The 576716-nt window shown below is 37.4% G+C and overlaps 4 protein-coding genes, 1 long non-coding RNA gene and 2 pseudogenes across 10 annotated transcripts; 3 read left to right on the top strand and 4 right to left on the bottom strand.

Moving 5' to 3' along the window:
- Positions 1-17779: 17779 nt before the first annotated feature.
- LOC100403266 (KICSTOR complex protein ITFG2 pseudogene) lies at positions 17780-18692 on the bottom strand (annotated as a pseudogene).
- Positions 18693-52842: 34150 nt separating this feature from the next.
- LOC100402909 (collagen alpha-6(VI) chain pseudogene) lies at positions 52843-61280 on the bottom strand (annotated as a pseudogene).
- Positions 61281-109619: 48339 nt separating this feature from the next.
- TSLP (thymic stromal lymphopoietin) lies at positions 109620-121152 on the top strand. The gene is made up of 5 exons (XM_002744685.6): positions 109620-109653; positions 110067-110203; positions 111024-111068; positions 111737-111871; positions 114159-121152. The coding sequence occupies exons 1-5, from the start codon at positions 109620-109622 to the stop codon at positions 114279-114281; spliced, it is 474 nt and encodes a 157-aa protein (XP_002744731.3). The 3' UTR covers positions 114282-121152.
- A 2531-nt stretch (positions 121153-123683) lies between these two features.
- WDR36 (WD repeat domain 36) lies at positions 123684-162487 on the top strand. The gene is made up of 23 exons (XM_008991713.5): positions 123684-123991; positions 127186-127213; positions 129663-129763; positions 131309-131426; positions 132661-132793; positions 134454-134508; positions 135889-136021; positions 136289-136464; positions 136792-136912; positions 137642-137707; positions 138379-138465; positions 139585-139730; positions 141021-141135; positions 141615-141780; positions 141997-142105; positions 143894-143973; positions 150544-150651; positions 152026-152123; positions 152540-152685; positions 155669-155788; positions 155964-156045; positions 157475-157662; positions 158830-162487. The coding sequence occupies exons 1-23, from the start codon at positions 123830-123832 to the stop codon at positions 158977-158979; spliced, it is 2688 nt and encodes an 895-aa protein (XP_008989961.3). The 5' UTR covers positions 123684-123829; the 3' UTR covers positions 158980-162487.
- LOC144581412 (uncharacterized) lies at positions 134155-269047 on the bottom strand. Of its 4 annotated transcripts, none has more exons than XR_013532177.1 (6): positions 268992-269047; positions 218363-218457; positions 201826-201880; positions 196175-196243; positions 136509-136552; positions 134155-134520 (listed from the first exon to the last, which is right to left on the bottom strand). It is a non-coding gene; the product is annotated as an uncharacterized LOC144581412 (long non-coding RNA). The 4 variants fall into 4 exon arrangements; XR_013532175.1 differs by lacking the exons at positions 134155-134520; positions 136509-136552 and adding exons at positions 166171-168609; positions 171708-171847; XR_013532174.1 differs by lacking the exons at positions 134155-134520; positions 136509-136552 and adding an exon at positions 168034-168609.
- Positions 269048-269161: 114 nt separating this feature from the next.
- On the top strand, positions 269162-545779 carry CAMK4 (calcium/calmodulin dependent protein kinase IV). Of its 2 annotated transcripts, XM_008991712.5 has the most exons (11): positions 269162-269377; positions 389998-390076; positions 423966-424028; positions 425961-426043; positions 443481-443553; positions 504254-504344; positions 506352-506426; positions 529826-529901; positions 534121-534247; positions 538493-538645; positions 540037-545779. In XM_008991712.5, exons 1-11 carry the CDS (start codon positions 269217-269219, stop codon positions 540475-540477), a joined length of 1422 nt encoding a protein of 473 aa, XP_008989960.1. In that variant the 5' UTR covers positions 269162-269216; the 3' UTR covers positions 540478-545779. The 2 variants fall into 2 exon arrangements, with proteins under 2 accessions (XP_008989960.1, XP_035146990.1); XM_035291099.3 differs by lacking the exons at positions 269162-269377; positions 389998-390076 and adding an exon at positions 424374-424542 and having other exon boundaries at positions 423972-424028.
- Positions 545780-552299: 6520 nt separating this feature from the next.
- STARD4 (StAR related lipid transfer domain containing 4) lies at positions 552300-567347 on the bottom strand. Of its 2 annotated transcripts, none has more exons than XM_035291100.3 (6): positions 567127-567347; positions 562852-562994; positions 561872-561921; positions 558204-558330; positions 557242-557356; positions 552300-556340 (listed from the first exon to the last, which is right to left on the bottom strand). In XM_035291100.3, exons 4-6 carry the CDS (start codon positions 558237-558239, stop codon positions 556120-556122), a joined length of 372 nt encoding a protein of 123 aa, XP_035146991.1. In that variant the 5' UTR covers positions 558240-558330; positions 561872-561921; positions 562852-562994; positions 567127-567347; the 3' UTR covers positions 552300-556119. The 2 variants fall into 2 exon arrangements, with proteins under 2 accessions (XP_035146991.1, XP_002744763.1); XM_002744717.7 differs by having other exon boundaries at positions 562881-562994.
- Positions 567348-576716: the final 9369 nt, after the last annotated feature.

The raw sequence follows: 576716 nt of genomic DNA, 5'->3' as shown, positions 1-576716 counted from the left end.
TCTCACTAATAATCTTCCTGAGCAACACTTAATAATTAATCACTTACTATGTTTCAGGCCCTTTTCTAGGTATTGGAATTCAGAAATACACAACATTTTAAGATTCCTAATCTCCTGGAGCTTTATCTAGTTGGAAGAGAGAGCCAATAACCAACCACACAAAAATGCATAAATTATACTAGATCTTAGAAAATAATAGAAGTGCAGAAGAGAAATGAGGAGTGTCAAAGAAGTCTGTAATTACAGGGTGATAAAGACAGGCCTCATCAAGTAGAAGGCATCTGAGCAATCACTTGAAAGGCATATTGGAGTAAGTCACATGAATGTCTAGAAGAAAAGCATTTAAGACAGAGGGAACAGCAAGTGCCAAGGCCCTGAGGTTGATGAATGTCTGGCAGTTTCTAGGACCTACAAATGGACAAGCTGGCTGCCATGACAATGAATGAGGCAAAAACTGTGAGAAGATGAAGTCAGAGAGATGATGATGACCAGCCCATGTATAGCCTTGTAGGTCATTAGAAAGAAGGCCCTACTCAACCACACCAGTCAACACCTATATTTTCCACACGTACGTAGCAATTTCTGCTTCCACAGATTCCCTGGGTAGAATTTCATGGACTGGAAAAATTTTCTTATTTCAATCTGTGCATGGTGGAGGAAGGTAGAGAAATGCAGCTTCAACAGCAGCAGGGCAGAGAGTGAGCAGGAAAATACCCATGCTGATTTTTCCAAAAAATAAATGCTTATAACCTAAGAAACACACGTGCTTTGCAGAATGCAGAAAGCTAAGGGCTAGACATTACTAGTGCTTCCATTTGCTGAGAGCTTCCAGAGCTACTTTAGCAGACACCATCCCAACCTCAGACATTTAAGAACCAACAGAAGACAAGACAGTGTCACTAATGGAAAACAGAAGTACAAAAGTGTAGTGATGGAGAAAAAAGAGGTGAGAGACTGTGTTGATAGGTTAGAAAATACACTGCACAACAGGAGAAGCTACTGAGCAATTATTATATGGCAAATACTGTGTCTCAAAAACTTAACAATATATGTAGAATTGCCCCCATTTAAGGGAGGAGAGAACTGTAGGTTAAGGTTAAGTGATTAGTCAGAGCACCATGTAATTAGCAAGTGGCAGAACCAGAATTCAATCCAGGCGTGTGCCTAACTTTTAATCAATTGTTTAATTGCTCTTATTCCCTGCCTCTGCAGCAGACTGCTGGCACCTTCTCTTCCTTGCCTCTTAGTACCAATTTTCCATTTCAGATTTTCTAATTCACAGCCTAGGTACTTTTCTACTTATAATACTGCTTTTGAATCCCAAATATTTCCTAAATGACCATAAGTGTCTTCTACTCTGTCTACATTCCTCATCAAAATAGAAAGAAAATGGGTTAAAAAAATTAGGTATTGGTTTAATATTTGCTGTTGACCTCTTCATCTCACCTTATACAACCACAAACATATATAAACACAGGGACACATCTCTCAGATCTCAATTGACAGGACACATTTTTGGCAAGTGAGACACACAGCTGGAACAGCTCCTTCAGCAGTAGCTACAGCTTGCTGTCAGAGAAGGCTAAATGATGGGGACCTCACACAAAGGGTCCTTCAAGGTCAAGTGTGGCTCCAGAAGAACATAAAGGACGACTCTGCCATTTTACTAGCTGTCCTCCTTGACAAATATCTCCCCAACTGTCCATCATTCCAATGTCTACAAAGTACAACTAGAGATGCTTAATAAATAGGTGAGGAGTGAATGAAATAATGTGAGATGCATTTGGCCTTTTCTTGATCTTGTGAGATGGCTCATTCCAAGAGGTTAACTGACTGAGGAGACCTTATTACCAGACACGAGGTGCCCGGGGACTTTCAGCAGCAAGAAATTTCCACTCCTAGGCCTGAGAGTAAGAGGAGAAATGATCTTACAGGAGCCTAAGGAGAGTTTATGCCAGGAAAGGACCCATATGACATAACCTGCCATGGTGGAGGAAGGTAGAGAAATGCAGCTTCAACAGCAGCGGGCAGAGAGTGAGCAGGAAAATACACGAGATTAACCTCTTAGCTGCATTTCTCACTATTGAAAACCTGAGCAGAAGCCAGAGAGTGAGAGAGTCCATGTGATATAATCCATTGAGGTCAGGCTTTCAGAGCATAGAGCAAAGACAGAGACTGGATCTAAGGAAGGCCATACTGAAAAGGCCGGGGCAAATAAAGAGTGACTATATATGTTTTGGGCGGAAATATGTCCTTATTTTATTATCGAATCCGTAAGAATAAGAACAAAAGATATTTCCGTGAAATAATAGAATGTCAGACTTCATCTTCTAAGGTTGGCAACTCCTAAGTTTTTTCCTGCTATCCCCAGACAAATCTCTCAAACTGCATATCGAAAGATAATAAAGATAATAAATATAAACGGTAGAGAGCCTAAGGCTGAGGCTGATGGTGAAGGACACAATTTTCACTCACTTTTATCACTCTGTCCTCTGTAAAAAGGAGTTGCCCTTCTAAGGAAAATGAGAGAACAGTGTGGACAGGGATTTGCAGGAAGAAGGAAGTTTCTAGTCAGAAAGTTTCAGGGTATAAGCAGAATTAAAACTTGAAAACATGATATGAATCTGGTGGCCCCAAACTCTCTGCTATTGAGCTGCTACATACCTGGCATCCCTCTCAACGATGCCTTCCTTACGGCCTTTTTTTTTTTTTGAGATGGGAGTTTTGCTCTTGTTACCCAGGTTGGAGTGCAATGGCGCGATCTCGGCTCAAGGCAAACTCCGCCTCCTGGGTTCAGGCGATTCTCCTGCCTCAGCCTCCTGAGTAGCTGGGATTACAGGCACGCGCCACCATGCCCAGCTAATTTTTTTGTATTTTTAGTAGAGACGGGGTTTCACCATATTGACCAGGATGGTCTCGGTCTCTTGACCTCGTGATCCACCTGCCTCAGCCTCCCAAAGTGCTGGGATTACAGGCGTCAGCCACCGCACCCAGCCCTTTAAGGTCTTTTATATACACATGCATGTTAAGCCAAGTTTTAAACCACAAATCAATAAGATTAAAAAGAAGTCATCAGACATTTAATGAAGACATGATTAGTTATCAATATAATTACTAATATGCAGTGACTTAGCAGAAAACCATTTATTCAGAGTGAGATTTTGAAAAAGTTGTTTTTGATAAGTTAGGAGACTCAGATGAGTATTCTCAAGAGAAAATACCTGGCATAAATACCATGCAAATGAAAAACTGAAGTAGACCTTTCACGCATATGGTAATTTGTATCATCTTGTTTTTCTCATACAGTAGTTCTCAAATTGAGTCAAACAGTTTCTGTGACCAGCAGCAACATGTAAAAATCTCTTCTGCTAACATGAAGTCATTTCTCAAAGGCTAGTATAGTCATCAACTTAAATCTGTCTGCCTGAAGTACTGCCACTAATTCTCCTTAATCCATGGTGATAAAATTGATTATCAGTATTTTAGGGGACATTCGATCCAAATTTAACTAAGTCAGGCACAGAGTTAGGGGAGTTGCTATCCCATTGCCAAATTGGGACTGAGAGCAGAGGCAGTTGTGAAGCTTCTTACATCCAGACAAAGCATGGCTGAGGGAGCATCTGAACTGAGGTGTACCCCAAGGCATATCTTCCCCACCTTCTGTCCTCAAACAGACCTGCTAAGACACTGCACCTAGGCCCCAGACACCTTCCCTGCCCCAACATCTCACCTGAGCCCTTGCCAAGAGGAACATATTGTCTGTAGATGATTCTTCTTCATCCCATTGGAAAATTCCTGTTTATCACATCTGAAATATTTTGTCTTTGGAAGGTACTTACATCCTGTCCTACATAAAGATGATATACTGATAATAGGTTCCAATGGATAAAACAAGACAATGCCAAAATTTCTATAGCAAACAGGATGTGTGATGGCAAGAACAGAGAACAGGCCCAGGACAAGTAGTTCAGAGGGGGCCGCAGCAGTTGTCCTACTTCACCATATTCTTGGGATGCTTTTTCTGAGATTCAGATATGGCGAAAGGGAAGAGGCTGACAGACTTTCCCTGAGGCAGACTTTTATCTATGAGCTGACCTCCACGATGGTGATGAGAAGGGCCAGAACACAGATGAGCTGCCTCCTGTCCATGCTGTCTGCCCAGCACAAGGAGCCTAAACCCACGCTGACCACAACACTTCAGATGTGTCCAATTGGCAGTTAGGAAGGCCCAGTTACTTCTCTGTTTCAAATTACTCACCTCGGTTCATGCAACTTAAGCTTTCATTACCATTTTGGTAAATTATAAATTCATAGTGATTTCCCTTCCACCCCCTCTAATCTTTAACATTTAACGATTTTATTGGGTCAACTGACAAACTGATAAATTAAAGTTGGTAACTGTTCCATGGTTAAGAAAACATTGTTAATTATCGGAAATACTTACTGAAGTTTTTAGAGGTAAATGGCTGTGGTATTTTCAACTTAATCACACGTTTTGCATATGCAATGTGTGTGTGTCTATGTGTGTGTGAGAGAGATTTCACTGCTGGAACCACTGGAAACAGTCACGAGACAAGACAGATGTGCTGTCCAACAAATGCAGCTGGAGCTAGAACAATGGGTGGAATAGAGGGAGACCCGGAAGAAGCAGCAACAGCATTCCTAGAACGCTCCTCAGACCACGATTAGATTTATTTTAAAGCACAAAAGACCTCTACAGATATCAAGAACATTGTGGAAGATTCTGGGAACATAGCAGGGCAGGTAAGAATAAGATTAAGACATGAATTATGACTTTTAATGTAGACCTTTAAAACATCTCTGAAGTTTGGAGAAATTTAGTTTGTGTGATATTAAAAAGGAAAATACTCAAACTCTTGGATGTTTGATTTTTAAAATATTTCTTGTGAAACAAACTTATAATTGACACTACATATTCATTCCATGATTCCTTAGTAATCTCAATTGAACACTTAATAGAAGATTCTATTTCTCATCTTCCCTTGCAGCTAGATTTAGCCATGTAACTAATATCTGGCCAATAAAATGAAAGCGGAAATATTGTCTGAGACTTCTAGAAACTCTCCTTTTAAAAAATTACAGATATAATGGCTAGTGTTCCAGCCACCATCTTGGTCCATGATGCAATATGCAAAAGAAGGCAAGAGCAGGAAGTCAGGAGGAATCAGCGTTCCTGATAACCAGGGCACTGCTCTTCCAGTCCTGTGCTCCCTACATCCAGACTTGCAGATGAATAAAAAAAACTACTGCTTATTGAGGATTTTCTGTTGTTTGCAACTAAATCTAACCCTAACTAATACAGAATTCTTCACCACCATCATCACCAAATATGGAGCACCTTTACTTTTTTAAGCACAGGGTTTTCACTCTGCTTGTTCCTATATGAGAAGCCACAGTAAATTTGACATTCTGCCTAGGGTAACATTTTGCAGGCAGAGCTAGATCACGCTGGGCAAGGCATTTGCCCAAAGTTGTTATTGGGTCAATGAACTCACTGTTGCCATACTTCAAATTAGTTCATACCAATCATTATCCTATATTTCAATCTATTCATTTGTCTTCAATTTCTAAAGTAGAATTCTTTAATCCTTTTCTTAGGTGTAACACACACATCCTGGCCTGTACCCACAGATATTTGCAGGGGCATGGCTAGATGTTAATACTGATCAGAGTTTGTGGCTATGTCCATCAAGAGCTCATGTCGGCATGAATAGTCAACGGCAAGGAAGTAGTTGTCAGACACTATACACTGTGCTGCTTTCTACCAGAGTAAATAGTCTCAGATTTCTGGACCTATTCATGAAGATGCTTGGAATTGTAGTGCCAGCCTTGAGAAGCAGCAGTCATCACTAGGAGTAACAGGATTGGGAGAAACAAACTGGAAATGGGACTATCAACTGAAGGTTTGCAGCCAGCTTTCTCTGGTTGCCTCAGATTGTAGTTTTCCCAGAAAGATTATGTCTGGGCAAGCACTTGAATTTGTTTTCTATTTAATGGTCTATCCTTTTTAGTCATAAAATAAATATGGGAAGTCAGAATCTACACCATTCCTTCTGACTCACCCCTGATCCAAATGTCACTGGTGATGATGTTAATTCAATATTTGAGTTAGTCTAAAAGACACTGTTTAAATCATACTTATCAGATTATGACTTGGTGTAGAAGAATTTTTAAATCCTTACAGAAGCGTAACAGAAAATAAACTTGTAATCCTTCCAAGTGAAGGCAAAATGCTCTTGAGGATTAAAATGTACTGTTCTTGAAAAGAATATCTCCACTTATCTACTAAGGGTGATTTTGATATTTTCCTGAATAAAAACCACATCAGGTACACACAGACTCATGTTTGGCACAATTTCCTTTAGTTTTCTTAATTTCTTAATGTTTTACATAGGAATATTGATGGCCAAATGGGAGGACGAATAGAGTGCTGTTGGGAAAGATCAGCACCCACTCAACCCCTTGATCCACTTATTTTTCCAGTTTCTCTCCCAGAGCTCCCACTTCCCCGGGGATCTGAAACTGCTCCATGTTTTCATTTTGGTGGGTTTGCTCCAGACCTTCCCATTTGGTGTAGCTACTTGCCAGTGCTCTGCACTGTAAGAGTTCTACTCTCTCCAGAGGGCCACCTTCTCCAAAAACATAAACATTAATTCTAGTAACATACTCAGAAGAAGGTAAATCATCCTAAGAAATGTCTTTGGTCCTCTGTCTCCAACTTGTCATGTTAGTACAACCTTGTAATTGAATTTTTTTTTTCTCCATATCCTTCTATGATCAAATTAGTCCTCATCAGAAACAAGTTTCCTGGAATGAAAATTAACCTTGTAATTCCTGAAATTCTCAAATATTATTGTTTTTATTAAACATCTCCACTCAGTTTTAGGAAGACCCCTTAAGACTTGCAATCTTGTAACACTTCTGAAGGAAAAAGATATTGAAATTATTAGGCCAACTCTCTTAAAATTCAGATAGATGAGAATACATGTTAAATTTGTAAATAAATAATGTATAATGAGATTAAAACCTTAAGCAGTGATTTTTAAATGAAGTTTTAAACATCTCTGCTTCATGGTTTGGTAAAGAAAGAACATCTCCCTTAAGACTTTTCATCTCTTTTTCCTGGTGTTCTCTCTTTCTCGGTCTCAGAACTTTGGATGTTGAAGTAAGCAGTCTACCATGAAGTCGGTTCTGGTTTCAGCACTTCAGTAGTTGCTACTGTTGCCAAGAGTATCATTTTTCCAGTGCTGCCTCAAACTCCTTTATAATCTTATTAATTCAAAACTAGGTTTACTGAGGATTTGAAGTGCTAGTATTACACAACCCATTAGCCATATCCAGCCACATTATCTCCATTCGGACTAGATGACTGCTATGTAAACTGCAAAACATTGACTACTTACAGTCTTTCTCATTATCATTCTTTACACTGGCCCTTTATCAATCAAAGTCTATATGGAAAAGGTAATTTAAATCTTTGGTAACAGTAAAGAAGCCAATTTCTTTTCATGTCAATGAAAATCAAATTATATAGGCGATTAAGACAACCTATTCTGGCTGATGTGAATAGTAGATATACATGCAGACACTCTCTTTACTGACTTCCCCGACTCCTTATTTTATAGTTTTTGTTTTTGATGTTTGTCTAGAGTTTCCCTACATCACTAAATTTTGACAATCATAAACTCATTTACAAACTTTACATATATACAAATTACTGGTTTCCTGAAATATACTCAACTCTTTCAGAGCCACATTCATGGGGATCTTCTTACCAAGATTCCCTATCATCCTATTAACATACTCTCCAGGGGTTTTGCTATCTGTTGATTCTTGTACCTGATAGTTCAGAGAGCCCCTGGTTTAGGAGAGGTAGACAAATTTTCATGAATATAACCTGATTTCTGCTTCCCTTTTTTAAGGTGATTTGCTTATCTCATTTATACCTAAGTTGATTTACAGTTATTGTGTCTGATGATAACATTTCCTTTCTCACTGAGGAACAAAGATATATATATCCATTATTTTCTAACAGAGATATAATAAAACAATAAGTATATAAAAATGATTATTATAAAGCAAAGGTGTTAAGGCAAAAGAACAGTGCATATACTTTTCCTGTATTTTAGTTATATCCTTTAGAAATCATCCTTATCTTGCAGAAATAGAATAGATTAACCCATGCTTTCTTAACTACTTCTTAATATTTTACTAGGTCCATGGGCTAAGAATGTAAGAAAGAACTGTAACATGTCCTGATGGCCACGAAAACCCCTTGGTTGCTGAGGCATGTTGTAAGGTCCTATAAGTTGCCAAGTGCCTCATTTCTTAGCTTTCCTCCACTACAAATCTGAACCAAGTAGTAAGTAGAACAGAAGCCAAGTGTGACTTAAAATTTGTTACCCATTTTATTGCTTTGCAAAGTTGAATTGGAGGGCATACTTTGTACTGGTAGGCAACATAGAGACCTCTTACCACCTTTTACAACTTGAAACCTAGATCTTGAAGTTCACATATGAGAAGTAGAACTACAGAGCATTCTGAGAATACCATGCATCAAAGACCTAAAGGAAACAAGGATTCTATCCTGTCTGAACCTAGGAATTAAGAGAGAAATCTATCAGGCTGAAACTTAATTTTCCAGTTGCTAATCCCACTCAATTGGAATGAGACTCTTGTGTGTGCCTCTTGATAAAGAGAAAGTAATGAAGACAGTAGAGAGAGGAACCAGACGCATTTCACTAATAGTGACTCCAGCTGGGCAGTAAAGTGAACATTTTCCCTCATCTATGGAAATGTGAGATGTATAGCACTAAACCATTTTCCCTAACAAAAGAAGAACAAAGCAGAGTGTTGGAAGCCAATGAGTTAAGAAAATGAAATATCAAGTAGGCTGAGGTGCAGCTTGCAAAGAAAAACGGAACACCAGAAGTCAATTCTACTGGATGTTGGCAGCATGCCTGCTGGCTTTGGGGAAAAAAAAAAAAAAAAGTTGTAAATGGGTGGCCAGTCACCAAATCTGGGCAGAAAAAGTTTTGCTGGTTGTTTTTGTTTCTTGTTTGTCTAGACACGGTTCAGTTTATTTTGTATGGTTGTTGCTTGAATTTGAATAACTTAAGCAAGGCATGTTTGTTTCCTACAGCCTCAGTCACCATCACTTCCTGGTATCTATTCCAGGTTCCATCCACCAATATATGTACTTATCAGACTTCTATAGGGATTGGAATTGGTGACTCTTTGCCTTTAATAAGACATAGTACTATGACAGAAACTTGTATTTATTATGTAATACAACTTGTTTTCACTGTTGACTGAATAACTATTTTACTCAATATATTAGGTTTTATCTTAATGTTATTTATAAATTATTCATAACCCAATGTGTTATTCTAGTTTATGCAGGCAATACATACTGCTTTTATTTAAGGAAGGTCTAAACTTACTTTTCCTCCAAGAAAAATGATAATCTACCCCACTGCCCATTATCAATACCATAAAATAATGCTCACAAATTACAAAGAATGATTATTAATTTCTTCCCCTGCCTGGAAAAAAAAAGTCAGTTATTTGGCCTCAAATATTACCTTCCTTTGCCATGAAATGCCATTACTCACACAGAATTTTCTAGTCAAACCCTTTTTTAGTGAACATTTAATGCATGGTTGTTACATGACTATTAGTGCTATAACAGTAAATAAATCCAACAGAATTCCTTCTTTTGACTGCAGACATTTGCCAGTGTCAATCAATATTTAAAATGAAAGGGCAAATATACATCATCACTAGTCATTTGAGAAATGAAAATCAAAACCACATTGAGATACCATCTCACGCCAGGTAGAATGGCGATCATTAAAAGAAATCTGGAGACAACAGATGCCAGAGAGGAATTGAGCATTAACTCAAAAGTCCACAGTCCAAAGTCTCATCTGAGACAAGGCAAGTCCCTTCTGCCTATGAGCCTGTAAAATCAAAAGCAAGTTAGTTACTTCCTAGATACAATGGAGGCACAGGCATTGGGTAAACACAGCCATTCTAAATGGAAGAAATTGACCCAAAACAAGGGGCTACAGGCCCCAGGCAAATCAGAAATCAACCAGGGCAATCAAATCTTAAACCAGCAAAACGATCTCCTTTGACTCCACGTCTCACATCCAGGTCACATTGATGCAAGAGATGGCTTCTCCTGGTCCGGGCAGCTCTGCTTCTATGGCTTTGCAGGGTACAGCCTCCCTCCCAGCTGCTGTCATGGGCTGGTGTTGAGTGTCTGTACCTTGAGTTTTCTAGGTTTATGGTGTAATCTGTCAGTGGATCTACCATTCTGGGAGCTAGAGGATGGTAGCCCTCCTCTCACAGCTCCACTAGGCAGTGCCCCAGTACAGACTTTGTGTGGGGGCTCACACCCCACATTTACCTTCTGCACTGGCCTAGCACAGGTTCTCCATGAGGCCCCCCGCCCCCCCCCCGGCAGCAAACTTCTGCCTAAGCATCCAGGCATTTCCATACTTCTTTTGAAATCTAAATGGAAGTTTCCAAACCCAATTCTTGACTTCTGTGTATTGCAGGCTCAACACCACACGGAAGCTGCCAAGGCTTGAGGCTTGCACCCTTTGAAGCCATAACCTAAGTCTACATCAGCCACTTTCAGCCATGACTAAAGCATCTGGGACTCAGAGCACCAAGTTCCTAGACTGCACACAGCACAGGGATCCTGGGCCCAGCCCATGAAACCACTTTTTATCCTAAGCCTTCAGGCCCGTGATGGGAGGGGCTGCTTTGAAGATCTCTGAGATGCCTTGGAGACATTTTCCCTATTGTCTTGGGGGTTAACATTCAGCACCTCATTACTTATGCAAATTTCTGGAGCTGGCTCGAATTTCTCCTCAGAAAATGGGATTTTCTTTTCTATAACTTTGTGAGGCTGCAAATTTTCTGAACTTTTATGCTCTGCTTCCCTTATAAACCTGAATGCATTTAACAGCACCCAAGTCACATTTTGAATGCTTTGCTGCTTAGAAATTTCTTCCAGAAATATACCCTAAATCATCTCTTTCAAGTTCAAAGTTTCACAAATCTGTAGGGCAGGGCCACATTGCCACCTGTCTCTTTGCTAAAACATAACAAGACTCACTTTTGCTCCAGTTTCCAACAAATTCCTCATTTTCGTTTGAGATCATCTCAGCATAGACATTATTGTCCAGCCATTCAAGAAGTCTCTAGGAAGTTCCAAACTTTCCCATATTCTCTTGTCTTCTTCTGAGCCCTCCATATAGTTCTACATGGCTTGAGAGGCCTCACAGTCATGGTGGAAGGCAAAAAAGGAGCAAGTCATGTCTTACATGGATGACAGCACACAAAAAGAGAAAGCTTGTGCAGGGAAACTCCTGCTTTTTAAACCGCCAGATCTTGAGAGACTTATTCACTATCATGAGAAGAGCATGAAAAAAACCCCACCCCCGTGATTCAATTGCTTCCCACTAGGTCCCTCCCATAACATTTGAGAATTCAAGATGAGATTTGGGTAAGGACACAGCCAAACCATATCACTAGGATGGTTTGAGTTTGAAATGCCTATCTTAACCTCTTTGTTGGCAATTACTACACCTTTACCACCTACCATGTCCCATTATTACCACCTCCCTTAACTCACAAACAAATAAAAGTGGTCAAATAAAACATAGAAAATAAGAAGAAGAGCTAGCATAAGATTATTTGTAGTCCCTAAAAATAGAGGGGATATATTTAAGACTGAAGAAAAAAATGGTGGGAGGGAAGGCAAGACAATGAGGTAGAAATGGAAGAAGAGGGAAAAAGAGAAGAAAGGAAGGAAATCAGCAGGAAAAATGGAGAAAAAAAATAGAGGAAAAAGCAAAGAAAGTAGAAGACTGAGAATATTGGTAAAAGAAAGCTGATAAATGGAAAGAAAAAATGATAGGAAAAGGAGATGGAGGAGAAGATACTTCAGCAATCTCTAGTACAAAATCTTAGCAAGAGCATAAATGCAGAATTCCACTTGTATCTGTGTGGGAATAAGAGTGGCAAAAAATGTCTATTTTTGGAAACTGTACTCCAACATGTATAGTTCAGTTTATGATCTTAGTCATTAACTTGAAGAGATAAAATAAACCATAGCACACTTCTAGGAAACTGTTCTCTCCTAAGCACCATGAAAAAGAATTGCTGTACACAGTAACCACAAAAACCAAAATGAAAAAAAAAAAAAAGTATAGTTTTTATTACATTATTGGGTGTACAACTCCTGAATCTTAGTCTGAATTCCAATGAAAGCCACTGGTCTGTAGTAAAAGAAGAACAACAAAGACATAGTGAAATTTTTATTAAATTAAATGTATATCAATTGAAGTAGTGTCCATAGTTTTCAGAATGTGCTCTTCCTATTTTTTTTTTCAAATAAAAAATAAAATTTTCATAACTTACTGTGTACAACATGATGTCTTTTAATATGTATACATTGTGGAATGGCTTGATAAAGCTCAATAATTAAAAATAAAATTACCATATGACCAAGAAATCTCACTCCCGGGTACATATCCAAGGAAATGAAATTAGTATGTTGAAGAAATATCTGTACTCTCATGTGCATTGCAGCATTATTTACAATAGCCAAGATATGGAATCAGCCTGTTTCTATCAACAAGTGGATGGATAAAGAAAATGTGATACACACATACACATTGAAATACTATTCATCCTAAAAAGAAAAGGAAATCCTGTCATTTGCAACAATATGGATGAACCCAGAGAACATTTCAGTCATTCTCCTTCACAACTGTAATAAAATCCACACTGCCATGGTTTATAAGACCCTTCTTCATCTGGACCCCATACTCTCTCGCCTTATTGACTGTTCTGGTATTTGTTCCTTGAGCCCAGCAACAACCTTAGGTTCTAGTTCTCTCTAAACAACAAGTAGGCCCTTGCTCAAGGATCTCTTCCATAGAGTTACATTACTGACCCCTCACATAATATATACCCTTAACCCCAAATACATCAAATCTTATTATCCTGTTTTATTCTCTTTAAAGCCTTATCACTATCTGAAAATATTTTATTTATTTATGTAGTTTTCTTGTTAATCCTTAGCATCCCTCAGTAGGATATAAAATCCATGAGGCAATGACCACTATTCTCAAACTCTATAATAACGTTTGACCCATAATAAGAATGGAAGATAGATTGATTGAATGAATGAATGAAAAAATCAACCATAACCAGTAACAATTAAACATTTAGCAGTAATTAATTATTCATTGAAAAATAATTAATGTACATGGAATTAAAATTTTAAACATTGCAGAAGCCATTAAATTTCAAGTAAAATTGAAATAAATAATTAAATTAATCTCTATATTTCGCTCCTGGTCCCTTTCTTACAGGTGGATTTTTAAAAATGTTTTCCCTTTTTGGTTTTTATTGCCTTCATTAATCTAAATAATATTCTTATAACTGTTTGCTTTGAGTTTTAAACTTTACAGGGTGATTACTAAACTTTATTGGAGATTATTTTCCTGATTTAAATCTGAGAACAATTTGTCACATGTTTCGAGTTTAGAAGGTAACACACAGATGGTTCTTTAATCAATTCCTTCATTTCCTATTTCTCCTTCTACATCTGTTATCCTGCTCTCATTATTTACTGTTTTGTGGTGGCTTTTCTCTGGAAGAATAAACACTATCACTTCTGTCTCAGTCATTTCTTCTGTGAGCTCTGGGTTACATACAGCTCCCTGTGCTTCAGTTTATTCACCACTACCATACCATCCACTTTTTATCGTCCTGAAATGTGCCAAACTATTTAACCTACTGGTGTCCCCTACTATAATGCTCATCACTTTTTCTTTATGGTAATTTCAATGTGCTTCAAAAGGAAGAAAAAAGTTTATGCTTTGTCTACCATAATTAAGGAAAGTTATCATACAGCGAACATTTACCAATAGCACTTATTGATGAAATTCATTTCCCAAGCAATTTTTATGTACAAAGAACACATCCAAATTCAGGAAACAAGTCAGATAAACTCAAAAATATCATACTGAGACACACTAAAATTGGCATATCCACACCAAGACATTAAAATTGGCAATGATTAAAGACAAAGTTTTGAAAGTAGCAAAAGAAAAGCAACTTGTCATGTACGAGGGCAGCACCATACACTTTCAAGGGATTTCTCAGCAGAAACGTTGCTGGCCAAAAGAAAATGGAATTTAAATGCTGAAAGAAAGAAAAAATAGTAATAACCTGCCAACCAAGAATATTATACCTGGAAGAACCATCTTTCAAAAATGAAGCAGAAATAAGATTTTCCCAGACAAATAAAAGCTGAAGAAGTTCATCATCACTAGATCCATTTTAAAAGATATGCTAAAGGAAGTTCTTCTAGTTAACATGAAAGGATATCAAACAGAAATATAAACATATGTAAAAGTATAAAACTTACTGAAAAAAGTAATAGAAAAATCCAGAATACTGTAATATCATAATGGTGGTGGGTAAATCATTTTTAATTCTAGTATAAAAGTTGAAAGACAAAAGTATTAAAAATAACTACAAATAAAAATATGTTAAAAGAAACAATATGAATAAAGGTAACTTGTGACAATTACAAAGTATGTGTGTGGAAGGAGAGAAATTAAAATGCAGAGCTTTTATATGTGATTGAAGTTGTTTACAGTTTAAAATAGATTATTTTAAGTTGTTTTATGTAAGCCCCTTGGTAACCACAAAGAAAACATCTACATAAAGGAGAACAAAATCAAAGCATGTCAATACCAAAAACTCAATGTAACATAAAGGAAGACAGCAAGAGAAAAAAAGGTACAATAGAATCACAAAACAGGCAGAAAACCCTTAACAGAATGGCAACAGTAAGTTATTCTCTAACAATAATTACTTGAAATGTTAATGAAATGTCAATAAAAAGACACAGAGTAACTGAATGTATAAACAAAAAACATCAGCTGTATGCTGTGCTCAACTGATTCATTTTAGATTTAAGGTCATACAGGCTAAAAACCAAAAGATATATGTATACACATACACACACATACATATTTACACATACACATCCTATACAAATAATAACCAAAAGAAAGCATGGTGGCTATACTTATATCAAACAAAATAGACTTTAAGTCAAAAACTACCTCAAGATAGAGGAAAATATAGAATGATAAAAGGATCAATTCACCAGGAAGATGTAACAAATATAAATATATATAGATATATATATATATGCACTAAACATTGGAACACCTAAATATATAAAGCAAACATTAACAGAAATAAAAGGGAAAATATAGAAATGCAATAATAATAGAAGACTTCAGTACTCCACTTTTGACAATGGGTAGAAGAGTTAATCAATAAGGACACAGATGGACCTGAACAACATGATAGACTAAATGGACCTAATAGACATATGCAGAACATTACACACAACAGCAATTGAATACACATTCTTCCCAAGTATACATGTAATTTTCTCCATGATAGATCATGTTAGGTAACAAAACCAATCTTAACAGATTTAAGAAGAATCCAATCATGCCAAGTTTCTTTACTGATCATCATAGAGACTAGAAATTAATAGACAGGAAACTGGAAAATCTATGAATATGTGGAAATAAACACACTCCTGAATAACCAGTGGTTCAAAAAATAAATCAAAAGTCAAATTTAAAAATACATTGAGACAACTTAAAACAAAAACACAACATACCAAAATTTATAGGATGCAGCAAAAGCAGTACTAAGAGCACATTTTATAGCAATAAACATCTATATTAAAAAGCAGAAGCTGGGCATGGTAGCTCATGCCTGTAATCCCAGAACTTTGGGAGGCCAAGGCAGGCAGATCACCTGAGGTCAGGAGTTTGAGACCAGCCTGACCAACATGGAGAAATCCTGTCTCTACTAAAACTACAAAATTAGTTGGGTGTGGTAGCATGCACCTGTAATCCCAGCTACTTGGGAGCCTGAGGCAGGAGAATGGCTTGAACCCAGGAGGTTGAGGTTGCAGTGAGCTGAGATTGCGCCATTACACTCCAGCCTGGGTAACAACAGTAAAACTCCATCTCAAAAAAAAAAAAAAAAAAAAGAAAGATTTCAAATAAATTACCTAACTTTATACCTCAAAGAACTAGTAAAACAAACTAAGCCGAAAGGTAGGAGGAGAGAAATAATAAAGATTAAAGCAGAAATAAATAAAACATAGAATAGAAAATAAAATAAGATTTGGCTTTTTTTTAAAGGTAAGCAAAATTGACAAATCATTAGCTAGATTAAGAAAGAGAGGGATGCCAACAAATAAAATCAGAAATGAAAGTGGAGATATTGTAACAGATCTCTCAGAAATAAAAACGACCATAGTGACTATTACGAAAAATTGTATGCAAACAAATTGGATAACCTAGAAGAAATGAATAAATTATGAGAAACATAAAACTTATCAAGGCTGAATAATACATTAATAGAAAATTTGAACAGATTTATAAATAGTAAGGAATTGAATTACCAGCCAAAATCCTTCCAGTAAAAACAAAGCCCAGAACCAGATGACTTCAAGTGTTGAATTCAATCAGACATCTAAAAATTTAACATTAATTCTTTGCAATTCTTCCTAAAATTTAAAGAACACAGACTACTTCCAAACTTAGTTTATGAAATCAGCATTACCCTGATACTAAACCAGGCCAAAAAAAAAAAGATACTAAAAAAAGAAAACCACAGGTTAATATGTCTGGTTAGCATAGATGAAAAAAATCCTGCACACAATACTGGCAAACCAAATTCAACAACACAATAAACATATCATACACCTTGACCAATATTATCCTTGGATGGAAGGATAATAATCCATATGCACATCAATAAATGGGTTATACCACATTAACAAATGAAGGGTAGAAACACATAATCATTTCAACAAATGCAGAAAAGACATTTGATAAATTTCTTTTTTTTTTTAATGGCCCAAGATATAATTCTGACTGTGGTCTGGTTCATAAACCTTTATCACATTTTAAATGTCTGTTGTCTTACATACAATAAGGTGTTTTATGGGGGAATAGGTGGGTGGAAAAATGGGAGCAGGGCTTCTGAAGCTGACTAATACCTGAAGAATATGGCAACATGAGAAAGAACTGCTTGGTAAATGGAAGAAATTACCCAGCTGCTTTGGTAAATGGAGGAAAATCATCTCAAGGTTGTTAGCATAGGTAAGACCAGACTGTACATGGTGCTGAAAGACCCTTCAAAACAAAACAGTTTGCCATTCCTTTAACAGTTACTAATATCAAAAACTTTGAAATCTGCCATGAAAGGCAGAGCTTAAGATGGGGTGGAGCCATTAACTCCACTGCTCCCCTGGGCCTAAAGCCTGGTTTCCTTATGGGTGTTGGGGCCACACAAACAAGTCTCTTGTTTTCTACACAGTGAGAGTCAGGAGTCGAACATGTCCCAGATGATTGGAACAAGGCCAGAATCCTACAACCCTGCTGGTGTGATGAGTGAGGTCCATAAGAAAATGGGCAGAGGGTCAATTTGTTTCTTCTTTCACCAAAAAGACCATGAGGTCTATAGCTTGTGGTCACCCTAAGACTGCCGCTATCTTTCATGCCCAGAGTCAAGCCCTGCACTTCTATAATGCACACTCCCTATCCTGCCAATACCACAGATACCTTTAGGGGGTAGGGTGAGGGTTCAGAAGAATCCTCCACCAGCTATGAGGCAAGTACAGCTAGGTGGAATCCTCAAGGCTGGAGGGAACACACTGTGGTGGCTGGTCCATGGGGTAGAGCATTTGGTGAAGCAGGGCATGAGACACAGGGAGGTTGTCGGGATCCACGCCCAGCACCTGCAGCAGGCTGTGGTACTCCAGCTTGGTCTCCAGCAGTTTCAGCAGATTGGTAGACTCCATCTGCTCCAGCTGTACCTCCCAGTACACAGAGATCTTCTGGTTGAAAGTCACCTATAGGAGGCAGGGGCTATTGTGGCCCTCTTTGCAGGCATACAGGCCTACACAGAAGGCACGAATATTTTCATCTACTTGGAAGTGGAGGACGGTGTGGTTGTCATCAATCATATATGTCTGTCCATCCTAGCATGCAACTACCTCTTCATGCCCATTGCCAGTGACACCCAATTTCTCCAGAGCAAAGAGCTGGTGATCCACTTGCGCAGGTCACAGAAGCTTGTCTGCTTCCTCCATGAGCTTCAGCATCCCATACACAGAGCAAAGAGGCCAGAGCTGCCACTCTCAGTGCTGCGGCCTTGTTTGATGTTGCCAATTAGGTGAGTGGAGACATACTTGTAGATATGGCCGGATGTCTGGTGCAGGACCACATCTTGGTCAGCTGGGGTCTCCCTAATGCCATCTGTGGGCCCTTCAGAGGCAGAAGGGGATCCAGTGTCCTTTTACTGGGTACACAGTAGAACTGCACAAGCACAACCTGGCTGAGACACCATCAGTTTAGGAACATCTAGTGGTCCCAGAGTCAACCAAGAGGGTGTCCACCTGACCCTCCAGCATCCATTTTTTTGAGGGACACCAGCTGCCTTGCCAGACGTTTGGGACCCTCACCTAGCTCCTCCCAGCAGAAAGCTCACACCACACAATCTGTGTAGCCCACCACCATCTCACAACACCCATCTCCGTCTGTGGGGATGAAACACACAAATTTCAACACTTTTTTGTGATTAAAAACTCTCAAAAACACCCATCTCCATCTGTGGGCATGAAAGACAAAAATTTCAACACTTTTTCATGATTAAAAACTCTCAAAAAAACAAGAAGATAAGAAAATAACCTCAACACAATACAGGTCATATATAAAAACCCCACGGTTAATGTTTTTCACAATGGTGAAAAATGGAAAGCTTCTCGTCTAGGATCGGGAATAAGACAAGGATGCCTACTCGTGTGACATCGTACTGAAAGTCCTAGCCAGAGCAATTAGGGGTGAAAAAGAAATAAAATGTCTCCAAATCAGAAAGGAAGCAATAAAATTAACTCTGTTTATACACAGCATGACCTTATCTGTATAAACCCCTAAAGATTTTACATACACACTCAAAATATAAAAAACATAGAATTAGAAACCAAAGTCAAAAAAAGTTGGCTCATACAAAATCAACATACAGAAAACAGTTGTACTTCTATATATTAACAATGAATAGCCAGAAAAGAAATTAAGAAAACAACCCCATTTACAATGATATAAAAAATAAAATACTAAGGAATAAACTTAAATAAGGAGCTGAAATACTTATACATTAAAACAATGAAATATTGATAAAAGAAATTAAAACACACACTAATAAACAAAAAGACATTGTGTGTTCATTGACTGGAAAATTCAACATTGTTAAAATATCCATATTACTAAATATGACTTACAGATTCAGTGCAATCCCTATCAAAATCCCATTGACAGTTTTTTTTCAGAAACAGAAAAAAAAATTCAAAAATTAATATGAAACCACAAAAGACCCAATTGCCAAAATGGTCTCAAGAAAAGAACAAACCTAGAGGCATAAATTTTTCTGATTTCACAATGTATTATAAAATGAAAGTAAATAAAACAGCATGATACTGGTATAAGACAGACATATGGACCAATGGAACAGAATAGAGAGCTGAGAAGTAAATATGCACATATACCATACCATGTATATCCACAAATAAACAGTAAACTGATCTTTGACAAAGGTGCCAAGAACACATAATGGGGAAATGATAGTCTCTTTAATAAGCGGAATTTGGAAAAAGAATAAAATTGGACTCTTACTTTATATCACACACAAAAACCAACTCACAATGGGTTAAATGTAAAGACTTGAAACTACCAAATTCCTAAGAGAAAATGGAGAAAACCCCTTATAACATTGATCTTGGTAATGACTTCTTGAATACGACACAAAAAACACAGCCAAAAAAGAAAAAGAAAAAATACATAACTGGGACTAAACCAAACTGTAATTTTTCTGAACAGCAAAGGAAACAATCAACAGAGTAAAAGGCAACTTATGGAATGGAAGAAAAAACTTGTGAACCATTCATCTGATAAGGGTTTAATATCTCAAATATGTAAGGAACTCCATCAACTCAAATAGCAAAAAAGAAAAATAATGCAATACAACACCAGAAACCCTGATAAAAAAAAGTACGAACTATTTGAACAAAAATTTCTCTAAAGAAGACAAACAAATGGCCCACAGGTATATGGTAAGATGCTCAGCATCAATAATCATAGGGGAAGTCAAAACATTAACGAGATAGTGTCTGGCACCTCTTCAGATGGCTACAATAAAACATAAAAAAAAGAAGAAGCGAACAACTGTTAGTGATGGTCCAGGTGCCCTTGGTGTGTTTTACAAGGAAATGTGTGGACTACAGGTGTATACTTCCTGTTGAACATATAGACTTCTACCCCTGTGGGTTTGGATATGGTTGGAAATGAACTATAGCTGGGCCCTCTAAAGAATGCAGGTCTAGAGGATTGTATCACCTGGAAGATACTCCAAATTTCAGAAAACGCTTAAGTAAAAGATAAGGGGAAACTAGCAGTGAAGCAATAAATGTTAAGGATTGCATGCCTATATTTAACCATAAAGAAAAGCAGAAAAGGGAGCCCTTATAATAGTTTATTCTGGAATTAAGTACTATACAGACATCAGTTTAGTGTACCATGCAGAAGAAGTTGAAAAAAGATTCATAGACAATGGAAAAGAGATGAAATTCTTCTATTAACTAGAAATATAATGGAATCTGTGGCTGTTAATACACCTCCACTTGCAGATTTAAGCAAAGAATCAATGCCCACTATATTGAACAAGTATGGATCTATTTTACCTAGTCAAAAATGCAAAAAGGTAAACAAAAATTTAAAATGAAATCTGGAGAAAAAATAAAGTAAAGCAAAATAAACTGCCTTCTGTAGGATCAAAGAACAGTTTTAGAAAAGGTATTACAGAAGTAGCTAAAAGAAAATGTTTGGAACTTGTCGACATTCTAGGAAGAGTAAAAGAAGACTTGGCCTTTATAAAACTGAGAAAAGAATGTATAAAGAGAAAATATTGAAATTAAAAGTAACAGAATAATATGAAGAGAAATATAGGTGTGATAAAGAAGAATTTCAGATATTCGAAAGCCACAATGTAACAACTAATCTACATTGGAGGCAGTTGTAAAATTAAACCTTAGGACAGAATGGTATTGCCTAGGTTGTCTTTCAGGGTTTTTGTAGTTTTGGGGGCTTTACATTTAAGTCTTTAATCCATCCTGAGTTAATTTTTGAATATGGCATAAAGAAGGGGTCCAGTTTCAAATTTCTGCACATAGCCAGACATCTCAGCCCCATTTATTGAATAGGGAGTCTTTTCCCTATTGCTTATTTTTGTCAGGTTTCTTGAAGGTCCAACAGTTATAGGTGTGTGGCCTTATTTCTGGGTTCTTGATTCTGTTCCATTGGTTTATGTGTCTATTTTGTACCAGTACCATGCTGCTTTAGTTACTGTCATCCTGTAATATATTTTGAATATGGGTATCATAATGCCTCCAGCATTGTTCTTTTTGCTTAGAAGTGCCTTGGCTATTCGAGCTCTTTTTTGATTCCATATGAATTTTAAAATAGTTTTTTCTAGTTCTGTGGAGAATGTCATTGGTGGTTTAATAAGAATAGCATTGAATCTATAAATTGCTTTGGGCAATATGACCATTTTAATATTTATTCTTATCCATAAGCATGGAATGTTTTTCCATTTGTTTGTGTCATCTCTGATTTCTTTGATAGGCAATACCACTCTGAACATAAGAATGGAAAAGATTTCATGACAAAGATGCCAAAAGCAATTGCAACAAAAGCAAAATTTGACAAATTAAATCTAGTTAACTAAAGTGCTTCTGCACAGCAGATAAAATTATCAACAGAGTGAATAGATAACCTACAGAATGGAAGAAAATTTTTACAAATCATGCATCTGACAAAGGTCTATTATCCAGCACCTGTAAGAAACTTAAACAAATTTACAAGAAAAAACAAACAACCCCATTAAAAATGGGCAAAGGGCATAAACAGACACTTTTGAAAAAAAGATATGCATGCAGCCCATAAGCATATGAAAATAATCTCAACATCAATGATCATTAGAGAAATGCAAATCAAAGCCACAATTAGATACCATCTCACACCAGTCAGAATGGCTACCATTAAAAAGTCAAAAAATAACAGATGTTGGTGAGGTTTTGGAGAAAAAGGAAGGCTTACATATTGTTGGTAGGAGAGTAAATTAGTTCAACCATTATGGAAGACAGTGTGTAGGTTACTCAGAGACCTAAAAACATAAATTCCATTCAACCCAGCCATCCCATTACTTGGTATATATACAAAAAATATATAAATCATTCTTTCATAAAGTTGCACACTATTCACAATAGCAAAGACATGGAGTCAGTCTAAATGCCCATCAATAGTAGATTGGAGAAAGAAAATGTGGTACATCTGATCTTTGATAAACCTGACAAAAACAAGCAATGACAAAAGAATTTCCTATTTAATAAATGGTGCTGAAAGAACTGACTAGCCATATGCAGAAAATTGAAACTAGACCACTTCCTTACACCTTACACAAAAATCAACTCAAGATGGATAAAAGACTTAAATGTAAAACACAAAACTGCAAAACCTTAGAAGAAAATCTGGACAATATCATTGAGGACATATGCACAGCAAAGATTTCATAATGAAAATGCCAGAAACAATTGCAACAGAAGCAAAAATTTACAAATGGGATCTAATTAAACCAAAGAGCTTCTGAACAGCAAAAGAAACTATAATCAGAGTGAACAGAAAACCTACAGGTGGGAGAACAGTTTTGCAATCTATTTATCTGACAAAGATTTAATATCCAGAGTCTACAAGGAAGTGAAATAAATTAACAAGAAAAACAAAACCATTAAAATGTGGGCAAAGGACATAAAGAGATTCTTCTCAAAAGAAGATATTCATGTGGCCAATAAACATATGAAAAAAGTTCAACATCACTGATCCTTAAAGAAATGCAATTCAAAACCACAATGAGATACCATCTCTTGCGAGTCAGAATGGTGAATACTAAGAGTCCAGAACTCACAGATGCTGGTGAGGTTGTGGAGAAAAAGAAAGGCTTTTACACTGTTGGTGAAAGTGTAAATTAGTTCAACCACTATGGAAAACAGTGTGGTGGGTTCCTCAAAGATCTAAAGGCAGAAATGCCATTTGACCCATTGGTATTTGATGCCCAGTAATCCCATTAGTTGGGCATATACCCAAAAGAATAGAAAATAATCTATTTTAAAGATATAATCACAAGTATGCTCACTGCAGCAGTATTCACAATATCAAAGACATGGAATCAACCCAAATGTCCATCAATGATAGACTAGACAGAGACAAGGTGGTAAGCATACACTATGGAATACTATGCAGCCATAAAAAGGAATAACATCATGCCCTTTACAGTCACATGGATGGAGCTGGAAGCCATTATCCTCAGCAAACGAATGCCAGAACAGAAAACCAGCAACCACATGTTCTCACTTATAAGTTGGAGCTGAACAATGAGAACACATGGAGGAGAACAACACACACTGCAGGCCTATTGGGAGTGGAGAGGAAGAGCATCAAGAAGAATAGCTAATCGATGCTGTGCTTAATACCTAGGTGATGGGTTGATATGTGCAGCAAACCACCATGGCACACATTTACCTATGTAACAAACCTGCACATCCTGCACATGTACCACGAAACATAAAAGTGAAAGTGAAAAAAAGAAAATGTGGTACAGTTACACCATGAAATACTATGCATCCACTAAAAAAGAGAGATTATACTCTTTGCAGGAATGTTTACAGGAACATACCTCGAGCTGGAGGCCTTATCCTCAGCAAACTAATGCAGGAACAAAAAACCAAATACTGCATGTTCTCACTTATAAGTTGGAGCTAAATAATGAGAACACATGGACACCAAGAGGGGAACAACAGACACTGGGGCCTATATGAGGGTGGAGGCTGGGAGGAGTGAGAGGATCAGGAATAGTAACTAATGGATATTAGGCTTAATACTTGGGTGATGAAATAACATGTACAACAAACCCCCAAAATGCAAGTTCACCTGTATAACAAACCTGAACTTCTCCTGAACTTAAAATTTGAAAAAAACAACTTAAGAAAATTGAGTCACTGAACATGAGAAGTTTGCTAAGAAGACAGAAGAAAAATGAAACAATAAAATAAAATATTATATTCAATAACTTCTGTGGCAAAATTGAAATTAGAGAATAAATGTTTAAAATCAATGAAATGCTAAAACTGTATTCAGAGGGAAATTCAGATCATTACAAATATTTCTTAAACACAGAGTACAGAAAATAAGAAGTAAAATTTGAGAATAATAGAAGCTAGATAAAGAGTAACAGAATAAAACACTGTATACTAATTTTAGAAATCAAAAATTTAAAAATACATCACAAAAATCATTTGTGGGAAAATTTATTATGCCAAGATAATGTAAAAATTTTATACAAACTTGGCTCTCTCATAAAATATTAATGTAAATTTTTTTAAAGAATAACAAATGTATCTACAAAAAGCAGAAAAAGAACTAACAGTTAAATGTTGAGTATATAGTAGATTAAACACAGGAACAGTAGAATAAGTACATAAACTCAAAGACTTATTCCTTTAGGAAGAAAAAGCACATATGAAATGTCAAATCTAATCCAAAAAATAAGAAGGAAGGGATTATTAGGTAACAATTAGAATAAGGAATATAAGGATAAAAACTGTCATTTGTGTGTAGCTATCTGCGTACCAGAGACTCTGTTGAGGACTTTAAAATCATTGGAATATTTAATACTCTCTATAGCCTTATCAGGTAGATATTGGTATTCCAATTCTTCTGAGTAAACTGAGCTTCAGAGCATTAAGAAACTTGTTCAAGCCACAAAGCAAGCAAATGTTAATGCCATTATTGGAATCCTAGAAGACTTGTAACTTGCAATCTTGACCGCTATGGAGATTAACACCAAATTAGAGAAAGTTATTTAAATAATGAGAGAATCCTGTGCACAACTTCACTGAAAAATCAAAGACTTCAATAAAAAAATGTTTCTTTAAAAAAGTAAATTATCAAAATTTACAGAATATTCAATTGAAAAAATCACCTGAAGTAAAAATCAACTGTAAAATCTGCTTTTTAAATGTTCTAAATCTATGTACTTTTAGGAATAAGTTCTAGAATGCCTTCAACTGGTTTATCATCCTTAGCCTATTTATCCTTTTCCAGAACAGAGAAAACAATGAAAAAACTCCACGATTTGTATGAAGCCAACATAATTAGCTGTACATAGACTAAACGTAAGTACCACAGAAAAGGAGAATGAAGGTAAACATAATTATGAATATTTTACACAGAATTCATAAATAAAATATTAGCAAGTTGAATCCGTTAGTGCAAAACTTGTCCAGAAAACTGCAGGTATGCAGGGGAGTAGCAATTTTATCTCAGCCCATGGGGCAACAGGACAAGGCTTGAGCAGCTTGAGCCCCAACACCTTTTGCCTCAGACAGTGATGAACTTGGTGGTGGGTTCAAAGATCTATCTGTCACAGATGAAAAGCAAGATGAGAGATGAGCTACACCTGGCACTTGCTGTTCTCCATAACTTGCTGAGCACGGGCAAGTTGGTGCTATCACTGGACATCTACTTCAGTAGTCAGATACCTGCTCAGGGATGGGTGTCCCATTCCCAACGGTGACAGAAAATCCTGGGGGGCACATCTCTGGGCTGTGGACCCAGTATATTTATGGCATATGCTCTCTCTAGAGGTCTTTAAACTAATGATGAGATGTTCTTATAATGAAGTATGTTCTCCAAATAAAAGCTTCACCATGATTTTCAAATACTTAATGTTAAAAAGTTTGGTTGGATTCAAAGCCCACTCACACTATAGTAAGAAATGTCAACATTGCATTTATCAGTAAAATGAAAGAAAAAACTTTAGCTGAAATATAATTTCAGTGGTTACAAAGTAAAAAATTTCAGTGGATGTAAAGTGTGTTTTATAATGTATTACCTGTCTATGGTAATAAAGTTTATTCCTGATGATGACTGCTATGGTTTAAATGTTTGTGTTTCATCCAATATTCATGTTAAAACTTAATCATCAGTGTAAAAGTATTAAGAGATAGGGCCTTTACATGGTGATTAAGTTAGGAGGGCAGAGCCCTCATTAACAGGATTAGCGACTTTATAAGGGAAGAAGGAACTAGCTAGACTCTTTTGCTCTTCTGTCCCTTCTGCTATCTGGGGACTCAGCATTGGTCCCCTATGGAGGATGTAGCAACAAGATGCCATCTCAGAGGCAGAGGTCAGGCCCTCACCAGACGCTTAAACTGACATTACCTTGACCTTGGATTTCCCAGTCTGAAGAAACCGTGAGAAATAAATGTCCATTCTTTATAAATGAACCAGTCTCAAGTATTATGTTATAGCAGCACAAATGAACTAAGACAATGACCTACAAGAATTTAAAGAGAACATAACCAAGACTTTATCAGATAATTATGTGTCATGTTTTCAAGCATAAATGCTAGTACATATTTACAATAAAATTATTTCCATGGGAGCAATATAAACTTCATCATAGGAAATTCAGAAATAATTTATCTGCAAGTTGGAGGTTTTATTCAAATTTACAGATAAATATCATTATATTAATATCATTCCTCATAAAAATACAATAATTTTTTCTTTATATTTCATATAGGTGACCTCCAAACCCCTGTAGTTCACCTTGGGGTATCATACAAGTACTACCATTTTCTACATGTGCCCTGACATAGGACAGGATGTTAGTAATAAATTAAGTAAATCATAACAATAAATCATAAGATGTATTCCCAGCAATAGAACTATCAGAAAATCAGTTATAACATCTACATGTCAATGAAGAAAAGTAATGTCTGCCTTAAACTGGCAAGATTAAAAAGAATAACCATGTACGATTTGAAATCCTTGTGACAAAACAACCACCATGACACACTTTTGTGTACTACCTGAAATTTCCAAAATTTCAACTTAAAATAATAATTGCACAAGAGAACAGACATTGTTCAAGGTTGTTCCAATTGTTAAAACAACTGAAACTTGAAAAACTCAATGTCCAAAAATAAGAAACCAGTTAAAGTTGACACACACATAATATTAAAACACCGCACAGCCATTAAGAGAGATTAAGTAGATGTGTTCCAGTTACCTGTTGCTACATAACATAATACTCCAAAACATAATGACTTAAAACAGCAACAGTATTTCTTTCCTTACAAATAAGCAATTTGTTCAGGGCTCATCAGAAATGGCTCTACTCTACTCTGAGTCATCTCAGGTGACTAAAAATCTGGAGACTGAAATTATCATGTGTCTGACGATTGTCTGGGGTAAGGCAAGCATTTGAGGGCTGAAATAGCTGTGACTCCTTGAGCAATTCTTTCTTTCTCTAATATGGTTTTTTCACATACTGTCTCCAGCATGGCTATTTCAAAATAGCCTGACATCTTACGTTGTCAACTCAGGGATCCCCTCACAGGTACATTTTCCAAAGAGAAAGAGCCAAATAGAAGCTGTGTCACATTTTATGACCCAGCCTCAAATTAGAATGGTATCATTCTGCCATATAATATTCTTTAGAATCAAGTCATTAAGTCTAGCCCATATTCAAATAGGAGGAAAATTAAACTCCAATTTGTGATGGGATGGAATGAAATGGAAGTGTCAAATAATTTATGAAAATGTTTTAAAACATCAACAAGGTGTATATTTATTGACTTCTTAAAAAGTCATGTATTATGAATAAAAATGTAACATATATATGCATGTTATCTGCTACATATGGATATATGAATATATATGAATGTGTAAATATCTAGTAAGCTAAATATAATCTCAAGGTTATGCACCAAAAAATTAAGAGTCTTTATATGTGGATGGGGAACTCAAAGTATATTCACTTATTTTGGTTTCTCTGTAATTCTAACAAGTATATACTACTGCAAAACTTAGAAACTATAAATAATAATAGAATTAAGCAAAAATGTGAAGCACATCACAAATAAGTTTCTTAATTTTTTTAGAATTCTGAAATAGTCACCTGCTTTTTAACCGCCTAAAATCTGTAAAGAAGAAATTCTGCAACAACAGAGGCAAAGTGTGATAAGAATCCAAGCAACTTTATTTGCTTAAATCTTCAACTCATTTTCCATAATTATAGTAGGCTCATACTGAATTACCAGAAGTCTTATTTTTCAGGCCTGAGAAAGCAATCTTGGCTACTGTAGTGGGTTGAATTATGTACCCCTCAAAGATACGTCTAGTCCTAGGCCCTGTTACTTGTGAATGTGACCTTATTTAAAGATAGAATCTTTGCAGGCTTAATTAAGTTAAGGATCTCAAGATAAGATTATCCTGGATTTAGAGTGGGCTCCTAATAGGTGTCCTTGCAAGAGAAATGTGAGAGAGATTTGAGACCCAGAGGGAAAGTCCATGTGAAGAGGAAAGCAGAGTTTGGAGTGATGGGTCTACAAATCAAGGAACATAAAGAACTATCAGCTGCTACCGGAAGCTAGGAGAAGGGAAAGAAATAGATTTTTCCCCAGAGCTTCTAGAAGACAGAAACACTGATAATACCTTGATTTTTTATTTCTGGCTCCAGAACTGTGACAAAATAAATTTCTGTTGTTTGACGCTACCAAATTTGTGGCAATTTATTATGGTAATCTTAGGAAATTAATACAACCACCATTATATCCATATATGTCATATCGTTGACAACTTCAGATCCCAGTAGGCTGCTCTGTAATGGAAGACAAAGAGCCTGGGAAAGTTTAATCTGCTCGTTAACCAAGGGAACAAGAGAATAACAGGGACACACTCTAGATAGGATGGACCTGCTGTAGCATGCCTCAAGCTCTAAGACATGCAGCCTGGCTAATTATCTTTAATTTTTATGCACACATAACAGTTGTACATATGTATAGGGTACCTGTGATATTTTGATAAAAGCATACAATGTGTAATCATCAAATAAGGGTAATTGAGATATCCATCACCTCAAACATGTATCATTTCTTTGTGTTGGGAACATCCCAAATCTACTTCCCTAGTCATTTTGAACTATATAATAAATTATTGTTAACCCCAGTCATCCTATCACACTACCAAAATCTAGATCTTATTACTACTGCCTAGCTGTATTTTTGTACCCATTAACCAACTTCATCTGATCTCCCTCTCCCCACTACGTTCTGAGACTGTGATAACCATTATTCCACTCTCCACCTTCAGAAAATCAAGTATTTTAGCTCCCATATATGAGTGAAAACATGCATATTTGCCTTTCAGTGCCTGACTTAACACAATGTCCTCCAATTTCCACTAACCACAAAGTTGTTTAGTGAGTCTCTGAGAGATAGGTTCAGAGTTCTGTTTCTTTGAGTTTCTACACAATCTAACCTCATAAAATATGTCAGCTCTTATTTAATTATTTGGACGAAAATATGTATTCACTCCTCACAAGGAATAGAGTGGTATGGAATGGTTATCCTCAATATACTTCAACAGAAGCAAAGAAAATAAGTAACAAGGACAAAAGAGACAGAAGCTAGGAATAAAAGTAGCAGAAAATTAAGCAAGAGTAACTCGAGGTATTCTTAGTAATTAACTATATTCTCTTGTGTATGATATTTAAACTTTACCTTTCTAAAGACTACCAACAATTCTGATGGAGAGAAAGGACAAAGCACTATAAATTCTTAGGCAAACTTCCAGCAAACATTACACATAGTAAATTTTCCAGTGTCAAAGAAATATGCTATTTTCCTAGAGTTTGTTCCAAAAGATGACACTACTGAGGACCAACTTGTAAGATTCAGGTCTGTTTCATGCAGCTCTGAGTAATTAGGAAAGTGTTTCAGGTTCCCTTCTCAAGCTTGTTTGATTGTACTCTCTCACCATGGTCCTTTTTTTCTGACCCCATGGCCCAGTAACCAAATGTATATTTAGAAACCAGGATCTTCCTTTGCACTGCATTTTCTTAAACTGCCCTGGAAGATTCCCCAAGTTGGGATCTTCCTGGCCCAATTCTTGCTTCCCATCACCTCCAACAAGCAGTAGTTATCATATGAGTCAGTTCCCTCTGGTTCTTTTTCTTTACTCAATGACATCCAGAGGTAAAAATGAACTCATACCTGTGATGATGAAAGGGAATTCTTGAACTCCCCACTACGTCATCATATGGTCAACCAATGGACGAAATTAAGAGTTTCCTGTGAACCAGGCTGAATTTCAGATGCTTATGAGACATTCATGTTAAGATACTTAGTATACAGCTGACAATTGGTCTCAGGAGGAAAGCAACAAGGAAGATATCATTTGGGGAGCTGATAACTAGGCAATAGCTCAAATCATAAAACTGGATGAAGTCAATAAAGGAAACAAACTGGGAAGTCCAAGGAAGAATTACTGGGAACGCAAACATGAAACAAAAGTGAAAGGGGATGGGCGAATTAGTGAAACCTATCAAGGATAGACCAGACAGACTGAGAGAGCTAGGAGAACGTGTGTTACAGAAAAGAAAATGTCAAGAAAAAGGGAAATGGACAGCAAAATATAATGCCCACAGATGGATCAAGAATGCTAAGAAGCAAAGACTTTTTGGCAAACACTTTTCACATTCGGCAATGTGAAATTTAAAATTTTAGTGAAAAGTTTTCCAAAAGGTATTAATAGAAACCAGAGAATGATGCTTGAGAAGGGAATTAGAGTTGAAGTTGAAAAGAAAAATGTGGGTTAGATGTTCAAATGATTCATTTAGTAGAGGTGGAATTAAGAGGAAAGTTTTTACAATGTTAGAACTTGTTTTCTGGTCTGGTAAAAAGGCAATAAAAAAGAAATGATTGATATAAAAGAAAGAAGACAAAATGACAGACAAAGATATTCGAGAAATCAGAAGATACATTCAAGAATTTGAGGACAAAGAGAAGGATATAGGCAAGAAAATAATAAATTAGGAACTGAAAAGCAGGAAGGGCAAGGTTGTCCAATGGCCGTGGCCTCTATTTTTTCAGCAAAGGAGAGGAAAGTTCAGCTACTGAGAATGAGATGTACAAACAATGGGACTTCTGAGGTATTCTGGACTATCTATTAAGGAAACAACCAAGAGTAGGCACAGAATTTCTAAAATGTAACAGAGTGGAAATTCATAAACATGGCATGTCACTCATATACAGATTGTGGGATTTTCCTTCTACCTGAAGAGTCCTAAAGCTTTGGAGCAAGAAGAAAAAAGTAAGCAGCTCCTAAGAGCCAACGTGGTATGACAGAATTCTGGGGAGGAAAGAAGCTGAGAATGCTGATGAGTTTTGCTAAAGTTACTCATCATGAAACAGGCATCTTGGTCTGTCTGGGCTATTACAACAAAAATATAATAAACTTGGTGGTTTATAAACAACAAACTTTATTTCTCACAGTTTTAGAGACTGAGAAATCCAAGATCAAGGCACCAGCAGACTTGGTGTCTGGTGAGGGCTATTTCCTGGTTCATAGATGGCACTTCTTTTGTAGTGTCCTCACATGAAAGAGAGGCTAGCTAGCTCTTTGTGGCCTCTTTTTGCAAGAATGCTAATCCCAATCATAAAAGCTCTATGTTCATGATCCAATCACCTGCCGAAGGTCTCACCTCTTAATACCATTACCTTGGAGGTTAGGATTTAAATATATGAATTTTTTGAAAATATAAATGCCACAGGGTTGAGGCCATCATAAAGAAAACCTACTAGGGGAATGCTTTTTGAAGCTGTGGGGCAAGGCCACCCCCATTACCTCAGACTGGTAGGACTGTCTGCATATACAAGTCCAGCCTGGGAGAGCCACAGACATATGGCTCCAACCCTTGAGAGCTGGGGTGAGGGCTGCACCTGGAAAACCACGAGGTTAAAAGCTGTCCAGAAACTTGAGGGCCCAACCTCTACCCCATCATGTCCAGAACGTGGTATATGCAGCAAAACAAGCTTATTCTTAAGCGTTAATGTTGTTTGCTCTGTTGGGTTTTAGGACTTACCTGAGACCTGTTAGCCTCTTCTTTCCTATTTCTCCATTATGAAATGGGAATGCTCTATGCCTATCTCACCATGTATTTTGGAAGCATATAATATGCTTGATTTCATAGTTCATGGATGGAGAGAAATCTGCCTAAGGATGAATCATATCTGATTTAAATGATATTTACACAACACTCTGAACCACAGGCTTTTGGGGCTATTGGAATGGAATAAATGTATTTTTCATGTGAGAAGGACATGAATTTGGTGGAGCAGGTGGTGGTGGTGGTGCAGAAGGTGAGTGTTTATGTTTTCCCTCCAAATTCATGTTTAAATCCTAACCTCAAGGTGTTGGTATTAAGAGGTAGGGCCTTTGGGGTGATTAGATCACCAGGTCATAACCCTTGTGATTGAGATTAGCATCCTTACGAAATAGATCACAAAGAGCTAGATAGTCCCTTCTACCATGTGAGGTACAGTGAGAAGACATTATCTATGAGAAAGCAAGCCCTAACCAGACTCCAAATCTGCTGGTGCTTGATCTTAGACTTCTCAGTCTCCAGAACCGTAAGAAATAAATGTGTGTTGTTCATAAGCTACCTGGTTTATAAATTTTTTGTTATAGCAGCCCAAAAAGACTAATTCAGTGGGTGTTCACTTGAGTTGAAAATGACATCAAATCATAAAGGGAGAATGAATTGGAAGGCTTGCAGATTCTAAGAACTCAAGAGTTCAATAAATTTCATTCAAGACTTATTCACTATTCATCCACCACATGTCACAATCTGTGCTAAACACTGGAGAAATAGTAGAGTCCCTCTAGAGACTTACAGTCCAGTAGGAGAAATAGACATAAAATGTAGTGTCAAAATGAAAATATGCTTTCAGTATAATTTCAGACCAAAGTTAAGAGTTCCTATTTTACCTTTGAAAGTGAGCAGGAAAGTGAGTTTAATGGAGACCAAAAAAAGGGAAAGACTTGGAGGAGAGCAGTTTATAGTTGTAAAGTTCCAGTCTCTACATGGCCCTTAAGGAGCATACTTAGAGGTAGGACTTCCGGCAGCCTAGCAGGAGGATTACCTGAGGTCAGAATCTTTAATACTACATGACCAAGATCTAGCTTAAAGGAGTGTTTTACTAGCTGCCTCTGATGCAGCCCATTCACTAATATGTCAAATTTCAAAAATACATCAAATCTCACTAACATATCAAAAGAAAAGAATGGCAGCTAATATCTATTGAATATTTACTATGTGATAAAATTCAAAGTGGCATACATATATTTACTCATTGAATAGTTACAATAACCCTTCAGTACTATAATTATTATTCCTACTTTATGAATCAGAAATTGAGTAACAGAGAGGTTAAGTAACTGGTCCAAAGTTCACACAGCTGGTATAAGGCAGAGCCAGTATACCAACCACAGTACTTTGGTCCTCAGCCAATGATATATAGCAACTCTGTCTCTCAACTTACTATATTGAAAAGTGGGACCAACAATGAAATATTTTCCAGAACCAAAGAAGAATTTCCAGACACTGCAATTTTGATGCAACTAAACTGAAATTGTTCACTCATCACCCATGTATGAAATCTCTGAAATTCTTTATCACAATACTCACTCAGGAGTTTGAGAAACAATAGCTAATTACTAATTTGCTTTTCACAGAAGATGGTTTCTGTTAGTTAACATTGTTTTGTTGAGTAAGGTTTGCAAATTTAGGCTACATTACCGGAAACAGCTGAATTCTGGGAGAAGCTAAAGGCCACCATCGATTTTTCTTTTTTCTCCTTTCTCTAGTCAATCCTCAGCCTTTCCTTTAAGTAAGTATCTGAAGAATAACTTAACATTACCAATTTGATGAGGTGGTAGCCTCCCTTGATAGTGTGTATATGTAAAAAACCTACATCAGTGATGACAGTTCATCACTGGGCACTTGGTCAGCATGAAAACCGAGTGCTTGTTTGACAGAGTAATTTATTGTAAATGTACTTACTGCATTGGTCTGTCCATATATTGAAGTTCTGAGATGGCTCCTAGGAAGGAATGAGCACCAATTGCCTGAAGCAGATTCACTTCAAGGCTCTAAACCAGAAAAGCAAAAAACCGAATATACTGTGTGCATGCCCACCCCAGGCTTTTCACCCTTCCCATCCCATCTTCTCTTAGGAGGAGCAGCTGACCCCTACCTTCAGCTCACTGTAAGCCTGATGAAAATAGCTGCTGCCTGAAAAAAACAAGAGCTATAATTGGCAGCACCATGCTTATCCCTACTCACCTGGGTCTTCAACCCACGTGCACCCAAGAAATAGCCCCCAGGGGTAAATATCTGCCTGATTGGGTATTTCTGGCTCTGGAGGGAAAAGAAGAAATCATCAGAGCCTTAAAGTTCCTTGGGGTCTTACCCCTGCTCTCTTTTCTTGTTAATATAGGAGGAAACACAGGATAGGCACATACCTGTTCATGCCACCACTTCTTCAGCCTAAGGGAGTAAGGGTTTTCCTCCCTTCTCCCATGTTCTCTTTGCCAATGATACTTCACATGGAAATGGTACTTGATTAATAGTTTGTATTCTATGGAAGTGCTCGAATCCATAGATGTTCTTCATCAAGCATACTTTTTTAATGTTTTCCACTCAATGAAAAAGTAGAAATAGGAAAAGGAAGTTGAAACTTATTTCCAAATAAGGGTTTTCCAAAGAGACATAAGTAGAAACAAATTTATTTATTTATTTATCTATTTTTGTTGTTGTTAGATTTTTTATTTGCCAGTTTCTTTTTTTTATTATTGCATTTTAGGTTTTGGGGTACATGTGAAGAACATGCAAGATAGTTGCATAGGTACACACGTGGCAGTGTGATTTGCTGCCTTCCTCCCCTTCACCTATATCTGGCATTTCTCCCCAGGCTATCTCTCTCCAACTCCCCACACCCCACTGTCCCTCCCCTAGTCCCCTCAACAGACCCCAGTGTGTGATGCTCCCCTCCCTGTGTCCATGTGTTCTCACTGTTCAACACCTGCCTATGAGTGAGAACATGAGGTGTTTAATTTTCTGTTCTTGTGTCAGTTGGCTGAGAATGATGGTTTCTAGATTCATCCACGTCCCTACAAAAGACATGGACTCATTGTTTTTTATGGCTGCATAGTATTCCATGCTGTATATGTGCCACATTTTCCTTGTCCAGTCTATTGTCGATGGGCATTTGGGTTGGTTCCAGGTCATTGCTATTGTAAATAATGCCACTATGAACATACATGTGCATGTGTCTTTATAATAGAACGATTTATAATCCTTTAGGTATATACCCAGTAATGGGATTGCTGGGTCAAATGGAATTTATGTTTCTAGGTCCCTAAGAAAGCGTCACACTGTCTTCCACAATGGTTAAACTAGTTTACACTCCCACCAACTATGTAAAAGTGTTCCTATTTCTCAACATCCTCTCTAGCATCTGTCTCCAGATTTTTTAATGATTCTAACTGGCATGAGGTGGTATCTCAATGTGGTTTTGATTTGCATTTCTCTACTAATCAGTGATAATGAGCCTTTTTTCATCTGTTTGTTGGCTTCATATATGTCTTCTTTTGAAAAGTATCTGTTCAGAGGAACAACCCAAGATGGCCATTTAGGAGCAGCTCAGGATTGCAGCTCCCACTGAAAGCTCTGAGGTGAGTGTATGCCACATTTCCAGATGGATTTTTATTGCCCACAGACCAGGAGATTCCCAGGCAGAGGAGCCCCGTGGGTCGCCAGGATGGCTGTTTTGGCCGGAGCAGCTGTTTAGGCTGGCACTGCTGTTTTGCCAGCACCCCAGAGTGGTGGCTCTCTGTACAAAATACACTGGTCTGATTGCCCTTTTAAGCTGGCAATTGGAGCTCCAGGAAGGCAGATTAGCCCATTCATCTGATTAAACAGCACTGATACAGAGAGACAGGCCAGGAGATTCCCGAACAGCACAGTTGTTTCAGCTGGTGCAGTGGGTCACCACATGGGAAAACACACAGATCCCAGCGTCCTTTCAACAGGCAACTGGAACACCTGGGAGAGAGTCAACCGTTCAACTTAAAAAATAAAAAGCTCTGAGGCAGGGAGCCAGCTGATCAGGCTCAGGGGGTCCCACCCCCAAAAAAACAAAGCAAAAAAAAAAAGCAATTGGAAACGCTCGAGGTTGAGAGTTTCATTGCAAGCACAGCTGAACCCGGGATGGCCCAGCCCTGTGGAGGAGGGGCATCCGCCATTACCGAGGCACTCCACCCCTACAGAGGTAGTCCACTATTGCTGAGGCAGCCGGCCATTACCAAGGCAGCCGGCCATTTCCAAGGCAACCCGCCAGAACAGAGAGAGTCCGCCATTACAGAGGTGGGCCACCATTGCCAAGGCAGTTCTAACCACACTGATATGAACAGGACTGCAGGAAGTTCACAGGACAGCAGGGCAGAGCCCACAGCAGCTCAACAAAGCCTCTGCAGGCAGACAGTGACTAGGCTGCCTCCTTGCTGGGCAGGGCAGCCCTAAAGAGGGGAAAACAAAAAGGCAGCAGCATAACGGATACTCATAAATAAAGCCCTAACTCCCCAGGACAGAGCACCAGGGGAAAAAAAGAGGTTTACAAGATCTGCTGCAGCAGACTTAAATGTACCTGCCTAGCAGCTCTGCATGAACAACGCAGCTCACAGCTCAGCACTTGAGCTCCTATAAAGAATAGACTGTCTCCTCAAGCAGCACTCTGACCCCCATATATCCAGAGTCACCTCACAAAGGACTGATCAGACTGACATTTGGCAGGCAACATTCTGAGACAAAGATAGCAGAAGAAGAAACTGGTAGCAACCCTTACTATTCTGAAGCTGCTGGAGGTGATCCCCAGGCAAGCAGGGCCTGGAGTGGACCTCAGCAGTCCTACAGCAGAGGGGCCAGACTGTTAGAAGGAAAACTAAGAAACAGAAATAACTTCATCATCAACAACCTAGATATCCACTCAGAGACACAATCTGAAAATCAGCAACTACACAGATGACAGATGGATAAATCCACGAAAATGGGAAGAAACTAGTGCAAAAAGGAGGAAAACACCCAAAACCAGAACACCTCTCCTCCTACAAGGTATCACAACTCCTCACCAGCAAGGGAACAAAGCTGGATGGAGAATAAGTGTGATGAAATGACAGAATCAGACTTCAAAAGGTGGGTAACGAGAAACTTCCATGAGCTAAAAGAACATGTTCTAACTCAGTGCAAAGAAACTAAGAAGCTTGAAAAAAGATTTGATGAAATGATAACAAGAATGGACAACTTAGAGAGAAATATGAGTGATTTGATGGGGCTGAAAAACACAACACGAGAACTTTACGAAGCATGCACAAGTTTCAATAGCCAAATTGACCAGGCAGAAGAAAGAATATCAGAGGTAGAAGATCAACTCAATGAAATAAAATGAGAAGGCGAGATTAGAGAAAAAAGCACAAAAAGGAATAAACAAAGTCTCCAAGAAATGTGGGACTATGTGAAGAGACCTAATCTACGTTTGATAGGTGTACCTGAATGTGACAAAGAGAATGAATCCAAGCTGAAAAATACTCTTCAGAATATTATCCAGGAAAACTTCCCCAACCTAACAAGGCAGGTCAATATTCAAGTCCAGGAAATACAGAGAACACCTCAAAGATATTCCTCAAGAAGAGCAACACCAAGGCACATAATTGTCAGATTCACCAGGGTTGAAATGAAGGAGAAAATGCTAAGGGCAGCCAGAGAGAAAGATCAGGTGACCCACAAAGGGAAGCCCATCAGACTCACAGCAGATCTCTTGGCAGAAACCCTACAAGCCAGAAAAGAGTGGGGGCCAATATTCAACATCCTTAAAGAAAAGAACATACAACCCAGAATTTCATATCCAGCCAAACTAAGCTTCATAAGTGAAGGAAAAAGAAAATCCTTTGTGAACAAGCAAGGACTCAGAGATATTGTCACCACCAAGCCTGCTTTACAAGAGCTCCTGAAAGGGGCACTATACATAGAAAGGAACAACCAGTACCAGCCACTCCAAAAACATGCCAAATGGTAAACAGCATCAACAAAATGAAGAATCTGCATCAACTAACAGGCAAAACAGCCAGCTAGCATTAAAATGGCAGTATCAAATTCACACATAACAATATTAACCCTAAATGTAAATGGGCTAAATACACCAATCAAAAGACACAGACTGGTAAATTGGATAAAAAGCCAAAACCCATTGGTGTGCTGTATCCAGGAAACCCATCTCACATGCAAGGATACACAAAGGCTCAAAATAAAGGGATGGAGGAAGATTAACCAAGCAAATGGACAGCAAAAAAAAAGGAGGAGTTGCAATTCTCGTCTCTGATAAAATAGACTTTAAAGCAACAAATATCAAAAGAGACAAAGAAGGTCATTACATAATGGTAAAAGGATTGATACAACAAGAAGAATTAACGATCCTAAATATATACGGACCCAATACAGGAGCACCCAGATACATAAGGCAAGTTCTCAATGACTAAAAATAGGCTTAGACTCCCCAACAATAATAGTGGGAGATTTTAACACCCCACTGTCAATATTAGACAGATCAACCAGACAGAAAATTAACAAGGATATCCAGGACTTGAACTCAGACCTGGAACAAGCAAACCTGATAGACATTTACAGAACTCTCCACCCCAAATCCACAGATTATACATTTTTCTCAGCGCCACATCACACCTGCTCTAAAATTGACCACATAATTGGAAGTAAATCACTCCTCAGCAAATGCGGAAGAACAAAAATCATAACAAACAGTCTCTCAGAACACAGTGTAATCAAGTTAGAACTCAGAATTCAGAAACTAACTCAGAACTGCACAGCTTCATGGAAACTGAACAACTGGCTCTTGAATGCTGACTGGATGAACAATGAAATGAAGGCAGAAATAAAGAAGTTCTTTGAAACCAACGAGAATGAAGACACAACATACCAGAATCTCTGGGACACCTTTAAAGCAGTCTCTAGAGGAAAATATATAGCAATAAGCGCCCATATAAGAAGCAAGGAGAGATCCAAAATTGACACCCTATCATCAAAATTGAAAGAGCTAGAGGAGCAAGATCAAAAAAACTCAAAACCTAGAAAAGACAAGGAATAACTAAGATCAGAGCAGAACTGAAATAGATAGAGACACACACACAAAAAAAAATCCTTCAAAAAATCAATAAATCCAGGAGGTGGTTTCTCAAAAAGATCAACAAAATAGACAGACCACTAGTCAGATTAATAAAAAAGAGAGAGAGAGAATAAACAAATAGATGCAATAAAAAACGATAAAGGGGAAATCACCACAAATCCCACAGAAATTCAAACCATCATCAGAGAATATTACAAACAACTCTACGCACATAAACTAGTAAACCTGGAAGAAATGGATAAATTCCTGGACACTTGTGTCCTCCCAAGGCTAAACCAGGAAGAAGTCGAAACCATGAATAGACCAATAACAAGATCGGAAGTTGAGGAAACAATTAAGAGCCTCCACACAAAGAAAGTCCAGGTCCAGATGGGTCCACAACCGAATTCTACCAGACACACAATGAGAAACTGTTACCATTCCTTCTGAAACTATTCCAAATAATCCAAAAAGAGGGAATCCTTCCCAAATCATTTTATGAGACCAACATCATCCTGATACCAAAACCCAGCAGAGATTCAACAAGAAAAAAAACTTCAGGCCAATATTCGTGATAAACATAGATGCAAAAATCTTCAATAAAACACTGGCAAGTCAATTGCAACAGCACATCAAAAAGCTTATCCACCATGATCAAGTAGGATTCATCCCGGGGATGCAAGGCTGGTTCAACATTCGCAAGTCTATAAATGTAATTCACCACATAAACAGAACCAAAAACAAAAACCACATGATTACCTCAATTGACACAGAGAAGGCATTCGACAAAATTCAACAGCCCTTTATGCTAAAAACCCTCAAAAAACTCAGTATTGATGGAACGTATCTCAAAGTAACAAAAGCTATTTACAACAAACCAACAGCCAATATCATACTGAATGGGCAAAAACTGGAAGCATTCCCCTTGAAATCCGGCACTAGACAAGGATGTCCTCTCTCACCACTCCTATTCAATATAGTACTGGAAGTTCTAGCCAGAGCAATCAGGCAAGAAAAAGAAATAAAGGGTATTCAAATAGGAAAGGTGGAAGTCAAATTGTCTCTATTTGCAGACAACGTGATAGTATACCTAGAAGACCCCATCACCTCAGCCCAAAAATTCCTGAAACTCATAAGCAACTTCAGCAAAGTATCAGGATACAAAATCAATGTGCAAAAATCACAAGCATTCCTATACACCAATAACAGACTTAAAGAGAGCCAAATCAAGAATGAACTGCCATTCACAATTGCTACAAAGAGAATAAAATACCTAGGAATACAACTCACAAGGAACGTAAGGGACCTCTTCAAGGAAAACTACAAATCATTGCTCAATGAAATAAGAGAGGACAAAAACAGATAGAGAAACATTCCATGTTCATGGTTAGGAAGAATTAATATCGTGAAAATGGCTATACTGCCCAAAGTAATTTACAGAATCAACGCTATCCCCACCAAGCTACCATTGACTTTCTTCACAGAACTGGAAAAAACCACCATGAACTTCATATGGAACCAAAAGAGAGCCTGCATCATCAAGTCAATTCTAAGCAAAAAGAACACAGCGGGGGGGCATCACACTACTGGACTTCAAACTATACTACAAGGCTACAGTAATCAAAACAGCATGGTACTGGTACCAAAACAGAGATATAGACCAATGGAACAGAACGGAGGCATCAGAGGCAACACAACATATCTACTACCATACAATCTTTGATAACCCTGACAAAAACAAGCAATGGGGAAAGGATTCCCTGTTTAATAAATTGTGTTGGGAAACCTGGCTAGCCATGTGAAGAAAGCAGAAACTGGACCCCTTCCTGACACCTTACACTAAAATGAACTCCAGATGGATTAAAGACTTAAACATAAGACCTGGCACCATAAAAACACTAGAAGAAAATCTAGGCAAAACCATTCAGGACATAGGAGTAGGCAAGGACTTTATGACCAAAACAGCAAAAGCCAGAATAGACAAATGGGACCTAATCAAACTCCACAGCTTCTGCACGGCAAAAGAAACAGTCACTAGAGTGAATCGGCAGCCAACAGAATGGGAAAAAATTTTTGCAGTTTACCCATCTGACAAAGGACTGATATCCAGAATTTACAAAGAACTCAAACAGATTTACAGGAAAAAAGCAAACAAGCCCATTCAAAAATGGGCAAAGGATATGAACAGACACTTTACAAAAGAAGACACACAAGAGACCAACAAACATATGAAAAAATGCTCATCATCACTGGTCATTAGAGAGATGCAAATCAAAACCACATTGAGATATCATCTCACACCAGTTAGAATGGCAATCATTAAAAAATCTGGAGACAACAGATGCTGGAGAGGATGTGGAGAAATAGGAACACTTTTACACTGTTGGTGGGAGTGTAAATTTTTTCAACCATTGTGGAAGAAAGTGTGGCGATTCCTCAAGGCCTTCAAAATAGAAATTCCATTTGACCCAGCAATTCCATTACTGGGTATATATCCAAAGGAGTATAAATCGTTCTACTATAAGGACACATGCACACGAATGTTCATTGCAGCACTGTTTACAATAGCAAAGACCTGCAACCAACCCAAATGCCCATCGATGATAGACTGGATTGGGAAAATGTGGCATATATACACCATGGAATATTATGCAGCAATCAAAAAGGATGAGTTCGTGTCCTTTGTAGGGACATGGTTGAATCTGGAGAACATCATTCTCAGCAAACTGACACAAGAACAGAAAATGAAATACTGCATATTCTCACTTATAGGCGGGTGAGGAAAAATGAGAACACATGGACACAGGGAAGGGAGTACTACACACTGGGGTCTATTGGGGGGAATAGGGGAGGGACAGCGGTGGGGGGCTGAGGAGGGATAGCCTGGGGAGAAATGCCAAGTGTGGGTGAAGGGGAGGAAGGCAGCAAAACACACTGCCATGTGTTTACCTATGCAACTATCTTGCATGTTCTGCACATGTACCCCAAAACCGGAAATGCAATTTAAAGAAAAAAAGAACTTTTCGCAAAGAAAATCATGTTTCAGGGCCACCTGCAGCTGTGGAGCAACTGAAATGTGGCCCACGCAGCCAAAGAACCAAATCTTTTATTTTTTTAATGTTAATTCATTTAGATTTTTTTTTTCTTTTTTAGATGAAGTCTTGCTCTGTTGCCTAGGCTGGAGTGAAGTTGCATAATCTTAGTTCACTGCAACCTTTGTCCCCCAGGTTCAAGAAGTTCTCCCGCCTCAGCTTCCTAAGTAGATGGGATTACGGGGGCTCACCACACATCTGGTTACTTTTTGTGTTTTTAGTGGAGATGGGGTTTCACCATGTTGGTCTCTCAAACTCCTGACCTCAGGTGAGTTACTTGACTCAGCCTACCGAAGTGCTGGGATTACAGGCATGAGCCACCATATCTGGCCTCACTTAGATTTCAGTAAACACATATGTCACTGGCTGTCGTATGGGAGACTCAGTTCTTTACTCTTTCATAGCTTTTGAACTCTGAATCATTTAAATGCATTGCCTATTTTTTTTAGTTGTAGCACTTAATAGAATAGTATTTAGATTGTATTAATCTAAATGAAATCTACTATAGAATTTAAATTGTACCAGCAAATGCTGATATATGAAAAAAAATGCCAAGATGTGTGTGTGTATGCACATATATATATGTATATGTATATATCTTTTTTTTTTTGAATCAGAGTCATGCTCTGCCACCCAGTTTGGAGTGCAGTAGTATGAACTTGGTCACTGAAACCTCGGTCTCCAGGGTTCAAGTCGTTGGAGATTCTAAATTCATCCTTATAATGCTCTTGATTTGCATGATTCTCTGTCCCTGAATATTTCCAGTTCCCAATTATCATTTGCATGTTGGCTCAGTTCCATACAGAAAAAAATAAACACAAATACATCAGGCTAATAGTGCAAAACTAAACCTAAATGTGGGGATTAATATCACAAGTTTACTAATTCTTCAGTAAATGTTTATTCAGCATCTACTACAAACTTATTTGTTGTTTGTTTCCCAGTATCCTTCTTCCTGTTCTAACACCTTTACTAAGAGCAACAGAATTTCTTTTGGAGGAATTACCTCTTTTCTATCTAATGCAACCTGGTTAGATTCTAATTCGTGATGTTTTCTCCTTAGTAGGGGAGTAGGCATGATATCTCTAGCAGGTCATTACATTTTCTTTCCTATAATTTCAGTCTTTGGCAAAGAGTCTAAGAAATTGAAAGTAGTTCGAGTTCCATCTTGACCAGTGGCAGCATTCTTATCAGTGGCTAATGGACCATTAGTCCTCTGTCTATCAATGACATGAGCTTCAAAAATCCTTACTGCAATTTAGCTTTTTCTCATATTACCCAAAGTTTTTTTCTCTAGTTTGTAATAAAAGAACTCAGCTGATAAATTAGCTTTCATGTATTTACTACTATGTTAGATGGTAAATACAACAGAAAAAGAATATAAAATAATGAAAACACAGATCCATATCCTTTCAAGATTTTTCTGTACAGTTTTAAAGTACAATAGATGCATGTAAGAAACAAGTACAATATGCAAGAGGTCATTCATTACCAAATAGATTGTTTCAGACAATAAATGTTGCCAGAGCCCAGGCAAGGGAGGGCAGGCCTTAAAAAAATAGATATTAGAAAAAAAAATAAACAAAAAAGAAGAAAAGATAGATATTAGATGTAATAGCAGAAGAAAAAAGAAATGACCTTTTAGATGTGAGCTGTCAAATAAACCAGAAATTTGAATTTAAAATGAACAAAATGTGTTACAAGAGTAGTAAAAATTGATCTTCAATAAAATGATAATGTTCTCAACAATATAGGATCACTTTATTTCAAGTACACGAATAAAGAGAGAAAATGAGGACTAATAGCGGTCTTGAGGAATGGAATGCTCACCGGGGGTGCTGGAAGGAGGAAGCCAGGAACAAGCCAGCAAAGGAGTCTAATACGTGAGAGAGCAATGAATCAAGGACTTTTGAACTGGTCTTTCAAAAAAGCATTTAACTTCTGTGGTCCTCAATTTTCTTATCTGTAAAACGGGGGCAATCATGGTACCACAGCAAAAGGTGTTGTGAGGACAAGATGAGTTACTATATGTAAAGAACTTAAAAATATTTGGCCTAAATTAATCAGTAATACATATCTGCATTTTGAAGGAGAGTATGGTCTCTGGTGCTCAAGAAGTTCAGGTCAAGAAGTGATCCTGAATTTACTTGTTCATTATTGACTATCAGAAAAGCAGTTTTGAGATAGAAGTGTGACAATAGTTCAAAGAGAAAGTGAGTGCTGAAAAATGGAAGGTGTTGGCTTTTTATTCAAAAGTTTGATAGTGAAATGAAAGTGAGAGAAATCATTTTATAAAGAGTAAGCAGGTATGGCACGGTTCCAAAGTCCTAAGAGAAGGATCAGTAAGGAAGAAGGGGTAAGGATGAGAATGGAAGGAGTTTCAGCCTGAGATTTTCATGGAAGTCAAAAAAAAAATCCAGGACGCATAGCAGTTTATCTTATGGAGTTGAATATTTCTTCTGCATGTAAAATATAAGTATGCTACGATGGAAAAGGATGCATTGAAGTGGAGAATAAAATACATAATGAAATTCAGAACCAATGGACACAATCTTATCATGACAATTGGAGAGACCAAATGAAGTGAAGACAAAGTTACCGAAAGTTGCCAATTACTAGAAAATGGCAAATCTTTGTATATCTTATTGAGACATCTACTATCTCAAGAAATTTCTACTTCAAGTGCACCCTAAACACTATACTGGGATTGAGTCAAGAAATTATTTCTATCCAGTTAGGGCTTTGTAGAACTGGATATCCCCCAGAAATATATATTCTAAAATTGCTTATCTCAGAAAAGATTTTAGTTGTTATTCATAGGGTGAAGTTCCAGCAAATACAGTTAACTTATATAAATTTGGCCTTTAAATGCTTTGTAAAAATAATAATTACAAATCCTGTCATTCCATTCTATGAGCTTAAGCTAAAGAGTGAACACAAAATGGGGGCTACGTCCCAGAGTGTTTCTCACAACAATGAGCTATCGTTTTGCTAAGTAGTATTCTAGTTCACGCAAGGTGGCCTGTAAACTCTAGCCAACTTGAGAGAATTTCAGATACAGTTTCGATTTGAGATTTTGCCTTGCATGCTGACACTAGAACCTAACTTCTACTTAGTAAGTACCTCTAATGCAGTATCACATATCACAATGAAATGTTGGAAACAACCTAAATGTTCTACATAGGAAAGTCTCTAAAAAATAAATATCTATCAGCTATACATGGATTATTATGCAACTATTAAAATTGTGTTATTAAACTATATAAAATAATAGTTTAAATGTTACTGTTACATTATTACCAAATCATTTGGCAAGTATGATCCCATATTTACCTATTAGCCTTAGAAGAATGACTGTCTTGTATGTCTTGTGGGTTGACAAGTAATTTTTTTCTTTGTACTTTTACTTATGGTTAAATTTCTTACAACGAACATATATTGCTTTTGTAATTAGATCTTTAGCACTCTAGCAATGTTATTGTAAATAAGTAAGAAAAGTTCCTTGTAGCATCTTAGTGCCTAACATTTTTTTCTCTTTTCTATTCTTCCCAAATAAGTCTTTATTTTTCAATCCATCTTAAAAGAGTGAAATCCTCTTTCTTTTATTATAACTCAAGCTATGGAACATTAAATTTATGAAATATTTTGTAAAGCATTTAGTTTTATATAGACATTTTTCATCAAGATATTGGTTTAAAAAATTTGCTTTTTGCTTTTAGTTTTGCTTCAGGAATTAAGACTCAGAAAAAATTCAGCTTTAGATAGAAATTTCCTCATTTTGTCATTCCTTGTTTTCTACATAGCAGACAAACGACCCATCTCTTACTAATCATATGCCCACATATAGAACTCAGAAAACCAATTTTTTATAAAAACAATATTTAACCATGGCTGAAAATACTTCTCAATGGGCCCTTGAAAATGCTCTCATTATTTTCATCAGTTATTACTGATGCTTTTCATCAGTTATTGCTGATGTTTTCGGTATGGGTACTCAACTCAGAAAAATATGCACCTGTAGTTCTGCATGCTACATTTTATCACTGATTTTCAGGAGAAAAAAAGTACTGCATATAATAATTATTTTCTATTAATTATTTACTTCTTAGGGTGATAAATGTTTTTGTTGCCTCCATTTATTAAGTAGAATTTTCACAAAATCCTTGTTCAGTGAGTATGCAATTCCTATTTTACAGATGAGGAAAGACAGGACCTTCCTGGAATACGTTCTACCTATCAGTCTTTCTGCTGTAACCTACTGATTTGCAAATTATCTGTTCTCATAATTCATTTCAGAGCATGAAATGGAAATTGTGGAACCATACATACAGAAGAAGGTGGGCACGGTTGGCTATTCAAGTTGGGTCTCAGAAGGCAATACTTTGGGAAACTCCACCAGGGTCCACAGTTTGGTCGTTCTTATCCATGTGTCTGCAACTTGGCAAAGGAACCCCTCTATATTAAAATTCATTACAAAGTAATGAATAGTACTGAAAATAGAAGAGTTAATTAGACTGTAATATAAAGAATCATCTAGTAGAGCAGTGTGCAGTGGCACTTGCCTGTAGTTCCAGCTACTCAGGAGACTGAGTCAGGAGAATCACTTGAGCCCAGGAATTAAGAGGATATAGTGCACTGTTATGGCACCTGTAAATTGCTACTCCAACCTGGGCAACATAGTGAAACCCCATCTCTAAGAAAACAAAAAGGAATCATTTAGTATAAACTAGAATGTTAGAATGTATTATGAGACATTTCAAGTCAGTAAAAATATGATGGGTTATTTAACATATTTAAGATATATTAACATGTATATTTAACAACATATTAATGATTTTGGAAAAATAGTATATTACTATTTCAGAACAAATATATTTTAGAAAAATTGAACGCATAGACATTTAAAAATATTAAGAATCATAAAAGCACTAGAATAAAATACAGGTTAATATTTCTTAAGTGCAGTAGTAAAGACAGAAATCATAAAGTTTAAAACATAAAAAAATACAGTTAAAAAAGGGACAGGCTGAGTAAAATATTTGTAGACAATTGACAGTAAAAGAGTTGCTATCCTTGTATATGAAAAAATTTTATGAAATTAAGAAACACCCCCCAGGTAAGATGAATCTGCGAGATACTCTTCACATACCCACATCCCCCAACACACACACACAAACTTTCTGCTCCAAACATATATAAATAATTGATCAAATAATTTTAAATATAATTTAAAAAGACATAGCTTTAATTTTTTTGAAAAATAAAATGGTAACATGTCATTGTAGTTCAAAGACAGAATCAAATACCAAAGGAGCAGATTGGGCTAAAGCCTTCTGGACTCTGGATCTGGACACAGGAGAGGAGATGACTGAAGTGACATTCCCATGAGAAAATGAAAACTCAAAGTGACCCACAGAGACCAGGGGGCCAGCATTAAATTCATTTTTTGGCAATTGGACAGATATTAGATTTCCTTTGTATACAAAGATAGACTTTTTAAAAAGCTGTTGTCTTTATGCAAAGACATTGCTTTCATAAAGTTGTTTAATGAGGAAAATAAGAGAAAGCAGAAATGATCATCTTCCAGCTAGAAACTGAACAAACCTAGTCATAATCTAAAGGGGCACAGGAGCTTTAAACCTCGGACGTGGTCTGCTTTAGGAGTGAAAGCTTCATGGAGCTGGAAGGAGTCAGCTCCCAACTAACCACAGTGTTATATTTTGAGAGGTAAATATTTAAGTATGAGTGAAAAATCAAAGAAAAATGTTCTAATCAAGATAAGTCTGCATATTACACTTTTGTTACACATGAAGAGAATCCATAAATACAGCCAAGAAAATAACTAGATTAATTTATCTTAATTAAAAGAAAATAAAGCAATCCAAAAATGATTTTAAAATAAATGTTCTGTGGTATTTAGGGATAAAATAAAACTAAAGGGAAAAGGAAAAGAATAGAGAAATAAACTAATATAAAATATAAATGATACAAATATAGTTATTAATTGAAAATAGACTATACTAAAATATACTCTAAATAGAAGTCAAAGAGAAGTTAATCAGAATGGAGCACAATAATAATGAATTTACCAATAAAATATCACTGTGAGAAAAGAAATTAAAAGTTATGAAAAAGCACTTAAAATATTCTAATGAAAAACATTTTAAACCAACTTTGAATAAACATTCCAACAGAAGAGAACAGAGGAATAACAGCGTTTTTTTCTACATTCTAAATATAGTGCTAAGACTATTTTATAAGGATTTGAATATTCACAGTGAAAACACATACTAAAAGACATAAAGACTACCAGATTACAAAGAGCGCTTTCTCACAAAGGGGTGACTTAAACTCAAAGCAGACATGTCACTAGCAACAAAATCTAGAAGAAAATTAGTCATAGATTCAAAGTGGTAAGCTAAGATAACTGTCAACTTAAAGTTCTTTATCTGAATAAGTTATTATGTTCAGTCAATGAAAAATAAATATACTTTTAGGCTTCCAATCTAAGAAGCTTTATCACCCACAAAACTCCTCTAAAAGAATGATTAATAAGGCGCCTCACTAGAATGTTCATTATAAGACTGTGTGTAGAAGTAAATATTATTAAGAACTGAAGTATCTATGGACAGAAAAATAGATCTTACAAATATGGTGATGAACATTATGTAGCAGTGAAAATGAATGAACTAAAACTTGATTTAACCATAGTTTTCTTATTGAGATCTTAGAACAATTGCTCTAAAGTTTAAGATGGATTCTTTTAGAACTATAGGTGAATATTTCTCTGTGTTGGGTGCCCATGTCAAAAACATCAATAGCAATATAAGTATCATGCATTAACTGATAGCATGACTGTAGCTCCAGAAACATCAATAACAATAATAAAAACAAATTAGTAAGATTCTAAGAGATTGAGGATATGGCACATTTAAAATTATTTTCAGCCATGGTTAAATTAATGTTTTTAAAAATTGGTGTTCTATTTTCCATATGTGGATATATGATTACTAAGATGTGTCATTTGGGTTGCTCCCTGGGAAATATGAGTATAATTCTTAAGCTTATAAGTTATTTGATTATAAGTTATAACTAACCTTTTTTATTTCATTCTTGCATTTAACCATGTAAAAATGATACATGAAATGAAAGTTTATTACATATCCAGAACTATGAAAAAAGCGTATGAACATTCTGAAGGCCCAGAAAGCTGCCTTTAATAGTTAGCTTTGAGGGTTTTTTTTAACATAGGTAAAAAGAAAAGGAGTCAGTCATATACTTCTCACTATCAATAAGGAAGAAAAATACCAGCGCCTCAAGAGCAAAATTTTTCTGGTACTAAATTCTAAAGATAATTTTCTGCATGGTTCTCAATATAGGTAAAATTAAAGAAAGGAATAACGTTAACAATGAAATGTGTATAGAGAATGTAATAGAGAGTTTTCACTATTGTTTCCTGTACTCATCTTCAAAAAGTGAAAGAGAAAAAGGACTGAAGGGAGACAGGAAGGGGAAGAGAGAGGGAAGAAGGGAAGGAGTTAAAGGAAAGGAAATAAGGCAAAAAGAATAGAAATATAATTGTGCATTTTAAAATAACTAAAAGAGGAAAAAGTCATACTCTTAAGAATCAGTGAAATAGATCAGTGAAAGCAATTTCGCAAAACACTAGGCTCCCACTGCCCAATTATTTCCTGGTGGTCAGATTTAATTGAGGTATATAATTTAAAAATCATAGACAAATAGAGTAATCTTAATTAATGTATCATAAGTATCACTTCTCTTATTATATTAGCTGAAGAGTAGACAGTACAAAGATATGATTGTTATTCACAGTCGGGTATGTGATATTTTTGTTGCTAATTAAAGTAAATTTGTATGCTGCAGAAAGTACAAGACCATGTAATAAAATAAAAGGAATTAGAAAAACTGAGGAGACTATGGAGACTTTCTGCTGATGCAGATATCAAGCTTCTTCCAGTCCTGCTTATATATTTGGGGAAATATTTCAATGGAATATAATAATAAGACAAAAGATAAATTTTCTTCTTATTCTTTTGATAGAGGAAGTAATGAAACTCAGGGGGCTATGTATAAACACACAGAGTGTGTCGCATCTTGATCATTGTCTTCATTGCCAGAACACTCAGTGATTAAAACTAAAATGAAGTCAGAACTGCCATAAGAGTACCTCCAATTTTCCCTCCTGAGTTTTGTACTCAGTTGAGCCTTCTGCTTTTAATACAATATTCTATCAGGATTGCTTGTTTTGCACACCTGAGTGTGACTGCAATAATCAGGTATAGCACACCAATCCCATTGCTGACACAGCATAATATAAGAAGGTGATCTTCAACCTTTAGAATGAAAGCTAAGAAAACCTTATCATAAATGCTTAAATACAGTGGACTGGGCCGGGCGTGGTGGCTCAAGCCTGTAATCCCAGCACTTTGGGAGGCTGAGGCGGGTGGATCATGAGGTCAAGAGATTGAGACCATCCTGGTCAACATGGTGAAACCCCGTCTCTACTAAAAATACAAAAAATTAGCTGGGCATGGTGGCGCGTGCCTGTAATCCCAGCTACTCAGGAGGCTGAGGCAGAAGAATTGCCTGAACCCAAGAAGCAGAGGTTGTGGTGAGCCGAGATCGCACCATTGCACTCCAGCCTGGGTAACAAGACCGAAACTCCGTCTCAAAAAAAAAAAAAAAATATATATATATATATATAATGGACTATGCAGATTCTGAGGTGAGTTCTGGTAATCTATTTCCAGTTTACTCTCATGAAAAAAGTGCTTGGAACACTTTACAATGTGGTTAAGGAAATACTCTCCATTCTACAGCTCCTATTTCAAATTAAATGACATCTATTCTTTATCATTTCCAGCCGAGGGTGTTTTTCCAGCTGTGCAAGCCTTTTTTCACTCAATATTAAGTTCTTACTGAGTCAAGTTTGAGAATTGCTGTCATAGATTGTGTAGGAAATCCTTCCTAGTGTATTCCTAGTTTAGGAAGGATTTCCTACACAACTTATGACAGCAGTTCTCAAGCTTGAGCAGACATTGGAATCAAAGATTGATTAAAACACACACTGCTGGGCTTCACTCCAGTTTTGTATTCTGTAGATCTGAGGTGGAGCCTAAGAAATCGCACTGTTGACAAGTCTTTAGATGATACTGATACTACTGGTCCAGGAACTACACTGAGTCCACAGAATGTGGACTGCCTGCTCTATCAACACAAATGGTTGCGTTTTGCCACAGCTCTTGGCTCCCACTAATCTCAGAACTTGTTCTCAATATAGCTACATATTTCCTATACAATGTTTCCTGTCACTGGGGGACAGAGAATTTAAAATTCTAAATGCCTAATTGCCAAGACAGAAACTTGCTGCTAGAAATGCAAATTAAGAACTCCTCCTCCACCATTCAATACCATGGAACTTAAAATATTCAGTAATATCACCAAAAAGCTGACCAGAAGCTGTCTCCCTTGAAAGCTCAGGGTTAAGATCAATCTCTTCCTACCCAGTACAAAGTGGTTGGCATTGAATTTAAGAACAGAGGAAGAAAAGTCTTCATTTGTCCACTAATGTATTCATCGAAGAAATGATTTATATTATGTGAAAGCACTGAACTTTAGCAATAATGAACAAGACGTAAATGTCGCCTGCCTGTGTGGAGCAGACAGTGTAGGTGTAATAAACGTACGGTCAGAAGAAATAAAAAGAGCTATAGGAACATACAGCAAGTAATCCTGACCTGCTTAGAAAAGCCCTTCCTCCAGAATTATGTTTCAGTTGAGACCTCAAGGAAGAGTAGAAGAAAGCTGCTCAAAAGTGGTCAGAGGAAACAGCACGCAGGTGGGCCCGGAGTGAGAAGCGCTCAGTTGTGCTTTCTAGAAATGAAAGGTGCCATAGTAGTGGAGGATGCCAAGAAGAACTAAATAGATAGATAAGAAGTAGAAATAAAGGAGGTTCAGAGTTCAGAGCAGCTAAAGAGAGAATGAGGGAGAACGGCATAAATTCAAGTTGAAGATATCATCAAGAAAGAAGTGGGGGGCCTTGTCATCCCGGTCATTTTATCCTTGGGAATATCCTTGGGAATCTGGGCTTTATCAGGAAGATGAGGAGACACAGAAACATGAGTACACAGAATAGGATCTTTGTTTTTATAAAAACTTTTCTGGATGCTGCGTGGAAAACATGAAAGCACCACAAAGTCCAGGGAAGAGAGGTGTCACGTGAGTGGCCCTGCCTCCAGCTCGAGCAGCTATGAATGCATCATTATCTGGGACAAAGTTGTTTTTGAGCCCACTTAGCACATGTCTGCTGTTAAGGCAGGAGTTCCTCATCTTTATTCTAATTAGACTTAAGTCAAGTTCACTCTTTCAGCCCTGAGTTTCTCATCATTTAAGTGTACATAATGATATCTGCCATTTTTCTCTGCCAATCTCCTGGGTGGCAGAGGAGCGCTCATTAGAAATAGCTTCAATTTCCCTGAGAAGTCGATTCTTCTTGTAGGTGTCTGAGAAGCACACGAGGTGCCTGGCATGGGAGTTATAGGAGAGGATGGCGATGCACTCATGCGGCAGCTGTTCTCCTGGACTTTAATGTCTCTCACCAGGAAAGCCATCATCTCCTTCATCTGCTCAAATTCCTGCTCAGTGACATCCCAGGACTGGTCCAAGGCAAATACCAACTAGGTTGGGTGCACTGGGCATTCAGGTTTTCCATGTCTGCCAGGACTGCGGTCTCACACATACTGAGTGAGCTCACATGTAGAAAATGAAGCCAAGCCTTTGGCTCCTTTCACACCCTTATGTCCAGGAGGTCCTGGTTCCCCAGGGGATCCCATTTCTCCTGGAAACCCAGCAGACATCATTGTTCCTCTAGCTCCCTTCAGCCCAGTCTCTCCTAGACCACCAGGGTCCTCCGTCTCGCCCTTAGGTCCACTTTCTCCAGGGAATCCTTCTTGTCCCTTTTCTCCCTTATGTCCAACACTACCATAACCTGGACTGCCATCATCGCCCTGTAAGCCACGAGGACCAGGAAAGCCAACAGCTTCTTTTTCCACATCTCTAGGTTCTCCTTTATTTCCTTGGCTTCCCAAATGGCCCTGATTCCCTACCTCTCCTCTGGGTCCTGGAGGCCCCTGGGGACCTTTAGTTCCCACATCTCCTTTTTCTCCTTTCACACAGCCTCTCCTCTTGAGCCCTGAGGGCCCTTAAGTTCCAGGGAGGCTTCAAGTCCATCTGGTCCTGGGATCCCCATTCTTCCCTGTGGGCCTGTACGTCCCTTTTTGACATTAGCTGCTGTCTTTCTTCTGGAGTCTGCTGTCCAGCAGGGGACCTAACCAGCCTCTTCTTCCTTGTCTTTCACATTCTTCTTTGAAGGCTGCAGGTCCTTCTATGCTATTATCCACTCCAGGAGCTCCAGGATCCCCTGTCAGGCCCTTTGCGCCATGGTCACCAGGAGTCCCTTTCTTCCCTGGGATCCCTCAACACCCTTTATCCCTTTTCTTCCAGGAAGACCATTATCACCCTGTTCTCCATTTAATCCATCAATTCCACTTTCTCCAACTTCTCCCTCCTGTCCATTTAGTCCCTGTTTCCCTTAGGACTGTTGGTGCCATAGCATCCCTTAGTACCTTGCTCTCCCACTGGTACAGGGGCTCCTCTTTCTCCTGTAATTCCCTCCTCTCCCAGGTAGCCTTCACTGCCTTTAAAACCTGGAGGTCCCTTTTTCCCTGGTGGTCCAGGAGCTCCCATTGTGCCATCTTCACCAATGCACTTGCAGAACAAACAGCAGCATGTCCCTTCTGCAACATTGACCAGCTGCTTTGACAGCTGACTCCCAAGATCTCTCATGCCAATAAAGAGCTGTGTCCTGTACTCAAAGCCTTTCCCAAATTCAATATAGGGAAGATCAGCCAAGTCACTTGAATGAGCAGGTCCTTCCAGAGCAACAGTTATGATGGCATTCAGGCTTTCTTTTCTAAGTTCGTCAGATTTTTGTTCAAGTTTCTCAACATTATCATCCAATCCATCTGAAAATATACGGACCACCTTTCCTCAAGCAGCTGATTTGTTCTGAAATGTATCCCATAGAGAATGCAAGAGGTTTGCATTAAGAAGAGATGATCCTTTAACTGTTATATCCTTCAAGCTGTTCAGCATGTTATTGCTGTAGATTTCAAACTTGGGAGAATATTTTTCTATGGCATTTGTCACTTGAAAAGCCACTCTGACCTGAGTCTCTCTGCTCACCTCACAGCTTATTCCACTGAGGGAGCTGACGGCATGTAAGATGTCTTGAAGGTAGGTTTCCATCCAAAATTGACCTTCGAGCAAAGTCTGCCCTTTCTCCTGAGTTGAGACATCAAATCCCACCACAACATCTACGAAATAGTTATTCTCACCCAGGTCCAAACATCTGTATCACAGATGTTGCGAACAATCCTTTTTTTAAAAATCTTCTTCAGTTTGTCAAAGTTGTACACTCTCAGTTTTTTCTCTGCAGCAGCTCATCCAGATCCCCGATGCTCACAGAGTAGATGTCAATGCCTCTGTGTCTCAGGGTTTCCATTACCTGGGCCACCACTGGCCATCTGTAAGGACCAGCAGCACCTTTGGGGTGCTGCCTGTATTTATCCTGCTGCCCATGTCTGGTCAGAAGTAATATCCCGCCTGCCTGAGTGCATTGCTGATGTGTATGTTTCCACAGATCTGCTATGTTTTCAATTTGAAATGATATCTCCTTTTCACCTATAAAAGTTCCCAGTTGAAACTCCTGATGATAGGTTTGGCTAAACTGGGCTGCTCCTATACACACTCTGTTGAGGCTGACATCAAAGTCCTGAACAACTGACATCAGAAATTCCTTCATCTTCTTGAAGTCACTTGAGTGAATGCTATTTGAACCTACCATAAGGAAAACAAGATCTACTTTGTCAATTCCACAATCTACTTTTGAAAAGTTGCAGACACTGGCTGTCACATCTGAAAATATTCCCTTCAGACCTCCAAAAGTCTCCACAGAGATGTCACTTCATCCTGCCATGGCTAACTGCTCCATAGGATTGGCACCAGCAATCCCCACAGCCAGGACAAGAATGCCTTTGTCCAGCAAGGCCTTTGCTGTGGCATTGAGTTTATCAGTATCATGAGATTCCCCATCGGTGATCACAGTGAGGACTTGGGGGACCCCCTTGTTCAGGCGGCTGCCCTGGGCTTCAGTGAACATGTGATCTAAGAAGCCCAGTGCCTCAGCAGTATAAGTATTGCCACCCATGGGCCAGTCATTCTGGAGCACTGAAATTACCTCCAGTTTTGTGCCAGTCACCCAGCTAAAACAGCACCTCTGAGTCATCAGCATACTTCAGAAGCCCAAACGTGACCTTATTCTTGCCCACATCAGCTTTTTTCACTAAGCCAATCATAAAATCCTTCATGATATTATACTCATCATGGTCAATGCTGCCAGAACTATCAATGACAAACACAACGTCTAAAACTTCAATCCACTTGCATTCTTCATGGGGGCTGCATATTCCAAAAACAAGATCATCTTCCATGGGCCACAGAATGTCGAAATTCTCAACATAAAAACCATCTTGGGCCTCCTGCTGATCTCTTCCAGCTGGGTGACATTGGAGTCAAACACTCCCACAGAGTAGATGATTATTCCTTCTTGCTGAAGCGCTACCACTGGTTCCTTTACTATGTCCTGAGCTTCACCAACCGTGATGAGGATGAGAAACTTTCTGACGTTGGGCCGGGCGCCGTTGGTGGGGCTGAAGTGCTGAGACAGAAACCTCAGAGCACTACCAGTCAAGGTGGTTTCTCCACTGTGAACCATTAGATCTATTGTATTTGAAATGTCGCTTTGGGACATGAATCTGTTGAACTGAAACTTCTCCTTATTGATGTCGCTGAACTGGACTACACCAAGTTGCATCTTATCTGCTCCAATCTGAGACTTGCTCACCAGGTTTTTCATAACAGTTTTCATTTTGCTGAAGTTTTCATGTCCTATACTTCCAGAACTGTCCACCAGAAACATGATGTCAGCTTTCATCTCTCTGCAAGCTTCCTCAGCACAGATTTCTTGAACAACTTGGTTTCTTATGTCTTTCAATGTGTCAAAGTCATGCACGTAATACACTCTTTTCTTCTTCTGCAATTTCTTGCAGCTGTGTTTGGTTGGCCTCCTTAACCCCGATAGCATAGACTCGAAAATGATCTTCTCTCAGTCTGTTTGCAGACTCCAAGATGCTATCCTTGGACATGCCATTTGTCAGGACAACAAGGTGACATGGCACTTTGTTTCCTCACTGCTTCATTGTTTTCTGCAACAGACTCAGTGTGAAATTCAGTGCTGCACCTCTGTTTGTATTCCCACCCATCTGCCTGATATTCTCAATGGCCTTTCCCAAATCTTGCTTGTTGGATTCTCTGACATAGGTTATCTGAAAGAACTAAATATCTCATCAAAGCCTATTCAATTAGTTCATGTGTTTAATGTGATGGTAAATTTTCCTCATGATAACAATCTTATTATAGTTTATAATAACAAATTCAAATTAAAATAACATTTCATAACCCAGATTGAAGAAATATTTCCAAAACCACGCATCCCATACCATAGATTTTCAACTCGTTAACAAAAATGTCCCCTTTCTTTCTCTTCTGCTCCATCTCCCTCCCACCTCGCTTTTCCCCATTTCTAAATTAGTAATTCAAAAATATGATTATCTAAAATATTCTCCACAAAAAATGGTTTAAAAACAAAACAGCAGTAATTTCACTATGGCCTCTTTTTCTTTCCTTCACAGTTTTGAACAGTGTACAAAAATAAACTCCTAAATATTTAAAGACCAAAAAGCCAAATTCACTGGGGTAGAGTTTCAGCATAACTTGCACACTGAGGTGGTCCTTGTTTCACTTTAATTAAATACTCATTAAATTAAGCAAAGTATTCGTCATACCAGGAGTACTGGCTAATGGAAGCTCCCCCGCTCCAACAACAAAAAGAATAAAGAAATTTTTGTCATACATAACATTGAAGATTTTGTTTGTTTCTTTGTTGTGTGTGTGTGTATGTGTGTGTGTGTATAGTTGCACTTCAGGTTCTGGGGTGTATGTGCAGATCATGCAGGATTGTTGCATATGTACATACATGGCAATGTGGTTTGCTGCCTCCAAACCCTGTCACCTGTATCTTGCATTTCTCCCCATGTTATCCCTCCACAACCTCCCTACCCGCTGCTGTCCCTCCCCTAGCCCCCACAACAGACCCAGGTGTGTGATGCTCCCCTCCCTGTGTCCATGTGTTCTCATTGTTCAACACCCGCCTGTGAGTAAGAACATGCCGTGTTTGATTTTCTGTTCTTGTGTCAGTTGGCTGAGAATGATGGTTTCCAGATTCAAACATGTCCCTACATAGGACACGAACATATTGCTTTTTATCGCTACATAGTATTCCATGGTGTATATGTGCCACATTTTCCTTGTGCAGCCTATCATCGATGGGCATTTGGGTTGGTACCAGGTCTTTGCTATTGTAAACAGTGCCACAATGAGCATACCTGTGCATGTGTCTTTATAATAGAATGATTTATAATCCTTTAGGTATATGCCCAGTAATGGGATTGCTGGGTCAAATGGAATTTCTATTTCTAGGTCATTGAGAAATCACCACACTGTCTTCCACAATGGCTGAACTAATTTACACTGCCACCAACAGCATAAAAATGTTCCTATTTCTCCACATCCTCTCCAGCATCTGTTGTCTCCAGGTTTTTTAATGATTGCCATTCTAACTGGCATGAAATGGTACCTCAATGTGGTTTTGATTTGCATTTTTCTAATGACCAGTGATGATGAGCATTTTTTCATATTTTTGTTGCCCTCGTATATGTGTTCTTTTGAAAAGTATTTGTTGATGTCCTTTGCCCACTTTTGAATGGATTTGTTTGTTTGTTTCTTGTAAATCTGTTTTAGTTCTTTGTAGATTCTGGATATCAGCCCTTTGTCAGATGGGTAGGTTGCAAAAATTTTTTCCCATTCTGTTGGTTGCCAGTTCACTCTAATGATTGTTTCTTTTGCTGTACAGAAGCTCTGGAGTTTAATTAGGTCCCATTTGTCTATTTTGGCTTTTGTTGCTAATGCTTTTGGTGTTTTAGTCACGAAGTCCTTGCCTATGCCTATGTCCTGAATGGTTTTGCCTAGGTTTTCTTCTAGGGTTTTTATGGTGTTAGGTCTTCTGTTTAAGTCTTTAATCCATCTGGAGTTAATTTTAGTGTAAGATATCAGGAAGGGGTCCAATTTCTGCTTTCTGCACATGGTTAGCCAGTTTTCCCAACACTATTTATTGAACAGGGAATCCTTTCCCCATTGCTTGTTTTTGTGAGGTTTGTCAAAGATCAGATGGTTGTAGATGTGTGGTGTTGCCTCTGAGGCCTCTGTTCCATTCCATTGGTCTATGTCTCTGTTTTGGTACCAGTACCATGCTGTTTTGATTACTGTAGCCTTGTAGTATAGTTTGAAGTCAGGTAGCATGATGTCTCCAGCTTTGTTCTTTTTGGTTAGGATTGTCTTGGCTATGTAGGCTCTCTTTTGCTTCCATATGAAGTTTAAGGTGGTTTTTTCAGTTCTGTGAAGAGGGTCATGGGTGGCTTTATGGGGATAGTATTGAATCTATAAATTACTTTGGGCAGTATGGCCATTTTCACAATATTGATTCTTCTTAACCATGAGCATGGAATGTTTTTCTATCTGTTTGTGTCCTCTCTTATTTCCTTGAGCAGTGGTTTGTAGTTCCCCTTGAAGAGGTCCTTTACATCCTTTGTTAGTTGCATTCCTAGGTATTTTACTCTTTTTGTAGCAATTGTGAATGGGAGTTAGCTCTTGGTTTGCTCTCTTTTAGTCTGTTATTGGTGTATAGGAATGCTTGTGATTTCTGCACATTGATTTTGTATCCTGAGACTTTGCTGAAGTTGCTTATCAGTTTAAGGAGATTTTGGGCTGAGAAGATGAGGTCTTCTAGATATACAATGATGTTGTCTGCAAATAGAGACAATTTGACTTCCTCCTTTCCTAATTGAATACCCTTTATTTCTTTTCCTTGCCTGATTGCTCTGGCTAGAAGTTCCGATACTGTATTGAACAGTAGTGAGATAGGGTATCCTTGTCTAGTGCCAGATTTCAATGGGAATGCTTCCAGTTTTTGCCCATTCAGGATGATATTGGCTATAGATTTGCTGTAAATAGCTTTTATTATTTTGAGCTATGTTCCATCGGTACCTAGTTTATTGAGAGTTTTTAGCATAAAGGGCTGTTGAATTTGGTCAAAGGTCTTCTCTGCATCTGTTGAGATAATCATGTGGTTTTTGTCTTTGGTTCTGTTTTTGTGGTGGATTACGTTTATAGACTTGCGTATGTTGAACCAGCCTAGCATCCCCAGGATGAGGCCTACTTGATCATGATGTATAAGCTTTTTGATGTGCTGCTGCATTTGGTTTGCCAGTATTTCATTGTAGATTTTTTGCATCAATGTTCATCATAATTTTGATTTTAGTTGTGTCTCTGACAGGTTTTGGTATCCGGATGATGTTGGTCTCATAAAATGATTTGCGAAGGATTCCCTCTTTTTGTATTGTTTAGTATAGTTTCAGAAGGAGCTGTACCAGCTCCTCTTTGTATGTTGGTAGAATTTGGCTGTGAACCCATCTGGACCTGGGCTTAAAATTTGCTTTCTAGAGAGTTTTAATTCATATTGCTCTTTACAACAACTGTATGAGGCACATTGCTCCAGAAAAGTATTGTTAATTCAGTAAACCAAGTCACAGAGATATTAACCCTCATACATTAGGTGGAGAGATATATCACAAGTAATATGGTTACAATGAACACAGCCATTATTGAATATATACCATGTGCCACACACTGTACCTGGTATTTTTTTATTTATCTCTCATAGCAATATATGGTGAAGGTATTATTATTTCCATTTATATGCAAGGAAACGAACTTCAGATATAAATCAACATTCTCAACATTGCACAGTTAATGAGCAGTACAGCCAGAAATTGAACCTAAAGATGACTTCAAAGCTCACATTCTTAACCGGGAGTAATTGCCTGTTATATCATGCTGACTCCTCTGATTTCCAAATCATCCCATTAGAAACAGTTAACTTTAGAGCCAAATTTGGAATCAATGCTGACTACTCAACTAATAGTTTTAGCTAATAGACATATCACCTCTATCTAGAATCAAAAGTATCAGGCATGAGAACAGAGAACATGAGCCCTTACAGTCTCAGGACAAACGATCCTCACTTTTGAGACCACTAAGTGATATTTGAAGCATAATAAGTGTCAATCTCTGTTGTTATGATTTAAATGTTTGTAAATCCTAACTCCAAAGCCATTGGTATTAGAAGGTGAGACCATTTGAGAGGTGATTAGGTCATGGTGGCAGATCTCCTGTGAATGGGATTAGTTCTCTTATAAAATAAGTCCAAGGGAGCTTGCTTACCCCTTCCACCATGTGAAGACACAGTGAGAAGGTGCCATTTATGAGGAAGTGGATCCTCACCAGATACATAATTGGCCTATGCCTTGATCTTGGGCTTGTCAGCCTCCAAAACCATCAGAAATAAATGTTGGTTCTTTGTAAGCTACCCAGCTAAGGTATCTGTTGTAGAAACTCAAATTGACTCAGACAGCTGCCAGAGCACCTGTTTTTCCTCTTTTATTTTCTATTTTCTGACCATTATCCCATTTCTTCTTTTCTTCTTCTTGCTTTTCACATGCTTCCAATACACCCTTTAATTCTACCATTACCAACCACTGTGTTAGACATTTGGAGAAAATCAGAATACAGAGTTTGTTAATCATATTCTAGAGCTTTGCATACTCAAGCAATCTGGCACTCATTTAAACTTGTGTAATTTAAATTTGTGCTCATTCAGAAAGGACTTGACCTGATGACCACTTTAGCAATCATAGGATCTGCTAAACATGTGAAGGGTAAAAATATAATTGATAGTGTACAGGCTGCAGAAGAGAATTGTTTTCAAATTTTGAAACACCCATTTATTAGCAAGTGTTTTATTTGCTGAATTATTTATTTTCTTGTGTTTTTTATTTTATCAGTATGTTTAAAATTAGTCGGCTAAGAGTCTAAATTTACAAATTCAGATTGGTATTTATTATCCACTGCTCCAACATTTGTCTTCTTTGGTTGTTAGAATTTATGCTGCTTCTACCTCACTCTGCCACAGTAGGTCATGACTAATTTTGGAGAGATGGGTGGGTAAAAATGATTCTGGATCAAATAAGTTTGGGAACTCTAATTCAAACACAAATTAAAGGGCCTTTTTATGGTAAAATGTATCAAGCACTTAAAATATCAATGGGTGCCATCATTCTCCAAAAAGGATATATTTTACTGGTTTTGCAAACTTCATCAGTCACAAGGGGGAAAAAATTATATAGTACCTTGAGAGATTAATATTTCACAGAAAACACTTAAGAAATGCTGCCTAGAGCATTATCATTGGTGATGATGAACATAATAACCATTGTGAGTCCCCAAAGTTCTCTCAGGATCTCCCACCAGAGATTCTTGAGACCATGTGTAAACTGCCATGACATTCATTGTCCTATGTTCTCTGAAGTTTCATTTACCTCTGTCTTTGTCCATTTTCCTTTGCTTATAACAGAATACGTGAAACTGAGTAATTAAGAAAATAATGTATTCTTACAGTTATGAAGGCTGATAAGACAAGGTAGAGTCTGAATCTGGTGAAGGCCTTCTTGCTGATTGGTACGGCTAAGTCCCAAGGCAGTGCAGGTCATGAAATGATAAGGAGGCTGAGCCTGCAAGCTCAGATCTCTCTTCCTCTTCTTTTAAAACCACCAGTTCCAACCCCATGAAAACCTACTAATCCATTAACCCATAAGTGAAGTAATCCATTTACCAGGGCAGAGCTCTCATAATCCAACTACCGCTTAAAGGCCCCACCTTTCAATATTGCCACATTGGGGATTATGTTTTCAACACATGAAATTGGGACCACATTCAAACCATAGCAACCTCTTAGGGCAAGCTTGGAAGTTTGTATTACCCTCAAGAGGCAGGAAGGTAGAAGAAACCTTAAATCATCCTTAAATAGACCTTTTATCTTAGGACTGAATATTGCCTTAAGGATCAGACAAGGCAGAAGATTCTGAGGGAATAATAGGGATTAAAAAGTAAAAGGGCTGGGTGTGGTGGGTCACACCTATAATCCCAGCACTTTTGGAGGCTAAGGCGGGCAGATCACGAGGTCAGGAGATCAAGACCATTCTGGCCAACATGGTGAAACCTCATCTCGACTAAAATACAAAAAATTAGCTGGGCCTGGTGGTGCACGCCTGTAGTCTCAGCTACTTGGGAGGCTGAGGAAGGGAAATCACTTGAACCCAGAATGTGGAGATTGCAGTGAGCCGAGATTGCAGTGAGCCGAGATCACAGCATTGCTACATTACAGCCCTGAGACAAGAGTAAGAGAACATACCTGTGAGGAGGCAGGGGTGAAAAGAGGAGGGGAGAGGTGTATTTGATGCTTATGTACCATTTACACTTATTTATTTGTGTATTTTGAAAAGGTTTACACTTACAAATTGTACCAGATTCAAAATATACAAAGAAGTACATAGTGAAAAGTCTCTTTCTTCCCCATTTTCTCTAGTTACCCTGTTTCCTGTTCCTCTTACAAGAGTTGCCAACTTTTACTACTTTGTCGTGTATCCCCCCAAAGATGCTCTGTTTTAAGCAAGTCAACATAAGATTAGAGAGAGACAGATGGATAACATAGATAAGATAGATACATACATAGATGATGATTGATTGATAGATAGATAGATGATAGATTATTCTGGTCTTTTCAAGATGGTGCCAAGTGATGGCTGTTGTCACAGATTAATTACCAAAGCATTCTCTTTGATTCTGCAAAACACCCTGTTTGGACATATTTATGTATACATATGCATATAATTTAGTCACACAAATGGCAGCTACTGTATATACTGTTCAGAAAGTTGCTTTTTTTTATTTAACAGTGTGTTTTGACAATGTACCAAAAAAATATTGAGTTTTGTCTTTTATTTTTATAGCTGTGCAAAATAATCTTACCCACTGCATAGGTGTATCATAATTTTTTAACCAGTCTTCCTTTGGTGGATTTAAGTTATTTCTAATCTTTGATTCTTATAATGCTAAAAATCATTTATTTGTGTATGGGTCATTTTACACAAATCCAAGTATCTATGTAAGGTAAGTACCTAGGCATAAAGTTGCTGAGTTAACTTTAATGGATATTGTGAAATTACCTTCTACAGAGGTTGTAACAATGGCACTCTAATTAGCCATATGTGAGACTGACTTTCACCTATGCTTTCACTAATACAATGTTAGGAAATGTTTTTACTTTGTCTATCTGTTGAAAATGGTATATTAATAGTTTTAGCTTGCTTTTCTCTTAGTATGAGTGAAGTTGTACATCTTTCCAGATATTTTAGAGACATTTTCAATATTTTTTACTTTTAACTGTTTATGTCCTTGACAAATTTTCTTACTGATTTGTGAGAGCTTATTTTTGAAAGGAATCTTCATTTTGTGGTGAGTAAAAAACATTTGCCTTAGTTTGTTCCTTGCTTTTGATATTGCTTATGGTATTTTTTTGTATTTGTATATATTAGAATTATTTTCTTCTATGGCTTCTGGAGTTCGTGTCATATTTAGAAAGGTCTACATCACTCTAATATTAAAATATGTTATCTCCTATTTTTGTGGTGCTTTTATGCTCCAATAATTTTCATTCTAATATAGAACATTTTGTATGTACTGAATGTTCAGTTTACAGAAAAATGGAATGCCTAAATATTTAAATATATAAGATATCAAAGAAAACTTTGGGAAAAGAAGTAATAAAAGCAGACTAGCCCTATAAGACATTGTAATACATTACAATTACAACTAGGAACTGGCATGGGTCAGACAATCAAAACCGAATAAAAAATCTAGAAACAGATTTAGAACCTAGAAAATTTTATGATTTTCTAAAATGTTCTAAGAAAGCTAGGAGCAGCAGCTCATGCCTGTAATCCTAGCACTTTGGGAGGTCGAGGAGGGCAGATTACAAGGTCAGGAGTTCGAGACCAGCCTGGCCAACCTGGTGAAACTTCGTCTCTACTAAAAATACAAAAATTAGCTGGACATGGTGCAGATGCCTATGGTCCCAGCTACTCGGGAGGCTGAGGCCAGAGAATCACTTGAACTTGGGAAACAAAGGTTGCAGTGAGTCATGATCATGCCACTGCACTCCAGCCTGAGCAACAGAATGAGACTCCATCTCAAAAAAAAAAAAAAAAAAGTCAAAGAAAAATCCAGAAAACAGTTAAAGTATTTAATATATAATGGAGGTGGCATTTCAAATTAGTGGTAGTAAACTGGATATTTAATTAAGAGTGTGAGGTCAGCTGGATAAAAATGGGGAAAATAAGCTGATGCTAACCCAAAGAAGTTTAAACTGAAACTATAAAAGTGGTAGAAAAAACAATTTGTGTTTGTGTATGTATGTATACATACACACACACACACACACACACACAAACACACACACATACACACACACACAAACACACACACATACACAAACACACACACATACACACACACACATACACACACACATACACAAACACACACACATACACAAACACACACACATACACACACACACACCATCTTAGCTAGACAGGCTTTTAGGTTTTTGAAATCATGGAGTGAAGGATTATTAAAGTTGACCTTTTTAACAGTTTTATTGAGGTAAAATTGATATAGAAAGAACTCCACATGTCTAATATGTACAGTATGATGGGTTTGGGCTTAAAGCAAACACCATGATACCATTACCACAATCAGAGTAACAAGCATATCCAACACTTTACAAAGTTCCCTTTTTGCTTTTTGCTGCCGGTTTTTGTTTTGTTTATTTATGATTGGCACACTTAACCTAAGATCTGCCATCTTAATAAATTTTGAATTGCACACCACCTGTTGTTAGGTACAGGCAGGATGTTTTACTGCAGATCTCTAGAACTTACTCTACTAGTACAGTTGAAACTTTATAACCATTTAAGAGATCGATCCAAGATGCCGACCACTAACAGCTCAGGATTGTAGCTCCCAGTGAAAGCCCAGAGAACGAGATGATGCCACACTTTTGGATGAATTTTCGTCACTCACCGATCAGCCAATTCCCAGTGGAGGAGCCCCACGGGTCGCCAGCATGACTCTTGTGGCCGCCGCAGCGGTTTTGCTGGCATCTCGGCGCAGCAGCTCTTCATGCAGAGCCAACGGGACTGCTTCCCCTACTGACCGGAGTTTGGAGCTCCGGGAAGTCAGAGCCGCTTGTTGCGGACTCAAGAGGGAAGCCAGACCAGAGATTCCCGGGCAGAAGAGCACCATCAGTCTTACCGCTGCTATTTAGGCTGCCACAGTGGGTTGCTCAGATCCCAACACTGGGAATCAATAAGTCGGACGTCGACTCAGAAAACTAATTAGAAAGGCAGTTCATCTACAATGAAGGGAAAAAAAACAGCCTAAGAAGGCTGAGTATACTCAAAATCAGAACCCATCATCAACGGAACAAGCCCTGATGGAAAAGAACTCATCAGTAATGGAACAAGCCCTGATGGAAAAGGACTGTGTTCCATTATCTGAAGTAGGCTTTAAAAGGTGGATGATAAGAAACTTCTGGGAGTTAAAGGAACTTGTTCTAACCCAATGTAAAGAAACTAAGAACTTGGAAAAAAGGTTAGATGAAATGTTGAAAAGAATAGACAATATAGAGAGGAATACAAATGAACTTATGGAGTTGAAAAATACAACACGAGAACTTAGTGAAATATGTACAAGCTTAAACAGCCGAATGGATCAAGCAGAAGAAAGGGTATCAGAGGTCGAAGATCAACTTAATGAAACAAAACAACAAGACAAGAATAGAGAAAAAAGGATAAAAAGGAATGAGCAAAGTCTCCAAGCAATATGGGACTATGTGAAAAGAACTAATATACGCTTGATTGGTGTACCTGAATGTGACGGAGAGAATAAATTCAAGCTGGAAAATACTCTCCAGGACATTATCCAGGAAAATTTTCCTAATTTAGCAAAGCAGGACACTATTCAACCCCAGGCAATACAGAGAACACCACAAAGATATTCCTCAAGAAGACCAACCCCAAGGCACATAATCGTTAGATTCACCAAGATCGAAATGAAGGAGAAAATATTAAGGGCAGCCAGAGAGAAAGATCAAGTTACCCATAAAGGTAAGCCTATTAGGCTTACAGCAGATCTCTCAATGGAAACCTTACAAGCTAGAAGAGAGTGGGGGCCAATATTCAATATACTTAATCAACAGAACTTTCAGCCCAGAATTTCATATCCTGCCAATTTAAGCTTTACATTTGAAGGAAAAATAAAATTTTTTAGGAACAAGCAAGTACTCAGAGATTTTATTACCACCAGGCCTGCTTTACAAGAACTTCTAAAAGAAGCACTATACACAGAAAGGAATAACCAGTATGACCCTTTCTAAAAATACACCAAAAAGTAAAGAGCATTAACATAAAGAAGAATTTTTATCAACAAAAGGACAAAATAGCCAGTTAATATCAAACGGCAGCAACCCTAAATTTAAATCGACCAAATCTCCCAATCAAAAGATACAGACAAAATCTAACGGTATATCCAAAGATATACATAGACTCAAAATAAAGGGTTGGAAAAAAAAACGCACCAACCAAATGGAGAGCAAAAATAAATAAATAAAAAGCAGGAGTTGCAATTTTCACATTTGACAAAATAGATTTCAAAGCTACAAGGATACAAGGATAAAAGGATTAATGTAATAATAAGAGATCTTAACACCCAGGTACATAAGACCCATAATGAGATTTAGATTCAACGAGACAGAAAATTGATAACGATATCCAGGACTGGAACTAAGATCCAGAACAAATAAACTCAATAGAGCTCTCCATTTTAAACACACAAAATATACATTATCCACAAAAATCTAACGATATATCTAAAGATATACAAAGACTCAAAACAAGGGGATGGAAAAAAACTCACCAACCAGATGGAGAGCAAAAATAAATAAATAAAAAGCAGGAGTTGCAATTCTCACACTTAATAAAATAGATTTCAAAGCTACAAGGATGCAAGGGTAAAAGGATTAATGCAACAATAAGAGATCTTAACACCCAGATACATAAGACACATAATGAGATTTAGATTCAACGAGACAACAAATTGATAACGATATCCAGGACTTGAACTCAGAGCCAGAACAAATAAACACAATAGAGGTCTCCATTTTAAACACATAAAATATGCATTAACCACTTTAAACACTCAAAATATTGATCGGCCATTATTGAAACCCATTTTAGGAATCAAGTAATATTCCTTTTTTTCTCTTTTTCTTTTTTTCCCCTTCTTCTTCTCTTTTTCCCTCAAAAAAAAAAAAAAGATTAAAAAAAAAAAAAAGAAACTTTATAACCATTTAACAACTCCACAATTTCCCCCTTCCCCCAGTCTAGGGAAACCACTATTGTATTCTCTGCTTCTATGAGTTTGACAATTTTAGATACTTTATGTGAGTGGAATCATGCATTTGTTTTTCTGTAACTGGCTTATTTCACTAAACATAATGTCCTCTAGGTTTGTCCATGTCAAGCAATTCTCCTGCTTCAGCCTCCTGAGTAGCTGGGATTACAGGTGCCCACCACCACACTCAGCTAATGTTTTGTACTTTTAGTAGAGACAGGGTTTCACTATGTTGGTCAGGATGGTCTCAATCTCCTAACCTCGGGCAATCCTCCCGCCTTGGCCTCTCAAAGTGCTGGAATCACAGGCCTGAGCCACTGTGCCTGGCCTGGAGTTTTCATTTTACAAAATGAAATGTCCCGGAAATTGGTTGCATAACAGTGTGAGAATACTTAAAACTATTGAGCTGCATACTTAAAAATGGTTAATATTATAAATGTTATGTTATGTGTTTTTTCCTACAATTAAAAACAAAAAATAAAATAAGAGAATTCTACTAGGTATTTATCAGGTTGGAAAACTAAAGACCTGGTGGTAGCACAGGGAAGTGCCTAGTCCTGTACACTGTTGATGGGAGTATAAATTGTTGTACTCTTTTGAAAAACATGAAAATTTTAATATATATTAAAATTGTAAACATATATGCCTTTTTAGAATTTTTTCTAGACATGCTTAGCACTTTTACTTTTTAAAATTATTTCCTAGATATGTATAGTAATTCCACTTCTCAATGATAAATGTAGAGGGCATTCATTTCAGTACTATTGGTTAGAATTAAAGTTTCTAATGAAAGATTAGAAATGTACATACTCATCGACACAAGATTGGTTACATAAATATAGTACACTTAGGCAACTGAATATCATACAATTTTAAAAATAAGGAGTATGGCTGGGCACGATGGCTCATGCCTATCATTTCAGTGCTTTAGGAGGTCAAACCAGGAAGATCACTTGAGACTAAGAGTTCAAGACCAGCCTGGGCAACATAGCAACACCATCTTTACAAAAAAATTTCAGAAATTAGCTAGGCGTAGTGGTACATGCCTGTAGTCCTAGCTACTCAGGAGGCTGAGGCAAGAGAATTACTTGAACCCAAGAGTTTGAGGGCACATTGAGTTAGGATCACACAACTGCACTCCAGCCTGGGCAACAGAGTGTGTGAGACCCTGTCTCTAAAAACTAAAATGATTTTTAAAAAGGAGAAGTGCATTACGTTCTTTTGTGAACGCAATGCCAAAACACACTTTTAAATGAAAGGAGCAAAGCTCTGAACGATGAACATAGCAGCTACCATTCATGCCAATAAACTATATGAATTTTTATAAGTAATATGCCCAACTAGGGTATTTTTTAGAGTTAAAGTGGGGGTGTGGGCATTATTAATCATTACTCTGTTACAGCAGGTATCACTTGGACCTGAACAAAACAAAATATTCTCTCCCTCTCTCTCTCTTTAGTTTGCTAAAACACAGAATATCTCTGCAGGGATATACAAAAAACTAATAATAGTAGGTGACTTGCAATGGGAACGTGAAAATGGGTGACTAGAAGAACAGGAGAGAAAGATTTACTTTCACTTACACTTCCTGGTATTTGAATCTGGTACCGCCATATTGCTGGCTCAAATCACACAAATTTTTAGTTTTCCAGTGCATATAAAATTAATGTTTACACTATACTGTAGTCTATTAAGTGTACAATAGCATTATATGTTTTACAATGTACATATGTTAATTTAAAAATTCTTTATTGCTAAAAAATGCTAAGAATCATCTAAGCCTTTCTGCAAATTGTAACTTTTTTGCTGGTGGAAGGTCTGGCTTTGATGATGATGGCTGCTGACTGATCAGGGTGGTGGTTGCTGAAGGCTGGGGTGGCTGTAGCAATTTCTTAATATAAGTTCACTACATTGGTCAACTCTTCCTTTCACAAAATATTTCTCTTTAGCATGTGATGCTGTTTGATAACATTTTACCTACAGTACAACTTCTTTCAAAATTTGAGTCAACCCTCTCACATCCTACCATTGCTCCATCAACTCAGTTTATGTGCTATTCTAAATCCCTTATTGATATTTCAACAATGTACACAGAACCTTCACCAGAAGTAAATTTCATCTCAAGAAACCACTTTCTTTGCTCATCCATGAGAAGCAACTCCTCATTCATTAAAATTTTATCATGAGATTGCAGCAATTCAGTTACATATTTAAGCTCCACTTCTAATTATAGTTCCACTTGCTATTTCTTCCACATTTACATTTACAGTTATTTCTTCCACTGAAGTCTTGAACCTCTCAAAGTCATCCATTAGTGTTCAAATCAACTTCCAAATTCTTACTAATGTGGATATTTTGACATCTTCCCATGAGTCACAAATGTTCTTAATGATACCTAGAACCTTTTTCAGAGGGTTTTCAATGGATTTTGCCCCGATCCATCAGCGGAGTCACTATCTATAATAGCTATAGCATCAGGAAATGCATTTATTAATCACACAGCTTGAAAACTCATATTTTTGATTCATGGGAATGGATGTTGAGTTAACAGGCATGAAAACATTAATTACATTGTACATCTTCATTAGAGCTCTTTGGTGATAAGGTATATTGGCAGTGGGCAGTAATATTTTGAAAAAAATATTTTTATCTAAGCAATAGATCTCAAAAATAGGTTTAAAATACTCAGTAAACCAGGCTATAAACAGTTATGCTGTGATCCATCCTTTATTGTTCCATTTATAGAGCACAGGCAGAGCAGATTTAGCATCATTCTTAAGGGCCCTAGAATTTGCAGAATGGTAAATGAACATTGGCTTCAACTTAACATGACATGCTTCATTAGCCCATAAGAAAAGAGTCAGTCTGTCCTTTGAAGCTTTGGAACTAGGCTTTGACTTCTCCTCTGGAGGTATGAAAGTCCTAGATGGAGTCTTCTTCCAATAGAGGGCTGTTTTGTTACCACTGAAAATCTGTTTAGGGGGGAAAAAGAAGATGGTACGGTAGGAGCAAATCAGGATTGCAGCTCTCAGTGAAGACACAGAGGGTGAGTGCAATCGCATTTCCAGATGGATCTTTGTTGCCCACAGAACGGGGAAATTCCCAGGTGTAGGAGAGACACGGGACGCCAGCATAGCTGTTTCGGCCAGCGCCGCAGCACAGCAGCACTTCGCAAAAAATGCACTGGTCTGGGTGCCCTGTTAAATCAGCAATCTGAGATTTGGGAGGGCGGATTAGCGTATCTATCTGATTAAATGGGACATGGACAGTGAGCCAGACCAGAAGATTCCCGGGAAGCGATGTTTGAGCTGGAGCAGTGGGTCGCTGCATGGGAAATCATACAGATCCTGGTGCCCTATCAGCAGGAGACTGAAACACCTGAGAGAGAGTCAACTGTTCAACTTAAAAAAAAAAAAAAAAAAAAGCACTCTCAGGCAGGGAGCCAGGTGATCAGGCTCAGTGGGTCCCACCCCCACAGAAACAAACAAAATGGCAATTCGAAATGCTCAGGGTTAAGAGTTTCACTGAGGGCACAGCTGAACCCAGGACAGTGCAGCTCAGTGGGGGAGGGGCGTCTGCCATTACCAAGGCATTCTGCCCCTACTGAGGTACACTCCCATTGCTGACGCAGCCTGCCGATGCCGAGGTAACCTGCCATAACAGAGAGACTCCGCCAACAGGGTGGAGCCCACGAAAGCAGGGCAGAGCCCATGGCAACTGGGCGGAGCACACAGCAGCAGGGCAGAGCCCACGGCAACAAGGGCAGACCCCATGGCAGCAGGGCAGAGCCTCAGCTGGCAAATAGTGACTAGACTGCCTCCTAGTTGGGCAGGACAGTGCAACAGATACTCATAAAGGAACCCCTTACTCCCCGAGACAGAGCATCTGAGGAAAAAAAGGAATTTTATGAGTTCTGCTGCAGCATACTTAAACGAACCGGCCTAACAGTCCTGAATGATCAACGGAGCTCACAGCTCAGCTCAGCACTTGAGCTCCTATAAAGTACAGACGACCTCCTCAAGCAGCTCCCTGACCTCTGTATATCCAAAGAGTCACCTCAAAAAGGACTGATCAGACTGACATTTGGTGGGCATCATTCTGGGACAAAGATAGCAGAAGAAGAAACTGGTAGCATCTCTCACTGTTCCACAGCTGCTACAGGTGCACCCCAGACAAGCAGGGCCTGGAGTGGACCTCAGCAGTCATACAGCAGAGGGGCTAGACTGTTCGAAGGAAAACTAAGTAACAGAAATACTTCATCATCAACAATCTGGGCATCCACTCAGAGACCCAATAGAAAAGTCAGCAACTACTCAGATGTCAGGTGGATAAATCCACAAAGATGGGAAGAAACCAGCGCAAAAAGGAGGAAAACACCCAAAACCAAAACACCTTGCCTCCTACAAAGGACCAAAACTCCTCACCAGAAGGGAACAAAGCTGGACAGAGAATGAGTGTGATGAAACGATGAAATCAACTTAAGAAGTTGGGTAATGAGAAAATTCTATGAGCTAAAATAACATGTTCTAAATCAATGCAATGAAACTAAGAACTTTGAAAAAAAAAATTGAAAAAAGAATCGAGGAAATGATAACAAGAATGGACAACTTAGAGAGGAATATGAATGAATTGAAGGAGCTAAAAAACACAACACAAGAATTCATGAAGCATGCACAACTTTCAACAGCCGAATTGCCAAGCAGAAGAAAGAATATCAGAAGTCAAAGATCAACTCAATGAAATAAAATGATAAACCAAGATTAATGAAAAAAGCACAAAAAGGAATGAACAAAGTCTCAAAGACATGTGGGACTATGTGAAGAGACCTAATCTACGTTTGATAGGTGTACCAGAATGAGATGAAGAGAATGAATCCAAGCTAGAAAATACTCTTCAGGATATTATCCAGGAAAATTTCCCCAACCGAGCAAGGCAGGCCAATATTCAAGTACAGGAAATACAGAGAACACCTCAAAGATATTCCGCAAGAAGAGCAACCCCAAGGCACATAATCGTCAGATTCACCAGGGTTGAAATAAAGAAGAAAATACTAAGTGCAGCCAGAGAGAAAGGTCAGGTCACCCACAAAGAGAAGCCCATCAGACTCACAGCAGATCTCTTGTCAGAAACTCTACAAGCCAGAAGAGAGTGGGGGCCAATAGTCAACATCCTTAAAGAAAAAATCTTTCAACCTAGAATTTCATATCCAACCAAATTAAGCTTCATAAGTGAAGGAAAAATAAATTCCTTTGTGAACAAGCAAGTACTCAGAGATTTTGTCACCACCAGGCCTGCTTTACAAGAGCTCCTGAAAGAGGCACTACACATAGAAAAAAACAACCAGTACCAGGCATTCCAAAAACATACCAAATGCTAAAGAGCATCAACAAAATGAAGACTCTGCATCAACTAACAGGCAAACACCCAGCTAGCATCAAAATGGCAGTATCAAATTCACACATAACAATATTAACCCTAAATGTAAATGGGCTAAATGCACCAATCAAAAGACACAGACTGGTAAATTGGATAAAAAACCAAAACCCATCAGTGTGCAGTATCCAGGAAACCCATATCACATGCAAGGATACACAAAGGCTCAAAATAAAGGGATGGAGGAAGATTTACCAAGCAAAGGGAGAGCAAAAAAAAGCAGGAGTTGCAATTCTCATCTCTGATAAAATAGACTTCAAAGCAACAAAGATCAAAAGAGACAAAGAAGGTAATTACATAATGGTAAAAGGATCGATACAACAAGAAGAGCTAACGATCCTAAACATATATGGACCCAATGCAGGAGCACCCAGATACATAAGGCAAGTTCTTAATGACTTACAAAGAGACTTAGACTCCCACACAATAATAGTGGGAGACTTTAACACTCAACTGTCAATATTAGACAGATCAACCAGACAGAAAATTAACAAGGATATCCAGGGCTTGAACTCAGACCTGGAACAAGCAAATCTTATAGACATTTACAAAACTCTCCACCCCAAATCCACAGAATATACATTCTTCTCAGCATCACATCACACCTACTCTAAAATTGACCACATAATTGGAAGTAAATCACTCCTCAGCAAATGCAAAACAATTGACCTAATAACAAACAGCCTCTCAGACCATAGTGCAATCAAGCTAGAACTCAGATTTAAGAAACTAACTCAGAACTGCACAGCTTCATTGAAACTGAACAACTGGCTCTTGAATGTTGACTGAATAAAAAATGAAATGAAGGCAGAAATAAAGAAGTTCTTCGAAACCAATGAGAATGAAGACACAACATACCAGAATCTCTGGGACACATTTAAAGCAGTCTCTAGAGGAAAGTATATAGCAATAAGTGCCCACATGAGAAGAGTGGAGAGATCCAAAATTGACACCCTATCGTCAAAATTGAAAGAGCTAGAGGAGCAAGATCAGAAAAACTCAAAACCTAGCAGAAGACAAGAAATAACTAAGATCAGAGCAGAACTGAAGGAGATAGAGACATGAAAAACCCTCAAAAAATCAATACAGCCAAGAGCTGGATTTTTGAAAAGATCAACAAAATAGACAAACCACTAGCCAGACTGATAAAAAAAAAAAGAAAGAACAACCAAATAGATGCAATAAAAAATGATAAAGGGGAAATCCTCACAGATTCCACAGAAATTCAAACCATCATCAGAGAATATTACAAACAATCTATGCACATAAACTAGTAAACCTGGAAAAAATGGATAAATTCCTGGACACCTGTGTCCTCCCAAGCCTAAACCAGAAGTAAGCCAAAACTATGTATAGACCAATAACAAGGTATGAAGTCGAGGCAGCAACTAAGACCCTACCACACAAAAAAAGCCCAAGTCCAGATGGTTTCACAGCCAAATTCTACGAGACACACAAAGAGGAGCTGGTACCATTCCTTCTGAAGCTATTCCAAATAATCCAAAAAGAGGGAATCCTTCCCAAATCACTTTATGAGACCAACATCATTCTGATACCAAAACCTAGCAGAGATTCAACAAGGAAAGAAAACGTCAGGCCAATATCCATGATAAACATAGATGCAAAAATCTTCAATAAAATACTGGTAAACCAATTGCAACAGCACATCAAAAAACTTATTCATCATGATCAAGTAGGATTCATCCCGGGGATGCACGGCTGGTTCAACATATGCAAGTCTATAAATGTAATTCATCACATAAACAGAACCAAAAACAAAAACCACCTGATTACCTCAATTGATGCAGAGAAGGCATTTGACAAAATTCAACAGCCCTTCATGCTAAAAACCCTCAATAAACTAGGTATTGATGGAAAGTATCTCAAAGTAATAAAAGCTATTTATGACAAACCAATAGCCAATATCATACTGAATGGGCAAAAACTGGAAGCATTCCCTATGAAATCTGGCACTAGACAAGGATGCCTTCTCTCACCACTCCTATTCAATATAGTACTGGAAGTTCTAGCCAGAGCAATCAGACAAGAAAAAGAAATAAAAGGTATTCAAATAGGAAAGGTGGAAGGCAAATTGTCTCTATTTGCAGACATGATAGTATACCTAGAAGACCCCATTGCCTCAGCCCAAAAACTCCTGAAACTGATAAGCAACTTCAGCAAAGTCTCAGGATATAAAATCAATGTGCAAAAATCACAAGCATTCCTCTACACCAATAACAGACTTAAAGAGAGCCAAATCAAGAACGAACTGCCATTCACAATTGCTACAAAAAGAATAAAATACCTAGGAATACAACTTACAAGAAACGTAAGTGACCGCTTCAAGGAAAACTACAAACCACTGCTCAACGAAATAAGAGAAAACACAAAGAGATGGAGAAACATTCCATGTTCATGGTTAGGAAGAATCAATAGCATGAAAATGGCTATACTGCCCAAAGTAATTTACAGAATCAATGCTATCCCCATCAAGCTACCATTGACTTTTTTCACAGAACTGGAAAAAACCACCATAAAGTTCATATGGAACCAAAAGAGAGCCACATAGCCAAGTCAATTCTAAGCAAAAAGAACACAGTGGGAGGCATCACACTACCGGACTTCAAACTATACTACAAGGCTACAGTAATCAAAACAGCATGGTACTGGTACCAAAACAGAGATACAGACCAATGGGACAGAACAGAGGCATCGGAGGCAACACAACATATCTACTACCATACAATCTTTGATAACCCTGACAAAAACAAGCAATGGGAAAAGGATTCCCTGTTTAATAAATAGTGTTGGGAAACCTGGCTAGCCATGTGCAGAAAGCAGAAACTGGACCCCTTCCTGACACCTTACACTAAAATGAACTCCAGATGGATTAAAGACTTAAACATAAGACCTGGCACCATAAAAACCCTAGAAGAAAATGTAGGCAAAACCATTCAGTACATAGGAGTAGGCAAGGACTTCATGACCAAAACACCAAAGCATTGGCAACAAAAGCCAAAATAGACAAATGGGACCTAATCAAACTCCACAGATTCTGCACGGCAAAAGAAACAGTCACTAGAGTGAATCAGCAACCAACAGAATGGGAAAAAATTTTTGCAGTTTACCTATCTGACAAAGAGCTGATATCCAGAATTTACAAAGAACTCAAACAGATTTACAAGAAAAAAACAAACAAGCCCATTCAAAAATGAGCAAAGGATATGAACAGATACTTTACAAAAGAATACATACATGAGGCCAACAAACATATGAAAAAATGCTCATCACTGGTCATTAGAGAGATGCAAATCAAATCTACATTGAGATACCATCTCATGCCAGTTAGAATGGTGATCATTAAAAAATCTGGAGAGAACAGATGCTGGAGAGGATGTGGAGAAATAGGAACACTTTTACACTGTTGGTGGGAGTGTAAATTAGTTCAACCATTGTGGAAGACAGTGTGGTGATTCCTCAAGGTTTTAGAAATAGAAATTCCACTTGACCCAGCAATTCCATTACTGAGTGTATATCCAAAGGAGTATAAATCGTTCTACTATAAGGACACATGCACACGAATGTTCATTGCAGCACTGTTTACAATAGCAAAGACCTGGAATAAACCCAAACGCCCATTGATGATAGATTGGACAAGGAAAATGTGGCACATATACACCATGGAATATTATGCAGCAATCAAAAATGATGAGTTTGTGTCCTTTGTAGGGACATGGATGAATCTGGAGAACATCATTCTCAGCAAACTGACACAAGAACAGAAAATGAAATACCACATATTCTCACTCATAGGTGGGTGATGAAAAATGAGAACACATGGACACAGGGAAGGGAGTACTACACACTGGGGTCTACTGTGGGGAATAGGGGAGGGACAGCGAGGGGGAGAGCTGGGGAGGGATAGCCTGGGGAGAAATGCCAAATGTGGGTGAAGGGGAGGAAAGCCGTGTGTGTACCTATGCAACTATCTTGCATGTTCTGCACATGTACCCCAAAACCTAAAATGCAATAAAAAATAAACAAATAAACAAAGACTTGATATAAACAATAGTCCATTTAAAAAAAAAAAGAAAATCTGTTTAGTATAGCCACCTTCATTAGTTATCTTAACTAGATCCCATTTGTCTATTTTTGGTTGCATTGTATTTGCTTTTGTTTTTGCTTGCTTCCCTCCTTTCTGCCTTTCTCTTTATTTATTTATTTATTTTTGGAGTTTTGCTCTTGATGCCCAGGCTGGAGTGCAGTGGCAGGATCTCGGCTCCCTGCACCTCTGCCTCCCAGGTTCAAGTGATTCTCCTGCTTCAGCCTCCTGAGTAGCTGGGATTACAGGTAACTGCCACCATGCCTGGCTAATTTTTTGTATTTTTAGTAGAGATGGGGTTCACCATGTTGGCCATGCTGTTCTCAAACTCCTGACCTCAGGGGATCCACCCACCTCCATGGGTAGAGAAAAAAGAAAATCTAAATCTATAGAAGCAATCTAAAATCTGGAAGAGACCTTAGAGACAATCTAGTTAAATTTCTTCATTTCATAGTTAAGAAATGTGATACGTAGAAAAATGAAGACTTTTGAAATGTTCACATAAGTGACTTAGGGGTAGAAAGTCCTTGAACCATCTTGAAGCTTCTCATCTGTCCTTAGCTATCACTCTCCAACTTTTTTTCCCAGCAAATTTCCAACCATATGCTATCAAGAGACAGAATTTACTTGTCTCAATTTTACCTTTTTCTATGCTTCTAATCACTCTCCAAGGGAAGATTAACCAGTTATAGTTTTTAAATATATATCTACTATAGTTGGATTTCAATTGCCCATACCATTTATACTCATTGACCTAAAGATGGTTCTGAGGTCCTATGGAACCACGTCAGGATGTTGGGATTGATGCAGGCAAATTTGAAGAACTTACTTATACGCTGTAGCCTGAAACCGCACTAAAGAGACCATCTAGACAAGAGCCAGTGTTGAAATTGCCAGATAGTCTCAGTTGTTCAGTACCTGCCCAGTATAAAACATGGGTCAGAACTATTATCTTTTTTTAAATATTTTGTAAAATCCATTGTAGCTCAAAGAAAAATAATAGAAGGCACAGTTGATAGAGATAAAGGTGAGGAGAAAAGTTTTACTTGGCTCGCTTTGATGTCTGAATTGATTGAGTTCTAAAACAGCATCCAGGATTCAAGTCCATAAGACTTGAACAAAACAGGTAACACTGGAATGAACAATTCTCCAAATAAAACACACTCCACGAAATTATATCAAAATATATCACAGTCCTACTTGTTTTAGAGTTAGAGGGTTTATCCTACACTTAAATCCTGTTTTGGTAGAATATCATTATATTCTACCAAATATAATGATATTTATATTCTTATATTCTTATAAATATGAATATATATACAAAAAAATTTAAGAAATTAGCTAGACATGGTGACACATGCCTGTAGTCCTACTAGGTAGTCCTACTAGATAGGACTGCTCTCTAGAGCAGGCATAGATGCCGGAACAGAAAAAAAAGTCGCTTAACAAGCAAAGATTTTCTTTTTCATATAACAGAGCATAGCACGCCTGTCTGTAAGGAGTACAAGAAAATGCAGTCACTAGCTGGAGAATCACTTTCCAGTCACAATTCTATTAGTGTCAAGGCAAAACAAACCGCACTTGAAGGACAGCCAGCAGTCTCTACTACATTCACAAATAGAGTTTAATGAAATAATACCTCAGTGAAACATAGCGAGAATTCAAAAACTATTTGAAAGTTAAGTACTTTCAAAAATTCATATCTTCTAAGTTTGTAAATGGGTTTACATCACAGTTCAGTATAATGACTTTGCATCCAGTGAAAATAATTCCTTCAATCTTAACATTCCACCACTATCAAAAGTTGTTTTTAAATTTTAATTTAATTTAATTTTTATTTTAACTTTCAGGATACATATGCAGAACATGCAGGTTTTTTACATAGCCATACGTGTGCCATAGTGTTTTGCTCCACCTATTAACCCATCATCTAGGTTTCTTCCCTTCCCCACCACCTCCCAATAAACCCCAGTATGTAATGTTCCCTCCCTGTGCCCATGTGTTCTCATTGTTCAACTCTCACCAATGAGTGAGAACATTTGGCGTTTGGTTTTCTGTCCCTTTGTTAATTTGCTGAGGATGCTGACTTCCAGCTTCATACATGTCCCTGCAAAGTACATGATCTAATTCCTTTTTATGGCTGCATGGTATTCCATGGTGTATATGTACCACATTTTCTTTATCCAGTCTATCATTGATGGGCATTTGGGTTGATTCCGTATCTTTGCTATTATAAATAGTGCTGCAATAAACAGACATATACATGTGTCTTTATGGTAGACTGATTTATATTTTTGAGGGTATGTACCCATGGGATTGCTGGGTCAAATAGTATTTCTGATTCTAGATCCTGGAGGAATTGCCACACTGTTTTCCACAATGGTTCAACTAATTTACATTCCCACCAACAGTGTAAAAGTGTTTCTATTTCTTCACAGCCTCGCCAGCATCTGTTGTTTCTTGACTTTTTAATAATCACCATTTTGACTGGCATGAGATGGTATCTCACTGTGGTTTTGATCTGCATTTCTCTAATGATTGGTTATATTGAGCTTTTTTTCATATGTTTGTTGGCTGCACAAATGTCTTTTTTTGAGAAGTATTTGTTCATATCCTTCGCCCATTTTTTGATGGGGTTGTTTTTTACTTGTAAGTTTGTTTAATTTCCTGGTAGATTCTGGATATAATAAACATACATGTGCATGTGTCTTTGTAGTAGAATGATTTATATTTTTGAGGGTATGTGCCCATGAGATTGCTGGGTCAGATGGGTAGATTGCAAAAATTTTCTTCCATTCTGTAGGCTAACTGTTCACTCTGAAGATGGTTTCTTTTGCTGTGCAAAAGCTTTTTAGTTTGATTAGATCCCATTTGTCAATTTTTGCTTTTGTTGCAATTTCTTTTGACGTTTTCATCATGAAATCTTTGCCCATGCCCATGTCCTGAATGGAATTGCCTAGTTTTTTCTAAGATTTTTATGGTTTGGGGTTTACATTTAAGTTTTTAATCCATCTTGAGTTAACTTTTGTATAAGGTGTGAGGAAAAGGTCCAGTTTCAGTTGTCTGCATAAGATAGCCAGTTTTCTCAGCACCATTTATTAAATAGGAAATTCTTTCCCCATTGCTTGTTTTTGTCATGTTTTTCAAAGATCAGATAGTTGTAGATGTGTAGTGTTATTTCTGAAGTTGCTGTTCTGTACCACTGATCTATATGTCTGTTTTGGTACCAGTACCAAGCTGTTTGGGATACTGTAGCCTCATAGAAGTGTTTGAAGTCGAGTAGTGTGATGCCTCCAGCTTTGTTCCTTTTGCTTAGAATTGTCTTGGCTATTCGGGCTCTTTTTTTGACCAAATGGAATTTAAAGTAGTTTTTTCTAATTACCTGAAGAATGTCAAAGGTAGTTTGATGGGAATAGTATTGAATCTCTAAATTGCTTTGGCTAGTATGGCCACTTTCACAATATTGATTCTTCCTAACCATGAGGATAGGATGCTTTTCCATTTGTTTGTGTACTCTGTTATTTCCTTGAGTAGTGGTTTGTAGTTCTCCTTGAAGAGGTCCTTCCTCTTCCCTTGTTAGCTGTATTCTTAGGTATTTTATTTACTTTGTAGCAATTGCGAATGAGAGTTCATCATGATTTGGCTCTCTCCTTGTGTGTTATTGGCATATAGGAATGTTTATGGTTTTTGCAAATTTATTTTGTATCCTGAGACTTTGCTGAAGTTGCTTATCAGCTTAGGGAGTTTTGGAGCTGAGACAATGGGGTTTTCTAAATATAGAATTGTGTCCATCTGCAAATACAGATAATTTGACTTCTTCTCTTACTATTTGAATGCCCTTTTTCTTTCTCTTGCCTGATTGCCCTGGCCAGAACCTCTAATACTATGTTGAATAGGAGTGGTGAGAGGGCATAATTGTCTCGTGCCAGTTTTCAAGGGGAATGCTTCCAGTTTTGCCCATTCCACTATCTTTTCTAGTTCTTTTAATTATGATGTTAGGGTGTTGATTTAGGACCTTTCCAGCTTCCGTTGTGGGCATTTAGTGCTATAAATTTCTTCTTAACACTGCCTTAGCTGTGTCCCAGAGATTCTGGTACATTGTCTCTTTATTCTCGTTGGTTTCAAAGAACTTACTTATTTCTTCCTTAATCTCTTTATTTACCCAGGAGTCATTCAAGAGCAGGTTGTTCAATTTTCATGTAGTTGTGTGGTTTTGAGTGAATTTCTTAATCCTGAGTTCTAATTTGATTGTACTGGGTCTGAGAGGCTGTTTGTTATGATTTCAGTTATTTTGAATTTGCCAAAGAGTATTTTACTTCTAATTATGTGGTCAATTTTAGAATAAGTGCCACATGGCACCGAGAAGAATGTATATTCCATTGATTTGGGGTGGCGAGGTCTGTCGATGTCTGCTGGGTCCACTGGATCCAGAGCTGAGTTCAGGTCCTGAAAATCCTTGTAAATTTTCTGTCTCACTGATCTGTCTAATATTGACAGTGGGAGTGTTAAAGTTTCTCACTATTACTGTGTAGGAGTCTAAATCTCTTTGTAGGTTTCTATAAACTTGCTTTATGTATCTGGATGCTCCTGTATTGGCTGCATATATATTTAGGATAGTTAGCTCTTCTTGTTGCATTGTTCCCTTTACCACTATGTAATGCCCTTTTTTTGTCTTTATTGATCTTTGTTGGTTTAAAGTCTATTTTGTCAGAGACTAGGATTGCAACCCTCGCTTTTTTTTTTTTTTTTTTTTTTTGGCTTTCTATTTCCTTAGTGTATTTGTCTCCATTTTTTTATTTTGAGCCTCTATGTGTCTGCACATGAGATGGGTTTCCTAAATACAGCACACCAATGGGTCTTGACCCTTCATCCAATTTGCCAGTTTGTGTCTGTTAATTGAGACATTAACCTATTTACATTTAAGTTTAATATTGTTATATGTGAATTTTATCTTGTCTTCACAATGTTATCTGGTTATTTTGCACACTGATTGATGCAGTTTTTTTGTTTTTTTAAGACAGAGTCTCACTTTGTTGCCCAGGCTGGAGTGCAGTGGCACAATCTCAGCTCACTGTAGCCTCTGCCTCCCGCATTCAAGTGATTCTTCTGTCTCAGCCTCCTGAGTAGCTGGGAGTACAGGCATGTGCCAACATGCTCAGCTAATATTTTGTATTTTTAGTAGAGATGGAGTTTCACCATGTTGGCCAAGAGGGTCTCCATCTCCTGATCTCGTGATCCCCCACCTTGGACTCCCCAAGTGCTGGGATTACAGGTGTGAACAACTACACCCAGTCAGATGCAATTTCTTTATATGTCATTGGTCTTTTCATTTTGGTGTGTTTTTGCAGTGGCTGGTAATGGTTTTTCCTTTCCATATTTAGTGCTTCCTTCAGGAGCTCTTACAAGGCAGGCCAGGTTGAGATGAAATCCCTCAGCATTTTCTTGTCTGAGAGAGCTGTATTTCTCCTTTGCTTACGAAGCTTAGTTTGGCTAGATATGAAATTCTGGATTTAAAATTATTTTCTTTAAGAATGTTGAATATTGGCCCCCATGATCTTCTGGCTTGCAGGGTTTCTGCTGAGAGATCTGCTGTTAGTCTGATGGTTTTCCCCTTGTATGTGGCCTGGCCTTTCTCTCTGGCTATCCTTAATATTGTTTTCCTTCATTTTGGCCTTGGAGAATATGATGATTATGTGTTTTGTGGTTGATCTTCACGTGGCGTATGTTAGTGATGTTTCCTGTATTTCCTGAATTTGAATGTTGGCCTGTCTTTCTAGGTTGGGGAAGTTTTCCTGGATAATATCTTGAAGAGTGTTTTCCAACTTGGTTCTGTTCTCCGTCTTTTTCAGGTACCCCTATCAATCATAGGTTTGAACTTTTTATACAGTCCCATATTTCTCAGAGGTTTTATTCATTCCTTTTCATTTTTTTCTCTAATCTTATCTGCACGCCTATTTCAGCAAGATGTTTTTCAAACTCTGATATCCTTTCTTCCGCTTGATCAATTCAGCGCTTGATACTTGTGGATGTTTCACAAAGTTCTCATGCTGGGTTTTTCAGCTTCATCAGGTCATTTATTTTTCTTTCTAAACTGGTTATTCTAGTTAGCGTCTCCTGTAAACTTTTATCAAGGTTGTTAGCTTCTTTGCATTGGGTTAGAACATGCTCCTTTAGCTCAGCAGTTTGTTATTACCCACCTTCTGAAGTCTACGTTTCATCCTCCATTCAGTTCTGCACCTTTGCTAGAGAGGTGTTGCAATCATTTTGAGGAGAAGAGCACTTTGGTCTTTGGCATTATCAGGGATTTTTTTGTTGATTCTCATCTTCGTGAGTTTTTCTAGTTTTTTGAAGCTGCTGAATCTTGGATGAGGATTTTGTGGAGATTCTTTCTGTTGATGCTGTTGTTGTTGCTTTTTGTTTTTCTTTCAATGGTCAGGACTGTCTTCTGCAGGGCTGCGGCAGTTTTCTGGGAGTTCATTTCAGGCCCTATTCATCTGGTTCACTCTCTCACCTGGAGATGTCACCCAAGGAGGCTGGAGAAAAGCAAATATGGGTACCTGCTCCTTCCTCTGGGATCTTCGACCACAATGGGTACTAACTTGATACCAATAGGAACACTCCTGTATAGGGTGTCTGACAACCCCTGTTGGCAGATCTCACCCAGTTGAGTGGCATGGGGACAGGACTCATTTAACAAAGCACTTTGGCTGTCTCTTTTTGGAGGGGGTGTTCTTTGCTGGGGGAAACATATTCATCAGGGCTGCCCAGATTCCTCAGAACTAGCAGAAGGGAAGACTGAGTCTGCTAGTTCATGGAGACTACAGCCATCCCTCCCACTAAGGGCTCAGGGCCAGGGAGATCACACTTCTGTCCCTGAGGCCCCGGCTGGAGTTGGAGCTCCTGCAAGGAGGCCCCACCCAGTGAAGAGGGATGGGTCAGAGTCAGGCCTGAAAAGCACTCTGGCCACAGTCTTCCACAGGCAGCGTGTTGGGCTGTGGAGAATACCTCTTGGGACCAAGCCAACTATCTGTCCTGGCTCCAGCAGGGGAAAAACATGGCCTGGAGCTATAGACACAGCTGCAGCCTTCCCCCTGCCCTGGGAGCTTAGTGTGTTGGGCAGCTAGCAGTCCCAGTGTTGGCTACTGCCCCTCCCCTAAGGAGATCAAGCTTCTCAGATATCAGGCAGCCACAGTCGTAGTGCTTGCCACTCCTCCCACTGGTAACTCTGCAGGCTTAAGCAAATTCTAGTTAAGTGGCTGTTAAGAATGCCTGCATTCTCAGCAAACTGACACAAGAACAGAAAATGAAATACCGCATATCTGGGGAGAGATAGCCTGGGTAGAAATGCCAAATGTGGGTGAAGGGGAGGAAGGCAGCAAAACACACTGCCATGTGTGTACCTATGCAACTATCTTGCATGTTCTGCACATGTACCCCAAAACCTAAAATGCAATATAAATAAATAAATAAATAAATAAAATAAAAACTAAAAATAATAATAATAATAAATAAAAATAATAATTTTAAAAAAAGAATGCCTGATTTCATGGTAAGGATTCTAGGGCCTGGTGGCATGAGTTCAGGAGTGAGAGCTTCTAATCCATAGGTGGCACCGTTCCATGGAGAAAGCACAGCTTCCCAGGCTGGATAATATGCTCACTTGCCGCCTCTCTTGGCTGCAGGGTGGGGGCTCCCCTGCCATGTGTGGCTCTCAGGTGGGCCATCGAACCACATTGCTCTTCCTCCCTCTCTGTGGGTCACATCAGCTGTCTTGTCAGTTCTGGGACAGAACCTGAATACCTTGGTTGCTGGTACAGGCTTTGCATGCTGTTACGGTTCTTATGGAAGTGAGCTTCTGATCACAGCTGCTTTTAGTGGGCCATCTTGGTCCCGCCCCTCGAGAAGTTTTTTTAAATAAGTTCAATCCATATTGTTCTATTGTTCTTCATTTTTCTCATAGCCTGTGATATTTATTCATACCAATAACTCCAGTATTTCATCACACTGATGTCCTGGGCACACTTCTAAAAGACTGTAAACTTCTTAAAGACATTTGAGTATCAGTAGTACTCAACACAATGCAATTCTTAGAAGGTAGAGTAGTACCCCCTTATTCTCAGGAAATATGTTCCAAGACTCCCTAGTAAATGCCTAAAACCAAAGATAGTACTGAACCGATATGTAGTATGCTTTTCCTGTGCATACATACACATGATAAAGTTTTTTCATAAATTAGACACAGGCCTCTTGAGCTTTGGAGCCATTACTAAGTAAAATAAGGGCTACCTGAACACAAGTACTATGGCACTGTGACATTTGATCTGATAAATGAGACAGCTACTAAGTGACAAATGGGTAGGTAGTATATACAATGTGGGTACAGTGGACAAAGGGATGATTTACTTCTCAAGCAGGATGAGACAGGAATCTGGAGACTTTATCATGCTATCAGATTGGCATGCAATTTAAAACTTGTCAGTTATTTATTTCTGAAATTTTTTATTTAATATGTTTGGACTGTGGTCAACTGAAATCACAGAAAGAAAAATTGGGGCTAAGAGTGGACTGTTGTAAATTGATCAAAATCATACAGCTAGTAACTGGCAGAGCTGCAATTAGAATGTATGGTGTGCAAATTTAAAGCCTGCTCTCTTTATATGATACTATGCTAGACCCCCTGAAGCCTTCATCTGAGTACTAATCAGTGCATGCATATAAGGGTACTGCCAGATACCAGGAAAAGAATCATACAAAAGGAGCAGAGGGGACAGTCAGCAGTGTTAACACAGAATGGGGACTAATATGTGATCAAAGTGGAAGTGATTCATGAATCTTCAGTTACAGTACTCACAAAGTTGTTGCCTTTGTCCTGGGAAAAATTTAGCCCTAGACTGCCCAGTTTCTGCCTAATAAAGCTTAAATTCAAGCCTCAAAAGAAAAAAATGATCCTATCAACTTAATTACATACCAAAACTGATATGAATACAAAATAAAATATTTGGGCCCAAGCTGTCCAGCCTCCCTGGCTCCAGCAGGGGAAAAGTAAAATATTTTTTGTATCAATCACAAGAATATCAATACAGAAACTAAAATATTTTGTATCAATCACAATATATTAATACAAAAATATACAATACCTAACAAAATCCACACCATACAAAAGTATCAGGAATGCAAGAAAAAAGGAAAATACCACCCATAATGAGGAGAAAAATCAATCCACAGAAACAAATTCAGAAATGAGAGCAATGATGAAATTAATAGAAAGGACATTATAATAAATACTCAATTCAATTGTATTCCCTATGTTTACTAAAATAGAGAAAAGATTGAGCTTGTTCAATAGAAACATAGAAGATAGAAAAACTATCCCAAATCATACTTCTAGCAATAAAAAAGTAAGATCTGAAATTTAAAATGTACTTGATGACATTCATAGTGTATTAGACTCTGCAAGAGAAATTGTGAATTTGAGGTGAACTTGAGGATATAGCATAGAAGAAAACCAAATCAAAACACAGAGAGAGAGAAATACTGAAAAAAATGCAAAGGGAATCAGTGAGCTGTGGGACGACTTCAGGTGGTCAAATATATATGTAACTGGTGTTCACAAAGGAGGGAGGACAGAAAAAATATTTGAAGAAATAATGGGCGAAAATTTTCCAAATATCATGAAAGCTATAAATTCACAGGTTCGAGTTCAGTATACCTCAAGCACAGGAAACATGAGAAAAATGACACAAAAGCACACAAAATCACATTGTTTAGAAATTTTAAAAGAAATTTAGGAAGCGATGAAGAAAATAATCTTAAAAGCAGCCAGAGGAGAAAATATACCATAAGTTAATCCCAGATCATAATAAGATGGCAATAGATTCCTTTTTGGAAATAATACCAACCATTAAACAGTAAAACAAGATCTTTAAAGTATTGAAAAGAACAACTTTCAATACTAGCAAAATATATTTGAAAATTGAAGGCAAAGAAAAAGCCTTGTTCAGACATACAATAACTAAAAGAATTCATTACCAACATACCTTCATTAAAAAAATATTAAGGAAAGTCTGTCCAGTAAAAGAAAAATAATTATCAGATAAAAAAATAGATTTACACAAAGGAATTCAGGGCATAAAATTAGTAACTATAGGGGTAAATATACAAGGTAAACTTTTCTAATTTTAAAAATCTCTTTAGAAGATAATTGACTGTTCAAACAAAATAATAGTATATGATGGGGTTTACAAAAGATGTAGAAATAAAATATATGACAGCAATTATACAGAGGCCAAGAAAGAAGAAAGAGATGTACTTGTTTGTAACGTACTTAAGCTACACATAAAATGGTATAATACTACTTGAAGGTGGATTATGACAATATAAAGATATGTGCTTAGTAACTCTAAAGCAGCCACACAAAAAATAGACCTATAACTAATAAGTGAATAGAGGAATTAAGTGGAATCTTAAAAAATACTGAATTAATTTTTAAAAGGGCAGAGGACAAAAAGGAAACAAAGAAAAGCTGGGGGAAAAAAAGAATAGCAAGATGATAGATTTAAACTCCATTTATCAAAAATCATATTAAATGTAAATGGTCTGAATACTTCAATTAAAAGGAAAAGTCTTTCCGATTGTATTTTTAAAAAGCCCCACAGCCAGATGTGGTGGCTCACACCTGTAATTCCTGCAATTTGGGAGGCCAAAGTGGGCAAATCACCTGAGGTCAGTAGTTCAAGACCAGCCTGGCCAACATGGCAAAACCCCACCTTTACTAAAAAATACAAAAATTAACTAGGTATGGTTGAATGGGCACCTGTAATCCCAGCCACTTGGGAAGCTGAGGCAGGAAGAATTGCTTGAACCTGGAAGGCGTAGGTTGCAGTGAGCCAGTATCGTGCCACTGCACTCCAGCCTGGGCAAGAGAGCTAGACTTCATCTCAAAAAAAAAAAAAAAATCGTCCAGGAGCGGTTACTCACACCTGTAATAATAGCACTTTGGGAGGTTGAGGCAGGCGAATCACCTGAGGTCAAGACTTTAAGACCAGCTTTGCCAACATGTTGAAACCCTATCTCTACTAAATATACAAAAATTAACCAGGCATAGGGTCAGGTGCCTGAAATCCCAGCTGCTCAGGAGGCTGAGGCAGGAGAATAACTTGAACCTGGTAGGTGGAAGTTGCAGTGAGCTGAGATCACACCACTGCACTCGAGCCTGGGTGGCAGGGTGAGAGTCCATCTCAAAAATAATAATAAAATAAAATAAAATATTTTAAAAGTCCTATAAAAACGCCAACTTTAAATATAAGACATAAATAGGTTAAAGATAATGTGCGGATAAAAGTATACCATGCTATCATTAATCAAAAGCAGATCTGTGTTTATTACTATTAGACAACGTAGATTTCAGAATAAATAATAGTATCAAGAAGAAATGTTAATACAAACTATGATAATTAAAATAGCTTCATGCTGGCCCAGGCATACCTATATAGCTATAGATATATATTATAAGGTACCTGTTGTAATCAATGGGGGAAAATAGTTATTCAAGAAAAATATTCAAATAAAAATTTGTTTAAAGAAAGATAAATAGCTTACATTTTATCCCAGAGTTAATGGTAGATCAAAGATTTAAATGTAAAAATTAAAGTAATGTTCACTATTGTGAAGAAAAATTATTTTCTTGTTGTAAATACAAAATAAGTAAGACATTTTCAACTATGACACAAAAGAATCCATGAGAAAAATACTTAAGAATTTAATTAGACTTTTAAAATAATCTTCTTCATAGAAGAAACTACTATAAGCAAAGTCAAAAACAAATCACAAACATAAAGGCAGTATTTCTAATTCATATGCTAACAGTGGGATAATTTTTCTAATTTAAAAAGATCTCCTTCAAATTAATAAGGAAATTACCAACAACCCTTTAGAACAGGAGTGTCTAATCTTTTGGCTTCCCTGGGCCACATTGGAAGAAGAAAAATTTTCTTGGGCCACATATAAAATATACTAACACTAATGATAGCTGATGAACTAAAACAAAAATTGCAAAAAAAAATTTATAATATTTTAAGAAATGTTATGAATTTCTGTTGGGCTGCATTCAAAGCCATCCTGGGCCACATGCAGCCTGAAGGCAGTGGGTTGAACAAGTTTGCTTTAAAACATCCAGCAAAGCATTTAAGCAGATAGTTCACATAAAAAGATATACAAGTCATCCTTATGCATATATAAACTAAATATATTTACTATAAACCTAAAGTAACTCTCAAAAAAAGTCAACTTGACTCATAATAAAATAAAGTCAAATTAAAACAGCACTGACAATTTGTACTCATCAGTTTGGCATAATCAGTAAGTTTGATAGCATCTTATATGGAAAGGGAACTGACATTTTTATGATATGTGACCATCTTACTGGTACTTCTATAAATTGACAACATGTAGTCAGGTGATAGGTAGAGAGATAATATCTATACAAATTACAAATCAACATACCTTTTAACCTAGCAATTTTACTTGCAAGAATTTATTTTATGGATAATTCACACTTGGATAAAATATACTAAAGAATGAGTGAACAATGTTATTCACTGAAGCATCACTTAGAATCACAAAAATTAAAAATAATTTTATAAAAGCAAGAAAGTTAAATTTTGATATAATTTATATAAAGGAAAATCTATAAGTCAACCAAATTCCTTAGAAGCTCTTTACGAAATAATACAGAGCAGTATCTAAGATACTATTTGAAGAAAAAAGAACTCAGAATAGTATATGCAATGTTATTTTTGTGAAAATAGTATATAAATACAAATGTATAAAATTTTCTGGTATATGTAAACCTATGTATGTATATGCATTCATGTATACACATGTATATAATATCTCTAGAAGAATAGAAGCATTTATATAAACTTTTTAAATCATATTGTTTTCAAGCACATATTTTTAAAAATAAAATTACAGAGATATATATGGTAGTGATAAACAGCAAATTCAGAGTAATAATTAAGTTTGGAAAGGAATAGTAATAATGGAATTATGCAGCGATACACAGAGCCTTCAAATGTTCTGTAATTCTTTTGTATATTGTCATTTTCATATAATTTCAAACTTGAAAGATAGTTAAAAGACAAGAACAAAGAACTTTCATACATCCTTTACCTATGTTTTAATGTATTTTTTATTTCTTTTTCTTCCCTCTTTCTTTCTTCCCTCTCTCTCTGTCTCTATGCACACACACACACAAAATACTTTATCTGTAAATAACAACCATGATACCAATGACCCAAATCAGACAATTAAACATTGACTTAATATGATTAGCTAATCCATAGTCTATCGCATCTATAATATTGCATTTTTTTTCAAGTGTGAAGCAGGCTGGGCCCAGTGGTTCACACCTGTAATCCCAACACCTTGGAGGGTCAAAGTGGGAGGATCACTTGAGGCCAGGAGCTCTAGACCAGTCTGGGAAATATAGTGAAACTCTGTCTCTACAAAATATTTAAAAATTAGCTGGGCATTGTGGTGTGTGCCTGTAATTCTAGCTACTCAGGAGGTTACGTCAGGAAGATCCCTTGAACCCAGGAGTTTGAGGTTGCAGTGAGCTATGATTGCACCACTGTACTACAGCCTGGATGAGAATGAGACTGTGTCTGTTTAAAAAAAAAAAAAAACAGTGAAGCAAATATGGCAATATGGCTAAATGTTAAAACTGTTGGAGTTGATTCAAGGAGATGTGGATGTTTTACAATACTACAATTTTCCATATCTTTCAAATAGTTCCCATTGCCTAAAAGATAGAACATAAAGATAACATAACCATACATAATGATTTTATCTAGTCCATATTTTATTTAACCATCAATAAATACGTATTTTCTATCTATGATGGAGACCAATTTCCTGGGATCCAGGGTCTGGACCCTAGCGTTCAGTTAAGGCAATTCTTTCTCTTGTCATGTCAGATAGATATGAATATTATGGACTTAATGTTTGTGTTCTACCAAAATTCAGATGTTGAAGCCTGAATCTCTCATGTGATGGTATTTGGCAGTAGGACCTTTGGGAAGTAATTAGCTCCTAAGAGTAAAGCCTTCATGATGAGATTAAGAACAGATACCAGCGAGATGCCCTCTCTCTCCATCATGTAAGGATAAAGCAAAACTAAGACTATCTGCAAGCCAGGAAAAGAGGCTTCACCAGGACTAAGTGGAGTTGGCTAGAACCTTGATCTTGAACTTGTAGCATTCAGAACTGTAAGAAATAAATATCTGTTGTTTAAGACATCCAATTTATGGTATTTTGCTACAGCAGCCTGAGCAGAATAAGTCACTTAGCCTCACTCTCCAACAGAAAAATAATGACTAATGAAGATTGTCACTCCAAACCCTTTGCAAAGGAATATACAAATGCCCGAGGTTGCTCATTACGTAATTGCTCAGGAACACTTGCTTCTCAGGTGCACGTGATGCTGCACACTTCCACTGAAACACCTAGCAATAGGCAGTTCTATCTAAAGATAAAAAGCAAAACACTATGCTCAGCGTTTCGCATTTTAACTTATAAAATACACAGTTGTTTCTCTCCTCAAATACTCAAAGGCTTTTGTTTATTCTAACTCCTCTTTAGATCATTCCAGTGAGGAATTTAAAAAACACAGATGGTGTAAGCACATTGCCCTAGGTCAAAGTCAGGTTGAAATGCCCTCATCTCCTTATCTTTGTACCAATTGACTGCTTAGTGACCTACTGTATTTTTTTAATTATTCATTCTCATGGCTCTTTTAAAATTATTTATTTATAAAACAAAATATTATAGGACATTATCTGAATTTTCAGATTTATTTCACTGCAATGAATAATTGTTCAATAAATATTAAATGTAATTGATTTACATTAAGATATAATGCGTGTAGACAATGTGATAGGTCCTAAATGCAGATAAAAATGCAGATATGAGCAACATAATAAGAATTCAAATGCATAAGTTGGAAATTATCAAGATCATTAAAAACAATTGTTCTTGGTAAGAAATCCTTTCAATAAGAGTAACCAACAAAAAAGCTCTAACTACAAAAATAAAAGTATACATGGAAAAAGTAATGTAATTCGTTGTATAAGAGAAGTTTGGAGGTTTGGGGGAAAGCAGGTATTCTTCACAGAATTACATTACAATGGAGCTATAAATTGGCACATCCTTTTAATAGAAATAACACCCACACTACGGTTTCATAAATCTCTTCTTTCCAACAAGTGAGAGTAGCCTATACTCTCTGAGATAAGAAGTCATTGAATTTCTTTCTGGTTTTGTCAAACAGCAAAGTATGAAATATTTACTAAATATCTTTGCTATTAGATGATTATCTTCTTTTCAAACATATTTTTGTAATGACTGTTCTTTAAAAGAGATTTGAACCTTTAGAACTGTTAGGAGAACATGAGGAAAGACTTGGGAACTTAGGAGTATAATTAATATTCTTAGGAGGTACTCAATATGAGTTAGGAGTTCACACTACAAATGTTGAGGAATAAGACCTGTAAATCAGAACAAAATGGGAGACAGAATTCTACTTGACTGAATGACTTTACTGGAGAAATTGCAGGTTTGGAGCCATACCATGGGACCTTTGCATGCTGTTGATAAATTTTTTTGGTAAAATGATTGTAAACACTACAGAGAGTTAAAACCAAACCTATCATAAGGCTGAGTGATATGATGTCCTAGAGCAGAGATCTGTAAACTCTCTCTGTGAAAAATGAAACAATAAATATTTTAGGCTTTGCAGGCCAGAGGTTTTGTCACAACTCCTTAACTCTGTTCCTGCAGCACAAAAGCAACCAAAGACAATACTGTAAAGAGTGGCCTTGGTTGTATTCCAACGAAACATTATTTGCAAAACCAGATAGATAAGCAGAATTTATTCGACATAGGCTGGGAGTGGTGGTTCATGCCTGTAATACCTGCACTTTCGGAGGCTGAAGCAGGCCAATCATTTGAGGCCAAGAGTTGGAGACTAGCCTGGTCAACATGGTGAAACCCCATCTCTACTAAAATTACAAAAATTAGCCGAATGTGGTGGCATGTGCCTGTAATCCCAGCTGCTCAGGAGGTTAAGGCATGAGAATCGCTTCAACCTGAGAGGCAGAGGCTGCAGTGAGCTGAGACTGTGCCATTGCACTCCAGCCTAGGCAACAGAGCAAAACTCTGTCTCAAAAAAACAACCAACAAATAAATACAAATTAGTCTACAGGCTGCAGTTTGCTAACCTCCTGCTCTAGTTTCTCAAAATCTTTTCTAGGTGATATACCCACATGAAGACAGTCCACAGGCCAAACTCACAGACCCCAATTCTTTGCTGTCTATTTATCCTCTTCTGAACTTTCTAGAGTCTCTTTTTCTGGTTCTTCCTCCCTCCACCCCCACATGTGTCTGGAATTGTCAGGCAGCCTTTTCTCAGAAGCCCTGAATGGCTTTATGGAAGAAATTAGAACTCAGTGAGACACACAAAATGGCTATTAGGGGTTTACTCTGTTTAAAAGAAGAAATACACTTGGGGTGATTGCTTAACCCAGAGATTATTACTGAGAATAGTGAGACTCACAAAAGAGGAGACACGTGGAGGGCCTCAAACACACTAAGCTGAAGGCTACCACCTGACTCACATAATGGTCACTTTTTAAAAGTCTCTTTTATACATAAACAATGTGGCCTAAATTATGAAGCAAATTACACAATAGAGTCTAGTAGGTACATAGCTTTCTTGCAAATCCTGGTTAGCAATATTACTAGGAAGAGATGGAAAAAAAGGAAAATTCCAGAATTTTTTGTAACTCATCTTTCACAGCTAGAAGCTTTTTTTTCTAACAGTTTTAATAAAACACTAAGAGCCACTGTTTCCTGTGCAACTGTGACATGGAAAAAGCCCCATGAAACTGTGTACCTCAACCATACCTTGGCTTTCTACTGAAACTGCTCTCTGTGACCCTAATGTGAGAGGCAAGCAGTCCAAACCCATGCCATCTTGTCTCCTGTAACTTGTAATAAGATCTAAGGTCTGTAATTCCCACCACTACCAGACAATGTGTAAACTAACATTGATCTTGACTTCTGTAAACCACTTAAGTAGCAATCAGAGTGACAAAAGTCCCCTGGCCCTCGGAGTGTCCAGAGCCCCTCACATCATCTCCGCTCAGTAGGTGATTTACAGAATCCACTGGCCCTCAGAATGTCTGAAACCCCTCATCCCCATTCCCGCTCCTCACTCTCACCCCTGAGGTGGATTTAGGGGTATAAAAGGTCTTGACACCCTCCTTTTCGGGCCACAGGTTGGAGAGATGTGAGTCCTCCGTGGCCGCCGGCAATAAAGACCCTGCAATTTGGAGTACTTTTGTCTTGGTGTTGACTTTCTCTGCTCGGGCCAGTACATTTTGGAGGTCCCACTGAGATTTTATCTTCGTCCATCACCAGATAAAAGCCGTCCCAGAGTCTCGCCCCAGCAGCCACTCTCACCTCGGGAACCTCTGTTGGAGATGCCCCCTGGGATGTTCCAGGGCCCCAGAGTTCTGACCCAGTGGAGGATTGGCGACTCTCCAGCCAACATTCACCCAAAATTCCTCAGGGTCCCAGTAACCTCCGGAGGTAAGTCAGGTCTGGAAATCAGTGGACCAGTCCGTCAGGGGGCCTGAGTCGGGGGACCAGACGCAGTCATTGCAATTCTGACCAGGCAAGCCTACCGTGAGACATCACTGGAGGCTCAGGTTACCTCACTGGAGGCTCGGGTAATTTAGTTTTCAATAACCTCAGTGTGAGTGAGAGAGTGAGTGTGTATATATGTCGTCCCATGGCTGGAAGGCTATGGGGCTGGCATGGGCCTTTGCCCACAGTTCCACAGGGACGTCATAAGGCATAACGGTGATTCATCTCAGGACTGAAAATTCTGAGGTGACCAGGCCCAGGGTTTATACAGGTACAGCTTAGCCAAGTCACTCTGAAACATCCCTTTGGGGATGTGGCTGGGCAGGCATCAGACTGGTCTCCCATCTGGGGGACACCCATCCTTTGTCTGTCAATCCTATATGTGGTTCTGTCTTTATTGTAGATTCATCAGTTTTGTTAGACTCCTGTTGGATGATATACAGTGGTTTAGGCCTGCTTCCCTTGGAGTGGAAGATATTCTACAGTGGGTAACAGACCACTGGCTGCAGGGGACCTTTACTGAATTCATGTCCCTAGAAGTAACTCTATTCTTTTTTCTTCTCCTTTTCTTCTTCTACTCCTGAGGCCTCACTTCTTCTGACTCTGCCATGTGGCAAATAGCTTTAGCCCTATCTCTTTTTGTTTTCTTTTTTATTATAATCATTGTGGCCTGTAAGTTCTCTCAGCCACCCCCTCCAGGACAGGAGTATTTCTGCCTGTGTTGGGTATAATTTCCTTTTCCCTTCATCAGCTGATGTCCAAAAGGAAATTCTGCCCACGACGTCTCCATTGTAGTTTTTTCTCTGTCCTGGGAAATCAACTCCTAGACAAAAAGGTGCCAACTCTTCTTGGCCATTTGGGGTGGAAACAAGATAACTGTCTGTTCTGTCAAAAACATATTAAGTGTTGTTACAGACAGTGCTCTGAAGCCCACCCCTATTCAGTTTTTTGGCACCACCCTGACTGCTGGGAGGTGGCATGTCACAGCTTAATAAGAACAGACTGGCAAATCTTTTGTCAACTCTGTACGCTGTGGTGGATTCAAAATTCACACCCTGTGGACCTCCTAGTTCATCTGTTTTGCTATTCTCCAACTTTCCCAAGGCCACTGGACATCAGGGGTCATTTAAGAGAAGACCATGCCTGAGTGGCACTAAGCCTATACAAGGCCTATTACCGGCCCCTCTGTGGCTTCTTGGGAGAATTCTATCCTCACCCTTGGCCCCTTCCACCTGTTCCCCTGGCCTATACAAGAGACAGACCCATTAAATTAATTGTACTTTCCTTACAAGATTTAACTGTAGAGGCACTTTTAAAACCGGTGCTGGAAAGGGCAGAACACAAGTATAACATCTGCCAAAATTGGAAATACTATAAAAACCAGCCGGCCCAGTGGCTGTGAGCTCCATTTTAAACTAACACAAAAAGTGTTTTTTTTTCTGCTGGCTGCCAGCCCTGCCCAGCTTTCAGGCAAGCCACACTGCCTCAGGGTGCAGCATTTGCAACTGCAAGGTTGTTGGTTCAAACCCTCAGTAAAAGCCGGTTTAAAATTAGTGTAATCTCTTGGGGAAAATTCAAAAGCTTAAAAAAAAAAAAAAAAGAAAACAAATGGGGCTGTCTAGCTTCCGGCCTTGTACCCGCCTCCAGTGCATGATGGCCAACTTAAAGATTGGGGTCTCAGGTCAATATGGGGTAAAATTAACCCCTGGAAAACTCCACTCTTTGTGCGAACTAGAATGGCCACCTTTTGGAGTTGGGTGGCCAGATACTGGGACCTATGACCCAAAAATTACCCAGGCTGTATGGAAAATGGTCACAGAAACTCCTGGATACCCTGACCAGTTTCCATACATCAACCAATGGCTGTATTTAGTCCAACAACACCCCCACCCCCGTGGTGGAAGTGCTGCATGAAACAGGCTGGACTTTAGGTCATGTTAGTGGGCCAAAGAACCCCCTACTGTGCTGGCTATTCTCCCTGCTCCAGAAGAGGATCTAGAATTACCTCCACCTTACTTTAGACCCTCTGGACAGGGGTCCCAGCACCCCTCTCCAGACAGCACTAGTAGCCAGCCCTTGTCCCCACTCCACACCCGTATTGGGGCTCCATACCCACCCAGGGTATTACCCCTTTGAGAGGCGTCCCCAATGGAAGGAGGTAGCTGAGGCTGCCCCTTCTTCATCCACATCCCCTTCTCCACTAGTGATTTATACAATTGAAAGGCTCAACACCCTCCGTTTTCTGAAAGGCCCCAGGCACTCACAGGGCTCCTAGAGTCTGTCTTACCAACCGACCGCCCCAACTGGGATGATTGTCAACAATTGCTCCTCGTACTATTTGCTGCAGAAGAAAGGGACAGAATTAGACAGGAGGCCCATAAGGCCATCATTGGAATGGGGCGGGGCTCGGCAGAAGACCATCAGGAGCAAATTAATGAAACTTTCCCTTCCACCCGACCCCAATGGGATCCAAACACCTCAGCAGGTCTACAGGCTCTGAACAATTTTTACTGGTACCTACTAGCAGCCTGCAAGCCCACTAACCTCTCCAAGGTAGGGACTGTAACTCAAGGCCCACAGGAGTTGGCAGCTACCTTCCTTGAGCATCTACAAGACGCTTATTGCACCTATTGACCCTGAGGCTCCAGAAAATCAGCAGACCATCAATCTGGCTTTCGTTTCTCAGTCAGCCCCAGATAGTAAAAGAAAGTGAGAGAAGTTAGAGGGATTACAGGGAATGAATTTGTCCCAATTGCTGGAAATTGCCCAAAAGGTTTTTAACAATAGGGACACTTCAGAAGCCAAACAGGATAAAAGAGTTACTAAAGTAGTAATAGCAGCTCTTCAGGAAACCCAAGTTATCCCAAGGGGACAGGGAACCCCACAGAGGAGCCCCCAGGGTCCCCAGCCCAGGCTAGGATGCAATGAATGCACATACTGCTGATAGGAAGGCCACTGGAAGAATGAGTTCCTGGAGAGAAGGTGAGAAACAGCTCAGGGAAAGCCACCAAGGGCCATTCTCAATTTAGAAAGCCAGGATTAACAGTGCCAGAGCTCTTATTTAGTAAGCCCGCAGGAGCCCAGGGTCACTTTGAAGATTGGGGGCACACCTGTCAGCTTCCTAGTCGATACGGAGGCAGCCCACTCAGTCCAGTAAAACAACAATTATCCAGGGGGCCACAGGAAAAACCACGACAAGCCCTTGGACCACCAACCGACTCATTGATCTGCGGAATGGCACTGTCACCCACTCCTTCCTAACCATTCCAGAGTGCCTGTACCCACTCCTAGGACAGGACTTACTCCACAAACTTCAAGCAAGTATTTCTTTCAGTGAGGGTCAGGCTTGCCTCTCAATTCCTCCTCCCATGGCATCAGGGCCACCTCGGCAAATCCTCATCACCTGTGCTCTCAGATGAGTATCTCTTGCCGGAAGCTTTATCCTCAGAGACAGATCAACCACCAACATCTGACCTCCTCCGCAAATTCCAAGAGAATGTACCTGTAGTGTGGGTCAAGACAAATTCCCCAGGCTTGGCAAGTCACCATACTCCAGTCGTGGTCCAGCTATTGGCAACAGCAACTCCAGTCCAGGTATGGCAATATTCCATGAGCCAGGAAGCCAGACGGGGAATTGCTCCATATATAACCAGACTCCTAAAAGGAGGGATCCTTACTACCTGTAAGTCCCCTTGGAATACCCGCTTGCTCCCCATCTTAAAACCAGGCACAAATGACTATTAGCCTGTATGGGACTTAAGGGAGGTAAACAAATGAGTGGAAACTGTCCACCCTACAGTTCCAAATCCATACACCCTCCTAAGTCTCTTGGGCCCAGAATACCACCATTACACTGTCTTGGATCTCAAGGATGCAGTCTTTTGAATCCCACTGGCCCCTGTTAGCCAGTCCATATTTGCTTTTGAATGGACTGACCCCCATACTGGGGTCTCAGGGCAACTCACTTGGACAAGACTGCCTAAGAGGTTCAAAAACTCCCTTACGCTGTTTGATGAGGCACTTAGCCAAGATCTTGCTGCCTTCCTAGCTGAGTTCCCTGAGTGCACCCTACTCCAATACGTGGATGACTTACTCTTGGCTACAAAAACCCAGGAGGTCTGTAAAGAGACCACCCAGTCATTATTAAAGACCCTACAGACTTTGGATTACTGGGTCTCAGCTAAAAATGCCCAACTCTGCCAACCAAAAGTTACTTACCTGGGCTATATCATAGAGAAGGGCACCCGGGCACTGGCACCTAGCCGAGTCCAAGCTGTGCTGCAAATACCCACCCCCACCACGAAACACCAAGTTCGAGAATTCCTTGGGGCGGTAGGGTACTGCAGGTTATGGATTTTGGGATTCGCTGAGATAGCCAAGCCCCTGTATGCCTGCACTGGAGGAAATCAGCCCTTGACTTGGACAGAGATAGAGCAATGGGCTTTTGACAAGCTCAAGACTGCCCTGACTATGGCCCCAGCCTTGGCCTTGCCAGACATCTCTAAACCCTTCCAGTTGTTTGTGCATGAAAAAAGAGAGTCACTAAGGGTGTGCTCACCCAGACATTGGGACCATGATCCCAGCCAGTCACCTACCTTTCAGAAAGACTTGATCCTGTAGCCTCTGGTGGCCAGCTTGTCTGAGGTCAGTGGCAGCTACAGTCCTGTTAGTCAAGGAAGTGGACAAACTAAGCTTGGGACAGGAGTTAAACTTAGTAACACCCCACATGGTAGAGTCACTACTCTGTGGAGCTCTGGGAAAATGGATGTCAAATGCCCGCATAGTTCAATATCAGGCCTTACTTTTGGACCAGTCCCGCATAAAGTTTTTAAAGGCTACAGTTTCAAACCCCGCCACGCTGCTACCAGACAGTGAGCAGCCCATACACGACTGCCAACAGACGATGGACGTCCTCCATACCTTGACCGGACCTCACTGACATCCCCCTCCAGAACCCAGAGGAGGTACTGTATGCAGATGGCAGCAGTTTCATGGTCAATGGAGTCAGGTATGCCGGGGCAGCTGTGGTCACCCTAGAGCAGGTTGTCTGGGCCCAGTCTCTTCCACATGGAACCTCAGCCCAAAAGGCAGAACTCATAGCTTTGACAAAGGCCTTAGACTGGGTGGAGGGAAAAACTGTTAACATCTACACGGACAGTCAATATGCCTTTGCTACAGCTCATGTACATGGAGCCATTTATAAAGAAAGAGGACTACTTACCTCAGAGGGAAAAACCATCAAAAACAAAGAAGAAATCCTAGTCCTACTAGAGGCTATATGGAAGCCCAAGGCAGTGGCATTAATATACTGCAAAGGACACCAGAAGGGAGAGTCACCAGGGGAGAGGGGAAATAGGGCGGCTGACCTACAAGCCAGACGGGCAGCCTTGGGACCAGTAAAACCTCTGACTCTTGTGACTCTACCAGACACAAGGATTGTGGTCCCCGAGGCTCTAGGACGGGTCCTAGTTAAGGACACACACTGGGCCACTCACTTAGGACAGACCAAACTGACTGAGCTGCTAAGAGCCAAGAGCCAAATACTACATCCCCCACTTACATGAACTTATAAAGAAAATTACTACTCAGTGTGATGTATGTGCCTGAGTAAATCCAGGAGGGAAGAGGTCTAGCCAGGTAGGAGTAAGACTCAGAAGGACCTGGGGAGCACTGCGAAGTAGATTTCACTGAAATAAAACCCCCAGCAAATAGCTGTAAATATTCCTGGTGTTTATAGATACGTTCTCTGGATGGGTCGAGGCCTTCCCCACTAGGTCCAAGACTGCTTTGGTGGTCACAAAAAAACTATTACAGGATCTTGTTCCTCGGTTTGGCCTCCCTCTAACACTGGGGTCAGACAATGGGCCTGCCTTTACTGCACAAGTTTCTCAGGGCCTAGCCGAGGCCCTGGGTATATCCTGAAAATTACACTGTGCCTATCATCCCCAGAGCTCAAGGCAAGTCGAACATATGAACTGGACCATAAAGAAACCCTGACAAAGTTTATCCTAGAGACCAGTGAAAACTGGGTCAGCCTGCTTCCTTTTGTCCTCCTCCACGTCCAGTGCACACCCTATCAAAAAGGCTTCTTCCCTTTTGAAATCATGTTCGGCAGGCCCCCTCCCTTACTCCCCAGACCCTCAGATACCATGCATGCTGAAGTCCATAACTATACACTCCTTAAGTCCTTACAGGCACTCCAGTCACACCAGCTCATTAAGGACACCCATCCCACCCCATTGGACCTTGCAGACCAGCCGACACACCCCTTCCAGCCCAGAGACTCTGTCCTTGTTAAAAAATTCACCACCTTCGGCCTCACTCCCCATTGGAAGGGACCCTACATGGTTATCCTGACCACACCCACCACACTCAAGGTGGACAGACTGATGGCCTGGATTCATCACACCCACGTCAAGACTGCCCCACCGGAAGGACAATGGAGTGTCAAACACTCATCCCCCAATTCACTAAAGCTAAGACCCGTGAGCTCTTCGTGGTCACCACCCTCGCCACCCTAATCTGTGCTGTAAATCAGTATATCAAACCTCCCCTACAATCCACCTACTATCAATGGGTCCTCACCGAGGGCTCCACTGGAGGATATGTTAGTTCATTAACTGGAAAGGGATCCACCCTAATCAAAACATAGCCCTGGAGTACATTCCGAAGACCCCCATTACCTTTTCCCTAGACCTCTGTGCCCTCCTGGGCCAGTTCCTGAACCCAAACGTAGATCCTAGGACAAAAGACATTATAGCCAGGTGTGGCAGTGCAAGGACAGAGCAACAACTGCAAACTTACGGATTATCTGTGCCTAGGATCCACCCCACGAAAAAGGTGGAACTGTGGAGACTTAAATGAATTCTTTTGCCCCCACTGGGGCTGTGAAATGATCTCCACTATATCAGGGTACACCAAAAACAGAGACTCCTTCATTTCTTTTAACCGAGACTCTCCCCCATCCCCATGCTACACCGAGTCTTGTAACCCACTCAAGAAAACTGTAACTACCCCAGATGGTAGATGGACAACAGGGTGAACCTGGGGTCTCAGAGTATATATGAGTGGGTGGGACATGGAAAACATCTTTACCATCCAGCGTATAACCCTGCCCAGACCCAACCACCCTCTAGGACCCATTACCCAGGTCTTACAACAACAGGAGGCCCCCTTAAAAATGCAAAGTCCTCTTATCCAGATAATCAATATCCCCCCTCAACAATCTTCTCCTACAACCCCAGCGCTGCTTGAAGAGGACACAACCCTGTTAACCTTATTGTCCTCGGCTGACCATCTCCTCAACAAATCTAACCCAGATTTAGGAAAAGACTGTTGGCTCTGTCTAAACCCTCAACCACCGTTTTTGGCTTCCCAATTACCTGTCCAATTCTTCATGCTCCCAATCCACACTCCATTTAACCCTGGGAGACATAGAAGGGTCTGGGCACTGCCACCACTCCCCAAATTACACCCTTGCAGGTTCTCCCTATGGCACTATTGTAATGTCTCCCACAATGTAACCTTCAACAGTAAAAACCTCTACTATCGGGCCCCAGATACCACTTGGTTAGTCTGCACTTTTGGCCTCACCAACTGCATTTCCACATACCAGTTCAGCAGCTCCGCTCCCATACTCTGTACCTAGTTACACATCCTCCCCAGAATCGACATTTATGGTGGCCAACAGGGACTTAACCTCCTGGCCCCATCAGATGTTATTACTGCCCTATGGAAGCGAGTCCCTGTGGTCATCCCTCTACTGGTTGGATTAGGCATTGCTGGCTCCACCACAGTTGGAATATCAGCTCTTACAACTGGGGACCAAAATTTTAAAACTCTCTCTCAGCACATACATACTGATTTAGGCCACCTGGAAAACTCCATTTCCCAACTCACTGATCAGGTTGAGTCTTTGGCTGAAATCGTCCTCCAAAACAGGCAAGGACTAGATTTACTATTCTTAAAACAAGGGGGGTAATGTGCTGCCCTTAATGAACAATGTTGCTTCTATGCTAATAGGTCAGGCCTCATCCAAGAGAGCCTCTCCTTGGTCAGACAGAATCTTGAAATCAGAAAACAACTTCAAGAGGCTTCGGAAAGTTGGTACCAAAAAATGTCTTCCTTGTCCCCTTGGCTCTCTTCCCTCCTTACGGGCCTGGTGGGACCTCTGGCCCTACTCCTACTGTTCGGCCCCTGCCACCTAAACCAACTGCTCAGGTTCATAAAATCTAGGGTAGACTCTGTAAAATTAATGCTTTTAAGGTCTCAATATGAGCCCTTAAAACAAACAAACAATACTAACCTGTTGGAGGAATCAACGATTTAATTCCTGTAAATAAAATAAGGGGCAAGTGTGACATGGAAAAAGCCCCATAAAACTACATACCTCAACCATATCTCGGCTTTCTATTGAAACTGCTCTCTGTAGTGAGAAGCAAGCACTCAAGAAAACCCACGCCATCTTGGCTCCTGCAACTTGTAATAAGTAATAAGGTCTGTAATTCCGACCACTACCAGACAATGTGTAAACTAACATTTATCTTGACTTCTGTAAACCACTTAAGTAACAATCAGAGTGACAAAAGTCCCCTGGCCCTCAGAGTGTCCGGAGGCCCTCACCCTCATCTTTGCCCTCGGAATGTCTGAAACCCCTCATCCCCATTCCCGCTCCTCACCCTCACCCCTGAGGTGGTTTTAGGGGTATAAAAGGTCTTGACACCCTCTTTTTGGGGCCACGGGTTGGAGAGACATGAGTCCTCTATGGCTGCCGGCAATAAAGACCCTGAAATCTGGCATACTTTTGTCTTGGTGTTGACTTTCTATGCTCGGTTCAGTACAACACAATATGTATAGAACTGGTATGATGCCACAAGGCAGACTTAAAAGATTAGGAAAGGAATGCATGTGATGACATCCTGCTGACTCCTGTGAATGACTGCATCAGTCAGGGGCCCACAGGAAATATGGAGTATACTCAAACTGAGTAATTGCCGGAAAGTTTAATAAAGGGACTCTTTACAAAGGACATAAGCAGGAAAATCAGGACTAATCATCATATTCATGTTGCGATGGTGCCACTTTCTTTTCACAGTACTTTGAATTGCTGTTTTAGGAATGGCGCCACTTTTGAGGGTGAAAGGAAGCTTTCTTAATAAATTATTCCAGGACAATGGGTCTAGCACAGCCAAACTGTAACTTTTGCAATAGTGGAGTATCCTATCCCAGGCTAGCAAAAATAAGAAGCTGTTATCACCCCTACCCTACAAGGACAAAGGGAGGAAACAGTTACTAGAACCTGGCAGGCAGCAAGATGAAAAGGCTAACAAACAGGAGCTGTGGCCCTCTATAGCAAAAAGCATCCAATCTATAATGAGGCAACAGCTGGAGAATGGGTGAATTAAAAATCCAAACTTCAGGCCGGGCGCGGTGGCTCAAGCCTGTAATGCCAGCACTTTGGGAGGCCAAGGCGGGTGGATCATGAGGTCAAGAGATCAAGACCATCCTGGTCAACATGGTGAAACCCCGTCTCTACTAAAAATACAAAAATTAGCTGGGCATGGTGGTGCGTGCCTGTAATCCCAGCTACTCAGGAGGCTGAGGGAGGAGAATTGCCTGAACCCAGGAGGCGGAGGTTGCGGTGAGCCGAGATCGTGCCATTGCACTCCAGCCTGGGTAACAAGAGTGAAACTTCGTCTCAAAAAAAAAAAATCCAAACTTCACTGTCTTACTATCTTCTGATCTCTTGCCAATATCTCGGATTAGGTGAACCAAACCAGAAGCTGGAAGTCAGGGGAGCCTATGGATACAGTCCTTATGGGTTGGATCTCAGGGTATAGGACAGAGAGGATACCTATACAAATGTAAAATGCAAAGGAAGTTGACAAAATAGATACCACATTCAGAGGGGAAAATAGAAGATATCCAGCATAGTAAATATCCTTGTAAAGTATCCAAAACTGAAATTATCCTTTAGCTCTGACTTCTTCCAAAACTTTTTTTGAAGCATTCTAAGAAAGCTGAACTCTTAACATTCTTCTTGAACAATCTTCTCCCTACTCATGTCCTATTATGTTGCAGAAAAACAGCAAAGTAAGCAAGAACTTATTTTACCCCCAACTGGCTGAGAGCAAGACTGTTTCTTCACAGTGCAATGAATGTAAGCACGAGGTTTATATAAATATATTTAGTCTCCTACTCTCTATTTCAAAAAGATCTGGGTGCATTTTACAGCCATGGACTGATTATGCAGGTACCATCAGCCTGTGAATAAACTGTAATAAAAAAATATGTTTTTCACATCTGTCATAGGAAACTCCTTCACTCCACCTTCTGGTCCACAGATGTTCCCAAGAGATCTTAGAGGAAGTATGGAGTCTGGTCAACCAAATTAATGGTTTAGACCAACAGCAAATCTGCATAAATATAAATGTAAAATTTCAGAGGAAATAGGCGAAATAGATATCACATTCAGAGGTGACCACTGGCCACTTTTCCTTACATAAATACCATACATGGCTATAAATGATTAAAGTAGAATATGAAAAAGAGAAGTGATGTTCACCTCTGAAAACGTTACACTTCTCTTTTATATATGCATATGAAAATGAAGAGGTAGAAGGATTGCATGACTTGTATCCTGGAGGATCCAGAGCAATACACCTTACTTACAGGACCAAAGAACACCCTTCTGCTGGGGAAAGTCCATTATTACCCTTTGTAAATTATTACCAAGCTAAAGGTGATGTCATTGACTTTTCTTACTCCAAAGAGAGCAATCTCCCCCATCTCATTAATAACCTCTCTGATAACCTTTCCATTGTTTTAAATCTAATCATTCTATTATTGAATAAGGTTAAAAAAAATAGCAGTCTTCTTTTGGCAACTATTTTTCAAACCCTGACTGAATTTTCTATGAGTTTTAGCCTACTTTAAATTTTCAGGATGATTCAAGGAAGTGGAAGAAAGACATAAGTTTAAAAAGAAGAAGGAACAATAAAGGAATAAAAGAAAGAATGGGAAGCATCATTAAAACAAGAAACAAAACTATTAAGAAAATAAATGAATAATTTATCTTTTCAGTGAGAGTAGAAGAAAAGACAGCTATGTCATGGATCATTTTCTGGTCCATGATCTGGGTGAGAGTATTACCTAAGCTCCCTGAGTAATCAGTGTTATAAATGATCTCACTTCTATTTCCATATAGAAGACACACCATTCTTGACAAACTAGGTATGTAGATACTGCTCACTCCTTCAGCATTTGGAGAAATGAAAAGAGAGGAAAAACAGGAAGCTTTTCAACTCATCAGGAATTTTCACAGATGGTCTTGGTCTGACTTGTTGCCCCAAACAAGACATAAGCACATTCCAGAAAGACAGCAGCAAAGAGTTAGAAAAGGGAGTCTTTATAGAGAGGTTCTTTCAATGGAAAAGAATTTTCTTCCTGACAATGATCTTCATAAAAGGTTGATATGCTTAAGCATATTGATAATTCATTAAATATCTATTACATGTAGTACAGAAGACTGAGCCCTGTTGTGCTGATGATCATGACCAAAAGCTTAAGAAAAATTGGTTTTCATAGTGACTTTGTGTGTAACAAAGCTAGTCATAGCCTAGTGGTTGTTTGGAAGCTCAGAGCTCATTTTTGAGATCAATTATTTTAATTCTCCAGTTTTTAGTAATGCTTTTCTGTAGCCTTTTCTGCACCTGATTCTAACTGTCTTATTCCTTTGTTCAATTGTCTTGTCTCACCTTGATTGTTTTTTATCTTTTGGCAGCAATGTATTTATTGCAAGTCGCTTCAAATGCTGCTGGAAAAGCAAAGAGGGAACAAATGGTCTGCTGTATAACATTACCTACTTTTAAAGAACTTGCAATCTAATAGAGAGATAACGTTGAAAAGCATTATTGAAATGTGAAGTAATCTATGGAAGCCATAGAAAGAGGTCCCAAATAAATATGGCTTAAAAAATAATGAGGTCACATCCAGGTAGGAGACCACCTTTGGAGACATCAAACAAGATGAACATGGAAAGACATGAAAATCTAACAATTCATATGGGGAGATTTGGAAGAAGAAAGCTCAGAGCATGTTTAGACCATATTACCTTCAGATACTGTTTGCTGGAAGCCTAGGAGAATGAAGGAGATAAGGCTGGAAAGACAGTTTGGAGTCAATGCAGGAGGGATAATTGTAAATCTCAAAACAACCTTGAGTAGGTTGTTTTCCCATACGTTTTTGAGCAGAAAAGTAATATAATCAAGGTGATCTAAGAGGTCACATAATTACAGATAAGGAAATTGGGGGCAACAGGAACAAGTGTTTAGCTATGTTTTAACAGACAAAAAGACACCTTTCAGTATGCCTGAGATGGAGAGACCCTGCTTGCCTCATCTCTGCAAAGACTCTGCATAGATCATAGATACAGGGGTTTTAAAGGGGGAAGCAAAATAAGGGAGAGGCATTCTGGTTATACCTCCAGTAGAATGCAAGTTGAACCTCAATGCAATGCTGTTCTTGCCCCATCAGCAATCAAGAGATGAAGCTGAAGGTTCCAGTGGGCAGTCACACTCTCTGGCCCTACAGCAAGCCACTAGAGGGGGAGGGTATGTGAGGTGAAGGTGACAGAAGCAGCCACCATGCCCTTGCCTTTGTCTCGAAGCTATCCCAGCCCAGTGAAGAAATCTGGGTTTAGCTCCTGTCCGCTTATGCAATGTCCAGCTGCCGACCAGAATCACCTCTGATGTCACAACAGATGAATCAAGCTTCGGCGTTATCCCCCAATACCCTGAGGAGTTGGTGATGGAGGAAAAATGGACTTCTTTTTCAATTAATGCTGTGGTGACTTAAGTCACCACATGAAGAATTCCAGAAAAGTGGCATCTTTGAAGTTAGCGGTGAATCAGAGGGTTTCCGCCCATCTCGACGAGTGCCTTCTATGAAAAAGAGTTTAATTCTGGCTGGAGTTTGTCCCCTACTGTTTTCCCGCATCTCTCGACATTCCCTGCTCTTTTTCTCAGGCACCGCATGGCCTGTGAAATTTCCTGGGATTTACACACGGTGTCCAATTTCGTTGCTCCGAGCGATGACTCCTAGGAACAAGGACCAGGGCGATGCAGGCTCTGACACTTGAGGGAGGGGGGTACGGGAGAGATGGACGGGGGAGAGGAAGGGAAGGAGAGAGAGAGGAGAGCTGGAAGTAGAGGGTGCCCGGGGCAGCTTGAGCAAAGCTAGGGCGGAGCAGGTGGTTTATCTCAGCAACCTGATCAGTGTGTCGGCCTTTTCCTGGCTTCAGCCCTCCATTGGTGCTGCTGGAGCTAGGAAGACTGCTAGACATCCTCTAGGGCGTTCTTCCTGACTCACTTGGCTGCGTTTTTAAATATTCTTTTCTGAATCAGCAAGAGTTTGCTAGTCCAAATCTGAGCCCGCCGTCTCTCAGTTTCTCCTGTCTCTAAAACCCGTGCCCGGGCTCAGGCCCCAGGTGACCGAAGTTTTCCAGGCTACACTGCGTGGCTCAGCCTCAGGGAAGCAGAGCGCACGAAAGCGTGCGCCGCCTCCGGGAGAGCTGGGCGCAGGACAGCATCCTCTCCGTGCGCTCACCGCTGCGCACCCGGCAGCCCAGTCCAGCGCTGGCGTTAAGAGTGTGACTGTGAATGTGGCTGGGCCCTGGACTTTGTGGTTTTAAAAGTTCTTGACACCTACTAGAACTTTGAGTATCACTTGTATGAATTCTTGACAAAATGTGGGGCCATGATTTTTTTCTAAATTATTTTTCTTTAGTGACCATCTGTGAACGTGCTAGAGGACAATTCAGCCCCTAAGGTGCCCCTAGTTACCAAGAGTAGGCGCTTTTCCTGAAATTGATACAGGAAATTTGAAAAGTAGAGTTTTTGAGAACAAGGTACATCCGATCTTTTTCCATTTATTTCAACCTCTTATCTTTCCTGTCCCTGAGTTTCTGGTCACGGTTGCACATTTAATGCTTTCTCAGGGAAGCACTGTCGAAGACTGAGACTGCACCTACCCTCCAAAGCATCCCATAAGTAAGCACAGTTTCTTACTAGCCAAGAAGAAGGGAATGCACTATTGAAAGCGTCCACACGAAATGCTCAGAGGTGTTCAGGATGCACGGGCAGTACGCAAGGACTTCAAATCTTTAAAGTAACTGCTGGTTTCAGAAGGTATTTTTCCCAAATAGAAAGGATTGGTCATGGTAATGCCTTGTAGGAGAAAGACACCAGTATCCATTTCTTAAAGGACATTCACACATATGAAGAATTTAGGGCAAAGCAAAAAGGAGAAAGGTGAGGGAAATTCCTGATGACTTTACTAATGTTAAAATTCCATAGATTTAGCTACTCCTTTTTTTTCCCCTTTCACATCATCAATTCAGAATTCTATAAAGGAAGAGAATGACATGGTAGAAAATCATTGGCCTAGGAGAAAAGAGCCCGTAGGCGTTTAGGTGTTATATATGTGCAGCCAGAAAGCTCTGGAGCATCAGGGAGACTCCAACTTAAGGCAACAGCATGGGTGAATAAGGGCCTCTTGTGTACTGGAAAAGAGAGACAGAGGCTGGTGCTTGAGCAGTGGCCCCTAAGGCAGACCCTGCAGATCTAGAGGCAATTCAGCCTTGGTGGGAAGAGTTTTGTGTGAAACTGGGGTGGAATTGGGTTTCCACGGACATGCCCTGATACTTTACTATATGTTCTGTCAGTTTCTTTCAGGAAAATCTTCATCTTACAACTTGTAGGGCTGGTGCTAACTTACGACTTCACTAACTGTGACTTTACGAAGATTAAAAAAGAGTATTGCCGTACTATTCTTGAAGACTTGCTTACATATATGATTGGGGTAAGTGAAGAAACTTTTTTGAAACAAATGTATTTTCATCAGATACGTAGACATACACACACTCTACAATTTTACTTTGTAGGAAAGAAAAATAATTTAGAAAAAAATCATGGCCCCACATTTTGTCAAGAATTCATACAAGTGATACTCAAATATATTGGCATCTAAAATAATTATTTAGAAATTGGCACATTAAGCCTGCAGATGCTGATGAAAAGCAGGTATTGATAGGCAGTGCATTATGCATCAAGGATGTCTATCCTCTGCTAAAGTACTGCTCTGATTATGCTGTAAAAAGACAGCAGGAAGTAAGAGCTTAAGAAAGAGAAGAAAAAGAGATCATTCTCATGAGCTAAGCCCTAAGGATTGATGCTGTGCTTCAGGTCTCTCCAGTGTTTTAGATGTTTCAGGAAGCAATTTATTACAGAATATGATGTGCTTAGAATTTTTGTAGTAATCGTTTTCCTGATTAACCTAATTTCTAGATAGAGTCTGTATTCATGAACGGCTACAGTACAGATATGGACATCCAAAGAATGGCATTATTGCTCACAAGCATAGTGCCCTGTGCAGTAGTGACTTGAGGGAAGGAAGTGGGGAGGTCTCCCTCTGAGACCTGAACCTTTTGGTGTGATTTCAAACACTAGCCAGCACTATCTGAAGACTATTTCACTGCCTTGTCGATGATATAGGAAACAGGTATCTGACTGCAAACTGTTTTCAGAGCACCTTTAAAGCCTGGGAACAAAGGGTGGGGAAATGATTTTCCTTGTAGAGTTGAAAATCTTTACCATCCTTGTCACATTTTCCTTTCTTCCAGACCAAAAGTACCGAATTCAACAACACCATCTTTTGTAACAATCGGGTGAGTAGAGAGATCAGTGCTGCTGGCTTTCTCCAGGGAGGCGCCAGGCATTTTGAAGAGGGAGTAGCCTACGATGTGCAGAACCCCGGGAGGTGCCTAGGCTCCCGGACAACGCCGGCGGGGATAGGGGACAACTAGGCTGCCAGCGCGGGGCTGCGCCAAGCTTGGGACAACAATTGTGTTCCAATTTAGGAGGAGGAAGTCTCTATCCGGAGGAAAGGCAAATCGGGAACTGGGACCAGGAAATCTTGTCGGGGCACCACCTGCTGGGGTCCCAGCCTTCACGCTCGGGCCGGGGCTTTTGGGCTCCTCGGCAGCCTGGAGACTTGGGCGGAGAGAGCGTGGGTGACTGTCCTTTCGCAACCAGCGCCCTCCGCCACCCTCACCACGCCCCTGCTCCCCAGCGGTTGGTTCTTCCTTGCTCTTCTCAATCGTTACCTCCTCCCTCTAACTCTTGTTTGTGGTGTCCTCCGCTCCTCCCCAAACTTCCTCCCCTCCCCTTTCACTCAGTTCTCACCAACGCGCGCTCTCTCTGTCTCTCTCTCTCTCTCTCTCTCTCTCTCTCTCTCTCTCTCTCTCTCTCTCTCTCTCCTCCCTCCCCCCCCCCCTCACTCTTTCTCTCTTTCTGGTGTTTGCCTTTTCTCGTAAACTTTGCTGCCAATGAGCAGTCACACTGCCTTACTGAAATCCAGCGCCTAACCTTCGATCCCACCCCCGGCTGCGCGGCGCTCGCCAAGGAACTGTTCGCCGTGAGAACTAACGCTACCCTAGCTCTCTGGTGCCCAGGCTATTCGGAAACTCAGGTAAGCCCGAAGCCTCAAAAGCTCGCTTTGTACCTTGGGGATAACCTTGAATTAAACTGGGGCTTTGCTGCAGAAGTCATTCTCCGACTTTTATCTAGGTTTTATCTTTTCAAGAGCAAACGAGCCAGGTAAAAGCGGTAGGATGTCAGTTAGTCCCACGTTGATACCTGGAATCAAACCCACCTATTTCTAGGGTTCTGATTCCGTTTTGGCTGAATTACCGTCCTAAATCTTAGGGCAATGTTTCAGGGTATGATGAGTGAGCCTCCTATATCAAGATGTTTTGATTGCTGGAGCATAGGGTTATGGCTGTTAAAAATGCCAGTTCTTAGGAGCTCAACCCAGACCTTCAACATCAAAATCTCAGGTCATGGGGCTCCTTAAGAGATTCTTGTCCAGTCCAAAGTTTGAGCAACACCGCTTGTTCTTATCACTTAATTATTGTGAGCTTCTTTGTTAAAATGTTGCATTATACATAAAATCTCTATCCTACGTTTACTTAATTGCTTGTATGGGTACTATTGCTGTCTCTACATATTTTACAGATGTAGTTATCTGCATTTGAATGCATGTGTAGCATTAAATATGGAGATAGTGTAGTGCTCTGGAGACAGCCTGCCTGACTTTTGAACCCTTGCACCATAACTTCTGTGAAGACTTGGATCAATTACTTAGCCTTTGTGTACTGTAGCTTCATGGGTAAAGTAAATGTCATATCAGTCTTATACAGGTTGTTTATAAGGATTAAATTAGTCAATACATGTAAATGCAGCTGCAACAGTGTCTGGCACATAATAGACACTCAATAAATATTTATTTCAGTCAGCAAGTAAAGTAGAGAATTTATCTTCACGATGACAAGTTTAAGAAAGAAAGAGACAAATGCAGATATGTATGATTGCTCCTTGTTAACCTAGTGGACTTTATATGTCTGCAATCTAAGTAGATGGACAAGACTGTCACTTTTCAGAGGTTGAGGATTGAAGTCATTAGGCTGATCTGAATTGAGCTTGAATTAGAAACTCAATACCAGTCAGCCATATGAGAAACCTATTTGGCTCCATGCCTTCTTATGAAGGAGACCCTGGCAAATCTACAGATGGCCACAATAAAATTTGTTCAAATAAGAGCACAAACAAAAGCCTACGTCAAGTTCTTGAACAGCATGTGAGAAAGGGAGAGTTTGGAGAAATTTAATTCAGTCACCTCCCAAGCCCAAATGGGGAGACTAAGACTAATAACAGTTATGACTTTGCATATTTTAAACTGTAAGATTTGTGCTTAGTAACCCCGTGACTTTATTAATCTGCATACCGTGTGTCTAGGACCCCCAGTGTACTACTGAAACGTAATTCAGATAAAGACATACACCGGAATCCTCTTTAAAATAAACCCTCAGAGGTCTGCAGCACATCTAGATGGTGGGGCAGGGGAGGAGGAAGGATGGGGAGCAGGAGCATGCATGTTGGGTCCAAAAACTAGACTATGTTTACAGAATTATGTCTATAAAGAGGTATGAGATAGCTCTTGCCCATGAGGAACTTGTGATCTCGTCAGGGAGATCTTGAAATCAGCAATTTATTCATTTACTTAATCATTCAACAAATATTCAGTGTTTCCTATGATTAAGACACTGTCCTCAGTGCTATGGGGAATACCTGTGATGCAATATTAAGAAAAGCATGTGGCCAGGTGCGGTGGCTCAAGCCTGTAATCCCAGCACTTTGGGAGGCCGAGGCGTGTGGATCACGAGGTCAAAAGATCAAGACCATTCTGGTCAACATGGTGAAACCCCGTCTCTACTAAAAATACAAAAAATTAGCTGGGCACGGTGGCGCGTGCCTGTAATCCCAGCTACTCAGGAGGCTGAGGCAGGAGAATTGCCTGAACCCAGGAGGCGGAGGTTGCTGTAAGCCGAGATCGCGCCATTGCACTCCTGCCTGGGTGAAAAGAACGAAACTCCGTCTCAAAGGAAAAAAAGAAAAGCATGTGAGAGCCAAGTTAAATGACACACACTCTTAAGCACCAGGAGAGTTTCCAAAAGCAAGGTGTGAGCTATCAGCGAGGCTTTTTGAAGGAGGTGGTGCTTGACCTTGAAGCAAGAGTAGGTGGATGGGGAAACAGGAAGGCATTCCCCTGGAGAAGGCACATAGGAGCACATAGTAAGCAGGTACTCTGGAAACACATTGAAAGGTGGATTCACATAGAGAAGGCAACATAACCTGCACACAAAAGTTACTAAAGATAGTGAAAAGTAATTTTGACTACTGATTCTCATATTCTACAGATAAATGCTACTCAGGAAATGAAGAAGAGGAAAAAAAGAAAAGTCACAACCAATAAGTGTCTGGAACAAGTCTCACAATTATCAGGATTGTGGCGTCGCTTCATTCGAACTTTAAGGAAATGACAGTAAACCATCTTTATTATGGCCATGTTTCACAGCACGAAAATAAATCATCTTTATTAAGTAGATGAAACATTAACTGTGACAAAGAAGACCACAAATAGTTATCTTTTAATTACGGAAGAGTTTCTTAACTTATTTTTGTAAGTTTTTGTTGTTTAATGTAAGTTTATAATGCAGGGGAAGTACTACTCCTCAAATATTGAGGGAAGCTTCCATAACATTGATGACTGGCTTTGTGGCAGAAATTCACAGCTGTAATTGTATCAGCATTACTCAAGAGGAAAATCCAAAAGTGTATTAGAGCTTCTTTCCTTGAAAAAGGAAAATATTTAACTTGACGATAGCACCTAAATTTATGTTAAAAAGGCAGACATTCCTTCTACATGTAATGAGACTAATTGTGTTAAATTAAAAATTTACAAGAGAAGAAAGTAAATGCACATGGGGTTTCACAAATAGTTGTAAATATAATGAAGTAATTTAAAATAATTTTCAAGCAAAATACTGTGAAAGTATTCTAAGCCAAGTTTTAAATATTATCTAGCAGACAAGAGTGGTATATGCAAGTAAATCCTGAGAAGTATTTTTGTTACTAAGTATTTTTGTTAGGAACACACATTATATATAAATTTATGTATATATGTATTGCAAAATGTAATTTATTTTGTGAACACTTTTGAACATGTTCCTTTGTCATTGACATTATATATTTCTTAATAAAATAATTCTCAAATTCGTTTCTTATAAATCATCTTTCAAATCTAGTTAGTAGACAATTTACACACATACTTTTCTAAGGGACATCATCTTTCTTCGAGTTTTTACCTCCACTCATCCTTGGAGCCCGTTGACTTCTTCCCTTTATACCTGTTGGCTCTGCTTATAGGAAAGAATATTTGGAGATAGGCAGCTCAGGATGCATTGCAATCATCCTTTTCTTAAATTTTGTCACTTGTCTTTTTTTTTCCCTCTCCTCTTGAACCTTCCTCACACCTGGAAGAAACAAAGTAGGCAAAAGTGAATAGGGGATATCAAATCTATTCTTGAATTTCTGCAGCAAGCTAGAGCCACAGGCACCCTCTCACTCACCTTCCACTAAGAATCCTCCAAACACCAATAGGAAGGGCTACCCTTGTTATAGAACCTAGGCCAAAATAGAGCACATGGGAATGCATTGATTTTTCCTAGGAGTAGACAGGCTCTTCTAATCACTCCCCTGAGGGTTAGTTGGGGCTAAACCATGACAGAAGAGGGGAAGTTCAATGTCCTTAAATCCATCTTACCTGCCAACAGGTAAGAGGAAGCTTACATTATATGTCCAGTAAGCATTTAAAGAGTACTTACTGTGGAACAAGACTTCAGCCAAGCACTGGGGATAGAAACGTAAGAGAGCCTTTGTCCAGAGAAGCTCAGGGTGTGGCTGAATAGGCAGTTTCTTTTGTCCTGAGGAAAATTGGGACATGCCTGCTTTCCAGAAATCTTCCTCTGAAGACCTGATCCAAGTCCTTAAATGCCATTATAAGAGAAATTCCTTTAAGTCTATTAACTCCATTTTAGTAAGGATTCACCGACTACATTTTACTGAACCGTGAAAAGAAATACACTCACAATTTTTCACAAAGTTTTGGGCCCAATTCCCCTAAAAGAATTGAGGATTAAGGAGAAAGGAGATAGCACAAAGTCATCCCATTAAGTGCAGTTTCTTTGAATCTTCTGCTTTATCTTAAAAATATTGTGTAATTTATATATTTTATTTTTCTATAAATTTCATAGTTGTCCTAATATAAAATTAGTCATTTAAATTAGACTGTCAAAAGTAATGGGTAAGAGGATGCATCATATTAATTTAGTAAGAACTTTCCAAATGTTGCAACAATGTGGATCATACCTCTCTGATTTTTCAACTGTATTGAGGCTTTCTTGGTGGACTAGCATATGGCCAGTTATGTCAATGTTTCATAGTCAAAAAAAAGTTGCAAATTGTGGTTTAAGCATATAAAGTTGGATATATACCTATTCAGACTACACTGTTAGTTATGCTATTTATACTATCTATATTCTCACTTTTGTCTTGTCATTCAGAGGCTAAGAAACCTGTATGAAAGTCTACTGCTGTTATAATTCTTCACTTCTTTGTATGCATAAAGTTTTGCTTTCTTGTTGCTGATACTATTTTTATCCAATGCCTAAAAAAAATCTCTGAAGCCATTTATTGATAATTGTACCCTTACCATTACAACATTTCCACATTTTATTTGCCAATTAATTTGTGCCCTCTGTTACACTCTTTCTAGGTCTCTTTGTTTTTGATATTTCTTATACATAGAGTGTCATTTTAGTGTGTGGAGGTGGGGAGCAAGAGGTTTGTAGGAGAGGGAGTGGGTGAATTCCAGACTGAGACATGTTTACTTTTAGTGCTGTTGCTGCATTTTTTTCTATTTTCTGTTTTCATAGTTCTACACTATTTGTATAATTTAACCTAAAAATAGGTCTTTATATTTATTACTTTTAACCATTTCTTCTTATTTTTGTCCTATCCCTTCAGCATATTGACATCTCGAGAATTTGAATCTTGGTTCTGTTATTACATAACTATCCCTCATAGGCTTTCTATTGCTTAATTCAGTTTTTGAAAAAGTGTTGACCAAGACAGTACTAAGCCCTCCTTACCTTCAAGGGAGGCAACTCTATAGGCTGGTAAATTTATTTATCCATGTTCTTTATTTAAAAGAAAAAAAAACTTCCCTTAACTTTTAAGAATCAAATACCCATTTTTTCATTGTATCCATATCAAAAAATAAGGGGAAATTTATCAAATGCTTTTCTGAAGTCAAAACATACTAAGCCCATATCAAACCCACAGATCAAATAAATTTACCCAAAAATAGGACTTTTAAAATATTTCAATTATATTCCTTTTTAAATTTTACAAGTCAACTTTCTGGGAATTATAACAAACAATAACACTAAACTGATCTGAGATTTTTTTAGTATTCCTTCCTTTTTATTATTCAGAAGTACTAAGTTTTCTCAAATGCTTTTGTTTTAGCTGTAGCTTTGAGAATATCTGTTGGCGTTTGTCTGGCATTGCACTTTATAAATACGCCTATATTTTTTGATACCCAGTATTTACAGATTACCAAATAATATAGTTTCACTGATGATTATCATGCAAAAGTTATTTATGTCTAAACACAAAAGATAATAGCTCATATACAAAGTTAATTGCAAATTGAATTTTTTGAGTCTCAGGTTCTACATTTCTGAAATAAGGATGATGCTTCCTACATTATTGTGCTATTATTAGAATTAAAGTACATAATAAGTATAAAGTCCTTGGCAAATGGTAAGGAAAAGTCTTTAAATGGAGTTATTTGAATGCCTGTTTGTAACCATTATAAAGATTAGGAATAGAGACTGTTACAGAGCCTGTCAAATACCTTCATTTTGTTTTCTGACTAGGACTGCTTTGTGACAATAGAAAGAAGGTTGAAAAGTTTAGGCACACAGTTATTGACAGACTGCAATTTTGAACTCTACCAAGATAGTGGAGTTCATAGGACAAAATACCTCAGGTGAGAGCTGCACACAGAAAGAAGCTCAGAGACCTGTAGGCATATCTCTTGAATATTTAGCTGAGTACTTTTCAGCATACAGCTGTGAGAAAACTACCCAATACTGGGGGAAGAGTCATTTGAAAGATAGAGGGAATAGTGCCCATTACTCACTCAAAGCCAGAAACATTACCTATTTTCACCAACTAGGCTGGAACATCTCACAACTCATTAGGCATTGGGTAGGGCACTCAGGAGAGTCTTATTATTTTAATAATAAAGAATAATTAGCCCTTGAAAGAATCAAACTGTTTCCAAGTAACTTAGCTACATCCTACAATAAACTTCAAGAATATCTGTCGAAATTAAAAAACCACCTAGGGCCCAAAAAGAAAAATGCACAGTATTTGTTATATAATTAAAGATGATCAGAAATAAAAAAAGAGAGAAAATACAACCCATGATGAGGGAAAAAGTGAAACTGATTCAGAGCTAACATTGAAGTTAGAATTAGCAGACAAGGACATTAAAATGGTTACTGTAACTATATTCAATATGTCCAAAAAGTTAAATATAGACACAGAATACATAAAGAAAATCCCAATCCAGCTTCTAGATATGAAATCTGTAATGTGTGAAGTGAAATCCACAGTGAATGGTAATGATGAGAGATTAGACATTGCAAAAAAATAGGATTGGTAAACTTGAAGAAATTATACCAAGGGAAACTATCCAAAATAAAACACAGAAGGAAAACAATAACTTAAAAATGAAAAGATCATCAGTGAGCTGTGAAACAACTGCAAAAGCCTAATATATATATAATAAATATCGCAAGGAATGAAGTAAAGAGGTGCAGAAAAAAATATAGAAAGAAACAATGGTAAATTTCCAAACTTTATAAAAACTCTAAACCCACAGTTCCAAGAAGCTCAATGAAGCACAAGAAACAAATAAACTTACACTAATGATCATCATAATCAAGTTGCTCAAACCAGAAAATCTTAAAAGCAGCCACTGACATTGTAAAGACCTTCAGCACGTTCTCCTTAGGATTTCCTCTCCAGACCACTTTGACCCTTTCTCCTGTATTTCATATATAGAATTTCATGAATAATATAAGTAGAAACCAATTTTACATTGGTTAGCCTTAATTATCGAGTTCTAACTTCTGTTTAAGTAGGAGGATGGGAAGATTCTTTTCTATTCTCTGCTATTCTTGAAGTAAAGACAAGGATTGTCATAAATGAAAGCAACACTTACTGAGTAGTTTTATCAGTTATTTTTCTTATAGTACCTTATAAACTATTTGCAATGATCCTGTGCTATCCCAATTTTATAGATGCTAGAAAAGGCTCAATCAGCAAAATATCCATTGTAGCACAACTAGACTGTGTAATATCTAGCTGATTCCAAAGTACACACTTTCTATTACTTGAGGTTAAAGTTTTAGATTTTAAAATTTAAAAATGCCTTGACTAAGTGGAAATTATCCCCATTACCTAACTGGTAGATGTTATAGTTGTCTTCTCAAAAAGGATTCTGTAACTTCTTAATTTTGCATCTATTTCCCCATCTACCATAGGGCTTTAGGGATTGATCCCAGTTCCTGAGGTGGATTTTGATTAGTCCAAGCTAGTCTGGGTGTCCCAATATTCTTGCTTAGAGTAGAGATAACCAGGCTAACACCCATAAGCTGGTACCTTGACTTGGGTCTTGTTCAGGATAAACATATAGCCACCTTTTGTGATGAACAATAAGCATAGGTTTTTTGGGGCAAACTCTAAAAAAAGTTTCCTCACTTTAAAAAAAGAAATAGAGTGATGGTCTTCCCGTCTCATGAGACACAAACAAAGAAACATGCAGTGGCAACTACAATTAGCAATTATCCTAAAACCAGCATTGAGATAAAGCCATGGATGGCAGAGAAAGATGGAAATAGCTTGACGTTGTAAGTGTATAATTATACAAGTAGATTAATCCATCTTGACCTCACCCTTCTTTTGATTTCCCATTCCATGAGCTAGTTAAAATTTTTGTTTTTGTTTTTCTGTAATGGTGGTTATTGTTTCTTCCTGTTTAATGCTACAATTTACCTGAATGCCAAGACAAAATTAATCTTGATTTAATTTGAAGTAGGAATAAGGGATGAGCAAGATGAAGGTAAGCCCCAATATCTTAGGGAGCAAGCCTAAAATTGTGACCTGGGATGGTAGAGACACAGGAAAAGTAAACATGTAAAGAGGATGCCATTATTTGGCATATTTCACATTGTTTCCTTCTGTGGCTTAAACATGTGTCCTACCCAAAATTCATGTTGAAGCTTAAATCCCCACTGTATTTGGGGAAGTGATTATATCCAGAGGGCTCCACCCCATGAATGGATTAGTTCCTTATTAAACGGCTGGAGGAAACTAGCCTAGTTTCTTCTGTTCTTCTACCATGTGAGGACACAGTGTTCATCGCCCTTTGCCTTTTCTGTCATTTCTGCGATGTGTTGACACCTAGCCAGTGCTATATATGAGGAACAGGCCTTCACTACACACCAAACTTACTAGCCACTAAATGTTGGACTTCCCAGCCCCAGAACTGTGATAAATAATTTTTGTTGTTTACAAATTCCCTAGTCTCAGGTATTTTGTTATAGCAGTACAAATGGGCTAAGAAACTTTCTATAAACAACTCTCATGTCAATAGATCATTGCCTTGGCAATTGTAGCTGAGATGCCACTTTTCAAGATGGTGCTCCTAGATGCAGTCTTTTTATGCCCCTACACCCTTCTCTGTTCTACTCTCCCTTCTGCTAGCTATTCTTGTGTGGAAGAGAGTGGCAGGGCATTTCAAATTGCATTGAGGGTGAACTTAGATTGTGTTTGGAGCAGATATTATGGATATAAAGTTTATGGAATAATTCAGGGGAAATATCAAATGTATATGGAGTTTGAGAGAGATTTGGTAATAATTTAAGAGTGTAGCCCATACTTTATCTTGGTACGATATCTAGCACATAGCAGTTCTCAACAGACATGCTGAGTAAAGGAATGAAGGAATTAAAATGAATTAAAAGCTAAATAGATGTTTCCCAAGAATAAACTGTTTTAAAGACCATTAAGAGTCAGAAACTGAACTGGCAGCAGCAACTATCAGAAAAGCTATCTGATTCCTGTCACCTGCTTCTGTGCAAAAAGAAAAGGAAACTATCAGTGTTATTGTAACCTGCCATTATTCTTCACAGCTTCTTTTAAAACAACCCTGTCCCTTCTTTTCCCCCAAAGCTGCAAAATAAAAATTAAACTTGCATTTATTTAAGCATCAAACATCCACTGAGCCTTTATTCTGTGTCATCCTTTTACACATAACTAAGAACATGAATAATTTGGAAACCTTAAAATCATACTAGAGGATATCTGTCATTTGTGAACCTGCAGCCCAGTCCTCACTTTCTGTAATGCAGCTTTAAGACTTGTATAAAGAAAACAAACTATAATTTTTTTTTATTTTTAGATGCTAATTTTCACACATTTCTCCAAAATTCACATAGACTTTTGCTAGGTTATAATGAGAAGGCAAACAAACACCAAGTCTTACTGGCTTGCAACAACAGTTAATTCTCACTCATTACAAACTGGCAACCTCAAGTCGGCTGCAGGTCTTATCTACAGACCTTCTCTTTTCAGGACCCAGACTGAAAACGCAGCTCCTGTTTGAGACATGCCTTTCTCTTTCGGCAATGGAAAAGAGCAAGAGCTTAAATTACTCTTCAAGCTTCTGCTGGGACTTGGTGAACATCATGTTTGCTCAGATGCACTGGCCAAAGTCAGTCAAATGCTTCCTTTTTCTGCTTCACCATGAAGGATTTGCTACAAATGTTGGGCAAAGGACAGAGATATACATCTTCTTACAGGAGGGAGTTTAAATATTGGGGTGCTAAAGTACATAACTCATTACTTTGGGAGGAACATGACTAACATAAAAAAGAGACAACATTCCACATTTTTAGCATTTTATTACTTAAATATAGCATTTTTGTTAAACAAATGTTTATTAAGCACCCCTTTTGTTCCATATACTGTTCCGGGTGCTTGTTATGTATTAATGAACAAAATGAAAAAAAAAATTCTCTACCTTTTTGGAGCTTACTCACTAAACTTTTAAAATAAAATAAGCCTAATAAATAAGTTAATAGTACAGTGAGATGCTCTTTTTCCCTCTTTTTTAATTTAAATAACATTTACAAATAATTAGCAAGTTGTCCACTTTTAAGTCACACCACAAACATGGCTGAAAATGTGCACAGCTATTGAGAAATCCGGGGTATAAACAAAAGTACAAGTAAGTACGACATGTCAACTAAATAACAAGCTCTCATTCTGTTAGCATCTGTTCCTTAATTATCTTAACATCCAAAGTGTTTGAGGCTCTGTGCCAAGAAATGCAAAATTTTTTTTGTTCAAGAATGTATGGGTCAGATATTCAAATTAGCTAACAAGTTATTTTTGTTTTATAATAAAATAATTACATTTTAGAACCGGAAGGCACCCGAGAGATTTTACACTGATCTCTGTTCATTAGGTATAATAGACCCTCTTTATCCCTTTCAAGTAAAAGTATGTTTCCATTAGTCACTCAGTCCAAACCTTGTTAGGCTGCCAAAACATTTTCATAAAAGAAATGGAAACAAAACAGTAAGATAAGAGCTTATTCCATATGTCGAACTTTGGTGTTGGGCTCTAAAGTCACCACTGTTTTAGTTCACATGCTCAGAGACTGCTCCCCAAACCTAAAACTTGGTAAGGTAGCTGGCTCCTGAGGAGTGAAGAATCTGACACCCACTGCACTGGAATCAGTCTTTTTCAGCACCCTAAGGCACTTAGCTCTAATGAACTGCCCAGACTCCCCTTTGCATCATGACGAGTTCCTCTCTAGAGCCCGTACTGTCTGCTTTTGACAGCCAACCTTACGGAATACTGACTTAATCAGGGGATCCCAATAACATTTAATATTTATCTTCATTTTCCGGGAGGAATCTATATCCATCCAAGTTGCCCAAGTGAGTAGTTCCCTCTCCCAAGTAATTAGTTCTACTCCCCAGGGAGTCTGTGGGTGCATCCCTCTGTCCCCTTTGAAATGTCCATTATAGCTTTCCTCTGTAAATATGTCAATACGTATCCAAAAGATGCGAATCTTTTTTTTTTTTGAAACGGAGTTTCGCTCTTGTTACCCCGGCTGTACTGCAATGGCGCGATCTCGGCTCACCGCAACCTCCGCCTCCTGGGTTCAGGCAATTCTCCTGCCTCAGCCTCCTGAGTAGCTGGGATTACAGGCACACACCACCATGTCCAGCTAAGTTTTTGTATTTTTAGTAGAGACGGGGTTTCACCATGTCGACCAGGATGGTCTCGATCTCTTGACCTCATGATCCACCCGCCTCGGCCTCCCAAAGTGCTGGGATTACAGGCTTGAGCCACCGCGCCCAGCCGAATCTTTAAAAATGTATTCGTAATGCTACTATCACATGCAAAAATTAAACATAATTCCTTAACATCATCGGATATCCAGTGTTCAAATTTTTCCAGTCTCACGTTTTGGTACATTTTAAAATAACCATATGTTTAACTCGTTTTCATCTCCAAAACTTTGATTTCCTCTCCACTCTCCTGGGAGTCGCGCTTCCCTCTTGGTGCTTCCCGCCCTTGCAGTCCCGTGGGAACCTGAGGAGTCAGCAGCAAAAGAGCTGAAGAACTACGCGAGGCAACGTGCTGGAAACCGTAGCCTACGGAACTGAAGTCACGCCTCCCATGCGAGCTCTGGAGGGAGCGCTTTATGTGTTGCACTGCGGGTAGTCTCCGGAAACGCGATTCGCAGCGGGCGCAGGAAGCGGTCTTGAATCTCCAGCTGCGGCCGAGGACTGTTAAACTACACACGCTGAAGGGGTTGGTTACGTGTTTTCTTCCTTCAGGACCGGAGCGGAGAGGAGCTGGGATCGCCGCAGCAATGGAACAGGCCTCGGAAAGGCGCACGGCCAGCGCGCTCTTTGCGGGGTTCCGGGCCTTGGGGCTTTTCAGCAACGACATTCCACACGTGGTGCGGTTCAGCGCTCTCAAGCGCCGGTTCTATGTAACAACCTGCGTAGGCAAGAGTTTCCACACCTATGACGTGAGTGACTTCTTTGGTTGGCTTCCCAGGAATCATCCTCCCCGGCCCCTAACTCTGTCCTGGAGCAATCCGGTTTTCTCTTCCCACCTACCATGGGCTTACTTTCTTTAACCCTTCTCTGTCCTATTAATGTTTCACCATCCGGTCACATAACACGTGCTGATTTAGCATTTGCAGTCCTCCTAGGGCGAGTTTCAGAGACAGGCTGGCCAAGGGTAAACTGCTAGGCAACATCTCAGTTCTATTGCAATAATATTTCTTCAGTGAATACTTACTGATCTTCCCTTGAAGGTGGAAACATAATTAAGACAAATCTCTACCTCTTGCATTATTAATGAGAGAGAAAAACACGCACGCTATTACGTTATTGGTGACACGATCTGGGTTAGAAATTCACACTAGGTAGAATGCATTGGGAGTATCAGAGAGGGCGAGATTAATTACGGTTAGGGAAAATATCTGATAGCAATCAGTTATTTTCAACTAACGCTGAGTGTCTGGCACTGTCACTCTTAGCCTTGCAGCCGTTTCTTGGCAAGGTAGATAACATTATACCGTAGCACCTTTATGTGAACTATAAAGGTAAATTTCGGCCGGACACGGTGGCTCAGCCTGTAATCCCAGCACTTTGGGAGGCCAACGCAGGCCGATCATCGAGGTCAGGATATGGAGACCATCCTGGCCAACAGGATGAAACACTCTACTAAAAAAACAAAAATTAGCTGGGCATGGTGGCGCGCGCCTCTAGTAGTGCCAGCTACTTGGGAGGCTGAGGCAGGAGACTTGCTTGAACCCGTGAGGCGGAGGTTGCAGTGAGCCGAGATTGGGCCACTGCACTCCAGCCTGGCGACAGAGCAAGACTGGTTTAAAAAAAAAACACAGGGCCGGGCGCGGTGGCTCAAGCCTATAATCCCAGCACTTTGGGAGGCCTAGGCGGGTGGATCACGAGGTCAACAGATCGAGACCATCCTGGTCAACATGGTGAAACCCCGTCTCTACTGAAAATTACAAAAAATTAGCTGGGCACGGTGGCGCGTGCCTGTAGTCCCAGCTACTCGGGAGGCTGAGGCAGGAGAATTGCCTGAACCCAGGGGGCGGAGGTTGCGGTGAGCCGAGATTGCGCCATTGCACTCCAGCCTGGGTAACAAGAGCGAAACTCCGTCTCAAAAAAAAAAAAAAAAACACAGAAGTAAATTTCAGAAAAATTGTTACTTGTCAGTGAAGATTTTTTTCCTTTAAGAGCTTCCTAATCGTTGTAATAGTGTCTCTTGTTTACTAATTTCTTTTGTCTTCTCCAAAAGAATGTAAGCTCTATGAGAGCAGGAACCTTGATGATGAGAATGGTAATAGTGTTAAGTACTTTATTTTCTGGAAAACATATTGTAGAGTTGTCTCTCTTGGAAGATTGTGAATATCAAATGGATTATTAGCAAGAAAAGCTGGGAGTTGGGAACCAGTTGAGTTAGTGGAATAGGAAAGTGAGGGCTGAGTTGAGGTCAATAGCAATTGGGTTTCTCAGTCTGGCTTTGTAATGGAGACAGGGTGGGTTAGAACCATACCATTAATCCTGTGAGAGTATTATTATCATTTTCTGCACTTGGTCCTTGTTCGCTAACTTTTGCTGATTATGTTTTTTTCTTGGAAATGTAATTTTTCTAAGTTTCTCTCTTAAAGAGCTTTTGAAATCTTGTCTTTGGTACAGTGTCTTTCCTGACACCGTGTTACACACAAACACGTGTTTTCCCCTTCATTCTACTGCCAAAGAAACCCTTTGGTTAGGAGTTACATATTTGCACATTTTATAAAGTCAACAATTTACTTACAGTGTATTGACATTTAGTCACAATAAAGATGGCTTTTAAGGTCTCCTCTAGTTGTAACACTGATGATACATTTGTAACATCATGGCATGTAAATGCTCTTTACCCAGACTACACTGCTCAGACTAGCCAATGCATTGGGCTATGACCTCTGAAACTGAAAATACTTGGGAGTGAAAAAAACAAAAAAATGGTGCTAATGAACAAGTCACTAATTGGGTCTTCAAGTGCTCAGTCCCATGACTATGGCTATATATGCTGTCCCCAGTCAGACTTCCTACAGTCCTATGGAGTAGCTGTTTCTACAGGGGGAACTAGACAAGTTGTGAATAGTTGCTGGTAGTGATGGTAGCAGCTATGATGTATTGAGCAATTACTATATGACTGGCCCATTCTGTTTTACACAAATTTACTCATTGAATCCTTTTAACAGTCCCATAAAGTAAATAAATTCCTGTTTTACAGATGAAGAATTTGAGGCACAGGGAGCTTATTTTTCTAGGGTCCTACAGTTGGATCAGTAGCCATGATTGAGTGAGCAAATTAGAGTCTGCAAGCCAGTCTAGCCCACTGCTTGTTTTTGTATGTCCCAGGAGTTCTGAATGATTTTGACATGTTTAAATGTTTGCAGGGTCAGGCTGGGGGTGGGGAGAAGGATATTTCATGACATGCAAACTTTGTGAAAATCAAATGTCAGTATCTATGGATAAAAGTTTAATACACCCATGCACATTATTTATGTATTGTATATGGTTGTTTTCATGCTATAGTGGCAGAAGTGAGTAGTTGCAACAGAGACCACATGCATGGCCTGCAAAGCCTAAAATATTTAATATTTGACTCATTATAGAAAACTTTTGTCTACACTTTTCATCACCACTCCTGGTGAAATATAGTTGAAAATATAAACTTTCCGGCTGGGCGCGGTGGCTCACGCCTGTAATCCCAGCACTTTGGGAGGCCGAGGCGGGTGGATCATGAGGTCATGAGATCGAGACCATCCTGGTCAACATGGTAACACCCCGTCTCTACTAAAAATACAAAAATTAGCTGGGCATGGTGGTGTGTGCCTGTAATCCCAGCTACTCAGGAGGCTGAGGCAGGAGAATTGCTTGAACCCAGGAGGTGGAGGTTGCGGTGAGCCGAGATCGTGCCATTGCACTCCAGCCTGGGTAACAAGAGAGAAACTCTGTCTCAAAAAAAAAAGGAAAATATAAACTTTTCTAATAACAAAAATGAGGATCAGTAAGTGTCTTTCTTACGAAGGACAGCATAGCAAATATACGTATGAGGTTGTATCTTTATCTTCAGGTATTAGGTTATTATGATTGTGTTTGTTAATGAAAATTTAACCTTTTTTCTTTTCTTAAACAGGTTCAGAAACTGAGTCTGGTTGCAGTAAGTAAGTATAGACTTTATTCTGAATTTATGCATATCTAAAAAATTTTTTTTTATTCTGACATAAATTTGAGATTTATGGAACATATAAGGAAGCCAGGGTAACATGTATGTCTGATAAACTTACATATCAGAAACAAAAAAGGATACCAGGATAGAATCATGTTTTGTTTTCAGTTGTTACATATCTTTTATCTTTTTTAATCTGAAACTGTTTTTTAGACTTTCTTTGTGCTTCATGATATTGACACATTGACATTTTTGAAGAGTACAGGCTCATTTAGAATGTCCTTCAGTTTGAGTTTTTTTGACATGTCTTCAGGATTAAATTCAGGTTGTACCCTTTGGCAGGAATCACAGTGAATTGTATCGGAAGGCACATGCTGTTGGTGAGTTCTATTCCTGGCAGTCACTGGTTAGGAGGCTCCATTTTAAAATTAGTGTTTTGGCCTGGGTTAACAATAAGTATCTTTTGGTAATATGCACTGGGACTATGTAAATATTGTAGTACTCTTCAGAGTTATCACCACTGCTTTTAGCATTTTATGATACTTGCCTGAATCAGTTCTTAGTATGATGGTTGCCAAATATATTTTGATCATCCTTAATCTAAAAATTTGAAACCCAAAATGCTCCAAAATCTGAAACTTTTTGAGAACTGACATAATGTTTAAAGGGAAATGTTCATTGGAACATTTCTCATTTCAGATTTTCAGATTAGTAATGTTCACCTGGTTATGCAAATAGTCCAAAATCCAAAACACTCTGAAATCTGAAACCCTTCTGGTCTCAAGCATTTCAGATAAAGCATTGTCAGCCTGAAGTGATTTTCTTTTGCCATTATTCCTTCTACTATAAGGAAAAAATTTCCCTTTTCTCACATTTTGGTATGTTTTTTCAGTGGAAGAGTTTTGTTTTGTTTTGTTTTTGAGATGGAGTTTAGCTCGTCTTGTCCAGGCTGGAGTGCAGTGGCGCGATCTTGGCTCACCGTGACCTCCACCTCCTGAGTTCAAGTGATTCTCCTGCCTCCGCCTCCCGAGTAGCTGCGATTACAGGCATGCGCCTCTATGCCCAGCTAATTTTGTATTTTTAGTAGAGATGGGGATTCTCCATGCTGGTCAGGCTGGTCTCGAAATCCTGACCTCAGTTGATCTGCCCATCTCAACCTCCCAAAGTACTGGGATTACAGGCTTGAGCCATTGCACCGGCCTTGTTTTTTTATTTTATTTATTTATTTTTTTTAACTAATAGGATAAAGCATTTCTCAGGGCTGAGAAATGCTTTTACCATCAAATACGGTCGAGAGAAACAGAAAAGACCTACAAGGACTGTAATGTGTATGTCTATTAAACTTACATTTTAATAATAGAAGGCAGAAGAAAGGCATTGGAACTTAAGTTGAATACAAAAGTGAATGATAAACCTATAGAAACGAGATTATGCAAACAAATCCTAATATGGAATTTGCAGCATGAAAAATACAACAATCCTGTGTCTTCTAACCCTCACGCCCCAAAAGAGGAAATGAAAAGGTCGATATGACCAGGATAATGAGAGAAGAATCACATATCATGTGAGAAATGCTAGATTGATAGGCATATTTACCTGGAGAAGACTGTAGAAACAACATTGTCTTTAAATGTTTTAGGAGTAGACATACAGAATACCATATGGAATATTTTTGGGTTGGTCCAAAGGGTAGAGTTAGAGATCTAGGTTTTGAGTTACTTTTAAAATTTTTCTGGAGTTATTAGTCAACTTGATGTTCCAGAAGATATTCACATGTTCGTATGGGCCAAGCACAGTGGCTCATGCCTGTAATCCCAGCACTTTGGAAGGCTGAGGCAGGCAGATCACCTGAGGTCAGGAATTCAAGACCAGCCTGTCTAACATGGCAAAGCCTCTACTAAAAATGCAAAAATTAGCCAGTCATGGTGTTCCTAGCTACTTGGGAGGCTGAGGCAGGAGAATCACTTGAACTCAGGAGGCGGATGTTGGAGTGCGCCGAGATTGCACAACTGCATTACAGCCTAGGTGGCACAACGAGACTACATCTCTCAAAAAAAAGGTGTTCACATGAAGACTGGACGACTGTCTGTCAGAGCTTTGTGTATCAAATGACAGTTTTTTTCCAAATAACCTCAAAAAGCTTCTTTTCATTTCTCTAGGATTATGTTTTTATTTCTGCAAATCCTAGACATTCGTTCTCTTAGGGAAGGACAAGGTGATTTCCTATCCTTAGTTTCATAGTTACTTCTAGATATCTAAAATATTTTAGTCAAAATTTTATGTTCTGATTCTCAACTTTGATCTTTATAAATATTTTTAAATTATAGCCATGAGAAATGTTATATATATATATATATATATATATATATATATATATATATATTTGAGGTTTCTCTTTAACATCTTAAAAATTCTTGTTTCATCCATTTTGTATTTTCTCCCAGGTAATTCTGTTCCACAGGATATCTGCTGTATGGCAGCTGATGGCAGATTAGTCTTTGCTGCATATGGAAATGTTTTCTCTGCATTTGCCCGTAATAAAGAGGTTTGTAGCACTAAACTATTTTAATTTATTTGTCTTTTGCAGTCAGTAGTTATTTGTCATGATAGTGGAGGGAACTTTAATTTTTGTCATTCTTTACCTGACACACACTGGAAATATACAGTATTCTCTTATTTCTAATGTATATTCAGTTTTCGGGAGGAAGATAAATTTTCAGAAAAGGCCTACTAAAAACTGGTGCTTTACTCAGTTTCTTTGTCAGAGATGAGTATCAGAATTACTTGGATACCTTCTTTAAAATTTTTTATGCCCAGTCAGTTCCCATCTCATGAGTGTTTTGTTCTGTGTATTTGTTGAGATAGGATGTAATATGTATTATTAAGTGTTTTTTTTTTTTAATGCTTTCCTGGGAATATTTTACTACCACTTTATGTGGATTGGTTATTTACTATGCATAACTTAGCTCATAACTCTTTTTCTAAAAACCAGATGTTTGTTCCCTATTTACGGAATGCTAGATTCTATGTTTTCTCCATTGCTAAGAAAAGAGCTTTTCGGGCCTAAATCTACCAGTTGTTTTTTGAATTTGTCCTAGAACAACTAGCTTGAGAGATGACCTGGCTTTAATGGTCTAGTATTAAAGGAAAAGTAGGAATGGGGATACAAAGATAGCCAAATGATAATATCACTGTACTTGTCAGGGACTTGGAGTGACGTAGTTCTCAGTCTTTTATCATCACTACCTGTGGCAGAGGAAGGTAACTTACCTGTGGAGTTCTTTAATAGAAGGTGTTCAGATTTTTAGAATTGGGAAGAATGTTCATTTTTATATTGTTTATAGTTTTCTCAGGGAGATATATGTGATTCACATAAGGAGACTTTATCCTATATGTATATCCTATATGTGGTTCAGATGCAGAGACTTTAATAAAGGACCTATATGCACAGGTATGGTCAGGGTTAGTGGAACAAAGTAGGGGTGGGGAGACATCAGATACTATCAACTGTAGGAATTTGTTACCACCCCTAATGCCAAAGGGCCAAGGAGAAGAAACAATGTTACTGGAATTTCGTAAGGACTGAAACCATGGAGAAAGGGCTATACTTTTGGAAGGATCAGCTACCATAAGGGTCTCTGTGAAAGCAGAGAGGTATGGGGAAGAAGACCCCGAATCCCCCTTTCCTAACTCATCTGATGGCCAGTTGATTATGGAGTATATAGAGGTCAGCCTTCTGGAACATACCATCTTGCTAGGATATATGTAGTTGCACTGATTGAATTGGGTGAGGGACCTAGGTCTGTGTACATGCCTCCTCTCTAACCTAAGTTGGAAGGCTGAGCCTCAGAGGTCTCATTTCTTTGTTCTTAATGAACAGTTTACCTTCTTATTGTTGAACTGGATGAGGGAGCAGATGAACACGCCTGGTTCCTTGATATTTATTTGTTCATCCTAACCTGGAATAATCAAGAGTTGGGCTACATTTCTTAACAGAAGCATCTCAGGATTAGCATGTTTTTGGGATAATATGAACAATATGACATGATGATTAAGTAATTTGAAATTCTTTTAAACTTTGATGTTGTAGATAGTACATACCTTTAAGGGTCATAAGGCAGAAATCCATCTCTTGCAACCCTTTGGAGACCACATTATCTCTGTTGATACTGACAGCATTCTTATTATTTGGCACATATATTCAGAAGGTAAGAGTTAACAATTTATTTGCTTTATCTTAGGGTAGTATGTGTTTAGTTAAAATTTAAAATCTGTGTCAATATCTGTGCCAGAGGTTTTGCCTGTAAATAGTTAAAAAAAAAAAAAAATTAAAAATCTTTGACATGCATAAGAAAAAAGTTCTAAGTAAGAAAGAGATAAACAACTTTAGCAAGTTAACTATAAATTTTTGGATGTGCTTACCTCAACTAATATATTTTCCATTGCTATTTTGTTATAATATATTATTACAAATTTGATTAGTTATATTGTTTTCCCCGTGGAGTGAATATTGATATATATTCATACCTGAATAATTCTTGGTTTGTATTCCAACTTTTAGTAAAGGAGACTTTAATAGTAAACTTGATCTTATAATCAGAAGGAAAATATACATCCTTTTCCTAGGGATATGAATCAGTTTCTTTCAACTGTGATAGTCTTAGACAGTGGCTATACTTATGGGATCATGTATCTTTAAACATGAAGAATTTATTCCTAGAATATCTACACCTTTCCTCAATAAAATACCTTCTTTGATACGCAAATTTATTGGAAAATTTAGTGAAACATTGTTTTAATTGTGGAGGAACTGTAAAGTAAAAAGCAGAATTCAAACAGAAATTTTGAATATAACCAAAGATTTCAGAGAATTTTTGATCTTGGAGCAAGTGACCACTGGCTATGCCACCCCACACTCCACAGGGTTGTAAATTTTTTTTCTTTTTCTTTATTAGAGGTTCTTTTGTGGAAATATGTGACAAGTACTCTTACAACTTTCACTGAGATGTGCCTTTTATTTTTGGCATTTTTTGAGTGGCCCATCAAACTTTCCATATAGTTAGGTCTTCATTCCCTGGAAAAGCTAAGTATAAGCACTTCACTTGGAATATTCACTCCTGCTTATGGATCAAATTACAGAAACATTAATGCTGATCTTTTTTTAAATTTTATTATCCTTTTCTGTAAAGTAATTCAAAAGGGAATGAAACTTTTAATAGTATTTTTATTAGAAGTTGTAGAAAATTTTTCATAGGCTAAATTACATTTACAAGTAGCCCTTCATTTATTTTCTCGAGGAATGTTTATAGATTAGTATCTAATTCTTTGGTTTATTTTAGCATATAACTCTTTGATATGATAGACTTTAAGCAATAAATATATGGTTATATAAAACATTTTAAACTATTTTATAAAAAATAATTATAACTTTCACTTTTGTAGAAGAATACTTGCAATTGACTTTTGATAAGACAGTATTTAAAATTTCTGCAATTTTGCATCCAAGTACCTACTTGAATAAAATACTTCTGGGCAGTGAACAAGGAAGCCTGCAATTGTGGAATGTAAAATCCAAGTAAGTATTTTAGTTAGAAAATAATATAGTTGTCACCTTATCCTCATCTATTACTTCCTAATGCATACTTAAGTCTCATTTCTCCTACTGTTGTATATTTATTTGGAGGGTTGTCTATAAATACAGTTGGTCCTCTGTATCAGAGGAGTCAACCAACTTCAGATCAAAAATATTCAAGAAAAAATAATAATAATACAACAATAAAAATCACATTTTAAAATAGTACAGAATAACAGCTATTTACATAATATTTACATAGTATTAGGTTTTTTGAATAAGCTAGAAATTAAAGTATATGCATAAATGTGTGATGGTTATATGCATTTTATGTAAGGAACTTGAGCATCTCTTAACTTTGGTATCAGCAGAGAGGTTGGGAGACCTGGAACCAATCCCCCAGGGCTACTGAGCTATACAACTGTATGCTTGCTTTTGGAGTTGTTGCTGGTGGCATCATATATATGAAAGCTGGCATGTGATCCTGACACATGTGAGACAGCTTCATAAATGCTCATTGAAAAGTATGTATTGATGGCCTAATAACTGTAAAGAATTGCTATACAGAAGGCTCTAATAAAGTAATATGAGATCTGTCAGAAAATAATAATTATGAGATTATTCTTGGGGAGCTTCTAGTTTTCCATACATGAAAATTTTCCATATATGAAGAAGGTAAAAGATGGAAAAGTAAATCAATGATAATTTAGTGCTAGCATTTAGAAATGATTTTCAGGGTTAAAAGTATTTTCATCATTTCCCATAGATACGGTGAATATCTACTATAATATTGATAGCTGGAGGGCTGGATACATGATTTTGAATACTTCTACCCATTATTTAAACATTTACCAGTAAAAAAAGGTGGCAGCTCGACTTCTTTGTAGAGCATTTAAAAAAGCAAATAAAAATATTTGACCATCCAAATTGTTTTTTCTAAAGTTTTTATGAATTCAGAAGGGAAAATAAGATTATTAAAGGTATAATGTTTTAAATCAGGGCTTCATTTCAGTTTAAGAAATACCATTGACTGCCTGCTTTGTGCTAGGTTCAGGGATGGTGACTGAAATACTATCTTTGCCCTTACAGTTATTTTCTTTAGTTCTTTATTTGATATGTACATTCTTTACTGTACTTTAAATAGCCATTTTATTCAGTAAACTAATCTGTACCCATTTACACAATTTAATATGTGATTTAATACTTTAATGATAATTATTATGATTTCAGATACTTCTGTTTGTTCCATGCATGTGTTATTTATCATTCATGACTTGCTTCTGAAATTGAGAGCAGCATAACTGTTGTCATATAACATGCAGATAATATTGTTAAAATATAAGTTAGTCCCTCTCACGACGATCTTTTTGCAGTCTTAAATTTTTTTTATTGTTGTCTGTAATATGAAATGGTTTATCACTCACAAATTTTTTTTTCCACTTTGGACATTTAATTTCTTAAAGAGGTGGCATAGCATAGTAGTTTGAGATCTAGAATTTGTCTGGATGATATTACTAACCTTGTGACGTTAGCTTAATTATCAGAATACTGTGTGGAAGAGTAAGAAATTAATAAATATCACCTATTATTTCATTTTTTAAATGTATAGCTGACTTTGGTTTTCTCCAAAAAAGAAAGCTTTCAACTATTTTTCTTCTTGTAGTAAACTTCTGTATACATTTCCAGGATGGAAAGTTGGAGTGACAGCTCTTCAGCAGGTTAGTATTTTTCTGTTAAATCAAAGAGGAAACAAAGTTAATAGGAAAATATTTTAGTTTCAGGAATCAATCATAATTTTAGACATAAAGACAAAACAATATATAGCTTAGTTTACCTTTAAAATTGTTACCCTGAAATAGTGTTTTGGAAATGTAGTTTAAAACAAGTAATATTGCCTTTGGCAATAACAGTTTTGGAATCCTTTGTGCTTATAGTTTGACTTTAAACCTATGGTTGCTATGGATCCTTCTTTACTAATCATTTTGCAGAGATATTTAGTCCAGTGTCTGGTGTAGACTGGAAATGAGTGTTCAGCAATGCAAGGGGTATTGTATGTCATGCAGATAAATTTGTCAAGATGTTGAGATTTATGGTCTGAAATAATTGGAGCCAAAATCCTAATGTTTGATTCGATGATGGACTGTTTAAGAAATAACTGTTTTTTTAATGACTCTGCAAAATATGTATAAATGAATGCATGCCTGCATTGAATCTTGTGTTTCTATTGGCCACATAGGTAGCCAGTATACACTTATTTTTCTCAGCATCCACTGACTTTGCTTGCCCAATTTATATGTATTCCTTATCTTCTCTTACTGCCATCAGTCTAGCTCCAATTTTGCCTATCCAGAAGACTCCATAAATATCAAAGGATTAGGTCCTTTGAGGACAAGGGATTATTTGTTTCAGTATCTCCAGTTTCTACACAGGGTCTGATGCAGAGTAGACACTTGATGACAAATTAATAAAACGTGTAACCTGATTCCATTCTACAATGATATTGGACATTGATCTTTGCCAAAGTAAAGAAATTCACAATAGAGCCTGTAAGACTATTGTATTATAGACCGTTATAACCATAGAATATTAGAACTGGAACAGGCTCATTGTAATACATTTTTTTGTCTTTTCCCATGTTTTGTAAGTTTACTTTGTTGGGTAAACAATTTTTCACTTCCTCTGTAATTGGTTACACATTGCCATGCATGTCACAGGCCTTGTATGTTTTTTAGGAGTTGTCTCCCTTTTCTGTTTCCATCCAATCCAGTGATCTGTAGTGATTTTATACATAGCTTTCTTTTCTGTTGTGGCTATTTTCTTATCAAAATCTTACCAGCTAAATTTTGGGAATGGGGATGGGATGTTGACTGGCAGAATTGAAGCTAGGAAGTAATTTGGAAAAATCATTTCTGAATACTTCTATGCTGAATAAAAAAGTATGCCAGAATAGTAATGCTTGTGGAGTTTTTCTGCCACCTTTAGGAAGATACTTTATTATTTCTTTTGATGACACCTAAGAAATGATGCATATCATATGGATTATTAAAGCTATTTTGTTTAAGAAAACAAAATAAAAGTTTGAATAATTTAATTTTTAGGCACCAGCTGTGGATGTTGTTGCTATTGGTCTTATGTCAGGTCAAGTTATCATTCACAACATTAAATTTAATGAAACATTAATGAAGTTTCGTCAAGACTGGGGACCCATTACTTCAATTTCATTTCGCACAGGTAACTTTTAACATACTTATTGATAAGAAGAGTTAAGGAAACTTAAAATTCATTACCTTAAAATTGAGAAAATTTTTTTGGCATCTGGTAGCTTAATCTAATAGAAGTGAATGAATACCGGAGTAAAAGGAGGCAAAGAAATTTGAATAAATAATTGGTATATAGTTTTTTTCTAACTTTATGGAATAAAAGGGCAGAGAAAAGAATTCTTGTTTATTTTGGGAGGATCTATAGTATTTTTCTTAATATGTTTTATTTTAATAACAGATGGTCATCCTGTAATGGCAGCTGGAAGCCCATGTGGCCATATTGGACTCTGGGATCTAGAGGACAAAAGATTAATCAATCAAATGAGAAATGCACACTCTACAGCAATTGCCGGACTGACATTTCTCCATAGAGAGCCACTTCTTGTCACAAATGGCGGTGACAATGCTCTCAGGGTATTATGATGATTGTTATCATCTTCCTGGCTCATCTAACTTACCCTTTGGGTTATTACAAGTTTGCTTTAATGTATCAGCTTTCAACCTAGAAGAAGAAAGGAATATGAAAGGAGTTATTGGTGTAGGTGAAAGAAGAAGCAGAGTAGGTGACATGATTGCAGTGAAGCAGGAAAGAATTACAGTTTATTTCTCCCACAATACCCACTCTCCGCCTGTAATTCCAGGATCAGTGGCTTAGCAAGCACTACACAATGCCAGTTGATGTATATAGGGGGTGATTTGACTGCTTGCAGATAAGAACTTTACATTTTTATTTCTTGGCAGATATGGATATTTGATGGTCCTACAGGTGAAGGCCGACTTTTGAGATTCAGAATGGGTCATAGTGCTCCTCTTACCAGTATCAGATACTATGGACAGAATGGACAACAGATTCTAAGCGCAAGTGAGCTTCTGCTTCATACTATTAGTCTATTTCAGCAAGTGTTGAGATGTGGGTACCCAGTATTAGGTTTGATATTTACACATGTTTAGATTTGCATATCTCTTTGAGTGACTTAAAGTTGTTATCTGTACTTAATGTGTCCTTCTGTTTACTAATCTTCAGAGACAGAATGGTCAGATTCTAAAAATTCTTTTAGTCTGCTGAAAATCGTTAGTATCTCGTTTTCATTTTTCCTTTATTCTCACTAAATGCCATTCTATAAAAAGTTGAGTATTTTAGGCCAGGCATGGTGGCTCACGCCTGTAATCTCAGCACTTTGGGAGGCCGAGGTGGGCGGATCACCTGAGGTCAGGAGTTCAAGACCAGCCTGACAAACATTGAGAAACCCTGTCTCTACTAAAAATACAAAATATTAGCCAGGCATGGTGGTGTATGCCTGTAATCCCAGATACCAGGGAGCCTGAGGCAGGAGAATTGCCTGAACCCAGGAGGCAGAGGTTGCAGTGAGCCGACATTGTGCCATTATACTCCAGCCTGGCGACAAGAGCAAAACTCTGTCTCAAGAAAATAAAAGATGAGTGTTTTAATGTAGTTGCAATCTGGCTTTCCCTTTAAAGTGTCTTAAATTGTATCTTCAAGTTTTTCAAATAGAATTTTATAAAATTTGTGATTCACATAGTCCATTGTTTTGATGAACCTTGATTAGAAATTTTCTGTGTATGTCAACAGGTCAAGATGGAACTCTTCAGTCATTTTCCACGGTACATGAAAAATTCAATAAGAGTTTGGGACATGGTAGGTCCTTTGCAAGACAGAAAATAAGCTGGTCACAAAAGAAACATTTCAACATTCTATGAGACAGCTGGAGAAAGTTTCATCAATACATTTTCTCTTTTCTTGGATATAATAGATAAACATAAACTGTAAGAAGTGGTTGAAGTTCTGCTATGAGGTTACTGGAAAAAGTTAGACACCTTGGGTGGTAAAAACATACTGCTGCCACCCAAAAGATGTTGAGGGCCTCTCTTGAGCTATCTGTAGAGTGCACAGTTTTTAAAATGGAAAGTAGCTTAGAGAAAGCATCAAAGTAAGCAGTGTCCAATTCTTTTGCTTTAAAGCAATCATTTTATTCTCCTTTCCTTTCCATGGTTTCCAGCCTTTGAAAGATTTTGTTTATTAAGCAAGAAAATCTTTTTCAGTTTTATTACCAATTTTTAAGTGACTATTTTACTATTCATGTATGTATATACTTTCAGATATAATTTAAGATTTTTTTAATCAATATCTAAAGTAATTTCTCAGAATTAAAAAATAACAGTGGTAATAACATCTTTGTTTTGTTTCTGACTTAAATGGGAATATCTTGAACTTTATAGTTATATGACAATGATAACTTTTCTTTTATATACTTTTATTTATTAAGAAGGATTCATAGCTTTCTATATCCCCCTTGCCTCCAACCCCAGGATTAATAAATAAAAAGAGAGTCAAACGTAAAGGACTTCAGAATACCATGTCAGTGAGACTTCCACCCATCACAAAGTTTGCAGCAGGTAAGTAACTTCATACTGTGTTTTGAGACATTCTCCTTTGTCATTGTTTCCTACTCTGTGCTATTTTATTTTTTCGGTTTTAATAAATGCTTTTACAGATATTAATAAGCATTCAGAAAGTAACTCCAGGTACATGCTGATCTTGTGTGAAGACTAAAATGAGTTCTTTTAAATATGAACTTATTATCTATTAACCTCAGGCTTTGTTCTTCATAATAGCTATTACCAATATTTGATTTTATAGCCTGTCTTTTTATTTTGTCATGTGCCTAGTATAATGAAAGTCACTAATGTAAAAAGAACTGGAACAGCAAAGTATGAGAACATAGAGCTCTGACTAATTAAGATCTAAGAATACTGAGGATTTAGTATGCTATGTCATTTGACCAGTGCTTCTTTCAAAGAAGTGATTTTAAGAAAAATGTAGATAATGGGTTTGTTGCCTGAAATCTATTATGGGAAATTACTGTGTAGGCACTATTTCTATTCAAAGGTTATTATTAAGACCACCTTTCTGACTTTTCTTAGAGCTTGAGTGATGTTTCTAAAAACACATCTAAATCACATTACTCACCTGCTTAAAATTTTTTAGTGGCTTCTTACACCTTTAGAGTGGAATCTCATCTCCTTAACATGACTTTCAAGACCTTTGGTAGTGTGGTCCTGATTGCCTTCCCCAACTCTCATTCCTCCCAAAAGATACTACACTTACTTGCTGTCCTCAGTTTTGTTTATTTTTTTTTTTTCTTGTGCATGTTATCCCCCCACCCCAGGTAATTTCTACTTGTTCTGCCACTCCATCCAGAGAGACATTTATTTTCCCCAAATCTCCTGAGTGATTTTATAAGACACTATCATATTTTACTGTGATTTCTTCTCATTCAAATTTCTTGTTAGTTTGTTGTGTACTAAAAACACATAAATACACACATTTTAATTTGTCAATTAAAAATGATAACCTCTTGTTAGATTGGAAACATTAGTATCAGGTATTACCTGTTTGGTTTACCATTGTTTCCCTAGTGTCTGATGATAACCTGAAATATTAGATGCTTAATAAGTAATAGATGAATAACAGAATGAAAAGTAATTTGATTTATGATTTTTATTACGTTTTAGAGGAAGCTCGTGAGAGTGACTGGGATGGTATCATTGCTTGCCATCAAGGTAAGCTATCTTGCTCAACCTGGAATTACCAAAAATCTACAATAGGTGCTTACTTTCTCAAGCCAAAAGAATTGAAGAAAGATGACATAACTGCAACAGTAAGTGAGCTTGTTTATAAGGATATTTTCGCTTTAAAACTTTCTTATGGAAATCTTGTTGTACTCAAGGTTTCTCCTTATAATATTGGTTGAAAAAAAAAACATAGTTTAACAGTTTGAAGTTATTCCTTAATAGTTTTAAGCTTTCCAAGTTACAGTCATTTATTTGAAATTGATGTGAGGTATTATCTCATTGTGGTTCCGATTTCTATTTCCCCACTGACATGAAGAATGAACGTCTTTTCATGTGGTTATAAACCATTTGTATGTCTTTTTGGGAGAAATATTTACAAATAATTAACTTGTAATATCTCTTTATATATTCTCAATACAAGTCCCTTATCAGATATTTGAATTACAAATGTTTTCTTCCATTCTGTAGGCTATCATTTCATTTTCTTTTTGGTATCATTTTTAACTAAAAGTTTTGAATTTTGATGAAGTTCAGTTTATTATATTGCTTATGCTTCTCAAAAAAGCATTGTGTAGCCGAAGAAAACTAAGATTTGCTCCTAAGACTGATAAGAGCTTCCTAGTTTTAGCTCTTACATTTGGGTTTATTCTCTCTGAATTGATTTTTGTATATGGTATGATACAGGGATCCAAATTCATTTTTTTGCATGTGGTTATCCACTTGTCTCAGCACCATTTGTTCACAAGACCATTCTTTCTCCATTGAATGATCTTGTTACCTCTGCTGAAATATAGAAAAAAATATATTGATACACTATTGATATTTTAAGTAGTAAAATGGGTTTATAATAGAACTTGCTTATAAACCAAATGTTCTCCCTGTAGTGTCTTATATATTCCCTTCCTAAAATGTCATAATTAAAATATTTTGGGCTTTTGCTTGGGCATTCTAACTAATGGTATGTTTATGGTTTGATGACAGCTGTGGAAGCAGATAAAAAAGGCAAGACAAAAAGAAATTAGGCAATGGAATGTTTTGACCTTAGCCTTGTTAATAAAATAAAAATTGAAGGTTAGTCCCTTATATAGTTCTCCTGACTTTGTACATTTAAATTGAGTTAACCTTAGTTATGTTTTGTTTTCTTAGATAATAATTCTTGATACTTTTAAAAGAATGGAGATAGAATCTCACATATATTCTTATACACCCAAATATAATTACTTTATGTTTAAAAAAACTAATGAAGCAATTTATTTATCGTGCTTTTTTTTTAAATAAAAAGGAAAAAGTAGATTAAAAAAATACTCTGGCAAGCATAAAGTGCAATAAAATGTTATTTTCTTTGTCATTTGTGGATTGTTTTTTTTTTCTTAAAGGCAGTGGATATAACTTCTTGTGGAAACTTTGCTGTAATTGGCCTCTCATCAGGAACTGTAGATGTATATAACATGCAGTCTGGTATACATCGAGGAAGTTTTGGCAAGGATCAAGGTATAGAAATTCTTCCTTTTTTTAAATTAATACAGATAAATACAAGATTAGTAATGATAGCTTGCATTTATAATATTTAAGTGCTGGGCATTTTGCTAAAGTTTAAGATGGGTTATCATCAACCCTATATGGCAGATACTGCAGTTGTATCATAAGGACCATGTTGAAAGAGAAAAGTCATGGGTACCTAAGAGTTAATGTGGATATTATGCAGATTAAAATTTTTTTCTCTTCTGCCTTAAGCAGAAAATTTTAACAAAATTGTCAAACCTTTGTGGTATCAACCTGATTTCTGTTTTTTTACTCAAACAGTGTTAATAATTAAGATTCCTTACCCCCCTAAAATTCAGATTAATTTCAAAATTTTTCAAGGATGTTTAAGTGGCAGCTTATGTATTTGAATGAAGGAATCACTTTGTGTATTGTTCAGAGAGACACTGCCAATTCTGATTTCTTTTTTCTTTTGATGTACCTTACAGCTCACAAGGGATCTATTAGAGGTGTTTCAGTGGATGGATTAAACCAGTTGACAGTTACAACTGGTAGTGAAGGATTACTCAAATTCTGGAACTTTAAAAGCAAAAGTTTAATCCATTCTGTGGGCCTCAGTTCATCTCCAAATATCATGTTGCTACATAGGGACAGGTAAACTTTTTATGATCATGGATTTTCTCTTTGATTCTTTTGGTAAAAGTTTTAAAGTCACAATTTACCAAGTGAGAAAAATCAGAGTATTTAGTAAAGAACAGCATTTGGCTTAATTTCCACCAAAGTGTATTTGATTTAACAAAATTCGAGTGAATATAAGACTTTAGTTCAGGGGTGTTTTATTTACTAAAACTGGTGCATTTATCTTGCTAGTGGCATTCTGGGACTCGCCTTGGATGACTTCTCCATTAGTGTTCTGGACATAGAAACTAGGAAGATTGTCAGAGAGTTTTCTGGACACCAAGGCCAAATAAATGACATGGTAAAACAAACTCTAGCTGATAAAACTCGACTTATTTCTACTTCTGTTTGGGTGTGTTATCCTATAATAGCCTTAAAATCATTATATGAGGTGGTTATCAATTTTAATTTGCAGGCCATTTTTCAAAGATTTTTAAAGAAAGTTTTAAATTAAAAGTTTAGTACTTTTCAGGGAGTTGATGCCATCAAATTAAAGTGTAAGTTTTAGAGCTCATCTTTTTTTCATTAAACAAAGCCAGAGTGTACTATAGATATGAATGATCCATTGGTTTATGTCATTTTTAACTTAATATTAAAATAAGCTGGGAGAATTTATTTCTGTTTTACTATGTATGGAATGAATTAATAGTAAAAGACCATTTGCTTAGAACATTTGGTATGTGGTTTTTTTTAGTTTAGTGCTATTTCTGGAGTTATGTATGTTAATTCTGAAAAGTTTTAATTAATAAAAATGTATTTAAGTTTACTATTATGTTCCTATAGTGGGATATATGATATGGTAAGAAGTAAAGTAGTTTAAAAAGCATATTTTATTCAAAAGAACTTTTAAAATAAATTTGTCATTTGAGGACCAAATTAAGTCTATGTTATTATTTTTCATCAATTGCAGATATCTTGATTTGCTTGAAAATAGAAAAAGTAAAATAAAAATAAAACCCTAATACTTAGTGACAAACCCAACAGCTACATTTACTAGTTTTCATACCAAAAATTAGAATTTACTCCTTTCCTTAAAAATTGAAGGAAAAGAATCCTGGTCAGGACCTTGTGTTCTACAGATCAGAGGCTGGCAGAATTACGTATCAACAGAATTTGTTTTGACAGCATCTGTAGAAATGTGGGTGGGAGTGGGTTGTGCTGAAATGGCAATTTTGAAAACATCTGTAAGTGTCAACTTGCTCTTCCTTTTTCTTTCTTTTTAAACCTTACTTTCAACTTGTATATCTGGAGTTTCCCTATTCAGTAATAAGTTACTCCTTTTAGTTAAATCTGTGAGCATTTATAACATGACTTTACCTCTCAGAGTCATTCTTTCCCATGCTTTGTTATCTGTACGACCCTTCTGTAAGTTGATCTATTTGTAACCTGAGATTTGAGTTCCCATTATATTACTGCAGCCTGATGAACAAATTAACATTTACATGTTCCAGTATCACCCACTAATTTAAACTGCTGGATGAACAATATACTACAACTACTTTTTGGGTTTTTCTTTTTGGGTCATTTTTCACATGTGATCTAATTTGTGCCTGATGACCCTTAGGTACTACAGGCAAAGAGATCTATTATTTATCCATTTTTATAGCTAGAAAAGATAATGGGTGGCATAAGTAGTTTATTTAAATTTGTTTTTTAAAAATCTGATTATTATGGCTTACGTTTATAAATAAAGCATTATTAAAAGAGAAAGGATGTTTAACATAAGCTTCAAGAAAAATAGGCTCTTAATCACACACATAAACATATTGTCTGTAAATAAGTAGAAAATTATGGTTTGAAAATTAATGCAATGCACTTTATTTTTTTTAACTTTTAGTAATTCATTTAAAAGTCTAATCTTTATCCAAATTCCATATCAGTGGTATTTAGGAAGTGGTGTTTTCTTTTATATGAAATAAGACAGCCTGAATGTTACTTAGTCAAATTAATTTTTTTATGAAGCCTGCATTATCTTTTCATTTATTGCATTCTTTAAGGTGTTAACTTTATATACATACATGCATACATATAAATATATTCATATATATTATATATATATGTGTGTATATTATATTTTTTTATTTTAAAGGCTTTTAGTCCTGACGGTCGTTGGTTAATAAGTGCTGCAATGGATTGCTCTGTTAGGACTTGGGACCTTCCTTCTGGGTGGTAAGTTTATATTTCTAAATCCCTAACCTCTATAAGAAGATTTCTAAGTTATTTTCTTCACACGTGACTTTTATAAGTAGTTAATGGATTATATGCTTTTCCAATGTGACTATATTTGGAGATTTTTCTGACATGACTATATTGTGTCCTTGGAGTGTTTTTAATGATAACTAAACAGCAGGTAGTAGTGTCATGAAAGATAATAGAAAAGTGAAATCTCTCTTAGGTTTTCTAATTCTGCAAAATTGAGATACAGAAGCAAGTTGTCTAAACCTTAGGAAAGCTCATTTGGCCTTTTTGATAAAGCTCAGACTTAAGGATGACAAACTTTTATTTTGAGTTTTTTTAATTCATGCTGAATTTAGATAGAAAGTAAAAACCGCGAACTTTTCCTTTTTGTATATTATATCTCTTGTGGTACTCTGACATCATTCTTAAAAAAAAAAACATTTTAGATAGTCTTAGTGCATTTTCTGTTGCTAAGAATATTGAAACTCTGTTATTTCTAAAGAAAAGGAGTTTATTTCTTACAGTTTGGGAGATTGAAAAGCCCCAGATCAAGAGGCCATAGCTGGTGAGGGCCTTCTTGCTGGCGGAGACTCTGAATAGTCCCAAGGTGGTACGGGGTATCACCCTTACTAATGTGATACCCCATACCACCTTGGGACTATCACTCAGCGTGATAATGTAATGGCTCAAGTCTGTCTTCCTTTTCTTATAAAGCTACCAGTTTCCCTTTCATGATAATCCATTAATCTATGAATGGGTTAATCCATTGATGAGGACAGAGTCCTCATGATCCAGTCACCTCTTAAAGGCCCTCCCCCTCAATACTGTCATGTTGTGGATCAAGTTTAAACACGAGTTTTAGAGGGACGTTCAAACTGTATCTTAAAAGTAGTAAAAATGTGTGTCTTTAGATTTGGGTAAAACCTAACATGTTCAGAAATCTATTTCGTGGGTTGAAATTTGCTCCTAATCCAGCACTTTAAAGAGAAAACAACCAAATCTGTAAATGGTATAAACAGAGGAGACATACAGAATGTGTGTGGGGTTTGTTGTTAAAAATTATGTAGGTGTAGATACCATTTAAAATCATATCATTTAACATAGGATTGCTTAGATGAGTATGAAGAAAGGAAGAATTATGGGAATAGCAAAACATCTACTTTAACAGTACCATACCATTAAAAAAAAGATAGATGAGAAAAATGAGAAGGAAGGTAGTACTTTTTAATCTAAAATCTTCCTAAATTAAGCTCTGTTCACTTCCTCTTCCTACTCAGGAATTGGATAAGCTCATACATGAAAGCAGTTTGACCTTTAGGAAGGAAAAACCCTCATGTCCTCAGTTCCCTTCAAGTTTGAAACAAACCTGAGGCATACCTACCTATCTTGAGTATACAGTGGATTTTTAGTAAGCACAGCTAAGGATTGTTGCTAGTGGGTCCAGCTTTAATACCTAGGGATCTTTGTCCACAGGTGTGTCTCTTTCACTTAAAATAGAGTAAAGCAAAATATAATTTATTGACTGTATCCTCCTTTAGTTTTAGAAGGTTCACCTAAAGTTGGTATTTCTTTAATTAAACATTTTGTTAAAGACACTATTAGAAATATTAGTGATCTGCCACTTCTTGGGCTTTTGCTATTTTCTAAAAGTTAATGTTATCTAATTTGAGTTGCTTTAAAGTAAGAAAGTTATATAAATAGTAGAGTTGGCATAGTGCCTTTTTCATTTTTCTTTTTAATAGTTTTAGTTTATATCAGTGGGAGAGAGATTATTCAGTAGTAAAAAATTGGCAGTTTTTTTTTTTAATGTGGTTAATTCATCTTTGGAATGGAAAAATTAGGATCTGAAAGTAGCATTCAAAGCCACTAACATTTGACTCAGCATTAGCCTTTTGCTGAATTTCTAATATCAGTAAAAAGTTGAAAAGATCAAAATCTGATAAATTTTCAACTCTAGTAGCTTATTTTTAGGTGAGCATAGGCAATTTTAAGTGAATAGTCATGAAGCTGGACGTAGCATAAGAGCAAGAAGTGACCACATCAAGTTGTTAAAAGAAAATGTAAGTCCAGGCGCAGTGGCTCATGCCTATAATCCCAGCACTTTGGGAGGCCGAGGCGGGTGGATCACGAGGTCAAGAGATCGAGACCATCCTGGTCAACAAGGTGAAACCCCATCTCTACTAAAAATAAAAATTTAGCTGGGCATGGTGGTGCGAACCTGTAGTCCCAGCTACTCAGGAGGCTCAGGCAGGAGAATTGCTTGAACCCAGGAGGTGGAGGTTGCAGTGAGCCGAGATCACGCCATTGTATTCCAGCCTGGGTAACAAGAGCAAAACTCCATCTCAAAAAAAAGAAAATATAATAAAATGGACATTGATTGGAAAAAGCATATTTTTGTTTAAAAAAATAGTTTTTGGTTAAAATTTGAAGTGGACCAAATGAGAGAGCTTGAATAACTATCAAACAACTGCTGCTGCTTAATTGCAACTAAGCTGACATTTACGATGTGCTGCTAGGCACTGTGAATGCTTTTATTTTTCATATCCTAGGAGGTTGTAGGTACTATTACTGTTATTAGTCCCATTTCAAAAATGATGAAGTAGAGGCTTTTAGAAAAATTAAGTGATTTGCCCAAGGCAGCTTAGTTTATAAATGGCAGAGTCCAAAATAAGCACAGGAGAAAGAACTGTTGTTGTATTATCACTTTTGCTCAGACTGTGTCTTGTTTTAAGAACGAACTGATTTTCTTGATGTAGAAGGTAATAAAGTTAAGATTAGTGTCTTGTTATACAACCATGGGTAACTTGGGTTTTTTTAAATTCCCTTCTTTTTTAAAAAATATAATTCAACCTATGGAGATTCCTAGTTTTTCTTTCAATTAAATAATTTGAATAATGAAAACACATTACATAGCCTGGAAAGTGAAGCTATCTATGAGTAAACCCTTGAGTGTATTAACATACAGGGATATCCATCCGGAATTGTGCCTATTTTAAACAAATTGCATAGGTATTAGACTTTCCTATGAAGTTTTTTTAAAGTGCTAAAACTTTTTTTATGTTTGTAAAATTCTCAGAGAAACAGAGTTGAAATTTTTTATCTCTGAAATTATCATTCCTCTACCACTACCACCACCTTTTATGTCTGGTTGTTTTTGATCTAATAGAAGTTCAGATTGAATTCTTTTTTTTTTTCCCCAAGACAAAAGTCGTGTTCTGTCGCCCAGGCTGGAGTGCAGTGTTGCGATCTTGGCTCACTGCAACCTCTGTCTCCCAGTTTCAAGGGATTCTCCTGCCTCAGGCTCCCGAGCAGCTGGGACCACAGGTGCACGCCACCATCCTCAGCTAATTTTTCTTGTATGTTTAATGGAGATGGGGTTTCACCATGTTGGCCAAGCTGGTCTCGAACTCCTGACCTCAAATGATCTGCCCACCTCATTCTCCCAAAATGCTGGGATTACAGGCATCAGCCACCACTCCCGGTCCAGATTGAGTTCTTTGAGGGGTGAGAAATATATAAAATTAAGTAGTCTTCATAGAATTCTTCATTTGTTCTGTTTTACCCCACCCCTGCTTCCTGAGGAGCATTACATGAGAGGAATTGGAATAGAACATTGTTTTCAATTTCTCACTTAGGCAAAAACATCCCTTTGTGCTACTCCTTAAAGATTTCTGTGGAAGATGATTTTAGCACTTTGAAAATAGAACATATGGAAACAGTCTCCATTTGGTCAGAATAATCATCAGAAACAACCTACTGAATGTATATGCAGGGCTCTGATCTTGTAAATCTGATCCCTTAGAATAGGAATTGTATTAATATTCTTTCAGAAGAAATTACAAGGTACCTGGGACTGAACTTATTTTTTTAAGATTAGCATGAAACTGTATGCTAGTTTTAGGTCTGGGATGAGCCTGTGCATTTATGCTTTTATGAACTAATGTGACAGTGTAGAATATGCTGTGTATGTGCAAACCACCTTCCTCAATTTGGTGGTTTTATATAATGGAAGTCCCATCTACCCACACACCACAGCTGTGGAAATGAAGTTACACAATGAAGTTGACAAGATAATTATAGTTTAAGTAAAATAAGTTTGCTCAAGCAGTAAGTTTTCTTCTTAACAGATAGTTCCTAAACACGTTAGGAAGTTTCACTTTACCCTTCACATACGTAAACTTTTGATGAGTAATATTTAGACAAAGGAGCTAGCTTAACATTTGAAATTGCTGTGTTGTAGGTTTAATATTCATCTGTATGTGTTAGGATAATATCTTCATCTCTGGATTGTTTGGATTAAATGGCTCAACATAAATAACTTAACAGTCTATGGCACAGAATAAGTGTTTAGCAAGTGCTTCCCCAATTCCTTTGATTCCCAACAAAAGCGATTCTTGGGCGCTTTCAAAGCAGACTTGAACAGAAATCAGACAGGTTATTGCTCCCTTTCCCATAAAGGACAATTAAATAGCAGTCCTTTTCCTAAACACAGTTTGATGGGTGTGTGTTTGTTTCCAGTGCTTTTATTGTTGTCTTTTCTTGCAGTCATTGTTTAAGGTTTACATTTTTATTGGCTCTTTAAGCAAATTGAGAGGCATTTTACCATGGGTAAGCAACTTAATGCCTCCCACTGGACAGTCTTCATTTACATTTGAGCTGCTCACAGTGTGTCCTATGAATCACCGATGTAGGCATACCCTGGGTGTGTGTAAGCTATTGCCCTGTTTTGTGCTTCAGTTTCAGTAGTGGCTTTACTAGAATGTATATTAGCTAACAGTATGAATTGGGTAGAACTGCTTGGGTGAAAATACTGACCCAATTGCTTTCTGCCTTGAATGAATTTAAAATCTTACTGGACCTCAGTTTTCTGGACTGTGTGGTAAGGACGATCTGCCTTGTGGGGTTTGTGAAGATTAGATTAGTTAGCACGCTCAGGTGCTTAGGATACGTCCTCACACAGAGCACTAAAAAAAACTGTTACTCTTGAAGTAATTTGTATTATTAATGTACATTCTGAACTTAAGTCATTTGTGTGTACCTTCCTAAGGATAATATATTGACTTCAGAATAGCTGTCATTGGGCCAGGTGCGGTGGCTCATGCCACCCAGCACTTTGGGAGTCTGAAGGGGATGGTCAAGAGATTGAGACCATCCTGGTCAACATGGTGAAACCCCGTCTCTACTAAAAATACGAAAATTAGCTGGGCTTGGTGGCGTGCGCCTATAGTCCCAGCTACTCGGGAGGCTGAGGCAGGAGAACTGCTTGAACCCAGGAGGCGGAAGTTGCGGTGAGCCAAGATAGCGCCATTGCACTCCAGCCTGGGTAACAAGAGTGAAACTCCGTCTCAAAAAAAAAAAAAGAATAGCTGTCATTAAAAACCAGTATACTCTGCTTAAAGCTACTCTCACTTTTAGGCAGCCTAAGGAGTCTTTCCAGCAGGATTCAGATGAGTATAGGCCTTTCTCTTTGTTTCTTAAATAGACCTCTTTTCACTTTTTGCTCCCACCATCCTGGTTATCTTTGTTGCTTGTTAGATGATTACTACATATTCTTACCATTCTCTCTGTTCAAATATATTCTGCATTCTGATGGCAAATTTTCTATGAAAGTGGAAGATTATGCCACTATCTCCTCTTAAGTGGTTAATGACTTTCCATCAATTATAAGATTAAAACAAACTCAGCTGTTTCGTATATAAAACATTGTATGCAGCCTTATGCTTATGCTTATGCTTAATGGTCCTACAAAACTGCACTCCTCACTATACACAGTTGTAGTTTCCCTTGCCTTATCCACCACATTTCTCTTAGCCAGGAAATGCTTTCTCTACTAGACATCAATATCCATTGAAATCCTGTCCATTTGTAACGCTCCCCTCAAACACAAGTGTTCTCTGTGAAGCCCATTCTGAGTCCTCTACCTGGTGGTGGTTACTCTCCCTTTCACCCCAACTTGTAAACCGCTTCAAGATTTTAAACCTATGGGACAGGTTTCCATAAATTGCTTTATGGCTCTAGAGACTGAATTTTCATGTGTTTCACGTATAGCATGACTACTTATTTGAAAAACAGGTGCAGTTACTCAAAAGGTTTTTTTTAATTACCATTGTTATTTACATCCATTTTGTTATATTACTTTCTCCTTTAGCCTAAGCTTTTCATTACTTTCACTGAAGTAGCAAAAAATACAGAATACTAATAATTAGATTTATTTTAAATGTTATGTCTTTAGAACTGTCCCCAAGTCAATCTACCAAAATGTAGTATTCCAGAAAAGCAGATTTCCTCCTCTTTTCTCCCTTTTGTTGAAACTGCTTCTCCAGTTAGTTGGTCTAGTTAATGCTGTGTCTTTCTCATTAAGTGAGATTATTTTCATATAGTAACTTAGTTAACAAAGCTGTTTATTAGTGGAGACTTTCTGATTGATACTGGTGATTAAAAAAACACCAACACACATTTTCTGCATCTCTTATCCCTTGTCCTTTTAGCAAAAATATTTTTGTGAATTATATCCTTTTTGGTAGAGTTCAAATAATTTTAATGTGTCAATTATTTCTGTAGCCTGATAGACTGCTTTTTGTTGGACTCGGCTCCTCTGAATGTTTCTATGTCTCCTACTGGAGACTTTCTGGCAACTTCCCATGTGGACCACCTTGGAATTTATCTGTGGTAAGTTCTTTCATACAGTGCTGTTTTGGGATAATGAAGATTGTATTGTCAGAGAGTTATAGTTGCTAAAGTGGTCATTAAATGGAAATGTCACAAGTTAACATAAATACTTAATTCACTATAAGTCTGTGATTGATTCAACATCTGCTTGATAATGTAGACTGCTTTGCTTAAGTATATATTCTAAACCAAATGATTGATTTTTATCTGTTATCATATTTGGCTTTTATTTGCAGAAAAAATAAGGAAGTTTTAAAAATTTAGCAAAAAGGAGTCCTCAGCGAGGCCATGGTTTTCCTGCCAGTGTCCCACTACTACTTTATGACCTTGTCCAGTCACTTCTGAATTTCAGCCTACTTTGTCTATAAAAAAAGGCACAAGTATAAGTAGAATACTTTCTGAGATTTATTCTAGTTGCATGACTTTCCATAACCATGTAAAGATCCTTATATGATCTTCAAATTCTCTTATGATGAACTCGTAAGGGATTATGATTGCTTGTAATAAATAGAACATCACCTGTGTTTAGAAAAAATTTTGTCTCCTATACATCTTCTTTTAACTGTTATTGTTGGGTAAAAGAAGAAATCGATTGTAAAAAAAGATTTAATTATAAAATGCTATAATTATATTTGAAGATACAAAGCAATTTTAATATATAATAGAAATAGACCCTGTTCACCTTAATTTGTAAAATGGAGTATCTCCTAGAGTCCATGAGTCTACAACAATTTAGAAAATAATAGTAGCTATGAGACCTCACAGCAGGAGTATGGCCTTTCTCTATAAAGTACTGCTATTAATTACTCAAAACCTGAGATTCTCAATTTTTATTTTCTATTCCAGCTTCATAAAGTGTGGGGAAAAAAAAACCTGTCCCCTACTTTGGGACAGGTATCTACATCTTCATTAGTCATCCATGGCCAGGATGCAGACTGAGTAGCAGAAATATGGCTACTTAGAGGGATATTCTAGAGAAGGGGAATCTATGATCTTTCAGCAACTGCAAGAATATGCTCAACACAGTCACGCTCTGACTTACTCTCTGAGTTCATTTTTCCTTCTGTTACAGTATCCTTAAATAAAGGTTGATATATGTCAAAACAATATATGAAAGTTATTTTGCCTTATAAAAGTATTATCTGCTACTGGTCTGTCTTTAATACTATGTCAGGAAAGAGACTCAATAATTTACATAGCTTTATTATTTATAATGGCATCTGTGACATAAATCAAGGCATTTTTAGATTGATACTGTCTATCTTTGAGGTCTTTAACTAATAGAAGTCTTTAGTCAAATTCAAGACTGTAGAGTGTTTCCCTGAAGGAACTTTTTATAATTTTTTAGATATTGCTTATGTTTTGTTTTCTCAGGTCCAATATTTCTCTGTATTCAGTTGTTTCATTACGGCCACTTCCTACAGATTATGTCCCTTCAGTAGTAATGCTTCCTGGTACTTGCCAAACCCAAGGTAATCACACAATTGCGAAGTAATTTTTGAGGTGTAATATTGTAAACCTAATATAGGAGATACTGCTACCAAAGGCAAACTTTAGTGCATTCAACCAAAGTGTTTTTTAACTGATATAAAAAAGACTTTGAATGACTTTGTGAATTTATGCAGAAATATAATTGATGTGGCATTGATAATATATCAAATAGCATACCAGTGAAGAAGGTGTTTGGGGGCTAGTGATGGGAGTTGTAGTTAATATGAGAAAATAAGGAAAAGACAGGGATAAGGAAATGAAATAAATGAACAGTTTACAAGGCTGCATTGAGTGAACATGTTGTGAAACACAGATGAATTTGAAATGAATTAAGTTGCTTTGATATGGTAAAAATCTCATTTTGGGTTAATTTGTTTTACCTGAACATTTTTTAAAGATGTAGAAGTATCAGAAGAAACAGTAGAACCAAGTGATGAAATGATAGAGTATGATTCACCAGAACAGTTGGATGAGCAATTGGTGACTCTTTCACTTCTTCCTGAATCACGATGGAAAAACCTTCTTAATCTTGATGTTATTAAGGTAATACTATAGTACACTTAATTAATGCACTTAATAGACCCTAAGCATGCATCCAGAAGCATTTTTATGTGTTTTGTTTTTTTTTTTTTTTGAGACAGAGTTTCGCTCTTGTTACCCAGGCCGGAGTGCAATGGCGCGATCTCAGCTCACCGCATCCTCCGCCTCCTGGGTTCAGGCAATTCTCCTGCCTCAGCCTCCTGAGTACCTGGGATTACAGGCACATACCACCATGCCCAGCTAATTTTTTGTATTTTTAGTAGAGACGGGGTTTCAACATGTTGACCAGGATGGTCTCGATGTCTTGACCTCGTGATCCACCCGCCTCGGCCTCCCAAAGTGCTGGGATTACAGGCTTGAGCCACTGCGCCCAGCCCACATTTTTATGTTTTTAAGCAGAGAGAACTTCCCCTACTTTGAGGGCATTAGGAGGAACCGTTAATATATAAGATAACAGTGACGATTCCATTTAATCAAGTATTATTTAATATGGTGTGATTTTCACAAGATATTCATATTTATGTCAACTTTGAGAAACTCAGCAGACATTTGGATGTGGCAAAAGTTCAGCCTGTACAGTTATTGGAAACTAATCCTTTAAAATCCAGCCTAAGAAATCACTTTTATATAAGTTTCTAAAACAAGCAGGAACAAGAAATAGCTATTATAATGTATTTCTACTGGTAGGCATTTGAGGACCAGAGAAATTTCACTAGGTTTTCATTTTATTAAGTTAACCCCTTTATTTCACACCATGCCCTATCTTACACCATACTCTGTCAGCTACTAAAAGATTTTTAGAACTTGCTGTAACCAGATACATAAGTTAACATGAACTAGGTACTAAATAATATACCTGAAGAGTATGGTGGTGAAGAAAAATCCTGGCCCCTATGTCCTTGAGGAATTTATCATTATGCATGAAAAATGGACAACTATAGATCAGTATTTTTTTAGAGTATGTTTTATGACCCTCACTAGTGAGTAACAAAAACTACCAAAAGGAAATAGAGTGAAAAATTTCAGGTTACCTTTCGATCCTGAATGCAAGTATTGTTTGGTTAAACTTGAGTTGGTTAGACATACACGTACACTAGATCCACTAGGTGACTTGAGTCACAGTATGGGCTCTGGTAAAAAGTTTAAGGAACACTAACATAAGTAACTAACAAGATGTAACTGTCCTTGTAACTAATAACACAAGAAAAGAAATGCATGTCTTAAATAAGGAAAGAGAAGTTTTCACATTACATTTCCTCACAGAAGTTAAAATTGCTTTTTACTGCTAACTTCTTGAAGATTAGTCATCTGTATAAAGGTGTGCTGTTTAGAAGCATGGCGTCGAATCTCTTCATCATGGTGTCCACACTGTCAGTTTTGAAGGGAGTACTTTATGAAATAGTTCAAATGCAAGGCATTAAACTGTACAAGTAGAATACTGTGAGGGGAGCAATTAGAATAATGCTCAATTAATTGAGCTGAGTTTTTGGGCTACTGTGGTCCTCACTGAGATGCAGTTCGCACTACATAAAATCTTGTATCAAAACATGAGTGGATTATCTTTTATGAAAGGAATATGCTAAAACCTCTAATATTTTTATTTTCTATTAAATAAGAATGTACCAAGATAATGGTTTATATTTGTCCTGTGGGTAACTTCAATTTTTGCTTTTCTTCGTGAGATTAGATAATTTTCAGGGCACTATGAAGTTCCTCCAAAGCCTTATGGTTTTAACAAATCAGTGACTGTCTCGTTTCTAACTCAAGAATGGTGAGCTAGAATGGTAACTGTGACTCCTTACAGTCTCCATCATCCTAAAGGGCTCTACACTACAGTTGGTAGTGCTTTGTCCTGTGTTCACATAATCATTTTCTTCTATGCCATGGCTGCAGAGCTCCTAAAGAATAGAAGAATAATGTGAGGTGAAATTGTGAGACTTCTTTTTCAGGCACTTTACCATAGAAAGGCTCTTTTATCAAATATTCCTGAGAGGCAGGGTGCGGTGGTACATGCCTGTGATCCCACCACTTTGGGAGGCTGAAGCAGGTGGATCATTTGAGGTCAGGAGTTTGAGACCAGCCTGGCCAACATGGTGAAACCTTGTCTCTACCAAAAATATAAAACCTTGTCTCTACCAAAAATATAAAAAAACATTGCTAGGCATGTTGGTACATGCCTGTAATTCCAGCTGCTCAGGAGGCTGAGGCAGGAGAATTGCTTGAACCCTGGAGGCGGAGATTGCAGTGAGCTCACTGCACTCCAGCCTGGGCAATGGAGTGGAACTCCGTCTCTAAAGGAAAATGTTCCTGAGATACTGGTACGTAGCAGTGTACTCACCAAAACAAAATTCTTTCAGTGGAAGTTGCAATGGAGTTTTTCCTCATATAATTTTACTAGCATTTGAAATATTTACAAACCAGCAATCATGTTTTCTTGCATTTTAAAAGCACAGAGTACTAAGGAAAAATTAAAATTCCAATGAATAGAAGAATTAGAGCTATACTTTGCAAGAAGATTATCAAATTATGTATAATGTCAGTCTGCTTGTGGCTCCAAAGTTCTTTTGGAGAAAAGTAATTTGAGAAACTCTTTTCTATTAAGAATTTATGTAAATTTTGCTTTCCATCCTGTTTTATGAAAGAGTCTGTACTCAATACAAAAAGAAGTTTTTTTAAGTATTCACGTAAATCTTCATATTTTAGGAAGATTAGCTATGTTCGTCTTAGAGTTTTTCCTGGGCCCTTGGTAGAATTTCTCCTGTGTCACTTTTTTTCAGTCTGTCAGCAAGGGTGCAAGAGATCTGCACTGGAAATTCCAGGTTAAGGTTAGCTCTGGGTATTCGTCAGAAGACATTGTATTTTAACTTTCTATGGGTTTCATTCCTCTTTTACTTTTTGCTATTTGTTTTAAATTTATTATAAATTAAATATTAGAAATTGTTGGCAGGATAATTGCTATTTTTCTTTCTCATTTTCTCTTAATTAGAAAAAGAATAAACCAAGGGAACCACCCAAAGTACCCAGATCAGCACCATTTTTCATTCCAACAATTCCTGGCCTTGTACCCAGATATGCTGCACCTGAACAAAATAATGATCCTCAGCAGGTAAAAAACAAATTAGAACATTCTAAGTATATGAGTGTATGTGTTTTGTGCACTTTTTTACCAAGACCTAGTTTTACAGATACAGGGTTAATGATAGCTTTTAATTACAAACTGTACATTTTTGGATGTTACTTGTATTATTTGAATAATGTGTATTTATTTGTTTTTGTTTAAGTCTAAAGTGGTAAATCTTGGAGTTTTGGCTCAAAAATCAGATTTCTGCTTGAAACTTGAAGAAGGACTGGTAAATAATAAATGTAAGTTGAATTATAAAATATTTTAACAAATATCTTCAGCTTATTTTACTTTATATGAGAAGAAATTGAAAGAAGTATTATCAGAGTTCTCAGTAGTTAAGAGAAGATAGTGAAAATTAAAATGATTGAAATTTTGGTTTTAATTTCAAGTAATTTTAGCTTTTATATTAAATAAGTTCACTAAACTTAAATGGTATTAATATTAAAAAAAATCTGTTGAAGATTTTTCGTATATCTAATATATTTTTTGCCATTTGGAGATGGACACATTTATTGACTACATTTATAAGAAGAAGATCCTTTTTGATGTGAATTAAGTGTAAAAGTTTGGTATGTCATTTTTGTATCAAAATATGCAAGCCTTTTGTTTTTATTTATAATTTGTAATACAGCAGACTGCTTAGCTGATTTCATATATTTGCAAATTATTCTATTAAAAGGAAAATGTTTTAATCTACCTCTTTTGTTAATATATTTAAATTTTGAAGGCTACAATCTGTAGCTAATAGTGATTAGCCATAAGAACTGTAATCACTTAAAAAATCATGGTCACTCTTCTGATAATTTTAACTTATCCTCTTGTTTTGATTCAAATGCTTTTGTTTTCATACCAAGATCACTTGAGTCCACATTAGCAAAAGTCAAAGAATGATACTAATGAGCCTTTGTAAATGACTTCTTAATGTTTATGGGGAGACAAAGAAATAAAAACACTGTGTTTAATATATACTGAAGGATCTAAAATTGATCAGACTTTTGTCACTGGTGATGTTCTTTTTCAGAAAGCTAAAGCATAGTCATTGCAATTCTCATATTAAGTGACTCATAAAAATAGCTGTAAGTGTATTGAGTATGTTTTCCTAGGGTGCATATGAAACGACACTTCTAGGGAGAAGAAGTAGGTTTGGGCTGGTTAAGAATAAGGGTGGGGTCTTTCTCCGATTTTATATATTTCTGTGTTGTTAGTATTAAATTTCCTAATGATTATGTACTTTTATAACTTTATAACAATAAAACAGAAAAATAAATTATTATACCTCATCAGATTCCCACTGTTAACCACTATTAATATTTTTGCTTGTATCTTTATATCCTTCTTATATTAGGATACACTGAGAGAGATATGAGCATTTTTAAATTTTAAATTGTCTGTTGTGAGGCATTAGATTCTCTTTAATAGGAAAAAAGGTTAAATTACACAAAAAAGTATTTTAAATACTTTCTTTTTTATTGCTGTCATCATTTGTACTGATTTTCAATTATTTTGAATTTCATTCTACTACATAATATGAAAAAAATTAATTAACAGGAAGAATTTCCCATGCCATTTAAGTATATCCTCTTTGGGGTATGGAAGGAAAACTGTAGTTTTCTATGTTAAATGATTACAATAAAATCATAACTGGACTCTTTTTAAAATTTAATGCAGATGACATGGCTCTCAACCTTTTGAAAGAATTAGGCCCATCAGGAATTGAAACAGAGCTGCGAAGCTTGTCTCCTGATTGTGGTGGGTCTATAGAAGTCATGCAGAGCTTCTTGAAAATGATTGGGATGATGCTGGATAGAAAGCGTGATTTCGAGTTAGCCCAGGCATACCTTGCATTGTTTCTAAAGGTAAGTCTAATGTCAGCTGGTACCGCCCAGCTTGTTCCTCTGTGGCAGTGCTAATAGAACTTTCTGCAAAGATGGGTATGTTCTATATCCACCCTTTCCAGTATTGTAGCCACTTGCCACATGTAGCTACTGAATATTTGAAATGTAGACAATGTGATCAAGAAACTGAATCTTTAATTTTATGCAGTTTTAATGAATTTAAATTTAAATACCCACATGTGGCTATTGACTACCACATTGGGCAGCTGAACGGTACAGCTTGGTAGTCTTGTTTTCCTTTTTTACTCAACTGCACAACAATTTTGACTTTACCCCCTGACTTGATGCTGTCTGCTTGAACCAATGTGCTGAGCAATTAACTTTTCTTTTTTCAGTGGTTAGTTACATTTTGGAAGTTTTTTTGTGATTGCGAATAGAAAAATCGGGTTTTGTTTGTTTGTTTTACTACTGAAATCAAAATATTTACTTCTATCCTTGGTAAAGGAGTTTTGATCATTTGACAATAAGAGAGTTATTTTAAGATTAATATAGTGGAGAACTCATATTTTGAGGGTCTGCTTTAGTGGTATAATGTGTTGAAGGAGGTAGATGATGCCAATTTTCGATGATAATAGATTTGATTTTTATCCCATTCATACCTAAAATAAATTCAGTTGACCTAATTATTTAAAAGTTAGATATTTAGGAAGTGACATGTAGGATTAAAATACAGAAATGCCACAAATTGTCTCTAAATCTTTTTCCAAAGTTGCTAAGTGTTAGTTCCCAAATATGAATTTACTGAAATTTTAAAAGATAAAGGACCCTGTCTGCCCTTTATTACAAAGGGGTATATTGAGAGGAAAAACATACAGCAATGTGGAAATGTGAATTTAGTGTTAGAACTAGGACCTTGTTTCTGGATCTGTATCAGAACTGTCTTTAGATGGAGAAGAGTGATGACCACTTTAATTCTACCCAGAGAAGCGATAGTACCATAAAGGAGCTTATAATAAAAGAAATGTTTGATAGAGGAAGGGAAAGTGGGAGATAGGAATAAACCAACACTTAAGAAAAAAGTATTCAGATAATGTCTTATGTGGTTCCTTTTGTAGAAAAATTGAATCCAGATTAGTTAAAATTTTAATTGTCTTAAATGTTAAACCGTCATATTTTTTTTTATTGCAGTTGCATCTTAAAATGCTTCCTTCAGAGCCAATACTCCTAGAAGAAATAACAAATTTGTCATCCCAGGTAGAAGAAAACTGGATCCATTTGCAATCACTCTTCAATCAAAGCATGTGTATTTTAAATTATCTCAAAAGTGCTTTGTTATGAAAATAAATTTGTGACCAAACAAATCAAAGACTTAGATATTAAATAGGTTCAATTGAACTCATTTCTTATTTTCCAAGTGTCAATGTGAAAAGAAAATAAGGGCTAGCACTCATGACTGGTCAGTAAATCTCCACTTTAAATGCTGAATATTTATTGAAGTAAAATCACACATGCCGTCTAGGCATGGATAATGCCTGTAATTCCAGCACTTGGGGAGGCCAAAGTGGGAGGATTGCTTGAGACCAGCCTGGACAACATAGCAAGCAAGATCCCATCTCTACAAAAAAGTTTAAAAAAATAAATTATACCTACCTTTTGTTTTGAAGACTTAAAGAATCTGCTCAAATGATTTATTTTCTGAGTCTCTTCACATTAACTTTTATATGATTTTTTTAAAAATTATTAACTGCTTACGTTTTTTGAGTATCTATCTCATATAAGAGATGCTGCATGTTCACTGTGGAGTACTGCTGAATTAAATTGAAAATGTCAGCTCTAGTGCTTTCTCCATTGTAACATACTGAAAGGAAGTAGTTCATGGATCAGAAATGTGGGAGGCCCTTCCTTGCCCAAGGCAAATTGCTATAGACATTTAAACTGATGACAAGGATAGGTAAGGGAAATTCCAAATTCGATTGGAAGTTGGGCTTCAGAGGTTTTCCTTCCTCACTGATGACCTTTTTATTTGGAAACTGCTGAATACACTTTTCTTTCATAACCATTCTGAAACCAGGTAGCCCTGGAGTTTTCTTTTTTTTCTCATCATCATTTAGGTTTTTTTTATGGCTCAAGACTTTTGCAATACATGAATTAAAAATTAACAGTTCTTTAAAGCACAGTGATCTTAGTTTATACATTCAAAAGTTGGGTCTTTCATGAAATGCAGTGGATTGAATACAAACACCAATAGCATCTTGTTCAGATAAGAGAGTTTTAGGGAATAATCTCCAGAAGAAGCAAAAGGTATTTACCGGTGATACCTTTAATGTTCATGTTTTTATTTAATGACATAAGGTAAAAATTAGTAAACTACTAAGGAAATAAACCGATCTGGTTATTTTACTGAATTTCAGGGATTTTTTAGAAATGTGTATTGACTTATTAAAGCCACTGATGGAAATGCTGATAATGACTTAAGTTCTTACTTAAAAAACTATTATTTTCCTCTTTGCTAAATACTATATTCTAAATTGGAATATGGCAAAATTCTAATATATAACTATACCTAGTAAAGATTGTAAATCACTAAAACAAAATGATAAGCGCTATGAACTGAAATTGTATTGCTTATACAAATCATGAACCAAATTTTCTTCTCTTTTTAAAGTGAGCATATAGACTTTAGTGTATTGCTATCAGAGATATATTTAGGTAGTATTACATCATCATTTTGGCAGGTAATCTTTTAGACTTTTCATGTACTGTTTCCATCAAGGGCAGGAAAGAAATACAAAATATAATTTTATTTGTCTGTATTTTCCTTAAAAATATATCAATCTGTGCATGCTGTTTTATCTTTAAATTTTTAAATTACAAATGTAATATATGACTACATTTTGGTTGTGTACTTTTTTGAAAACCATCTTCAGTCCCAATACCCTCTGTAGAAGTAAGTTACTAACTCTCCTAGATCTTGTTTTAGACTGTTTTTATGAATGTTTAAGAATGTGTATATATTATCTGCAGCCACAGGAAATGTATACTTGTGATTTTTACGAACATATAGGTATATGATTCTACAGCTTGCTGTTTCTACTCGGAAGTTTTTTATTTTTGTACATTCACATTTACCTAATCTCTTTTGCAGTGTCCAACAGTCTATTTTGCCTGATAGACACTTGAGGAAGTTTTCCTTCTTTTTTCTTCCTTTATAATTACAAACAATGCTGGAAGGAACATCATTCTACATGAGCCCTTTTTATACATACATGGATTTCTCTAGAGTGTATGCTTAGGATTTCAATTTCAGGCTGGAGTATAAGCATTTTCAATTTGAAGAGATACTTCCATATGGCTTCCAGAATGGCTGGATCAAGTTATAGTTCCCCTCAGCAACAAATGAGAATCTGCTTCCCCACATAATTAACGAAACTTGCTATTAGATTTTTGTAATGTTTATTAATCTAATTAAAAAATTATTTTTGTTTTAAATCAAATTTCTCACTAGTGAGGATGGACATATTTTTGTATGTTTATTTTAGAACATATAAACATTTGTGAATTGTCTTTTTCCTCTACTGCTCATTTTTCTATTGAATGATTTGTCCTTTTATCTCACAGATTTGTTAGGAGTTCTCTTGTATTTTCTGTGTTAATCTTTTATGCCTGTTGCCAGTGTTTTCTCCTCTTAGCCATTTGGCTTTAATTTTACATGGTGTCTTTTTAAATAAATGTTTCATATTTGTGTACAATCAAATTGATTAATTTCATGACTTTTACTCCAAGATATAAAGCAAATTATTATTTTTTGAGACAGAGTCTTGCACTGTAGCCCAGGCTGGAGTTCTGTGGCCTCGGCTCACTGCAACCTCTGCCTCCCGGGTTCAAGCAATTCTCCCTCAGCCTCCCGAGTAGCTGGGATCACAGGCACGTACCACCATGCCTGGCTAATTTTTGTATTTTTAGTAGGGACAGCGTTTCTCACCTTGTTTGTTAGGCTGTTCTGAAATTCCTGACCTCGTGATCCACCCGCCTAAGCCTCCCAAAGTGCTGGGATTACAGTTGTGAGCCATTGCGCCTGGCCAAAGCAAATTATTTTCTAAGACATTTACAATATATATCTTCCTATGTTTACATGTGTTCATTTCACATTTCACATTTATCATGTTTTCCTCTATGACATGATTCTGTGTGAGTAATGTGTAGATCTTTATCTAGAATTGATTTTTGTGAAGAGTGAAACAGAGTGCTGACTCCAATGTCTGTTCAAAACTCATTTATTGAAAAGTCCACTCTTAATGTCTGATTTGAAATGTTACTTCATTATGTGTTAAATTTTTTCATTAAGCTATTTGATATTCCTAATAATGCATTACTTTGATTATAGTTTGGTATGTTTTCAGATTTGGGGCAAAGCCTTCCTAAAGTTTTATAAAAATTTGTTGACTTCTGGTTAGCATATCTCTTGAAGTTTTGATACAGATTGCACCACATTTACAGGACTGATTTGGAGAGACCTGTAATATTGAGTACAGTCCTCCCTTGGTATCCAGTTACAGGACTCCTCTGGATACCAAAATCCGAGCAGGTCCCACATATGCATATGAAAAGTCAGCCCTTGTATTTGAGGGTTTTTCATCCCTCAAATACCATATGTTTTATTTGCGTTTGGTTGAAAAAAAATTTGTATATAAGTGAACCTTCGCATTTCAAACCCGTGTTGTTCAGGACCACCTGTATTTCCCTTCAAGAACAATGAATATCTTCATTAAATCATCTTTTGTGGGAGAGCTCTTGTTTTCATGGATTTTCATATATATAAAATAAACACTTTTTGACATTCTGGGAATTTTGTTACTATAAGGAAATTTCATTTTCTAATACATATTTTATTTGGTTGTTGCTGCTTGTGGTAAAATGATTTGATTTTTATATTCCAATCTCAACTGCCGAACACTTTGTCAATACAGTCTCACTAGAAAATCCAAAAGAATTTTATCTTCTGCAATTGATGAGACTTTATTTCCTAGCCAGTATTTGTGTACTTGAAATTTTTGTGCATTAGAAAGTTTTATACTTTAAATATATGCCCTTTTTAAAGATAAAAGCACTGAGGATAGAAAATATGTAGACTGATTGAAATACATATTTTGTATTGTATGAAAATAAATATAATTTAAAAGCTGTTATAATCCCCCAAACATTTTAAGCCTTGAGAGAGATGTGACTTTGATCTCAGTCACATATGGCTACTTCTTTTTCTTAGATTACAGATCAACTCACTTTCTTATTTTGCTTGTTCTATGCAGTGACTAGAGATAATTAAATGATTTCAAGAACAAAAAAACCTCTTGCCTTTTTAATGACCTTGTTATAGATCAATTTCCCCTTTATTATCCTGCTTTGCTTAGACCAGATGTCAGAAAACCTACAAGTATTTCACCCTCTTATGAAAAATGCTAAATGTACCCTCTCCCGAAAACCTATGACCAATTAAATTCCTATAAGTATTTCCCAACCTTGTATGAATAATGTTACAATCCTGCTAAAAGAAACTCCTCTGTCTCTGCCTATATAAATGAAACCTTAACTTCTCTACTTTAGAATACTGACTCTTTGGAGTTGGTGTTTCCAGGTGAGCTATCCTTAAACTTCGTACATTTATAAACTCTCTTTAAATTAGATTCATACCCTTTTGATTATTTTAGGTTCACATAAACAGCTTGTTAAAAAATTTGGGAAGGCCATAGTTTTGCACCGAGCTTTCTGCGCTGGGTTGCAGCAGACCAGACCAAACTATAATGAAGTCACTCATGCTAAATGCCACATAATCAAACAAACTTCAGTGAAGCAGGTAGATTACAAAACCATTGTTACCTCCGAAAACAGGAGATTTCAGTGTACCTGAGTCAGCACAATAAGGTGATTTTCTTCTACTTTAACCCTTACAAAAAAGTAACCTGATGTTAACATTTTTTCTCTAGTGTTCGATTTCCTTGTTCTCATCTTAATAAAATTCCCTGTTCTGCTATTGTCCAGTGGGAGTTCTCATTCTACTTTATAGAATGAAGGGCTTCCCTGATGAATGGTGAATAAAAGCCAATTAAATTTATAACTGTTGTAATTTTGTTTTCTGACAAGCTAAATGAGCATTAAATAGTCAAAGTGCCCAGGGAGAGCCCGGTCATTGAGACAAGATTTTACTAATGAGTTTGCCTGCAAAGCTGATGTTAATATTTTTAAAATTATATTTTCTATCATGTTACTTAGGACTCTTGACTGCAAATTATTATCTTTAAACAGGAAGGGGAATTTAAGAATCCAGGAATACTGGATTATCTAATAAGGGTTAGGTCACTTTGTTTTCAGGAATTTTTTGTAACCTGTGACACAGAAATGCAAGAAGTACTCTTTGAATTCTGCTTTTCTTTGCAGAGTGCTTCATTCCTTTGATTGTATTTTTCCTCTGCAACCAGTACCTGCCAAAGGCAGTCAACAATCCACTTGATGTGCAGTCTCTTCCTAGAGTTTGAGACTGTGCACTGGTGACTAAAAACCCTCCCATCTGGGTCCTAAGTGTTCCCCTCATTTATCACACTTCCCTTTCTTTTCATCTGGAGAAAGAGGAATCCCTTTGTTTTCTTTTTATAAGCTTTTCACTATCCTCCAGGGACAAAAAAGCTTTGCTCACCCCCACCTTCCTGTCTTCATCTCTCTCATAACTCTGTTATGCTAAAGTGAATATTATGTTTTTAGAGGATGGAAAGCTATCATGTCACTGAAAAATCCCATTTTTGAATTTTTTGAATGATATATTATGTGTATTTGCATAATATTTTACCTTACAGCCCTGCAAAAAAAAAGCAGTCTCCTTTTGAGAAAGTTGCCTCAATCTCAGAAAAGGTGATACGTTTGGAAAGGCAAAGGAACAAGACCACATCAGGTTTTAAAGAATTCTTCTTATACATTTTTGGTCATTATTAGTCTTATTTGTGCTCTGCAGACTCTTGTTTTCTGATGTTAATAGTTTGAGATCCTGAAACTCTCAAGCCAAAATTGTTTCCAAGAGTAATATCACTGATTGAGATATAAATTTAATACAATATAAAGCATATACCTTGCAGTCCTTCCCCCTTAAGACTACGCCATGGACTTACTGCAAGGGAAAGGGAGCAGTGATATTAGAGAAGGTAACAAACAGTATAGGCCAGTGGTTCTCAAAGTGTGGTTCCCCAATTAGCAATATCAACATCACCTGGGAACTTAGAAATGCAGGCCCCACTACAGAACTACTGAAATAAGAAGTCCGTGGGTAGGGGCTAGCAATATGTGTTTTAACAAATCTTGCTGGTGATTTAATATAACTGAACTTAGAACTGGAGAAGGGAAAAAAGGCTATGAGGCATAAAATTCTCATCTGTGATCCCTCTTCATTCTAGGAAGAAACCTAAGGAGGGAAAGTGAGGAAAAGGGTTGAAGATAGAATTTGTAGACCTTGGCCCCAGATCTAGAAGTAAAAGGCGAAGAGGGAATGGAGGATTCATAGGAGAAATCACTGGGTACATTAAGTAGAACTCCGGAGATGTGGGGCTAAGTTCTGACTCCCCTGGAGGAGACTGACTCACGGGGCCTCTGTCCTGACATATGGTAGCCATAGTCAATGGGTGTGACTTAGGCAGAAAGAAGTAACAGTGACAGCTCACAGTTTCCATGATTGTGGGTGACACTGGGAGGGCTCTGGAGGTTTCCACCTGCTCCCTGAGGGGAATGAGTGAGGCAGCTGGGGGTAGAATGCCAGTAGGCCTGCTGGGGCAGAGTGTGGCTGCTCCACCGTGTGGCCCAGGGCCCAGTTGGAAGATGGCAGAGACTCAGGGCACAGGCTAGGTGGGACCATGGCCCTGGTGGAGGGAGATGAGAAAGAAGAGAGTGTGGCAACTCAGAAGGCACTCACACGTCGTGAACCTTACTTTGTGAGGAAAGAAACAGACATGGCAGGGAATTTGAACATAAAATCTCAAAAGTATTATCCAAAAGAGCCTAAGCTAATGTGAAAGAGACTAAGATATTTTTTAATTGGTACTTTTGTTCCCCATCCTAAATCTAGTAATATGAGGGCTCGTGGTGAGATTTAATCAGTCGGATATATAAAATAAAGAATTCTGTAGGGATCTTTTTTCCGGTGTTGGTGTACAATATGCTGAATTTTCCAATTCCAATTATGCTAATTTCCAATTCTAGCTGAATCTACTGAATGTCTCTGAAAAGATCCATAAAATATTCAAAACTTAGTTTTATCTCTATTTTGCTAAGATGATTTATTGACACTGCAGACATGTAGATAACAATCGTTTACTGTTCTCTGAAAATATAAAAATTCCATAAATCTTTGCAAACAATTTTTAAAAATTTAGCAATATTGTTTATTGCTACCACAGCCAAGAATGAATATTTCAAAGCCAGGGTTTTGGTTTTGTTTTGCTACCCTTTTTTTTTCTCCACTATCTCTAGCTAAATTCCAGCCTTTACTATTAATTTATTTTTTCTCATTTGAACTTTCGCAGAATGATGTCTGCCTCAGAAATCTGGCCCTGTTTCCTCACTCCTGGCCACACCCTATTCTCTAGAGTAAAATATGATGCAAGCCCAGTGGGTGACGGAATGGTGAGTTAGTGAGTTATCGAAGCCTGGACTCATGCTGCCATGTGGATTTAATTTCCATGAAGCATCATATACCCAAAAAGGAGCACGTACCTGACATCTTCCCCATCCAGCTCACAGTGCTGTGATCATTCCTTTTTCCTTCCTTCAATTATTAATTTATTCATTCTATCTTCAACAAATACTTAGCTCTGATCCTGTCTCAGATGCTGTTCTATTGTCTTGAGATAGTTTAGAAAACAAAGCATATAAAAATCCCTGTCCTTCTGAAGCTTGTATTTTAGCTCATTATTCTTTTATATTATTTCGCTTAGCCTTTTGCCTTGCTCTCTTTTAGAACCAAGATAAAGAGTATGTTTCTAAGCCTTCACACTCTGCAAAGAGTGACTGCTAGGAGTTTCTCCCCCTTTTTTTTTTTGAAACAGTCTCAGTCCATCACCAGGCACCAGGCGCGATCTCAGCTCACTGCACCCTCCGCCTCCCGGGTTGAAGCAATTCTCCTGCCTCAGCCTCCCGAGTAGCTGGGACTACAGGCCTGCACCACCATGCCCAGCTAATTTTTGTATTTTTAGTAGAGACGGGGTTTCACCATGTTGGCCAGGATGGTCTTGATCTCTTGACCTCATGATCTGCCCGCCTCGGCCTCCCAAAGTGCTGGGATTACAGGCTTGAGCCACCGCGCCCAGCCGAGTTTCTCCCTTTGTTTCAAAGTGTGGCACACATGGCTGTGTGTGTGTGTGCGCGTGCGCGCGTGCCAGCGCGCATGTACCGGAATTCCCGAGTAACCTCAAAATACACATAGATAACCTGAAGGGAAGAAAGTACAATATGAATAAATGTCTGCATGCTGCTTCACTACCATTTTATAACATTTTATAACAAAGGGTTTGGTAACTTAGAAAAGCTGTGCATATGAAGAGATAAAACAATTAAGGAGGAAAAAAACTATTTTTTTTTCCTTGGAAGACACCATGTCTCCACTCTCTGGCTGATAATTGATGGCCAGGCTTAGGGAAGCAGAGACTAGGAATCAGCCTTGCAGTTTGTCAGACGTGGTTCCTGGAGCCGAGGGCCATCCCCCAGGGGGCTAGGTGCAGTTTTAGCTCTTGGCACACTGTGTGGAAAGGTGGAGGCAGGGGGCAGAGATGAATTGTTCATCTCTGTTGCTGTGGTAACAAGGAGGTGAAGTGAAGGTACTTTGAAAATATGGGATACAACAGGTAAGGAAAAAGGTGTATGTGGAACTGTGTGTTTCTCTCAACCCATTCCATTCCCTTTTCTCAGTGGTTCATTCAATAATCCTGTATGGGGTATTGCAGGACAGAGATCCCAAGGCATATAAGACAAGGTCCCTGACCCCCAAGTACAGGAGATGAGCCTTGTAGGAGGAGAGGCAGCACACATCCGCCTTCTTGGAGCCAGGGGAGGCTGCACAAAGAGGATAGCTGCCATTGATCTTGAACAGAGGGAGTGGGAGGGGCATGGTATTGCAGAGAGAGACAGGACAGCATTCAGAGATGGGGGCCATGAGAAAGGCAATAGAAAGTCAGGGGTGTCCAAAATCATGTCAGCTGCTACCTCTGGGAATATGTGGGGGTCTATGGTCCTGGACCTGGGCACAAAGGAGACTTTTTTCTGCAATGTTTTGTGTATTTTTAAATTAAGATAAAATATCAACAAATATTGATTCTGGGTGTTGCTGCCTATATATTTTTATGCACTTCATATTTAATTTAGTTTTTTTAACTGTATTTTACTTTTTACTTTTTTTGTTTAGCTTTTCAAATAAAATGTATGTATACATCTCTAACCATCCATCCATCCATCCATCCATCCATCCATCCATCTACTTCGTGGATATGTCTTGTGTGGCTGGCCAGATCTTATTTCCTCTGCAAGGTGGCTTTTGGAAGTTACAATTGTGTTTGTCACCCAAGTCACCGGACCTTTCCCAAAACTCCAGGCCACCACTTGACCTAACCACACTCTTTTGTATGCAAGTCCCTGACATTGGGTCTTTATGAGGCGTGAATGGTCTCTAGGTCAGCACTGAGCCCTGTTTCTTTCTCTCTGTGCTCAGCTGGAATGAATTTGGAGGCAGAAGACCCGAGGGAGTTGCTATGAGTCACGTTGCTTGGCTGAGCCAGAAACTTCTCCAGGAAGTGGTGGGAAGGGTGACTCTTGGCAGAAGAAATCCTCATTTCAATGGTGTGGTACCTGCCTGAGATTTCCCAGAAAGCATGAAGAATATCAGGGCGGAGAGTTTCACTCTTTCAACAACAAATAGAAATAATCCACTTGATTCCACACGAACTAAATGTTGAAGAAAAGCATAATCTTACATTAGTTTATCTCTTTTCCCTTTACCAGAGCTCAAAGATAGAAATTATCATTTTCTTCCTGCTGATAAAGGACAATCAAGCAGCAAATAGACCATACCGTGTGTCACTTGAAACAAGTTTTATCTATAAACAAAATACTAACCCTTAAAAATATTATTCTTTTATGAAACATAAGGCCTTTTTTTTTTCTCATAGCCTTGGTTGTAGCAAACCTCCTAAATAAATAGCACTGCCCAGAGGCACTTAGGGTAAATTTAGATCATGCAGGACCGCGTCTGTCACTGTTTGCCTGCATCTCCAATGCCCTTGATGGTTGGTTTCCTCCTCTTGTGCCAGTGTGGAAGTTTCATTCTGCCATCAGCTAACCTTCCAAATTTACTATAGAGCCCATTTAAATTTTGTGCACACAAATGTTCCATAAATACCTAATTTAGTGGTTTTCTGAGAGTTGTCTGTCCAGTGTTCCCTGGGGGGTTTTCCAATATTTTCAGATGGTCAGCAAAATATAATGAAAATCTGTTTTCATAAAGCTGTTTACTTACAGTATTTCAAGTACAAGAAATATCAATAAATATAATTCATGTAACACTGAGATCCTCAATAATTTTTTAGAATGTGAAGGGGTCCTAAGACCAAAAATGTTGAGAATCATTGCCCTAATTAATTGGTTAGAGAAATACATAGCCTTACCAAGAGGTGCTAGCATATACTAACACCTAATGCATATCTCTGAAAATGCCTTACATCTAATGTTCCAAGGTATGCAATATGAATCAGAACTGCTCTTGATCCTCTGAGAGAGCCAGTGGGATCAGGGCTGGTCTCAGGTTTTAAAACTCCATTCAACCTCAGATGCAGTTGGATCAGCCACCTATTGAGTTCAATTAGGACCAGATGGAAAACTTTAGAATAAAACAATTAAGTCATAAATAAAAAATGCTTTAATTAACATAATGAAAGGTATCACTCTGCATGTTTAGAATCAGTTTCAGCTATTTTCAGCAGAAAATAGTATTTAAGTACATTAAGGTTTTTTCCAAGACCCTTGAAGACTTAGTGGCTGAGAACCATGTCTAGGCCATCCCACGGTACACATGGCTGATACTGGCCATAGATACTGGAACCTCTGCCTCCAATGCCTCACTCACAGTATCTGCTTCTCCATGGCACTTACAACTCGTATTGTAATGTTAGTGCCTTTAGTTGGAACAGTCTAGGGCTCAGGCTAATACCCAATGCTGAGAGATGAAGGTTCTATGTTCAGGAAGCAGAGACTTTAAGTGGGGAATTCCCCACTCAAAGAAGGGTGTTCACAAGGTATTGGGAGTAAAAGTAGGAGAATCTTCCCGTTGGCTGCCTAACTTCACAACACACTGGGAAATTTTCACACTTAAACTTCCTAGTAGCAATAACAGCAGCAACTATAATAAAATACTATCCTTCGCAGAAGGAAAAACATCTTGCTGTGTGTTTTCCTAAAATAAGAGACAATTCTCTATTAGCTAAGAATATTTTCCCAGCCTGGCTAACATGGTGAAATCCCATCTCTACTAAAAATACAAAAAATTAGCTGGGCGTGGTAGTGTGCACCTGTAGTGTGCACCTAGTGCTCCCAGCTACTAGGGAGGCTGAGGCAGGAGAATCACTTGAACCTGGAAGGCGGAGGTTGCAGTGAACCAAGATCCAGCCACTGCACTCCAGCATGGGGGACAGAGTGAGACTCCATCTCAAAAAAAAAAAAAAAAATTCAAGACTAAGTTAACAACTAACCTTGATTTTCACAAGTAAAAATTAATTTTTCTCGCACATAAAGAAGTCTGGTAGATAGTTTTTCCCAATGGTAACATTATTCAATGGTCCTGAGAAAGACATGGGCCTTTTCCCCCTACTTCCTCTGCTTCATTTTTACAACAAGGCTTTTTGTTCCTTATGTTTGTCATTTTGCAGGCTCAAGCTGACTGCCACAGCTATAGAGATCAGACCTCAGAGAACCTTCTCAAGCAGGAAGTCAAAGAGGCATAGGAAAGATACCTCTGGCCACTATTTAAACACAAAATTAAGACACTGTTAGAAAGAAAGGGAAAGCAGAGCCTGTTGTTACACTGGCAACAGATCCTGTCTTCTATTTCATAAGGCCCAATACTCCTCCTACACCATTCGCTATCTATAGAGATAGTTTTCATGCATGCTATAGATGGGATGCTTTAAACTAAATAAATTTTGATGTATACCTTATCGATGGTGAAACATTTTAGTGTGAAATAAAACAGCTGATACAAATACTCCCACTTGTTCTGGCTTAGGAACCTGGTTCAGCATCTCTAAGTAGCTGTAAGTGTTGAACAATACTTCTAGAATTGGCAGTACCATGGCTCATAGAAAAAAGGTGACGTATTAAAACCAATACCACAGAAATACAAAAGATCATTCAAATCTATGAACACCTATATGTGCGTGGACTAGAACATCTAGAGGAAATAGATAAATTTCTGGTAATAAGCAGCCCTTCTAGATTAAATCAGGAAGAAATAGAAACCCTGAACAGACCAATAACAAGCAGCAAAATTGAATCAGTAATTTATAAATTGCTGTGAAAAAAAAAAAGCCCAGGAGTAGATGGATTTACAGCTGAATTCTGCCAGACATTTAAAGAAGAATTGGTACCCATTTTACTGAAACTATTCCAAAAGAGGGAAACAGGGAATCCTTCCTAATTCGTGCTATGAAGCCAGTATCACCCTAATACCAAAGGCAGCAAAGGCCATAACAAAAAAGAAAACTACAGACCAATATCCTTGGTGAGCAGAGAGGCAAAAATCCTCAACAAAATACTAGCTAACTCCATCCAACAGCATGCTAAAAAGATAATGTGTCATGACCAAGTGGGTTTCATCCCAGTGACGCAGGGATAATTTAACCTATACAAGTCAATAAATGTGATACATCACATAAGCAGCATTAAAACAAAACTCGTATGATCATCTCAATAACTGGGGAAAAAGCATTTGATGAAATCTAGCATCCTTTACAATAAAAGCCCTCAACAAAATAGGCATAGAAGAAACTTACCTCAAAGTAGCAACAGCCATATACGACAAACCCACAGCCACCATACTGAATGGAGAAAAGTTGAAAGCATTCCCCTAATAACTGGAACAAGACAAGGATACCCACTTTCACCACTTCTTTTCAACATAGTACTGGAAGTCCTAGCCAGAACAATCAGGGAAGAGAAGGAAAGAAAGTACATCCAGATTAGAAAAGAGGAAGTCAAACTGTCACTGTTTGCTGCTGATGTGATTGTACACCTAGGAAACTATAAAGAATCATCCAGAAAGCTGCTAGATCTGATAAATGAATTTAGTAAAGTCTCAGGATAAAAATTCAATGTACACAAATTAGCATCACTGCTATACACCAACAACAACCAAACAGAGAATCAAATAAAGAACTCAATCCCTTTTACAACAGAAAAAAACAAAAAGCAAAACAAAACAAGAAAAGAAAACCTTAGAAATATACTTAACCATGGAGATGGAAGATTTCTACAAGGAAAACTACAAAACACTGCTGAAAGAAATTACAGATGACAAACAAATGGAAACACATCCAATGTTCATGGATGGGAATAATCAATATTGTGAAAATGATCATATTGCCAAAAGTAATATATAGATTCAATGCAATTCTCATCAAAATACCATCATTAGTCTTCACAAGACTAGAAAAAAATATCATCCTAAAATTCCTATGGAACCAAAAAGGAGTCCACATAGCCAAGGCAATACTAAGCAAAAAGAAAAAATCTGGAGGCATCACATTACCTGACTTCAAATTATACTACAAGGCTTTAGTTACCAAAACAGCATGGCATAAAAATAGGCATGTAGACCAATGGAACAGAAGAGAGAACCCAGGAATAAAGCAAAATAGCTACAGCCAACTGATCTTCAACATAGCATACCAAATCATAAATTGGGGAAAGCACATACTATTCAATAAGGAGTGATGAAGAAACTGGCAAGTCACATGTGGAACAGAACTGGATACCCATCTCTTGCCTTATACAAAAAAATCAACTCAAAATGGATCAAAAAGACTAAGACCTGAAACCATAAAAATTCTAGAAGGTAGCATCAGTAAATCTCTTCTGGACATTGGCTTAGGCATGACTTAGACCCCAAAAGCAAATGCAACAAAAAGAATAAATATACCTAATTAAACAAAAATCTTCCGCATAGCAAAAGAAATAATCAGCAGAGTAAACAGACAATGCACAGAGTAGGAGAAAATATTTACAAACTATGTATCTAACACAGGACTAGTAGGCAGAATCTACGAAAATTTCAAACAAATCAACAAGAAAGAAACAACCCCATCAAAAAGTGGGCAAAGGACATGAAAAGACATTTCTCGCCGGGCGCGGTGGCTCACGCCTGTAATCCCAGCACTTTGGGAGGCCGAGGCGGGTGGATCACGAGGTCAAGAGATCGAGACCATCCTGGTCAACATGGTGAAACCCCGTCTCTACTAAAAATACAAAAAATTAGCTGGGCATGGTGGCGCGCGCCTGTAATCCCAGCTACTCGGGAGGCTGAGGCAGGAGAATTGCCTGAACCCAGGAGGCGGAGGTTGCGGTGAGCCGAGATCACGCCATTGCACTCCAGCCTGGGTGACAAGAGTGAAACTCCGTCTCAAAAAAAAAAAAAAAAAAAGACATTTCTCAAAATAAGATATACAAGCAACCAACAAACACATGAAAAAATGCTCAATATCATTAATCATCAGGGAAATGCAAATCAAAACCGCAATGAAATACCTACTACATTACTCCTGCAAGCGTGGCTATAGTTAAAAAATAAAAAACAATAGATGTCGGTGTGGATGTTGTGAAAAGGGAACAAGTTTACACTGCTGGTTGGAATGTAAATTAGTCCAACCACAAACCACTATGGAAAACAGTATAGAGATTCCTTAAAGAATTTAAAGTAGAACTACCATTTGATCCGGCAATCCCACTGCTGGGTATCTACCCAAAGGAAAAGAAGTCATTATATGAAAAAGACGCATGCACCCACATGTGAATAGCAGCACAATTCACAACAGCAAAGATATGGAACCAACCTAAGTATCTATCGACTAACAAGTAGGTAAATAAAATGGGCAAAATATATATTATGAAATACTACTCAGCCATAAAAAATGTATTTTGCAGCAACTTGAATAGAACTGGAAGCAATTATTCTAAGTGAAGTAGTAACTCAGGAATGCAAAATTAAATATTGTATGTTCTCACTTGTAAGTGAGAGCTAAGCTATGAGGATGAAGAGGCATAAGAATGATATAATAAACTTCGGGGACTTAGAGAAGGTTGGGAAAGGAGAGAGGGAAAAAGACTACATTTCAGATACAGCATACACAGCTCAGGGGACAAGTGCACTAAAATCTCACTAAAGGTACAGTAAATTGCCGCTAAAGAACTTATCCATATAACCAAAAATGACCTGTACTCAAATAACAATTGAAATTTTAAATATGAAATTAAAAGAAAGAAAAGAGGCCAGGCACAGTGGTTTATGCCTGTAATCCCAGCACTTTGGGAGGCTGAGGCTGGTGGATCATGAGGTCAGGAGATCGAGATCATTCTGGCCAACATGGTGAAACCCCATCTCTACTAAAAATACAAAAATTAGCTGGGTGTGGTGGCTCATCCCTGTAATCCTTGAGAGGCTGAGGCACAAGAATTGCTTGAACCCAGGAGGCAGAGGTTGTAGTGAGCAGAGATCACATCACCACACTCTAGGCTGGTGACAGAGCAAGATTCCGTCTCAGAAAAGAAGGTGACTGTTGTGACAGTGACTCTACTCTTTTCTATAAGCTTGCTAAACAGCATCCCAAATTCTGGCCTCTTCCCACTTAAGGCTGGCACCAGGTGGTCTCACTGCTCTCAACCCCAGTCCCAACTCCACTGATTAAGTCACTTATGAGCAAAGTTGCTAATAAAATAATTGTTTTTATTTTACTTATTTATTTATTTTAGCTGGGATTACAGGCATATGCCACCATGCCTGGCCATTTTTTTTTTTCTTTTTTAGTAGAGATGGGGTTTCACCTTGTTGGTCAGTCTGCCTTTTTTTTTTTTTTTTGCATTTTTAGTAGAGACGGGGTTGCACCATGTTGGTTAGGCTGGTCTTGAACTCCCAACCTGGTGAACCACCCACCTTGGCCTTTCAAGTGCTGGGATTACAGGCATGAGCCATCACAGCCAGCAAAAAAAAAAAAAAATTGTTAAAACAATGTAAAGATAAATTGGATTCTGGGTTGGGGTTGGAGTGCCCTCTATTGACCCCACACTCATTCAGCAAGAAGAATTAAGGTCAATCTCACGCCTAGTCTAGAATGCCTGAGCAAAGTACTGATGAGTCAGTCTTTTCATCACCTCATCTGTCAGGATAAATAGCCTGTAAAAACAATTATTTGTGGACAGATTGTATGTAGTTACATATTTTTAGTGGATTTTATTTTTAGAGCAGTTTTAGATTCACAGCAAAATTGAGGAGGTACAGAGATTTCCCATATGCATATGTGAGAAACAAAACCTCCCCTCAAACAGGCACAATCTCCCCCATGTACCAGGGTGGCATATTTGTTATAGTTGATGAACCTAGTTTGACACAGCATTATTACCCAAAACCACACATTAAGGATTTTGATCTTTATCTTTATCAAAATCCGTAAGACATTGAAGAGTGTTCATCAAGAGGGTGCTATCATTAGGTATGCATTTTAAAGAGATCAATGACTGCAGAATGCAGAACAGATTCAAGACTAGTGAAATGAGAATAAAAGCAGGGAGATCAATGAGGAATTTGGGGAAGATGTTGGTAGCTTGGATCAGGTGGTAGAATAGAGGCAGAGAAAACTGGATGCATTCAAGGGCTGTTTATGAATTTGACTATAGCATTTCACAACATACTATTGATCATATAACAAGAGGCTTGCAGCTTTAGTTGTAAACAACTAAAAAAAAATAAAGTATAATATAATAACATGTTTTTTAAGCCATCAAAATGTTGTGGATAGGAAGAAGTCTAAAGGAACCCTATTCCAAAGAGAAAAGTGCTTCCTAGAGAATGAAAATCAGTAGCCATTATCTTCCCCAGGGGCAACTGCTGAGTCAGGCGTGGGATGGTGAGGATTGGGCCTGATTCAAGCAGGGAGACTCTTCCTGGGTAAGGTGCAGTCAGTGGAGTTTTAAATGTCTGTATGTGGGTTAGTGAGACCAGCTGGAATCTGGAGAGTTTCGAGGCCAAGTTCTGCCCACCAATTCTCCCTCAGGAGACTTGTGGTGAGAGTGCATGGTAGCCCAGGAATCTGAAGGCTGGGTAGTCAGTCAGAGAGGGAATTCTTGACAACTCATTGTGCTGAGATCCCAAAGGCTTGCCAAAGGGAGGGACCTGTAATACACACAGGACTGATCTTGCCTGAAGACATTTGAAACCAGAGATATATTGAAACTATTAGGAGGAAGTTGAAGAAAATATGAACAAACTGGATGAAAAGATGGAGAATTTTAACAGAACAATTATAATTTCCTGACAATGACTAAAATAATATTCTAGAACTGAAAAGTAAAATATCTAAAGTTAGTATATTCACTGGCCAACCTCTTCCAGTCCTCCCTTTCCCCCTCCTCTCAGCCTCTGGTAGCCACTATTCTACTTTCTACTTCTGTGGTATCAACTTTAGATTCCACATGTGAGTGAGTTCATGTGGTTTCTCTGTACTCGGCTTATTTTCAAATCTATGTCCTCTCTGTTTGTCTATGTTGCTACAAATGACAGGATTTCATTCTGTTTTATGATTAAATAGTATTCCATTGTTTATATATATGCCACATTTTCTTTATCCATTAATCTGCAGATGAGCATTTAATTTGATTTTTTATCTTGGCTATTGTGAAGACTGCTGCAATAAACAGGGGGTGCAAATGTCTTTTCAACATACTGATTTCATTTTCTTTGGCTATGTATCAGTAATGGGATTGCTGAATATGGTACTTGTCTTTTTAATTTTTTGAGAAATCTTTATACTGTTTTCCATAATAACTGTACCAACTTATCTTCTCACAAGCAGTGTATAAAAATTCCCTTTTCTTTGCATTTTCATTAGTGTCTATGGCAAATAACAATATAGTGAATATTACAGGATAGCTAAAAGATTTTTGAATGCTGCTACCACAAAGATGATAAATATTTGAAGTGGTGAATATGATAATTACCCCAATTTGATCTTTATACTATGCATACGTGCATTGAAGTATCAGGTTGTACTAAATGTACAATTATTACATGTCAATTAAAAATTTAAAAAATTAAATAAAACATTCATTGAATGGATTTAACAGTAGACACAATATAGAAAATGTTTTGAACTAAATAGTAATAGAAATGTGGTATATCATTATATTGACTTTAATAACCACCTCTCAACTATCACCAAGTCTATTTCTAACTCCTAAGTATCCTGGAGGCCCTGAAATATCAGGTTGTACTACATAAATGTATAATTATTATGTGTCAATTATAAATCTAAAAATTAAATAAAACATTAAGTATAAGGATTTCTCAGTATAAAGATTCCTCAAAAAATTAAAAATAGAAGTACCATATCCAGCAGTCCCACTATTGGATACATATCCAAATACAAGATACAAGATACTTAGGAGGTAGAAATAGACGGTGATAGTTGAGAAGTGGTTATTAAAGTCAATTGCTGGGTTTCTAATTGTAGTACTGGATGGATGATTGTGTGATTGTCATTCACTATGATAAGAAATTGTGTGTGTGTGTGTGTGTGTTTGTGTGTGTGAAAGAGTCAGAATTGTGTCACCTAAACCAGTTGAGATGTCTGTGGTATTGGCTATTGTTTCTGCTGTTAACTGTCAGTCCTCTTCAATTAGAGAAATAGCAAGATTATTTTTTTCCTTAAAAATCCAAGTAGCAGGTCTAGGCTATGCACTTCAACTTCAGCATTATCTCTTCCCTTTTTAAAAAGGTTTATTCATTTGTAAACTGCTGATGTTTTGGGGACATTGTATCCATAAACTTCTCATGAAGCATCAATGATGTTGAAGTTGAAGTGCATAGCCTAGACCTGCTACTTGGATTTTTAAGGAAAAAATTAATCTTGATATTTCTCTCATTGAAGAGGACTGACAATTAACAGCAGAAACAATAGCCAATACCAAAGACATCTCAATTGGTTTAGGTGACACAATTCTGACTGAAAAATTAAAGCTGAGCAAACTTTCCACTTGATGGGTACCAAAATCAATAAGTCCATATCAGCTGCAGACAAGAGCAGAGCTTTCAATGAAAATTTAAATAAGTGGAATAATTCCCCTTTGAAGATGCTTCATAAAAGCATTTCTTTGAAGAATTGTAACAGTAAATGAAACACGGCTTTACCAGTATGATCTTGAAGATAAAGAACAATAAAGCAATGGCTACCAAGAGGTGAAAAACGGTCTGGTCAAAACAAAAGCAGACCAGTCGAGAGCAAACGTCTTGAAAACAGTTTTTTGAAATACTGAAGGCATTTTGTTTGTTGACTTTCTGAAGGGCCAAAGAATGATGACAGTTATTATGAGAGTGTTTTGAGAAAATTAGCCAAAACTATAGGACAAAAACACACAGGAAAGCTTCCCCAGAGAGTCTTTCTCCAACGATGACAATGCCCCTGTTCATTTTTCTTATCAAACAAGGGAAAGTTTTCAAGAGTTTCTATGGGAAACCATTAAACATCTACCTTATAGCCTTGATGTAGCTCCTTCTGACTTTTTATTTCCTAATTTTAAACATCTTTAAATGGCACCCATTTTTCTTCAGTTAATACTGTAGAAAGGGCTGTGTTGACATGGTTAAATTCTCAAGACCCTGAGTTCTGTAGGAATAGACTAAATGGCCAGTGTCATCACTTACAGAAATATCTTGAAGTTTATGGAGCTTATGTTGAGAAATAAAGTTTATATTATTTATTTTTGTCTTTTAAGTATATTTTTCCACAAATATTTCAAGTCTTATAATAGTAGGCGATACCATCTAGGTTTGTGTAAGTACACTCTATGATGTTCATGCAGTGACAAAATTGCCTAAGAATGCATTTCTTAGAATATATCCCTGTCAATAAACAACACATGGCTATATTTTGAGTTTGTCATCTTTAAGTATATCGCCTTTATTAAACTTTTGTCTGTTTCCTAATTTAATTTAAATGAGGGTAGGAAAAGGGAGTATGACAAAATATAATTTTAAGAAAACTAAAAATATATTTTAACTCAATGATGGAACTATTAGGAATGTTAGGAAAGGAAAGCTGGTTTTAAGAGGGTACCAGAGAATGAAAGAAAGACTGCTCAAATCAATTGCTCAGTTAGGTGTAAAACCTTTGATGCTTTGCCACTAACTAAGAATATCATAATTTATATTTGGATAAAACCAAAAAGTTTGCATTGTTAATAAATAAATTATTTTAAAACATAAAAATTAGTTAATATTCTACAGAGCAATAAATATCAAAATTTGGGATATCTTTTCTGAAAAGAAATCACTCGTATCTCTACTGACATAGTTTTTAATAACTTTTCAATCTTCTACAAGCTAACAAATAACTTTACAGAATCAGGGCCTTAGTCAAATGTAAAGAATCATTCAAAGTAACCTTCCCTTACATCATCAGATGACTCTTGTCAGACAGTGTGGCTTCTTAGCTGATGTTCTAGTGTAACTTTTGAAGGAGATGCAGTAATATTTTTTCCTTATTTCCAAACTTGGGTAATTTTTCTTAACAAATATTCTTTATCAGGGCATCAAAAATCCTAAATGGCAAGCACTCATTCCCTCAAGAATAGAAAAATAACACTGGCCCAGAATATGGCCAATTAAAGTTAGTTGTCACTAACCGGACACCTTAATCATCACAAACTATGTTCCTACAACTAATCCATGCTCTACAGTATATTTATGTGATTGCTTTTAAGCAGATTTTTTTTTTTTTTTTTTGAGATGGAGTCTTGCTCTGTTGTCCAAGTGCAGTGATGTGATCTTGGCTCAGGGCAACCTCAACATCCTGGGTTCAAGCCTTTCTCCTTCCTCAGCCTCCCGAATAGTTGGGATTACAGGCATGCACCACCACACTGGGCTAATTTCCATATTTTTAGTAGAGGTGGGGTTTCACCAGGCTCCAACTCCTGACCTCTGGTGATCTGCACACATTGGCCTCCCAAAGTGCTGGGATTACAGGCATGAACCACCATACTTGGCCTTGAGCAGAAATCTTTGCCTTTCAGATGAATAACTTACAAAATGCACCTTCAAATAATTAAGTTATTTGACTTATTTAATGAAGTTATTTGCTGCCTGGATCATAGCTCATGTTTAGGTAGGTATTAGTCTCTACTTTTATTACACCATATTGAAATATGCCTGAAATGCCCAATTAAGATATGAATAGATATTAATGCCAATATATACACATAAATATGATAGGTATTTGTTTAAATGTTTACATATACTTATTTTAGTGAGCTGCATTAAGCCAAATTCAAAATTAGACATTTTCCCTTCTTATGAATGGATGTAGAAAGGAGCATTGTTAAAGCAAAAGAAGACAGGTCGGCCAGGCACAGTGGCTCACACCTATAATCCTAGCACTTTGGGAGGCAGAGGTGGGCAGACTGCCTGAGCTCAGGAGTTTGAGATCAGCCTGGGCAACATAGTAGAAGCCCATCTCTACCAAAACACAAAAAATCAGCCTGGTGTGGTGGTGTGCGCTATAATCCCAGGTGGGAGAATCGCTTGAACCTGGTAGGCAGAGAGGTTACAGTGACCTGAGATTACCCCACTGCACTCTAGCCTGGGCGACAGAATGAGACTCCATCTCAATAAATAAATAAATAAATATTAAAAAAAACATGTCAGATGTCACTGAGGATATTGAATATTGAATGTCCTCTTTATTTGAGGACATTCTAAAACAAATGGATGAACAAAGCTTATCTTTGTTAAGCAGAGATAAGTTAGCAACCCACTAGATGTGTTAGAGAAAAGAAGTAGAGAACATGTACATGAACACAGAAAGTGATAGAAGGACCAAGTGACAGTAAATATTTATAATCCACAAAATACACAAGAGGCACTCATATCTGTGAGATCTTAACTCAGTCACCCATTTTGTCTCTCATTCTGGCCCCCGCTTGTCTCTGACAAATTAAAAGCCACAGCCGTTCCTCAGGTTACCTGGCGAGTGACACTGTGGTTGGGGGGAGTTGTCCCTGGAGTGGCTTGCCTGATGTGGTACTTACAGGCTATCATGCATCAAGATATTTCCCATGTGCCACCAGAAAGAATATTTCAAAAGCTTGGAACTATAAGCATATACTTCAGCCAATTAATTTCATCTTTGTATTCCTTTGTAGTGTATTCCATCTTTTATTAGCCTTTCTCCACAAATCACGTTGTTTAATTCTTAAATCATCAGTGGGAATGACATTTATCTTCCTTTTATAGGTTTAGACCTACGAGGTTCAGTGTGTTTTATGTCCTTTGCTTTCTGTTCCTTTCCTTATTCCCTTGTTTCCTTCTTCCCTTTTTAAGTCTCCCTTTTTCTTTCTCTTCTTCCTTTCTTCCTTCCTTCCTCTTCCTTTCCTTCATTTTCTTTCTTTTCCCTTCCTTCCTTCCTTTTGTCTTCCCTCCCTCCCTTCCTTTCTCTTTTTCTCTCTTTTCTTTCTTTTCTCTTTCTTTCTCTCCTCCTCTTTCTTTCTGTTGGCCCTCCTTGCTGCTTTTTCTACATGGTTTATTTTTAAATGTTTTAAGGTGGTTTGATGGAATAAGTAAGTATAGCAAAATAGTATTTACGAAAATAGGTGAAAAAGAAAAATGAAAATCATGGGTTGAAATATAAGCTATGACTAGGGATGAGGCCATTACAATACTGCACATCACAGAGACTTCCTTGTTAAGGACGAGCTGCAAACTTAGTTCTAAGCGTTCTTGCAGTTAACATAAAAAGGGAAAACTGATCAGTCACCATATCCCCAGTTCTTGAGCACATCGCTGATTTGAACAAAATTGGGATTCCATCAGTAAGAAATGAAAGGAGAAAGTTTATTGAGTGGAAAACTAGTGGCTTCTACCACATTTTACCCCTTTAGCTTTGTAATATTCATACATACTCTTCCTCTCACAAACAGAATACCTTCTCCAGATTCTCCCTGAGAAATACCACACCATTGTCTCATGCAGTTACTTCATTCACTTTGAAAATAGAATCTTTGTATAATGTGTGTTCTGCTTTTCATCAGGTCTCAAAATGGCTCCTCATTGTCTGGTGAGCAATAAGGTTAAACAGAAGTTATAAGTCTTTGTTTGGAAACAGGAAGAACTAGAAATACAGCAGTCACTGGCCCACATAGCATATATCAATCACTTATCCTACTCTAGCAGTGAAATGAATTTCCTGGCTAGCCAAATTTGCTACGGTCCTGTTGTTTATTATTCTCTATGGCCATTCCAAAAAAGATGCAGAGAGGACAACCTTTTCGGACTGCACAGCTCCCACAAGTCATTTCTGTGGGTGAAATGTGGGTTCTGTTATTTCTTTATTGATTGATCACATGATGTTTGATATTTCCTTTCTTTGGGGAGGGTGAAACAATTTTATTAATTTTATGCTTTAAATTCATGTTATATAAATTAAGCACTATATAAACTTGTCTTTAGAATATTAATATTTAACTTAGGCAATATTAATTCATCTGAATTTATTTGGATAAATACAACTTAGCTGTCTCCTTATAAACATCACAAAAGATGACAAATTGGAAAACAGGGCATTAACAATTAGAAATTTTAAATTGACCCTCATCCTTTTTTACTTTTAACTTGCTCTTTGGTTAACTTATATTTAGCATTTACCCTTGAGGTTGGTAAAACATGTTATCAATGTATTATGCAAGAGTTTACATCTTTTGCATAAGTGGTCCCCTGGGTTGAATTTACTCTTGACTAAACAAAAAACAAGCACCACTGGCACCGCAGACTAAACCATCTTTATATCATAGGTTACAAGTCTTGGTAAAAGCCAAAACAAATCTTCAGGGTTGGAGGGACCCCTTAGTAGTTCTTCTCTGGGCTTAGAGAAGAAAACAACATAGTCCTCCACTGCACTTTATATCTCTTAAAAATAATGTTTCAGCAGCCTAAATCTTTTACGTTATAAAACTTATTACACTAGGATTTACTTTGAAATATAGTTTACAGCCAAACCAAGTATAACGTGCATACACTGGCACTTCAGCATAAGGGCACACTTAAAAAATATGATTTTGGGTCTTTAAAATTAGGCCATAGTATAAAAAACAGTCCATAATTTTACATTCAGAAAATTCATATTAAAATATGTCATTTTTTGTAGGATAAAGGCCAAGAAAATTTTACATATGCATCAATTTATTACATATATTTACATGGCTCTTTCTTCCCGAGGTACTTAAAACTTCCATACTATGCAACTGCCCCAAGCAAGCTTCCTCTCTCCAAAGCAAGTTTTGCAGGAATGATGATGCCAGATCACTTTCAGAATAGGTTGTGCAGTGCTATAATACAAGAATGTATTTTGAAAGCTATTGAGTGACCATTACATATTGTTTCTTTAAAAAGTGGTTTTGTTAAATTTGTTGGCAGACTATACAATTATCCAGTACACAGGGCCACAGGAGTACAGTGTGCTTCATTCTAATGAGTTCTAAGTGCCCTTCCACCTTGACCACTGTACCATTTACTAAAATCCAACTATTAAGGAGGAAAAGGCGCTATAGGAGCAACTCAGGATTGCAGCTTTCAGTGAAAGCACAGAGGGTGAGTGGACGCCTCATTTCCAGACGGATCTTTATTGCCCACAGACCAGGAGATTCCCAGGTGTAGGAGCTCCACGGTATGCCAGCGTGGCCATTTTGGCCGGCGCAGCTGTTTCAGCAGGTGCCGCAGCTCAGTGGCACTCTGTACAAAATACACTGGTCTAGCTGCCCTGTTAAACTGGCAATTTGAGATTTGGGAAGACAGATTAGCACATTCATCTGATTAAACTGGACTTAAACAGTAAGCCAGGCCAGGAGATTCCCAGGCAGCGAAGTTGTTTCAGCCGGCGTAGTGGGTCGCTGCACGGGAAATCACACAGATCCCGGCGCCCTTTCAGCAGGTGACTGGAACACCTGGGAGAGAGTCAACCGTTCAACTTAAAAAAAAAAAGGGCTCTGAGGCAGGGAGCCACGTGATCAGGCTCGGCGGATCCCACCCCCACAAAAACAAACAAAACAGTAATTGGAAATGCTCGGGGTTGAGAGTTTCATGGCAAGCACAGCTGAACCCAGGACAGTGCAGTTTGGTGGGGGAGGGGCGTCCGCCATTACCGAGGCACTCCACCCCTACGGAGGTACTCTGCCATTGCTGACACAGCCTGCCGTTGCTGAGGCAACCTGCCGTTGCAGAGACAACCCACCATAACGGAGAGTCCGCCATTACAGAGGCAGACCACCATCTCCACGGCAGTTCTAACCACACCCATATTAACAGGACTACAGGGAATTACACATGGCAGCAAGGCAGAGCCCATGGCAGCAGGGTGGAGCCCAGAGCAACTCAGGATAGCCTCTGCAGGCAGGCAGTGACTAGATTGACTCCTTGCTGGGCAGGACAGTGCAATGGATACTCATAAATAAAGCCCTAACTCACCAAGACAGAGCACCTGAGGAAAAAAAGGGGCTTTATGAGTTCTGCTGCAGCAGACTTAAATGTACCTGCCTAGCAGCCCTGAATAAACAAGCTCAGCACTTGAGCTTCTATAAAGTACAGACTGTCTCCTCAAGCAGTTCCCTGACCCCCGTATATCCAAAGAGTCACCACACAAAGGACTGATCAGACTGACATTTGGCGGACATCATTCAGGGACAAAGATAGAAGAAGAAGAAACTGGTAGCATCCTCACCATTCCACAGCTGCTACAGGTGTTCCCCAGGCAAGCAGGGCCTGGAGTGGACCTCAGCAGTCCTACAGCAGAGGGGCTAGACTGTTAGAAGGAAAACTAAGAAACAGAAATACTTCATCATCAACAATCTGGAGGTCCACTCAGAGACCCAATCGGAAAGTCAGCAACTACTCAGATGACAGGAGGATAAATCCACGAAGATAGGAAGAAACCAGTGCAAAAAGGAGGGAAACACCCGAAACCGGAACACCTCGCCTCCTACAAGGGACCACAACCCCTCACCAGCAAGGGAACAAAGCTGAATGGACAAGGAGTGTGATGAAATGACAGAATCATACTTGAGAAGGTGGGTAATGAAAAACTTCCGTAAGCTAAAAGAACACTTTCTAACTCAATGCAAAGAAACTAAGAACCTTGAAAAAAGATTTGAGGATATGATAACAAGAATGGACAATTTAGAGAGGAATATGAGTGAATTGAAGGAGCTGAAAAACAACACGAGAACTTTGCGAAGCATGCACAAGTCTCAACAGCCACATTGACCAAGCAGAAGAAAGGATATCAGAGGTTGAAGATCACCTCAATGAAATAAAACAAGAAGGCAAGATTAGAGAAAAAAGCACAAAAAGGAATGAACAAGGTCTCCAAGAAATGTGGGACTATGTGAAGAGACCTAATCTACGTTTAATAGGTGTACCTGAATGTGATGAAGAGAATGAATCCAAGCTGGAAAATACTCTTCAGGATATTATCCAGGAAAACTTCCCCAATCTAGCAAGGCAGGCCAATATTCAAGTCCAGGAAATACAGAGAACACCACAAAGATATTCCTCAAGAAGAGCAAACCCAAGACACATAATCATCAGATTCACCAGGGTTGAAATGAAGGAGAAAATGCTAAGGGCAACCAGAGAGAAAGGTCAAGTCACCCACAAAGAGAAGCCCATCAGACTCACAGCAGAACTCACAGCAGATCTCTCAGCAGAAACCCTACAAGCCAGAAGAGAGTGGGGGCCAATATTCAACATCCTTAAAGAAAAGAACTTTCAACCCAGAATTTCATATCCAGCCAAACTGAGCTTCACAAGTGAAGGAAAAATAAAATCCTTTGCAAACAAGCAAGTACTCAGAGATTTTGTCACCACCAGGCCTGCTCTACAAAAGCTCCTGAAAGAGACACTACACATAGAAAGGAACAACCAGCACCAGACATTCCAAAAACATACCAAATTGTAAAGAGAATCAAAAAAAATGAAGAATCTACATCAACTAACAGGCAAAGCAGCCAGCTAGTATCAAAATGGCAGAATCAAATTCACACATAACAATATTAACCCTAAATGTAAATGGGCTAAATGAATCAATCAAAAGACACAGACTGGCAAATTGGATAAAAAGCCAAAACCCATTGGTGTGCTGTATCCAGGAAACCCATCTCACATGCAAGGATACACAAAGGCTCAAAATAAAGGGATGGAGGAAGATTTACCAAGCAAAGGGAGAGCAAAAAAAAAAAAAAAAGCAAGAGTTGCCATTCTCATCTCTGATAAAATATACTTTAAAGCAACAAAGATCAAAAGAGACAAAGAAGGTCATTACATAATGGCAAAAGGATCGATACAACAAGAAGAGCTGACGATTCTAAACATATATGGACCCAATAGAGGAGCACCCAGATATATAAGGCAAGTTCTTAATGACTTACAAAGAGACTTAGACTCCCACACAATAATAGTGGGAGACTTTAACACTCCACTGTCAATATTAGACACATCAACCAGAGAGAAAATCAACAAGGATATCCAGGGCTTGAACTCAGACCTGGAACAAGCAAACCTGATAGACATTTACAGAACTCTCCACCCCAAATCCACAGAATATACATTCTTCTCAGCATCACATCACACCTACTCTAAAATTGACCACATAATTGGAAGTAAATCACTCCTCAGCAAATGCAAAACAACTGAAATCATAACAAACAGTCTCTCAGACCATAGTGCAATCAAGTTAGAACTCAGAATTCAGAAACTAACTCAGAACCGCACAACTTCATGGAAACTGAACAACTGGCTCTTGAATGTTGACTGGATAAACAATGAAATGAAGGCAGAAATAAAAAAGTTATTCGAAACCAACGAGAACAAAGACACAACATACCAGAATCTCTGGGACACATTTAAAGCAGGCTCTAGAGGAAAATATATAGCAATAAGTGCCCACATGAGAAGAGTGGAGAGATCCAAAATGGACACCCTATCATCAAAATGGAAAGAGCTGGAGAAGCAAGATCAAAAACACTCAAAACCTAGCAGAAGACAAGAAATAACCAAGATAAGAGCAGAACTGAAGGAGATAGAGACATGAAAAACCCTTCAAAAAATCAAGAAATCCAAGAGCTGGTTTTTGAAAAGATCAACAAAATAGACAGACCACTAGCCAGACTGATTAAAGAAAAAAGAGAGAATAACCAAATAGATGCAATAAAAAAACGATAAAATGGAAATCACCACAGATTCCACAGAAATTCAAACCATCATCAGAGAATATTACAAACAACTCTATGCACATAAACTAGTAAACCTGGAAGAAATGGATAAATTCCTGGACACTTGTGTCCTCCGAAGCCTAAACCAGGAGGAAGCCAAAACTATGATTAGACCAATAACAAGGTCTGAAGTTGAGGCAGCAATTAAAAGCCTACCACACAAAAAAAGCCCAGGTCCAGATGGGTTCACAACCGAATTCTACCAGACGCACAAAGAGGAACTGTTACCATTCCTTCTGAAATTATACCAAATTATTCAAAAAGAGGGAATCCTTCCCAAATCATTTTATGATACCAATATCATCCTGATACCAAAACCCGAAGGAGACTCAACAAGAAAACTTCAGGCCAATATCCATGATGAACATAGACGCAAAAATCTTCAATAAAATACTGGCAAGCCGATTGCAACAGCACGTCAAAAAGCTTATCCACCATGATCAAGTAGGATTCATCCTGGGGATGCAAGGCTGTTTCAACATACGCAAGTCTATAAACATAGTTCACCACATAAACAGAACCAAAAACAAAAACCACATGATGATCTCAACTGATGCAGAGAAGGCCTTTGACAAAATTCAATAGCCCTTTATGCTAAAAACCCTCAATAAACTTGGTATTGATGGAACGTATCTCAAAACAATGAAAGCTATTTACGACAAACCAACAGCCAATATCATACTGAATGGGCAAAAACTGGAAGCATTCCCTTTGAAATCTGGCACTAGACAAGGATGCCATCTCTCACCACGCCTATTCAATATAGTACTGGAAGTTCTAGCCAGAGCAATCAGGCAAGAAAAAGAAATAAAGGGTATTCAAATAGGAAAGGAGGAAGCCAAATTGTCTCTGTTTTCAGATGACATGATAGTATATCTAGAAGACCCCATCGTCTCAGCTCAAAAACTCCTGAAACTGGTAAGCAACTTCAGCAAAGTCTCAGGATATAAAATCAATGTGCAAAAATCACAAGCGTTCCTATACACCAATAACAGACTTAAAGAGAGCCAAATCAAGAACAAACTGCCATTCACAATTGCTACAAAGAGAATAAAATACCCAGGAATACAACTAACAAGGAATGTAAAGGACCTCTTCAAGGAGAACTACAAACCACTGCTCAACGAAATAAGAGAAAACACAAACAGATGGAGAAACATGCCATGTTTATGGTTAGAAAGAATCAATATCTTGAAAATGGCCATACTGCCCAAAGTAATTTACAGACTCAATGCTATCCCCATCAAGCTACCAATGACCTTCTTCACAGAACTGGAAAAAAACACCTTAAACTTCATATGGAACCAAAAGAGAGCCCGCAGAACCAAGTCAATTCTATGGAAAAAGAACACAGCAGGAGGCATCACACTACCGGACTTCAAACTATACTGCAAGGCTACAGTAATCAAAACAGCATGGTACTGGTACCAAAACAGAGATATAGACCAATGGAACAGAACAGAGGCATCAGAGGAAACACAGCATGTCTACTACCATACAATCTTTGATAAACCTGACAAAAACAACCAATGGGGAAAGAATTCCCTGTTTAACAAATGGTGTTGGGAAAACTGGCTAGTCATGTGCAGAAAGCAGAAACTGGACCCCTTCCTGACACCTTACACTAAAATTAACTCCAGATGGATTAAAGACTTAAACATAAGACCTGGCAAAACCATCCAGGACATAGGCGTAGGCAAGGACTTCATGACCTAAACACCAAAAGCATTGGCAACAAAAGCCAAAATATACAATTGGGACCTAATCAAACTCCACAGCCTCTGCACAGCAAAAGAAACAATTATTAGAGTGAATTGGCAACCAATAGAATGGGAAAAAATTTTGCAGTTTACCCATCTGACAAAGAGCTGATATCCAGAATTTACAAAGAACTCAAACAGATTTACAAGAAAAAAACAAACAAGCCCATTCAAAAATGGGCAAAGAATATGAACAGACACTTTACAAAAGAAGACATACATGAGGCCAACAAACATGAAAAAAGCTCATCATCACTGGTCATTAGAGAATGCAAATCAAAACTTCATTGAGATACCATCTCACAACAGTTAGAATGGCGATCATTAAAAAATCTGGAGACAACAGATGCTGGAGAGGATGTGGAGAAATAAGAACACTTTTACACTGCTGGTGAGAGTGTAAATTAGTTCAACCATTGTGGAAGACAGTGTGGCTATTCCTCAGGGACCTAGAAATAGAAATTCCATTTGACCCAGCAATACCATTACTGGGTATATAACCAAAGGACTATAAATCATTCTACTATAAGGACACATGCACAGGAATGTTCATTGCACCACTGTTTACAATAGCAAAGACCTGGAACCAACCCAAATGCCCATCGATGATAGACTGGACAGGGAAAATGTGGCACATATACACCATGGAATATTATGCAGCCATCAAAAATGATGAGTTCATGTCCTTTGTAGGGACATGGATGAATCTGGAGAACATCATTCTCACCAAACTGACACAAGAACAGAAAATGAAATACCGCATGTTCTCACTCAGAGGTGGGTGATGAACAATGAGAACACATGGACACAGGAAGGGGAGCACTAAACACTGGGGTCTATTGGGGGGAATAGGGCAGGGACAGCGGCAGGGGGAGCTGGGGAGGGATAACATGGGAAGAAATGCCAGATGTGGGTGAAAGGGAGGAAGGCAGCAAATCACACTGCCACGTGTGTACCTATGCAACTATCTTGCTTGTTCTGCACATGTACCACAAAACTTAAAATGCAATAAAAAATAAATAATTTAAAAATCCAACTATTAAAAATATTCACATTTTCTTTTAGTAGTGCACCCAGTTGCTGGCATATTACTAGTTAAGGTGTTTCTAGATACTAAATTTTCAGATGTTTACCTTGTTCTCAATCCTTGTATATCTTAGCTAAATGTTTATAATCTGATTCACTAACTTTCAACAATCTACTGATCAGTGACTGATAATCTTAAATCACTATATTCCCCAAATAAGCAATAGAAAAAGCTGATTCCTTTACTACTCCCCAAATGTAAACTTGAACGGTTTCACTTAAAAGTTACTCAGTTGAGAACACTTAATATCAAGTACAATTATTAATTCAGTTACTTCAAGTTGCACTGAAGCAACTATTACGTCACAGTGCGCATACAACAAATAAGGTGAAGTCTAATTATATATTTTACATTAATTAGCAATTCTACATTAATAGATTTATTCGCTGGTGAATTTATTTCAGACCAACTGACAACTATCTGTAAACAAAACTAAATTTAAACATCAGTATTTTATTTTATTTTATACCTATACTTTCAGTAAGGTTTTAATTCGAAATATCATTATTTCCTTAGCTGAAGGAATAAAGGAAACAGGAACCAGTGGCATGGTGGCTTAGGAAGCACTCTTGGTGATGGCAAATCAATAAATTTGGCTCCATCATAGTTCTGATTAGCTTGAAATTTAATAAGTACACTGAGGCTCGGCACAGTGGCTCATGCTTATAATCCCAGCATTTTGGGAGGCTAAGGTGAATGGATCACTTGAAATCAGGAGTTCGAAACCAGCCTGGCTAACTTGGTGAAATTATGTCTCTACTAAAAATACCAAAAGAATCCAGGCATGGTGGCAGGCACCTGTAGTCCCAGCTACTCAGGAGGCTGAGGCAGAAGAACCTCTTGAACTTGGGAGGCAGAGGCTAAAGTGAGCCAAGATGGCCCAGTGCACTCCAGCGTGGGTGACAGAACCAGACCCTGTCTCAAAAAGGGGGAAAAAAAAAAAAAGTAATCTGGGACCTGATAAGCTAGAGTTCCAATTTTGATTATCTGGGAAATTTTTATTCTCCTCCCCCCTCCACACAATTTTGCATGACCTGCTATGCAGCTGCTGATGAGTTCCAATCATGTCCTCTTTCTTTCTTCTTATGAACCATCTTCTGGGAATTCTGATCCTTGGTCTTCTATTAAGCTGTTGTTTCTTACTAAAATTTCTAGATTGAGGTACTAGAATGTTATACCTCTCTCCACCATCCATCTTGGGCTTCTTTGTCATCTTTCAGTCTGGTTTTCAGAGAACAGGGTTTCCAATACCTGTCCGCTTCCTCACTGCCATGCTCAAGATAATAGATGTTGCTTTCTGATGGATCGTTTTCTTTGTCTCAACATACAAGTTTTCATGGGTTGATCTGCTGAGTTTAGCTGCTGAGGCCAACATCTGAGTCTCCTCAGTATACAAGTTTGAGGTAAGTCCTAGTACCCTTAAGCTCAAAACTACGGCGGCAGCCGCTCCCTCTCCATGTCAAAGCCTTCCTGCCTTTCCAGGGAGAGTTATGGACCAAAGCCCAATGGCACTGCTGCCCACCCTGGTGTCTGCAACCCGACAGCCTCCTTCTTCCTCTACTGACCTGGCATTTCTTTAGAAATACAGTTATTTTTAAATGAATTTAGAAATGGATTCCTAAAGAAATACAGTTCCTTCTAAAATATCATAGGCTTTCAGTCTATCCAATGCCACCTGTGAGCAGCCACAGCCAAAGATTGTATGCAGTCATAGAATAAGGTCTGAGAAATATTGTTCCCTGGTCACAGGTCTTCATTTTTCACACATAGTCTTTCCCTTCAACTTCTGTCATCAGCAATGTGAAATCGTACATTTGGAGGAAAAGCAACACCCTTTAATCTGTATTTACCAGCAGGTATGCCTCCTATGTCCAGCAGAGACCTGTAAGAGAAAGCTGGGAACCCAATACCAGCCCCTGCTAGGGCTGCTGCTTCAGCTCTGACATGAAAGGCTTCAGTTTGAGGTAGGAAAGCAATGTGTTTTCTTTCTAAAGCTAGTAGACTCTTATCATAAAGGCTTCTCAGATGTCTTAGGTTGCAGGCCACAGGCTCACACCTGCTCTCTTAGCTGTCAGAATCACTAGCTTTAGTATGAATTCATTTCTCTCAAGGGGGACTTTGCAAAACTCAGCAACTAAAAAGCACACCCATTTTTAATTTTTCTATTACTTTCCTTGATGCTGCGGCTACAGTAAGCACAAAGAATTCCACATTAAAAAAGTCATCAATTTTGCAGCTTGTAGTGGGTGAAGCCTAATTGTCTACTTCTCTACCTTGTATTCCTGGAAATTTTGTATTTTTATCTCTTTTACTTGCAACATTCCATTTTCAGGTACCCCATTTTGCATCAGAGGAGAGCGCACGGGCAAGCAATAGAAAACCCATTACAGTGGCTGAATCAGATGAGGTGTTTTTTTTTGTTTTTTTTTTTAATCTGTGTAGGATGTTGTAACTAAATACTCTAGACTGGATGACTTACACAACGGAAATGTATTTCTCTCAGTTCTGGAGGCTAGGGAGTCTAAGATTAAGGTGCTGCTCATTTCAGTTCCTCCAATCCCTTTTTCTTCTTCTAAGACCACCAGTCGGATCAGATCAGGTCTTCACCCCATGACCCCATTTAACCTTGATTACTTCCAAAAGGTCCTATCTCCAAATACAGTCACATGAGGAGTTAAGACTTCAAAACATAAATTTTGTGGGGACATAGTTCAGTCTATAATGGCTTTCTTTAGGGAGACAGGGAGTCCAGAGCTACTGTATTAGGCCCATGAAGTCACTGCTGTTCCAGGCTCCATCTGCCTCCCTACCTTACTGTCTTTAGCATGTGGCTTCTATTTTAATGGCCACACGATGCCTATTTTGCCTTTGCCCACCTTACTGGCAGAAAGGATGAAGAAGGATTACATACTTATCAGGAGGCAAAATTTTTCCCCAGAAATTCCCAGCAGACTGTTACCGACATTCCACCGATGAGAACAGTTTCATGTAGAGGTCCCTAACTGAAGGCAATGGTGTGCTAGACATTGAGTTTTGTAGCTTGGGATAAATTTTCTTGGAACAAAATTTGGATGCTGTTAGTAAAGGGGAAGAGCCTAATGGATATTGGGAAGATAAATCTCAGTGCTTGTTATAGGATCTCTCCAGATAGGCTGATTATAACACTCACAAGCATTATTCAGTACCATTAAAATAAATCAGGAGCAGTAAAGTCTCCTAATATTCTGGATTTATAACTCTTTGAAATTTTAGTTTAATCCACATAATGCTTTTAAGGTTTCCTCAAATATTTTTTTTCTGTATCTCTATACTCCACAAATTTTTTTTTCTCAAAACACAATTTAATCAAACACTAACTCTCATTCAGAGACAGTATCAGATTTTGGTCACTAGTACTAGTCTTTTGGTAAGAACCAAGACTCCTTGGAGGATGCGGAATCCACGTATTGGACCCAGAAAAATTATGCCTCGCTGGAGTGAGTGATAAATAACCCCCTCTGGGCAGAGGCATTTTTACTCTCGGAGTCCTCAGGATCTAACGGTCAACTGCAATACCACGTTGTGCCAGTAGATGACGACACCATCCAATATGTGAGGACTCCTCACCGGAAATCCCTTTAATTTCAGGTATCGAATAAGAAATTATTTTCTGTTATCGAGTATGTTAGTTTGACTCCCTACCAGTTGATTATAGAAATGAGAAACACGTGTTCAAATAGTAACATTAAATATCAGAATTTTGTTCTATGTTTGTCTTTTAATTTTTTTTCAATCTTTAGATAATTTATTGGAGCTTCTTTATAACCTAAAACATGGGTTATTCTTTTAAAGGTTCCACGTACATTTGAAAACAATGTGTAGAATACAATCCTTGGATGTAGTGTTCTACATATATTAAGTCAAATTGGTTGACAGCATTTTTAAAGTCTTCTACCATCCTACTGGATTTATTTTTTGTCAAGTTTGTTCTATCAATTACTGTGAGAGAGATCAAATCTCCAGGCAAGATTGTGGATTTGGCTCTCTTTTTAGTTACATCAGTTTTTGCATAGTGTATGTCTCTCAATCTTTCATCTTTAAATTAGAGACAGGGTCTTGATATGTCACCCAGACTAGAGTGCAAGTGACATGATCATAGTTCAGCGAAGCCTTGGAATCCTAGGCTCAAGCCATCCTCCCGCCCCAGACTCCCTAGCAGCTGCTGAGCCTAGTTTATATTTTGAAGCTTTTTTATTTGGTACACACATATTTACCATTGTTACATCTTCTTGATAAATTGACCCTTGTTAACATCTTGAATTGTCTTTTAATTAGTGGTAATTTTTGCAAAATGAAATTCATCTTCAAGGCAATGCAAATGACTTATTATAGGTGAGCACAAGTTTCCAGGTGAACAAACTGTTTTGTGAAGGAGCCAGAGGAAAACTGATTAGATGAGTTTAACTACTGTGGCCACAAAGTCGGCAGGCAGCAGTTTTCAATCTTGGCTGAATATTGAAATTTGTTTTTGTTAACTGCCCAGATTAAATTGAAATAATGTAGGGAGTTTGAAAAAAATACCTGTCTGGTTCTTAGCTCAAAAAATGCTCATTTAATTTGTCTATGGTATGACCTGAGAGTCAAGCCTTTTAAAAGCTTCCCAGGTGATTCTATTTTGCAGCCCATATCGCAAACACCTGCCCTTGGCTTAGGGCTCCCATCGCTCCATGTTGCAATTAGTTGCTTAAATGGGCCAATCTCACTCAAGTACAGAGTTGGTGATTACCTACTGTGTGTAATCTGTGAAACTAGGAAGGCCCCTACTCTTCCTTAGGAAAAAAGTCATGGTGTCTGCACATCTACCATCATGTATGCGTTTCCTTGTTGCAGATAGAGATGGTAAAACAAACCAGTCACAAACTAACAGATGAGAGACACACTCTGGGCTTTACTCAACACTGCTATTAATTTGTTATAACTGTTTTCAATGGATGTTCTTTGTGTGAAAGGGACATGAGGGAAGAGAGCTTCGGAGTTTGACCATGTCAGGGAAGAAGTGAGCAGTGCTAAAGATTTGGGCATGGCTCAAAGAGGATAGGCTCAGTGGGCACCAAAGTTCTAGTCGTGGGGCCACTGGGGAGCTCAGCAGACAGGAGAATAACAGGTTACAGAAGACAGAGAGACAATACAATCAGTTCTTTAGTTAATCCTCAAAACAACCCTACAAGAGAACACTGGCATTCTTTTTTTTCTTCCTCTTGCTTTCTTGCTTGCTTTTATTTAATTTTACTTTAAGTTCTGGGATACATGTGCAGAAAATGCAGGTTTGTTATATAGGTATACATATGCCATGGTGGTTTGCTGCACCTATCAATCTGTCATTTAGGTTTTAAGCCCCACATGAATTAGGTGCTTGTCCTAATGCTCTCCCCTGCCCCCCACTCCCTGACAGGTCCCAGTGTGTGATGTTCCCCTCCCTGTGTCCATGTGTTCTCATTGTTCAACTCCCACTTATGAATGAATACATGTGGTGTTTGGATTTCTGTTCCTATGTTAGTTTGCTGAGAACAAAGGCTTCCAGTTCATCCATGTCCCTGCAAAGGACATGAATTCATTCTTTTTTTTGAGACAGAGTTTCGCTCTTGTTACCCAGGCTGAAGTGCAATGGCGCGATCTCGGCTCACCACAACCTCCACGTCCTGGGTTCAGGCAATTCTCCTGCCTCAGCCTCCTGAGGAGCTGGGATTACAGGCATGCGTCACCATGCCCAGCTAATTTTTTGTACTTTTAGTAGGGACAGGGTTTCACCATGTTGACCAGGATGGTCTTGATCTCTTGACCTCGTGATCTACCCGCCTCGGCCTCCCAAAGTGCTGGGATTACAGGCTTGAGCCATCGCACCCGGCCAGAATTCATTCTTTTTTATGGCTTCATGGTATTCTATGGTGTATATGTGAAATACTGGCATTATTTCTATATCACATATAAGGCAACCAAAAACACAAGAGTGTGTTTCAATAACTTGGCCAAGGAAACTGTATTAGTCCATTCTGATGCTGCTATAAAAAACTGCCTGACACTGGATAAATTATGAAGGAAAGAGGTTTAATTGACTTACAGTTCTGCAGAGCTGTAGAGGCCTCAGGAAACTGACAATCATGGCAGAAGGAGAAGCAAACATGTCCTTCTTCATGTGGTGGCAATAAGGAGAAGAATGAGAACTGGGTGAGGGGGGAAACCCCTTATAAATCCATCAGCTCTTAGAAGAATTTACTCACTATCACGAGAATGGCATGGGGATAACAGCCTCCACGTCAGCTACCTCCCACTGGGTTCCTCCCACCACATGTGGGGATTACAGGAACTATAAGATGAGATTTGGGTGGGGACACCGACAAACCATATCAGTCACTTAACTGGTAAGCAGCAGAGATGCACCATTTGAGGTTCCAGCCAGTGCACTTTACCTTTCATGTGTGCTGCCCTTATGAGCTGAATGCCTTCAAGTCAGTTAGCTGTATTTCCTTATTTATTATTTGGAAATGTTAATGCCCCTGTCTCTTTGAGCTGTACTGAGAAATACAAGGAACAACATATTTTAAAGTGCTCAGAGCACAGCATGAAGGCTCACACTGTTTAGATCCCAGTGCTGTGTATCCTGTTATTATCTTTCCAACGCTTAGACATTATTGCCTCTCTAGACTCATTGCTATGATCTGAATGTTTTGTTTTCCCAAAATACGTATGTTGAAATCTTTTTTATTTTGCTATGTTTTTAACCTTTTCTATGTGTCAATGCTTATTTTTTAAATTTTTTCATAGGACATCAGGGTACAGGTGGTATTTGGTTACAGAAGCAAGTTCTTTAGTGGTGATTTGTGAGATTTTGGTGCACCTCTCACCCAGCAGTATACATTGCACCAAATTTGTAGTCTTTTATCCCTTGCCCCCTCCCACTCTTCCTCCCAAGTCCCCAGTGTCCACTGTATCAGTTTTATGCCTTTGCATCCTCATAGTTCGGCTCCCACATATCAGTGAGAACATATGATGTTTAGTTTTCCATTCCTGAGTTACTCACTTAGAACACACATGTTGAAATCTTAATCCCCAAAGTGATGGTATTAGGATCTGGAGCCTTTGGGAGGTGATTAGGTTTTTAGTGAAGAGCACCCTCATCAATGGAATTAGTGCCCTTATAAAAGAGGCCCCAGAAAAGCAAAATGGGTAACTAAGTGAGATGATGGATATGTTCATCTGTTCCCTGTAGTAACCATCTTACTATATAGGTATCCTGCAACATCATGTTGTATGACTTAAACATACATAATAAAATTAATTTTTTTAAAAAAGAAATAGTTCCATTCAAAAAGAGTTTATATTAAACAATATAAAAGGCCTCAGAGAGCTGCTTTGCCCCTTTCACCATGTGAGGACATAGCGAGAAGGTGCTATGAGTCAGAAAGCCCTCATCAGACACTGAGCCTGTTGGCACCTTCATCTTAGACTTCCCAGCCTCTAAAACCAGGAGAAATTAATTTCCATTGTTTATAAGCCACTCGGTTTATTTTGTTATAGCAGTCTACACAGACTAAGACACCCAGAAAACCTCCAAAAATTTCAAACCACTTAAATAATATGATTCTTTACACAGAAAAGAAAGCATGAGCAAAAAGTCTGAAAAACATTCACAACACTCAGGTGTACTCTGAATCATAAAGGTCCAGGTCATAAATGGGAGGTTTATGACTAAAATAGATGTTAGGTGCCTCAATGAAGAGTTTAAAATTGATGCCAAATTTAATTTCAGGCCCTGATATGAGCTCCAACAAAGTGGCAGGGGGATGGTGGGATGGTGATTCTCTGTGTCTGTTGTGCAGTCTGTGCCTAACGGACTGGTCCCTGTGCTAACCTTTAAGACCTTTTGTTTTGTCAATTATACGAAGACATGCTTTTTGACGTCAAAAGTAACCTTTCACTGGAGTCCAAATGTAGGCCTACATATTTCAAACTTGGTGATGGATTTGAGTAGTGTTCAAATTCACCAACCTCAAACACCTTGATAGCCCCCCTCAGTAACTCAAGACTGAAAATTTACCATTAACGCTCTTGTTTTTTCAATGGATTGCACCTTTTAAAATGTGAACATCCCTCCTATAGGGGAAAGATCACTGTTTAGAATGTTGTCAGTTATTGAATTTGTTTAAGTCTCTTCCTAGTCAGGTGACTAAATGCTACACCACAAAAAAGAAAAAAAGAAAGTGGAGGCTCTTTATTCAACAATATAAATGGGAAATGAGGAATTAAGAAGAGTATTAATACAGGGAGGGAACGGATTTATATTAGTCTATTTTGTGTTGCTAAAAAGAAATGCCTGAGGCTGTGTAATTATTTCACTCATAATTCTGATGCCTGGGAAGTTCAAGATTCAGCTTCTAGTGAGGGCCTCAAACTACTTCTGCTCATGGTGGAAGGTGAAAGGGATCCAGTGTGTGCAGAGATCACATGGCAAGACAGGAAGCAAGTGAGGGGGTGGGAGGCACGAAGCTATTTTTAACAAACAGAATGAGGCCAGGCACACTGGCTCACACCTATAGTCCCAGCACTTTGGGAAACTGAAGTAGGCAGATTACTTGAGGTCAGGAATTCAAGACCACCCTAACCAACATGATGAAACTTTGTCTCTACTAAAACCACAAAAATTAGCTGGGCGTGGTATGTCTGCCTATAATCTCAGCTACTTGAGAGTCTGAGGCATGACAATTGCTTGAACCTGGGAAGCAGAAGTAACAGTGAGCCAGGATCACACCACTGCACTCCAGCCTGGGTAAGAAGTGAGACTCTGTCTCAAAACAAACAAAGAACTAACAAAATGAGCCCCTAAGAAAAGGCATTAATCTATTCATGAAGGATCTGCCCCCATGACCCAAATGCCTCCTGGGAGACCCAACCTTGAATATCAAATTTCAATTTAAGGTTTAGAAAAGGACAGACATCCAAACTATGGCAGGCACTAGGTCCAGAGAGCTCATTGCACAATTCTCCCCTGAACACTTGAAAAGGCTAAAGTCATAGGGACTAAATTCAATTAAGGAAGGTTTTCTCCTTCACTCAGGAAGTGACTCCATAGAAATAAGTGGATATCTTGCTGCCATTCTTTTCCATTCAGTCTATTGGCTACCCCGTAGCCAGAGTAATTTTGATGAAGTATAAACGAGATTATGTCACTCCCATCTTGGAAATCTTTCAATAGATCCAAGTTGTTCTTAAAGTTAATGACAGCAGGTCTCCTTCCCATGGCCTGCCAGGCCTACTTGATTCCCTGCTGTTTCACCAATCTCAGTTTACACTAGTCTCTTTCTTTGTTACTGTAGTCTCTATAGCAAGTGTTCAATAAACATTTTTAGTGCTAAATTATTGGAAAAAGAAGCATCTGTCCATTTATAAAAATTACTGACATTCGGACACTGGACCAACTCAAACACTCAGCTTCCTTCCTGCTTCATACCCTTTTCATCCTTTATTTCTATCCCTCTGCCCCATCTCCTGTCCTGCCAACCTGGAGGTCAGTGTACTTGTGTTTGTTTTTATTATTCATTTATTTTAAAAAAGTAAAGTAAGACTAATCACTAGCCTGTGGGGAGATTTGTATAGCTTTCATCCTTCCTCTGTTATTCTCCAGTTCTGTCTTGGTACCCGCTTGCTGATCTTTTCACTGCTATCTCTCTTTTATTCTCCTCTGCAGGACCCGTAACTCTGCCAGTCCTCCTGCTACGACAGCTAAGCTAGCCTGCTCCTCCTACAGGCTAGCAGCACTACTGACTTTGCCTTGTCTCTCATTTTAGAAGAGCACAAATGCAGAGCTGCAGACACAAATGCAAATCCCAGCCCAAATCCTTATTGGCCATACAAACCTAAGCAATTTCCTTAACCTGGCTTCAGTTTCTCATTTGGAAAAGGAGAAAATAATTGATTTTCAGGGTTGTTTTGAAAATTAAATGATAGAAGTATGAAATACCACAGTACCTAGCACAAAGAAAGTCTTCAATGAAATTTCTTTTCCTTCCTGCTCAAACCACCTTGTCTTGTGTTCTACTCTAGGGTGGACACTTATTGGTTCATATGTCTGTTCAATATGTATTCTTCCTGAAAACAACCTGATTTTCTTTTGGTAGAATTATCTATCCTGTATAGTTCTGGTGCAGCTCTAAATTGGTAGCCTTATTCCCTGTGGACTTGATCTGGACTTGGTCTAGACTTGTCCCATTAATTCCTTCACCCTTAGACCTACAAAAAGACACATGAATAGAAAAAAAACAATGCGGTCTCTATAGCCAGAGTTGCTCTTGCATCTGGTGCTGATTCCTCCCTGGCATCCAAACTTGGGTTTCCAGCCTCTTGTCCATTTCATGAGCTGCTTGTTATCCCCTTAATACATCCCCTTTATTGCTTAAGTAACCAGAGTTGTTTCCTCTTACTTGCAAATGAAGAATCTTATCTGAGAAATATTTCCCTATGAATCCTCGAAGTCTCATTACATTTTACCTTGTTTTGTTGTATATTTGCAAGGTCAGATGCTAACTTTTAAAACTTTGTTCACATATTTTTTCTTCCATGAGACCTTTCTTAATATGTCTACTTGTTAATTTTTCTATTATTCAAACTATGACTGATGGCATTAATAACCAAGAGTCATTATTTGAATATAGATCTCTCATTTTTCCTTCAAGACTTCAATAGAATTGAACCAACTTTCTGAGTAGAATGATAGTTGGTTGTTCTAACTAGTTTCATTAACTAAACTCACCAAAAGGACAGATGCAAACCCCCTACCAGGTAAAGATATTTAAATAAGTAAGAGGTCTTCTCAATATGCAACACTTTACATTCCCAAAAGTAACCAAACAAGGGAGATGAGGATGTCAGATTGAAGGGTGCTTAATGGAGTCTTTCAGGGACTTCCTCTGGGAGGTCAAAGAACTCTCTACATATGTGGCAGCCCAACCTACTTATACACAGGGGCTGCATGAATAATAGATGCTTTATATGCAGCCTCCTTAATTTTGAATTTACTATTTCCATTCTACAGGTAAAGAATAAATGGCTCACGGAACTTCAATGACTTGGAACACTGTATTCTGAATTTATCAAGGTCTCTAAATCCTGAGCTTTTTCCACCTAACATCATTAAAATGTTGATTGATAATAAGAGGTAGCAGAGGGTAAAAGGAATCATCATAGGGAGTGTCAAGTGAAGACTGGATTCTAATAACCTCCCTGCCACTGTCCAACTAGTTGGGTTACCTTCAGGCAGTCACTCGATTAGTTTTATACAGTTTAGTCACATACACTTTAGTTTTATTATTTGTATTAGGTCGAAGCCTATGGAGATGCTGTTTTTGTAGGTTACAAAGGTCAGAGCTCAACAATTTAATGAAATGAGGCTGTAGGAGGAGTATGACAACATAATTTGTTGTTTTCTATTATTTTCCGTAATTACAATTTGTGCTATGATCTAAATGTGTCTTCAAAATTCATATTTTGAAACATAATTGCCAATGTGATGATATGAATTATAATATAAAGAGATAGAGCCTTTCGGAGGAGATTAAGTCATGATTGTAAATGGAATTAGTGACCTTATAAAAAGCTGGAGGGAACTAACTAGGCCCTTTATTGCCCTTCTCCCTTCCAAAATATGAAGACACAGCATTCATCTCTTCTGTCCGTTTGCCCCCTCTGCCATGTGAAGATGCAACATGAATGCCTTACCTCACCATATCTTGAATCTGCAGGGACCTTGATCTTGGACTTCCTATGTCCAGAACTGTAAGAAATAAGTTGTTATAACAAATTATCTGGTCTCATATATTTTATAATAGCAGCAGAAACAGAATAAGACAATTTGATAGCCACCATGGTCTCTATAAAAAAATTCTGCCATGATTAATGGTGATGACTTTGCAAGGTCAGACAAGTCAGTTGACTCCCTGGAAGCTGCATTACTTAGTATTGACATAGGATGATTCCACCCAACCAGAGGCACAGTATGAGAATTTTCTATTATTTCTATGCACTACATCAGGGTTTTAAAACTTGGATACCAAAGGCAAGGAAACAGTGAATGCTAGAATAGCAGACTGAAATCTTACTTCATCTTGTTATGTTAAAATTTAGAATAAGGATAAACAGGAAGAACCCAAGGAATTGATCTGAATTTCATTTTCCTTTTGCCTTTGATTCCAATTATAGAACCATTTCCAGGAATGGCAGTCTCATGGAAATCCCATGAGTCTTTTGTTGTAATCAGGACAGGAATCCTAATGCTTTAGGATGCTGTAATTATGTTTTCCATCAGCATTTTCTCAGGGGACTGGCTTCAGAACTCAAAAAATTCTTCTCAAGGAAATGAAATTGTTCTGATTTAAAAGTCATGGTTTCTACTGAAACTTGAGTGGTCTTTAGCTTCAGAAGTTTAGGAAAGGAAGTGATAGGCAGAATCGAGTAAGACTGAGGGTGAATGAAGTGGGAGATTACCATCTTTTAACTGTTACAGTGGGAGTCCAACTTGACTGTTTCCTATGTGTAGAAAGTTGGAATTATTGGAAAGTCTTCTGCATGGATGGCTGTTTAAGACAATGCAATCTAGATGTCAGCTGGGACATGCTCTAAAGATCTGAAAAAATTATGATGCTGAGTTCTTCATCCATTTCTATTTTGGTGTAACAAACTATATCAAAATGTAGTGACTTCAAACAACCATGATTTTATGTGCTCATGATTCTGTGGGTCAAGAATTCAAGCAGGCCTTAGTGGTGACATTGGCCAGGTCACTCAGTCAACTGAACTAAGTTAGTTTCTTAGAGGTCCAAGAAGGCTTTATTTGCATATTTATACATTGTATTTTTTGTGCTTCTCTTGTATCCTGTTTCTCTTCATATGTGTAGCTTGGGCTTCCTCACAAAATGGTGGTCTCATGGTAGTATGATTTCTTGCATGGTAGCTGACTTCCAAGAACTATCTCAATATTGAAGTCAGAAGGCAGGGATCTCTTCAGGCCCAGGCTTAGATGTTATACTGCATCACTTCTGCTTCAGGTTATCCAGCCAGATTCAAGGGTATGGAAAACAGATCTCATCTCCTGATGGCAGAGTGAGAGAGGTAACATTGCAAAAGAGCATGTAGAATGGAAAATATTGCTAGGGCCATCTTGGAAAAGATAATCTACCACACGTGGCCTATGAAAACTTAAAGCCATTCTCATCATTTCTCTGAATCCTTGCTCCAGAGCACCCATGGTGCAATTAAAGGGTTAATTGCACCTGAACAGCAATTCAACTTCTCCCTCTGCTTCCCCAATTTCCTCTATGAGATTGCGGCTGAGACCACCCCCTAGTAAACTTCCTGCACACAATTCTCCACCTCAGATTCTGTCTCTTGGGAATTAACCTAAGAAAAATGTTTTTGTGTACTTTCCTCTAATGAGAGAACTGCTCTTCTGTCAGAGATATCTTTTTCTCTAGGAAGATTAGCAGTAGGGTAGATATGCAAGGGAGTAATCTTTGAACATCCAAATTAGAGTTTTTGAATTCATATCAGGATAATAATATTGAAATCCAGTATTTTTTGTGTGAGAAGAAGAATTGTAAATTTCAAATTTTCTTTGCACATTTTATTTTTATATATGAAGAAACTTGCTGGATGCGATTCCGGATCTTAGAATTAATTTAAAGTCATCATGTAGAGAGAATGCAAGGAGGGTTCCATCCACACAGAAAAGAAAGTCTGAAAAGAGTATAACTCTTTCCTGTACCAAAACCCTGGAAATATGGTTAGAATCCCCAGAAAAAAAAAAATGGGACAGTCCCAGAGAGAAGTAGCTTACTCCTTGCTTTTTTGGAAGATTGAAAAGATTTCAAACTGTTTTGTAGATAATTAATTAGTAGCAGCTAAGGGAGAGATTTAGGTAAAGAAACAGGCAAAAGTACTGCTCTCTGAGTCTGTCTTTGCCCTCATGCACAATAAAAGGTATCTCTGCATTTCCTGCAATCTCCTGTAGGGAGCTCAGTGTCAGGCAAGCAGCAAGGCTGATATTGCAAGGGAGTAAAGTTGTAATCATTTCTTTATACATCTGAATAGTGGAGTATAGTCATTCTATCAACAGATGCAATCTCTGCCTCAAGGTTTTTACAGTCTACCTATTCATATTTATAATTAATTTCAATGTTTTAGGGCAACTGCTAAGCTAGAGATAGCCACTGCGTGCTAGTGGATCACAGAGGAAGAACATTTGTGTATCACTGGGGACCCTTGTTGAAGACAGTAACTAAGTTGAGACCTGAAAGATGAGTAAAAATAGCTAGAGGTGGGTTGATAGGTGCAGCAAACCACCATGGCACACATTTATGTATGTATCAAACCTGAACATCCCAGGACTTAAAATTAAGTTAACATTTTTTTAAAAGCTAGAGAAAAAGAGAGAGCAAATGAGGAGCAGTGGCTCATGCCTATAATCCCAGCACTTTGGAAGGCCATGGTGGGAGGATTGGTTGAGCCCAAGAGTTCAAGTCCAGCCTGGATAACACAGAGAGATTCAATTTCTATAAACAGAAAGAGAGAGAGAAGACATTCGATGCAGAGAGGGCAGCTAAACAAAGGCACACTGGGAACAATAAACTAAGAGCCCAAACTGAAGTGGTAGCTTTAGATTTAAAGAAAGAAATAGTTGAATGCAGTATAAATAACATAATTTAGTGTTCTGTTGAATTTGGAGAGCAAGAGAGAAAGAGGAATCTAGGCCAATCCAAGGTTTGTACCCAGTTGAGTACATACTGATTTTATTGAGAGATGGTAAATTTGTTAGTGTGTGTGTGCTTGTGTATGTGCACGTGTGTTAGGATAAGACTAAACAGCTTTAAAAAGGTAAAGATAACTAACTATAATCCAGTAGCTTACCTGAGATAGGCCTTTAAATACAGCCTCTCACACTTTAGTTCAAGGTCAGCATTCCAGGTTGGTGGGTAGCTCTGCTTCTTATTCAGTAACCCAGTTTCCTAGGTGTTCTTCCATTCTTTAAAGCCTTGTCATCATCTGCATTGAGTCTAAGTTCCATAGATTCCAGAGGCTGCAAAGGGGAAAGGAAAATGAAATAGAGAAGAAACAGATCTGGACATCTTAAGTCGCAGAGCTGGAAGTGGCACACATGACATTTGTTCACATTCCTTTGAGGAGAAATTAACGTGGTTACAACTAACGTCAAAAAAGACTGGGAAATTGTGTATGTCTGGGAACCTCTATGTCAACTTGCAATTCTATTTCTATGAAGGAAGAAGATAATGGATTTTGGTGGACAGTGAGCAGTCTTTGCTACAGTCAAGTATGTGAAGGTGGCTGATGAGGTATATTTAAGAGCCATTGAACTATGAGAGTAGATGAGATCACAAGAGTGTGTGTACAGATCAGAAAAGAGAGCAAAGGAGGAGGCAGCAACATGCAGAAGAGGAGCTCATGAAAGTGATCATGCAGGATTGTACACAGATATGGTAGTACATCCTGCTCTTTGCTTAGATATTTATGATTGTTTTTACCTGCCCAGTATCTAAGCCTTCTTCCTATGTTTGAAGAATTCCTCATCTCATCAATTTTGATGTTCAATGGCTCTTAAATGTATCTTGTTAGCCACCTCACATACTTGACTGTAGCAGAGACTGCTCACTGTCCACCAAAATCCATTATCTTCTTCCTTCATAGAAATTGCAAGTTGACATAGAGGTTCCCAGACATACACAATTTCCCGATCTTTTTTGACGTTAGTTGTGACTACATTAATTTCTCCTCAAAGGAATGTGAACAAATGTCATGTATGCCACTTCCAGCTCTGCGACTTAAGATCTCCAGACATATTTCTTCTGTGTTTCATTTTCTTTCCCCTTTGCAACGTCTGGAATCCATGAAACTTAGCCTCAATGCAGATGATGACAAGGCTTTAAAGAATGGAAGAGAGGCTGAAGATGCTACATTATTTCTTTCCCAGACTTCCTCATATTGAGAGTGTGAGCATGTGACCTAGTTCTGCTAATCAAATGCATCTGTAAGTTGCAAGCTGGTAACATAGAGCATGGAAAACTGGAGAACCCTCTGGCAGCTGTGGTTATTACAGTGAGATAGTTTTCAGGACAGCCATGAGAGTGGTGCTATGGCTGTGTCCAGAATCCAGTACTGGTGATATTGGCAGTACAAACTGAAGTACTTAGTGCATATGTCAGTAATGATGATATTGGTGTTCCAAGTAGTCCATTTCTGCTCAATTACTTTAAGCATTGTTTGTGCCTGCAGAGCTTGTGAGCACCTTTGCCATCTTCCTCTGAGATTCTTAGATCAAAGCAAGATCATTACATTAAATTCCTTTTTTTTTCTTAAAAGACCAGAATCTCTTTCTCCCACAATTAAGAGCTATTGCAATACATCTCTTAAAATGCACACTTTTGGTTTTTCCTTTCTATTTTAAAGGTCTTGTGAGTATGTTTCAAAATATTATCTAAGAAGGAAAACATCTGCTTTTGAGAAAATGTAGGGGCTCTAAATTTCTTGAGAAAAATATGCATGTGCATAATGTAGGTACTGGAACATAGGTTGTGGTAATAATCTGTGGTTGGTTACAAAAACCCCTACCATATTCAGGAAGGCAAACCTAGAAATCATTATGATTTAGAAAATGTTCTAGGTTTTGTTTTCCAAAATACAAGGCTGGTGGTTTTCTTAAATTGCACAAATATTGGTTTAGATCTTAAGAGAAACTGTACATGTGCTTTTAGCAGTGATTAAGTAATGGGAAGTGCAGAAGAAATGTTAAGCTATCAGTTCTTCCTTAATAATGCAAATTTCAAACATGATTTTAAATTTATTTCCCAGGTCAGGTGACTTTTTCATAAATTAACCTATTCTCATGGGAATAAGTTAAATGTGTTATAATTTTAGACTTAGGATTTCTTTATCTGTCTACTTCTGGACGTAGCTGTTGTGATAAACTCTCTAATTAAAAGGACATAGATTTAAATAGAGATAGAAGATAGCTGATAAATTTATAAAAACTAGAAATCTGACAGCACTATTTTGCATTAGAATTATTTTAAATGATCTATTCTTTATGGCCCCTACTCTTTACCTTCTCGTAACACTCTTTTCTGCCTCTTTTTACCAAGACCTTCCTGAGTGAACATTGACTTCTCTATTCCACATACCTAAGTTATCCAACTATCTTTTCGTTTTTAAAAAATTAAAAAAATTTTTTTTTTTAGAAATGGGGTTTCACCATGTTGCCCAGGCTGGTCTCGAACTGCTGATCTCAGGTGATCCACCAGCCTTGGCTTCACAAAGTGCTGGGATTACAGGTGCGAGCCACCGTGCCCAGCCTCCTTTTCATTTTTTACTTAAAGAAATAAAATCAGCTGGGCACGGTGGCTCATGCCTATAATCCCAGCACTTTGGGAGGCTGAGGCAGGTGGATCACGAGGTCAAGAAATCAAGACCATCCTGGTCAACATGGTGAAAACTCGTCTCTACTAAAAATACAAAAATTAGCTGGGCTGGTGGTGTGTGCCTGTAGTCCCAGCTACTCGGGAGGCTGATTCAGAATTGCTTGAACCTGGGAGGCAGTGGTTGCGGTGAGCTGGGATCACACCATTGCACCCCAGCCTGAGTAACAAGAGGGAAGCTCCGTCTCAAAAAAATAAAAAAAGAAAGAAAGAAAATCATTTTGGGGTTTGTGTGTATGTTAATTTACTTATCAAGGCAGTCTTAGCTTTGAGGTCAGGCAATCTTTAACAAGCTTTGTTTTTGAGCAAAAAGATGAGATACAACTAGGAAGAACTGTACTCATTAAACAAAAAACCCCTAAAATTAAAAAAAAAAAACTTTAATTTTAGCTAGTGCTACCCCATGTCTATGAATTTCAGGACCGGAATTTTGCCAACCCCTACTTCTCTTATATGGAAATGAGAATATTATTTTTCAGCTACAATGCTTAAGAGTGGAACTGGACTTATGCCCCAGGGCACTAAATCGGTATTTATTGTCTGGGTTAATATGTTTGGGTCTTTGTTATCACTCATAGGAGAGTCTGGTTTAGAGACATGTAGGATAAAAACACCTTATTTCCAATTGAAGCAATTTTATTTCTGAACTTTTGGATGTAGATTGTACCAAAGCAGGGTTAGGTCTGATTAATTGGGGTGATCTGGCTCATTCAGACAAGAAAAGCTTGTATCTCTTATACATTAGACTGTTGTTTTGAGTAGTTTTTTTTTTTTAATATGTTGAACTGATGAGGAGGCAGGTGATAACGCTTCTACTTTCAGCCTCAGGCTTAGTAGCTATGTAGGTTAGGGAAATTTACCTAACACCCCTGGGTCAACTAAACATTCATAATATAATCAACTTGAATTCATTCTCTTCAGCTTGAGCATTATACAACTGAATGATTTAAGGCTTTTCTTGAGACTCCTTACATATCTGATTTGTGAAGACACAGCCATATGGAGATGAACACAGTAATTATACAGTGTCCTAGAAAATATTGGGGTTAAGAGTACAGGTTACAGAAGGCCTGACTTAAATCTCAACATTGCCACATAGACAAATTATTTATCCTATGTCACCTTAGTCCTTGAGAATTAAGATTTTTAAATGATTATAGCTAATCCTAGTTCAGAACCAATTGTCTAAAGAATGTAAATAGTCTGACTTTCCTCTGACCTGCACACTTAAAAGTGTGTATTCTTGCTCATTCCCATTACTGGGTAAATACCCAAAGGAATATAAATCATTCCTTTATAAAGATGCATACATGTGTATGTTCACTGCAGCACTGTTCCCGATAGCAAAGACATTGGTATAAATACCAAATAGCCGTCAGTGATAGACCGGATAAAGAAAATGTGGTACATATACACCATAGAATACTATACAGCCTTAAAAAAGAAAGAGATGATGTCTTTTTCAGGGACATGAATGGAGTGGAAGACATTATGCTCAGCAAACTAACACAGGAACAGAAAACCAAACACAGCATATTCTCATTTATAAGTGGGAGCTGAACAATGAGAACACATGGACACAGGGAGGAGGACAACACACATTGGAGCTTGTCAGGAGTAGCGGGGTGGGAGGGAGAGAATCAGAATAGATAGCTAATGCATGTGGGACTAAATACCTAGGTGATGGGTTGATAGATGCAGTAAACCACCATGGCAGACGTTTACCTATGTAGCAAACCTGCACATCCTGCACATGCATCCTGAAACTTAAAATAAAATAAAAATTTAAAAATGGTCACCCTTGCTCTCTCTACTTTCTCCTTCCAATTCACTGTAACATGGAACTTCCACCCCACTGCCTCATGGTAGCTAAGGTAACTGCTGCTCTCACTACATCATCCTTTATTATTGTGAAATTTGAGACACACTTTTTTTTTGTCTTTGTGTTATATTTTGTAGCATTTGCCAGTCTTCTTTTTTAAAAATATTCTCCTAATTTCTGAAACACTATTCTTGTCAAGTTTTCCTCTGATCATTCCTGCTCTCTTAGTTTTAGTCTGTCCTCTATAAATGTTCTCCCTAAATGTTGGCATGCATTCGAGTTCTTTCCAAGGTACTCTTATCACTTCATGTACTCTCATAAGATTTCAACTGGGCTCAGGGCTCCAATAACTGTCTCCAGTCCATACTTTTTCCTGAGTCTTTTGTCTATTGGGCAGCTGAACTTAGACACCTCACATCTTACAAACACAAATGTGAAACAGTACTCATCATTTCCCATAAAAATGTCTCCTCCTTTAAACTCTTTTCTCAGTACATTCTCCCAGAAGCCCAAACAGAAACCTGCAATTCAGCTGTGACTTCACCTTGCCGACCTATCCCAGGACCTATATATTCCATCTCTTTAGAATAGATAGGGTGTGTTTACTCTCCATCTCCACTGCTACCATTTTTTTAAAGATTACTTCACCAGCCACCTAAGTGACCTGTTTGTTTCCTCATTTTCCAATACATCTCCCATTTGAAAGAACACTCTTGCCTCAGACAAATCTGTTCTGTCAATCCCCTTTTGAGTATAGAAGATCCTCCTTCATGACTTGAACACTGACTCAGCCAACTCCTCCCTCAACAGTTGCCTCCTCTCCTACATTCCCCATTCCCACTCCGCTGAACTACCTGGGGTCCTTGCCAATGAAACATATTCTTGAATGTTACTTAGCTGAATGCCGCTTAGCACCTTTGTCCTCAATCTTGTGAATAAGTCCAATTTATCTTTTGATGAGTTAAAGAATAATTTGCTCTGAGAAGACTCTACCCCAACTCTCTGCTGAGCTACTGTATTACTGTTTACCTTTTTTCACAAACTGTGTATTTATTTACTAATTTAAAATTTTCTCTCAGAGGCAGAGAGAAGGCCATGATACTACTCACTATAAAAGTAGTGGAATCCCTACATTCAGTCCTCCTCAGGTGAAATAGAATCTCACTATGTATATAGACCCCTCTGGATCCCTCTGAGGTGCAACTCTGTCAAGTACAGCAAAAGAAATTGAAGCAATTATGCTAATGCTCATGCTTCTTGTGATATGAGTGATAAAGTCCTTTCTGACATACAAACCTTGTGTTTTCTATAAAGCATCGATGAAACTAGTACTCAGTTGACTTAGTAGTTTGGAAAATTAGGGTCAAACCAAATCCCAGACCCAAATATTTTATTTTTAATATTTAATTTTATTTATATTCTTACTTGAGACAGGGTCTCACCCAGCCTGGAGTGCAATAGCGTGATCTCAGCTCACTGCAGCCTCGACCTTCTGGACTCAAGCAATCTTCACACCTCAGCCTCCCAAATAGCCAAGACTACAGACATGGGCGAACACTCCTGGCTAATTTTGTGCATATTTTTGTACAGTCAAAGTCTCACTATGTTGCCCAGGTTAGTCTCAAACACCTAGACTCAAGCAATGCTCCCATCTCAGCCTCCCAAAGTGTTGGTATTACAGGCATCAGCAACTGTGCCTGACAAACCTAACTATGTTTTTTCAGGCAAAAGTTTTTAACTATAATCTCAACTTATTTAATATCCATATGACTATTCATGCTATTGTCTCTTTAGCAAGCATTGGCAGTCTCTACCTTTCAGGGAATTTATTTATTTCGTCTTAAGTTGTTGAACTTACCAAAACAAAATTGTTTATTTTCTTATTATACAATTTTTTTTTGTAGAAAGTGAAGTGATGCTATCTATGTCTTTACCAAAGCTGGTTATCTGTTCTCTCATTTCTCCCAAAGAGATAGAGAGTTTTAATCAGTGCTGTGGGCATTTATTTACGGCTTTAGACTAGGAACAGTCAAATTTGGAATGTAGGAAATTTGTCTCCTCTGTTCCATTTTCTATTCATCTGTTCATGTTATGTCCTCATTCCAAGCAAGCCTGTCATGTTATACAACTATAGGTCGCATGGGTCTATTCATGAAAATTTCATGAGTGATACGTTTTCATAATCACACAAGTCATGGATAGTATGTCTGGTTTCTTAAAAACTTTGGTGAATTTATTTTTAACAATTCTATTTTCCCCATTGATTCTGGGTGCTATGGGCAGAATTAGATATTGCCGAATCTTTAGGGCTTTACAGATCACTTAAAATGTATTTTATAAAATATGCCCCTTGATTCTGTTCACTGGAGAGAATATTACAAACCTAGAAATGAAGTCATGTAAATGTGTCTTGCTGCCAATTATTTTGCCAGTTTTTACATGTAAATATGCACCTATCAATTCTGAGAAGGTACCTTATAAAATTATTAAAATATTTTCATGAAATCAATACTTTTATTATTATTATTATTATTTGAGATGGTGTTTCGCTCTTGTTGCCCAGGCTGGAGTGCAATGGCGTGATCTCGGCTCACTGCAACCTTTGCCTCCTGGGTTCAAGTGATTCTCCTGCCTCAGCCTCCTGAGTAGCTGGGATTACAGGCTTGTGCCACTATGCCTCGCTAATTTTTTGTATTTTTAGTAGAGATGGGGTTTCATTATGTTGCCCAGGCTGGTCTTGAACTCCTGACCTCAGGTGATCCACTCACCTCAGCCTCCCAAAGTGCTGGGCATGAGCTGCTGTGCCCAGAAGAATCAGTTCTTTCCACCAGAAAAAAAAAATCAAGCTAAATATATATGTCCCTAATAGAGAGAATGTTATCATGTGTCTTCTCCAGCTTTTCTTACTCTGTAGTCTTGACGATTGAGCAGGGAGTTCTGTTCAATGAGAACTGAGCAACATGGGAATCTTCGGAGTGATCTTAAGTTTATGATATTTCAGGTTTGCTGTTGTTTACTACTCATTCTCCTGGGTTTCAGCTTTATAAATTTTATCTGTATGTTTACTTCTGTTATATTTTTAGGCAGGTTAATGTGTTTACAATTATTTAACTTTATGTTTTACTGTCATTTTATGGAGTTTTAAATGACAGCAATAATAAATGCATGTGTATACATACATTTTTTTCAGTAGAAATCTTCCCATAGTACTGTAATTATTACTTTATCTGTCTCTGACTAATTTAAATATCCTCTGAGAGAATACCTAGACTTATTTATTTTTGTATAATTAAAACAATAATAAAATATGAAGAATAAAATAATAACATAATTTAAGCAATGAAATTGTAATAAAATTTAGCCCAAGGAAAACCACCATAGGAACTCACTAGATTGTTATTATTTTAATTAACTTATATACTGCAAAATACAGGCACAGCTGAGAGAAGGAACTTTTTAAAGGCTGCATTGATAGGAAGTCTTCCAACAGAGTGTGTTGCGCTCTAATTAAATTGTTTGGATCTGACGGGGTGAAAGTTCTTCTGTTCAGTTCTCATTATCCATTTTAATCCATTTATTCTCAATCTAAGCAACTTGCTTAGATTTGGAATAAGATTAAATCTTACCCAGAAGAAAACAGAACACGTCACCAGAGCAAATTACTATCATTTTATGTCAAGTAAAATCAATTTCATTTCTTTTTTTTTTATTGCATTTTAGGTTTTGAGGTACATGTGAAGAACATGCAAGATAATGCATAGGTACAAAGGTGGCAGTGTGATTTGCTGCCTTCCTCCCCTTCACCTATATCTGGCATTTCTCCCCATGCTATCCCTCCCCAACTCCCCACCCCCTGCTGTCCCTCCCCTATTCCCCCCGACAGACCCCAGTGTGTAGTGCTCCCCTCCCTGTGTCCATGTGTCTCATTGTTCAACACCCGCCTATGAGTGAGAACATGCGGTATTTCATTTTCTGTTCTTGTGTCAGTTTGCTGAGAATGATGTTCTCCAGGTTCATCCATGTCCCTAGAAACGACACAAACTCATCGTTTTTGATTGCTGCATAATATCCCATGGTGTATATGTGCCACATTTTCCCTGTCCAGTCTATCATCAATGGGCATTTGGGTTGATTCCAGGTATTTGCTATTGTAAACAGTGCTGCAATGAACATTCATGTGCATGTGTCCTTATAGTAGAATGATTTAGAGTCCTTTGGATATATACCCAGTAATGGGATTGCTGGGTCAAATGGAATTTCTATTTCTAGGTCCTTGAGGAATTGCCACACTGTCTTCCACAATGGTTGAACTGATGTACACTCCCACCAGCAGTGTAAAAGTGTTCCTATTTCTCCACATCCTCCCCAGCATCTGTTGTCTCCAGATTTTTTAATCGCCATTCTAACTGGCGTGAGATGGTATCTCAATGCAGTTTTGATTCGCATTCCTCTAATGATCAGTGATGATGAGCATTTTTTCATATGATTGTTGGCCTCATGTATGTCTTCTTTTTAAAGTGTCTGTTCATATCCTTTGCCCACTTATGAATGGGCTTGTTTGCTTTTTTCCTGTAAATCTGTTTGAGTTCTTTGTAAATTCTGGATATCAGCCCTTTGTCAGATGGGTAAACTGCAACAATTTTTTCCCATTCTGCTGGTTGCCGATTCACTCTAATGACTGTTTCTTTTGCCATGCAGAAGCTGTGGAGTTTGATTAGGTCCCATTTGTCTATTTTGGCTTTTGTTGCCAATGCTTTTGGTGTTTTGTTCATGAAGTCCTTGCCTACTCCTATGTCCTGAATGGTTTTGCCTAGATTTTCTTTAACGTTTTTATGGTGTTAGGTCTTATGTTTAAGCCTTTAATCCATCTGGAGTTAATTTTGGTGTAAGGTGTCAGGAAGGGGTCCAGTGTCTGCTTTATGTACATAGCTAGCCAGTTTTCCCAACACCATTTATTAAATAGGGAATCCTTTCCCCATTGCTTGTTTTTGTCGGGTTTATCAAACATTGTATGGTTGTGTTGCCTCCAATACCTCTGTTCTGTTCCATTGGTCTATATCTCTGTTTTGGTACCAGTACCATGCTGTTTTGATTACTGTAGCCTTGTAGTATAGTTTGAAGTCTGGTAGTGTGATGCCTCCCACTGTGTTCTTTTTACCTAGAATTGACTTGGCTATGCGGGCTCTCTTTTGGTTCCATATGAAGTTTAAAGTGTTTTTTCCCAGTTCTGTGAAGAAGGTCATTGGTAGCTTGATGGGGACAGTGTTGAATCTGTAAATTACTTTGGGCACTATGGCCATTTTCACGATATTGATTCTTCCTAACCATGAACATGGAATGTTTCTCCATCTGTTTGTGTTTTCTCATTTCAATGGGCAGTGGTTTGTAGTTCTCCTTGAAGAGGTCCTTTACATTCCTTGTTAGTTGTATTCCTAGGTATTTTATTCTCTTTGTAGCAATTGTGAATGGCAGTTCATTCCTGATTTGGCTCTCATTAAGTCTGTTACTGATGTATAGGAATGCTTGTTATTTGTGCACATTGATTTTGTATCCTGAGACTTTGCTGAAGTTGCTTATCAGTTTCAGGAGATTTTGGGCTGAGACAATGGGGTCTTATAGATACACAATCATGTCATGTGGAAATAGAGACAATTTGACTCCCTCCTTTCCTATTTGAATACCCTTTATTTTTTTTTTCTTACTTAATTTCTCTGGCTAGAACTTCCAGTATTGTATTGAATAGGAGTGGTGAGAGAGGGCATCCTTGTCTAGTGCCAGATTTTAAAGGGAATGCTTCCAGTTTTTGCCCATTCAGTATGATATTGCCTATTGGTTTGTCATAAATAGCTTTTATTATTTTGAGATACGTTCCGTCAATACCAAATTTATTGAGGGTTTTTTAGCATAAAGCGCTGTTGAATTTTGTCAAAGGCCTTCTCTGCATCAATTGAGATAATCATGTGGTTTTTGTCTTTGGTTCTGTTTATGTGGTGAATTACGTTTACAGACTTGTGTATGTTGAACCAGCCTTGCATGCCCGGGATGAATCCTACTTGATCATGGTGGATAAGCTTTTTAATGTGCTGTGGCTATTGGCTTGCCAGTATTTTATTGAAGATTTTTGCATCTATGTTCATCGTGGATATTGGCCTGAAGTTTTCTTTTCTTGTTGAATCTGCCAGGTTTTGGTTTCAGGATGATGTTGGTTTCATAAAATGATTTGGAAAGGATTCCCTCTTTTTGGATTATTTGGCCAATTTGCTAGTCTGTGTCTTTTGATTGGTGCATTTAGCCCATTTACATTTAGGGTTAATATTGTTATGTGTGAATTTGATACTGCAATTTTGATGCTAGCTAGCTGTTTTGCCTGTTAGTTGATGCAGAGTCTTCATTTTGTTGATGCTCTTTACCTTTTGGTATGTTTTGGAGTGGCTGGTACTGGTTGTTCCTTTCTATGTGTAGTGCCTCTTTCAGGAGTTCTTGTAAGGCAAGCCTGGTGGTGACATAATCTCTGAGTACTTGCTTGTTCACAAAGGATTTTATTTTTCCTTCACTTATGAAGCTCAGTTTGGCTGGATATGAAATTCTGGGTTGAAAGTTCTTTTCTTTAAGGATGTTGAATATTGGCCCCCACTCTCTTCTGGCTTGTAGAATTTCTGCCGAGAGATCTGCTGTGAGTCTGATGGGCTTCTCTTTGTGGGTGACTCGACCTTTCTCTCTGGTTGCCCTTAGCATTTTCTCCTTCATTTCAACCCTGGTGAATCTGACGATTATGTGTCTTGGGTTTGCTCTTCTTGAAGAATATCTTTGTGGTGTTCTCTGTATTTCCTGGACTTGAATATTGACCTGCCTTGCTAGATTGGGGAAGTTTTCCTGGATAATATCCTGAAGAGTATTTTCCAGCTTGGATTCATTCTCTTTGTCACATTCAGGTACACCTATTAAACGTAGATTAGGTCTCTTCACATAGTCCCACATTTCTTGGAGACCTTGTTCATTCCTTTTTGTGCTTTTTTTCTCTAATTTTGCCTTCTCGTTTTATTTCATTGAGTTTATCCTTGACCTCTGATATCCTTTCTTCTGCTTGGTCAATTTGGCTGTTGAAAATTGTGCATGCTTCATGAAATTCTCTTGTTGTGTTTTTCAGCTCCATCAATATACTCATATTCCTCTCTAGGTTGTCCATTCTTGTTATCATATCCTCAAATCTGTTTTCCAGGTTCTTAGTTTCTTTGCATTGAGTTAGAACATGTTCTTTTAGCTCATGGAAGTTTCTCATTACCCACCTTCTGAAGTCTGATTCTGTCATTTCATCACACTTATTCTCCATCCAGCTTTGTTCCCTTGCTGGTGAGGAGTTCTGATGCCCTGTAGGAGGAGAGGTGTTCTGGTTTTGGGTGTTTTCCTCCTTTTTGCACTGGTTTCTTTCCATCTTTGTGGATTTATCCTCCTGTCGTCTGTGTAGTTGCTGATTTTCAGATTGGGTCTCTGAGTGGATGTCCAGATTGTTGATGATGAAGTTATTTCTGTTTCTTAGTTTTCCTTCTAACAGTCTGGCCCCTCTGCTGTAGGACTTCTGAGGTCCACTCCAGGCTCTGCTTGCCTGGGGATCACCTGCAGCAGCTGCAGAACAGTAAGGGTTGCTACCAGTTTCTTCTTCTGCTATCTTTGTCCCAGAATGATGCCCACCAAATGTCTGTCTGATCAGTCCTTTGTGAGGTGACTCTTTGGATATATGGGGGTCAGGGAGCTGCTTGAGGAGACAACTGTTCTTTACAGGAGTTCAACTGCTGAGCTGTGAGCTCCATGTTTCATTCAGAGCTGCTAGGCAGGTACGTTTAAGTCTGCTGCAGCAGAACTCTTAAACCCCCTTTTTCCCCCCAGGTGCTCTGTCCTGGGGAGTTAGGGCTTTATTTATGACTATCCGTTGTGCTGCTGCTTTTTTTTTTTATTTTCAGGGCTGCCCTGCCCAGCAAGGAGGCAGCCTAGTCACTGTCTGCCTGCAGAGGCTTTGCTGAGCTGCTGTGGGCTCCACCCTGCTGCCATGTGAACTTCCCTGAAGTCCTATTTATATGCGTGTGGTTAGAACTGCCTTGGCAATGGTGGCCCGCCTCTGTAATGGCGGACTCTCTCTGTTATGGCAGGTTGCCTCAGCAATGGCAGATTGCCTCGGCGATGGCAGAATACCTCTGTAGGGGTGGAGTGCCTCAGTAATGGCAGACGCCCCTCCCCCACCGAGCTGCCTGGGTTCAGCTGTGTTTGCTGTGAAACTCTCAACCCCCGAGTGTTTCCAACTGCTGCTTTTGTTTGTTTGTTTGTTTTCGTGGGGGGTGGGACCTGCCGAGCCTGATCACCAGGCTCTCTGCCTCAGAGCCTTTTTTTTTTAGTTGAACAGTTGACTCTCTCCCAGGTGATCCAGTCGCCCCCTGAAAGGGCGCTGGGATCTGTGTTATTTCCCATGTGGAGACCCACAGCACTGCCCAGGAATCTCCTGGCCTGGCTCCCTGTTTCAGATGCATTTAATCAGATGAATGGGCAAATCTGCCTTCCTGGAGCTCCAGTTGCCAGCTTAAAAGGGCAACCAGACCTGTGTATTTTGTATGGAGAGTTGTGGTGCGGGGTGCCAGCAAAATAGCCGCGCTGGCCGAGACAGCCACACTGGCAACCCATGGGGCTCCTCCGCCTGGGAATCTCGTGGTCTGTGGGCAATAAAGATCTGTTTGGAAATGTGGCATCCACTCACTCTCTGTGCTTTCACTGGGAGCTGCAATCCTGAGCTGCTCCTAAAGGGCCATCTTGGATCTTCTGTCAAATAAATTTCATTTCATGATTATATGTGGTACACTATAATACATTCTCAGCACTATTATTGCCTGCTTTCCCAGGAAAAACATAAACATTTCATTCCAAGAATTACTTTCTACCCACAAATAGTTGTTCATGAAATAATTACCTCTTCCTTTCCTCAAAATCAATGGATTGATACCGTTTCCATACAGAAGTCTTACATGCATTCGTTGCAATATTCTTTGTGTTGATCTTCATTCACTATAGAAAATGAGAAAACCAAATTGATCATAAATGGAGCATTCTTATGTACATTTATACTGACATTTATTGACTCACAGAAGAGAGTCCATTTGAAGTTAAGAATAAAATAACTGACCATATTTTCATTTTAATGCTCAATCCAAAAATAATACTTAAGCAATGCTAGACAAGTAAATATTCTAGCTGTCATAAGGATAAAAATCTTAATATTGACTGCCAATAAAACTCTAAAATTAATATTCCTTCCACCCTCTGTCTTTACTTCCTTCCTTCTCCCTCTCACACATTCCCTTGAAGGAGTAATACTTAACAGTAAAAAATTTAAAGTACAAAAGTATACAGTAAAAACAGGTTGATGGCTCATCACCAGCCTCTTGTCTCTCTCCCCATACACATCTGCTGGGGAGCAGCCAATTTAATGTGAATCATTCTAGATATAGTCTATGCCATACATGTGTATATATATGGATGTTAAATTTTTAATTTTTCTCAATAGTTCGTATATCACAAATACATTTTGAATCTTCATTTTCACTTAATGATACATATAGGAGATTTTCTGTTTAGGAATATTTATGTTTAACATCTGTGACTGCCATTGTATAGATGTAGAAGCATGGAACATATATCCTACTGGTGAAAATTTAGGTGGTTTTTGCTTTTATGTTACTACAAACAATGTGGTAATGTATATTCAAGTAATATGCTTTGTACATAAGGGATAAATATCTGTAGAATAAATTCCCAAATGTGTAATTGCTGGGGGGTAAAGTATGTATACTTACTATTTTGAGAGACATTTCTAATTTGCAAGTTTATAATCTCACGTAATATATGGATGGTCATGGCTTCTCCATGTCACATATGTTATCAAATTTTTACTTTTTCTGTCCTGATTGAAAAGTCTGGACTCATTTAGTTTTATTTTGAATTTCTCTATTATAAATAGGGTCCAGCATCCTTTTGTATAAGTACCATTTAGATTTGACTTTTTATTTTCTTTACCTATTTCTCTATTGGATGGTTGATTTGTACAAGCTTATTATATTAATGAAATTAGTTCTTATCATCTTTTGTGTTGCAAATGTTTTTTCCGAATTTTTATTTATCATTTGAACTAATTTATGTTAAAATTTTTATTTTTAGGAAGTCAAATATATCTTATTTCAATTGCATCTGGTTTTTGTTTGATTGCTAAGACAGAGAATAAGAGAGTTCAAAATGTTTCTCACATTTTTTTTTAGCAACCTTAGTAACCTCATCTACCTTTTAAAGTCAACATTATATAAAAAACACTTTTCCTGGATGTATTTGTCTCTAAAAAGTGATGTATGAGTTCAACTGTCACTATGTCTATAATTTACTTGGAAGGTTTTTTTCTTGCATGTATAGTATGATACCATATGTGTTACTTAGCTTATGCTGTCTTGCAGACAAGCTAGTATTACATCAGAAACCAGAACTCCTGAGGAGTAACCACAGGCTCTTCTGTTATCCCAATCTCCATCAAGCTTTGCTCTTCTAATTAGTATATTGGATATCAGAAATAGTTTTTTATTTTAAAGAATTCTGTTGAAAATTGTTACCTGCTCACTAGCTTGATGAAAACTAGAAATGCAATCTTATTGATGAAATTAAAGGTTTTTAAGATGTATGGATTGGTTGAAAAAATTTGGAGTTACTCTCTATTCATGCATGAACAGGATTTAAGATTGAGGCCATATTTCGCACCTGTAGGGACAGAGATAGAGCCTTGAATCTTAAAACAGTTCCGGCTCCAGCCATTGATTTAAAAGACTGGTTGATGTTGATTATATGATGCTGCTGATTATATGGGTGACAGAATCTTTTCTCATGACTGTTGTCAGGTATACCGCATGTGCATCTTTTAAGTAAGTTTGTGGTTAGAGCACCTCAAACTTTAGTCAACTGGACTTCATCAAGTTTACAGAGCAGGTCATGGATTGTTTGTGCTGTTTGCTGTTGATTGTTCAATCAGTGTTTATATATGCATTTGTTTAGAAACTTGCTTGCTTTCTAACCAAAGGAATACCTGACTTTGTCCATCTTCTCAAGGGTTTTCAGTGGCTACTGTTAAATATACAAACTGAACTGTACATACTCAATAAACTTAAGTCAGCTGGTAACAACTTAATTCATTATGGATAGTCATTTTTTGCTATAATCTCATCTGCTAAGTAATTCATATTTATTTTATTTTATTTTGAGATGGGGTCTTTGCTCTTGTAGCCCAGGCTGGAGTGCAACAGCACAGTCTGGGCTCACTGCAACCTCTGCCTCCCAGGTTCAAGTGATTCTTTTGCCTCAGCCTCCCGAGTAGCTGGGATTATAGGCATATGCTGCCACGTCCAGCTAATTTTTTGTATTTTTAGTAGAGATGGGGTTTCTCCATGTTGGTCAGGCTGAGTAATTCATATTTCTCTGCTGATTTGAAAGGCTATATTTATCATAGACTAAATTCCCATAGACATTTGAATCTGTTTCTGGATTGTTCATCTGTTTACTCAATCTATGCTAACATCATTTTTAATTTATATTTTAGCTTATTTTTAAGAATTTTCTGAGTTATTTAGTATGTTTATTTTTTCATGTAAACAAAGAATATTGTCTCCCCCAACCCCTACTGTAAAGATATCCATTGGTATTCTATCTATCTATCTATCTATCTATCTATCTATCTATCTATCTATTACTTATACAGTGCTTACTACACACTCTTAATTCATTTTCATAGCAACTCCATAGGTATGTTTTATTATTACTCTTGTGTTAGAGGTGAGTCACAGATAAGTGAAGTAATTTAGTTGTGAACATGCTAAAATTACAAGCTAATATAGAAATCTTTATCTTTTTAGTCTTCTTAACCAAAAACAAGTAGGTATTTCTAATTACAAAGTTTTCTCTTAATTTTTCTGTAGGCTTTATAGTTTTTTTCCTATAGATTATATACACATCTAAAGTTCATTCTTTAGTTGTAACTGCAATTTTTTTCATCTATTATATTCTATAATGGACTGTTGCTTACATATATAAGCCCAAAACCAAAAGGCTATTGATTTTTCAGTGTTAGTTTCATATCCACTTAGAGGATAAGACTCTCTTACTATGGTTTCTTGAAGTACAATGTTATTATCTACAAATAATATATTTGCTTTCTTCTTTCCACTGTCTTGTCTTTCTGGTACCTAATTAAGTCAGCTAGAACACCCAAAACTATATCAAATATTCTTTGAGTGGGAAATCTCATTGTATGATTTTAGCTTGTTTTGAGAGCACTTTAAGAAGAATACTCTTAGATATTTGTAGGTCTTCTCACTACATTTTGTATAACCCAATTGCATGCTACTTATGTTTTGTTTGTTTGCTTGTTTTAGGATTGTAACTCCAGAAGCTAGTTTAGCCTTTGAAACATACATACATGGTGATCAAAAGCTTACTGAATGCGGAAGTCAGTGAATGGATGAATAAATGGCATAGTTATCTAAGGAAAGTATATACTGTCATTTTTTTCATTAATCTCCTGAGTACTTTTCTTATTAAACTTCTTTCTTTTGTGTCAGACTTTTTTGCTCTCAATGTTCTTTTGTTTTTACAGTTTTTAAGTTTTTCCCACTGTCTGGAATCTAATTGTCAGTTTTTCCAAAGACCTCACCAACCTGATTTTGTTCTACCTATCCAAACCTAACTTGTACTATTCCCCCAAATGGTACAAATGTTTCTGTTCTCTGTGAGGCCAATCTCTAGAGTCCCATACAAAAACACACTAGACTCATTCCCATTTTAATGTCTTCATTCTGGGTTCCCTTTTTGGCTTCCCATTATTCTCCACATCACTATGAATAGCCAAATTCTACCCGTTCTTCATACTTTAAGATCAAAGGCCATCTCTCTCATAAGCATTCTCAATTTTCCCAGCATTTATTCTGATGCCTTTTCAAAACACCTACAACATTTGTGGTCAATACTGGATACCCTAGTAGGTAATTATGTACTGTTTTGTATTGCTGTCAGTGATTCATGACTGTTCATCTTACTACCTAAAGTAAATGCTTGAGGACAGTGGACTTAGGCTGTCCAGTATCCCCCCAGCGTCTTGCACAATGCTTAGCATGGAGGAGAGTGGAGGCTGCAAATTAGCACCCATAAATAAATAAAACCCATAACCTTGATTTTCTTGGCCAAAAAATATCTCTTGAAAAATTGAACATGAATGCCTTAGGCTGTACTTGTTTGCTTCTTTTAATCACAGCTTCTCTATCTCTATCTGATTTACACTTCATTTATACATTTATGTTACCTGCATGGCCTTGTAGACAAGTTTGTTTGTGATACTACAGGGTTTCAGTATGGATTGGCTGAAAGATTCCTCCACAAGAGGTAAGATACAGTGTTAGAAAAGCATAAACCACAGCTGATTACTCTCTCCAATTAAGAAATTAGGTTGGGAGATGAGGGTGCTCTGGCTCTGCTGCTTAAATACTAATATAAAAAAGCTTAGGATTAACGTCTTAGCTGCAATGGAGGCTGGGAGATTGCATGATTTTTATGGGACACACTAATACTTTGAAGAAAGATGAAAATTTTTATTTAAAATAGAGAAAATAGATATTGGGTAAGCAGTGTCAGCCACACATAACTTTTTAAAGAGTAAAAACCAGAAAAAAAAACCACGCAGGATTGAACTTAATATCTTCAGGATCGTTAGAATTTGCCTAGTTATCTGTATAGACAAGGAAAAAATGAAAATGTGTGATTAACTGATACATTCAGAGAACTTGTTTAAGAATGAACACTGAAATATGGCTATCTATACCTCTGAATTTTTGGAATAATTCAGACCATCTCATAAGAACCTGTGATATTATTCTCATAATTTATGTAAGTCAAATACATCAAATGCTATTCAAATAAACAAAAACTATAAAATATATGAAAATCAAAATATACCAAAAGAACACCTAGCTGAGTATACGGTGTTAACAATTTATCATAGGAGAAAAATTATGGAATATTTAATTGTAGATCTATTTTATTTACTGATGAGGAAATAAAGATATTCAAAAAGTATGTGGTTAAGAAAGGGAGCTTTCAAATGTGAAAAATAACCTACTTTCATTAAAAAATTTTATGTAGGGAGAGGACTCAAGATGGAGCTGTGAGAACAACCCAGGATTGAAGCTCTCACTGGATGCGTGGAGAGGGTGAGTCGGGGACGCATTTCCAGACAAATATTAGTTGCCCACAGAACGGGGCAATTCCCAGGTATAAAAGAGACGTGGGACACCAGGCAGAGGTCTTGGCTAGTGTACCCGGCAGCCGTTGCGGCTACGGCCCACGCAGGAGCTCAGATGCACTCCACAGCGCTCCATACGAAAGCACTGTTACTGGTGCCCTGTTGAACTGGCAAACTGAGACCTGAGAGGGCTGAACTTGAGACTGAACGGGACTTGTACAGTGAGCCAGCCCAGGACATCCCAGGGACACAGCGTTTGGGGTAGCGCAGTACGACAAACAAAACGGCGATTCCAAATGCTCCCGGTGAGGAGGTTCTCTTAAAGTGCAGCTTGGTGGGGGAGGGGCGTCCGTCATTACTGAGGCAATCAGCCCCTACTAAGGTACATGCCCATTGCTGATGCAGCCTGCCGTTGCCGAGGCAACCCAGTACAACAGAGAGACTCCGCCACAGGGCGTAGCCCATGGTAACAGGGCGGAGACCACAGCAGAAGGGCAGAGCCTGCAGCAATAGGGCGAACCTCACACCAGCAGGGAGGAGCCTCGGCAGGCAAATAGTGACTACACTGCCTCCTAGCTGGGCAGGACAGTGAGGCGGACACTCACAAGGAAAGCCCCAACCGCCCCCCCCGACAGAGCATCTGAGAAAAAAAAGTTTTTTTTATGAGTTATGTTGCAGCAGAATTAAACATAGCAGCCTAACAGCCCTGAATGAACAACAGAGCTCATAGCTCAGCACTTGAGCTCCTACAAAGTACAGACTGTCTCCACAAGCAGCTCCCTGACCCCTCTATATCCAAAAGACTGACATTTGGCAGGCATCATTCTGGGACAAAGATAGCAGAAAAAGAAACCGGTAGCATCCCTCGCTGTTCCGCAGCTGCTATAGGTGCACCGCAGACAAGCAGGGCCTGGAGTGGACCTCAGCAGTCGTACAGCAAAGGGGCTCGACTGGTAGAAGAAAAACCAAGTAACATAAATACTTCATCATCAACAATCTGCGTGTCCACTCAGAGACCCAATCGAAAAGTCAGCAACTACACAAACGACAGGTGGGTAAATCCACAAAGATGGGAAGAAACCAGCGCAAAAAGGAGAAAAACACCTGAAACCAGAACACCTCGCCACCTAGAAAGGACCAAAACTCCTCACCAGCAAGGGAACAAAGCTGGATGGAGAATGACTGTGACGAAATGACGGAATTAGACTTCAGAAGGTGGATAATGAGAAACTTTTGTGAGCTAAAAGAACATGTTTTAAATCAATGCAAAGAAACTAAGAACCTTGAAAAAAGATTCGAGGAAATGATAACAAGAATGGATAACTTAGAGAGGAATATGAATGAATTAAACGAGCTGAAAAACACAATACGAGAACTTCACGAAGCATGCACAAGTTTCAATAGCCGAATTGACCAAACAGAAGAAAGAATATCAGAAGTCGAAGATCAACTCAGTGAAATAAAACGAGAAACCAAGATCAGAAAAAAAAGCACAAAAAGGAATGAACAAAGTCTCCAAGAAATGTGGGACTATGTGAAGAGACCTCACCTACGTTTGATAGGCATACCAGAAGGTGACGAAGAGAATGAATCCAAGCTGGAAAATACTCTTCAGGAAATTATCCAGGAAAATTTCCCCCACCTAGCAAGACAGGCCAACACTCAAATGCAGGTGTACAGAGAACACCACAAAGATATTCCACAGGAAGAGCAACCCCAAGGCACATAATCGTCAGATTCAACAAGGTTGAAATAAAGGAGAAAATACTAAGGGCAGCCAGGGAGAAAGATCAGGTCACCCACAAAGGGAAGCCCATCAGACTCACAGCAGATCTCTTGGCAGAAACTCTACAAGCCAGAAGAGAGTGGGGGCCAATATTCAACATCCTTAAAGAAAAGAACTTTCAACCCAGAATTTCATATCAAGCCAAACTGAGCTTCAGAAGCGAAGGAAAAATAAAATCCTTTGCAAACAAGCAAATACTCAGAGATTTTGTCACCACCAGGCCTGCTTTATAAGAGCTCCTGAAAGAGGCACTACACATAGAAAGGAACAACCAGTACCAGCCATTCCAAAATCACACTAAATGCTAAAGAGCATCAACATAATGAAGAATCTACAACAACTAATGGGCAAAACAGCCAGCTAGCATCAAAATGGCAGTATCAAATTCACACATAACAATATTAACCCTAAATGTAAATGGACTAAATGCACCAATCAAAAGACACAGACTGGCAAATTGGATAAAAAGCCAAAACCCATCAGTGTGCTGTATCCAGGAAACCCATATCACATGCAAGGATACACGAAGGCTCAAAATAAAGGCATGGAGGAAGATTTACCAAGCAAATGGAGAGCAAAAGAAAGCAGGAGTTGCAATTCTCATCTCTGATAAAATAGACTTTAAAGCAACAAAGATCAAAAGAGACAAAGAAGGCCATTACATAATGGTAAAGGGATTGATACAACAAGAAGAGCTAACGATCCTAAACATATATGGACCCAATACAGGAGCACCCAGATACATGAGGCAAGTTCTTAACGACTTACAAAGAGACTTAGACTCCCACACAATAATAGTGGGAGACTTTAACACTCCACTGTCAATACTAGACAGATCAACCAGACAGAAAATCAACAAGGATATCCAGGGCTTGAACTCAGACCTGGAACAAGCAAACCTGATAGACATTTACAGAACTCTCCACCCCAAATCCACAGAATATACATTCTTCTCAGCACCACATCACACCTACACTAAGATTGACCACATAATTGAAAGTAAAGCACTGCTCAGCAAATGCAAAACAACTGAAATCATAACAGACAGCCTCTCAGATTATAGTGCAATCAAGTTCGAACTCAGAATTCAGAAACCAACCCAGAACCGCACAGCTTCATGGAAACTGAACAACTGGCTCTTGAATGTTGACTGGATAAACAACGAAATGAAGGCAGAAATAAAGAAGTTCTTTGAAACCAATGAGAACGAAGACACAACATGCCAGAATCTCTGGGACACATTTAAAGCAGTCTCTAGAGGAAAGTATATAGCAATAAGTGCCCATATGAGGAGAATGGAGAGATCCAAAATTGACACCCTATCGTCAAAATTGAAAGAGCTAGAGGAGCAAGATCAAAAAAACTCAAAACCCAGCAGAAGACAAGAAATAACTAAGATCAGAGCTGAACTGAAGGAGATTGAGACATGAAAAACCCTCCAAAAATCAATAAATCCAAGAGCTGGTTTTTTGAAAAGATCAACAAAATAGACCACTAGCCAGATTGATTAAAAAGAAAAGAGTGAACAACCAAATAGATGCAATAAAAAATGATAAAGGGAAAATCACCACAGATTCCACAGAAATTCAAACCATCATCAGAGAATATTACAAACAACTCTATGCACATAAACTAGTAAACCTGGAAGAAATGGATAAATTCCTGGACTCCTGTGTCCTCCCAAGCCTAAACCAGGAGGAAGCTGAAACTATGAATAGACCAATAACAAGGGCAGAAGTCGAGGCGGCAATTAAGAGCCTACCACACAAAAAAAGCCCAGGTCCAGACTGGTTCACAGCCGAATTCTACCAGACACACAAAGAGGAGCTGCTACCATTTCTTCTGAAACTATTCCAAATAATCCCAAAAGAAGGAATCCTTCCCAAATCATTCTATGAGACCAATATCATCCTGATATTAAAACCCGGCAGAGACCCAACAAGAAAAGAAAACTTCAGGCCAATATCCATGATGAAAATAGATGCAAAAATCTTCAATAAAATACTCACAAGCCAATTGCAACAGCAAATCAAAAAACTTATTCATCATGATCAAGTGGGATTCATCCCAGGGATGCAAGGCTGGTTCAACATACGCAAGTCTATAAACGTAATTCACCACATAAACAAAACCAAAAACAAAAACCACATGATTATCTCAATTGATGCAGAGAAGGCATTTGACAAAATTCAACAGCCCTTTATGCTAAAAACCCGCAATAAACTCAGTATCGATGGAATGTATCTCAAAGTAATAAAAGCTATTTATGACAAACCAACAGCCAATATCATAATTAATGGGCAAAAACTGGAAGCATTCCCTTTGAAATCCGGCACTAGACAAGGATGCCCTGGGTCACCACTCCTATTCAATATAGTACTGGAAGTTCTAGCCACAGCAATCAGGCAAGAAAAAGAAATAAAGGGTATTCGAATAGAAAAGGTGGAAGCCAAATTGTCTCTATTTGCAGACGACATGATAGTAAACCTAGAAGACCCCATCCCCTCAGCCCAAAAACTCCTGAAACTGATAAGCAACTTCAGCAAAGTCTCAGGATATAAAATTAATGTGCAAAAATCACAAGCCTTCCTCTACACCAATAACAGTCTTAAAGAGAGCCAAATCAAGAACGAACTGCCATTCACAATTGCTAAAAAAAGAAAAAAATACCTTGGAATACAACTCACAAGGAACGTAAGGGACCTCTTCAAGGAAAACTACAAACCACTGCTCAACGAAATCAGAGAGGACACAAACAGATGGAGCAACATTCCATGTTCATGGTTAGGAAGAATTAATATCATAAAAATGGCTATACTGCCCAAAGTAATTTACAGAATCAATGCCATACCCATCAATCTACCATTGACTTTCTTCACAGAACTGGAAAACTTCATATGGAACCAAAAGAGAGCCCGCATAGCCAAGTCAATTCTAAGCAAAAAGAACACAGCGGGGGGCATCACATTACCGGATTTCAAACTATACTACAAGGCTACAGTAATCAAAACAGCATGGTACTGGTACCAAAACAGAGATATAGACCAATGGAACAGAACAGAGGCGTCAGAGGCAACACAACTTATCTACAACCATACAATGTTTGATAAACCCGACAAAAACAAGCAATGGGGAAATGATTCCCTGTTCAACAAATGGTGCTGGGAAAACTGGCTAGCCATGTGCAGAAAGCAGAAACTGGACCCCTTCCTGACACCTTTCACCAAAATTAACTCCAGATGGATTAAAGACTTAAACATAAGACCTGGCACCATAAAAACCCTAGAAGGAAAACTAGGCAAAACCATCCAGGACAAAGGAGTAGGCAAGGACTTCATGAACAAAACACCAAAAGCATTGGCAATAAAAGCCAAAATAGATAAATGGGACCTAATCAAACTCCACAGCTTCTGCACAGCAAAAGAAACAGTCTCTAGTGTGAATCGGCAACCAACAGAATGGGAAAAAATTGTTGCAGTTTACCCATCTGACAAAGGGCTGATATCCAGAATTTACAAAGAACTCAAACCGATTTACAGGAAAAAAAAAAAACAAGCCCATTCAAAAGTGGGCAAAGGATATGAACAGACACTTTACGAAAGAAGACATATATGAGGCCAACAATCATATGAAAAAATGCTCATCGTCACTGGTCATCAGAGAGATGCAAATCAAAACCACGTTGAGATACCATCTCATGCCAGTTAGAATGGCGATCATTAAAAAATCTGGAGACAACAGATGCTGGATAGAATGTGGAGAAAAAGGAACATTTTTACACTGTTGGTGGGAATGTAAATTAGTCCAACCTTTGTGGAAGACAGTGTGGCAATTCCTCAAGGCCTTAGAAATAGAAATTCCATTTGACCCAGCAATCCCATTACTGGGTATATATCCAAAGGACTCTAAATCGTTCTACTATAAGGACACATGCACACGAATGTTCATTGCAGCACTGTTTACAATAGCAAAGACCTGGAATCAACCCAAATGCCCACTGATAATAGACTGGATTTGGAAAATGTGGCACATATACACCATGGAATATTATGCAGCAATCAGAAATGATGAGTTTGTGTCATTTGTAGGGACATGGATGAATCTGGAGAACATCATTCTCAGCAAACTGACACAAGAACAGAAAATGAAATACCGCATATTCTCACTCATTGGTGGGTGATGAAAAATGAGAACACATGGACACAGAGTGGGGAGTACTAAACACTGGGGTCTATTGGGGGAAAAAGGGGAGGACCAGTGGGAGGGGGAGGTGGGGAGGGATAGCCTGGGGAGAAATGCCAAATGGGGTGAAGGGGAGAAAGCAAACAGAGCACACTGCCATGTGTGTACCTATGAGACTGTATTGCATGCTCTGCACATGTACCCCAAAACCTAAAATGCAATAAAATATAAAAATAAAAAATAAAAATTTTATGTTATTGTAAAAATATGTAAAAGACTTAAATAAGGATAATTATATTTAGATAGTTGAATTATAGATGATTATGTTTTTTCTATATTTTATGAAATGCTATTTTATCATAAATAAAATATAAGATGACACAAAGAAACATTTGTCAAATCTACTTCATGAGAAGGATGTTACTGGTAAAAAGACATATATTTGTCAAACCAAAACAAAATGGCCTCCTTATTGAAGAGATAAAAAAATTCATATGAAATAAAACTGGCATCTATTAATTATATGAAAATTTAGCCTTCCTAATAACATAAATAGGAATAAAAGTGAATTACGTTGAACTATAAATTCATTAGAGCTAAATGCAGTATTTATTCTTTCATTTGACAGATGAAGAGCATTCTAAAGTGTTTTTCTCATATATTTTATCATTTTTGTTCATTTGAATAGGCTTTTGATATATTTGACTTATATAAATCATGAGAATGATGTCAGAGTTCTTATGGGATGGTGTCAATTATCATTCCAATAATTCTATCTACTTCTTACCAATACAAAATGTACCAGAATTAAAGGCCATAATTAAAATGTTTGACAGCATCTTCTTTACTGTTTTTTTTCTTGGAATTTAATCTCATTGCATGAACCTTTATTTATACTATGATCTGGAGCAGGGTATGTGGATGAGGGCAAGCTAGAATATAGACCATTGTAGCAATCTTCTATGAAAAAATTTTTGTCGAATTTACTCAAAAGCCAATTTTAAAACATTTTAAATACTGGGGAACAGATATTTTAAAATAAGTAACTTAAAATTTTATTTCCATATTTCTATAGAACTGAGCAAATCAATCTAGATGTAAAAGAAAAGAGTAAAATTAATCTCATTTAAGACTATAAGCAATAATTTAAATGTTAAAACAGATATCTTGAAAATATATACTTTAAATCTCACTTTAAGCTTTTACTTAATGAATTATGAAACAGGATTGTAAAATTCAATGTCTACTTTGAACTGGCTCTGTAGAAAACAAGTGACATCTTTAGTTTGTATAGAGCTACTCTTGCCTTCCTCCGCCACCTCTAAGACAATGTAGCCATAGTCTGCCAGTTGGCTTTTTGCTGAAGCCATCAACCCATCAAGTAGGTGGAGACCAGATCATTCCTCTGCCCCCACTTCATTCATGCTCTTTTCCCCTGCCAGAGCCAATACTAGATAGAACAGAGACCTGCTAAAACCACTCTCTTTCCTTCCTTTATCTTTTCCTTCTTTTTCTCTCCTCAAGAAGTAAAAAGGCATGGGATTTTCGAAACTTGTGTCTCGTCCATTGACGATACTAAAGGAGAAAGGAGTAAGAGGATTCCTGTTTAAGGCAGCAGCCTGGCTTGCAAGATTAGTTTCCTAACATCATTTCCTATTTTTGAAAGGCAGATGCCAAATATTACCTTATATTTTTTCTAAAAAAAGGAAAAAAGACTATCTTATGCAATTGTATTGGAAATTCAGATTTATTAATATTTACATCTTTTAGCTTATGTTTCTATTTACCATGCTTTTTTGATTAATTGCCTTATATTAGCATAATTCAGTTTTCATTATTTTACTTTTTCCTCCTCTAGATGTATGAATGTTGTATGTTCTATTTTTATTCTTTTAATATTTCACATACACATTTGTAATACATTTGTTTTTTTAAGATTAATATTAATCAATAATTCTACCTATCTCCTATCAATACAAAACAGAAAACTTTAAGTCTAATCATTTCTCTACAATATTCTGCGCTTACGTGTTCTCACATCCTCATTGACATTTGCTATCATCTCTCTTTTTCATATTAGCCAATTTGGTGGATGTATAGTAGTGTTGCATTATGGTTTAAATTTAAATTTGCATTGCCCTGATTGTTACTGAGTGGAGCCCATTTTATATGTTTATTGATTATTGAATATCCTCCTTCAGAAAGTATTTGTTTGTCTTTTATCTATGTTTCTCTTTGGTTGACTAAATTTTAATTACTGGTTTGTAGAAGTTGTTTGTATTACTACTAGTCATCCCCAATCTATGACCTGCTTTTTTAGTAGTTTGCACAAAAGTCATATATTTTTAATATGATCCAATGTATTTCTTCCTTTGGCTTTTTGTCCAAGTTTAACAAATATTTACTTATTTCACAGACCCGAAGATATTCTTCCATGTTTTTGTCTAAAGACTTTGTTTCATTACCTTTTACTTTTAAATTTGCAGTTCATCTGAAAGTGATTCCTGTGTATGGTGTGAGGTACAGGTCAAGATATATCACTTTCAATATGAATATCCAATTGACTAAAGTATTTTTATTGAAAACACCTCAGTGTCATCTTTGCCAGAAAGTATTATTTATTGCAAGGTGTATTATATTCCACTGGTCAATATGCTAATCTGTGTGCCAATACTACCTTTATCTAAAGTAACATACCTTTTAATAGATGTTAATATCTGCTTTTGTAATTTCTCTAGTTTCATTCTTCTTTATAATTGCTCTGACTGTATTTAACTCTTTGTACCTTTATACAGACTATGAAACCAGCTTGTCAGGTTTTCTTTGCAAAAAACAAAAACAAAAAATTTAAAAAATACTTCCTAATATTTTGACTGGGACTGAACTAAATGTATATCCCAGTTTAAGAACAATTGACATCAACATCTTTTCACCATGAAGTTTTCCAATTCATATGTATGGTTTATTACTCTTGTCATGTATTTCTTTTTTCTTTTTGAGACAGGGTCTTGCTCTGTTGCCCAGGCTGTGACTATGGCTGACTGCAGCCTTGACCTCCTAGGTTCAAGCAATCCTCCCACCTGGGGTTCCCAAGTAGCTGGGACCACAGGTGCATACTACCATGCTCAGCTATTTTTTTATTTTTTATTTTTGTAGAGATGAGGCGTTGCCATGTTGTTCAGGCTGGCCTTGAACTCCTGGGCTCAAGTGATCCTCCTCCCTAAGTCTCCCAAAGTGCTGGGTTTAAGTTTTGTAGTTCTAAGCATAGAAATCCTTCCTACTATCTAATAAATGTGTTCCTAGATATTTAGTGAATTTTTATAATATTGTAAATGGTGCTATTTTGTTTTCCATTTTTATTGCTGATATTTAGAAATATAATTAAATGTGTACATTGGTGGTGTATTTGTCAACATTCCTGTACTGACTTATTGGTTCTCTTGTGATGAGAATTAAATGAGATGGTGGCTGTAAACCACATAGCATTGTGCCTAGAAAGAGCAAGGGCTCAATAAATTTTCAATAAATACATTTTCTCTGTATTATAAGAAGAGATTTGTTATAGATTGAGTGTTGGTGACTGGGGTCCTTTCCAACTCTGAGACTTTATTATTTTATCATTGGATTAGACTTTGATCATAATTTATATGCTCAAAAACCACTTAGCAGTATGCATCATAAACCACTGCTAAGGACATAATTCTGTGTGAAGAGAGAACTGTGAAGAGTGTAGGATACATTCTTTTTCAAAAAACTGTATTTTAGAGAAAGAAATAAAGTTTGAATCTTACCAATGGTAAGATAAGGCAACTAATATCAATGACAATGTAATTGATGTTAATGGCACTATAACAAAGCTACATTACTGGTAGCCAATTAACTAGCCATGTAATTTTAATGGAAATTACTCATACTTTTAGATCCTCAGTTCCATTTATTATATTGATACTTCACTCAAACATTTGTAATGATAATCTTCTCTGTAATGAGCATGATAGTATCTGGCACAAAGTAGATATTACAAAAATACTGACATTATTTATTCCAAAGTATGTAGCTTGACAGAAAAACATATATGTATATATTTTAGAGCCAAAATTGGAAACAAAACACTTCTATATTTCCATTTATAAAGACTGTTTTCTAATTAGTTCCAAATTATGTTATTTCATGCTATAATTTTGTAATATTCTTTTAATAACTAGTACTAATATTTAAAAATAATGCATTTGGATAAAACCTTGGAGATTCATTGATAAGCGAAGACTGATTATAAGGCTGTAATTTAATCAATGAATTCTTACGCAGTATCATAACCAAAGGTACTAAATAGTTTAGTGTATCATTAACAACTTGAATAAAATTATGACATAAGTAATCCATTATTTGTTATAAGGCAAGGAAAAAATCACTTTTTAGAAATTGATTAACGTCATATTAACAAAAAAGTTCACCTGCAATTCTAATAATTAGATTATATGTACTTAGATAATAATTTTTATAATTATTTTAATAATTTTATAATTGTTATTACAACAATTATTTCACTTTTGAAGGAATTGCATTTAGTATAATATAGAAATAATAAAGATTTGAAATATTAGTTAAAATTTTATAGTACACATATCCACGAAAATATAAAAGAGTAGTTCCTGGGCCGGGCGTAGTGGCTCATACTTGTAATCCAAGCACTTTGGAGAACACGGCGAGCAGATCACCTGAGGTCGGGAGTTCAAGACCAGCCTGACCAACATGGTGAAACCCCGTCTTTTAAAATAAAGAAAACAAACAAACAAACAAAAAAGTAGTTCCTGATACTTTCTATTTATTAGTTTTTATCTCTTTGCTTCAAACCCCCTCCTCTCTACTCTTCTCTGTGATCCTGGAATTAGAACTTTGGACTCTATGTTTCTTCACCACCTGGCTTCCTGCCAAACTGGGGCCGAGGAAGAATGCAAAACCAGAGGCAGAAAAGATTTGCTCCTTCCAGTTTTGTTTCCTGCTCCTGCAGTGTCACCACAGCAATCCTTCACATTGGCAGCAGCAGTTTATTTCTTACACTCCAGAGCCAGCCTCATTTGCCTCCTTAGAGAGAACAGCACCAGCTTGCAGATGCCCCTTCAGGTGCCTTCCTGAAACTTCTGAGTCTCAGCTATGCAGGGTCCTGCTTCCATGCTCCTGAGATACCAGTACCAGCTAGTCAGTTTAAATAACCTGAAGCTTTCTTTTCGTTCTTTCAGTCCTAAACATAGCAGCTGCCTCATATAATTTCTTTATCTGTTACTTCAGTGTTTCCCTTTGCATTCTCCAATAATTCCTTAACCAATTCCTTAAATTAAATTTACGTTGTTAAAATAACTATAGTTCTGTTTTTATGGCTGGACCCTGAGCAAAAGATTAATTATTTTTATAAGGTAAAACTTGTGCACATTTTATAAGCTTATTCATAATGATAGAAGTAACCAATCCAAAATAGAAAAAAAATTGAATTGCATCCTAATTGCTGGGAATTGAGAGAGAAATTTATGTTTGAAATAATATAGATGTAATTAAAAGGTGAAAACATGAAATGACTAAAACTTTTTTTTAAGTGTGAGTATATACTAAGGCATAAAAGCCTAATTACTGAATGTCACTGCTTGTTTTTTATCCTTTTTGGCAAGCTATACATTTTCTCCATTAAAATTTTTGGAAAATCCTCTTGATTGTAGCACTGATTATGCTTCACCTTACAAAATCTGTTTCTGTTCTTCAGAGTGGGTTTTGCAAGACCCCTGACTGTCTGCCCAGCTGCCCCTGGAAGCTCCTCATGTGCTGTATCTCTGGTTATACTTTCCCAAAGATAGTCCGCTATAAACTTACAAGGTACCACCTCAGGGTCTGGTTTCAATTGCTTTTTTTCTAATAAGTAACTTTTATTTTATGAGGCTCAGAAGTTCAAGACAGAGAAGAATTAGAAGTACACAAAATCATTGACATTCTACAGAGAATTTCCTCTAATATATGCCTCTGCATTCAAGTACAATTTGTTACAGCATACTGCTAAAGAAAGAACTAGACTAAATGTTTCCACCTACCCATTAATCCAAATAACATCTTCCTTTGTGAAATATCTATTCTCTCTGTTAGACCATGTGATCTTTCCACAGTGATATTAATAGGGCCATTCCTCTTTTGTCACTGGAAACAGACTTCAGAAATTTGAACCACAGTTAAGTTTCAGTAGAAATGTTATCAGGAGACCTAAACATTTGTATGTGAAACACTAATATTTTTTCTTTGCAATTTTGCCGAATTCTTAGAGAGTGCAGATTTTGTATAACCCCAGTTGCTTTTAAGAGTAGGTACCAATCTTTTTTTTTTTTTTTTTTGAGACAGAGTCTCACTCTGTCACCAGGTGCCAGGCTGGAGTGCAGTGGCACAATCTCGGCTCACTGCAACCTCTGCCTCTGGGTTTCAAGCAATTCTCCTGCCTCAGCCTCCCAAGTAGCTGGGACTACAAGCACACCCCACCATGCCGAGCTAAGTTTTGTATTTTTAGTAGAGATGGGGTTTCACCATGTTGGCCAGGATGGTCTCGATCTCTTGACCTCATGATCTGCCCGCCACAGCCTCCCAAAGTGCTAGGATTACAGGCTTAAGCCACCGCTCCCAGCCAATAGCAATCTTATTGAAAATAGCAGTAGTTATGGAAAATATTGAAATAGTCATATTGAAAATAGCAATTATTTACTGTTCAAAATTTTCAGGTATAAAGGCTTCTGATGGATTATAATTATGCATTCATTTGGTCAAAGTACACAGTAGGGGGATAATAAAACCAAACATTCTGGCTTCAAGGAGCTTATGAATTCCTATGACATAGTAAGTCATATGTATAAATAAAAATAATATAAATAAGAAAGTTAGATGAAGAGAAATATATTTGCTTTAAAATAGTACTAGGGAAATTCAGTCTTAAAAATTACCTTTAATAAAGACAATGAGGGAATGCTCACTGTTACAGTGTTTGACTTGACCCTGAAACACAGACTATGGGGGAAGGGCATTTCAGGAAGGGTGAACCCTTGAGCATGAGATGAAATTGGACAGTGTGAATGTATTAGAAGGAAAAAGGGAGGAAATATATTGGCAGGGATTATTGAAAAAGAGAATAGAAAAGAAAGAAATGAAAAGCAAATTCCCTTTCTTCTTTTTTTTTTTTTGTGCCAAGCATTGTGCATTAGTACTTAGCTGACATTCTTGTTTAACTTTGGTATACAACCCTACGGTAATCATAACCAGTGCCATAGTTAGTTGCTACAACCATAGCCACAATCACAATCATACTCATACCATATTCACTAAATCTTTGGGAAATAACATAGATCTGTGGCTCTTAACTCTATCAAACTAGATGCTCCATTCACTGTGCTTTGATTAAATTTAGGGATATTAAAACCTGAAAACTATATACCTTTAAAATCAATATAACACCCTAAATTTAAGAAAAATGGAAAATAGTTCTTAATATTGTAAGTACATTTTGATATGTAAATACTAAGTAAGATTACAATAGAAAACATACTAAGGAAGCTAGATATATGCACTTGTTCAGAATGAATAATCTTGGATTAAGAGAAGTTAATCTGACACTTTCAGTACAAGAACACAGAAGAATCATAGAGCAGAGACACAGAAGACATAAAAATAAAACCCAGCATTGGGATATATAATAACAGGAATTATTTGTATACAGTCAAAGTGAGCTAACCTCAAATGATACAAAGATAACAACAGATAATTATAATTACCTCTGTCTCTGACACTGGGAAGCAGGGGATAGAGGATAGGCTGAAACAAACAGAAACATCAGGTGCCACAGAGAGGTTCTGTGGCTGATTCTGGGCACAGGAAAATAGTAACAGGTAACTCCAAAAAAAAATAATTTTAAGATATAATTTTCTAACCTAGATTTATCCTGTGCCATAATTTACAATTCCATAGGAGGTCAATAATATGAAAATTAAAATAAAACTTTTTAAATAGATACAGTAAGATTGCTAAATGGTATCTGCCCCAGCTAATTTAAAAATATTTTGTTCTAAGTCTGTTAGGAGTCTCAGTATCCACTGTTACATATTTGCACATGAACTAAGCTTTAGAAGGCAGGTCAGTAATAGTGTATCGTGTCAAAATCCACTAACAGTGTTGCTCTCCATAATGTTATTTCCTAAATAATGGTCAATATTTCTGTTGTATTTTTGAAAAGTAGTCAAACCATGAGAAATATTTTGTGATTATATTTTAAAGATGTTGTGTGTTTATATGTCAAGTGTTTTAAGCTCAGCTAATTATAAACTGTTCTTTCAATTGCATAAACATCTGTCAGAGTGTGGGAAGGTTGTGCTTATGTGAGAGAACTCTTCAATGTGCACAACTGTTCCTTGCATTGTAAGCCCTCTAACAGTTCTCACTCTATCCACTAAATGAAAGAAGCAACCACTATTGTTTATTTTTTTTTTGCTTTTATGAGTTTCACAGCTAGAGATATCTCAAATACTGCATGAATTCACCTATATGAGGTATCCATAATCTTCAAACTCATAGAGTAGAGAATACAACAGTGGTTGCTAGATCTGGTGGTTGGGGGAAATAGGGAGTTGTTCAATGGGTAAAAAGGTTCAGTTATACTAGATATATAAGTTCTAGAGATCTGCTGTACAACATAGTGCTGACAGTTCACACTGTGCTATTGTGCACTTCAAAAGTTAGATCTCATATTAAGAGGGTAGATCTCATGTTAAGTGTTCTTACCACAAAATGTAAACCAAAAATAAAAACAAAGGAATACAAGGAAATCTTTTGAGAGCTATTAGATGTATCTACCTTGATCATGTTGATGGTATTACGGGTGGTTGCATATATTCAAATTCATCAAATTGTATACATGAGACATATGCAGTTCTTAGTATATTAATTATATCTCAGTAAAGCTGCTACAAATAAAAAAAAGTATAATTAGCGGTCCTCAATCACTGTGATGACCCAAAATGGCCCTGCAGATCTACAGAATTTTCTCTAAGATGTGGTAAAATCTTCATGGAAAATCATGGTTGATCTTAATTATTAGCTTGTCAGAGTCAGACTCAAAAAATGAGAACTTGTAGCAATGATCTGAAAAATGGATAAGTGATTTTTAATGTTCAGCATTCACCGAGCTGCTAGAAGTGAGGCAATTTGGGGAAAAAAACCCATCAAATTTGAAATTCAGAGATGCAATTATATTCTCATGTAATCGAACACATATTTTAAAGAGTTTGGATCTAATTGCTATATTCACAGGTTTTTAAAGTAATTTTGTGTATTTATTTCATAAGCATCATTCTATGTTGGCATTTTATAAAGGCAGTCTTTCACAAAACAGTGCTTTAATTCTAAATTATTAATTTGTATTATTTTAGAGTTCCATTTTATTTCAAAGTTCTTTATTATTTCAAGTCTTTCTCTCATTATATATAGAGATATATATTGCAAAGTTCACTTCTTACCACCAAAATCTTTCTTCTTCACCTTTCCTTACTTTTTGATTTCTATTCTGATTCATTTCTTTGGCTGATATTTTTGTTTGTTTGTTTTGAAGTATTCCCCTGGAAGCGATGTGTGTTGATACCATCTGTGATTTCTTGCTTATTGGGTTGCAGTGCTTTTCTCTCACTAGCCTGTGGATGACATTTAAATGTCATCCAGCTCTCAGGATCACAGATAAAATATCTAATGTCAGTCTGTTTCATTTTTCTTTTGTAACTAATTCTTTCTGTTTATAAACTTATGTTGTTATTTTTTTTCTTTATCTTGGGCATGTTTTACCAGTCACTCCTGCTCAGAGTGAGTGAGAACTTTAATTTGCAGAATCAAATCCTTCTTGCAGCCAGAGATTTCTCTCTAGAATTTAATTATTGCCTTCTTCCTCTTGTTTCTCTCTCTCCAATGGATCTAGTATAATTTAGATGTTTTGATTCCTAGATACTTCTTCCAAATCACTCTTCTTTCCCTCAGGATTTCTATCACCTTTTTTTTTTCTCCATGTTTTGAAACATTTCTACACTTAGATTTTCCACAATGATTTAATTCTCCACAGTGCTCATTGTATTCTCCATTTCATGTATTAAATTCATTTTTAAAAAGGTTAAAAAGCAGTCTTTTTATTTCTAGGAAGTATATTTTAGTGTAGTGACTAAATGCCCTTAAGTGCTCTTATTATTTTGTTGTTGTTGATGATGTTAAATGTGCAGCCTCTCTCTATCAGCAGTTCCCTATTACTAGGAGCTACCTTTTTACTAGGAGGTAATGATTGGTCCTTAGGGAACTGGCTTTTACTACCTTTAGCACTCAAGTTGATCTACGTGGGTGTTATGAACATAATCAAAAAATGGTGGCCACCTGGCATGATGTGCTCTTGCAGGTCAGTGATAGATAAGCATGGCTTTTTTTCTAGAGAAGGCTCTCTCCTCCCTAGTCTCAACTGGTAGAGTCTGGCTGATGGAATAGGAAGTGAATCTTTTTCTTTGGCATATTATGTTCCAGGTCCCATTCTCAGCAATTTATAAAAATCAAAACTTTTAATTATGATAACCCTTTGATCTAGATACTACTATTTTCATTTTGCAAAAGAGTCATTAAGAAACTTACCCAAGCTTCCACTGCTACAAAGTAATGAAGCCAGAACTTAAATCCCAGCAGAGCAGGCTTTGTGTATAACAATGGTCCTCAAACAAAATGTGAGCATTCCACATGCGTGAATACCCAATAGGCATTTCAGGGCCAAGGAGACCAGCAGCTCCTCCAGAGGGACTAAAGCTCTCCAGGGGCCAAAATCTCGAAGCTCAGCTCCTTGCCTGAGGCCTGTCCACTGCCAGACTCCAAGCTCTGTTGGCCAGAGAAGGAAAACACTCTGCACCCCTTCACGCCTTTAGCACCCAGGTAGGGCAGAGGCTTTGCAAACACCCACTACATACGCTGCCTCTTTGTCCAGCCATTGTCCAGGGCAAAATGTAGTTGGGAGCTAGGGCAGAGTTTGAATAAGCTAGAAGCAGAAATAGGCCTTCATATTATACAAAGCTTTAAATGTAATCTTCTTGAGGGTGGCAACTGTTTTCATCAACTGTTGCATTCTCAAAATCCAGAATAATTTAACAGTAGTAGCTCAGTAACTGTGTACTGAATGAATTATAATAGGTCTTTCCCATCTGAGAATCATCATCCTGCAGCAATGTGTAAGACCTAGGACTTTATCCCCAAACTTTAACCTCCAGACCAATCCTTTTCTGAGTTTTTGGAAAGCCATCTGTGAGGTTGCTATATCCTCTTAGAATTGGAAAAGGGAAGCCTCTTTTTGTTCTTTTGGTTATGAGTTTACAACAATAAAAAAGACAAGACACTTTCTTACAGAAAAAAATGAATAAACGTGATGTACATAGACAAGCTGTAGGAAATTCTATGTGTGTATATATGTGTGTGTGAGAGAGATGATTAGGAGAAAAGGAAGAGAAATATGAAGTTGAGGAAAAGTTGGTATAGTACAGCAACCATGCTCCGTAGAGAAGAAGAAAATGTTGCTTAGCAACTAAAGGTTTCAGGAAGGAAAATTCTCAATTCCAGTTCGGGAAAAGTATGGAGGGTAGGTAAATATGTAGCAAAAGAAAAGGCGTTTGACATGATTGTTGTGATGAATAATTTGCTTTGAGAAATATGCTGCTTCCTTTCCTCTGCATCTGTTAAAAATTTGGCTGTATCTCAAAACATGGCCAAAATCAATGGAATAGCCGAACTGGAGGCCAGTTTGTCCACCATAGACAGATATTGCTAAAGGCCAAAAAGGAAAATTCTTTGCTACCTCACTGCTATAATTGTTTTATATTTTGATATACTTTATTAATGGATGAACATATTCTTTTGGTAAAATATTTTTAAAATGCAAAAACATTGAGAGCAAATCCTGAAATGACCCCTGCGGTATGCCTTTCCTGCTTTCCTCTCCCAGATGGTGCCACTGTCAAGCATCTGGTGTGCATACTTCTGTCCCTTCCCATGCAATTACATGTATTTACATATACCTTTACTGACATTTTAACACAAAAGGGATCATATTCTACTATTTGAACTTGCAGAAATATCATTGGAAAATTTTTCATGTAATATAGGTTGGTTATATGTGCCATATATCATATTCTTTTCGCAACTTTCCCCTATTGATGGAAATTTTAGTGTTTCTAGTTTGGTATTAACACAATGAAGTTACGAATGGCCTTGAATGGACATCAGTGGGCACTCATGAATGCATTTCTTGAAAATATATTGCTAGAGCCAGAATTGTTGGGCCAAGAATATTTAAGATTTAGAATACATTCTTCCTAATTTCATTCCCAAAATATATTACCAAAAAAGACTCTTATCTGCTGTATATGGATGTGCTGGTTCCCTATATCTGTCCCAGATTTGACAATGTATGCCATCTGATAGGTGAAAAACCAAACACACACACACACACACACACATATTGCCTGTGAGTATCTTTTACATGTTTATTGGCCCTTTTGTTTCTCCTTTTGAGAACTACCATCTGGCATCCTTTACTCATTTTAGTGTTGAGTTGTTTGGCTTTTCCTAAATTATTTATAGCAGTCTTTACACATTCTGGTTATTAATAACTTGTCTACTAAATGTGTGGCATGCCTGCCACTTGTATGTTATCTTTACTATGTTTCCCCCCCTCCCCATTATACAGAAGTTTTTAAGCTTCTTAGGTGAAACTTGTCATTTATACTTTAGGTTTCTGGGTCGAGGTTTCGTTTACAACCTTTGCTACCCCATAGCTTTAAAAAGTATTCTGTATTTTTTTTCTCTAACACATTTATATTGTTGCTTAATATTTTGTGTTTTAAAGCATCTGAAATTTAGCAAATGATGTGAGGTATAGACATTATATTACTTTATTTCTTCATATTGATAGCTACTATTCCTACAATTTAATGATGACACAATTTTTTCCCACTATCTAAAAACCAAATTAATCATAAAGTGTTACATATACATGAATCTGCTTATATGATTTATTCAATTTTATTGACTCATATTCCAATTTCTAAACAAAGTTTAATTAGTATAGGTCTAATAACATGTAATTATATGTAAATTGAAGTCATCTCTCATTGATAGTCTTTTTCAGATTTTTTGACTCTTTTGTGGTATCTTCTTTTTCTTATGAAAGAGATTATATAGCTAGATAAATATATAATTAGATAGATATATACGTACAGAGTCCCTTAAATTTTATAAAACGCCTTCTATTTTTCAGTGACATCCATTTTCTCACTGATATTGTTTGCAAAAAGTGTTAGCTTTATCTCTTTGTTTCCCATAGCAATGCCTCTTTTTTCTGTCTTGTATGTCTTTATTACACTGAGGATGCCATAGACACAACAGGTACTCTCTTCTAGTTCTTGTGTTTAGTGAGGATATCTCCCATATTTTTGCTATCAACTATGGTATTTTCTATAAATTTCATGTAAGCATCCTTTATTAAAAATATGCCTTTGGTCTCTGCTTGCTAATTTTTTGAATCATTAATAGGTACTGAATATAATCTAATGGATTTTCTCCATTAGTCCACTAATAATAATATATACATTTATTTTCTAATGTTTAGGTGTTCTGGTTAGACTAGTTGGTTAGACTCTCCCTTGGTTAACTCTCCCTTGTAAGTATACATCTCAAAATTTTCCTCTCCTTTTCCTACCAAAGAACAGAGAGGAACTTTACCATTTAACCAGTGTGAATAAGGAAATGGAAAACCAACTGGTTAGAATCACTGCCAATATAGCTGCACCAGGAGAGTTAGACAAAGATCAGTTTATCTCCCATAAAGAGAGGAGGAAAGGAGTCAATATTAGTTCAGATACATTAAAAAAGAAAAAGAAACAGAATCTCATAAGCAAAGGCTAAAACCACTGTGACAGTTTTTGAATTTTGTGTAATAAAGTATTGGGTATACAATAAGTAGTTAATGCAATAACACTCACTTTCTAAATTTCTTCATATCCTGAAATTTCTGCCTTCTTTAAAATCATATATATGTCCAGAGAAGCAATTGTTCTCTGATTTTTGCAAATGTCTAAGACAGAAATAACTTATACTTGAATATGAAGTACAGTATTCTTTAATTTTCTACTGGGTTTGGTATGTTAATATTTACTTTAGGATTTTAATATGCATGCATATGAGGACAAATATAATTCTTTTCTCTTTTTTGTACACATTTTGTCCTTTGTTGATGGCAGAGTTTGGCTATTCTCATAGAATGACTTACATAGCTTTTCATAATTTTTCTGCTCTGGAATAGTTGATATAAAATATCAAAAGTATCTCCTACTTGAAGTGTTATAAAATTCTTCTATGAAATTACTTGGACCTACAGTCTTTTTAAAGAGTATATTTTAGTAGCCTGCTCAATTCTTTATTCATAATACTTCTACTTTTGACTCCTTGAATTAGTTATTATATACATTTCTATGAAGTGATACACTTACTTCACTTAGTTTTCTAAATGCCTGGCGTAAAGATAATCAAAATACTTTCCTATGATTCTGGCTCTAATATAATTTTAAATTTCCTTTGCACTTACAATGTTGTTTATCCACGTCTTTTCTATTTTGTTTTCATTATAATTGCCGAATGTTGAATTTAACAGTACCTTCCAAAAACAGTTTTGATTGTTGATTGGTGGGACAGATCCTGAAGAAGATGCACACTGTCTTATAAGCCAGAGGTCTCTGTAGCATCTTCAGTCAAAGGAGGTGAAATGGCCATTAATAGGGAGGAGTAAGCCACTTCTGCAGATGGTTCAGGGAAATTGGGATTTCAAATTTCTTTAGTGTGTCAACCAAGAACTTTCCATCTCAAGACTCCTTCCAAAAAAGAAACTGACCTGGGTTTAACAGCACTTCCAAGATTGAGAATTCAGTGTTTTTGCAGCTGGCCAGCTTTATAAATAAGTCTTGTACCCGATCCACCACTCTTTCTGCTGTCCCGCCACAGTAGTTGACAGTTTCTTCAAAAACTGCCAAGGAAGCCCACTGCTTTCTCACTTTGCCTGTAGTTCATGATTAACCATCTTTTGTAACCAGCCTTTTGTTTTCTTTCTCTGGTGCCTTGGTTGTATGCAGCAAAATGCATTTGATTCCATTGTCTATAATTATTACTTTCCCCAAACTTTTCAAACTTTTGAGATATTGCACCCATCAGTGCTTTTCCTTCACTATTATACTCTCTGAGTTCACCACCAGTGAAATTTTAACAATTATACTGTGCATTAGCTAGTCTTCTAAGGTGGCTTGGCTTTACCCCACCTTCCATATATATATTCCATGTCCTGCTTCCTCTCTCTTTGAATCTAGTTTATGCTGTGATTACATTGATAACAGAATATGGTATAAGTGATGTTGTACTATACGAAATGCTGGCTTTAGTCTTTAAATGATCTTGCTTTTTCTAGTTCTTCTCTCTCAGAAACCTTGTTCTTGGTATGTTCCTCTTGGAACCCAGCTGCCATATTTTGAAGAGTCCACTTATAGCCACACTGCTCACCAGTTCCAGGTGATCTCAAAGCCTCAGCTAGCGTCAGCTTCCAAACAAGTGAATGAGCCCAATTAAGCTTCCAGATGACTACAACCTTATCCAGCATCATTGAAGTTGGAGAACTGCCCTGCTAAGCCTAATTAACTCTCAGAATCATGAGAGGTAATAAAATAGTTATTTTAAGCCACTCAGCTTTGCATATATTTGTTAAGCAACAAAATGTAATCAGAATATGTTGCCACAGTATTCCAGGATATTCCACACTCCATTTGCTACTTATGATGAGATCTTAATTGTTAGCCACCTGGTGGGTGATCGGCTCCAAAATTCTACCCTTAAAGTTCCGCTTTCTTGGTCCACTTGGCACCAACTGTCTGAAATCAGGTCCCCTGAGAAATATTCGTTAAGATAGAGAAGACAGGCATACGCATCTGAAAAGCTTTTGAGGAATAATCAGAAACAACCCCGTGAGGGAGTACAGGAAAGACTGGGCAGAAGGAGAGGATGAAGTGCAACACCAGAGGTCTCAGCCAGTATCATGGAGAGCTCAAGATGAGAAGGACCTTAGGAGTTGCCCTGAATTGAGGGAAGGAGTCTGGGATCAGTTATTGAATGCAGGCTGCCCCTCAGAAAGGATGCTGCCTTTGAATGAAGTAAACTTGACAGTGCACCATAGCATCCCATATGCTGCCATTTAAATATTTCATGATTTTGGAGTCTGTTTTACCTCTCTACCTTTTGTCTATCAAACTTTATTTGTCCTATTTCCTCTTCCTCCACCTTGTTGGAAAGCTATACACTTTCTATTCTTCTCATTTTTATTCTTATATTTTTTGAGATGTGTATTTAATCTTATAATTTTCTGTCAATGTCCATGTTTAATCAGAATATCTCTACCTACAAGGGACAGGATTTGTAGCCTACTTTTGTTTTCTTATTTTTCTTCTCTACCACCTCTCACAATTCCAGACTGATACATCTGCTTTATTATGTTATGTGCTAATAATTTTTAAACTTTATTTTTTCTATTTTAATAGTTTAATTTTGTTTCTCCTGAGCACTATAGATTTATTTTTTTTGTTTAGTTACTACTAATATACAGAAATACAATTTTTATATTGAATGTTGCAAATTGACTTTGCACTTAGTAACTATAAACTCATTAATTTTTGGAATTCATTTTACCTTTATTTTTATTTTATTTTATTTTATTTTTGATTTTGTTTTTCCAGGAACACATACACTTTATTGAACGCCATCAGAGAAAAGTGTGTGAGTCTAAAGGGCTGATACAGGACGTGAATCAGGGGCAGGGCGAGGAATGGAATGTGGAGTATGTGGGAAACGCGTTACAGGCAGAGCCCCTGGCCTGGATGATTCCTCTTGATCTATCAATAGACTTGCAAGATCAGTACTGGGATGATGATAAGCAGAATGGTCATGATGATGCCCAAAATCAGGGCCCAGATGTTGAGGCACTTGGCGGTGGAGGCATAGGCCTGGGCCCCAGTCAGGCATAGGCCTGGGCCCAACCATCTTCGTGTCCCTAGACTTCATGGAGTAGGAGAACGCTGAAGCCCATGCAGCAGCAGTTCATGAAAAAGGTGTTGAACAGGGACAAGATGACATGGTTGGGCATGGAGGTCTCGCTGTGAATGATGGTGGATGTCAGGGGAGCAGGGTTGTGGGGTGCCCCTAGCACAGCCACCTCATGCTACTCGTTCAGCATCTCATAGTTGGGGGTATGGTCGGTGTTGGTGGGAGTGAAGAAGGTTTGAACAGTGTGGTTCATGGTGTCCCGGGAACACCAGCCATGGTAGGGTTGATGGGATAGTTCTCCTGGAATTCATTTTACATTCTTTTTGGACTTCAACACGAGTCATCATATTTTCTGTGATAGCAACAGATGTTTTCTTTTCAATATTATTCCTTTTAGGTTTTTGTTTTTGTTTTGTATGTTGTCTTATTATACTGGATAAGGCTTCCTGTACAATATTGAGTAAAAGTGAAAGTAGTGATGAAGAGCATGTTTGTACAATTTCTGATTTCAGAGGGAAGTTTTTCAGCATCTATTAAATGTGAATTTTGTTGCAGACACTATTCTGGTTTTTAAAGTACTTCTGTGTTTTCAATTATTAATGGACTTGCCATTTACCATTCTTTTCTGCCTCTGTTGAGAAGGTCATATAATTTTTTCTTCCTCTTTTTGCTAATGTAGGTAAAATATATGACTGATTTTGAAATGATAAGTTAATCTTGAATTCTTGGGATAAAGACAATTCAGCCATAACATGGTAAAATTTTTATATTTTGCTTAAGAAAATTTTAGTTAATAAATAACATTTGCCTGAAAATTTTCTTCCTTGCAACCTTAGTTTTTTTTTTTGCAATGGAGTCTTGCTCTGTCACCCCGACTGGAGTGCAATGGCATGATCTTGGGTCACTGCAACCTCCACCTCCGAGGTTCAAGTGATTCTCCTATCTCAGCCTCCTGAGTAGCTAGGATTACAGGTGCACATCAACAGGCCCAGCTAATTTTTGTATTTTTAGTAGGGATGGGGTTTTGCCATGTTGGCCAGGCTGGTCTCGAAGTCCTGACCTCAGGTTATCCCTCTTCCTGGGCCTCCCAAAGTGTTGGGATTACAGGCGTGAACCATCGCGTCCAGCAATAACCTACTTGTTGTAAAACAGCTTATCCTGGCTTCTAAGGACAAGTTAAGAGTTGTTCTCTTTTTTTAATTCTCTGGAAGTTTGTATAAGATTGGTGTTCTTTCTTAAAATGTAGAATTTTCAGGTGAACCCATCTGGGTCTGGAGCCTGTGTGTGTGTGTGTGTGTGTGTGTGTGTGTGTGTGTGTGTGCCTTTTCAATGAAAGATTCAACTTCTTTAGTATTTATAGAGCTATCAAAAGTTTGTAGTTTTTAATTTTTTTGTATCAGTTTTAGTAAATGGTGTTTTTCTAAGAAATATTTTATTCAAAAGTTTATAATATTCTCTTATCACTTTTAGAATTTATCAAATTTGTTGTTATTCCCCTGCTTTAATCCTAATAATGGTTACTTGTATCTCTTTCTCTATTAACCTGTTTGGGAGTTCATCAATTTATTGGTCCTTTTAAGGAACAAACTTTGGCCTGAGTATTTATACGGTATATTTGTTTTTTATTTCATTAATTTGTTTTCTTTTCTTTTTAGTTTATTTCTCCTTATTGAATATATTTTCTCTTTTTTAAAATTTATCATTTTTATATGTGCATGGTATTTTTTTTCTCCAACTACATTCAAATTTTCTCTTTGTCTTTTGATTCCAGTAGATTGAATATTATATGCCCAGATACACACACACACACACACAATGTTTATCCTCCTGTGGTTCTCTAAATTTCCTGTGATTTGGTGTATGTTGCTGATTTTGGAAAATTCATAGACATTATTTCTTCAATTTTTTGTCCTATTCTTTCTTTTTTTTGTTTTTTTAATTTTAAATTCAGTGGTACATCTGTAAGTTTGTTACATACGTATATTTGAATCACAAGGGTTTGTTGTGTAGATTATTTCATCACCCAGGTATTAAGCTTAGTGCCCAATAGTTATTTTTCCTGATACTCTCTCTCCTCTCTCAGGTAGGCCCCAGTGTGTGTTGAACCCCTCTATGTGTCCATGAGTTCTCATCATTAAGCTCCCACTTATAAGTGAGAATATACGGTATTTGGTTTTCTGTTCCTATGTAAGTTTGCTAAGAATAATGGCCTCCAGTTCCTTCTTTACATCATATACAAAAATTAACTCAAGATGGATTAAAGACTTAAATGTAAAACTCAAAACTATAAAAACCCTGGAAGACAACCTAGGCACGTGCAAAGATTTCCTGATAAAGATACCAAACACAACTGCAACAAAAGCAAAAATTGACAAATGGGATCTAATTAAACTAAAGAGTTCCTGCACAGCAAAATAAACTATCAACAAAATGAACAAACAATCTACAGAATGGGAGAAAATTTCTGTCCTGTTCTTTTTCTGGCATTCCACGTAGGCAAATGTGAGACTACATGGAATTTGTAAGATTGCTCCGTTGGTCTTGGATGCTCTGTGTTTCAATTTGGGTGTTTTCAGTTGACCTACTTTCAAGTTCACTGAATCTTTCCTAGGCTGTGCCATGTATGCTGGTGAGTGTGTTGAAGGCACTCTTCATTTATGTTACCATAGGGGCTTTTGTTCCTTGAAATTTCATCTGATTCTTTTAGATCTCATCTTGTTGAAATTTTCCACTGATCTCATGTTTTCACTTTTTCCATTACAGTTGTTAACATCATAGTCAAAGTTATTTTTCAGTTGCTATCAGATAATTCTAACATCTCTGTCATATCTGAGTCCAGTTCAGTTTATAGCTTTGTTTCTTAGCAGTGTATTGTTTATTTCTTGCCATTTTGTTTGGTCATAATTTTGTGTTTAATGTGTGCATCTTGTTGTTGGAGAGTAGAAATAGGTAATTTTCATGCCTGTAAGGAAGTGCGCCTTCCCTCTGTTAGGCATCGTGTGGAGGTCTGGGTTAATCTACTGAGGATACTGGTTGGATTTGCAGTTTATTCATACTATGCTTATCCTCAGTGTACCACATGCTTCAGATTTCTCCAACAACGTCCTTAGTTTTGGGTGGAGCCTGGTTTCCTGAGCAGGTTCCTCTATCTACTGGACACTAAGCTTTTGTTCTCTCATTTGCATTAGCTGAGAGGGTCTGTCTCCCTTATCTTACAACTTTCCTAGCAGCACCCCACTGTTACTTGTTATTTGATGCTTGTCAGCTTGGTACTAGAGAAAAGAGGGGATAATCTGTTGTTTTGAATAAACTTCAGACTTAGGAGGCCCTATATACTTGGGTCTTGGGAATGTGACCTCAGAACTCTTGTCTTTTCACCATCTGTAGTTCTGTGTTCAGCACATATTCCTGCCTCTTCCTTCAGGAAAAGGGGATATTTCCCTGTTCCCTTCCTCCAGCTGCATTGGGTTTGTCCCACTGCCTAAAGGTGACAATGCTTCTTGCCAAAACCACTTGTAGATGAAGGCTTCTATTTATTAGGGGAGATAAGGGAGAAGGTCTTGGCTGGTTTTATACCCTCTTCATGGTAGCTACCATTCTTATCCTCCAGGTCTGCATCATGAGGCATACTTTCTCAGGACTCTCACCCCCTTTTTAATTTGTATGCCCAGAATAGTCTACACAGAAGAGACTGCAAGAAGATGTAAACTCCCCCTACACATAGGAGGAGTATGTGGCTCCCAGGGGCTTTGTGAACCCACATTCAACACTCCCTGATACGGTTAGTCTTTGTTTCCCCACCCAAATCTCATCTTAAATTATGGTCCTCACATCAAGGGAGAGACAAGGTGGAGGTAATTGAATCATGGGGAACAGTTCCTCCCTGCTGTTCTTGTGAGAGTGAGTTCTCACAAGATCTGATGATTTTTAAAGGGGCTCTGCTACCTTCGCTCAGCACTTTTCCTTCCTGGTGCCTTGTGAAGAAGGTGCTCGCTTCTCCTTTGCCTTCCACCATGATTGTAAGTTTCCTGAGGCCTCTCCAGCATGCTGATCTGTGAGTCAATTAAACCTCTTTCCTTTATAAATTACCCAGTCTCACTCAGGCTGTTATTTACAGCAGTATGAAAATAAACTAATACATCCCCAATTTATTAACTCTTTTAACCAAATTCTAACTGATGTCTGGCTGTGTTTGTTCCAGGTTAGCAAGTGCCATCTTTCCTCATAGGCATCTTTTTCTCCTTAGATTTTATACTAGCTGGTTTTCCTGTGAGCTCGCTTCTCTGAAGTTTTCAAGAAAATCTTGACCTTGCATTTTTTGTTGTTTCTGTAAGGGTGGAAAACACTGTTCTTTCCTGCTCTCTATCTTCACAGCAGACACTAGAAGTCCATTAATTATATTTTTAGTTTTCTTCTTATTGATTTCTAAGGGTTTGTATATTCTGAATACATTTTATTTGTCAAATATTCTTATTGAGAAAATTACTCTCAGCTCGTGGCTTCTGTTTTTACTTTCTTAATTGTGTCTCTTGATGTACGGAAGTTTCTAAACTTGCAAGTTGCAATTTTAAAATCTTTTTCTTTTATATTTAGAGCTCGTTGTGTCTTGTCTAAGATATTTTTATCTACTGTAAGTTCCTGGAGATGTTCTTTATTGTCTGTTTTAGAAATGCTATGATAGTTTTAGCTTCTATATAAAAAGTTTAAATTGAGTTTATCTTTGTGGTACACGAAAAAGATTGTAGTTCATATTTTCCTATGTGTTTATTTAATTATTTCAGTACCATTTACTGTAAAACTTTCCTTTGCCTATTTAACTGCTTTGATATCTTTTTCAAAATTAAATTGACCACATGTATGTAATTCTATTTCCATACTCCATTCTTTACCATTGACCTCTCTTTTTTGTTACACCAATACTACAATGTCTTTATTTCTGTCACTTTATAATACATTTTAAAATCAGATAGAGTTCTCCATCTTTGTTCTTCTCAAGGTTGTTTTGGTATCCCAGATGTTTTGTATTTCTTTACACATTCTAGAATAAGTTTTTCATTTTGTACAGACAAAGCCTATTAAGATTAGTCTGGCCGGTCACAGTGGCTCACACCTGTAATCCTAGCACTTTGGGAGGACAAGGCAAGTAGATCACGATGTCAGGAGTTTCAGACCAGCTCGACCAAAATGGTGAAATCCCATCTCTACTAAAAATACAAAATTAGATGGGCGTGGTGTTGGGCACCTATAATCCCAGCTACTTGGGAGGCTGAGGCAGGAGAATCACTTGAACCTAGGAGGCAGAGAGTTGCAGTGAGCCGAGATCATGCCACTGCACTGTAGCCTGGGCGACAGAGCAAGACTCCATCTCAAAAAAAAAAAAAAAGATTAGTCTTACTTGGCATACCAGTTAGGGAGAGAATTGACATGTTAACAATATTGAGTCTTCCAGTCAATGAGCATGATATATCTTTCCACTTAGACTTTTTCAACTTTTATTTTGCCCTCCAAAGGTACACGTGCAGGTTTGTTTTATGGGTATACTGTGTGATGCTGAGGTTTGAGGCATGGATGACACCATCACACAGGTAGTGAGTGTAGTACCCAATAGGTAGTTTTTCATCCCATCCACCTCTTTCTCTCTCCTGCTTCCAGTAGTTTTCAGTGTCTGTTGTTCCCATCTTTATGTCCATGTTTACTCAGTGTTTAGCTCTTGCATATAAGTGAGAACGTGATGTTTGGTTTTCTGTTCCTGTGTTAATTCACTTAGGATGATGGCCTCCAACTACATCCATGTTGCTGCAAAGGACATGATATTGTTACTTTTTATGGGTTTGTAGTATTCCATGGTGTATATGTACCACATTTTCTTTATCCAATTCACCACTGATTGGTACCTAGGTTGATTCTGGCTTTGCTATCATTAATAGTGCTGCAATTAACATACAAGTACAAGTGTATTTTTGGCAGAACTATTTATTTTCCTTCACGTCTATACCCAGTAAAGGGATTGCTGGGTCAAATGGTAGCTCTAAGTTCTTTGAAAAATCTCCAAACTGCTTTCTATACTGGCTAACTAATTTGCATTTCCACTAATAGTGTATAAGCGTTCCCTTTTCTCTGTGGCTTCAAGAGCATCTGTTATTTTTTTTGACTTTTTAATCATTGTCATCCTGACTGGTATAAGATTGTTTCTCACTGTAGTTTTGATTTGCAAAAATTTCTCTTAGCAATATTTGGTAATTTGAACTGTAGAAGATTTGGACATCTTCTGTTGAATTGATTCCTAAGTATTTTATGCTTTTTATTTTATTGTAAATCAAATGTTTTTATTGAATTTTCCTATCATTTCCTATTAGTATGTGGGAATACAATTGATTGTTTTATACTGATCTTGTATACGGTCACTTTGACAAATTCACTGATCAGTTTAGTAGTCTAAATCAACTTTTAGAATTTTCTATAAAACAACCAAGTCATCTGTACATGGCCACAATGTAACTTCTTTCTTTCCAATATTAATAGACTTCTAAGTTAGAACATGGACTGTGCCTTTAATTTTAATTGTCTTTATTAAGGTGTAACTTATGTACAATAAAATTTATCAATTTAAAAAGTATAATACAAAGAGTTTTGGCAAACGAATAAAATTCTGTAACCACCACCATAATCATGATACAAAACCTTTCTATCACTCCCCAAATTCCTTAGAGCCTTTTGCATTTGATTCCCTCCCACTTTAGCCCCATAGAACAAACCCCCATTTCGTTATGGTAATTCCTTTAATTATTTAAACATTTATAATAGCGGTTTTGAATCCTTTTTGTGTGAATATCAACATATGAATCATCCTGGGGTCAGTTTCCTTTGATCTGCATTCTGCCACTTCAGTTTTACCTTTCCTTGAATATCGTATAGAGGAAATTATTTTTATTATCTTGTGTTACATTATACTTCTACATATACTTTTAAACTATAAAATTTCATGTATAATTTTTGTTTTACATTGTAGGTCATCTTACAAATAAATTTTTAAAAGACTAAGAAATATTTCTTTTATATTTACATATATTTCCCATTTCTGCTGCTCTGTATCTTTTTCCATATATCTGAGTTTCCATTTGCCCTTTCTTTTCAGCTCCCTCCCAAAAATTCCTTTAGAATGCCTTACAGTGCAGATCTCCTGTCTATGAATTCTTTCATAGTTTACCTGAAAATGTTTCTACTTGACTTTCATTTATGAAGGATATTTTTGTTAGTTATAGAATACTGCATCTACAGTTTTTCTTTTCTTTTGGAAGTTAAATATCTTCAAAGTTAAATAACTTTACAGATACCATTTTGTTATTTTTTGCCTACATTATTTTTGAAACATTATTTCATCTATGGTTTATATGATTACTTTCCTGAAATGTGTAATCTCTTCCTCTCTGTCTCTCATTCAGTGCAATAGGATGTTTTCAAAACTTCAAAAGATATCTTCTGTTTTCAAACATTTGATTTAGATGGACTTATGTGTAGTTTTATTTTCATTTATTTAGTCTGGGTTGCTGAGACTCTTGGATCAGTAAGTTGAAGTTGTTTACTTATATTTGAGAAAATTTTAGGCTTTTTTTTCCAAACACATTTTCTGCCCTATTTTTCCTTTCTTCCTAGGACTCCAATTGCATGTCAGATATCTTGATAGTATCCTACAATTCACTGAGACTTAAATTTTGTTTTTGCTTTTTTTTCTCTAGATTGGATAACTTCTATAGCTGTATTTTTATTACTTCTTTATTTCTGCATAACAAATTACTGCTAAACTCAGTGACGTAAGACAGCAAAAATCATTTCTCTCTCATAATTTCTATAAATGCACAATTCTGAATCATTTGGAATTCTGAATCGTTCACTTGGGTAGTTTTGGCTTAGACGCCTCATGAGGTTGCAGTCAGATGATGACTGGGTTACAGTAACTGAAGGTTTGACTGAGGCTGGAGAATCTATTTCCATGGTGGCTCACTCATGACTAGAAAGATGGTTCCTCTTCACATTAGCCCATCCATGGGGTTGCCGGAGTGTCCTTAATGTCATGGAAGCTGTCCTCCTTCAGTGAATAATCTGAGAGATAAAGACAGAATCTGCTATGTTTTTATGACTTTGGAAGTCACACACCTGCAATTCTACCATATTCTATTTGTCACATGGGTCAACAATAATTCAGTGTGAAAGTGGAATTCAGAAAGACATGAAAACCAGGAGGTGAAGATCACTGGGGGATACCCTGGAGGTTGCATACCATTTGTATCCTCGAGTTTATCTTTTCTTCTGCAAACTGCATTTTCTTTAAACCTATTCAGTGTTTTTTCTTTTTAATGTAAATTGTTTGTTTTATCAGTTCTCAAGTTTTCAATTGTTCCTTTTTTTTATTGCATTTTAGATTTTGGGGTACATGTGCAGAGCATGCAATACAGTTGCATAGGTACACACATGGCAGTGTGTTTTGTTTGCTTTCTCCGCTTCACCCACATTTGGCATTTCTCCCCAGGCTATCCCTCCCCTCCTCCCCCTCCCACTGGCCATCCCCTTTTTCCCCCAATAGACCCCAGTGTTTAGTACTCCCCTCCCTGTGTCCATGTGTTCTCATTTTTCATCACCTGCCTATGAGTGAGAATATGCAGTGTTTCATTTTCTGTTCTTGTGTCAGTTTGCTGAGAATGATGTTCTCCAGATTCATCCATGTCCCTACAAATGACACAAACTCATCATTTCCGATTGCTGCATAATATTCCATGATGTATATGTGCCACATTTTCCCAATCCAGTCTATCATCAATGGGCATTTGAGTTGATTCCAGGTCTTTGCTATTGTAAACAGTGCTGCAACGAACATTCGTGTGCATGTGTCCCTATAATAGAACGATTTATAGTCCTTTGGATATATAACCAGTAATGGGATTGCTGGGTCAAATGGAATTTCTATTTCTAAGGCCTTGAGGAATCGCCACACTGTCTTCCACAATGGTTGGACTAATTTACACTCCCACCAACAGTGTAAAAGTGTTCCTTTTTCTCCACATCCTCTCCAGCATCTGTTGTCTCCAGATTTTTTAATGATCGCCCTTCTAACTGGCGTGAGATGGTATCTCAATGTGGTTTTGATTTGCATCTCTCTGATGACCAGTGACGATGAGTATTTTTTCATATGATTGTTGGCCTCATATATGTCTTCTTTTGTAAAGTGCCTGTTCATATCCTTTGCCCAATTTTGAATGGGCTTGTTTGTTTTTTTCTTGTAAATCTGTTTGAGTTCTTTGTAAATTCTGGATATCAGCCCTTTGTCAGATGGGTAAACTGCAACAATTTTTTCCCATTCTGTTGGTTGCCGATTCACACTAGAGACTGTTTCTTTTGCTGTGCAGAAGCTGTGGAGTTTGATTAGGTCCCATTTGTCTATTTTGGCTTTTGTGGCCAATGCTTTTGGTGTTTTGTTCATGAAGTCCTTGCCTATTCCTATGTCCTGGATGGTTTTGCCTAGATTTCCTTCTAGGGTTTTTATGGTGCCAGGTCTTATGTTTAAGTCTTTAATCCATCTGGAGTTAATTTTGGTGAAAGGTGTCAGGAAGGGGTCCAGTTTCTGCTTTCTGCACATGGCTAGCCAGTTTTCCCAGCACCATTTGTTGAACAGGGAATCCTTTCCCCATTGCTTGTTTTTGTCGGGTTTATCAAACATTGTATGGTTGTAGATATGTTGTGTTGCCTCTGATGCCTCTGTTCTGTTCCATTGGTCTATATCTCTGTTTTGGTACCAGTACCATGCTGTTTTGATTACTGTAGCCTTGTAGTATAGTTTGAAATCCGGTAGTGTGATGCCCCCCGCTGTGTTCTTTTTGCTTAGAATTGACTTGGCTATGCAGGCTCTCTTTCGGTTCCATATGAAGTTCATGGTGGTTTTTTCCAGTTCTGTGAAGAAAGTCAATGGTAGATTGATGGGTATGGCATTGATTCTGTAAATTACTTTGGGCAGTATAGCCATTTTTATGATATTAATTCTTCCTAACCATGAACATGGAATGTTGCTCCATCTGTTTGTGTCCTCTCTGATTTCGTTGAGCAGTGGTTTGTAGTTTTCCTTGAAGAGGTCCCTTACGTTCCTTGTGAGTTGTATTCCAAGGTATTTTTTTCTTTTTTTAGCAATTGTGAATGGCAGTTCGTTCTTGATCTGGCTCTCTTTAAGACTGTTATTGGTGTAGAGGAAGGCTTGTGATTTTTGCACATTAATTTTATATCCTGAGACTTTGCTGAAGTTGCTTATCAGTTTCAGGAGTTTTTGGGCTGAGGCGATGGGGTCTTCTAGGTTTACTATCATGTCGTCTGCAAATAGAGACAATTTGGCTTCCACCTTTTCTATTCGAATACCCTTTATTTCTTTTTCTTGCCTGATTGCTGTGGCTAGAACTTCCAGTACTATATTGAATAGGAGTGGTGACCCAGGGCATCCTTGTCTAGTGCCGGATTTCAAAGGGAATGCTTCCAGTTTTTGCCCATTAATTATGATATTGGCTGTTGGTTTGTCATAAATAGCTTTTATTACTTTGAGATACGTTCCATCAATACCGAGTTTATTGCGGGTTTTTAGCATAAAGGGCTGTTAAATTTTGTCAAATACCTTCTCGGCATCAACTGAGATAATCATGTGGTTTTTGTTTTTGGTTCTGTTTATGTGGTGAATTACGTTTATAGACTTGTGTATGTTGAACCAGCCTTGCATCCCCGGGATGAATCCTACATGATCATGATGAAAAAGTTTTTTGATTTGCTGTTGCAATCAGCTTGCCAATATTTTATTGAAGATTTTTGCATCTATTTTCATCATGGATATTGGCCTGAAGTTTTCTTTTCTTGTTGGGTTTCTGCCAGGTTTTGGTATCAGGATGATATTGGTCTCATAGAATGATTTGGGAAGGATTCCTTCTTTTGGGATTATTTGGCATAGTTTCAGAAGAAATGGTACCAGCTCCTCTTTGTGTGTCTGGTAGAATTCGGCTGCGAACCCGTCTGGACCTGGGCTTTTTTTGTGTGGTAGGCTCTTAATTGCCACCTCGACTTCTGCCCTTGTTATTGGTCTATTCATAGTTTCAGCTTCCTCCTGGTTTAGGCTTGGGAGGACACAGGAGTCCAGGAATTTATCCGTTTCTTCCAGGTTTACTAGTTTATGTGCATAGAGTTGTTTGTAATATTCTCTGATGATGGTTTGAATTTCTGTGGAATCTGTGGTGATTTCCCCTTTATTATTTTTTATTGCATCTATTTGGTTGTTCTCTCTTTTCTTTTTAATCAATCTGGCTAGTGGTCTGTCTATTTTGTTGATCTTTTCAAAAAACCAGCTCTTGGATTTATTGATTTTTTGGAGGGTTTTTCGTGTCTCAATCTCCTTCAGTTCAGCTCTGATCTTAGTTATTTCTTGTCTTCTGCTGGGTTTTGAGTTTTTTTTGATCTTGCTCCTCTAGCTCCTTCAATTTTGATGATAAGGTGTCAATTTTGGATCTCTCCATTCTTCTCATATGGGTACTTATTGCTATATACTTTCCTCTAGAGACTGCTTTAAATGCGTCCCAGAGATTCTGGCATGTTGTGTCTTCATTCTCATTGGTTTCGAAGAACTTCTTTATTTCTGCCTTCATTTTGTTGTTTATCCAGTCAACATTCAAGAGCCAGTTGTTCAGTTTCCATGAAGCTGTGCGGTTCTGGGTTGGTTTCTGAATTCTGAGTTCGAACTTGATTGCACTACGGTCTGAGAGGCTGTCTGTTATGATTTCAGTTATTTTGCATTTGCTGAGCAGTGCTTTACTTCCAATTATGTGGTCAATTTTAGAGTAGGTGTGATGTGGTACTGAGAAGAATGTATATTCTGTGGATTTGGGGTGGAGAGTTCTGTAAATGTCTATCAGGTTTGCTTGCTCCAGGTCTGAGTTCAAGCCCTGGATATCCTTGTTGATTTTCTGTCTGGTTGATGTGTCTAATATTGACAGTGGAGTGTTAAAGTCTCCCACTATTATTGTGTGGGAGTCTAAGTCTCTTTGTAAGTTGTTAAGAACTTGCCTTATGTATCTGGGTGCTCCTGTATTGGGTCCATATATGTTTAGGATCGTTAGCTCTTCTTGTTGTATCGATCCTTTTACCATTATATAATGGCCTTCTTTGTCTCTTTTTATCTTTGTTGCTTTAAAGTCTATTTTATCAGAGATGAGAATTGCAACTCCTGCTTTCTTTTGCTCTCCATTTGCTTGGTAAATCTTCCTCCATGCCTTTATTTTGAGCCTTCGTGTATCCTTGCATGTGATATGGGTTTCCTGGATACAGCACACTGATGGGTTTTGGCTTTTTATCCAATTTGCCAGTCTGTGTCTTTTGATTGGTGCATTTAGTCCATTTACATTTAGGGTTAATATTGTTATGTGTGAATTTGATACTGCCATTTTGATGCTAGCTGGTTTTGCCTGTTAGTTGTTGTAGATTCTTCATTATGTTGATGCTGTTTAGCATTTAGTGTGATTTTGGAATGGCTGGTACTTGTTGTTCCTTTCTATGTGTAGTGCCTCTTTCAGGAGCTCTTGTAAAGCAGGCCTGGTGGTGACAAAATCTCTGAGTACTTGCTTGTTCGCAAAGGATTTTATTTTTCCTTCACTTCTGAAGCTCAGTTTGGCTGGATATGAAATTCTGGGTTGAAAGTTCTTTTCTTTAAGGATGTTGAATTTTGGCCCCCACTCTCTTCTGGCTTGTAGAGTTTCTGCCGAGAGATCTGCTATAAATCTGATGGGCTTCCCTTTGTGGGTGACCTGACCTTTCTCCCTGGCTGCCCTTAGTATTTTCTCCTTCATTTCAACCCTGTTGAATCTGATGATTATGTGCCTTGGGGTTGCTCTTCTTGCGGAATATCTTTGTGGTGTTCTTTGTATTTCCTGCATTTGAGTGTTGGCCTGTCTTGCTAGGTGGGGGAAATTTTCCTGGATAATGTCCTGAAGAGTATTTTCCAGCTTGGATTCATTCTCTTCGTCACCTTCTGGTACGCCTATCAAACGTAGGTTAGGTCTCTTCACATAGTCCCACATTTCTTGGAGACTTTGTTCATTCCTTTTTGCGCTTTTTTCTCTGATCTTGGTTTCTCGTTTTATTTCATTGAGTTGATCTTTGACTTCTGATATTCTTTCTTCTGCTTGGTCAATTCAGCTATTGAAACTTGTGCATGCTTTGCGAAGTTCTCGTATTGTGTTTTTCATCTCCTTTAATTCATTCATATTCCTCTCTAAGGTATCCATTCTTGTAATCATTTCCTCAAATCTTTTTTCAAGGTTCTTAGTTTCTTTGCATTGATTTAAAACATGTTCTTTTAGCTCACAAAAGTTTCTCATTATCCACCTTCTGAAGCCTAATTCCGTCATTTCGTCACAGTCATTCTCCATCAAGCTTTGTTCCCTTGCTGGTGAGGAGTTTTGGTCCTTTCTAGGCGGCGAAGTGTTCTGGTTTCATGTGTTTTACTCCTTTTTGCACTGGTTTCTTCCTATGTTTGTGGATTTATCCACCTGTTGTCTGTGTACTTGCTGACTTTTCAATTGAGTCTCTGAGTGGACACCCAGATTGTTGATAATGAATTAATTCTGTTACTTGGTTTTCCTTCTACCAGTCTAGCCCCTTCACTGTGCGACTGCTGAGGTCCACTCCAGGCCCTGCTTGTCTGGGGTGCACCTATAGCAGCTGCGGAACAGCGAGGGATGCTACCAGTTTCTTTTTCTACTATCTTTGTCCCAGAATGATGCCTGCCAAATGTCAGTCTTTTGGATATACAGGAGTCAGGGAGCTGTTTGAGGAGACAGTCTGTACTTTGTAGGAGCTCAAGTGCTGAGCTGTGAACTCTGTTGTTCATTCAGGGCTGTTAGGCTGCTATGTTTAATTCTGCTGCAACATAACTCATAAAAAAAAACGCTTTTTTTTCTCAGATGCTCTGTCTGGGGGGGTTGGGGCTTTCCTCGTGAGTGTCCGCCTTGCTGTCCTGCCCAGCTAGGAGGCAGTCTAGTCACTTTTTGCCTGCCGAGGCTCCGCCCTGCTGGTGTGAGGTTCACCCTGTTGCTGCAGGCTCTGCCCTTCTGCTGCAGTCTCCGCCTTGTTGCCATGGGCTACGCCCTGTGGCAGAGTCTCTCTGTTGTATCGGGTTGCCTCGGCACCGGCAGGCTGCGTCAGCAATGGGCGTGTACCTCAGTACGGGCTGATTGCCTCGGTAATGGCGGACGCCCCTCCCCCACGGAGCTGCGATTTAAGAAAACCTCCTCACGGGAGCGTTTGGAATCGCCGTTTTGTTTGTCACACTGCGCTACCTCAAACGCCGTTTTCCTGGGATTTCCTGGGCTGGCTCACTGTCCAAGTCCCATTCAGTCTAACGTTCAGCCCTCTCAGGTCTCAGTTTGCCAGTTCTACAGGGCACCCGCAACAGTGCACTTTTGTATGGAGCACAGTGGAGCGCCTCAGCGCTCCGGCGCGGGCCGCAGCCGCACCGCCTGCCAGCTACACCAGCCTAGGCCTCTGCCTGGCATCCCGCGTCTCTTTTATACCTGGGAATTTCCCCGGTCTGTGGGCAACTAATATCCGTCTGGAAATGCGTCCCCGACTCACCCTCTCCGCGCATCCAGCAAGAGCTTCAATCACCAATTGTTCCTTTTTAATAGCTTTAACAGTTTAATAGTTTTCATTTCTCTGGTAAGACCACCCCCATTTGTTTATAATCATCTTTTTTTTGTTTTTCCCCCATTTCATTATGATAATAATTCCTTTAATTCTTTAAACATTTATAATAGTGGTTTTAAATCCTTTTTATGTGAATATCAACATATGAATCATTCTGGGGTAGGTTTTCTTCTATTAATTTTTTAAAGACCATTGTTCTCATTTTCCTGTCACTTCGCAGGTATAGTAATTTTTTTTATTGCATACTGAACATTGGCAATGACTCGTTGAGATTCATAAGTTAGTTTTCTTTTACTTTAAGAGGTTTTTTTGGTTTGTCTGTTTTTGGGTATTTCCCCTAACACATTTATCCTGGTGGTACTTATATTCCAAACCTTATCCCTCTATGAGGGGCAACAGCTAAAATTTCTTCTTAGCTCTTTTTAAATCCCAGTTATTGCTCATTGCTTTCTGCTGGGTTCCTTAGAGTCTCCTCTACACACTTGTAGTTCAGTGTCATATTTGATGACAGTTTATATACAGATTTTTTTTTATTCTTTCACTGTTGTCTCTTCTTTCTGGAATTTCTTTCTCAAATTCCAACCTCTCTGCCAGCCTTGAATTCTGTTTTCTGAATACCTCAAGCTAATAAGACCAACATTTTTCTATTTGAGTTGTAGCTGTCCTGTGCTGCTTGCAGAGTGCCCTCAGAGAAAATGCCAAGTAAATGTACATCTCATTCCGAAAAGTTTCTTTCTTTAATGGGTTACATCATTTCCAGTTTTCTGATTCTGGCTGTTATTCTGCACATTTAAGTAACTGTGTTTATATTTAGTCAAGAGATTGTAATCTTTATATGCAGGAGGCTTAGTAATACCAGCTTCTCTGCCATTAACAGAATGGAATCTTGCCCTTTCATATATGAATGAGACACTAAGTAACTCATTAGAAACTTTGGGTTAGGTTTCACTCTAAGGTGATTTACAGAAATGAGGATATTTTGTTGGGGTATCTCAGTGTCAGTATTCATAGGCTTACCCCTCCTTAGGTTACTTATTTTCTTCAGTGAAGAATCCACCAATTGCTGTATGGCTAGGGGTAAAATAGACGTAAACCAATTTCTCAGCCTTCTGGGAGCCTGTGACCTCAGAGGTCTCACTGCTTATTGTACACAGTTTCACTTAATCTCTGTTTTCAATATGGTCTCAGCTGTATCTTCTGACCTAAAACATATTTTGTTCCTTGTTCAACACTTATAAAATTAAATATATTATCTTCTACAGTTTGGTAGGAGTGTTTTTTGGCTGTAAATTGTTAGAAGAGGTTACCTAGAAAGTTTAAAAACTTTAATTAAAAAACATTTTGTTATGAATACATAATAGTCGTACTTATGTATGGGAAATGTGATATCTTTATACATGCATACAATGTATAATGATCAAATCAAGGCAACTGGAATATTTATTCCTTCAAGCATTTATCACTTCCTTGTTAGAAATATTCCAAGTCCACTTTTAGTTAATATTGAAATATGTAATAAATTACTGTTAACTATAGTTGCCCTATTGTGCTACTGAACATTAAATCTTATTCCCACTAACTGTATTTTTGTACCCATTAACTATCCCCTCTTTATCCCCTCCTTCTTCCTACCCTTCCCATCCTCTGATAGCCATCATTCTACTCTCTAAGAGTTCAATATTTTTCTTAGCTTCCACATATGAATGAGAACATACAATATCGACTTTCTCTGCCAGGCTAATTTCACTTAACATAATATCCTCCAGTTTCATCCATGTTGTTGCAAATGACAAGACTGAATTCTTTTTACAGCTGAATGATATTTCCTTGTGTATACATACCATGTTTTCTTTATCCATTCATCCACTGCTGGATACTTAGGTTGATTCCATATTGTGGCCATCATGAATAGTACTGTGATAGACATGAGAGTGTAGATGTCTCTTCGATATACTGATTTCCTTTCTTTTGGATATATACCTAGCAGTGGGATTGTGGGATGACATGGTAGTTCTATTTTTAGTTTATTACTTTTGAGGAATCTCTGTTCTATTCTTCACAGTGGATGTACTAATTTAGATTCCCACCAACAGTGTAAGAGGGTCCCTTTTCCCCACATTCTCACCAACATTCATTATTGCCTGTCTTTCTGATAAAAGCCATTTATCAGAAAGACAGGGGTGAGACACTTCCTTGCTTTGATTTGCCTTTCTCTGGTGAATAGTAATTTTTATACAGTTGTTGGCTATTTATATGCCTTCTTTTGAGAAATGTGTATTAAGATCTTTTGCCCATTTTTCAATCAGATTTTTTTCCTATAAAGTTGTTTGAGCTTCTCATATATTCTGGTTATTAAACCCTTGTCAGATGGATAGTTTGCAGATATTTTCTCCCATTCGGTGGTGGTCTCTTCACTTTTTCTTTATTGTTTTCTTTGCTGTGTAGAAACTTTAGCTTTATATGATTCAATTTGTCCATTTTTGCTATGGTTGCCTGTGCTTTTGAGACCTTACTCAAGAAATGTTTCCCAGACCAATAAACTCAAGTGTTTCTCCAATATTCTCTTCTAGTAGTTTCATAGTCTCAGGTATTAAAGTATTTAATTCACTTCGACTTGATTTTTGTATATGGTGAGAGATAGGGGTCTAGATTAATTCTTCTGCAAGTGGACATCTAGTTTTCCAAGTACCATTTATTGAAGAGAATGTATGTTCTTGATGCCTTTCTCAAAAATGATTTGACTGTAAGTCAAATTCTGTCCCACTGTTCTATGTATCTGTTTTGATGCCAGTATCATGCTCTTTTGGTTACTATACTTAGGTATTATATATATTATATATATATAACCTAATATAGATCATACATATATTTTAGGTTACAATATTAGGTATTATAATTTGAAACCAGGTAATGTGATAACTCCAGCTTTCCCCACCACCCCCACCTCAGGATTGCTTTGTCTATTTGGATTCTTTTGCGGTTTTACTTAAATTTTAGGATGATTTTTCCTATTTCTGTGAAGAATGTCATTGGCATTTTGATAGACATTGCATTGAACGTGTAGACTACTTTGGGTAGTGTGGGCATTTAAAAAATATTGTTTCTTCCAATCCATGAATATAAAATATCTTTTCATTGTTTGGGTCCTCTTCAATTTCTTTCATCAATGTTTTATGGTTTTCATTATAGATATCTTTCACTTCTTTGGTTAAGTTTATATCTAGATATTTTGTTTTATTTGTAGCTATTATGAATGGGATCACTTTTTCATTTTCTATTTCAGAAATGCTACTCTTTTTATATGTTGATTTTGTATCCTGCAACTTTACAGGATTGGTCAATTCTAACAGTTTTTTTTTTTTTTTTTGGTGGAGTTTTAGGGTTTTCTAAATGTAAAATCACATCATCTGCAAGCAAAAACAATTTGACTATTTCCTTTCCAATTTGGATGAAGGGGCCTAATAACTTTTTATTGTTCACCAATGTTTTGTTCTCTGTTTTATGCCTCACCTTCAGAACTATGTAGTACTCTAACTTCTGAACATATCTTGATTTTATAATAGGGATTAAATTTCTTATTGGCTTTCCCATTGCAAATCTAGCTTTTAGGTTTATTAACTCCTCTATGTCTATTACTGTTTGTATTTTCAAGATTCAGTTGACATCGCTTCTTTTTTTCCTTTTTGTAAGACAATAACCCTGTTCCTTTTCTGGTCATTTCAGTTGAGGGTTGATAAGAAGTAATGGTACATTTTGTATATTTAATTCCTGTTCCACGTATTTTAATATAATATTTATTAATTTTTATTTATGTCTCAAAAGTAAGCTGCATTGATTATACAAATATTCTGTTTTTAAACTTCAATTAATAGCATTTTTACAAAAGTCAATTATGGAAAGCATAGATGTCAAATGACTAAACTTAAGCTGAATATAAATATAAATTCTATAATCACCTCTGTACCATGAAATGGCTTTCTTGCACCATTGTTACCTAAAATAGCAGGAGAAAAAAGCTTACCATCTCCTTTAATGTAACATGCTTGCTTTGGGTTTATGTCGTAAAGAAACTGCTAACAACAGGCAAGCATTTACATGCAGTGCTGCTGCTGGACTTGCCTCAAAGTAGTGAGAATAAAAATGGCCAGCAACTATTTCATGCCCATCTCTCCACTGGTCAGTGCAAGCCAAGGGAAACTTGCTGAGTGAAGCTAGAATTTACTTTAGAGACCTGTATTAACTTGCTTTGCTTGTGAACTTGATTTTTCAACATGATAGTGAATCCATCCACTGAAAAGTAACATCATGTGGACATTTTCAGTCTTTTACCAAACAAGCAAAAATTTAAGTGAATTTGTATGAATTTGCACATACTTGTTATTTGTTAGAGTATTTGTACATTGAGTCTGTGCTCATCATTATAAAATTATCATGAGGAATAGTTTTTGTACAGTCATATCCTGTACAACATTTTAATCAATAATAAGCTGCATATATAATGGTGGTCCCATAAGACCAATAGAGCTGAAAAATTTCTGTCACCAAGTGACATTGTAGCCTAATCTTATAGCATAATACATTACTCATGCGTTAATGGTGATGCCACTGTAAACAAACCTACTGTGCTGCCAATCACTTGAAAGTATAGTGCATACAATTATGTGCAGCACATTATACTTTGCAATGGTAATAAATGACTGTTACTAGTTTATACTGTGTTACTAGTAACTACTAGCATAATATTTACTATACTATACATTTTATTGTTATTTTAGAGTTTTCTCCTCTACCTATAAAAAAAGTTAACTGTAAAACAGCCTCAGGCAGCTCCTTCAGGAGGTATTGCAGAAGAAGGCATTATCATCATAGATAACACAGCTCCATGCACGTTATCACCCCTGAAGACCTTCCAGTGGAACAAGATATGGAGGTGGAAGATATGATATTGATGACCCTGTTTCTGTGTAGGCATAGGCTAGTGTGTATGTATGTCTTAGTTTTTAACAAAGTTCAAAAAGTTAAAAAAAATTTGTTTTAAAAAGAAGAAAGCTTATAGATGAAGGATATAAAGAAAATATTTTTGTACAGCTTTACAATGTATTTCGTATAAAATATCTTGTATTTGTGTTTCAGCTAAGGATTTCTATAAAAAAGAATCAAAACGCTTTAAAAAATTTAAAACTTTATAAAGTAAAATTACAGCAAACTGAGGTTAATTTATCATTGAAGAGAGAAACTGTGCTAAATAAATTTAGTGTAGCCTAAGCATACAGTATTTATAGTCTATTGTAGTGTAATGTCAGAGGCCTTCATATTCATTCATCACTCACTCATCACACAGAGCAACTTTCAGTCCTGCAAGCTGCATTCATAATAAGTGCCCTATACAGGTGTACCATTTTTTATCTTTTATACAATATTTTTATTGTACCTTTCCTATGTTTAGATATGCTTAAATTCACAAATACTTATTGTTGTGTTAAGATTGCCTACAGCAGGGGTTCCCAACCCTCACCCCACAGACTGCTCTGTGACCTGTTAGGAACTGGGCTTTGCAAGCAAGGAAAGCTTCATCTGTATTTACAGGGGCTCTCCATCACCCACATTACTGCCTGAGCTCTGGCTCCTGTCAGATCAGTGAGGGCATTAGATTCCCATAGGAGAATGAACCCTATTGGGAATTGCGCATGTGAGGGATCTAGGTTGCACACTCCTTGTGAGAATCTAATGCCTGATGATTTATCCCTGTCTCCCATCACCCCCAGATGGGACCATCTAGTTGCATGAAAACAAGCTCAGGACTTCCACTGATTTTACATTATGGTGAGTTGTATAATTATTTTATTATATATTAGAATGTAATAATAATAGACATAAAGTGCACAATAAATGTAATACACTTGAATCATTCCAAAGCCATCTTCTCTACCCCCTGTCCATGGAAAAACTGTCTTCCAAGAAACCGGTCCCTGGTGCCAAAAATAGTGGGGACCGCTGGCCCGTAGCATTCAGTGTAGTGAAATGCTATACAGGTTTGCAGTCAAGGAACAATTGACTATTTCATCTAGTGTAGCTGTGTAGTAAGCTATACTATCTGGGTGTGTACTAGTACACTCTATGATGTTCTCACATACGCATTGCCTGAGAATGCATCTCTTCAAATTCTCACTGTGGTTAAGAGGTGGATAACTGTTATTTTATTTTCCATTTCCAATCAGCTAGGAATCACATTCCTGTAACTACTTGATTGAATATTTTTGGTTGTTTGTTCACCAGTATAGCAGTCAGGCTTTTAAGAATAATAAATCCATAAATTAGATTAAATATTAAACCATGTTAATGGTTTGTGCTATCAGGAATGGAGACTTACTAGGAATAGTTTAGAGGAAAGTCAGGGGAAAAAAGGCTAAAATAACACCCATGAAATAAGGTGAAAGGGCCTAGTACTATTTAGCCAGAAATGAATTGTGATATAACTGTCATATATATGTATCAGAATATGACTAATTGTTTGTCTTTGCTGAAATCTGAAAAGAAAAAGTTCAAGGGTAGTATAAGTGATGTATATTTAATACTGAGAAGAAGAGCCATGACAGTTGATGGACAGGACGTAAGAATGATTATGATGGGAGACATCTCTTAGGAAGAGAAAGAGAGTTTTAAATGTAGCAATATTCTCTGTCATGAAGGAGGACAAGACCTGTCTTAAGGCAGAGCGTTTACCAGCTGGCTTCCAAAGGCCTTTCTAGAACTGCAATTCTGAGCCACTTCTGTTGCTGGCCTTCAGATGCTGAGATTGAACTCGACACAGCCTAGTATCTGCTCTTTTAGGAGCTCCAGCAGTGCCAGAGGAGGCAGTGCCACCAGCAGCGAAACAGACAGCGTCTGTTTCAACTGAAGACTTCACTCAAAGGTGAGTCGGGTCAGTGTGGACCTGGGCGCTTCCTTCTCCTCCGGCTCTCACTGGGTCCAGGCACAGAAGCCCTCAGGGATTGGCGACCACAGGACACCCTCCCTGGCTACCAATATAAGCTCTTACAGAGGGTTGGCTGGTTAGCCGGTGCTAGAAAGGAGGGACTCGCCAAGGAGACGCGCTCAGGGAGGGATGAGTTGCGCCACCACTACCTAGGTCCCTCTCTGGCTATCCGGCGGGGTAGCCCGGACCCAGGTGCTCCCGGCACTCGCCAACCCGGAGCCAGCGTCCCGCTGCGCCCGGTCTCCCTCCAGCTCCGGCCCCCGGGGGATGCTGCGCGGGTCCCTGAGCCTTTCCCAAGCTCCAGCATCCGGAGCCGCCCTAGCCTGCATCGCGGCAGCCACGGCCTGGGAGGGAGAAAGGAAAGAGGGAGGACGGCGGGAAAGGCTCGGCGCGGGAGGAGGGTGGGTGAGGAGGGAAGGAGTGAGGGGGAGGGAGCCTCTCTCCTCCGCGGTGCCGCTCACCTCCCTCCGGCGGGCGGCGACTCCGGGTTCCCCCTCGCGCCCTCTCGCCGCGTCTCGCCCCTTCCCCGCCCACCCGCCCCGCGAGCGCGGGCGGCGGCGGTGGGCGTGTGCGCGCGTGAAGGACGCCGCCTCTCTCTCGCTCCTGCGTTCGCAGGCGGCGGCGGGAGGCCGGCTTCTCTCTCGGGCAGCGGCGGCGGCGGCGGCTTCCGGAGTCCCGCTGCGAAGATGCTCAAAGTCACGGTGCCCTCCTGTTCCTCCTCGTCCTGCTCTTCGGTCACCGCCAGTGCGGCCCCCGGGACCGCGAGCCTCGTCCCGGATTACTGGATCGACGGCTCCAACAGGGATGCGCTGAGCGATTTCTTCGAGGTGGAGTCGGAGCTGGGACGGTAAGGCGCGGGCTCCAGCTGGGGAAGCCCACGGCGTGCACGGGGGTTTGTCCCTCTTGCAGCGTCGGCTCCGAGGGTGCGGGAGCCTGCCTGCCCGCCCTTCGACGTTTCCCCGCCTAGTTAGTGTCCAGGGGAGAGCTAACCTTCATTCAGGTGCGGCTCCCGTCTCCCTCACCCCACCCGAGCGCCTAGGCCGGTGCAGCTGTAGGATCGACTCCCTCCCACCCGCCCTCTTCCTCGCAGGCTGCCACTTCCTTTGGGTGACGGCTCCCACCGCACGTGGGCCCTGCTTTCCCAAGTGATGTCTTTGCTCGCGATTATAGCTTAACAGAGGGTCCTGTTTGTGTAGTTATTTTTTGGGGTGGGGGCCGGAGGGTGCCCCTCCAAATCAAGACGGAATTATTAAATTAGATTCCTCCTCCTTCCCCTCATCAAGCTCTCCAGCAAGTGACACGAAAAATTAAACTTAAATACTATCTTCCCTGCAGAGTCTTCTGAGGAGTGAAGGGAGAAATGAATCATTTAAGATAGTTGAAGGCAGAATAATGAACTACTGTGGCTTTAAAGAGAAAGCAGCATTTGGGATCCAGGCAATGGTAATTAGTGAGAATGCTGCCGCTTCTCTTCTTTCATGGATTGGAGTTATTTATTTAAATTATATATGCAACAGACCATCTCCTTAGGATTGCAGATATGTCCCTTATCCCTCCTCTGAATATCCAAACAGGTAGCAGTTTGGCCTTCTGAATGATTCTATATGTTCTCATATTTTTATTCATTGAAAATTATGTTCTTCTTTCCCTTCCTTTTTTTCGTCTTTTCTTTCTGCTATCCATAGGTAAGGAGACTTGCTTTCAACACTTATTTTAGATCCAGGATCTTTAGTATAGGGAATTTCAACTGCTGACAACTTACAGTTTCTGTACTTACTACTTTGCAATTTCATTTTCCATTCTCTTTTTGCTGGAACTAGTTTTGCTCACAGCCTTTTTATTTTTTTCAAGAGGATGCAAAGCAGGATTCTGGATGTTGGTACTTAGTGGGAAGATGTAATGATCACTGCTCACTCTCCCCATGATTTGCTACTACTATTGAAGGCTCATTGAATATAGAAGATGTGTAAAAAAGACAAACCTCTGAATGAGAATTCAGTGATTTGTCACTGTTAAAAAGGTTTTAAAGTATTTGAGCACTGAATAACGTATACATAAACATCCATTTCTGATCAAGTTTTTCAGTATTCATCTGAAGATCTGTTTTATGTAGTAGGTTGAAATGAAAGGATAATGATGTTAATTTTTGTAAGATCCAAAACCTACCTGTTATTAATTTTACAATATGTGACAGTGGAGCCATGTAAACCTCTGAGTAAAGAGTTGATCCACTTAAAATTGTTTACTTGGTGTTTTATAAACTGCCATGTAGTAGAGGAAGTGCCTGATGCTGCTACAGGGACTATCCCAGCAGCCTGTCTGCTTTCAGAGTTACATTAACCCTAGATGCCTCAAATAGGCTTGACTTATCCACACATGTTGTCTTTATGAATAACCTTCACCATCATGAAACTCAAGAAATTCTCTTTAATTTGAGAAATGGGAAAAAAACTGCCAGTTGTACACACTTATGGGATGGTAGCTTGCATAGGAAAAAACTAAGAAATTTGAAGTTTGGGTTATTTTTTTTTTTCAGTTCAGAATTACGTGTTGCAGTAAATTTTGGAGGACAAATATTAATCAGTTATACAGAAGCTTCTTGACTTACAATGATGTTATGTCCCAATAGGCCCACCATAAGTTGAAAATATCAGAAGTTGGAAATGCATTTACTGCACCTAAGCTAACAAACATCATAGCTTAGCATAGCTTACCTGAAACATGCTCAGAACACTTAATATTAGCCTACATTCGGGCAAAATCATCTAGCATAAAGCCTATTTTATTTGCTAAATATTGCGTACAGATGGGATTTTGTAGACATGATGAGATATGAAACACAAAACACGATATTCAAAAAACACTGGAAACACAGAACACTCTAGAGTTCTGGTTGTTTACCTTCCTATGGTTAACTGGGAGCTGTGGCTAATGGCCGCTGCCCAGCATCAGAGAGAGTATTCTACCACATATTGCTAGTTCAGGAAAAGATCAGAATTTGAAATAGTTTCTACTAAATGCTATCACTTTCCCACCATCTTAAAGTTGAAAAATTGCAAGTCAAAGCCATCCTGTCAGGGACCCTTTGTCTATACATTACTAAGATTCTTGCTGTGTTATTTAGCCTTTTGATTACTGTAAAGGGTCACAGAATTAAACTATGTTGAGGAACAATACAAGCTAAAATGCCTTACTTAGGATCTGTCAGCAGTAACGTGTATTGTTAGGTAAGTTCTCTGTAGATGGCAGCATTGGTGAGGTGCATACTATTTGGCTGACACTTTGAGAAGTATCACTTCATTATCAGAAATTTTTAAGTAAATAAACCTAAAACATAAAGCAACTACTATTCCAGATATAATTATAAAGAATTAACAGAGCCAGAGAATGCAGCAGAATGATCATTGTAGGTATTGGCTGAGTAAAGTCTTCTTTCTTCCTGCACTAGTGATGAAGTTGAACTCAGGTCATTAGTTTCAAGCCTTACTTTCAGCCTTGGGCCAAATCTGTCTGCCAGTGTGACTCTAATTCATTAGCAACGCAGTTGTCATTAATATGCTAAGAGAACTGTGCTTCTGATGTTATATGTTTCTGTTGTGGTTAGCTCTAGAAAGTAGACGATCTCCACCAGAATTAGTGTTTTGTAGGTTCCTCCATTACAGTTGTCTGTTGGAAAGTAATGACTCCTGATTGCAAGAAGATTGGACAGTGACCTTTGGGATGATACACCCTGAGGATGTGTCTGGGAACTCAAGGGGAGCTAAATTCCCAAAGCTATATCCACCTGAAGCTCTGGGTAGTGCTTGTGAAGGCAGGTGCTGGCAGCACTGATCCACATGCAGCCACTGAGACCAAGACAGATGTGATTACTTTCTTTTGATGGGGAGAACATAGGGTAGAGGGGTTATTTAAGAGTATCAGGCAAAGTCATTTTCCTAAAATCACATTTGAAAACAGTGTTTTGTTTATAGAGTTGGTCCTAAAGTTTACAAAAATGATGATACACACACACACATTCAATTCTGTTTAAAAATATGAATTAGCTGTAATCCTATTCAGGGCTCCATGTCCTCGAGAGCAGTTGGTCTTTTGCCCAGTGATTTGAGAAACTGGCATTTGAAAGGCTTTTCTGAGGAAGAAGGAAGGTGCCTCTGGTCCAGACCTGCACTGTGGTTTGGCACATGGAATGACAGAAAGTGTCCTGGCCCACTTGGTGTTGCAGATTTGGTCTGTGTATGCAAATCCATGTCCTGTTTTCAGTTGTCCCACCTTTAGTTTCTCCCTGTTGTTCCAGGTTGAAAGAAAGTTGATAATAAAACCAGATGTATTCCCAGGCATACAAAATGAAGGAAGCCAGACCAAATGTAAGATAATTAGGACAAGAGAAGAATGTTGTAAACTATTTTGGAGACTTTATTTTATTTTATTTTAGTTCCCATTCCACTTACTGTAGTTTCTTTAGGCTAGGGACTTTGCATACTCCTCCCCACTACAATGTAATTTTATTTTATTTTATTTATTTATTTTTTTTGAGACGGAGTTTCGCTCTTGTTACCCAGGCTGAAGTGCAATGGCGCGATCTCGGCTCACCGCAACCTCCGCCTCCTGGGTTCAGGCAATTCTCCTGCCTCGGCCTCCTGAGTAGCTGGGATTACAGGCACGCGCCACCATGCCCAGCTAATTTTTTTTGTATTTTTAGTAGAGACGGGGTTTCACCATGTTGACCAGGATGGTCTCGATCTCTTGACCTTGTGATCCACCCGCCTCGGCCTCCCAAAGTGCTGGGATTACAGGCGTGAGCCACCGCGCCCGGCCTACTACAATGTAATTTTAAATAGTACATTTATGTGTCACATTTATGTATACATAATTATGTGTATATATTTATACTTTTAAATACATTTGTGTGTCAACTCAATTAAACTAATTATATAGGATCTCTTGCTATATGTATTATTGCTTAGGAACCAAATATATTTCAATAGTAAGGGGTGCGTGTGTGTGTATATGTGTGTGTGTGAAAGAGAAACAATGTTATAAAACAATATTTATTCTTCTTACCAGCAATGCACTTTAATATGTTCTATTCTATGCTGTTTGATTTTATCTATTAAAAAAAGTTGGCTGAACCAATGTGATTTTACATCCCACTAATGGGTTGTGACTCGATTTGAAAAGTGCTGTTTTAGGCTATAAATCTGTGTGTGACAGATTAAGCTATGAGGCAGAGTCCTTTAAAAGAAATTCCCTGCAGACCATTTGGCAACCTTGGGTGGTATCTTTTGGTACAGCTCTCTATAGAAAAATTATCCTATCTTAGCCTCCAGGTCATTATTGATTTTTCCCCTTCCAAATATTTTGGAAAAACTCTGGTGTCTCCCCAAGGTCTACTGGGCACACAGTAATCTAAACTGGCTGAGGGTTCCAGGGGCTGTGTTGAGAAGGAACTCAGAGGCCGAGAAGTGGCATATTCTACATGGTAATGCATACTCTGGCCTCAGGTCGTGGTGAGCAAATGCTTTCTATAAGGAAACACAAAAGTGTGCATTTTCTGAGAAGGGCTTCAACCAATGCTCTTGGCTTGTATTAGTCCTCTTGACTTCAGTTGATATAACATGATATCTTAGACTGGGTGGCTTAAACAACAGACATGCATTTCTAACAGCTTTGGAGGCTAGGAATTCCAAGATCAATGTCCCAGCCAATGCATTTCCTCAGTTAGGGCTCTCTTTGTGTTTTGCAGATGGCTGCCTTCTCACTGTGTCATCACAAGGCAGAGAGGAAGAGAGAAAGAGAGGGGAAGAGCGAGAGAAACCAAGTTCTCTGGTGCCTCTTTTTATAAGAGTACTGATCCCGTGACAAAGACTTTACCCACCTAACCTTATCCTAAGCATAATTACCTCCCAAAAATCCCACCTATAAATACCATCATGTTGGGATTGGGATAAGGCTTCAACATATGAGTTTTGAGGGGACACAATTCCGTCCACAGCATGGCTGGTGAAAAAACAGATTCTCCTTTTCTTTTGGTCAATCCATTTCCCAAACCGTTTTCTTGGAGAGCTTCACCTTGGTTTTTCCCTGACACTGTACTTTAGGGCCCCACAGCCTATGGGGTAGGTATACTGCTGGCTGCTGATCTCCTGTGACACAGACTGCCCTTAGAAACTTCAGCTCTTGGGGGTGGTTTTTTTTTTTTTTAAATCTAACTAGGAATTAAAAATATACTTGTGCTATCCCTATCTTGTTCTCTGTGCATCTGATTCTTTTCTCAGGCAGTTGATGCAGGAGCAAGGTGGGATTGCAAGTGGGAGAATAAAAACTGGGGCTGCATAGGCTCTTCCCAGGAACACTGATTGTAAGCTTCTGTAAGGCAGAATCTGTGGGTTTGGCTTGTTTACTGTTATGTGCTCCTGCCTATCACAGCACTTAGTACTTAACAGGTGCTCAACAAGTGATTTTAAATAGGACGAAACAATGATAATGAAGTGGGCCAGGTGCAGCGTGTGTACCACTTCCTGTTCTTTTTGATCTTGATATTGTAGTGATATTGATTCTAGTGACCCTAGGATAAGGAGAATACTGTAACCTATTTCTCTTTTCCCTAAAACTAACCTGACAATAACCCTAATCTCAATCAGCATTGGATTCCTTTCTTCAGTGTATTGATAACTGCCACCTCTGTAGTTTGCTGTTGTTAAAAATAATGCCACTTTTCTGTTGGCAGAGTGTTTTGTGGCTCTGAAATGAAAAGGATTCAGTTTCACCTTCGCTATCACTTTACCACAGGTGCATCAGAATTAGGAGTTAAATCAAGTTGGACTTAAAGGCATGAAATGCCTCTGAGCTATACCATCCAGTAAAGTTAATGCATAGTAAATGCTAAATTTGGAAATATACTCATTGTAAAAAGCCTTAAAGTCAACTGAAGAATATGATAACATCATTGCTTTAAGAACACACTATTTTCCATGTTTAAATACTGTTACAAGGTTAAAAATAACTCCAGATTTTGGAAAAAAAAAAGGCACAGGTGCCATCTGCTTCTAAACTGTTCTGGAGAACTTGACTTGATAAAGAGAGAGAGAAAGAGAGAGAGAAAGAACACTAACCACAAAATAGCTTCAAAGAACTTCCTTGTAAACACTTTACCCTCAGACATATATGTGTGGGTTATGTGTTTGCAGTAATACGTTAAGAACAAAGCAGTGTTAGCCAAGTGAAGTGTTTCAGCTACTTGTTGTTATTTTATGGTTATAATTTTTTATTTTTTTCCTCTTTTTTTTTTAACTGTCTTTCAGGAAAGCTACATATCTAATAAACAGAATATTGACTTTTTTAAAATTTCAAGGTCAAGTTCATACTGCAAAATATGGTGTTTGAGTCAAACAACCATAGAAATTGGGATAAAGAGCAACTTTTCATGAAATTGATAGCAGCTGGAGTCAAGGTTTTACTCAAATTATATTGATCTTTACCTTAATTATTTTTTAAATCTATTTTTAGTACAGGATTATCTGAAGATTTCATGATTCCAATGGTTTGATTAGATTTAAACATTGATGGCACAGTATTAGTACATAAAGGATGTGGACCCTCAATACAGTTTGTCAGAGATTTTCCTGTCATTATCTTGTCAGTGGTAAAGATCAAATAAAAAAAAGAACAGTGTCTGGAGAGACAGTGATTCATAGTGATGGGCAAAGGGCAATGCATGTAGACCTTCCTCTCTTAGATTAGGGTTTCTCAGTTGAGGCCCTGTAGACATTCTGGCCCAGATAATCCATGGGGGCTGTCCTGTGCACTGCAGGATGTTTAACAGTGTCCCTGGCCTCTACCCACTTACAGTGGCGACACCCTTGTAAGTTGTCACAACCAAAACTGTCTCTAAACATCGTCAAATATGTCCCCTCTCTCCTTTTGAGAATCATGTCTTAAAGCTAGTCTTTACACATTTTCTTTCAGTTATATAGATAGTGAACAGCAACAGGGAGGGTGATAGATTATGTTCATGTGGCTTTACTGAGTATCTGCTACTACCAAATGTTTCTCCCATTTCTATATAATATGATAAGATATCTTTTATATGTGTATTCTACTTGTGCTATAATTTGCCTAATGTTTCTGTTTAAATTACCTTATTTTTGTTAACCTAATTTACCAAGAATATAATTTTCACTAAATTGGAAACCATAAATAAAAGCACATTGTATATGCCATAAATAGAAACAAATTAAAAAATAAATTGCAATGAAGACATAGCATTTTTAGTAAATTATAGCTATAGATGTCCACATGCAGAAGGCTGCAAACCTGGGGATTGGTCTCTTGGTTAAAAAAGAGATTATCAAAGATTACTGGAGTTAAAACCAGAGTAGCACAAATTGAGGTTTTCTTCTTGATGTAATCAGAATGATTGAAAAGTAGTTGAAAGGAGAAGGATGTTTTGTTTTGTTTTTTTTTGATTCCTTGTTATTTAATTCCATGCCTTTGTGCTACCTAAAGTCCTCTTGTTTATAGGTCTAACCTTTTCAGTAATACTGACCTAGACAATGTATGCTGGTAGTTCATCTGGGGTGAGTTTAGGGGCTAGAATATGAATGAGCATGATAAATAAAACAATATTTGGCCTCCAAGTACATAGGGTACTTTTCAATTTCATGAAAAGTTGCTCTTTATCCCAAGTACATAGGTACTACTAATAGGGCACCAACAATAAACCTAATGAATGAATGAGTGAATGGATAAAACTGATATGAGAGAGAGATCTAAGAACTGTAGCTGTCTTCATGACAGAGTGATAATTCTGACAGGTCTGGGGTGTCTTTATGGGAGAGGGTAGACTTTGAAATTTGGCAGGATTTTAATAGGTAAAGCACTGGCAAGCAGCACATCAGGCAGATGATACATTCTAACAAGAGGCAAAAAAAAAAAAGGACAGAAAAATTCAGGATATACATTTTTGTTTTGCAGTATTTATAAAGCATGAACATTGCAGTGGCAGATAAGGTTAGTAGGGTAAGTTGATGTCAGACTAAAGACAACCCGTTAAAAAAAAAAGAGTGGGTCTGTGTCACTTGAAAACCAAGTTGTAAATAAAGTAACTACTGTGAGAGAAAAATGGCAGCTATAGAAGCAGCTGGGTCTTGGGCCGAGGTTGTGGAACTCAGAATTTGCCACTACCTATAATGTAGATAAACATGGGGCTGGATAAGAGAAAACTGATGAGGCTGATTTTTTTTTAAAAAGGAAAAAAATTAACCCATAGCATGTGGCTAGGTAAGAAAGGAGAAATGTTGGACTGAGATTGGTTACCTAGACCAGGTAAAGAGTGGTAAAAAGAGACAGTAAGTACTTTAGGCTTGAAGGCCATTTGGTTTGTGTTGCAGCTCTCCTCTCTGCAGTGGTTGAGAAAAAGCAGGCACAGACAACATACAGACAAATAGCACATTACTGTGTTCCAGTGAAATGCCATTTATGGCAGTAAAATTTGACTTTCATGTAATTTTCACATTACAAAATATTATTCTTCTTTTGATTTTTAAAAATACAAGAACTGTTTTAGAATGCAGACCTTACAAAATCAAATGGCTGCTAGGTCTGGTCTGTGGTTTGCTAACCTAGATGAGTCAAGCTAAACTTCCGTTCCTCCTCAGTTGTGTGAGAATTTCAGGTTAAAATGTTATCAAATCTTCATTTATTCAAGGAACTACCTTTAGTATCTCTTTCACTTTGAAAGTGTCAACTTTATGTTAGTTTTCCACGTGGGCACAAGCTTTAAGTGCATACTCATCTTTTATCAAAATCTACTGAAACTGTTACAGTTGTAGTTCTTACCTATGTAACATGTTGGCTAGTTCCATTCCTCTCTCTTTCTTCCTCCTGTTTCTTTCTGTCTGATATTGATTATATGGCCAACGTTTGCTTTACATAATGTTTGTGAAAATGAAGAGGATTTATTTGACGGGCATGTAAGTTAAATTTCCATACCATGAACAGTGTTCATCTCAAAAGACTGTTGGTGGGAAATTTGTTTTGTACATAATAATTAAATATGTTTCGAATTGATCATTCTTCTGTTATATTTAGAGTGACAGTAATATGCTAGATAAGTCACTGATGAAAGATTTACCTCTAGTAAAGTTCAGTTAATTTTTCCATTTGCTAATATATTATCTGTGTGTTGAATAATCCTGTATGCTATGCATATGTCTCAGATGGATAATTAAGGTCATTTAAATGGGGACCTTGTTTAAGCCATCTTTTGAAAAATTAAAATTATTCCTGTTTATATTTTGAATAGACTAGAGTTAAATCATCCACTCATATTTTGACTGTAGCAGAGGTCTGTAAAGTGGGATACCCACAGCCAAGGAATATATAGTAAAGTGAGGTGCTAGAAGAAAGTATTGGAGATTCTATTTTGGTTTCTTTTTCTAATTTTTGTCTTTAATTTTTTTTGGATGTCTTAAAAAGCACATTAATGTTAGTTGAGTAACACATATATACCATTAATAGGTACATAAGTGTACACAGTTTGGGAGCATGTGCTCAAAAACATTTTATTGGATGATGATTAGGCCAAAGAATGGTAGTCATAAATGGACACTGAATAATCTTCTTTATATTTAAATAACATTCTACTTTATGAAAAATGAGTTTAAAGCAAATATATAGATCAAAATGCAAACAAAAAATCGTATTGCAAGGTGTGTCTTTCTGCAGAAAGGGGAAGTGGGTACATATGTGCAATTGTTATGCATTTCAAGAGTACCCGATGAACGGTTTCGATAAGAACTTACTGCCATTGTAACCCAAACAGTCACACAGAAGAAAACAGAACAAGAGTAAAGGAATACAGCTTGCACACCAAGCAGAGGGTTAGGTTACCTTTGGCTTCAGCAACAAAGATTAAAGGGTCATGCAGTTGAGAGGGAGAAAGAGTAGAGAAATAGGGTTTGTTTGCAAGAACCTGAATTTTAATACAACTGATGCACTTCATGGCAAATTTTGCCAACTGCTGGCTTGGGCAGCCAAAGGCATTGACTTAAAGCGTTGTATGGGCAGTACTTGAAGAGTTGTGGGCATTAGAGCCAGGATGCTGAGCTTAACCCTGTTAGCAAATGTGTTATTACCACTTACTTGTTAAGTCATGTTTTAGGGTGGTATGGCTCAAAAATTCATCAGGTACTAAAGTAAATTTGTACTTTTGTACAGATTTACTTAGAAAAAAATAGGGAAAGCTAGTTTGAGACCACTGTCTGATTGGAATGGTCTCTGAAAAAGATACTGGATAGGACACATTCTTAACCTATTTTCTTAACAAGTTTGTAGTAGCATGCTTTGTTAAAAGTGCATTTTCTTTGATATATGTCATGCCTGTAGACAGCACTTGATTGATTTTACAAACCGGAACATAGAAGTAGAGAAGATGACAGATCTCTAATTGTGCTCACACATGTCTTGTTACCTACAATGCAGTATTTGACTGACATCTCCCTATTTTAGGTCTTTACAGACTGTTTAATAGAGATCTATGCTAGCATTTTCCCTTTCATTGCTCAATCTTGCACTGTTAGCTTGGTCTGCCTTACTTGTACTGCTTTAAAGGGACAATTCATGACTACTTTAACTTAGTAAGCAGGTACCTTCCGTTTAGGACTCCAGCAGACACACAAAGTTGTTCTTTAGTTGTGAAAACTGGTCTAAGATTAGTCTTTACCTGGATTTTAACATCTGCTACTTATTCATTCAAGTGAGTCATTTTTATTCAAAGCTCTCAGTCAGGACAACCACTGAGAAAATAAGACTATGCTATTAAATGTGACCAAATTCAAAATATATAATCAATAAATCAGCCTGGCTTAGAGTGTTCAGTTCTAACAGGCCTCTAAATGTTTCTTCTGTGAGTGGAAACGTTTTAGTGACTCCTGAGGGACTCTGGGCTCTTCCTCTCTTTTTCCTCTCAATGTGAACATGTATGCTAATAATAATGTTCAATGAGGTAAACTCCTGAGCTCTCCTGAGTGCCACCTGTAACTAGAAGCAAACTAAGAACTTAATAAACAGAGCTTGTCATATGTATGTGTGACACACCAGTGAAGTGGGAGCCTGAGGAAATATTCAGGATGATCTCCAGAAAACCAGTACAGTTCTTTAAAATATTGACCTACTGAGGAAGTGGAATGTTGGGACTGAGCCAAGGCTGTTGGGCTTGGGGGAAGCGGATGGCCTAAGGTTCTGGCCTGGGCCAGGCAAGGGCAGCAGAGTGCTGGTCCAGGTCTGAGCTGAGTGGTGGAGGGGAGTGATCCTTAGGAAGCTGCCCTTCATGGGAGAGGTGGGCGAGGAGCTACTTGGGGTGGCTCTGAGGTGGGAGCACCAAGCAGGTGGTTCTGAGCAGCTGGATTGGTGCAGATGGTCTGCTGAGCAAGGCAGGGGCTAAGACGGGAACAGGCAGGACACAACTGTTACTTCACTGCCTCTTCTGGCATAAAGCCACACCTCACTTGGCTTCATTTGTAAAGTTAAGATTGTGGTAGTGTGTTCCCCACTTCCCCACATCATTTCAGGGACTATTAAATGACATCACAAATGTGAAACACTGAGCTCCATACCCAGCACATAAACTGAATATTATTCCCACACAGGCCACAAGGTGGGAAGCTGGAGATAATGACTCCCAATTGGGTATTGATAGGGTAAATACCTTACTTAGTTCAGTTTATACAGGCTTGTTAGCAATCATCTGACCTCAACTTCCAGGTTAGCCCCCTTCCCCACTACTTTTCTTCGCAATTACCATCATGGGATGTTTACTAGGAGCTTGGTGTGATTCTACTGTCTTTAAGCACACGCTAATTAGTTCAAGAATACCACCAGGTGTTTGTCATCAGCACCAATTCACAAGGAGGAGCCTGAGGCTCAGAATGGTGAAACACCTTGTCCAAGCTCACAGTCAGGTAAAGAGGAGCAGAGCTGAGACTCGAGACATGGTTTGTCAGACTTCAGCACCCATGCTCTTTACACTCTACCTGCCTTGGCTGCAAAGACCCCTCAGTAATCTTCATATCTCTGAGGTGTTGTGCATGAAATGCTCTTGGCCTGAAATGTACCTTTCCTGTGAATCCCTCCAGGACAGTCATCCAACCCCAGGTAGAAAATTTCTACCCTTTTCCCGCTCTCATATCCTTTCATAATTCCCCATCTTTAATGTTTATGGCCTTACAGGCGAATGCTCTGTGGTTTTCACCACCAGCACATCTGCTCCTTGGGCAGAGGAGCACCATATCTCATCCCTCTTTTATTCCTATTACTGGCCCATCCCTTAGCCTAATGCCTGCCACCCCTTAAGTGTTTGTGAAACATTATGTGAATGAACAAATGTCGGAGGTATTAGGTGAATAGCTGCAAGAAAATCAGCAGTACTTAAACTCTCTTTCTTCAGGATGTTTTTCCTATAGGAACCCCCTGGTAAACTAGCACATTGAAATTACTTGTACAATACCTGTCTCCCTCTCATTGGAATGTAGGCTCTTTAGGGTCTGGTTTCTGTCCCTTTGTTCACTGCTCTGTCTCCAAAATCTTAGCACAATGCCTAGTGTATAGTGAACCCTCATTAAATATTTGCTGAGTAATAAATCAGTTGTACCAGTGGGGTTTTCACAATTGAAAGTCCTTTTGAATGCAAGGAGCTCTGGTCTTTTGTCAGTCTTCTCTGTTTTAAAGAGCCCCCATCTCTGAGTGATTGGGAATACTGTCATCTTCTGTGAGAAGATCACCTACCTCTAGGATCCCTTCTAGTCCCAAGCATGTGCGCACCTGCATTGTCTTTCAGTTGAATTCTCTGGGTGATCACCATATTTATGTTGTTCAGGAGACAGAGAAGCTTTTGGAGTAAATAGGGCTCTAAGCTTGAAAGGTTTTCTAAGTGTGTTGGAGGATCCTCACATAAATTTTATTCATATTTTGTGCTTTTTAAATGCATTACCTTTAAAAAATGTACTTATTGTTATATTTGCTCATTTTTACTTCCTTCTGTAGACCATACAGATGCTAGTACTAGTTCTGGATATCTAGGAGAAAATTTAGAAGAAAGTTATGTTTCCTGGCTTTCTCCATCCCTCCAGCTTTTCCTTTAGAAAAGAATCATTCTTTTTTAAAAGCTTGACTTATAACCTGTTTATGGCTATGTAACCAATTAGCAATCTCCTGTCACGTGTTTGGGTAATATATCCCCTGCCTTGAACACAGAAGGGGAAGGAAAACCTAAGGAGAGGGTCTTGAAGGAGATAAGACCATAAATAGTCTGTTCCATGTTCTATCTTTATTTGGGGATATTATTTAAAAGCCATTTACTGAAATGTTTAAATCTTTGATCAAAAAAGAAATGCAGCTTGACTTAACTTCCAAGAGGGGTTATTAACTTTACATTCCTGATGTTTATGTACTGTCAAAGGAATTATTTTAGACATGTGTGCCTTCCTGTGTTTCTTTTGACAACCAGAGGCCAGGGGAGCATGGTGAAAAGAATCTGAGGGTAGGAAGCAGAGGGGAAGACACAGGGCTGAGGGGCAGAAGGGAGGCCACTCTTCACCAACTTTACTTCTTGTTTTCTGAGTTCAGTTATCCCTAGACCCAGAGCACTTTTCTGTCCCCTCCTGATTTCTCCATTTCCTTCCTGTCACCAGAGCCTAGGTAGCTTGCATTCCCTTATATCTCGCCATCTTATGGACTGAATGTTTATTCCGCCAAAGGCATGCATTGAGATCCTAACTCCCAATACAATGGGATTTGGAGATGGGCCTTTGGCATAAAATTAGCAGTATTTAAACTCTAAAGTTTAGGTGTGGTGATGAGGCATTAGTGCTCTTATTAGAAGAGACTTGAGAGCTTGCGCGCTGTCACTCTCTCATCCCTGATCACAGAGGACAAGCAAGAAGGCAGCCCTCTGCAAGCCAGGAATAGAGTTCTCACCAGAACCTGGCCATGCTGGCACTCATTTGCAGACTTCCAGCCCCTAGAGCTGTGAAAATAAATGTATTTTTGGTTAAACCACCCAGTCTGTGGCACTTGATTATAGCGGGCAGAGCAGACAAAGATACCCCATACCCTTTTTCCAATTTGACACCTGTCTGACTTCACAGTTTGTGGAGTGATCTGCTTTCCTTTCCCAGATGCCCAGCATTTTCTCACAGATGATGGGGAAGGGAGGCCAGAACCCCATGTCACAAGAGCTATAGCCCCTTACTTACTTTATATCTAGGATGGCTGAAGCTGACTCTGAGTTGCTCTTTTTTTTTTTTTAAATATGAGGTAGGCTCCCTAGCATGCCTCCACCTTGCCAGACCCTAGACTATGACAATTCTTCTGTGGCTACCTCCCCACTTTCTCTCTTGCCTTCCAGGCACTAGCACCTTGGTATCCCACTGTGCATCCGTACCTGTTGGCTTTCCAAGTGCCAATGCCTGCCAGCTCCTGGTACATTATTTCCTCAGCAGCTGGTATGGGATTTTTGTTGCCAACTAGAAGCTCAGCTATTAAAAAATAAAACTTGGCCCATCTTGAGTATCATATGTTTTCATCAGGACTTGGATCTGCATTCTGGCTCAGCTCACACGATCACTTTGGGAAACTTTCTCAAGACTAGGAACCCAGTGTTCCTCTGGGTCTTTGACCACATTTTCACCTTATTCCAAATGCATTCTCAAGCCTTGAAAAACCTGTGATGCTTAATGATTAATTAGAGGACAGTTTTACCTGTGTTTTGCTTGGTTTTATTTGATTTTTTAAAACTTGTCAGCATTTCTTTAGCACTAGGTTGCTTTCTCTCACTGTTATTGTCAGTTTTCTATCTTACATTATAAATTCCCAAGAGTAAGAGTCGTGTTTCTTAGGTTAATTAATAGCTAACACACAACACTGAAATGGGTACGTTTACTGCATGATTTTCCATGAACATGAGTTTATCCAAGAAGGGAGATTTTTATTTGAAGGGATTGTTAAATATTGAGACAAGTGAAAAGGACAGGCTTTGGAGTTAGAAAGATGGGCAACAGAGTCCCAGTTTGGCCACTCATGAAGTGGCCAAATTTTAGACAAATTTTCAATGAACCTCAGCTTCTCCACCCATAAGAAGAGATAATAATGATTAAATAAGGTCAGTACATTCATTATACGTAGTAAATGTCCAGTACGCATTAGATATTATCAATATTAATTCTGGAATGGCTGTCTGTAAAGGTGGAGGGATTGTAGGTGATTGGATAGCACATTATCTCAGAAATGTCATCAGATTCTAAAATTCTGGAAATGTGTTGGCAGTAGGCCTTAGTAATTCTCTGCTGTTGCTTGCAGCTTCTGAGCAAGCTTTCTGAGCATCTAAGCTTCCCCTTTATTCAGGGGTAGTACATTGTGCAGTATTTGAAAATACTTGACTACTGTTTTTTGGCATTTCATGTATTGAAAAGAAGGTGTAGTATAACCATAAGATTTTCCACATCTGCAGACAAAAGGACAGTTGGGGTAGTTTAAAATAACTGTTTCATGTGATTCTTTCTGTATATTTTTTACAGTTTTCTTTGCTTCTAAAAGGGTGTTAAAACTAGAAAATATTAATCTTTTTGTTGCTTTGCGATCTTACTTACAGTAACTTTAACTCTTCTTTGTAGATTAATTAGTTTTTTCATTCTGAATGTTGTATTCTTCACTTGGAAGTTAAATAACCAAACCCAGAACTACTGCAACTTACCTGTGGTTTAGAAATAAAGAATAGAGTTCTGGAAATCATTTAACAATCTAAAAAAAACCTGTAAGTAGTAAGGAATATTTTAAAGCAGTCTGTTAGTTTGTGCATGCTGATAAATCAATATATCACCTGGAAGATATATTTAAATGATGTCACTATTAGCCATACTTAAAAAATGTATTTCTCTAACACCATACCTAAGTTGTAAATTACTGCTTGTTTTCCAGTTTCATCTTTCATTAATAGCTGCTTTTAATTGTCCTAGTCTCTCTTCTGGTGAAGGGACTTCATTGCAGTACTTAAGAAAACAAATTAATAACCTTCAAGACATCTGTTAATGATATACTCATAACTAAGGGAAAAAAAGTGGGGAGATAGAAATTTGATGACCTAGGAGACACCTTACTTGAGTGTCATTTAGGTGAAGGTTACTCATTCTGGAATGCCTCTTGGTAATGGAGGTGGAATTACAGATGATTACATATCACAGCCTTTCAGGATGTCCTCTGTTTCTAAGATTTTGGAAATGTTTTGGCTGTAGGGCAATGTTGAGAGTAAAAAGCAGGGCTGCAGCCCACATAAAATAACCCTGTGACTTTGGTAGATATTAATAGAACCCCCAGTGGCAACTATGGTAGTGTAAAGATACATTCCAACTTTGGTGCCTCTCAGCTGTTTATTGTTAATGAATCTTTTACATTGTAACAAGCCTCATTTTTCTCCTCTGTAGAATGAAAATACTAGTGCCTTCTTTCACAGGATTATTGCAAAGATTAAAAAAGATAAATTATTTGGCTGTATTTGATAAGTATAAAAGCTATCCACACACTGCATATTTTTATTTGAAAGATAATTATGATTTTTTTTTTTTTTTTTTTTACTATTAACTAAACTGCGGATTTTATTTGAATTTCACCAGCTTTTCTAACAAAGTCCTCTTTCTCTTCTAGCATCCAGTGTAGGCAACTATATACTGCATTTAGTTACCATGTTTTTCTTGCTCTGTGACAGTTTCTTAGTCTTTACTTGTTTTTCGTTACTTTGAACGTCTTGAATACTGGACAAGTATCCTGTGGATTACCCAATCCCCAGCCCTATGCCCTGAATCTGGATTTGTCTGTCATTTTTCTTGATTAATTTGGAAAGAATACCACAAAAATGAAGTATCCTCCTTGTGACATCATATCAGATGCTGCATGAGGTCATATGCCATCTCTGTGGATGTGAACTTCTCGCTTGCCAGGTTTCTCCACTGTACAGTTACTATTTACCTCTTTTCTTACTCTATCTAGTCTTTGGAACTTGGTGACGAAGTATAGCTCACTCTTGGGGAAGAGAGGGTTAAATTTCACTGCCCAGAGTCGGGAATATCTACATAAATTGTTTATAGTTCCGTAAGGAATATTTCTGAGGTATTATTTTATAACTGACAAATTTTTATATATATGAAAGAATGATTGAATATCTTAGGTCATTTTTGAAAAATCTTGTGAAAATATACTACTGCCACTAAATCATGCAGTTGGGAATGTACTAACCAGTGAGAAGCTTTAAATCTAATAGGAGAAGCTGTCTCTGGAATCTTGCTCTTAAACAATGGAGCACATTGGAGCTGAGGGCTTAAAGGGAGGGCACGAAGTTAGGTCTGTTTTACCTTGGCAGAGATTAAGCTCTAGGCAATAACTGGTCTGTGTGTGCGTCCTATTTGTTGAATAATTTATAGCAGGAACAACCCTTATTTAAGGTGGCCTGTTGCAGCTTTCCACTGGAAGACCACACAGGCAACTTTGATGCAGGCTCTTCAAAACTATCTTCATCTTCCACTCACCCCCAAACAACCACAACAAAACCTGCTGTCCTGCTCGTGTAGCCCACCTCAGTACATGTTACCCTCATTTGTTTTGCTCCTTACCTAGACTTATTGGAGGTATTCTGGATTTCTCCTTCACCCCCTAATAAGACATATTCTCCAACTTAACACATATATAACCCTGGGCAAGTCACTTATCCTTTTTGAACCTTGGAAGTGGTATACTAATCTCATAAGGTTATTATGAAGATTCAGTGAAACAGTGTATTATAAAGTTCTTGGCATAGTGCCTAGTATATTTCACATATTCAATAAAGGTTAACGGGTATGATTTATATCTCTTAAATATATTTCAAATCCATCTCCTCCTCTTCATGGCCACTGATCTTTTTCATCTGTATCATTTGGATCTCTTTGCTGGGTTATTGCATTGGTATTTTAAATCTTGTCTCTAATCTTATCACATTTCATCTGCTTGTAAGATGACCTTTCTAAGGCCAAGTTTGATTATGTCACTCCCCTGCCTAAAATCCTTTAACATCTTCCATCCCATCCAGGATGTGAAACTCCTTTGCATGAACAGCAGGTTTTTTCAGATCAGCTCTTGTGCTTCCCATCTTACTCTTGTCTTATTTCCACCATGCCTGCGTTCTCACCTGGGCTTCAGCCCTACAGCTGTTTTTCCTCACTTAGGATGTGCCATGCTGTCTCATGTTTCTATGCAGCACCTCTATAGAGCCTCTTCCCAAACCGTACCCCCTCACCCCACCTCCACCCCCATTCTACACCCCCCTTGCCTATTTTGTAAACACTTTTTCTGACTTCAGGATAGTGCAGGTATCATCTCAGAAAGCCCTGCCTGGCTCAGATGCAGGCAGCTTCACGCTCTGCCCCTACATTTTAGTGCACTGCCGTGAGGGCAGGTCTGCCACTACACATGGATTGGGAGCTCCTCTAAGGTTTAGTAGTTCCCATGTACCTCCACAGTTCTGGGCAGATGTTAAAAAAAAATTATTCAGTGACAATTAGTAAAGCACAGTAAGGCAGATTTTACTCAGGACCATGCAATCCTGAGTAGGGACCACTGCAGTGGGGTCCTGCAGTGGGGAAGAGAGAGATTGGGCTGAACTCCAAAGACAGCGTGGGCAAATGGGGTAGTATAGCCAAGGGGCAAGGACAGTGGATGGAAAATTACTGAGAGGAAACATTGGTGATACAGGGAACCTGGCTAGACCAACCTCTCAGGTTTTCCTGAAGGTAGTCAGGGTTATCAGGCATCATCTGGGGAATAATGAAGGATGAGGTACCTGATTAGACTCTGAGTGTAATCAGACATTCAGCGTGGTGGGTTCTTGCCAGATTGACTTAGCAAGGTTCTTATGATAACTGTACTTTACTAGGAAGCGTACAGATGGACCTAGAAGGCGGCTCAGGTGCCTGAGAAGAGTTTCGTCAAGCAAATAATCTTTGTCACACAGGGTAGATTAACAAATATGTTTACTGCTTGCTAGTTATACATTCTATCATGACTGAGTTAACCTAACTGGAAATTTTACTAGCCCTATGATGGGGAAGGCTCCTATTCCTGTCTCTGACAATATCTTCTTGTTTTTTATCTGTTTGTTTTTATACCTTTTGAAGCCTATTGAGAGGATGAGGCAGGATTCAGGCAAATACCTCTGTGAGTCTTCTAGCCAGTGGTTCTTTTCTGTGTTTGCAAACGGGCACTTCTCGGGAGTGTTAAACCTTGTACTGTAAAAATACTGATGTTATCGTGATTGTATCTTGTGCCTATAGCTTCGTGAATGCAACATGCATGCATATTCACCATTCTTAAGATTTTGACTTAGATTTTTCAGGAACATAGTGCTGGATAGCACCTTAACATTCAACCAGTCCAGTGTTTTGTTTATTTTTATTTATTTATTTTTTTTGAGACGGAGTTTCACTCTTGTTACCCAGGCTGGAGTGCAATGGCGCAATCTCGGCTCACTGCAACCTTGGCCTCCTGGGATCAGGCAATTCTCCTGCCTCAGCCTCCTGAGTAGCTGGGATCACAGGCACGTGCCACTGTGCCCACCTAATTTTTTTGTATTTTTAGTAGAGATGGAGTTTCACCATGTTGACCAGGATGGTCTGGATCTCTCGACCTCATGATCCACCCATCTCGGCCTCCCAAAGTGCTGGGATTACAGGCATGAGCCACCGCTCCCAGCTATTTTTGTTTTTTAATACAGATAAAGAAACTGAAGCACAGAGAAGTCACCTGTCTTTTCCAGCCCTTCAAAGCCAGTTAGTAGTAGAAATGGAACCAAAACCTTGGTCTTCTGCACCTTTTCTCTGGCATACTTCCTTTCTTCACAAGTGCCATTTGCAGAAAGCTGGGCTTAAACCATTCCTAGCTATTCCTCCTACAGCTTTCCAGAATTATTTCAGAATATAAAATTTTGTATCTCCAAGAAACTGGTACAGATTTAGATTTAAAAATATGCACTATTTTTCTTCCTTGTATGTTTTGCTTACTATTTTTTTTGCAGAGGATATGTCTTAAAAATTGAAATGCAACAAAAATTATTAAACATTGCATAATATTTTATACTTGTCTTCCTTCCCATTCTGGAGAGTGTTCACCTTGTAAAAAATCTTTGTCCTCAAATATATTGGAATTGCAGTTAAGAATTCTAGCCTTGATGTTGTTTTGCATTGTCTTCTGGTCTATGAGTGATTGGGGCTGAGGTATTCATTGTTATACCTCTTTAAAGATACTAGTTAAATATGCTAACATCCCACCCACTTTTAAAAGCTGACCTATATTAAAATATAACATAAAATAGGTCGGGCTCAGTGGCTCATGCCTGTAATCCCAGCACTTTGGGAGGCCAAGGTGGGTGGATCATGAGGGCAAGAGATCAAGACCATCCTGGTCAACATAGTGAAACCCTGTCTCTATTAAAAATATAAAAATTAGCTGGGTGTGGCAGCATATGCCTGTAGTCCCAGCTACTCTGGTGAAAGCAGGAAAATTGCTTGAACCAAGGAGGCAGAGGCTGCAGTGAGCTGAGATTATGCCACTGCACTCCAGCCTGGGCAACAGAGCAAGACTCCATCTCAAAATAATGATAATAATAATAATAATAAATTAAATAAATAAATCTTTTTTTGTTTGTTCTTCCCAACTCCAGGAAAAGTGAATTACTGAGCAGATGGGTTGATGAATATATTACTAGAATATTTAGCAAAACTCACATGGAAGTAGTACTTTTATGGGCTTGCACAGATTATAGGACTAAGCTTCTTTTTACTTTTTTACAGCTGGGACACTTGATTCCGGAAGTTATTTACAAGAGAAATATTTTTAATATTTATTCTTAATTTCAATTAATACCTCCAGGACCCAGTTTGCATTAAATACATATTCTCTTTTCTTCTTTACCCCAGTCAGTAATTTCACTGACTATGGTGATAGGCTGTCAAGTAAAGCTTTGAATTTCTTTAACTGATAAGAACATTTTATTTTAATTTATTGTTGATAATAGCAGAAACTTTTATTATTGGTAACGGAAAATTACAACAGTGTCATATTTCTTTTATTCACATGCCTATATCTAAGCTTGTACTGAAAAATGTATATACTAATAGTTTCCACCATATCTTTTCTTCCTTTCTTGGTCTACTTTCTCTGACATGAGTTCGCACTACCATGTTCATATTTCTCTCAAACGCTACTTTGACCCCTCCAATTTGTTTTATATTTTCCTAATTCCATTAAGTAGCAGCAAATGAGTTTGACTGCCCCAACTGATTCTCTGATCTAATATTTTAAACCTCTCAACTGTCCGTAAGTTTGTTGATAACACAAAGTGCCTTAACATTTTAAAAGTGATGAGATGACTGCTGTGTGTGCCATGAAATGCTGTGCTTTCATGGACAAAGTTTCTGATGCAAATCAAAATTACACTAAACTGTTGGATGTGTATGTCGTAATCCTGTGAACAAAATTATCGGCCACAGGAGTAAATGGTTCTCACAAATGACTGCAGTTTGTATAACCTGTGTTCAGCCAAAGCATGTTTCTATTTTTATTCTTCTATGTCTATTTAAAAAGGGATTGATGTTAACCATTTTTTTTTCTTCCAGCCACTATATAGAGCAGGGATTTCTAACTTTGATCCATAGACCTTTCTGTGCCTAGGTTTTGGGACTATATGAAGCTTCTGAAATTGAAAGCTATATTTTATGTGTGGAGGCATTTTTCTGAAACAAATCAGCATAGTTTTCATTGAATTCTTGAGATGTTTAAGGAGCACTGATGTTTGAGGTTTGTTCGCAAAAGTGTGTTTGTACATATACTCAGAATAGCTGGAAAGCACGGGGCTTGTGTTCACCTATTCATTTAACATACTTCTTTTTCCTTTGCCACTGCCCTGCCCAGTCCATCTATCCCCAAGAAGGGCGTTCTGTATTCTTATATTTTCAGTTTTTACTGCTTCTTTGTTCCCTTTTATCAGTTAGGATGCTTTTATGTACAAATGTAATTTAATGAGTAAATACTGAAGCGTCAAAAGAAGCCTAGCTGAGATCACCTTAAAAAATAGAATAGATTTATTGGTTCAAGTCACCAAAGTCCAGAGCTTATTCAGTTTTTACATGCAGTTCTACTTAATGCAGATTTTTTTCTCTGCATTTATTTTAGCTTTGCCCTCCCAGGTGTGTTGGCTTTATTTTCATACCAGCATCCCTCATGGTAGCAAAATGCAGCATATGAGTCCTCAAACTGACAGACAACCATCATCGTCTAGGACAATAGGGATCTTTACTTCCTAATATTGTTTAATGAAGCAGAACCCACCATCTTGGCCAGGGGGATGTCTGTGCACTGACTTAGGCCCAGATTACCACCATACCTAAATAAATTAGAGACAGTGGGGATGAGGTTCCAAGTGTTGGTTTATGTCAGTCAGGAACTACTTTTAGGACTCTGGCCACGCCAACTTTTGTGAGTATTTGTGCATGCTGTTAGAAAACATGCTGAGCAGCAGCCAGTAATATTTATTATATCCCTTATATTAAGTGGGGTTCCAGTGTACAGCTGCTAGCATCTCATTATAGTTATGCTGTGCTGTGGAAGATAGGATTTTATTGCTCTAGAAGGTTATGTAAAATTAAAACATTAATTCCTTGGGATGTTTTATCAATCAGAGTTCTATTAGAGAAAAAAACCAATAGAATATGTGTATATAAAGAATATGCCCAGCTTATAGTACACACCTGTTAAATATCAGCTGCTACTGAGGTATATATGTAGCATGTGTATATGTATGTAAAAATAGTAGGATGTGTCATAGAAAATTACATAGACACACATGCACACACATTGATTCATTTATTTTTGTTTATAAGTATTTGCTATTTATATTAAATGTAAGTTGTTTATATTTTATATTTATAGAGATATAAATTTAGAAAGAAATTTATAATAATATTTTAAATAATAGTAAACATAAATAAAACTTTATATTTGTATATAAATTTATGTATATTTTGTACTTATATAAATTTTATGAAATTTATAAATTTATCCTTATAAATATTATTTTATCTATGAATAAATACATATGATATTTTTTTTTTTTTTCAAGGAATTGACTTATGCAGCTGGGAAGGCTAGCAAGTCTGAAATCTGTAGGACAGACCAGCACACTCAAAAGTCTGGAGAAGGAACTAATACTATAGCTTTGAGGTAGAATTTCCTTTTCTTCAGGTAAACCTCCATTTTGCTCCTAAGGACTTTCAGCTGATTGAATGAGGCCTACCCAGATAATGGAGGATAATCTACTTTAATGTCACCTAATTGTACCTGTTAAGTATATGTATAAAATACCTTCATAGCAATATCAAGACTTGTGTTTAATTGAATAATGTGCTACTATTGTTTAGAAAAATTAGACATAAAACTATCACAGATATCAATAATTACAAGGCTAAAGATATAGTTAGATTAGATATAGTTTAGAAAAATTAGACATAAAACTATCACAGATATTCAATAATTATAAGGCCAAAGAAGGAATGCAAGGTTAAATAAATTTGAGAAATGGTAGATTAAACATTGCTCTAGGATTTTCCAGTTTTTAATGTGCTCAAGGACATTGTGGTTTTTAACTGTTTCTCAAACTTATTTGATCAAGGACTTTTGTTCCCCTGCAAATTATCTCCCTGGACTAGTGTTTTACAGAATACGTTTTGGAAAGCACTGAAGTAACCTCTGACTAACAAGAGGGCTTTGCTATAATTCAGTGCTATTTTACTTGTTTGTGTATTTCTGTTTGTATTCTTAAATGTATTTTTATCTGTTTCTGTTCTGTGAAACTGTAAGCTCCTTTGGAATCATACCCTGTATCTTCTTCACAAAGTGTAAATTTAATAAATGTTGACTGAAAGATATTTTTAAGTAACTAAATGGTTATTAACTCTTGGGTTAATGATTTTCATATTTGTTCAGAGCCATCACTTTCTCTTGGCAGCAATTAAATTGTAATAGCTTTAAAACATTTGCTGGTTTTTGGAGATTTTCTTTCTTTTTTTTTGAGACAAAGTTCACTCTGTTGCCCAGGCTGGAGTGCAGTGGTACAATCTCGCTCACTGCAACTCCCGCCTCCCAGGTCCAAGTGATTCTCCTGCCTCCTGAGTAGTTGGGACTACAGGCGCAGACCACCACACCTGCCTGATTTTTTTGTGTTTTTAGTGGAGATGGGGTTTCACCATGTTAGCCAGGATGGTCCCGATCTTCTGACCTCATGATCCACTCACCTCGGCCTCCTAAAGTGCTGGAATTACAGGGGTGAGCCATCGCACCTGACCCTGGAGATTTTCTTACTGTGGGAAACCAGCCAGTAAGATGGAGAGGGTTCTATGTCCTGGGCTTAATAAGCCTCATCTTAGCACTTACTTTTTAATGTGACAGGCTATAATTTTGTTTCAGTTAAGAAATTATTTAAATCCAGAGAAAACAAGTCATGAAAAAAACAGGACAAGTGAAGGTCCTGAAAGTGAGTCTGGTTTTGTTTGTGTTGTTTTACTGTCTTCTCACAATATCTACCACATTGCTTTAGTCTCAACGGTGTTTGGTATATGTTGTGCCTGATTCCTAGAGGAGATTAAATATTTCCTCTGGACACTGTTTAAATCCCTTCTTATTATGATGATATATTATTATATCAAACAGATGAGGTTTGCTCTCCTGTAATACATCAATAATGTCATGTGGTCTAGAGTCTAGATATGGCTTAGACTACGACCAGTAATCAAATTTCAGTAATGTCATGTGGTCTAGAGTCTAGATATGCCAGAAACTACGACCAATAATCAAATCATGTTGTGGTTAGATCCATTAGCCAGGAAAGGAGTGGAGCATGAAAGACAGATTGTCATCCACAGGTCCCTGAACTGTATCCTGGATCTCTGTCAAATCCTCTGAGCTACTTTCTGTTTGGGGGCCACCTTATGTGTTTGCATCAGTTTTTAACAAATTAAAATTTAGAGTTTGGTTTAAATAGAAAAGTACTGGTTGAATCTGATGAGGTTATTGTTTTAAAATAACCATTTTGATAGAATTCTACCAGATTACTTAAAAACCAGTTGGTGTGTACTGTGAAAAAGTGGACATATTAGTTTCCTATTCCTTTCCTCATCATTCATGAAAAAGAGGACTGAGAGCCTTCCCTTCATCAAATAGTTGGGTAAAACCCAACTCTAAAACTTGAAAGGTTCCTTCCTTCTGAGAACACAGATGATCTGGAAATTATCTGTTCCACTTGAGACATGGCCTGAAAACTGAAAAAGATTATAAAACATAACTGAAACTGAAAAGGTTAAAAAATTTAATTAAATATTCTAGATGTTATATTTTATGTATAATGTATATGAATATAACTATGTATTTAAAATATATATTTACATATGTGAATCTAAATAATTATAAATTTTTTAGTATAAAAGTTTTTAAAATGTTAAACAAAAGGCTGAATATTAAAACTACTATCAATCTCATTACCCATAAATGGTCACTATTCATTTTATTCTTGTATTCTTGGTTCTTTTAGTTAGATAGCTATATGTGTGTGTGTGTGTGTGTGTGTATTTGCTTTCACCTAATTATCTTCCATATCTTTAATTTTAGGGCTATAGAATGATGTTTTATTAGTTTAAGAATATATTCATTGTTCATTGCTTTTTAAATATACTTTTATAAAATTCATATAAAACATAAAAACATATTTAATGTATTTTTCCACTGAGTATACAAAATTGCATGCAGTAGTAGCAATTGATATTTAGCAGCTATGTACTATGAGCTGGGCATATTATTTTTATTGTCCTCAATTCTTACAATAACCTGCTGGATAAGTATTATTAACCCTAGGAAACAGAAGCTTGGGGAGAACAGTAACCTGGCCATTTCATAAAAACAGGAAGTGCTTTACCCCAGGACTGTCTGATTATCTGTCTGATTCCAAAGCTTATACTCTCTTATGGTCTCTTCTGAAGTGAATTTCCTGTCAAATTTACTATGTCCCAGACAAAAATATCTAAAATAAAATGAAATAAAATTATGAGCAAATTGGCCGTGTACACATTTGATGTTCACAACTTGACAGAGGCAATGCGTACTGCTTTTACATTCAGACAGAGTACATGAATACACCTTAGGCAGCTACACAGAGCTCAGGGAGATGGTGCTGCCTTCTCCTACCCCATTGAAAGCATGATGCGCTTCTTTAAAGAAAGAAGATTTTTCTCTACTGGCTTTTCTTAAAAATCAGCTTTGTTTTTGATAATGGACTGAAAATACTATCAGAGGACCCAAATCTGGGACTTTGAGGTTGGCTGGTAACACATATTTTGTTACCCATTTTCAATGCCTAAGGGCTCACTATATGTGGACTTTGTATTTCTAGAAGAATGCTGGCATACTAAAGGTACAACACCACTTCCTAGTTTATTATTTCTCCTTCATAGAATGTCTTCATCCCTGTAATATCCATTTATCTTTCTCAAATATGCTTTATTCTTTTTCTTTTATATTCTTGCCTAGATCCTGTTTTACCGTCTTTCTTCTTCCTAAGTTTTCCATTCTCCATCACCACTATGTTCTGTCCTGAATTCCATTTACCATCTACATTTTCTGCCAGGCAACATTCAATTCTAGCCCCTACCTTAAGTTTTCTCACATTTTAGAAAAGTTTTTGTAGAGATGGAATCTCCCTGTGTTGCCAGGCTGGTTTTGAACTCCTGGCCTCAAGTGACCCTCCTACCTCAGCCTCTCAAAGCACTGGGATTACAGGGATGAACCAAGCATTTAGCCATATTTAAAAATATTCTTTATCTAGTACTTCTTAGCCTTTCCATGGATGTGACTTTTTTTTTTTTTTTCCAGCCCAACAGCTGCCTTGGCTTTGTAAATCCTTGGACATTCTTTGCAATGCTTTGCTATGTTTAAATAAAACTTTGGCTTCAAAAGTGGGAGATATTGCTGTATCTGTTACAGTTGCATAGCTGTATTTTATGTTATCCACTCCTGTTTATGAAGTGATTGTTTTGTGACTAGTCAGGCTCTTGGGTTGTAAGTAATCTGATTACATTTTACTCTTTCACAGTCTTTGTGCTCTACACAAGGCTTTTGACCAAAAGAATGACATCTGCTTCATTCTTCATTGACTAAGACACTCATTTCAGAGGAAGAGATTTCTTTTTGAATTTTTTTTTTTTTTTGAGACAGAGTTTTGCTCTTGTTACCCAGGCTGGAGTGCAATGGCATGATCTCAGCTCACCGAAACCTCTGCCTCCTAGGTTCAGGCAATTCTCCTGCCTCAGCCTCCTGAGTAGCTGGGATTACAGGCACACACCACAGTGCCCAGCTAATTTTTTGTATTTTTAGTAGAGACGGGGTTTCACCATGTTGACCAGGTTGGTCTCGATCTCTCGACCTCATGATCCACCCGCCTCGGCCTCCCAAAGTGCTGGGATTACAGGCTTGAGCCACCGCGCCCGGCCTCTTTTTGAATTCTTTCTCTGAGAGTCATGTAGTCTAGCAGAGGCCTTGTCTATATGGGTGTCCAGGTTAGTCTTAGAAATATACAAGTGTACTGGTAGTCAAAGCCTGAAAATACTCTAAGACAATCAGAGAAGGGAACTTCCTAACAAGACATGTCCAGTGTAATTGCCATATTCACTGCATCACAAAGCTAGAAGAAAGGCAGATCTGAGCCAATTATAGCCTTATCTTTCTTAATTTCTTTCTCACATAAAAAACAAATGCAGCTATATGGATTAATTTGAGAGGGCCTTTCTTTCTGTGAGTCTTCTGATGTCTATGCTTTTCCTTTGCTTATTTTTTTCTTCCTGCTTAGTCTTTCCCTCCCGTTAAAGTCTTCTAAATATTACATTGAAATACCTAAGAATGTGATACAGAGCTTTGATGAAGGGAAATTTCAGTATGTATTCACTAATGAAGTTTTCCTAGTATACAAGGTAGATTGAAGAAGCCTATGCTTTTCCATTTCATGTAATGTTATATGCATGTGACTTTGTGGTATTGTGTTTGGGGTTCACTTACTTGTGTGTGTATGTGTTTTTTTTAACCCATGTTTATATATCATTGCTACTAATGAACTCAGATAGATTTGATGGAAGATGGTAGAAAATAATTATGAGCCCAAACTTGTGCATCTCTGTACATTTTCTTTATGCTTGTGTTACTCCTGGAGTCGTGTTAGCATAACAGAAAGCATCTGGGCTAGGGCAGAGTTATGGGATGCCAAGGCATAGTCATAGTTACAGGGTTCCAAGACACTGTCATATGGCAACTATGGGAATTACCCCCAAGTCTGCCGTCATATACTTTCCAAGAATGGATCTAGTTGGAAAATTATTTTAAACCTTGTCAGAGTCACTTGTCTTGGCTTCTTCAGCTGACTTAAGTGGTGACTCTGATTGTAGGCTGCTGTAGTATCATCTGTGCCTAGAGATACAGGGCTCTAGCTGTAAATAGAATGGCATAACCATAAACCATGGAATGAATGCCTTCTTATGGAAGTTTAGTCAGGGTGGTTGTACAAATATTAAAAGAAAAATATTAGAGAAAGTTATAGAATGTAGTCACAAACTTTTTTGCAAGGCTGAGAAGTTTGCATCGTTTTGGTATAAGTTTCAGCTGAAGGCAGCCTTATCTTTTTACTTTTAGTTGGTAAGAAAAGTAAACAGCTAGGAAATGTGAGGAAGTTTATCTGAATAACTTGTTTACTAATGTGGTCTTATAAACTAACTTTTGATCATTCTGGATAGCACTCCTGGGGGGAGGCTGACCAAAGATATTACCTGCTAATGGTGTTTGCTTTAAGCCTCAGAATCTGTCCTTTACGCTCTTCACTCTAGTGGTGTTGATGCAAAACTTTTTTCATTTAGTGTGTGCCAAATAAAGGCCAGAGAAGCCAGTGTGTCAGGGTGGCAGCTGCTATCTCTTTACAGCACCCTCCTCAAGTGTCTGTTAGTGGCTCGGACACCCCAGCCCACCCATTCACTGTACAATATGTGTGAGTCAGTTAACTCATCTGTTGTTGAGTCAAGGTTTGCAGGAAAGATCCCCGCAAGTGGTGACTCCAGTATCTTCTTACATATTTTTGTTTAGTATGGAGAAGTGTGGAGGAACACAAAGAAAACTGCATCCTTCCTTTGGCTTTTATGATATGACCAGCATTTTCTTACATATTTTCTATGGATCTCTCTGCTTAAATTTAAACATACTTTTGGGGAACTTGTGGTTACTAGTAGAGTTAGTGTAAGAAATATCCTAGGAGTCTTATAGGTCCCAAAAAGGACTTACACATAATACTCAATTTAAGAATTCTACAGTGATATTCTTACCAGTAAGCTGGTAACTAACACAGTAATAATAATGCTACAAAAAAAGTTAATTGCAATATAATGTTAACCAAAAGAACTTGTGAGAAAAACTTTGACTATATTATTTGTGACTCAATACATACTTTTTCTTGAGAAATTATTTTATCTCTGATCTGACAGATATTCAAAATAAGGGCTAGATAAGGAATGTGTCTCTAATTAATGATAGTTTTTGATAGGGGTGAAAGAAGCATCATGTGGACTAGAAAAATAATTCTAGTAGTCTACAAACTTTCACCAATCTGACATATACTTAACAATAGCAAGTGATGCTACTTCTGTTGATGACAGCTGTGCATGGACAATGCAGAAAGAGATAGAGGGCTTAGTTTGTCAGTCATATTTGCATTTGTCTTAGCTTTCTTATTTTTGTCAAGCTTGCTTTCTTGTCTACAGATAACTTGTTTCTTGTAGGTTACTTGGATTCCACTGATTAAATAACTAGAGCAACACATATGCATATACACACATTTATGTTCTCATTGGTAATGGCTTAGTTTTTGATGTGGAGGTGGGTTTAATTTAACAGATTTCTGCATGGATGGTAATTTAGTGCACCTTTCCTGTCCCATCATTTTTGCCTTTCATCTTCCTCTAAAAGGATCTTCAGATTCTGGCAGCTGCCCATGGAGAAGCCTCAGAGCCATGTGCTGATTCTGCTTTTCTAGGCAGACCTCTCAAGCCAGCAGCAGGTGCCAGCTGCCCTGCTTGCCCCTGGAGCCTGAAAGAAGGGACATTTCCAGTTCCGGACAGGGTTGGGCTGCTCTGCTGCAACAGATGGTCAGCATTTGGTTTTCTCAGTCATGTCACCTGGGGAACTCCAATACCATTTTATATTTTGTTTCTTACTTTTCACTTAAAAAGAAGCAGAAAGAGGAGCACAATGCCATATCAAAATAGCCAACAGCTTCAATGTTGAGAAAAATGAAAGACAATTTTTTTAAAAAGAACAGAAATGAGCAAATGTACATGGTGCATTTGCTAAAATGCTTAGCTACAATTTTATGACCTTGACTTCATTTCATTTTGTGAAAAATAGAAAAGATTAGTTACTGAGAGGTTATTGAGCAGATTATATACAGGATTTTCTTTCAGTTTTCAGTAGTGAGACAAAAATTTCCATTTTAATTTTCTAGTTTGATATTCATATATGCACAAGGATATTTCTTCATCTCAGATAAGACTTTTGTCATTATCAGCTCCATTTGGTTATATAATGACAAGGCAACTCATTATTTAAATCATTCTCAAATAAATTTTAATTATTTAAATTATAAGTTATCTGTTATGTTATATATAATCATTTTCTTTTCCCCTGGAAAAAGCATTTCAGAAATTTTATTGTGTGTAGAAATGAAACTCTGGTAAAACTGCCATAGTTTAAGATATGAATACCAAATCTCGTTTATGAAAAGTAGAAGCTCAGAATAAATTTTCTATGTCTAGATTATTCCTGCACATGGATGTGGAAGTTACTCAAATTTTGCTCTTAAAAGGTCTGTTTTGGAACTTGAGGTCAAGGGCCTTTATTCTGCCTCCTAGTGTATAACCAGCTCTGCTGCTGCTTGGTTAATGTCTATGAGTATGGTACAAAAACAGAAACTGACAGGAAATGAATTTAGGGTAGGAGGTACTGACACCCAAAGGGAAGTCACTGTGGATACACCCTCTGGGAGGCTGGCAAAGATTGCTGCCACGTGGACATGGTACTGTGTGCTGTGAGATGATCCCAGGTATCTGTACAGAATCCTTTCCTGGAGGTGAACAGGGTTGACATCCTTGAAAAACACAGGGAGCAGACCTGTTAACCTTATTTAATGCCTTCTCATGCTGTAATACCAGAAACTGACATTAATATCAAAATATAAGTTTTTTAAAGTGTTTCAGAGATGTTAATGCATGATGTGTAGAAATTCACATATTGAAGAAACTATAGAACCAAAAGGCAAGTTTTTCTCAGCATTTACAGAAATCTCCCTGCACATCCCATCTACTCCTGAGAATGTACATTTCCACCTATGATTGTCAGCACCCCCAGACCAAGGAGTTGTTTCTGCTAATCCCCCATCATTGCATCATGCACACAGCCCTATGTCACTAGGCACCTACATTTCCGTGAGTGATGGTGATAAAAATGAAACTAACCAATTGGGTAAAAAGGACCATTGGGTAAAAAGGGTACTGCAGTCAGGTCCTTGGGTTTTCGCTGGGGACTTTTGTGATTTTGGGGAGTTGTTTCCATACTCTGCGCGAATACTGTGATGAGGCCCACATCAGATGCTGGGGGGGACAGGTGAAGCACCTCATGGCAGTAGCATCACAGTGAGCTCATAGACGAAAAAGAACCTAACAAAATCCCAGCACTCCTAAAGCTAAACTTTGTCCAACTTTTATTTAGTACTTAAAAAAAATATAGAATGGTTTTATGTGGTGCTTAAACTGGGGCTGTGTATAAAAGTTCCCTGGTTTGATTGAAGTATGCTTCTGATGGACATTGTTTGAAGGTCTAATATCATAGCTGGATGTTGTCTGACTACTGTTGATGGCCATGAAGCCCTGGTTCCTGAGCCTTATAAATAACTTTGGTCTGCCCATCCTGTGCCATCATCACTTCCATTGGATCTGTTCACTTTGGTGAGCTATGAATGGAAAAACTCTTCCCAAGTATCAAGCAATTATATTTCTCCTTACAAACAGAAAATGTTTGTAGCGATCTTTATTATAATCTGAGTGGGTTTTCTTGGATTCATGCCCAGCAAGTTTATTTTTGTGTTTAGTAGGCTGATTTTCTAATTTTCTATACATTTCTTTGGAGAGTTTACCAAACCGTTTATCTTTACTGACAATTTCAGCTAGGTCAGAGTTTGTGTAAATTCAGTGGAGCCTTAAAAAAGCCATGTTCTAAAGTCCTTAAGATCTTTATTGCTGACTTTTAGAGTAATGATATCAGCACCACCTTAGCTGAGCCTGTCTTGGGAATAGAAACAGCAGCTGAATTGTGTGTTTGTATACTCAAAGCCCCAGACCATTCTTGCAAAGCCTCTATTATTTGTCTTTGTAGTCTCAGAAGCTTTGCATTTATGGATTTATTGTATCATCATTTTGTGGCTATTTGGAGTCTCTGGATGGTGTTCCAATTAAATGCCCATTTTCTACTTACCTCTGTTTTATAATGCTTAAAATGCCAACTTCTCCCAGTGTGTTTTTGGATATGCGGGTAATGGGTTGAATCAGTACTGTTTTGGGAAATGAACTGTTTTTAAGGCTAATGATATGAAGATTAAAAACATTTCCCTAGGGTCAGTTTCCTCGTATTTAGAATGCATGCATGTGCACACACACATACACACACACACAACATATAGCTGTAGACATTTTGATATTGACTTTTTGATCACAGAATCCAACTGGATATCTCACAAAAATGATCCTGTCTTATATCCATACCATGGCTACTACTCAGCAATAAAAAGCAAAAAATAATTGATACATGAAATAACTTGGATGGACTCAAGGGCCGTATGTTACTGAAAAAAGCCAATCTCAAAAGGTGTGATTCCATTTATATAACACTCTCAAAATGACCAAATTATAGAGGTAGAGAACAAATTAGTAGTTTCAAGGGATTAGGTATGGTGGTAGTGTGGTGGGGTGGAACTGGGTGAGACCAGAAAGAGGAACATGAGTGATAACATTGTGGGGATGTGATAGTTTTGTGTCTTGGTTGTGTTGGTGGTCAGATTAGTCAACATGTGAGAAATGGCATAGAGCTACACAGATACATTGCACGAATGTCAGTTTTCTGGTTTTAATATTACTATGATTATGTAAAATATAACCATTGGGGAGAACTGGGTGAAGGGCATGCAGGACTTCTTTATACGAGTTTTGCAACTTCCTGTGAATCTAGAATTATTTCAGAATATTTTATTTGAAATGAGCCAGTAGTTTTAGAGAGCCCTAATAAAAAATACGCCTTTTCTTACCAATAAATGTTGGCGATAAATGGAGTAATTGACTCTCAGGGCTGGAAAGGATTTAGTATTCACACATAAATACCAGAATAATGTGGCAGCCCAAGTCTTTTTTTAATGCTGTTTATAGCTTCTATTCTTGGCAGCAGCTTATTATTTTTGAAAATGTATAAACTACCATGGGTACACTTGTAAAGTGATATTCATTGTATGTTTGATCTTCCGTATTTTGAAAGTTTAGCACTGTGGACAGTGAGAGTCATGCCAGTAACATTCTAGCAGTCCTTCAGACAAATCTGTTAAAAGAATAAACATGGCTTTTAGGCAGAAAATTGAAACTCAACTCTTTCCTTATACGTCATGCAAAAATTAACTCAAGATAGATTAAAAACTTAAATGTAAAACCCCAAACTATAAAATCTCTAGAAGAAAATCTAGGCGATACCATTTAGGACACAGGCATGGGCGAAGGTTTCATGACAAAAATGTCAAAAGCAATTGTAACAAAAACAAAAATTGACAAATAATTTAATTAAACTAAAGAGCTTCTGCACAACAAAAGAAACTATTATCAGAGTGAACAGACAGCCCACAGAATGGGAGAAATTTTTACCATCCATCTGACAAGGTCTAATATTCAGAATGTACAAGGAACTTAAACAAATTTACAAGAAAAAAAACCATTAAAAAGTGGGCCAAGGACACGAAGAGACACTTCTCAGAATAAGACATTTATGTGGTGACAAACATTTAAAAAAAAGCTCAACATCACTGATCATTAGAGAAATTCAATTCAAGACCACAATGAGATACCATCTCACACCAGTCAGAATGACAGTTATTAAAAAGTCACGATGTAATCCCAGCACTTTGGGAGGCTGAGGTGGGCGGGTCACGAGGTCAAGAGATCGAGACCATCCTGGCCAACATGGTGAAACTCCGTACTAAAAATACAAAAATTAGCTGGGTGTGGTGCCACGCGCCTGTGGTCCTAGCTACTCAGGAGGCTGAGGTGGAAGAATAGCTTGAGCCCAGGAGGTGGAGTTTGCAGTGAGCCGAGATGGCACCACTGCACTCCAGCCTGGCAACAGAGCAAGACTCCGTCTCAAAAAAAAAAAGTCAAGAAACAGCAGATGCTGGTGAGGCTGTGGAGAAATAGGACCACTTTTACATGGTTGGTGAGAATATAAATTGGTTCAACAATTGTGGAAGACAGTGTGGCAATTCCTTAAAGACCTAGAACCAGAAATACTATTAGACTCAGAAATCCCTTTACTGGGTATATACATTCACACATATGTTCATTGCAGCACTATTCATAGTAGCAAAGACATGGAATCAACCCAGATGCCCATCAGTGATAGACTGGATAAAGAAAATGTGGTACATATACACCAGGGAATACTGTGTAGCTATAAAAAGGAACAAGATCATATCCTTTGCAGGGACATAGATGGAGCTGGAAGCCATTATCCTCAGCGAACTAACACAGGAATAGAAAACCAAACACTGCTTGTTCTTACTCATGTGGGAGCTGAACAATGAGAAAACATGGAAAATGAGATACCATCTCAAGGGAACAACACACCCTGGGGCCTAGCAGAGGGAGGGTGTGGGAGGAGGGAGGGTATCAGGATAAATACCTAATGCATGCTGGGCTTAATGCCTAGGTGATAAGCTGATAGGTGCAGCAAACCACCATGGCACATGTTTAGCTATGTAACAAATCCGCCCACTCTGCACATTTATCCTGGGACTTAAAAATAGACATGGGTTTATTGGACATTCCAATAGTACCTAGTATGAATGTCTTTTTTTTAACAGATTTAATATCATTGACATAAAAATTAGATCTATTTAAGGTGTACAGCTTGACGTTTTGATATGTATACTTTAGAAAATAATCACCACATTTAGGCTAATTAACATATCAATTTGTATTAGTTCATTTTCATACTGCTGATAAAGATATACCCAAAACTGGGAACAAAAAGAGGTTTAATTGGACTTACAGTCCATATGGCTGGGGAGGCCTCAGAATCATGGTGGGAGGTGAAAGGCACTTCTTACATGGCCATGGCAAGAGAAAAATGAGGATGAAGCAAAAGCAGAAACCCCCAGTAAATCCATCAGATCTCGTGAGACTTATTTACTATCATGAGAATAGCACAGGAGAGACTGGCCCCTCCCACAACACATGAGAATTCTGGGAGATACAATTCAAGTTGAAACTTGGGTGGGGACATAGCCAAACCAAAAATCCAAAAAGGATACAGGCCTCTAAGTTAGCTGAGAAAAGTAAACAACTCAAGCTATGTAGGTCAAAGAGAACTGAGGAAATACCCTTAAGGAAGTAAATCTCAACATACAGTATGAAATTTATATAAAGCTGTTAGCCCCAAATCCAGGGAAGAAAGATTTATTATATTTTATTGCTCATGCTAATTTGTCAAGTGATAACTCATTTTGAGATAATGCTATTTATACCTTTTCCACTTCTTCTCTTCCTCTTCACCCAGTGAAATAAAAGGACACACAGTCATAGAGCAAGAACCCACAAAAAGAGGCAGGAAGAGTTTGTTTTTTTTGAATCCTCCTTAAACATACAAAAATACATGCTTCTTGGAGAGTAATACATTTAATGTTAATCTCTGTTATCTCTCACTCTCATACCTTGGCTTTTGCCATAGAATTTAACATTTAACTACTGATAAGAGTCTCTAAATAAATGGAAAATGAATTTTCAATAAAAACTGAGTGTGGTCAGGAAAAAGTTTTAGCAATGATAAAAAAAAAAGTTTCTCTCAGTGTAATTTGATTTGAAGTATAGGAAAGAAGAAATAATTTTAACCCAAGTTCCTTGAAAGATATTTGCACTGAACTCATGATGTTCACAAAAAAAATACCAAAGCAAAGGATTTGGGCAAGTTTTCAGTAGCCCACTGGAAATGATCAGGGATTTGCTGTCTTTGGAGGATGGGATGTGGGTATACATGCAGCACCCTGAATTCTCGTCTCCAGGCAATAATGGTGACCCCACGTTTGTTGCTCCAAGTCATTGGTGTTCTTTTAAAAATGCCAAACTTATATGTGTTATCTCCTACTTGTTCTGGTTTGAATTAAAAAAATGTGACTTACAAAAAGTTCCACTTTGTAAAACTAATTAAAAGTATTACAAAAGGACCCTTCACATTAACAAATGATTTCCTGTGACTCATTGAAGAGTGAATTCCTGTAGGGTGTGAAAGTGGATTTTTATAGATCATTAACAACCTGACAGGTTCTGGGAGTAGAAAAATATAAAACCTATGTGTTATGAAAAATGCCAATTGAAGATCAATCAAAAGTGACATTGAGTGTTTCTGAACACTTTAGAGAATCCAGCAGAAAATAATTTAAAAAGCATTTGTCAAGGACATATCAAGTAAATACACTTGTAAAACAAATTCTTTGGTAAATTCTATAAATTCTTTTAATGTCATAAATAATAGCCGAAAAGAATTTTGAAAGACAAAATAAATGTCTCTCTTGTTCCCTTGATGACTCACATTCCTGAAGGTCATATCTGTTCACTTGTGTTCCCCCATCCTGATGTCTCATTGTCTTCACTGACTGGGTCAATCTTGATTCTGTCTCATCAGGTCACTAAAGCTGCTAATAGTAAGATCTCCTTTTATTGGTCAAAGTCAACTGAAACATTTTCAGTCCTTACATTAGTCAGTTTCTTTCTGGCATTTCATAGTCTTCATTATACAAACATTCTGAAATTCATGCCACTGGCCCCACCTGCACTGTGTCTGCTGGTAAAATCTCTGGCACACCTCATTGATCCTCTTCTGCCTTCTTCACTGGCTTCTCTTTCTTCACCTACCAGCTAAGTGTGGGCTTTCTACAAGGCTCTACCTTTAGCCTCTTGTCTCTTGTCTTCCTGTATTTTGAGTTATAACTCAGGGTTCTTGTCTTAAATATGTATCTGCAGCCCCTAACTTTCTTCTGAGCTGTAGGCCTGTTATTTGAATTCGAATATTTTATCTTCCTCCAGAAACACTGCATCTCTTTCTGTCTTCTCTTACACTACCAGTCTCTCAAGAAGATAGTCTCAGTCTTTAGTTTTGTTCACTCCTTTTCTTCCGATTTACTCCCTTTTTCCCTAACCATAAATATTTCTCAAATCCAACCCCTTATCTATACCCCTACTGCTACTATCTTCGTTGAAACCCTCAACCTTTCTCAGTTATATTATTTCTGGAATAACCTAGTATGTGTCCTGTTTCTTAATTTCATTCCCTTAACATTCCTCCTCATTGATCATCTTTTATCCTCAAAATTACCTTTATAATTAAATTCTGGTTGTCTCACTCATGGTTCTTTACACAGTATACAATCGAATCTTACCCTACCTTTCAGAATATATAAATAGGCTGCCATTCCAACAGTCACCTTAATTTTTGATGGAGGCCTCCTTCCTAAAATGGATTATCTTTCTTCTTAGAATGCCCCTTCTCAGATCTTGTCCATCTGGTGAAGCACTTCATCCTTAAAGATACAATTTGGATGTCATACACAGTAAAGTTTCCCCTGATTATTCCCAAACCCAGTTATTGCCTTTTTTTCCAGAGTACTTTCCATACTCCTATTACCATTGATAACATTACATTATTTCCACAATTTTGGACCCCATTAGGATGCTGAGAGCCTTTGTAATATTCCATCTTTGTAGCTCTAACCCTTAGCAAAATGTCTGGTGCATAATATGCACTAGTGTTACTGTTTGCTAAGCATAGCTTACGTTACCCAGCTGCACCAATCTGGGAGTGTAGCTGTCACTCTGTAGCAGCGAGGCTCCTCTCCTTCCTCTAGGTATTTCCCCATCTGAATCTTTGAGGTTTCGAGGGTAGCCTCATATAGTCACATAGCAATAATTATCTTCATTTTCCTCACCTCAGTATCCTTATGGTTTCCTTCTCTGACTTTAATAATTGTTTTTTTTTCCCAGGTCGCCATAATGACTTTTTGTGCTTCCAACATTGGAAAAGAGCCATCTTTTTAAAAATTTTAATACCACATTTATCATGCAAAAGTTAGAGAGAATTCCCCCCATCCCTTTGTCTGTTTTATTCTGTAACAACTTATACATTAATTACAAGCAGAATTTGCCTCTTACCCCTTCAGGAATGAGGCCCTGCCTGTGACTTACTGTTCCTTACAGCTCCTCTCCCCTTGTGAACCAGTTTAGGCTCTTTGGGGCTGGGATATGTGCCAATCTGGGGACTATGATCTTCTTAAAAGTATTTTTTTCCTTTTTACACGCTTAGCCATTGTTCAGAGGCAAAACTTGTACAGCAAGCATCCTCTTTTCTCTGGGGGTATACAGCCTGGGATATTAAGGAGAAGTCCTTATCTTTGAGAGTTTAATACTTTTGAGGTCTTAGGTCTGCAGAGTCATCCTTGTGTTCATTCACTAGCACCTTACATGGGTTTCTGAGCCCCTCACTCTGCTGACATACCTTCACAGGCAGTAGAGACAGTGTAAGGTCCTCATTCTGTCACTTGATGTGTATTAAAAAATTGCACTAGACTAGCAAAACAGGCAAAAAAAAAGACATTCAAGAAAATTGTAATATAGGAGAAGGATTGAACTCAACTCCCCTAAACAAAGGGCAGAAGAGTTTCTGAGCACTGGGTCAGCTGCTGGAAAAGTACAGGAGGATGATAGTGGTGGGTTGATCAACTTGATTGGGACATCTGTGTTTCCTAATTGGTGCTTATTAGGTTCCCACCCTCCTACAGAGACTGAAAGATAGGGTGCTATCTTTCTTGGTTACATGTCAAAAGGAATGGCTTCCAGGTTCTTGAAAAAGACATTCCTGGGCTGTAGATTTATGTCTCAAAGCAGCAGAGCAAAAATTTATAATGGCAAGTTTTCTCAAGGAAACACATTTTAAAAAGGAGGTCAGAGGCCTTAGGAAGAAGCCTGTTGAAAGTTTAGTCAATCTGAGGCGGATTTTATGGCTATCTTTTACATATGCATAAGTATAAACTAAAAAGTAAATAATGACCCACTTTACTTGCTTTCATGGGGCTCTGTATATTCCATCAATAACAATGAAATGGGTCATGCAGTAGAGCAGTTGCTATTATTAATGAAATGTATACATAGATTATAATAGTATGCTATAGTTGTGAACAATTTGTTTCCCAGGTTCTGTCTTTGTGAAGAAAAATGAAGATACATTTCAAAATAAATGCTTTGCAATTATTACTTTTCTCTTTCTTCTATTTATTAAAGGTGTATGTGTTTATCACACAAACCCATACTTTGGTTTGATTGGTTTGTATAATTGCTTTCTCTTTGTCATAAGTATCCATTACATTACAGTGAGTGTTTTGGCAACATAGAAAGGAATCATTTAACCCCCTAGCTAACTGCTTTCTAATATCAGTGAATCCTATAAGCCGGTGAGCAGATAGCTGAAGAAAAAGGAACACAGCCAAAAGAGATCATAGTTCACATCCCCATTTTTCTAAAGGGAACACTTTCAATGATAAATCTTGACTATGTCAGGTGATTTTCCTTTTTTCCCTCTGTGGAAAAGGTGTTTCATCAGTTTTCCATACCTATTATGTGAAATAGATATCATAAATACAGTTAGCGATCTTCAGGCACTACTGAAACGTTTATGTTATATACATCATAATTATTGTGAATGGTAAAGTTGCGTGAAATGGGGAAAATGAAGGAAAGGTAGGAGTTGGTCAGGGCTCTGACTGAGTGGCCAGTGAAACATGTTAAAGGACAATACATAATCTGAGCTCTTTGGGAAATACTGTTATTTACTTTTCTATTTTTATTTTCACTTTTATTGCCATATTTCTTCACAACTCCATTTCTTTTCTGTTACTACTCACACAGTAGTCTACTTCCTTCAAACTCTATCATCACTGCTATATCCATTTTCTCTCCACCCTAATCCTGTTCAGTACTCTACATCTCAAATGGCCTATGGAAATACTCTCTTTATTGACCATCTTACTACAATCCATTTTTTATAGAGAGGAAACTTAAAAAAATGTAAGCCAGTCCAAACTGTCTGATTAATAGCTGTACAACCCTCCCATAGATTTCCATTGTGCTCTGAATAAATTCTAACTGTGGCTCTCAAAGCCCCAAAATTAGGCTCTAGACTCTAAAGGATGGAAGCAGTGTGGATTCTTTACTTAGTGTATTCTGATAGCCATGTGTCACTATGCACTTGTTCTTTGTGTATTCATATCCTCCCATTGCATTTTAAAGCACTTTCAGAGTATGTGGTTTTGACTAATAAAGCATTCTCATAGAAAAAATAAAGGCCAGGCATGGTGGCTCATGCCTGTAATCCCAGAACTTTGGGAGGTAGATTATCATAGATCAGGAGTTGGAGACCAGCCTGGCCAACACGGTGAAACCTCACCTCTACTAAAAATACAAAAAAATTAGCTGGGCATGGTGACACGTGCCTGTCATCTTAGCTACTCAGGAGGCTGAGGCCAGAGAATCACTTGAACCTCGGAGGCGGAGGTTGCAGTGAGCTGAGGTCATGCCACTGCACTCCAGCCTGGGCAACAGAGCAAGACTCCTCAAAAAAAAAAAAAAAAAGAAAAGAAAAGAAAAGAAAAAAAGAAAAAGAAAAAAAAAGCCATCTCACCTCTTACCATTCTTTCTCTGGTTTATGAATTCTCAGGCACGTTGTCCTTTCTGTCTTTTGAAACTGCAAAGCTTACTTCTTCCCTAGGGCATTTGCCTTCATTGTGCTCTCTCCATGGGCAGTTCTGCTACCTGATTTTTGCATAACTGGCTCTCTTTTTTTAATGTACTTTGGTGTGACGTTGGCTTGGTTTGGTGGGAGTTGTGGGTTGAGTTGTGAAGTCTGTGGTCCTGCTGGAAGATGGTGGCAGGTATTGCACAGGTGCCTTGTGGATTGTCAGCTTTGTTGGTGTGACTTGCAGTTATCTTGGTGCAGCAGTGGCTCTGTTTCTGTGCAGTTGTCACCAGTTACTCCAGGGGTTTGATGTGCTGATGGTGTTGTCAGCTGCCTGCGTGGTCAATGTATGAACAACTGGTGGAGGACCTAGTAGCTTCCCAATGATGCACAGAAGCATAAAACTTTCCAGCAGGTAGAGAACTCCTTGCATGGTTCTTGAATGAATGAAGAGTATGTTGGTCTGGTTTGTCCAATTTCCCATCAGACACCCTAAGTCTTTTTTCAGTGTTGTTTGTCAGACCTTCGAGGGTCTTATTCACTGCATCATATGTGTTGTCCATGTGGTGTTTGAGGTCTTTAATGTGATCCAATACTTAGGACAATTCACTGCTGAAACCATTTCAGCTTGTTCTCCTCTCTTCCTTTGCATTGGTGATACTTTGAGGGTCATTTTCTCTGTTGAAATGGCTGCAGAGGTTGAGCCCTCTTCTTTCATGGCAAGTGACAAGGATGGAAACAGGATCTCTTTTGGCAGTTACTCAAGCAACATAGGTGGTGATTTGTAGTCCTGTCTCTTTGGTCATGGCACTTCCCCCTTTTCCTCGAGGTCTGATGTTGTTTGCTTGATGCTGATACTAGCAATCCACTGATTGACTTGATGTCAGATCCCTCCATAAGTTTCCATGACTGGCTTTCTTGCCATTGACCTTTCAATGGCAAGGATCCCCAGACTCTTCAATATATATTAGTCCCCTTCCTCCAGGCACCCTCTATCACCGTCTTCCAGTTTTTTTTTTTTAATGACTTCAGGTAATTATAACTACAGGTATATTGTTCATATCTTTTGCTTGCCCCTTGTCATGAGAATGTATGCCCCATGAAGGCAAGGATCTTGCTTTTTATATATTCTGCTTTAGAGGACAGAGGAGAGATCCAAGATGGCCATCTAGCAGCATCTCAGGGTTGCAGCTCCCAGTGAAGGTGCAGGAGTGAGTGGATGCCAGACTTCCAGATGAACTTTTGTTGCTTACAGACCAGGAGATTCCCAGCGGAGGAGCCCCACGGGTCATCAGCGTGACTCTTTTGGCCAGTGCGGCTGTTGTGCCTGTGCCCTGGCACGGCGGTTCTCAGTGCGGAGCATGCGGGACCGGTGCCCTTTTAGCTGGCGATTGGAGCTCTGAGAAGGCAGAGTCACCCATCCAGCTGATTGGGAGGGGGACTGAAGCCGGGAGCACACCGGGAGATTCCCGGGCAGTAAAGCGCCACGAATCTTAGCACTGCTGTTTCAGCTGGCGCAGTTGCTGCACAGGAAATTGCATAGATCCCGGCACCATTTGGCAGGCAACTGGGGCACCTGGGAGAGAATCGACCATTCAATTAGGAAAAGAAAAAAAGGGGGCTCCGTAGTGGGGAGCCAGGTGATCAGGCTCAGCTGGTTCCACCCCCACAGAAAGACAGCAATTGGAAACACTGATGGTTGAGTTTCACAGCAAGTACAGCTGAACCCGGGAAGGTCCAGCCCCGTGGGGGAGGGGCGTCTGCCGAAGGAAAACGAACAAACAGAAATAACATCACTGCCAACAATCTGGATGTCCACTCAGAGACCCAATCTGAAAGTCTGCAATTACGAAGACGACAGGTGGATAAATCCACAAAGATGGGAAGAAACCAGCGCAAAAAGGCTGAAAACATCCAAAATCAGAATGCCTCTCCTCCTTCAGGGGATCATAGCTCCTCATCAGCAAGGGGACAAGGACTGATGGAGAATGAGTGTGATGAATTGTCAGAATCGGGCTTCAGAAGCTGGATAATAAGAAACTTCTGTGAGCTAAAAGAACATGTTCTAAGCCAATGCAAAGAGACTACGTATCTTGAAAAAAGGTTTGATGAAATGCTAACGATAATAGACAATTTAGAGAGGAATATAAGTGAATTAATGGAGCTGAAAAATACAACATGAGAACTTCGTGAAGTATACACAAGTTTTAACAGTCGATCAAGCAGAAGAAAGGATATCAGAGGTCGAAGACCAACTCAATGAAATAAAATGGGAAGACAAGATTAGAGGAAAAAGGATAAAAAGGAATGAGCAAAGTCTCCAAGAAATATGGGACTATGTGAAAAGACCTAATCTACTTTTGATAGGTGTATCTGAATGTGACTAAGAGAATGAATCCAAGCTGGAAAATACTTTTCAGGATATTATTCAGGAAAACTTTCCCAATCTAGCAAAGCAGGACAATATTCAAGTCCAGGAAATACAGAGAATACCACAAAGATATTCCTCAAGAAAGAGCAACCCCAAGGCACATAATCATCAGATTCACCAGGGTTGAAATGAAGGAGAAAAAGCTAAGGGCAGCCAGAGGGAAAGTTCAGGTTACCCATAAAGTGAAACCTATCAGACTCACAGCAGATCTCTCAGCAGAAACCCTACAAGCCAGAAGAGAGTGGGGGCCAATATTCAACATCCTTAAAGAAAAGAACTTTTAACCCAGAATTTCATATCCTGCCCAACTAAGCTTCACAAGTAAAGGAAAAATAAAATCCTTTGTGAACAAGCAAGTACTTAGAGATTTCATCACCACCAGGCCTGCTTTACAAGAGCTTCTGAAGGAAGCACTACACATAGAAAGGAACAACCAGTATCAGCCTTTCCAAAAATATACCAAAAAGTAAAGCGCATCAACATAGTGAAGAGTTTACATCAACTAATGGGCAAAACAGCCAGCTAGCATCAAATGGCAGTATTAAACTCACATATGTTATTACTAATCCTAATTTTAAATTGACTAAATCCCCCAATCAAAAGACACAGACAGGCAGATTGGATGGAAAGCCAAAACTCATCGGTATGCTGCATCCAGACCCATCTCACATGCAAGGATACGCAAAGACTCAAAACAAAGGGATGGAGGAAGATTTACCAAACAAATGGAGAGCAAAAATAAATAAATAAATAAAAAGCAGGAGTTGCAATTTTCGCCTCTGATAAAATAGACTTTAAAGCCACAAAGATCAAAAGAGGCAAAGAAGGACATTACATAATGTTAAAAGGATCAATGCAACAAGAAGAGCTAACGATCCTAAATACATACGATCCTAAATACATACGATCCTAAATACATACGCACACAATACAGGAGCACCCAGATACATAAGACAAGTTCTGAATGACTTACAGAGAAACTTAGACTCCCACACAATAATAGTGGGAGACTTTAACATCACCTTGTCAATATTAGGTAGATCAACGAGACAGAAAATTAACAAGAATATCCAGGACTTGAACTCAGACCCAGAACAAGTAAACTTAATAAACATTTATAGAACTCTCCACCCCAAATACACAAAACATACATTCTTATCAGTACCGCATCACACCTACTCTGAAAGTGACTACATAATTGGTAGTAAATCACTCCTCAGTAATTGCATAGCATTTCACAGGTTTAAATGAAATATTGGTTGGCTGCTTGTTTATTATTTTCCTCCCTTTTTCCTTCCTGCCTCCATTGTTAAGCACAATTATTGGCATAAAAGAGGTTTTCAATACCCATTTTTAGACTGCATTCTAGCCTGGGCAATAAAGCAACACTCCTGTTCTCTCTCCCTCTTTCTCTTCCTCTTTCTTTCTCTCTTTCATTCTTTTTTTTTAAAAAAAAAAGAAAGCTTTTTTGGATTAAAAGTAAGCTGGCTTGGAAAGGCCTACTTACAATGAAAAGCACTAAAAACTGTCACATTAGCTATGGGGATGACAGCTTTAAAAGAAAAAAAAAAGCAACTGGAAGAACTTATTTTCTGTGTATTTACTATTTTACAACTGATTGCTGCCAACAAAGTGGCCTAATTATAAAATATTTAGCTGTATAAAATAATGTATAGTGCTTAATTACAAATGGAAAGCATAATTTTTGAAAAATAAACACTTGAACATAACATAGGATCCTACAAAAAGGCATTAAGCCAAATGGTTTTTAATTTGCTTGTGCTGACATTTCTCCTTTTATCGTTATTTTTTCCAGCCACTGGAGTATTTTATATATATATATATATATTCTGCTCTAACCCAAGCACCAAAAACACCCCAAAACACTGATATGCTTCATAAGAATTTCAGTGAAATAATTAATTAATTTACTAAATAAGTATTATTTATTAATGTCCTACTATCTGCCAGATGCAATGCAATATTGTCTTGGGAACCAAAGACAAATGTGGTGTGGTTTTATACCCGCTGTGGCTTACTGGCTGGCTATTATCTGTATCTGGTCATCTGGTTACTAAACCACCTTTTAGGATTTAAATTTAACTTTTGTTTGAGATATAAAGATAAGTTGATATTTTAACATATTCACAGATAGATACTTTGGTTCTCTAACTCTACTCTACATATACTCCCTAAGAACCTCTAAAATTTAGCTTCTCTCATTTGACATATATTATTTTTTCACTTTATTAGGGCTTTATCCAGCATGTACCAGATTCAAGGCTTTTTATAGCTTATTATAAGGTATACACATGAGGGTAAGATATTTACCCTGTCTTCAAGGAATGCAAAATTTAGTAGACAGAGATAAACTCTGTATTCTGGTAAACATGAAATAAGGCTGTATCTTGAAAATTCTTTAAAGGAGGAGGAATGGGTGATGGGGGATCCAGAGAAGGGAGCTATCACACGGAAGTGAGATGAATAGTAAATGCTTCATTAAGAGATTTACTTTTTCTTGGGCTTTAATAATCACCATGTCCTTGACAGATGGTTATGTAGAAGAAAGGAAAAGGGAAGGAAATGAGTTTTTCAGTTGAGCTACAGCATCAGCATAAAGTTTTGGAAAGAATCTTTGTCATGGAGGGTTTTGAAATTTCCTTGGTAGGTGGTGGGAGTCATTAGAGTTTTGTTGGGACCAACATTAGCACAGAATTGCTTTAGATAGAGGAGTTTAGACATCTTTGATAGAATGAATTGGAGTAAGGCCAAATTGGAAGCAGGGAGATCAATCAATTAGCAAACTTAGAAGAGATGACAGCCTAGATAGGACAGAATAAGGGTTTGAAAGTAGAATAAAAGGTTTCCTAAATACACACACACACACACACAGAGAGAGAGAGAGAGAGAGAGAGAGAGAGAGAGAGAGAGAGAGAGAGAGAGAGAGAGAGAGACAGAGAGACAGAGAGACAGAGAGACAGAGAGAGAGCTAGTGAGAACTGCCCACAATGAGCTTTTCCCTTATTAACGTTGATTCTGAACTGCAGTTGCTTCATTCTTCAACCCAGGCCTTTTCACCTTCACATTCATGAATTCTTCCTTTACATAAGCTACATTTTGGGAAATAGATTTACTTTTTGCTTTTTGGTGTATTTTACTGTTCTCTGGTATTTATAAGCATTTTTAAGATCTCTATGAATTCTCAAAATACCCACATTTCTGGCACAATAGCAGGACTTAAGTTTAGACACCAGTGGTCCCCTTATTCTTATGAACAGTAGTCTTGCTGTTCATTAGGCTTTCTCAACAGATTGACATAGTTGGCCTAATTTTCTCTGTAAGATCTTTCACTCCTACCTGTTCCCACCAACACATACATACATATGCACACCCCAGATTGAATCATACTTGTTTCAGAGATGTTTAGCCTCAAAAACCAAGTGTCTAAGCCCTATGGCATTTGGTTTATAGATCTCATTCAAATATTCTGGTTGGCCATATACCATAGCTCTAGCTAGGGGTGCCAAAGTGATAAATCTGTTGGTTGTGTTTCAGTCCCCACCTTATTTGAATTCTTAGTAGTATTCTATGTTAATGACCACACCTTCCTTGAGATACTGTTCTCCATTGGTCTCTGTGCTATAACAGCCTCTCTGTTTTCTTTTCCCTTGCCTCTCAGTCTATTTCTTCTTTACTGGTATAGTCCCTACTTGGCCAGTAAATACCGACATTTTCCAGAGTCTGGGTCCTCTTCTCTTCTGATTCTTCATACTTTCCCAGCTGTTGCTTTCATTCCACACCTGTGGTCAGTAGGAGCCTCTTCAGGTTGGCTCCTGAATCCTATTAATATGACTCTGGTAGTCTCTGAGGGCTTCCTTATTGTCTAGTTTAAGCTACTCTGAGCTTATCTGTACATTTTCAGCCTTAAATGTGGAATAGTCCTTTCTCCAAAAAGTCTTTGTTTCTTTTAGTTGGAAATGGTATTTCAAGACCGTAATTTGGGCCTTAGTGGTGCTTATTGTGACAGGATTTGTCAGTGTTTCCAGGCTTTTCTATTATGTATGCATGTATTAACAATAATACTTGTAATTTAAATTCAGAACTATGTGTTTTTATTCATCTCTTGTGTATTACATCTGTGTTTTCCTTCTACATTAAGAATCTTCATTCTGAAGGACACGGGATGATGGAACATCCTACATTACAAACACAATAGCTCAGAATAACAACACTAATATGATCACCACTGCTTTTGATTCAGTAAATATTAGTGAGAATACTGATGAACATATAGTATGCATATTCTAATTGATTTGAAAAGTCACAGACCTCTGTATTATTTATTTGTCTGGGTAGCAAACGGTACTGATTAGTTGAAGTGATTTTTTCTTACTATGCCCTTCACTAAACTTGAGGCTGTCAGTGTTTTCCAAGAGAAGCCTGTTGGGAGTTCCACTCAACAGGCAGATTGGCATCATTAGGCCAGTGTAATTCACTGTGAGGAGCTGCCTGGTGGAAGCTTGAGCTGGGCCCTCTACTAATTATTTTTACTACTCTTGTTGTAAAAAGAGCTTCTAGATCTATGGACACATTAGATCCATTGGGAATGAGAAATTCTGCTTTTATATATTTCCAGTGAATATGGTACTGATTTTCTCTTTCCATTGAAAATGCTACTGATTTTCTGTTTCTTGCTAAAATATATTTAGTGGCGAATCCCTTGAAAGCCACTTTGAGATGATCATAATTTTTATTCAAAGAAGAATAGAGGTGTGTTTGTGAGAGAACTGGGACAGAAAAAGGCATTTAATGGATTTATTTTGGAATAGCACATGTAAATGTTCATCTCTTTGGAGGAAAAATGAAACTGAAACAGATTTTAATGGGCATAATGGAAACACTGGAGCTTTTACTTTGGCAAGCCCCTTGAATTTCCAGCCCAGGAATGATCCCCACTTAGTTATATGTGTAAACTGCTCCTTTGTAAAAGGAAATCTAAACATTTGCAGGGAGTTAATGGGAAAAATTAAAGGGAAGGTCGTTTGAACTTCTGTGCAGAAGTTTTGAGGAAGCTAAACTCAAAGATAACTCTGAAAACATGAAGGTGGATGGAGAGAGAAATGATAGTGGAGATCATATTACATATATTTATGATATAATATAATAGTTGAGAAGGTGGATGCGTGGTGTGTGATGCCAAAGATAATTTGTTTCCACTCTATTTTAAAGAGACATTACTCAGTATTCCTTTCTACTCCTTCTATACATGAGAAGTATTAAATATTAAAAATGATATGTAATGTAGAAAAAAAGGATCCCTTTGTTCTAAGGGAACAAAGATCTATTGAAAAGGAAAGATTATAGATGCTAAATACAACTTGGATTACATCAATTTAAGAATGATGTGACTACAAATAATGAAAAGCAGCAAAAAATAAATATGAAAGCAGGGAAGTTGTTTTTTTAATTGATGTAGGGATATATAACTAGAAGCAATAAAGAAATCCAGGCATGGAAAATTTGGTTTTAAAGGATTTTAATACCAATAATGATAACTTGGAAGAAATGCTTTTATAGTTGTATGCATGGAAACTGTAAACTTGCACATCACGTGCATATTTGACAAGAAAATGGAGGTACCTGATGTTCTGTATATGAGCTGAGCTTCTGCAATGAGTAGTGGGATTTGTGAAGGGTCTGATTGAAGAGAATTGAGAGGGCAAACCTTTTAAACTTGACAGTTTTTGGTATCACATTATCTTCTAACTTCAGTAACCTATTTTGGATAACTTGGTCTTTTCCAAATGAATATTCCATCTTTCATATTTCTCCCTTTCCCCTGTTCCTCTTCAAGTGACACCTGGTTATACAGGGGAAAGGGGCTTTCTCCATGAACTCTTAGCAGGAGAAATAGTGGCCACATAACCAGTCTGCATCCTCTGGACCTTCCTGGGTCCTTGCTTTGCAGTGGCTGATCTGGTTTGCTTTTGGAAATAGTGGCTGCTGAGATCAATTTTAAACTGCAGGCAATGAATTGCAGTTTGGGTACCATGCAAGCCCTTATGTGATATCCCTGGTCCCAGCAATTTGCCTTCACATTTGGCTTATTTTATCTTACATCCAGCCCTGTTAGCACCTTCTCTCCTCCCTGGAACATATGGAAACCTATGCACTACCTGTATTCCGTAAAGGCGGCATAGGAAGGCAGAAGGTCTAACTCAGCTCACCCACTGAGCCACCTTCCTGTACTTGTGAGTCTGCTTTATGGCATACAAGGCTGGCCATGGGCATGCAAAGCACTTTCTCAGCAAACATGCAGGGAAGCATGCCAGTAGCCAGACTCTCCAGTATTTTCTAGAGTTCCCCATATCCAGTTGGATGTTTTCATCATGTCCTGCTCCTCCCAAGGGAAGTAAGGGACCTATGCATCTGACCTTTTGATCTTGCCTGTGTCTCTCCTCTACTACTGCAATCACCAGGACCAGATATGGCAGTCTTTCATTTCCTCCTCCAATTCTACAAAGGCTTCCCTGTGTCATGTCCTTCTTCCTCTGAAAGAGCTTTCTCTCTCCCCTTCCATAATGTGATACTGTCAAAATACCTGCTGGAAAACATGATTTTCTAGGAGGAGAAGGGAAAACACATCTAGGCAATATTTTAAAAATGTTAACTCTGTTACAAAAATTAAAATTCATCAATATAAGTTATTTTCTAAAAGGTTGTATAAAACCCCTTGTTATTAAGGCTTTCACCATTCCGTATGCTACTCTTCCTCTTTCCTGTCCATTTCTTACTTCACCATCACTCCCTCTCACTCATTGAACAACTAAGCATCTTTTCTTTTTCTAGTTCCTGCCATGCCCCTGGCCTCTGGAAGCTTCAACTCCCTTGTCCCTAATGACTTTCATCTAACTACACAGTAGCTCCACACCTGAAACTACACAACAGCTCCACACCTGACATTCCAACCTTGGATCATAACCTCTCCTTTCAGCTTTCTGATATGAGTACTGTCAAAACACTGCTTCTTCAGCCTTTGGCTCCTCAATTTTTTTCTTACCTATCAGCTTACCCTGTACCCTCCCTTTCTCACCCCTCTTAAATTCCATGAACCACATTTTCCATACTCCCTTGAAAGTATCCCCAATTCCACCATATTCTTCATTTCTCCAGCCTGGCAAAACCTCAACTTGGATCAGTCTAGTTTAATTTTTTTACCCTGAAACCTGTATTTCTGAGTGCCAGGCACTAGAGTCTAGCATGTAGTAATTACCTAATATTTTCTAAATGAGTGTCTTAGTCATTCTTACACTGCTATAAAGTTATATCCAAGATGGAGTACTTTTTATAAAGGAAGGAAGTTTAATTGACTCACAGTTTCACCTGACTGGAAAGGTCTCAGGAAACTTACAATCATGGCAGAAGGAGAAATGGGCACCTTCTTTGCAAGGCTGCAGGAGAGAGAATATGAAGGAGGAACTGTCAAACACTCATAAAACTATCAGCTCACATGAGAACTCACTCACTATCACAAAACAGCATGGGGGAACCATGCCCATGATCCAGTCACCACCCACCAGGTCCCTCCCTTGACAGTTGGGGATAATAGGGATTATAATTCAAGATGAGATTTGGGTAGGGACACAGAGACAAACCATATCAATGAGTATGTCAGTGGAACATGTATTTGGTAATATTTAAGATAATAGAATTTGGATAAGCCATATATATGATATTTTAAACTGTGAGACCTTGGGTATGCTAGTGAAACCTCTCTGGGTTCTGGCCTCTTCATTGTTAAGATAAAGGATATCAATAGTCTCTACCTTATGTAAGAATTCAAGGGCATGTGAGGCTAAATCATTGATGGAGGATTGGAACACAGTGCACTTCAAAGCATGTTAGCTAATGTGTAGTTGTTGAAGCAAAAGGGAATGCACACCTACGTTTTCACCATGATTCTCGTACCATACTGTGTCACTACTCAAAAATAGTTGCAATTAGATTGGCTAGTGGGAGGAGATGGAAGCAAGGAGCTGCAAGTCATGGATGTGAGATTGCAACAAGCAGTAGCTGGGAGCATCTTTCAGAAGTTAATAAAATGATCATAGTATTATTACTATGCAAGCAAATTTGTAGGGAAAATATAGAATAATCTTAATTTTTGGCAAGACTACATCTTAGATTTTACATGGGCCTGTACTTTGTCTTTGCTTGATTTTTTACCTTCTCTTAATCACCATTCTTCCTGCTCTTGTTTAGTGCCTAAGTTTTTTTTCTAGGACACTGGTCCTCTAAGTTTTCCATAAGAGTTCATGTATATTCTGTACTCAAAGCTTCAGCTAAGATAGAGAACAAAATGGACACTATTATCCAGATGTCACTGATATGTGCCTCCAACACATTTAATTTCTCTCCCTCAATTCTTGAATAGTCTTTTAAAATATTCTGAGAAGTATTACCTATCTCCCAACCTACCAACCTTTAGAGAGCATGGAATAGATCTTTTTTTTCTTTGTTACTGATGTGAATCATGGTGTCTGGCCTACAAACAGCCCTAGGTGTGTGTTGGTTTGGTTATTGAATACAATTAAAAGATGAGTACTTTACCATGAAGGTCAGAGAGATGTTATGGAAATTTTCGTTCCAAGTTAAAATTTCTCGGGTTTAATTCTGCCAAAGAGTTTAGTAGCCAAATCTTTCTCTGGGTCTCTTACAGGTATTTTATGGATGAGTGTTGCTTTCTTTTTTCCATCTCATTTTATATATATTATATATATATATTTTATATATATAATATATATAAAATGCAGATTTCCCAAGGAGATTATACTATTAAGTGGCAGAAACCTAGATTTCAGCCTAGAGCTGAGCAATAAATTTTGGGGCTATAATCTTGAAAAACTACAGCTTACATGCATTCACATAAAACTTAAACTGGATTTAACATATCCATATCATGTACTATGGCAGTATCTGTGAATTAGATATTAGGTAATGTTACATATTTAACTTTTTGTAATTAAGATAATTAATTACTTGGAAGTATTGTAAATAAAATTATTCAGGTATTTCAACAAAGTTGCAAAATGTCTGAATGTCATTTTAGAGGAAATAAAATAAAGTACTCTGAGAACAGAAGCTTTCATAGAAAGTAGGGAGCACCAACATTTCTGCAGAGTCTTGTACATCACTTCTCTGTATAATCCTTGTCTCTATACAGGGCATTTATGAACTCCTTAGCATTAAGAAAATTAATTTGCTAGGACTATCCATACCCAGTTGTCAGATTATGTACATTATTTTCCCACTCTGATACACTCAGATATGATGTAGGGGACTATGCTTTCAACTTAATTATCAGCATCCTGCTAAGAATTTCATTTCCAGGAAGGTGCATAAGTACCATATCTATTTCTGTGCTTCCCTGAATCAGGAGTTGTTGGAAAGGGATACCTCACTGATTCACTTTTCTCTGACTCTAGAAACTGTTGTCATGTTGGACACATTATCGTGTCAAAAATTATGCAACTATTATCTCTAGACCAGTAGTCACTGATGATTTTAGTTATAATTTCTCATTAATTACATCTGTATTCATTACCATCTTGTGCTAATGGCACAGCCACAAACATTTATGACACAGTATTTATATATTTAGAAAAATACATAAATTTGCTTATGTATTTTTATATAAATGCATAAATACATATATATAAGCACATACACATTCACAGAGGCACATACAGTTGTCTAGAAAAAAGATAGTTTTTATGAGTAATTATCATACTTATGAACAATTTATATGCAGGTTTTAAGATTCTAAAGTGTCTGGGTAACAGGGTGGGTAGTAAAAAAGTAAAAAATAAAAAATAAATAAAGTATTGGTCTGGAAGAGAGTATAATAACAATACCTGGTCTTTAGGTATACAAACACTTGCCGGATGGTTAAAGGCGATCTTTATTTTTTAGTCTAATTTTAATTTAATAATAGATATATTCATTCTCATAAAGAAATTTAAAAGTGTGTAGATTTACCAAAATTCCTCTTGACCACTTTTCTCTGTTCCAGGTTTTTTTCTCAGAGAAACTAATGTTTCCTCTTTGAAATATTATCCTTCAGCTTTAAAAAAATATACACACACACATACACATATATACATATAAACACACATATATATGTATACACATAGAACATTTTATCTTTGTCTTGTGTGGGTGTCTTTTTATATGGTGTTAGCAGGTATGTATTGTTCTGCAAATTTGCTAGTCTGTCCTGCAGACTCTTTATACCAGGGCATATATACTTAACATTATTAATTTTAATAGCTATATGGTATCCAGTAGACTTACAATAAAATTTAAAATTCTTACTTGATGGCATCTATGGAGTACGGCTACCTTATCTCTCATTGCATTCTTCTCCTTGCCCACTCCTTTCCTCTCACACTGGCTGTGTCCTGATGTTTCTGGAACACATGGAACACAGGCCCACCTTTCTCCTTGACTGAGAAGCTCCAGTCCTTAATATTTTCTTGCTTCATGTCCTTACTTCATTCAAGTCTCTGCTCAAATACAGCCTCATCAGAAGTTCCTTGATGTTCCTGTCCAACTCCTGTATCCTCCCATTTAGTTTCTCACTCTCTCTCTCTACCTTTAACATGCTTTATTTTTCTTTATATTTATCACTACCTGACATGTAATAGATTTATTTCTTCATTGTCTGTCTTCTTCCCCTAGAATGAAAAGTTTATATTTGGAATTTGTTTGCTAATACATCCCCAAGGCCTAGAACAGTGAATGGCACGTAATTGGTGCTCAATAAATATTTGTGAGTGAGTAACTAGTATGAAAGTTTAGTTTGTTTAACGATTTTCTTTCTGATGCACATTTATTTCCAAGTTACACTATGACACTGCCACAGTGAATATCTTCTTATATGTCTCCCCACATACATATATATATACGTGTGTGTATCCAGGGTGGATTTGGTTAAGAAAAATTTTTGGATCAGTGTGTATGCACATTTAAAATTTTAATTAAAAAAATAGCCCTTCAAAGAGGTTATACCAATATAACCCCTTCAACAATACTCCCCTTCAATGAGGGAATATCTGTTTCCCTACATTCTTGCCAACATTACATGTGAAATAACTTTTTAATGTGTGTCTATCTGTTGAGAAAATCCGAAGTTTGTTATAAAAGAAAAAGGAGAAAGTACTATTGAGTAGGCAACTATTAGTTTCTTCCTTAAAATGTGTCCATTTACCTTTAAGTGTTATACCACTCTTTTTTTAAAAAATATATAAGACTACTTAATGAAAAAGTCCAGTATATTGTTGAACGGTAGAAGAGATAGATCCTTTTCTTATATCTAACTTTAACTTTCCCCAGGAAATATGATGGTTGCGCTTGATTTTTTTCTTAATATTATTGTATTTTTATTTGACAAATAGTAATTGTATGTATTTATGGGTCACAATATAAAGTTATGATACATGTATACATTGTGGGGTAATTAAATCAGACTAACATATCTGTCACCTCACATACCTGTCAGTTCTTTCTTGTGAGAACATTTAAAATCTGCCTTCTTAGCAATTTTGAAATATGCAATGCAATACTATTAACTATGGTCACTATGCGGTGCAGTTCTTGCAGCTTGCGTTTATTGAGTCAGGAATGTTTCTTACTTTGTATTCTCAGTATGCTGAGTTGTATATTCCCAAGAACAAGACCAGAATCTTAGAACACTTTACTTTGTTCTTCCTTTTTCTTTTTTCACACTTCTCATGTTGATAGCACCTGTGATTTAAATTCTAAATTGTCACCGGAATTTAAAACATTGCAGTGCATACTCATTGGCACTTTAGCATACATTTTACTGTTTCTTTGCTCACAATTACATCTTCGTTTGGTCTTCCTCTTCTATTCATTTTTCATTGTACTTTAGTACCACCTGTAGTGATTCTTTCAGAGTGTCTGAGAGTAATAGACTTAGAATCTCACATACTTGAAAATATCTTTATTTTGCTTTTAGAATATGAATTATAGTTGGGAGTAGAACATTTTAGGTTTAGGAGGAATGAAAAGAAATTGGTTAATGGTTACAAAAATATGGTTAGATAGAAGGAAAAAGTTCTAATATTCGATAGTACAGTAGGGAAATTATAGTTAACAATAGTTTATTGCATATTTCAAAATAATTAGAATTGTAATTTTCCCAACATAAAAGAAGATTAATGTTTGAGATGATAGATATCCCAATTACCCTGACTTGATCATTACACATTATATACATGTATCTTAAAAACCACAGGTACCCCCAAAATATGTACAACTGTGATATATCAATTATAATAAAAGAAAAAAAGAATCTTAAGTTCAAAGTAGTATATTTCATGACTTTAAAGATATAGTCCCACCATCTTCTTATATCAAATATTGTTGAGAATTCAGTTTAATTCTAATATTAACTGATCTTGGTCTGCTTGTTTTCCTCTAAAATACCTCATTCTTTTGATTGTGAGGGCTAATGCTTTTATTTCAGTTTGAGAAATATTCTCTTATAATTTACTGAAGCATTTCCTCTAGTTTGCTGTATCTATTCTCTGTTTGGCAAACTACTATTACATACGTGTTAAAAGATTTATATCCATCCTCTACTTCTTTTCTCCCCTTTTTTTCGAGCACACTGGTATTCAGCCACCTTAGCATGTGGGCCACCTCTATTCCTCTCATTGGCAGTGTACCCTACTTCCCCAAAACTGGCAGCTGTCTTGGGGCTCTTCTCCATCTTTTTAATTTAAAATTGTTTTTGGCTTTTAGGCATTCTGTCATTTAAATATTTTTTGCTGGGTATGGTGACATGTGTCTGTAGTCCCAGCTACTGGGGAGGCTGAGGCCAGGAAGATCATTTGCACCCAGGAGTTCAAGTTCAGCCTGAGCAACATAGCAAAACCCTATCTGTAAAAATATGTATGTATATATTAATTAAAAATCTAAAAAATTGTATTTTTTATACTTTCTTGATTACTTAGGTCATGCTTTGTTTTCCACCAGCCTTGTCTATTCCTTTATTTTTCAAACATGTTTCTGTTATTTGTATGGGTTTGGGATGGGATGGGGCACTTCTATGGATTCTTATTCTGTCATCTTGATCCCATCTTGCTTAATGAGTTAGATAATAGTAATAATACATCCTAATCATTGTTAAACATTAGAGATGGTAAGACTGAAGCACCCTTACCAATTTTTTAAAAAGTACGATTCTTGACAATCTTTCTGTTACCATTTGCTGTGATCCTTTTTGATCACAAAAGTTTGGCCCCTGGTAACCTTCAAAGGCAATAAGCAATTTGATCTTAAACTTGCTATTCCTTTGCCATAGATAGTATCTTTCTAAACTGAAAAATTAAGCATTTTAAATGAAAATCTCCCCACTTGACCAAATTTCTATTTCTCAGGAGGTTTTCACATGGTCCAAAATTTACTATTGAAAAGTTTATCTTTTACATAATTTTCATTAAGATTTTAAAACATGGATGATAAATTTTGAGAAACCAGATTTTACAGACAAAATGCATGCAGCTCCATGAATATTGGAGGTATTTGAATCCTTGAGATGTCTGCTGTGGTTTTGGAGGCCACAGGCTTTCAACCACTTACACTGGAGTCTAGTAGGAACTGGAATGAGTCTTTGGCTTGATTTTGAAGCAGTTGGCTACAAAATATCCATTGAATTAAACAGAGGCATGTGGGCAAGTTATGTCAAAAAGCATTAGAAGCATAATACATCATAGAAACTCCCTGCAACTGATTTTCTGGAATTGAAAGCAGTGTTTCATCCAGCCAGTTGCTTGTTGCAATTTCAACGGACTAGAAGGTATTTTATTTTTATTTTCCTTTTTACCTCCTTTTCAAAGTTTCCCATAATAAGAGTTACAGTTACTTCCATTTTGGTAAGAGATCATAAGTTCCAGCAGCTCTGAAAGGATGTGGATAGTCAATGTTACTTTGCAATCAATATAGTTTTTAGATTTAAAAAAATAAATTATGAATTTTAAAAGGCTTGTCATGAAACTTAGTCCTGTTTTTTTCTTTAAGTTTATGATACACAATTTTTTTGTTTATCTCAATGGCTTCTACAGTGCATGTATCATTTCATATGTTTTATAATATCACTGCTTTTATTGATTAGGGGACCAAATGATTTTATAAACTGCTTCTTAATGGTGAGAATTTAGAATGTGTTATAAAGATTAGCTGGTATATAAATATAAGAATTGTGATCCTGGAAACATTATTTATTTATTTTTTAATTGCATTTTAGGTTTTGGGGTACATGTGCAGAACATGCAAAATAGTTGCATAGGTACACACGTGGCAGTGTGATTTGCCGCCTTCCTCTCCTTCACCCACATCTGACATTTCTCTCCATGCTATCCCTCCCCAGCTCCCCCCGCTGCTGTCCCTCCCCTGTTCCCCCCAATAGACCCCAGTGTGTAGTGCTCCTCTCCCTGTGTCCATGTGTTCTCATTGTTCATCACCCGCCTATGAGTGAGAACATGTAGTATTTCATTTTCTGTTCTTGTGTCAAATGCAGTACTGTCATAAGTAATATTTGATCATTTCTCAGGCATGAGTAATAATTATTTAAAATTTTTAGGATGCAGTGTAACTTGGAGAAAGAAGGAAAGTTAATATTGGACAAAGTATGCTATTGTAGAATTTAAAGAATCAACATATTCTATTACTTTCTGTTTCAGAGGCTGTAATTATGTTTTTAGGGCATTCCTCTGTATGCATTAGTTGTCCTAACTGAGATTATAATGTCTATAAAGGCAAGGGTTTTTCTTTTGTTGCCTTCCTACAGGAATAATTCTAGTGCTTTGCACAATGCTCAGTGAAGAGAATGCTTGATAGCTTTAGAGTCGTTGCATGGCTCTGGACATGTGGAGTGCTTACCTTTGTGTTGGAAATGGGCATTGTCTCAAATCTCTGTAAATGTTGCATTTCACAGATTTATGCAATAGTTTCAGTATGAAATTAGGAGAATCAGGCTTGTTTGCTTTTTTACAGTGCAGCTTAAATAGTTCAAAATAATTTGGGAAATGTCACTCACAATTATAAAAACCTTTAACTTAATGAAAAAAAATGAAAGAAATGTGCTTTGTAACATTGAAATATATATACAACATGTATACTGCATTATATTATAAACAGAGATCCTGTTAGGTTTATGTAAATAAACTAATAGTTAAAATAACTAAATATAAAAATATTTATTGAGTAAAAGCAATACAGAAGGTAGTACATGCAGTTCAAAAGTACCAGATGAGAAGAAATCCCTGACAGAAAGAAGTTCACAGTTTTATGTGGTAGTTTTTATTTAGCAGTTGAGTCTGTTATGGAGAATCTGATATAATTGTTTATTTTCTAAGCAAGGCATCTTAAACTGAGATTTTGCTTCCTGCAAAGAAACCACTCTATCCTTTCCAAAGATGAGAAAAAAGGGCTGGGTTCAGTGATAACAATAACTTTTAAAATATAAGTATATAGCAGATCTTTTTAATAGGAAAAGTAACCCTAGAGAGCTCTAGAAAGGATTGTAAAATGCCTTAAGATTGGTTCACACTAACTCTATGGCAGTGGGATACCTCAATGCAACCTCTGGGGACAGCCCTAAGAGACTCTAATAGTGTATGGCTCAATGGCGCCCCCTGGAGTATGAGGGCTATTTTATTTTGACACATGGATGATAAATTTTGAGAAATTAGGTAGTATGAGTGCAACCCCTGGAGTTTTGCAACACAGAGCCTTCTCAGAGAGGAGTACTTGTGTAATTTACCTGAAATAAGTCTAGTTTGGACACATTATTTCTTTTATTTGAAGCAAATTTGGTCATAGGCTTGAACTTATTGTATATACTAACCTGAAATGTCAGGATAGAATGATGGATATTAACGGAGGAAAGGACTGAGGCCAGGCCAAAGTTCAAAGGGACCTGGGTTTCCAGCTGTGACTGTAGTTCAATTTGAGAAACCCTTACTGAGCTACTTGGAAGGATGAGCTCTGTCATCATAGCAACACTGGGACCCCTTCTGCAGATCTCAGCTGTCTCTGCCAATCAGCCTGACCCTGAGCCATGAAATCCATGTATGAGAAAGCCAGATGCTGCATACTCAAGGTTGCACCAACCAAGCACAGATGTGCCAGAGGGAGGGGGGGAGTAAAATTTTCTCAGAGAGTCATCTTTTCCCTTCGTATGATAGAATTACTGCTTATAGAACACAGTTCTTCTACTTCGTGTCAACGTACAGTTAGTTCAGCAATTCCTAACTCCTACTGCTAATTTATTGCTTATCTTTAAGGCTTTTGAATCACTTTATTTTTTACGGCAAAAATATGGTACTCATCATATTGTGTTTTTGTTTGCAGTGCTCTACATAGTGTGCATATGTATGTGTGTGCCTGGTGTGTATGTGTGTGTGTATTTACCCATAGATTTTGAGTGCTCTGAGGACAGGAACTGAATAATATTTATCCTTGTGTTCTTTGTGCCCACCCCTGGGTCTGGTGCTTAGTTAGGCAGTCCACAAATGCTGTTTGCATTGTTCAAACTTAGGACACTAAGTTTAATGAATGATGGGATCACTCCTGACAAGCCTTCATTGGGTGAATTGAGGGATGTGGTCATTCGGAAGAAGGAAGTGTGGTAGAGCCAGTATTCACAGCAGTACTGAAGTTAGAAGATGTCTGAAACTCCTGTCAATTTGATATGTGTATTATAGTTTGTAAGTAAAAACCCTGGAAGGCAGTTTTCATAAAAAGAACAGTAATATCTTCTAAAATGTGTTTTTATATATCTGATTGTGATTTACTAATGGAATAAGAATATTCCCCAGGCATAACAGTAATAGGGGTTATTTTGAAACAGAACAAGTTTTAAATGAATCTTCTAATTAGAAAAATATCAGGCAATAATGATATCATCTTACTTTTAAAAATCAGCTTCAGCGAATTACAGATTTGATATAAAAACATTCTGAAGGCACTGGGCAAACATTGTACTGTAGAAGGCAGACAAAAATGCAATGACTCGAATTCTTTTACATTATTTTTTGGGACTCACTGTAAGTCTGCCAGTTATATAAGCTAGTTATTAATCAGGTTTTAAGTGACTATCAAAGGTCTTATCTTTAATACCTATGCTGCTGCTTCTCTATCAGGCTGCCTTATTTCAATTAAAATATATGCAGATGATCAAGAACTTGGCACAAAAATGAGCACTCCAAAATTCTAAATACAGTCATTTCTATAGGAAAGCCAACTGTTCTGTTAAAAATCTAGGCTAGCTGACCTAGATCTCCAAACTGAAAGGTTTGCTGAGACACGTGCAGCCCTGTAAATCTCTGAGATGTGGGTTATTTAAACAGATGGTAACTGTGACACAGTGAGCTCTACATGCAAATTGGCAGAGACTAGGACCAGAAAGGAAGTAGGCTAGAGAGGAAACATAATCTCACTGTGGACCTCTGAGAATTTTAATTAAAATGCAGAATAAAATTCAGAGTGCTTGGATATACTTCTTCAGAATATTAATGGAATATTAGCATTGGTTGGATGGTTGCTATGGTACCAGCAGTGAGAAGGGCAGGAGAGTTTTTGGAATCTTCTTTAGATTTTGCTGAGTTTCTGGGTGTGATTTGGCCCTACCAGTTTTATACACTCAAATAACATCTGGAAGAGAAAGGAAGGTTGGGGCAATGTTTCTGCTGTGTTGTTGATATTGCCAAATCCAGTTGTGGGAAGTTCAATTTCTTTGTTTTCTATAACAGTATTCTACAAGCAAGGCAGTTGTTTGTTAGGTGTCAAGAGACTATTTAAGCAGAGTTGTTGGTGACTTCCAGACTCATGGATCTAGAAATCCAAAAATTTCTGATGGGGACATGCTGGACAGTTCTGCAGTGCTCTTCTGGGCTCTGCTCCTGGGGCTTATCCTAAAGTCTGCTACTGTAGTTCTGCCAATGATTTTGCACTCCTACTTTCCTGTATTAACTTTTTAGCTTAGCATAACTAGAATAATGTTTTTCTTGCAACCCACCTATAAGTGATACAGTACATAGAATAAAATATAGCTGTTTCCTGCCAGCATCCCCTCTACCTTAATCTATGGTAAATCTAATTCTTGTTTCCATGTTGAATTGTAAAGCACACTTATCATTCATCTTTCTCTAGAAGGAAGAGGAGAATAACATTTCAGGATAAAGGGGTTAAAGCTCTTTACTACATAATCCAAAGATATCTTTCTGGTTTCTCTGGGTTATGTAATGAGAAGATTATCAAGAGATATAAGGATAAACTTTTGATTTAAGTAGTCAGGTTCATGAGCATTTAAAGCCATGTTTATAACTTGCGTATATCAAGATAGATGATGAAAGAATGGCTGTGTCTCATGAAAAATTATCTAAAATTGACAAGAAAATTTCTGGAATTAGGGCAATGACTTCCTAATTTATTGTGTGTTTTTTTTTTTTTTCTTCATTGCGTCTTTTCCTCAAAGAGGAAGTCAAAAGACAAAACAAATATAGGGCTGTTTGGCTAATACTACTGGGTCACTCTGATAGATGCATAATCAAGCTAATGCTTGATTCTCTTAAGTGACATTTAAAATACAAGTGTATATGCAGTTCCATAGTGTTATTTTATTCTTAAGTTAGGGGACTGATGTGGAAATTGAAAAGTTTCAGCTAGAAGATAAGAAAAGACTGACAGTCCCATTAACTACTCATAATTAACCACTGGATGATATTTGTATATATTTGCTCTTGGGCAGTTTTTCTGGGCATACATTGCTTGAAAAAATATCAATGCTGTAAGAATATATTTCTCATTTGAAAAGTAGAACTTTATGAGTGAATTAGTTTAATCACATTTTTCTATGATCTTAATTCCAAATCTTTTACCCCCTCTTGGATCAAATTAATTTCTATAATTAGCTATGTGTTTTCTTTCAGTTTATTTTTTATATTTTGACTTGTTTGTGTGTGTAGCCACAAAAATACAGGTTTACATTCTACGTGAGTTCTTTCTTTACAAGTAAGATCATACCATATGCATATTTTTGCAACCTACTTTTTTTCAACAATATGCTTGTGAGATCTATCCTTGTATTAGTGTTCCTCAACTCATGATGGACATACTTATGTCTCAATAAACCTATCACAAGTTGAAAGTACAGTAAGTCAGAAGCACATTTAATATGCCTAAGTTATGGAACATCATAGCTAAGCCTAGCTTAGCTATGCATTAAATGTGCTCACAACACTTACATTAGCCTGCAGTTGGGCAAAATCATCTGGCAGCACATCACACTGCAGAGTGTCGGCTGTTTTTCCTTGTGGTCTCGTGCCTGACTGGGAGCTGGCATTCACTACTGCTGCCAAGCATCACAAGTTGTCCCACTTGTCACTAGCTTGGGAAAAGATTGAGATCAAAAATTCAAAATTCAAACTAAAGTCTCTACCTCAGGTATATTGCTTTTATAACATCATAAAGCCAAAATTGTGTAAGTTGAAGAACCATTGTAAATCAGGGATGGTTTGGACTTGCATAAAGATCTATTATATTTGACTTCTCGGTATTTTTGTGTCACTAGGATAGAAAACAAAACCTTTGCCAGTTAAACCGACACCCTTATTGAAAGCTCTTTTAGACTTATTTATATGTAGAATTTTAAATCATTTATTTATGACTAATGTAGTCTGTGCATATAGAAAGGAAAACATACGAAAAATTAATTAAGATATTCTAAACCTCTTCACAGTCAGAGTTAAATTCTTTAATCACTGCGTGCTTCAGTTACTGATGCTTGTGTTTTTCCAAGCAGTACCATAGCCTGTGCCATCAAGACTACTGACGAATAAACAGTTCTTTAAAGAATGCTCCACTATTACCCCAGTAACGTCTTCCAAACTGCTGATACCCATTGTGGCAGTCTTGATGCTCACACTTTCTTGATCTGTCCAGAGGTATGAATAGAAGGTTTCAAATAACAATCAGAATTTATATTCATTCAAATAACTCTTAAATGGCTTGTTGCATGCACTGTTACAAGTGTGCCTTCAGGAATAACATTTTTTTTCATTCTTAATCAGTGGCAATAGAGGCATTCCTACTGTCTATTCAGTGGCAAGTATATGATGCTACCAATTTAAAATATATCTTGAAATTAATGAACTAAAGTAGTTCATTCATTGTAACTGATTAATAGTATTCTGTTTAAAAATGTAACATAATTTAATTATCTATTTCTATCCTCATGAGCATTTAGGTTGTTTCCTTTTTCTTTGCTATTTCATTTCACTTGAAAAATCATTTTATATGAATAGTATCATAAAGTTTTAAAATAGATAATTTGTGAAGCTTTTGTAAATAGGTCTGACATTTTAAATACGGTGAAACTTTAATATGTAATTAAAACAAATCACTAAGTTAATAACAAGGCAACTGTGAAGCAAAAATTATAGTCTCCCTTCTTTAAATTTGTTATCACAAATTATTTAAATGATACCTTTTATATAACCCTAATTAACTCTATTAGCCAGACGATTTTCAACATTTAGATTGCTAGAAGGTGATCATAGGCAACAAACACTTTATATTTGGCTTTGACATTTTTTAAGTTATGTATCCATGTGGGTTTGTTAAATAAACATTAATATATTCAATCAAAAGACCGTTAGTGGTAGTCTGCTATTGCAAGGCACTGTATTGGGTAATATGAGAAACAAAGATGAGCTCATGAGAAGCTAAAAAGTTACCTGGTCTCTGCATAATGGATTTCCTCAGAATCTTTTCGTACTTTTCACTTATCACTTCAGATTTGGATTCTGCTAACCTTTGAGGGCTGACTTGTACAAGCTTGGTCCCAGGCACAGACAGAAGCACCAGCCTAACATAGTCTCTTTTGCTCTACCTCCCCACCTCCCTCTGATGAAGATGCTTAGTTTAGAGCTTCAAGAGCTTCCCTGGAGCATGGCAAAACTGTTGAACTTTAAAGGCTCATAATAGGCAAAAGAGTCTAAAGGAAGAGAAAGCTATCTAAGGGCAATATTTCTTTTTTTTTTCCTGATATTATTTTTGCTGATTTGAAAGTTAAACATGCTCCAGTATTTCTGATCCCCATGGGTAATAAGCAGGTATGTAGTGAGATTTTGATTGCCCACCCAACATATTTTTTCTTCCTGATTTATCTTTTCCTAAATCATGAAAAAGAGGTATCTCCTCCTAGAATTATGACACACTCACCTTTTCACAAAATTGCCTATGGAACCTAAATGTAAATCAGTAGAAGCTATTGCTGTGTCATATGCTACACATCCTGGAAATATTGGATGATTTCTAATTTTTTAACATTTTATGCATGGTACATATGGAATGTCTGTCACTAAAATAAGAATTATATCACATACTGTTCTTTTGGCTGGAGCATAAAAATAAAGCCCTACTCCAAGGAATTGAAACAAATGAAAATTGTCTTAAAGTGATCATGGTACACTAAAAGGAAAACAGTACTCTGCAGAATATGTAGAAAGAAATATACTAATGAACAGCTAATATATGTTTTGGGAAATGAGCTATACACATGTACACGCATCTGAGATATTCATGTATCTCTGTACATTATGATGAATCCTACTAAATTTATGTTTTTGTAGACTCTGATGTGCTTATTCATATAAGCACAGGTTGCCAATGGAAATCTGATTTTAATGGAAATCGGAATGCTGTGGTACTTTACTAACCAGTTGTTCAATAACACAATATGTCAGCAGGATGATACTTATTAGCTTTTCTAAAAGTTTTTCTATAAACACACTTAAAATTCCTGCCAAATTGAGCTTCCTCTACTTAATGATGTCACCCACTGTGCTGTAAGCATAGCTGCAATGGATGTCATTTCTTAATTCATTCAAAATCCATGCTTTTTCATGTGGAAAATTCTTCCTATCTTTTCTCTTTTGTTTATGACTGCAATTGTAACTCTTCTGTGCTATTAGAATAAAGTGATATATTTATCTGTTTTTATGGTCATCCTCTTAATGGTGAGCTGCTTGTGTTCCCTGTCAGTGCTGTTATGGTCCACTGATAATATTAGCATTTTTTATCAGCAAGTGAATCTCTGCTCTATCGTTGGGTAGTTTCCCATGTGATGACAGAGCAGTGTTTGGGGGAATTGCTTTTGGCATTTATGGGTGGTCGTCCCTTTTTCTGATAAAGTAAGAGAGTCTGGTGAAGAGGACCCTTCGTTACTCATAGACTTGCTGTTAGTAGCATTGCTGTGATGCTGCCATCACCCAAGTTTAGGATAAATGGGACATTAAACAGAATCAATCAGAAGCTGAATTAGTATGTGACCAAAACACAAAGTATAAGTCATCGTATAAGCTGGGGACATACTTTTGTAAGAGAAAAATGGAGGTATATAAAATTCAGTGAAACCCATATTCTAATAATGAGAGCAACATCTGGGAGTTAAAAGTTTCTAGGATTTGTACAGAGCAGCCTTCACATATCACCTCATTTCATCATCATAATCACCCTTTTGAGGTAATTCTTAACATATTCTTAAAGACAAAGAAATAGAGCTACAGAGAGAGTAAACCTTTGTCCAGTGTTGCATAGCTGTGCCTTTTGGGATCTCACAATACCATATCAATTTTTTTTTTTTTGAGAAGGAAAGAAAAAAAATGAGTAAAGGAAAGAAAGAAAGAGGAAGAGGGAGAGAGGGAGGGTAAACGGAAATATTGCTTTATTCTGAAAAAAATGGGTATTAATAATGGCCAATCAATGTTTCATTTAAACCTATGAGTAGGTGTGATGTGGTATTGACAAGAATGTATATTTTATGTATTTGAAGTGGAGAGCTCTATAAATATTTATTAAGTTTACTTGTTCTGGATCTGAGTTCGAGTCCTTGATATCCTTATTAATTTTCTGTCTCATTGAATCTAAGTCTCTATGTATCTGGGTGTTAGGATCGTTAGCTCTTGTTGTTGTATTGATCCTTTTACCACTATATCTTTGTTGCTTTAAAATCTATTTTATCTGCTACGAGAATTGCAACTCCTGCTTTTTATTTATTTATTCATTTATTTTTGCTCTCCATTTGGTTGGTAAATCTTTCTTCATCCCTTTGTTTTGAGTCTTTGTGTATCCTTGCATGTGAAGTGGGTCTGGTTGTAGCATACTGTTGGGTTTTGGCTGTGTCTTTTGATTGGGGGATTTAGTTGATTTAAATTTAGGGTTACTGCCATTTGATGTTAACTGGCTGTTTGATCCATTCGTTGATGAAAATTCTTCTTTATGTTGGTGCTCTTTACTTTTTGGTATATTTATAGAAAGGCTAATGCTGGTTGTTTCTTTCTGTGTGTAATGCCTCTTTCAGAAGCTCTTGTAAAGCAGGCCTGGTGGTAATAAAATCTCTGAGTACTTGCTTGTTCATAAAAGATTTTATTTTTCCTTCAGTTGTGAAGCTTAGTTTGGCAGGATATGAAATTCTGGGCTGAAGGTTCTGTTCTTTGAGGATGTTGAATATTGGCCCCCACTCTCTTCTGGCTTGTAGAGTTTCTGCTGAGAGATCTGCTGTAAGTCTGATAGGCTTGCCTTTGTGGGTAACCTGACCTTTCTCTCTGGCTGCCCTTAGTATTTTCTCCTTCGTTTCAACCCTGGTGAATCTAATGATTATGTTCCTTGGGGTTGCTCTTCTTGAGGAACATCTTTGTGGTGTTCTCTGTATTACTTGGGGTTGAATATTGACCTGCTTTGCTAGTTTAGGAAAATTTTCCTGAATAATATCCTGAAGGGTATTTTCCAGCTTGGATTCATTCTTTCCGTCGCATTCAGGTACACCTATCAGACGTAAATTTGGTCTTTTCACATAGTCCCACATTTCTTGGAGATTTTGCTCATTCCTTTTTATCCTTTTTACTCTAATCTTGTCTTCTAGTTTTATTTCATTAAGTTGGACTTTGACCTCTGATATCCTTTCTTCTGCTTGAACAATTCGAGTGTTTAAACCTGTGCATACTTCTCGGAGTTCCTGTATTGTATTCTTCAGTTCCATTAATTCACTTATATTCGTCTCTAAGTTGTCTATTCTCAATAGGATTTCGTCAAACCTTTTTTCAAATTTCCTAGTTTCTTTACGTTGGGCTACAACATGTTCTTTTAACTCACAGAAGTTTCTTATTATCCGTTCCCTGAAGAGTGATTCTGTCATCGGGATGAGCTCATTCTCCATCAAGCCTTGTTCCATTGTTGATGTGGAACTGTGATCATCTTTAGAGGGAGAGGTGTTCTGATTTTGAGTATTCTCAGCCTTTTTACACTGGTTTCTTCCCATCATTGTAAATTTATCCTCCTGTCGTCTTTGAAATTACCAACTTTCAGATTAGGTCTCTTGATTGGACGTCCAAGTTGTTAGTTCCCAGGGCCAGAACAGCGACGTTAAGACTGATGGTGCTTTTCTGCCCAGGATTCTCCTGTCTGGCTTCCTTCTTGTGTCCGTAATGGGCGACTCTCATCATATAGATTATTTTTACTTGAAAATGTATAGTTGACTAATTCTTGCTTATGTGTCCATATAATTAGAACACTTAATATAAAATTAAATTAGCATAATAGTGAACAATGATGTGCTATGATTGTTATGACTGTTAAGTTATATAACAGCTTTTATATATTTTATTTCACTTAACTGTGCTTTGCAGCTCCTTTTCAAATGTCGCTCAGAATGTTCAAGGTGTTTGTCCAAGATAACATGTGGGTGTAAGTCTCAAAGGCAGGATTTATAATCCTTTGGGTATATATCCAATAATGGGATTGTTGGGTCAAATGGTATTTCTATTTCTAGATCCTTGAGGAATCGCCACACTTTCTTTCACAATGGTTGAGCTAATTTGCACTCCTACTAACAGTGTAAAAGTGTTCCTATTTCTCTGTATCCTCTCCAGAATCTATTGTCTCCAGATTTTTTAATCATTGCCATTCTGTAGCATTTACTGATATGACTCTTAGAGATGATGTAACATTTAAAAGGTGGTTATCTCTCGTGAAAAGCAAATCAAAAATTGTGTCTTAACCTTTTTATTGCAAAGCCCCCATAGCTATAGAAAAGTGTATAAATATAGATATGCTCCCTAATGAAATATTGTTAAGCAAAACCACCACTCAGGAAAAGAAATGGGAAATTGCCAGCACTCCAGATGCATCTGGCAGGCCTTCTCCTAATCATATCCCTTTCCTTTTTATGGTAATCAACTTCCTTGCTTTGCTTTGTACTTTTATCACTAAGTGTGCAGTTGTAAATAATATAGTTAACTTTGCCCATTTTGAATTTTATATAAATGAAATTACAGTGTATAATATTTTGATCTGTTTCTTTTGGTCAAATTAAGTAAGTTTTTAAGATTTATTTGTGTTTTGAACATGGTTCTAGTTCTTTTGTTTCATTGCTTTATGGTATTCTGTTAGAAAAATATTACCGCAATTTATTTTTCCATTCTGCTCAAGGCCAGTTGGCTTGTGTCCACATTTTAGCTGTTACAAACAATGATGCTTTAAACATCTTGTTTTGTAATGTAGCACACATGTGCAAGAGTTTCTTTAGGGTAGGTGGTCAGAAGAGGGATTGGCCCTCATAGGGATGCATAGTTTTGCTTCATTAAAGTGTTTCTTTTTATCAAAGAAGTTATACCTATTTACAGTCCCACCAATAGTATATGAGAGTCTCCATCACCTCACATCTTTGCCATATCACACTATTTTAAGACAGTGCCTGAAATTTTAATTATATTTTTCTGATTACTAACAGTTGAGCACTGTTTTTTGTTTACAGCCTGTTTAGATCTCCTCTTTTATGAAGCCCCTATTCAGACGTTTACTCATTTTTCTATTATATTATTTATGTTTTCTGTGTTGATTTTTGAAAATACTTTTATATTCTCATAGCCTCCTTTCCCCTTACGGCAGAGCATGAGGTAGAGAGTATATATGCAATTACTTTATTAGAGAGTGAAGTCCCAAGGAGCAGGGGTGAATAGTAAGGGAAATAAAACAGAAAAGGAGGTGAAGCCTATAAATGATGCATTACTGAGCAAGCTGCCAGTAGTTGGAATGGATTACTCAATCTCAGAAAATTGTTCCACAGGGCAATAACCTGACTCCCAAGACCTTCCATTGTAGGAGAGAAAGGATAACTGTGTATCAGCCAGTTCCTAGCTTCCATTGGTTAAAGGCCCATCCACGGAGTGCTAATTTCCTTACACTTTTGGGTTGCACATGTGTGGGTACTTAGAAGGATCTGGTGGTCTAGCCTAAATAGGAAGCTCACAGTGAGAGAGGAGATGCTGAAATACAGGCATGAGGTCAAATATTCAGCTTACATAAGGGACCTTTATTTTTTGTGAATACAAGATATCCTCCTCACCACTTCTAATTATCAAAGTAACCCCTTCACTTTAGTGGCCTGTCATAATCTCTAAAGGACTTAGGCAAGAAGAGTAGTGAAACAACCAATAGTCCTCATTGTTGCAAGTAATCTCATGGCGGTTGTTGATATTCACTCTAAATTTGCTGCACCATTTATTCTAGATTTTTCTTGCTCTTGGACAGCAATTGGACACCAGTCTTTATGAGCTGACTGCTTGGTGGTTCTACATCTTTATCCCCGAGTGATCTAAACCTTTAGATGCCTTGCTTTTGTTGGCCTGTAACTGCTGCAGTTGCTCTTTCACCATTATCACAGTGCACCAAGAGATGCCCAGTGAATCACCCCACATTCATACTCCTCCCCACCCCCATTGTGTAGCAGAAATGCTAGCTCTCAGGGTTGGTTTCTCCTCATAATACAGAAACTCATTTCTTTACCTATTGGTCCACAATAATGAAGAATCTAAAATTTAGTTGAAACTTGATTACGTCTGCTGGTGGAAACATTATCTCTCTGGGAACCCAATATTCTATGGCAGGGTGTAAAGCTGTGTGGACAGGAAATACTAATTCCACATGTGGATGATTGTGAGTATTGGTGAGAAGAGCCCATCCTACCTTTGTGCCTAGATTTCCAGACTTGTACGCTCCAGACCTGTATCATAGATATGCCGTTGGTTCAACACATAAACCCTGTTTTGGAGAAGAGATGCCTGCTCCTCAACCCATAAAAATTTTCCTTGAGCTGGAACCTAAGATGGTATTATAACTGGTCATTTCATTGTGCTATTAGGCCACCTGCTTCTCATCTTAAAAGCAAGGCCAATAATTCCCATGGCTATGCAAACATTTTTGCATCTTCTTGTCATGTATTAATCCCTAGCCAGAAGTAGGGGCCTGAGACAAAATTATTATGAAGTGTAACTTAATTAGGTAATTAAATTCCAGGCAATAGGAGTATGGGATAAGAGAAATAAACTGGAAAATGAAGGACAGCCAGTGTAAAGAAGTGTGAGCCTGAAGTATAACTGCTTACATCCATGGGTGTATCCCCTGAGAAGCCATATAATCTGCTACTCAGAACCATCCATCAGAGGCTGGGATGGGGGGCAGAGCCAAGGGGAACATTTTGTCCAGTGACTCTTCAGTTGGCCACAGACGAGCGCTAAAAGACATTAGCTTTTCCACATTTGTGAGTTGCACGTGTGTGGATGCCATGTGGTCCAATGATGGAATCAGCAGGGAGACTACATGGTGAGAAGTGGGAGAAGTGCAGGCACAAGGTAAGGTGCTAAGGGTCCCCTGCTCATACCTGCAGAGCTGAAAATCACACTTCTCTTGGAGATTTATGTAAAAATCAATATGTAAAATGTATGGAACCACATAAGCAGATTTGGATTCTATCAAGAAACTTGGGCTTATATAATCCAAATGCCATTTAAATTAAGAAAATGCCACCTGGCTCCTTATGTTACCATGGGAAATTCTAAGGCAAGAATCTCAGAATCAGTTTTCTTGTGGTTTGTGTATACATAAGATTGAAAATTATAAGTAAAATAAGCTCAAAACTTTTAATGAATCACTCATTTTTAATGTCATTATCTGATATAAATATGCATTGGATTTAATTATTAAGTGTAGGAGATATGTTTATGTGTTTGAAAAATAGTAACAGTTTGAAAAATCTATGTTAACTATGACTAGTTAACACTAGTCATTATCCAGTGGTGACATTATTTTCTCCTTTATGATTTCCTGTAGTTTTTGAATATTTAATACATAATGTATATTAAATTTGTGAAAAAAATAAATATTTTAGAAATGAAAAGTAACTAAAAAGATGATAAACCGCTGTTGATTTTCTTTCCTGTAATCATTGTTTCTCTCTTGATATCTATTGACACACTCTTTACTTTTCTTTAAAGCAAGTGGAGCGTTTTACTCATCCTTATGTCTTCACAGTACCTGTCTCCTTGGTGACTTGTGTTATCTGAAGTCTCTATTAAGAATCTAATTAATCAGTAGTTTTATTTTTAATGTTTTTAGAGACAGGGTCTTACTCTGTTACTCAGGCTGGAGTGTAGTAGCACAATCAGAGCTTACTGCAGCCTTGAGCTCCTGGGCCAAAGTGATCCTCTTGCCTCAGCCTCCAGGACCACAGGCAGGTGCCACCACACCCAGCTAACTTTTGATGCTTTTGTAGAGACAGGGTCTTGCTATATTGAGCAGCTGGTCTCAAACTCCTTGTCTTGAGTAATCCTCCTGCCTTGGTCTCCTAAAGTGCTGGGACTAGAGGCATGAGCCATAGCACTCGGCCTGTATTTTTAAACGTGTATGTAGGGCATTTGCTTTCTTAGTTTCTTTTCCTTATCTACATTTGATGTTATACTTTTTACTTGTTTGATATCTTAGGTTTTTCTTGACGACATAGTATTTTTTAAGGGCAGTGTGTATACATTACACAAAATGTGTTTTAAAAATTTGAAGGTGCTTATGAAAATACAAAAGCCACAATGGGTATGTATTTATATTCTAACATCCTGCACCAAAATCAGTGGTCTTCAGAGGAATAAAGAAACATGCACATTTGCAGAAAATTTTCTGTCAAATCATAAATGCATAACCTAGGTCATGGTAACACTGGGTTGGCATATTCAGTCAGTCTGACAATAGCACCAGGGACAACGTATCCTCATAATTAGCTCCATGATATCACTCTCACGGATAGTGATAGTGTATCTGAAACAGGTTGGCTTTCAGCAACATTCTGTATTGTTATCACGTTTAAATGTATCTAAGTTCCTTTAAAACTTATATTTCAAACTCCTTATTAGCCACAGACTGTTCAGTAAAATAATGCTATATAAGGTATCAATGCATGTGTACATATATAAATGTGTGTGTGTGTGTGTGTGTGTGTGTATATATATATATATATATATATATAAAATGTGTATCTAAATGAGGACACATACAGTAAAAGCCTACCTTATTTTATTTTATTGGTGAAAACAAGACGATAACTTCAGAAAAAGACATATTTTTCTCTCCTTAATAGCATAGTGAGAAAATCTAAGTCTTCCTTTAGTCTTTTGTTATCATGAATTTGGATTTTAAAAATATATTTGAGGGTCAGGCATACTGGCTCTCACCTGTAGTTCCAACACTCTAAGAAGTTGAGGTGGGAGTATTGCTTGAGCCCAGGAGTTTGAGACCAGCCTGGGAAACATAGTTAGACCATGTCTGTAACAACAATAACAAAAAAGAAAAAAATTAGCTGGGTGTGGTGGTACACACCTGTAGTCCTAACTACTTGGGAGGCTGAGATGGGAGGATCATTTGAGCCCAGGAAGTCAAGGCTGCAGTGAGCTGTGATCATGCTAGTGCACTTCAGCCTGGGTGACAGAGCAAGATACTGTCTCAAATATATATATTTGAAGTGTCTTTTAAAAATGAATTTTTGCAGAATTTAATGCTTCAATGCAACAATGTGCCTGCCTTTAAAAGTGGGCAGGGTTCCTGTATTTGAAATAATACTGTATTTGAAGCATTGACAGAGAAAGAGCTTGATTTTTGTTAAAGTCAACATAATTGGTATTCAGAGTAATGGAACCAGTGATTTCTCTTAAAGGAACTAGAACGGACATCATTGACCCCACATTTATTCTTTCCTGCCACAAACACATATGGAAAAATGGCACGTGTCATACATTGTTCTGGATTCTGGGGTGCCCAGAGGACTAAGAAACCAATCCTTATTATTTGGCAGAACACCTTCAGTTAATTGTTGGGTGGGGCTCTCTAGGAAAATATTAGTTTTAATATTTTTAATCTATTAATTTAAGCTTATCTATAAATTTTTGAAGGAAAACACTATACTTATTGAAACTTAGATATATTTGATGCTCTTGTGGTGGTAGTCTACTTTTTTTTTTTTTGAGACAGAGTCTCAGGCTGGAGTGTAATGGCATAATCTCGGCTCACTGCAACCTCCACCTCCCAGGTTCATATGATTCTTCTGCCTCAGCCTCCGAGTAACTGGGATTACAGGTACCTGCCACCACGTCCAGCTAATTTTTGCACTTTTAGTAGAGACGGGGTTTCACCATGTTTGTCAGTCTGGTCTTGAACTCCTGACCTCGTGATCTGCTGGCCTTGGCCTCCCAAAGTGCTGGAATTACAGTTGTGAACCACTGCGCCCAGCCTTTGGTCTGCTTTTTAAGAACTACTTGCTTTTATTAAAATTGGGAAAGTTTGTTATTTGTTTGTATTTATCCATTTATTCACCCACACATTCATTTGCTAATGTATTCAGATGAATACATATAGAAAGCTCACAGTTGTTTTGATGCCATCAAAGAAATAAAAATGATAGCCTTATACATTAATAGGAAAGTTAAGAACTTCAGAGATGATCGAATCATGGGTTTATAAAACTATAAATACTCACAGTGCTAAAAATGCTTGTTAGGTAAATTTGAGGAAAAATGATTTCTAATTACATCATTTTTGTGTAGTACCATCTAATGTCTAATTACTTTGCACATATGTACATGCATAGTTTAAAAATAGCTGCATTAGGCATGTGCATTTTTTTGTAATTTGCTTTTTTTAACTAAAAATTATTAAATTAGAAGAAACAGCTTAAAAGGTTGAGGATGCCACAAATATTCTCTTTAATTTTTACCCTAGAGTTTTCAGAATCATGGTTGAGTTATACATTATTCAGTTCAAAAGCAAGATGGTGATATCTTATAAATGCTAGCAGTGTCTAAGCTACAAAAACACAACTGATGCACATGTTCTGTATTCTGTTTCAAATTTTGCTTATTTCTTTTTTTTTTTTTTTTTTTTTTGAGAAAATCCAGTGGGAACTCAGAAGAGCATGCATCTGAGTGATTCCCTTGGTGCTTGAGTTCATGTCCTCAATTTAGGCAATGTTTCCTCCTTTCTTGAAATGCAGGTTGCATTTTTCTTAAATTATATAGTTAAACTACTATTATCATGAATAATTATTAAATTGCTGCAGATGCTACTAAGCTGTGTGCAGTGGATGAAACTGTTACATTTTCCACATTTTAATCCAAAGTGATAAAAAGCTGATTGCCTTAAGGCTCTGATATCTATACAGGGAAGTAATTCTTTACATCAAACATCAAGAGGCAAATTTTATTTTAGAGATATGTGACTTTAAAAGTCTTACAGATTTAAATTTCAAATTAAAAACATATTGCCAGCTGCGGTGGTTTGAAAGGGTTTATTTGCAGTTGTTCTGGCTTCAAATTTAACTCTTCATGATAATTCTCCTAAATTGGCTTTCCCCTTATCTCCTATTTAAGAGTTTAAAATAGAAAAAGAAACCAGCATATCTGCAAATGAATCAATAGTGTAAAAAGGAGATGGTTACATAGGGAGGGTGTCCAACAATAAATATCTTTAAAAGCATGACTATTGTCTATGTCCCTCCATATTCTACAAATTTCTCATTTAGATGCAGCATCATGCTCACTTCTCAATCTAAAAATCATAGTCAGTATTCCACTACTGCAAAAACGAGTGAAACATATGGGAATTTTGGTTCAAGTTGGGTTCAAGAACTCCAGGCCTAAAATGACTCCTAAGAATTATCAGTTTATCGTTTGGCCTCCAGCTTGGTGTCAGTGAAGACCACAGTTAGTGATAGCAAGATGGGCTTAACCCAGATCTGTGTCTGTAAAAGCTCTCTCTGATCAGACAAATGTGTTTTAGGGAAAAGTTAGAATAGAATTATGGCTCATGGCACACATAAGAAAGGATACTGTCTTTATTTGCTCTTTAACTCCAAAATACATTTTGGAATTTACTTGCTGGAGGGAATCTATAATATTCTAAAACGTTCATAGGCTAGGCTCCTCCTTCTTATCCCCACTGTTGTCTAGTAGTTAGAATAGAAAGAGCAGGAAGTAAGGGGGGAACAAGGACAACTTGAACCAATAGGTTTTTTTTTTTTTTTTTTTTTGGTTTTGGTCATATGGTTTGAAAAAATGAGGTTGAAGCATATGACAAAAATTGGAGTTTGAGATAATTAGTTTTGATTGTGTTATCAGTCTTTATTTCCTATGTAGTTGAACATAGTGACTTCTTTCAAAGTGGTGTAATATTGATGACCGTATGTTCTCATAGCTTTTTCATTTAGAAAGAAATAACTTATGTATTCTTTCAGGAAATTTGCCTGCTAAAAACAAAACAAGTAATAGCCCACATACTTTCTTCTAGAAAATTGTCAGCTTTTTCATCACCTTGTCAATATCCCACCTCCACCCTGGTGGGTTTGGCACATATCAGTGCATGCTTATTGGCTGTGTTGGAGAAAGAAGCATCTGGTTGCTCAGTATAAGCTTCCTCTAAAAGAAGTTAAGCTTTTCTTTAGGAAATATATGGGAATATTTAAGCCAAAGGAAAACAAGTCTGTTAATAACACCGCTATATTCCATTCCTCAGGAAAAGTCAGAATAGTTTTCATGGTTGGCCTTTATATTATAGAAGTCATAATGAAGAATTCTTGGTTCACTGGGGATGAAGGTCTGGGTTACAAAAAATAAAATAAGTCTCGGTTTGGCAAATCTTTTTAAAAGGGCCAGATAGCAATCTTTAATCTTTGCTGCCTATTGATATTTTCCATTTATTTAAATTTGCATTTACATTCTATGATTATTTTATCAAATAAGTATGTTCTACCAAAAGTAATTTGACAAATATTCATATAAATAGGACAACTTTATAAATGAGTATAGATAGACCACCCATGGATTGAAAGAAATTGGGCTTAAGGTGAAAAGGGATCAGTAACTGAAAGTGGAGTTTAAACAAAAACAAAAAAACCCTCAGGATATTTGCTTCATGATAATACTATTACAAACTCTTGGGAAGTTCTTTTGGGTGTTGAGCCAGATGCCTGCAGAGCAGACACTTCTGATTCAGTAGCAGCACTTCTGGATCTGTGCATAATACCCAATTGATTATGGGTCATTCAGTTTTAAATGACTATATTGTAGACACAAATATGGCCTGAATCAAGAAAATGGTTTATGCAGTGAAATCGACGTTGATCAGAATCTTTATGAGGTTTTAAAAGTGAAAACTTTAATGAGGCTTCCTACTTATAATTGTTTAGGATCGACCCCAAATCCTTACATTCAGTTGCTTTGAATGGTGGAGGAGTCAACTTGCTTTTAAGCTCCTTTAAAGAGCAAAAGCTTCAGACACGTTTTAAAACTAAGATGCAAACTAGAATTCTGATTTTTTGAAAATTTGCTTGGTTAGAATCACATTGCAAAAATGAATTATTTCTAGCAGCACTTAAATATTAACAAAACATGCTTTTAAATACAATGGAAAACTGAGGCATTCTCTTCTTTTTTTCCAAAAATAGCACAATGCAATTGATTTTTATTATGACTTAGTAACTCATTCATAAGATCTAAAATTTTTCCTGGGGTAATGTGGTATTTCAAGGTTAGGCTGCAATGTGGAAAATTAGCTCAATGCACTTCATCAAACCTATTTAACAGAGATTTTAATTCACTCCAGTTGACATGAGTGGCTCTCAGTGCCCTGCTGAGTCATATTAGAGCTTGAGGCAAAAGAGAAATTCAACTATACTGGTTCCGTTTTTATTTAAAATTCTGATATTCTGGGGTTTTTTGCATTGACTGTAATTTGTTTAAATAGTTCATCGAAATTTTACAATTCTTGATTATGAAGTATTTTGTTGCCCCTTTAAATTTTCCACTGGATGCTAATGTCTCTCATTGCCTGGGCCTTGTCTGTGGTGGTTCTGATAAAGAGATCTAAGAGATTTATTTCATTTTCCCCTTGTACCAATACAAATATCTAAATGTTGCAGTTGTTATACATCATCCTATTGGTACTTATTCCTCTAACTTTGTGGTCTCAATGCCATGAATACACTGTTAATTTCATGAATCTGGTGCCTTTTTACCTGTAGTTGTGTTAGATCATTTAAAAAATACTGTATTTCATCAATAATTAGACACGCAGGATTTGTATATTTTAACATTTGCCTAAAATTGGACCATGTTTTGCTGTAAATGGCATCAGGTAATTGGCAGCTATTTTTTCTTTTTGGTATGTTTTATAGTTGGTGGTATCTCAAAGTTGATGAAGTGCCATCCTCACCATAGCACCTAGTGTAGGAATGTTGCTCAATTTTCTTCTAAGCATCTGTACACTGAAAATACTTTATGATTGAAAAATGGTATTTATTTCAGTAGCCCTATATTTTTAAAATTCCTTATTGGTCACTTAAAAATTATGTATATGAGTTCTAAATAATATGAATTATAAATACACATTATAAAATTTGAGCCCACATAAAACCAAGAATAGCAAAGAGTAATAGTTTGCAATAAAAACAATATCCTTTTCATTGTAATATAATTAATGTACAATAAATTTAATTTAGATTATTTTGAATACTTTCTTTTGCAGGGTTCTAAGAATAGCTAGAAAACTCAGCTATGATCACAGTCTACTCCATGAGAGAATTCAACTCTTCTTTCTTCTTCCATTCTGTCTTGTTCTCACTCAAAGGTTCTGATTGAGAAGGCAGAGCATTGTTCATGGAAGTAGAGTGGAGGCAGGAGTTTTGAGGGCACTGTTCTCCATACATTGCCCAGATACCCACATAACTGGGAGGTGTTAAGCTCTCAGTTTGTGCAAGTGTGACTAGTCCCCTGGTAGTTCTCCCCTTGGCAGTGACTATCCCTGGAGTGGGTGTCATAAGTGTAGAAACACAAGTTACTGCTTGTAGAGCACACTGCTTGGGCTCTGAATTACACCTGCATGGCCCTCCTTCTGTTAACAGATGAGGTTGATCAGATGAGAAAGGTGGTGTTGCGAAACTGAATGGCCTTAGACATAGTAACTACTGCCCGAGGAGGCATCTATGCCCTTTTAGGAACAAATGTTTTACCTTTATCCCTGACAACTGGCAGAGCATAACAGCCCTGCAAGGGGTCTCTGGGAGATTAAGGCCATTGAGAGCCTTACTGATGACCACCTGTAGAGATGGTGGGCATCTCTAGGCTCTGGCTTATTCTGGGCCCAAATAGTCATAAGTAGCATATCTGGGATCCTAGCAATGAGATGTTTGTTGCTCTTTGTATTTTTGTTGTGGGTTATAGATTCAGGACTCTGCCCTATGGTGCCTACCCAGAAGATGCCTTCAGCCTAGGAGATGGAGTGTCAGGGAAATGGCTGCACTTTAGTCAGAAGTAGGCTGAGGCAGCCTTCCAGCCCAGCTTGACTCTGCAGATTTGGAGTGCAGGCTCACAACTCCACACATTATGTAACCATGCCCCATGAAGTGCATTAGGTAACCACTCACGTTGAGCTTGTGCTTGGCTTGGATGCCACTATTATCTGTGAAAGTTATAATTACCCTGCTAATGCTATATGTAGTGACTTGGATCCAGAGAGAGATTAAAGGCATGTCTAAACTGCCTTTGATTCCTCAAGTGTTTTTCCAGCTACCTACCACTCACCCACCCACTCCCTTCAGACCTCAGCTTGGGCTGGAACTTGGCAATTGGTGTGACACACATTTTAGATCTTGAAGACTTAGTACAAAGATAAAAAAGAATGCAAAGCATCTCATTAATTTACATTGATTAAATGTTTAAATGACAGTATTTTGGATGTATTCAACTTATATTGGATATAGTTTGAATATATTGATTATCTTAAGTATGTTTTAGAAATTAATTTAAATCTGTTCCTTTTTACTTTCTGAACTGTGGCTGCTAGGAATTTGTAATTCCCTATGTGGCCAGCATTTGTAGCTACTGCTTTGCTTCTATTGAAGAGTGTTGTTATGTATTTGATAAAACAGGAAAATCTGGAGACAAATGGCATCTGCAAGTTGGTTTCCTCCCATTTCTGTGTTTTTTTAAAAAAGCTTTCTACAACTCCTAATCACATGTCCCATATTTGACATTGTATTGGTGTTTTTTGTGGTTGCCAAATTGACTTGTTGCACAATATTTTGAAATGTCACCTACAGTGAGCTTCTCATGGGGTCCCCTCCCTGAGCAAACCAGCAAGCAGCCCCTTCTGTTCACCAAGAGTCAGCACTAGCTGGGCTCTACCTCAGTCTCTTTCTCTTTGCACTCCTTGCCTTCTTTGTCACTTTCATCCATTATTTCATGTTGAGGCTGGAGAAAATGACAAGAGAATGGGAAATGAAATAAAGCAGGGAGTGATGAAGCTAATTGAAATCACAGAAGTGGTAAACTGTTTGTATACTAATGTCTGGATCATGTGGCTTTTTTGCTCATAAGATCTATGAAACAAGACAGAATTACTACTGTTAACGAAACTGAAAAATACAAGAGAGAAAGAGCATATTTGGAATTGCTGTGTGTTCATTTTTCCTTTTCTGTAATCTGACACTTTGACTTGTCTGGGAGTAAGACTGGCCCTCTTCCTCTAGTTATTCAAGTTATTTTAAAGTTTTGGAATCATCTTTTTGAAGAAAGTATGTAGTTGTAGTAAAAATGAAGTCACTGATGAAAAATATAGATAATCTTTGCATTAATCGTTTTTTTGGTCCAAGCTTTCTTCTCAAAGAAAAAAAATTTAAATAAATGTCTTATTTTTTTATTTTTTTCTTAAAATGTTTAATTCAGTTTCTGCTTACTTGGCCATAGACCTTACAGTGATAGATGTCATCGATAAGTAGCTTAAGAAAATAATATAATTGACTTTTAAAATGAATAAATTAATTGTTTTCCTTCATTGAAACTGCCAGATTTCAGTGCATCACTTTAAGGAATTGACCCATTTAAACTTTTGCAACCTATTTTAAATTGGCTGGAGAAAGATGTTATAAAAAATATGGAATTGTAAATATTGGAATTAAAAGCAAATGAAGTTATTTTAACATCATTTTTAAACATGCCTTAAGAATTCTCATAAGAATAAGAATTTGAACTGCATATTTAAATTAGATTTAGTCAAATGCATATGCATAAAAGTTAATTTTGAGGAAGGAAAAAAACTTGAAAACAAAATTGATTGCAAACCTCTCTATGTTGTGTTTATAAACTCAGTGATCATTATTTTATATATGGGATTTTATTTACCCTTAGGAAATTTTGCAGTTTACAAATTTGCAATTTGAACTGAACCATAATTGAAGTCCACATGCTGGAAAAGGATTTAATAGCTTAATGGCTTACTATTATTTTTTTTTCATCAGCCCTGTTCAGGTGCCATTTGTAAGACATATAACTCGCTTCCTTAACCTGTTAAGTCTGGGCATCTTCACTATAAATATGACTTGCTTCTATGTATTTCAGGCAACATCTCTTCCTAGCCATAATTGAAAAGATTATGTATTGGAGAATGGCAACAAATGGCTTTTTCGAAAAAGACTTAACATATCCTATAGAATGATTTATATACAGCAAACTGAACAGTTAAAATGAATATAAATGCACATTTAATTAACTTGAAATGATAGGAATTGATAAATAAAGAATAGCTCTGGTGATAACTGCTGACTTGCTCCCATGTGGATAATGATGAAACACTTAGAATGGAATGATTAAAGGAACTAAGTCCTGATCTTCTTTGAAACTATGTCTAGGATTAGAATGTCTCTAGTGAATCCTTCATTGCATTAAAAGTCATTATTTTCCTTTGAAGGTGGAATGGGAGAAAATATAGATAGAAAGATGAATTTTTCTTAATAAACATAACTCTCGTAGGGTTACCTACATCTGGATAGCATAAAATAATCAAATGAACTGGATTTTCCCAATCCAGAGACAATTCTTCCATTCTAGCCAAATAACTTTCTTATACCCTCCCCCCACTACCATTTTGGGAATCCTATCTCTTAACTGGACTCTGCAGCTTTCCTATACATAAACATGGTTCTATTTATAGATTAAGGTTATTTTTTTTAAGATTGGACTAAAGTATAAGCCATTGTAGTTTTTTGCATACTCATTCTTCAGTCATTTATTCTCTGTATTATTCACTTGCAGAATGATTAAATGTAGTTGGTTTTCATATGAGAAACAGAGACATCTCTGTTCAGTTAAGGAGTATTTATTCGGAAGAGGTTTTGATGTAATGATTTAACTGGCATTTGAATTAGCTGAGGATGCTTGCTGAAGGGTAAATATTCTTAAATTATAAATCCCCGGATTCTTTAAGCTTTTCAACTACCACTGGCTTTGGACTGAAAAGAAATGTTAAAATATTTTATATTTACAGGTCATATTCTCTCGGTGTGCAGCTACTACTTAGCTGTAAATTAAACATTTTTGGAAACTGCCTAAAATTCTTGGGGTCCCAGTTACCTTATATATGTATCAAAACTAGTTCTTATTTTAAAATGCATCTTATTTACTAATAAAGTATGGTTGAGCTTTACTTTTGAAAAGCCTGGGGTTTAGAAATCCAAATATATAAAACATATAAAATAGGAGGCGATAATAAGGATTACTAAAGAATATTTTTGTTTTATGAAAGAATTGATCAGTGTTCCCTTTAAAAACACTAATTCCCTTTACTGTAGTTATTACTCTTTATTTAGATATTTATCTACAAGCTACAAAACTTGCAGATGAAATTTAAAAATTAATTTTAGGAGTAATACTCTTTGGAGATCAATTCAAAATGACAGCTAAGCATCTCTGGAATTGAAATTTAGTCCAGTGGGAATCAGAATGTTATTTAGAGATGTTCAGTTGTTTGACTCAGATTTTAGGAAAAGTCAGTCATGTAAAATTCTTCTAGAATCATGTGTGTTATGGAAAACAATAGCTTATTACCTGAGCTCTAGCCCTAAATATTGAATTCATTAAACATAGCTTCTACAGTCTTCAAATGAAACCCCATTATTTATTTGAAGTAAAAGGAAAATATTTGGTAATCTTAAAATTACATTTAATTATAGATGAAAAATAATTGAGATATAATTAACCTTCTGTTTGTCATGTGGGGAATTACCTATGTTGTGGTTATATTTGTTTAACTTCATTGACTGATGTTTCCTTTGTACTATAGACATGTAGTAAGTACTTTCTAGTTGCTAGGAACTACGATCCATGGTAGAGATGTGAATTAATAAGACATGGTGCTTGGACCTGAGTATCTTAGAGTCTTGTGAGTTCAGACAAAGCACAGACAGAAGAGCAATGCAGTGTCACAGGGCTCTGCTATCTGTTGGTTTAGGGCATCCTGAGGGCACATCGCTTAACAATTGCTGTGGTTTGCAACTTCAGACTATTCTGTTGTTAGTAAGCATCCACACCAAACCAAATGCCTCCTGAAGGAACTTACCAATTCTGCCTGGACTGAGAGTTGTAGGAGAGGAAAGCCTTTTACCTGGGTCTTAGGTGGTCAGGGCAGGGTGAGTAGCAGAGAAGGCAGCATGATCAAAGATGTGCATTTGTGATGGGAATCTTCAGGTGTCTGGGATCAACATCTCACTCCCTCTTCAGGATCCCTGGCCAGTCTTGGGCAAAATGTGTCCCCATTTTTTGTTGCTGCATTTAACCATCCCCATAAAGTCTCACAGAAGCTGAAGCTTCTTAAGCTAAAGTCAAATCCAGGAGTGAGATTTGACTCAGGTTCTGAGCCATTGACAAGCCATTTTACTGCCAGCTTAGTCATCCTCCTGGCTCTTTCTCTGGGTGAGCTGTGGCACAGGTTATTTCTTCTTTTTCAACTTGTTCACCTGGCATTGAGTTTTTTCTGGTCCAGAGCATGGTAAAGTGTCCCTCCATGACCACCCCTTAACTTCGGTCATCTCACTAAAATATCTGTTCTCTAAAACTTTGCTCATTTTTTAAAGGTGAGTTGAAATAAATGTGAGTTGGATATGGGACTTGAGACTTGGAATTTATTCCATCTCTAGGACCACTGGTGGTCTCAGTATCATGTGGAGGTAGGGACAGACATTGATAAGGGATATTTCCTTGACTTGCAGGAAAATAAATGTGCAATCTCACGCATGCTTTGGAATAGATAGATAAATAGTCTGTTAGATTAAGGAAATGAGTAGATGGCAGGGTTCAGTCTTCTGTGTCCTGTTCTTAACCTGAGGAGTGTTTACTGACACCGTTTCATGAGTGCATACATTAACCTGGTACACATATTTACCTAGGCTAACAAGGCATATTCAGCCATGTCGTTTTGGGAACAGAGTTGAGTTAATGGTGCTCCTTCATCATGGCCACCTGTATCCTCACCTGTGCAAGGTTTCTCTAGTTTAATTGCCTTGTTATCTCTTTATCACTCTTTCTACCTCCTCACCTTCAGTCCCCAGTAAACATTCATTCGAATATGTTTAGTAGCGTCTTTGGAAATAAATGTATCCTTCTAAAATAAAGTGTCATCTGTGTACATATACTTTTAATAAAGATAAATGATATTGTGCTACATTGTAAGATGCCAGGTAGTTGGTTGACAGAAGTTCAGTAAGGCTTGAAGTTGTTACAGGCACGAATGGCAAAGAAGGCATGAGCTAGTTGATAGATGGCCTTATAAGTCATGCTAAGAAATCTGAATTGTGTCCATTGGCAATGGGGGGTTATTGAAAGGTTTTAAAAAGAAGATGGCAAAATGTGCTTTAACACTTAAGCATACTTTGACAGCAGAGTGGAAGATGGCTCAGAGGGGTATATAGGTAGATGCTAAGCTTGCCGCTTAGTGCATAGGAACACCTCAACAAAAAATGACAGCTGGTACTACTTTTCATCCTTCGGTAATCCCTGTCCTAGTGAACACAGTACAGCTTTAAGATTAAGGATATGTTCTGAGCTATTCCCTTAAGGAAAATTCTACTGAATTATAAAAAGTGTATTGGCTTTTTAAAATAGTAGTAGAACTATAATAAGAATTGCGGATATGTTTCTTTTTGAGTACATGAAACATATATTTATGTTCATTTAAGATGCATTCTCTAGTTTTCTGGGCTGTGGGGATGATGAGTCGCCTTAGCTGTGTTCATCTGACGGCAGTGGTGAGGATCATTTTCACAGACACGTAACAGATCTCACACATATCCGTTTTAAGAACACCAGTATGATATATTTGAATTTAGATAAAAATTCAAAATAAAAATAAGCTCCTTAACTAGTGGAGCTTATTTTCAGAGTCTGGCTGTCATTAATCTTTTTATAGTGAGAGCATTACCTGGGTGAAGGTTAAAAACTTAAAACCAAAGCCTCCTCCCACCCCCGCTGTTTTATTGCAATGGAATGTGGCATCAGTTTATCTGGCATAAGGTTGTAATTAGGTCCAAAACAAAACAAAAAAAAAATTCTAGTTTCTCTTCCTTAGATTTTCTAAAATTGGCAGATGGAGGGGCTGCCTGCTGCCATGTGGCAGTCACCACCTGCACGGTGGCTGTCCTTAGAGAAGACTTGCTGAGAGAGAGTGCTTGTATTAGCTCACTACAGTGTGCTTTGTACCTCTGGGATTTCTATTTGAAGAATAATTGATCTCTGTATGAAAAACTCTGAATAGATGATATGTTGATGGCACATTCTTTCTTTAGAAGGAAGGTGGGTGCAGAAGAGGGTACAAAGCCTAAGTAATGGATTGAGGCCAGGTTGTTCTGGACAGTTTGTGACCTCCACAGGCATGTAGGGGATCATCTAGGCTGTCCAGAGCTGGCCTCACACCCTCTGTTCATTTGGCAGAGCTGTCATCCAAAGGAAAGTTAAAGGATTCTTTGTTTTTCTTGGGAATTTTCTCAAAGCCTTCATAAATTACTAAAAGACATTTCTTTTCTCAAAGACATCAAATTATTCTCAAATTTCTTGTTTTTCAAGGACAATCATAAATATTATATAAAACCAGCTGTGTTTGCTGTCATATTTGGTCTCATTCCAGGAGAGAATCAATACGGGTAATTTGTCAGTCTTCCCAATCTTCAGTAGCGTGAGGTGATGTGTTGTTGCCATTTGGTTTTGCTTTTGTTTCTTTGGTATTTTTTAGCTGTCAGATCTTCTGGTATGTGTAGAAAAACAGTTACATCATTTTTTAGAAAAGTTGAAGAACTAAAAATATGAGATAGAGTTCCGTTCTGGATATGTTAGTCCTTTTTCTTTGAAGGAAAGCAAATTCTTGATTTTCTAGTTATGAGTTTTCATACAAGGAACTTATTCATTCAAAGAAATACCTTTATTTCATTGTGAGGTGATGCACCCTGCAACCTGGCCCAAATACTTCCTGTGCAGCTGAGTGCTAGGACCTTAAGACCTAAGTGGAGGACTCCTAGTAGGTACCCAGAGAATATAGGGGTTTGAGGGATCACCAAACAAGCCAGGTATCGTGGTGGTTATAGGCATAGACTTTAATACTAGAGAGAACTGGCTTCAAGTTCCACATTTACCTCTTACTAGTCGTACAACCTTGAGCAAGTCAGTAACCTCACTGTGCTTCACTCTTTTCATCTGTAAAATCAGCATTAAATAGCTAGTTTATAATGTCGTTCTCAGAGTGAAATGAGATAAAGCCTCTGAGGAGCTGCCTGTGAGGAGCATAGCACAAAGCCTGGTTGTGAGTAACTGCAGGCCAGGGTCAGTTATTATTGTGTTCCAAGAGACCTGAATTTGCATGTTTTTTAGGATTCCAGGAGACTGAGTCAGGATATCCAGAGGCTTCCTTGACTTCTTTCTAAATATTCTGAAGTTTCTAACGACAGCCAGAGATTTCAAGATACAAATGAATGATACTTCATCCACAAATTAAATAGGATTGTGCCTTCCAAGTCTTCTGGAACAATAAATAAATAGGCTATGCCTTCTAAGTCTTCTGGAACAATCCAGGAAACTCAGAAATGTCTCTGAGTTTGAAACAGAGTGGGAATGAGCTGGGGGCCAACTCCCCATTGATGAGTGTGATTTGTTGGTGGAGAGCCCCTCTGCTGGCTTTCTTCTCTGGGATAGTCTTTGGAGCATTGGCTACAGTGTACATTTTTCAGGCTTCACTTTTTAATGGGCCCTCTTTTTTTGTCTTCGGGTAAATACAATTAAAACTAACTTCCTTGCAGAGTTAAAACTTTTTAACTCAAAGCAACGATAACTGAAGCTAAGTGTTAAGGATTTGAGACCTTTCACCACACCAAAAAGATGCCTTGTCTGTTCTGGGTGCCCTGTGTTCCTCAGTAGTTTGTGATTTTTAAATTGGGTAGGTCTCAACTTAAGCCAGGGTTTCTCAAACTCAGCATTACTTGCATTTTGGAGCAATAATTCTTTGCCGTGTGGGATAAGGGGTCATCCTGTACATGGCAGGATGTTTTGAAATATCCCTGACCTCTGCCTAAGGGATGTCAGTAGCAGCTCTGTCTCACCACCAGTTATGATAACAAAAATGCTTCTAACCCACGGAGCAGCCAAGCTGAATATTCTCAGTGTTCTTTGTGTGGGAGTCTCTTCACTAACAGATTTAAAACTTGAGATCTTTTTCCCCTCTATTGAAAGGTCTGTTAGAAACTCCTTGTAATCAACTAATATGTCATTATATTTAAGAAATATGAATATCCACACAACTTTTCTCAAAAACATCAACAGTAAAAATCAGGGTCTAAGGTGGCAATGAGTAAAGCAGGGTGACTAAGAACATAAGTGATGAAGTCAGACCGGATCTGAAATCAGTCTTCCCTCCTGCTGCATGTCAGCTTTGTGACCTTGGTCATGTTCCTTCAGGTCTCCTAACCCCAATCTTCTTATATTCTGTTATGAAAGATTACTGTTACAAAATAATGTGTGCAATATAGTGCCTAGAGTGTAGAACGCAATATAAATTGGCTATTTGTACTTTTTCATTTGACTTATCAAAAAAAAAATCTTTCTTTAAGTGAATTTCATCTTCTGTAAGGATTTCAAGAGAATACCTAGAATACAGGCATAGCTACTTGGTGCTTATATATTTTACTGTCGTGGACTCAGAAAGGAAGCCAATGAAATTGGACTTAACTTTAATATATACTCTTTTAAGTGATGTGTGATAGGTGAATTGATTGTCCTTTTCAGTAATTTTTTTGGCAATAATTTGTATGGATATATCAAATTATAGAAGTAGAATCTTCTTTGTAGTGAATATTAGTATTCTTAAATGTGTGTCTTTTTCTCTGTTAGGACAATTTTTTTTTTCTGTAGAAGCTACTCCCCAAAAGTGTAATAGAAAGTAATTGAAAAAGTAATACATTATTAAAAGCTGTGACATTTTGGGGAATGCATTTATTTAATATATAAGATATGGTTGGTACCTAGTGTTGAGTTTAAGTATAGGGTTTTGTTAGTCTTAGGCCGTGTAACTTTGATGAAGAGTTAGTGATACTTTTCTATCTCTTGGAACTACTTTTGAAGACTCACTTTCTTCATCATTGTTTAAATGCAGGCAAGACTTGACCAACAACAAATTCATATAATGGAAAGTCATGTTTTAATACATTTCGAACATTTTTGCAATCATGGATCTGCAAATCTGTTTAGTAATAAAGCACATAGTACAACTCAGTTTTATAACAGTGCATATATTGTTCTTTCTTTGCCCCATAACCCACATTTTATATTTCAAAAGTTTGCTTTATAATTAACTGATGAATTTAACAGTGCCTTTAATTCAGTAAAGGAACAAAAATGCTTCATAATCTTTTCAGAATATTTTTCTAGTATTTTTAGAACTTTAAGAAGCTGATAGTTAAAAATCTGCAGATGCTAATGAACCATTTAATTAATTCCCATCAATATAATGATATACCCTGATGTAATTTTTTGTTTCATTTCTCATCTTGAATATGATTGAAAGCCATTAAGGCCATCAAATAAATGTCTTGTTAATATATTGCAAACACCATTTGGTCTTTATAATGACAATTAAAATGAAAGAAGCTAACATTTATCAATATGGGAGTTTTTATTGTTTAAAATACTCCAGAAGCAACTACAAAGTCTTTCTTGATGTTGACATTTTGAAGAGTAGATCATATCAATTTAGATGATGAAACGTGGTTTCTGAGATAGATGGGTTTGATATAAAAAGGTATCTTATCAAAGCTAAGATATTGTAATAGTAAAATGTCATGATCAAGTGGTTACATATTATGGTTCTACATGGCTATTTTTGTTAAAGACACCTGGTTTCCTGATAAACCTACCTTGTTTATTGCTGAATTAGCCAGAAAAGTTTTCCATACTTTATTTGTGTGCTTTTGGCAGAGTTCTTTAAGAAGAAAACTGTTAATTAAAAGGTTTTATTTTCTTCTCAAAATTTATCAGTGGGAAAAATCATTGCCTGCACAGATAATTAGAAACTTTTGGCAGCATTAGCTTTTCAATTGATAAGGTAGAGAATAGTGAGCTATTTTAATTTTCTGTAACATTTGCCTGGTGCAGTTTAATGAGTATTGATTCATACAGATTAATTTGAAATATTAATATTGTAGGTGGGGAACGGAACACAGACAAGCTCATTTTTTAATGATTTCTTGTCTCTCTGATTAGGTTAGTTTTCACCTGGAATTCTGAAATCAGATAAAGAAGAAAGAAGAAAATTAAAATTTATTTAGTTTCATTTATGTGTCTGGCACTGGGGTAGGACCTTTCACATAAAATATCTAATTTAATCATCATAAGTATCTTAGTTGTTGAAGATTATGATCTTCATTTTTTTTGCATATAAAGAAACTCTGACCCTCATTCTTAATCTCTTTTCCTCTGAGACTTAAACTTTCTAATTCTTTTTTCCCAATATGTGTAGGAGGAGCTAAATAAGTATTAGCTTGGAAAAAGTGATTTTCTGTTTGGCAACATTTAGACAAATTCTGCCACGTTTTGTTGAAAAGGCTCATTCTCAGTTTTCCCCAGGCTGCAGCCAGTGGCAGCTTCTTCTGCTTGATAATTGTCACCTGAGATATTGCAAAGTGCTGCAATACCACAGCCACAATCCTCTGTTTTCTTCAGAGGCAGGTAGGAAATCTAGGATTGAAGTTAAACAGGGCACAGAAGAGTTTATCATTTTGTTTGGTTCTCTAGGTAATAATTTGATGCTATTTTTAATTAATGCAGGAAGCAAAACAGACCATGACATTTTATTCATTCAAGATTGCATTTTTGGAGAACTCAAATTATTTCATGACCCAAGCAAACATTACCAATAATAAAGAGGAAATTGATGTTCTCTCAAGGGCTTTCCAATAATTTCTAATCACATCAAAGCCCTGACATGTGGCCTAATACTCTAATCCTTTTTCTCCAGCCTCCCTTGGCCATTCTTACTCCACAGTAACAGGGGAAATGTCACCAGTCCCCTAGGGACGATAAAGGATCAGCTCAGTTCTTTTTCTATGACCAGCCTTTGCTGTTTCAGATTGAGGTACTCTGTGATTGCCACTGTCCCACTTAACTGTTCTCAACCATTTAGTCTCACTCTACAGACATTTGCCCAGGATGCTCAAACTGACATTTGCAAACATGCTTTGAGTTGTAACCTCCTTTTCCTTCTTTTTCTCTTTGAAGATGAGAACACCTGAGGGGACTACTTCTTTTAACTCTGAGCTTTTGATAGATGTTGAGTGATTGATCTTCCTGCAGCTCTGAGGACTGGAGCCTTAGCTTTAAATGAATGTTTGAAGAACATGAAGATGCACAGAGAAGGCTCCTCTACAGGCGTAGAGATAGTGTCATGTTTGACCTGCAGCTCCATTATTTGTTGAAATCACTTGTTTTAGAAAAAAGAGTTTTCTTAGGTGACATTGTAGTTATACTACAAGAAAAAAGGGACAGGAGGCCATAGTGTCTCAATGCTTTCCTGGCACTGATAAATCACCAGGAGCAAGCAATCTATAATTTCAATTAATATTGCATTTTCAAGAATAGGAATAGCAGTATTATAACCTGTTTTACAGCTATTTAAATGTTCTCTGAAAGACTGGTTGAGGACAAAACCAGAACAAGTAGTGAAGACATTTGACCTCTACACTAAAAACTGAGTTGGTTTATAGTTGTATCCTAATATGTTTTGAGGATCAAGAGCACATAGGAATTCATCTTAAAATTTCTAGTTCAAGTTTCTCTCCTTTGCTTTTGACCCAAAAACAAAATGCAGGAAAACTCCTGAAAAGGCATTAAAGAAATATATAAAGGATATGGGCTTAGAACTGAAGAGACCTTAGGCTTCTGATATCTGTAAGAGGGATTAAGTACTAATGCATATGATAAGAAACAAGTGCTAGGGAATTTCTTCCCAGAATCTAGAGGTCTGGCCAATGCAAGGACTGGAATCTGCTAAAAAATGAATGTCAGATTTCAGAGTTACATCATATAGTGATTTAAAGCAGCTTAGGTTAGTTTAAGGCACCCATTTGTGCCTAGTTAGATCTGTATAGTTAACTCTTATTTCAAGGAGAATATTATTGTTAACTACCCTAAGTACACAGTTGATATAAAATCATGGTAAAGCCTGTTGTTTTAAGAAAGAATTTGAGTTTTCCTAGGGAAATAAGCAATACTCATTCATTCAGTCTTGGCCTGTAGAAAGTGTTTTATAATAAAGCAGTTGTTAAATAAATAAATAAATAAATGTGCCTCAGCCAATAATTGTAACACAAACTTATATTTTTAACATGTTTCAGACACTACAAAGAGTTTGAACTTACGTGATCCTTATAAAGACGGCATATGTGATTACGCTCCTCATTTGTAGATGAGCAAGCTAATGGTCAGGTAGGCCAAATGCTTTGCCTGTGGTCAGGACCAGCTTCCTGGGCCTGTGTCCTGTATAACCCCACAGATTTCTGTGCTCAAAAGGGCTCTGCACTTGGTTTAATGCTCTGCCATGGCATGTTGAAATTTTAATAATTTTTGAACAACGGACCCTGTATTATCTGAATGCAATTTTACTTCTTGTTTTCAAATAAATTCAGAATCCTAGAGCTGGTGGAGTAATATGTAAAAAAAAAAAAAAAAAAAAAAGTGAAGAAAAGAAAAACAATATTAAAAGGCTATTTTTTTAGTAGAATATATAAAGTTAGGTTGCTAAAATAGAAAAGCAGATTTGTACTACACGCAAGGAAAATGGAAACACTTGATTTAATTTACACAAGTTGCTTAATCCCTTTACATCTTAGCTTTTCATTTATGGCAAGAAGGTAGTTATAAATAATAGTGGTTGCTTTGTGGAAGTATACTGCATGATTTAGTAAATGCATTAGGAGGAAGTGTGTTATCTATCTATGACACAAAATGGCTTACTAAGTAATAGCCCGAAAAAGGTGCTCAAACTTTCCATATTTGGATTTAGAGTTGGCTAGCTGAATCACACTTCTTTATGATCCATGTGGCTATGTAGTACTCCTGGGCCTGTCCCAGAACTTGTCAGGTAATAAAATCCCAGATCTGGTTTCTTTTTTCTGAGACGAGTAAAGTGAGGCTCATTCAATACTGTTTATAAAGTATAAGCCTCTCTTAAGACTGATTGCTAGTTAACTAACATAGCCATGCAAAACAGTTGTTTTATTCCCTAACGACTTTATTATCTAAGAAGAGAGAGAAAGGAGATATTATTTTGGGGTAGAAAGTGGGGTTGGAGGCGGAGGAACTAGCAAACTGGAAGTACCAAGCTCTGATATCAGTCCAAGAAAGTTCAACTTAGACAACACTGTCCAAGAAAGCAGTGCCACTTCTAATTCTAACAGTGTCTCTTAAATTGTAATGAAATGTCACTAATGTCACTTTGGGCCTTAACAAAAGAATCAGATAATTGCATTAATGCAGAGGGAGCTGGCTATGACCTCCTGGAAGCAAATATAAGTATCTGACAGAGCTGACAGATTGAGTATGAGGATAATGAAGGTAACACCTTAAAATCTAAATAGATTAGAAACAGTAAAAATTTTGTCAGTGTTCTGATGGCAAATACTGTTGACAAAGATGGAAAAGAGTAAGTAGGTATAAGTGGACTCTTCATTGTATTTTTATTTTTCTTTTATAATATTCTTCTCTCCTCCCTTCCTCCCTTTTCCTCCTTTCTTACAGGATTTATGACATTGTTATGATAGAAGTGGTAAGGAGCAGAGAGTTATTCATTCAATTTATTTTAATTCTACAAGCCAGGATTCCAGGTCTACTATATGAAAGGTACTAGCTTGTCACAGGCCTTCACCCTCAAGTCACACTGGAGGGACACATGCACATAATTAACTATAATACAAGGCAATGTACTTGTATTTCTATTCTAGAAAGATTGTTCCAGTAGTAGTAGTGATTAGTTTATCAATTGAAAAAAGTATTACGTTTTCATGACCTGTCTGGATAGACTTCCACAAGAGACAGTATGTGTTAGTGAGAAGGCCTGAGACAGAGCAGAGTCTTGGATTTCGTATCAGCTCTTCCACTCATTAACTATGTCTTTTTGAATAAGATATTAACTGCCCAAACTGTGGTTTGTTTATCAGCTGTGTATTACAATATTCCTTGCCTTTTTGCTGGGTTGCTGTGATTATTATATTGGATTTCTCCATTCAATTCATAAAACATTTTTCAAGCTCTAGTTATATATTCCAGGCTGTGTGCTAGGCACCACGGACATAGATTCATAGGATACTCTGTGAATGTGACGAGTTCCCAGTGTATAAAGAAAATTGCTAATTCTGATGCTTATAGAGGGCAGGCCTGTATTGTAGATGAGTGAGAAGATATATTCAAAATCATGGGGACTGTTGGGATCCCTGACACACTGTAGAAATCCAGTTTTGATGAGATAGCTACTGAAACGTTTAGCTGATTGTGGTTATCCAGGGATGCTAGTTCTACATTTCTAGGCTTAGTTTGCTTAAAATGTAAAATGTGCCTGTTGTTAATGTTGACATCCAATTAAAAAAAACTGTCTAAACATTTTGTATGCAAGATATAACTCTAAGGTGGAATCAACGTATGAGATGGCTGCTTACAGACTCTGGTCTAGATAGGCATGTGTGTGCATAAACCACAAAGCACATATTAGGTACAGGAGTAGAAAAAGCTAGCTTCCAATGAGTCCAGGATGGAATAAAAAAGAATGTGATATGTATGTCATAAGAGATGGTGATTATATTGAATTCCTTAATGACTAAAACCTTCTTCCTCAGGAAACTGGAGGAGGTGATGTAAACAAAAAGAGAAGCATGCTCAACTCAGTGAATCTGATACTTCTAGGTATAAAGGGAAGACAAAAGGATATAAGACAGGAAGAAGAGCAAGATGGCACATGGTCTCACCTGACATGCCAAGGAAACTGGATTCTTCTCACCATCATGGGGATAGAGAGCATAGGGGAGGGTCGTGGTCAGATTTCCATTCTGGAAAGATTGTTCCAGTAGTAGAATGGAGGAGGGCTGAAGAGGAATAAGGCTAGAGGCCTGGGGCCTATTTAAGAGGCTATTGAATAGAAACAAAAATGATAGAAACTGAAATTAATTTGTAACTTAGTGTTAATGTGTAGTACTAGTCATATATAATATTGCCATTTTTGTTGTTCTTGTTGTTTGAGATGGAGTTTTACTCATTGCCCAGGCTGGAGTGCCCTGGCATGATCTTGGCTCACTACAACCTCTGACTTGCTGGTTCAAGTGATTCTCCTGCCTCAGCCTCTCAAGTAGCTGGGATTACAGGCATGTGCCACCATGCCCAGCTAATTATATATTTTTAGTAGAGGTGGGGTTTCACCATATTGGTCAGGCTGGTCTCGAACTCCTGACCTCAGATGATCTACCTGCCTCAGCCTCCCAAAGTGCTGCATTGCAGACGTGACCCACCGTGCCCAGTTAATGCTGCTGTTTTTAATTGCTGTTAAAGTGCATGGTCTCACATCTTAACATCTCTGCAATCAAAATGCATCTTGCAGCCATAACTATGGGCTGTATTGTTAAATTAGTTTTAGCTTTTTCTTTTATAGCGGTTAAAGCATAGTGACATCCAATATCAACACTGCCTGATTTGTGAAATGGAATAGTAATTATGGACTCCTAACTGAAGAAATGTATTCTCTTCCCGGGTCCACAAGGGGGCGTAGTTTCAAGGGCAAGAACTTCCCAGTGCCCACCTCTCCTCTCTCCATCTGGGAGACTTAACCTCTTTGTTTTAATTTTCACAAGCGTGGGAAAGGAGCAAAAATCAGTCACTCCAGTGGAAGTTTAAAGGAACACTTTTCATTGGTTGGGGGCTTAGAGAAGATGGGAATTCCTGCCAGGTTAAAAGTCCCTGTCTGTCTTATCTGGGTAGATTTCCCCCTCTGGGGACCCCTTCCACTGTCCTGGAAGCTGCTTTTTCCTCTCCTGATTCTACCTTTCTGAATTTTCTCACTTAGTGTGAGAGGGGCTTTCCTTCTTGGTTTTCCCCCTCTGGGAACCCTTCTCACTCAGTGTGAGAGCGGCTTTTCCTTCGCAGTGTGAAAGCTAGCTGTTTCTCTCTCTCTTTCTCTCACCCTAAGTAAATCACTTTTCTGCAAAAAACTCTTTGGGGTCTGATATTTTCTTATGAGCATACCCACCGTGGTCCCCTCTCCCATTATTGGGTGAGTGAGAGACCAAGAGCCTGGAAAAACATCCTCTCAGGGGAGTTGAATGCTCCCCTGCACCCTAAAACCCAGCAACACTAACCACTAGGCTGAATTGTAAAGATGAGACATGAAATAAGCTCTAATAATTGATAATCCTACCTACACCTCTGGAAGTGAGCCTTTCAACATTTCTCTGCTTTGGTTTACCAGCTATTCCCACTTCCTGGGTGTTCATGAGATTAGAGGAGGCAAATGTGTATGTCAACAGGAGATGGGAGGTGGTGTAAATCCGTGAAGCTGCCGGAAGGACCATAGACCCTCTCAAAAGCAGACAGTTGCTACTCAAGTCTCACCAATGCTGCTGGGCACAAAAAGGAGTTAATGTTGCTGTATTCAAGAGAAGCTGCAAATCTGAATTTTGGTGAAGTCTCTCAATTTTTAAATGTTGGCAAAACATTCAACATTTTTAAAAAACCCTGTTCAGGCCAAACGAAACACATCTGTGTGCTAAATAAGCCACCAACCTTGCCTCTGCTAAGCCTCTTGTTGAAGGAGTAATCTTACTGACTTTTAATTCATACAGTCTCTTAATATTAAATGCTAGATGTTACTGAATGTCACTGACAAGCCTAAGTCACAGCTGGGAGATATAAAATCTCTTCCATGTCTGTATCAGCCATCTGGTATAGCTCTCAGCCACATGAATCCTTTAGAAACAGCAGTGGGTGTAGTCTCAAGGCCTGTGATCTAAAATGGGTAGTTATTTTGTCCTAAAATATGTCTGTTTGATCATCTATTCAACAGGAAAAATTCTTGAGTGCAGTGTTTTGACATAATGTAATTATATCTCATGCCTCAAAATCCTTTTCTTCTCCAGAAACAATAACAGATGCTGTTGATGTTTAAAAAGCAGCCTGGAGCACCACAGGGAAATTTCTTAATTCTGCCTTTAAATAGATTTATCATTTGTTAATTTCTTCCAATCACAAGTTTTGTCAACATTTGTAATTTACTCTTAATAAATGCATAAACATATTAGTTTCCCTTTTGTAACAATCATGTCTCAATAAAATTCAATAAGGTGATACGAAGTAAGACTATAAGGGAAGACTTCTGCTGTGGGCAATGATAGAATCAAAGGTACTACACCTGCCCTTCTTCAATTATCAACCTAGACTATAGTGATAAGACAGTTGTTTTCAGGCATTGAGCAATAGGCAATAAAGGTCTGTGATCTTTGAGGGAAGGGAAACACAGCTGAGTACCACATTCACCTGGATTTTCTAACTGGAGACAATGAATGATGAGATTTCATGTCGCTAAGCAGAAGCAACTGTGGAGACACTGAGAGGTAACAGAAATCTCTGAGGACAGATAGGCATGTACAACTGGAACGCATTAGATCTGTGGCCAGGCCAGGGTGGAGAGACATTGCTGAGTACCTCAGATATTTGTTTGAGACCTCAAGAAGATCACACTTATGTAAGAAGGATCATATCCTAGAGCAAGGACCATAACACAAAATCAGAATCAAAATTCAAATAGGTTTTTCCTAATAACAAATAAAACCAAACATGATAGGATCAATAGAATTTATCAGCAGTGTAACTGCCTGCTACTAAAAAAGGTCAACTATGTTTAAAAGTAGATAACACAATACAGACGCCATAGTGTGTATCTTTTAAAAATGTCTATCACACGATTTAAGAAATAACTAGATATTCAAAGAAGCAAGAAATTGTGACTTAGAATCAGGGTGGGGGTGAGGGAAGTCAATAAAATAGACTTGGAGGTAATTCAGATGTTGGAATTAGCAGGTAAAGACTGTAAAACTATTGTAATTATTAATACATTCAAGAATAAAAAGCAAAACATGTGGATAATAATTAAACATAGAGAATATTTCAGCACAGAAATGGAAACTACAGAAAAGAGCCTAATGGGAACTTTAGAATTGAAAAGTACATTATGTAAAATTAAAAATGCATAGGCTTAAGAATGGATTGAAGGCTGTGAAGAAATTGTCAATGAACTTGAAGACAAATCAATAGAAATTATCCAATCTGAAGAATGAAAAGAAAAACAATTGGTAAAAAGGAGCAGTCTCAACAACTTGTGAGACAATATCAAGAAGGCTGTCATAAATGGAATGCACATCTCAGGGAGAGTAAAGAGAGAGAAATGGGCAGAAAAAATTGTTTACAGTTATAATAGGAAAATGTTTATAATAGGTAAAGAACAGTACAGATTCAAGATGCTCATTGAACAGCAAACATGATAAATGCAAAGAAAACCAAAGGTAGGTATATCCTCAAAAGCCAGAAACTAAAGATAAAGAGAAAATCTTGAAAGGAACCATGAAACAAAGATATGATACATGGACAGTCCTATACTTACAATTTTTCTTTTTACTTTATGATGGGTTTATCAAGGCAAAATCCCATAGCAAATTGATGATTTCTACTAAATGTATATCATGTTTGCACTATTGTAAAATCAAAAAATTGCAAGTCAACCACTTATAAATTCAGGACCCTTGGCTGTGTTGCCAGCATTAAATGAATTTTCCACTTACGATATTTTTGATTTACAGTGGGCTTATTGGGACCGTATTATAAGTCAAGGAGCATCTGCATATAAGAGGACAGTGGATATGAATGATGGCTAATGTCCCATTCAAAGAAAAAAATGGAGACCAGAAGACAATGGAACAACACCTTCAAAGTTCCAAGGAAAAAAAATAAAATAATAGCCCATCTTCCCAGAATTGTATATCTCATTGAAATATGTCTCAAAAAATGAGAATAAAATAGACATTTTAAAATAAATGAAAACTGAGACAATCTATTGTCCACACACATATGCCACAAGTAATGATAAACAAACTTTTTTTAATTTGAAGAAAAACAACACTAAATAGAAGTTCAGATTAATAGAAATGAATGAAGAGCATGGGAAGTAGACTATAGGTAATATGAGAGACACATTTTTATTCTGCCTTTACTATCTTTAAAGACAACTGACCACTTAAAGCAAAATCAAGTCATTGAAGTAAAATATAAGATAAAAGTCCAAAAGATAGGAAAGGAAGAGGAGGTGGTAAATGGAGTTACAGTTTTGAGATGTTTATATTTTATGGTATAAACTGAGTAGGGTGGGATAAGCTATATACTATAATCCTGAGGACCATCACTAACAAAACAATAAAATACGCCTTAAAGACCAAGATAATTGATAAAATAGATTAAAAATAATAAAATAATCCAAATGATAGCATGAAAGTAGAACCAATGAAACCATTTCTTGAAGTATTATGGATGACTTAAACCTAATTATATCACAAATAATATTAAGTATAAACTACTCCAAAGGCAGAGATTGATACGCTGAAAAAAGTTTCAGGATTATCTCTAGAAGATGCATTTTAAATATAAAGACAAATAGATTAAAATAAAAGGATATAAAAAGAAATATTCAAATTCTAAGAAAGTTTTTTTAAAAAATAGGTGTATTTATTATACTTTAAGTTCTGGGGTACGTGTGCAGATTGTGCAGGTTTGTTACATAGGTATACACATGCCAGGTTTGCTGCATCCATCGCCCTGTCATCTACATTAAGTATTTCTTCTAATGCTGTCCCTCTCTAATCCTCCCACCCCCTGCTATTCCTCCCCTATCCTTCCACCTCCAGGCACTGGTGTGTGATGTTCCCCTGCCTATATTCGTGTGTTCTCATTGTTTAGCACCCACTTATGAGTGAGAACATGTGATATTTGGTTTTCTGTAAGAAAGTTGTTTTTTATATTTAGCTGATGATATAATAGTTCATGCTATTTTTTGTATGATATAAAACAAACTTCAATCAAGAAGGCATTGCCAGAAATCAATGGGGCGTTTCATAAGGATTTAAAACATCAGAAACTCATAATTCTAAATGTATGTGCAACTAGTAACAGATAAGGCAAAAACTGAAGAAGAGAGAAATGGATTCACAAAGCTGGAGATTTTAACACCCCACTCTCAGTAATTGTTGGAACAAGTGGACAAAAAGTAAATAATATATATGATTTGGATATTACCAATCACCTTGATTTAATTGACATAGAACATCAGATTAGCTAGCAGATTAAATAATCCTTTTTGAGAACACATAAGCAGTTCTTCAAAATAGATCATATATTGAAACATAAAATACATCTCTAAAAATTTCTAACTTTACAGTATGTATATTTTTTATTTTACTTTAGTTTTAGGATACATGTGTAGAATGGGCAGGTTTGTTACATAGGTATACATGTGTCATGGTGGTTTGCTGCAGCTAGCAACCTGCCATCTAGGTTTTAAGCCCCACATGCATCAGGTATTTTTCTAATGCTCTCCCTCCCCTTCCTTCTAGCCCCACAGCAGGCCCCATGTCTGATGTTCCCCTCCCTGTGTCAATGTGCTCTCATTTTTCAACTCCCACTTTTGAGTGAGAGCATGTGGTGTTTGATTTTCTGTTCCTGTGTTAGTTTACTGAGAATGATGGCTTCCAGCTTCATCCATGTCTCTGCAAAGAACACGAACTCATTCTTTTATATGCCTGCATAGTATTCTACTATAATGTATATGTATCACATTTTCTTTTTTTTTGTTTTTTTTTTTTTTTTTGGAGACGGAATTTTGCTCTTGTTACCCAGGCTGGAGTGCAATGGGGCGATCTCGGCTCACTGCAACCTCCGCCTCCTGGGTTCAGGCAATTCTCCTGCCTCAGCCTCCCGAGTAGCTGGGATTACATGCGCATGCCACCATGCCCAGCTAATTTTTGTATTTTTAGTAGAGACGGGGTTTCACCATGTTGACCAGGATGGTCTCGATCTCTTGACCTCGTGATCCACCCGCCTCGGCCTCCCAATGTATCACATTTTCTTTATCCAGTCTATCATTGATGGACATTTGAGTTGGTTCCCAGTCTTTGCTATTGTGAATAGTGCTACAGTAAGCATACATGTGCATGTGTCTTTATAGTATAATGATTTATAATTCTTTGGGTATATACCCAGTAATGGGATTGCTGGTTCAAGTGGTATTTCTGGTTCTAGATCCTTGAGGAATTGCCACAGTGTCTTTCACAGTAATTTACATTTTCTCCAACAGTGTAAAAGCATTTCTATTTCTCCACAGCCTCACCAGCATCTGTCTTTTATATAATTGCCATTTTCCTGACTGTTTAGTAATCGTCATTCTAACTGGCATGAGATGGTATCTCATTGTGGTTTTGATTTGCATTTCTCTAATGACCAGTGATGATGAGGTTTTTTTTTCATATGTTTGTTGGCCACATAAATGTCTGTCTTCTTTTCAGAAGTGTCTATTCATATCCTTCACCCACTTTTGGATGGGGTTGTTTTTGTCTTGTAAATTTGTTTAAGTTCCTTGTAGATTCTGGATATTAGATCTTTGTCAGATACATAGATTACAACATTTTTCTCTCATTCTGTAGGTTGCCTGTTCACTCTGATGATAGTATCTTTTGCTCTGCAGAAGGTCTTTACCATAGTACAATTAAATTAAGAATAAAATATCCCCCAAGTACTTGAAAATTAAGCAGTACACTTTTAAGTAAGCCATAGGATAAAGAAAACAATTGAGGGAGATCTGTTAAACATTTTCAACTAAATGGTAATGCAAATACAACAGATTGAAAGTTGTGGGATAAGCTAAAGTAGTGTTTGAAGAAAAATTTTAGCATTGAGTATTTTTTAAAAGGTTTAAATTGAAAGTTGTGGGATAAGCTAAAGTAGTGTTTAAAGAAAAATTTTAGCATTATTTTTTTAAAAGGTTTACCATTAATGACCTTCATTTCTACCTTAAGAAGGTAAATAAATATAAAAGAAGACAGATGCAATTCAGTTTCAAAGGAAGTAGAAAGGAGGGAAAAAAGATAATGTAGCAGTCAATAAAATCGAAAGCAAATGGTGGGGAAATTTTTAAATGCTAAAGGTTGCCCCTTTGACGTGATTAATGAAATTTACAAACCCCTAGCAAGATTGATGAAGAAAACAAAAAAGTGAAAATACAAAGTACAATATTAGGAATAAAAGAGAATTACCAGAAACCATGTAGATATTGAAAAGGTATTATGAACAAATAACAATTTTGGGCTAATACATTCAACAAATTAAATCAAATGGAAAATGTTCTAAAATAATACAACTTTCCAAAAGTGACATAAGATATAAAAATAGAAATAACCTTGTATCTATTAAGTAAATACATTTTCTATTAAAAGTCTTCCTCAAAATAAGACTCCACAGTCCAGATATTTTCACTGGTAAGTTCTGCAAAAGCCCTAAGAAGTAAATAATGCCTACATTACACAAAATTTTGCAGAAAATTTAAAAAAATTTATAAAAGTCCTTTTATGATTATTAGCAAATAGAACCCAGAAACATATAAAAGGAATAATACATTATCAGCAAGTGGAGATTATTCCAAGAATGCAAGGTGAGCTTTACATTAACTACTTGATTAGTGGAAGTAGCCACATTTGGATATTAACGAGAAAAAAATCATACCGTCATCTCAATAAAGGTAGATTAAATATTTGGCAATATTCACTGTCCATTCATAATTTAAAAAGAAAAATAAACATCTCAGCAAAGTAAGAAAGAAAAAGAACTTTCTTAATTTGTCGAACCACATCTATGAAAAACTACAGCTAATGTCATTTTTAGTGATGAAAAACTGAATACTTTCACAATAAGACCAGGAATTAGGCAACTACTTCAATAGATATTATATTTGAGGTTCAAGCTAGTGCAACTGGACAAGAAAAAGGGAATTGTAAAGTATGAAGTAAAACTATTTTGTCAGATAAAATGTATTTTTTGGTAGAAATCCATACACCCTCACCCCACAAACAAACAAACGAGAAACTCCAGTAGACTAATAGGTTAATTTGGCAAGGTTGCAGGATAAATGTTACTATAAAAAATAAATTGTATTTATATATATTAGAAGCAAAAAACCATAAAAGAAAATTCTAAAATATCTTTATGATTACATCAAGAAATAAAAAACAATGAACAGTAAGTAACTTTAACAAAAGTCATAAAAGACTTTTATTAGAAAAACTTCAAGATATTGCTGAGAAATCAAAGGAAACCTAAATGGAATGATATATACTGTAAATGGATTGGAGGACTAAATATTAAGATGTCAGTTCTCTCCAAACTGATCTATAGATTCAATACAATCCTAATTAAAATCCTGGCAGGATCTTTGTTTTTGTTTTTGGTAATTATCAATAAATTGATTCTAAATTTTACAAGGAAAAGTAAAATAACCCAAATAATCCATATTGTAATTAATTGTAAGTAATTTAGAGATGATTTAAAGTATAAGGGGAATGTCCATAGATTATATGCAAATACTATACCATTTAATATATGGGACTTGAGCATCCATGGAGTTTAGTGTCAGTGGTGGATCTGGGAACACCAATACCCCATGGATAACTGTACTGTAAAACTACAGATATCAGAGTAGTGAGACCTTGGCATAATAATAGAGAGAATAATAGAGTCAAGACACAGATCCATAGATCAATAGTTGATTTTTGGCAAAAATACTGAGGCAGTACAATGGGGAAAGAAAATCTTTTCAATTAAACATGCTGGGACAACTAGATAAATACATGGAAAAAATATTCCTTGATACATACCCTATACCACAAAGAAAGAATTAGATATGTTATATACATAAACATAAAAGTTAAAACTAGAAAACTATTAGAAGAAAACTAGGATAAAATCTTTATTACTTGAGGATGAGCAATGATTTTCTAGGACACAAACAATCTCACTATAAAAGAAAAACTGATAAATTGGATTTCAAAACTAAAAGATTATAATTATCAAAAGACACCATTAAGAACAATAACAAAGCAAACTATTGACTGGGAGAAATTTTACAACATACATATATAACAAATAATCTTGTGTCTGAAATTTTTTTAAAAACTCATAAAAATAATAAAAACTCATACATTTAAAATGGGCAAAAGACTGAAATGCTTCACATAAGAAAATTAATGAATTACATATAGGTCCCTGAAAAAGTACTTAACATCATTATTTATGGAAACGTAAATTAAAACCACAATGTAATACCACCTCATACCCACTAAAATGGCAAAAATTAAAATAATTGACATCTCCAAATGATGAAGATGTAGAACAACTGGAACTCTCACACTGTACTTATGGTAATGAAAATGGTACAACCACATTGAAAAACAATTGGACAGTTTTTCCAGAAGTTACACATCGAGGCTTGAGTAAGATCATTTGTATAGAACACCTGCTAGTGTGTTCTTTTGCCTTTGTTAGTCCATATCCACCTTCAATACCAGCTTAAATTTGCCCTCCTACAAAAGGGCTCACCAGTTTTCTCCCTGTATTTTAGTCCCCAACAGGAGGGGGACTACAGATCTCTGTTTGCCAAGGATAGTCCTGATTTATGTATATGGCTTTGGCATGATTGATTAATCCTACTCTCAAAAATATTCAGACTTGACAATAAATTATAAATATTTGCTACCCACAGCTCCATAGTTTTGATTTTAGTATTTAGCTCACTTTGAAAATTATATGAGGGGCTGGCAAGATGGCTGAATAGGAACAGCCCTGGCATGCAGCTTCCAGTAGGAGCGACACGGAAGGCAGGTGATCTTCAAATATCCAACTAAGATACCTGGTTCGTCTCATTGGCACTGGTTAGACAGTGGGTGCAGCCCAAGGAGGGTGAGCCAAAGCAGGGTGGGGTGTTACTTCACCCAGGAAGTGCAGGGGACCAGGGAACACCCTCTCCTAGCCAAGGAAAGCCATTAGAGACTTTTTCTGGCACTCTTGGCTCAGATATTGCACTTTTCCCATGGTCTTTGCAACCCACAGACCAGGAGATTCCCTCTGGTGCCTACAATACCAGCACCCCAGGTTTCCAGCACAAAACTGGGTGGCCATTTGGGAAGACACCAAGCTAGCCAGTGATCTGGCTCCGCAGGTCCCACCCCCATGAAGATCAGCAAGCTAAGATCCACTGGCTTGAAATTCTCGCAGCCAGCACAGCAGTCTGAGCTTGACTTGGGATGTTGGAGCTTGGTGAGAGGAGGGGCATCAGCCATTGCTGAGGCTCAGGTAGGCGGTTTTAACCCTACCTGTGTAAACAAAGTCACAGGACATTTCCACAGCAACTGGGCTGAAGGCAGCTCGGCAAGGCCTCTGCAAGCAGACTGTGTCACTAGACTCCCTCTTCACTGGGCAGGGCATCTCTGAAAAAAGGCAGCAGCCCATCAGGGATGTATAAATAAAGCCCCCACCTTCCTGGGACAGATCACCTGGGAAAAGAAGTAGTTATGCACACAGCTTCAGCAGACTTAAATGTCCCTGCCTGGCAGCTCTGAAGGGAGCAGTGGATATCCCAGCACAGTGTTCGAGCTCTGATAAGGGACAGACTGCCTCCTCAAATGGCTCCCTGACCCCCATGTATCCTCACTGGGAGACACCTCCCAGCAGGGGTTGATGGACACCTCCTGCAGGAGAGCTCTGGCTGGCATCTGGCAAGTACCCTTCTGGGACAAAGCTACCAGAGGAAAGAACAGCAGTAATCTTTGCTGTTCTGCAGCCCCTGCTGGTGATTCCCTAGAAAGCAGGATCTGGAGTGGACCTCCAGCAAACTCTAGCAGACCTGCAGCAGAGGGTCCTAACTCTTATAAGGAAAGCTAACAAACAGAAAGAAATAGTTTCAACATCAACAGAAAGGATGTCCACTCAGAGACCCCATCCAGAGGTCACCAACTCCAAAGACCAAAAGTAGATAAATCGATGAAGATGGGAAGAAACTAGTGCAAGAAGGCTGAAAATTCCAAAATCCAGAATGTCTCTTTTCCTTCAAGGGATCACAGCTCCTCACCAGCAAGGGAGACATCACACATCAGGGCCTGTCAGTGGGTGGGGGCTTTGGGGGGATAGCAGGGGGTTGGGGGATAGGGGAGGGTTAGCATTAGGAGAAATATCTAATGTAGATGATGGGGTGATTGATGCACAAACAATCATGGCACGTATATACCTGTGTAACAAACCTGCACATTCTGCACTTGTACCCTAGAACTTAAAGTATGATAAAAAAAATTTTGATTGTATATTTATGTATATGATTTTTTCTTATTTTCATGTTGTTTTAAGTCCATTAGGGGCCAGAGCCATCCTTATAATCCCATAAAGTGCCTAGCACAGTACCCAATAAATTTTCATTGTTGAAATCTAACTCCACTTTAAAAATGAACAGTGATTTCTGCTGCTTTTAAAGATATGACTAAACATTGCTCACACCCACACAACTTAGGCATCCTTTTCTTACAGTTCTTAACAACCTCAGCCTTAACAGTGCTCACTACAATGAAATAACTGTTCTAGTACTTCAAAACTAATTAAATTTTATGCTTGATTCTATTTGGGAATGCAGGCATAAAGATGTAGGGTGAGATTTCTGTGAGCTGCTGGCCTGGTGCATTTGGGTGGTATGCCTGATGTCAGGGATTACAACATTGGTGCTTTTACTTCCTAATTAAAAAGATTTCTCATAGACTGCAGGAAAAATTGCAGGCCCCTTAGAAAGTTATAAATAAGTTATAGAAAAACTCAGAAGAAAGAATATCCATTAAATTTTGGTTTAAAGTAGTTAAAAATCTAAATCCATCCAAGTCCTACTGAACAAATAAAGTGTGGTATATCCATTGAGTGTAGCAATTAAGACTTATTAAGAATTATGCTAATCAATAATAATTGAATATCATGTTCAGTGAACATTAGAACTATGCTAATCAAGAATATCATGTTAAGTGAAAAAATGCAAATTGGGGACTGAGATATATGGTGTAGTTACACATATAAAATCTAAATAGTATATAAAAACAATGGTATATATTGCTTATTAATATTCATAAACATAATGAAGGTATGGAAATGGAATTGTGTAGATACACATTAATATATTATAGTAGATGGTATGGAATAGAACCAAACAGGACTTCGAATGGAGGATAAAATTTAAAAAAATGAACAATAGCTCTTATTTCACATATTATAACATTAAATGGTTAATCAAAAATTCAGCTCTGTGTGCTGCATGTATGGGCACACACCCACTCACAGAAAAAGAGGAAAATAAACTTTTCACAAGATGTTTGATTAATTGATACTAATAGCTAACAATATGAGGCATAAAATATTTTGAAGTAAACAAAGAGGACTGATAAGAGTTACTAAGACCCTTTATTCCATAGTTTTATTGTTATTAATGTATCACTTTGTGACTGAAAACCAGTAATTAAGCTACCTGATAATTTGAGGCTGTTTTTGCTTTACCTTGGTGTAGCTAAAATTCAGCATTTGGATTCCAGAGCTTCTTAAGCTTTTACTTTTTCTTAGGGCAGGAGTTTTACTTAATTTCTGAAATAAGAGGAGCCATATTTAAGCCAGTGCTTATGGAGATCCAAACACTAGGGCCAGAGTCACAACTGGATGCTGTCAGGCAACAATTTAAAACAATTGTTTAGCAGGCAAGCAGAGTTTTGAGAAACTGAAGCCACAAAGTAGAGAATGTAATTCATAATTTGAGTTGATTAGAGATGAAGAGTTAATAGTTGCCACTGTAAGGTCTTGAAGAAGGGTGTATATGTCAGGAATGATGTAAGACAGTGGATATAGAATAAGCTGATATGAGGCTGAAACAACAAATGAGGACTCTATCTGGGAGACAACCAGAAGAGTTAATGTAAGGCACCAAGTAGGAGGACATGAGAAGGCTGAAGTGAGGTGCTTACCCCTGCTTTCTGCAGGATTCAGCAAGTGAATGAAACTGAGAAGAGAGTACAGTTGTGGACAATGGACAGACTGATGCCAACCTCATCAAAACTTTAGGCTTGAACTTTTCTTAACATCTGGGGTTTAGTATCATTCCTTGACATGATATATTTGAGATTTATTTTAGGAGTGTAACATTTAACTGACTTGGGAAACCTCCAGATCTAATGGCAACTTCTAAATTCTAAAGTTTAGCCGTTCTTCACATTGTAGACTGGAAATGTCAAATCACTAATTAAATCATTTAAGTAGCTTTCCTCCTGTTCTTTGTTGATTTTAAGGTTCAGATTTTTTCCCTCTTGGTGACCAGAGAATGTCTTGAAGCATTCTAGAGTTGAAGAGCACTGATGAGTTGCAAGCTGACAGAGATAGAGACTGAAACAGTGAAAACAAGAATGGGCCAGGATGTATGCAGACATTAAATGCTTACAGATTTTGACTTTTTTCAGGTTCCTGTTCTTCAATGACACACTTTCCCTTCTAAGAAGAATCAATTTTGAGGTTGTAACTGGTCTTCTTTAGTAATTCATATAACCTAAAAACCCGTGAAAAGTATGGCTTATTAAAGAATAGCAAGTTAGTCATGTAGGAGAAATGTAATGATATGTAAAGTTGCACACATTATATTTTCAACCTGTGTTTGACACTTCTTTTAAATCACAGCTTGCTTTTAAACCTTTTGCTAATGAATATTAAGAGGATCTTTCCAGTAAGCACATACATTGAAAACAAAAACTTTAAAAATCAAATGCAAAACAAAAAATTAAATTTTTTCTTTTTAATTTCAAGAAAATTAAATCTATTGAAGTGTTTAAAAATAATATTTTGACACAACTATATTTTTAACCAAGCATCTTCAACATTAGAAAAAGATAAAAGATTCTTTGTTTCATTTTAAGACACCTCCCATTAAAAAAAAAACTGAAATTCTAATAGCTTACGTGACCTAATAAACTTAGCAAAGACACTTTTACATGGCCATGAGACATATAATTGCAGAGACCCAGCTGGAGCCGAAAAACAGAGTAGTCAACAGTACTTCCAGACTTCTATGTGTTAAGAAATTCCATATCTGAAGTCCCTTGCATTTTCAAAGAGTACATTGTAGACTTGGTGGCAAGGGAAGTCAAACTTGAATGCTTTCCCTCAAATCATCACAAACATCCCACTGTTCCTCTCCTGGAAGAAATAATTTCTGATTTATAACCTCCCTTAATAGGAGAATGCCCTTGATGCTAAATTGTCTGAACATTGTGTAATCTCATCTTAATTTCCTAAAATATTAATATGAACCCAGACTTCTAATTCCATTTTGAATCACATTTCATCTGTACTTGACCCCTTGAATGCATTTGCATATCTCTCTCTCATCTAGTGGATGAACAGTTATGTCAACACTCCTGCATTGTTTTTTGGAGAAAAAAATAAACCAATTTATCTTTCTTTAAAGCAAGAAAGAAGAGAGGAAGAAAAAAAGGGTGAAATTATTGGAAAAAAAGAAAAGAAATAGTTATTCCATATGAATTAGGTGTGAGGAGCATGTTAGGGTCAACTGAAAGATGAGCGCCCCTTTCTATACTATGTAGTCCTAAATGTGGTAGCAGTGGACTTTATACTTGAAACATTTCCAGGCGAATAAATATTAACTCTGGAGCTTTTCTCCCACATCCATAAGTTGGGCACACAGTGTCAGGTACCAACATCAGGTTCTTAACAGCTTTCCAGAACAATGTGTGGGGATATAATATATGTTATATATATATATACATATTTACACATGTTATGCTTTATATGTAATATTGCAGTTATCACATACAAGTACTGCACACAATTTTACAGACACATTACAGGTTTAACAACTCTCTATTTTAGTGTAATAAAAAATATGATGGCATATGTTTTTAACATTTTGTCTTTAAAACTTTAAATAGCCAACTAACCATATTCGACAAAACTAGAGCTCAAAAATAAAGGATTTTTTTAGAATTCCTATTAAAGAAAACTAATGTAAAAGAAAGTAGTAGAAAGCAGGCTCAGATTCAAAAAGAATATTAGTTCTTTTCTCATCAAAATCATGGCAGAAAAAATTATAACTGAAATAATTTCTATAATTTCTTGGTCTTTTTGCCAAAGAATATGTTATAAATGTATAGACATGAGCAATAAAGCTTTATTTTTTTTTCAGTTGAATGACTCCATAAATATCCTCTAATCTGTAATCTACTTGCTTCTTTTGAATCTCAAGCAATTTTGTGGTGGTTTTCTCTATGCCATTTTGAAATGAAGATGCAACACTGCACAAAAATGTTCTTTCTGTATTAAAATTAACTTAATGTACATTATGTCAAAATAGTTCTTATTTTCATATGAACATACCAAAAATTTAATTGATTTCTAAAATTACATTTATACACTTAACTATATAATTTCAGTGAATAATATAGTTTATGCTTTTGAGGAATTATTAAATTGTTATTTCCATATAAGTTTAGGCTGTTTTCTTCTTTTAGCTTACTCTTTCTTGCCTTTGAAAAGTTATTTCTAGAATACTTTTGTCCTGAAGTTAATCAGTCAAAAATGTATTTGTTAATTGTTTCTTTCTTTTTTTTTTTTTTTGAGATGGAGTTTCACTGTTGTTATCCAGACTGGAATGCAATGGCACTATCTTGGCTCACCGCAACCTCCGCCTCCTGGGTTCAAGCAATTCTCCTGCCTCAACCTCCCGAGTAGCTGGGATTACAGGCGCGCACCACCATGCCCAGCTTTTTATATTTTTAGTAGAGACGGGGTTTCACCATGTTGACCAGGATGGTCTCAATCTCTTGACCTCGTGATCCACCCGCCATGGCCTCCCAAAGTGCTGGGATTATAGGCGTGAGCCACTGCGCCCAGCCTGTTAATGGTTTCTTAAAATGCTTTGCTAAGATAATGATTTAGATAGGGAAATTATTGATAGGTTAATTTAATGTGATGAGGAAATTAACAAATGGATGCCATTTAATATTTTACATGACTTTCTGAGTAATATTTTTTCAATTTTATTTTTCATAAATATCAAAATTAGAGTTTTAGTTTTTTCTGTTTGAAAATCTTTCTCTTATATATTTCTTTTTTAAAAAATTCACTTATTACTATTAATTGAAAATAGAATGGATTGAATGCTATAAGCTACTATTATCTTTAAACAATATAGTCCTAAAAAGGCTTTTTTTACTGTATATTTATTAAAGTATAATTTCTATACAGTAAATTTTACCTATTTTATTCAGTTTCCCCTGTTTTTACAAATGTATATAGTTGTGTAAACACCATAACAATCAAGATAAAAAACAGTTCTATCATGTGAAAGAAAAATCCCCCATACTCCTTTGCAGTCAATCCCTCTCCAACCTGAGAATATTATAAATGAAGTCATATACTGTATAGACTTTTGAACCTGGCTGCTTTTACTTTGGATATTGTTTTAGAGATTCATCCAAGTTGTCTTGTGTACCCTCATTAATTCCCTTTTCATTTCTAGGTAGAATTTCACTATATGGATGTATGAGAAATTATTAATACACTTCACAGTTGAGGGATATTGAAACCATTTCTAGCTTTTGATGATTAGCAGTAAAACTACTGTAAAAATTTGTGTTCAAGTTTGTGACTGAACATTGTTTTGATCTCATTTGAATAAATACCTAGAAGAGACATACACAGGTCATATGATGTGCTTAATTTTATAAAACACTGTCAACCTGTTTTCAAAAGTGGCTGTATTATTTTATATTCTTACCAGTGACGTGTGAGAGAGTTTCAGTTGCTCTGCATCCTTGCCAGCCTTTGTGTGTGTGTGTGCTTTTAAATAAGTATTGTTGAAGGCAGAATAAAAATATAGAGGCAAATCTCTAAATTTAATGTTTTATTTGAGAAGAAAGAACTACAATTTGGGCACACATACAGACTAGGTGGTCTTCAGTATGGCAAAAGAACAAAGGAGGCTGGAGGTTGTATAAAAAGGAGAAATGGTGTATATTGCTTTTTGAGAAAGGTCATTGGCACTAGTAAGGTTCTAGGGAACTGGTAAGCCCTGATCAGTGAGTGATAGTCGTGAACCAAATTAGTCCTAAAGTTGCAGCAGTTACAAAGAAAACTGGTCTCTAGTTACAACAGGCAGTTTCAGCAGCCAGACTTGTCAAGAAATACACGTCTGAAGCAATGTTATGTGTCCCTAATGCCTTGCCTTTCTCACTCTGGACTGTGTTTTAGTTGGATATGAAAAGGATAATCCAATTTGTGTAATCAACTTTCACAGTGTGTAGTTCCATCTTCATGTGATTTTAATTTGCATTTCCCTAATGACTAATGATGCCGAGGATCTTTCTGTGTTCTTATTTGCCATCCTTATATTTTCTTTGGTAAAGTACATGCTCAAATCATTTTACATTGGGAATAACTACATATTATGTAGTGTACTATATGATATTCTAAAATATGTATATATTGTGAAATAACAAAAACAAGCTAATTAACATATGAATTACCTCATTTTTTTAATGGTATAAATACTTAAGAACTAGTCAGTAATTTTCAAGTATATAATACATTATTGTTAACTATATTATTAAGAGCTCTTGAATTTGTTCCTCCTTGCTAATTAAACATTTGTGTCCTTTAACCGACATCGTACCTCTCCACTCTCCCCACTCCAAGCCTCTGGTGTTTGTAGGTTGTCTGTTTACTCTGTTGATAATTTATTTTGCTGTGCAGAAACTCTTTAATTAGGTCCAATTTATCAGTTTTTGGTTTTGTTGCAACTTCTTTTGAGGACATAGGCAAAAATTCTTTCCCAAGACCAATGTCCAGAAAGGTGGTTCCTTGATTTTCTTCTAGGATTCTTATCGTTTGATGTCTTACATCTCAATCTTTAACCTATCTTGAGTTAACTTTTGTGCATGGTGAAAGGGAGGATCCAGTTTCATTCTTCTTCATATAGCTAGCCAGCTATCCTAGCATGATTTATTGAGTGGGGAGAACTTTTCCCATTGCTTGTTTTTATTGAATTTGTTGAAGATCTGATGACTGTAGATGTGTGCCTTCATTTCTGGTTTCTATATTCTGTTCCATTGGTATATTGTGTCACTTTTTATTTGACTACTATGCTGTTTTGGCTACTGTATCCTTACAGTGTATTTTGGAGTTCAATAATGTGATGCTTTCAGCTTTGTTCTTTTTGCTTTGGCTATTCAGGTTCTTTTTTTGAATGCATATGAATCTTAGAGTAGTTTTTTTGTAATTCTGTGAAAAATGATGTTAGTAGTTTGATAGGAATAGTGTTGACTCTATAGATTGCTTTGAGTCATAAGCTTTGCCCATGTTTTAATCAGGTTACTTATTTTCTTGCTATTGAGGTGTTTGAGTTCCTTACATATTTTGAATATTAACCCCTTATCAAATGTATGGTTTAAACATATTTTCTCCCATTCTGTCGGTTGTCTCTATACTCTGTTGTCTCCTTGGCTGTGCATAATCTTTTTTTTTTTTTTTTTTTGTAGGAAGGGAGGAAGGGAGTAAGGCAGGAAGGGAGGAGAGGAGGAAGGGAGGGAGGGAGGAAGGAAGGGAGGGAGGGAGGGAGGGAGAGAAGGGAAGGAAGGAAATCAGGCAATGAGAGAGACATTGCCAACCTGGATCTAGAGGTCTACATGTTGATTTCTTTTTTTGAGAGAAGGAAAGAAAAAAAAGGAGTGAAGGAGAGGAAGAAGAAGAGGGAGAGAGAATGGAAATGTTGCTTTATTCTAAAAAAAATGGGTATTAATAATGGCCAATCAATATTTCATCTAAACCTATGAGTAGGTGTGATGTGGTATTGACAAGAATGTATATTTTGTGTATTTAAAGTGGAGAGCTCTATAAATATTTATTAAGTTTACCTGTTCCAGATCTGAGTTTGAGTTCTTGATATCCTTATTAATTTTCTGTCTCATTGAGTCTAAGTCTCTATGTATCTGGGTGTTAGGATCGTTAGCTCTTGTTGTTGCATTGATTCTTTTACCACTATATCTTTGTTGCTTTAAAATCTATTTTATCAGATACAAGAATTGCAACTCCTGCTTTTTATTTATTTATTTTTGCTCTCCATTTGGTTGGTAAATCTTTCTCCATCCCTTTGTTTTGAGTCTTTGTGTATCCTTGCATCTGAAATGGCTCTGGATGTAGCATACTGTTGGGTTTTGGCTGTATCTTTTGATTGGGGGATTTAGTTGATTTAAATTTAAGATTACTGCCATTTGATGTTAACTAGCTGTTTTATCCATTCGTTGATGAAAATTCTTCTTTATGTTGGTGCTCTTTACTTTTTGGTATATTTATAGAAAGGCTAATACTGGTTGTTTCTTTCTATGTGTAATGCTTCTTTCAGAAGCTCAGGTCAAGCAGGCCTGGTGGTAATAAAATCTCTGAGTACTTGCTTGTTCATAAAAGATTTTATTTTTCCTTCAGTTGTGAAGCTTAGTTTGGCTGGATATGAAATTCTGGGCTGAAGGTTCGGTTCTTTAAGGATGTTGAATATTGGCCCCCATTTTCTTCTGGCTTGTAGAGTTTCTGCTGAGAGATCTGCTGCAAGTCTGATAGGCTTCCCTCTGTGGGCAACCTGACCTTTCTCTCTGGCTGCCCTTAGTATTTTCTGCTTAGTTTCAACCCTGGTGAATCTAACGATTATGTGCCTTGGGATTGCTCTTCTTGAGGAATATCTTTGTGGTGTTCTCTGTATTACCTGGGGTTGAATGTTGTCCTGCTTTGCTAGTTTAGGAAAATTTTCCTGAATAATATCCTGAAAAATATTTTCCAGCTTGGATTCATTCTCTCCCTCACATTCAGGTACACCTATCAAACGTAAATTTGGTCTTTCCACATAGTCCCACATTTCTTGGAGACTTTGCTCATTCCTTTTTATCCTTTTTTCTCTAATCTTGTCTTCTCGTTTTATTTCATTGAGTTGGACTTTGACCTCTGATATCCTTTCTTCTGCTTGAACAATTTGAGTGTTTAAACCTGTGCATACTTCTCGGAGTTCCTGTATTGTATTCTTCAATTCCATTAATTCACTTATATTCCTCTCTAAGTTGTCTATTCTCATTAGGATTTCGTCAAACCTTTTTTCAGAGTTCTTAGTTTCTTTACATTGGGCGACAACATGTTCTTTTAACTCACAGAAGTTTCTTATTATCCATCTTCTGAAGCCTGATTCTGTTAATGGGATGCGCTCGTTCTCCATCAAGGCTTGTTCCCTTGTTGATGAGGAACTGTGATCCTCTGTAGAGGGAGAGGCGTTCTGATTGTGAGTATTCTCAGCCTTTTTACGCTGGTTTCTTCCGATCATTGTAAATTTATCCACCTGCTGTCTTTGTAATTACCAACTTTCAAATTAGATCTCTGAGTGGACTTCCAAGTTAATTCCCAGGGCTGAAATATGAGCAACCCACTGCACCGGCCAAAACAGCGGCGTTAAGAGTGATGGTGCTTTTCTGCCCAGGAATCTCCAGTCTGGCTTCCTTCTTGAGTCCGTAATAGGTGACTCTGCCTCCCCAGAGCTCCAAACCTCAGTCAGAAGGGGAACCAGTCCCGTTTACTCTGCACCGAGAGCTGCCCCACCGAGGTGCCGGCAAAACCGCTGCGCCAGCCACAAGAATCGCACTAGCGACCCGTGGGGCTCCTCCACTGGGAATCTTCAGCTCCATGAGCGACCAAAATTTGTCTGAAAGTGTGGCATCCTCTCGTTCTCTGCACTTTCACTGGGAGCTGCAATCCCGAGATGTTAGCAATCAGCCATCTTCTCATAATCTTTTTGTTTGATGTAATTCCAGTTATCTATTTTTGCTTTTGTTACCTGTGCTTTTGAGGTCATATCCAAAAACTATTTCCAGGACCAGAGTTATGGAACTTTTCCTCTATGTTTTCATTTAGTAGTTTTACAGTTTCAGGTATTACATTTGTATTTAATTAATTTTGAGTTGATTTTTGTAAATGGTGTGAGTTAAGGGTCTTATTTCATTCTTTTGCATATGGATAGCTCGTTTTCCCAGTACCATTTATTGATGAAAATATTCCTTCCCCATTATGTGTTCTTGGCTCTTTGTTAAAAACCAATTGGCCATAAATATGTGGATTTATTTCAGGGATCTTTATTTGTTCCATTGCTCGATGTGTTTATTTTTATGCCAGTACCATGCCATTTGATTACTATAGCTTTGTAGTAGATTTTGAAATCAGGTAGTGTGGTATTTCTAGCTTTGTTCTTTTTTGCTCAAAATTACTTTGACTATTTGTGGTCTTTTGTGATTCCACAGGAATTTTGGAATTTCAGAATTTCGATTTGTGTGAAAATGTTATTGGAATTTTGATAGGAATTACATTGAATTTGTAGATTGCTTTGGGTAGTATAGACATTTTATCAATATTAATTCTTTCAATCCATGAACACAGGATATCTTTTCATTTATTTGTGTCTTCTTCAATTTCTTGTATGAATGTATATAGTTTTCAGTGTACAGATCTTTCACTTCTTTTTTTAAATTTATTTCTAAGTATTTTATTTATTGTAAATGGAATTATTTTCTTGATTTCTTTTTTGGATAGCTTTTTATCAGTATATAGAAACCCAACTGATTTTTTAATGTTGGTGTTATATCCTGCAATTTTATTGAATTCCTTTATTATTTCTAATTGTATTTTGGTAAAGTCTTTAAGGGTTTTTGTGTATATAATCATATCACCTGAAAATACAGACAATTTAATTTATTCTTTTTTGATTCAGATTTCTTTTATTCCTTTGTCTTGCCTAGTTGCTCTGGCTAGGGTTTCTATTACTGTATTGAATGAAAGTGGTAAGAGTGAAAATCCATGTCTTTTCCCTGATTTTAGAGGAACAGCTTTCAACTTTTTATCATTGAGTATATTAGCTGTGCACTTGTCATATGTGGCCTTATTTGTGTTGAGGCATCTTCTTTCTATATGTAATTTGTTGAGAGTTTTTATCATGAATGATGTTAAATTTTGTCAGATGCTTTTCTGCATCTATTGAGATGATCATATGATTTGTCTTTCATTTAGTTAATGTGGTATATCACAATTAATGATTGGAATATGTTTACTTTTTCATCCTCAGGCTAAATATCACTTGATCATGGTGAACGAGACTTTCAATGTGCTGTTGAATTCAGTTTGCTAATATTTTGTTGAAGATTTTTGTGTCTATGTTCATTGAGGATATTTTCTTTTCTTGTAATGGTCTTGTCTGGCTTTGATATCAGAGTAATGGTGGCCTCATAAAATTAGTTTGAGGGCCAGGTGCAGTGGCTCAAGCCTGTAATCCCAGCACTTTGGGAGGCTGAGGCGGGTGAATCACGAGGTCAAGAGATCGAGACTATCCAGGTCAACATGGTGAAACCCTGTCTCTACTAAAGATACAAAAAATTAGCTGGGCATGGTGGCGCGTGCCTGTAATTCCAGCTACTCAGGAGGCTGAGGCAGGAGAATTGCCTGAACCCAGGAGGAGGAGGTTGCGGTGAGCCGAGATTGCACCATTGCACTCCTGCCTGGGTAACAAGAGCGAAACTCTGTCTCAAAAAAAAAAAAAAAATTAGTTCGAAAGTATTCCCTCCTCTTCAGTTTTTGAAATAATTTAAGAAGGATTGATATCACTTTTTTAAATGTTTGGTAAAATTCAGCAGTAAAGCCTTTAAGTCCAGGCTTCTTTTTTCTTTTTTCTTTTCCTTTCTTTTTTTGATGGTAAACTATTACATTTTCGATCTTTTTACTCATTATTGTTCAGATTTACTCTTTCTTCATGATTCAGTATTGGTAGTTTGTATGTATCTATGAATTTATTAATTTCTTCTATGTCATCCAGTTTGTTGATGTATATTTGTTCATTCTAGTCTCTTAAGACCCTTTAAATTTCTGTACTATCAGTTGTATATGTTCAGATATTTTGCTCATTTTAATGTGTTTTTCTTATTAAGTTTTGAGAATTCTTCATATATTCTAGATACAAGTCATTTTAAGCAATCTGATTTATAAATATTTTCTCCTACACTTTCAGAGAGCAGACACTCTTAAGTGAAGTTTAATTTATTTACTTAATCTTTCACTTATTATATTTTGGTTTTGTATCTAAGAAATCATTGCCTAACTAAAGATCACAATACTTTTTTTCTATGTTTTTAAAAGAAATTGTATAGTTTCTGTTTTGCATTTCTCTCTGTGATCCATTTTGAGGACTTTTTAATGTAAGTTGTGAGGTATGGATAAATTTTGTTTTTATCTATTTGCATATATCTGTCCAGTCATTCAAGTACTAGTTTTTAGGAAAACTGTATATTTTTTTGTCACCAAATTGCCTTTTTACCTTTATCAGAAAAGAATCCATCATATATGTGTAGGACTATTTTTTGATCCTTTTCTTTAAAAAAACAGTAAAAATTTAAATTACACTAGGAATACACAAAGAATTACATGAAGAACGTATGAATATTTCCTTGTACAAATTGTAAAAACATAGAAATATGTGACAATGAGAGTAAATGCTTATATAGGCCTTACTGTGCTGAGCATCACTCTAAATGCTTTAAATAGATTAGCACATTTACTCTTTACAGCTCTTCATGAGCTAGGTACTGTTATTTTTTCCATGTTACAGATGGGAGCACTGAAGGCAGAAAGAAGGCATGTAACTTGCATGTGATCATATAGCTAGTAATTGTTGGAGCCGTGTTTTTAATCACCTCATCATTTTCTTTCACCTCTACCCCAATCCAATGCCTTACCTCAAATATGACAACTGTTCTTTATTTCATTTGCAACTTACTTACCTACATAAAACACAGGCAGAAAACATTTTGTTTGTATTCATGTCTATTCTTTTATAACTTTGAAGCAACTATGTAATCTGAAGTTTTGGTGTAGAGTTTTTTTCCAAATGTCACTTAGTATAATTTAATTGGTAGGGCTAGTCTACTGGTCTATAATTCTTGATGAGAGTTCATCTAGTTTTCCTATCGACTGCTGAGACAACATATTGATGTTTCCAAGTTTATTTGTGGATTTTTAAATTTCTCCTTTTAATTCTATAAGATTTTCTTTCATGTGTTTTGAAACCCTGTTGTTAGGTGCACACATATTTACATTTATTATGTTATTTTTCATAGTTGACCGCTTCATAATTAATGTCTCCCTTTATCCTTTTGCTAAAATTTACTTAGTCTCATATTAACAAGTGGTTTCTGCTTTTGTATGGTTAGGGTTCACGTAGTATCTCTTTTACCAGGTTTGCACCAACCTAATATATCTTTTATTTTTTAACCTATTTATTCTTATGTACTTAAAATGAGTTTCTTGTATACAGCATATAATTTGGTCTTGATTTTTTAATCCAATGTGCTCTTAACTTTTAATTTACGGTTTACAAGGTTTACATTTAATGTAACTATATGATTAGATTAAAACCCATCACATTATTAGCTGTTTTATTTTTTAAATCTATTGTTTTGTTTTTGCTCCTTTGCATTCTGTTCTTGAGTATTTCATTTTAGCTCCATTATGAATTGTTGTTGATTTTTCTGTTAAAGAATTATTTTAGTCATTGCCCTAGGTTACATAATAGGCATCTTTAATCAGAATATATATTTAAATAATATTAGACTACCAGACATGTAGTCTAAGGATTTAACAACAGTGTTTCCCAACTTCTTCCCTCCATCATTTGTGCTGTTGTTGTCTTACATACATTTTATTTTTACACATGCTATAAACACAATGCATTTTTAATATTTTTGCCTTAGTTATCTTTTACAGCAATTTAAAATAAGGAAATGAATTTTATATTACCTTCATTTATTCTATTTCTAGAACCCTTTATTACTTTATGTATATGTCATACCTTACCAAGGTGTTAAAAATAAATGTTAATATTTTTAACTATTTGCATTTAAAACACACCAGTCTTTGACTTCTCTTGGCTTTGTTAAAAATTTGTTGTCTTTAGATAGCTGGGGATGTGTTTTATTTTTATACTTCTTTGTGCTCACTTGGAATTTCAGGGCCATAGGACTGAGAATGTTATAAGAGGTTCTATTGCCTATTCTTCAGTCTAACAAGTTTACTGTTCTTAAGATGTTTCTAGAAGTTCTCTTTCTGAAGTTGAAACACAAGCCTATTTGGTCTATACTTCTCTTTTATCTCTCTTTCTTTTATTCTTTTGCTTCTCATGTGGTGTTTGGAGCATTTGGACCATGTTGTCCTGCTTTTTAATGCTTTCTTATTAATAATCCTGCACATATATAAAGATAGTTATTGAGTGTCCTCTTACTGTCTTCTTTATGTCTTCTACACATTAAAAAGTAGGAGGTGGTGTCCCAGCTCCCTTACCAAATTGTGGAAGTGCAGACTATATAGAGTGCTAAACTTAAACCCTATGGTTTGTTTTATGGTTTGTTTTATTCCAGGCATGTACCTTTTGGAGAGCTCTGGGATTCTGAAATTGGGTGGGTTTCCTTCAAAAACAATGTTCACTTGAGGATGTGATTTATTCCAGAGCCTTCTCAGTGCAGTAGCCTTAGGTATGTTATTTGTATAGGGATAAGGCAGAAAGAAAGGATCAATCTAGAAAACCTAGACTTTTCTGAGCAAACTATATTCAGTTGTGATTTAAAAAGAAGTACTCTTGACAGCCAGGGCTGGTCCTATAGTATAACTTATAAGCACTTGTCAGTTACTCGGGTTATTGCAAAAGACACTTATTTTCAAGCTTTCCCCTTTAATTCATGTCCAAAGTATAACATTTTCTTTTTGTCTTTTATCCCCCAGGGGTGCTACATCCATTGTGTACAGATGCAAACAGAAGGGGACCCAAAAGCCTTATGCTCTCAAAGTGTTAAAAAAAACAGTAAGTTTATTTCATTATATAATGGCATTTCAAAGGAGCCTGTGACCTGGGGAAGGCAGGAACCTGACTTGAAGAACAAAGGGGCCAGAGAGCTTCTATGTGCAAGTGACTTGTTTGACTCTTGATTATGGAAGTTGCAACCCAAATAGGTTGTTGTTGGTAGAAATTGAGTAAGACTTTGAAAGCAACTCGATCTCTGATTGGATGTGGTTGTGGGGAGAAGTTTGACAAGAAAAACATTTAGAATTGGCAGGTAGACCTTATTTGGTATACCAGCCATGCTCTTGGAGATACATATATATATATATATATGTTCATGTATATACACACATACACATATAAAATAATTTCAATATTTAAATATTTAAAGCACATTTTAATATGTTAGAAAAGCTTGCTGTTGAAAAGAATTTTAAATAAAACAAAATGTATTTGTTAAAGGAGTCATCAGATTCTAATTTGCCTTGATTTTCAAATGTTATACTTGCTTCAGTAGAGTATAATTGAACAAATGCTAATGTTTCTGCGACTGAACCTGGTCATCTAGAAGTTTGTATTGGGAAAAAAGAAAGATTTTTGTTTAGGGGTTGTTTCTTTTGCCCTACACTTACAGGTAAGCTGAGGAGGCAAAAGTGACTTAGGCTCATCTCTAACGAGTAAGAAACACAGCAGATGGGAGTTCAAAATATAAATGCCAGCACCTGTGTAATACTATCTATACCTCAGAGAGTATCTTTCCATTTTAATGTCCTACTTGGATTTTGTGTTCTTAGATAGTCTCTACTCATAAAACCACAAAAAGACAAGGTACTCTTTTATAGCACATTCCTTTTCAAATTTCATGTGAACAAATATATGAAATAAATATATGTCTATATCTGAAAATCCAGTTGTAAAGTACGTTGAGAAGTATCATAAATTTTGAAGTCAAATACATTTTTTAGGCCAAAGAATTTTTTTTCCTAAAGGCAGCTTAAAATTAACAGCTATTTATGTATTATCTGGCACAGAGAAATTTTAGAATCTCTTATAATGAAGAGCATAATGGTACAAGGTTTTCAGCCAAATAGAAATAGAATGGCATTTTAAATAATCTGTTAGATTGTTTAAAGTCACAACAAAGACAGTTTAATGAAAGTTGGTAATAATTTAAATGGCAATTGCTACTAATGAATTCTATATTCTGAATTTTCTGTTTGGTGTAGGCAATGATTTAAGTTATTCCAGAATGCAGAGGAATATTTTGATTGATAAGATTTTGAATTTTCCCTTAATTTAATTTCATATAGTCATAACATTTATCTGAGCTAAGGATTATTAAAACTTTGATGAAATAGAATATCATGTTAAATATCTATTGTTTATGAAAATAAAATGGCATGTTTTATCAGCAGTCACACACAAGATGTTTTAGGACTTGATTTTACCATTTTTTCTTGGTTGAAACATTGTCAGTGGAAGCTCTTAAGTTTAATTAGATCCCATTTTTCTATTTTGGCTTTTGTTGCCATTGCTTTTGGTGTTTTAGTCATGAAGTCCTTGCCTATGCCTATGTCCTGAATGGTATTGCCTATGTTTTCTTCCAGGGTTTTTATGGTGTTAAGTCTTACATTTAAATCTTTAATCCATCTGGAATTAATTTTTGTATAAGGTGTAAAGAATGGGTCCAGTTTCAGCTTTCTGCATTTGTTAGCCAGTTTTTCCAAACACCATTTATTAAACAGGGAATCCTTTCCCCCTTGCTTAATTTTTGTCAGGTTTGTCAAAGATCAGATGGTTGTAGGTGTATGGCATTAATTCCAAGGACTGTGTTCTGTTCCATTGGTCTATATCTCTGTTTTGGTACCAGTACTATGCTGTTTGAATACTGTAGCCTTATAGTTTAGTTTGAAATCAGGTAGCATGATGCCTCCAGCTTTGTTCTTTTTGCTAAGGATTGTCTTGGCTATGCAGGCTCTTTTTTGGTTCTATATGAAGTTTAAGGTGGTTTTTTTCCAGTTCTGTGAAGAAGAACAATGGTTGCTTGATGGGGATAGCACTGAATCTATAAATGACTTTGGGCAGAATGGCCATTTTCATGATATTGATTCTTCCTAACCATGAGCATGGAATGTTTTTCTATCTGTGTCTTCTCTGATTTCCTTGAGCAGCGGTTTGTAGTTCTCCTTGAAGAGGCCCTTCATGTCCTTTGTTAGTTGTATTTCTAGGTATTTTATTCTCTTTGTAGCAGTGGTGATTGGGAGTTCACTCATGATATGGCTCTCTGTTTGTCTGTTATTGGTGTATAGGAATGCTTGTGATTTTTGCACATTTATTTTGAATCCTGAGACTTTGTTGAAGTTGCTTACCATCTTAAGGAGATTTTGGGCTGAGACAATGGGGTCTTCTAAATATGCAATTATGTCATCTGCAAATGGAGACAATTTGAGTTCCTCTTTTCCTAGTTGAATAGTCCTTATTTTATTGCCTGATTTCTCTGGCTAGAACTTCCAATACTATGTTGAATAAGAATGGTGAGAGAGGGTAGCCTTGTCTAGTGCCAGTTTTCAAAGGGAATGCTTCCAATTTTTGCCCATTCAGTATGATATTGGTTGTGGGTTTGTCATAGATAGCTTTTATTATTTTAAGATATGTTCCATTGATACCTAGTTTATTGAGAGTTTTCAGCATAGAGGGTTGTTGAATTTTGTCAAAGGCCTTCTCTGTATCTATTGAGATAATCGTGTGGTTTTTGTCTTTGGTTCTGTTTATGTGATGGATTACATTTATAGATTTGCATATGTCAAACCCACCTTGCATTCTTGGGATGAGGCCCACTTGATCGTAATGGACATCTTTTTGATGTGCTGTTGCAATTTATTTGCCAGTATTTTATTGGAGATTTTTACATTGATGTTCATCATGGATATTGGTCTGAAATTTTCTCTTTTAGTTGTGTCTCTGCCAGGTTTTGATATCAGGATGATGTTGGTCTCATAAAATGAGTTAGGGAGTATTCCCTCTTTTTGTGTTATTTGGAGTAGTTTCAGAAGGAATGGTAGCAGCTCCTCTTTGTGTATCTGGTAGAATTCAGCTGTGAACCTATCTGGACCTGGACTTTTTTTGGTTGGTAGGCTATTAACTGCTGCCTCAACTTCAGACCCTGTTATTAGTCTATTCAGGGATTCAGCTTCTTCCTGGTTTAGTCTTGGGAGAGTGTAAGTATCCAGGAATTTATCCATTTCTTCTAGATTTACTGGTTTATGTGCTTAGAGTGAAACAACAGAATGGGAAAAAATTTTTGCAAACTACCCATCTGACAAAGGTCTAATATCCAGAATCTACAAAGAACTAAAACAAATTTACAAGAAAAAAACAACCCCATCAAAAACTGGGCAAAGGATACGAACAGTCACTTTACGAAAGAATACATTTATTTGTTGTTGTTGGCCAACAAACATATGAAAAAAAGCTGCTCATCATTGGTCATTAGAGAATGCAATTTAAAACCACATTGGGATGCAATCTCACAACAGTTAGAATGCCAATCACTAAAAAATATGGAGACAACAGATGCTGGATAGGATGTGGAGAAATAGGAATGCTTTTACACTGTTGGTGGGAGTGTAAATTAGTGCAACCATTGGGTAAGACAGTATGGTGATTCCTCAAGGATCTAGAAATAGGAATACCATTTGACCCTGCAATTCCATTACTGGGTATATATCCAAAGAATTATAAATCATTCTATTATAAAGATGCATGCAGACATATATTTATTGTGGCACTGTTTACAATAGCAAAGACTTGGAACCAACCCAAATGCCCATCAATGATAGACTTGATAAAGAAAATGTGGCACATATACACCATGGAATACTACGCAGCCATGAAAAAGGATGAATTCATGTCCTTTGCATGGACATGGATGAATCTGGAAACCATCATCAGCAAACTGACACAAGAACAGAAAACCAAGCACTGCATGTTCTCACCCATAAGTGAGTGTTAAACAATGAGAACACATGGACACAGGGAGGGAAACATCACACACTGGGGTCTGTTGGGGGGTAAGGGGCTAGGGGAGCTATAACAGGGGTTGGGGATGTTGGGGAGGGATAACATTAGGAGAAATACCTAATGTAGGTAAAGGAGGATGGAGGAAACAAACCACCATGGCATGTGTATACCTATGTAACAATCCCGCAAGGTCTGCACATGTATCCCAAAACTTAAAGCATTAATAAAAAAAAATTGTCAGTAAAATATGTGAAGGGCTATTTGTTTTTCATAGGTGAGGAAACTTTGAGATGGAAGAGGCATATGAAACTCTAGGAAATAAACACTAGAAATCACATGTGAATGATCAAGAATTCCCGAGGACAACAGACTATTTTAAAAATCATTGGCTTATGTCAAAAATTTTTGATAAATTGGAATAAGAGGTCAGTGGAGCCATTTGGTGGGCTCGTGATGTATATTCGTTGGGCAAGCACAGCTCTGTTTTGTCCTCACTGTCTTCTCGCTGTTGTGAAAACATCTCCCTCAGAAGACAGGCAGGAAGAGCCTGTCAGATGGAGCTGCAGAGTGGTGCTGTAAGGCAGATGTTGTCAAACACAGTTACTGCTGTGCCAAATGGAATGAGAGAAAATGCCCTGGAGAAACCTCAGCTTTGAATGTGAATTAGATAGAATCCCCGGTATTGTCTCCTAGGATAAACCATGCGCAGGGATGTGTAAACGAGAGAAATAGCAGGCAAAACCTCAAAAAGCAGTTGCCTCTAGCATTTCATTCCATATCGGTCATGGAGACGGAAACTTCCTTATCTAAAGGAAGTGAATGAAGCCTAAGAATCTATTTCTAGAGGAAAAGTGATGTGGGGAAAATATTTTCTTAGAGAATTCAACCAAGGGGTCTGCTCCTGAAGGGAAAAAAAGGGTTCAGAAAGCTTGAACTATATGTGTAATCTATTAGGCTCAACAACACAAAATTGCCTTTATTAATGCAATTTTTTACTTATTTCTTGGCCTTCAAAAATGGCAATTTTATGTGTTCCAGCTAACAACTTTAAGATGACTGTATTACTTCAATGGGTGTTCCTGTCCTCATTTTATAACTAGACTAAGCCCAAGAGGCATCTATCTGTCTGTCTGTCTGTTTCCATCCACCTTAGTTTCCTAGGGCTGGCCCAACAAACCACTACAAACTAGATGGCTTAAAAGAACATAAATTTATTCTCTTACAGCTGTGGAGGCTGGAAGTTCAAAATCAAAGAGCTGGCAGGATTGGTTTCTTCTTAGGGCTCGGAGGAAGATCCGTTCCATGCCTCTTTCCTGGCTTCTGGTGACAGGCAAAAATCCATGGCATTCCTTGACTTGTAGATCATCATTCTAATATCTGTCTCCAGTTTTTACTAAACCAAACTTGAGCCAGCTCACCCAGTGTGCAGAAAAAATAAGAAAAACACTAACACCAGGACTTGTAGTGAGAGAAAGTGAGGCTTTTATTGCAGGGTGACAAGCAAGGAGAATCAGGCAACTCACACTTAAGATCCAAACTCCTCAATGGCTTATGAGCAAGGATACATTATAAAAGGCAGGGTTACATATCAGGAAAGCAAAAGTAACAGGCAAAATCATCAATCAATATATGGAGGTTATACATTGCTTTGGCCCAAAAAGCTGGGGATATCTTAAAGTAGATGCTAACAAATAGGTGAATTCTGAGATTCTTTGATTTACAGTTGGTTAGGGAAGCAACATTTTGTCTAAATACTTGTGGTCAGAAGAACAGAATGTTAAGATCTGGGCTTTGGGCATGACTCTACAGGCTTTCAGGGAAGAAATTTACAATAAGGATGGTTGTCAGTGTTCACCTCTTAGTTCCTCATTATCTGAGGTCTGCATGACAGTGGTTGGCATTTTTCATCTGGTGAGGGTCAAGGTTTCTGAAGAACAACTCAAGGATATGAGATGCTTTCTTTTGTTTCTATAAGGAACCAAACATCTTGTGATTCAAACTTACTTGGATAACAATTGTTTAAGCTATTATTACCTTTTTGCTCAGTAGATTAGTTATATTTACTATTAAATTTCTGGTTGCAGGGCTAGCTAGATGCCTGGAATCTCCCTAGAAGGAACTCAGAATTTTTTTTTTTTATCTCCTTGCTGGGAGGCCAGGGGAGACTGGCAGTCCCCTAAGAGGGGTTCTTGCTCCCTCTCACAAGATCACATGGCAATCTTCTCCCTGTGTGTCTTTATATCATCCTACCTCCGTGCATGCCCGTGTCCAGATTTTTCTCTTCTTAAGAAAAAAAAAAAAAAAAAAACAAGCCCTCTTGGAGTAGGGACCCACCCTACTCCTGTATGACCCAATCTTAACTAAACTAATTGTATCTGGAACAATACAATTTCCAAATAAGGTCACATTCTGAAGTACTGGGAGTTACGATAATGCCCCTTTTGAGGGAGATTTAATTCTACCATATCTATAAGGGAGGACTTTTAAGATGAATTTCAAAATACTCCATTCAATGTTTTATCTGAAGCTGAGTGAAACAGCATATTTAAGAAAGTTAATAAACATAAGGAAATCCATCTAACTTATAGATAATTTAATGTATGAATATTTTTAAGTCTGAGAAAGACTTCCTCAGACTTTCTCCTAACATGAATCCTCTTTCTCAGGATCTGTTTAAATACTTTTCCATAGGAGTTTACACAAGTTCAATTTTGTGGCAATATGAAGGTCTTCTCTCACAGCTTAATAAAATAATTAGGAAGAATGTAGTTTACACTAGCAATAAGAGACTATTTTTCCATAAAAAACCCTGAGCATCATTGAGACTTTATTAAGTACTCAAATGTCTGGGTTTTGATAGGTGAATGCTTTGACTTAGCCATAGGAATACAGACTAAAGCACTAGCTCTTGTGGAGAAATCTTGCGGTGGTCACATGCAGGACAGAGTCAACTCTGATAATTAATGTAAAGTAAATTGTCATGTTTAGACAACTGGATATTATGGATAGTAAAACATCCTTGTGAGAAATTAACAGGTAATTATAATATGAGACATATTTTAAGTTAATATATATTTTATAAATGGGTATAACATTATTTACTTAATATATAGTTACATTTCAAAGAATTGGAATACATTGAATTACATATCAGCCAGCATCATAAAGTCTGCAATTTACTTTCAATGGTTAAACAGCAACAAAAAATTTTATGTGTATGCACAGGTGTGGGAAGAGAGGAAAATCAAATATGGCAAAAATAAGCAATTATTGTAGTATATTAGCATTCGTTCTGCTATTTCAACATTTCAGATACATGAGCATTCTCATAATGAGAAGTCTGGGTAAAAACATAATTCAGCATTGAGATCCTGTTTGCATAATTGAACATTTCTTCTGGCTATTCAGAAAGCATTTCAAGATCTTGCACTCTCTAAATGTTATGACAAACCTCAGTGACTGTTATAAATGTATTGCAGTGCCAGAAAATAGAAAATGATAATTGAACCAACTTTTTATTGTGTCGAAAAACACCTGTATATTTCCTGTAACAATATCCATTTGTCTCATTGTGTCATTAGTGGGGATAAAGCTTTGTTGGTGTTAAGAATAAATGAGAGGAAAATGGATTGAAGTGCCTTTTTGGTTGTTTATTTGTTTGATTTCTTTTTCCCACTTAGTGTTAGTGATTCTTGTACTGAAAAAGTCATCAAATCCCTAGGTATGACGTTCATCCTCTCCTCTTGGGTAGGGATGGCCTAAGTGCAATTTTTGTTGCCCATAAATATTGCATTATCTTGTATGTATTGTCTAATTTTCTTGCAATTCTCAGTGGAAATTTAACTTTGAACTTTGTAAATCATGAATCAAGGGTGAAGGAAACAAGCCCTTTAGTGTTTCTACTGTATGTGATATTTGAAGTAGAGTAGAAAGATTTTATTAAGTTATTTTGGGTCATTAAAGGATTTTGACAGATATGGCTAGTGGCGACAACCAGTGTTTTACAAGATGTAACCTTTTTATTGGTGTTAAATGATGAACTTAAAACTGTATGAAAGGAAAAATATAAATTCAAGAAAGTATCAAAATTAGAACAAATTAAGCAGATAGAAACTTCAATCTGGCCTGAATTTTGCTGAGTTAAATGGAATCTCAGCTTTTGAAGAATGATGTGATGATGATGGAGTCTCTATTCTAGGAGTAATTCGTATGAATTATAGTTTACCTTTCTTCCTTAGGAGTACATAGCTCAGAGTGTATCTAAATGACCACACATCAGACTATAAATGTGACTTATTTTCAAGGTGAATGGATTGAGATTTAAGAAAATTATGCTCCACCAATAATTTATAGTATCTCTAGAATTTTGGAAGCAGATATTTGAACTTCAGAATTCAGATGAAATTTGTAGCTGTGTAACTCAACTCTTGGAAAAGCTTGCATTAATTTAACTGTAAAATATATGCCTCTCATGAAAGACCTATTATTGAGTCTGAGATCTAATCTCAGTGTGTAAAATTAGAGTTTCTAGGTATTCTGACTCTCCTTAAAAATGGCTATGGTGGCTAGGCACAGTGGCTCACACCTGTAATCCCAGTACTTTGGGAGGCCAAAGCGGGCAGATTCCTTGAGGTCAGGAGTTCAAGACCTGCCTGGCTGACATGGTGAAACCCTGTCTCTACTAAAAATATCTTTTAAAAAAATTAGCTGGGCATGGTGAGAGGTACCTGTAATCCCAGTTACTTGGGAGGCTGTGACAGGAAAATTGCTTGAAGCAGGGAGGCAGAGGTGCAATAAACCAAGATTGTACCACTGCATTCTAGTCTGGGCGAGAGAACAAGGCTCTGTCTCAAAGAAAAAAACTGGTTATGTAATAGTGGAATGACGTTATGGGCTGTGCTACCAGACAGATTGAGTTTAGGATCACTTTTACCACATACTAATTCTATGACTTTACAAGTTATATAGAACATCTCTCAATCTATTTCTTCATCTTTAAAATGGGTTCAAGAACATCTAGGTCAGAGTGTTCTACTGAAGATTAAAATTAATATTTCCCAGCATATAGGAAGCATGTAATACATGATTAACATTATTGTTGTTAATTGGAATGAGTTCACAGAGATATTTCATGAGTACCAATTAATTCTACTTAATTTTAATGTTCTCATTAGCTTGACTTAAAGTCAAACAGTGAGTAGGACAGAGGATTATTATGCACTTCTGTGTAAACAAAATTAATTACATTGTTTTTGGAGTACTTCTGAAATTACTGCTAAAGTGGGTTCATATTCTATCATTGCTATCAATAAAATGTAATGTGGCACACAATAAGAATTTCCAATCGTATGACCTTCTACTTAGGTAAATCTCGGATGGCTGTAATACCTAGATTTAAAACATTTTCAACCCTAAGCTCTTTTCTGTGTGATTCTTACCTTGTAGCACTGTGCCTAGGTCCACAATAGAAAAGCAGTTCCAGGTCTAATTTTGTATATTTTAGTTATTTTAATACCGATAAAGTTCTCGAAAGGTTTTGCTTGAGTAATGTAATGAACATTCACCTAGTAAATGTCTCAAAATTTTACAAAATTTTCCATAAATGCTAGTTTGATTTTTTATTCTCTTCCCAGTTAATTGAAGAACCATGCATTGTGATTTGTTAATCATTCTATGAGTTGGTTTTTAAGTTCCATTTATTTTTGCTTACATTCCTCTGAGTTAGCATTTGAGTATATAACTATGATGTTACAGAGGAATATGAAGATTAAGTTACAGACTACATAGGCTTTATTCCAATTTCTTGGTTGATGAATCTCCAGCATGTCTTCATTAGAGATTTTCAGATTTCTCAGTTTTAAGATAGGAATAACACAATTTATACCAGTGGGTAAACTGGGGATTATCTGAAGTGAAATACACACACACACACACACACACACACACACGTATTGCCTGGCATGTATTAGACATTCATCAAAGGTGGGCTCTGTTCCCTGTTCTAGCCTTCTTTTTCTTTGTAAGTTTTACATGTCATGTCAACTTCCCTAGAAGATTTCTTCAGGAAGAATAGACTACATTTTTATAGAGATGTACTATATTAATTGGCCAAGTGATGAGAATTGACCAGTTGACAGACATTTGCTCCCACATCCACCCATCTTTTTATATACAGGTACGCATGTGTGCATATCTCTTTATAAGGAAACTAGCAACCGGGATTTTTTTGTGGGAGGGATGGATTCTCACTCTTGTTGTCCAGGCTGGAGTACAATTGCATTATTTTGGCTCACTGCAACCTCCGCCTCCCGGGCTCAAGCAATTTTCCTGACTCAGCCTCCAGAGTAGCTGGGATTAAAGGTGCATACCACCACACCCAGCTAATCTTTGTATTTTTTTAGTAGAGATGAAGTTTCACCATAATGGCCAGGCTGGTCTCAAACTCCTGACCTCAAATATCTGCCTGCCCCAGCCTCCCAAAGTGCTGGGATTACAGGCGTGAGCCACTGCACTGGCTACAATTGAAACTGTGGAATTTTAGAATTGAAATTACTTTATGATTTTTAAATGGTACTCATACAAATAATATGTCATACTTTGTGAGGTAGATGCTATTCCTGTATTATAGATGGATCTCCAAGAGATTAAATAACATAAACTTGGTGGCTTATGCAATAGAAATTTATTTTTCACAGTTCTGGAGGCTGAGAAGTCCAAGGTCAAGGTGGCAGCATATTTGGTGTGTGGTGAGGGTACTCTTCTTGGTTGAACTCATGCAGAACCATGAGTTCAAATTCAAAAGAGCAGAGAGTAAGCAAACTCTCCTTTGTCTCATATAAGGGTGCTAATCCTATCATGAGGGCTCCACCCTCATCATCTAATCATCTCCCCGAGGCCCATCGCCAAATGCTATCACACTGGGGATAGGCTTCAACATGAATTTTGGGGGCACACAAATACTTAATCCACAGCAATCACCAACTTGTGAAGCATTGATAGCCTTAATAATATAAAAGTATTTAGAAATTAATGAAAAAAAGCCCCAAAGCCCTAATAAAAAATTAAAGTAGCTGTTACTTATTGAATGTGTATAGTTTGCCAGAGACTGGTGGACTCTCAGTGAGTCCACATGGAGAAAACTAAGGGTCAGTATCTTGTTCAACTTGTGCTTTTCAGAAATGGCAAAATATTTGGAAAGGTACTATTTGGAAAAAATAAAAATGATAATATTTTATAGCCATTAACAATAAAAATAACCTTAAATTAATAAGACAGTACTTTTTACTCCTATCTTAGTTTGTTTGTGCTGCTCTAACATAACGTCACAGACTGGATAATTTATAATGAACACAAATTTACTAGCTCAGTTCTGGAGGAGACTGAGAAGTTTAAAATCAAGGGGCCAGCATGTGGGAGGGCCTTCTTCCTGTGTCATCTCATGGCAGAAGAGCAAAGAGAGGGGAAGAGAGAGAAAGAGGGTACCAAACTCATGCTTTCATAAGGGAACTACTCTTGCAATATGAATAATCCATTCAGTGGAATGGTGTCCCATCACCTCCCTTTAGGCCCCACCTTTCAACATCACAGCATTGAGGATCAAGTTTCTAACACGTGAACTTTGGGGAACACAGTCAAAACATATCACTTTTAACTAAACAAAGAATAAATGTTAATATCCAGCTTTGCCCAGGATTTGGGAAAAGGATTCCCTCACATTCTGTGGATAGGAGTGTAACATTGACATAGACTTTCTGAAATTGTTCCCCATTCCTCATTTTGCATCACCTGCAGTAGGAAACAGTTTCTCAGTGATAAGGGTAGGTGTGGTTGGGGGTAATGCTCAGAGTCCATGGTTTATAGAAAGCTAGGTACCTAAATAGAGAATCTGAAATGGTAATAACTACAATATATTGAGCAATTACTGTGTGTCAGGAATTTTGCATACATTATGTGTTGTATGCAAAAATAAATAATCTCATCTTTCCTCACATAGTCTTTGTAAGGTCAGTATTGGTTTCTGAGGCTCAGAGAGGCTAGCTGCCCACAACCACCGAGATAGTAAATACAGAGCAAGACTTTAGAAATGGATTTGTCTGATTTCACATTTTTTCCTGTCTCACTAAGTGCAAAGTACATAAATTAATGTGTGACTGCTTGAGGTCCTTACTATATGGATGTTATTATCATCCTCCAAGGAAAATAGCTAAATGTGTCAAAGAATGAAGGAGGAAAAATAACCCTTGAAAAAAATACCTGTAAATATGTTGAGCAGCATTTAAATGAGACTTCTTGGGAGAAGTAAAATTGTCTGTTTGTAGATTCTATGATCTTATCTATAGAAAACCCTTAAAGACTCCACAAAAAAACTATATAAGAACTGATAAATTATTTTAGTAAAGTTTCAGAATATATAAATAAAGTACAAAAATAAGTTGTATTTCTATACATTAGCAACAAACTATCTGAAAAAGAAACTAAGAAAACCATCTCATTTAAGAAAATAATCCTGCCAATTGCAGCAACATGAATGATCTTGGAGGATACTATGCTAAGTGAAATATGCCAGACACAAAGTCAAATACTGCATGATCTCACTTATATGTGTAATCTCAAAAGTTGAACTCAGAAAGAGTAGAAGGATGATTATCAGGGGTTGAGTATGGGAAAAAAATGGAAGTATGTAGGTTAAAGGGTACAAACTTTTAGTTATGTAAAATGAATAATTTTTACAAATCAAGTATACAGCATAGGAAGTATAGTTAATAACACTGTGTCCTATACTTGAAATTTTCTAGGAGTAAATGTTAAATATTCCCACCACAAAAAAGATAACTGTGAGGTGATGGATTTGTTAATTAGCTTGATCGTGGCCATCATTTCGTAATGTGTACATCAGAAAATCATATTGTACACTTTAAATATGTGTAGTTTTTATTTGTCAGTTACACCACAATAAAGCTGAAAGATACACAAGTACTTGGGAGGCTGAGACAGGAGAATCATTTGAACCTGGGAGACAGAGGTTGTTGGGAACTGAGAACTCCAGCCGGGATGACAGAGCAAGACTCCATCTAAAAAAAAAAGTTGCAAAATAAATGAGACTTCTTTGGATCAAGAGGAGGAAGCTTACCTAGCCTCTCATACATTAGTGAGTAGGAACCACCAACCTCTCTAGGGAGATCCTCTATACTTTGCCAGTGTGCAGTTAACCAGGCAGACTCAGGATGCACAATGAAGATTCCCTGCTCTGTCCTTTTTTTACTCTCCTTTGGGAATATGGAAAACTGACCATGAGCCATGTATTTTCTAATTGCTATGATGTACATAAGAGGGATGGTTGGTTCAGTCTGGGTTAAAGATATGCATCTATTATACTCTGCTATTGGCCACTTTTAACCTCTTGCCAATGTGCTGTGGAAGTATGGGGAAGGTCACCCTGGTCAGTGATGGAGAAGAGAATAATAAATCACCAGCTCAAATAGATGTTTTGGCCCAATTGAGATCTCAGAACACATTAAGGAAAGTAGCTTCCAGATAACAAGCCGTGTCAAGTGAAGTGAAACTTCAAGCATTCTGTCAGTTGGAACCTATTGATTTTCATAGGGACTATCAAATCAGGTCTCCTGGAATAGTAACAGGGATATTTCTATTCGGTTTGTGATGAGAATATATCTATAAGAGAGCAAAGGTGGCAGTTGGAATGTTAAAATCTTGGCCTGCTTTGTATTCTTTGCCATTCAAGAATACACTTGAAAGTCGGCATATTCTTCCAGAGTGTTCATTGCTATGATTTGATGCATTTTCTTTATTGATATAAACATTGCTGAAATTTATTACAATTCTGCATTCTTCTTCATCTTTTCATTATGTCAATCTTGTGTTGGTATTTTGCTGCCTTTTAGAAACAAGCTGCACAATTCAGAAGTAAGCTGATGAGAGACAGAGAGAGAGAGAGACCGACCATGAGCTAGAGCACTAACAGGCCTGGGTGCTGTTGCCCAAAAGATGAATTTACTTTGCTAGTATACCATCTACTCAAATTATGACATTCAACACATTAGTACTTTTATAAACATTCATAAATTGGAACTAAAGTGATTTTCACACTTTAAATGGGGTCTGTGAAGCAGAAAAAGGAGATGTATAACCAACCACAAACAGAGGAAACCTCAGAAGAAGAGCTTATGTTACTTCAGCCTAGTGGAAGCAGGAGTCTAGGAACTTCTCTGAGAACTCAGTGGGAAATGCCTTGTAATCAAAGGGGTGGGGCTGGGCTACAAGGAAAGTTGAGAGAAGCTCTGGATCAGGAGATCAGAGCTGGAGAGTGCTGTCCAATGGACCACAACCAGCAGAGCTGAGAGAGCCAGAAGGACACAGGCTATCAGCCTCAAGGCAAACTTAGGAATACCTTAGTGAGAAATGGAAAGCTATAATCTTAGTGTTAACAGGGAAAATATGTTGATAAATTTTAGTTTGTATTTTTTTATGGTACAAAAAGTTGAATGGTGGCCAGAGTTGCATCCATCCAGTCAATGTAAGGAGAGGAGAAAAAGAAGGCTAAAAAAAGATCAAGTGATGGAACTTCAAAACCATTAATTTTCTAGAAGAGAGGAAATAACTATGTACAGAAGATACTAATTAAAAGAGATCCATATAGTTTTCAGTACTGAATTAGTTTTCAACCTTTTTAAAAATTAAGCGCTTACAAATCACCATATGTTACATCAGTAGTTTTTAACAGTAAAGCAGCATAATGCTAACAAGAATGGAGCCTACATTTAATTATTAAACACTATGTAATGCAGTACTCACTTTCACATGTTAACACAAAGCTCCCCAGGGAAGTGTTTTTCTCATGGGAGTTTTAGAGAAGTGGCATGTCCAAAATACATGATAGAATGTATTCTAAAACTCAGGGCTTTTCAATTCCAAATCTGGGCATTTTTTATATATGCCATGAAGGCCCTGATAGAGACAAAGGAAAAATAATTAATTTAGGAATGATTTTGGTCCAGATTTGGGACTAAAACTAAAAGTTTCTCTTTACTTACCCAATAAAGGATGATTAAGCCTTTATTGACAGAGTCACAGAGAAGCTGAGAACAGCTTCTAAGTTACACTGTGATGCATGGACAGATAATATTTCCTGTGTGCAGAGAATGCAAGCAACATGTTATTTTTGCCAAATTCTGTTAAAACCTGAGTTTAATGAGTCTCACACTCCATATCCACTGGCAAATGAAAGAAAAACAACTGGGAACTGTGAGATATACAGACTACCCCATGGCTTGATGTGACTCTTAATTCTTTGTCTTAGTGGTAGATGGGATGCAGTATGAACGCAGGTATGGCTATATATGTCAGATTCCAATTTCCTTGCTACTGCAAGAATCTGTCACCGGATACATTCAGTTAAAGTTACCTATACTTATCTCTACCACAAAGCTGAAGAACATCAGATGGATAGTTATATCTAAAAGAACATATCAGATGGATGGCTTTCCCCCGCACAACCTACCAATCTGTCGCTGGTAGGATTTTTCTTTGATTTTTTTAACTTTTATTTTAGGTTCATGGGATACATATGCAGGTTTGTTAGGTAGGTAAACTCACATCATGGGGTTTTTTTTTTTGTACAGATTATTTCATCACCCAGGTACTAAGCCTAGTACCCAGTAGTTATTTTTTCTGTTCCTCTCCCATCCCACCACTCTTCACCTTCAGGTAGGCCCCAGTGTCTGTTGTTCTCCTCTTTGTGTCAATATGTTCTCATCATTTAGCTCCCACTGTTAAGTGAGAAAACGCAGTATTTGGTTTTCTGTTCCTGAGTTAGTTTGGATAATGGCCTAAGGATCGTGGCCTCCAGCTCCATTCATGTTCCTGCAAAAACACATGATCTCATTCTTTTTTATGGCTGCATAGTATTCTGTGTGTATATGTACCAGATTTTCTTTATCCAGTTTACCACTGATGGACATTTAGATTGATTCTGTGTCTTGGATAGTGAGAACATGCTGCAGTGAACATATATGTATGTGTGTCTTTATGAAAGAACGATTTAAATTCCTTTGGACATATACCTAGTAATGGCATTGCTGGGTCAAATGATAGTTCTGTTTTCAGCTTTTTGAAGATTTGCCTTCTACAATGATTAAACCAATTTACACTCCCACCAATAGTGTCTGAGTGTTCCCTTTTCTCCACAACCTCACCAGCATCTGTGACTTTTTGACTTTTTAATAATAGCCATCATGACTGGTGTGAGATTGTATTTGATTGTGGTTTGATTTGCATTTCTCTGATGATCAGTGATGTTAAAATTTTATTCATATGCTTTTTGACCAAACATATGTCTTCTTTTGAAAAGTGTCTGTTCATGTCCTTTGCCCACTTTTTAATGGGATTGTTATTTTTTTATAAATTTGATTAAGTTTCTTATAAGTTCTAGATATTAGACCTTTGTCAATGCATACTTTGTAAATATTCCATTCTGTAGGTTGCCTGTTTACTCTCTTGAGAGTTTCTTTTGCTGTGCTTCTGCTCTTTAGTTTAATTAGATCCATTTGTCAATTTTTTGCTTCGTTGCAGTTGCTTTTGGCATCTTCATCATGAAATCCTTGCCAGTTCCTATGTCCAAAATGGTGTTGCCTAGGTTGCCTTCCAGAGTTTTTATAGTTTTGGGTTTTACATTTAAGACTTTAATCCATTTTGAGTTTATTTTTGTATATGGTGTAAGGAAGGAGTCCAGTTTCAGTCTTCACTGCCTGCATATTTCTTTGAGATTTATGATCAGAACAATCTAGAACTGTTTTTACCATTATGACACCAGGACTTACTGAGTATTCTGATCAGTTTCAAGGAGTGACATACATAATAAAGTACTATCAACTGTACTTTTTGTTGATACCTTTTGTTGATAAAGCAAATCCAAGATTATCATTCTCATTTTTTAAATTTTGATGTATTTTTATGAAGGGGAATGTGGGTGAGTGTCAAATCAAAATTTACCCACCACACATATATCCTCAAAAAAAAATGTGTAAGTATCCTCTTTTCAACAACAGTATTTTTTCTGCACCTGAATTCCTCTTGCTATCACTGGATACCTGGAAGGAAAACATACTAAAAATTTCCAGTCAAAGATATCTTAGTTTCTTCCAGATTAAGAGTCTGTTTTAGTTTAAAGTATTTCTTTAGGGTGAAGATTGAATTTAGCTCTCTCAGAGCAATGTTTCCCTTACCCTGTTCTTTCCCCTTGATCTCTGGCTTATATAATCCAGAGGAGTGTGGTGAGCATGAACAGGCCACATACCAGGGCCACTGCCAGATGCTGTCTGCAGTAGAGACTTGACCAGGTGAGGGAACCTACAGCTTCAGATGACTGGGGACAGGTCATGTGCTCACTGGCTCTACAGGAGAGGCCAATAAATACTGAACAGACATTCGGAGACCAAACCAGTCCAGGGATCACAGGCCCCTTGGCCGCCATAACTTTGAAGTCTGACAATCTTGGAAAATATCAGAGATGGAGAAATAATAGGGCATAAACATGGAATGTGCGCATACTACCCAGTTAACTCTTACTTGAAGCTTTTAACCTGTGAGCAGTGTTACTCAGAAGAGACTTACAGACATGCTGATGGGAGTGCTTAGAGGATGTGCACATCACTGGATGGAGAAAGATGCTGGGAAGGATGAGCTGACACACTTGTGTATCTGGTCTTTCAGAGACAAGTGAGGCTCTGGGTTCCATTCATGTTAAAATGCTACCTCAGAAAATCCAGACTTATACATCTAGAAAGAATATATTGCTATTGGGCAATACTGACAATGGAAATTTTTTTTCTTAAACCTCAAATCATTAAGATCTCTAGAATCTCTGTCTTTCCCATTCCAGGACCAGAGTGTGATTATATTATTTTTTGGTTCAACATTAATTTCTTCTCTACTTTTCTGGTCATAACTCTAAAAGAATCACATAAAAGCCCCTCTTTATATAGCCCATTGTTTTTTTTTTTCCTACTAAGTTTTAGGATTCATGAACAATATTAGCCAGAGTCTTTGAAAAAGTTCTGAATTGTCCTTGAAAGAACAGGCGGTGAGCTAAGCTTTCTTCTAAGAGCATCCAGGTTTTAATTTTTTTTATAGAACCCTAAGATGTAATTGATGAAGCTTAAAATGTTAATACTTTCAGGAGTATTATTTTTATTTTTACTATTTAACAGTTTGCAAAGTCATAAGCTTTTTGAATATAATTAATTACTTGGCTTTATAACTAATAGAAAATCACTTAGTTTTAAGGACCAAGAAAAAGACCAAAGGAATATCTCAGGCCTCTGAGTGTATAACTACTATGCCTCTTACTTCAAATGCTTTGGGAATTGTGCACATAAATCATTGTTGTTTGACTGAAATAATAATATAAAATGAAAACCTAAATTTCACTATTTTCATGCCTTCTTGATAATTTTTAAATCTTGGTTATATAAAATGGTCATAAAAATCACTATAATTACTGTCTTGACAATATAAAAATTACTAAAAGGCACTAAGAATAAAGGATGAATTATGTAACACCTTTGTTAGACTTGAATATATACAGGACATGGCTGATATCTAAGTTTATAGTCAACTTAGTTGTTACCCTGGTGGTCAACAGTAATTAGTAAACATATGAAATGGTCTTAAAACCTCCCTAAACTTTAAACAGGACAGTGCAGCTCTTATCTTAGTCTTCAGAAAAGGTGAGGGAAGGTTGTTTATTTAAATGCAAATAGGTAGCGGTGGCTCACGCCTGTAATCCCAGCACTTTGGGAGGCTGAGGCATGTGGATCACGAGGTCAAGAGATCGAGACCATCCAGGTCAACATGGTGAAAACCTGTCTTTACTAAAAATACAAAAAATTAGCTGGGCACAATGGCGTGTGCCTGTAATCCCAGCTACTCAGGAGGCTGAGGCAGGAGAATTGCCTGAACCCAGGAGGCAAGGGTTACGGTGAGCCGAGATCGCGCCGTTGCACTCCAGCCTGGGTAACGAGTGAAACTCCATCTCAAAAAAAAAAATGCAAATAGGTATTAGTTTTCTTTTTGATTCACATCAGGCAGAAAGAATACAGTAGCATATAGTTTAGGATTCTGATGAAGTTGTCATTCACTTTCAGAAATTTTTTGAAAATAACAATAAAATAAAATTGTGTTTCATGTTTAGCAGACACTTTCTTTTAGTAAGGGTGGAACACTTTCATAAATCCCTATATTTCTGAACTTAGTATACTGCTATTGTGGTAACTTCTTTGTCAAGAATTAGAAAATTGGAAACAGAAGACTAGAAATGATCACTTTGATTTTAAAAGTCATTCTGGGGAAGGCACTGACATTTAATGAACATTTCACAGGGACTCAGAAATTTCACACATATTCTTATTCAATCTTTAAAGCAATAGTATTCCAGAATAACAATTATTATCCTCATTTTACCCGTGATGAAATTGAAGCAATCCTCATACAGATTAAGGGACTTGTTAAAGGATTCTAAATGGTCAAGCTAGGATTCAAACAGAATTCTTTAAAAAATGTACTGACAAGGATGCTGATTATGGAATATATTAGTGATAAGTTTTAAGAAATCATTCATGTCTAATTTTATGGCTAGGCACTGATGACATTGGGCCTTTAGGAAGGTGTTTTACATTCCGTTTATGGATAATAGATATTCATAAAATGTTGATGATATTTTTAATGAAAAGCATAACAAACTTTCAAATATTTTTATATTTGAAAATGTAAAAAATATACATACATATCTGAAAAAATTCATTTTTTAAAAAAAGAATTTTTTTCAGATATGTACATGAGCATTTTTCTTTTTTTAGATATTCATGTATATTTCTTTTATACATACATTTTATATGTATATTTTATATGTATATTATACATATATTTTATTAGTTATATTATAATGGTGAATATATTCTTCACTCTTTTATGTTTTTTATATTTTTAAATGTGACTATGATACTTTTATAAAAGTATTTAATATATGTTGATTCCCTTCTAGCTCTGACAATATGATTTTTTTTTAAGATGGAGTCTTGCTCTGTTGCCCAGACTGGAGTGCAATGGTGCTATCTCGTGATTTTAGCTCACTGAAACCTCCACCTCCCAGGTTCAAGTGATTCTCCTGCCTCAGCCTCCCCAGTAGCTGGGATTACAGGCATGTGCCATCACACCCCACTGATTTTTGTGTTTTTGGTAGAGGCAGGGTTTCACCATGTTGGCCAGGCTGGTCTCAAACTCCTGACCTCAAGTGATCTGCCTGCCTTGGCCTCCTAAGTGCTAGAATTATAGGTGTGAGCCACTGCAGCTGGCCGAAAACATGAATCTTAAAAGAGAATTTGGGAGGCTTAACAATTATCTCTTTGTTATATCAGTTTCTTTTTTGCAAGACCATGCTGATACGGGGAATATAATGAGAAATATTCTTGGGAATATGATGAGTAAAGACCCAGCCAGGCTCTGTACCCATGGAGGGCACAGAGGCAAATGAAAAAATCCACAGCTGCATCTGTAGAATGCTTTTCTGCTTACCAAGAATATCACAGTTGCTTCTTTGGTAATGGATAGTACATTTCCAGTTCTCACCATTATCATTTCCAATCTCTCTCATTTCCTTCTCTTTTAATCACTCTGTGGTTATGTTTGATATAAATGATGGTTCATTCAAATTAAAGCTAAGGTGTGCTGTTGGAAGGAAAAGTACAGGACTTCTCTCTGGAAGCTATAAAGCCTTTATGGCCTATGACGGGGGAGAGGAGCCAGCAGGAGTATCAGTACCTGCTGCAGTGGATTTAGAAGGTCAGCAACTTCACCTGTGCTTTAATAATTTATATTTTTCCAAGTGTTCTTCATTTACCTTGCGAGAGAATCTAGAGGCTCTACAGGATCTGGATACTTAGCTCTGGCTATGAAACAGACATTCTCCACTCCATTAGTGTCAATAACATGAAAAAATATTATGTAGACTTATGTGGCAGGATGAGAACTGACTAATCAATTCTAATCTCATCTAACCAAAGCTTGATGTTAAACCAAATTTTTTTTCTTTCAGCTGGCAGCCTTCTGTATTCAATCACCAGCCTCCATACCTCATTCATTCACTTAAAAAATTATTAAATGCCATATATTGGTAAATAACGCCAAAGATAGCATATGCAGAAAACAGACAAGATCCTTTCTGTCACAAAACTCATGCTCTGATGGAAGAAACAAACAATGAATTAGTAATTAAATGATAACATAGCTTTTTGTAACTGTTATACAGTTTAAACAGTACGACTCATGGTGTGTGTGTGTGTATGTTATATGTGTGTGTGTCTATAACTACTTTTGATGGAGTGTCCAGGAAAGCCCTCTCGGTGACTCTCAGTGAACTGAGTGAAAAAGACCTGGTGAAAGAGGGAGTAGCAGGTGCAGATGCCTTGAAGCTTAGTCTAGAAGTTGAATGGCCTGCATACAAAGGACAGTGACATCAGACCAAAAGGGTGAAGCTAAGCCCTCCTGAGTTTTAAGGTCTATGGCAAAGAGTTTATACTTTTGTAAACCCAATGGGACTCCAGCAAAGGCATTTAAACTGAGAGTGGCCTGATCTGATTTACATTTTAAAGACATCATTCTGGATGCTGTGTGCAAAGAGAATGAATATAAAGAATAAGGATCAAAGCAGTGAGACAAGTTAGGCAATGATATAATACTATTGTTGCCTTTAATGTAGGAGAGAAGTCAGACCAGAATGGTGACATGAAAAAATCAGTTTTATTTCCTCTACTCCCAGGTGAAGTGAAGAAAGAATGCAGAGGCATCACTAGAGAGGTTTTCTGTGAAGGAAAGCAGAGATATGCTTTGGAAGCAGGAGTGGGTGGTAAGGGACAGAAAGACCTTTTCAAAGATGAGAGGTATTAAATCAGGGTCATGCTCCTGTGTTCTAGATCCCAGGGATATGGACAAAAGAAGCAAGATAAAAAAGTGTTGGGTAAAGACATAAAAATCCTTCTTCTGCTTTATCTATCAGGTTTCTTCCCTCTTCTCCCTGCTTCCGCTAAGGCCAACCTCTTTCTGGTGAGAGTCCGGCATCAGCCAGATTTTTTGTATTAACTTTGTTCAGCTTGTTACATCTCCCAGGAATATTTTGAGCCAATTTCATTCATTTCAAAATAAAAGACTGTTTTCTGTGAAAGGAATTTCTGGTATCTGAAAGCACATAGGTTTGTATTTAGAATGTACGAATGAAGGAGCAGAGGTAACTCCCTTTGGAGGTACTGCTCTGTTCTAAATCCACCTGTCTTGCAAAGGCTTCAAGGTCTAAAATAGAAGTGTCTTCCTGGGTTAAGCTTCTCAGAGGCACTCTTGTTTTGCCTAAACTCTATTTAAATCCTGGATTTCCTCTGGAAAACCCTTCTTTTCTCCTTTTATTCCTCCTGATGTCTTAGCATCTGTAAGAGGTGGCTAGTAACAGAGCTATAAAAAATATTGGGTTTTACAGTGTTCAAGACAAGCTTATCTGATCAGAGTCTGTCTTCCCACACTGATCAGAACAAGATTGGCTTCATGCTAGTCAGTGTTAAATGTAATACAGAGTACTGGCTTTCCTTGCAATATCAGTCTCCTTCTCGTTCCATCCCACCATGTCCAATGCTTGTTGCTGCCTGCACCTCTAAACCATCACCTGCTCTATGCAGTGGCCCCTTTCATTCTCTTCTTCATTGATCCCAAACTCAAACTGAAAAATCTTGGAAAAGAGCATTTGAGACAGAGTACTATCAAGTGCAAAGTGAAAGAACCCCAAAGTGGTGGAGACTATCCTGGTTTCCTCAAAGATGATCAGTGAGCCAGTATGAAAGAAGGGGAAGAATGGTAGGGGAGTTCAGCACAATGGACAGAGCCAAGGAATTACTAGCATTTTTCTGAAGCTGCTTCTCTCCTATCTCCCCATCTCAGCAAGTGGCAATTTTAGTCTTCCTGTTTCACAGATCAAAAAACTTTCAGTCATCCTTTATACTTCTCTTTCCCTTATATCCCATAGCCAGTCCATCTTCAAATACTAATGACTCTTCTTTAAAAAGTATCTATCCATGTCTCACTCCGTTGAACACTACTACCACCTGGGCCCAAACCATCATCGCTCACCTGGATAACTGCCATAGCCACTTCCTAAATGTCTCTGCTTTTACTAATAATGAATCCCATTATTCTCACCCCTACAAGAGTCAGATAATCTTTTTAAAATTTAAAATCTTGCCTCTCTCAGAATCCTGCAATTGTATCTAACCTCTTTTACACTAAACTGTAAAGTTCTTACCATGGGCAACATGACTTTTCATGACCCAGCTTCTGACTGTGAAGAGCCTCTGTCATCATCTACTGCTTTCTTTCTCTGCCACTTTGCTCTGGCTAAACTGGCCTCCTCACTCTCAGTTGCTCCAAGCCCCATTCATAGCTGAGGGCCTCTGCATTTGCTATTTTTCTGTCTGAAACCTTCCTCCCACAGATCCAAATGGACGTTTCCTATATTAGTTTATCAGAAAGACCTTCTCTAACCGTCCATCTCAGATGGCACCCTTCATCACTCGACCTTCCTTACCTCTGTTTGTTTTCTTTTGTTTCACTGCATTGTGCTTACCAAGTATGGGCTTTTTATATATTTACTTATTCATTTTCTGTCTTTATTAAAACATAAACTTCTGAGGGCAGGAAGTGTATATGTTTTGTTTACTGCTGTATTAACATGTCCAGAATAGCATCTCTACAAAGTGAGTGCCCAAAACTATTAGTGAAATAAATTGATAAAATTAATTGAATACAGATGCATAAAAATCAATAGATTGGTTGATGAGAAGATATTTTTTGGATTTTTTAATAACTTCTCAGTGAATTAAAAGCAAAGTCATGAGATGAGAATAAAGGGAAGAAGGACTGTTAGAAGTTGGAGGAGGGAAGGTATAACATGTTCTATTTCAGAGTGAGAAAACTGAGGACCCTTAAGAGTTGGGGTCACAAATTAAAAATAGGACCAGCCACCATAGCTGTGTGTTTTCTTTCATTCACTTCAGTTCAGGCATAGACATGGAATAAATAAGAGAAGAGTAGCATTTAAACCAATTAAAAGTTTTCCTGGCAAGTGCAACCGAGGGAGAGAAGAGCAAAGAAGTTGGGGGCATATATAAGCAGAACAGGGCTTACACTAAAGGGCCATAGAATCTAAGCCAAGTAGGAGCTATAAAGATAGGTAGTAGAGATCAGAGAGTGTAATGTTTGAAATCAAGATTTGTAATGTGGTTCAACTGACGGGAAGCATATAGCCTGAGATGTTATCATGGAAATCAGTGGCTAAGGAAGAATTGAGGCAGTGGTAAAAGACCTGAGAGACAAGAATGTTGAATAAACCATCCACATGGAAGTTGAAGTTATTAAGAATGATTATGGGAATAGTGGTTGAGATAGAGAGATACATGCTAAAATGTTCAGTATAGGAGTGTGTTCGTGAAAGGGAGATGGGAAGATGACTACAGTGAGAAGGAGTTGCAGGATGTATTTGCTGATGGAAGACATTTCAAAGGAGCTGAGATTTTGGAGGAAGAAGGGAGGAGAAATGATTTGGGCATAGCAATGAGGAAGAAGGATATCTATCCAACTTCCAGGCCCTGGGCTACTTTGCCCACTGGACCAAAAACAAGTCACTCCTTGAGAACACTGAAAAATATGAGACAGTCATAAGATGCCAGGTGTCTGGTAGAACAAGAGGATAATGATAAACAATGAGAGTTGGTTAAAATTCTGTATTTATTGGAGGTACCAGCCTCATGTAGGAAAACCTCGATATTTGTGTCCCACATTTGATTTTTGGGTGTTCAAACAGAAGTTCTTAGCTTTCAAATTCCTGTAGTCTAAAACTGTCATTCTTGAATTTAACAAAACTCCAGTTGTCCAGATTTTTCACCAAGTATGTTAGTGCCAACATGTACTTGTTGAATGTCAGAAAATAGGATGCTAAATTAAGCAGAAGTTATGCACAGGGAATCATTGGGAAAGCATAAAGCCATTTGGTTGCTTATTTATTTATCCATTAATGACTTATATTCTGTTTCCATAAAGGATTTGATGAGCATAATTATATACTTTGCATCATATGTCTGGATGTTGTTCATACCAAAAATAAGCCAAAGAAGCTAAAGACAGAATACAGACACGTAAGATTTATAGTCTCAATCTCTACAAGGAAAATAAGATAAGGCTGAGTGTTTTATGTAGAAATGCTGCTTTGTTGCCTGAATGATTAGAACAAAAAGAGCAGCAGCCTCTACTTGCACAGGTCACCCCAGTTTTCCAAGAGTATTTGAACTTCCAGGGTCTGGATATAGGCCACATCTAAGATAGCTAAGTGGTTCGAATCTAACAGAAACCTGGTGTTATTGTCTCTTCTGTTCTCCAGTTTACTCACTCCCTCATAATTTCCACAAAGCAGAAACTGGTTTTCCTTTGTTTTTGTTTAAAGTATCATTGCTTTCCTCTTCACAATATTTTTTAATTGTTTCTCTTTTCCTCATCATCCATCTTAGTCCCAGCACAAGAGCGTAGTTGCTGCATATCTTAATGAAGGATCTGTATTTGGTCAATCCCATTCCAGTGGTGGAGACTTTTTCTCCAGTGTTACTCTAGAATTATACCTCATCTGCTTATTTTTCTCTTGCCATGAGAACAGACAGGAAAATTGGGATTTCTTTCAGTTTTAAGAAATCTTGAGTGTCACAGAGTCGTGAAACTATAAAAAATCTGAATAAGTTTTTAAATTGTAATTTTTTTCTGTGTATCATGTTCAAAAAGTATATCAGAAGCCATTAGAATTCTTAAGGCAGTTTAAGTAGAGGAGCTAGGACAAGGCATTACAGAAAAATCCCATGTGGCCAAGCCATTTGATGACTATTCACTTCATATTAGTAACAAGAGCAATGACAAATAATTTCAATGGGGACAAGGTTCTTTCTGATGAGCAATAGCATACCATAAATTAGAGAAGCAAGACTGTGAGTCCACTGCTGTCAATTTAGTTTACCTGGTATCTTAGTCCATTTTCTATTGCTAAAAACAGAATACCAAAGACGAAATAATAAACAGAAATGTATTTGACTTATAGTTCTGGAAGGTGGTCATCCCATGGCAAATGTGCAGGATACTGAAGCAAGTACGTGCCACAGAGAGAAACAGAACGGAACGTATCCCTTCATTAGGATCCCACTCCCATCATAAGTAGCTCACACCTAGGATAATGGCATCAAATCACTCATGAGGGCAAATACCTCATTACTTAATAATCTCCTAAAGGCTCTCTACCTCTTAATACTAAAACAATGTCATTTAAGTTTCCAACACATGAACTTTTGGGGGATGTAGTCAAATCATAGCACCTAGTAACATAAATGCTCTAGCATACACTGTGATTGGACAAAACTCTGATGGGCTGCCTCATATTTTTTCCATCTACTTGCTACCTAATCCAGGAGAGACGAATGCCCTTTAGCCATTTGATTCAGGTAAGCCAACCAAGCACATACCTGAAATTTCTGGCTCTATAGCTACTTGGGTTTGAATGAGATATGACATCTCTTGTGGAGGAATATACCATCACAAGTGACTACCAATGAGATGCCATTTACTTCGCAGAAATATAGAAAAGTTAACCCATGGGCCAAATTTTAGCAATGGGAAACAAAGGAAGGTCCTGGGTAGGTAAAACCCCTCTTCTTCCTCCTTCCCATGGACTTCTTCAAGGCATGGTAGCCTGGTACAACATCTCTGGAAAAGTACTATGTACCTATTGGATGCAGCTGCCCATATGACCTGCTATATGTCTTTATAGTTCATTAGGATGTTTGGTGCTGACTGCACTGTGTTTCTGACCTTTCTGCATTTCCCCTTTTCCTCACTCTCATTGCGCTGGGTTTGTCAAATAAAGCACCAGACTGTTGATCCATGCCTCATGTGTTTTTTCTAGGGAACTTGGGCTAAAATACATGTCCTAAGATTTTAGTAAAATACATTTTTATAATCATAAATTGTTAGTAAGGAAAAACTATTCTTCAAGGTATTTTATAGACACTAAAGGTATGTCTTATGGGTTTCAGTGTTGTTGTCATATTGGTTTCTCAAAGCCATCTGTTGATGCTTCTCAAGATGCTAATTATAGTCACACTTGGAAGCTAATTTCAAGTGGCAATAATGACCGTTCAGATAGCTGCCCATTGAATTTTGTGGTTTGCTTGACAGTTATTTTCTAAGAAAATGTTATTTATTCTGAGTGGTAATGTGAGAGCTCCCCAGGAATTTGGAAAGTGAATTTAAAAGTGCAAGGAAAACACTAACTTCTGGAATGAGAATAATATTGGAAAGGTTGAAAGGAGATGGCTATCAAGACCCACGTTTGTGTGACCTCCAAGACATACTTGTAAAGAGAGCTCCTCCTGAGAGTATGGCTATTTAAGAAGCTCTCATACTTCTTTCCAAAAAGCAACAAACAGATGACCCTCGGCTTAACCTTTCTTGGAATGATTTCCTGGCTTCAATATTGTTATCCTTGGCTTCTTTGCCATGTAGCTGTCCATTTCCATTTTGTTGAATTTTACCCTCTGCTGGTTTCCTTGGTCATCATTACTTTGACTTGTAATTCAGGCTTTGTTACTTAGTGTACTTTCTTTGGATTGATGGTATTTGGCCTTACTTTTCTCCAGGTTCCTTCTTTGGAGATTCTTATTTGCTTCGCCCTTCCCAGCCTCCACCAAACTATGTCCTGTGCATTTTTCACCCTGGGCCCCAGCATCCAGAGGAGCAAAAATGTGACTGAATTGATATTTTTTTCATTTAAATTATTTCTACTACAATTTTTTTTCCTCCTTTTTATTCTATTTTCAAATGTATAATGTTAAATTTTTTGGAGTAGTTGCTCTCAAAGTTTTTGGCTTTAGGAGCCTTTTCTACTCACAAAATTATTATTATTGAGACAGGTTCTTATTCTTTTACTCAGGCTGGAGTGCAGTGGCACAATCGCAGCTCACTGCAACTTCCACCTCCCAGGTTCAAGTGATCCTTCTGCCTCAGCCTCCTGAGTAGCTGGGATTACAGGCATGTGCTGCCATGCCCTGCTAATTTATATTTTTAATATAGACAGGGTTTCGCCCTGTTGGCCAGGCTGGTCTCAAACTCCTGGCTCCAAGTGATCCACCCACCTTGGCCTCCCAAAGTACTGGGATTACATGTGTGAGCCACCATGCCCAGCTGATACAGAATTATTGAGAATTAAAAATAGCTATGCATATTTGCTGTATGAGAGATTAAAAATGATAATTTTTAAAATTTTACTAATTAAATTTTGAATTACTATAAACCCATTATATTTTTACATAAATAACAATTAAATGAAAATATCTATGCTTTTCAAAAAGTAAAATATTTAGTGAGAAGAGTGTCATTGTTTTTCAAATCTTTTACTATCTGACCTAACTGAATGCAGCAAGATTCTTATATAGTTTCACATCAATTGTTGCCATTTGTTGTTTTGTTTGAAGTACAGTCATCCCTCAGCATCCATGGGAGACTGGTTGCAGGACCCCTGCAGATACCAAAATTCACAGCTGCTTAAGTCCCTTATACTATAAAATGCCATAGTGTTTGCATATCATTTATGAATGTGCACTAATATTCTTTAAATAATCTCTGGATTATTTCTAAATGTAATATACTGTAAATGCTATGTAAATAGTTATTATACTATATTTTTATTTGCGATTTTAATTGTTGTGTTTTGTTTTATTTTGTTTTGTTTTTTTGAGACAGAGTCTCTCTCTGTCCCCCAGGCTGGAGTGCAGTGGTGCAATATCTGCTCACTGCAACCTCCGTCTCCTGGGTTCAAGCAATTCTCCTGCCTCAGCCTCTAGAGTAGCTGGGACTACAGGTGCTTGCCACCATGCCCAGCTAGTTTTTTCTATTTTTAGTAGAAAAGGGGTTTCACCACGTTAGCCAGGGTGGTCTTGATCGCCTGACCTCATGGTTCACCCACCTCGGCTACCAAAGTACTGGGATTACAGGCGTGAACCACCATGCCCGGCATTTTTTTTTATTGTTGTTGGGATTTATTTCCCAAATATTTTCCATCCATGGTTAGTTGAATTGAAGATGCTGAACTCACAGATATGGAGGGCTGACTTTATATGGAAAAAAATCTGGCTTCACTCAGATAACAATTGGAAAATGGCAAACCCTACATATACCCTGAAAGGGTCCTAAAGATCTGAAATCACCCTTAGACCATATTTTAAATGGAGAAATGATGGTATAGAGTATAGTGAAAAAAAATTACATTTTAAAAAATTGTTTTTATAGAAAAATTAATTCTGAATACAAAGCAAATGATTTTACTAGAAATTTGCTAGCCCAGACTTTTTGCAATCTGGCCTGTTCTGAGTATTTTAGGAGTTTAAACAACTCTCAAAGAACTAGAAAGAAATGGCATTTCAATACGTAATATGCCCTGCACAACATGGTAAAAGATAAATTGCTCACAATACATATTTGTATTAGAAAATATTTGTTTAATATAAATATATAATCTGAAAAAAATTAAAGGATTCTACTATCTCATTTTATATTGATCAGAAATATCTGAAAAATGGTGGGGTGGTGGGGTGGGAGTGGGAGAAGCTTATATTACAAAACCCTAGAAACCTAGTGAGAAAAAGAAATTTTAATACAACAATCTTAATTTAGGAACAAATTAAGATTTTTTTAATGTCCTTAAAATTTTCTTTAAAGCATTATGCAATAGTGACAAATACATTTATTTGATATTAGCAAGGAAATCCTTGTTGACCTGAAGAGAAGGTGGTGATAAAAACATCTGTATCTGAATTTTTTAATAGCATCTGCAGAAACTGAAATAGAAGGTTAGGCAAGAGCTCTGACAATGCCATCTGACTGTTCTAGTAATGCCTCTCTTTTTCAAAGATCTCTCATTTGTCATTTGGTATAAGTGTTTGTGTCTTGCTCGATAATTTTTAGGAAATGTGTATTTTTTCACTAAATTAAATAACTTTTAGAGTCTTGTGCTGCCACTCTACTACCTCCTGGACCATGCTGTGTATACTCCACAATTGAACTGCCTGACACCACTGATTAGCCACCAGCAACCAACATCTTACACGGCTTCCATGTACCCAGTGCACACTCTAGCAAAACATTCTTCATTTTATATTAGCAACAGTGTGATTTTTTAAGTGACTGGTAATCTCAAAAGTCTTTTAGAATAAGCCCATTGTTTGAATATTAGCAGAAGTTGACTCAGAAAAGCAATCTTCCACTGAACAATGGAACTTTTAAAACAAAATTCGTTTGTAACTTGCATTCTTCCTCTACTGTCTTTCACTGTCTTCTAATAACATTATGTAGATGAGTTGCATCTCCCAAATTAGATTGTAGGAAGAACCATATTTTGTTTATTTTTTTCCTGTGACCCAATTATTTAACATGGGCCTGAGCACACAAAACCTATTTTAGCCTTCCCTTACTGTGTACTGTACATTGATTACATAGAAAATAAAGAATTTACTCAGTCATCCTAAAATTTTTAGTTCAATAAAACATGTATTTTTGGTTTTTAAATTTTATATTTTTAAGATTCTCTGACTTATAAGTTTTGACAATATGATGGAGGTTATAATTCTCTTCTATCGCATAAAGCACAAAGATTTCAGTAAATTATTTATCCCAGTTTCTACTCCAACCATTCATACTGGCTACAGCCATCATTTTCTTAAACTTCTTCATATTCCCTCAAATTATATCACTAGTGACATTAAAACAGTTGACAAGGTTGCTGCCCAGAAGAGGAAAAAACAGCAGAATTGAAGTACAAAAGTCGGTACCCTGCTAGGTTTATTCACCAACTAAGTGATTGCACCTACATCAGCTTTCCAGTATGGATTCAAAAGAGTTTCTGGCAAAATTCTAAATTGTTGTTTGGTAGGGCCCATTTGGGTTACTGGTAAGTGGTCAAAACTTTAAATATTAAATCAACTGATGGCAAGAGTTGTTATGAATGAATAATTATTATTGACTGATTAGTCTGGGACATGGAAGAAACTGAGAGTAATAGATCAGGATCTTACGCAAATGTAAAAGGAAAGAAACAAATACTAAAAGCAAACAATAAGGGAGTCCTCGGTGTCTGATAACATTCATTCTTTGAGGGAACCAAGCCTGCCATCTCCCTCAACCATCGTCAAAGGAGAGAGCTTATTACTCATTCTTGGTCTTGTCATGACTATATGTCTCCTACATCCAGGAGTAGGTACATAAATCACCAAGGCTAATGAGAATACTATTTAAGATTAGATAGATGTAGTAAAAGAGTATCTCTCTGATCTTAGAAATATGAGCCTGAGATATACAGGCTTGGTGCTTCTGTGGCTACGTTTCATGCCATTTGAAAAGGAGAGACAGAGAAACAGAGACACAGACATGCACAGGGGGAGAGAGAAAGAGATTATTTGAGTCTGAGAGATTTTGTTATGTCTGCAGATAGATCTACTCTGACTTCCCAGTTACCTGTGTCAGTAAACTACCATTTGGGACTTACCTGAGTTTGAGCTGAGTGTTTGTTACTTGCAACTGAAAGAGTTTTGGTCAATAGATAGTCTGAATCATGCAGAGTGGCTATGGTTTATTGTCCAGGGAAGACTGCTAAAACAGCCCCCAAAGTTCTCAGGTCAGAGAGCACTGGATGTATCAGTATGTGTGTCTTTCTTTACTCCTTTGCTGCAAAAACTCCAGAGCCTATCACTTTGATGTACAGTCACTTAAGTTAGGTTCTTAGCAACTTGCTTTTCTCTGCTCACAGTGAGTCTTCCCTCTTATGTAACAGCATATTAACTGTCAGATATTAAAATGTATAGATCATATATTCATTCTCTTCTAAGAATTTATAGCTGATGTTGCATTTTGTGTGGGATGTTTATAAATATTTTAAGAAGTATGCTGGGTTGCACAGCCTGGCATCCAAATAACAAAAGTAAAAGATATTTTTGTTTTGTAGTATTGCGAATTGACTTTCTTTAGCAAGAATGTATTAAAACATCTCGAGCCTCTTAATTGCCTGCATGAATGACCAAAACTTTTACTGTAGCTTAAGAGGACTTACCATGACTATATAGCTATTTAATGTTTTATTGTGTATACTGGCAAAATAAATTCTTGAGAAATCTCTAATTGGGCTGGGAACCCCTTAAGATCTCCTTGTAAACATTTTTCCATCTCTTAAAAACTGAAAACATTTAGAAATGGTGACTGTTTTCTTTAAGTGAGGTACTTCAGGGTCTGGAAAAATTATATTTTCCAGATAAAATAATTGTAAAATATATTTATACCTTGCAACCAAGAAAAAGAACATATAAAGTTTGAAAAAGTCATTTGAGTATTCATTTGTTTTTTATTTTTAAATATTGTGCATCCTTGTTGGTTAATGTTTTCATTAGAGAATGAAAATGAAATGACTGGGTGTTGTTCTTTATCATCGTAAAAGTTGTGATTGGTTATCACCATTGACATGCGATTGGATTTCTCCTGAGACCAGTGCTTGCTTTCTCAGGAGAAATAACTAAAAGGGAAGAACCCATTTCCCATTTGAAGCAGTCTCTTGGATATGCCCACAGAGTTTGACTGTGAATTGCACACAAACTTCCTCATTTCCCAAACCATGTAAACTTGCTAGTCCAAGGTTTCAGGACAGCTCAAATGGTAGAAACCATAATAAGAGTCCAGGTATTATATCTATTAATTGTTTTGATAAGTTTCATTGGAGATGAAGACACTAAAACCTTTATGTTTACTGTATAACTTTTAGAGCTCTGAAATGCCAACTTATTGTGATTAAAGGAGTCAGTCATTGGGCTAGAGAGACTATCCTTAATTTTGGAATATTTTGAACTAAACTGCCATTGTCTCAAACATAGAGACCAAGTGGTGAGCTAACTAGAATTCTTCCATGGCAAGTAACAGAAACTAACTCCAAATAACTTAAGCAGAAAAAAAGAAATGTAGTGGCTCATACAATTAGAAATTCAAAGGGCAAACTAGCATAACTGAATCCAGGGGATGAAATTATATCAACAGTTCTCTTTCTTTGTAACTCAGCAGTGTTTTCTCCTGTATTGGCCTCATTTTAATAAAGTGGTCCCATATGGTATCAAAACTGTTCACTATTAGCAGCAGACTCTATCCTCTTTTGCTCTCATGATTTCAGAGAAAGATGGAATATCTTTCTTGTTTATTTGAGCAGCATTTCTGGAGTGGCTCCTGACTGGAATAGCTTGGTCTGGTGAATATTCCTGACCGTACCACAATGGCCAGGGAACAGGATATTCGGGTTGGCTAGGTTGGGTTGTGTGCTACCTCTGTGTGAGAAGGATAAGTGAAGTGACTGACGGCTCCATTGGGGTTTAGACAGAGAATTCCACATAAGAAAGGAAAACAAGGAAGAAGGATAGGTTGAGATGTACTTGGGCATTAGTCATGATAGTGATGACTTTTGATAGGAAAGTGGGGAAGATGCCGTGTGAGGAGCCTGACAAGCTGTGATTCGTACTAGTTCCTGGCTCTATCTTATGTTGGAAACAGAACTAAAGGACGTGTAGCTGAAACAGAAAGAGAGGAAGGAGACACAGATACACAAAAGCTAAGGAATTAGGTTCTGCCAATTGCCTGACTCACCCAGGTAGTTATTGCTGTTTCTGTTTCTCTGCTACAATGAAGCGGGGAGTTTCTTTCAGTTTATCTCTTTTATTTTGCCTTTTAGGTGGACAAAAAAATCGTAAGAACTGAGATAGGAGTTCTTCTTCGTCTCTCACATCCAAACATTGTAAGTGGTTTTTAACCTACTATTTCAAATGATTTCCAGAGCTAGAGAAAGGGATCTTTGTCCTTCACTGTCCATGCTGATAATGAGAAGGGGATTCTCCCACCACTGGTAGCTACCATGGCCTAGCTCTTGTCTTCTTCTCATCACATTTTTAATCTTTGACTGAATAAGTATTACAAGTAATACCTCTAGAAAAGTTCCAAAATAGACAGGTTAGCAATATATACCATCTCTATTTTCATGTATAAAAGGATAAAAATCAAAGTTTTGTTTTGGTCTAATAAAACACTGGCTTTTTCCTTCTTTTTTTGTGCCTATCTTATTAATTTTCCATTACTGAAAAAGCCTGTGAAGAAAATACATTGCTTTCCAAAGTCATTTCAGTCTGCTTTGAGAGGATCTGCTTCAAGAACAATGTGAAGATGCAAATAAATGATGTACTTGAATGCAGAAAATAAAATGTCCTCAGAGGCTCTGCTTCAGGCTTTGTCTAGACAAGACAAAGCCTCTGATGGTAAGATTTAGTAAAAAGCTTTCTTGAACTGATGAAGTGAAAAAGAACAAAATCATTTTCTAGGTCGTAAGTTGTTTTTATGAATTAAGCCATCTACTTCAAGAAAGCATTTTGGCCCATTTTTCTGAGGAAGCTGTGATGTCCTGCTTAGGCTCAAGGCAAAGGGCTCAAAACTTAACATATAAGTTAGGGAAGCATTCAGCTCTAAATCGCAGAAAACTTGAATAGGGTGATTTAAACAAATATTTTTCTTATATTGCAAGCAACAGAAATCAGGCAGTTTTTAGCTCTGGCTCAGTTCCTCAACACTGCCATCCAGAACCCAGATACCATCCGTGGTTCTGCCAGGTGACTTTGATCCTCACCCTTTTCCCTCCTGGGCCTAGTATGACTGCTCCACAATTTTTGCAAGTCATCATGTCTATATTCAAAATGGGAAGAAGAGGGTAGGATCTCAGCTACAGATTCTCATTAGAAGAGTAAAAGCTTTCTTAGAAACTGTGGCAGCAGGAGTCTCTTCAAATTCTGTTGGCTGGAGCTGGTCACAAGATTGCCCTTAACTGTACGGAGGCTGTGAAATTAGTGGCTGAGACCATTCATGATCCATAATCTGGCACTAGACACTTTGCTTCTCTGAACAAATCAAAGTTCTGTTTATAATAAAGTAGGAAGAAAAGGGCTTTGGGTAAGCAGTTAATAAAATCTCCCACACTCAATCACCACTTTTACATTATCCATCTCTTCTTTCCAAAGATAAGTCAATGTAGAATTTTCCTCAAGTGTAGACTAGTCTTGGCTACTAGATTCTCATATATATGGAGAAAAATATCTAAAAGTGCTTGGATTATCTGAATGTGATGAAGACTGTGGTATACCTAATCAAGTATACTGTGGTATACTCAATCACCACTACTTTTCTGAGGATTCCTTTACCCACTGACAATTTTTTAGCTATTGATTGATATCCTTTACCTATAGGCAGATTTTAAGCTGCCTCAGACCCCTTATTTCAAGTCCTAATTACAAGAAGAAATAGTCATTTTGTGCCTCTAGCAATCATGATACCCCAAATGGTCTAGGAAGTTGTATTGTTGTTGTTTTTGATTTTTGAACTATTCAGAAGTTGGGATGTTTTAGAAAAGTTAGAAAGTGTTTCTAAGGCAGATATTTTTCAACCATCAAAAGGAAAAATGTAAATACATTTTACAGGAACTTTGAAAAAAAATGATGTAACTGATAAAATCAACAACCCAGAAAGAGAGTGAGAAATAGCTAGCTGATACAAGAATGAGGAAACTGTATTAACAGTGATCCAACATATTACTGTTGCAGTGTTGTTTTAGCCATAGTGTTAGCCATTTCTAAGAAAGTCGGAATAAGAAATTTGTGATGCTCTTTTTTTTTATATCTTTCCCTAGATAAAACTTAAAGAGATATTTGAAACCCCTACAGAAATCAGTCTGGTCCTAGAACTCGTCACAGGAGGAGAACTGTTTGATAGGTGAGTTGGTTCTGGAAATATAACCACAGAAAGATTTGCTTTTGGCCACCAAAATATAATCTAAAGGACATTTCTCCTGCAACTTTTTATAATGGCAGATCATACTTGTTGATAGGGTAGTGGTAAGATGTAGTTACATGAAAACTTGAGACGTTTAGTGAGTAAAAAGAGAAACACTATAATATCTATTTACCTTTGCAAACATTTATCTCCTCAATAAAAAAATAGAATTTCTAAAATCAAATTACATTTAAACTAAGTAGTAAGATTTATAAAATTATCTTAAGAAAATATCTGATGAAAATTTTAGAAAATTAGACATGTACTCTAAGTGTTCTCTGTTATGATCCAAAAGCTCATAAAAATCAATAATGTTTAAATGATTATTTTAAAGCTTAGTTTCTTTAGAAGTCCATATAAAGAGTTCCATGTTGCAAAGTAAACATGTTCTGTTATAGCCAATTATTGCTGACTTTGGTTTCCTGTTCGTATGTTCATCTTTCAAAGCAGAGGAGTGAGAACGGAGAAGAGACTAGGGGTGGGGAGTGTGCCTGGAAATCTGGCAGAGCATAATATAGGCAAACTCTTTGTACAAGACACACAAACTTTATGTTTCCATAGTTTTTCCATCTTCCCTGCCCTCTTATGAGAATTCTGTATTTGTCCCGATGGGCTCTTGAGAATCTTTTGCTGTGTTCATCAGATAATAAAAAAGAATGAAATTGAAAGAAGACAAAGTAGGCTGTGTTAGAAATGGTAAAGAAGTCATGCATTAATGGGAAAATTTTGGTTAAAAATAGGGTGAGACAGGTGGACTGCAATTTAGGGTGAAGACAGAAGAGACTGAGGGAACCATTAATATAGCCTGGATCACAGTAAATGTTCCATAAATATTTGCTGAATGAATGAATGAACAATTGCTACAATGAAGGCACTCTGAGGAGAAAGATATCCTAAGGGGATTAGTTTTGAATATGTTGGGAGAGGAGCACTCCTTTGCTTTTGCCAGTGTCTGAAGGTTTGTATGCCCCCAAAATTTGTATGTGGAAATTCTGATCTCTAAGGTGATAGTATTAGGAGATGGGGTCTTTGGGAGATATTTAGGTCATAAGGATGGAGCCCTCCGGAATGAGATTAGTGCCCTTATAAAAGAGGCCCTAGAGAGCTGACTTTTCCTTTCACTATGCAAGGACACAGCAAGAAGGTGCCCTCTATGAGGAAGCAGGCCCTCACCAGACACAAAATCTGCTGGTGTCTTGTACTTTGACTTTTCAGCCTCCAGAACTGTGAGAAATAAATGTTTGATATGTATAAGACACACGGGTTATGGTGTTTTTTAATAGCAGCTCAAATAGACTAAGTTACATTTCTTCCCACCCCTACTTAACCCAGTTAAATTTGCTGCCCCTTCAAGAGCTTTCAAAAGTATTCACATTGTTTTTGAAAGGTTCTGTCTCTTTTTAACATTGCCCAGTGAAAATTTTGATCTTTAGGTGAGAAGGATCAAAAGGCCTAGCTTCATCGCAACTACATATGTATGTGTAACAGGTATACATCTGAATTTTGTTCATATTCATGTTGAAACTTCCTTAGAGAAGGTTCAACAGATTATTAGACTTTAAATATTATAACATTTTGATTATTTTCACATTATAAGAATAATAAGTCAGCTGAAGGAAGTGAGTATCAGTAGCCTAAAGACATATAGCTCTGGCAGCAGTGGTTTTTTTTGAAAGACTCATAGTTGTGAAACTTGACTCTACAACTGAAAGATAAATAACTAACCTAGAATAATTTGCTTAACTTCTCTGAATCTCGGAGCAAATTTGAAGAAGCTTTATGCTGCTAATAAAGCCTGGATAGCTCTGATCCATTGTAAGGATAGTCTTGTTCACATGTTCCCACGTCCTCAAGCAAGACTCTCCTGAACTGGCTAATTTGGGTATTGCCACAATATGCCTATGATGGCTTCTTTTTTAACACCTCTTTATCTGCCTCTTTTTCATGGATGTATTCCTTCTTTAGGCACATTAATAGAGTCAGTTTATAGTCGGATCCCTCTGGCTTTGGAGTTATGAGCTTACTCTAAGGAGACCTTGCATATTTCTCGGCTAATTATGGTCTATCAGAGAGAAATCTCATGTTTTTAAGTTATAAATAATTGTAGGACAAGAATGCCACACCCAAGCAATCATCTACTAATAGTGTTTGCTATTTACTTACCTCCCTCTATTGGTTTGAGTTAATTGGGAATCAAGGGTATCTACTTCTCTTCTTCCCAACCTTTCTTCCATGAAAGAATTTGGGTAGAAATTTAATTTAGCTATAGCTAAAAATGAAACAACTAAATGCTATTGATAAATTTCATTTGCAGAGATAAATGGATGAAATATTCATATTTAGCAGAAAACACATTTAAAGAATGGCAGTCAGCCAGTAAAGTACTCAACTCTTAGTGGTTTTAAAAGATAGAATCTTTTACTTTGTATGTTGTTTTCTACAGCATTGCCCTAGCTGATAAGAACTTGGTCTCTCCATTAAGTTACTTAATTCTGCAGTTATCTTTAAATTTTATCAAGCTGAAAATAAATTCTGCATTATTATCCAATATATTGATTTTTTTTTCTTGAGAGTTAAAAAGTAATATGGTCTCTTTTTTTGTACTTAAGTCAAAACCAATTTATTTAATTGTGATGATAAGAATTCATTCCTGGTCTAATGATGACTCTAATAAGTACCTAGTGAATGAACTAGGGAGTTATTGCTGAAGAGATAATCATATGAGTCAATTATAGTCAAAAAGTTTATATTTTATTAGCAAAAAATCTATTCCATGATGCTTATAAAAATTAGACATAGAATTCAAGTAGAATCTGCTATTTTATGTAGAATTTAAATAGTAAATTACATAGGACAATTTACTAGAAATTTTAGAATAAAATCAATGATTTGTTGTGCCCAAGAAAAATCTAAAACATAAATAAATTTGCACAGTTAGGACATCATGAGAAGAAGAAAGCTCCCATGAAGTTTCTGTTTAATCATTCTTGGTTTGTTCTCAATTCTTAAAACCTCAACATCATTTTCATTGAATTGTTGAGGTGGACAAGGTGTGAGTTTTGCTTTAAAAGCAAATTACCAACTTTTTTTTCCTTGAAAATGATTGTATTTTAAGGCAGCAAATTTAGCAATATCCCTACAGTCTTCTAATTAAATCAGAAGTGTTTTTCCCTGATTTTTGTCAGATAACTCCAGTATCTAAGTATAGTTTTGAATTATTTAAAATCACCATGGAATTTTTTTTCTGTTTTCTTTTTTACATTTGTTTATTTCATCAATTTGTCCTAAAGATTTTTTTTTAACTTTTTAGTTCAGAGGTACATTTGCAGATTTGTTACATACATAAATGTGTATCACGGGGATTTGTTGTACAGATTATTTCATCACCCAAGTACTAAACCTAATATCCACTAATCCATTAGTTATTTTTCCTGATCCCCTCCACCCTCCCAATTTCCACCCTTTGAAAGGCCCCAATGTGTGTTGTTCCCTCTATGTGTTCGTGTTTTCTCATCATTTAGCGCCCACTTAAATGTGAGAACATGAAATCTTGGGTTTTCTGTTCCTGTGTTGGTTTGCTAAGGATAATGGCCTTCAGCTCCTTCCATGTCCCTGCAAAGGACATGATCCATTTCTTTTTGTGTTTTTGCTTGCCTGCTTAGGCTTGTTCCAATACCAAATGTATGTACAAAAGGTTTTAGAATTTGAGACTTGGAATGCTGATACCTTCCAAAAAAGCAGATTTTCTTTTGTTGTAGCAGGCATTTAAGGTTAAGAAACAGATTATTTTAATACAATTGGATATTGGGCTAATTCAAGGCTGGGCTTCCTAATGGCTGGTGTATTCCTTGTCAAGTCTTATTCAAAAGGCTTTGCTCTTTGAAGGACTTAACTTTAAGGCAGGGCAATTTACCAGGGCTCCTCTTACTTGGCAGACCCTGAATGCCAACTTCTGTCCCCTTAGCTCAGTGTAATGGCCAGAAACTTGATTCAGCTTCTTTCTCAGCCTGTCAGCTGCTGTGTTGGAATCAGTAAATGCCTTCAGAAGGAAAGCAGAAGCATCAGATGGCAGGTTTGCTTCTGTGTTTTAGTTCCTAAATCCTTCTCTTCCTTAGTGAATTAGTCAGGGTTCTGTAGAGGGACAGAACTAATAGTTTAGATGAGTATATGAAGGGGAGTTTATTAGGAGAATTGACTCACACAGTCACAAGGTGAAATTCCACAATAGGCCAGTTTGAGTCCTCAAATCTCACAAGTAGGGAAGACAATAGTGCAGCCTTCAGTCTGTGGCCAAAGTCCCAGGAGCCCCTGGCAAATCACTGGTGTAAGTCCAAGAGTCTGAAAGCTGAAGAACTTAGAGTCTAATGTTTAAGGGCAGGAAGCAGCCAGCACAGGAGAAAGATAAAGCCCAGAAGACTTAGCCAGTCTAGTCTTCCCACGCTCTTCTGCCTGCTTCTATTACAGCCTTGTTGTCAGCTGATTAGACAGTGCCCACCCAGACCGAGGGTGGGTCTGCATCTCCCAGTTCACTGACTCCATCATTAATTTCCTTTGGCAACACCCTCACAGACACACCCAGGAACAATACTTTGTATCCTTCATTCGAATCAAGTTGACACTCAGTATTAACCATCATACTTAATAACTCTTTGATTTGTTCAAATAGATTTTTTAAAAATATTTTATTTAGTTTGTTTTTATTTTTCTTGCCTGGAATCTTGTCTGACCCACCATTGCGGAGAGCAAAAATTCACGTATGGATTTAAATTTTTTTCACAGACACTAATATATTTTCCTCATTTAAAAAGTCAACCTATTTGAGAAAGCAGGATGAAAACCAGTATCCTCACTATGCAGATGTGAAAACAGAATTAGTAAAGGTTAATGATCTTCCCTGTACAGGCAACCAGACTGTCTTCTGATCCAACCCTTTCCTTCTTGTGTGGCCTCACCTTCTTTCTTATTAAGTCCAGTTTGTCTCTTTCACATCATTTCTAAGAAAATAAATATCTATTTATACATGGAAAATCCATAATATATTGATTGGTCCTGTGCAAAACTATGTATCTATTTAGCCCACTCAGTAACCCTTCACCTTTTTTGAGATATTATTCATATTTTTCCACAGCATTAACTAATAAGTCATAAAGTCAGACCTAACCTCCAGTCCTACTGTCTGAGTCCTAATAGTAATCTGTACTTCAGTATTTCTGGACTTTTTATTCCTGGTGGGAACAAACTGAATTTTCAGGGGATTGCTATCAGATAAAGGTTTGAGAAACAGAACTGAGGCTGTTTCTTGTCCCAGTCTTCCTAGGGTTGTATCTTGGTTGGTATTAGGGTTAACCAAACCTAGGAAAAGTCTGGATTCGTGAAGACCACTGTGCCAGAAATTAGTCATCCATGTAATTTTTTAATGGTTAATTCTATAAAATGTGATTGTTCAAAAAGGATAATAAGGCAATATAATGAGGGACATTTTTGAGATCCTATTGGGTTGCTGACAGAGTGTGCAGGATAATTTACTAACATGATACTATTTAATCATCATAGCAACACATAGATAAAATAGGCTTTGCTGAGGATCAGAGAAGTCCGTTAACTTCTGTTAGATTATTCAGCTTATATATGATCTAATAACAATAATTAAGTAAGATCGGACTCAACTATGTCATATTCCAAAGTATCTCATTTTTCTACCATGTCATGCTGCTGCAAATGCCAGTGCTCTTATGCTTAAAAATAAAACTTCAGATTAGTAATCTCACGTTTGTCCTACTTGAGTGTTGGCTTAACTTGAACTTTACTATGTATCTACTTGTTTTTCAAACCTGGATATTTTAAATACATCTCTTTATGTGGCTTTATCTGGCTACATGTAAAGAAAACATATATTTTGATTTGGACTAGACTTACAGTCTACTTTTTCTAGAAGCTTGTTCATGAAATGAAAAATAGAGGTAAGGTAGTAGAACACACAAGATAAATAGAAGTTTATTTATTATTTTAAGCTGTACGTCTGGGAATACATTGATTTGCTGATGGGAAGGAGCTCATAAGAAAGAGAAGCAGGAGAGATTTGTATGAGAGGAACTTAAATTTGGAACAACATTCTAGAAAAGGCATGAAGGGAATGAGATCTAGAGTCAGATAAAAGGATTTGTTTAAGGTAGAAAAAAAAAGGCTCACCTGGTGCGGTGGCTCACGCCTGTAATCCCAGCACTTTGGGAGGCTGAGGAGGGTGGATCACGAGGTCAAGAGATCGAGACCATCTTGGTCAACATGGTGAAACCCCGTCTCTACTAAAAACATAAAAAAATTAGCTGGGCATGGTGGCGCATGCCTGTAATCCCAGCTACTCAGGAGGCTGAGGCAGGAGAATTGCCTGAACCCAGAAGGTGGAGGTTGCGGTGAACTGAGATCGTGCCATTGCACTCCAGCCTGGGTAACAAGAGCGAAACTCCGCCTCAAAAAAAAAAAGGCTCTTCCACAGAAGCAGAAAGAAAGACACAAAGGGTCAAAGAAGCTAGATTAATCAAAGTAATTTTGAAAAAGAAAGACTTTTGGAATGTTAGAAGACATTATTGGGACTGAGATGTAATTGTACCTTACTTATAAACTAATAAATTAGCCTATTATTCTTTATGGATGCTGGAAAACACATGATTCCTGGATCAGAGACAAAGGACTTTGTTATTCTGGCACAGCAAACGTTATGGGCATTAGCAAGTCTGTCGATTCCCCTTGCCCTGTGAGTTCCATGGAGGCAGTACAGCGGGGCCAGATGGATGCCTATACCTGGAATTAGATGTGTTACAAAAGGGGAGATAATTTAAATGTCATCAAGTGGGGAATGAACAACATGTACAATGAAATACAATTCAGCAATGAAAAGGAATGTTTCTTCGGTAGACACTACAACATGGATGAACTTTAAAAAGTTTATTCCAGGGGAAAAAAGCCAGACACAGAAGACTATATATTCTATGACTCTATGACTTTATAAGGAATTTCAAGTAGGGGAAAAATTTATAGATAGAAGCAAAGCAGTGATTTCCTAGGGCTGGAAATAGAAGTGTGGTGGGGTATAAGAGGTTTGGGTAGTTCAATCTTGATAGCCTTTACTTTTCCAGTATTGTTAAAGAAGGGAAATTGATCTCCTAATACTAACTGGAAAAGAATGGAATAGGGCATTTGAAGAAGGAAGTGGTGAAGATTTTAATGGTGATTGTGAGAACAGACAAGGGCAAGAATAAGGGTTTTTGAGGAGCACTAAAGGTCTGCTAATGCTGAAGACTATGCATATGTGGAGACTGGTCTGTAGCATTATATATTACTGGTTTGCCCCTTCATATCATTCATGGAGCTTTGGACAGCATCTCTTTTTCTCTTGACTTTCATCCAACTTTTCAGCTTTCTCTCTTGATCTCTTTCCTGAGTTTCTCTTCTCCTCTCCACCTCTTAGGTTTCCCTTAAACTTCTTCCTATATTCTTGGTAGATAAATTTGACACTTGCCTGTAGTTTGAGCCACACTACTGGCGAGGGTCTCAGCAGAGATGAAAACTGTATTTTCAGCAGTCTACTAGGCTTCTCATCAAGTCCTGTTAGCACCTCTAAATCAAATGAACTCGGCATCCCTCTCTCAATTTCACTCCCCTTTCCTGTGAACTGAATCACCAACTAAACTAATCAACACTAATTCTTCCCTTTTCCTTTCGATTTTCTTTCTCTCTTCTCCATAATTTTTCTTCTGAGCAGCTTTAAAAATCTGTTCCCTTTCCCTTTCCCAGTGCTTCTGCCCTGTTGTGCCTTGGCATTCTTTCCCATTGAAGTAGACTCCTAGAGAGTATTAGTTTTATTCCTTTTCATCTATCTGTCTTTAAAGCATAGATTTGATCAGGTTAGCCCAGAAAGCTACCCACTACTTTCACTTAAAGTCAATACTTTTAACATGACAAAAAAGCCCACTTACAGTCTGGTCTCACATTGCCATGCTGGCTTTACCACCTACTTTGTTCTCTTCCCACCAATGTGTCTCCTCTCTCAAGGAGCTCATAGTCTAAAGAGGGAAAGTAAAAATGTGATATGGACTCTAATATTTATCAAGGTACCATCACCTTCCAAGAAAAGCATATTAGGGATTATAATAATGACCACAATATCACATTTTTTAAATGAGAGCTAGGAAATAGAAATAAAAATAAGGATCAAGACATAAAAGAGAGATCATCAGATGTTTTGTGTTTGTTAGAGATTGGCTCCATATTCAGCTCTAAGTATTCATGTGGGGATGATAAGTGCTTTAATTAGGGTATAGAGTGTGTAGAGTACAAAACAGTGTGTAGAGTACAAAACAAGGGGGTCTTATAAGTCAGAAACAGCTTCAGGAAGGGGTAAAATCTTTTGAGCTGACTCTTATGTGAGAAATCAGAAATTAGCAGGTGGAGGCCAGAAGGAAGGGCCTCTAGTGGCAAAATGACGTTCAAAAGTAAGACCATGCACTGTTGGACAAAATATGAGCATCTTGGTCTCAATTTTAAAAGCTGGGCTAGGCAGAAGGCAAGCTGGGGTTAGATATTTGTCAAGCAAATGATTAAATAAACGGTGTGCTCCTGAGCAATAGATATAATATATTTGAGTCAGGCCTTTTATCTATAGGATGAGGAAAGTAGACTGGGATTCTCAGGCCCGTTCCCAGATTTGCAATTTGATTTGCCCTCCTCTTTCTTTTGTCAGCTCCCTGGCCAGCACCCACATTGATCCACAATTCCCTGACTTTCTTCTTAGTATTCAAATGTATCAGGTGCTAGCACTTTTTTGAAAAGCATATGAACTTAATATTCTTTGGAAGGAAAATTCTTACAGAAAGCACCAAAACAGACAACGATGACATCAATAAAATGAGAAGCTGTGATTGCAACTTATAAGGAAGTGGTAGATTTACACAGAGTACAGCAGATTTCATTTTAATAACATTTTGTGTGTAACAGCATAATGGTGTACTGGGAATCCCTTAAGACATGGTTCCTAAAACTTTATATTATTTGGGGATTTTACTCTCTGTCATTTGATCCTTCAGTGCACATTCTCCTCAGACCAATATCTTTCTCACATAAACCTAGTCATCTACAGTTATTACGCAGCCATTTGAGAAAAAGCTGCAAGTGGTGGGCAGAGCAGTAGGGCTCCTAATCTATGTGCCAGGAAGTCTGGGGCCTCAGGATATGATCAGATTAGAGCTCTTCAGCTGCTGTGCGCGTGTTAACTGCCTGGATGGAGATGCGCTCAATTCAATTTGTGGCAATTAGTGTGACAGAAGCAAATGCACAAGAGTCATCTATTATAGCAGCTCCATGGAGAGAAATAGGCATTGCCTGTAGTTTTTCATCCTATAATTTTTAAATGATGGGAGGAAAAACACACCAACCGGGGAGAAAGTGCGGGTACCAGCACACCGAGCAGTGGAAGTAAAAGGCAGAGTCATGGAGTAAGAGGGCCTGTTGAAGCCAGAGGGTTTCAGTGGAGGAGCTTGAGGAAATGTACCATCATCTTCGTGCTTCCCTCCCAGATCTTGAGATGTCTGCTAGGCCCCCTGGCAGCTGAGGGCCTATAGGAACTGGAGTCTTAGGGCAGCCTTTTGGATCAGGGTTGTGATTAAAATCATAGAAGACATTTTGTTTTGAGCTCTGAGCCCTCTGGCCTAGCCCACAATGGATGACTGGGAAATTACGTGGCACAGAGAGGGAAAGCACATGGCCCGGGGTCTGTGACAATTATCTTAAAATGCTGGTAGCATCTGAACTGCTTCCTCATTATTTTTCAAAGCACGAAACAGAAATTAGTTTACTAAATCTGAAGAGAAATACAGCAATAACTATGTTTAAATATGAAAAAACAAAAATACCAGCCAAAATTATCCCTCTATTTTTATAGCTTTCAAACCCCTACAATGATTAAATATTTTGTTGCCTCTAAAACTTAGTCATGAGTATATTTCGTATAAAGCTATAAAACCTTGACTGTCTATCCATAGTTCAGTTTCATTGGCAAGTTTTTTGAGATGCCAGCTACATAAGGAATTATTATGTCACTTCATGAAACAAATACTCAGTTTTACGGAATTTAAATTACTTTGATTTTGTTTAAAATAAGTTTTGTAAAAGATTCATGCTATTCCAACAATATCTAAAACTATGTAACTCTGAGTTTCTTCCTAAAGCTAGCAATAATCTTTTCACTTATTGCATTGTCCTCTGGGAAGCATCCACACAGCTGTTCTTCCCCTGGAGTCATGGCCAATATACTTGTGATGGGAATCACTTCTGAGTCCAGTGCTTTTGTTCCCCACGATAATGAACATAGGCAAAAGTATTGTCCAAATATCCGTGATCTGAAATTTTTCTGACAGCCATTCACTTGGCAATTGGTATTTAGTCCATAAATATTTACTGACTATGGGCAGTTCTTGGAGCTAGACTCTGTGAGTGATCCAATCAACAGTCTAGTGAGAAGGCTAATAATTTTACCACAGTGCCCGGCAGAAGGCTTCAGACAAACATGTCTACTGATGTCATACACTGAAATTGAGAGAAATAAATTGAAAGCTTTTATTTTCTTTTGCCTGGTCAGTAACATCTTCACCTGTAATCACAGTTCTAAGTTGTAAATCTCCATTTACGACTTGAGAAATTCATTGCTGTTGAACTTTTTAGTCAGCCATGGATACCCTGGGTAGCAACTCAACTTATAAAATATTTAAAATAGGATGTCTGAGTTCCAGAAACCTAACCCTGTGACAATCTGGTTAAAGATTGGGAACAAAACTCCTTTTAGCAGCAGCTGCCTGGAAGAGAAGCCATTGAAGGATGAAGGGTGGCCAAGATATGATATGTAGAGTTCACACTGAGATGAGGTGGGGAGGCACTTGTGCCCTTGCCCCACACAACTACTCTATGGGCACTGTTTCTCACTACAGAATTAATAAATCCCTGGATTGTTCAAACTGTACATAATGTACATTACATTTATGATAATTTTTTTTTGTTTGTAACTTTTTTTACTCCACCATCTGTGGTCTCATCTGGGGCAGAGCCCAAATTTAATTCTGTTTATATTGAGCAATTACCTGGCTCACAATAGAATTTAGGAATGTAAATTAATATCACCACCTTCTTCTTCAATACCTATCCCTACTCCCAACTCCCACCCTCCCTGCATCTGGAAAATTTCTATACACCTTTCAGATGTGAGCTGAGATCTAGCTATTTCTGGAATCCTTTCCTCACCTTACATGGCCTTCAGAATAGATTACCTGCGTTTTCTCAGAGCTCTTAGTCCATTCTTGAATACCTCTATCGTATCATCTACCATGCTGTGTTGAATGTTGTATGTCTACTTATATGAAGAGAAACCCCATGAGTGCAGAGGCCATGGCCAGTTCACTACAGAGTGGCCAGCATGTAACAGTGACTCCATAATATTTATTGAATAAATAAATGAACAGATATATCTGTTGGAATGCATCCTCTGATTAACTAAATGATTTCACTAACTTAACACATAGTGGGAAAAATTAGTAAACTTTCTATTAACTGTTCTTCATACACCTACTACTCCTCGCTGCCTCTATCTGAACACAGCTCTCAAGAAAATTCACTCTTCCGTCAAGCCAGGCCCTAGACATTCATACAAGAACATATTCTGAAACACAGGCACTATCTTGGTCCATTCAGGCTGATATAACAAAATTTCTTATACTCGCTGACTTATAAACAATGAAATTTATTTATCACAGTTCTGGAGGCTGGAAAGTCCAAGATAAATATGTCAGCAGATTCGATGTCTGGTGAGGGGCTGATTCCTGGATGGCACTTTCTAGCTGTGCCCCCACATGGTGAAAGGGGCAAAGAAGCTCTCTAGGGTCTCTTTCACAAAGGCATTAATTCCATTCATGGGGGTTCACCTTTCATGATAGAATCACCTCCCAAAGGCCCCACCTCCTAATACCATCCACATTGGTGATTAGGTTTCAACGTAGGAATTTGGGGGAGACATAAACATTTAGCTCACAGTAGGCACTTAACCCTAAGTTATACCCAAATGAAAATATAGAATATATTTAGGCTGAAGCTTGAGACTACATAATAAACCAAAATATAGAGAGGAGATTCTGTTGGGTGAAGTACTGCCTTTCTGAAGAGTGAGGATGCCTCTAAGAACTGTGTCTTTAATAGACACCTAGGGGAGACAGCTCATGCTGGTGGAAGTTGGCTCTGTTCAACCACAAGGAGTGCCATTTGAATGAGTAGTGCCCCCTGGAAAACTACTGCAAAAGCAGCTGTGTGTGGTAAAGCTCTAGTCTAGGTGAGTGACTATGGGGAAAACCCACACTGTGTTTTGCAGGCAAGGAGGTAATCGATTTTATTCTCTTCTGGAAGTAATATAAGGTTGCAAGGAAATTTAACAGCTCTTCTGCTCCATCATCTTTGTAACAACTCCTCTCTTAACAAGACTGTTAACAACTCCCCTCTTTTAACAAGACTGGTAACAAGTCTTTCAACAAGACTGGAGAAAGCCAAGTTCCTGAGGCTCTAGGTGCAGGCCACAGAGGAGACACTTACTCTGTCACAATAGTACTTCTTTTCTCCTTCCCTCATACTTAATTGTAAAATGCTCAGAAAGTATATCCCCAGGAAGCATTTCAATTAAATTTTTATAAGTAGACCATTTAACCTAATCATGAATTGGAAAATTTTATAGTTTTATAAGTAAATATAAGAAAATTATTTTCAAGAACGAATGAATAATCATTTCCTAAATATTGTAATCTGTTTTCTCCTTTTGTTTGACCCTAGTGCTGGTAAAGTATCCAAAAAAATAAAAAGACGATGAATTTGTGTTTCTTGCCAATGTTCTAAATAATGAAATAAGGAAAATAAGATAATTGAATTTTTTGCATCAATATTTTTTTCTGAATTTTAATAACTAAAATCATTGTGGTCTTTTCTTCTAATACATTTTTTATTTTTGACATATCTGTTTTGTTCTGCTTTTTTCTCACCCCATCCCCAATTTTAGAAACATTTTATAGATTTTAAATTCAACTTTTAATACCAGCTACTTTGAGAAGTTAAAACTTCATGTCACAACATTTAAGTAAAATAGAAATAAAAGAAAAGTACTTTCTGAAAATATGCTATTTGAGGTACACTCCAAGAAAAATTTTCATTTAAAATTGCAAACATCATTGAACCTGTCTCTTTTATGTTTTGAATTGACCATTATCAAACTTTGTGCCAGCTGAAGTCATGTTATGCAAGTTGTTAATCTACAGTGGTATTAGAAATGTGTTTTCTCCTGAAATTCTGGAACATTAGATATACCAACAAAGTTGTTTTTCAGTCTTCTAAAAACTCCTCATAAGACTAGAAAGCAACTTGTTTTGAAAAATCAAAATCTCACTGACAATATCTACAGCAAAACCAGGTGACAGGGTATCTCCATGAAGCCTAACATATGAGTCAGTGAGGACCAGCTGATGACAACAGGAAGAGCCATGTGGAATTTTCATCTCTACACAAGGAAGCAAGGGAAGCAAGAAGACAAATGAGAGACCCCGAGTATGCAAACACTCAAGTCTCCCAAATTTTCAAGTTATTTAAAAGAAGGATAGGTCAATACAAAAAGAGAAGCTGAAATTGGGAGAGATTTTTGCCACCCGAATTTCTGAAAACTACAAGGGGTGCACCTGCGGTAAGGTCTGAAAAGTGAATGCTTTGTCAAGGCCTGTAAACTCTGGAAATGAAAATCTAAATCCCCTTGGGGAAAAAGGATCTACATGTAGGTAAAACTTCTGGGAAGAGAATCCAAATTGATCAGGGTAGAGATGGTAAAGGTAAGTGAATGAAGTTCCAGGGGAGGGGAAGAGATCTCAGAAGGTGTGAGGGCATATTTTTGAATGCTTCAGGAATGTAACCAGAAAGTTAAGAGCCATGAAACTGGAAAAGATATCCTGAGCTATTACTCTGTCAAAAGGTTAAGTAAACCCATTTGGCTTAAAAATGGACAGCAACAGAAAAGTATGTCAGTTAATTCCAATAGAGAATGATTAGGGGACATGGATGGAGCTGGAGGTCATTAGAGGAGAGACAATAAGGAGCAGAATAAAGTTCCTTTAAGCAGTTAAAGCATGTCAGGAAGAAACACCAACAAAAAACATGTAAATAGGACAATGTTACAAAATAAGCTAAAACTAGGAAAACTGTAGAAAAGCAATATAAATCAAAGGTAGAAAAATCCTTACATATGTATAATTGCACACCCCAAAGAAGAAAACCATGGAAGAAAATGAATAGAGAACATTCTACTTCAAGAAAATGTTCCTGAAATTTAAAAAGAATGACAAAAACACTCTAAATTGAAAGATTATGCCGCAAATCTGAATAACTCAACTGAAAACAACCACATTTCTCGTAAAATATGTCTTAAAAGTCTTTAAATTAAAATAAAAATTCTTTGCCCACATTCATGTAAAAAGAGCAAGTCAATTATTTAGAGAATATCAGACTGCTGTCAGATTTTCTGAAAATCACATCTTGTATCATCAGAAAATTGTCACCTACTTAAGATAATGAGGCTTCCTTTCCTCACTCCTATTTCTTTGAAATAATATTCATTTACTTGTTGCTAATTATACAGCAATCAAGAAGTTTATCTTTTTTCAAGCTGTTGTATTTGTTCTCAATTTTGGATGGCTGTATATTGTATCTGTATTGTAAGTTCATACTGGCTGGAATAATAGTATATTAGTTCATTCTCACATGCTGTAAAGAACTACCTGAGACTGGGTGATTTATAAAGAAAATATATTTAATTGACTCTCAGTTCTGCATGACTGGAAAGGTCTCAGAAAACTTACCATCATGGCAGAAGGTGAAAGGGAAGCAAGCCACATCTTCCCATGACAGAGCAGGAGAAAGCACAAAAAGGGAAGTTCCACATGCTTTTAAACCATGAGATCTCATGAGAACTCACTCACGGTCGTGAAAATGGCAAGGGAGAAATTCATCCCCATGATCCAATCACTTCCCACCAGGCCCCTCCTCCAATTTGACATGAGATTTGGGTGGGGACACAAATCCAAAAAACCCAAGTCATATCTGCTAGTTAATGTCAATATTGCTAAGAGTCCAGAACAAACCAAAAAAGAAGAAACTAATGTTCAAGACATTAGAACAAAAATACAAACACTCCTAAATGCAAAAGAATATTAAAATTAAAGAGGAAAATAAAATGGACTACATAGTAAAACATATATAAAACATTTTATACCTATTAATATGATGTTATTGTTTGTCTAAAAAATGGGGGAATATGAACATATGTACATATATATCCCTCTTTATTTTTTAATTGAAGGATAAAACGTAAAATTAGAAAAATACTACTATCTGCCACCAAGAAGAAATTGTACTTCTAGGAGACAATGACTTATTCCAGGTCTAAGGTGACAAATGTACAAAATAAGCCTAAAGTATGTTATTATACTGGTTAGGAAAAGAGCCACCAAAGACTTCAAAAACCAACATGCATAGCCTACTACTGACCCAGGAATGGCTAGAGCAGATGGAAACATATCAAATATGATTAAATTCATACTTTCAAAATGATACCAAAAAATGAACAAACACACTAATTGGTCATTGAAAATGTTGGTGAATAAACTCATTATTTTGAAAAGTGGTAAGTTACAAAACTAATAATTTATCCCTTCTTTCCTAAAAGAATTGTATTATTAGAAAATTTTTAGCTAACAAAGAAGAAGCAATGAGAGATTTTACCAACTTGAAGCTGCTAATAGAACTTGATGGACCTAGGCATTGATAATTACCATTAACAACATGAAATGGAGCATAATTGAACATATGTCTTCTGTGAAAATATACAATATTGCCTATAAAGTGTATTTGCTAAAAATTCAACTGTCATCTAATCAAGATCCTAACACTATCCATTAATAAAAAATAGAGAGGGCAGAGAAATAGCTCCAAAGACATCAAGGCTATAGAATGAAATGTAATCCTCTAGAATCAAATGTGATTCTATCCCCTTGATGTCTTTGGAGCTATTTCTCTGCCCTCATTTTTTAATTAATAGATAGTGCTGGGGTCTTGATTAGATTCAGATTGAATAAATAAAATGTACATATACACCATGGAATACTATCCAGCCATATAAAAGGAATGAGATCACGTCCTTTACAGGACATGGATGGAACTGGAGGCCATTTTTCTTACCAAACTAATGCAGGAACAGAAAACCAAATACCGCATGTTCTCACTTATAAGTGGGAGCTAAATGATGAGCATACATGGATACATAGAGAGGAACAACACACACTGAAGCCAATAGGAGGGTGGAGAGTGGGAGGAAGGAGAGAGAAGATCAGGAAAAATAACTTACGGGTACTAGGCTTAATACCTGAGTAATGAAACAATCTGTACGACAAACCCCATGACACAAGTTTACCTATGGAACAAACTTGCTCATGTACCCCCAAACCTAAAAGGTTTTAAAAAAAAAGAATCACATTGTCAAGCAGAGAAACTCTCAAGAACAAGTGACCAGCTTTCATAAAAAAAAATTGCAAAAATGAACAGCGATGGAGAAGGGAAAGATGAAGGAAGAGAAAGAGGGTTGAGGGAGAAGAGGGAGAAAAAAAAAAAACTACAGGTTAAAAGAGAATAAAAGATATCCCAACCAGTGAAGTTTCATGTACCTTATTTGGATACTGATTCAAACAAAGAAAATTTAACATGTCTCAGACAATTGGAAATTTGAAACACTGCGTATTTGATAATATTAAGGAATTATTATTATAGGTATGATATTGGTATTATGACTATGATTTTTAGAAGATCCCTTATCTTTTAGAGATACCTCCTTAAATATTTAGAAGTGAAATTATATAATGTCTGATGCTTGCTTTCACATAATGAAGAAGGAGAAAAAGTAATTAAGCAGATAAAACTGTTCATTAATTTTTAAAGCTACCTGACAATTACATGGGGGTGTTTCATTGTATAATATTTACTGGCATATGTTTAGAATGATTTGCAATACAAAGTTTAAAGCAGACATAGTGTTTTATCCTCAAATGTGATGGATAGTTCAAGCCAAGGAAAAATAAAATCATTTCATTTTCCGAGGTAAATTCAAAAGACTTTTAGAGTGTCAGGTTGTAGACATCTTTCCCATGGTAGTAGGGTAGCTTGTTTCAATTATTTACATGGACCATCTTTAACATTAATTTACTTCTTTTAATATCCACTCTTCTGAATGAATGTGCTTGAGAAGCATTTCCTTTTTTTTTTCCAGGATTGTGGAAAAGGGATATTACAGTGAGCGAGATGCTGCAGATGCTGTTAAACAAATCCTGGAGGCAGTCGCTGTAAGTATGGAGCAACAGCAATGGTATAACTCTTAGTCATTTCTTCCTTTACAGAATCACTATTTCAGAAATGCATATCTGTGTAAGCCATACATTTTACAGCACAAAGGTGTGAAATATTTGTTAGAAAATATGTGGAGTAAGCTGCGCATGGTGGCTCAACCCTGTAATCTCAGCACTTTGGGAGGCTGAGGCAGGCAGATTACTTGAAGTCAGGAATTCAAGACCAGCCTTGCCCATGTGGTGAAATGCTATCTCTAATGAAAATCTAAAAATTAGCTGGATGTGGTAGCACACACCTGTAATTCCAGCTACTTCAGAGGCTGAGGCACAAGAATTTCTTGAACTTAGGAGGCGGAGGCTGCAGTGAGCTAAGATCATGCCACTGCACTCCATCCTTGACAACAGAGAGAGACTGCCTCTCAAAAGAAATGTATGGAATAAACTGATATTTTCCATTGATTACTCAAAGCCTGGAAGATGCAGTCCTCTATATATTGCCACAAGTGTGTTGAATTAATTTCTACTCTATTATTATGAGACAAAATGAGATTTTGGTGCCTTTAGTTGTTCTTTAACTCTTTGGTTTCTCAATTCTTGAGTTTGTTTCTTCATTGCTTTTGTTGTGTTTTAATTTGGTAGAGATGTGGAGGAAGGTTGAATATGATATACACCTTGGAGCAGAGAGATTATTAACTTTCTTTCAAGACAAGAAATGAGTGAATTAGAAATAAAAAATGTAGCAGCTTTTTTCAAGAAATAAATATAAGTTAACATTTTAAATTGGAATAGAAGTTTGGTAAGTTTTTGTTTGTTGTTTGTTTGTTTTTGAGACGGAGTTTCGCTCTTGTTACCCAGGGTGGAGTGCAATGGCGCGATTTCGGCTCACTGCAACCTCCGCCTCCTGGGTTCAGGCAATTCTCCTGCCTCAGCCTCCTGAGTAGCTGGGATTACAGGCACGCACCACCGTGCCCAGCTAACTTTTTGTATTTTTAGTAGAGACGGGGTTTCACCATGTTGACCAGGATGGTCTTGATCTCTTGGCATCGTGATCCACCTGCCTCGGCCTCGCAAAGTGCTGGGATTACAGGCATGAGCCACCACACCCAGCCCGAAGTTTTGTAAGTTAATGGTGGAATTAAGTGCATACACGTTTACAAAAATATATACGGTTGAGAAGCTCTTTCAGATTGTACTAAGCAGGTAATATTTCCTTGTATAAAACAGACTCAATTGGCTAAAAGCTTGCCATATATTTAATGGTGTCTAATATGTGCTGGAACACTTTGGTGATTCATTTATTGAATATAAAACCAGAACAGATTATTCTTTGAAAAATCAAGACAGGACCCAAGGAGGGGTGATATTTATCAGGATCCGTTAAAGAGACAAATCTATAAAATTTATGCAGAATTGCGGTATATCCCATTATTTGGAGCTTAGTTATTTAACTAAAATCATTATTTAATACCTCGAGAAATCAGCCACAGTGGCAGAAGCACAGGTCCTATGAGTTTTACCCACAGCAAAAGCAGGAATCAGGGAAGGAAACAGGAGAGGAGGGAGAGAGGAGGAAAGAAAGGAGGGAAGGAGGGAGGACTCTGATATCTAACTAGCTTATGTACCAGTGATGAAAAGGTTTTTTTTTTCATCATTGAAAACCTTTGCATAAGGCTTCTAGAAATAGTCAGTCAAACCAAATCTGTTACTAAGCTATCAACACCAACTTTAATTGGCTTTATAGCCCAGTCCTTCCAAATTATTTCTTCCCATAAAAGTGTTTTGATCTTTTTGCTACAGTGAGGGATAAAAAGTTTGAAATGGGAGTGAATGAAACCTGGAGAGGATGCCAAAACAGCTCCTGATTATATAAATATTGAATATCAAATTCATCTTCTCACTGTATCCAAATGGCCACCCCATTTCATATTTTTATCACACACATCACATTTACCAATTTTGGTTGCCTAGGTTTGCAGACTAGGGAATGGGTTTCAACTCTTCCATTTCCTTCTCTTACATAGACGTTTCCAATTTCAGTTGAAGCTTTCTTCAAATGTGTATAAATTTAATCCTGTTCTCCATCATTCTATGAATATTGCTGGCATGCTTTAAAAAAAAAGGGAACTTATAATTGCTTATAATTCCTATTCTTTTTTTTTTTTTTTTTAATGGAGTCTTGCTCTGTCACCCAGGCTGGAGCACAGTGGCTTGATCTCAGCTCACTGCACCTCCACCTCCCAGGTTGAAGCAATTCTCCTTGCCTGAGCCTCCCAAGTAGCTAGGACTACAGGTGTGCACTACCATGCCCAGCTAATTTTTGTATAAAGTAGAGATGGAGTTTCATCATGTCAGCCAGGCGGGTCTCAAACTCCAGACCTCTGGAAATCTGCCCGCCTCAAGCTCCCAAGGTGTTGGGATAACAGTTGCAATTCCTGCTCTTTAATATATAAGTCTAGAATCATCTCTTCCAATCACTATATTTATTTTGTTACTTCTCCATTTAATAATGGCAGTTTTTATAGTAGAATGATTTATAATCCTTTGGGTATATACACAGTAATGGAATTGCTGGGTCAAATGGTATTCTGGTTCTAGATCTTTGAGGAATTGCCACACTGTCTTCCACAATTGTTGAACCAATTTACACTTCCACCAACAGTGTAAAAGTGTTCCTATTTCTCCATATTCTCTCCAGCATCTGTTGTTTCCTGACTTTTTAATGATTGGCATTCTAACTGGCATGAGATGGTATCTCATTGTGGTTTTGATTTGCATTTCTCTAATGACCAGTGATGATGAGCTTTTTTTCATATGTTTGTTGGCCATATAAATGTTTTCTTTTGAGAAGTGTCTGTTCATATCCTTCACCCACTTTTTGATGTTTTTTTTTTTCTGTAAATTTGTTTAAGTTCTTTGTAGATTCTGGATATTAGCCCTCTGTCAGATGGATAGATTGTAAAAATTTTTCTCCTATTCTGTACTATAAAGATACGTGCACATGTATCTTTTTTTTTTTTTTTTTTTTGAGACGGAGTTTTGCTCTTGTTACCCAGGCTGGAGTGCAATGGCGTTATCTTGGCTCACCGTGACCTCCGCCTCCTGGGTTCAGGCAATTCTCCTGCCTCAGCCTCCTGAGCAGCTGGGATTACAGGCATGCGCCACCATGCCCAGCTAATTTTTTGTATTTTTAGTAGAGACGGGGTTTCACCATGTTGACCAGGATGGTCTTGATTTCTTGACCTCGTGATCCACCTGCCTCGGCGTCCCAAAGTGCTGGGATTATAACATGTATCTTTATTGCAGCACTGTTAACAATAGCAGACTTGGGGCCAACCTAAATGCCCTTTATCCAGTGATAGACTGGATAAAGAAAATGTGACACATATATACTATGGGATGCAGCTATGAAAAAGGATGAGTTCACGAAGCTAGAAACCATCATTCTCAGCAAACTAACACAGGAACAGAAAACTAAACACCACATGTTCTCACTTGTAAGTGAGAGGTGAACAATGAGAACACACGGTCACAGGGAGGGGAACATCACACACGGGGGCCTGTCAGGGTGTGGGAGGATAGGGGAGGCATAGCATTAGGAGAAATACCTAATGTAGATGACAGGTTGATGGGTGCAGCAAACCACCATGGCACGTGTATACCTATGTAACAAACCTGCACATTCTGCATGTGTATTCCAGAACTTAAAGTATAATATATAAATTAATAAAATAATAATAATAGTGGCAGGTTTATACTTTTCCTAAATATCTATTTTAAAATCTCATTTCTTGTTATTATACATAATAAATTATTCAAGTCAACTTGCAAGCCATAGCCCACTATCACTTAACCTGAATCAGTCAGGCAGCTGGTATAGCAGTTAAGAATACTTTGGCAATGAGACAGAGCTAGGTTCGGTTTTTAGCTGTGTGAACTTGGACATGTCACTAAATATCTTTGAGCCTCAGTTTTCGGTTGTAAAATAGGCATAGCAATTAACCTGATGGGACTGTGGAAAAAAGTAAATGAGTTAACGTATGGAAATCATAGCAATGTTCATGAAAGAGCTAAAAGAGGATAAGCCACTTCATACTAAGTACATTCATTTAAAGATTTTTTTTTAGATGTTGTAGATGTATGCAGATATACCTGCACCCCAGCTAAGTACTAAAAGAAAAATGGTGTAATATCCTCATTGATCTACGTGCTGATTGCACAGAAAAGTTCAGTACACTTACATGTACTTTTCTATTCATATGTTATACCAATAGAAAGTTTGAAAAGGAATTGTGCTGAAGTTTTAGTATGCGTATATAGTTAACAACAGGTAATAAATCCTCAAGTCAGCATGGTATGTGTGTGTTTGCAGTTTACCCAACTGGATTCATGTACCTTTACATGTTTCTAGTTCTATCACATACTTTTGTCTAACAGACAGATTACTTTTTTCCTTCCTGGAACAGTAGCATGTTATTCTCTGATGTCACATGAGACAGTTGGTAGGGAATGTGACAACGAGGGAGAGGGACATGTGCCCCTCAGTCTACCACTCTCCTCTTTTTATGCTATTCTACTGACAAAACATTTGAAAATAAAGTAATCTTCAAAATAATTGTTCTGAGGGATCTTCGTTTGCTTCTCTGTATGCAAGTAACAGAATGCATACAATCAGGAAGGGTGTACTATAATGCAGAGCTCTTTCCTTCCCCACTGCTGCCTTTTTCTGATCACCTGCTTCCCTCTGTTCCTTTCCAACCAATATTTTCTACTGCTTAGATTCACAAAGTGACATATGGTCAACCTAACCATCTTGCCTTAGCATATTAAAGTAAAATCTCAAATCTGACTCAAAATGAACACAAATATCACTTCATCTTAATTCAGAAGTTTAGAACAGAAGCTACACGTGGCTCAACTTGAGTCAGGCTTCCTTCCCTAGTCCATTCAGCTGTGTATGGGGTGTGAATTGTGCAGTATAAATGTGGCTGTCAGGACTGGGGATAAGGGAGGTTATTCTAAGGGAAAGGCAATTGTTTCCTTTGAACTAGGCTGCCACACCAAAATGCATATATTTTTCTATTGTCTGTTCTTGTGCTTTTTATTTTTTTTTTGCCTTTACTATTTCTTCATGTGTCTCTTCATTCCTGAATTTGCATTGCATCCTAGATGCAGTTTTGAATGACAGTCTGTTGTTTGTCACAAAACCATAATTTCACTTGGAATGTGACTTCATTTTGGCAGAAGCCCTACTTGTTTATCATGTAGGAATTAACTTTTCTATGACCAAATTTAGTCATTCCTCACATTCCCACATTTCCGTCTTTGTAATTCAAGCTGTCTGTTTTCAGTAGGTGTATATTCCTGATTCTCTCATTCACTGATAACAGCAAAAAAAAACTTTTATAAGGCTCCCTCCATCTTCTTCATCTTGATAAATGGCACTACCATTCAGCCATTGCTTGCTAAAACCTAGAATTCACCTCACATCCAAATAATCCCAAATACTAATCAACAGCTCCAGTCAGTCTATCTCCAAATTATAACCCAAATTTGGCAATTTCTCTTCATCTTCACTAAGCTATAGCCCTAGTTTCAGTCTGCATAATCTCTTACTCAGACTGCTCCAAACCTACTTCCAGTCCATTCCCCTCACATCTGCCAGTTACTATTAAAATCATAAATCAATTATATATTTCCTGTGCTTACACCAGCAATGGCATCCCATCGAAAGTAAAATCAAAAGGCCTTAACATATCCTAGGATGTCCTGTATATTCAGGTTCCTTCTCACCATTCCAACATCACTACCTCCACTACGAGCTACACTAGCCTGTCTTCCGACCCTCAGAAAGGTCTCAGTTAATTCCCATCTCAGAGTAATTGTCATTCCCCTGCCTGGAGGCCTCTTTCTTTACATCTTTCTATAGCTCACTCCTCTACTTCTTTCAGGTCTCTGCCAAAGTGCTACTTCTCCAGGGAGACCTTCCCTGACCACTCTACATAAAATAATAACCATCAGTACCTCTCCAAGTTATCTTCATTTCTATTACCATGTGGTGTTTTCTTTTTGCACTTATAATTATTTAAAATTGAACAGTGTTTTGTCTGTTTCGTGTTTATTATCTCTCCATAAAAGTAGGAACTTTGTGCTCTTGGCTTTTATATTCCCAGAGTCCAAATAGTACCTGATAAAGTAGGAGCTCAGTAAACACTGAATAAGTAAGTAAATGAAAATTGATGAAAACATGAAGAAAGAGCCATCATTCTATATTTTGTCTTTCTGGATGATGAGACATGTATGAAACATCTTTACTATAATTTTTCTACTCATTTCATAGGAGATAAAGTTTTATAACTTACTTCTATGAGTGAGATTCTTTTTCTGTTTCCTTACTACCATTTCATTCTTTCCTGTCATTCAAAACTCACCTTCTTTGGAAGGTTCTTTCTTTGACTTCATTCATTCAGATCAGCTCTTTATTCTTAAGGCTTATCACAGTGGGAATGCTACAATTTAGTAATACTTCATGTAGCTGACTGGGAAACTTGCTTATTCAGTTAGTAAAAAAATAGATGTTCTCAGCATCAAAATTTTCTACCTCTTAGAGTTATACCCACTAACAAATAAAAGAGTTCAAGGAGGGATATTCCAAATAGGGGTGCCCCACATAAAACAGAAGGATAAGAGTTCCTAGAACTCTGACTCAGATCTGCAAAGAAAAATTAATTAATTTATAGCTAATCCCACATTTGAAAAGAAATTGTTGGGGGTTTTCTTTGTCACTAAGTTCCAGTTTAGGAGCTAAGCTAACACATTCAAGTCAAATGCTCCTTGAAAGAAACTTTGTAAAAATCAGATTTTCTCTGATTACTGCAATTAAGGGTTAACTTAAATAAAAAAATTAATTTCCCTAAGAGTTCCATAGGTATAAAGCAAAGCAATTTAAAACTTGTGAGAAATGGCTGGCATTCATGAAATAGTTTATTGTCAATTACATAGCTATACATAGCTATAAAAATTGGGACAGCTGGGAACTCAGAGTAATCAGTGGTACATCTCACATTTCCTCTAGATAACTTATATCTAGACTGGTTGTTGAAAGCACAAAAGCAGAAAACCTGAAGATTAAAAAGTTCTTGGGAAATATGTTGCAGGTATAATTATACTCCTTATGTAACATATCTTGCAATATTCCATCCTAATTCTTGCCCCACATATTTTACAGTATTTCTTTGACTTCAACCTTGTTCCTTCTGCTTTTCTGGCTTTAAATAGCTTTTGTGAAAGCTTTTAAAGTGTGTTTAAAAGATGTTTTTCTCTTTGGATTGGAATTCATTCAGTCAGTCCTGGATAGCAGACCCTTAAGTCCTCTTGAGTATTTTCTCTTCTTGAAATGAATTTCAATGGTCCCAAGTTAAATGGTTTCGGTCAGTCTGGACATTCTGGAAGGGTCGTCTTGTAGGAGCACAATGTCAAATCCCTTTTCCATGGACTTGTAGGGATAATTGGGGAATATTGCCTCTCCTCTGATATCTAATACTGCTGTCACCATCTTCAGTTCTTTTTTTGTCACCAGGGACACCTGACAGTTTCTCTATTTCCAAAACGTTATCATCCCCCACATTACCATCACTGATGCAGCCTTTCTTGTCTTTTTCTAGCCACAGTTCTCTCGTATGTCTTAATTTTAAAGGATGACATTGGAGCCTGGAGAAATTTGTACATATGGAGCATAGTACTGCTTTTCTTTTCTCTTTTCTTTTCTTTGTTTTGAGACAGGGTCTTGCTCTGTTACCCAGGCTGGAATGCACTGGTGTAATCTTGGCTTACTGCAGCCTCCATTTTCTGGATTCAAGCATTTCTCCTGCCTCAGCCTCCCAAGTAGCTGGGATTACAGGCATACAACACCATGCCTGGATAATTTTAGTATTTTAGTAGAGACGGGATTTCACTATGTAGGCCAGGCTAATCAATACTGCATTTCTTTAAAACTACAAAGAAATGGTTGAGTAACTATTAAATCTATTTGCTGTTGTATAACATAGCTTTTTAGATAGGATTGAGTTAAAGACTGTGATGATGGTGGTGAAGTGTTGCATGTAACCCTTTAAATGTCAATATGGTATCTGAGCATCAAAAAAATATATATATACGTATATATATATATATATACGTATATATATATATATATAGAAAATGGATATGATTGTAGGGAGGCAAGAAAAGATGAAATTGTAAAAGCTTCTTTTGATTAAAAGAAAATTAACCTGTAAACTCACTCTCTAAAAAAAGCAAGAGTTGGCTTTTTATAGAGAAAAATCAATTGATAATGAATTGATGACTAGACACTGAAAAACTGAAAAGACAAATGAGGAACACTAAACTAAGGTATTATGTGTGGAGGTGACAACTTCAAGAAACAGCTATCCCTGGGACTGGGGGAACAAAAGGAAGAGGATAAAATTATTAAAACTTAGAGGACTGAAGGAGATTCTCTATGGACTTGTGAAGAGGGCTCACCGTTTGGCTGGTATAGGTGCTTCGGACCTTAGAGGAATCTCCCATGAAGTTGGACCTCAGGTCCCTGAGGATGATGCTCCAGGCAGCCAATGCTGGTCTTGCTGAAGAGAGGCTTCTATACTAGTAATGTGAGAATTGTAAAACCTGCAAACAGGAATCAACTCCTACTCCTGGAACCACCTGCCACTGCAGGGTGAAAGAGTGCCCCCAGAGAGACACAGGAATAACAAGCAGAAAAAGAGATTCAGAAATCAAACAGGAAGGAGCAATCCCTTCTTCTTCTTCTAGCCTGCCACTCTCTCCCTCATGCCCTCTCATGGCAGAGCCAAATATGGATCCAACTGGAGAAAGAAAAATGTGGCTTGAAATTTCAATATCAGCATCATAAAGTGGACTACAAAATAGTGGGTTTAAAGTTTGGAGATAATAGCTTAATACATCATATAGGATGTTATTCAAAAACAAAAAGTAAATTCTCAATTTCTGTTTTTATTCAGAGTCTTCTAAAATGTTCATAATCTACTAAAGTACCTGAAATGGTCCTAGAGTTCAATGAAATCAAAATAAGAGAAGTAACACTAAAATAAATTACTATCTGTATTTAGTACCGAGTACTATGCTTAATGATGTTTATCCATTTAACAGGCATTATATTATCCTGCCTTAGATTATCTGACACATTAAAGCCGTCTTCCACTTTGAACTTTTATTCCTTGTTGGCAGAAAGCCAATCTCCTTTATAGGAAGATGGAGCATACCAGAACTTATTCTCCCAGCCTCCCTTGCAGCTAGGGCAAGGTCATATTACCCAACTCTACTCAGTGAGTTCCTTGGGAAAGTTTGCTCATGAGTTTTGGGAGAAATCTTCCCTTAGTAAAGAAGACTCAAGGGAAGAAAATCCCTTCCTTCTTTTCACTGGGCTAGTTGGTCTGCATATGATGCTGGGAACTGCTTTTGCTATCCTGTATTTATGAAGAGAAACATAAGTCATCCTGAGGAAGGAAGAGAAGAAATATGACACCATTGGAATTCTGCAACTGCTTGATATCTCAGGGACAATAAAAATGGTTTCTCAATATTTCTATTTTGAATTATATGCCCTGTTACTTGAAGCAATAAGGTACTTAACTGTTTTTTGAATAAACTTTTGAGTGTATGCTAACAATTTTTCTGTGGTCAGAGCAAACTGTGTAATTTTCCATTCATTTAAACATAACACAAAGAACATGCTTCTAAATAAAATATTCTGATCCCACAAATTTCTAAAAACTGATTTTCACTGAATATTAAGCATACACCCACATACTGCTAAATCAGAATTAAGTATGATTTGAAGGGACAATGAAGTTTAAGGGTTTAAAAATAAAATTGCTTTTGACACTTGTTCTCTGTTTCTGTGAATGTCATTCCTGCTTTTGAGCCCACTTATTGTCAATTAAGAGGTTCAAAAAGTTCAAGTAAGCAATGAGATGTTAAAGCAGAAAATGCAAGTATTTTTGTTATTTGTTTGAAATCTGTCAGTTTCTATATTTGCATTTCTTTCTCTGGGGAGATTTTTGTCTCTTGCTACTCAGGTTTGAGCACTGATCTTTGGAGGATAGATTTTAATTAATACAAAGTTTATAGAATTGAAACACTAAAATAATAATTTTACCTATAAAAACCAAAAGTAGTTTAATTCATGTAAGAATTGAGAGATCACAATTCCCAGAGAGGAAATAACATGCTGTTCTGTCAATGTTATAATATTTGGATTTACAGACGTAGAATAAAGTAGACTAGTGGCTCAATCAGAGAATAGACATTTTATCAGAAAGAAATGTTGGCACAGAAAAGTAATCTACATTGTGAAATTACAGTGCCATATTGGGACACAGGGGATCTAAAATCAATTCCTGGGCAGGGGAAAGGATTTCCTTCTCATTAAATGTTTCTGCACGTCATTATCACTAATGATAATAATGATATCAAAACTTTACCAAAGTCTGCCTACATGGACTTCTTTCTTTTAATTTTCAAATGAGCTACAATAAATTCTGGATCATTTGTTTAGGAATTTTCCAATTGTCTATGTTAACTTAAAAATAACTCAATCTATAAATCTGGAAAGGAGTTTGTGTTTCTTATAACAGGTTACAGGCTGTAAGGTGACCATTTGACAGGTTGGGAAGTGCAGTCTGTGGCAGAGACTGTTAGCAGGCATTTTGAAGGACGAGGGCTTAGATAGGAATTTTATGTTGAATGGGTTGGCTAAACATACATATTTAACACAGTACAGTAGGAGTTATGAATATTTATGAAGATAGCCTTAACGTATGCATGTTGAACAAACATGCATGTTACATGTGACCCATGCCCACTTTGGGGTGGAGATTTAACAACTTAATGTATTACAATTGGGCCTAAATGCCAGTAGGCACATGGGACACAAGGACGCTCGAGTGTGCAGTGTCTGTGAACTGACTATAACCAGTCCGTGGTCGGTTCTAATCAGGAGAAAGTTACTGAAATCAGTCTCTTGTAGTTATAGCTGGTGGAACAGGGGCTGAGAGTTAGTTATTGGTGTCTAGTGGAGCTGAGTTGGTTTACCACTGCTTATCTCAAGATGATTGCTTGTTTAGCTGCTAGAGAAAAAGAAAAACCTTGTGGCAGATAGAGCACAGTGCATTATTTAAGTGTAGGGATCTATGACTCAACTCTGTCTGTCATGGCCTTAGGACCTGTTTATAAGTTGATATTTCATTGCCACAAAGAGTCTGTTTTATCAGTCTTAAGATCCCTATTTTAGCATTAATGCTGGTCAGTTGTCGTATCTAAACTGCAAGAGGGAGGAAGTATAATGAGTTGTGTTTGGCCTCCCATCCCATCATAACCAGGAACTCAGTTGTTAAGGTTTTCCTGGGATCTCCTTGGCCAAAAATAGGTTCAGTTAGTTGGTTGGAGACTCAAGATATTTTTCTTAGTTTACACTGAACACAAAATATTATTTTGTTGATTACAGTCTCAATGACTTTTGTTGGTGGGGGTTTTGTTAACATTGGATAAGATCAGCAATTCAGTTCAATTATTACTGATTCCATAGTTTATTCCAGATTTTGTTCTAGACTTTGAGATGCAGAGATCAAGAAGCTCACCAATAAACTGGGTGGATAGACACGTAAACCCATGGCTGCAAGATTGTAAACGTACACTTAGTGATTCAAAGGCATCAGAGAGGGAATAAGTTATTTGATATATCTAGAGAGAAAGTAAGTCAGAAAAGATCTTGCCAGAGAAAGTTGTATCTGAATTGAATGTAAAAGAAAATTTATTGTTTAATTAGCAGCCAGTATGAAAGAAAAGGAATTCCCAAAATACTTTTTTTTTTCCATTTTTAGGGAACATAATAAAGGTACAAAGGTACTGACTCTGGTCTTTGATTATTTCTTGAAAGTTAAGTACATATGGTGAGAACCAGGGCTTAGAGAGGCAGGGAGACTGACCTGGAGAGGCTCACGTGACTTATTAAAATGGTTCACATGATTCTGCAAAGAGGCCCTGAAGTACTTTTGCTACAAGACCATCACCCTGACAGCAGCATGAAATCCAAAAGCAGTGGAAAGGATATTAAAATGTCCAGTCAAGACATGAAAAGCACTCCCTTCCCCTCAAAAAGGATATAATTTTGGGGTCTATGAATGAATTGTGCTACCCAACTGAGGTCATAATTTCCCTTAGATCGTCACTGTGAAGATTTATAACTGTTACATATATGAAGACTTGGGTATAATGAAAAATAATTTAGAGTAGGGAACTGCAGATAGCAGGCCTTTGAGGATCAATAGGGACTTTTCATCAAACTTTATCACCTTAACAGTTAGCATTACATTCTTTTTTTTCCCACTTCTTTACCTACTTCTTCTCTAAGGCTTTATCCCATTCTCTTCTATCCGGTCTCAGGGTTCCTCTAATTACCTCTTTCTCTTCCACTCTTGTTTCTGTCTCATTTTTTTTTCTGTTTATGCTCTTCTCTTTCATTGCTTTATCTGAGAACTAATGATGAATTAAAGAACAATTAAAAATAACAAACATTTTTGAAGACCCACTAAAGCTTCTAGACCAGATAACTCTGAGTTCACTTTGCACACAACATGAATTCTATGTCCCAAGGAGAGCTACTAACAGTAAATACAAGACATACTTTCTTTCTGAAAGGTCTACTAATAAAAAAGAAGATAAGAAAACATCTCTAACTTATTTATCTTTCTTACAAGAAAATACCTCAAGGAAATGCCTCAGGATTGAGATGAGTGCCTTCACTTTTGTAAAAACTCATTAAGGTGCCATGAACATGAGGATTTTTTAATAGATATGACCAGGCCGGGCACGGTGGCTCAAGCCTATAATCCCAGCACTTTGGGAGGCCGAGGCGGATGGATCAAGAGGTCAAGAGATTGAGACCAACCTGGTCAACATGGTGAAACCCATCTCTACTAGAAATACAAAAAATTAGCTGGGCATGGTGCTGCATGCCTGTAATCCCAGCTACTCAGGAGGCTGAGGCAGGAGAATTGCCTGAACCCAGGAGGCGGAGGTTGCGGTGAGCCGAGATCGCGCCATTGCACTCCAGCCTGGGTAACAAGAGTGAAACTCCATCTCAAAAAAAAAAAAATAGATATGACCTGCCTCTTCTTAGATATCTTTGAATTATGATCTTTAGAAGTTAATTTATAGCTATTCTGTTAGGGTTTAGTTGATGTGATTCACAGAATCATAGACTTTGAAGTAGGAGAATTCGCCTCAAATCAGGAGGGAAATATGTCTAGTTAATAGTGGCAGCATGAAAGAAAAACACAAGGCTGAGCAGGTGGCTCACTTCTGTAATCCCAACACTTTGGGAGGCAGAGGCAGGTGGATCACAAGGTCAGGAGTTTGAGACCAGCCTGGCCAAAATGGTGAAACCTCATCTCTGTTAAAAATATAAAATTTACCTAGATGCAGTGGCAGGAGCCTGTAATTTCAGCTACTCAGAAGGCTGAGGCAGGAGAATCACTTGAATCTGGGAGGCAGAAGTTGCAGTGAGCCAAGATTGCACCACTGCACTCTAGCCTGGGTGACAGAGCAAGATTCCATCTCAAGAAAGGAAAACAAAACACAAAAATAACACTCCAAAGTATTCTAATAGAGAAGTACTCACAGTGTCCTTTCGAGGTCCAGAAAGGCATGCATTGTTTCTGTTTCTTTAGACAAAGATTATCATGAATAAAGCAAAAGAAAAAGGTAGGGAATCCATCTATAAGGAAATAAGCTTTTAAGGTTACACATTTTAATTACATAAAAAATGCTCATTCCAAGCAAGGATGTATAGACCATGACAGGAAGGATATTATCACAGTATCTTTAAAAAAGAAAACACTTTACCCTAATTGACAATATGGCATATATATATTCTATCCTTATGATAGTCAGTGCTCTGAAACACTGAAATCATAAGCAAGGAATTTTGCCACCAACAATGGCCTCTGTCAGAGGACAGTGTTTTCTTTAGATATATACATATAGTTTGTGCACAATAGCCTCTACCTACTGCAGACTATAAGAGAAGGACTTTTGAGACAGAATGACTAGGCTGGACATGGTGGCTTATGCCTGTAATCCCAGCACCTTGGGAGGCCGAGGCAGCTGGTAGACCTGAGATCAGGAGTTCGAGACCAGTCTGACCAACATGGTGAAACCTCCATCACTACTAAAAATACAAAATTAGCCAGGCATGGTGGTATGCACCTGTAATCCCAGGTACTTGGGAGGCCGATGCAGGAGAATCACTTGAACCTGGGAGGCAGAGGTTGCAGTGAGCCAAGATTGCGCCACTGCACTCCAGCCTGGGCAACAAAGGGAGACTCTGTCTCAAAAGGAAAGAATAACTCTGGAAAATATCAGTGTCTCATGGCATTGGTTCTCAAGGTGAACAGTGATCCTTTCTTTGTAGGAGTGTTTCTCTCTAAGGATGGTGCATTAGTCTGCTCTCACGCTGCTAATAAAGGTATATCGAAGAGTGAGTAATTTATAAAGAAAAGAGGTTTAGCACCAAGCGTGGTGGCTCACGCCTGTAATCTCAGCACTTTGGGAGGCCGAGGTGGGGGGATCACGAGGTCAAGAGATCGAGACCATCCTGGTCAACATGGTGAAACCCCATCTCTACTAAAAATATAAAAAATTAGCTGGGCATGGTGGCACGTGCCTGTAATCCCAGATAGTGGGTAGGCTGAGGCAGGAGAATTGCCTGAACCCAGGAGGCAGAGGTTATGGTGAGCCGAGATCGCGCCATTGCACTCCAGCCTGGGTAATAAGAGCAAAACTCCGTCTCAAAAAAAAAAAAAAAGGGAACGATCCAAGATGGCCGATCGCTAACCTCTCGGGATTGCAGCTCTCAGGGTAAGTGCAGAAAACTAGAGGACGCCACACTTTCAGACAAATTCTGGTCGCTCACGGAGTAGAAGATCCCCAGTGGAGGAATCAAACGCGTCGCCAGTGTGACTCTTGTGGCCGGCACCTTGGCACGGCAGCTCTCGGAGCAGAGTAAACAGAGCTGGCTTCCCTTCTGACCGAGGTTTGGAGGACACACACGGGTCCCCAGCACGACTCCTGAGGCCGGCGCAGCAGCTGTGATGGCACCTCGGCACAGCAGCTCTCGGGGCAGAGTAAACGGGACTGGTTCCCCTTCTGACCGAGGTTTGGAGCCTGGAGAAGGCAGAGTCGCCCATTACAGACGTAAGAAGGAAGCCAGACAGGAGAAGCCTGGGCAGAAAAGCACCATCAGTCTTAACACCGCTGTTCTGGCCCTGGGAACTAACAACTTGAACGTCCACTCAAGAGACCTAATCTGAAAGTTGGTAATTTCAAAGACGACAGGAGGATAAATTTACAATGATGGGAAGAAGCCAGCGTAAAAAGGCTGAGAATACTCAAAATCAGAACGCCTCTCCCTCTACAGAGGATCACAGTTCCACATCAACAATGGAACAAGGCTTGATGAAGAATGAGCGCATCCCATTAACAGAATCACTCTTCAGGGAATGGATAATAACAAACTTCTGTGAGTTAAAAGAACATGTTGTAGCCCAACGTAAAGAAACTAGGAACTTTGAAAAAAGGTTTGATGAAATCCTATTGAGAATAGACAACATAGAGAGGAATATAAGTGAATTAATGGAATTGAAGAATACAATACAGGAACTCCGAGAAGTATGCACAGGTTTAAACACTCGAATTGTTCAAGCAGAAGAAAGGATATCAGAGGTCAAAGTCCAACTTAATGAAATAAAACAAGAAGACAAGATTAGAGAAAAAAGGATAAAAAGGAATGAGCAAAATCTCCAAGAATGTGGGACTATGTGAAAAGACCAAATTTACGTTTGATAGGTGTACCTGAATGGGACAGAGAGAATGAATCCAAGCTGGAAAATACCCTTCACGTTATTATTCAGAAAAATTTTCCTAAACTAGCAAAGCAGGTCAATATTCAACCCCAGGTAATACAGAGAACACCGCAAAGATGTTCCTCAAGAAGAGCAACCCCAAGGCACATAATCGTTAGATTCACCAGGGTTGAAATGAAGGAGAAAATACTAAGGGCAGCCAGAGAGAAAGGTCAGGTTACCCACAAAGGCAAGCCTATCAGACTTACAGCAGATCTCTCAGCAGAAACTCTACAAGCCAGAAGAGAGTGGGGGCCAATATTCAACATCCTCAAAGAACAGAACCTTCAGCCCAGAATTTCATATCCAGCCAAACTAAGCTTCACAACTGAAAGAAAAATAAAATCTTTTATGAACAAGCAAGTACTCAGAGATTTTATTACCACCAGGCCTGCTTTACAAGAGCTTCTGAAAGAAGCATTACACACAGAAAGAAACAACCAGTATTAGCCTTTCTAAAAATATACCAAAAAGTAAAGAGCACCAACATAAAGAAGAATTTACATCAACGAATGGATAAAACAGCCAGTTAACATCGAATGGCAGCAACCCTAAATTTAAATCGACTAAATCCTCCAATCAAAAGATACAGCCAAAACCCAACGGCATGTTATATCCAGACCTGTTTCACATGCAAGGATACACAAAGACTCAAAACAAAGGGATGGAGAAAGATTTACCAACCAAATGGAGAGCAAAAATAAATAAATAAATAAAAAGCAGGAGTTGCCATTCTCGTGTCGGATAAAATAGATTTTAAAGCAACAAAGATATAGTGGTAAAAGAATCAATGCAACAACAAGAGCTAACGATCCTAACACTCAGATACATAGAGACTTAGATTCAATGAGACAGAAAATTAATAAGGATATCAAGGACTCGAACTCAGATCCAGAACAAGTAAACTTAATAAATATTTATAGAGCTCTCCACTTCAAATACACAAAATATACATTCTTGTCAATACCACATCACACCTACTCATAGGTTTAAATGAAACATTAATTGGCCATTATTAATACCCAGTTTTTTTCAGAATAAAGCAATATTTTTGTTCACCCTCCCTCTTTCTCTTCCTCTTTCTTCCTCTCCATTACTCATTTTTTTTTCTTTCCTTCTAAAAAAAAAAAAGAAAACGGGTTTAATGGACTCACAGGTCCAAGTGGCTAGGGAGGCCTCACAAGACATGTCTTTCATGGCAGCGGGCAAGGGGCTTTTTCAGGGGAATTCCCATTTATAAAACCATCAGATCTCTTGAGGCTTATTCACTATCATGAGAACATGATGGGAAAACCCCTTCCCATAATTCAGTTATCCCTAGCTGACCCAACCCTTGACACATGGGAATTATTTCAGTTCAAGGTGGGATTTGAGTGAGGACTCAAAGCTTAACCATATAATTCTGCCCCTGGCCCCTCCCAAATCTCATGTCCTCACATTTCAAAACCAATCATGCCTTCCCAAGAATCCCCCAAAGTCTTAACTCATTTCAGCATTAACTCAAAAGTCCACAGCCCAAAGTCTCACCTGAGACAAGGCAAGTCCCTTTCACTTATGAGCCTATAATCAAAAGTAAGTTAGTTACTTCCTAGATACAGTGGGAATACAGGCATTGGGTAAATACAGCCATTCCAAATGGGAAACATTGACCAAAACATAGGGTTTACAGGCCCCATGCAAGTCTGAAATCCAATGGGGCAGTAAAATCTTAAAGCTCTGAAATAATCTCCTTTGACTCCGTGTCTCATATCCAGATCATGCTGATGCAAGCAGTGGGCTCCCATGGGCATAGGAAGTTCTGTCTTGGTGGCTTTTCAGGGTACAGCTCCCCTGGGAGGAAAGCAGCTGGGAGCTGCTTTCATGGGCTGGTGTTCAGTGCCTGCAGCTTTTCCAAGTGCACAGTGCAAGTTGTTGGTAGCTACCATTCTGGGGTCTGGAGGATGATGGCCTCCTGCTCACAGCTCCGCTAGGCAATGCCCCAGTGGGGACTCTGTGTGGGGGCTCCAACTTCACATTTCCCTTCTGCACTGTAGAAGGTTTCCTGCAGCATACTTCTGCCTGGGCATTCAGGCATTTCCATACATCCTCTGAAATCTAGGTGGAGGTTCCCAACCTCAGTTATTGACTTCTCTGCACCTGCAGGGTCAACTCTGTGTGGAAGCCATCAATTCTTGGGTCTTGCCCCTTCTGAAACAATGGCCTGAGTTGTGCACTGGCTCATTTTAGCCATGGCTGGAACTGTCGCAGCTGGGACACAGGCCACCATATCCTGAGGCTGCATACCCCAGGGGTCCCTGGGTCAGGCCCATGAAACCATTTTTCCCTCCAAGGCTTCCAGGCCTGTGATTAGGTGGGAGTGGATGCTGTGAAGGTCTCTGACATGCCCTGGAGACATTTTCCACATTGTCTTGGTGATTAACATTTGGCTCCTCATTACTTATGCAAATTATGCAGCAGACTTGAATTTCTCCCTAGAAAATGGGGTTTTCTTTTCTATCACTTTGACAGGCTACAAATTTACCAAAATTGTATGCTATTCTTTCTCTTGAACACTTTGCTGCTTAGAAATTTCTTCTGCCAGATACCCTAAATCATCTCTCAAGTTCAAGGTTCCACAGATCTCTAGGGCAGGGGCAAAATGCTGCCAGTCTGTTTACATAGCAAGAGTTCCCAGGAAGTTCCTCATCTCCATTTGGGTCCACCTCAGCCTGGACTTTATTGTCCATGTCACTATCAGCATTTGAGTCAAAGCCATACAATAAGTTTCTAGGAAGCTCCAAACTTTCCCACATCTTCCTGTCTTCTTCTGAACCCTCCAAGTCTCTAAGAAGTTTCAAACTTTCCCATATTTTACCATCTTCTTCTGATACCTCCAGACTGTTTCAGCCTGCCTGTTACCCAGTTCCAAAGTCACTTCCACATTTTTTGGTATCTTTATAGAAGTGCCCCTCTACCTGACACCAATATACTATATTAGTCTGTTCTGGTGCTGCTGATAAAAAATACCTGAGACTGGGTAATTTATAAAGGAAAAAGGTTTAATTGACCCAGAGTTCCACATGGTTGGGGAGGCCTCGCAGTCATGGCAGAAGGCAAAGGAGAAGCAAGACACGTCTTACATGGTGGCAGGTGAGAGGGTTTGTGCAGGGGAGCTCCTATTTATAAATCCATCAGTTCTCATGAGACTTATTCACTACTGTGAGACCAGTATGGGGGAACTGCCCCCAAGATTCAATTACTTCCACCTAGTCCCTTCCCTAACACATGGGGATTATTGCAATTTAAGGTGAAATTTCATTGAGGATGCAGCCAAGCCATATCAGATGGTAAAGAGTGACTAACACTACTGTATTTCTAGGTTATTCTTTCACTGATTGTTTATTGGAGGATGGGCTGGGACCATAAAATTTATTTCCTTACTCTGTGATAATAGCTGTTTGCCAAAAACCTGAAGTATTTCCTCAGGGAATAAAGTTCAACTTTGTATTATATAGGTGTGATGTGAATCTACAATTTATGATGTCTTTGACCCATTCAAAGTAAGTTTTTATATTGGTAATGGCTAATTCAGCAGTGGTGTTGATAAAACGAACAGTTCTCTGCAATAATCACGTAGAATATATTTTATTTCTGGGTCAGAATGACAGCTTCCTGGCAATGCTATAATAAGGTTCTGTTAACTTCATTGCTTGACCATAGAACTTTGATTTTACTATTATTAAATAGTAATAGCCACACACTTCCTAGGTGGTAGTAGAATCTTGTAAAATGGCAATGTTGATGTTTCCAGGTTAAGAAAGAAAGTACCTCCTTGTGCTTCATTTTCCTTTCTCAGATTTGTTTTATTGTGTTCAACAAAAACACACATACACAAAAGTTTCAAAGTTTTGGGCTGGGCGCAGTGGCTTACGCTTGTAATCCCAGCACTTTGGGAGGCCGAGGCAGGTGGATCACAGGTCAAGAGATCGAGACCATCCTGGTCCACATGGAGAAACCCTGTCTCTACTAAAAATACAAAAAATTAGCTGGGCACGGTGGCGCGTGCCTGTAATCCCAGCTACTCAGGATGCTGAGGCAGGAGAATTGCCTGAACCCAGGAGGCAGAGATTGTGGTGAGCCGAGACCACGCCATTGCACTCCAGCCTGGGTAACAAAAGTGAAACTCAGTCTCAAAAAGAAAAAAGAAAAAAGTTTCAAAGTTTTAATGCTGCTAGGAACAAGAAGTATTTGTCAACAATCTTTCATATTCTAAAAGGAGTCATCACTTGAAAAGATGAAGATGGGTCCTAAGACAAGACAGAAGAACCAAGCAGGAGGAGACTTGGGTGAGATCCTTTACCAAGACATGGGCCGCAGACAGAGCTAGCATCCAACATCTTACTTTATGTGAGTGGCTTTCTCTGAGAGCCAAGTCTATTTCAAATCCTTTTTTTCTGCCATAGAAAAGCTTGGACTTTAAGTCTCATAAATGCAAAACAGTCAGTAATAGTCCCTGGAATGTGACAGCAGTTGTAGGTTGGGCTAAAGGCAGCAGGATCTATGGAAGCATTAATTCAAAGAATTGTCAATTCTTATGTAATGCTCTATGCAAGAGAAGACAACAGATTGCTTCAAATTATTCAGAAATAAATTCCACATAGTCAGGTGGAGGAACAGATGACTCTTCCACTGTGCATTCAAACCCACAGCCTGATAGTAGATTGCTAGAGGCTGGAAGCATGACAAGAACTGCTTCATTGGAACTTCAGCATAGAAATAAGTAGATTCTCCTTTGTGATCATCACCATTGACAACTCAGGTAAATGGTGATTTACAATTAAGGTAAATGTTGATAATGACAAAGGAGAATCCACTTGTCTAATCTATTGACAAACATTAGACTTGCATTAATCCCTTTTTAATTAAGTTTGGTAAAGAAAAATAAAAAATATGAACCTTTAAAAATGTCCTAAAATATAAAAACAGGAAGAAATTTGTCTTCAAGATATAGAGTAACAGCATACTTTTGGAAAAACACATTAAAAAGGCATGAAAGATATCTTTTAAAAGCATCTGGTTTGTTTATTCAGAAATATTCGTGTGTTTTGACATTGAAACCCACTTGATGTTAAAGAAGTTATTAATAAATCACCAGCTTGAAATAAAAATAAAACTCTGCTTAGGTAGGAGCATAAATGATAAGGAAGCATAATGTAATAATAAAAGGTTACATAAATCAAATTAAAAAATTAAAATCTGAACTAAAAATAGTAAGTACAGAGTTGAAGTTGTAGATAATTGAGTGATTTATTCAGACCCAAAATGTAATAAGCTTTACAAAAATGCAGGAAGAAAAGAGAAAAGATGTCACTTATAAGAAACTTGATAATGGATAAGAGAACAGACATTCAGTCTAAAAAAACAGTTTTCCCAAAGTGGGGATGAGCAGTCTATGAAACAGAGTCAGTAGTCAAGAACATAATAAGAAACCATTTTTTCATGCCAAAAAAAAGTGAGTAAACTGATAAACACCCAGATTTACCCTGGTGTTTTTGAACGTTTCAAAAATAATACCAACATTTTAAACAGAATGCGAGGAGATAAACCATATACTGCAAGGACAAAATCAAACCAGACTCAGACCTCAAGCCAGTATTTAACACTAGAGGATAATAGAACAAGTGTCTATAGGGAAGAATGCATTGTAATCTATGAATTCTATAACCATTAAATAGTCACTTATATATAAAGGCTGCAAATATTCTGAAACATCTGTAATATATAAGTAAGGTAGGAGGCGAGACTCAACTCTGGAGGCAGGGCTTAGACACTGGACCAAATTGAGGACTAGCTAGAACAGGGACTTGGTGGAACTAACTTTCCATAAAACACAGCTACCAGTGTGCCATCTTAGTTTATCACTGCCATGGCTGCACCCAGAAGTTACTGCCTCTTGCTATGACAATAATCCTGTGACCCAGAAGTTACTACCCTTTTTCTAGAAATTTCTACATAATCCAACACTTAATGTATATGTAATTAAAAGTGGGTATAAGTATGACTGCAGAATTGCCTCTAAGTTGCTACTCTGGAAACATTGACTGTAGGGTAGCCCTGCTCTTCAAGAAGCAGTAATTCTTCTACTGCTGTACAACACTGCTTCAATAAAAGCTGCGGTCTAACATCATTGGCTCGCCCTTGAATTCTCCCAAGCTAAGCCCCAGTTTGGGGGCTTACCTGTCCTACATCATTAGTATTCCGAAAACCTGTCTAACATTAATTTTCTAGTGGGAAATAAATATTTTAATGATATTTCAGCCAACTAATAAATAAAAATAAGATTTAAAATGAGGAAATTGTCATATAAAAGGCTTGGAGGCAATTATTAAAATTATTATGGGGCTAGCTGGGTGCAGTGGCTCATGCCTGTAATCCCAGCACTTTAGGAGGCCGAGGCAGGCAGATCATGAGGTCGGGAGTTCAAGACCAGCCTGGCCAATATGGTGAAACCCTGTCTTTACTAAACATACAAAAATTAGCTGGGCATGGTAGCATGTGCCTGTAGTCCCAGCTACTTGGGAGGCTGAGGCAGAAGAATCGCTTGAACCCAGAAGGTGGAGGTTGCAGTGAGTTGAGATCATACCACTGCACTCCAGCCTGGGTGACAGAGCAGGACTCCATCTCAAACCAAAAAAAAAAAATTATTATGGAGCTAAAGCTATAAATTGTTATAAAACTGAATGTAATTGTCAAATAATTTTGAAATAGAAAACAGATAATGTAAAAAATATTTATGCCTAAAATAAATATTGCAATAAAAGCCAAGAGTCAGTAGATTTGGTTTAATTCTTGGTGAAGGATAAACAGAAAATATAGGGTGAAGTATTTTGTAAAATCACTACCCATATACTTAAAAACTAGAGATATATTTTCTAAATCACTAGAGAAAACAAAGGCAAAATATAACCCAAAAAGTTCATGTGATTTTTTTAAGTGAATAAAAACACAAAAGTATTAAAAGTGTCATAAAATGATAATAAATTAGACATTTAAATATACAAGTATATTTTGATAGCTGTTATAATGGTCAACTAAAATTATCTTCAAAACTTATGAGAGCCAGAACACTATATATCCAAACTTTTAGAATTCTGTTTCTGAAGCAAATTTGTAACATTGAATAAAAACTGCTCCCAATTTTTACAAACCCTCATTTACTGAGAGTCAGACTTTGGACTAAGTAGTCAGGTCCAGGGATAAATAAGTGACTGAGACAGTGTTAACTTCAAAATTGTCTCCCCTCAAAACCCTTTGTTGCTCCCAAAGCCCAGATTATTGCCTTATGCTCTCCTTAGAAAAAAATTTACTTCTTTGTACAAATAGATTCTGGCTGCCAAAGCTTTAACCAAATGTATCTAAACCTAGAAATTTATCACTTAGACCAAACTGCAACTTCCCCCTCTTCTTTCTCCACTTCTCCACCTCTCAGCAGCAGCAGCAGCAGCAGCAGCACCACCCACAATACATAACCAAGTTAATGATTTAAATCAACACCAAATACCAACATCTTCAGTAATATCAAAGATATGGCAAAAATGCTTTATTACCACTATTAATTAACATCATCTGTTAGCTTGATTCAGAGCAATAAAACCTGACATAGAAATAGAATAAAATAGAAAAGGATCAAATAAAATAATAATTATTTGTATATGGTATGATAGTGTTCATGGAAAAACAAAATCTACTGGATCATAGAACCAATGAAAAGTATTGTGGTCAAATAAAATATAGTTGAGCCTTTATAACAGGAAAAATAAATTAGAAAATTGAATAGAAAAAAGGCTATTTATATTAGTACTAAAATTATTTAATAGCTAAGAATAAATTATCAAAAATAGAATGGGACCTGTATAAATATAAATATAAATGTAATATAAATATGTAATATAATATTAAAATTATATAAAATATTTTATATTATATAAAATATATTTTATGAATATACTATAAATATATATTATAGTATAATAAAATACATAATTATAAGTATATAAAAATATATAAATATAATATATAAATATGATATAAAGCCTATTTATATTAGTACTAAATATTTAATCGCTAAGAATAAATTATCAAGAAAATGAATGAAACCTGTATACATAAAATTACAGCATTTAAAGAAAGACATTCATACCATATCCCCAAGGTCCAAATATTTTAGAGATATCATTTCTTCACAAATTAATTTAATGCTTTTAGAACTTCAGCAAGGGTTTTGTTTTGGGATCCAAAAAAGTAATCGTAAAATTCATCTAGAAGAATAGTCTTAGGCAAAAAAAAAAAAAAAAGAAGAAGAAGGAAGAGGACATTTCTCTATAGATAAAAAAGCGTTGTACAGTGCCCCTGTAACCGTAGGTTTTACTTTCCAATATTTCATTTATCCATGGTCAGCCACTGACTAAAAATAGTAAGTGAAAAGCTCTGGAAATAAACAATTCATAGTTTTAAATTGTAATCTGTCCTGACCAGAGTAGCCCAATAATATTTTGCATCCTCTGGCTATGCCCCATCCAGGACAAGACTCCTCCCTCTGTCCAGCATATCCATGCCATATACCCTCATGCCCTTTCTTCACTTAGCCATCTTGATTATCAGATTAACTGTGGCAGTATGGCAGTGATTTTTTTTTTATTCTTTTTTTTTATTGCATTTTAGGTTTTGGGGTACATGTGCAGAGCATGCAATACAGTTGCATAGGTACACACATGGCAGTATGTTTTGTTTGCTTTCACCCCTTCACCCACATTTGGCGTTTCTCCCCAGGCTATCCCTCCCCACCTCCCCCTCACACTGGTCCTCCCCTTTTCCCCCCAATAGACCCCAGTGTTTAGTGCTCCCCTCTCTGTGTCCATGTGTTCTCATTTTTCATCACCCGCCTATGAGTGAGAATATGCGGTGTTTCATTTTCTGTTCCTGTGTCAGTTTGCTGAGAATGATGTTCTCCAGATTCATCCATGTCCCTACAAACGACACGAACTCATCATTTCTGATTGCTGCATAATATTCCATGATGTATATGTGACACATTTTCCCAATCCAGTCTATCATCAATGGGCATTTGGGTTGATTCCAGGTCATTGCTATTGTAAACAGTGCTGCAATAAACATTCGTGTGCATGTGTCCTTATAGTAGAATGATTTATAGTCCTTTGGGTATATACCCAGTAATGGGATTGCTGGGTCAAATGGAATTTCTATTTCTAAGGCCTTGAGGAATCGCCACACTGTCTTCCACAATGGTTGGACTAACTTACACTCCCACCAACAGTGTAAAAGTGTTCCTTTTTCTCCACATCCTCTCCAGCATCTGTTGTCTCCAGATTTTTTAATGATCGCCATTCTAACTGGCGTGAGATGGTATCTCAATGTGGTTTTGATTTGCATCTCTCTGATGACCAGTGACGATGAGCATTTTTTCATGATTGTTGGCCTCATATATGACTTCTTTCGTAAAGTGTCTGTTCATATCCTTTGCCCACTTTTGAATGGGCTTGTTTGTTTTTTTCCTGTAAATCTGTTTGAGTTCTTTGTAAATTCTGGATATCAGCCCTTTGTCAGATGGGTAAACTGCAAAAAATTTTTCCCATTCTGTTGGTTGCCAATTCACTCTAGTGATTGTTTCTTTTGCTGTGCAGAAGCTGTGGAGTTTGATTAGGTCCCATTTGTCTATTTTGGCTTTTGTTGCCAATGCTTCTGGTGTTTTGTTCATGAAGTCCTTGCCTACTCCTATGTCCTGGATAGTTTTGCCTAGATTTCTTTCTAGGGTTTTTATGGTGCCAGGTCTTATGTTTAAGTCTTTAATCCATCTGGAGTTAATTTTAGTGTAAGGTGTCAGGAAGGGGTCCAGTTTCTGCTTTCTGCACATGGCTAGCCAGTTTTCCCAACACCATTTGTTAAATAGGGAATCCTTTCCCCATTGCTTGTTTTTGTCAGGTTTATCAAAGATTGTATAGTTGTAGATATGTTGTGTTGCCTCCGGTGCCTCTGTTTTGTTCCATTGGTCTATATCTCTGTTTTGGTACCAGTACCATGCTGTTTTGATTACTGTAGCCTTGTAGTATCGTTTGAAATCCGGTAGTGTGATGCCCCCCGCTGTGTTCTTTTTGCTTAGAATTGATTTGGCTATGCGGGCTCTCTTTTGGTTCCATATGAAGTTCATGGTGGTTTTTTCCAGTTCTGTGAAGAAAGTCAATGGTAGCTTGATGGGGATAGCGTTGATTCTGTAAATTACTTTGGGCAGTATAGCCATTTTCACGATATTAATTCTTCCTAACAATGAACATGGAATGTTTCTCCATCTGTTTGTGTCCTCTCTGATTTTGTTGAGCAGTGGTTTGTAGTTCTCCTTGAAGAAGTCTCTTACGTTCCTTGTGAGTTGTATTCCAAGGTATTTTATTCTTTTTGTAGTAATTGTGAATGGCAGTTCGTTCTTGATTTGGCTGTCTTTAAGTCTGTTATTGGTGTAGACCAAGGCTTGTGATTTTTGCACATTGATTTTATATCCTGAGACTTTGCTGAAGTTGCTTATCAGTTTCAGGAGTTTTTTGGCTGAGGCGATGAGGTATTCTATGTATACTATCATGTCGTCTGCAAATAGAGACAATTTGGCTTCCACCTTTCCTATTTGAATACGCTTTATTTCTTTTTCTTGCCTGATTGCTCTGGCTAGAACTTCCAGTACTATATTGAATAGGAGTGGTGAGAGAGGGCATCCTTGTCTAGTGCCAGATTTTAAAGGGAATGCTTCCAGTTTTTGCCCATTCAGTATGATATTGGCTGTTGGTTTGTCATAAATAGCTTTTATTACTTAGAGATACGTTCCATCGATACCGAGTTTATTGCGGGTTTTTAGCATAAAGGGCTGTTGAATTTTGTCAAATGCCTTCTCTGCGTCAATTGAGATAATCATGTGGTTTTTGTTTTTGGTTCTGTTTATGTGGTGAATTACATTGATGGACTTGCGTATGTTGAACCAGCCTTGCGTCCCCGGGATGAATCCTACTTGATCATGATGAATAAGTTTTTTGATTTGCTGTTGCAATCGGCTTGCCAATATTTTATTGAAGATTTTTGCACCTATTTTCATCATGGATATTGGCTGAAGTTTTCTTTTCTTGTTGGGTTTCTGCCAGGTTTTGGTATCAGGATGATATTGGTCTCATAGAATGATTTGGGAAGGATTCCCTCTTTTTGGATTATTTGGAATAGTTTCAGAAGAAATGGTACCAGCTCCTCTTTGTGTGTCTGGTAGAATTCGGCTGTGAACCCGTCTGGACCTGGGCTTTTTTTGTGTGGTAGGCTCTTAATTGCCGCCTCGACTTCTGACCTTGTTATTGGTCTATTCATAGTTTCAGCTTCCTCCTGGTTTAGGCTTGGGAGGACACAGGAGTCCAGGAATTTATCCATTTCTTCCAGGTTTACTAGTTTATGCGCATAGAGTTGTTTGTAATATTCTCTGATGATGGTTTGAATTTCTGTGGAGTCTGTGGTGATTTCCCCTTCATCATTTTTTATTGCATCTATTTGGTTGTTCTCTCTTTTCTTTTTAATCAATCTGGCTAGTGGTCTGTCTATTTTGTTGATCTTTTCAAAAAACCAGCTCTTGGATTTATTGATTTTTTGAAGGGTTTTTCGTGTCTCAATCTCCTTCAGTTTAGCTCTGATCTTAGTTATTTCTTGTGTTCTGCTGGGTTTTGAGTTTTTTTGGTCTTGCTCCTCTAGCTCTTTCAATTTTGATGATAGGGTGTCAATTTTGGATCTCTCCATTCTCCTCATATGGGCACTTATTGCTATATACTTTCCTCTAGAGACTGCTTTAAATGTGTCCCAGAGGTTCTGGCATGTTGTGTCTTCATTCTCATTGGTTTCGAAGAACTTCTTTATTTCTGCCTTCATTTCATTGTTTACCCAGTCCACATTCAAGAGCCAGTTGTTCAGTTTCCATGAAGCTGTGCGGTTCTGGGTTGGTTTCTGAATTCTGAGTTCTAACTTGATTGCACTATGGTCTGAGAGGCTGTTTGTTATGATTTCAGTTGTTTTGCATTTGCTGAGCAGTGCTTTACTTCCAATTATGTGGTCAATTTTAGAGTAGGTGTGATGTGGTGCTGAGAAGAATGTATATTCTGTGGATTTGGGGTGGAGAGTTCTGTAAATGTCTATCAGGTTTGCTTGCTCCAGGTCTGAGTTCAAGCCCTGGATATCCTTGTTGATTTTCTGTCTGGTTGATCTGTCTAATATTGACAGTGGAGTGTTAAAGTCTCCCACTATTATTGTGTGGGAGTCTAAGTCTCTTTGTAAGTCATTAAGAACTTGCCTTATATATCTGGGTGCTCCTGCATTGGGTCCATATATATTTAGGATCGTTAGCTCTTCTTGTTGTATCGATCCTTTGACCATTATGTAATGGCCTTCTTTGTCTCTTTTGATCTTTGTTGCTTTAAAGTCTATTTTATCAGAGATGAGAATTGCAACTCCTGCTTTTTTTTGCTCTCCATTTGCTTGGTAAATCTTCCTCCATCCCTTTATTTTGAGTCTTTGTGTATCCTTGCATGTGGGATGGGTTTCCTGGACACAGCACACTGATGGGTTTTGGATTTTTATCCAAGTTGCCAGTCTGTGTCTTTTGATTGGTGCATTTAGTCCATTTACATTTAGGGTTAATATTGTTATGTGTGAATTTGATACTGCCATTTTGATGCTAAGTGGCCGTTTTGCCCATTAGTTGTTGTAGATTCTTCATTATGTTGATGCTCTTTAGCATTTAGTGTGGTTTTGGAATGGCTGGTGCTGGTTGTTCCTTTCTATGTGTAGTGCTTCTTTCTGGAGCTCTTGTAAAGCAGGCCTGGTGGTGACAAATTCTCTGAGTACTTGCTTGTTCGCAAAGGATTTTATTTTTCCTTCACTTATGAAGCTGAGTTTGGCTGGATATGAAATTCTGGGTTGAAAGTTCTTTTCTTTAAGAATGTTGAATATTGACCCCCACTCTTTTCTGGCTTGAAGTGTTTCTGCCGAGAGATCTGCTGTGAGTCTGATGGGCTTCCCTTTGTGGGTGACCAGACCTTTCTCCCTGGCTGCCCTTAGTATTTTCTCCTTCATTTCAACCTTATTGAATCTGACGATTATGTGCCTTGGGGTTGATCTTCTTGTGGAATATCTTTGTGGTGTTCTCTGTATTTCCTGCATTTGAGTGTTGACCTGTCTTGCTAGGTGGGGGAAATTTTTCTGGATGATGTCCTGAAGAGTATTTTCCAGCTTGGATTCATTCTCTTTGTCCCCTTCTGGTACACCTATCAAACGTAGGTTAGGTGTTTTCACATAGTTTCACATTTCTTGGAGACTTTGTTCATTCCTTTTTGCGCTTTTTTCTCTGATCTTGGTTTCTCGTTTTATTTCATTGAGTTGATCTTCGACTTCAGATATTCTTTCTTCTGCTTGGTCAATTCGGCTATTGAAACTTGTGCATGCTTCGCGAAGTTCTCGTATTGTGTTTTTCAGCTCCTTTAGTTCATTCATATTCCTCTCTAAGTTATCCATTCTTGTCATCATTTCCTCAAATCTTTTTTCATATCTTTTTTCAAGGTTCTTAGTTTCTTTGCATTGATTTAATACATGATCTTTTAGCTCACAAAAGTTTCTCATTATCTACCTTCTGAAGTCTAATTCCGTCATTTTATCACAGTCATTCTCAGTCCAGCTTTGTTCCCTTGCTGGTGAGGAGTTTTGGTCTTTTCTAGGAGGCGAGGTGTTCTGGTTTCAGGTGTTTTTCTCCTTTTTGCGCTGGTTTCTTCTTATCTTTGTGGATTTATCCACTTGTCATCTGCGTAGTTGCTGACTTTTCGATTGGGTCTCTTAGTAGACACTCAGATTGTTGGTGATGAAGTATTTCTGTTACTTGGTTTTCCTTCTACCAGTCTAGCCCCTTCGCTGTATGACTGCTGAGGTCCACTCCAGGCCCTGCTTGTCTGCGGTGCACCTATAGCAGCTGCGGAACAGTGAGGGATGCTACCAGTTTCTTTTCCTGCTATCTTTGTCCCAGGATGATGTCTGCCAAATGTCAGTCTTTTGGATATAGAGGGGTCAGGGAGCTGCTTGAGGAGACAGTCTGTACTTTATAGGAGCTCAATTGCTGAGCTGTGAGCTCTGTTGTTCATTCAGGGCTGTTAGGCTGCTATGTTTGATTCTGCTGCAACAGAGCTCATTAAAAAACCCCTTTTTTCTCAAATGCTCTGTCTTTGGGGGTTGGGGCTTTGTTTTTGGAGGTCTGCTGAGGTGTCCTGCCCAGCTAGGAGGCAGTCTAATCACTATTTGACTGCCGAGGCTCCGCCCTGCTGTTGTGAGGTTCGCCCTGTTGCTGCAGGCTCTTGTTCTTCTGCTGTGGTCTCTGCCACGGGCTACACCCTGCAGCGGAGTCTCTCTGTTGTAGCGGGTTGCCTCGGCAATGGCAGGCTGCATCTGCAGTGGGTGTGTATCTCAGTAGGGGTGGGTTGCCTTGGCAACTGCCAGCTGTGTCAACAGTGGGCGTGTGTCTCAGTCGGGGAGGGTTGCCTCGGTAATGGTGGATGCCCCTCCCCCACAGAGCACCTCAGGGACTGTCTCCATGGCGAGCCTTTGGAGTCGCCATTTTGTCTGTCCCACTGCGCTATCCCACACGCTGTGTCCCTGCAATCCCCTGGGCTGGCCCACTGCCCAAGTCCCTTTCAGTCTCAAGTTCTGCCCTCTCAAGTCTCAGGTTGCCATTTCAACAGGGCACCTGGACAAGTGCGCCCTGTGGGGATCGCTGGGTAGGGCCGGCTGCCGCCACCCCGGCTGCCAGCTTCTCCAGGCAGAGCCTCTGCCTGGTGTCCCACATCTCCTTTATACTTGGGAATTTTCCCATTCTGTGGGCAACGAAGATCAGTCTGAAAATGCAGCTTTGACTCACCTCTCCACAGATTAACTGAAAGCTTCAATCCTGGGTTGTTCTCACAGCACCATCTTGAGTTCCTCCTGGCAGTGATTTTGATCAGGGAACCTTTATTTTACTTAATAATGGCCAAAAGTACAAGAGTAATGGTACTGCCAATTCAGAATGCCAAAGAAAGCTGCAAAGTGTTTCCTTTAAGTGAAAAGGTGATAGTTATTGACTTAGTAAGAAAAGAAAGGGTGGCTGAGGTTGCTAAGATCTACAGCAAAAATATTTTCTAGCTACAAAATTGGGACCTCTCATTTATAAAGTAGAAATAATAAGGATGCTGTGAAAGTCATTGAGTTTGCATGTGAACTGTTTCCAATAATGTGAGACGCAGAAACACAAAAACCATTAACTACTGCTATATGCAAGAAACTTAGCTAAAAAGTTCATTACAATTTGAAGGACTGAGAAATTAGGAAGTCAGTACTGTTAACAAATTAGGCTGGATGCGGTGGCTCATGCCTTTAATCCCAGCATTTTGGAATGCCAAGGCGGGTGGATCATGAGGTCAAGAGATCAAGACCATCCTGGCCAATGTGGTGAAACCCTGATTCTACTGAAAATACAAAAATTAGCTGGGTGTGGTGGTACATGCATGTAGTCCCACTCAGGAGGCTGTTGCAGGAGAAACGCTTGAACCTGAAAGGCAGCGGTTGCACTGAGCTGAGATTGCACCACTGCACTCTAACCTGGCAACAGCGTGAGATTCTGTCTCAAAAACAAAACAAAACAAAAACTAATTAATACCATAGTACCAATGTTATAATACATTTGTATTATAAATTGTTAATAAATTAATATTAATACTCAGAGTGGAATGTATGACATCTTCTACGTGTTATGGACATTCATAGTCAACAGTGAGGACAACTGCTTAGGGGTTTAGCCAGTCTTCCAAAAGGCTAATTATGATGTTTTAAAAAGTATAATTAGAACTATTTCAGTAAATAAATATTGGATTCAATTTATCAACTTTTTTTATTTGTATATAATTGTTTATTTTAGAGACACAGTCTTGCTCTGTCACCAAGACTGGAGTGGTGCAGTCAGAGCTCACTGCAGCCTCAATCTCCTGTGCTCAAGCAGTCCTCCCACTTCTGCCTCCTGAGTAGTTGAGGCTACAGGCATGTGCTATCACACCCAGATAATTTAAAAAAATGTAAAGAAGGGTTCTCACTCTGTTGCCAAGGGTGATCTCAAACTTCTGGGCTCAAGTGATCCTCCTGCCTTCTTCCCAAACTACTGGGATTACAGATGTTAGCCCCCATGCCTGACCAATTTATCAACTTTGAAATTAATGAGTTAGTATGCTTGTTCAAATTTGACTTTGCAATAAGATCTCCATGGCAAATGCTTTTAAAAGCATTCATGGTTGTATACTTGCTAAGCCTTGTGTTATCTAATAATTCAAAACATCCATATATTACCTTAATGTGCTGACTTCTGGTTGTATCTTTTACCATGGTGATATATTTTTGTATTTGTGCTTTCAACTTTCTGTCATTGCAGACTATTGTAATATTTTACTGTAATTTTTTAAATGTTTCCATCCATACAGTTGTGTGATGCTCATATCTTATAACTGATATTTTGGAGTTTTTTTAAGGAGCATATGAGTCCTGGGGATTTTCATTTGGGCAAGTGCTAAAAATATATCTGCATTCTTCAGCACAAACCCTAGGTCGTGGCCTATCTACACTGGGCCTGTCAGGGAAACAGAAGGTTAACTTGATTTTCTGGTTTTAGTTATTGTCTTCACTACCATCTCAAGTATGTAGCTCCTGAATGAGGGATGCTCTCAAAAGTTTAGTTTTTTTCACTTTGACTAAGATGCAGAGTTTCTCAAAGGAAGCAATAAGAATGCTAGTTTCATTTGGGCAGAGTAATTTCTTTATAGATGTGTAGCATCCCTGGCCCCACACAATGAATGCCAGTAGGAGGCCCAAAAAGTAACCGCAAAAATGATAAACACCTTCACACAATTCTAAATGCATCCAAGTGGAAATCTGTCTTAACATAATCTGTCTTTTTTATCTTCATTTCTTAGTCAGCTGGATTTAATCAAGTAATTTCTGTTTTGCTTAAGTTTGTCTTTTTTTTTTCTGGCATGTTTCCAGAAGGACATATCAGCATTATATTCCCCAAGTTCTTTTATGATTTTAAATGATTATGTTGAAAGACTTTGATGTGGTTTGACTATGTCCCCACCCAAATCTCATCTTGAATTGTAGCTCCCATAATTCCCTTGTGTCATGGAAGGGACCCTGTAGGTAACAATTGAATCATGGGATCAAGTTTTTCCCATGCTGTTCTAATGATAGTGAATAAGTCTCATGAGATTTGATGGTTTTATAAAGGACAGTTCCCGTGCATACACTCTCTTGCCTGCTGCCATGTAAGATGTGCCTTTGCTCTTCCTTCAGCTTCCTCCATGATTGTGAGGCCTCCTCAGCCATGTGAAACTGTGAGACCATTAGCCTCTTTTTCTTATAAATTACCCAGTCTCAGGTATATCTTTATTAGCAGTATGAGAACAAACTAATGCAGACACCTTAAAATATCTGTGGAACACTTGGTTCTAACCTTAGCAGTCTGTACGCATTCCTCTATATTCTTCTTGCACTGAAAGTTGCCTTGCAGAAATCTGACACAAACTTGCTATTTTCCTTCATTTAGATTATCTGCTTTTTTCTACCTAGAGGTCTAAGAATGCCTTCTCTATACTTGAAATTTGGTAACAAGCAGGTGCTTGCCAGTTTTTCATGGATCTTTTCTTATGAGGAAAGTGGTAATAGTATTTCCCCATGTCATTATTTATACAACTGTAAACAAACCGAGGCTCAGAGATGAGCCTTTGCATGGTGGTTTACCAGTGAAACCCCAGGTTATTAAAGCTCCCGTTTTAGGCTTAACCACAACAGGTAAGCATCTGTAGAGATCTTCTTAACCTTTGGACTTCTGGGTCTTTTAAGTCTTGATCTTTACAAACATTCATTAATTTAAGCAGTTTTGCAGAATTCTGATAATTTTCCACCTTTGTTTATTTAAATCAGAGCAGATGGAGCATTTGGACTATTTTTGTTTCTATGACTTTCTGGCCCATTTCTTAATGTCTGAAAGCAGCTGTCTCTAATCTAAGGTCCTACCCTCTCCTTCCTTCACCTATAATAAATTCTAAAGCTGAATGACTATATTTGTATTTGTTTTTACCTTTGCTCTTCCCTGGAGTTATAAATTAATCATTTCAACAAATTCATATTCTCTCCTGAACTCATGTGTGTAGCACTTATCATGCTATATTATGATTTCACACAGGCCTGTCTCCTGTGATGGGTTGGGTCATCTCCAGACTAGGAATGATCATTTATTCATCTCTATCTGTTATTCTTATACACCCCATATACCTGTATACATGGAACAGGCACAATAAATATTCATTGACTTGAATCTAATTATTTACAAAAACTTGTTTAGGATCCTAGCATTTTGAGTGTTGGGAATACTTTAGAACTGGTCTTATATCCTTGGTTTCTAAAGGAAAATGAGGCTCCAAATATGTTTAATTATTCAAGAAACTGTTAAGTCACATTATTTTCAAAAATGATAATACTAGTCTAACTCTGCAGGAGAGCACTTTCCATGGAAAATAATGACTTTTAAAATTTAAATAAAGATACATGGCACATTCCACTATATTTTGAAAAAGAAATCTAATTTTATAGAACTTAACATGATAGATGCAGGGGAAAGTCTAAGTTGAAAAGATAATTTTTCACAAATACACTTTGCATTCCAGTCTTGGTTTCTACTTCTCACACTTTAATGTTGAAACACATACATTTCTATGAATAATATGTTGAATGTGCTATAGGTTCTGACCATCTGTGCAAATTACCCTTTGAAATGTTCCCTTGAATGTTGGAACCATTCCAGAACCACAGTATCTATCGTCTAAATCATCTTTCTACCTCTTGCCTATAAAATTGCTGTTGCAGAAACTTAGCCACATTCAAAATTTAATGGCTCTGGATCCTGCAGATTTCCAGAAATACCATCTTATTTTAAGTTGAGTGTCACTGAGGGAGAGCCTTGTTACAAACTGATTCACAACATTTATTATACCTCAGTTATTCATACAAAATGGGCCATTTAGGAAAGGGGATAAATACTTTTGCTCTATTCTTTTTTTTTTTTTTTGAAAGGTGATAGACTCTTAGGACAAGTACATAATTGGAATACATGTGACTCAAGATCTAACAATAACAATCTCAGCAATAAGTAGTCCCAGACATCACTCCCATGACTTATTTAGCACCTACTGTGGACCAAGCTTTAGTTAAAAGCACTAAGTACATCATTTCACTGAATCATTATACCTATAAGGCTATCAGGCTCATTATACAGATTTATTTTACAGATGAGGAGACCAAGACTCAGAGAGGTTAAATAACTTTTCCAGGATCACACAGATGGTTCCTGGAAGAAGCAGGATTAGAACCAGAAATAAGTTACTTTACAGTTTATATCGTTAATCTTTTTGCCATCTATCACCCACTGCTGTGCCCTGCTATAGATTATACTGGACCCAAATCCAGAGACAGAGACATAGATGAGCAGGCAGAGACCTAACCATGGTAGGAATTCAGAGAGTAAGACTGAAATGAGACAAGTGAGATACATCCATTTTAAAAGTCACATGGCAAGAAAAAAAGTCATACATCCTTAAAAGACACAGGTGCATTGCAGCAGGTGTGCCTGTTAACATTTCCCCCCATTTTTTTTACTCTTGGACTCAGTTCTTGAACACTACTTATTTGCCATAGTGAAAGAGAATCATATTACATACTGTAATTTGAAAAATTAAGTGTCTCAAATAAGTTAAGAATATATGCATATTCTTTTCTTTTTAGGTCAGGAGTAGGTGGAAATAGTAATAGTTCCACAGAGGCACCTCTTCCAGGTGTGATTAGCTGTTTAACTTGGTCAATATCTGGAATGATGAAAGAATCAAAAGTTGAACATCCCGGCTGGGCGAGGTGGTTCACATCTGTAATCCCAGCACTTTGTAGGCGGAGGTGGGCAGATCACCTGAAGTTAGGAGTTCAAAACCAGCCTGGCCAACATGGTGAAACCCCATCTCTACTGAAAATACAAAAATTAGCCAGGCATGATGCCACGCACCTGTAACCCAACTACTTGGGAGACTGAGGTGGGAGGATGACTTGAATCCAGGAGGGAGAGATTGTAGTGAGTTGAGGTCATTCCACTGTACTCTAGTCTGGGCAACAGAGCAAGACTCTGTCTAAAAAATAAAAGCATTAAAAAATTTAAAAAGTTGAAAATCCCTAACATGAGTCAATAGTTAGAGATTGGGTAGAAGATATATTTAATTATTTGTAGCCAACTGCAACTTTGATTCAGTTATTGTATTTCTTCACAAGTAGTTGCTCATTTATGTCAGTTTTGTGAGGTCATTAAATACAGTGCAGCCCCTGTGGGCTGATGAATCAGGTTGGTCTCACCTGGCACAGGTGGCACCAGAGCCTGTGAATGACCAGGCTGACTTCCAGGCATAGCAGCTTCCTGTGCTTTCAAAATGCAAGCACCTGCCGCCTCCTCCTTCAAGATTTTGTAGAACAGATCCTTTTTCCTTTGAATTAAGTCTAGCCACAAATAGAAGGACTAAGAGCACATAGTTTGGCAGAATTCAGAATGTTTTTCATTCATTTACCCAACTTTTTTAAGTACCAGAAATGATGAGAAAAAAAACCTAAAAGGAATTAGTGTGATTTTTATGGCAAGTATAACCAATACTGTATAAATATAATTATTTTGGCATTGAATAATTTATTAAGTAATTTATTAGCTTTGCATATAATTAAATTTTTATTCCCCATAAACACCAGAAAACACATGTATATTCACATGATATTTTCATGTCATGAACAATGTATTAAGATGCATTTAATTTGGTTTTACGACTACATTTCTACCTTAATACCATATCACCTCAGGAATTTTATTAATAGCTTTGAAATTTATCACGTGTTCTAAAGGAATAGATACCTTTATTTAAACCATGTCATTTAACCTAAATTGGCAATATCAAACAATTTAAAGAATAGTGTGATACTGTATGGAGTTCAAGTTCATGATAGAATATTTTTATATTTTTAATCCTTGAATTCATGAAATCATTAATATACCTTATATTCATGTGTGAAGTACTTGGAAAACCATAACAATTTTTAAGTACTCCAAATTAAAAAAATATATAACTAGGCTCTTTTTTCTGGTTTTATGTATCATTGATCATATCAAATGGTGCCGTATTGAAAAGGACTGACTTTGGGTTATCATATAAGCAATGTTAATAACAATTCTGCAACATGTTTATGGCCAAATGAAAAATTAAATATTGTGTAAATATTCATAAGGCAAGAGATGTTACATTAAAGTGAATTTGTATATACCTCAAGTAGAGAAAGTAGACTTCACAGATGGATGATAACCATACAGTTATTCTTCACATATGCATTATCCAAAAATTACACTGTGGAAATAATTTTAAATTGCTTAGTAAAGAATATAAGATTTGAGGCAGAGAAAGATGGTGCATTGATCATCATCTCCCCTTGTCCTGCAAAGATACCAAGTCAACAGCTATCTATACAGAAGAAAACACCTTCCGAAGAACCCAAAATCAGGTGAGCACTCATAGTACGTGGTTTTAACCTTATGTCACTGAAAGAGGCACTGAAGAGATTAAAAATCAGTCCTGAATCACTGATGCCACCCCTCTCCTGCCCCCAATGGCAGCAGCCTTGTAAGGACAGCATCTCTGGATGCTGAGGGAGGGAGAACACAGCAATTATGAGGCATTGGACTCAGTGCTGTCCTGTTAAAGCAGACAGGAAACTCCAACCAAATTCACCTTATGCCCACCCATGGAGGGAACATTTAAACCAGTCCTAGTCAGAGGGAAATTGTAGATCCCAGTGGTCTGAACCTGAGTTCCCACAAACCTCATCACCCTGGGCTACAGCACTCTGAGTCTCCAAGTCCACTTGCAAGGCAGTCTAGACCACAAGGACTGCAACTCTTACAAGAGTCCTAGTGCTGAATTAGGCCCAGAGACAGTGGACTGAGGGGGCAGGCGTCATACTGAAAGGCCAGTTGAGACAGCCAAATGCATCACCCCTCCCCTAAGTCCAGGCTCTTGGCTCCAAAAGACACACATTTCTTCTGTTTAAGGAGAGGAGAGGAAAGAGAAGAGTTGGAAGGACTTTATCTTGCATCTAGAATACCAGCTCAGCCACAGAAGGGTAGGGCACTAGAGTTGTGAAAGGCCCCATTCCAGGCTCTAGCTCCCAGGGAGAATTTCTAAGTACACTCTGGGCCAGAAGGAAGCCTGACGCCTTGAAAGAAAGGACCCAGTCCTGGCAGTATTCATCACCTGCTAACCGAAGAGCCCTAGAATATCAGCTCAGCCACAGAAGGGTAGGGCACTAGAGTTGTGAGGGCCCCATTCCAGGCTCTAGCTCCCAGGCAGAATTTCTAAGTACACTCTGGGCAAGAAGGAAACCTGATGCCTTGAAAGAAAGGACCCAGTCCTGGCAGTATTCATCACCTGCTAACTGAAGAGCCCCTGATCTTCAAATAACCAGCAGCAATACACGAGTACTACATCTAGGGCCTTGGCCTATGAAAGTTTCTGGTGTTAGGTACCACCACAACCACAGGCAGGTAGAGCACCAAGCAGGTTCTTGGCAACCCCGATTCCAGAACTTGACTCTTGGATGGTAGTTTTGGACCTGCCCTGACCCCAGAGGGGAGCCCACTGCCATGAAGGGTTAGTCCCAGGACAGGTAGCATTCATGACAAGCTGACCTAAGAGAATTTGGGCCTTAGGGGAACATTGGCAGTAGTCTGGCAGTACTCTTCATGGCCTGGGGTGGTAGCGGCTGTGGGCTGCTCTGCTTTTAAAAAGGGAAGGGAAGAGTGGGTCACACAAGCACTCCTGTGGCTACTAGAATGACTGTGCTGGGCCAGACCTGAAGCCCAGCACTGGATCTTGCCCAAGCTCTGCTGTAACCACACTCTGGCTACTACTGCCTATGTTCACTCAAGGCCCTGGGGCTCTACAACCAGCATGTGGCAAAGCCAGCTAGGCCTGTAACCTCCCTTCGGGGCAGGGGGGTTCCCAGGCCCCAGCAGGGTCCAGAGGTGCTTTCCACGAGTCAGGGACTACAGTCAAAAACCTTACAAGTGTACCTGGTATTCAATTTTATTGCAGCTGAGCTGGATTGAATTTATTATTCAATAAAATTGAATACCAGGTACACTTGTAAGGTTTTTGACTCGTGGACAGCACCTCTGGACCCTGCTGGGGCCTGGGAACCCCCCTGCCCCGAAGGGAGGTTACAGGCCTAGCTGGCTTTGCCACATGCTGGTTGTAGAGCCCCAGGGCCTTGAGTGAACATAGGCAGTAGTAGCCAGAGTGTGGTTACAGCAGAGCTTGGGCAAGACCCAGTGCTGGGCTTCAGGTCTGGCCCAGCACAGTCATTCTAGTAGCCACAGGAGTGCTTGTGTCACTCCACCCCCAGATTTAGGTGGCTCAGAACAAACAGACTCTGGGAGAAAATAAAGGAAGGGAAAAAGTCTCTGCCTGGTAATCCAGATAATTCTCCCATATCTTGTCCAAGACCATCAAGGAGTTACCTCTACAAGTCTGCAAGAACCACAATATTACTGGTCTTGGAGTGCCCACCAAAGTAGATACAGCTTGGATCACTATACTCAAGTCCTTTAAAATGTCTGAAAAGGCTCCTCAAGAAGAACAGCTTCAAATAAGCCCACACAGTGACAACTACAATAAATACCTAATCCTTCAATGCGCAGACACCAAAGAACATCTACTAGCATCATCACTATCCAGGAAAACACGACCTTACCAAATGAGCTAAGTAAGGCACCAGGGACCACTCTTGGAGAAACAGAGATATGTGACCTTTCAGACAGGGAATTCAAAATAGCTCTGTTGAGGAAACTCAAAGAAATTCAAGATAACACAGAGAAGGAATTCAGAATTCTATCAGATAAATTTAAGAAATTGAAATAATAGAATCAAGCAGAAATTCTGGAGCTGAAAATGCAATTGGCATGTTGAAGAATGCATCAAAATCCTTTAATAGCCGAATGGATCAAACAGAAGAAAGAATTAGTGGCGTTGAAGACAGCTAATTGAAAATACACAGAGGTGGCAATAAATACAATGAAGCATGCCTATGGGATATAGAAAATAGCCTTACAAGGGCAAATCTAAAGAGGAGGTAGAGAAAGGGATATGTGTAGAAAGTTTGTTCAAAGGGATAACAACAGAAAATTTCCCAAACCTGGAGAAATATATTAACATCCAAGTACTAAGAGATTGTAGAACACTAAGAAGATTTTTTTATATATTTTAGGTTCTGGGATACATGTGCAGAATGTGCTGGTTTGTTACATAGGTATACATGTGCCATGGTGGTTTGCTGCACCCATCAGCCCATCATCTACATTAGGTATTTCTCCTAATGCTATCCCTCCCCCAGACCCCACCCACTGACCGGCCCTGGTGTGTGATGTTCCCCTCCCTGTGTCCATGTGTTCTCATTGTTCAGCTCCCACTAATGAGTGAGAAAATGTGGTGTTTGATTTTCTGTTCTTGTGTTAGTTTGCTGAGGCTGGTTTCCAGCTTTATCCATGTCCCTGCAAAGGACATGAACTCATTCATTTTCATGGCTGCATGGTGTGTATATATGCCTCATTTTCTTTATCCAGTCTATCATTAATGGGCATTTGAGTTGGTTCCAAGTCTTTGTTATTGCGAACAGTGCCATAATAACATATGTGTGCATATGTCTTTATAGTAGAATGATCTATAATCCTTTGGGAATATACCTAGTAATGGGATTGCTGGGTCAAATGGTATTTCTGTTTCTAGATCTTTGAGGAATTGCCACACTGTCTTCCACAATGGTTGAACTAATTTCCACTCCCACTAACAGTGTAAAAGCATTCCTATTTCTCTACATCCTCTCCAGCATCTGTTGTCTCCTGACTTTTTAGTGATTGCAATTCTAACTGGCATGAGATGGTATCTCAATGTGGTTTTGATTTTCATTTTTCTAATGACCAGCGATGATGAACTTTTTTCATATGTTTGTTGGCTGCATAAATGTCTTCTTTTGAGAAGTGTCTGTTCATATCCTTTACCCACTTTTTTGTTGGGGTTGTTTTTTTCTTGTAAATTTGTTTAAGTTCTTTGTAGATTCTTGATTTTATCTTTTGTCAGATAGATAGATTGCAAAAATTTTCTCCCGTTCTGTAGGTTGCCTGTTCACTCTGATGACAGTTTCTTTTGCTGTGCAGAGCTCTTTAGTTTGAGTAGATCCCTTTTGTCTATTTTGGCTTTTGTTGCCATTGCTTTTGGTGTTTTAGTCATGAAGTCCTTGCCCATGACTCTGTCCTGAATAGTGTTGCCTAGGTTTTCTTGTTAGGTCTTACATTTAAGTCTTTAATCCATCTTGAGTTAATTTTTGTATAAGGTGTAAGAAAAGGATCTAGTTTCAGCTTTCTGCATATGGCTAGTTTCCCAACACCATTTATTGAATAGGGAATTTTTTACCTGTTGCTTGTTTTTGTCAGGTTTGTCAAAGATCAAATGGTTGTAGATGTGAGATGTTATTTCTGAGGGCTATTTTCTGTTCCATTGGTTTTTATATTTGTTTTTGTACCAGTACCATGCTGTTTTTGTTACTATAGCTTTGTAGTATAATTTGAAGTCAGGTAGCATGATGCCTTTAGCTTTGTTCTTTTTGCTTAGGATTGTCTTGGCTATGCAGGCTCTTTTTTGGTTCCAAATGAAATTTAAAGGAGTTTTTCAAATTTGATGAAGAAAGTCAATGGTAGCTTGATGGGGATACCATTTAATCTACAAATTACTTTGGGCAGTATGGCCATTTTCACGATATTAATTCTTTTTATCCATGAGCATGGAATGTTTTTCCATCTCTTTGTGTCCTCTAATATTTCCTTGAGCAGTGGTTTGTAGTTCTCCTTGAAGAGGTCCATCATGTACCTTGTTAGTTGTATTCCTAGGTATTTTATTCTTTTGGTGGCAGTTGTGAATGGGAGTTCACTCATGATTTGACTCTCTGTCTGTTATTGGTATATAGGAATGCTTGTAAGTTTTGCATATTTATTTTATATCCTGAGACTTTGCTGAAGTTGTTTATCAGCTTAAGGAGATTTTGGTTGAGACAATGGGATCTTCTAAATATACAATCATGTCATCTGCCAACAGATTTAATTTGACTTCCTCTTTTCCTAATTTAATACACTTTATTTCTTTCTCTTGCCTGACTACCCTGGCCAGAACCTCCAATACTATGTTGAATAGGAGTGGTGAGAGAGGGCACACTTGCCTTCTGCCAGTTGTCAGAGAGAATGCTTCCAATTTTTGCCCATTCAGTATGATATTGTCTGTGGGTTTGTCATAAATAGCTTTTATTATTTTGAGATACATTCCATCAATACCTACTTTGAGAGTTTTTAGCATGAAGGGCTGTTGAATTTTGTCAAAGGCCTTTTCTGCATCTATTGAGGTAATCATGTGGTGTTTGTCATTGGTTCTGTTTATATGATGGATTATGTTCATTGATTTCCATAGGTTGAACCAGCTGTGCTCCCCAGGGGTGAAGCTGACTTGATCATGGTAGATAAGGTTTTTGATATGCTGCTGGATTTGATTAGCCAGTAGTTTATTGAGGATTTTAACATCGATGTTCATCAGGAATATTGGCCTGAAATTTTCTTTTTTTGTTGTGTCTCTGCCAGGTTTTGGTATCAGGATGATGCTGGCCTCGTAAAATGAGTTAGAGAGGATTCCCTCTATTTCTATTGTTTGAAATAGTTTCAGAAGAAATGGTACCAACTCCTCTTTGTACCTCTGGTAGAATTTGACTGTGAATCTGTCTGGCCCTGGACTTTTTTGGTTGGTAAGCTGTTAATTGCTGCCTCAATTTGATCTATTCAGGGATTCAACTTCTTTCTAGTTCAGTCTTTGGAGAGTGTATGTGTCCAGGAATTTGTTCATTTCTTCTAGATTTTCTAGTTTATTTGCATAGAAGTAGAACACCAAGAAAATTTAACTTGAAGGCTATTTCAAGGTATTTAATATTCAGACTCCCAAAGGTCAAGAAATATCTTGAAACAAATGATAATGGAAACACAATGTATAAAAACCTATGAGATACAGCAAAACGGTATTCAGAGAGAAGTTTATAACTCTATGTGCCTACATCAGAAAAGAGGAATAACTTTATATAAATAATTTGATGATACATCTTAAAGAATTAGAAAAGCAAGAGCAAATCAATACCAACATTAGTAGAAGAACATTAACAAATATTAGGGCAGAAACAAATGAAATTGAAATTTAAAAATTCAAAAGATTAGTGAAACAAAATGTTCGTTTTTCAGAAAGTTAACAAAATTGACAAACCTTTTCCCAGACTAAGAAAAAAAAAGAGAAGATCTAAATAAATAAAATAAAAGGTGTAAAAGGTTTCATTACAGCTAATACTACAGAAATTTAAAGGATCATTAATGGCTACCATGCGCAACTATAAGCCAAGAATTTGGAATCTAAAAGAAATGGACAAATTCCCAGATACAACCTACCAAGATTGAATCAGAGAGAAATAAACAGACCAATAACAAGTAATGAAATTGAAGCCATTGCCAGGTGCAATGGCTCATACCTGTAATCCCAGTATTTTTTGAGGCCCAGGTGTCTGGATTGCTTGAGTTCAGGAGTTTGAGATCAGCATGGGCAACATGGCAAAACTCCATCTCTACCAAAAATACAAAAAAATTAGCCAGGCATGGTGGTGAGCATTTGTAGTCCCAGCTTTTTGGGAGGCTGAGGTGGGAGGATTACCTGAACCCAGGAGGCTGAGGCTGCCGTGAGCCAAGATCACACCACTGCATTCCAGGCTGGTAGAGAGTGAAGCCTCATCTCAAAAAAAAAAAAAAAAACAAAGAAGTTAATAAAAGTCTTCTAGTAAAGAAAAGCCCAAAGTCCAGGACCCAATGACTTCACCACCAAATTCTATCAAACATTTGAAGAACTAATATCAGTCCTACTCAAACAATTCCAAAAAATAGAAGAGGAGGGAATACTTTCAGACTCATTCTATGAGACAATTATTTCCCTGATACCAAAACCAGACAATAATATATCAAAAAAAGAAAACTAGGCCGGGTACAGTGGCTCAAGCCTATAATCCCAGCACTTTGGGAGGTGAAGGAGGGTGGATCACGAGGTCAAGAGATCGAGACCATCCTGGTCAACATGGTGAAACCCCGTCTCTACTAAAAAATCAAAAAATTAGCTGGGCATGGTAGCGCATGCCTGTAATCCCAGCTACTCAGGAGGCTGAGGCGGGACAATTGCTTGAACCCAGGAGGCAGAGGTTGCGGTGAGCTGAGACCGCACCATTGCACTCCAGCCTGGGTAACAAGAGCGAAACTCCCTCGCAAAAAAAAAAAAAAAAAAAAATGGAAAAAGAAAACTACAGGCCAGTATCCGTGATGAACATTGATACAAAAATCCTCAATAAAATACTAGCAAGCCAATTTCAATGATACATTGGGAAGATCATCTATTATGACCAACTGGGATTTATCGTTGGGATACAAGAATGGTTCAACACATGCAAATCAATCACTGTGATGTGTCATAACAAGAGAATGAAGGACAAAAACAGTATGATCATTTCAATTGTTGCTGAAAAGGCATTTAATAAAATTCAACCTCCTTTCATGATTAAAAAAAAAAACTTCAAAAAACTGTAGATAGAAGGAACATACCTCAACATAATAAATGCCATATGTGACAGACCCACAGCCAGTATCATACTGAATGGGGAAAAACTGAAAGCCTTTCCTCTAAGATCTGTAACTCAACAAGGGTACCCACTGTCACCACTGTTATTCAACATATTATTGGAAGCCCTAGCTAAAGAAATCAGACAAGAGAAAGATATAAAGCATATCCAGAGTGTAAGAGAAGAAGTTAAGTTACCCTTGTTTGCTGATTATATGATCTTATATTTGGGAAAAACCTTGAAACTCCACAAGGAAAGTATTAGAATTGATAAAAAAAAAAATTGGCAAGGTTGCAGGATGCAAAATCAAAATACAAAAATTAGTAGCATTTCTATATGCCAACATTGAACAATGCGAAAAAGAAATTTAAAAACTCATCCCACTTAAAAATAGCTGCAAATAAAATGACATAGCTGGGAAGTTAACCAAGGAAGTGAAAGATCTCTATAATGACAAGTATAAAATACTGATTAAGGAAATTGAAGAAGACACCAAAAAATGGAAAAATATTTAAAGTTCATGGGCTGGAAGAATCACTATTGTTAAAATGCCCTTACTACCCAAGGCAATCTACAGGTTGAGTGAAATCACTATCAAAATACCAATAACATTCTTTACAAAAGTAGAAAAAACACTTCTAATTTTGTATAGAAACACAAAAGCCCCTGAGTGGCCAAAGCACTATTTTGAGCGCCCCCCCCTCCCCCGCCAAAAAAAACCTAGAGGAATCACATTACCTGACTTCAAATTATGCTACAGAGCTATAGTAACCAACCCAGCATGATATTGGCATAAAAACAGGCACATAGACCAATGGAACAGAACGGAGAACCCAGAAACAAATCTATACACATACAGTGAACTCATCTCCGACAAATGTGCCAAGAACATACATTGGGGAAAAGATAGTCTCTTCAACTAATTATTCTGGGAAAACTGGATATCCATATGCAAAAGAATGAAATTAGACCCTTAGGTATTTCCATATACAAAAATTAAATCAAAACAAATTAAAGACTTAAACCTATGACCTCAAACTGTGAAACTACTGCAAAAAACACGGGGGAAACTCCAGGACATTTGTCTGGGCAAAGAGTATTTGAGCAGTACCCCACAAGCACAGGCAACCAAAGCAAACACAGACATATAGGATCACATCAAGTTAAAAAGCTTCTGCACAAAAAAGGATACAATCAAGGAAGTGAAGAAAAAACCCACAGAATGGGAGAAAATATTTACAAACTACTCCTGTGACAAAGAATCAATAACCAGAGTATAAAAGGATCTCAACTCTATAAGAAAAAATATAATAATTTGATCAAAAAATGGGCAAAATATTTGAATAGATATTCCTCAAAAGAAGACATACCAATGGCAAACGGACATATGAAAAAGTACTCAACATCACTGATTGTTAGAGAAATACACATCAAAACTACAATGAGATATCATCTCACCCAGTTAAAATGCTTTATGTACAATGTTTTTAAGAAGGTAAATTAGTACAACCACCATAGAGAACAGTTTGGAGGTTCCTCAAAAAACTAAAAATTGAGCTACCATATAATCCAGTAATCCCACTGTTACATATATACCCTAAAGAAAGAAAATCAGTAAACTGAAGAGATATCTGCACTCCTATGTTTGTTTTAGCACTGTTTACAATACCCAACATTTGGAAGCAGCCTAAGTGTCTACCAACAGATGACTGGATAAAGAAAATGTGGTACATATACACAATGGAGTACTATTCAGTCATAAAAAGAAAGAGATCCTATCATTTGCAACAAGATGGATAGAACTGGAGATTATTATACTAATGAAATAAGCCAGACATAGAAAAACAAATGTCACGTGTTTTCACTTATTTGTAAGATCTAAAAATCAAATCAGTTGAACTCATGGACATAGAGAGTAGGATGATGGTTACCAGAGGCTGGGAAGTGTAGTAGGGGGTTGTGGGTAAGGTGGGGTTGGTAATGGATACCAAGGAAAATTAGAAAGAATGAATAAGACTATTTGATAGCACACTTTGGTGATTATAGTCAATAATGACTTAATTGTATATTTTTAAATAACCAATTCAGTTATTTGTAACTCAAAGGATAAATTCTTGAGGGGACAGATACCCTCATTCTCCATGGTGTACTTATTTCACATTGCATGCCTCTATCAAAACACCTTGTGTGTGTGTGTGTGTGTGTGTGTGTGTATCTCCTGTTTATACACAAATATTTTAAAAACTAAAACATTTTTTAAAATTAAAAGAAAAAAACCAGGAACCCGATATTCTAAAGTCAATGAAAATCGCTTTCAAAAATTAAGCCAAAATGAAGACTTCATCAGACATATATAACCTTGTAGAAGTCATCACTAACTGACCTGCAGTGTTAAAGCAAATTTAGTTGTGCACTACAAAATGGAACTGATCAATTTGTGTTATATTTCACTTCCTTGTCTGCTGTCCAAGAACATACATTGATAGTACCTTAAACAAAGAGCAGAATTAGTTGAGGTTGCTAACTTGAACATAGAGCCACACAAGGTTATGAACTGGGATAGACTTAGGACATCTATTCTTATCCAGATATATTAGGAGCTGTGCTATCTTGGCTCAGGTAGTCCCATCATTTTATGTATTTAATAACCATTTATTAAATACAAATATGTGCTAGACTTCAGAGTGAATTCTAGCCATTCCTTGGTATTTTGTGTCAATTTGTTGATATATACCATACATGCTCATTTAGCTCGTAATTCTAGTCATTCATTCATTCATTTCATATGCTATTTTTATAAACATTTGTCAAAAACCTACTATAAACCACATCCTGTGCCTAGATTGTAAGAGTACAGAGATGAATAATTCTGCTTTCAAGGAACCTATTTTACTTTGATAGGCAAGCACACAAATATGATGACAGTATTAAAATATTTGACTATGGATATAAAGAATGTCATAGAAGGCAGAGAAAATGATGCATTTTGCTTATGAGAGTGGGGAAAGATTTTACAAAGAAGATGGTATTAATCCGGGTTATAAAGTATTCCAGTTACTGTTGCTGTGTTCACAAATTATCCTGTTTAGCAAATTAAAACAACCATTGTCTTATATTCATATACTCTTTGGGTCAGGACTTTTCCTTAATGTCTGGAGTCTAAATCAAGAAGATTCAAAGGTTTAAAAGGGCTTGATGACTGAAGAAAGGATAATCTAGAGTTGTATTCATTCACATGTCTGGAAGTTGATAATGTCTATTACATGGAACCTTGTCAGGGACTGCTGATTGTACTGTGAGTACTACACTTGTAATATGTTGCCCAGTTTTCTTACAGCATGATCGTCTTGGATAGTCACACCTTTTACAGGACAGCTCAAGGACTCAGACATGAATATGTAGCAAACAAGATAGAAGCTACATTGACTATCAAGACCTACCCTTGGAAATCATAGATTATCATTTCTCCTGCATTCTGTTGGTTACTGGCAAGTTATAGTCCTACCCAGAACCAAGGGAAGGAAAACTAGACTCTATCTCTGGATGGGGAAGTGACAAGATTCTGGAAGAACATGTGAGATGAATAATACTATTTCAAGAATCTCTATAAAATACATTTTAAAAGATTATTATTCAATGAAGTACATGAAAGATTTACCCTCTGGAAACCAAGTAGGAATGTGTAAAGCATGGTTTAGGAATAGTAAGTAAGGTTGTGTGTCCAGTGCCTGGTAAGAATTGTCCCAGGATGGGGCACAGCCGCAAACTGGGGACAAATTTTGAAGGGCCTTTAATTCTCATCATGGAGAAATTAGACTTAATCTTATAGCCAGTGGCTTCAAGTTACCTTTTTTTTTTTGAGACTCAGTCTCACTCTGTTACCCAGGCTGGAGTGCAGTAGCACTACCTCGGCTCACTGCAACCTACACCTCCGTGGTTCAGGCAATTTTCCTGCCTCAGCCTCCTGAGTGGCTGGGATTACAGGTACATGTCATCACATCGGGATAATTTTTGTGTTTTTAGTAGAGCCAGGGTATCACCATACTGGCCAGGCTGGTCTTGAACTCCTGACCTCGTGATCTGCCTACCTTGGCCTCTCAAAGTGCTGGGACTACAGGCATGAGCCACCATGTCTGGTCTGTTTTATTTTTAAATCCATGATTGACATGAGTTAATTTGTGATTTAGATAGATGACCTGGTGTTTGGATGTATAGGGATGATTAAAAGATTAAAAGACACAATAGTCCCTGTAAAGAATACAAGGGCCTTACTAAGTAGTGACAATGTAAATGAGAAGAATAAATAGATATGAGACATATTTTGGAATTAGAATTATGACTGATTGGCCAAGGCCAGTCAGGAAAAAGGAGGCATCAAAGATGACTCCAAAATAGATAAGAATGCCTCAGAGGCCCTGAAGCTTGGCTACTTTGCTTGAAATAGATTCTTCTGATCCTGAGATGCTTCAAGGATCATGGCTTAGTACAAATTCCACAGCCAGATAACACTAACCATGCCTGTTGATCCTGTCACAGGTGACAGTAATTGCTTCTTTAGTATATTCTACTGATGATTCTTAAGGCATCACCAAGTGGAGGTCAACAATAAAGATGATGGTAGTAGCAGGTCTTCAAAGCAGACATGACATCAAATAGAGTATTCACTTTGAAGTTCCTACTTTAGTTTATGTGTATTCATTCTTATTTTTTTGAGTGGAAAAGAGCAAATTCATGTAGTTTAATTTTTCTTTCCATCAAAAAAACTGTAGTCAGAATACTGTTTTCTTTCTGTAATGACTGGTTCTTCTTTGTCCTGTTAGATTTTTAAAGAGATTCAAACTTCCTCCTACCAACTCCTGAGACATTATCAATTAACCACGCACAGCCCATTGAATACAGCATAGCTGTAATTAAACTAAATTACCGTGCAGTAGCTTTCATTACACAATGAAACAGTTTTTGTTAGGACTGGGAGAGAGTTTAATTACATGTCTAGACACCCCCTGAATTCAGAGCAGCAGTCTTTGTCTCTTTAAAATGGAGTTTGAGATTTTGGTTATTGCATTTTTTTAAAAGACTAAATGGTAAGATAAGATTGGAGCTTTTATATTTTTTAATTCCTCATTCTACTTTACTGCATATTTGTTTTAGGAATCATTTGTACATCTGCAAATGTAATTTTTTCCAAGGAAAAACTACAAATTTTCATTCTTTGCCATGTTTGACATACCTTTTACTTGCATCCCAAAACTCTTTTCTTTCTCCAGTACATTCCAAATATTTGCTCTTATTTTTAACATATAAACTGTATACTGTCATCTAAAGCACAGCCATCTTTGATAATGATATCTTCAACTTTCTCATTCTGGTGAAAGAGCTCACCTCTTTGCCTGAGGATGGAGTAATTTCTTCATTCATCCTCAGTCCTGCCCAATCAGGACAAGCAAACAGTTCAGCTTCTCTGTACAGCCAAAGTCAAGGTCCCCAGATTCTGCTTGGCCAGAGTGTACAGACTTGGGAGCTCCCCTTGTTACTTTTGTGCTCCAATATAATCTCTTCTTTCCCATTACAAAAATGTGGTTGTCGCTTCTTTCTCTCTAAATATAGATCATTTTTGAACCTTAATCCAAGCTTTGAGGGTTTTCCTGAATACCCACCTTTATGTAATTAGCCAAACCTTTCCATAGCTTCCATTCCTAAAATCTCACCTTTTTTGAAACCTGGTCATACAGTAGAAATTAGGGAATGAAGTAATCATGTTTATCCTCTTAACAGTCTTAACATCTCAGTTGCCTCACAACACATACTTGTTCTAATCTTGTATACAAGTAAATTCTATATGCTGATTTATTTGCTGATTGAACGTAAATTGCTCTTTTTAAATATACTTTTATCCTGTCAGCATGAAATTTGTATGTTTAAATCCAGACACCTAGGTTTTTCTATTAATTTTTTGCATAATGTCTAATTTAAAATAGTAATCATTCACCTAATAAGGATTGCTACTGAAATCAAAGATAAGTGTTTCATTAAAATCTTAATTTAGTAAATATTTTAGGTTTTGAATTGAATCTCAGAAAAGTAATGTAGGCAAAATGACATTTTCCACTAGTGCCATAGCATCCATTTTAGAAATATGTACTTAATATAGTTTTATGGCATGCATATGTATAAATAGACAGGAAATAAATTTCTCATCCAATGAAAGTATTCATGTTTCTCCAGTCTGACATAGAATTTTGAGGAGACTCATGCCACAGTCAGTGTGTTCTTTGTGACCTCTTCTCGTCTACTACTATAATCTGACACCACAGGATTCCTTACCCAGAGGTTTTCATCATTACCCTCTCTACCAGCATCCTGTTCTTTTCCCCTATGACATTGCTATCCCAGAAAGTGTTTTACAGTGAAGCTTTGCTTCATTCTGATACTTCTGGCCCATACCCCAATCCTAAAGCAACAAAACGCACACATAAACTTCAACTGCAGGGCCAGCAGCAGTCTTGGCCATCTTCGTTCCCACCACTGGAGTCAAACAGGATGCCTTCATTTATTGAGAGAGGCCTGTGAACTTGCTCACTTCTCACGAGTGTGTTATTACAGCTAGGTGCATCATTGCATCTTTAGCCACTTGACTTTTAAGTCAACACATCAGTTTCACTTTAATAAACTGACCAGTACAATTTATGAAAGTGTCAGACACAAAGGGTACTGAAAAGAAAACTAACAGATAAATTTTCAACAGCCTTTCCCCAAACTCCCCTGAGGCAATGCTGTACTGAATATTCAGATCAACTTCAAAGCATGTGAAAAATTTAATTCAGCTATAACTGTCAACATAATGCTACTACAGAACAAAAATGAATTAAGTAATTGTTGAAAATGTCATTTGGAAGATGAAACTCTTTCTTCTGATCTCACAGTTAAAATATTCTTACCGGTTTTTGGCCTTTCTCAAAGTAACAAGGTAAATCTCCTTTATTTTGCTAATACTCAGTAAGCACCTCTGAAGTGACTAAGTATTATTGTCTACCAAAAATAGTTTATGTTTAATAAGTGCACCAATACTAAGAGCCATGATTCAGCTAAAGATGATGAAGTGGCGCTGCTGTGGACATAGATTGCTATGATGTAAGAATAACATTTTCTATTTTAAAACTATAACTTCCATCACAAATGAATAGCAACAAATGAGTAAAAGGTTCAGATTATTATCACCCTTTGACTATAAGTTTGTGATTTAAAAATTAGAACATTATATGCATCTATAGGAAAAATGACTTATTTACTAATCATTCAAAAGCTTTACTGAATGCATAATTGAATCAGGCTCTGTGGAGGAAATGTAGAATCTGGAGACTCCTTGTCTTCATGGAGTTCTCAATCTGGTGGAGAAGGCATCCTGAATGGAAAGGCTGCAAAGAGACATACATGCTGTAAAGAAACATAGGAGGCATCAATGAGAGGGTGTAAGAGCTGGCACATAAAATACAAAAGCTGAGGAAGTGACATTATGCTAAGTCCTGAGGATGGAGAGAGCTGGCCAGATGAATAACAACAAATGAATAAAAACAAATGAATAACAACAAATGAATAAAAGGTCCAGATTACTATCACCCTTTGACTATAAGTTTGATTTAAAAAGTAGAACAATATATGCATCTATAGGAAAATTGCCTTATTTATTAATCATTCAAAAGCATTTACTGAATGCATAGACTCAGGCTCTGGGAAGGAATGGAAAGCCTGAATTGAAAGCCTGCAAAGAAACATACGTGCTGTAAAGAAACGTAGGAGGCACATGGATATAAGAGCTGAGGAAGTGACATTATGCTAAGTCCTATGGATGAGGAGAGCTGCCAGATGAAAAAGGGTGAAAGGGCTCAGGCAGGGAATAGCGAGAGATGAGAAAGAGATTAAGGATTTTGAGAAACTGAGAGAAAGGCTGCATCGGAGAACAGAACAAGAGAGGGGAGAGTGGCAGAATAGGAGGCTGGAGAGGGACACAGGAACCAGATTACCTTGAAGGCCACAATAAAGTCGTGGGAAACCACTGAAGAGTTTCACAAGGAGAAGAAATGGCCTGATTCCTGGTGCTTTATGTAGAAAATAGTGTGAAAGATGGCATGCTGAAATCTAAGCAGGTATTCAAGGGGCTGCTTAGGTATTCAAGCTGCCATTCAGCTGAGGTAATGCTGTTCACATGAAAGAGGCAGGGCCACTCTGGAGACATTTTGGAATTAAAGTTGAGAGAACTTAATTGTGAATTGGATATAGATGGTGAGGGAAAGGAAGTCAGTTTCTGACTTGAACACTTAAGTGGATGGAGAGACCACATTTTCAGGTGGAAGAAACTGGAAGAGGGCAGTGAGGTTGAGAGTGCAGCTTTGGACATAATGAAGTTAACATGCCTACGAGACATCCAACTGGAAATGAGTTGGATAAATGATCCTGGAGCTTAAGAAACAACATTGAATTGAAAATCCTTTTAAGATATTATCATGGAATGATCTTTAAATCTTAACCTGCTAGCAATATAATTATGTAATATTTTTAGTTAATATGAGAATAGTTGCTAGCTAAATGTACCCTGTATCTGTCATATTCAAATCACATCATTTGTAGCAAATGTGTGGTATTCAGGATAAACAAATATATGAAATGCCTGCCAGTTAAAGAAAATTTATTGCAAAAAAATATTATCCAAGTAATACATAAGTGTTAAATCGTATATAAACAATTTAAAATTAATCATAATTTTATCACAATTTTTTTACATTCATGTATTTTTTAATGCTACAAAAAATAACAGAGGGAAAGAGAGTAGACAAATGTGCTCAAAGAGTTTAGAGCAAAAGAGAAGACTGGGAGAACAAATTATAAGCCTTCCATTTAGGAAATAGAGTCAAAAAATAGTCATTTATTTATTCATACATTTAACAAATGTTTATTGGGCATCTACTGAGTGCACAGCTCACTTTTCAATTTTAAAGCAAAATTACAGACTGCAGTATTTTGTTTGGCCTATGCAGGGTTTAACATTTTTCAACTCAGTTGCCAACATTTAAATTTTTGAATATTTTATATCAAAAGAGTATTAATTTCTGTCTCACCTTGAAAAATAAGAAGATCTAACAACATGGGGTCTGCATCCCCACCTGACCACAGTTGGCTGAACCAGAGTAGCCATTGCCTCTTAAAGGGTCATGCTCTCTCCACAAGCAGGCACAGTCCCTTCAACTTTCTAATGTTTCCCTTTTATTTTACTCCATGCCTACTTCCTTCATTTTTTTAGGGTATCTTTCTTGCCCCTTGAGAGTTTGTGATCCCCACTCAAGAGCTACACAATCAAATGCAACATTGCTGCTGCCCTGCATGCTGAAAATTGTGGGATGGTACTGAAGGTTTTAAGCAAGGGGGTGCTGTGACTAGATCTGTCTACTCTTGTGGCTGTGGGAAGCAGGAACTGGACGAGGGGAATGCTGGAAATTGGGAAGCTGACAACTTAGCTGGTTATTAGAGTAATTAAGAGGAAAAACATGCTAGTGGCCTGGCTGGAGGAAAGGCAGTAAGCACGAAGAGGTGGGGATACTTGAGCCAGTAATGAGGGAGAGCCTACACATCATCATGGATTGGGTGTATCAAATAAAGGAAATGAAGAAATAGGATGAATCCAGGTTTCTGGCTTGGTCAATTGGATGGTGTTATTTGTAAGGATTGGAAATACAGTTACAGAAGAAGCAGATGTAGGGTAAACTATGAGCTTAGTTTTAAAATGTTGAGACTGGAACACCAATGAAACATTCCAATGCAATGTGAAGTAGAAAGTTGCGTGGAGTCCAGAGCTACAGAGTTTAGGCAGGCAATCGAGATTTGGGACACAATGGGATAAGGGATTTCTCAATTTGTGGTTTGGAGGAACTCATTTTGGATGGTTTCTCAAAATGTGGTTTGAAATACAGAAAAGGCAGAGGGTCCTAAGCAAGTTAAAGACATGGAGACTGGGAAGGAGGCTAAAAGGAGAACAGAGGTGTTGGGAAAGCCAGGTCGCTGATGCCAAGAACAGCGGCCTATGAGAGTCTAGAGGAGAGACTAGTCAACATGGTCAGATGTCAAATGGGTTGAGAAAAATAGTCAGAAGGTGGGTATTGGGTTTCATGAGGACAAAAATAAGATTATAGTGTGTTGAAGAAACAGAAATGAGGAAAGACTACATTTTCAGGAAATTGGCTGACTAGAGTAGGAAATAACTGAGTATAGCCAAAGAAAGCTGGTAATATGTGGGTTTGAGAGAATATGGCAGTAGTGGTTACTTTCTTTTTCTTGTTTCTTTGTAATGAGTAGCTCCTAGTATAGAGCATATTGACATGATGAAAGGGAAGAAAGAGGAGATGGAGAGGAAGAGGTAAAGGGAAAGCAGGAGACCTGGACCTTGACTGAGGAGTCAGGGGGACAAGGGATGAGGTCCAAGCAGCACTAAGGGGTGGCTCCTGAAGAGCTACAGGAAATCCCCAGAGAACTGAGCATAAACAAAATAACAAGACTGGAAGTGCAACTGTTTATCAATGACAAATATTATTTATTTTAGAAATTCTTTGTTATACAATGGACAAAACTATAGTAAGAATGTTTCAAATTCTAATCACCACAAACTGTTTCTTTCTAACACCTAAACTTTCTTACTGTAAACTATAAATTCATGCAGTACCTATTTCACTGAGACCTTTTCATAAGTGAAGAAACACATATATGACATATTCTATTTATAAGTTATATTGCATCATCTTGGGTAGAAGATTTGTGGCAAATTAAATGAAAAATGCATATAAAATTTCTATTAAAGTAGAAAAATGAGTCAAAAGCCAGGTAGATGAAGGCAGAGGTAAACATGTCTAAATTTGCTTATTTACTATAATTGAAAGCTCTTTTCAATTAATGAGATTAATGCTTGATGAGATTAGAAGTGTATATTTCATTTAAACTTCAATTTTAAAGTACAGGGAAGCATGCCTATTACTTGGCTCTTTAAACTGACCTTTTCGTGTCTTTACATGCTCTAAGATAGCAGTTTTGTGTCTTCAGATGCTCTAGGATAGCAGTTTTGAAAGTCTAGTCTAGCCTAGGCATCCCTGGAGGATCTGGATATCCTGTTAGGGGGTCCTATGATGTCAAAGTCATTTAATCATATGAAGGCATCTCAGCCAGGCAGCATGGCTCATGCCTATAATCCCAGCACTTTGGGAGGCCGAGGCAGGTGGATCACCTGAGGTCAGGAGTTAAGAGACCAACCTGGCTAACATGGTGAAACCCTGTCTCTAATAAAAATATATAGAAAATTAGCTGGGTGTGGTGGTGTGAGCCTGTAGTCTCAGGTACTCAGGAGGCTGAGGCAGAAAGATTGCTTGAACCCAGGAGGCAGAGATTGCAGTAAGTTGAGATCATGGCACTGCACTCCAGTCTGAGCAACAGACTGCATCTAAGAAAATGTGTGTGTGTGTGTGTGTGTGTGTGTGTGTGTGTGTGTGTGTGTGTGTATTAAGGCATCTCTTCTTATGAGAGGACAATGGAATTTTTCAGAGGCTACATGGTATGTAATTTTATACTAGGCAATGCAGAGGCAGATATGAAAGTCTAGCTGTTTTTTGTTAAGCCAGAAATTAATGAAATATGCAAAGCTGAAAGAAAAGCACTCTACTCACCAATTTTTTATTTTAGAAAATATATTTTTATTTTACGTATATTTTAGCACATTTTAAGATACCTTACAATGTTAAATACATTTAATATTTTCAATTATGTATCTTTAATATTTTAATAAGCAATGTCATGCACTTATTGCTTTTTAAAAATAGACATTTTAATTTAATTAATTTTCATTTTAATTGCTATTGTAAATCATGCTGGATATCACTCACATAACCAAAAATTCTTTGGGGTTCCCAACATTTTTTTGAAATTAAAGGGCTACTGAGATGGAAAAATTTGAGAACTTATAGTCTACAAGAGTTGATCTCATGTTTGTCTTTTTTTGGGGGGAAAGAAAAATCATACTTCACATTTTCCTTCTTCCTATCTTCCTAACTTGAGGTAAAGGTTAGAAATTCTATTGGCCAAAGTTGATCAGGGAATCTAAACAAAAATGAAAGAGTGACTCCTGACATTTTATCAGTCAGATATATTTAAATGTCTCCCCCTACTCTCTCTATATATGTATGAATATATCATGACTTTTGATAATCTTTCTACACCAAGTATGTATAGCAAATTATCTCTGCATGTCTTTGTAAAAGCCAAGATCATGACGTTTAGCATTTAATTGCTTTGTTTTGTTTTAAAGCTTGTTCCGTTGGTAGTGCAGAGCGCCTGGTTCTAGTACTTTTCTCCAAACTTTTCTTCTTTTATGCAGTCTAGTTCTCCTTTATGGAGTGCCAAATAATGTTTTCTTTTTTGTGGTTTTTTGTTGTCATTGTTTAACTTGTACTTAGAACACAACCCCCTTTTCTTTTCAAGACAGCCAGAACAACATTTAGTGAGGATCTTCATATAATTAGTTCTTTGCTAAACAAAACTTGCCAAATCATTTTATTTGTCATTGTTACTGTGTTCCTATGTCTAGTGTCTTTTTCTTCTCAACACAATAAAGTTTCTAAATTGGGTAAGATTAGGGGGAAAAATCAATATGTTATAGTGTTCCCAAACTATGCAATTCTTAGATATGTTCCAAGGCTACTGTGTAAGATATTCTATTTCCCCCTTCAAACTCAGCTTACATCAAGATAGTCTCTTCCTTCTTGGGGATACTGCATGTTTTCCCTAGGTATCATTCATGGTGGGGCATGGTCCTCCATCATTCTCTTGTTTCTCTTCGTACTTTCATTACCTTTCCTTTCCAGTATCCTCCCCTCTCTTCCTTCATTGTTATTTTTATTTTGTCCTCTTCCCCTAATCAGTCAAGTAGCAAATGTTCATTGAGCATCTCCTTGGGAATTATGTAATAGGCAAAGGTATGTACTCTACAGCCAAATATCTGAGTCTGAATCCCAGCTCTAGTATCTAGTTGTGATACTGTACAGATTTCGTTGCCTCAGTTTCCTCATTTAGAAACAAATATTAGATGACTTACTGGATAGAGCTGTTGTGAAGATTAAATGAGTCAACAGGTATAAGGTATTTAAAATAGAGCTTAGAATATAGTGTTTAAAACACGTAAGAGCCTCAGGTGCCACTGTCACTACCCTCATGCTCTGCTTTTTGTAATGCTAAGGTGGCATCCCCTGGCAGGAAACACTCCCATTAAGAGTCTCTTCATGGAGACTCATGTCTAATTCCTTCTCATAGAGTCCACACCGGGCCCATGAGAAATGTACATCCAGCTATTATTTGAGAGCAGCCGAATCTCTCTGAGGCCCTCTCCACATTCACCTGCTCCAACTATCCACTCTTCTTTCCATTTTCATGCATGAGACAGTTATCTGTTTCCCCAAATCACTAAGTGATCTTGAAGCTGTACCTCCCCAACCCCCCTTAGTTGACTTAAGTATAAAGGACTCCTTGCCTTCCGGCATGAGGTAGGAAAGGAGAGAGAAGAGCACACTGGATACTTTCTCTTAAGTCAACAGAAACATGGCAAATGTTATGAACAGGAAATTCATGGAAGAGGAAAACTGATTGACGAAGAAGCATATGAAGAGAAGCTCAACTATGCTAGTAAACACAGAAAAATAAATTAAACCAAACTTAAGATACAATCTTTGCACTCCAGCTCAGCAAAAGTTAAAAATATAGATTTAGCAAAGATATTAACATATATACATACATTGTTTGTGTGAGTGAAAACTGATGGAGGCTTCTGGGAGAGTGATTTTGAAATATGTATTAAAATAAAAATGCTGTATGCCTTTTGGCTTCACAACTGGACCTGCTTCCAGGTATCTGTCCTAGAAAAATACTCAAATAAGATAGAAACACTCAAATATTCAAGTGCTAGAATGTTTATTTTGTATTACTTGTAACTTCCTAAAAATTGAAAACAACTTGAATGTCAATTAAAAATGAATAAGTAAATTATGATACAAGATGCAAGAATTAAATAGAATACACTAAAGTGATATGAGAGTAAGCCTTCAAAGATATTTTGTTAAGCAGGAAAAAAGCCACATAAAAATCATATTATGATATATTTAAGTAGGAAAATAGAGGAAACCAGGGATATTACCGTGTGTGTGTGTGTGTGTGTGTGTGTGTGTGTGTATTCTTCTGTTTTGGTTTGGTTTTTTGTTTTTGTTTTCCTATGAGACAAGATCTTGCTTTACCACCCAGGCTGGAGCAGTGGCATGATCATGGCTCACTGAAGCCTTGGCCTCCTGGGCTCAAGTTACCTCCCACCTCAGCCTCCAGAGTAACTAGAACTACACGGCATGCACCAACATCGCTGGCTTTTTAAAATTTTTCATAGAGATGGGTTCTTGATATGTTGCCCAGACTGGTCTCTAACTCCTGGACTCAAATAATTCTTCCACCTCAGCCTACCAAAGTGCTGGTATTACAGGCATGAACGAATGTAATACAAATACAGATGTCCTGAGTATTTAACATCTGTAAAGAAATCTGTTCATATAAACAAGTGACTCTGAGCCTAGATTCACTAATAAAAGCATAGAATGCTTTTTCTATACTTTAGTGAATCTAGCCCGGTGTACATATACTCGCTTGTAAATGCATAGAAAAATGTTCAAATAAACTTTTGGGGGAAAATGTTTCAAACTGATGAGTGATTACTTTTGAAGAGGGGACTGGAACTGAGGGAAAGGAAGTCAGGTAGGACTTCAGCATTTACAGTGAGAATATGTTGTTTACACATAATTTTACAAAATAATTTAAAATACAGTTTAACGAATGGAGTTGCTAGATGTGATCTTGAAAATTCACCTCAAATACAGCTTTCAACATCTGTATTGAGAGTTAGATTTACTAATTCTCAGAAGAGCCTATGAGTACATCCTTCATTATCAAACAGTATTTGTCTTATTAAGGATAGTTGTCTATAAGAACTACTCACATCTAAATGTCTGTTCAGGCAACATTTATGAAACCTTTGCTATATAAGTTTATAAGATCATACATCCAATCATGCTTTATAGGTAATAAGCCAGATAAATTTCAATGCACAGCACCTTGACTTTGCTACAATAATTAGCCAATTCCAGTTGACACACTAATATGCATAAAGAGAACTGTAATTAATATTAGCTGAGGAATAAATATGTCATTCTGGGAAAAGATTCTATACAATTTAAATTGCATCACATTTAGGTAACTATTTATAAGGTATTATTTAATGTATACAGTTTAAAATAGATCTTCCATTATGGCATTTATTTATTTATTTATTTATTTATTTGAGATGGAGTCTCACAGTGGTGCAATCTCAGCTTACTGCAACCTCCGCCTCCCTGATTCAAGTGATTCTTCTGCCTCAGCCTCCCGAGTAACTCGGATTTCAGGCACACACCACCACATCCAGCTAATTTTTGTATTTTTAGTAGAGACGGTGTTTCACCATGTTGTTCAGGCTGGTCTCGAACTCCTGACCTCGTGATCCATCCACCTTGGCCTCCCAAAGTGCTGGGATTACAGGTGTGAGCCACCATGCCTGACTATGGTATTTATTTTAAAGTCATAATATGTGTGTTCTTGAATCACATAACTTATAGTTCTTAAAATATTAGGTATAGACATTCAAACCATAAATAGAATTATACAAATACTATTTCATTATTTTCCCTCTTTAGTATCTACATGAAAATGGAATTGTCCATCGTGATCTCAAACCAGAGAATCTTCTCTATGCAACTCCAGCCCCAGATGCTCCACTCAAAATTGGTGAGAACATTTCTTCGTCTTTTGTGACCCCCTTTTCCCAGAGCAGAAAAATGTTACTGTGTGGAATTTTTAAATATTGCTCCATGTAGTTTTACACCATTCAGTTTTCCTGAATATTTGATACCTGTAAAGGAATAATGTGTTGTTTGGGAATTTTGTGCTCTTTCCTAGAATGTTTATCTGAAAATTATTGTCTAGAAGTTAGTGTTCTGTTGCTGGGCACAGAACAGAATCAGCTTAGAAATGACAAGGACCTCAGGAGATGACCTAGCATTTTGTAAATAAGTTTATAGTGAACAAAATGACAGAAAACATAACCTTTTTTGGAGATACTAACTTTTATTCCACAGATTGCTTGGAGCTTAATTTTAGGTAACAAAGAACTTTAATGTAAAATGTTTAGTGCATATTAGTGAGGCTAGGTTTTGAATCACTTGTTTATATGAACAAAGATAAATTAAGATCTGACTTTCCCAAAATGCACTCCACAGAACACTGGTTTCTCAGCAGGGTGAAAAAGGGAGGGAGCAATTCACAGAAATGCTATGACGGAGCAAATAAGTTAGGAAATGCCAACTTTTAAAAAGTTAAACAAGATTTTTATTTCTATAGGACTATCCAGAACCTTAAAACTGTTAACATGTAAACTGACATATCATATTCTGTAAGTTTTTTTTTAACGAATATGCATTTTTAAAAACTACAAAGATGAACTTTGCAAAATTCTGATCTACCCAAAGAAATTTTAGCACTTTAGAAAAAAAAAATAATTGTTACTTTCCACGTCTCTTCCAAAGCAAATCTTCATGTCAAAGAATATTTTCAACTTTATTTTCGATGAATTCTTGCTGGTGCAATCTGCATGAATCCTCTGAAGGATATTGCTCTTCTGGTGCTCTCCTTATCATGCTAATCTGCCAAGTTTCCTGAATTTACAGATGTTAACACCATTAACAATTAAGTTGTTCATATCAGGGAAGAGCTCAGACAACATAATGTGCTTTTGAATGCAAGAACTTAAGGAAAAAATCCTGAAAGTCCTGTTGGGCAGCCAGCTTGTTCTCATAATCACTCCTGTAAGGCAGTGGACAGCAGGCAGTTTCCATTTCCTTTAACATCACTTTCAAAGATTTAATCCTTAAAGCAATTTCTTTTAATGGATGGATAGATACTAATTTAGGCAGGAGAGGTTTTCTTTCTGAAGGGCTTCCTGCTGCTTTCACTGATAAGGATCAGGCACCTGCCAGGAAATGCGGGTTTATCTTTGAAGTCTAAAATGGAATTCATTCTGCACCTGCCTCTCTTGAAGAATGGCCTTGAATGGTTTCCTGATGTTTCCCGAGTGCCAGAGATGTAGCTCAGCAAATAGATTGTAATGGTAACAACTTTTGATAATATTTTACCTAGGTAATAACCTGAGAAATAAATAAAAAGGATTTTTACCAAAAGAGTCATATAGTCTTCATGTGAGAGTAAATTCTTATAAGTGAAATACATTAGGGACTGACATTTATTTTCAAGCCGAATAACCCTTTTGATATTTCTGTAATTCTCGTGACACTGATGAAAGTCTATTTTTTCTCCTCTCTGTTGATAAAGATTCTGTATTATATCACTAATTCTGTATTGCCCCTCAGAGTTACTGTTACATAAATTTCAGAATTAATAACATTAGACAAAATATTACTATTACAGCTATTATTTTAAGAAAAAATAACTTATTTGCTGAAACCTGGGAATGTACAGAAGAACAAAGATTAAATACAGATTTATTTGTAAATGTATTTGGAAGTCATATTTTTCTCCCATTTAAAGAAACACTTGAATTAATTTATTTAGCTTCTTCTTGGGTGACTTGTTCCCACCCACCTTCACCCCACCATGAAATACAAAAGCAAACAAATAGATAAATAAGTTAGTTCTATTGTTGAATAACAGAAATATTCTGTCATCTAATATACACGGAGAAAAGACGTGCTTCATTAAATGTTTATCTTGTGTTGTTAGCTGATTTTGGACTCTCTAAAATTGTGGAACATCAAGTGCTCATGAAGACAGTATGTGGAACCCCAGGGTACTGCGGTATGTTCTTTCATAATTATATTCTACTTTCATTGTTATTTGAAAACTATTTTTGTTTAGCAATCTCATTTTTAAAATTTCTTAATATCTCTATTTATAAATGCTTAAAATTTGTTTTGAGTCTCTATGAAGAAGGCATATATAAATTATACTATGATCACTAGACTTCTTGTTTTCTATGAGAGGTTCAAGGGTTGGTTTTAGGGCACTGCTGTTAGAATGCCTTTGAGCCAGTGGCTACTCTTAGACCCACTGGACAGTAGAAAGACTCAACAGGGAAGAGGACAAGGAAACACCGTAGTTTATAGTTGGAATTAAATCCACGAGCCCTTTGTCGCTTTTCTTTGCTTTTCCTTGGGTGGAGAGTGTGTGTTTAATTCAGAGGGCATATAAGATAACAGTGAGAATGGGGTGGTCCCTAGTTCTCATTCATGGCCTGGCCGAGTCTCACTAAGACAAGGACTTCAGGTGAGATTTTTCTACAAGGGTTCTCCAGTCCGCAGTTGGACCATGACTATGTTGAGCTCCTCACATCTTCCCACCTCATCTCCCAGAATGGGCTGAAGACATCACAATCAGAAAGAACAAAACCTTTTGACCTATACTACCATAACACCTGCTCTTTTTTTCTTGATGGTCTAATTAATTTGGCAACAACCTGAAAGCCAATAAAGTTTATAAAAATTAACAAGATTTCCTAAAATTGTTGTGATTAATGAATATGTCACAGATCAATGAAAATTCTAATCTAAATTATAAAGAAAAAAGATGAGAGTTCAAAGTTATCAATCACAAGATTAGTCATCCTTTTCTCTTAGATCAGAATATTTTTACACAGGCCAGGCATGGTGGCACACACCTATAATCCCAGCACTTTGGGAGGCTGAGATGAGTAGATCACTTGAAGTCAGGAGTTCAAGACCAGCCTAGCCAACATGGTGAAACCCTGTCTCTACTAAAAACAAAAAAAATACAAAAATTAGCTGGGCATGGTGGCACACATCTGTAACCCTAGCTCCTCAGGAAGCTGAGGCAGGAGAATCGCTAGAACCTGGGAGGCAGAGGTTGCAGTGAGCCGAGAGTGCACTGCTACATTCCAGCCTGGGTGACAGAGTGAGGAAAACAAAACAAAAACAAAGAGAAAAAAAAGGACATTTTTGCACAAATGCCTTTATTTCAGTTGATGATCTCAGTGAATGATTAATCGCCTACTATATAGTGAGGCCAGGGCATGGCACCAGGAAGATGCATATCCTGCCCTTATACCCATCCCAGGGGCTCACAAACCACAGGAAAACAGACATGTGGCCAGGTGCACTCATTCATGCCTGTAATCCCAGCACTTTGGGAGGCCGAGGCAGGTGAATCACCTGGGGTCAGGAGTTTGGGACCAGCCTGACCAACATGGTGAAAACCTGTCTCTACTAAAAATACAAAAATTAGCCGGGCAAGGTGGCAGGTACCTGTAATCCCAGCTACTCAAGAGGCTGAGGCAGGAGACTAGCTTGCACCCAGGAGGCAGAGGTTGCAGCGAAACAAGATCACGCCATTACACTCCAGCCTGGTGTGAAACTCCATCAGAAAGAGAGAGAGAGAGAGAGAGACAGGGAGGAAGGGAAGGAGGGAGGTAGGGAAAGGAAGGGGAGAAGGAAAGAAGGAAGGAACCCAGAAATACAAACAAAAAATTATAGCATCTTAAGAAATATTGTGTTTTGTGGTTGTGTGTATTGAAAGCCACCATGGAAACATAGGAAAAGGGTGATATTTTGAATTATCTGTCTTATTTTCTATGGCCTTTATATCTGAGGTCACCTCTGCCCCAGAAATAGACAAAGAAGTACTACTTTTGAAATCATAAAAATGAGATTGGCGAAGTATGGTAATATATTCATTGAAGCATATATGTGATTAAATCCATAGAATTTTAGTGTTCATTTATTAACATTTTCATCTTACTAAGGTTCAGAGACTTAGACTTCCCCAATATTCCACATCTAGTGGCTCAGAAATAAGAATCCAGGTATCCAATGGCCTAAAAATCATGGAATTTTCCTGTAAAAAATTAATATGGATGAATCAATATAGTTGTATTCATAGAAATGTTTAACCATTATTGCTTTTATTTTTAAGTCTTCATTTTAATTTTTTTGTTTTTGAGACAGATCTTGGCTTATTGCAACCTTCGCCTCCTGGGTTCAACTGATTCTCATGCCTCAGCCTCCTAAGTAGCTGGGATTCCACCACACCCTGCTTTTTTTTCTTTCTTTTTTTTTTTTTTTTTTTGTATTCTTAGTAGAGATGGAGTTTCACTGTGTTGGCCAGGCTGGTCATGAACTCCAGGCCTCAAGTTATCTTCCAGCCTCAGCCTCCCAAAATGCTGGGATTACAGGAATGAGCCACCATGTTCATTTCATTTTAATTTTTTAAAATTCAAAAGTATTATCTGGCCAAGTGCAGTGGGTTATGCCTAGAATCTTAGCACTTTGGGAGGCTGAAATGAGAGGATTGTTTGAGGATCAAAGTTCAAGACCAGCCTGGCCAAAATAGTGGAAAAAAAAATAGCTGGGCATGATGGCATGTACCTGTTGTCCTAGTTACTCAGGAGGCTGAGGCAGGAGGATTGCTTGAGCCCAGGAGTTAGAGGCTGCAGAGAGCTATGATTTTACCACTGCACTCCAGCCTGGGCAATAAAAGGAAACCTGGTCTCAGGGAAAAGAAAAATTATTAGTTGGTCATTAGAAGAAGTAAAACTCCAAATAACTACACTCATTATTAACACGTGCATTCTTCTGTGCCCTTCTGTATGTCTTCATGTCCATATAAGCATTTTATAATATTGCTTTTAATGAGTTAGCATTAATTTTGGCTGGAGTGGTCTTAGAAAGAAGGAGCATTTGAGGTGGACACTGAAGGATGAGTAAGAGTTCAACAATTAAACAAGTGGCCACAGGGCATTCTTTGTCAGCTGTTACAGAGAGAGAAAAGTCATGGAGGATTAGCAGCATCTGATGAGTTTAGGTGCTATTTGTCACTTTGTCAACTTTATATGACTAGAACACAGAGTTTTTGGTACAGAGGGCACAAATGGACTTGGAAAGGTCAGATGGACCATATGTTTTAAGAATGTATACCATTAGGCTAAGGGATTCAGACTTGACTTGATAAATAATGGTGATCCAGCAAAGGTTTTTAATCAAGGCAATATTTTTTAATCAAGTATCTATTTTGTAAATATCTTGATGATAACATTATGACTTATTATGACAGATGAATTTAAGGGGGAAAGGGATAGAAAGAAAACAGATGAATTAGATATTGTAAATGCTCTTTTCTACATACACTCTAATGTCAGAAATCTACACACATGCTGATGTCATTCCTTAGCTTTTCAGCAGATGACATATTTCATCTACTCCTAAATCCAGCTATTTACTTTTTTAAAATATTAAAAAATTATAAAAATACTATTTTAATCTATTGTCCTTTCAATAAACAGGCCCTTAATACAAATAATGCCGTCTTATAATGGAGGCTTATTTTCTATTATTATTTTCTCTTGCAAATATCTATTTCAGCTTAGATGGTAAATAATGAGGAAAGAGGGAAATAAGAGGTTGAAAGTGACCAAGATAATTCTACTATAGTTAGTGGCTTATCAGGAAAAAGTAGTTTACCATATTATAAGAAAAGGAAGTGAAAGCAGCAAGGAAGCCTGGCATAGAGGCTGGGAGGTAGATTCTACTTACCTTAGTGAATTATTTCGGGGATTGAGATGGAAGATAAAAGTGCTTTGTTGGCTCTAAAGTGCAAAATATTGAAATGGAATTAGTATTGTACAGGCTGGGGCAGTCTTGGAAGTTAAAAACAAGTAAGTTCAACATATTTCTTTACTGGAGCAAGGTTCCAATTGTATATAAGTAAATATTTGTGTCTTCATACATATTCTTGACCCAAAGGAAATAAACTAAAATGTTATCTCATCATAGGAGCAGAAGAGGAGGGTAGGATTTTAAGGATACACTTGTGTGTAGTGACATAGGAAACATTGGAAAACACTTGGGAAAAATAGAAATCATCATAATACTAAGGCCCAGGAAATAGATAACCTAGAGCAGAGGCAATACCTAGGGTTTTGAATTAAATGTAAATTTTAATATGGTTATGAATATTTGTCTCATCTTTCTTACAAAAATTAGATTGGTGACGGGTAAAGCTAAAATTCCCTTTGAAAATCAGTTCTAGCCCTTTCTTCCCTCACCCCAGAGACATACTGTCATCAGTTTGCCATGTATCTTTTTGAGAATAAGTTGGTGGGGAGAAAACTGTCCATTTATAGAAAGAGTTGGAAATGAGACCCAAGCTCAAGACTGGTGAGAATCACTGTGATTCTATAGAAAGCATGACTTTACACAGAAACTCTTTTGTATTCTTTTTTGGTATGGTCAATCAGATGTGGTCACAAGAGGAGACAGAGGAGAGGCTCAGAAAGAAAAAAAGTGTATTACACTCACCGATCCTAGAGACAGGAGGCACAGCAGGCCCCTCAGGGCCACACAGGAAAGACACTAGGGTGGTCAGGTGGCAGAAGACAGGAAGAAGGAAGGTTTAGGCCACCGCCTTTTGGGGGAGTTTCTTGGGAAAGGCAAGGCAAGGCAAGGCAGGTGAACAGTTTACAAGGCTACTCAGAATAATTTGTGTGGGTTGCCTGGCTCCTGGTCCTGGATTATTAAGACAGAGGAATATCCCTTCTGGGGTGTACAGATCAGATGGAGGAGGTATGGCACTGGACTGGTTAATCTGTGTGTGAAAGGCATGCCGCAGGCTGGGGCGCTTTGTTATCTTTCATAATTAACAAGCCCCAGGAGAGGCAGGTTCTCTGCAGCCAGAAAGGCTTTTTAAGATGTCAAAAACATCATAATATATATAAAGAAAATTTTAAAATATTTGCAATACAGCATTTAACTTGAAAAGGTTAAATGACACCCGTATTATTGACAGAGATGAGGTGTGAGCTGGTTTCATTGCTTGTTAGGATGATTATATGCAAAGTCAATTATCCTTATGTGCACTGTGTCTACTGTTTACTTTTAATGAAAAGTATTTCATATTACATCTTTTAAGAGACTGAGTGTTTATGTTATACCATCTGTCATTTCTCAGGAAGTAAAAAAGGAAAAGCCACGCATTCTGTCACTTTCATAGAACCTTTGCCCCAGGCTATTAATAACAGAGGGTTCTCCTATAAGTGAATCGCAAAAGAAAAATCACAGATGCTTCATGTTTAAGCAAATACTCATTATTTCCTGGGAAGTGTGCCCAGCCAAAACCAAACTCCAGGCCAGAAAATTAAAATTTGTGCTGCAGATAAATGAAATCAATGACTAGTTTTCTAAAATAACCCATAAAGAGTTCAACGTTGAAGGGATTCTCAACATCTTGTGGTTGATAAAAGAAGTAGGTCACATACACACAAAAAGTAAAAAATCAATTAGGCCATAGCTCCTAATAAATGTGCTGCAATGTAACTATACACTATTAACAAAATGTTTTAACTGGTCTAGATATTTAAGGCTTGAAGTCTGTAGATGTTTCAAACCCACCTACGCCAATCCTGGAAAAGAAGGACAAGTTGTTAGAGTAGAAGAGAAACCAATATGTTAATGGGTTAGGTTAAAAAAAAGTCTAATACCAGTTATCTAATTTATTCATAAGCTTATGTATGTTCATGTTTCATATTTGTACTTGTCTTTATTCAAAGTTTATTTTCAGAGTCTACAAGCTGTTAGAGTTTGTTTTCTTTTGGCATTTGCCAAGGTCTCATTATTTTCTGAGACAGTCCTACTGGCATAACTCAGAGGAAGTATTAATACATAAAAATATCCCATGTGCTATGCCTCTAAGCATAGTGTTTTGCTATTTTCAGGCTTCAATATGGCAAATATATGTTGTGCTTCTATTTAAACGAAAATCAAGGCTAATTATTAACAACTGAAGAATAAGCTCCTATCATATGCAAAAATCTCTGTACTTACAGTCTGCAGGTGCCTAATTCTGCAAATAATATTGTAGAATAATAATATTCTACAAGACTATTCTGAGTTTCCATATAGAAGGAATACGTATATTTCATATATACTATAACTGATTCAGGCTTGAAAGCTTGCACTGCTTGCTAACCAATTCTGTCATAATTATCAGTAATTATAAATGGAGATAGTATAATAAAGAGATGATTAAATGTGGCACTTTAGCTATTGGCATGTGAAGGGCATGGTGAAAGTGTGGAAAAGTGACAGGTAAAAGAGAGATTCCCTTGCCTTCCAGCCCTTAAAGCTATCCTTGAATGACACCTCCTAAAGGATCGGCAAATATTGATGGGCTAAAAAAGCCAGTGTCACCAACCTGATGTTCAGTATTAAAATCATACATATATTGCTCATCTACCCTAGGGCATGGCAGGTGTCTTTCACAGTCTGCCTTCTCTGCAGATTATATATGTAACTACAGGGATGGGCTGGCCATATTTGGCCCTGTTTACCTGTTGCTCACAGGCGTAGATTGCTGGTTGTTGTTGCTCTTGTGGTATTGTTGTTCATGTTTTCATGCTTTACTAGGCTTGGAAATCAGATGGCTGTTCCTACTTCAGGCTTCATCTTGAATATGTTAGTGAAACCCTCTAAATCTCAGTCTCCTCAACTATACAATGGGAATAATAAGAACATTTATTTCATAGGGCTGTTATACAGAATAAATAGAATAAATAAGCTAATGTATGTGAAGTTCTTGCACAGTACCTGGTACCGAAAACATGCAATAAATGTTAGGCATTACTGAAGTCATTACAATAATTATGAGTATCATCATCCTCATCATTTTCTTATTACTACTGAAAAGGTATCAATTCCTTTGATTATGCAGTGATTTTTCCATTTTGTTCTCACAACAGTAAGTCCTAATAGCTGGGGAGTTGGTTTGAGGGTCTTTGAAATTACTGCATCTCTTGCACAGTTCTTTAGTTTAAAAATAAAAAGACATATTTCAAAAAAATTCCTCTTGAGATTTAAATAACATTGACAGTTCTGAACTTTATTGTTTTATAGACATTTTAAAATGTTTTTTTAGATTTTTAAACTTACTAAATATGAATGTTACAGTTCCTTATAATGCAGAGTGGTTTTAAAAAGATAATCCATTTAAAAAAATGATAGAGAAAATAAATATAATCTTTTTAAGACTACTGTTTTCCAAATAATAGTTTGAGAAATTTTGGTATTTTTACTAGGTAAATATGGCACTTCCTACTGGGTAAGTATGAAGTTACACTGAAAAATGTATCCTTTTGTATAACTGAATATTCTCCTACTTAAAATTATTATTCCAAAATTGGAAATGATTGGACAAAAGACGGGATTTGTTTCTCAGTTTTGATGACTACAGGAAGACCAAGTCTCCTCAGTGATCAGACACTGAATGAAACAGGAGATGTGCTGAAGTTCGTTGAGTTGGTCCCAGCGTCTGATCTGCCAGTGCCACCTTTGTGCTGAGAGTTCACTGCATTGTATTTATTTATGGAGGTCAGTGAGCTCCTCAGAGATGACCCAGTGCTCTGACAGCCTTTATCAGGGGAATTCAAGTTTCTCGAGATAGCTGTGGGACTATGAGTTTCTGAAATTTTTACAGTCAGAGAAAAAAGGGATATTTTAATAGGTTAAAAGGATACATTTAAAAGTACCTTATTAAAAGTAAACAGAATAATTTTCTGTTCCTCACACACATGCATTTTACAGAGCCATTTTCAAGAATCCATCAACTAAAAAGCTTTTAAATAAGAATAATTTCTAGAGAGCTTATCAGAACATATGAAGCAGACCTTACATTTGAACATGTCATATGAATATTACCATTGAAAGTATTTCTTAATATGCTGTTCACAGAACAGTTTCTAAGATTACACAGCACAATTAAGCAAGTCTTGTCTTCCGTTAGGTCCCTTTCATGATTTCAAGGCTGATTCCACACACTTGCCATATCACTACTTTTAAAAGAAATAACCATTAGATTCACTCACCAAAATGTAAGAAATTTTCAGCAGCTAACAGTTGAACAAAAGAGATCTCTGCTTAACTCCCAACAAAACAGAAAGTTAGGTTAACCAATAAACATTTTCTCTAAACATGAACATATACTAATATGAAAAATGTAGGAAAATTTAAATCAAAGAATACATTTCATAACCTAAAATAGAAGCTTTTGAATAGTTTCACAAAACACATAGTGTTTGTGTTCATTTCCCAAAGAATAAATAGCTTCAGTAAAATAACAAGAGTATCAAATTATACTAGAATCCAATCAAGTAAAGGATGATCTCACCCAAGAATTAATTAAGCACCCAAAGTGGTAAATTCATCTTTGCAATGATCTTTTAAAATATCTAGTTAATTAAATGCATGGTAAAATTTCAATTGCACCGACTGTAACTTTCTACTTGACCATCTGGTATGCTGCACACTAGGGTTCTTGGGTAGCTTTTGGACAATGGGAAAAAGACCGTCAGGGAAGAGGAGAGGAAGTGAGGCAGAGACTGATAACCAGGTGGGAAGGGTCCCCCACATCCATCTCCCCTTCTTTCCATAACCCTTCTTTCTCCCTGAGGAGATCGTGTCACCAAGCCATCATACAACTGCCACAGGCATGCTTTCAGCGTCTGTATCAGTTGAGTAGTGAGTGCCAAGAAAAGGAAAAGTAGGGACAGATACAGAGTGGTGAAGAAAGGTCATCAAGAGCTAATCTTGTTCTTGATTTAGAGAGGAAATGGACTTTACAGATTGGACATGAGTTTAGTTTAAGCCGTATTAGAAGTGTGAAATCTGAAGAAAACTGCGTCTTTGGGGTGTTTATATTGGTTTGGTACTGCCCTGAACAAAATGGTTTCTATGGAACTTCAGTTGTGTAAAACAGTCAGGGTTTGTTTCATTTAATAAATATTTGTTGCACTTCTGCTATGCACTAGACACTGTTGTATGTTGTAAAGATATAGCAGTAAAAACAAGACCAAAATAACTCTTCCTTAAGTATACTGTAGTACATTTTAGTGGGAGAAAACCACAATAAATATGTACATTATACAGAAAGAGGTGATCATTTCTATGGAGTAATATAAAGTTGGAAAAGGAGCCTGAGTTACAATTTAAACAGGGTAATTAAGGAAGGCTTGTGTCAGAATGAAATATATAAGCAAAAATTTGAGAGAAAGAAAAGAGAGAGCAAACCACGTGGATATCTAGGAAAAGAATGTTCCAGGCGAAGGGGATGGGGCACACTAAACCTGACGCAAGAACACACCAGTTATCTTTACGGTCCACTAAGAAGGTTGGTGGGTTGATTGGAATGCAGTGACAAGGGAAGAAAATAGTAGGTAGGAGAGGGGATAACTAACAACTGAAGGAATGGAGTTAACATTTACTGAGGTGGGAAGATGTTTGGAACAGCAGGCCTAGGGCTTGTTAATTTCTACATGCCTGTTAGATATCCAAGTGGAGGTGACATGTGGGCAGAAAATAATGTATGTCCACATGTCAACTTGGCTACTAATAAAAATGTGGATGTTACCAGCATATAGATGGTATTTCAAGTCAAGAGACTATCAGGCATCCCCAAGGCAGAAAAGTAGACAATCCAGGCTGATCCTTCAGCAGCATCATCATTAGTAGGCCAGAGAGAAGAAAAGGAACATTTACTATTTACAGAACTTCCAATAGTAGAAGAAGCTCCAGAGGGCAGAATGAGGAATTGTGAATGGATGATGCAAGACACAGATTTCTGGCTCAGTATCCAAAACAATATTCTAACAACTAAAGCTGTCAGCAGTAGGGGCGATCTCCTTGGTTTGGGAGTGTTCACAAAAGCTGATTGACTCATCTCTCAGGATCCAAGGCTATCAGCAAGGGAAGAGAGGGAAGACTCCTGTTAATTTTTTGATATCACTCAGTAGCTATATAATGTGTAGTATTAAATAATACCACCGGAAAACTGTCTATATATTCTATACATGTAAACTAAGTTGAGGATTATGGCAACCACTTACTTAACTCAAAGTTAACCAAATATATTTTGGTTTGAGATGGCTGATAAGATTGAATCTCAAGAGATTGTCCCCAGTATTCTCTACTGACTTCTCATGTTCTCTTTGAGTTTAGAGAAAGTCTTTTAATGTAATGGTAATCCTTAACTTCTGGGTCTCCACACCATAAATCATTTTTGATGCCCAGTTCTATAGAAGATACTACTTCGAGAACAGAACCAACTGTGCCAGAGATTTCACAGCTCCGTGAAGATTCGACTCTATTATTACATATGTGAGGGTGGGATGATGGGAGGAAAAGAGGTCAAAAGGAAGAGGTGATTGATGGCAAGTGGGTAGAAGAGTTGCTTAAAATGTCTTATTTTGGACCAGAACACCTACAGAATGTTCCACTTTAAAATGTTATTACAGAAAGGGTATGCATAAAAGAAAAATAAAAAGTTTTGCAAGAATTATTATTGATAATCATCAGCGAGAAGGTTTGTATCTCCTTTAGAGAAAAACATAATGTATGTGTGTATGTATGTATGTATGTATTTATTTGGAGACAGAGTTTTGCTCCGTCACCCATGCTGAAGTGCAGTGGCACAATCTTGGCCCACTGAAACCTCTGCCTCCTGGGTTCAAGCAATTCTCCTGTCTCAGCCTCCTGAGTAGCTAGGATTACAGGTGCACACTACCACACCTGGCTAATTTTTTTGTATTTTGGTACAGACAGTGTTTCGCCGTGTTGCCCAGGCTAGTCTCAAACTCCTGAGCTCAGGCAGTCCACCTGCCTCATGATGTTTTTCATAGTTAACACATGAGACATTTTAAATTCCGTGTTCGCTACTTTATGTTTGCACCTCCATCTACTGAAGAGACTTTTATGTAATGTCAATATTAGGATGAGATAGGTTTATTTATTTTATTCTACTTCATTTCACAACAATTGAAAGGTAGCTTTTCAGCAGCTACTACTACTTTGCCAGCATCCATCACAACTCTGTAGTGACCGGAAGACTTGGTCTGATTCATAGTTGGAGAAAATGGCAGTGACTTCAAGATAGAGGCTTGATGGAATTTCAAAGAAAAGCAGATTTCACAGGGTAATAAAAATGAGTTGTATTTTTTTTCCTTTTTTGAAAGCACTAGGTGTTTTCAAATATTTGATTTTCTCTTCAAGATATTATTTAAAAAATAAAAAATAAGATGAGGAAAATAAACAGACTATTTTCACTCATATATAAGATTTATACAAAGAGAAAATCATATAATTCTGGTGGTAAGGAAGACTTTTTTTTTAACAGCTTAAATGAAAAACATGAAGTAGGAGTCAGATTGACTGATAATTGCAGTGTGAAAAATCAAGAGCCCTGGAGAAAGGAAAGAGTGAGTTAGAACATAAAGAACATCATTTGTGTTTCAAAACACCTAACTTTATCTTTTCTTACACCACTCTCCAGTCACAGAAAACTAAAATGACCGAAGCCCCAAATACCTTCTCAGTCTTTCTCAACCTTTCGGAGCATGACACACATAGGACTGAGAATGTTCTGAGAGTCACTGTAGTAAATGGACACAGCTGCTTCTAGCCAGAGGCAACCCCCTCTGCAAGTCTCAGGTGTCTTTCAGTCTCATCTGCACCTTTGTCACTGCATTTAGTCTCCTGAACTGGGGCATTATCTCTCCTATCAAATCAAAAATTGCACCAAGTTAAACAGGTTGTGCTCGTTTCTTAGCAAATGTCGATGACAGCTAAACAAAGGACCATACAAAGTACAGATGCTGAGAAAAGCACCCAGTGGGGAGTCTGCACAACTGTGGGCACTGCTGCCTTTAGGCAGCTGCCCCAGGTGCATTCTTCTCCTCTGGGTTCCTAGGCCAAGCTAGGAAAAGGATAGAGGCAGAGAATTTCCTAACACTGCTCTTCTACCTCCCTAGATAAATCCCATGTGTCCTTCACCCTTCTCTCTCCTCCCTCCTCCTTTTCAGAGGCACAGTTTAGAGAGACTCTAGTTGCTGGGCTCAAAATACAGTGGATTTTTATGGCTCCCAGTAAACTCTGAATTCAAGACAAGCCTCTACAGTAAAAAAAAAAAACACACACACACATTGTTTTCCCCTAACTCTAATATGGAGAATAATTCTGGAAAGTCAGATTCAGAATTTCAGATGCAAATGCAAATAGATTTTTTTACCATATGTTTTGAATTGCTAAAAAAGAAAGAGTGGAGAGAATTTTGAAACAAACAAGACCCCGGACCTACTGGATCTGCAGTCTGGCCTCTACCTGCCTCACAGGCACTGCTCATAACACATAGGCATGGATACCTGAGCCATGCTCCAGGCATGCTGGCTTCTTTCAGTTCCTCCAGTTCCCCTAGGTCTTTGCATATCTTCTTTTTCTATTTGCAACTCTCTTCTCTCTTTTTCCTCAGCCTCTTTGCCCTTTGCCTAATTAACTTCCCTAGATCCTCCACATCTCAGTTTAAACTTTACTTGCTTCAATCGCATTCGTTGACCTCTGTGACCAGACCAACCCCCTACTAAAGACAAGACATTCTCCCACCAAGCCCTTCCAGTTATCACTTTGCATTTCTTCCTTTGATGTTTTTGATTAACGTCTACATCCCCCACCCACCTGTAAGCGCCTAGATGTCAGGGACTTGTTCTCTTTAACCCCACCATTATTCCCCTAGCACCCCCAAGTATAGTTGGCCTATCACAGCAGGTGCTTAATAAATATTTGATGATTTCTTTAATGAGTAAATGAATGAACCTGTTGGTTTCATTCACCTTAGTCTCCCTCAAATTTTTCCCAAGAGTTACTTATAGTTTGAAAGGTTTTCTGATGAAGAATGCCACTCTGTAGTTTTAACTCAGTAAGTAAGAAAGAATCATAAAGTTCATCTAGGGCATCGATAAAATGGAAGTAGAGTCAATGACCAAAATCATCCCTTAATTTCTCTCCTGGGGATTTAAGGAAAGAAGGCAAATTTACCACCAGTGGTCCCTATAAGTGAGCCCTAGGCCATACCTGATGCTTTCTATTTCAGGATCATTTCCAAAAGTAGTTACAATGATTTTATTTGATAAAGTAAAATTCTGATCCCAATCTCTAGAGGAACACTCAATTTCTAAATGTTTCAATGGTGCCATCAACTTATTTAAAAAAAGCACTCTTTGGCCTAGATGGTATGTTAATGAATATATAAGGTTTGAGTTTTTCTATAATTTTTATATTTAGTTAAATTTGCTTTTTTTAAAAAAAGTCTGACATCTTGGGAATTCTAAGACTCTTTACCAAAATTATTCTGCATTGGAGATTGGAATATGAGATTTTATGAGAGCATTGTATCATTTAGTGTTTTATGAGCAATAACATGAATTGATAAGACAATTTTAGGAGGTGGCAGACAGCTTGGATTCACTTAGAATACAGCCAGAAAAAAATCAATAAATGATTATTTACTAATTCTGAAAAGATGATGATTCTAAGTATTTTTAAATACATTTAAAAAAACTGTTTTACAAATCAGCAAGAAAAAAAAGCTAGGCAAAGGGCATGAATAGACAATGGTCAAAGGAAGATATACAAATGGGAGAGAATTCACAGACCCTGTGTAGGAAGCAGATTGTTCCTGCAGGCCCCAGGAGCCAGCCGAAAAACTCTGAAGACAAAGGATATAACCTCTTGGGACTCTAGGGCCCTACCTATCACCTGATCCTGCCTACTACCACAGCTGATGCTCTCTTGAAAGTGCCATCTTCTGGCAGGAGGCAAACCAATACAAAACTACTGCAATAAACAAATCTACAACTAAGGACCCTCAAAGAGGCCATTTCACTTTCCTGCCACCTCCACTGGAGCTGGTGCTGCTATGCAAGGCTGAGAGATCTGAAGACAGTTTACATCACAGGACTCTGTGCAGACAAAGGTCCCAAGTACCAGCCCAGACCCCAGTAGCTCCACTGAGCTCCACTGAGATCCAGAAGAGAAGTAACAAGCATTGCAGTTTGGCTATCAGGAAGCCACATCCCTAGAGATAGGAGGAGAGCACAGCATTGAGGGAATACCTTGTGTGTCAAAAGAATCTGCACAGCAGCCTTTTAGCCCCAGATCTACCCTCTGACATAGCCTACCCCAATGAGAAGGAACCAGAAAAATAATTCTGGTAATATGACAAAACAAGATTCTTTCACACCCGGGAAAGACAACATTAGCTCACCAGCAATAGATCCAAACCAAAAGAAATCCCTGAATTGCCAGAAGAAAAAAAAATCAGAAGGTTGATCATCAGCCTAATCAAGGAGGCACCAGAGAAAAGTGAAGTACAATTTAATGAAATTTAAAAAGATGATATGAGGTAGGAGGGGGAAAATCTTTAGGGAAATAGCATGAGTAAAAAACATTCACAACATCTGGAAATGAATGACACACTTAGAGAAATGCAAAATGCACTGGAAAGTTTCAGCAATAGACTGAACAAGCAGAAGAAAGAACTTCAGAGCTCGAAGATAAAGTTTTTGAATTAATCCAATTCAATAAAGACAAAAGGATTTTAAAAAATGAAAACAGCCTCCAAGAGGTTTGGGATTATGCTAAATGAACAAACCTAAAAATAATGGGTGTTCCTGAGGAAGAAGAAAAATCTAAAAGTCAGGAAAATATATTTGTGGGAATAATTGAGGAAAATTTCCCTGGCCTTGCTAGAGATCTAGACATTCAAGTACAGGAAGTTCAAAGAACACCTGGGGAATTTATTACATAAAGATCAACACCCAGGCACATAGTCATCAGGTTATCTAATGTCAAGACAATGGAAATAATCTTAAGAGCTGTGTGTTCTATAGAAGTGGACACTGAAAGTGATTTGTGGTGTGGAGACCCAGAAGTTAAGGGTTACTATTACATTAAAAGACAGTCTCTAAACTCAGAAAGAACATGAGAAGTCAGGAGAGGATATTGGTGACTTCTATTTTATCAGCCATCTCAAGCCAAAATATATTTGGTTAACTTTGATTTAAGTAAGTGTTTGCCATAATCATCAACTTTGTTTACATACATAGAATATATAGCCAGTGTTCTGTCTGTATATAGTGGTATTATTTAATACCACACACTATATATCTACTGGGTAATATAAAAAAAATAACAGGAGTCTTCCCTCTCTTCCCTTGCTGATAGCCTTGGATCCTGAGAGATGAGTCAATCAGCTTTTGTGAACACTCCCAAACCAAGGAGATCGCCCCTACTGCTGACAGCTTTAGTTGTTAGAATATTGTTTTGGATATTGAGCCAGAAATCTGTGTCTTGCAACATCCCTTCACAATTCCCAATTCTACCCTCTGAAGCTTCCTCTACTATTTGAAGTTCTGTAAATAATAAATGTTCCTTCTCTTCTCTCTGACCTACTAATGGGGTATTGCCAAAGGATCAATCTGAGTTTCACTTAAGGCAGTGCTAAGAGAAAAATTCCTACCTTTTTGTGCCTACATCAAGACGTCTGAAAAAGCACAAATCAACAAAAATTTAAGGTCAAACCTTAAGGAACTAGAGAAACAAGAACAAACCCAGCCCAACCCAGCAGAAGAAAAGAAATAACTAAGATCAGAGCAGAACTAAATGAAATTGAAAGAAACCAAAAAAATTACAAAAGATAAATGAAACAAAAAGCTGGTTCTTTAAAATGGTAAGAAAAAAAGGTAGACCATTAGCAACATTGACCAAGAAAAGAAGAGAGATGATCCAAATAAGCTCAATTAGAAACAAAATGGGATATATTATTACCAATACCACAGAAAAGCAAAAGATCATTTAAGGCTATTAGGAATACCTCTATGTACATAAACTATAAAACCTGGAGGAGATGGATAAATTCCTGGAAATATACCACCCTCTTAGATTAAACCAGGAAGAAATAAAAACTCTGAACAGACCAATAAGAAGCAGCAATATTGAAATGTTAATTTTGGAAGTTGCCACCAAAAAAGTCCAAGACCAGATGGATTCACAGCTGAATTCTATCAAACATTCAAAGAAGAATTGGGAATAATCCTATTGACACTATTCCAAAAGATAGAGAAACAGGGAATCCCCTCTAAATCATTCTATGAAGCCAGTGTCACCCTAATACCAAAACGAAGAAAAGACATAACCAAAAAAGAAAACTACATATCAATATCCCTAATGAATATAGATGCAAAAATCCTTCACAAAATACCAGCTAACCAAATCCAACAGCATATCAAAAAGATAATCTGTCATGAACAAGTGGGTTTCATACCAGGGATGCAGAGAAAGTTTAACATAGGCAAGTCAATAAATGTGATATACCACATATATCTACTGGGTAATATCAAAAAATTAACAGGAGTCTTTTTAAGAGAATTAAAAATCACATGATCATCACAATAGACTAAGAAAAAGCGTTTGACAAAATGCAGCATCTCTTTATGATTAAAACCCTCAGCAAAATCAGCATAGAAGGATTGTACCATAGTATAATAAAAGCATTTATGACAAACTCAAAGCCAACATTATACTGAATGGGGAAAAGTTGGAACCATTCCCCCTGAGAACTGGAGCGAGACAAGGATGTCCACTCTCATCACTTTTATTCACCATAGTACTGGAAGTCCTAGCCAGAGCAATCAGACAAGAGAAAGAAATAAAGGGTATCCAAATCAGTAATGAGGAAGTCAAACTGTCAGTTTGCTGATGGTATCATTGTATACCTACAAAACCCTAAAGACTCCTGCCAAAAGCTCCTAGATCTGATAAATGAATTCATCAAAGTTTGAGGATACAAAATTAATGTACAGAAATTAGTAGCTGTGCTATACACCAACAGCAACCAAGGTGAGAATCAAAAAAAACAAAAACTCAACCCCTTTTACAACAGCTACAGAAGATTAAAATACTTAGGAACATACCTAACCAAGGGTGTGAAAGATCTCTATAAGGAAAACTACAAAACACTGCTGAAGGAAATCATAGATGATACAAATAAATGGAAACATGTTCCATGCTTATGGATGAATAGCATCAATATTGTGAAAACGACCATACTGCCAAAGCAATCTACAAATTCAATGCAATTCCCATCAAAATACCACCATCATTCATCACAGATTTAGGAAAAACTTTTCTAAAATTCATATGGAAACACAAAAGAGCCCACATAGCCAAAGCAAGACTAAGCAAAAAGAACAAATCTGGAGACATCACCTTACCTGACTTTAAACTATACTATAACGCCATAGTCACCAAAACAACATGGTACTGGTATAAAAATAGGCACATAGCGCAATGGAACTGAATAGAGAACCCAGAAATAAAGCCAAATACTTACACCCACTGATTTTCAACAAAGCAGACAAAAACAGAGTGGGGAAAGGATACCCTATTCGACAAATGGTGATGGGATAATTGACAAGCCACATGTAAAATAATGAAACTGGATCCTCTTTCCTCACCTTCTACAAAAATCAACTCAAGATGGAACAAGGACTTAAAGCTAAGACCTAAAACCATAAAAATTCTAGGAGACAAGTCAGAAAAACCCTCCCATAAATTGGCTTAGGCAAAGACTTCATGACCAAGAATGCAAAAGCAAATGCGATAAAAACAAAGATAGATAGGAATTAATCAAACTAAAATGCTTCTGTACAGCAAAAGAAACAATCAGCAGAATAAACAGATAACCTACAGAGTGAGAGAAAATCTTCACAATCTATACATCTGACAAAGGACTAATACCCAGAATCTACAAGGAACTCATACAAATCAGCAAGAAAAAAAACAATCCCATCAAAAAGTGGGCTAAGGACATGAATGGACTCTCAAAAGAAGATATAGAAATGGCTAACCAACATATGAAAAAAAAAAAAGCCCAACATCACTAATGATTTGGGAATTGCAAATCAAAACCACAATGCAATACCACCTTACTCCTGCAAGAATGGCCATGATCAAAAAATAATACATGTTGGTGTGGATGTTGTGAAAAACACTTTTACACTGTTGGTGGGAATGTAAACTGGTACAATCACTATGGAAAACAGTGTGGAGATTCCTTAAAGAACTAAAAGTAGAACTACCATTTGATCCAACAGTCCCACTACTGGATATCTACTCAGAGGAAAAGAAGTTATATGAAAAGAAACTTGCCCAAATGCCCATCAATCAATGAGTTAGTTAAAAAAAATGTGATACACACACACACAATGGAATACTACTCAGCTATAAAAAGGAGTGACATAATGACATTTGCAGCAAACTGATTGGAAATGGAGACCATTATTCAAAGTGAAGTAACTCAAGAATGGAAAAACAAACATCATATGTTCTCCCTCATAAGTGGGAGCTAAGCTATAAGCATACAAAGGCATAAGAATGATACAAATGGACTTTGGGGATTCAGGGAAAAGAGTGGGATGGGGGGAGAGGGATAAAAGACTACACATTGGGTAGAGTGTACAATGCTTGGATAATGGGTGCACCAAAATCTCAGAAATACTAAAGAACTTTTCCGTGTGACCAAACACCTCCTATTCTCCCAGTGCTACTGAAGTAAAAAGAAAAAGAAAACTATTAAGAAAGCCGTTTTATATCTTAAAATAATTTTCTTCTTCTGTTTTGTTTTGATAATGAAGTAAGAAACGATATGAAGGACAGCCAGAGTGCTTATACAATTAAAAGATATACTAATTGATGTCTTTTTTAAAAAAACTAAATTGAAAGTAGCCAACTTTCTCACCCTAAGGAGATCCCAAATTAGTAGAATTACCTGCAAGGACATTTAATACTTAGGTTGATACTTAAGAGACTTGAAGCTAGGGTGCCAGAGCCTGAAATTTCTTATTTAAAAAATCTTCTGGCTCTTGGAAAGTGCATAACTGGACTACTAGTGTGTGGTCTGCTGGTTCTGAACAAAATCAATGCTATATTAACTAGTAATTTAAAATAATTGGACTGGGCACAGTGGCTCATGCCTGTAATTTCAGTACTTTGGGAGGTCAAGGCAGGTGGATCACCTGAAGTCAGGACCAACCTGGCCAACATGGTGAAATCCCATCTCTACTAAAAATACAAAAATTAGCTGGACATGATGGCGGGCACCTGTAATCCCAGCTACTCAAAAGGTGGAGACACAAGAATCACTTGAACCCAGGAGGCAGAGGTTGCAGTGACCCAAGATTTTCTAGGAAAAAGTTCCTAGAAATTTTTTCTAGGAATAATTCACCTGCACTCTAGTCTGGGCAATAAAAGTGAAACTCTGTCTCAAAAAATATATATATATTTAAAGGTTATTAAAAATGATATATAATTGTGTCTAGATGTTTTGACTTTGTTTCACCCCAATTTTTTATGATTTTAAAGATAAGTTTTTTTAAAGGTAATTATTTTTAGGATAAATTTATTATGGAAGGCAAAAACATTTTATATTATACTTGTCTGTTTTTTTCACTTTGTGAAGTTTAGCTTTTTACCCGACAAATTTACTCTCATTGCAGTACAATGTTTCACAAAAAAATAAATTGCCTTTGGAGAGTAAGGTTCCACCTAATGCTGTGATGGGAGATCGGAACTTGCCATGTTAGGTTTGAAACTCAGACTCCCTATAAAGTGGATCCAAAAAGCAGTTTGTAGCACACTATTCATTTTCCTTAGAGTTCTTTGGCTGGGATTTATAAACAATGGTTAGAGAAAACACCTGACCCTTGCCAGTATGTGTCTCTGGCCTACACAGGGTGGGAGCATTGATTGCACTACAGCCAAGAGGATGAGTACCCACAGATACACAGTAGCTCTTGTAGCAGAAGAAATGCGAAATGCAACAGGTCTGCAGGTTAGAATGGTTGTTCTTGTTCTCTCTTCTTGTTGAATGGTCAGTAACACATTCTTTACTAATAATATAATGGGTAGCAGGTTTAAAACTCAAAGTTAACTTGGAAATCAGCTATTGAGATTCATTTACATTTTAGAGGTAAAAAACCAAGATCCAGAAAATGTAAAAGACTCTCTCAGCATATTCTGTATTTATGTTTAAATGTCAGTGTGGGGCTTGATAGCATTTCAGACCGGATAAGATTCACTGATGTGAAAACCTGAGTGGAAAACGACTAATGCATGTTGAATATGCATAGTCAATATCTGTGCATTCAGCTCGTTGGCTGGAATAGTTCCCAGAGACAAAAATAGGCAGTAGCAGTCCTCCTGCAATGCCAGCATAATCCAAGTTCCCCTTTACAAGTGAAAGTTCACTGTCAGGGCTGTTGGGCTTAAAGACAATTTCTGTGGGGTACAGATTGCCCCAGAGAATGAAAGCTAACCTGACAGAATGAACGATAGTGGTTGGTACCAGCCATGCATGTTTCTTAATTTTTTTAATTAAACCTTAAAAGAAAATTTTTCTAGGATTAATTCACCTGTAGATAAAAAAAAAATTTTGGCTGCAGATGCAGTTCCGTAAAGGGTGCGTCTTTCTGAATTGCTGTGTAGAGTGCTAGAATCCACACCCTCATCTCAGCATATAGGCTCTTTATCTCATATAGGTTTCACTTCAAAAAGTTTGTCAGAAAATGGTGAAAAGTGATGAAAAAATAATAACTTCATTTCTTAATATAAGCTGCATCGAGGTCAAGATAACACCAGCCAGTTAGTCTATCCCTAGAGAACTTAGGATCATGGGAACTTAACCATGTCAATGCAGTCTTTTTTACATTATTAACTAAAAAAAAGTAAATGTTCCTTATAGAGATTTTAAGATAAGGAAACAAAAAAAGTCAGAAGGAACCAACTTAGTACTGTAAGGTAGATGCCTGACGGTTTTCTATTAAAAGTCTCACAAAATGGCCCTTGTTTGATAAGAAGAATGAACATGAGCATTTTTGTCAAAGAGAAGGATTCTCTGGTGAAGGTTTCCTGGGAATTTTTCTGCTACAGCTTTGGCTAACTTTCTCAAAACAATCTCATATTAAACACATGTTATTTTTCTTTGACTCTCCAGAAAGTCAACAGGCAAAATGCCTTGAGCATCAAAAAAAAACCATTGCCATGACCCTTACTCTTTACAAATTTGCTTTTGCTTAGACTGGACCATTTTCACCTCTTGGTAGCCATTGCTTTGATTGTGCCTTTTCTCCAGGATTGTACTAGTAAAGCCGTGTTTTATCTCTCTTACAATTCTTTGAAGAATTAGTTCAGGATTTCAATCCCACTTGTTTAAAATTTCCATTGAAAGCTGTATTTTTGTCTGCATCTGATACAGGTGCAAGGGTGTTGTCTCCCATCAAGTGGAAACTTTGCTCAACTTCATTTTTCAGTGAGAATTGCATAAGCTGAACTCACTGAGATGTGGTGTTGGCTGTTGTTTCTGCTGTTGCCAGTCCTTTTCAATCAGGCCATGAGCAAGATTAATTTTTTTCTCAAAAATTGATGTGGATGGTCTGCCACTGTGGGCTTCATCTTCAACATTGTCTTGTCCCTTCTTAAAATGAGTTATTCACTTGTATACTGTTAATTTCTTTAGAACGTTGTCCCCACAAACTTTTATAAAGCTCAGTGTTTTTGCCATTCTTCCACCCAAGCTTTACCCCAAATTTGATGTTTGTTCTTGCTTCAGTTGTAGCAGAATTCATGTTGCTCAGATAGAAGCTCTTTTCAAACTGAAGTCTCACAGTCTTTTTAGTGTCTCAGGCTAGATCCTATTTGGACATGTTATGACAAGTTAGTGCAAATTTATTTTGGTATAAAAAATTGTGAGATTCAGGCATAATTTTTTATCATATGCATTTTCCATGAACATTTTGAAGACTCCTCATATTTTATGTAACACAGTTTCCACAGGGAAAAGAAAATCGTAATTGGAGCATGATGAGAGTTAAGGGCCAGTATGGGATGAGGTCAGTAAAACATCCACGGTATTCATTCCTGTCTGATAAATCCAGAGAGTCCCATGAGGATAGCCTCTTTCCAGAGCTCACTTTTTTCTTTTCTTTTTTGAGATGGAGTTTCACTCTCCCAGGTTCAAGCTATGCCTCAGCCTCCCGAGTAGCTGGGATTGCAGGCACCCACCACCATGCCCAGCTAATTTTTTTGTATTTTTAGTAGAAACAGGGTTTTACCATGTTGGCCAGGCTGGTCTCAAACTCTCCACCTCAAGTGATCTACCTGACTCAGCCTCCCAAAGTGCTAGGATTACAGTTGTGAGCCACCGCACCTGGCCCCAGAGCTCACTTTGATAATCAACACTGAATGTGACATTTGCAGCCTGCATAGACAAGAGAATCCTGTTTACTTACATTCCAACCCCCACCCAGAGAATGATATGGTATCCTCATCCCCAAGGTCTTCCTCAAGCAGCCTTCAGCATTAATCAAAAAGCTCTTTCTTTGAAAACACTGCTAGCACTTACAGCACTTGTATTCAAAATCAAGAAAGGCCACTCTGGGCAATAGGCCTCAGCTCTATTTCTCCATAGATGGTAGGGTTCTCACTTCCCCTTTTCTTCTATCATTAATCTGTCAAACAAATAACACCCTTAGCACTCAGGAAAAGTGCCTGGATCCAGTTAATCACCCATTTTCACTAATCTAAGGTAATAAAAATATAAAAGATACTGCTATTCTCCACACCAGGGCTATTTTGTGGCTGAGAAAGCCTTTCTTTTTCACAACAGTGGACAGAACTAATACAAGCCTACTCATTGTGCACAGATAAGTTCCCCTTTCTCAGTTCATGACCTCAAGCTGACTGGGATCAACTGCTCCCTGGAGACCTACATGCATCTCTCAATGCCAGGACATGTGCCTGGGCACCTCCTAGTCCCTGCTGCAAGCTTCCCAACTAGATACTTGTCAACCCTCCTCACAGTCTGCCCTGGTTCCCACCCTGCGCTGTCAGACCCACACACTCACTGACACACCCTGCTCCCAGCAGGTCTAGATCTCAAGCAGCATGATTGTGACTTTCTCTCCTTTGTTACCCTTAACTGTCATTTCTAAGTACAACACTTCCTCTGAAGTACCGGGTCTTTTGTAGCAGAGGTACAGCTCTGTCTACTTGATTTGAGCAGTATCATGACCTTCTGACTTGGAATATTAAAGTTCATAGTGTTGTTTTACGCATCTCAGATGCAGATAGACTATCATTTCTCTCACTAAAATAGACGTATTTATAGCTTCATACTGTAGTTTGGGGAGAGAAGATTGGTTGTAAAACTGTTCAGAAACTTTTTTTGATGAATTCATTTCTTCCCCATTGCTTGATATTAAAATACAAATGTTGACTGTAGGCTCCAACTTAACACAATTTTCACTTTTTCTGCAGCACCTGAAATTCTAAGAGGTTGTGCCTATGGACCTGAGGTGGACATGTGGTCTGTAGGAATAATCACCTACATCTTGTAAGTGAAGAAAAGCAATTTTTATGTACATTATTTACCTTTCTGTGACGTTTTTTAGGTGTCTCTAATTCTCATAAAAACCATAAAGATTACGTTTTGCCTTTTTGTGATTTTCTGTTACATATAAAATGCATTTAGTGATAGAATTTCCTGAAAATGAACATTGCTTTTTATTTTGTAATTTTCTTGAGACCAGAATTCTTGTCCAGGGTTTTTCCATGTCTTTATCTGCTATGCAATGTATAGCAGATTTAGGGACCAATTCATTACTTGACAATAGTAATGACTATGAGCCCCAAATCACCTGTGTAATCTTGCTCTTATTTTACTTATTTGCATCTCATCTAAAATAATTAGACTTAGTCCTTTTAAAAGGGCAACTGGCTATTTAATTTCTTAAGCAATTCCAAACTGGTATATTTCTTATCAGGAATATTTTAAATGTGTTTTAGCTATCAATTTTATCTCCTATTTCTGTTAGGTTTTCAAGGGTCTTAAATTTAACACCCTACACAAATTTCTCTGGGAGAAAAAAAATGAGCAAAATATTTCAATCTCTGGTATCCCTAACTCCATTCCTGAGCTCCTGTCTAATGAGAAATAAGGAGTTTCAGGAAATTTGCCAAAGAAATAGTGAAACTGTAAGTGGAGATGAAAAAAATCAACCAATTAGAAGAGCAAATGAGAAGGAAGATTACTGCAGAACAACCAAAAATAAGATATTGGTGTGTTCAAGAGTTTAATTCAAAACAAGGAGATGTTGTTGCCATTTACAGTGCTACAAAGTTAGTTGTTGGAATGCATAATATTCAAATTTATAGAGAAATTTCAAAGGGTTTGAAAGTAGGTATATTAGTCTACCTGGGCTGACAGAACAGAATATATAGACTGAGTGGCTTAAATAACAGAAAATTATTTTCTCACAGTTTTGAGGGCTGAAAGTCCAAGATCAGTGTTTCAGCACAGTCAGCTTCTGCTGAAGGCCCTCTCCTGACTTGCAGATGGCCACCCTTTCATGATGCCCTCACACGGTGGGGAGAAAGAGAGAGCGGGTTCTGTGGAGTCTCTTATGAAGGGACTAATCCTATGAGGAAGGCCCCACTCTCATGACCTCTTCTAAACCTGATTGCCTCCCAAGGGCTTCATCTCCAGATACTATCACATTGGGAACTGGGGCTTCAACATATGGATTCGGGGGTGGGAGGGTGAATACAATTCAGTCCATAGCAGAAAGCTTTTTATTAAATTTGTTTTTAACTTAATAGTGATCTTAAAAAATTCAGTGTCCAGGTGACATGGACTAGGAATGGGCTGACCGTGGGATGGGCCGCCCACAAGCACATTAGCAAACTCTAAGTTCACCTGATACACATTGACTGGCAGCCAAGACAAAAAGGTTAAACAAGCACCTGATAAAATAGCCACTTACTAATATGTAATACAAAAAGATATTTTTAGTGTTCAATTCCTTGTGTCTTTAGAAAAGCTTGAGAGAAATTGGAGAGGTAGAGAATCCTGTAGTTGTCCCCAAAATTTAGGTTTGCTCATAAACTATAAATATACCCAATTTATGTACCTATATAGTGACAATTGAACATTGTTGAAATGTACTGGAAGGCATTAAGTATTAATGATATAAACAAACTTGCAGAGATGGAAGTAGGAAATTAAGTTACATTTACCCAGAAAAATTGGAATATATGGAATGCATAAAACTTCATGGTATCACTGACATAGGAAAAATGTAATTATTTGAGAAATACCTTAGTGTAACCCTGAAGATAGTTCTAAAAATCTGTCCTATCCCCTAGTTCATTACCAAATTATACAAACTATTTTATATATTTCTTTTATGTTTATACACTTAAGGTAATTAGTAGGTTCAGAGGGGTAGCCTCCAAAGTGAAAATAACGGTGCTGCTTACAACTAATATTCTTTAGTTCTCAACTAACTTCTGTCAGCCCCTGAGCCTGAGGATGTTTTATTTACCCTGTCGTTCATTAGTAATTGGTGAAGTCCACTGGCAAGGTCAGCTGGCACATTTTCTTTAGTGGGTCTGGATCTCCTTTATTAGATTGGTTTAATGTACACTCAGTGGCCTGCTGGCCACCTGAGACTATGACCTCTAACATCTCATTCATTTGACTAGAGGGGCTTGGAGACAGACAGAGCAGAGTATAGAAGTAACCAAATGAAGAATCAGAACTAAGGATATATTTTGTTAATGCTTCCTGGGAAAGTAAATCTTACAATGAAGCTACATTATAAGCTTCAGTCAGTTGCTTTCTTCTGTCTTCCAAATGTTGAGGCATTTGTTTTACCGATACTTGTCTGTATGTACGTAAACTCTGGGGCTCATTTTTCAATAAAGCCATGAATAGACATTTGATTCTTCCTATCCATATAAAGAACTCTGTTCACTCTTGCCCCTCTTCTTGAGGCTACTGTTGCATTTTAACTTCACTCTTTCTAAGAGTTCTAGCTTGTCACCACCAGACTGTTGGTACGGCCTTGATATTTCTAAGAATGACATTAGGCTGAAAATGAAGGCCATTCTCATTTTTCTCCCAGGAATTCTGGTATCTTTACATTTATACCTAAACCCTCTGCCCCTACAGATAAAAGCTGCAGGACTGGGCCTTATGATCTCATCAGAAATCAGATAGCATCAGAGATTCAAACTCACTCTTTCAGCTTTCAACACTACAGTTTTGCCACAAGGCTTTAAATTGACGCCTTTTACCTTTGTCACTCAAGCACAAAGTCACTAATCATATTGAAATGAAAGAAAAGGCATTTGAGCACTATAACTCTTGAGTGGTCATTTTTGTCTCTACATTTTCGGAAGGGAAAATATAAGGTACCTCCTGAACTAAATCTAGAAAGCTGGCTCATTTCTCCATGACTAACAGCAACAGGCCATAGGTTTCTAGTGTTGTGGAGAGCAGGGCAGGGCAGGCAAGGCAGGCAAGGCCAGACTCTCTCCTTTTCAAGGTGAGTACATGTGCCCCGTCTCACCTCAGGCTGCTCTTCCACAGGCAGGTCAGGAGTGGGATTCTCTGTGTAGACTGCTGGGTAGGTAAAGGGAGAATGCATTGGCCCAGGCCTCAGCACTGTCAAGCCTTACATTTTTCTGGCTGGCTACAGAATATCTGGAAGAGACAAAAGATTCTCCCAGTGGGACATTCTATGAACAAAAGCACATAAGAAACTGCTTCTTTCTAAAAGCTCGTCATATTAGGATGCACTTTAATTTTTAATGCTATGTACCAACCTGGCCAGCTTGAGGGAAGCCTTCGGGAAAATGTCTTATTCATCCTCCCTCCCACCCTCTTTTTTTTCGAATGGAACACAAGCAACACATATGCCCTGGCACGGGATTTTTTAAGCAGTTGCCTCTTTCTCAGTCCCTACCGATTTTAGAACTTTCACCCATCTATAAACAGTGGAGGCTCGCTTTTCCTTTCTCTCTTGTTAAAATGCCCGAGATAGTTCTCTGTCCCTTTTTTCCCACGTTTCCCATTCATTTTTAAGCTAACTCAGTAGAAGAAAATGATACAAAAATTGAGGCAAATTGAGACTGCTCATTTCTTTGACTGCATCTGGTGACTATATTAATATTACACATCTTGTAAGGCCATTCCCTGACAATAGTTATAGCTCCTGTCTTTGTTCTTTCTGAAATCCAAACTGGAATGGAATAGAAATATTGTAAAGCTTTATTCATTTCTATGGAAGATATCATAGAATAGGGCAGAATAAATATAAGTGAGAAAATTCTTCTTTCCACTTTTTAATTTCTTTACTCCCAAAAATCCCAGCTCTTCCCTTTTATACTAAATTGGAAGTCTATTCAATCTCTGTCTGCCTGTCTGTCTGTCTTCTCAATACCTGTCAAAAGATCCATGGAAAGGCTTTAGCATCATGTCCATAATGTTAGCTATTATTATTCTTGTTCTTCTTTGTAATAATTATTATTATAGCTTTTTGTAGAAATCCTAAGTTGGCTTTATATTAATTCCTACTTCCTGAGGCCTTGATCATATATATACACTATCAATAGTGAGTTGTAATAAGGCAGTTACATACTTATGCTGAGTAGATGTACTTTCACAGCTGGAAGCTGTGGAAAAGAACAGTCTTGAATTCCTACAGAAATTTGATGAAATATACTTGAGCTTTTAAAGACATTTTATTCTCTATATTTTGTTCCTCTAGACTTTGTGGATTTGAACCATTCTATGATGAACGAGGCGATCAGTTCATGTTCAGGAGAATTCTGAATTGTGAATATTACTTCATCTCCCCCTGGTGGGATGAAGTATCTCTAAATGCCAAGGATTTGGTAAGTGTAACCAAACCAAAATGAAATCAATTGATTTTTAACTAATCAATGCGCAGTACAATTTTTTTAAATGTTGCTCTTGTTACTATCATATGTCCTTGCGATTTTAAAGTATTTTTAATAAAATGAGTTCATTAATATATTTTCCTTAGGGAATAAAATCTAGATATGTTTTTCACTCATCACAAGGTGAATTATCATAAACTACAATTACTACAGGATTAATGAGCTTTTACTACCGAATCAGTATAAAAAACCTTGCTTATGAAGAAAGCTGTGCTGGGTGAATTCTAACACAATTTACACAGAAGAATTCTGTTTTAACATGTCTTGCAAGTGCCTAGAATTTAGATATACTTCATTTCTTTTTTTGTATTTTTTTTTTTATATTTTGAGACAGGATCTCCCTTTGTCACCAGGCTGGAGTGCAGTAGCATGATCATGGCTCACTGTAGCTTCCAACTCCTGGGCTTAAGCAATCCTCCCACCTTAACCTCCTGAGTAGCTGGGACACAGATGCATGCCACCATACCCAGCTAATTTAAAAAAATGTTTTTGTAAATATGGGGTATTGATATGTTGCCCAGGCTGGTCTCAAACTCCTGCCCTCAGACAGTCCTCCCACTTTGGCCTCCCAAAGAGCTGGGATTACACATGTGAGCCACGGTATCCAGCCTAGATATACTTCAACTAAAACAATATTGCTTCCTGAAATTTCATTCAAAGTTATTAAAATATCCTGGTAGCAACATAAGTCCCATTATGTATTATTGGCATTATAAAAATGTTCCACTGTGTTAATAGTTCATTTTGTTTGTTTTTATATTGCTTCTCACTTAAGTTAATATTGATATTTGTTTGCATTTAGCAAATGCATACCTTCTGGGGAGGTCATTCACCTCTTATAAAATCAAGAGGATGCTAGCATGAGATTGAAACACTTATCATCGATCCACTAGAGAAAAATCACACAGACATAATCAAAAGCTGACTTTTGAATCATAGAAGGTTAGATATCCATGAGGTCTTAGGAGGCATCTAGTCCTCCTCTCATTTTAAAGATGAGACTGCTAAAGGCCAGAGGGTGAAATGACTGCCACGGTCACATAGCTTCCCAGCAGAAAGGCATTATTAGAGCTGATCCAGTTGTCCAGACTCCCTTTCCAGTGCTCTTTTCTCTTCAAGCATTTCTTCCTTATCCTCTGTGTTCCTTCATGGAACAGATAAGGCTCATGACTTTTCCAATATGACTAGGAAGAGAAAGTCAGTGTGTGTGATGGGTGATATGTAGATATGTCATTGGAACTCCTTCCTCAAGTCATACCCCATGCTCCCAAACATCCCTTGAATCCATCCAGTTCTCTCCCTCTGGACCACTGCTCCAGTCTCCTATGTGGACTCCTTTCCTCTTCTCATGTCTTGCACAGGATCCAGAGGGATGGTCTTATAAATAAATTACATCATATCCTTCTTCTGCTTTAAGAATCTTAGAATAAAATCCAAAACCCATAACAAGATCTACATGATGCTGCCTGGTCTGGGGCCCGCCACTCTCTACTGTGCCATCACTCACTTTGCATCTCTCTCCTTTGATCACTCTTCACTCTAGTGTAGCACACTTGCACTTTCTCATCAGCATAGCTCAGAATGTTGCCATGCCTCTTTCTTCCGCTCTATAATGTTCTCTCTTTCTTCCTCCCCACCTTTTCCTCCATTACATACATGTGCAAACACACACATACACACACATACATACACACACCCCTGGGTAACTCATATTCTCAAGCTCCAGCTGCCACTAGACATCCCTTGGGAAGCTTGGTCTGCCTTCTCCTTCAGTCCCTCTCTCCTACAGTTGGTTCCTTCTGCCAAAATCTTCCTTTACCTCCTGCACCCCCCAGTTCATAGTAGTCATCACTTATATGTTTAATGGTCCTCCCTAATTAGATTTTGAGCTCTGTGGCAGAACACAGCGTGTATACTCAGACCTTAGAACCACATACGGCACAGGCTCAATAAATGTTTATTGGATGAAACAATGGATCCAGAAATACACCATGAAATTTTAGAGTCTGACACACCTGGATTTAAATGCCGCCTTTGTCATGTCCTGGAAGTGTAACCTTGGGCTTATGATCTAACTGCCCCCCACCATGCTTTAGTTTTTCTCATCTAGGATGATAATTGTACCTATCTCTAGGTTGTTGTGAGAATTAAGGAACATAACATAAGTAACTAGTATCAACTAACTTAAAACAGTTCTCTTATTTAGCCTCCTTCTATTTCTTTTCACCATTAATAAACATTAAGTGACTAAGAGGGTTAGCTTTGATATTCCTTCATTCAGCTAGATCCCATGTTAGTTTATCACTGCTTAAAATTCAGAACTGGAAGAACCCTTAAGCTTCATAAATGCATACTTACTAGCAAAACCCACATCTGTTGTGTCATTGACAGAGACTAAACGCTGAGGAGTTGGGGAACTGGATATAAGAGGTACTGCAGGGTAATGGTGAGGCTTTGAGTGTGATTCTAACCTTCAGAAAGTTTCCTAACGATTCAGTTAGGATTGTTACCAGTATCTTCAAATGTAAACATTAATAATGGTGTATATAAATTTTTGGTGTATATTGACTTTCAATAAATTATTTGCATTTTCATGAGGAAGATCATAATGATGAGGGAGAGGAGAAATATATTTGAAAATTAAGAGGAAAATACATAATTGTCAAAAATGTTGTAAGGATTAGATCTCATTTACATAAAATTATTGGTAGACATGTTCAAGGGATGATAGCTCTGAGTACTATCAGATTTTTATTTACCATCATGCTTTCTTTCTCTTAACCATCCTGCCTTCTTCCATGTCCTCTCCGATTTTAAGCCTAAATGGCCTCATGTCTCTGCCTTCTGCAAATTTAGCCCAAACACAAATTCTTTTGCAGAAAGGAAGTGTCAAGAGAACCAGATAGTATTTATTCCTCATTTGATTTGCTACCTAATTTCCTTCACCTGTGTTCACATCTCCTTAGGTAATTAGAGTTAGAAAAGACCTGAGACCTACAATCATTCAAAGCTTCTTATTTTACACATGAGCAGGCCGAAGTACAGAGAGATTGACCACCTTGGAGACGTCATGGTGTAGTGGCCACAGATGCGCTCTGACATAACACAGACCTGAGTTTAAATACAGGCTCTGTCAATTCCAAATTGTTTGACCTTAGGCAAGTCACTAAATGAACTTCCCTGCTTCCCACATTTATGAACTGGCACTATTAGTTCCAAATGATAAGGCTACTAAAAGGATTACATTAGTTTTTTTAAAAGTTTTATATTCATCTAAGAAGCATTTACAAAGGAATTAAAGTGAAAATAAGACCTGTAAGGAAAAGGCCTGAGGGGGTATCCACAGGCAATTCATATATTATATCTATGTCTAGGATCACAAAAGTGACCAGCATAAACCAGGGTTTTGAACACACTTCCTGAATCCCAGTAGTTCTCTACCTCATATCAGGTCACCCCTACCAAGCCCAGAACTGTGGATTACTTTATTTGTTGACCTTCCTTGGAATTTATTGACTGCCCATCCTCACAAGCAGGAGTAATCCTCCAAGAATGGGCTGCCAATGATTGGATTCCATTCTTTACGCAAATCATGCCCTCAAACCACTGACTTCTTTGATTATAAAATGATTTTTAAATTCTGGGCTTAGTCCTTCATGTACCCTCAAGGGGTTAGAAAGAACTATGAACCCCAACATAGAAACATGAGGTAGTATTCCATAACTGCTGGGATACTCTCCCTTTTCTTTGTCATTGAATTGCCACAGAAAGAATGATGATGTGGGAATGATTTCATTCTGTTACCATAGAAATGTATTTTAAGTTCTGAATTCTAGGTGGTTGTGAATTACAGCCCAGAATTATTTTGCTAGTTCTGCCTTCAAAGAACTTCCAGTCCACAGGCAAGTGAGGAACTGTTTCTTGACTTCTGTTGGACAACCACCTACCACTTTGGAGGTCTCAGGTGGTAAATGCCCCTGTCTTTTCACACTCCCTCAGCTACAGCTACCTGAAGCCATTCCTATCCACAGTGACACCTGAGGACTTGAACAGTTTTTTCCAACATGTATTTAGTTGTACTGCTGGGAAATCAAGTAAGACTGGAAAGTTTGTAAGCTGAGGGCAAGCCCAGGTCACCATAAAAACCTCCCTTAAGTTTATGGTTCTTTATTATTTCAGGTCAGAAAATTAATAGTTTTGGATCCAAAGAAACGGCTGACTACCTTTCAAGCTCTCCAGCATCCATGGGTCACAGGTAAAGCAGCCAATTTTGTACACATGGATACTGCTCAAAAGAAGCTCCAAGAATTCAATGCTCGGCGTAAGCTTAAGGTAAGATGGCATATGTTTTGTTGTGGTTTTTTAAAAAAAGTATCTCTTATCTTGATCTATCAATAATAGTTCTACCGTTCTTCATCTAATACTGTTATTTATTTTTTAAAGCACTAGGGAAAATCCTGCTTTGAAATTCCAATAATGCTGACACAAAGCTACTTACAGTTTTCTTATCCTCTCATAAGGAATTCATTATTAATAAAGGGAAATTTGTCATAAGTTGATATTTACATACCAAATACATTATTGTTGCTTCCCATCTAACGAAAGTGTACTGCTTAAACAGCATTGTTCCGGAAAAACTGACATCTATTCAGAAAGTTGTTTTCTTTTGGAATATGAAAAACTTGGGAGACAATTTTTGAAACTATATTTACTAACACAGATAAATAATTACTTGACAAAAATTTAAAAATTTAAGTGCTATAGTAAATTAACAAAATATGTCATTTTATATAGTACCTATGGAATAGAGATTAGGAGCTTTTCTATTTCATAACTGTGTTTAGGACTAGCTCTGTAAGTAGAGGATCTCAGAGAACAGGTGGGTGTCAGAATTAGGGTTCTATGCAGCCATTGCTCACAGGCTGATACAGACTAAATAAATATAAAAGGTTCCATGGTCAAATTAATTATAAATACCCCTAATTACATAATATTGACTTAACCTAGGATTTCTCAAGCTAGCTTGATCATGGAACTCTTGTATCCCCATGATGACATCCATATGGTAAAAACTAGTAATATCCACAGAACTAGTGTTCCATAAAACAAATACATTGGAAAACACCGTTTAAAATTTTTGAAAATTGGTTAGTCCTGGGTAAACACATTTACTCAGGCTTTCAGTTGTCTAGATGATTAAATACACTAATTTGTATTTAATTTGAGAGTAAAGAGATTGCATTGTTCATTTTCCAACTTTTCTTTTGGCAAACAATCTAGGAATAAGGTACTTTGAAAGCTTTAACACTAACCTATGTTGTTGTTGTTGTTTTTTGAGACGGAGTTTCGCTCTTGTTACCCAGGCTGGAGTGCAATGGTGCAATCTCGGCTCACCGCCACCTCCGCCTCCTGGGTTCAAGCAATTCTCCTGCCTCAGCCTCCTTAGTAGCTGGGATTACAGGCACACGCTTCCATGCCCAGCTTATTTTTGTATTTTTAGTAGAGACCGGGTTTCACCATGTTGACCAGGATGGTCTCAATCTCTTGACCTTGTGATCCACCCTCCTCGGCCTCCCAAAGTGCTGGGATTATAGGCGTGAGCCACCGCACCCGGCCTAACACTAACCTATGAAACAGAATCTCTAAAAGCAAAGTTGGAATTGAGCTCTGATGTGGTGTGTTAAAGCAGAGGAAACACTTGACACTCTTCTGTTTCCAATCAGGCAGCGGTGAAGGCTGTAGTGGCCTCTTCCCGGCTGGGAAGTGCCAGCAGCAGCCATGGCAGCATCCAGGAGAGCCACAAGCCTAGCCGAGATCCTTCTCCAATTCAAGACAGCAACGAGGACATCAAAGCTATTCCAGAAGGAGAGAAAATTCAAGGAGATGGGGCTCGAGCCCCAATTAAGGGGGCACAGGCTGAGCTGATGAAGTTGCAGGCTTTAGAGAAAGTTAAAGATGCAGATATAAATGCTGAAGAGGTCCCCAGGATGGTGCCCAAGGCAGTGAAGGATGGGATAAAGATGGCCGACCCTGAAACAGAGGAGGGCCTGGCAGAGGAGAAGCTGAAGACTGTGGAGGAAGCAGCAGCCCCCAGAGAAGGGCAAGGAAGCTCTGCTGTGGGATTTGAAGTTCCACAGCAAGATGTGATCCTGCCAGAGTACTAAACCCGCTTCCTTCAGATCTGGAAGCCACACACCGGCATTTTATGTACTTTGTCCTTCAGCAAGGAAGGTGTGGAAGCATGATATGTACTATAGTGATTCTGTTTTTGAGGTGCAAAACAAATACATATATACCAGTTGGTAATTCTAACTTCAATGCATGTGACTGCTTTATGAAAATAATAGTGTCTTCTATGGCATGTAATGGATACCTAATACCGATGAATTAAATTTTGCAAGTAAACACAACATGACACTTAAAAACATACATTTTCAGCAACCAGTGGCACATATTTGAAGTGAATGGTAGCAAACTGTTTTTGCTTTGAAAACCTAGCCATCCTACATCCTTTGGATTTCTTCACAAGGTAGTAATTCCTTTGAACTACTGCTTAGCTAATACTAGGTAGTGCTATAAGACATGTTCCCATGACTTTCACAACATTTTACTTTTTATCATTATGTGTTCAAACTGTTTACAGGGAGATGCTTATAGATGATAGTTGTACATACATGCAAAAAAAAAAAATTTCACTTGCAATAGTAAGAGATTGAAGCATCCTTTAAAGGCCAAGAAACCATATGTCCCTAAAGCTTATGTGTAGAATGCTTTATTTTATTTTTATTTATATATGCTATATTAATAATAACCAAAATCTTCTAAGATTCTGCCATTTTACAACCCTGAAGGAAGTATGTTACAAACTCATGCTGAGTTTCATTCTTTCCTTCACCTGCTCTCCAATGAGATGACTTTCTGATAGACGAAGCTTAGGGTGTAATAAACAGGAAAGAGAAGAAGGTAAGACTCCTTAGACTGAAGATAAGATTGATTCCTTTTCATTTTTCCAGATAAAATTGTATTTACTCATGAATTTATACAACTTTACAGAAAGGAACATTTTAATGGATAACCTCTGTAATTACCAAATTTCAAATATTTAGAAAAATGTATTCCACAGGTTAGTGCCAAAATGTCTGAATGGAGTAGAAATAATATTCCATTATAAGATCATTGATTATTGACTTTAATAGAGTAAGAAAACATTATTCTTTACCAAAGTTTTTTTTTTATCCAGTTGATGGTTATCTACGTATATCACTTACAAACTAGCTATTTATGGAAAGCTAGTATGTCTTTTTCTCGTACTTAGAATGAAAGTATCCACATTTTACAATGTAGTCTTGAGATAGTGCCTGTCAAGAAATCTAGCACAATGCCATTTATTTACCTTAAAAAACAAAAGCAAAAATAAAAACACTGATTTAAATCAGACTCTTAAAAGGCTGAAACATTAGAAATAATATTTTGTTATGATTTTTCCCTAGAATAAATATAATTTCTCCTTGACTTTCATAGGAACACTTTCCCCTTATAGATATTGCACTAAGTATCTCCAATTTATTTCTAGTTTGAGTTGAAATGAATATTTATCAGATTATGTATCACATTGTTGGGTTTTCTTAATTTAAAAAAAATTTATTTTAAAAAACAATTATTTTCAGAGACCAAGTTAACGACAATAAAAATGACTATCACATTAAAATCCTAATTAAAAAAAGAGATCTTGAATTATGTTGGTCCTCCCTCAAAACTATTAAATTAGAAAATGAAATTAAAGCTTCAGTTTTTAGACCTTGTTGGACCTCAGTAGACATTCTTCTTCCAATCACAAGTCTCCCTTTACTACTATTATCATGGGAAGAAAACAAGATAGGACTTCCTATCTTTCATCGTTTAAGAATCTGACAGGTCACTGATATGGAGCCCCTGAAGAGGCACATTATCTGAGCTCAGAAGATTTTGTTTTGTTTTGTTTTATATGTACAATTAGTAAAGAGCACTTTTCTTCTTCCCTCTTTTCTTCCTTCCTCCTTTAATTATTCCCTCTCAGAATTCTTATGTCTTATGTCAGAATTCTTATTAGGGGCTCACTGCTTTTCACCTTTAAAAATGCCTTTTTTATTAAGCATTAAGATTTCCATTTAAGAGGATCAACTTCCTGTTGTACCTTTTACCATGAGACTCAACAGATACACACAGGCACCCACACACATACACATGCACACATACACACGTATGTATGTATTGGAAGAGCAAAGAGAGGGAAGGGGGTCTTGTTAGAAAGTGGCAATTAGCTGAAAGATCAGAACGTATCATTCTTCCCTGCCCCTGGCCGCCATATTGTTTCAAGGGCAGTTGTTACGTTATTCCAACGCTAGGGTAGCGCTGACAGCATTGGTTGGCCCCATGGACTATAGAAGCAACATTGCAAATACCAGGGCCAATGTGTATTTTAGAGTTTACTCATTTAAATGAGTGCATATGACCATTCCAATGTGATTATTTAAGAGATGAAGATAATTATCTTTTTTAACCTTTTCTAAAAATCAATGTGAGTTTTAAATTTTGACTCATGTTAAAGATTAGATTTTTGACAATGACTATATAGTGACTAGTTTCATCGTTTTAGTAGGAAAAAAGTCAAACTTTCAACAGTGTTGGTCATTTCAGTCAGATTATTCAGAGATTTTGTAGGTATACATCCTGTTGGGATAATTATGTTAACATTTTTGAAAGCACAGCCAATGTTTATATTTCTTGTTAAAATGGAATGTATTGTCTATCTCAAAGATTACTTTGCTAAATAATAGTAGACAAATAGAGATTTAATTTAACAAATACTTCATAACATCACTCCTAATTGGCAGTATAGTCACAAAGCAAAAGAATTAAATTTCAACAAGCAATAAATTACATTTTGCATTTTAGACCTAACAGTTATCACATTACATTATTGATTTTTATTTTGAGATAAGTTCAGATACATAGCATAAACTAGGGGGTGTGTGTGTGTGTGTATTTAACAATGAAAGACAGTCTTGAATTATTTCCCCCATTAACAACGTCTAATTGGAATCCAGTATTTTTTCTTAAACTGTAATTTCACTTTTCCCAGGACACATAAATAAGGCAAAACTTAGAATAATATGGTTGTAGAAGTTATTGTCCAGAACAAGTGCATTATATAAATATAATATAAATATAATGCAAGCACATGTCATATAAAATTTTCTATTAGTCACATTTTAGGAAAAATAGATGAAACTGTAGCATTTTTAATCCAATTCATCCAAATTATTCTATCAACATATAGTTAATATTAAAATTTAATGAGATATTTTGAATTCTTTATTTTTATACTGTTTTCAAAATCAGGAGTGTATGTTATGCCTTTGGTACATCAAGTGCTCTGTAGTCACATGCAGCTAGTGGCTACCATATTAGACAGCACTGGTCTAGAGTACTTTTTATTTTAAGCAAAGTGGCACTTGAAGTTCTGTGCTTAGATTTAAGTGGCCTCGGTTTTTGCATTGAAGAGCTGTGGAAGGCCAAAAATTGTTTCAGAAATGTACACACTGAGTAAAAGCTTATTGACCACCCCTGCCCATTCATGTGCTTCAGAGGAGAAGTGTTTCCTAACAACATCAAAGAACAACACTTTCCCGGGCATTACTAAATTATTTACTGACTAGTCCCTCTGATTCCTGATGGGTCCTGGAGTCTTGACTACAGCCTAGAGTCTCCTGAGTACTGCCATGATGCCGGTAGTATTCTTGCTTACCAAAATCTACTGTCAGCCAACCATGTGTCTTCATTCAGGAAGGACTGCACATAGAATCTGATTTTTGAGGCCTGGATGCTGCATGCCATCCTGGTATCACGGGCAATATGTCTTTCTGGAAATCCGAACCATACCAAATATGCATGATGAAGATTGTATAATGATGGTGATATCATGCCAGTTATCTTCAAAATGGGAATATGATCATTAGCTGGCATTTTTTAGATTTCCTTAGAAGAGTTTAATCAACACTGCCATTACACATGGATTTAACAAAAAACTTTTGAAAATTTTTTACATACTGATTTTAGAATAATCTTCAAGGTTCTATAGTCATTTTTAGTGGAAGACTTAAAAAGAAAGGGACAATTTTTACTGTGACCTCAATTTCATAGTATTTTGTAATTCACAATATTTAGCAATCCCTATGTCCTGTTTCACATGTATGGCAACTGATGGTGGGCTGCCTACAGGCTGAAGATTTGGAGAGAGCCATTTTGTTTCATAAATCAGTTTTTATTGCACAAGAAGCAGCTGGTTATACTTCAAGTTGGAAAAAAAAAATGCCAGAAAAGGCAAAGGATAAAGTTAGTAAGCCATTTATTTTGTTTTAGAATTGTTCTTGCAAAGCAAATTTTTTTTTTCAAAGGTCAAAAAAGTGAATCAGTACTAGCATTTTCTTGATGAAGGTTGACTCAATATGTAATGAACAGATATACATAGAAGAATCAATCATAATGCCATTATGTTACTTATTTGTCATGGCAAAGTATTCAGTCTAGTTGTCTGGATTTATTTTAGATGGTGCAAAATTTCCAGACATTAACCTATGTAAAAGGATTTGCAATTTCCTTGTAATTACTGCCTGTTAGTCCGTATTCTAACTTCCTTGTGTTCCTCATTCACATGTTCCTGATCAGGGTCATCGCTAGTAGTTGAGCATTTACTGGTTGAACACTGCTTAATGGTTAGATGTTATGTGTGTCTGCATTTAAAAAATTATGTACATGTTATTTCACTATTGGTATTACATATATATTCATAAACATGTGATAAGCAGAAATGTACCTAATAATTTCCTGTAAAATTTTTTAAAGTCCTTACCCTGACACACTCAGGGTGAATTTTTGGCTTCTTGGCAAATAAGAAAAAAAGGAGAGAGATCACTGGAGAGATAACAGCCAGCCACTTACAGTAATCAGGTTCAGTGTTTCCTCTTTCTATATTTTGACCAATATATTAAGAGCAAGTTTTTGTCATTATTACTCCTTGTGGTATTACCTAAAATCAGATAATATAATCTCAGCTCATAAACCTTAGCCATGTCTATACTTTTCTTGGAGAGCAATAACAAGCTTCGTTAATTTATATTTGGTTATTTAAAATTCCAACTTTCATAAATGCTCTGTGATGTATTTGAGATGATTGGATTGTGTGATATTAACTTCCTTTGAGAACTCAGTCTTCCCTGTCGTCTGGATCAGTGGTCCACCAGGGCAAAAAAAAGCCTTGCCAAGGAACCAGATACTGTTCTAGAGAAGACTCCAGGCATCCGACCTGGTCGAGCTCAAATGAGCCAAGTGGGAGAAAACCTCTTCTCAGCCTCTGATCGAAAGTGATATGATTTGAATATTGGTTTACTGTCACTGATTAATAATGGAAAGATGAGATTCCACCAATTGCTTGCTCTTTTCCTGTCTTGGTTTGCTACCCCGTGTCCCAGACCAGTGGGACATCCCTATGGTCATCAGGCTTGTCCTCTAAAGCCCTGACAGGAGCGTCCCAGATGGGAGAAATGTAGGGTATTTGTGGCCCAGAATTTAGTTTGAAACTCTAAACAGCAACGCTAAGACTGCAAAATCACACTATTCTAAACAGCTGTTTTCAGCTCATCTTGAAGATTGATCTGGAAAACGCATAGATATAGAATGTATATATTTAATATTTGCTTGTGATTCATTGTGTCAAAATAACATTTAATTTTCACTCTGATAAATCTTTATTTTCCATTTAAAAGATTATTTTAGGCTACTTAAATACAGTAGACTTTACATTCCAATTTTTGAAAGTTGTTTTCCCTAAGCTCTCTCCCAACTCTTGACAGTTTGCGAATTATAAACGTTTACTAGGTTTGGCCTTTCCTTGATAGATGTAGAGCAGTTCATCTGTTTAGTAAAGGTACAATTAAGTATGACTATAGGTTGGGCGTGGTGGCTCATGTCTGAAATTCCAGCACTTTGGGAGGCCGAGGTGGACAGATCACCTGAGGTCAGGAGTTCAAGGCCAGCTTGGCCAATGTAGTGAAACTCCGTCTCTACTGAAAATACAAAAATTAGCTGGATGTGATGGTACACACCTGTAGTCTTAGCTACTCAGGAGGCTGAGGCAGAATTGCTTGAACCCAGGAGACAGAGGTTGCAGTGAGCCAAGATCACGCCACTACACTCCAGCCTGGGAAGCAAGAGTGAAACTCCGTCTCAAAAAAAAAGTATGACTATAAACTGAAAACTGTCATCTCATACTGCATCCTTTTAACCTGATCTATTTCATATGCCTACAATACAGTTAATAGGCAGCATAATAGAGAACAAATAGCTATTCATAATTTGGGATTTTGTTTATGGCACCCTTAAGTCTCAGAAATATTTTTAAAAGTCCCCCATAAGCCAAAACAATGTTTTAACATGTTCATTTGTGAAGTAGTTAGGCCTAAACGTTGTAGGAGTATGTCATTCCATGCCCAGCAGATGTTGTTTTCCTTCAAAATGTTTAAATGTCTTGTGAGTTTAGCAAGTGGGGACAGCTGAGTTAGGGTTTAAGTTCTCATGCCCAATGAACGAAAGGTATCAGTAAAAGAGGTTGATAGTAAACAAAATTAGTTATTTATGCTCTTGTTTGAATGTCAATCATTCTTTTTATCTCTGGTCTTTGAGATACCCACATAAAATTTATGTGCATATTTTTTTAAAGAATAATTTCTATATGATTTCCCAAGAACTGAACTCGAATCTCCAACAGTTTTCAGAACTCAAGCAACTTATGCTTCACAGAGCAAATCTACCAAAGCCTATTTTTGTTGGAACACAGACATGCTTATTTATGTACGTATTGTTTTGGCTGCTTTTACGCTGCCAAGGCAGAGTTGAGTACTTTGAACAGAGCCCATGTCGACTGCAAAGCCTAAAATGTTTATCTGGCCCCTTAGGGTAAAACAATGACCTTGGGTTTTCATGGCAACCCAGTGCCTTTTTGGCGACCTGCAGGAATACAGATTTCGATATTCCAGGTTTTTTTCTCCTTAGCTTAAGGTTCTTATTCCCATTAGCTTCTTAGGAAGTTAGGAAAATTTTATTTTATGTTACAGATATTCTCACAGCAATAATTGTACTGGAGCTACAACTTATGGAAATTTTCCTACAGAACTAAAAACTCAAAATTACATCGTTCCTGAAAAAAAGAAATTTAGATTATGAATTGAATTGGTTTAGAGTGGAATTAAAAAAATTTCTAGCACTTTGAGCATGTTTTAGAAATTTGATCCTTACATTTAAAATTATGTAAATGACATCTTTCACTGGCATTTTCTCACATTTAAGTCAATCTGCAGCTGTTACTAAGCTAAGAAATGAGAAGATCTCTTTGGTTCTGAATCTCTCATAATATTCTGGAGTAATTTGTATCAACTGGATTTTCATCAATTATTTTAGGAAATAATATGCTTTATTGTGTGGCATTATATGACAATGACTTTCTCATCAGTAGCTCAGGGAAGAGGCAAACAGGCAGCTCTTTTATGTAAGAAAGCCACTTTCTAATCCCCACACTTTCCTGTTACATATTTCATTTTTTTGAAAAGAGAGGGCCCTGAGTAAATGCTTTCCTTTGCTTTTCTTACATATTTAGAAATCCAAGAAGGGCCCTTGTCTTAGTCTATTTCTGTCACAGATAAATTGTTCATTCCAAAATACCTGCCTTAAGGGAAGCTGGTGACCCAGATATTAAGAAAAACATAGGCATTCATGACCTTCGTGTTTCCGTTTGACTTTCAACATCTGTAACCAAAAGGTCACAAATTAAATATTGAGTAGAAAATTCAACATCAACTTATTAGGAGTACCTAAAAATTATAACTCTAAATAATGTTTTCTTTAAACTATTGCAGCAATCAATAATATAATATAGCCACTAGGATACACTCGCTGTAGAACTTAGAACAAAAGATGTCAATCGTCTGCCAGTCCTCATGGTTGTGTGTAGCAGAGAGACTTTACTGGAATGAGAGAGGGGAAAGATAACAAAATGCAGATTAAGATTCCACATTCCTGTCTGCCCATCTTTTTGATTGCTCAGTTTGAAAACAATCATTGATGGACAAATACTTTAGAAATGAGTAGACTAAAGTCAATAGCTAATGTTTCTCCCAGAAACTAAACAACATAGTTTGGGGGATATCAGGCCTACATCCTAACCACACTTTAAGGAAGTGATTTGCTAATTTTGAGCTTCCCAGGAGCAGCCCACTCCAGGAACCATTTTCCCAGTAATGTTTCACTGAGAAACTATTATATGCCATGGAGGAGTCAAAGATGAATTAAATCCAGTGCTATGCAGGAATGAGCTTTATAGTTGGAGAGAAAAGCCAACCTTACAGATAAAAAGCCTGTATACATACAACCTATGCTAAATTTAGGCAGATGATAAATGCTAGGAATGAAGAGGGAGAAGCTCCCTTTTGCCAGGAATGATCAAGCAAAGCTTTATGGAAACACAGGCTGTATGTGAAAGACGGGTGAATCTTTGCAGGTAGGAAAGGGCATGTCTGGCTGAGAACTGGCTTGATCATAGACTGGAAAAATGCAAGGCAGAGGTGAAGCAATAATACTAGATGTGAAAGGCTGAGAAACACAGGGAAGTGTTGCCAGTGTGCAGCAGAATCTCATCTTGTGCAAAATTGAATTAGGCAGACTTCCTTGCTCCTTTCTTATTCTGGGTAGCTACATGGGCAGCCTTTCCTCAGAGCATCTAACCTGACATAATTGGCTCATCTGCTGTGCTTCTAAGCCAAATAAAAATAATCAAACACATCGAAGATATTTTTGGGAGTCACCAGGTTAAAGCAAAGCCTCCGTGACTGACGGCAAAATACTGCATTGGCCAGGTCTCCACTGAAAAAACAGAGTAAATGATAGTATGATACATAATTTCAAGTTTTGTAAGACTCCAATTTCTGAAAAACTTCTGACTCCAAAAAATCACGTACTTCCTAAAGTGTTGCCAATGGAGGACCAAATCAAGGTTACGGCTGTCATCGTTATTTCTGTCTTTTAAGTTATTTGACCTGAAAAGATGATCCCCACAGGATTTCTGAGAGAATTCTACCTGAAAGCTTAGATTTCAAAAGACAACCTGCAGGAAGCTAAGTGTCACAAAACAAAATTTAAAACCGTCAGAACTTATTTCTCTAAAGACCCAGCTGCTCCTGTCAAGTCCTTTTTCATCTCCCCCTTTTGTCCCTTTACATACTCTTTTTTTTTTTTTTTTTTTTTTTTTTTTTGAGACGGAGTTTTGCTCTTGTTACCCAGGCTGGAGTGCAATGGCGCAATCTCGGCTCACCGCAACCTCCGCCCCCTGGGTTCAGGCAATTCTCCTGCCTCAGCCTCCTGAGTAGCTGGGATTACAGGCACGCGCCACCGTGCCCAGCTAATTTTTTGTAATTTTTAGTAGAGACGGGGTTTAACCATGTTGACCAGGATGGTCTTGATCTGTTGACCTCGTCGTGATCCACCCGCCTCGGCCTCCCAAAGTGCTGGGATTACAGGCTTGAGCCACCGTGCCAGGCCTACATACTCTTTTGTAAATTCCTTCTGATATCAATTATTGCAGGCAGTATTTTTACATCCATCGTCAGGAAATATTTTTTGGGAGACATTTTGAATCAACTAAAAGTATGTGTACTTTTAGTTGCCTTGACTCTATTTCAGATGTCTGTGATTAGTCAATGGCTGCTTTATTCCTCAGGACAAATAAATGAAGGAAGATAGCGACAAAGATTGACTGTCATTTGAGTGATGGAAGAGAAGCTAAGAAGTAGAGATACTGTGAGGGTACAGAAATCATAGGTTAGTAGACACTGAGAAAGGAAAACTTCCTATTTCCTAATGGGGCTTTTCAGGCTTATCTGACATTATCCGGATGTGTTTTCTAGTCTTTTCTAAAGGAGAAATTTTTATTCTTGGGTTGCTGAAAGCAAAGGACTAAAGGGATACAAGCAGCTCAATAGCAGCATAGAGGATTAGATTAGTGGAACAGCACTGCATACAGGAAACCTAAATCTAACAGTTCGGGCTGCAAGTCATTAGCCCAACACGAGCATGTAGGATTTGGAGGACAAAGTATAAATACTTTCAGTTTACACAACCAAGATTATAGGCTACCTTCCCAACTTCTAATTGAAGAGCACTGAAAACAGAGCTGTGAATACTTCATTTTTAAAACCTGACAAAATGGTGCTATTGACTACTTAATACAAAGATATATTACAATATATTTAGGTAAATATTAAGTCTAGCCTGGCCATAAATGTACATACAGAAAATGTTTGTAGGGAATTCATCAAAATCATGCCCATTTGCTGTTGTAGAGCTACAGTATTCTTCCACGGTGGTAACTGACCAGTGAGTTTCTACTGCCTACGATGGGACACAACAGTCATGGGCTGTCGCAGCTGCCTAAAGCCTGAGGCAGACCACATGAGAGCTCACTGTGACTTCTTGGATTCAGATTGGATAACCCAATTCAAGGATTAAACGTGTACATTTGTTGGGGGTGGGGGTGGGGGATGTTTTCCAGGAACTTGAAGAGTATGTGACACTATAAAAAATGGATGTTGGAAGACTAATCGTAGAAATTTGAACTGAGGGCCAATGTTACTTTGTGTAAGTTCACTCAGACATGTCAGAACATGCCCAAAGAAGCCTATACCTTGCTGCTGGGAAATGTAAAGCAGTTTGCATGTAGAATATGATAATAAATCATTTAAGAACCCACTAAAACTTTGCATTCTGTGATTTCGAATGTTACCACAATTCAAGTGAGACACCATGGACATTTTCCTTACATCTGAAATATGCAGTTGAATTATTCCTTGAATGTTTTCCCATTCTCTCAGATAAAATTATACTTTGTTTCATAGCATGTTTTTTTAACACTGAGTGTTCACATATTTATTTTCTGTTGAGTAAAACTGTAAAATCACTAGAGTTAAAAGAGGATATTAGTAATCATTTAATCCAATAAGCTCACTTTATTAAAGAGAGCTATTATGCCCAGGAGAAGTAATGACTTACCTAAGGTCAAAGTAGCAGGAAGGAATAGACCAGGGTTGCCCAGCTCCTAGTCCAGTGCTTTCATTACCATTCAGGCTGCTGTAATAAAATACCATAAACTAGATGGCTTACCACAATTTATTTCTGACATTTCTGTCAGAAGTCCAAGAACAGTCCTGCAGACTTGGTGTCTATAAGGGCCTGCTTCCTCACAGAGGGTGCCTTCTTGCTGTGTCCTCACATGGCAGAAGGAGCGAGGCCTCTCACTTGGGCCTCTTTTATAAAGGTAGTAGTCACATTGATGAGGGTTACCTAATCAACTCTCAAAGCTTTAAAACCATTATCTTAGAGGTTAGGATTTCAACATATGAATTTTAGAGGAACACAAACATTCAAACCATAGTACCAGATGTTTTATTAAATGAGGAAAATAACTTCCTGCTCCATAGTCATATTTTCTATTACATATTTCCCACAGCATCCCTAACTGCTCTCTGATAACATAGATCACAGTGTCCTTGTAATTACTTTTAGTTTTTTCAACTCCAAACAAAATATTGTAATTCCTAATCAAAGTAACACAATTATTTGAACATGTGTACAATAAATCCTGTCCATATTTACAAAGGCAGAATATAGTCATCATTTGTTCTGAATATATAATAGCGAATAAAGATTCAGCAGTATTGTATAATAGCTAATATTATATGAGACACTGCAGGAGAGATCAGCATGTGTGCTTTTAACTTTGTTTTCCAGGTCTATATTTTTCTTTCGTAAGAATTCAGAAAGTTAAATTACATACTTTAAGTTCAGGCATATGAAACGAAATAGTACTTAATGTTAAATCACAAAGATAAATATCAATGACCAATTTTAAGAGTGTCCAGAAATTTTTATTTTATTTCACAGCAATTTAAAAATACATATTTTATTGATATTAATACATATTCTTTATTAGTTTTACATATTGGTTCATGAAATAATTATATAAACTTCTTAAAAATAAAATCTATATTATAGCTTTTATTGAACTGCAAGAGATAAATTTTAATATTTATATATGTAAAATCTGTAAAAACAATACAATAATTTAAAAATTATAATTCCAACTTCCTGTTTTTTGGAATTATTCTGACATTTCTTCAACACTGAAGTCCCAACCTTCTCTACTTCTAGAAGATGAATAAGAAAGACGTGGAAGACACACTAGGCAGGTAATTATACAACACAGGTTCTAAGGGAAACCTGATCAAGGCCCTTAGCTTCTCTGGTTCTGTTGATTTCTCTATAGGGTGGGGATCGCTACAGTCCCATTTACTTAAAAGAAACTGGATTTAAACACCTGATCTGAAAGATGGTAGTACACTCTTGAGTAAAGAGGTAAAGCTTTTTTCTGTATTACAGGCAATTACTCAGACATAAAAGCTCAATAGACAATTAGGGGCTTGAATTGTGCAATGTTTTCCTATCTTCTCCAGATACAACCTCAATTACATTGTTGTTTAGCTTGAGATATTAATTGAATTCAACACTACTGTTGACTAAATGCCCTTTAGTTAGAAAAGGAAGAGGCTGAAGGGAGGGGAATAAAAAAAATTCTATTAACTAGGAGATATTTTGCACATAGAAATCTACAATTTCAAATATATCCAACCTCAAGAAACACTGAAATGAAGAGAATTTTAACATTTACAAGTCCACTAGTACTTTAGCAATTTATATCATAGATTAGTTAACTACAGGATGCTAGATTCTCATTTTTTCTGAATATTGTTTTAAACTTAAAGGTTAAGCGTTATTAACACAAACTAATATTTCATGCAAAAGTATCACTTTTATTATAAGTTTTTTCTTGTATGGAACTAATTTCCTTAAAAAATAGCTACTATGTACTGAAAACAGTATTATGCCAAATATTTCTACATATACAAGTTTCTAATATATGCTACCTATAAGCTACAGAAAAGAACCATCTAACAACAAGGCAGATTATATTCTTTCATTTCATCAACTGCCGTATCAAAAGTTACTTATCTTTGAAGGAAAATATTTTTTGGCAATAATTTTATTTCATTGGCAACTACTAACTGATTTATATCTAAAGTTTAGATGTCCTATTTAGCAAGCGAAGGATCTAAGAGACTAGAAAAGATTTCCATTTAACATATAATTTCCTATTATTGTCTATTTCATCTTATGACAAGACAAATTAATAAATATACTTTAGGACTGTGCTATTCAATACAGTATCCACTGGCCTTATGTGGCTAATGAGCACTGAAAATGTGGCTTGCCTAAATTAGTAAAATGCATACCAGATTTCAGAGAATTAGTATGAAAAACAATAGAAACTATCAAAATAAATCTTTATATCAATTACATGTTAAAATTATAACATTTTGAATGTATTAAGCTAAATAAAATATTAAAATTAACTTCAGCTGTTTCTTCTAGAATTTTTAAAATTACATATATCACTTACATTATTTTTCTACCCTACAGCATTGCTATAGAAGCAGCAGACTCAATTATTTATGTTAATATCCATCCCGACCCCCATCATTAAGCTTTTATATCATTATGGTATAAGATAACATATTTAATACATGATCACAAGATTCCTGAGCTTAGAATCATGAACACCTCCACTCTTCAAAACAAAATCAAACAAAACCTGTTGTAATTATCCTGGCAACAGTGATAAACTTTAGATTTGTGTTAGATATGAGTCTGCAAAAAAGACAAAAAGAATCTTTCGGAATGATGGAAATGTTCTAAATCCAGATTGTGCTGATGGCTTCACAATTCTAAATATGTATTTTAAAACTCACTGAATTAGACACTTGAAAATGGGTAAATTATATAATATATAAATTATATATCAATAAAGCTGTTTTTATTTTTCTAAAGTACACAGCTAGAGCCCAGCAGATTTAAGAGCCCATCTAGAAGCTGTACATATTTCTTAGGTGATTCAAACATAATTTTTAAATTCATCATTTTCACAAATAAAATTTTTCCATGAGGATAATTTTACCTAGAGTGGATCCATGTTTAATAGTAAATTATGTAATTACTCATTGGAAGTATATGTTGATAAGGACAAAGAGAGCACTAGAGTAGAAATAGTGGGCAGTTTATTTGCTTTTAGGGATCTCCAGCTCAGTTAATAGCCCTTATAGTAATGTATATACTATCTTGTCACAGATCCCTTACCCAAATTAGGCACCTTTGGAATTTCACCATCCTAGATGGAATAGTAGAATATGAGACTTCCTACTCTATACTAAAATAAATAAATGAACAAAATAGAAGTCAAAACTAACATTTACCCATTACCATGGGAAACTAAAACTAAACTACTGAGTTTTCTTTCACTATTGCAGAACGAATGAAAGGAACAGAAATCTAGTAATGCAAAAGTACATTCAATTTAGAAAAGGATACTGGTAATTAATAAGCCATTAAGAATACAGAATCCTTTGTGTATCCCTTCTATCAGAGCTTGATCAATGTCAATATTATGAGATTATTCACCAGGAACATTGTGGTGCTGCCACCTTTTGTTTTTTGAAATCTATCATCTCCAGTAGCAAAAAATACATAAAAACAAAAGTGAAGAACAGCTTCACTGTTCCATTTTGACAAAACGGGTATGAAGAACTATGATTTATTCTTTCTTTACACCCAGGAAAATCAATAAAGTAAAACACAGATCAAACTATCAGACACTTGAAACACTATATACTTTGTGCATTTTGTGGCCTGTTTAGCATGTATTTCAGGGCTCATTTTACCCATATTAGTAACAACAAAACAGTAGGCACAGAAATGCTAACACGTAAACAACTAACATTAAACATTGAAATGGATTTCAAGATGTGTGCACGTACACAAACAGATAAATATATACGAAGATTTGCCTGCAGACACTGAATTGCCTCAAGTTCTCATTTTAGAAGTAAACTAGATGGATAGTTCAAAACCCAAAGTCATTTAGAATGTGAAAATCATTTAGAAAATCTCATTTAAGGCAGCCACAAAATTAATTAGGGTACCCACAATACTCCATTCTAATTATTATAAAATGATATCTAGGCACTGGATAAATCTAAGAATGTATTTGTTCCAGTTACAGACTGACACTTTAAAGAGACTCAAAATTTGGACAGCAAAACTACACATTTTAAATTGGGGCCAGGAATCGGGGCTCATGCCTATAATCCCAACACTTTGGGGGGCTGAGGTGGGGAATCGCTTGAGGTCAGGACTTCAAGAGCAGCCTGGGCAACATAGTGAGACCACATCTCTACAAAAAATACAAAAAAGGAATAGCCATGCATGGTGGTGTGTACCTGTAGTCCAAGCTATTCAGAAGGGTGAGGTAGAATAACCCCTTGAATGGTCAGATCAAAGCTGCAGTGAGCTGTGATCACACCACTGCCCTCCAGCATGGGCAACAGAGTTAAGATTCTGTCTCAAAATTAAAAAAAAAAAAGAAAGAAAATGAAAATGCCCTCTCTTACATAGCTATTTACTTTAGGAATAAAACCAAATGTACTACTAAACCAAAATTATTTCAAATTTTTCTACAGGCTATGAAGAAGAGTAGAATCAATGATTTTTACAGGCCATGTGGCTGAGAGACAGAGTTGATCCATGGTCCTACAAGTTTGAACGCATTTTGCCTATCATAAAGCTTTTCGTAAATCACCATAGAAGTTGGTTAAAGTGCTTGCCATGGCTGTATCTACTGCAGACTGAGGAATCATCCCACGCAGATCTGTCTGAATATATCCTGTCAAAAGACTCTGGTTTGGGTTGTCCTTAAGTGGAACACAAAACCAACCACAGGGATGGTTATATCCTCGAACGAATTCTGGTCTCTTTTCATCCCAGTCAAGACTTATTCCTACAAGGCAATTTTAACAATAACACTATTAATAGCAACAACTGACATTTATATAAAACTCTCATTTAAAAACATTACCAGAATTCTTTTTAAAATATTTATTCTTATCCATATAGATGAAAATTAAACCCCAAGAGTAACCATGGCAGAATGAAAAAGAGACTTACCAAGGAGGATTCTGACAAGAGGCTGGCAGACAGGTAATGGGGAAACGTTAATCCCTTCAGAATACATGACATCATGTCATCTTAGTAACTCCTTGGAAGCTACAAATCTTGGTTGTAGCACCTAGGCCTCGAGGTGCCAATAATCAAATCCATGGTACCTCCTAACTATTCCCCACAGTGACTATCATATTATACTTTGGTACTTGCTAGTTAAGAATAATCAAGGAGATGTTTACTTACAACTGCTAACTCATGTATATATTATACACAAAATAATATTAATTTACCTATAGGTACATTTTAGGAAACAGGAGCCTTCCAATGACAGTATTCTTAATCTTGAAAAGAAAAATACAACAAAGCTCAAGGAAGGAAGGATATTCTAACACATACCAAATCTAGTTTTTCTGTGTATATGACCAGAAATTGTTTTCTAAGAGTGGCTTAGAAGAAAATCTATTTACAAGAACCCTTTCTTAGAGGCAGTCATGTGATCCACATTTGTCACCTCTGACCTAGAGGATACTATGTAACTGGGAACAAAAACCAGAAAGGTTTCAAAACTCTTCTGATACTGTTATTTTACTCCCTAGAGTTTAGCATTTGCAAAAAAATTTTAGTGATTGCAGAGTCAGAGTTGAAAATATATTTCACAAAGAAAGAAACATCCAGCCTAGAAAACACAAATATTTAAACCATACTGAAAAAAAAGCATAACGTTTTGAGATTATTACCACAAGATAAAAGCCCTTCTTTATAGCCCACAGTGTAGGAGAAATCAACAAATTCTCTTGGGGAAATTATATTCCAAAGCTGACCAGCAGTAGTGTAACGCATCACACAGCAATTCTGAAAAACAAGAGATAAGACAAGTATTACTACTATAGGAAACACACATATCTTGATATATCTCTGGAAAGAAACTAACATTTATTTAAAATGTTTCATAATTATAATAATTCTTACACTGATTCTAACAGGTCTAGATCCCTATGCTAAACCTCACTGCTATTGGATGGCCATGAAGAAGACACATAATCAAAATATAGAGGTACAAGTTATCCAGTATCCAAATTTCTAATTAAATACAGTCACCTTTTATTCTATATAACAACCCACATGGAATTAGGGGATATAGACTGCTTTAGTGTTCACAATCAAATTCACAAACACCTGGACTACGACATCAAACATTTTAATTTTAAAAAATCAAACATTAAGCAAGGAATTAATAAAAATAGAAACAGAGCTTGCTATTTTGGCTACATAATTTTAGAATATTTAAGGTAGCAGTTTTATCTTTGGTCTTTGATGCTGGCTTAGTATTACAGAAAAGCCACACACATTCACCTATACACCTAAATATGACAGTGGTCTTTTCAGAATTTTAGATTTCAGAATCTTAACAAGAGTTTTACAATTAAAGATGCTGAATATTTTTTTTAAGCAGCAAGGATATAGCTACTGTGGAAAACAAACTCAATCTAACACTCATTAATTAGTGTGAGGAAATGCCAACTTTTTAAGAGGCAGCATGGGACTCCCATGTGATATCTTTGTCATGACTACTATTCTCAAAGCAGTGAATATAATGAATATAAGTATGTACAAATCCTCAAGCTCATATACTCTGGCACACTCATGCACTCTCTCATGCACATACACACAGACTAAAGCAATATTTCTAAACAGATACCTCTTCAAAGTTCTCCAAAATATCCAATGAAGTCATCAAGCTGTCCCAATCCAAACGACAAGGCCCTGGGCGTATATGGTCTATTATACTATTGACAAGGTCTTCTATAACACCTTGGGCTTTGTAGCTGGAGGAAAAAAGTTAAAGTCAACTGCTGTTACAATAAAAAATTTCAGCATACCCTTATAGTATATAGGTAACCTTGAAAGTAAGAATAAAACTTAGGCCAGGCACAGTGGCTCACGTCTGTAATCCCAGCATCTGAGAGGCCGAGGCGGGTATATCACTTGAGGTCAGGAGGTTGAGACCAGCCTGGCTAACATGGTGAAACCCTGTCTCTAGTAAAATTATAAAACTTAGCCAGGCACAGTGGCATGCATGTGTAGTCCCAGCTACTTGGGAGGCTGAGGCAGGAGAATCGCTTGAATCCCAGAGCGGGAGGTTGCAGTGAGCCAAGATCATGCCACTAGGTGACAGAGTGAGATTCCGTCTCAAAATAAATAAATAAATAAATATAAAAATTCATGAAGGGTTTTTTTTCTAAAGGGAATAAATTCCAGTAAGTTTTCTGATAAATTATGTTCCACCAATCATTTTATCAGCATGTACACTTTAGCCTCAAATCTAATAAGGGAACTGAAGGCTATACTATGTATCATAATGAACATTAAGTCCCTTCATGTTATACAATAGCCAAAACAGTCTATAGAATGCCATAAGGTTTCCATTTATTTATATTCTTTTTTCAGTTATCCTCTGACATGTTAGCACATGAATATTTTTACCTCGACTTTTAAAAACTTTTTATTAGGAACAGAGAAATAGGGCAATAGAACAGAACACCAAGGAACTGATTCATAAATATGTCAGCACGTGACATATTTCAAAGGCAGCATTACTTATCAGTGGGGAAAAAATGTATAATTCCATAAATGGTGTGCCTAGATTCAATAGTTATCCTTATGGAGAAAATAAAACTTAGGTTCCTATTTCCACCACTCATAGTAATTAATTCCAGATAAATTAAATTTCTATGTAAAATAAAAAACTTTAAAATTTTGAGAAAAACATACAAGACACCATTTTTGTGACCTCAGACTACATAGGGATTTCTTGAATATGTAAAACACAGAAAAACACAAATAATACAAAAGATCAATTAAAATTAACATGCATACCACACAAGAAAAAATAAGTCATTTTTTAAAACTAGCCACAGATTGGGAGAAGGTAGTGCTACACATATAAACAAATAATTGTTATAGGGGATACATTGGTTCTATAAACCAATCAGAAAAAGAAAATCCATAGAAAAGATGGGCAAAGGACATAGTATGATTGACCTGAGATATAATAAATATATAAAAGATGTTCAACTTCACTGGTAATCAAGTAGATACTAACAAGAACAATCTCATTAATACCCTTCAGACTGACAGATGAAAAACTTCTAAGTAGTAAACAGTAAACTTAAACTGCTACTTTAGAGAGCAAGTTGGCAATGTCTTAGGAATGGAAGACATACATCCCTACGACCCAAAGAAAATTACACGTGTGCACAAAGAGGTAGATCCCAAAAGGTTTACTACAGCATTGTACTTTACAGAAAACAACTGACAACAGCCTAGAAATCTATAGAGAGGCGAATCTGCAAACACTGTAGTGTACTAACAAAGGGAAAATAATGGGTTTACATATGACAACATGGCTAAATCCTGAGAACATAATATGTCATGAAAACATAAAGGAAAATTACTAAACAAAATAGACACTTACAAACGCATACACATGAACATAAAAAACACACCAAATAATGCTTTTTATTGTTTATGGTTCTATAATGATGTGGCCGAAGTATGACAAAGGAACAATACACATAACTTCAGGACAGTAGTTACCTCTAGGGACGAAAGAAAGGAGATGAAATAAGAAATTAGCTTCAGCTCTACCAGTACCTTTTTATTTAAAAAACATCTGAAAATATTTAATCATGTTATAATCTCTCAAGCCAAACTTATATTATCTCCCCCATCGTAAATCTGCTCTCCCATTCTGTATTCTTTAACTTGGGGTAGGAGGTAGGTGGAAGTAATACAAATAAAACCTAGTCAAATTAGAATTCCTTAGATTCAACTATGACTCCTCTTCTTCTCTTAACTCCATTTCCATAGTCAGAAGTAATCAGTCACCACATTTTTTATCAGGAGTATTTCCTAAATATAAAGTACTTAGAGCAATATTTGGCTCCTATTAATGTTGGTTATCATACCACAACCATGACTATCATTAAATATTTCGCATTCATTTGCCCTTTTCTACTTCTGTGCTACTTTACTGCCTCATTTAGAGTATTTTGGGTCCAACTCATCAGTTCCTACTCTTTTGATCACACATCCCTTTAAGAATCTGAAAAAAAAAAAAAAAAACAACCCACCAGTTTTTCTCCTATGCATTTATGTGGTAGATATGCAATTCCTTCTGCCTAGGACGTGAAATACTTATTCTTAAGTCTTAGCTCAAATATTAGCTCTCTATGAAGTCTTTTCAGATCTCCAAGCATAAAGTTCCCTTGGCAGTGTTTACACTTTCAGCCATCACTGGGAATTACTGATTTTAAAAATTAACATCCGTATTTGCTTACAATGCTTAATCCACCTCCAATTTCCCTGTCCTTATCATAAATATTCTATCATTCAACTTTCTGGGAATGTTATCTTTGGCATTACACTTCAGAAGATTCTATATATACTAAAAGGGTCCAGCAGTTTTATTTTTTAAAATGGCTGAGTGTTAAGGATGTGAACATTCTACTCCAAGTATGCAAGGCGGCTATCTCTACAAGCTTTAAAAACAATATATTATTTTCTTACGTTATTAAATAATCTTCAAAAATGTGTTTTTTAAAGGCTATATCATGTCCTATCACAGATGTTTCATACTGAATCATCTATTATTGATTATTCAGGTTTATAATTTTTAATATTATAAATAATGCTGTGATAGAAGAGCAAGTACTTAAATCACTGTTATTTTTCTGATTAATTCTTCAACATAAGTTCCTAGGAAAAATGTTCTATAGCATTGAGTAAATGTAGAATATTAGAAGAGTCATGTATATAATGCTAAAAAAAATTCAGATTTTATCAGCCATTTTATATCATTATTTATGACCTCCTCACCACCAACTCAGTCCACAAAGGACATGGACATTTTTAAGGCTCTAAATTCCATAAGGCCAATATGCTTTCCAGAAAGTTTAAAAAACATCGCCAGATGCAGTGGCTCATGCCTGTAATCCCAGCACTTTCAGAGGCCTAGCCGGGTTGATCACTAAGTCAGGAGTTCAAAACCAGCCTGGCCAAGATAGTGATACCCCGTCTCTACTAAAAACTACAGAAAAATTAGCTAGTATGGTAGCAGGCACCTGTAATCCCAGCTACTCAGGAAGCTGAGGCAGGAGAATTGCTTATACCCAGGCAGCAGAGGTTGCAATGAGCTGAGATGGCACCACTGCACTCCAAACCTCGGTGACAAAGTGAGACTCTGTCTCAAAAAGAAAAAAAAAAAACTTAAAAAGCTATATCCTACTAGCAATAACTACTTAGTGACAATGCATATAAGTTTTGGAAAGTCTTAAGAGCTACATAAATCTATAAAAATGTACTTACAGATATCCATTAAATTCTTCTGAGGGTTTTCTCCAAACAGTTACATCTTTCTACAAAAATTAAAACATTATATGATAATAATTACATAGGTGGAACCGTAGACACAAAACTGACAATTTTATAAGTCTGGAGAATTTGTCTTTGCATTAAAATATAAGTTCAGTACATTTTCAGAATACATAAAAGTCATCTATACCATAAAAGGATTTGATCTGAGTTTCTTCTGTATCCTAAAGTTCTTCACATTGTAATTAAATTACAGACCTTCAAATAATATTTTCAGTAGCATTTAATGAGATCCAAACACTGTAAGAGTCAATGATTACTCTATCTTAGTCCAATCTTATCTATTTACCATTACCAATGCATTCAGACGACACTAGAAATACTAAATATTTCATTCTAAAATTGTTCAAAACTTTAAAACAATTAAACAACATTTATTACGATAGTTTTACCATGAGTTAGTCCCTACATTTTTTTTTCTCATCATTTCCCAAGTAATTCTGAATATCAGAATAGCTAGAGCACTTAAATAGAAGTGTCCTGGGTTCTAGAATTAGTTCTAGCAACACTCCACTCACCCATGTAATAGTTTGGCCAAGTCATATTAGTAAAAAGAAATACTGACTAGCTACCTTCGCTACCTTCATAGGCTTTTGGATATATCTGAAACTATTCTAAATTATCAAGTACTACACTTTCTTAAATTGATAATGAAACATTTTTATTTGCTGACTTAAGAGGGTATTCTTTAGGCTCTAGTTCTCACAAGCCTATCCTCTTGTCTAAAATCCAAAGAGCTAACAAAAGCAGTACAGGATTACTACTAATACATTTCTTCCTCTGTGTGACATTAGACTATCAATTCTATTAGCTCCATTATTTATCTTGCATATCCATCCAAAGTATGGTCTTTGTCCATATTGTTCCATATAATTTTAAAAGTCATCAACTAATTCATTGGATAGAAGATATACCCCAAACAGAAGTAACTGAACTAATTCACCGTTTTCTTAGCAACTCGCCACTTATCTTCTTCAATGCTGTGGTACTGGATGAGAGTGTTTTTAAGTTTAGTTGCAAGAGAAGCAACATCAGACAGTCCTTCCATTTCTTCTCTCTGTTATGGAGACCAAGATTAGTATCAGCAAAAACCACAATTTGAGGCAATAGACCAGTGGGTCTCAAATCTGGCTTCACAATATAGTAACCTACCAGAGCTATAAAAGATAGCTACCCTCACCCCAAATCAACTAATCACAATTTCTGAGAGTAGGACCTGGGCATCATTTTTTTTCTAATCACACCCAAGATGAATGACCAATAGCCAGAGGTGAGAATCAGATTTTTTTTTTACAGTTATTAAAATCACTCATATAAAAGAGTAAAAGGGAAGGCAGGAGGAGGGGGAAGGGATTGCATCTCTCTTGTATGTATGTTTTTCACTCTCAAACATTTACCTCCAGTCCCCATCGTTCCAATGGGCTCAAAAGTCCCAGATCCAGAAGCCTACTGAAAGCTTCAAGACTAAAGAAAATCTCTTGACTCCCCTGGCTTCCCTCAGTTTGCCACAGTATTCCTCATTTTATCAATTTACTATTAAAATGGCAATTGAGCCCAAGTTCTCAAGTCAAAAAGCTTGGGATTACCCCTAACAGGAATAGGTTCCTTTTAACACCATCATACTTCATTGTCTAGTGCTGTAGTCCCACTGACTTTCTTTCTGTCCCTCACACAGACCTAGCTTATCACTGACTTGGGGTCTCTGTACTTTATATTTCTCTGCCTGAAAGGCTAGATCCCAAATCTTAGCATCACTAATAACAATGTAATGCCAATTTCAGTTTAAACCTCCTATCCTTCATAAAGCCTTCTGCAAGTTACTGTTATATCTTTTCTTCATGTGTTTATCATTCTCAGACAATATAATAACTTGTTTATTCTTAGGTGTTCGATTCTACTCTTTGACCACCTCATTCCTAACGAATAGCATAGAGGTTCTTGTCTTACTCAACACTATATCTCTAACGCCTAGAACACTGCCAGGCACATAGTAGGCCCTTATTTTGTTGATGTGTTATTGCTTCAAAACAAAAATTACTTGGTCTTTGTCTTCTTTTGGTGCCAGGACACCAATTTCTTCACATAATTCCTACTTTTCGCTATTCTATCTCTACTCCTGCCACTCTTCAGTAAAAGGCTAAAGGAAGAAAAAGTTTTAGGGGTAAAGCTGACCATTACAGAACCATAAAATTGCTGGAAAGGAGGTCAAGAAAACATTTAAATGAAATCTCAAGCCTCAGCCTCTATGGGAATAAGGTTGACAATGGCAACCTTACAGATGCAAACATCAGAGTCACCTTCTTATGCTTTGTAGTAGTTGTTGCTGTTTTAGATGTTAGATTTTAGGGCCCAGTGCCAAATAGTGTGATTCAGTGGCTTTGTTCTGGAATGGGTCTCAGAAATGTAGGTCCTTTAAAATAGTCTCACTAATTATTCTGTTGCCTAGCCAGGGTTCAGAAATAACTGATCTAAAAACTAAAGTGACTGAAATAAATTAAGGTTGTAGCCAATATTTAAATACCACTAATTAGAGCATATAAGCCATTAAAATTCATAAATACTAAAATTATATAGAAACATGGGAAAGTATACTTAGAAAATTCAATATACCTTTTAGGATCTATATAAGTGATGCAAAACATATAATAAGAATAGATCTAATCCATGGATGGAAAGTTGATGAGCTCATTCAAAAACTCTCTCAGTCAAGAATATACCCAATTTCATTCAAGAGGCTGTCAACTTGATAGCCAGTACAATGACTTTATTCAAGAGTATGCCATAAACAAGCACAAGTTCTTGCAGAAGGCTTGTAAAAGAGATTTAATTTATCTATTACTAGGATCACTATAATTAAACATATTATTTAAACCCAAAGGTCACCTACTAGATTCCTGTGGTTGGCAGATAAGAGTGTTTACCCAAAACTTTTTTATAGAAATCAAAGATGACATGGAAAGTTATTATTATCAGAAGGAAACATTATCATTGGGCAAATCAGTGCACAGAAAGTTACCTAGAAAGCTACCTAGAAAAGACGAGAATCTGCAACTTTAAGGTACTTGGTAATCATTCATTCATAAGGATCAGCATAAAGTTCAAGCTCCTTACTATAGCTTACAAGCCCTTTTATGATGTGGCATATTTTCATTACCTAATTTCCACTTATCTTTCTTGGACTCTCCTGAACCTGGGTTAGTTACCCCTCCAGTATTTTCTGACAGCAACTCTGTACTGTAATTATTGACTTGCTATCTTCTCTCATTTAACTGTAAAATCTTTGGGGGCAGGAATTGTGGCTTGTTCAATGTTATTCTCTTTCTGTCTAGCATTCAGTATGAACACAGTGAATAAAAAATGGAAAAATATATAGACAATAAACTACTATTCTCACTTATGGAACACCTCAAGATTATCTGAGTATGCCCACTTACACTAGAGCTTCTGAAAACTAAAACTTCCATTACCATAATGAAACACAATTTCTCAAGGAGGTCTACTAGTAAATATTTATCAAACATCTATCATATACCAGGTCCTAGAACTACAGAAACAGATGGAATCCAGTTTTTACTTTCAAGGTTGACTTATTCTACCCTTAAGCTTTCACAGAAATAACAACAAAAACTAAAATATTTTAAAATTCTATTAATAGTTTTTTTAAGCATGGTGCAGTGGGAGGTAGGAAAGGAAGAGAAAGAAGTACAAAATCAGAATGCTCTCTCTCTGATTAAATATATCCAGCAACATATTCAACCAGGCAGTTAAGTCTTGCGTGGATTATTTTCATCAAGATTAAGTCCATCATGAAATAATGGTTGCCATCAAAACTGCTACCTCTGTGTAAGCAGGCATAATTAAGCATCTCTCAAAATAGGAATCTATTCTAGAACCAAGAAGTTAGGGGGAGAATATTGGGTTATCAAGGTCTTGGCTCTCTCTCCTTATATAACAGGGTACTGACATTAATTGAAAGGAAAACATGTAATTTGACTTCCTGCAATCTCCAACTGTGGAGAATGTCAGGAAAATGCTTTAAATACCATTCTGAACTTCCTTTTACTAATTCAGTCTTTTATTCCCTTATCTTCACCTTATATCAGGAAATTATCCAACTCTAACATTTACATGTCAGAGAGAACAGGCACCACTTAACCTTATCAGAATGTAATAGCTTCATATAAAAGATTTTATATCTTTGTCAGTCCCATGGCCAAATACTGAGTAATGTCCACCTCCATGTTTTTTCCTTAAACTAACCTATTGATCACTATGTGGTCAGTCCTTCTGGCTGCTTTCTAGAAGGATTGTATTGTATTATTTCATTTAATACAACAGTAAGAGTCCATCTATCATTGTCCCTGTTTTACAGAAAGCGAAAATTGCAACAGAGAGGTTGAATCACTTGTCTAAAATCACACAGCTCATAAGTGATGGAGCCAGGATTCCAACCCAGGGGATCTGACTTCAGAGCCTAAAGCTGTCTTGTAAAACTGTGGAAGCTGATCACAGGCTGGAAGAGACTTCACATAAAAAACCTGGGCCCATCATGAATTTGTCAATTTTTTTCTTTTTTGGTGACAAGGGTCTTGCTCTATCACCCAGGCTGGTGTGACTACAGGTGCACACCGCTGCAACCAGCTAGTTAAAAACAGTGACACTAATTTGGTGAGAAAGTATGAGTTAATACATTTATCAGGGACCTTGGAAGGCGGTAAGCCCGGGGAAAACTTTGTCTCTAGTCATCAGCATCACCTCCGCGAAGCCTGGTGGGACGCGGCTGCCCCTGCGCTGTCTGTGCACCTAAGAACCAGGAAGCGCGGTGCCCTCCTGCGAACAGGACTGCCCCAAATCAGGCGGGATTACCACCGCCCCTCTCCCATTTGACAGCTGAGGACACTGAGGCCTAATGGCGTCCAAGTACTTAAATAGGTGGGCCGCGTACAGAGGCGAGTTGTAAGCCCTTGGATCCTTCCTGCTCGCCCCGTCCCCTCCGTGGGGCTCAGTTTTCTTTCTCATCTGTAAGGTTCACTCCCACCCGGACTCCAGGGCCCGCCATCCCCAACATCCACCGCGGACTCCCTAGTCCCAGGTCCAGAAGACGCACCTGGCCGGGCGCCCCGGCACAGTCGCCCTCCCCACGGGCCGCCCCACTCCCGCCGCGGCTCGGTGGCTCTCCCCACGGCTACCTGAGGTGAAGCAAGAACGTGGAAACAGCCACCGCGCGATCCCCAGCACCTCACACCGCTCTCAGCAGCACCGATCAGCCTCCCGGCCCGCCAGGGCGCAGACGACAGCAGCCAACGGGCAAGTCCCTGCTGGTCGCAGCCAACTGGAAGGCACCCAGCACCTCAGGGTAAGGCGGGCCGAGCCCCCAGTCCCGCCCCCTGGCTGGGACCCGGGCGCTCCCGGGGGCTGGGAGGAGGTGGCCGGAAAACGTGCGCTCGCTCGTACGGGCTGGCGCGGGAGCGTGTGGAGCGCTGATTGGTCGCCGATAAATGGAATGATTCCGCGTGGGTGTGGGCTGGCCCGAGCCGCGCCAGGGTGCCCGGGAGGTCTGGGGTTGCCTGCAGGTTTGCATTGGTGTGGTTGTCCTCTAGGCACTTAATTGTGAAAGAACTTTGCCAGGCAGTAAACCGACTGGGAGACAGAAAAACGGAAGGCGAAGTGAAGGATCACAGTGAAGGATAAGGCTGGTCCAAATTCATCCCGCTTATGGATATCGTAGTACCACGCCACTGCCCTGCTTCTCCCAGGACCCACTCTAACCCTAACCCTAGCCTTGCTTATTTCTCAGATAAGAGAAAGCCCATGCAGAGGAGGACGAGCTCTCTGCCTCCTGCCTAGCCGGACTCAGAACTGAGAAAGCTGGGAAGGAAAATGAAACTCACTGCCACTGTGTGAATTGACCTTTAGCCAAACGTGTGTGTGTGTGTGTGTGCGTGTGTGTGTGTGTCCACCATCAGATAAAAGAGTTTACAGGGCAACCTTAGAAGTAGAGAAAAGGAGGGAGTGTGACAAGTGGATTTAGCAACTGCACAGTGTTGGAGTTTCCATCTACTCGGAAATGAGAAACATTTCCAGTGGCTGTGAAGTCACCCATCTGATGGAAAGCTTGGGAAACGGTGAATTTCTTCCTTTGCCAAAGTAGCTATGATGCACTGATTAGCCAGGTTTGTTTTGTATGCAAATTCCATTTACTAAGATACATAGTTTGAGAACCAAAAGCAGGGAGGAATGCAATGCTAACCGTTAGTCATTTCTGAAAGACTTGCAACGAAAATAAGTAATACTCCATATATTTTTAAGTCACTCACACCAAATGAATTACCAAATACTACTTGCTAGTTATTTTTTTAACCTTACTTCATCATCTATATGTAAAATAAATATTTTGTGTTATTTCATGTAACATAATAACAGAAAATTTCTTCGTATGTTGTAAAGCTCCTTTCACTTGCAAATTATTATTGGCCAAGTATTGAGGTTCTTTGGATGGATGAATGGATGGATATGTAGATAAATAATTTGAAATGGTAGGGGAAAGTGCTATGGATTAAGTTGTACATATTTAATATCTCCTTGAATCCTCTTAACAGCCTCCTAAGGTAGGTGAGTTTTTACAGGAGAGGAGCCACAGACATAAATCTTAAGGCAGGTTGCTTAATTACTGAGTGAAGAAACTGGAATTTGGCCGAGGTCTGCTGGACTCTGAAACTGGAGCTCTTAGTCCCCATACAATTCAGATGGTGCTTGATAGCTTTGTCAAGGCACCTGTAAAGACCACTGGGGACCAGAAATGAAAGACCTAATTCCTACTATGAGAATTTACACAGCTTAATGGTGGAGAGGATTAAGTCCACATATATATTTCAAAAAAGTAAAAAAGTTGTATCTCTCATTATTAGGATTCAGTTCTGGATACACGGCTCCACAGGAGGATGCTGTATATTCTCTTGGAGGATGCTGTAAAATATGTTTTAAACAAAATTAACTTGGGTTTTGTTTGTGTGTGTGGACAGCCGGAGTCATTACATCACATATATGCCCCCATGGGATTTCCTGTCCTCCATCTAGTTTCTGGGAGGCTTTCATTTCTTTTATTTTTGTTCTTCATCTGTTGCTGTTTTTCTTGGTCAGAATGAAGTGTGGGTAATTGCAAGCCACTCTATCTCTATCAAAGTAGAATGCTACTAACAGCAAAACTGCAGATTCAGAAATACGTACATTAATATATCATCTGGAGCTATTTTTTAAAGTTTACTATAGTCCAAGCACAGTGCTGAGCATTTTACATTTTACAGCAATGCCTGATAATAGGCAGGTATTATTATTATTTTCATTACACACATGAGAGAACTGTAGTATGTAAGGCAGCAGATAGATCTCCCCTACAAATAGTTCGAAAATGGGAAAATAAGGTTTCCATCTAGAATTCAAATATAAGGGAGGCATATAATGAATTTGATCAGCTATATGGAAACTTACCCTAAAGAGACAAAACAGCTGCCCTGCCAAGTCCTGACTATAATCTACTGAATATATTAGCACATCTAAATAAAGAATTTTCAAGAAGAAAAACATTTAAAAATTCCAAAACACAGAAATAATATATCCACATTTTCTAACCTGGGCAATAAATCCAGAAGTAAACAAAACAACACATTCACAGATATCCCCAATTATTTGAAAATTTCTAGACATCTGTCCCCAAACCCATTGGTTAAAGAGAAAAGTCAAACACTACATGCTGAAGAATATTAACAAAAATATTTTAAAATGTTAATAACAATAATAAAAATCAAAACACTATATATCAAAGCCTTAATTTAATTCAACAAATTTAATTCAACAAATAGAGGTCTGCTACCTGTATCAAGGACTGAGGGTATATTGTATCTTAACTGAGAGCTATTTATTTGCAACCAGAAGAAACTCAACCTGGATTAACCTAAAAAAAAAAAGTGTTCAAAGGATATAGAAATATCTTATAAAAATTTGATACTCAAAATCAGGGCCACGGACCAGCAGCATTGGTATTACCTGGGAGCTTATCAGAATTTCAGAATCTCAGGCCCTAACTTACTGAATCAGAATCTACATTTTTAAATGACGCCTGGATGATTTTATGCACATTAAATTTTGAGGCTGGACGTGGTGGCTCATGCCTGTAATCCCAGCATTTTGGGAGACTGAGGTGGGCAGATCACTTGAGGTCAGGAGTTCAAGACCAGCCTGGGCAACATGGTGAAACTCCCTCTCTAGTAAAAATACTAAACTTAGCCAGGGATGGTGGTACACACCTGTAGTCCCAGCTACTTGGGAGGCTGAGGCATGAGAATCGTTTAAACTCAAGAGGCAGAGGCTGCAGTGAGCCAAGAGCATGCCACTGCACTCCAGCCTGGGGGATAGAAAGAGACCCTGTCTCAAAAAAAAAAAAAATTTTTTTTTGAGAAATACTATTATAGAGCACAAGGGCTTGATGTACAGCTAAGCCTCAAAATTACTGAAGCCAGAATTTAGCCATCGAGAACTAAGATTGTACAAATTCATTGAACTGTACATTTAAGATATATACACTTCATTGTACCTCAATTAAAATCATACCTAAATTAAAAAAGAATCAGTCAACCAAAAAGTTAGAGAAAAACATCAGAAGGAATGAATTAACAAATACACAAACAAAAAATCGGGGAAAAAATGGAAAGCCAAGAGACAGGAGAATTAATTTTAAAATTACATCACATGTGTGCTGATAGGTGCAGCAAACCACCATGGCACATATTTGCTTATGCAACAAAACTATACATCCTGCACATGTATTCCAGAACTTTACATTTAAAAAAATACATAATTTTTTAAAAAATTTTTGTTGGGGATTGGTTTGACCATTAGAAAATAGGTAAATAAACAGTCTAATAGAGAAGAGGAAACAGCAAAGGAAAAAAGCAAAAAGTCAAGTAATTATGACTAAGAAAGGGGAAGGCACATAATTAAAGAGTAAATTAAAATAGTAAGTATTTGTGAACTAACAAATTAAATCCACGTGAATGGATACTACTTCTAAAGAAATACAAATTACCAAAATTTATACAAGAAGAATTTTGAGTTACAAAGTGTAATACACCTGTAAAAATAAAAACTATGAGAATGTTAAAGACAAACTACGGCTCAGAAAAGGTCCAGAGGATTTTACATGATAATTTTCAACTCCTGAAGAAACTAGTCATTCTATTTCTATTAAAACTGCTTTTAGAACATAAGTTTTAAAAATGTAGTTTCTTTTCATAAATTGAGGGTTTGCATTACTCTGATACCCAAATAAGACACTTAAAAATCTTAGTAATGTATTTTGCCATGATGTGGTAACTGGCGTCAGACTTGTTCTCCTATCTCCTCAACTAAACTTACGAAAAAAATGGTTTCACACACTGAGAAACTGGCAATGCAAGGTTTTGATCCCTGGAGAAGGGAAACAAATGAAGTGAACACCTATATATCTGAACCGGGAAGGGCTTGAAGTGTGTTAACTACTGAAACTTTGCAAAATGATCAAAAGGAAAAAAAATGAGTCTGTCACTGTTCCTAATAAAAAGGAGAATGGCATCAGCTGCAGAGGAAGTATGTCTCCAGACCTCAGAGGCTGAGGACTAAATAGATAATTTATTACAGGACACAGAATCAGTCGATCATACACTAAAATATCCATGGAACTTATGTTTTCACTCACATTTGTGCTATCTGTACTGTTGTTAAACACATATGCTCAATTGTTTAAAAAAAGAAGCATACTTTTAAGAAAAATTAGGGCAACTAAATAGTAAAACACACTATACTCATGTGTAGAAACCATTCATGTTATGAGATCATATTTAAAACAAACAGAAACAAAAACAAGCAAACAAAAATTCAAATTTACTTTTTCATATATATCAAAGTACTTCAATGAAAGCCAATTAACAATATTATAATCCTCATAAATTTTATAAACAGCTGACACCAAATCCTCCATTACAGATAACATCTATCACATGCTTGATATATAGTCCAGCCATTGCACTAAGTAGGTATTATCATAATCCTTATCTTGCATCTTACAAAATTGAAGCTTAGAAATCTTAAGTACTTACCGTAAGGTCGTACAGCAAATGAGTGGCAGAGGTCAGGTGTGATCCCTGTACTCTTATTCACTATACTATTCTCCCTCTCAGTATAAAATCTGACTGTCAGAGCAGGGCAGCAATAGGATAAACTAGACTGGGGCTACCTGGAACTTCCAATTGGGTGTGAGAGGCCATGCTAGCTCACAGGCACTGTATGACCTGCAAAGCTGAAAATATTGCTACCTGATCCTTTCTAGAAAAACGCTGCTTACCTCTGCTCTATTTTACAAATCTACATTTAGGATTTAAATTTAAAGAGATAAAACCAGGCTTGATACACATCTGAGAGCTCTTATCTATTTCGATCAAGGGTATCAGAAAGCATGGGATGGTGAAACCACTTGAGAAAGAACAAGGTATAAGAGAATTCAGCTGGGCCGGGGTTTTTATCTTATAAAGTCAATTGCTCCAGAGAATGAACTCTGTTAACCATCAAGTTACATTTGCAAATATTCTAGCTCAGAGAACACTGTAGTACACCTGAATGAGCAAAAGCTCAAAGTGATTGTGACATAGTTTGCTTTTACATATCTGATCTTGTAATTCTGATTGTGACATAGTTTTCTTTTGTATATCTGATCTTATATTTCAAGGAGGGCACTTGTATTATACTTCCATAAGTCTGCCAACTGTTAAGGACTCACTCTGTGCCAAAATAATCTTCAAATGTTTACATTCACAATTTGACTACTCATTCTTCAATATCTCCTTTCCCCTTTCTCTCACAAAAATAGAACTCTGGATTCTAGAATCGATTGATGTTCTATTCTAGACATCATTGTTCAGAATGACAGACATTGCTCAAACACTCTTACAGCTACAGCACTGGATTGCCTTAGGTTCTGCTAATCAGATGCATGCATGAGAGATGTGCAAGGTAGAAGTCGTGGTTCTATTGCTTCTGGAGTTATGCCCTGGGTCTCACTGTCCCCATCCCCTGCCCTGGCTCAAAACTGCATTATGATCATGACGGTTTTCCAGTATCTATAGCAACACCTGCATTGGTGGCCCCGCTCTGTTGTATTGTTCGCAAAGCATTCTTGGAGTGTTTCTTTAGCCCTCCAGCTGATTCTCTAAGCCATAACAAAACCTATAGTAAATCCTTTTCTGATTAAACTAGCTAGAATGAATTCTGTTCTCTGCAAATGAACTCTGAACAACACAAAACTGAGAGTTTAGAAATAGGGCGCTGCCCTAAAAGATATTAATGCACATTTCATTGTCTTAGCAGGCCAGGCAGTAGATGGTGAGAACAAACATAGCAGTCTGGAAAACTGGAGACCCTGGTTATTTAGTGGCAAAGTACTGAATAAATCACTGCTTAAATTGCCTTGGAAAGGAGATTACCTGCTTATCAAGTCTGTAGCTATAGGCTACATATATAGAATAATCTATATTCCCTTTATCTTCCTTGCAGCCTGGCTAGATCTACATATAGTTCAACTCTCTTTTGTAAAACTTTGCTGAAAGTAGCAGTAGCAACCAATTGACATCAACTGAATTTTTCCAATTGTATCTCTTGGACAGGGTATGAATTATTTTCTGTTTGGGGAAAAAGGCACTCAAAGGTAATGGGGATGGGAAAGGGCTATCTATGGCAGAGACTGCTAGATATCCTTTAATTACGGTTCTCCCCGTCTTTTCTAATCTATACCCGCAGAACTCCTGAATTTTATTTAAACACAAGACCACTCCAAATAAAGGCTGTATTTCTGAGCCTCCCATGCAGCTAAAATTTTTGTTGTGACTTGGTTTCTACCAATCAGATGCTCTCTTGAAATATTTGAAGGTGAGACATAGACTGAGGCAGTGTAGAGATCTCTGTTTTGTGGTGGCTTTTTGATCAGGGAGGCTTTCCTGATCAGGGTAGAGGCAAAGTAGGTCCAGAACTGGCAACCACAGCAGCAGCTTCCCAAAGGGACAGGCAGCTTCCTGAACATAAGAGGCAGGACATCCCATGGTGGCCCAGTTTTATGGTGTGACTCTCACATTTATTTTAGAGAGCTGTACCTCCAACCTGTTTCATCAGTCTTCCCTACAATTCTAGAAGACATTTAAGACCCTCTAGAAAATTTCTTTTCGACTTAAACTGGCAGAGAGACTATGTTTTCTGCAACGAACTTATCTAACACAGTTTAAAATGATTGTTCTCATTTTGGGAGGAGGGAATAAGGCTTAGGGGTGGTAGTGAGCTGGTAAAGCAGCTCTCTGGGGAAAAAAGTGCCCTTCTTTGTAACACTTGCCCCCAACTCTGGTGAATACTCCCACCAACACTAGTTTCAAACCCTCAAAGGTCGTACAACTTTTAGGCAAGTCTCTTGAATACTTAGCAATTGGCTCTCACAAGCTGGCTCCTGCTTCAATGCACCACTGTATGGAGAGTTTAAATAGCTTTCCCAGGCTCACTAAACCAGTAAATGTTTAAGAAAAAGATCAAAAATAAAATGCTATTTATTCTGTCAGAAAAAAAGTTATACTTTATCAAGAGAGTTTTTTGCTGAAAACACTAAGCAGAAATTCACAACATGTAGTATAAATGCCTTCAATGTCTTCGCTTCAGTGAATTAGCTAATAAGTACAAAGGCAGAGGTGGGGAAGTTTTTAGTATCTTAAAAGCTTTAGGTAGATTTGGATGGGTAGCACTGCCAATATTATTACATGCACATAGCATAAAAGGGATTTAAACAATTTAAGATGATAAAATTTGCAGATGGGACTTAAGGAGTGAGAAATAATCTATTAATTGATAAATTTAAAATCAATACTTTTTGACTTCTGCTATGATTTGAATGTGTTTTTCCAAAATACAGGTGTTACCAATGGATGCTGTTTAGAGGTGGGGGCTTAGAGATGTAATTAGGTCACAAGGGCTCCTTCACTCATTCACAGGATTGGGTGCCCATATAAAAAGGGTTTGACCAAAGAAGTTTGCCCTTTTTTGATCTTCTGTGCCTTCCACCATGTGAGGACATAGCATTCAACTTCCCCAGAGGATGCAGCATCAAAGTGCCACCTTGCAAGCAGTGAGAAGCTCTTACCAGACAGATGAACCTGCAGCTCCTTGGTCTTAGACATTCTATCCTCCAGAACGGTGAGAAACTAAATTTCTGTTTTTTATAAATTACTGCGACTCAGGCATTCTTTTATAGCAGCACAAGCAGTCTCAGACAGTTTCTATGAACTGAGTTTGTGACTGAGGTAGTTATGTAACTAATCTCCTAGAAAAAATCCTGAAGACCACAAGGGAAATGGAAACTGGGCCTAGTATCACTAATCTAAATAAACTTCCTATTTATTTATAAATAGTGTTCTTATTTAGATTCGTGATAATATTGGTTTTTCGACATTGTATGAGCAATCAAGAAACTGACAATGTGCCTCCTATTTTTCTTTGGGTTTGTGAGGAAATTTGGTGCTAAGTCCAGTGAGTTGGACATCATTCGATTGAGCCTCCTGAGAACAATGAAGCCAGGCATCTATTCTTTCTCTTGACTGTGATGACCTGGCCAAGGCAAAGACTTGAAGTGCTTAAAAGATACTTTAAAATGAGATGACAGATTTTGCTTTTAGAAATATGAACAAAGAGCTAAATAAGCTGCTAAAATAAGAAATAGATTATGCAAATGCATATAATAATGAACATTTCATGGGTCTTAGCATTGAAAATTGTATGGTGAGAGTGGTAAGAAAGGGAACTCCAAAGAGAAAGAAATGGGTAACGAAAGATAGGACTGGAAGGCATAGATACAGGTTTCCACACCCAACAAGCTTCTAACGTGCCCCAGGCACTGCAGGAGACAGGCTATGGGCTGTGTCCTCTCAGGGAGCTATTGACAAGAGACACGATGAATTCTCTTTCTCTAGGTCAAGTAACTCAATATGTTTTGATTTTAAATATTGTAAGATAATGATAAGGAAAAGTATTATAAGATTAGAGATCTCAAAGTTCCTGTCTTAGTTTGGTGCAAAAGTAATTGAGGTTTTGGACAGTGAATTTTAAATAATTATAACTAGGCTTAAATACATCTTTATTAATCAAAATAGGAAGCATTATGACCAACACATGTTGCCAATGAGAAATAAGTTTTTTATTCCTATAGCATAAAAATCCATGCTGCAGGAATCAACAAACTGTTGGAAAGCATTTTCTACATCCTGCTGGTTGTGGAAGGGTTTTCCCTGCAAAAAGTTGTTGAGATGCTTGAAGAAGTAGTAGTAGTAGTGAATACGAGGCCAGGTGAATATGGTGGATAAGGCGAAACTTCATAGCCCAATTCGTTTAACTTTTGATGCATTGGTTGCATGACGTGCCGTCAGGTGTTGTGGAGAATTAGGCCCTTTCTGTTGACCAATGCTGGCTGCAGGTGCTGCAGTTTTCAGTGCATCTCGCTGATTTGCTGAGCATACTTCTCAGATGTAATGGTTTCAGTAATGTAATGATATTCAGAAAGCTGCAGGGAATTAGACTAGCAGCAGACCACCAAACAGTGACCATGACCTGCTTTGGTGCAAGTCTGGCTTTGGGAAATGCTTTGGAGCTTCTGCTTGGTCTAGCCATTGAGCTGATTGTATAAAATCTGCTTTTTGTCACAAATCACAGTCTGATTGAGAAATGG

Source organism: Callithrix jacchus, chromosome 2, assembly GCF_049354715.1.
Source record: "Callithrix jacchus isolate 240 chromosome 2, calJac240_pri, whole genome shotgun sequence".
NCBI classification, from domain to species: Eukaryota; Metazoa; Chordata; class Mammalia; order Primates; family Cebidae; genus Callithrix; species Callithrix jacchus.
The sequence above is the reverse complement of the archived record's forward strand: the minus strand, read 5'-3'. Positions and strand labels throughout refer to the sequence as shown.

Excerpts from the sequence above, each read along its gene's own strand:
- WDR36 (XM_008991713.5), top strand. The coding sequence starts at position 123,830 with ATGGAACAGGCCTCGGAAAGGCGCACGGCCAGCGCGCTCTTTGCGGGG. Across the intron at positions 136,022-136,288 it reads TTCAATTTCATTTCGCACAG|ATGGTCATCCTGTAATGGCA; the intron begins GTAACTTTTAAC and ends TTTTAATAACAG. Across the intron at positions 136,465-136,791 it reads GCGGTGACAATGCTCTCAGG|ATATGGATATTTGATGGTCC; the intron begins GTATTATGATGA and ends ATTTCTTGGCAG.
- STARD4 (XM_002744717.7), bottom strand. The coding sequence starts at position 562,985 with ATGGAAGGACTGTCTGATGTTGCTTCTCTTGCAACTAAACTTAAAAAC. Across the intron at positions 561,922-562,880 it reads GGCGAGTTGCTAAGAAAACG|AAAGATGTAACTGTTTGGAG; the intron begins GTGAATTAGTTC and ends TAATTTTTGTAG. Across the intron at positions 556,341-557,241 it reads AGAAGGGCTTTTATCTTGTG|GAATAAGTCTTGACTGGGAT; the intron begins GTAATAATCTCA and ends ATTGCCTTGTAG.
- TSLP (XM_002744685.6), top strand. The coding sequence starts at position 109,620 with ATGAAGAATTTAGGGCAAAGCAAAAAGGAGAAAG. Across the intron at positions 109,654-110,066 it reads GCAAAGCAAAAAGGAGAAAG|TTTCTTTCAGGAAAATCTTC; the intron begins GTGAGGGAAATT and ends ATGTTCTGTCAG. Across the intron at positions 110,204-111,023 it reads TGCTTACATATATGATTGGG|ACCAAAAGTACCGAATTCAA; the intron begins GTAAGTGAAGAA and ends CCTTTCTTCCAG.
- CAMK4 (XM_008991712.5), top strand. The coding sequence starts at position 269,217 with ATGCTCAAAGTCACGGTGCCCTCCTGTTCCTCCTCGTCCTGCTCTTCG. Across the intron at positions 504,345-506,351 it reads AGATGCTCCACTCAAAATTG|CTGATTTTGGACTCTCTAAA; the intron begins GTGAGAACATTT and ends TTGTGTTGTTAG. Across the intron at positions 538,646-540,036 it reads ATGCTCGGCGTAAGCTTAAG|GCAGCGGTGAAGGCTGTAGT; the intron begins GTAAGATGGCAT and ends GTTTCCAATCAG.